Source organism: Aspergillus vadensis, assembly GCF_003184925.1.
Source record: "Aspergillus vadensis CBS 113365 unplaced genomic scaffold BO88scaffold_6, whole genome shotgun sequence".
Lineage (NCBI taxonomy): Eukaryota > Fungi > Ascomycota > Eurotiomycetes > Eurotiales > Aspergillaceae > Aspergillus > Aspergillus vadensis.
The window spans coordinates 527047-942876 of NW_020292044.1; the positions used below are offsets into that span (position 1 = coordinate 527047).

The 415830-nt window shown below is 49.7% G+C and overlaps 129 protein-coding genes and 1 non-coding gene across 130 annotated transcripts; 63 read left to right on the forward strand and 67 right to left on the reverse strand.

Moving 5' to 3' along the window:
- Positions 1-674: 674 nt before the first annotated feature.
- On the reverse strand, positions 675-1200 carry BO88DRAFT_403267 (uncharacterized protein). Its single transcript, XM_025706325.1, has 2 exons — positions 761-1200; positions 675-701 (listed from the first exon to the last, which is right to left on the reverse strand). Exon 1 carries the CDS (start codon positions 1118-1120, stop codon positions 866-868), a length of 255 nt encoding a protein of 84 aa, XP_025564890.1. The 5' UTR covers positions 1121-1200; the 3' UTR covers positions 675-701; positions 761-865.
- A 2960-nt stretch (positions 1201-4160) lies between these two features.
- BO88DRAFT_335691 (ketopantoate reductase family protein) lies at positions 4161-6756 on the forward strand (the record flags this gene model as incomplete). Its single annotated transcript, XM_025702863.1, has 5 exons — positions 4161-4194; positions 4365-4485; positions 4542-4582; positions 4644-5073; positions 5136-6756. The coding sequence occupies 5 exons, from the start codon at positions 4161-4163 to the stop codon at positions 6754-6756; spliced, it is 2247 nt and encodes a 748-aa protein (XP_025564891.1).
- A 1101-nt stretch (positions 6757-7857) lies between these two features.
- On the forward strand, positions 7858-8417 carry BO88DRAFT_403271 (DASH complex subunit HSK3 family protein). The gene has a single exon (XM_025706326.1). The coding sequence runs from the start codon at positions 7935-7937 to the stop codon at positions 8265-8267; it is 333 nt and encodes a 110-aa protein (XP_025564892.1). The 5' UTR covers positions 7858-7934; the 3' UTR covers positions 8268-8417.
- On the reverse strand, positions 8348-9619 carry BO88DRAFT_361743 (histidine phosphatase family protein). The gene is made up of 4 exons (XM_025703888.1): positions 9263-9619; positions 8903-9166; positions 8572-8790; positions 8348-8498 (listed from the first exon to the last, which is right to left on the reverse strand). The coding sequence occupies exons 1-4, from the start codon at positions 9436-9438 to the stop codon at positions 8432-8434; spliced, it is 726 nt and encodes a 241-aa protein (XP_025564893.1). The 5' UTR covers positions 9439-9619; the 3' UTR covers positions 8348-8431.
- Positions 9620-9991: 372 nt separating this feature from the next.
- BO88DRAFT_361744 (ATP-dependent RNA helicase SUB2) lies at positions 9992-12460 on the reverse strand. The gene is made up of 5 exons (XM_025703889.1): positions 11987-12460; positions 10977-11387; positions 10564-10924; positions 10256-10513; positions 9992-10203 (listed from the first exon to the last, which is right to left on the reverse strand). Exons 1-5 carry the CDS (start codon positions 12231-12233, stop codon positions 10158-10160), a joined length of 1323 nt encoding a protein of 440 aa, XP_025564894.1. The 5' UTR covers positions 12234-12460; the 3' UTR covers positions 9992-10157.
- A 161-nt stretch (positions 12461-12621) lies between these two features.
- Positions 12622-13631, forward strand: BO88DRAFT_243953 (ribonuclease P Rpr2/Rpp21/SNM1 subunit). The gene has a single exon (XM_025702156.1). The coding sequence runs from the start codon at positions 12674-12676 to the stop codon at positions 13280-13282; it is 609 nt and encodes a 202-aa protein (XP_025564895.1). The 5' UTR covers positions 12622-12673; the 3' UTR covers positions 13283-13631.
- A 771-nt stretch (positions 13632-14402) lies between these two features.
- Positions 14403-15384, reverse strand: BO88DRAFT_244031 (uncharacterized protein). The gene is made up of 2 exons (XM_025702157.1): positions 14990-15384; positions 14403-14817 (listed from the first exon to the last, which is right to left on the reverse strand). The coding sequence occupies exons 1-2, from the start codon at positions 15263-15265 to the stop codon at positions 14587-14589; spliced, it is 507 nt and encodes a 168-aa protein (XP_025564896.1). The 5' UTR covers positions 15266-15384; the 3' UTR covers positions 14403-14586.
- A 1841-nt stretch (positions 15385-17225) lies between these two features.
- Positions 17226-18113, forward strand: BO88DRAFT_451786 (WW domain binding protein 11; the record flags this gene model as incomplete). The annotated part of the gene is made up of 1 exon (XM_025710653.1): positions 17226-18113. One exon carries the CDS (start codon positions 17226-17228, stop codon positions 18111-18113), a length of 888 nt encoding a protein of 295 aa, XP_025564897.1.
- Positions 18114-19020: 907 nt separating this feature from the next.
- nimA (serine/threonine protein kinase nimA) lies at positions 19021-21227 on the reverse strand (the record flags this gene model as incomplete). Its single annotated transcript, XM_025710654.1, has 3 exons — positions 19021-20997; positions 21056-21108; positions 21176-21227. 3 exons carry the CDS (start codon positions 21225-21227, stop codon positions 19021-19023), a joined length of 2082 nt encoding a protein of 693 aa, XP_025564898.1.
- A 598-nt stretch (positions 21228-21825) lies between these two features.
- Positions 21826-24177, forward strand: BO88DRAFT_403278 (ankyrin repeat and BTB/POZ domain protein). The gene is made up of 3 exons (XM_025706327.1): positions 21826-22104; positions 22168-22253; positions 22318-24177. Exons 1-3 carry the CDS (start codon positions 21868-21870, stop codon positions 23909-23911), a joined length of 1917 nt encoding a protein of 638 aa, XP_025564899.1. The 5' UTR covers positions 21826-21867; the 3' UTR covers positions 23912-24177.
- Positions 24178-41199: 17022 nt separating this feature from the next.
- BO88DRAFT_244269 (uncharacterized protein) lies at positions 41200-41890 on the reverse strand. Its single transcript, XM_025702158.1, has one exon. It carries the CDS (start codon positions 41771-41773, stop codon positions 41315-41317), a length of 459 nt encoding a protein of 152 aa, XP_025564900.1. The 5' UTR covers positions 41774-41890; the 3' UTR covers positions 41200-41314.
- Positions 41891-44053: 2163 nt separating this feature from the next.
- BO88DRAFT_451790 (C2H2-type zinc finger protein) lies at positions 44054-46156 on the forward strand (the record flags this gene model as incomplete). Its single annotated transcript, XM_025710655.1, has 3 exons — positions 44054-44315; positions 44390-45096; positions 46145-46156. 3 exons carry the CDS (start codon positions 44054-44056, stop codon positions 46154-46156), a joined length of 981 nt encoding a protein of 326 aa, XP_025564901.1.
- Positions 46157-46842: 686 nt separating this feature from the next.
- On the reverse strand, positions 46843-51208 carry BO88DRAFT_413282 (DNA repair ATPase SMC5; the record flags this gene model as incomplete). The annotated part of the gene is made up of 6 exons (XM_025708116.1): positions 46843-47898; positions 47970-48097; positions 48150-48222; positions 48282-49169; positions 49219-50130; positions 50183-51208. 6 exons carry the CDS (start codon positions 51206-51208, stop codon positions 46843-46845), a joined length of 4083 nt encoding a protein of 1360 aa, XP_025564902.1.
- A 348-nt stretch (positions 51209-51556) lies between these two features.
- On the forward strand, positions 51557-52249 carry BO88DRAFT_244339 (uncharacterized protein). The gene is made up of 2 exons (XM_025702159.1): positions 51557-51750; positions 51848-52249. Exons 1-2 carry the CDS (start codon positions 51637-51639, stop codon positions 52031-52033), a joined length of 300 nt encoding a protein of 99 aa, XP_025564903.1. The 5' UTR covers positions 51557-51636; the 3' UTR covers positions 52034-52249.
- A 524-nt stretch (positions 52250-52773) lies between these two features.
- BO88DRAFT_413283 (lipase family protein) lies at positions 52774-56235 on the reverse strand (the record flags this gene model as incomplete). Its single annotated transcript, XM_025708117.1, has 2 exons — positions 52774-55818; positions 55876-56235. 2 exons carry the CDS (start codon positions 56233-56235, stop codon positions 52774-52776), a joined length of 3405 nt encoding a protein of 1134 aa, XP_025564904.1.
- Positions 56236-56792: 557 nt separating this feature from the next.
- BO88DRAFT_244418 (lactate 2-monooxygenase) lies at positions 56793-58594 on the reverse strand. The gene is made up of 4 exons (XM_025702161.1): positions 57996-58594; positions 57894-57915; positions 57189-57831; positions 56793-57136 (listed from the first exon to the last, which is right to left on the reverse strand). Exons 1-4 carry the CDS (start codon positions 58202-58204, stop codon positions 56799-56801), a joined length of 1212 nt encoding a protein of 403 aa, XP_025564905.1. The 5' UTR covers positions 58205-58594; the 3' UTR covers positions 56793-56798.
- Positions 58552-60225, reverse strand: BO88DRAFT_336040 (glycoside hydrolase family 32 protein; the record flags this gene model as incomplete). Its single annotated transcript, XM_025702883.1, has 2 exons — positions 58552-59772; positions 59833-60225. The coding sequence occupies 2 exons, from the start codon at positions 60223-60225 to the stop codon at positions 58552-58554; spliced, it is 1614 nt and encodes a 537-aa protein (XP_025564906.1).
- Positions 60226-62135: 1910 nt separating this feature from the next.
- On the forward strand, positions 62136-63813 carry BO88DRAFT_244450 (serine/threonine protein kinase). Its single transcript, XM_025702162.1, has 2 exons — positions 62136-62542; positions 62595-63813. The coding sequence occupies exons 1-2, from the start codon at positions 62278-62280 to the stop codon at positions 63482-63484; spliced, it is 1155 nt and encodes a 384-aa protein (XP_025564907.1). The 5' UTR covers positions 62136-62277; the 3' UTR covers positions 63485-63813.
- Positions 63814-64602: 789 nt separating this feature from the next.
- On the forward strand, positions 64603-70095 carry BO88DRAFT_423892 (MFS general substrate transporter; the record flags this gene model as incomplete). Its single annotated transcript, XM_025708694.1, has 15 exons — positions 64603-64738; positions 64826-64926; positions 64980-65127; positions 65179-66216; positions 66519-66583; positions 66623-66694; positions 66747-66792; positions 66858-66986; positions 67025-67158; positions 67191-67402; positions 67435-67620; positions 67673-67965; positions 67998-68011; positions 68091-68115; positions 68858-70095. The coding sequence occupies 15 exons, from the start codon at positions 64603-64605 to the stop codon at positions 70093-70095; spliced, it is 3837 nt and encodes a 1278-aa protein (XP_025564908.1).
- A 402-nt stretch (positions 70096-70497) lies between these two features.
- On the reverse strand, positions 70498-73279 carry BO88DRAFT_403294 (putative MFS drug efflux pump). Its single transcript, XM_025706328.1, has 8 exons — positions 72769-73279; positions 72619-72697; positions 72510-72568; positions 72295-72451; positions 71851-72230; positions 71421-71793; positions 71237-71367; positions 70498-71167 (listed from the first exon to the last, which is right to left on the reverse strand). Exons 1-8 carry the CDS (start codon positions 72910-72912, stop codon positions 70754-70756), a joined length of 1737 nt encoding a protein of 578 aa, XP_025564909.1. The 5' UTR covers positions 72913-73279; the 3' UTR covers positions 70498-70753.
- Positions 73280-73732: 453 nt separating this feature from the next.
- Positions 73733-74620, reverse strand: BO88DRAFT_335756 (PaaI family thioesterase; the record flags this gene model as incomplete). The annotated part of the gene is made up of 2 exons (XM_025702868.1): positions 73733-74110; positions 74195-74620. The coding sequence occupies 2 exons, from the start codon at positions 74618-74620 to the stop codon at positions 73733-73735; spliced, it is 804 nt and encodes a 267-aa protein (XP_025564910.1).
- A 112-nt stretch (positions 74621-74732) lies between these two features.
- BO88DRAFT_403296 (ubiquitin-specific protease UBP6) lies at positions 74733-76895 on the reverse strand. The gene is made up of 3 exons (XM_025706329.1): positions 76784-76895; positions 75063-76709; positions 74733-74995 (listed from the first exon to the last, which is right to left on the reverse strand). Exons 1-3 carry the CDS (start codon positions 76797-76799, stop codon positions 74934-74936), a joined length of 1725 nt encoding a protein of 574 aa, XP_025564911.1. The 5' UTR covers positions 76800-76895; the 3' UTR covers positions 74733-74933.
- A 392-nt stretch (positions 76896-77287) lies between these two features.
- Positions 77288-78485, forward strand: BO88DRAFT_403298 (actin-related protein 2/3 complex subunit 4 family protein). The gene is made up of 6 exons (XM_025706330.1): positions 77288-77538; positions 77594-77688; positions 77758-78072; positions 78142-78184; positions 78240-78284; positions 78333-78485. The coding sequence occupies exons 1-6, from the start codon at positions 77536-77538 to the stop codon at positions 78339-78341; spliced, it is 510 nt and encodes a 169-aa protein (XP_025564912.1). The 5' UTR covers positions 77288-77535; the 3' UTR covers positions 78342-78485.
- An 829-nt stretch (positions 78486-79314) lies between these two features.
- On the forward strand, positions 79315-81251 carry BO88DRAFT_451803 (uncharacterized protein; the record flags this gene model as incomplete). Its single annotated transcript, XM_025710656.1, has 5 exons — positions 79315-79707; positions 79760-80167; positions 80223-80285; positions 80333-80641; positions 80748-81251. 5 exons carry the CDS (start codon positions 79315-79317, stop codon positions 81249-81251), a joined length of 1677 nt encoding a protein of 558 aa, XP_025564913.1.
- Positions 81252-81629: 378 nt separating this feature from the next.
- Positions 81630-83381, reverse strand: BO88DRAFT_403300 (tRNA wybutosine-synthesizing 3 family protein). Its single transcript, XM_025706331.1, has 2 exons — positions 82540-83381; positions 81630-82304 (listed from the first exon to the last, which is right to left on the reverse strand). Exons 1-2 carry the CDS (start codon positions 83002-83004, stop codon positions 81774-81776), a joined length of 996 nt encoding a protein of 331 aa, XP_025564914.1. The 5' UTR covers positions 83005-83381; the 3' UTR covers positions 81630-81773.
- Positions 83382-84260: 879 nt separating this feature from the next.
- BO88DRAFT_403301 (uncharacterized protein) lies at positions 84261-85047 on the forward strand. The gene has a single exon (XM_025706332.1). It carries the CDS (start codon positions 84742-84744, stop codon positions 84955-84957), a length of 216 nt encoding a protein of 71 aa, XP_025564915.1. The 5' UTR covers positions 84261-84741; the 3' UTR covers positions 84958-85047.
- Positions 85048-89329: 4282 nt separating this feature from the next.
- Positions 89330-90584, reverse strand: BO88DRAFT_244891 (uncharacterized protein). The gene has a single exon (XM_025702163.1). The coding sequence runs from the start codon at positions 90186-90188 to the stop codon at positions 89820-89822; it is 369 nt and encodes a 122-aa protein (XP_025564916.1). The 5' UTR covers positions 90189-90584; the 3' UTR covers positions 89330-89819.
- A 9286-nt stretch (positions 90585-99870) lies between these two features.
- BO88DRAFT_451806 (uncharacterized protein) lies at positions 99871-100160 on the reverse strand (the record flags this gene model as incomplete). Its single annotated transcript, XM_025710657.1, has 2 exons — positions 99871-99896; positions 99950-100160. 2 exons carry the CDS (start codon positions 100158-100160, stop codon positions 99871-99873), a joined length of 237 nt encoding a protein of 78 aa, XP_025564917.1.
- A 2060-nt stretch (positions 100161-102220) lies between these two features.
- BO88DRAFT_244965 (uncharacterized protein) lies at positions 102221-104103 on the forward strand. The gene is made up of 4 exons (XM_025702164.1): positions 102221-102609; positions 102779-103060; positions 103143-103448; positions 103512-104103. Exons 1-4 carry the CDS (start codon positions 102424-102426, stop codon positions 103908-103910), a joined length of 1173 nt encoding a protein of 390 aa, XP_025564918.1. The 5' UTR covers positions 102221-102423; the 3' UTR covers positions 103911-104103.
- Positions 104104-105778: 1675 nt separating this feature from the next.
- Positions 105779-110342, reverse strand: BO88DRAFT_361795 (serine/threonine-protein kinase). The gene is made up of 5 exons (XM_025703890.1): positions 109771-110342; positions 108995-109723; positions 106932-108901; positions 106576-106881; positions 105779-106508 (listed from the first exon to the last, which is right to left on the reverse strand). The coding sequence occupies exons 1-5, from the start codon at positions 110322-110324 to the stop codon at positions 106276-106278; spliced, it is 3792 nt and encodes a 1263-aa protein (XP_025564919.1). The 5' UTR covers positions 110325-110342; the 3' UTR covers positions 105779-106275.
- Positions 110343-111544: 1202 nt separating this feature from the next.
- On the reverse strand, positions 111545-112578 carry BO88DRAFT_361797 (nuclear transport factor 2 family protein; the record flags this gene model as incomplete). Its single annotated transcript, XM_025703891.1, has 2 exons — positions 111545-112208; positions 112499-112578. 2 exons carry the CDS (start codon positions 112576-112578, stop codon positions 111815-111817), a joined length of 474 nt encoding a protein of 157 aa, XP_025564920.1. The 3' UTR covers positions 111545-111814.
- A 666-nt stretch (positions 112579-113244) lies between these two features.
- Positions 113245-116016, forward strand: BO88DRAFT_384718 (alpha/beta hydrolase). The gene is made up of 6 exons (XM_025704715.1): positions 113245-113808; positions 113858-114047; positions 114100-115329; positions 115392-115467; positions 115526-115586; positions 115653-116016. Exons 1-6 carry the CDS (start codon positions 113593-113595, stop codon positions 115869-115871), a joined length of 1992 nt encoding a protein of 663 aa, XP_025564921.1. The 5' UTR covers positions 113245-113592; the 3' UTR covers positions 115872-116016.
- Positions 116017-117729: 1713 nt separating this feature from the next.
- On the forward strand, positions 117730-118753 carry BO88DRAFT_403313 (peroxiredoxin family protein). The gene is made up of 4 exons (XM_025706333.1): positions 117730-117871; positions 118037-118313; positions 118376-118519; positions 118575-118753. Exons 1-4 carry the CDS (start codon positions 117822-117824, stop codon positions 118608-118610), a joined length of 507 nt encoding a protein of 168 aa, XP_025564922.1. The 5' UTR covers positions 117730-117821; the 3' UTR covers positions 118611-118753.
- Positions 118754-119147: 394 nt separating this feature from the next.
- BO88DRAFT_384724 (ribonuclease P/MRP protein subunit POP1) lies at positions 119148-122182 on the forward strand. Its single transcript, XM_025704716.1, has 2 exons — positions 119148-119629; positions 119728-122182. The coding sequence occupies exons 1-2, from the start codon at positions 119306-119308 to the stop codon at positions 122029-122031; spliced, it is 2628 nt and encodes an 875-aa protein (XP_025564923.1). The 5' UTR covers positions 119148-119305; the 3' UTR covers positions 122032-122182.
- Positions 122183-122244: 62 nt separating this feature from the next.
- On the reverse strand, positions 122245-123471 carry BO88DRAFT_403315 (Mic19 family protein). Its single transcript, XM_025706334.1, has 2 exons — positions 123050-123471; positions 122245-122964 (listed from the first exon to the last, which is right to left on the reverse strand). Exons 1-2 carry the CDS (start codon positions 123152-123154, stop codon positions 122425-122427), a joined length of 645 nt encoding a protein of 214 aa, XP_025564924.1. The 5' UTR covers positions 123155-123471; the 3' UTR covers positions 122245-122424.
- A 2058-nt stretch (positions 123472-125529) lies between these two features.
- On the forward strand, positions 125530-127154 carry glkA (glucokinase glkA). Its single transcript, XM_025706335.1, has one exon. The coding sequence runs from the start codon at positions 125817-125819 to the stop codon at positions 127002-127004; it is 1188 nt and encodes a 395-aa protein (XP_025564925.1). The 5' UTR covers positions 125530-125816; the 3' UTR covers positions 127005-127154.
- A 980-nt stretch (positions 127155-128134) lies between these two features.
- On the forward strand, positions 128135-129968 carry BO88DRAFT_335417 (MDR family MFS transporter; the record flags this gene model as incomplete). The annotated part of the gene is made up of 3 exons (XM_025702844.1): positions 128135-128422; positions 128469-129275; positions 129324-129968. 3 exons carry the CDS (start codon positions 128135-128137, stop codon positions 129966-129968), a joined length of 1740 nt encoding a protein of 579 aa, XP_025564926.1.
- On the reverse strand, positions 129943-131422 carry BO88DRAFT_433933 (uncharacterized protein). The gene is made up of 3 exons (XM_025709454.1): positions 131026-131422; positions 130457-130939; positions 129943-130362 (listed from the first exon to the last, which is right to left on the reverse strand). Exons 1-3 carry the CDS (start codon positions 131119-131121, stop codon positions 130210-130212), a joined length of 732 nt encoding a protein of 243 aa, XP_025564927.1. The 5' UTR covers positions 131122-131422; the 3' UTR covers positions 129943-130209.
- Positions 131423-131586: 164 nt separating this feature from the next.
- On the reverse strand, positions 131587-133571 carry BO88DRAFT_403321 (cytochrome P450). Its single transcript, XM_025706336.1, has 3 exons — positions 133228-133571; positions 132547-133137; positions 131587-132493 (listed from the first exon to the last, which is right to left on the reverse strand). The coding sequence occupies exons 1-3, from the start codon at positions 133303-133305 to the stop codon at positions 131600-131602; spliced, it is 1563 nt and encodes a 520-aa protein (XP_025564928.1). The 5' UTR covers positions 133306-133571; the 3' UTR covers positions 131587-131599.
- A 136-nt stretch (positions 133572-133707) lies between these two features.
- On the reverse strand, positions 133708-135858 carry BO88DRAFT_245150 (zf-C2HC5-domain-containing protein). Its single transcript, XM_025702165.1, has one exon. It carries the CDS (start codon positions 135757-135759, stop codon positions 134191-134193), a length of 1569 nt encoding a protein of 522 aa, XP_025564929.1. The 5' UTR covers positions 135760-135858; the 3' UTR covers positions 133708-134190.
- A 564-nt stretch (positions 135859-136422) lies between these two features.
- On the reverse strand, positions 136423-138181 carry BO88DRAFT_361823 (SGF11 family protein). Its single transcript, XM_025703892.1, has 2 exons — positions 137814-138181; positions 136423-137735 (listed from the first exon to the last, which is right to left on the reverse strand). The coding sequence occupies exons 1-2, from the start codon at positions 137877-137879 to the stop codon at positions 136815-136817; spliced, it is 987 nt and encodes a 328-aa protein (XP_025564930.1). The 5' UTR covers positions 137880-138181; the 3' UTR covers positions 136423-136814.
- Positions 138182-138622: 441 nt separating this feature from the next.
- On the forward strand, positions 138623-140302 carry BO88DRAFT_403326 (GNAT family N-acetyltransferase). Its single transcript, XM_025706337.1, has one exon. The coding sequence runs from the start codon at positions 138931-138933 to the stop codon at positions 140080-140082; it is 1152 nt and encodes a 383-aa protein (XP_025564931.1). The 5' UTR covers positions 138623-138930; the 3' UTR covers positions 140083-140302.
- Positions 140303-141320: 1018 nt separating this feature from the next.
- Positions 141321-142680, forward strand: BO88DRAFT_403327 (3' exoribonuclease family protein). Its single transcript, XM_025706338.1, has one exon. The coding sequence runs from the start codon at positions 141426-141428 to the stop codon at positions 142635-142637; it is 1212 nt and encodes a 403-aa protein (XP_025564932.1). The 5' UTR covers positions 141321-141425; the 3' UTR covers positions 142638-142680.
- Positions 142681-142935: 255 nt separating this feature from the next.
- cyp1 (putative peptidyl prolyl cis-trans isomerase (CypC)) lies at positions 142936-144057 on the forward strand. Its single transcript, XM_025712454.1, has 3 exons — positions 142936-143018; positions 143069-143110; positions 143184-144057. Exons 1-3 carry the CDS (start codon positions 142986-142988, stop codon positions 143595-143597), a joined length of 489 nt encoding a protein of 162 aa, XP_025564933.1. The 5' UTR covers positions 142936-142985; the 3' UTR covers positions 143598-144057.
- Positions 144058-144748: 691 nt separating this feature from the next.
- BO88DRAFT_361834 (putative Rab geranylgeranyl transferase escort protein) lies at positions 144749-146590 on the forward strand (the record flags this gene model as incomplete). The annotated part of the gene is made up of 4 exons (XM_025703894.1): positions 144749-144822; positions 144877-144995; positions 145056-146069; positions 146262-146590. Coding segments are annotated over 4 exons (1536 nt in total), but the record flags the coding sequence as incomplete, so codon positions are not given.
- Positions 146591-147307: 717 nt separating this feature from the next.
- On the forward strand, positions 147308-149324 carry BO88DRAFT_479287 (uncharacterized protein). Its single transcript, XM_025712066.1, has 5 exons — positions 147308-147860; positions 147924-147994; positions 148042-148166; positions 148216-148764; positions 148874-149324. Exons 1-5 carry the CDS (start codon positions 147510-147512, stop codon positions 149245-149247), a joined length of 1470 nt encoding a protein of 489 aa, XP_025564935.1. The 5' UTR covers positions 147308-147509; the 3' UTR covers positions 149248-149324.
- Positions 149325-150756: 1432 nt separating this feature from the next.
- BO88DRAFT_245291 (uncharacterized protein) lies at positions 150757-151106 on the forward strand. The gene has a single exon (XM_025702166.1). It carries the CDS (start codon positions 150809-150811, stop codon positions 151001-151003), a length of 195 nt encoding a protein of 64 aa, XP_025564936.1. The 5' UTR covers positions 150757-150808; the 3' UTR covers positions 151004-151106.
- A 3534-nt stretch (positions 151107-154640) lies between these two features.
- BO88DRAFT_245301 (uncharacterized protein) lies at positions 154641-155221 on the reverse strand. The gene has a single exon (XM_025702167.1). It carries the CDS (start codon positions 155081-155083, stop codon positions 154748-154750), a length of 336 nt encoding a protein of 111 aa, XP_025564937.1. The 5' UTR covers positions 155084-155221; the 3' UTR covers positions 154641-154747.
- Positions 155222-155358: 137 nt separating this feature from the next.
- Positions 155359-156957, forward strand: gfsA (glycosyltransferase family 31 protein; the record flags this gene model as incomplete). Its single annotated transcript, XM_025708695.1, has 1 exon — positions 155359-156957. The coding sequence occupies one exon, from the start codon at positions 155359-155361 to the stop codon at positions 156955-156957; it is 1599 nt and encodes a 532-aa protein (XP_025564938.1).
- Positions 156958-161383: 4426 nt separating this feature from the next.
- Positions 161384-162305, forward strand: BO88DRAFT_423914 (MADS-box domain-containing protein; the record flags this gene model as incomplete). Its single annotated transcript, XM_025708696.1, has 3 exons — positions 161384-161629; positions 161814-161948; positions 162027-162305. 3 exons carry the CDS (start codon positions 161384-161386, stop codon positions 162303-162305), a joined length of 660 nt encoding a protein of 219 aa, XP_025564939.1.
- Positions 162306-163855: 1550 nt separating this feature from the next.
- On the reverse strand, positions 163856-166296 carry BO88DRAFT_486490 (DUF803 domain protein). Its single transcript, XM_025712455.1, has 4 exons — positions 166056-166296; positions 165846-165983; positions 165689-165781; positions 163856-165626 (listed from the first exon to the last, which is right to left on the reverse strand). Exons 1-4 carry the CDS (start codon positions 166095-166097, stop codon positions 164103-164105), a joined length of 1797 nt encoding a protein of 598 aa, XP_025564940.1. The 5' UTR covers positions 166098-166296; the 3' UTR covers positions 163856-164102.
- Positions 166297-166393: 97 nt separating this feature from the next.
- BO88DRAFT_403333 (H(+)-transporting V1 sector ATPase subunit E) lies at positions 166394-167868 on the forward strand. Its single transcript, XM_025706339.1, has 4 exons — positions 166394-166470; positions 166606-166757; positions 166837-167348; positions 167418-167868. Exons 2-4 carry the CDS (start codon positions 166725-166727, stop codon positions 167566-167568), a joined length of 696 nt encoding a protein of 231 aa, XP_025564941.1. The 5' UTR covers positions 166394-166470; positions 166606-166724; the 3' UTR covers positions 167569-167868.
- A 478-nt stretch (positions 167869-168346) lies between these two features.
- Positions 168347-170706, reverse strand: BO88DRAFT_451828 (uncharacterized protein; the record flags this gene model as incomplete). Its single annotated transcript, XM_025710658.1, has 7 exons — positions 168347-168985; positions 169035-169188; positions 169239-169317; positions 169370-169499; positions 169556-169608; positions 169658-169759; positions 169815-170706. 7 exons carry the CDS (start codon positions 170704-170706, stop codon positions 168347-168349), a joined length of 2049 nt encoding a protein of 682 aa, XP_025564942.1.
- A 3386-nt stretch (positions 170707-174092) lies between these two features.
- Positions 174093-179132, forward strand: BO88DRAFT_245456 (phospholipid-translocating P-type ATPase domain-containing protein). Its single transcript, XM_025702169.1, has 4 exons — positions 174093-174699; positions 174760-177696; positions 177749-177978; positions 178026-179132. Exons 1-4 carry the CDS (start codon positions 174220-174222, stop codon positions 178924-178926), a joined length of 4548 nt encoding a protein of 1515 aa, XP_025564943.1. The 5' UTR covers positions 174093-174219; the 3' UTR covers positions 178927-179132.
- Positions 179133-180096: 964 nt separating this feature from the next.
- On the forward strand, positions 180097-186622 carry BO88DRAFT_335520 (putative tRNA-splicing endonuclease; the record flags this gene model as incomplete). The annotated part of the gene is made up of 4 exons (XM_025702851.1): positions 180097-180119; positions 180183-186309; positions 186361-186456; positions 186518-186622. 4 exons carry the CDS (start codon positions 180097-180099, stop codon positions 186620-186622), a joined length of 6351 nt encoding a protein of 2116 aa, XP_025564944.1.
- A 3135-nt stretch (positions 186623-189757) lies between these two features.
- On the reverse strand, positions 189758-190141 carry BO88DRAFT_245517 (uncharacterized protein). Its single transcript, XM_025702170.1, has one exon. It carries the CDS (start codon positions 190022-190024, stop codon positions 189803-189805), a length of 222 nt encoding a protein of 73 aa, XP_025564945.1. The 5' UTR covers positions 190025-190141; the 3' UTR covers positions 189758-189802.
- A 355-nt stretch (positions 190142-190496) lies between these two features.
- Positions 190497-191064, reverse strand: BO88DRAFT_245535 (uncharacterized protein). The gene has a single exon (XM_025702171.1). The coding sequence runs from the start codon at positions 190981-190983 to the stop codon at positions 190666-190668; it is 318 nt and encodes a 105-aa protein (XP_025564946.1). The 5' UTR covers positions 190984-191064; the 3' UTR covers positions 190497-190665.
- Positions 191065-191833: 769 nt separating this feature from the next.
- Positions 191834-194511, forward strand: BO88DRAFT_413323 (uncharacterized protein; the record flags this gene model as incomplete). Its single annotated transcript, XM_025708118.1, has 2 exons — positions 191834-192637; positions 192688-194511. 2 exons carry the CDS (start codon positions 191834-191836, stop codon positions 194509-194511), a joined length of 2628 nt encoding a protein of 875 aa, XP_025564947.1.
- Positions 194512-205611: 11100 nt separating this feature from the next.
- BO88DRAFT_245622 (uncharacterized protein) lies at positions 205612-206913 on the reverse strand. Its single transcript, XM_025702172.1, has 2 exons — positions 205858-206913; positions 205612-205760 (listed from the first exon to the last, which is right to left on the reverse strand). Exons 1-2 carry the CDS (start codon positions 206655-206657, stop codon positions 205721-205723), a joined length of 840 nt encoding a protein of 279 aa, XP_025564948.1. The 5' UTR covers positions 206658-206913; the 3' UTR covers positions 205612-205720.
- Positions 206914-207142: 229 nt separating this feature from the next.
- BO88DRAFT_245635 (uncharacterized protein) lies at positions 207143-207618 on the reverse strand. The gene has a single exon (XM_025702173.1). The coding sequence runs from the start codon at positions 207478-207480 to the stop codon at positions 207229-207231; it is 252 nt and encodes an 83-aa protein (XP_025564949.1). The 5' UTR covers positions 207481-207618; the 3' UTR covers positions 207143-207228.
- A 138-nt stretch (positions 207619-207756) lies between these two features.
- BO88DRAFT_335717 (putative G1/S-specific cyclin Pcl5) lies at positions 207757-209954 on the reverse strand (the record flags this gene model as incomplete). The annotated part of the gene is made up of 2 exons (XM_025702866.1): positions 207757-209474; positions 209543-209954. 2 exons carry the CDS (start codon positions 209952-209954, stop codon positions 207757-207759), a joined length of 2130 nt encoding a protein of 709 aa, XP_025564950.1.
- A 5508-nt stretch (positions 209955-215462) lies between these two features.
- On the reverse strand, positions 215463-216958 carry BO88DRAFT_336017 (epoxide hydrolase; the record flags this gene model as incomplete). The annotated part of the gene is made up of 7 exons (XM_025702880.1): positions 215463-215552; positions 215609-215764; positions 215820-215940; positions 215989-216175; positions 216229-216506; positions 216551-216694; positions 216741-216958. The coding sequence occupies 7 exons, from the start codon at positions 216956-216958 to the stop codon at positions 215463-215465; spliced, it is 1194 nt and encodes a 397-aa protein (XP_025564951.1).
- A 274-nt stretch (positions 216959-217232) lies between these two features.
- On the reverse strand, positions 217233-218966 carry BO88DRAFT_384782 (putative aminotransferase). The gene is made up of 7 exons (XM_025704717.1): positions 218819-218966; positions 218729-218762; positions 218549-218678; positions 218185-218505; positions 218061-218138; positions 217507-218014; positions 217233-217460 (listed from the first exon to the last, which is right to left on the reverse strand). The coding sequence occupies exons 1-7, from the start codon at positions 218892-218894 to the stop codon at positions 217405-217407; spliced, it is 1203 nt and encodes a 400-aa protein (XP_025564952.1). The 5' UTR covers positions 218895-218966; the 3' UTR covers positions 217233-217404.
- Positions 218967-219425: 459 nt separating this feature from the next.
- Positions 219426-221511, forward strand: BO88DRAFT_245889 (nucleobase cation symporter-1 family protein). Its single transcript, XM_025702176.1, has 3 exons — positions 219426-219895; positions 219942-220576; positions 220621-221511. Exons 1-3 carry the CDS (start codon positions 219760-219762, stop codon positions 221443-221445), a joined length of 1596 nt encoding a protein of 531 aa, XP_025564953.1. The 5' UTR covers positions 219426-219759; the 3' UTR covers positions 221446-221511.
- Positions 221425-222821, reverse strand: BO88DRAFT_403347 (IPI1/TEX10 family protein). Its single transcript, XM_025706340.1, has 3 exons — positions 222721-222821; positions 222569-222641; positions 221425-222502 (listed from the first exon to the last, which is right to left on the reverse strand). Exons 1-3 carry the CDS (start codon positions 222766-222768, stop codon positions 221577-221579), a joined length of 1047 nt encoding a protein of 348 aa, XP_025564954.1. The 5' UTR covers positions 222769-222821; the 3' UTR covers positions 221425-221576.
- A 1869-nt stretch (positions 222822-224690) lies between these two features.
- On the reverse strand, positions 224691-231393 carry BO88DRAFT_451840 (regulator of nitrogen metabolite repression; the record flags this gene model as incomplete). Its single annotated transcript, XM_025710659.1, has 3 exons — positions 224691-226878; positions 226966-227336; positions 231277-231393. The coding sequence occupies 3 exons, from the start codon at positions 231391-231393 to the stop codon at positions 224691-224693; spliced, it is 2676 nt and encodes an 891-aa protein (XP_025564955.1).
- A 3302-nt stretch (positions 231394-234695) lies between these two features.
- BO88DRAFT_413333 (uncharacterized protein) lies at positions 234696-235228 on the forward strand (the record flags this gene model as incomplete). Its single annotated transcript, XM_025708119.1, has 2 exons — positions 234696-234757; positions 234841-235228. The coding sequence occupies 2 exons, from the start codon at positions 234696-234698 to the stop codon at positions 235226-235228; spliced, it is 450 nt and encodes a 149-aa protein (XP_025564956.1).
- Positions 235229-237540: 2312 nt separating this feature from the next.
- BO88DRAFT_335789 (putative C6 finger domain protein) lies at positions 237541-238760 on the reverse strand (the record flags this gene model as incomplete). The annotated part of the gene is made up of 3 exons (XM_025702870.1): positions 237541-238183; positions 238227-238584; positions 238640-238760. The coding sequence occupies 3 exons, from the start codon at positions 238758-238760 to the stop codon at positions 237541-237543; spliced, it is 1122 nt and encodes a 373-aa protein (XP_025564957.1).
- Positions 238761-242223: 3463 nt separating this feature from the next.
- On the forward strand, positions 242224-242551 carry BO88DRAFT_246457 (uncharacterized protein). Its single transcript, XM_025702177.1, has one exon. The coding sequence runs from the start codon at positions 242315-242317 to the stop codon at positions 242483-242485; it is 171 nt and encodes a 56-aa protein (XP_025564958.1). The 5' UTR covers positions 242224-242314; the 3' UTR covers positions 242486-242551.
- Positions 242552-253031: 10480 nt separating this feature from the next.
- Positions 253032-253561, reverse strand: BO88DRAFT_246509 (uncharacterized protein). Its single transcript, XM_025702178.1, has one exon. The coding sequence runs from the start codon at positions 253408-253410 to the stop codon at positions 253141-253143; it is 270 nt and encodes an 89-aa protein (XP_025564959.1). The 5' UTR covers positions 253411-253561; the 3' UTR covers positions 253032-253140.
- Positions 253562-257042, reverse strand: BO88DRAFT_246585 (uncharacterized protein). The gene is made up of 2 exons (XM_025702179.1): positions 256559-257042; positions 253562-256502 (listed from the first exon to the last, which is right to left on the reverse strand). The coding sequence occupies exons 1-2, from the start codon at positions 256778-256780 to the stop codon at positions 253713-253715; spliced, it is 3012 nt and encodes a 1003-aa protein (XP_025564960.1). The 5' UTR covers positions 256781-257042; the 3' UTR covers positions 253562-253712.
- A 331-nt stretch (positions 257043-257373) lies between these two features.
- Positions 257374-258288, reverse strand: BO88DRAFT_335871 (dienelactone hydrolase family protein; the record flags this gene model as incomplete). Its single annotated transcript, XM_025702873.1, has 4 exons — positions 257374-257981; positions 258043-258090; positions 258140-258210; positions 258260-258288. 4 exons carry the CDS (start codon positions 258286-258288, stop codon positions 257374-257376), a joined length of 756 nt encoding a protein of 251 aa, XP_025564961.1.
- Positions 258289-261035: 2747 nt separating this feature from the next.
- BO88DRAFT_451845 (putative MFS transporter Seo1) lies at positions 261036-262759 on the forward strand (the record flags this gene model as incomplete). The annotated part of the gene is made up of 5 exons (XM_025710660.1): positions 261036-261186; positions 261275-261525; positions 261582-261615; positions 261666-262572; positions 262621-262759. The coding sequence occupies 5 exons, from the start codon at positions 261036-261038 to the stop codon at positions 262757-262759; spliced, it is 1482 nt and encodes a 493-aa protein (XP_025564962.1).
- Positions 262760-262770: 11 nt separating this feature from the next.
- On the forward strand, positions 262771-264717 carry BO88DRAFT_384801 (xenobiotic compound monooxygenase, DszA family; the record flags this gene model as incomplete). Its single annotated transcript, XM_025704718.1, has 4 exons — positions 262771-263196; positions 263250-263438; positions 263489-263736; positions 263802-264717. Exons 1-4 carry the CDS (start codon positions 263092-263094, stop codon positions 264715-264717), a joined length of 1458 nt encoding a protein of 485 aa, XP_025564963.1. The 5' UTR covers positions 262771-263091.
- A 2913-nt stretch (positions 264718-267630) lies between these two features.
- BO88DRAFT_246637 (uncharacterized protein) lies at positions 267631-268053 on the reverse strand. Its single transcript, XM_025702180.1, has one exon. The coding sequence runs from the start codon at positions 267890-267892 to the stop codon at positions 267680-267682; it is 213 nt and encodes a 70-aa protein (XP_025564964.1). The 5' UTR covers positions 267893-268053; the 3' UTR covers positions 267631-267679.
- A 2391-nt stretch (positions 268054-270444) lies between these two features.
- Positions 270445-271081, reverse strand: BO88DRAFT_246650 (uncharacterized protein). Its single transcript, XM_025702181.1, has 2 exons — positions 270948-271081; positions 270445-270886 (listed from the first exon to the last, which is right to left on the reverse strand). Exons 1-2 carry the CDS (start codon positions 270981-270983, stop codon positions 270587-270589), a joined length of 336 nt encoding a protein of 111 aa, XP_025564965.1. The 5' UTR covers positions 270984-271081; the 3' UTR covers positions 270445-270586.
- BO88DRAFT_246653 (uncharacterized protein) lies at positions 270998-271651 on the reverse strand. Its single transcript, XM_025702182.1, has one exon. The coding sequence runs from the start codon at positions 271558-271560 to the stop codon at positions 271108-271110; it is 453 nt and encodes a 150-aa protein (XP_025564966.1). The 5' UTR covers positions 271561-271651; the 3' UTR covers positions 270998-271107.
- Positions 271652-274687: 3036 nt separating this feature from the next.
- Positions 274688-275979, forward strand: BO88DRAFT_423934 (putative C2H2 finger domain protein; the record flags this gene model as incomplete). The annotated part of the gene is made up of 2 exons (XM_025708697.1): positions 274688-275815; positions 275866-275979. 2 exons carry the CDS (start codon positions 274688-274690, stop codon positions 275977-275979), a joined length of 1242 nt encoding a protein of 413 aa, XP_025564967.1.
- A 537-nt stretch (positions 275980-276516) lies between these two features.
- BO88DRAFT_451848 (uncharacterized protein) lies at positions 276517-277728 on the forward strand (the record flags this gene model as incomplete). The annotated part of the gene is made up of 3 exons (XM_025710661.1): positions 276517-277035; positions 277100-277267; positions 277333-277728. 3 exons carry the CDS (start codon positions 276517-276519, stop codon positions 277726-277728), a joined length of 1083 nt encoding a protein of 360 aa, XP_025564968.1.
- A 100-nt stretch (positions 277729-277828) lies between these two features.
- Positions 277829-279754, reverse strand: BO88DRAFT_336129 (flavin-binding monooxygenase-like protein; the record flags this gene model as incomplete). Its single annotated transcript, XM_025702886.1, has 2 exons — positions 277829-279576; positions 279721-279754. The coding sequence occupies 2 exons, from the start codon at positions 279752-279754 to the stop codon at positions 277829-277831; spliced, it is 1782 nt and encodes a 593-aa protein (XP_025564969.1).
- Positions 279755-281437: 1683 nt separating this feature from the next.
- On the forward strand, positions 281438-282929 carry BO88DRAFT_486512 (uncharacterized protein; the record flags this gene model as incomplete). The annotated part of the gene is made up of 5 exons (XM_025712456.1): positions 281438-281649; positions 281721-281947; positions 282007-282241; positions 282327-282440; positions 282507-282929. Exons 1-5 carry the CDS (start codon positions 281506-281508, stop codon positions 282927-282929), a joined length of 1143 nt encoding a protein of 380 aa, XP_025564970.1. The 5' UTR covers positions 281438-281505.
- Positions 282930-282983: 54 nt separating this feature from the next.
- Positions 282984-285112, reverse strand: BO88DRAFT_384813 (putative MFS lactose permease). Its single transcript, XM_025704719.1, has 6 exons — positions 284929-285112; positions 284662-284875; positions 284245-284594; positions 283936-284158; positions 283453-283880; positions 282984-283376 (listed from the first exon to the last, which is right to left on the reverse strand). Exons 1-6 carry the CDS (start codon positions 285073-285075, stop codon positions 283131-283133), a joined length of 1608 nt encoding a protein of 535 aa, XP_025564971.1. The 5' UTR covers positions 285076-285112; the 3' UTR covers positions 282984-283130.
- An 884-nt stretch (positions 285113-285996) lies between these two features.
- BO88DRAFT_403368 (uncharacterized protein) lies at positions 285997-286926 on the reverse strand. Its single transcript, XM_025706341.1, has one exon. The coding sequence runs from the start codon at positions 286577-286579 to the stop codon at positions 286034-286036; it is 546 nt and encodes a 181-aa protein (XP_025564972.1). The 5' UTR covers positions 286580-286926; the 3' UTR covers positions 285997-286033.
- A 1502-nt stretch (positions 286927-288428) lies between these two features.
- BO88DRAFT_451853 (uncharacterized protein) lies at positions 288429-289046 on the forward strand (the record flags this gene model as incomplete). The annotated part of the gene is made up of 3 exons (XM_025710662.1): positions 288429-288544; positions 288610-288917; positions 288973-289046. The coding sequence occupies 3 exons, from the start codon at positions 288429-288431 to the stop codon at positions 289044-289046; spliced, it is 498 nt and encodes a 165-aa protein (XP_025564973.1).
- A 702-nt stretch (positions 289047-289748) lies between these two features.
- BO88DRAFT_442524 (cholinesterase) lies at positions 289749-291866 on the forward strand (the record flags this gene model as incomplete). Its single annotated transcript, XM_025709958.1, has 3 exons — positions 289749-289854; positions 289906-290278; positions 290324-291866. 3 exons carry the CDS (start codon positions 289749-289751, stop codon positions 291864-291866), a joined length of 2022 nt encoding a protein of 673 aa, XP_025564974.1.
- Positions 291867-294571: 2705 nt separating this feature from the next.
- On the reverse strand, positions 294572-295129 carry BO88DRAFT_304344 (UbiX family flavin prenyltransferase; the record flags this gene model as incomplete). Its single annotated transcript, XM_025702427.1, has 1 exon — positions 294572-295129. A coding segment is annotated over one exon (558 nt), but the record flags the coding sequence as incomplete, so codon positions are not given.
- Positions 295130-295494: 365 nt separating this feature from the next.
- On the forward strand, positions 295495-297424 carry BO88DRAFT_403369 (UbiD family decarboxylase). The gene has a single exon (XM_025706342.1). It carries the CDS (start codon positions 295801-295803, stop codon positions 297406-297408), a length of 1608 nt encoding a protein of 535 aa, XP_025564976.1. The 5' UTR covers positions 295495-295800; the 3' UTR covers positions 297409-297424.
- Positions 297425-297537: 113 nt separating this feature from the next.
- BO88DRAFT_246800 (DNA repair protein) lies at positions 297538-298728 on the forward strand. Its single transcript, XM_025702183.1, has one exon. The coding sequence runs from the start codon at positions 297714-297716 to the stop codon at positions 298581-298583; it is 870 nt and encodes a 289-aa protein (XP_025564977.1). The 5' UTR covers positions 297538-297713; the 3' UTR covers positions 298584-298728.
- A 1854-nt stretch (positions 298729-300582) lies between these two features.
- Positions 300583-302289, forward strand: BO88DRAFT_451858 (general substrate transporter; the record flags this gene model as incomplete). The annotated part of the gene is made up of 2 exons (XM_025710663.1): positions 300583-300942; positions 301003-302289. 2 exons carry the CDS (start codon positions 300583-300585, stop codon positions 302287-302289), a joined length of 1647 nt encoding a protein of 548 aa, XP_025564978.1.
- An 11270-nt stretch (positions 302290-313559) lies between these two features.
- Positions 313560-315154, reverse strand: BO88DRAFT_361911 (TauD/TfdA family dioxygenase). Its single transcript, XM_025703895.1, has 4 exons — positions 314859-315154; positions 314320-314806; positions 313960-314265; positions 313560-313904 (listed from the first exon to the last, which is right to left on the reverse strand). Exons 1-4 carry the CDS (start codon positions 315106-315108, stop codon positions 313748-313750), a joined length of 1200 nt encoding a protein of 399 aa, XP_025564979.1. The 5' UTR covers positions 315109-315154; the 3' UTR covers positions 313560-313747.
- Positions 315155-315464: 310 nt separating this feature from the next.
- BO88DRAFT_403373 (Dabb family protein) lies at positions 315465-316227 on the reverse strand. The gene is made up of 3 exons (XM_025706343.1): positions 316016-316227; positions 315846-315956; positions 315465-315791 (listed from the first exon to the last, which is right to left on the reverse strand). The coding sequence occupies exons 1-3, from the start codon at positions 316205-316207 to the stop codon at positions 315636-315638; spliced, it is 459 nt and encodes a 152-aa protein (XP_025564980.1). The 5' UTR covers positions 316208-316227; the 3' UTR covers positions 315465-315635.
- A 1965-nt stretch (positions 316228-318192) lies between these two features.
- On the forward strand, positions 318193-319782 carry BO88DRAFT_479374 (MFS transporter; the record flags this gene model as incomplete). Its single annotated transcript, XM_025712067.1, has 2 exons — positions 318193-319079; positions 319133-319782. The coding sequence occupies 2 exons, from the start codon at positions 318193-318195 to the stop codon at positions 319773-319775; spliced, it is 1530 nt and encodes a 509-aa protein (XP_025564981.1). The 3' UTR covers positions 319776-319782.
- Positions 319783-321754: 1972 nt separating this feature from the next.
- Positions 321755-323131, reverse strand: BO88DRAFT_423944 (oxidoreductase; the record flags this gene model as incomplete). Its single annotated transcript, XM_025708698.1, has 6 exons — positions 321755-321998; positions 322055-322482; positions 322536-322659; positions 322707-322875; positions 322925-323026; positions 323077-323131. The coding sequence occupies 6 exons, from the start codon at positions 323129-323131 to the stop codon at positions 321755-321757; spliced, it is 1122 nt and encodes a 373-aa protein (XP_025564982.1).
- A 504-nt stretch (positions 323132-323635) lies between these two features.
- BO88DRAFT_479377 (MFS general substrate transporter) lies at positions 323636-325194 on the forward strand (the record flags this gene model as incomplete). Its single annotated transcript, XM_025712068.1, has 7 exons — positions 323636-323831; positions 323881-323898; positions 323948-324098; positions 324148-324299; positions 324353-324728; positions 324782-325024; positions 325074-325194. The coding sequence occupies 7 exons, from the start codon at positions 323636-323638 to the stop codon at positions 325192-325194; spliced, it is 1257 nt and encodes a 418-aa protein (XP_025564983.1).
- Positions 325195-325691: 497 nt separating this feature from the next.
- Positions 325692-327848, reverse strand: BO88DRAFT_413356 (ankyrin repeat domain-containing protein; the record flags this gene model as incomplete). The annotated part of the gene is made up of 1 exon (XM_025708120.1): positions 325692-327848. One exon carries the CDS (start codon positions 327846-327848, stop codon positions 325692-325694), a length of 2157 nt encoding a protein of 718 aa, XP_025564984.1.
- Positions 327849-329507: 1659 nt separating this feature from the next.
- BO88DRAFT_479380 (uncharacterized protein) lies at positions 329508-331022 on the forward strand (the record flags this gene model as incomplete). The annotated part of the gene is made up of 3 exons (XM_025712069.1): positions 329508-329536; positions 329696-330450; positions 330544-331022. The coding sequence occupies 3 exons, from the start codon at positions 329508-329510 to the stop codon at positions 331020-331022; spliced, it is 1263 nt and encodes a 420-aa protein (XP_025564985.1).
- Positions 331023-331413: 391 nt separating this feature from the next.
- Positions 331414-333176, forward strand: BO88DRAFT_403375 (mercuric reductase). Its single transcript, XM_025706344.1, has one exon. It carries the CDS (start codon positions 331670-331672, stop codon positions 333125-333127), a length of 1458 nt encoding a protein of 485 aa, XP_025564986.1. The 5' UTR covers positions 331414-331669; the 3' UTR covers positions 333128-333176.
- A 260-nt stretch (positions 333177-333436) lies between these two features.
- Positions 333437-334724, forward strand: BO88DRAFT_246890 (uncharacterized protein). Its single transcript, XM_025702185.1, has one exon. It carries the CDS (start codon positions 333671-333673, stop codon positions 334616-334618), a length of 948 nt encoding a protein of 315 aa, XP_025564987.1. The 5' UTR covers positions 333437-333670; the 3' UTR covers positions 334619-334724.
- On the reverse strand, positions 334724-335384 carry BO88DRAFT_246887 (uncharacterized protein). The gene has a single exon (XM_025702184.1). It carries the CDS (start codon positions 335292-335294, stop codon positions 334830-334832), a length of 465 nt encoding a protein of 154 aa, XP_025564988.1. The 5' UTR covers positions 335295-335384; the 3' UTR covers positions 334724-334829.
- A 958-nt stretch (positions 335385-336342) lies between these two features.
- Positions 336343-336936, forward strand: BO88DRAFT_479382 (uncharacterized protein; the record flags this gene model as incomplete). Its single annotated transcript, XM_025712070.1, has 1 exon — positions 336343-336936. The coding sequence occupies exon 1, from the start codon at positions 336397-336399 to the stop codon at positions 336934-336936; it is 540 nt and encodes a 179-aa protein (XP_025564989.1). The 5' UTR covers positions 336343-336396.
- An 820-nt stretch (positions 336937-337756) lies between these two features.
- BO88DRAFT_433978 (cytochrome P450) lies at positions 337757-339640 on the forward strand (the record flags this gene model as incomplete). The annotated part of the gene is made up of 3 exons (XM_025709455.1): positions 337757-337914; positions 337935-338143; positions 338172-339640. 3 exons carry the CDS (start codon positions 337757-337759, stop codon positions 339638-339640), a joined length of 1836 nt encoding a protein of 611 aa, XP_025564990.1.
- A 1956-nt stretch (positions 339641-341596) lies between these two features.
- BO88DRAFT_t80 lies at positions 341597-341711 on the forward strand. Its single transcript has one exon. It is a non-coding gene; the product is annotated as a tRNA-Leu (tRNA).
- Positions 341712-342922: 1211 nt separating this feature from the next.
- BO88DRAFT_479392 (Ser/Thr protein phosphatase family protein) lies at positions 342923-345014 on the reverse strand (the record flags this gene model as incomplete). The annotated part of the gene is made up of 2 exons (XM_025712071.1): positions 342923-344658; positions 344726-345014. The coding sequence occupies 2 exons, from the start codon at positions 345012-345014 to the stop codon at positions 342992-342994; spliced, it is 1956 nt and encodes a 651-aa protein (XP_025564991.1). The 3' UTR covers positions 342923-342991.
- Positions 345015-346752: 1738 nt separating this feature from the next.
- BO88DRAFT_479400 (alpha/beta hydrolase) lies at positions 346753-348005 on the reverse strand. The gene has a single exon (XM_025712072.1). It carries the CDS (start codon positions 347870-347872, stop codon positions 346916-346918), a length of 957 nt encoding a protein of 318 aa, XP_025564992.1. The 5' UTR covers positions 347873-348005; the 3' UTR covers positions 346753-346915.
- Positions 348006-348497: 492 nt separating this feature from the next.
- BO88DRAFT_413365 (uncharacterized protein) lies at positions 348498-348950 on the forward strand (the record flags this gene model as incomplete). Its single annotated transcript, XM_025708121.1, has 1 exon — positions 348498-348950. One exon carries the CDS (start codon positions 348498-348500, stop codon positions 348948-348950), a length of 453 nt encoding a protein of 150 aa, XP_025564993.1.
- A 935-nt stretch (positions 348951-349885) lies between these two features.
- Positions 349886-351928, forward strand: BO88DRAFT_423951 (uracil phosphoribosyltransferase; the record flags this gene model as incomplete). Its single annotated transcript, XM_025708699.1, has 1 exon — positions 349886-351928. One exon carries the CDS (start codon positions 349886-349888, stop codon positions 351926-351928), a length of 2043 nt encoding a protein of 680 aa, XP_025564994.1.
- Positions 351929-352485: 557 nt separating this feature from the next.
- Positions 352486-353507, reverse strand: BO88DRAFT_433979 (C2H2 type zinc finger domain protein; the record flags this gene model as incomplete). Its single annotated transcript, XM_025709456.1, has 3 exons — positions 352486-353055; positions 353113-353284; positions 353407-353507. The coding sequence occupies 3 exons, from the start codon at positions 353505-353507 to the stop codon at positions 352486-352488; spliced, it is 843 nt and encodes a 280-aa protein (XP_025564995.1).
- A 1128-nt stretch (positions 353508-354635) lies between these two features.
- On the forward strand, positions 354636-355592 carry BO88DRAFT_336212 (NmrA-like family protein; the record flags this gene model as incomplete). Its single annotated transcript, XM_025702890.1, has 1 exon — positions 354636-355592. The coding sequence occupies one exon, from the start codon at positions 354636-354638 to the stop codon at positions 355590-355592; it is 957 nt and encodes a 318-aa protein (XP_025564996.1).
- Positions 355593-355803: 211 nt separating this feature from the next.
- Positions 355804-356914, reverse strand: BO88DRAFT_335596 (uncharacterized protein; the record flags this gene model as incomplete). The annotated part of the gene is made up of 2 exons (XM_025702860.1): positions 355804-356485; positions 356547-356914. 2 exons carry the CDS (start codon positions 356912-356914, stop codon positions 355804-355806), a joined length of 1050 nt encoding a protein of 349 aa, XP_025564997.1.
- A 4952-nt stretch (positions 356915-361866) lies between these two features.
- On the forward strand, positions 361867-363490 carry BO88DRAFT_479406 (flavin monoamine oxidase family protein; the record flags this gene model as incomplete). The annotated part of the gene is made up of 3 exons (XM_025712073.1): positions 361867-362264; positions 362355-362655; positions 362727-363490. The coding sequence occupies exons 1-3, from the start codon at positions 361944-361946 to the stop codon at positions 363488-363490; spliced, it is 1386 nt and encodes a 461-aa protein (XP_025564998.1). The 5' UTR covers positions 361867-361943.
- A 238-nt stretch (positions 363491-363728) lies between these two features.
- On the reverse strand, positions 363729-366485 carry BO88DRAFT_442532 (uncharacterized protein; the record flags this gene model as incomplete). Its single annotated transcript, XM_025709959.1, has 4 exons — positions 363729-364790; positions 364854-365752; positions 365802-366119; positions 366172-366485. The coding sequence occupies 4 exons, from the start codon at positions 366483-366485 to the stop codon at positions 364063-364065; spliced, it is 2259 nt and encodes a 752-aa protein (XP_025564999.1). The 3' UTR covers positions 363729-364062.
- Positions 366486-366648: 163 nt separating this feature from the next.
- On the reverse strand, positions 366649-368356 carry BO88DRAFT_413373 (putative MFS transporter; the record flags this gene model as incomplete). The annotated part of the gene is made up of 5 exons (XM_025708122.1): positions 366649-367487; positions 367551-367819; positions 367884-368055; positions 368111-368186; positions 368225-368356. 5 exons carry the CDS (start codon positions 368354-368356, stop codon positions 366649-366651), a joined length of 1488 nt encoding a protein of 495 aa, XP_025565000.1.
- A 404-nt stretch (positions 368357-368760) lies between these two features.
- BO88DRAFT_423957 (isocitrate lyase/PEP mutase family protein) lies at positions 368761-369901 on the forward strand (the record flags this gene model as incomplete). Its single annotated transcript, XM_025708700.1, has 3 exons — positions 368761-369256; positions 369328-369809; positions 369872-369901. 3 exons carry the CDS (start codon positions 368761-368763, stop codon positions 369899-369901), a joined length of 1008 nt encoding a protein of 335 aa, XP_025565001.1.
- A 162-nt stretch (positions 369902-370063) lies between these two features.
- On the forward strand, positions 370064-371028 carry BO88DRAFT_423958 (sulfotransferase family protein; the record flags this gene model as incomplete). Its single annotated transcript, XM_025708701.1, has 4 exons — positions 370064-370085; positions 370301-370584; positions 370673-370936; positions 370957-371028. The coding sequence occupies 4 exons, from the start codon at positions 370064-370066 to the stop codon at positions 371026-371028; spliced, it is 642 nt and encodes a 213-aa protein (XP_025565002.1).
- Positions 371029-373090: 2062 nt separating this feature from the next.
- Positions 373091-374566, forward strand: BO88DRAFT_335587 (intradiol ring-cleavage dioxygenase; the record flags this gene model as incomplete). Its single annotated transcript, XM_025702858.1, has 5 exons — positions 373091-373337; positions 373424-373579; positions 373637-373779; positions 373859-374024; positions 374124-374566. The coding sequence occupies 5 exons, from the start codon at positions 373091-373093 to the stop codon at positions 374564-374566; spliced, it is 1155 nt and encodes a 384-aa protein (XP_025565003.1).
- Positions 374567-377583: 3017 nt separating this feature from the next.
- On the reverse strand, positions 377584-378800 carry BO88DRAFT_479417 (MBL fold metallo-hydrolase; the record flags this gene model as incomplete). The annotated part of the gene is made up of 4 exons (XM_025712074.1): positions 377584-377845; positions 377978-378325; positions 378376-378515; positions 378600-378800. 4 exons carry the CDS (start codon positions 378798-378800, stop codon positions 377584-377586), a joined length of 951 nt encoding a protein of 316 aa, XP_025565004.1.
- Positions 378801-380316: 1516 nt separating this feature from the next.
- Positions 380317-381570, reverse strand: BO88DRAFT_423961 (uncharacterized protein; the record flags this gene model as incomplete). Its single annotated transcript, XM_025708702.1, has 6 exons — positions 380317-380643; positions 380714-380743; positions 380771-380844; positions 381039-381164; positions 381222-381449; positions 381540-381570. The coding sequence occupies 6 exons, from the start codon at positions 381568-381570 to the stop codon at positions 380317-380319; spliced, it is 816 nt and encodes a 271-aa protein (XP_025565005.1).
- A 323-nt stretch (positions 381571-381893) lies between these two features.
- On the reverse strand, positions 381894-383899 carry BO88DRAFT_479418 (uncharacterized protein; the record flags this gene model as incomplete). The annotated part of the gene is made up of 2 exons (XM_025712075.1): positions 381894-383805; positions 383855-383899. The coding sequence occupies 2 exons, from the start codon at positions 383897-383899 to the stop codon at positions 382012-382014; spliced, it is 1839 nt and encodes a 612-aa protein (XP_025565006.1). The 3' UTR covers positions 381894-382011.
- A 988-nt stretch (positions 383900-384887) lies between these two features.
- BO88DRAFT_384842 (SDR family NAD(P)-dependent oxidoreductase) lies at positions 384888-385854 on the forward strand (the record flags this gene model as incomplete). Its single annotated transcript, XM_025704720.1, has 3 exons — positions 384888-384986; positions 385077-385504; positions 385583-385854. The coding sequence occupies exons 1-3, from the start codon at positions 384931-384933 to the stop codon at positions 385852-385854; spliced, it is 756 nt and encodes a 251-aa protein (XP_025565007.1). The 5' UTR covers positions 384888-384930.
- A 433-nt stretch (positions 385855-386287) lies between these two features.
- Positions 386288-387656, reverse strand: BO88DRAFT_479420 (gibberellin 3-beta hydroxylase; the record flags this gene model as incomplete). The annotated part of the gene is made up of 4 exons (XM_025712076.1): positions 386288-386532; positions 386584-387172; positions 387227-387352; positions 387411-387656. The coding sequence occupies 4 exons, from the start codon at positions 387654-387656 to the stop codon at positions 386288-386290; spliced, it is 1206 nt and encodes a 401-aa protein (XP_025565008.1).
- Positions 387657-388206: 550 nt separating this feature from the next.
- On the forward strand, positions 388207-388739 carry BO88DRAFT_479421 (RidA family protein; the record flags this gene model as incomplete). The annotated part of the gene is made up of 3 exons (XM_025712077.1): positions 388207-388315; positions 388378-388451; positions 388515-388739. Exons 1-3 carry the CDS (start codon positions 388264-388266, stop codon positions 388737-388739), a joined length of 351 nt encoding a protein of 116 aa, XP_025565009.1. The 5' UTR covers positions 388207-388263.
- Positions 388740-389194: 455 nt separating this feature from the next.
- BO88DRAFT_486529 (HpcH/HpaI aldolase family protein) lies at positions 389195-390193 on the reverse strand (the record flags this gene model as incomplete). The annotated part of the gene is made up of 2 exons (XM_025712457.1): positions 389295-390193; positions 389195-389236 (listed from the first exon to the last, which is right to left on the reverse strand). Exons 1-2 carry the CDS (start codon positions 390090-390092, stop codon positions 389195-389197), a joined length of 840 nt encoding a protein of 279 aa, XP_025565010.1. The 5' UTR covers positions 390093-390193.
- Positions 390194-390424: 231 nt separating this feature from the next.
- On the forward strand, positions 390425-392052 carry BO88DRAFT_413382 (pantothenate transporter; the record flags this gene model as incomplete). Its single annotated transcript, XM_025708123.1, has 3 exons — positions 390425-390427; positions 390549-392005; positions 392049-392052. 3 exons carry the CDS (start codon positions 390425-390427, stop codon positions 392050-392052), a joined length of 1464 nt encoding a protein of 487 aa, XP_025565011.1.
- Positions 392053-392254: 202 nt separating this feature from the next.
- On the reverse strand, positions 392255-394297 carry BO88DRAFT_442536 (uncharacterized protein; the record flags this gene model as incomplete). Its single annotated transcript, XM_025709960.1, has 2 exons — positions 392255-393786; positions 393811-394297. 2 exons carry the CDS (start codon positions 394295-394297, stop codon positions 392255-392257), a joined length of 2019 nt encoding a protein of 672 aa, XP_025565012.1.
- A 1684-nt stretch (positions 394298-395981) lies between these two features.
- Positions 395982-398473, reverse strand: chs3 (putative chitin synthase activator (Chs3); the record flags this gene model as incomplete). Its single annotated transcript, XM_025712078.1, has 2 exons — positions 395982-396581; positions 396634-398473. 2 exons carry the CDS (start codon positions 398471-398473, stop codon positions 396313-396315), a joined length of 2109 nt encoding a protein of 702 aa, XP_025565013.1. The 3' UTR covers positions 395982-396312.
- Positions 398474-402505: 4032 nt separating this feature from the next.
- BO88DRAFT_486533 (uncharacterized protein) lies at positions 402506-403515 on the forward strand. The gene is made up of 4 exons (XM_025712458.1): positions 402506-402788; positions 402873-403044; positions 403101-403184; positions 403249-403515. The coding sequence occupies exons 2-4, from the start codon at positions 402940-402942 to the stop codon at positions 403258-403260; spliced, it is 201 nt and encodes a 66-aa protein (XP_025565014.1). The 5' UTR covers positions 402506-402788; positions 402873-402939; the 3' UTR covers positions 403261-403515.
- A 1186-nt stretch (positions 403516-404701) lies between these two features.
- Positions 404702-405760, reverse strand: axeA (putative acetyl xylan esterase; the record flags this gene model as incomplete). The annotated part of the gene is made up of 3 exons (XM_025712079.1): positions 404702-405154; positions 405230-405486; positions 405556-405760. The coding sequence occupies 3 exons, from the start codon at positions 405758-405760 to the stop codon at positions 404702-404704; spliced, it is 915 nt and encodes a 304-aa protein (XP_025565015.1).
- Positions 405761-407227: 1467 nt separating this feature from the next.
- BO88DRAFT_403381 (flavin-containing monooxygenase) lies at positions 407228-409394 on the reverse strand. The gene has a single exon (XM_025706345.1). The coding sequence runs from the start codon at positions 409306-409308 to the stop codon at positions 407662-407664; it is 1647 nt and encodes a 548-aa protein (XP_025565016.1). The 5' UTR covers positions 409309-409394; the 3' UTR covers positions 407228-407661.
- Positions 409395-410356: 962 nt separating this feature from the next.
- Positions 410357-412809, forward strand: BO88DRAFT_423972 (membrane copper amine oxidase; the record flags this gene model as incomplete). Its single annotated transcript, XM_025708703.1, has 6 exons — positions 410357-410498; positions 410536-410686; positions 410841-411321; positions 411378-411467; positions 411552-411895; positions 411948-412809. 6 exons carry the CDS (start codon positions 410357-410359, stop codon positions 412807-412809), a joined length of 2070 nt encoding a protein of 689 aa, XP_025565017.1.
- A 25-nt stretch (positions 412810-412834) lies between these two features.
- On the reverse strand, positions 412835-413775 carry BO88DRAFT_247087 (SDR family NAD(P)-dependent oxidoreductase). Its single transcript, XM_025702186.1, has one exon. It carries the CDS (start codon positions 413662-413664, stop codon positions 412861-412863), a length of 804 nt encoding a protein of 267 aa, XP_025565018.1. The 5' UTR covers positions 413665-413775; the 3' UTR covers positions 412835-412860.
- Between the last annotated feature and the right edge of the window lie 2055 nt (positions 413776-415830).

Below are 415830 nucleotides of genomic sequence, written 5' to 3' on the forward strand. Positions count from 1 at the left end.
ATCAGATTAACCAAACATTATCAACTCTAATACCAAGTACTACTGATCCATAGCGAATTTCAATATAGCTAGCTAACAATTAGTATTCTATTGTCTCATGTTGGGGTAAGAGAATCCACACCCATATCCACATCGAAAGAAAAAAAAAAAAGGAAAAAGAAAAATGTATATACACTCCCTAACCACCCTCAATAACCATTCGTTCATAAGGTGTATCTAATTTGATGTGTGAGGAATTCCTCAGCCTCATCACATTGCCATTATGATTGTCTATAATATTATTTACTCATATCAATATTTGATCCTCTCAACATCCAATTAATATCAAACATCTAACAAGCCACACCAGGGGAATGGAGTCGAAGGTTTCAGGTTTTCTCTCAGGAGATTACACATATTAGACTAGTACTCCGTAACTTAGTAACTCCTGGGATAATCTGGAACCCCCCAACCAAGCCGGGATATTCTGGAACTCACATAAGCATATCTGGAACTTTATTAGTAAGCCGAAGCTAAGCCGCTGGCTCGCCGCTCAGTAGTAACGTACGTACCTTTCCATCTTTCGTTTCTCCAGACCAGAATATTATGACTGACATCAGTGTGGCGAGGTGTTCACCTCAACAACTGAGTTCAGAGTTCAGACACACATGCAGCAAGCGGAGAGAACTAATTACACATACTAAGTTTAGGATATAAGTAAAGTATACTCCCCCAGTAAGCAGCATACTTAATTACTAAATAACTACTAAATTATAAGTAGATTTAAGTAATCGTTTTGTTAGTCAATAGTTACATACTGTAAGCAAGCACAAGGCAGCCAGCAGCCATACGTTGATTCAATTTCAATTTCAATTTCAATTTCATTTCATGCATTCATGACATCTCCGCAAACAGGTACGACTGGTATGGGAGAGGGGTTCAGGTTGTCGATCCCTACTTCGCATAAAAGGTGTGGCATGTCGGGTTGGACAGTCAACACTGCCCCCCCTTCCCGAATTTGTTGTTTGTTCTTCCCAAGGCGGAATGTTTTCCCCAGGTGACTTGACTGACTGACTGAGACGGAGGGCAACTGTACACTAACTAATGCGAGAGAAGGGGACGCATTATGCATCGATTGCATGTCACTTACAGTACTCCGTACTTACAGTGAAAGTAAGTGATCGATGGCTGGATTGCCGAGTTGGGGGGGGGGGTTTGGTTGCCTGTAGTATCAATCTATAGATTATTGAGAGGAAAAAAAAAAAAAAAAAGAAAAAGAAAAAAAAGATCTTGTTTTTGAGGAGGGATTGATATAAAATAAAAGGAGGAGTAAACAAATCTTGGCTTGGTTATTATTCTGGGGTTCCTGGAGAAGGGTATCGCTGCTTGTTGAGATCAAGCTTGAGTAAGTATTGGCTGGTCATGGTCATACCAATCCATTCGTTCAAGAGGGGTTAGGGAGAGGGAGTCGCTTAGTAATTACAGTACACAAGTAGTAACTGACATACAGACTTGCATACATACTCCGTATTTTTATCTCTGCGGCTGGTTGATTTGCCAATGATCACCAGATCTGTTCCAAGTAGTAGCAGCAATTCATTCAGGTTCTTCTTACTATTGGGGGGATAGGGAAAGACATGGCGGATCCCCAAAGAACTTTTCGAACATGATGGAAAATTCTTTCAGACAACTCAAATGGAATAGACAGACAATTGACTTGATCTATTTCCCCTGTTTGACCTTGTTTCTAGCTATTTACTCGAACCAGCTTAGTGCTGGAGCTGAGACTTGAAAATAAGTCCCCATAGTAAGATAGAGACTAACTAAAGGAGGGAAAGAGGAGAAGAAGAGAGGAGAGGAGAGGAGGAGAATAGAAGGTCTGCGACCAGGCTGCCGGAAGGTACCCGCTGATTCGTACGGTGGTGTGCGCTCCCAGCTCCATATCGGTTGCAGCAGCATCTTGAGGGCAGAACTGACCAATCTGTCCGAGGCCGATTGCAGCGGGCGAATCCCGGCCTGACCTCGACCACTAGACGAAGTGGGTTTTCGGGTGGGTTTTGGTGACGGGAGGATGTGCAGCGGTGGCCGATTGGGTCTTGGCTGCATCATGGGTTGGCTCGACCAGAACCAAGTGGGTTGGTGCTGTCGTGTCTCATCACTCCCATCCACATAATCAGGATCTTTTTAGTTCGGTCATTTGGTGGTCTATTGTTCTTTCGTCGTCATCATCGTCGTGGTCATGATCTATTCTTTTCTGGTCTGTGTGTGTTTGCTTGTAAGTTGTGTGCCGGTTAGACATAGACTAGGTTTAGAGTAGTGCTTGGTAGTGGCAGTGGTGGTAGTAGTGTGTGAGAGGCACTATTCCAAGCCAATGCAATTGTGTCTGTTATCGGCGAGTGAGTGGACTCTTGCTATCTATGGGCTTCTTTTTTTTTCAGGGGGTGTCGCTGCTGCATCTTTTGTCGCTCTATATCAGAGACGTCAAATTGTGAGTCCCTCCTAATAGGGATAATGGCAGATAGGGGAAGCCAAACATCATGCTGTATTTTCTTCAGATACGTAAGTATGTCGGTAGTGTATTAAATGAATAGATATAGACGAGATTAATCAATATTGTTCCTTCTCCAGCATTGATGAAAAATTGAGATGATCATTATCATGGGGTTATTACTGTGGAATAAGCTGGGAAGGGAAGAGTGACCAACAAGAAAAACCGGTTTCAACCTGGCGCGGTAGCATCTCCTGGTAAGCGTGGACGATACTCAGAACGGCTTAGACCCAGTGTACAAATTAACCCAGGTACAAGGAGTTTCCAACTAATGTAGGTGCAGTCGTAGGTACCTCGCGAAAATGGTGTGTGTTTTTCTCCCCATCCCCTCTCCCGATTCATTATTCATTCTTTCAATTCATTCTCGCTAGTAGCTGTAGTGGTTTTATTTTTGTTGTGGTGGTGGTCGTTATTATTATTATCGTTACTATTGCTATCAATTTGTCTGGTACAAATGATCTAGCCGATGGCTGGCTTGATGAGGGGGACAATCATCTTATTATAATAGTACACTCTTCTAATAATCAAAAATTCCATACATAATTCCGAGTCAAACTAATAATAATCCTACCTATCCTAGTCATATTTCATTGCACACGGTCTTCTTCTTTCCGATCGTTAATTAGTTAGTCTACAATTAGTATCCCCTCCCCCAGTGGCCGATTAGGACCATCGAGATTATTGGGGCTTTTTTTGGTCGCGCAATCTTTCCCTCTCACACTCTTTTCCCTTCCTCATCGTCCTATTGGCATCCCGTTTTGGAGGGGCTCGATATTCTTGGGACATTCCTTTCGGACCATCAGACAGACTTTCTGCTTTCGCATGCAAAATCCGGGTTCCCCTCTCCGTTGACAGTTGTCGCTGAGTCCGCCTCTTTTCCTGCCTCCGTTTCCGGATCGAGCCCTGGCGGGGGATCCACGGCCGTTAGAGACTTTGGAAAACCAACAGAGAAAAATAGAAAATTAAAAAAAGAGAAAAAAAAAGAAAAATTAAGATAAACCGTGAAAGCTAAAAAAAAAATTACAGAAAAAGATACGCACGGCTCCATAACTCACCCATTCGGGCTGCCTTTCCGCCCAAAGCTGACCGTCTTCCATCTTGCTTCTTACTCCAACCATCCGCCATCCGCCATCTGCCATCCCATCCTATCCTCTCTCTCTCTCTCTCTTTTTCGCTACCTTCGCTCTCTCTCTTCCCTACTGACTTGCTACTCCTCCTCTTCCCCTTTCACCTTCCCACCACCCCCCTCCTCCTCCTCCCTCCCTCCCTAGCCTCTCTCTCTCTTACTTACTTTCCACTCCCTTCCTACGGTTGAACCATACCTCCTTTCGTTTGTCTTTATTTGATTCTCCCTTTCTATTGTCAAGTCTTCCTTTTGTGATTCCCCTTACTTTCGTTATCGTCGTCCTTGGCGCCTTTCGCGTGTGTCCTTTATTAGATCGATCTCGACATCAACCCTGGCTTCAGTCGTCGTCGGATTGCGTCCCTTCGTTCCGTGGTTAGGCAGCGTCAATCGCGCCTCTAGTTGTGGTTCAGGAGATACCTAATTCCAGTCTAACGGTCCATTGCTTTTTTCCACAACCACCGCGTACTGGCTGATCGGATCGCTTCTTTCCCATTTTGATCGACTATCATGGCTCCTCCGCCGCGCTTGCGCATTCTGTCAGGTTAGTGCTCAGCCGCTGCCAGAAAACCACACCATCTATCATCATTTCCCGACAACCCTTTTTCTTGGATGATTTGCTGGTCCACCCGGTCGCTGCCATCCAAGAGACTCCTAGACTACGTTAAAATTCAGACATCATCATGGGTCGTCTGCTAACGCGGGTCTGTTTAGTGGGCAGCAATGCCATCTCGGCGTTCCTTTCCTGGAGGCTCCAGGCGACAACCTCCTGCGACGTGACACTGGTCTGGAAATCGGGCTACGAGGCAGTTTCTCAATACGGCGTGTCTTTCAAGTATGGCTGGTCGCTCATTCTCATAATATGGCAAGGTTCTGACGGGGCATGATTAGGTCGAAAGCGTTTGGAAATGAACGATTCAAGCCACGTCATGGTGAGTTCTGTCCCTTTGTCACGCGTCCGTCGCTCGTGTGCTGATTAGAGTCATACGATAGTTGTTCGGACGCCCGAAGAAGCAGCATCACGAGAGAACGCATACGACTATGTAATCCTCTGCGTCAAGGCTCTGCCCGATGTCTACGACCTGGCCGCGGTAATAGAGTCCGTTGTGACCCCTCAGCACACCTGCATCTTGGTCAACACAACCAACACCCTCGGTGTCGAATCGCATCTGGAACAACGGTTCCCGACAAACGTCGTTCTTTCGCTTGTTTCAGGCGTCGAAATCACTCAGATCGGAGCCAGCGAGTTTGAGCACCTGAACTCATCGGAAATCTGGGTCGGTGCCACGAATCAGAACTCCAACGTTCCCTCCTCCATTCAGACCGATATGGCTGCGGCGCTAGCGATGACTCTGAGTTCGGGCCAGGTGGATTGCAAAGTATCGAAGAATATCAGACAAGAACAGTTTGAGCGTATTATAGGGTGAATTATCCTCCTGTATGCTTACGAGGATATCGAGCTTTTGCTAACTACTACATTTCTAGTCCTATCGCCTTCTACCCCGCCAGTGTTATGTTTGATTCTGGAAATGTACAGCAATTATTAGAAAAAGTCGGCGTGCGTCAGCTGATATCGGACGTGATCGACGAACTCATCGATTTGGCGAAAGCACACGGTTGCTCTTTTCCCAGCGACTTCAACCAGAAGACTATGGAAAAGATGACAGCCATCCAGACACCAAACACTATGTACCAGGATTTTCAGGGGCGGCGTCCCATGGAGATCGAGACATACCTCGGTTCTCCCATCAAATTGGCAACAGAGTCCAACGTCAAACTCCCACGCATCGAGACCCTTTATGCCATGCTGCACCATATCAATGCCACGAATCTGAGCAAACCTCGTGATTCTCCCCCTCCGGCACTGGCCCAGCCTCCGCCCCGGGTGTCTTCGGTTCCTCCCCCCAGAAATGGTCCTATGCGCCCGCCCCCCGGACGATCGAGTTCCGCCATGATGATGCCCCCGCCGAGACGTGGACCTCCGATGCCTGGAATGTCGCGACCACCAAGCGCTCAGCCCCCGGCTGGCGGACCTAGGATGCCTCGTGAACCGTCCTTGGAGGGCCTTGAGGAGTTCAGTCATCTGGTCGTCTATGATGATGCGGGCGATCAGGGTATGCCTGCAAATGGTGCTAATGGTTATCCGGATGTCCCGCCAGGCCCCGGACCATCTGGACTGGCTTTGAGAGAACGCGAGCTGGCCATTCGCCAGCGGGAGTTGCAGCTTCGAGAGCAAGAGATGCACATGCGTCGTGGTCCCCGCAGACCTCCGCCTTCCAAGGCGGCTGCTTTCGATGAGGAGGATGAGGATGACTACTTCGATCCCATGGATACTAGCTTGGTTCCCCAGATCGACCCCGACAACGTTGATATGCTGAGTATCACCTCAAAGAGGACAAAGAAATTCCCCAGTGCGAGTCAGATTCGCAAGAATCCCGAACTCCTTTCGAGCACTGGCCCGGGCGGCGGCGGAGGTGGTAGAACTGGGACGTTCAGCCGCTACTTTGGAGGAAACAGGAAGCGCGCCAGTGACCGTATCATGCAGGAAATCCCTGGCCTCCATGACTCTCTCCTAGACAACCCCATGATGGCTTACTCGTCGAACCGGTACGGGTCTGTTGACCGAAACCAAATGGCTGCGGGCTCCCGGACCAACTCGATGACTACCAGCCGAATGGGTGACTACCCTCCTCATCCGTACCCGCAAAGCAGGAGGAATAGCCATTCTCCTGCTGCTCCTTTTGGTGGTCCTCCTGGTCCGCGAATGGGCCGCCCAGCGACTGCCCAAGACCAGAACTTTGGCCCACCTCATGGGCCTCCGAACGGCGGCCACCCGTCGCCTCCGGGACACATGCGAGCGCCAGTCCCTCGCCATCCTCCTGGGCATGGCAATGCGGTAGGTCCGCAGCAGGTTGAACAACAAATTGGGGTGAGCAAACCGTATCCCGCCCAGGGCACTCCCAAGCATAGAAGTCTGACAGGAAGTGCGAGCGCCAGCGCGGAGAGTGGTGACAGCGGGGCTAGTGCCAACCTCGATTCCGAGACCTCTGCCCATAGCAGCCAGATCAGCCTCGGCGCGCAGCCAGCTGCAGCGCCCGTTCATTGAGTCGCGAAGCCCGTCCTTCCTTCGTCTCTCTTTTGAAGTCGCTGAGCAGATGCCTTGGCGCTGACTGCTATGGACACGACTGGTTTCGTTGATGTCTCCATCTTTTCCCTTTTCCAGTCGGGTGGGTGATTTCCATGCTTTTGGGAACGCCCTTGCCCGTATTGCTGTTGCTTTCTTATAAAGGATATACTTTTAATGAGATGCTTTGGCAAGGAGGGTGGGCACAGACTCCATGTCAATTGTCTGTTGTTTGCGGCTTTCTTACATATACACCAAGGGACATAGGGGCTTTCACTTTTCCACTTTCTCGTTTGATGATTTCCACTACGGAGTGGTCGGGCGGGCGCGTGCGTGCGTGCATGCATGATTGCTGCATGTGGTGATTTGCCTTGACTTTGATTATCTCTTTTCTCTTTTTCCTCTCAAGTTGCACGGCATTCTCGAACATTAATGAGCATGAGCATGAAGCTCCACCAGATAAATACGTTTTTTTGACTTTCCACAGCTATACCACCGACGTTCATTGCCAGACGCACACCATACATGCCTTGTTTCTGCAAGACCCAGTGTTGTACACTACCTAGCTCGGCGCATCGTCCTGTTGTCTATTCCCTACCATCTCCGCTGCTTTGTTTGACACGCATGCCCTCCTTTGACTTGATTTCCTTGGTCGTCTCCTTCCATAGCTGTTCTGTGCTGTTCTGTATGGGCTCTGGCGCGAACATCCCACCACCCTGTCATCTTTCTCATTCATGGTCCGGTTACTGGCGCATAAAAAGAGCAAGGGGTTGATTTATTCGGTTGATTGATTGATTTGATTTGGCTGGGTTCATGTTCCTACCGGGTGTTAGTGAGAGGAACTGCGTCGGGAATGTCGGCGCGGCAACTGCTCCATTGATTAGAACATGTTGACAATAAACGAGACTTAATCGGTTGCATCAGTAATAGTATACCTTGTATGATGAATGGAACAGTTTGATAGTATACCATGGCAATTGTGATTGTTGCCGGAGGCACATGCACGTGACCTACAGGACCGCGGGGGTAAACAAATCCCCTCTATCTGCAGCTTCTCCCATTACCTTCTCCAACACATCACCATTACAACTCACCTGACCGACTACACCCAATCAACCCAATCTTACCCCCCAAAAAAATACTATCGACAAGGAACAAAAATGCCCTCCCACCAATATACCCACTCCCAATCCCTCCCCCGACACTCCATCCTCCCCGCCTCCACCACCGCCGGCCCTTCCTCCTCCATGGGCAGCTCCTCCATGTCGATGGCCAAGACGCGCCAGTACACCAATCTGCATAACCAGCTGGAGCAGCTGAACGCTAATCTCCGGGACACGGAGAATCTGCTCAGGATGACAGCCGTGCAGGCTGAGGATATGCGTTTCCTGGGCGGGTATGTTGGAGCATTGTTCATGGGGTCTGCGAAGGTGTTGGGAGAGGAGGGCGTTAAGGGGGATAGTGCTGGTGATGAGGAGAAGAGAGAGGGTTGAGGGGAGATATTTGAGGTCTCTGAAAATGTTCTATGATGGATGGATGTGTTATGGATTGGTTGGTACAAGGGTATTGGTAAAGTGAGTGTTTTAACTATTCTCTATTGGCTCTCTCTCTCGTTCTATTTGCTAACTATGAGATTCTCTACAGGTAGTCAGCCATCTCAGCTATCGACTACGAACCCTCCACCGAGAATGATCGCCGGCTCGTCGATGTTATGGTGCTCGTAGCTGGCGTGGGAGAGTCAGTCAGTTAGCAATATGCGCAGGAAACAAACACCCAGAGGGTATATGGTATACTCACCTCAGCGTGCCCACACCACCGGCTTCCAAAATCAGCGCCGTCTCCGTCAACGGCTTCCCCGTCCAGCGCATCGCAAACGCACGCAGGATATGACCGTGAGCCACGACGAGAACATCGCCCTTGCCCGTGGAAGAGTCGCCGTCGAAACAGGGCTTGTGGAACTTCTCTCTGATCTCTGCGATCACTGCGTCCAGACGCTTGATCACGTCTTCGGGGGATCTAGTGGCACCAATATCAGTTAGCTTAGCTGTTCAATACCAACACCACCATCACCATACTCCATAACTCGATCAATATAATAAAAGGAAAAGGGATAGATAGGATAACATACTCTCCCCCCGGACACCCATCCCTCCAAATATCCCACTCCCCCTCCCCCCTCTCCCTCCTCATCTCCCGAATCTGCTTACTAGTCAACCCCTCATACTCCCCATAATCCCACTCCCTGACGGCCTCCGTAACCTCCACCCTCGCCTCCGTACGTATCGGCTCCTCGTCTTCGGACTTCCGCGCCTCATTCCAGGGTAATCTCTCCCTGCATCCGATTTCGAGTAGTTCGAGGGTCCGTTGGGCCCGTGCGCGCGGCGATACATACCTACATCATCACCCACACACACCATCAGTATCTCACTTCCTCAATCCATCACAAAAACCAGAATCGAATGAAGTATGGTAATAGGTAGGAGCATACACATGAACCAACTTCCTCGGCACAATCAACCGATCATTCCCGACCAACGCCTTCCCCGTGGCTTTTATCCGTTTCTCGCCGTTTTCGGTCAATGGGAGGTCTGTCGTGCCTGTGTGTCGGCCGTTCAGGGACCAGGAGGTTTCGCCGTGGCGGATTATGAAGCACCGGGGGGTCATATTTCTTCTTCTTCTTCTTCTTCTTCTTCTTCTTCTTCTTCTTTCTTAATCTTTTTATTGGGGAAGGGGAAATTGGGTGTATAGGTTGTGTTGTAGGAAGGGAATAAGAAAGTGAGGGTGAGGCTTATGGGGGGGATTGATTGACTTGGTGGTGAGTAGTAGTGGGGAGGGTAAGTTGTGCTGGCTGGCTGGTTGCGTCATAGGGTTCGGGGTCGGTGAGTGAGATAGGTTCAGTCCTTGGGGGTTCTTTGCTTGCTCGGTCTTATCGATAGGGTGGGGTTTCCGGGTGTGGATGGGCTCTCTGGGTTGCATTGGAGATGTTACGCTTCTTTGTTTGCTTGTAATATGGAGGGGGAATTATTCTGCTGGTATGTGACACCACGTAGAAACCTACTGGCTACTGGCTTACATCAAATCGACAATCTGAAGCAGCAGTTCCTAATCAAAATAATCGCAACATTTGATAATACACTGTCGTGCTAAGAGGCACTGGCCCAAGACACATCCCAGGCATCTAGTTATTATCCTTATCATTTAATACGCTTTTTATCCTCCAGATGTTCCCTTCCCTACCAGTGCCTCCCAGAAAGCGACATGTTAAATAGCAACCGAACCATCACGCCAAAGGAAACAAGGAAACCGAAGACGAAAAACCTGCGATAAAATTCAACTCAATTTCTCCTGCTACATACTGTTCCGGCGAGCACAGGCCCAATCATCTAGGCCATGTAGGTGCTCGAGTCAACACCGCCCTCGGGGTATTCACTAGTACTCATTAGCTTCGTTCACATGCTCATAAACATCGGTCTGTACTTACGGAAGAGCAACCTCGAAGCGCTTCTCAATATCCTTGAGCACCTTCTCGTCATCCTCGGTGCTGACGAAGGAGATCGACAGACCCTTGGTACCGAAACGACCCGCACGACCAACACGGTGCAGGTAGGAGTCGGCATCAGCCGGCAAGTCGTAGTTGATGGCAAGGTTGATACGCTCAATATCGATACCACGTCCGAACACGTCGGTCGCGACACAGATACGCTTGTTGAATTCCTTGAACTCCTTGTAGCGTTTGATACTACCAACCGTTAGTACATAGCGAACTACATGTGCAACGAGTATTCTTACCGCTCCTCCTGGCTCACACCGGAGTGCACTGCAATACTGGGGAAGTTGCACTCGCGCAACAGCTTGTCCAGCTCATTCGCACGCAGGGTGCTCTTGACGAAGATGATGACCTGGTTGAACTCCAGGTTGTCCAGGAGCTCGTTCAGCTTGCGGTTCTTCTCCGCTTCGCTAAGCTTGATGTAGTATTGCTGCAGACCGTGCAGCGTAAGCTTCGTGTCGTCATCGACGTAGACCTCAAGAGGGTTCCTCATGAACTTCTTGCACACGGGGCGGATATCCTGAGAAAGAGTGGCACTGAACATCATGACCTGCTTGTCGGCAGGGGTGGCACGGAAGATCTCCTGGACATCACGACGCATGTCTATAACAAATCATCAGTACAGCGTAAGACAACCTGACGCAAATAGACTCACCAATCTGGTCCAGCATCTTATCACACTCATCGAGAACGAAAGCCTTGACGTTGCGCAGAGAAAGCTTCTTGTCGCGGACCAAAGCATTCAGACGACCGGGAGTACCGACAACAATGTTGGGGTAGGACTCCTTGTTGGAGAGCAACTCAACGTCCTTCTGGATGGGGGTACCTCCGTAGAAGACGGCAGTCTTGACATCAGGAAGGTACTTGCTGAAACGAGCGTACTCGTTCTTGATCTGGTATGCCAACTCGCGGGTGTGGCACATAACAAGGATAGAGCACTCGCCAGGAACCGGTTCCAGCTGGTGCAGGGTGGTCAAAACGAAGACCGCGGTCTTTCCGAGACCAGACTTGGCCTGGCAGAGAACATCGACGTTCAGAATAGCGGTAGGAATGCAGACTTGCTGGACTGTAGTGAGGCGGAACCGTATGTTAGACTTGTACTCGACCCATAAGTTTTGAGAAAGAGAAAAAGCAATTCGCGTCGCAGCGTCCGTCCATCCCCGAGGTTTTGAGTCCGAAGGGATGCATTATAGTCCCGTATGTTCTTCCACCAAACAACAAAAGTCAAATGAACTTGCACACAGTCGAAAATTGTGTCAGCTGCAGTAAGACATCTTGTTCAGAGCTCTTTCCGCAGGCGGCAGGAGGACGGCTGCAATTCAGAGAACGGTGGAGAAGCGTCCGACCCGTGTTCTTCGGAAGCAAACCACAATTCGTCCAGAATCTCTGCAGGCGAACAAACCAATCTGTGGTATCCCCTGAGCATGGTGTTGCCGTAATTCACCAAAGTAAAGTGAAGCAAACAAGCATAAGGCTGTAGATGCACTACTGCCGCAGGGCGACTCGTCTTGTGTATGACGCGAAACAGACATCCTCATGCCGCCCGCAAGCGGAGGCGAGATGGGCGCCCCAGAACGACTATGGATTTTCCCCCGCGGAGATGGACGGACGTTGGAACATGGAGCAATGGAGGGAGCTTTGGGAAAGAATACGTGATAGACTAACCCTCCGATGGATGTTCGAAACCGCAATCGGTGATGGCACGTAGGAGTTCCTCTTTGAGCAAAAAGTCGCGGAAACCGGTCGAATGAATACCGACGTAACTACCCTTCTTGTCCGGACGGCCGCCAGAAACCGTCAAGTCGCCCTTCTTAGCCTCTCCGTTAGAGGCGGGGGCAGCGGTGGTGGCCGCCGCGTCAGTGGTCTGAAGCTCCTCGTCGGAGTAGTCGATGAGATCCTCTTCGTGAGACATGGTGATGGATGGTGTTGATAAAGGAAGTATTCGAGAAAACTCTGTTGTTGTCGCGTCTTATCCCAAGGCAATCGAGCCTGGGTAGATGTCGTTAAGATAAGAACGGGGGGTGAAAAGCTATGCAAGCCGAATATCTAGTTCGAAGACGATGCGAAATCCTCCTCGTAACTGTTGTGAGATGAATTGAGGATGGGAAAGGTCGAAGCGCGAAGGAAGACGATGGAGATGAAGAGAAGGTTGTCGACGCGCGAAGGGATGGGAGCGGCTGAGCCTCCGAGATCCCAGTCACGTGAATTGAGTCCATTAGTCACCGGCGGCCAACTTCCTTGCCGCATCGGGTTAGTGCCGGACGGCTGCTCGAGAAGCTTAGACTCCCCCGCTGCCTCCATGTGAATTAATTTCTTTTCACATACCTCAGGTTGATTACATGCCTCTCCATCATGGCTAAAGCCAAAGCAAAGGGCAAGAAGGATTCTGCTGGTGGTGCGCAAAGCCACATTCGCGCACGGATCGATTATCTCTACAACGCGGCCACCTTTCTACAATCAATAGGGAAGCCATCCCCGCAGCAGCCCTCTGTCAGTCAACAAAATGACCAAATCGATGAAGCAGAGGACGGTGCCAAATTTCAAGAAACGGAGCGCATAGTACCGCAAATGGTGGAATCTGATGTCTCACCGGCGAATGACTCGACTAAGCCGATTAACCCATCGACGACAAAGCGGCTGCCTCAACTCTCTCGAGTCTATATGTCGCAAATGCGCGGTGTCTCTCTCAAGTCACAGCTCCGACTACCCATCGACGTCAAGAGGTCTTTTTGCAAGCGCTGCGACACGTTTTTAATTCCTGGAGTAACCTGCACGCAGGACATCAGAAACGCCAGCCGCGGCCGCAAGAAGCCATGGGCGGATGTTCTAGTTGTCTGTTGTTCTACGTGTGGGACGGAAAAGCGCTTCCCTCAAACGGACAAGCGGAGCAAGAAGTTATCTGAGCGTCGGAAAGAAGCGCCCAAGGAAGAGCAAAAGGATGAAGTGATGGCAGGTGCTTGACCACATATCACGAATATCCGATATCCCACCTTACATCTGCCCTGCATCGTCAGTCACCTACCCTCAATATGCAGGGGATGCCAAGTAGCCCACCCTCATGGATCAATCCGTCCTGGCTGTTGACCTATCTACAGCCTTTGAGACCGGAAATGATATCCACCGGTATGATGGGGGCGAGGGTGAAGAGGCTTCTACGCAGAAATCCGGCTTCCGTGTACCCTGGTGTAAAAATGTATGGCACTGCAACTCAGGAGAAGAATACGCACTGGGCGCGCGTCATACGAAGCAGGTCGCTAGTATTTGGCGCAGGAGATGAAATGTCCGCCACATATCAACAAGGCCTTGTAGGCGCAGAAATGCATTGAAAAAGTCAACGAAAGAAGGACAATATATTTACATACAACGCTTGCCGCTGAAGCTTCCACATCCGGGTATCCTCCTGGGCATATCAGGCGGTGACTGATCAAAAGGGTACATGCTTCAGGCTGCCTGATGGTTAGGTCGTCAACCGGTATTGACAGAGCCATGGTACAGGTTGCTTTCGGCAGCTGACATTCAATAACAGTTTTCAACGAACATAAGCGTAGGTGATATCATTGCAAATGGATTCCGCTCAGTCAAAACAAAACAGACAGGATATATGCTCGTCGGGGAATCGAAACATGATAGAAGAACAGCGGCGTCATCAACTTCGTAGAGTGAACACGTGAATCATGAGATGAGAGGGAGTCGCACTCCAAGTAGACGATAAATGCAGAGATATACCAACGCTATCAACACCTTATTACCCTGGCAATTTAGGGTAGTTTTGGAAGCCAATAATAGCCGCGAGGCCGATATCCCGGTCTTTGAACAGCAGTCCTCTCCAAATACACAGACGAAGGTAAAAGAGCAAGAAGCAACCCTTGCCTCTGCGATGAGAATCAGAATCAGCATGAAGAACGTTGGGCAGCATAGTTATAATAACACAAGGTCCGCGAGGACACAACTGGTTTATGGACACATATTTGGTCGTCGGTCGAGCAGTGTTGCTCGTCCGTCGTTTTGTAGATAGTTTTTACTTTTGCAATGACCGTCATCGACCTCCGAGGTCGCAGTGAAGGGTAGACGAGTTACGGGGCGTATAAGCAACCGTGGGGTCGTCAACCGATAGAGGAAGTTCGAATATAGGGAAGCCTCCGGGGCAGAGTGACTATGTAATGGCGCTAGGGTAGTCCGAGTAGAAAGAAAGGTTTGAGGGTTGAAGTTCAGGAGTATAAGATGTGTTGGAGTGTGGACAGGAACATATCGCGAGGGTTGGCATCTCAGTGTCTCCGGCGGGCGGCTTGATCCAGGCGTTGATCGAGACCTTCTATACGTCCACGATACGCTTTCACGATTTCTCTAATATGCCCGATCTTCGCAAGCTCATTCTCCAAGTCGTCAATTGAGGCTAAAATGGAACGGGTACGGGCAATCTCAGCATCAGCGTTGCGAATGACGTTGCCGGCGCGATCGTAAGTGCTTTGGATAGATATCTGCATTTGCTCTTCCAGCTACTATGTGTTAGTGTCGGAATATTGGGGCCATCATCAGGAGGGGTATCGAAGGGAAGCAAGGCTAGCCAGGGTCACTGTAGCAGACAATATCAAAGGGAAGACAACGGAACAGCAGAGGAGTGGACCTCCACCAGTATATAGAGAATGATGAAGAAAGCGTAGCACCTACATCATCAAGGCGATTGCGAATCTGTTGTTGCAAACCATCCAACTGCTGCGATAGCGCCCGTAGGCTCATGGGATCCAGAATTAAACGACCGTGGCTGCTGGCGGCACTGGCGGCGCGCGAACTGGAGTTGCTGGTGCGTCCGGTCCCTCGGCCCCTGGAAACACCATTGGCACCGTGGCCGCCCTGCAGCGCTATTTGTTGTTGTTGCCTCAGAATCTGAATCTCGGAGGAGGTGAGGCCAAGCGAAGTGTCGGGAATCGAGGCTGATACGGACATTTGGTCCCGGCAGAGACATGCTCCTACCGCGACAACAGTCTAGGAAGCGCCGGTCGATCTCGTGGTGGGGAGATTGAACGAACCGAAGTTCATGATGAGAACCGAAATGCGCAGGTGAGGGAGATCTCGTGAACGAGCGTCTGAGAGGGGAAGTATAAGAAGAGCCGGGAGAAAAGGAGGGAAGAGAGAAATGTCGTAGGTGAAAACAGGCAAGGATAGACACGACCCGTGGGATGAGATGGAGGGGGGGAGGGAAGAAGGGAAAGAGGAAACAGATCAAAACCCGGTCAATGGGCGGAGTCTTGTCAGTTCCCCGAAGTGGATGATAATCCCGTTGAGAGAAATAATTAAGGTATCATTGGAAGTCAAAGGAGGGAAGCCAGAGAGGGGACGAGGCTCGATAATTGGATCGTTGGTGACAGAGAAAAAGGAACGAAGAAAGTGGCCCCCGTGAGTCGGTCGGGGGTTACACTGACGGGCGACAATGCTATTGATTTGATCTTCAAGGAGGAGCCTGGCACGAGCGATTCAAGATGGACGGGCCAGTGGTCAGCCTCGGAAGTTGGCTGGAATGTGGAGGAGAGGAGGAGAGAAGGAGGAGCGAGCAAAAAAAGTCGCGGGCGAATGCAAGGAAGAGAGAGGTTTGTACTAGTAGAAGAAAGTGTAGATAGAGAAGATGGAGGTGCGGGAACCCGTTCGGAGGGGAAACAGAAATGACAAGGTTGAACCGGAAGAAGCAACGATGAAAGTGATAAGATTCAGGACAGTTGGTGAGTAGACCAGGCCGTGGGGGTCTTTTTATGCACCGTATCCCATTCTACAGACGTTCCTGTTCTCCTCATTGATCCTTGGGTACCTGAATCTTGGAGAGGAGGTACTTGTGTTGGTGTAGTAGCAGCAGTCGGGGTGACCTTCTATACCGAACAATATCCTGACCGACACGGGAAAGATTGGCTGATGCGATATAGCCATTTCCCTTGACTTGCAATCGCACGGACAATCAACTCAGGATATAGTACTACACCAATCGATCAATCCATTTGAAGACGAGAGTCAACCAGGATCATCCGATTGTTGGACGAACGGCAATGTTGAAAAAGAAAGGGAGCGTGACCCCCAAACAGGCAAGGAAACTCTCTCAACTTCGCCCGCCCGCAATTTTGACGGCATTTCGTCCTTCTCCAAACGCTCTTCTCCCACTCCACCGTCCCTTCCCTCTCAGGCACCCAATCAACTTGTTACCACCTTCATATTATCCTACTTGAATCCTTCTACCGAGGCGACTCTTAATCTCCAATCAATTTTCCCTCAGGCCCTATCTGTGCTCTGCGTCCGTACAGCTGACAAAAGCACCTCACCAACCATCTCCTCCGAATTGCCGCACCAAGCGCTTCTTCAACCGCCATCGACGACGCCGTCATCCACACACCCCATACCTCAGGCCGACTACTGGGCCTCCTCGTTATTCAGCAAAAGAAAAGAGTAAGACTCGTTGCGCTGCCCAACCCGTGAGGCTTGAGCCTTGCGCCCTAGGTTGTCGTGACCTTGATATTATTGGTCTTGGGTCAAGGTTCCGCAGCTACAGTCGGCTTCGCGAATCCGCTGCGCCCGTGGTTGGCTTTCCCATGCAGCTTGGTTAGCTATTAGCCTGTGAGCACCTTCCTTTCTTTCTCCCCATAGCTTAGTCTGCTGCAGGAGCTTCCTGATGGCCATACAGCCTCCGGAGCTCGTCATACCCAAGCCTGCCCCTCTCATCCCCGACAATTCAAGATCCAGATTACAAAGAACTACAGTGAAATGTGGGATTGGATCTGACTGACTGACATTAAGATATCAAATCATCTAGTACCCACATAGTGCCTAAACAGACAGCCGGAACAATACCCATCCCCGTGGAGTAATTGACGCCCTATCCATCCACCTCACACCTTAACTCACTCTCCCCAATTCATCACCCACCATGCCCAAAGACAAAGAACGCAGCTTAAACCCGGCGGCGGCGCAACGCAAACTCGACAAACAAAAGAGTCTGAAGAAAGGCAAAGCCGAAGCGCAAGCCCGACGAAACGAGAAACTAGCGCGTCGCAACCCCGAGCGCATCCAACGACAAATCAACGACCTCAAAGCATTCGAAGAATCAGGACAAAAGCTACGACCCCGCGATCAGGAGCTTCTGGAAGCCCTGGAACGTGATCTGCGCGCTGTGCAGAAGGCCAGAGAAGCGTTGGGCGATAAGGCACCCAAATTCGACAACTTTGAATCTAGACGAGGCGGTCAGCACCGTGGGCGCGGGGATGCTGCAGTCTTAGGCAAACGCAGGCGAGATGGTGGCGACGGCAACCGGTTTAGGCACGATGGTGATGACGGGAGTAGTAGTAGCGACGAGACAGATGAGGAGGTGAGAAGGATACCCATGCCGAGGGATACGCCTCCGCCTATCCCGCGACAGTATCGGAAAGGAGGGCCAGGAGGAGAGGCTGCAGGTGGAGGTCGGGGCCCGCACGCTCTTCCGGCGAAACCGCCCGTCGTTGAGGCGAAGACTGTGTACGAGGCCAAGCCGGAGATCAGGAATCTCCGACAAGAGGCGATCAATAAGTTCGTTCCTGCAGCTGTCAGGGTCAAACAGGAAGCTATACGGGGACAAGGCAAGCTCTTGGAACCGGAGGAAATGGATCGGCTGGAGCAAGCAGGGTATAATGCCGGACCTGCAGAAGGCGAGGAGAAAGCTTCGTCAGCTGCACCAGCTGATGATGACGACGCTCAACGCAGACTCGAAGAGGAGGAGAGGCGGTTCAATCAGGAGCTTCGCTCTGTGCAGATCGAAGAGGTGGAGGATGAGGAAGCATAATAATCAATCACTTCTTTTTCTTCCACCATGACCTGACCCGTGACCCGTCACCCCATGATTAGGATCTTAGGAGGCGTTAGTCGGATCTCAAATCAATGTAACTATAATTCGATGCGATACGAAAAATTAAAACATCATATTTTAGAATCACCCGTCCATCGACAGTTGAATTTCCAAACAAGCTATTTTTGGTCACGAGTTAACTTCGGACATATGCACCAATGTGAAATATTGGAGTGAGATGACAAAATTCAAAGCAAAGTCTGCCATTGCAGAACTTATGAGAGAAAACCCAATTGGTATGTACACAGGAGCCCTTCCCATACCATATGTAGCCCATGATTCACCAAATAAACACCAACCGTGAAACACCATTAGAATGGGGGAAAGGAAATGTGAGGTTCAAAAGAGTGTGGCAGAGGATATCTAGGGAAAAGGCCGTGGTAAAAAGGCTCGAATCATCAAAAGCTGAATCAGAATCGCGTCGAATCACCAAGGTGTCTTTCAATAGCAATCCAAACGGGGGATGTCAAATGTAATATCTGTACAAGTCGAGAAGTGAAGTGAAGATCAAACAACAGGGGCATCACGGCATTAGAGAACAAAGGAAAGTGAAGATCTTGGTGAGATAGGATTAACGATGATGCGGCGCAACAAAATGCATCCACGTCCCATGACTGGCATGGCCAACGTTGGTCTTGGAGATAATCCACCAGCCGTAACTCCGGAATATGTTTCGACTATTAATAGTAGATATGGTGAGGTGAGGAGAAGTCCTCAAGGGAGATACCCAAAAGTCTACTGCAGCTACTCTCGTGGATCAACCAGCAAGAAGCACGCAGTTACTATGTGTATGAGAAATGGTGGCAATATCTGAATGTCGCCCGGGTGAAAAGCGCGATTGGAATCACCTCAGATTGCGGATAACTTTTCTGCCTCGGGCCAAGAAGGGACTGGGCATCTCGTCCCTCTCGGGATCCCAAACAGCTGGAGAATCGCGCTCTGTCGGCTTCAGCCCGGTGCGGGGATCACTCGCACACCGCTTGATTTCGTCGATGGGACGGCCGCCAGCACGCGCCTGTGCCAATTCAACCAAGGTTCGACCGCCCATGTTGCGTTGCATGACGGCTTTGTACATCTCCTCCCCGCCTCCGTTCGCCTTTGAGGCTAATTGCTTGATGCCTGTCTTGCGCGTGGGTGAGCCAGCGTCGGCAGCCAGATTTGCTGATGACGGGATCTTGGACAAACGTCGGTGAGGCGATCGTGATTTGGCTTCCCTCTGCTGGTTGTCGCCAGATCCACCAGATGACATCTGAGGCAGTCTTGACCCATTGGTGGGAAAGATGGGAGGCTGGGTACTCAGCTTCTGCATAAAAGCAGCGGTGTTCTGACGGAGAAGGGGCCTGGGCGGAGCCTTGAAGGGATCAGGCTTGACCTTGGGGCGTGTTGGAGAAGGTAGATCGGGGATGTCATCTTCGTCATCAGAGTAAGCCAGGGTGGGTTCCCACTTCGTGCGGTTTTTCTCCGCCTCCGCGAAGATGTTCTTGCCGGAATGGGTCCCAGAGGTCCGACGCGGGGACAAAGAGAGTGATGCAATGGAGATAGGAGAAGGCTCTGCCATCTGAACATCCATAGGCGATTCGACCACGGTTTTTGAGCGGTTGAAGGGGGTGCGAGTTTCCTTCCGTTGTGCCTTGCTCGCAGCAGGCGATTCCAGTGATAGATTGCTGATATCAGTACCAGAAGGCTGTTCAGTGTCATTGTTGCTCATGGAGAGCCGGGAGTCGTCGCTAGAATCCTCGCGAACAACCATATTTCGCTTTTGCTTCTCTACCTCAATTGCAACTCGCTCCTGAACTTCGCACTCAAATCTCTTGCGGAGCTTTTCTATCTCGTTCTGCACTTGACGATCGATTTCAAGTCTGGCTTTCACTTCCCACTCGCGGCGCACCGTATTCTCAAGCTCAACTTTCATTTGTTGCTTTTCTTTCTCGAGTTTTGCGTAGGCCTGCTCAATGTCCCGAACCTTTTGCAAGGCGCTCTCTTCACGCTTGCGGAGTGTCCTGGACAAGTCGGTAATTTCCTTCTCTTTGCGCATCAAGCGGATGATCGGCAAATTGATGAGGGCAGCAGTATCGGGACGGTGGTCCGGGTTAACTCGCAGACAGTTTGCGATAACGTTCTTCAGCTCAGGCGAGTAGAAGTCGGGTAGAGGAGCAAATTTCCCTTCACGAATTCGCTGCACAAGTTGGATATGGGTTCTGGCATTGAAAGGCGGTTCCCGCTGACAGAGCTCGTACATGATGCAGCCGACCGCCCAGATATCGGAGCGCAAGGTGTACTTCTCGGCCGCGCATATTTCGGGGGACATGTAGAATGGTGTTCCGACATAAGTAGAGGCGAAATCGTGCGAGTTCATCAGTTTGGACAGGCCAAAGTCACCCAGTTTGACCGTGTTGTCGCTTCCGAGGAAGATGTTCTCCGGCTTAAGGTCACGATGAAGGATAGTCATCTGGGCTTGCTTTCCTTTGAGACCCGATGGCTTGGGCGCAGGACCCAGTATGTTTGACCCGACGTCAACGGGGTCAGAACCATAATGACAACGGTACAGAGCCGTCACCAACTGCGACAGGATGCGCCACACAAATTCCTCTTCCGCGTACTTGTTCGTCTTCTTGAGGTTTTTGATGACCATGCTCAGATCGCCACCGCCGCAGTACTCCATGTAGAGATACAAGTCCTGGGACGCCTTGAGGTGTTCGCGATGGTAGTAGGCGACGATGTTTGGGTGTCTGAGAGAGCTTAGGATGTTGAACTCGGCCGTGAGCTGCTCTCGCTCTTTCTGGGACATCTTGATGTAGTTGATTTCCTTTCGGCATAGAATCTGTATCATTACGTGCATAAGCAAGATGCCATATTTTAACGGGGATTTGCAGACTTACAAAGCCATCTGTCTTCCGCCGAACTTTGCGAATGATCCCGAAGGAACCGCAACCTAAACACAAGCTTGTTAGCCCAGTGTATATTGGTACAATGGAGTAGTCCAGCGAGAGGCAATGTACCAATCTTCTCTAGCACCTCATACTTATCAGCCTCCGCCAATGCAATTGCCATTGTGGCTATTGGGTGAATCCGGCCGCTGATAAGGAGGTAGAGGATGGAGGTAAAGTCGGAAGGAGATGTGAAAGGAGAGAGATGAGGGGTGTCCTATTGCATTTATGGACCGAGGGTGTGTGACTGGGACCTGTTGGGTTAGTAGACGACGTGGTGGGAGTGGCACATGTAGTTGAGTTGTAGATTCAAGAAGTAGACATGCAAGAAGGTAGAAACGCTGGATGTTTGGGTGCAGGGCTGTTGCTAAGCAACGCATCCTGCCAAAGCCCTTTCCTGCATGCAGCAGGCGGTCGGACAGTAGGCGGTAAGCACTGTGGATCACTGGTGCCATCACTTCACAGGGATGCACTGGCCTCATCTGCATGGAATATCGGAAAATTCTGGTGGATATATTGTTGACCAAGATGCTCACCACAAGATTTAGCGATGATATATCTGCAAGGAAAGTGATTATTCGATGGATGTTTGTCTACCATATCCTTCCAAGGGAGCCTTCTCCTTTCGGGCGTGGCAACCGCGGCGCCACGTGATCTCGGCTTATCGATAAGATGATGGCATCGGCAGCCGTTCGAGTCCCGCCTTTCGGACTTTCGGCATCTGTCAACGTTCGCCTCCAGGACACTGTGACGGCATCGCCATGATGACGGAAGAACCGAAGGTCCTCCGGAAGGACCAGCTCGAGGTCAGCTTGCACAATGAGAAGAAACTAATTAAGGAGGGGGCAATCAAAGACGACAATCCTCTGGACCTTAGTGAGCCGTTTCGCGAGCTATGCAATGCTTGTCGTAAGGGGGACCTCAAAGTTTGTCAAGAGAAGATCACAGAGGGAGTCAATATTAACGCCCGTGATCCCTATGACTACACCCCCTTGATTCTGGTAAGTGGACTCGCTGTGGGAACTATGGGAATAGTCCGCCTTGCTGACTGAACCGTGCAATAGGCGAGTCTCTGCGGCCATTACGAAGTTGTGCAGCTGCTCCTCGAGTCCGGTGCTCTATGCGAGCGTGACACATTTCAAGGCGAGAGGTACGCTACTATCCAAATGCTTCCACTCCATAGATATCGATTGCTCACAATTGACTATCTATAGATGTCTATATAATGCATTGAACGACCGTATACGGAACCTGTTATTGGAGTATGACTATTCGAAATCGACGGATCCACTTCAGCCTCTGGCCGCGCATATCACCTCTCTCCTTACTCGTGAAACTCCGATAACGTCAGACATTGTTGTCACGGCAGCTGATGAATCCCTACACCTTCACAAGTTTATTTTGGCTGCACGGTCGCCGTACTTTCATCGAAAGTTGGAGTCTGCCCCTGATACGTCAACATGGAGACTTCCAAATACGATTCCACCAGAGGCTTTTGGAACAGCAATCAAATATCTCTATTTTGGAGAAGCCCCTCGCGACTTGAGAAGCGGCCCCGGCACCGGTTTTACGGAATCGGAAGTTTTCGCGGGCATCGACAAGATAGCCAAGCATCTAGAGATCAATACCCTTGTGGATAGTATACTCGACAGTGGAGATAGGAGACTTGCCAGGCAGAGACGTACCATGGAAGTTGCCAAAGGACGAGACCAACTAGAGGAGTGGTTCCGGGCGAATGTGCTCAAGCATAAAGTGACGGTAGAGACAGCAAAGGCAGACGATATCAAGTGGGACAGGGACAATGCCATTTATGCCGATGTTCTTCTCCGAGCAGATGAACTCCCTGAGGACGACGAGGATATTGTGGAGGCATCTGAGCCGACTGAGGCCGAACGCGGCCGCTCCAATGGATCTGGCAGACGCGAACCGATGTCTACTCTGTTCCCTTGTCATCGGGCAATGCTTCTGCGATCGGAGTTCTTTCAGACCATGTTCGCCTCCTCATTCCGGGAAGCCCACATGAAGGATCACCTCAATGTCATCAGCGTGGACTGCTCCCCGGATGTCCTGGAGATTGTACTGACCTTCCTTTATACGGAGCGGGCTGACTTCCCTCTCGATATTGCGGTCGATGTTCTCTTCGCATCGGACATGCTGTTCATTGAAAAGCTCAAAACAAAGGCAGCCATTGTCATTAGTACACTGGGTAGTGGCAATATGTCACAGGCGGAAGCTGCCAGGACACGCGGGACCAAGGAAGAGGATGATCTAGATATTTATGCCATCATTAAGGCTGCGTGGTTGACCCGTGTTCAGCGACTCGAAGAGTTTGCTGCACGATACCTCGCGTACCGGTTGGAAGCTCACATTGACTCGCCTGAGTTTGCAGAACTCATCCAAGAGTCGGCGTCCCGCATCCAGTCCCGACAGGAAACGGACTCCATCGAATTGTTGGATGATATCCGCTTCTACCTGGGTGAGCGATTCAGATTGAGATTCGATGACGCCGGTATTGATGAAATGATGGAGCCCACGCAGCCGGTGGCTAATGGTGATGAGGTCAACGGAGACGTTGAAAAAGTCACAGAGGGTGTGGAGACAATCCAACTTTCACAGGAAAGTTCTGGAGATAGAACGAGCGTGACTGTTCCGCCAGAACAGGCCGCTCTGAAGGCACAGGAGCAGCCACTCATCCGTACACTGGATGGTGAGGTCGCAGTCGACGAGTTCGACCAAGATGCGATTAACTATCAGATCCTGATGGAGAAGCTCGACAGGATCCTAGAGAAATTGAACCTTGACGCCTAGAGCCTGGCAGTGAGCCAGATGAACTGACGATTGATGACTTCTACAGGCGATATATATTGGACAGTATATAGTACACATATATAGAAGGACTGGATACGTTGCATGAATGACATTTGGACAGTTCCTACATGGCTCGATGAGCTATGTCCCAGTCTATAGGGATACATGACGCTGCAACAACATACAAAAATTGCGATCTTAACAGAACAATGAAGCGGTTCTCACATGCATAGCACCAGACTGCCTAAGCTTCAGGCCTACCCCTATCATTGACATGCCGTTAGTAGTGCCCTCGACACTGCAAGCACACCACGCAACCCATCCGTGACCCCCTTACAGGGGTTACTCAATCCATCCTCTGATACCATCCCACCCTCCATCTGTCCGAGCAGTCGTAGTCTGCATTAGATGCATCCTAACGCACCCGACAATCTCAAATAAAGTTATTTACCATACAGCCTAGTATATCTCATACCTTCTCCGGTACCGCGCATGGCTTCCAGACCAGGGAAGACAGAAATATCGCGGTAGGCACAGACATCGACACATGGATACATGAACCAGGATGCCAATCCTCCCAGACACACCACGCCACCGGTCCGTAGTCACCCTCGACTAGAATCACGCCCCGAGCCGCAGAGGTCAATGCTAGAGAGAACTATCTGCCTACGTACTTCTAGGGGGGCGAAAGGATAGTGCAGTAGGATCATGTCATGCAAATGAAACTTCGAGACTAAGACGAGAGATACTTCGGCGGTTAGAAACTTGGACGAAGCGAGAGAGTCTGTGCTTGACTTTTACCACATTATTACTTAATTTACCTCCATACAACCATACACAGTGATGCAAAAATACAGACCAAGGAACATACAGGAGAGGGGATGGAGTGGACTGAATTGGAATGTGAAAAGAATAAATCATCTACCATCATAAAAAAAACTAAAATACTAATGATTGTAGAGGGGGGAACAAAAGTATGCGCCTACATACTACTAGCTGGGATGTAAGAAGCATTGCCATCCAGACTGACTAGCTGTATTGAACGAACCCGAATCCGACCGGGATTGACTTCGTTCTGGACTTATTTGATGAGTAATAGAAGGATGGGAATGCTTCACACTTGCTTTTCTTTTGTTCTATTTTTTGTTTTTTCTTTCCCCCAGGTGCAGTGGTCACAAGTATGTAGACACTCACTCTCCGAGTCCGCCCCATGTTTGGGGTCCAGTGTTAAGATGCAAGCCAAGGTAAATATATGTATAAGAGGCGATGTTATTCTTGGAATGATGTGATGAGATTGTCTAAACTGCATATTCGGCATGTAGGTATCTGCGTATGTATGTATGTGTAGGTATTGTCATATGGACATGGATAGTATGGCAGTGGGAGGGAATCAGCTGGTAATAGATACTCCGTACCTGGACTCGTCACTTCCACCTTCGCTTCGCTTCACCAACTAAACTACAATTTCACCCACCACTACCAGACATGGATAGAATCCTCTACAATTACAGTTACACACTTCCGGCAATTTGGCATTTGAAATGCCGGCCGCATGGGAAAACAAGAACAGCAGGATTCTCGGTGAGCAACAGGCTGCATGGCAAAGAGGGAGATCATCGTGATCTCCCGCATCCCACGCAGGTTTGGATGGGTCCTGCGTGGTTTTTTCGACTGGTGAGAGAGAAGGAATAAGAGAAATGGGGTTGGAAATTGGGCCGGGATGATGGATGACTGGCCCTGCAGGTTGGAAATGAATCATGAATGGGAGTAAAGGTAAATTGATTGATCATCATCATCAAGCAAGCAATCAGCCAACCAACTGAAGGGCTGAATATTGACTCCATAGCAGATGCAATATAGTAGGTCCTGCCATTACTCGACCCCATCCTCCTAACTCTACTGTCAGACCCAGGACTGTCATCTAACAGGCTGTTACTCTTAAAGGTCTTAGTGGATGCTCGGGATGATCAGGACAGAAAAGACTCCAGAACACACAGACACTAAAGCTCCATCCCGCAGCCGAGCCAGCCAGTCAGCGACATCTGCTGCAGGTGGGAAATCGCCAACGCGAGATGGGATGCTGATCAACCGGACTGATTGGTGATCCGAGCCCTTCTTTTTTCTCCTGGGGCTGTTCTTTGCGACGGTCGGGCATTTCCGTTGCGGATCATCTGGCTGGCTGGCGGTCGGGGGTTTTACGTGCCAATCGGTCGGGCTGCGCAACAACAGGGTTCAGGATTATCGTCCATGTTGGGCGTCAAGCTGCTGAGTGCTGATGCTGGCTGGCTGGCTAGCAAGCAGCCTGGCTGACGCTCCCTTCAAAGTTTGAGGGTCTGCAGGAAGGCCACCTACTGGTGGAGAGGAGAAAGATGGAGGATTGCTCTCCAACTCCAGTGGATCGTGGGATAGATGAATAGTACGAAAGGGATTGCAGTTGCGTCCATTCCAACCCGCGCCTCGATGCGGCCCGGTTTGCCACGACCAAAGGCAGCTTCTTTTCCTCCCCCTGCAGTCTACGCAGGACTTAACTTGGTGCTGGGTATACCTAGTTGACTCCCGTGAATCCTCTCCAATCATTCTTCTCGAACTTCCCAATATGATCGACACTGCCATGGCCTCGATCGGGAGTGCGGGGATACCGCACTGATTGGTGCAATATTCGACGAGCAACGCGCCGTTGAGCGATCTCCAGCATCATCACATCATCGCGTGCGTTTGCTGCGTGGAAAAACTGGAAACAAAGCATTGCAACAAAGACTGCTTTGAAACAATGAACTTTACTACACCGTCTCCGTCATCCACGGAGTCGCCGACATTGGATGGGGTCCATTCGGATCCCCAAGTGGAGGCGGGATTTCCTCCCCTGAGGGGCTCCAGCTTTTCTCCTCCATTGACATCTCGACTTGCTTCAAGCGACCCTCCACTCGCTGGACACCGTGTACTCCCGTAGGATCACGCCAGCGCTAGTCTCTCTGTATGGTAAATCATGAGGGCACGGTAGGATGCTCGCCAGCAACCCGCCACCACATTTAGCCCATTATTGTTCGTTTCCCCGCCGCCGCCCAACGTGGCCAAACCCGCCTCTCAGGCATCGCCATCGGCTGCCATATCCCTGTCTGCTATCCTGCCAGCTTATCACCTTTTCCCTGTCGACGGATGATCGGTTCTGTGGCATGCTGATCGGCTACGATGTGGAAGCCCTAAGGTCAACCATGCTCCATCTTTGCAATCCTTCTGGCCAGGGGGGTTTTTCCACCGTCCGACACTTGACTGGATTCTATCGTGCCGCCGATGCTAGCCATGGCGCCACCTAGATCCTCTTAGCTGGGAATGCTAGTCAAGGCCCTGGTGACCTCGATTCCGGTTTCTCGGGTCCGTCTAGGATGTGCTATTCTGTGAAAGACTTCCTCTTTGGGGTAGTTTACGCCGCTCTGGGCGCTGTCCTAGTCTACCAAGTGTGTTTCTAGTTGCCACACTGGCGGAAATGACCCCCCATTACATGGACACCTCCTACGCCATCAAGACAAGGTTATCCAAGTCCAACGGCCCCCAAGCCCATCGATCCGATAAGCGAAGGATTTAGCACGAGGGGAAAGGAGTGGGAAAACGGCGGAGCCGAGCTTCAGTAGTCGGGCCCCCGATTGATTGCTATCCCTCTTGGTATACTGCTCCGACACTATGGCACGGTCTGCCCACGAGCAGAGACGCGCGTAAGCAAGCAGCCCAGCCCCCTGCCCCCTCAGCCCCAGGACATAGTATGAATCGCCGAGGATATTGGCTCGGTGTTGTACGGCGATGGCACCGTTACTCTGTGGGGGTGGTTGCCGTGTTGGGCTCACCCAGGTATCCGTCCTAATACCTCCGACCTCACAGCCACACCCATTGCTATCTTTTCAGGCCACACGGACCCTGAGCCAATGCAGGAAACCCGGTCGATCAAGGACAGAGCGTGATTTCGTGCAGAAAGCGCCAGTATAGTATACCGAGTATAGCCGCCGTAGTTACTCCGGGATCGAGGATGTACCTGCGGCCTGGACTACAAGGAAGGCAAGTATCTGCGGAGGAAGTCGATACGGGATATGCGCGCAGGCTTCATCTATCAAATCAGAGGCAGTATATCCAGCTGCAGCGTGTCTCATGTCTCAACCTTCGTCCGCTGCAGCGGAGTTGGGAGATCGCCCGGATGCTAAACATTCATCCAACCATCCATTCTGCAAGTGCCGGCCCCAGAAAAACGAGCGGTGAGAAGGAGAGGCTGAAACCGGTCTGCGTGTCAAGTCACATCTTCCATGCTGCTCTGACTAAATATGAGTCACTTCAGGCAGACCACTACTTCTATTGTGTGAATGTGATCGCTACGGCGCTCGCGTAAATCAGCCACTCCTTGTGGGTGCATTCTGCAGATGAATTCGAACTCCAAGATTTGAGGCGCCTGCAGGTGAGTGATCTGTCTGCCAGTGAGTGGCAGCGGGCGGATGGATCTTGTCATCTGACATGAATTAGTCTTGTGATGTGTAGATGCATGATATCATGGCGGATCAGTCTCGATGATCAGTCAGACACACATCAGACGCCATTTTTGAGGCGAGCTGTGCTGCTGCTGCTGCTGCTGCTGCTGCTGCTGCTGATGTAGCTGTTGACTATAGTTAATCCGCAGATACATCGAAGCGCCAGATGCCAGACACCCTACAGCCAGGAATAACGATCTACACCATACAGAGAGTCATGGACGCCTAGTGCTGACCGAAATGCTGCCCTCAAGCATCATCCTTCCCTCATGCTGCACTAGTTTAGAATCCCGGAACCGCTTCGGTGACATTCCGAGCTGCCCTTAATTCCAGGCAGATAAATTCTTCTTCCTATTCCAGCTACCTGAACTGCAAAATGCATCCATATATCTATACAATTAAATATCAAAACAACTATATGCCAACTACATAAATACCCAGATTATATACCAAAAAAGAAAAACCAAAAATCTGAATAATACACACGGACCAAAACAAACAATACCATACACCCAGCCAAAGACAGCCGACAGGAAGGATGATTGATTCGCTCCACATAATCCCGACACTAAGTTGCCGTTAGTGGCCTATAATCTCGGGCATCGGACTTGTTCTGGAGATGTTCTGGGTCCGCACTAGGCTTCTCTAGGTATGGGCGGCCCCGCCTGCCACGCAGCAGATCTGTAGATTTGTTACATGAAATACGGTTACTGTTTTTCTGATACTAGTAATTTTGGAGATGAGTGTGAGTGGTTATAACTAGTTAACTTATTTTACTCCGTAAATACTTGATAGAACTAGCAGGGATAATGGATGGCGAGGAATTTTTGAATAGAGTTTTCTGGAAGTCTAGGAAGGAGGGAGGGATTCAATTCCAATGTGTTAGTTGGTTCGAGTATTATGATAGTACTAGTTAGGGAGTGAGTGGGAAATATATCGCGGAGTAGAGTATACCGACACATGGCGATACTATCATGGAGAGTAATATGTTCCTGACTCTTATCTGCATTCTACGTAGACCAACATGTTATTGTTCATAAGGGAGTAACTTAAGTAGTCTGATTATTTAGTCAAGTCAGGACTCATCCCACGTCCTACTACATAACTAATACCTCTTTATCCGTAGACATATACTAATTACTATCCATATGTTCCCCCTACTATGTATGTTCATCACAAAATTTAGATAATTAAATCACTCAGCTGTACTTAGCAGACTGAATTCACACAAGATCATCACCCACCGCGGAGAAATATATATCAGCACGATATCCAATAATATCCCCCCTTTCAGCAAGAATTAAGTTTGATTGACATGTGTTCAGATGTCATTACTTAATACCTCTGGACTAATGTAGTCCGTGGAGTGGGATGCAGAGGAGAAGCCTACTTCTGGTTCGATGATTGCATGGTAAGGTGGATTCTGCATGCATGTAACTACTAGTACTTCGTAGAAAGTGTATGTATGTATGTGCTTAGGTGCTCGAATGGAGTTTCCTTGTTGGGGGGTTGGTGGTTTAGTATTGTGTTGTGTTAGTAAGTGGGATGTGGTGATAGTAGTAGTAGTTATGTAGTTGAGGGCTGGGTTAGTACTATGGTTAGTACCTATCTGCAACAAGACTGGGAGGTATATGTTCTAATGAGAGTAGTAGTATACTGTGATAGCATTCTCAAAGACAGTTCATCTCAGTGATTGCTGTTGTTGCAATGTTAGATATATATATCCTCGAGAAGTGATTGCTCAACACATAATATCATACTACTACTAGTAAGAATGATATAAATATATATAAACTGGGAGTGTAATGAGTGCTACCACTACTACGACAAAAGTGTATACCTAGAAACTGCATCAGTTCAAGATGAAAAGCACGATCTATAGTACTACGCAGGTGGTAGTATGTTATAATCCAGTTCATTGTGGCAACCAATGCCCTGCGAACACCTACTACAAAGCACATTGTACAAACCCAACCAACAATCCATTGACCCCATCACTGCCACAATCACCCAATCAGACTACAAGAGGAGGATTCCAAGTCGAAGGAATCCAAATGTTTGCCACAAAGGAAGCGAGTGCCCTGCTTCCGCCACTCCAGGGCTTACATACAATATGGGCCGACGGCTAGACAGCATCCCAGTAGAAGGAATGGATGAAGTCAGGTGCTCTACAGCCCTGATGAGGCTTCAAGTAGGAAGTAAGCGTAAGGTAATTGAGACAGCAATCCCTACAATAACTACCAACAAGGATTCCAACAACTACGCGAGAGTAAAGCGACAAGACAGCACAGAACGAGCAGACCACCTAACCAAGCATCTAACCAGTTATCCCTCCCACTCCAGCATAACAGCCAAATGAACTCGCAACAGAACCACACTCCTCCAAATTCTAGAACCCATCGAACCCATCAACCATGTGCTTTCCCATCCACCGTTCGCCTTACCACCCAAAGGAACACCACCACCGGATCCCTTCATTCCCCATTCATTTCCGAACCCTGACTGAACCGACCCATGGCTAATCCATCCATCCTTCCACGCTTAGCCGAGAAAAAACCACACCATCCATCTATCTCCAACACACACTATTCAATTTACATCTCGCATGCCCGCCCATAAACAGTATAGCACAATCTCCACCCTCGGGACAGACAGACAGACAGATCTAACTAAGAATCTACCAAGTGGACATACATAGTACTTAGTTGTCTCATCTCGTCTCATCCAAATTACTTTTTGTTCAAGTAACCATGAATTATCATATCCCGTTTCCCGTTTTTCCCGGGATGTGGGCTTCCACGTTCTCAACTTGCCCCACTTCGGATATGAAGATGTAAGGTGAAGTAAGTAAGTATCCAAAGGAAGAGAGACATGGTGGGAAAAAAAAGTGGGGACGGAGGGATTATTGGGCCCAGCCCTAGCCAGCCATGCCATGGCATGAGAGATGATGGTCCTTCCATACTCATCAATTAAGGATGGAGAATGGGAACCAGGTAACAAGGAATGGAATGGATAGCCGATCGGACTTTGATTCTTACGTCGATAGATATTATGTACGGAGTACATAGATACGTACATAGTACTATGTCTGAGTGAGTGGCCAACCAAGTGAAAAAGTGGGTATATACATGACTAGCTAGTTAATTTACCTAGTTAGTAAGATAGAAAGAAAGAAAGATGGTTACCTAAACTTGCTCTGTCTCTCTCTCTCGTACTGGACTCCACTGCACGCACCTATGCAACGCACACACACGCGATAGCATCTAAGTGATGTGGGTCTTTCTTCCCTCGTGTATCGTATGTGAGAGAGTATCCGTTGTTCAATCTCCGGGTGATAACTAACTAACTAACTAGTCTAGTCTGCTACTAACTAAAGGATTAGTTGATGAGATGAGATGGGAATTGTACCGAGGTTCGTTCTTCGATAGATGGAAGGATCGATCAGCCTCGTGTATATTGCACACTGTCTTAGATGACTACTTGTCTACATAGTAAATAGATGAAGTATACACCACCATCCACATAGAAATAAAATAAGAAAAAAAAAAGGAAACTCGGACACGAGCTGCACATCATGCACACTACTGATTGTGCGTGACTCCCCGTGAACTTTGTCCTACGTACCCGTCCTCCTCCATTTTCCAACTAACTACTATGTATCTAACCATCGTAGAACTAGATAGAGGGAAAAACTGAATCGACCATCTAATTAACTAACTAACTACTAACAACCTAGTCTCCAAACGCAACGTACATGAACTAGGATTAATGATCCCCCCAATCTCCCCTTGGGTCGCCAAAACATCGGCTAAGCCAAAACGCATGACATGACATGACTCGACCCATCGATATCTAATCTAGTTAGTTAGCTGGGAACCTGGGCAGGTGTAAATGAGCACACGCCAACTTACTAACCAAATGTGTTGGTGGCCCTATATCTATCTATCTATCTAGGCAGATATATTAATACGGAGCGGACTAAACTAACTATCTACGATCTAAGCAGAGGTAAACCCCGTCCCGTTCACATGTCTGTGACTTGGACTCAAATTGTTTTAGCTTAGCTAGATCCCTAGATTATAGTAGTTAGTAGTTAGGTGTATACGAAGCCACAGTTTTTTTTTTGCATCCACAGAAGCAAAGAACATCAAGTGATCTCATCACGCTACTGCTGCCACTGCTGTAATGGCATTGTTTCAATTGCAATGCACTTACAATGCAATGCAAATGTATAAAAATAATAATCAATGATCGTCAAGATGAGAGATGGGGGGTTTACGCAAGAGAAAATGTACCCGAAATTGTCTTTATTATCATTATTGTTAATTACCATACAAATGAATAGACAGACATGGGAAGCAAAATGAATGCGGATTGCGTCGCTTGCCGGCTAGGGTAGCCCTGTCCTGCGCTGCGCAGCCTTTAGTGAGTGAGTGAGTGAGTGAGTGAGTGAGTGAGTGACTGCCATGTGAAAATCACGCGTATCACACTTTATTACGCAAGCCAACTAACAACTTTTTCGGGATAGATCTGAGTGGAAGATATATCCCCCTCACTCCTCCCTGCTAACAGGCTAACTAGCTAGCTAGTTAGACTAGCAACTTTAACTCAAACACATCATCCCACACCATTATCGTTCCTTTTTTTCTTTTCTGGCATGGATCGAGAAAAGAAAAAAAGAAAAGAAAAGAAAGGACGGATGGATGGATGGGAAAGGTTGTATCTCGGTAAAGCCCAGGATCGAAAACTAGCCCAGGTTGTATCTTACGGTAAACGATAAAATCACGCTAGTAAGATACCAAGCGGCTTGTCAAAAGGCAAGCGTCAACGATAGTTGCATCGGCTTTGGTGCCAAACTCGGGAAGGGCCGACCGCAGCTGCAGGCGGAGCCGACGTCTGCCACGTGAAATGACCAGGGTCCAGAACTCCAGGGAGGCCGCTAGGACCGCCTCTAGTCCCAGTTAGGTTTGGAGTGTCCGACGCCCGCTCCAGCAGTTCTTAGCGAAAAGGAAGGGGGATTTTTTATTTATTTATTTGTTTCGTTCATACTAGTTAGTAAGGCGGTCGGTCGGTCGGTCGGCATCTTTGTTCAGGGGCCGAATTGAGAAGATCCATTCATCCATCCATCCATGAAATGGGAGGATGATGGAAGGGAATGTAGATGAGGAATGGAAAACACAGAGAGATTGGATTGGAAAAAAGTGGGATGCTAAGCCTAACACGGCCGAACGGGAGGACTGCTCTCTTTCGGTCCCAGCTCGCAAGGGAAAAGAGTTGTTTGCATCACCTGCACGCGCACAAATCGTCAAGTCACGCACAACCAGCGCCAAACTTACAGATGCGACTTAAACCACACAGCCTACAGTTAAAAAAAAGAATGAGGCGTCATCACACACATCACTCTCTCACCACCCCTTACCCTGCAGCAAGTAAAATAGTGAAAAAGGAAAAAACGATGCGCTTCATTCCGACTTCCCCAAGGAAAGAAAGAAATAATCCTACCAGATCGGTCTCCGGCACTAAATCCATTCCTTAACTCCGGGTTTCATCTAGGACGTGTCCCACTGCCATGAGGCGTGCACGAATTTTGAACCCCTGGCTGCCTGGCTGCCTGGCCTGGGGGGGAGTCGCGCTTGCGACAACACTGTTCGTTCGTTCCCCACGAACCCACGGCTGTGTCCCTAGTTTAGTTCCCTGATGACGATCTGCGCTCGACGCCTTGACTAACCAACGTGGCGTTCGGGGAAGATGCTGGTTCTAGACAAGCTGATACCCGTCGTTTTGCCGGTTGCTTGAGAGAAAGTAGGCCACCGCAATCCTTCTTGCCGGGCCATAGCTCTAAGCTCCAATCACAAGCCTTACCTAAACCTCTTAGCGATCCCCCGATCGTGACATCTGTCAAGTCTATCAAATGCCGGTAGGGGGTTAGGTTCTAGATCTTGCCTTTTTTAGCAAGGGGAAGTCCTGTCCCATCTTACAGTATGTAGGGAATATCCTCCAAAAGATGCCGGCGCAACAGTTACTGTGGTTTCTGGAATGGAATGTTGTAAGCAAGCTGGAGCCTTGGTCAATCAAGTCGTAGGACTCCGTAGTTGTGGTAGTACGGCGGGGCGCCAGGGAAGGCCCAGTATGTATGGGCTGATTCTTTCCCAGAGAGCTGGGCTGCGAAGCTAGCTGCGAAGCTAGCTGCCCTGCCTCTCTCCCTCACTCCTGGGGCCGGGCGGGACGAGATGGTCCTGCAGAATGGCGTCCATGCGTCAGATTCTTGGAAGTTGGCACACACCAAGCAAGCCAGTCTGCAGATGTGCTGGAGATCAACCGTCTTGTGGTCAAGCACAGCCGCCATGTCTTGTGCAACCCCCGACCGGTGGAAAAAGCAGAAAAGAATACGAAATACGAAGCGAAATAATAAGCAGTTAGAAAAAAGCAAAAGAGAGACAGCATAGAGGCCAAGAAGGAGGGATGGATGAATGGATAATCCATGTCATTAGTCATGGCTTGTTAGTGGTGGACTCGATACGGTCGCAAAAGCAACGAACGCAAGGCATGACGGCGTCACGCCGAGGTTGATTGGAACTCCGTAGCAATAGCTGAAGCTGAAGCTCAACCTTGCCTGAGGCATACAGAAAATACAGTCAGCAGCGAGTAAGCGACGATCCGCCCACTCGTGGCTGGGAGAGCTGAAACCGGCACAAGGTTTCGCTTCCCTTAGTTTGATCGACCGTCACATCTTTGCCGCCCGCCTATCCCTCGGAACCGAAACTGTGACCTTGACCGAACCGCGACAAATGAAACAGACGAGCTGATGGGTTGAGCAAAGGTGGCTTAGAGAGCGGGTGGTGCCGCCTGTCCATGGTTGCTTTTGGAAGGGAAACAAGATGGGATCGACACGAGAGGCGCAACTTGACTTTTCTGATGCCGTGGTTGTTTGGCACTCTCGGCGCGTGTGTGTTACGTATGTCTCTCGTCGGCACCAAAAGGTTAGATTGAAAGGAAGAAGAAAGAAGAATTTAGTTTGTTAATGGTTTAGTGTTTAAGGCAGAAATGCCAAACCATCGGTGCAACATTTCCCACGATAGTTTGATACTACATCAGACAAAAAACGATAAGCAAGCTATCCAAAATAGCAACGCGGACACGGATCTCAAGAACGGCAAAGTCTCCGAGGATTATACCACCCTGGGCCGGGATCAGATCAATAGCAGCAGTAATCAGCAGGTAGTTAGGGGCATAGACTGTTAGTAATGCGGTGGGCACCTCCGACGGCATTTGTTCCGGGTCGGGGGGAAGTGGATGCTATTATTAATCTTGTCAGGGGGATATTATTTCGATACCCGCACCTAAGCGACTTGCGGTAGGATTCCCGACGACTATTGAGGCGGTCAAAGCTGGAGCGTTGGAGAGCGTTGGATGATCGGCGTGCGCATCATTGTCAATCTTTATCAAGATTCCAGAGTTTATCTCGGAATCTCCCCGTCGCCTAGAAAACTGGAACCGGCACACGTCTTTGCCGAGCTGGCTGGACTTTTGGCTGGAATGGGCCCATAGGTTGCACTATTACTCAGACTAGTTATTCTTGAATCCATAACTGATACATAATATTATGCTCGAGACGAGGATAAACACCCGCAAGCAGAATGACCCATAGATAGATATACCCATAGTGAAGGCATTGAATATCCTCACTACATATAAACTATCTATCCAGAAGATCATCAGTAGAAACCCCCCTAATGCACAAATACCTACCTCATTCCCTCACCGTTATACCTAGATACCCAACTCATGCAGCCAAAACCTAAAATTGGGTTGTAATGTCGTGGAAGCCCCCTCGAAAAAGTAAAAAGAAACGAGAATGAGATGCATCCCACGAAGTCAAATTCCAACCAATACACACACAAAGCTCACGCTGCACTGTAACTCAAGAATGCGACCACAACTACTCCGTAATTCCCACTTCCCCTTCCCCAGTTTACCCCTACCTACCCCCTCTTTCCCCCCTTCGCCTCACAAACAATCCAAAGAAATTAGTTGGTAGAGACAGAAAAAAAAAAACAAGAACATGATCGGTCGGTCGGGTCGGGTCAGGTCAGTCGGTCGGGACCCGACAACCTACCCAGAGAGTCATAGTCATTCGTCGAGATATCCCTTTCCGGGCATGATGTGCTCGTTTAAGCTCAGGGCGATTTTCCCGAACATGCGCAACCGCTAAGCGAAGGCTATCTGAGTTGCCTCTTAGCACAGCCATACATACTACAGTACTACGATATGTTTTCATTTGGATCATCAGTCCATTTCGTATCTGATTGAGGCTGGTGGCTGTTCTGTCGTATACAACGCGCACTTCCATAATTAAAACAAACCCTTTCCTTCCCGGTTATGGAGTCTATGCTTTTTTTCGAGCGACAATCAATCAATCAAGGCCATTATGTACGAGGTAACCCGGTAGGATAGGATGGTAAAAGTAAATCATCAACACGTATGCACTGCCCACTCTCGATTCATTCATTTCCAATTCTCCTTTCCCTGTCTGAGTCGGGTAAAGATGAATGAAATTTGGTGGTTCGTTCATCGGCTCGCCCGTCCGTTCCCTTCTTCGGTCGGCTGTTAAGTTAAAGTGGGTTGGTTGTGTATGTGCCGGGTCTGCTCGGTCGCTCATCATTCATGTCTCTCTCTCTCATCGGCTCGGTCGGTAAGTAGGTAGTACGTATAGTATAGTATGTTCTGGAACTTTGTACTTACATCTCACCTGCTCGAATAGGCAATATCCCACTTTCTGCGTTATATAGCCCATTTTATTTTCCATTTATCCATATATTGCCTGATCTGCCCTGAGGGGAGGGGTCGGAGGGGGGAGGGGGGATGAAGATCACCGCGGGACCTTTCCGAGGGGCAGCATACTGATATGTGGATTGTGGATCTACATAACTACGTAGTATTCGACTGACTTATGCTGTAAGTATGTGTCTTAGTACATAGGTTAGTTAGGTTACTTTTTTTGGGTTGATACATTGTTTGTGTTTGTTTTACCACCTTGTGATGGATATGAGGGTTTTACTTGGCGAACTGTACTGGTGAACTTGCGTTCTAATCATTGGGGGTTTGGGTTTCATATGCTTTTCTTACCCTTGTTTAGTTTGAAACTCAACTTAACTCATGGCGGGGGAAGGGAGGTGGAGGAGGAGAAAAAATGTCTCATGGTTTACTTTAGTTACTTGCTTTTGGTTTCTTGGGATGTCGTAAGCAAGCTTTTTGAGGATCTGTGGCTAGATACGTAGTGAAATGAACTGCCGGGTGGTTGCCGCGGAGGTGATTGGAATGGATACTATACTAGACTGCTACTACTAGTACTCTTACCCCCCGCTTCGTGGTGGTGGTGGCGGCGGCGGCTCAGTTTCGCCTCAGAGTTCAGAGTCAAGATGAGACACATACGACAGATGAGACAGATATAGTTCCGATGTTCCGAGGATCATCTACTACTACTATCTACCATGCATTTACTAGTTGTGAACTACGACGCAAGAAGCATACCATACCATACCATAGTAGCGTAGCCAACTACTGCATCAAGGGTAGATAGTAGTAGAGCCTCCCAACCCAGCGGATACTGTGGTATTCCAAGGAATTGATGAAAATCCCGACCGTCTGGACCGACCTCCCGAGAGATTAATATCGCGGGTTCACTATCCCTATAATATAAGATAATATAATCTAACTAACACTGACTACGGGAGTCGTAGGCCGTAGGCCGAGTAGACTAGGGTAGGTAGGCTATATGGCTCGCTCGCTGGGTCACTACGCAAGAGCCGACGCTTAAGTGGAGAGAGAGAGTTAGTAACGAAGGGGGGCAAAAGCAACCCAGCCAATATGATTGGATGGGAAGGGGGAACAGACAGCTTCGCTTCCACGAGACAAGAGCGTCAAACTAACAGCAGGCTCGTTTATTAAAGTTTGGGACCGCTGGGGAATCAATCAATCTGCTTGCACATGGAACTGCTGGGACTGGTACGTACGTAGCTGGAACTGGACCGGGTGTGATCAATAATTGTGGGGTTGATTTTCTTTCTTTTTCTTCGTTGTTCGGGTCGAGTCCCATGTGCAGAAGAGAAAGAGGAGAATCCTGACGCGTATGTCAGCGCTTCCATTAATCGTATTGTCTTAGAGTAAGTAAGTGTGTGTCCATCCATGGATGAATCAATCTCCGTATGGAGTAGTCAGCCGTTCTGGATGCCACACACACAAAACAGCCCAGACGATCATTTAATCTATCTTGCAGCATCCGGGGGAAGGAAATGGATTTGACTAAGGATGATGTAATTCGGCGTCGCCGACAGTTGGCGTTTGTTTTTTGGATTGTTAGGTTACTTTAGTTGGCACTGGCAGGTTGGTAAAAATGGATGGATGATCCGCTAAAAGTCGCCAAGGAGGGGGGAAAAGGAAGACAGGAAGGGATTGATCGACTGTGCCATTCCATTGTTGCGTCTCCCCTTCGCTACAAAATAAAAATTCACACTAGGCTATATCAGTACTACGGCCGGGAGCATTACCACTTCGGGCGATGGGGGCGCTCGCGTTGGCATCGCTCAGGTACGCTTCCGGTAATCGGGTGTGGGCGGTGTGGTCCGCCGCTAAGGGTGATTTGTGCTGATCAGTTGTGTTCGGAAGAATACCAAGAAAGAGGTAAAGTGTAAGGCCAGCCTGCTTGCTACTACTGAGGCTTGAGACGCGACAGGGATGGGGCCTGTTTAGATGTGGTGATGATGATGATGATGGTGATGAATTATGCCGATGAATGAATGACCTCAAAATAGAGATTTTTTTTGATTTTCAATTTTTGCTTGGCTGTACCTACAGCATACCTTACTGTAGATCTACTTACCCTTTCCTAACAACTACCACGAGGTTCAAATTTTTTGTGAAAACCAAAAATTCGTGACATAAAAACAGCCAGCCAACCAGCCGGATGCAATTCATCCGACGGGAAGAGAACGCATAAACTGACTGACTGATGACTGATCTCGGTTCCCAGAAATAATACCGGGATGATCAACAACTAAAACCACAGTTAGTAAGGTGGAAAGTAGGTCCGTCCGTTCTTTCTTTCCCCCCTTCGTCTCCATAACCCTTTTCGGGATTCGTCTTGTAGCTCTCCCGGCCGAGGTACATCTGTCTCGTGTGTGAGCGTCCCGCCCTGCTCCGGCTATGAGGCCCTTGGGGACCTCCCGAGAATCAAAGTATAATTGTGTCTCTTCTCGAAATGTCTCGTTTAGCCATGCTTATTTTGGACTTGAGACCGCCCGTAGGCAAAGCTTTTTAGTTTAGACGTCGTGATCTGACGGTCGATCCCAATGGAAGTGAAGGAATGCGGACATGGCCTTTTGGTAGGGAAATCGAATCCATCTACACTACTATCCACTTCGGCAGTTGATATCGGTGGTTTTTAGCCTCGTCAGTCAGCCTTCCTTCCCTTGATCATGGTTGGTGGCTGTGGTGACGATGACGATTATGATGATGATGATGCGCTGTGCAGTTCCCACCAACTAAATCGATGCGGCCCGAATGTGAACGACAGAGAAAAAAAGAAGCAAAAGTGCAAGTAGATATCCGGTTTTGAGACAAAGTCAATTGTCTCAGAAAATATTTGCTGAAAGTGGTGGTGACTTAGGCACACATACACACCAACAACCCCAGCCCTGGTCGACGTCATTGACCAGTCACCGTAAAATGCATGCACCATGCAGCATCCGCAGCATGGTTGATCAATCAGGGGAGGTTTTCCCTGGATCCCTTGAGTTACGCCTGGGCCAGTCAGTTATCGCTTGCATGGACGATGCATTTTTCTCCATCTCCATCGCCCGGTTTCTGTCATTATCGTTGGATGATTGATTTTCTCCGTTCTGCAAAACAAAAAAGACTTACTAGTGGTCACTGCCTGACCAACACATCTCACCAGCCCCCAAGAAGAGCAACAAAAAAGAAAAGAAAGAGTTATTGCTAAAATGAGCAAACCGAGATGTGAATCTTCATCATACATAGATACATTTCCGTAGTCTATACAAACTAACCCCCGGGGGGCCAGATGATCATACAAGAATAATAATCATCCGAAAGGGCTTTCCCTTCCGTCTTGTTTGTTGGTCGGATCGGATCAATCTAGCTGACTTGGGATTAGTTTAGTCAGCGGCATCCTTTTGTTCTTCTTTTCTTTTTCTTTTCATTTATTTAGAAAAATTTGCTTTATTCTTGTTGGCTGTCAACTGCCATGATAATCTCCGGCATTGCTCATCACCGTAAAAAGAAAATAAGCAAAATAGAATAAACCATCTTGGCCCCCCGACCGACCGAAAGGAATGGGTGCTATGAACTAGTCTAGCCTGAGGATCGTTCAGAGATTCCTTTCTGGGATGGACCAGATCTAAGCTCTCTTGGGCTTAGAGCCCCCTTTTGCTTAACAAGCAGGCCAAAAAGAGCGAGCTGCCATGCCATCCGCGCATCGTGCCGCGACTCCGTCAGCCCGGCCGGCCCCAAGGGATTGGACCATCCCCGGAGACATTTCCCATCCCAGAAATCAAGCGAGTCATGGCCCTCACGATGGGCGTTTCTCCATTTCCCATCTCCGTGGTCTAGGGAGAAAAACTAAGGGGGTGTCTGTGTTAGTCGTGTAGTGACGCTATCAACGGAGTCTTTTCCATCAAAGTAACTTTTCTATTATTATTATAATGTGCTGGTCTGTGTTGCTGGACCACGCACGCATTGTCTCAGTACCAAAGGATCTTCGGAGAAATAGGATCGAGTAGTAAGAGACAATTAATTTAGAGAAGGAATAACTATGGATGGAATGAATTCAGGGTCACCTTTTCAGATTGTTTTCCAGAAAGGGATGTTTAATCGACCGCTAGAATACGGAAAGAACGGAGATGGAAACTGAGACCAACCAGGGTTGAGATCTGGGAATAGATTGGATCCCTTCTCTATTGCGCTCTCTCTCTCTCTCTCTCTCTCTGTGTGTGTGTGTGTATCTGTCTGCCTCTTCCCCTCCCCCCCTTCCCCTCAAACCGGTGATCTGAGCCATGCTGGACCAGGGTTGGACTGTTTGGGTCACGGACAAGTACCGGGACGGAACCAGCCAAGTGGGAAGGAGAGAGGGGTACCTTAGGCAGCGAGTTTCGCCCACCGAGGGCCCCGAACACACAGGATCTACGGGGAGGAAGAGGGAGGGGGGCGTGTATGGAAAGCAGAGAGGTGGGGAGGAGACCCAGAAGGGGACAGTCAGGACTGGATAACCATGAAAGCTGGTTGGAAGCAAGCTGGAACCACATGAGATCAGGTTCTCAAGCAGCAAAGTAGCCAACATCCAGCAGCAGAGCAACAGCCAGCCAGCAGCAGCGTGATCGTGCGGCAACGATCAGCCGTTTATGGGGCATGGGATCGTTGTGACAGGTAAAACCAGGACGGAGCCTTGGGGGTTCCACCCCGAAGAGAAAGATCGGCTGCTGGCGTAAGTGCAAGCCAGATGGTAAAGTAGGTCCAGCCCAGAGTTCGATTCGATTACCACCATAATACCGGACGGAGACTTCCATTTCTTTGCTTAGGGTCGTCGACTAGTAGTAGTAGGGGGGTGTGGGTGCCAGTGGTGGTCGGCTCCGTCCCCATGATGAAGGATGATCTCTGATTGATTCCTGGAGGGCGTGCATGATGGAGAAAGGAAAGGTGTCCGTGGATCTGCACTAGCGCCAGACTTACTGTAGCCGAGCCCCGAAAGTACCGTTGGCTTTGGCTCCATCGGCCGATCTGAGAGTGAGTGCAAGAGACAGACAGTGTGTGTGAGAGTGTGAGAGTGTGAGAGTCAGAGGTCAAGAGAGTCAGAGTCAGTTACTGTGTGGTTGCTGTGCCCTTCGTACGACGCAGTTACGTACTCCCTTCTCCTCCCGCCGCGTTGCTTCTTTCAGGAGTAGATCTCCGTTGGGATCTCATTGTTCGTAACTTTTTTGAAGAGTCATGCTCGTGATGTTTGTTACTTGCTTGCTGCTGCTGCTACTGCTACTGCTACTGTTGCCAAATGGTCTAGAGCAAAGTGGAGGAAGATTTCTTGTCGTCATACTTTCACTACTACAAAATTCTCCTTTGTCTATGTATAGCACTTTTAGATAGAAAGAAGATGATCGACTGTCTCTCATCTCGTCTCTTTTACCCAGTCTCAGCTTTGATCTGCCATCATCTTACTTCCGTGCTCATCAGCTCCCATGGAAAAACCATCCACTATTCCCAGGGTTAAGGTGGCCTGGGGGGGAGGGGAGCAGCGAAGGGTGTGGAATAATGGTGGAGGCGGCGCACGTTGTTTTAGCTCTCGTTGAGCCTACCTAAAAGGTATAGCAAAGCTAATGGCAAATCATCCCGGTTAAGTGTTTTTTCATTTGGGTTTTCCAATTTTCCTATTCAGGAATTCCGAAAGCGGTAACTTAGAAGACAGGGAAAATCAAAAAAGAAAATGTAAAAATTAAAAATAAAAATTCCAAAAAGGAAACGTAAATTACCCGCCAAGAGCAAGACATCGCGTGTGGTGCTCCGTACCGGGGCCACTGCCCATTAATTAAGCTTTGGGACGGAGGTATCAGCCCTTGTGGAAGCGAATCGAGTAGAATAAAATAAAATTAAATAGAGAGCGAAAAAAAAGAAATGTGGCCACTGCGGGCTCGGGAATATTCAAGACGCCGCTGGGACTGGAGGGATGAAGGAAGAGAAGAAGAAAAAGAAATTAGTAAAATAATATGAGGATAAACCAAGCCAGAACGGAGGATATCGTACCTGTTCGGCTGTGTGGCAGGAAGAAGGAAGTTAGTAGGTTCATCCCTCTACTAGACGAGATCCTCATCAGACGGGGGGAGAAAAAAAAAGTGTAATTATTTGGGGACCAGCGATTTGCGTCGGATTCGCCCGCTTTCACTCGCTCCTGTGAGGCCTGTTCTGTCTGTCCTGTCTGTATTTTGGCTTGTCTTGTGTCTGGCTGCCTCTTTTTTATTATTATTATTTTTAATTTTTATTTCGCGTCTCTCTTTTTTCTCCCTCTCACACTCTCTTCGGGCTCTCCACCCGTCGGTTGAACCACTACGGCCGGAGTATACTCCCCAGCGGGCAGCTATAATTAAACTGCCTGTCGATTGATCCTCCCTGGATTTTATTTTATTTTATTATTCGATTTTCTGATAAAATAAAATATTCTCTCCATTTTTATTTTATTATTTTTCCTGTCAACCTTCCTCCCCACTTTTCGCATATCTCCACTATTCCACACCCTCAATCATCGTCTCTCCTTCTTTTCCCCTCTGCCATCCACGCGCTTTGGTCTATAAACCCCGTTCATATCCTCCTCCATCTCTCCCCCCCTGTTCCCATCAAACCCACCCCCACTTGTACCTTGCCTCCAATTCCATTGAATCCATTTTTCGTTGCCTCTTGACTCGACCTCGCTTTTATATATCTTCCCTCGGTAGCCTCCTTCTTGCTTGCTATAAGCTACCTCTTCCTTTCCACTCGGTTTCATCCAACCTTATATACATACATACATACATACATCCACCCTCCTCCACCACCACCACCTCCCTCACCTACATCTACCTACTTCAACACTCTCAACATGGATCTCGCCAGCCTCATCTCCCACCCGGGACCCGATCCCATCATGAAGTCTAGAGCCTCATACAGCCCTCCTATGACCTCCTACAAGCGGTCCATCGAACAGACTTCCGACTCATACTTCCCCTCCGTCCCGATCTCCTACACCCGCTTCCCGCAGCCTCCTCTCTCCCCGCCTGTTGAGGACCACTCCCCCAAGTGCTCTCTTCCTTCCATCTCTACCTTGCTTGAGGGCGCAGATGGCGCAGCTATGCACGCAGCAAGTATGGCCCCCAATGCTTAGAAAGCCGTCCGGAGAAGACCGAAGGAGTCAAATGCTGACAAGAGATTCCTGCAGAGCGTACTAGAATGACCCCTCTGCAGCGCGACCTTGATTCCCGCCAACAGTCGCAAGCATATGACCTCAAAGCCAACGGCCCCCAAATCGCCCTGCCCCCCACGCCCCCATTGCGCCCTGGGTCTAGCTTCCACAGCGCCGGCCACTCCCCCGCCTCCTCCATCTCTGCTGCCAGCGATGCTGCTGCGCCCAAGCGCTCCGACTCCTACCCTCAAGTGCCCATGGCTCTGCCTAGCCCCTCGGATCGGTCGTCCATCTCCAGCCAGGGTTCCGTTCAGGGTGTCTCCAGTGCTTCCTACGCTTCTCCCGCTCCCAGCGTTTCTTCCTACTCCTCTCCCATTGAGCCTTCGGCCTCCTCCGCCATGTTCTACCAGCGCACGGCGCCCTCCACTTCGGCCGCTCCTCTCCCGACTCCGGCAGCACCGCAACAGATTATCTCCCCTGTGAACCCTGCCTGGCAACACCACCACTACTTCCCTCCCTCCAGCACCACGCCCTACCAGCAGAACCATGATCGCTATATCTGCCGCACCTGCCACAAGGCCTTCTCGAGACCTTCCAGCCTGCGCATCCACTCTCACAGCCACACGGGCGAGAAGCCCTTCCGCTGCACCCACGCTGGTTGTGGGAAGGCCTTCAGTGTGCGCAGCAACATGAAGCGTCATGAGCGTGGCTGCCACAGTGGCCGGCCCGTCGCAACTGCCATGGTATAAAAAGACCGCCACTGGGTGTCCGGTCACCTTGATGCGCCTCGAAGGCAATCAAGGCAACAAAAAAGCTCGACAAGAAGCAGGAGCTATACCAAACCAAACAAAAAAAAAAGGACCATACCACTCCATCATACCAACCTCCCTGAATCCAGCGACCATCTGCTCTGATTTCTTCTTTGAATGATACCCTTTTGTGCATGTTTTATATTCACTTCTTCTGATCCTCACGCACCCGGGAATCCATGGGACTTGGGTGTGTTGTGATGGGAATCCCCATCTTTTCTTTCTTCACTTCCACCTGTGTATATTTGGATGTCTTCTTCCCTTTTTTATATTTTATTGTCCATGTGAAAAGGAGCAGGCGTCGCTGGTTTTCGGTCTGGGAAATGCAAAGCATCATAAGAGTCGGGAGGAGAATCATTGGGCATGGGATTATCGGAGTCTCAACTCTGGTTTGAAATTTTTCTTATTTTCTGTGTTTCCTATATCTTTTTTCTTTTTTCCTATATTTCCTTGTGTCATCTCATTTCCTTTGTTATGATGTGACATGACCTTGTGAACAAGAGATGTTCCTACTATACGATTATAACAAACGCACAACAGCTTTGTTGTACTCTGGTATGAAGAAACCAAATTAAGAGCATAGACTCGCATTCTAGATGAAGATCAAGCTTCCATTCCATCAAACCCTTACCAACTGTAGTATAATACAGCGTAGATGGACACTTTCACTTCGTAATTATCGTCTTTATCCACTCCCCTCCACATTTGATCATCTTGCTTACACACCACCCCCAATACTCTCATCTCACAAAGTATAGTAGAAGACCTAACCACCCGTTCTCCTTCGCAACATACGAAGCAGAAAGACACAGGCTTCTCCTTAGTCTACTTAAATATACTTTCTTATCTTTCCTCCTACTTTGATCTATCTTAGATTTTTTTTCTCCCCTACTTGACCACTCCTTCGCCTCGTGACTTTTTCCAACTCCTCAAGTTCCTTATTACTAGTACCGGAGGGAAAACTGGTTAATGCCTTGACCAGACCATCATGTAAAACAAATCTGCGTACTGCATTCGGACCACTTCCATTACCAAAGTCCCCACGAACGAGACAAACGAAGTAACTATCAAAGTACTAACTACTAACTAACAGTAATAAAGGTGATATGATATAGAGCGAATCTGTAATTTGGTAAACTCAAATTTAAAACTGATCTATATACTACTCATACTCAATCCATAATTGCAATGATGGAAAATGTGACAAAACCTGCTATAATTTCCATCCAACACCACCACCACCACCGCCACCGCCACCATTGCCAAATTCCCGGACTCGCTAAATGACTAAAACTACCTGCGTATCAATCAATCAATCAATAAAATAATATTTGCCTATTCTCCCAAACGGAAAGAAAGGAAAGGGAAAAAAAAAAAAAAAAAAAAAACGACGCAGCCACTCCGGAAGGAAAGGGAAATAAATAAGGTATCATGACGATCGTAACCAAAAACAGACACAAGGTATTCCAAATCGGAAGAAAAGAAAAAGACAATTGAAATTGCGAGTAAAGGGGAATATTTCCGGATAGTATGTAATAGAATAGAGAAGAAGAAGGGACAGGGAAATCTGAAGAATAGAGAGGAAGGAATGAAGAAAGGGAGGTATCAGGAGTCAAGGATAAGCAATTTACGGCCGTAATCGCAATTCGATCATCATTGTGGTGGTCGTCATCAATATCATCAACCATGGACGCTTACGCTACCTGTACTGGCAGCAGGTCCCATGGTGGTCCTCCTCCCTGTCACGGCCTTTCGTTTGGCAATGGCTCCCTTGAAGTCGATCAGGTTGTAGTCTTCGGGCATGTGCTCGCCACTGTAGATGCAGAGTACGCGCATGCCCGGCTTGTAAGCCAACCCGCTGAGTAGCTTGGGTGTGATCAGGAAGTACTGGCCGCCGCCGCCGGTTTCAGACGGGGCGCAGGCTATATCGACCAGACGGCCATGGACCATGCGCTCGTTTCGGGGATCCATACCCTGGTTGATTTCGTCGACCACGCGGAAGGGGGATGCGGAAAGAGATTGGAGGGCCATGAGGTAGAAGATGGTGCTGACGGCGCGTTCACCACCAGACTGACGATGCGAGTCCAGCAGGGAAAGGTTTTCGTGTTCGCGGAATTTGACGTGGATTTGAATCGACCATTGGTCGAAGTCGCTGTCACCTGGTTCGCCGTTCGGACCAGTCTCTTCGGCTTTGTCCAGGGTGACTTGGCCAGCGCAGCCGATGCGGGCGAAAGAGTCGGAGAAGGCGTCGCTGATGCTTTTGATGATTGAGTCGAGCTTGGGTTCCCAGCGGCCGCGGATTTCATTGATGGCGTGGTTGTAGTCGTCCAGCTTTTTCTGGAAGTCGGCGAGTTTGTCACGCAGCTTGTCGATTTGACGTCCACGTTCTTCGAATTCTTTGATCACGTTACTGTTTCCACCGTGGGTGAGTTCGAGACGAGCCTTTTCGGAGTCAATGTCGGCCTCGAACTGCTCCATTGTCATATCTTTAATCGTGTGTAATAGTTCGGCTAGGTCGGGCTGTTGTTGGGAAATATTGGCGACCTTCACGGCGTCGTCTTGGAGCTTCTTGACCGTTTTGCCTATGTCCTTGATTTCCTGATTCGCCTCTTTCAATTCATTGTGCTTGGCTTCCAGCGTCTGCCGGTGTTCGACATTCCGAGCTTTCAAGACTTCTAGGTCTGAGACACCTTCGATATGCCGCACTTTCAGTTTGATGACTTCTTCATGAAGTTTCTGGAAGTTTTCAACAGCGTTCTATCATCTATTAATAACAGGACTCTGGTATCTATCCCCTGTGAACTTACAGCATATTCAATGACGGCCTCGGCCTTGCGGAGCGATGCCTGATCTTGCTCACTACGGAGGTTGGCGACTCGCGTTCTCATCTGCTCGAACATTTTCTGGTTTTCCTTCTGCCTCGCTTCTTGCTGGCCTGTTGGTGTGTTAGAGTACTCGATCTGCAAAGGGAGCGACGTGTCACCTACGTATTCTCTCCGGAATAGCCCTGAATTGTGTTAGAGCTGTCTGCTTTTCTCCCTTCTCCCGCTCTAGCTCGCTCTGCAAGAAGATCTCACGTTAGCACAGAGAAGAGTTATGACAGCATAAGCTCAACCTACCTGCTCTTGTTTGAGTTCAGTGTGCCTATGACCAAGTTGTTCAAGCCTGGCCTTTTCACTATTTATCTGCTCTTGCACCTCCTGCACTTCGCCTTTCAGTGTATGGATCTTCTGCGTGGCTCTTTGTCTCTCTGATGCATCCACTGGTTGAGATGTCCAGAATCTGGCTGGCCTCAGAGGCCTAAGCCGGGAGGAAATTGCGTCGTATTCCCTTCGCCGCATAACCGTATAGTTTAGCCTTCCAGAAACCCAGGAAATTAAGCGACCAGTTTTCAAGCGTTCGAAATCATTGTCTGCCATGTCTGCATGACTAATGGGTATCTGGTGCAGGCCCTTTTCGCTACAGAGCATAGCCAGAACTGGGTCTGGTCCACTGATACAATCCTTTGCCCAGCACTCGAATCCGAATTCGCGGAATTCGTCAGCCTCGGCTGCAGAAGGCTGAAGTCTATCTAGTGGTGTGGAACATGTTCGGATACTAACATCGGTCAACTTCTGTTCGCCGCAGAGTATCCTCTGCAACGTCCTGAAGTCATTCCGAGTTTGCGTAGTGAAGGCCATGAAGTCCGTGCGCTGCAAGAAGGACTCAACAGCGTCGGCGTACTTTGGGTCTTTGATTGAGCATGTAACCACTGGAGGCCCGAAGACCTCCTTTTCAAACTTGTCTTGGTTTTGTTGGATCCAATGATAGGCGCGAACGGAATCGGCAGAGAGTCGTCCAAGCTTGTTCTCTTGCTGTCCAGCCTGGGATTCCAAATTTTGTAACTGACGTTCTGCCTGCTTGATCTGATCGGCTTTCACATTCAAGCTTTCGAAAAGTGGTCGTCGGTCGCTTTTGATCTGGGCCGCCTTTTCCTCGATTTCCCTGATTTCTCGTCGTTTTTCTCTCTGTTTCATGGATTAGCAGAAATATCGAACATCTTCCTGTAACACTTACTATTTGCTCGTTATACCACTCCACATCGAAGTCGTCAGGTTTCTCATTCAACTGACGTGTGAGCTTATTTATCATTTGCTGAATCTTAGTGGCTTCTTGCCTATAGCCTTGCCCGCCCTCTTTTTCGGCATTGATTTCATCGTCAAACCCCTTTATCTCCCGCTCATGTTCTTCAATTGTTCGGCCAGCGTCGGAAGCCGCACGCTCGGCTTCCTCTAGACGACGCATTTTATACTTGATAACCTCGTCCGTTTCGAGACAGTACTGTTGCTTCGCATTGACGGATCTTAAGGCAGGCTCGAGATCCTCTTTGAGTCGCGCTAGTTCACGTTCGATTCTTTTAACTTCCCTTCTCATATTATTATACCTCTCGTGTCCCTGCTTATACTGCAGGACAGGACGGGCCATCTCCAACATCTCGATTTTCCTCTTGATCTGAGCCCTTTGGCGCATTCGCTCAACATCGGCTCTTTGCATTTCTTGCCGATCCTCAAGGTTCGTCAAAGTGTCACGGTCGCCTTGGTTGTCCGCTTGCAGCTTCTTTTGCTCCGCTCTTAGACGCTTCAGGTTCTCATGCCATTCGATCATTTCCTCGCCAGCGGCGGCTCTTTGGGTCGAATTGAGCAACTCAATTGGCGTCAGAGCTGCGAACTCGGCGACTTTATCCTGGGGAAGAAATTGGCATAGGTTGTCAATCTGGATAGAGAATGATTGTGCTAGCTTTAGCACCTGGGAGCGGGAGGCCTGTTTTCCGTTGATCGTGAACGTGCTTTTATTGCCGTCGCGCTTGATGGTTCTGGAAACGACAGGATTGTGACGAGAACCGGGCTTTCCAGCCAGCTCGATCTCAATCGTAGCTTCTCTACAGCCATGCTTGACAAACTCTCCCGTGTCTTTTGCACGTCCGAGATGCTAGAAGACCTGTCAGGACACGTGCCATACTGTATACGAGAGATTACTGTACCTGTGGTCCCCATCCTAAACCAAGACATATCGCGCAAACAAGGGTACTCTTTCCGGTACCATTCGGACCGATAACCATATTCAGCTTTGGGCCAGGGAAGAATTCCGCAGATGTGTAGGTTACGAAGTCTGTCACTCTAATACGCACGATAGCACCTGGCTTATACGCTTCCTGCGGCCCTCCATTAAGCAGACCGCTCTGCGATAAAGTCGATTCCGTCCCTGCAGTCTGGGTGCTAGGGTGCTTGCTGGACCCGGACCCTGCTGCATTTGACGCGGCGTATTCATCGGTGTCACGGTCAGCGCTCTCTGATTCTGCAGTATCGCTATCTTGATCATCGTCAGTACTCTCCCGAGCACTCCTCTTCTGGGCGGTTCCATTCTGCGAACCATTCCGGCTTGTTGCTGATTTCGGTGTTGCGGCTTTAGCGCTGCTCTTCTTCGAACGCTCAGAAATCGACTTCGAAGGACGGTTCACTTCGATGTCATCTTCGGCACTTTCAGACTCTTCAGAAGCTTCATCGTTCCCTTCTTGAGGTACATTGCCCAGAGTTTCTACCTCCTCTGCAGCGCCCGCTTGGGCCTCGCTATCGTCCAGGGCGCCGTCCTTCGCGGACTCGTAGTTGCCATCGGCCGTCTCTTCGGATGCTTCCCTTTCCTCGTCCTGGCTAGTCGTAGAACCTTCCTGATCGCTCAAGTTCTCATTGCCCGGCCCGTCCTCCACTTCCTCCTGTAGCTCCTCATCCTGGATGTCCTGGCCGTCGTCTGAGCCCTCCCCCAGTTCCTCTGACCCCCGACCGCCAAAATCCTGTCCCTCCACCTCATCTCCGACCTCTACCATCTCGTCTTCCACATCAGGCTCCTCAGTACTCAATCGTAGCCGTTTACTATCGCCCGAGCGATGCGACGACGTGCGCGAACCCCTCATCGGCCCAGAGGAAGCTCTCTCACTAACACTGCCCACATCGTCACCATCGCCGTCATCAGACCGGCGTCGTCGGCGAGGGATCGACCCCCGAGAAGACATGTTGAATAGATCGAGTTGCGCAACAACGCATACACTTTAGTTCACCAGCGCATCGACATTGGTGATGGATGATATTCCGTAAAGGATGAACGGGGCCTGGAAGAAGGCAATGCAAGTGAGCGGGGTCATGAATCAAACCCCAGTAAGTGAATAGATAAAGAACAACCCGAAAGGTAGTATAAAGGATATCAAATCCAAAAAGTAAACGCGGCTCACGCGTGATTTGACGCGATGAGCGGGACAAAGGGAAATACACTCAATCTAACCTCTTTTGGGCTAGGCGGGGATGGGTGGCAGTTTCAAGTAGTCCGCCGCGGAGCTTCGGAGTTGCTTGCAACTTTCTTTGTTGCTATTTCGATCTCCAGAAAGGCCAAGTCTTGGGTAGTTGTTCTTTTTGGTCTCCTTTTCTCTTTTTGACGTTACCATTCATGGCTTCGAATCAGAAGGTTCGCCGCATTGTCCTTACGGGCGCTGTCACGGTCATTACGATTGCTGGTTCGCTTTATGGCGCTGGCATTAAGACCGGGCAACAGGTTACTCAGGTACTATTCTCTGATCATTACGTTCAGCGCTTACTGGCTATTATATTTGGTCCATATGGGGTATTACAAGTGCTAAATCGGTGGTTATGGTATATAGCAAGCCCAAAAAACCCAAGAAGTTACCATTGACGACCGAATCGACGGCCTCCGAAGCATGCGACAGAATTTGGTATCGAAGAAAGAGCTCGTTGAGAAGCAGCTCCGCGACTTGGACGTGAAGATCGAGGAAAGAAAGCTGAAGAATATGGACGGGCCGAAGAGGGAGCCACCAAATTATAAGTAACAAGGGGAATTCTTCGAGAAGTTCAGGAGTACAGCAAGCAGGTAGGTGGTTCATGAAGCCGGGCTGTCAGGATGTCGTTCTAGATGCTCATTGTGGTGTTGGTAGAGGACGCCAATCTACACAGCCTCCTTGTCAGAAAGCCGCTTTGAGCCTTTGAAACCTCTGCGCTGCTTGGCTCTGCTATGTCGTGGCGGCAATGCAGCCTGCTAGCACTCCTTTGCCAAGGGACAGAGCCCGCTCTTCCAAGGCTGCATACTCGCGTCCGAAGGACAAATAAGTGTGGAATCTTCGCTTCCTTGTGTCCCGCTGCGCTTTGCGACGGTAGACGATGAGCTTCTAGCAGAGCTGTGCAGAAGCGGTTGGGAAGAGGGATCATAATGCTCACAACCGTCGTCCATCTCCTACATGGCGCGAATAGTTTGTGGTATATTTGGTCGCTTGCACACCAAATACTAGACGAACCCAAGGTGGCTCAATGGCCTCACGGTGGCTTTGTACACGCCAAAACATCTTTCCACCGTCTACGAAGTGACTCATCCAGTACTATGAGTACTAAACTTGGGTCATCAATGCCACCAACGGTACATCGGCACGACCGGTCAGGTGCAGGTAAATAGAGCCGAAAGAAATCTATGAATTAATATGATATCTCGTCCCAAGTGCCAGTAAATCGCGCTATATCCCAATATATACACCATAAAAAACCGCTTAGCCAGATGAGCAAATATTCAACGAAAGTATCAACTATCCAAGATACCTCGCGCAAGAGCAGCGAGACTGGCTTCGTATCTCGCCGGATTATGGTCACTGAACATGCCCGAGCCGAACTTTAATTCTCCGAATAATGCTTCAGTATCCCGAATGAACTTCAGTTGCACTCTTGTTGCGGGTCGACCTAGCAATGGATAGCCATCCTTGTCCATGTCAGCAGTAAAAGCATTCCGCTGGAGGACCCGCATTGTCTCAACCACGAATACCTCTCCCGGAGGCATCAGCTTTGGAGCACGCATTTCGTCTCTGAGCATCTTCAAAGTATCCCAGGCCCAAGCATCTTCCCCAACGTCATTCCCCGCGTGTGTAAGGATAGGCGGCTCATTGACGTAGAATTTGTTAACTATACTCTGCCTCAAGCCTTCCCAGACGCGAAACCGTACGTGCGATTTGGCATTAGAGACATCGCTTTTGAATGCTAGTGACGCCGTATGCATATCATGCAAAATGCCTAGTGAGAGGCTAGGCACCACATCTTGTCCGTTGACAACTGTCGTTATCAGGCCGCGCGTCGCACGGCGCAAGAAGGGGGACATAGTTGAGGGAGGGCCGTAGGCATAGACATGTATAGGCCTTCCAGGAGGAAGGGAAAGGGCAGCGCTGCAGTTACCCTCACTGCCTCCAGTCAGACGTAAATTTCCTTTGGCAGACTGGTAGGAAGTAGTAGTGAACGATGTTCCAGAACTGTCGTTATTCGGCTCTGAGATCATTGTTGCTAGGAGGGCGGCGACGCCCCCTCCCAGTGAGTGACCGCAGAACACCACACCATAATCCGGAAATTCCTCCAGGGCCGCCCGAATCGTAATCATAACTCGGCTGCTTCCACCCATCAATAGCCGCTTTGCAGAAGCGTGCATGCCCTTATGGACTTTCCAACTTCTACCTTGCCATTCGAGATCATCGTAATCACATGTCATGTCTGTGAGGATGTCTTCAAAGCCCCACGTCCCTCTCAAAGTAAGAACTACCGCCTTAGACTCATGATCCACAAAAAGGTAATGGACTAGAGGAAAGCCACTCTCTGTCTCTCCGGCAGCATTAGTCCCACCTGCAGGGTCCACATAGGATGATAACAAGATTGTAGAAGCTGGTAGGCCTGCATGGTCCGAGAACTCGCTATGCTCAGGACTGTATGATTCTTGGTAAGGAAGAACTTGCGTGGTCCGTGGGATACCCATAACTTTGAGTGCGCTCGAACCATAAGAAGCTGAAGAGAAGCGACAGAAACGTCTGATGTTGTGCACAAAGTGCTTTTCCGGAAAGATGCCCGGGACGGTACCGTCCCGGTTGAGCGCACGAATAGTCTCTATGTCATCGTATGCACTTTTTCGCGCACGGTGAGCCAATATCAGGGATGTTTCAGAGCCCGCGGTTGCTAAAGAATAGAGGCTCGGGGAGAATGAGCCCGACTGGCGGTAGAATACAGGTGATCCCGGCCGAGAATCGTCGTTCAGGGATATTGCCACATCACTTTCTGACCTAGTCAAGGACATAGAGCTGCTGCTACGTACGTGAGCCCTCCTTGGAGTTGGCGTTCCCGGTCGTAGGTCCAAAGGTTGCCGAGTATAAGCATCTGTTTGTGCCATGAATGACTCATTATTCTTCTCATGTATCGTATAGTTATCTGTTCTGGAATTTCTTCCGTGCTTAGTATCGTGGGATGGGCATGACGTGGGAGTCGGGGCGGATTTCACTCGGTGTCCTTGCAATGGTATCCTCGGTAAGCCTCTATTTGCCACGGATGCTGAAGACCCGCGGTTGTGTGGTACCGGCGAGTTGTCGAGCTTCTTCGTGGGATTGGAATGTTTTGGTATTGTTCCGCGCTGAGGTAGGTTCTCTGACGAAGAAGGCGTCTTTGACTTTTCGACAACCACCCCGGCGGACTTACCAGTATCTTTCTTGCTCGATGGTATAGGCTTCGTCTTCGGCGTGAGCTTCGACAGTGAAGCTTTCTCATGAGAGTCTCTCGACGACTTGATTGCTTGCTTCTTCGGGGAGATGAGTTGCGGTTTTCTTACACTAGGATCAACACCCACGTGTCTTTCAGCGCAAAGCATGCCATGTAACGAGTTGTCGGCATTGAGCATCTCATCCCTGGTGTTCCCCAGTGATTGATGCTCGCTTAGGTCCTCCATATCATTGTCATCATGATTCACTGCCAAATCAGACCTGGAAGGTCGCACATCGGAGCTTCGGGTACTATTAAAAGCTGTGCGGAATACCACAGTATGTTTGGGAACCTGTGGCCCGTTTGTGTGCTTATGATCGAGCTCATCACCGCAAGTCTCCTTGACTATCGTTGTGCCTGGTGGTGGGGAGATTTCTGCAGTGGCGTCGTCGTAAACTTCCACTGTGATTGTACGTGCTGTGACCAAGTCCGTCCTGATAGACGCACGGCAGCCCTGGGGGAGTTGCTTCATTATGTATAAGCGGATATCTTCGTCTGACACTTGATGTTGATCTCCCGGGGGAAGCGAGAGGTACGGGACCTCATCGGGATCGATTGTACTTGCAGGTCTCCGTACAGCATCGAAAACCTCTTCATCATTTCCAGGCGATATGAATGACGAGCGATTCATACTATCGTTTGGCTGATCATAAGAAATAGTCGCCATTTCTAGTTGGTGTGAACCGACAACATCTGCTCTCAGCCCATTATCCAATATAACAACATCCCAGACTGTTTCCTCCCCATTGTTTGCGCGGAGGTGTCTTTGCGTATTTGTCCTTCCCCAGCGTTGCAGGAGTGCAAACCCAACACAGCCAACAAGAAGATCGCCCACACCGATCTTGTCAGTACCAAGGTCGGTATGCGGACTCCTGAATTCCCTCCGAATAAGGGTAATGATGGCAGCAATCGCCCTCGACGACTCTGTAGAGCCAAGGATAGCGTCGAGGGTAGACAAAAGAGATTGAGACATGTTGGCAGCAGAAGAGAGTGTGGTAGAGGAAAGGTGGAATGAAGCAGCTGCAAAGAATGACGCAGACGTGACTGTCTTGTGCAAAGTGGCCAACTAAGTCCTGAGTTAGCCTTAAGAAGATGCAGGATTATAATTCGGACGAAAACTCACGCTTCGTTCTAGTAGCGACTCTGCTTCTGCCTTCCCATGCTCTCCGCTGGTCCTGATGGCGACATCACGCCCAGCTCGAGTCAGTATGCCTTCAATCATGGCTCTACTGAGTTCAAGCCCCGTTAACGTTGTCGCTTTTGCACTATCAAGCGCAAGACCTCCGACAAACGTTCCCAGGCGAAGAGAGAGCGAAGTCGACTGCGTCATGAACGACACCATGGACGCCAGGGGACGAGGAAGGAGAGGTAAGCCCGAAGTGGCAGGAACATGAGCGGCGCCATTGTCACGGAGGACATCTACTTGCGTTTGTTCTTCGACATCCTGCTTCTTCGCCCTCCCGAAACCAAAGAATCTAGACATCTCGGGGCCTCAAGTATTGGTTGAGACTGTCTTGGTTTACATTAGGCGGATGTTGTGCAGCCATGAGGCACTGGTCTCAAGTCAGAGACATGAACAGAGGTGCAGGTACAGATTCGAAGAATACTGGCCGATAAGAGATGCCTGACCAGATCAGCGGTTGAACGTAGCAGTCGAAGACTGGTTCCTGCAGTGGTTGACCGGCAGACAGAAATGTAGATCAGTAGCCGGTGGCGACGAATAAGCAACCACTCATTAGGGGCTGCGGTTGAGAGCCGGCATGTGATTTTGCGGGATCGCCCCAACAAAACTTGGGTCGTCGGCTTCATCTTCGGGCAGAATCCACCCCTACGCAACTAACTCATGACGGACACTGGTAGTGTTCCTTCCCCCTCTGTGGGGAGAACGCGACGCGAATTCATTATCGCGAAGCAAGTATACAAGTATCAAGATTTGGTGCTACCCCACAGGCCCCAATTTTCCCCTCATTCCTTCCCCAAACTCCGTCATCAGATCTTTCCCTTAATTGGGCATCTTCACGTTGCCGGCCAATAATATGTTACATGTCACAACATTGCCTTCCCATCTCCAGGGTACACAACCTTCCTGATCTTGTCGCGGGTGCACTCGGCCACGGTACATATCCCTGATAAACTCATGGTCTGCCAGAGATCCGCCAGAAGTCCCTTCATTACGGCTTCAGCCCCGTTCTTTCCATCGATTGCCAACCCATAGATCACCGGCCTGCCAACCAAGACAGCATCCGCTCCCAGACAAAGCGCTTTGATGATATCTGCTCCAGTGCGAACCCCTGAATCAAAAAGAACTGTCATATTGCCACCAACAGCATCAACTATCTCGGGGAGAACTTCCAGTGAGCCGATCGCACCATCAACCTGTCGACCTGTATACATGTTAGTTGAAAGATTCTTCGCTGGAGAGTGACTATTGCATACCGCCATGGTTTGAAACGACAATACCGTCACATCCCGCCTCAAGGGCGAGCTTCGCATCATCCACATGCTGAATGCCCTTGAGTACAATCGGACCATCCCAATTCTTCCGCAAAAATGCAATTTGCTCCCACGCATGCGGCTGACCATAGAACACCTGGGAAATCCATGACTTGGACGCCCCCACGATGTCCTCTTCAACCTTTGAACCGGACTCCTTTTCAAACTTCGCACGAAATACGGGATCCGTAAAACCGAGTGTGTTGCCGACGCCCCGTATGAACGGAACGTAGGCATTGTCCAGGTCCGCTGGTCGCCAAGCGAGCGACCAAGTGTCTAGCGTAACTACCAGGACGGAAAACCCATTATCTTTGGCGCGTTTCAGCAAAGATAGCGTGATATCATCGTCTCGCGGCCAGTAAAGTTGGAACCATCTTTTACCGTCTCCATTTGCCTGCCCGACCTCCTCAATCGAGCTGCTACTCGCGGTGCCAAGGATATACGGGATCCCGACATTCCCGCAGGCTTCTGCAAGGCCAGACTCCTTATCATCATGGAAAATAGACTGGACCCCGACCGGCGCCATGAGAAGAGGAGTTGGATATTGCTGGCCAAAAAGGTTTACCGCAAGGTTCTGATCATTCATCTACGCGGACATAACCAGTGGTCAGCGCTGGGATTTTGAGGAACCGACTGAAATCTACTAACCGGCTTCAGCATCCTCGGGATTCTTTTCAAATAATCAAACGTTATGCGCGTTAGTCTTCCGGTTCTACGTAGCAACATCGTGGCGGAGAGAAATTAACTTACAGCTTCCATTGTCGAAAAGCCAGCCGATTGCTATCCATTGTAGCCTTCTCTCCAGCACCGCCAGCCACATAGTTGAAGCTACGATCGCCTAGGGCCTTCTTTGCCTGTTCTTCAAGTAAGCGAGGATCAGTAGTAACATTAGGCAAGACGCCTGTCAATGCTCCTCGGCCATAGATCTCAGTCTGATAGTCGCCGTAGTTTTCCGACATATTGCGCGTGAATGAAGATGATATTGCTTTCAATTCTGAAAATGATTACTTGGATGAACAGATGCTGACAGCAGAAGTGGTAAGTCTATAATCAGCCCCCTCACGGATAGAGTTGTACCTCATGCAGTCGGCACGTGAACCAGCCATGCCTCGGGATCCTGATCATTACCCGATACGGGAGTGTTGCTGACGTCATTTCTATCGGTACCTAGTTAGATGCAGAGTAACTTGTTTACTATTGATTGACCATGTGGATGAAATTTCAATGCGTCTTTGCTATATCTACAGCTCAACCTCAAATAGAACGACAAGCAAACACATATGCTGCCACATGTAGAGACAAGGCATCAATTCCACGTCGAAGCAATCTTGTAGATGTCAAGGCTAACGTCCTCAGTAGTTCCATCAGTAGACACCAGACGGGCGTGAACCGCATCACTGCTAGGGAAGATCTGAGCCGTCAGGGTTGTCTCGCCCTGGCCGCCAAATACCTCGACGCTGGACCTATCGACGAAGATACTCAACTTCACGACACCAGTGCTATCCGGCGTCAGAGGTCCATGATAGACGCTCGCGAAGGTCTTATCGAATGACACGTCTCCGGAGTGTGTACGGTCAAGGAAGATTTGCTGCTTGGCGAAGTCATAGCCAACGAGAGTCTGCTCGGTGAAGTTGGCGGATGCTCGGAGGGCAATTGCAATTGTCGAGGCCTTCGACTTAGCAGAGAAGCTCAAGTCCACTCTGAATGTTTCTCCGGTCGTGGTTGTGTTGGTGGAGCCTTCAGAGAAGGTCTTGAAGGTACGTGAATAGATCGGACGCTTGTTTGTGATAGAAGACCACGCTTCCTGGGGTTGCTGGACTAGGGTTACTTTGTTGCCAATGGTCTTTAGAGCCATGTGGCGGGGAATGGCCATGGCGCTGCGCCAGGGGTAGGTGGGAATGTGTGCGCCATACTGCCAGTTGTTCATCCAGCCGATATGGACGTGGTTGTGAAGCGAGAGGCCGTTGTAACCAGCTGCGGCATAGAAGTCCGGACCCCAGTCCATCCAATTGGCGGTGGAGTTTCCTGGGTATACTGTGTCGGCGTCGGGCGTGAATGTGGTTCCGTCGAACTCTCCCACGAAGTACTGGGTTCCGGAGCCGACAGTGTCTGGGGGACCACCGGGGTTCAGTCCGCTTGTGATGACCCATTTTGTGGAATTTCCACCGTCAAGGGGGAGCTTGACGAGTCCGGGACACTCCCACACTCCGCCTTGCGCGTTGTAAGGACCAAACTCGCTCACTAGCTTCCAGTCTTTGAGGTTATCGGAAGTGTAGATCGCGAGTTTGTGCAGCTCGGCTATACTCAATATGACCACCCAATTCTGGGACTCGTCGTGCCAGAACACGAAGGGGTCCCGGAAGTTCTGGTATTCAGCTTCGTAGGGGCTGGGGGGATTGGGAATGACTGGATTGGCGGCATCGTATGTCGTCCATGTCAGGCCATCGTCAAGACTGTAGGCGATGGACTGTGATTGCTGGTCTTCTTGGACGGTCTGGCCACTCGGCAATGTTTGCGCAACAGGGTACTGTGATGGCATTGTTAGTGATATGCACGCTAGGAGATGGTTCGGTGATGGGATAGGTACATAGGAAGTATACATGGCGACTAGGGGCGTCTTGCCGTCCTTCCCAAAGCCACTCGTGTTGTTGACATCAGCAACAGCACTTCCGCTGAAGTACATCTCGGTGACGTTGCTGCCAAATCCTCGGGCCAGAAGGGCAACAGGCTGTTCCTCCCATTGGGTGAGATCCTCACTGACAGCATGCCCCCATGATATGTTGCCCCACTCAATACCACCAGGGTTATACTGGAAGAACATATGGTAGGTTCCATTGTGGTATAGGAGCCCGTTGGGGTCATTCATCCAGTTCTTCTGGGGTGAGAAATGGTATTGACCACGATACGGCTGGTCATAATTGAAGGCATGTGTAATGCCCATCAACATAAAAACACTTAGGGCTTTCGACAGAGGAGCCATTGCTAACAAACCCTTTGAGAAAACCGCGCAGTGACTGAGGATTGTCTCTAGAAATTCAGGCATAGAATGACCGGGTTTATATGTGCGCCAGTGGACTCCGAGTCTCTCGTTCAAAGGAGTGGGGTCCTGCAATAATGTGCCCAGATATACAAACCTTCTACTACATATTGACGCCGAATTGAATTTTAATGCCTCATCCACTTCGTATCTGGCCCATATCATTTGTAAACCCACATTGACTTCCTCTTTCTTTTTCCCTTACTTCAATTTGTCTTTACTCTCCCTTTTCATCCACATATATGCTGTCTCAGTTAGTCGGCTGTACTTGCGTGATCGGCATCGGTTGTATTTCACAAATCCGGGGTGTGTCATTCAAGGATGTATGCATTTCCCCGCGTGGGGTGCTGTTGACATTGTACCACGGACCACACTCGGGATTGAGCGGATGCCTGCTCCTTGACCGAGAATATCGGCCCACCGGTCTACGCTTCCTCGGTGAAATTTCAACCTTTGCTCGGTGAAATTGAATAGATACTGCGGAGTATAGCATCGGTATACCCCTGGTGCCCACTCCACAATCCCTTCAATTGGCCCCGGACTGCGGGGCTTTGCCGAGTGCGGAGAAACATCGGGGACAGCGTTGGTCAAACCCAGTCGGAGTCGACAGAGTAAGCCGGTGTAGGTGTTGCAAAACGAACTTTCAAGCGAAGACCCTTGCATGAAGGAATTGTTGTTCGTATATTCGTATAGGCGGTCGTAAGGGGGGTCTCATGGCGGGGCTGGAGTCCTAGGCTTCTATGGATGGAGATTGAAGCACTGCCCCATGAGTCTCATGAGCATTGAGTAGTTGGTTGAGCATGAACATTGAAACTAACCTGCAGAAATGCAATCTACTCGACAATAATAGGTTTCTGATATTCTCTTTGTCTGGAAATAGATGAAGAGTCTTCTGTTTCTCTCATGTGTTATATCACAACTAGTCGGTAAAGACAATCCTCTTCGAATGGGAGAAGGAGTGATTGCGCTTGACCAATTCTTACCCCACTCCCCATAACTACCGGCACTAAGCCTGCAGAAAGATGGCTGGGTCAGGAAAGAGGCCGAGTATTCGCGCATAGTGTTGGCACCTAGACACTAGGGATTTAGTTGGTCAATAGGCCCAAAGTATGTCATGGCTCCACCGATGGGATCATTGAGGGCTTTCGATGGGATGATTGCTTTTCCATAACACCTAAAGGATCTATCCCTGTTCATACGTGTGTGGGGGGTTGGACGAAGTTGAGATGTTGTTTGTGACGTCGCACACGTTGGACAGACAATATGTGGGTGCCTGGGGCACAAATGACCAGGATGTTTCTGGAGGGAGACAGGGAAAGGGGCATTCTCGGTGCCGAAAAGGCGTCGGGATACCACCTCAACAACCGATTGACGGTGCTCCCATGGATCAGTGACCGTTCTCCCTTTTAATCACCATGCATAGAGTACGGTCAAGGTCCCTGAAGATCACCTTTCTTGCTTCAAAAACTGCATGTAGAAGCCTCTCATTGACGTGTCGCGGTATGCTCCACATAGCTCCCCTCCAGCAGTCCGGTCTGATGGCCATCGCTACATTTAGGAAAGCCTATCCGACACGAGCAACAGTTTTGAATATACAAATGGTCGGTTCCTAGTTAATGAGAAGGGTGAGATGTCAAAAAGATATGCCAGATTTGATTTGGATGCGCTATGCGCCCTTATTTCGGCGCTGCCCCATGTTTCTTCACCCATCTCTAGGATCGACAAGATGGAGGGAGGATTCAACAAGGTCTTGCTAATGACTGCAGAGAATGGAAAGGAGGTTATTGCGAAGCTTCCATGTCCTAAGATTGTGCCACCGCAACACAGCACTGCATCCGAAGTAGCCGTTATGGAATACGGTATTGCTCCTTCGATCTCAAGACTGGATATGCTGACCGGCTTCTACCAGTGAGGTCTCATACCTCCGTTCCAGTGTGTAAGGTACTGGGCTGGAGCTCCGGCGCCTCGAATCCAGTTGAATCCGAGTATATCCTGATGGAAAGGGCCTGCGGAAGACAGTTGGTCGATGTATGGGGCGAGATGAATCAGCTGCAACAGTTCAGGCTTGTTCAATGTCTGGTCCGGCTTCAAAGCCAGCTGGCAGCTCTGGAGTTTCCAGCCTATGGGAACATGTACTTTCTTCCTTCAGACGCTCAGGCCTCGGACCCAATTGTTCCAATGAACGATGACTATTGTGTCGGCCCAGCATATAATGCTTCGTGCTCTCCACAGCTGAGTGGAAGAGCCCACACAGGTCCATGTATGTTATCGGTCTACCATCAGAGTCCCATGCTAAATTTGCGATTTCTTAGGGCAGGGACTGACAGATCTTGGCCTTGGATTGGCCGAACGGGGTCTTGCGCACTTACAACATTCGTCTTTCGCCCCTCGTACAACCCATTTCGGCACCAAATCTGAACATTTCGATATACTCACGATGGCTAAGGATATAATACCACACCTGGGCGGATTTACATCTTTACAACAGTTTTCCAAGCCTACGTTGTGGCATAATGATCTTCACATGGGTAACATATACGTCTCTGAACAGGACCCGACAGCTATAGTCAATGTCATTGATTGGCAGTTCACCTCTATTATGCCTGCTTTCATGCAAGTTCAGTGGCCCTCTTTTCTTGCGCCACCCGATGGCTACGAGATCGGCGCTGTCAAGCCGAAATTACCTCCAGATTTCGAAGACATGGATACAGACGAGAAGGCCTTTGCTATCAGCGAGAGAGAACAAGCTCTGCTTTCGAAGTGCTACGAAGCATCTCTGGTCATAAACCACATGGAGTCGTACTTGGCTATGACTCAAGTTGACTCTGCTTTAAGATATCTATACACGTTCGCAGAGAACACGACCAAGGATGGGATAATTCCCCTCCGTGACTGTCTCACTCAGCTTGCTGCAAACTGGAATCAGCTGGGCATTGCTGAGCAATGTCCTTATCATATCACAAGTGAGGCTTTATCGAAACATGAAATGGAGCTTTCCCGGTACAAGAACTGGCGAATACTCAAAGGTTACACACAGGAATTGCTGCAGACAGATGATGAAGGTTGGATTTCCCCTCAGCTTGACTTCGAGAAGGTCCATGCAAGACATACCGAGCTCTTCCAGCTATACATGGAGAAAGAAACCGAAGAAACATCTGAGGAAGAGGCAAAAAGGCTTTGGTTCTACTTAGAGAACACCTAGAAAAACTCGAAACGTTTTTCCTTCTCTATTGACAATCAAGATAGATGGACGTAAGCTTGTGACTGCATGCAAGCTTCGCACAGTCGCGAAAACATCGCGATCAATCGATGTAATGCACTGCTATCATTGTTTCATTCGCTATACTTATAGCGGCTCTATTGACCCGGATTCGCGCTACATCGTTATGTTAGCTATGGGTTATTCGGGGAAGTTATGACATGCTTAGCATCATTTATAACACGTTGTACATACAAATTCCTCTTCGGGAGGGCCATGTGGCTCCATTGAGCAGCCACTTTGAACCTTCCCCTAGTGATGCGTTTCGTTTTTACCGCTCATTTCTGTACGCGTAGCAAACAGGCACTATCATGGGATCAATGAACCTGGGGGCAGTCATCATTGTGAAGTCAGCCATTGCTTTTCTGACCCACAACCTGGTGCTAGTTTCGTGGTTGACTGTTTGCATTAAACCATATCCCAGATTTCTTCTTCATGTTTGGCTATGAGTAGATCCGCTCTGTTGGTCTGCTGTGTTTGCATATGATAGAGTTTCTCGTCATCTCCGCGCCTTGTTTTCTACATGATCTGCATCCGGATGAGTGCAACGGCGGAGCTATATCCGCACAGTCTCGGTAGCTGGCAACGACGGATTTCCTAAATGGGTGTTTTGTGGCGAGCTAGGTTCTATCATACTCCTAGTATTTTATCTCGAGCCACTGATATTTTGAGCGTACTCCAAGTAAGATTGTGGGTTTGCAGCTGGAAAGGCCCGCGAAGACTAAAGTCAAAACCCAGCCGGGCTGGAACCTTGGCGAATCTTGGCCACCCACCAGATCGCCACCATTTTCTGCTGCAGGAATCCCCCACCTCACTTCCATCGTGATCAGTATTTCTGGGATTGTACAGTCTGTGTCTCTTATTTATCATGTGTATCATGGATCTAGTCAGATCCTGAAACATCGATCTAGTGCATTGTCCACGGGAAGTTGGGACCAGATCTCGGCCCGTGTGCAGTTCCTTTACAAGGTTGGATGACGAAATAGACTCCAACAGCAAAGATGGAATACCAAGAAGAACAGAAGCCTGATCCTAGATCTCCAACTCAATTTGGAGGCTCGATGGATGGCGGTGATAGCAATGACTCGGCTCTCTCATTACTGGATGAGAAACGGGAGAAGCATTTGATTCGCAAGATTGACCTACATATTATACCTTTTGTCGTTCTTCTATATCTATTTAGCTTTCTTGACAGAGGTATGTCTTCCTATACATGTTACTTCGCAGGTCTACTTCCAGTTTATGACTATTCGAATGATTGGCATGCTTGCTAACAAGCTCTAGTCAACATTGGCAATGCCCGTCTATATGGGATGGAAGAAGACCTGGGCCTGGTCGGAGATCAATACCAAATTGCAGTATCTATTCTGTTTGTAACTTACTGTGTACGTCTGGGCTCGCTTACATGTGTATGGAAGCAACATCTAATACTTTTTAGCTCTTCGAAGTGCCGTCAAACTTGGTTATCAAGAAGCTTAGGCCATCACGCTATATTGCGTCGATATCGGTTATGTGGGGCATCATAGCGACTCTCACTGGAATAACCCAGAATTATGGAGGCCTCATCGCTTGTCGCATCCTTCTAGGTTGGTCACAGACCATGAGTTGGTGATGCGAGCCTAAGCTAACAGATATAGGCGTCGTGGAAGCCGGACTGTTTCCGGGAATGGTTACCTATCTCACTATTTTCTATAGCAAGCGTGAAATAGCACTGCGCACGGGCTACCTCTTCAGCAGTGCAGCCGCTGCCGGCGCATTTGGCGGACTTCTAGCTTACGGCATCGGCTTCATGGACGGCGTCGCCGGGTTACGAGGTTGGAGATGGATCATGATCATAGAAGGCATTCCAACCGTCATACTAGGAGGCCTATCCTGGTTCTTTCTTGCAGACGACCTCGATACAGCCTATTACCTGGATGAAGAGGAGAAGGCCCTAGTAGTTCAACTCCGTCGTCGCGACGTGGGCCAAACATCGTCCGCCCAAAGATTTCACTGGGCAGACGTCAAAGAAGGTGCGCTGGACTGGAGAATCTACGCCTTCTGCATTGCTCAATTTGGTGTCGACACTATGCTGTACGGGTACAGCACCTTTCTCCCCACAATTATTCAGGGCATGGGGTCGTGGACAACTCCCGAAGTGCAAGCTCTTACGATCCCTTGTTATGCGGTGGGCGCAATTAGTTACTTGATAATTGCTTGGGCGAGCGATAGAACTCAGCGTCGCGGAGTTTTTACTTGCATCTTTGCCGCCATATCAGTGGTGGGCTATGGAATCCTGATATCGGATTCTTCGTCAGGAGTACATTACTTCGGCGCCTTGCTTATTGCCCTAGGATTATACGTGGCCGTCGGATTACCTCTTGCATGGCTCCCGACCACACTTCCTCGTTATGGAAAGCGTACATTCGCCACGGGGCTGCAACTGACTTTTGGCAACGTCAGCGGCGTCATGTCTCCTTTCTTATACAAGACGAATGAAGCGCCACGTTATGTTCGGGGCAATGCAGTGACTCTGTCGCTGGTTGGATTTGCAGGTGTTGTGTATGGTCTCATGTGGTGGTACTATCATGGGAAGAATAAGCGCCGAGAACAGGGACTGGAAGATGAGAAGATTGCAGGGATGTCAGAAGAAGAAATTGAGGAAATGGGAGACAGAAATCCTCGGTTTAGATATAGTACCTGATAACTATGTTGCGCAAATCTGCAAAATGCGAGCAAATCTCGGTGTCGCCATGGCCGTGGGACACACTAGACAAACATCCTTTGTTTCATGGCATTGATAAGCCATCTCTTTTCAGATCTCAATGTCATCTAAATGCATCTGCCCGTGACGTCGGGAGGTCCGTGTTCACCATGGTTCACGTGCTCTCGCTTAGCTCTTTGACATTATCTTTCTTCACTGCAGTGACAGGAATTCTTTATCATAATTATAGTCTGTCGCGCAGTATAAACTGTCATGACTCTGTCTTCTCATCAGCTTTCAGTGCCAGCTGGAGGGCCTGGTTTCAAAGCCCATGTATAGAGCAACATGACGACTGGAATGTTCACTAAAACCTTGGTGGATATGGGCCCTGAGTCGAGAAATCTGCCGGAGATGATGAATCACAGGGGGTTGACGTACCGTACAGTTGCACAGGCGACCAGATACAGATGGTACTTGTTTTCTCTGTTTATCCAAGATGCCAATGCACTAATCGACGACTAGATGTCACGCCATGCGGCGAGATATCCAACCAGGTCTGCAGGAAGCCGTACGTGATCTGCCATTACGAGAGTCTCTGAATAATACTCACGAGACATTTCACCATGGCTACAGGCCATCTTGCCCTTTTGGATAGAATCCATAAAGCAGGGACTCCGCTGAACGGCTCATTGTCATTCCTGAACAACTGGACCTACATCACCAGCAATACAGAACGAGACTTCGAGCAATTGAGCACAACCGGTCCATACGCTGGCACTCATAGGCCTTCGAAACTGGAGTCCGATTCGCAGCCCGTTACGAACACCTCATCCCGTCTGGTGCGAAGACAAAGCTCTGGGCAAGTGAACCTGATCGCGTCATTGAAACAGCCCAACACTTTGCCTCGGGGTTATTTGGGTCTGATTGGGAAAAGGTCGGAAAGGCCGCTATAAAATCATCCCGGAGACATTTGATCACAGCGCAGATACACTCAAACCGGGAGATACCTGTCTAAACTATCTAGAAGATGAAGCTCGTGGCCATTATAACGGCATCAAGATGCTCACTTTGTTTCAGCAAGCGTATATCCCGTCTATTGCGGAGCGACTGCTCGTTGAGAAGGGTAACCGTGAGCTTGAGGGGCTTACCAACTACGAGGTCTTCAGTATGCAGGAGATGTGTGGTTTGAGATGACTGTCCGGGGCTCAAGCCCCTGGTGCGAAGTCTTTTCGCGCGAAGATTGGAAGAATTTCGAATACGGACTTGATTTGGTACATTACTATCGTGATGACCCGGGAAATCCTTATGCGGGCGCAATGGGCTGGCTTTGGCTGAATGCTACAGCGAATCTTTTGCGAGAGGGCCCAAAGCGGATGCAATGTTCTTCAGTTTGTGAGTCGAATCCAAACCAAGGGGGCTAAGACCCAAGAGTCTAACGTGTGTTCCAGTGTCCACGACGGGGATATAGCACCTTTCTTGACTGCACTAGACATAATGAAAGACGCAAAGTACAACCCATTTCTTCCTGTCACACATCGGGCAGAAGACCGCGTTTGGTATACCTCAACTGTGATGCCAATGGGTGGTCGGGTCACGCTCGAACGGATGACCTGTTCGCCTACAGATCCTGTCAATAACATGAACGAGACATTTGTCCGGATGAATATCAACGACAAGGTTGTGTCACTGCCATACTGTAAGTTTGGACCTGGCTTGTCTTGTCCGTTCATGGAGTTCGTCGGTCAATTGTGGATAGAAGAAGGGTTGAAGTAGGAGAGTTTGGGGATGTATGTGGTTTGGATGGTACATCTCTTCGGCAACATCAACTTGAATAGGGATTTGAGGTATGTCATCTAAGAGTTATAGGGCCTCTTTGACATAGTTGCTCGTAGTCTGTGGAACATGCTTTGTTCAGGAATGCTAGCCAATGCAGATTTGCCGCATGAGCTGGGTTTATTCAACATTTCCTCGATTGGAAGGACCGTTGCATCAGGCGCTATTTCCTGGAATTATCACCTGGGTGATTATAAGTCGAGATACGCTTAGGACAGTCGTAGATCATGATCATGGATGCATTATCTAGTTTGAATTTGATGAGTGTTGACATGATATTGGGTTGGGTATATATTGTCCGGGGAACGGATGAAAAATCAGGATTGACAACACCTTTGTTGGATGGGTAGCGTTCAGACCGTAATCGTGCTAGGAAAATATAGGCTAGCTACATCTATTGAGGCCCAGACTATATATAACACATTAAGGATACTTGAATGTATTGTGGTAAAGTGACTTGAAGCGGTCAAGATCCGCCGTCCATACCGCAGCGACTCACGTGACGGTATCCGGGCTAACACTCACTGTTTGTTGCGCCCAAAACTTTTGGACGGAAATCAGCTTCCATCCAACGGATCCCTTCATAAGGCCGCTTTTTCTCATCCAAACGTCACCTATTATCCTCCTTACTTTACGAGATAATTCCAGTCCCGGAAATCTCCTTTCTTGCCTGCATCTAGTATATCAGCAGCGATCCACATTATTTTACAAAATGGAGTACCACTTCGTTCCTCCGGAGGAGCGCGCCAGAGACGAGAAGGGTAACCTCCTACCCTGGGGCTACGTTTACAAAGAGTAAGTCTTACACCATTGCGTTCTTTTCCCAAATCACTTCAACCCAATTCTCACCCATCACCTTTCCAGTGAATCTCGCAACCCCCGGCGACCCCCCGAAGAATCCGGCCCATTTGGCAAGCGCAGAAACGCCCGCTATGAACACACTCGATCTCGCACACGCACCGGCACGCCGGCAGCAAAGCGCGAAAACCCCAATGTAGCAGAATTCGGGCGTCTATTCGCCCAACAACAAGAAGAGGAGAAAGCGCGCAGCAACACTCTGCCCAAGTCATCCTCCGCTTCCAACCTGGACAACGCCCGGAAGCAGCAGACAGAGAAAGTCGCAACCGAGTGCATACTATACGGTTATAAGAGCAAGGACTTCGAATGGAAAGTGATAGACAAGTACGAGCGGATCTCTCGCGGCTTCATCTGTGAGGACTATCCGCGGACCGACCCCAATGCTTTGAACGGGTATTCACAGCTCCTGAGCGGTGGCGATGTGGTCATCCGGGCGAACCTATCAGCGGACGCGAATCGCAAATCGAAGCGCTATGCGGGTGGATTTCACTGGATTAAAGTCACGTTTGATTCGACGACAGCGGCCGATCGCGCGTGCTTCTACTCTCCGCAGGAAATCGATGGCCATTTGGTCTTTTGTGAGCTGTATCATGGCCAGGGACCTGCGGAGGATGCCCCTATTGTACAAGGATCCACGGAGGCGACTCGTCTCCAGTCGAAGGCGGCGCCTCGCACTTTGACTTCGTCGCATTCGACGAGTTTCCTCCAACCGAAGGACACAGCCACCAAGGAACGCCATACGCTGCCGAGATCTTTCGCCTCGAATAACCTGTCCAGTATCCTCGACGCCCATGAAGAGGAGTCCCAGGAATCATCATCGACCCCCACTGCTAGCTCCGCAACAGCCACCGCCATCGAGCAACCAGCACCCCTGCAACAGCGCACAGTCGTAAAGGAGCCCAAGCCCGAATCAGACTTCATGACGCATATCCCGACGGTGCGTCGGACGAAGCTACGACCCATTACAGAAGCCCTTCCACCTCAGCCTACGGTCACGGAGCGAGTGCTGCGCTCCATCCCCATTCTCAGCTGGTTCACAGGTGATATTGTGGGCGATGGACCTCAACTCCGCGAAGACGGGGCATTCGATTTCGACAAGTCGAATACTTACTGGAAATTCTGGTACATGGTCGATAGAGTCCTGGGGACAGATATCTGCGGACTGAAGGAGGAGTCATGACATCTCACATCTATCCCTTTCAGTCCTATTTGCTATAACTCAATGGAACAAAGACTCCTTGAGAAAAGCAGGGGGAAAAAAGAACGAGGACAAGAGAGAAAGATCGACCACACGCGCCGATTGAACCCAAGTCCAGTCCCGTGGAACCAAACGGTGCCCTCGTTTTCTCCTAGCAGATACCCTGATGCATGTACGATAGTGCTTTGCTTCTTTTCCCGTGTTTGCCAACGATGATGCTTGATTGTTGGCAGTTACCTTTTACGAAGAGTGTGTGGTTGTGTGGCGCTGCATTGTCAGCTTGTGTATTTTATTTCTTTCGAACTTCTTACTTTGCATATTAAGTGTCTGGCGCTGGGTATATGGTTATTTATTTTATTGTTGGGCTGCATGAAGATGCGATGGAGAAAATAATCATAGCATGTTTAGTGTGGGGTTGTTATATATTTTCCTTGTAAGTCATGCAGTAGTGTGGTGTCTTTGAGGTAGACATGCACATCGTATCATCGTCATTTATACATCGTGAGCCATCATCATCACACAAGTCATCGCAGCGAACCAGCCATTATAAACATAGCTGCAAGTAATCATGCCCATGCATGTACGTCCACCACCCCATCATAGATAAGATATATCCTTTACCTCCTCCCAAAGGATACTCTCAATGCATCACAACAGCCACATGATCATTCATATACTTCTTAATGTTCCCCAAGAAGCAAGCAGCGATGATAGACACGCCCCCGAACCCAATACTAGCATAATACACCCACTTATAGCTCTCAGCATAGGCGAGCTGACCTGCCGCTACGACGGCATTGTACGCAGTCTCGTTTCCCGCGATTCCGGGGATGAGCTTCAATTCGTCGAGCAGAGATGCACCGGTCAGTTCGATCGCTTCGGCGATGTATGTGGTGTTGGTTATGTTGAGCTCGGTGAGCATGACGCCACCGATGTAGTGTTGTGCGTTGGGGACGAATTTGGAAATGAAGATGTTGTAGTAGATTGTGTAGCCAATGCCGCCGCCGGCGACGCGGATGGAGAGAGTGAGGGCTGAGATGGTGGCGATTAGGTCCTAAAGATGGGTTGGTTAGTCTATGGGGTGTGTGGAGGGTTTGTATTGTTTTTAAGGGGGTATGCTTACGTCTGGGCATATAATTGTTGTGATGATTGAGGCTGGGACGATTATGCCCCCGATTCCTAGGCCTGCGATGATTAGGATGCCCCAGAGTTGGTATAGGTTGTCTGGTCGGCCTATTGACATGGCACCGCAGCCTGGGTGGATGTTAGTGTTTTGTTCGTGCTCAAATTTAGAGGGTCATACAGACCTGCTGTCATGAGGACGCTGCTGATGATGAGTAGCTCCTTGTTGTGGCCATGCAAGACACTAAGGAGCCATAGGATGATACAAGCACCTGCCATGATGCCGAACCCGATGGGGAGACTCCGAACACCAACATCGACGGGATCGTGGCCGTACACGTTGAACGACTGTGTGGGCCAGAACATGAGGACAGAGAAGAAGTTTGCTCCTGAGATGAACGTGATGACTAGGGTCAAGCCCAAAATGCGTGGCTCTTGCTTTAGTCGGCTTGGAAAGATGGGATATTTGGCACCATAGATCTCCCAAAATGCAAACACAACCAAGAGAACAAAGCCAAGGATCAGAGGAACCAGAACATGAGCGGATGTCCAGTCATACTGTTTATATGTCAGTTATTAGAACGACGTTTCCAAGACGGGAAATGGGAATCGAACCATATATCCACCCCACTGCAGTCCAGCCAAGAAGATGATAAGGCCAGAAATACTGAGAAACCCCCCGATGAAGTCTATACGACTGATAATATCGGATCTCGTCAAGCCTTCTGAATTGACTCGTGGTGGCGGGAAGTAAAAGAGGGCTGTGATGAGCAAACCGCAACCGCTCCATGCTCCGCAGAAAGCTCCGACATAGCGCCAGCCGCTGTGTGCTGCAATAAGCTGAGCCCACAGTACAGATGGGCAAAAGGGCAAGATGGTGAAGATCAACACTGAAACATATTTTCCTCTTTGTCGAGTTGGAGCCATTTCTGAGGTGGCGGCTAATGCAGTCAACTCATTGATACCTGCACCTGCGCCCGCTATTGCCATCCCCGCTGTATGTTTGTTAGACCCCAATTCAGAGCATTTGATATGGCGGATAAAACTATGTGTACCTACCAATGAAAATATTCATCGTATTTGCGGTACTGCTGACTATCATACCAAGGCAAACAAGGGAGGCACCGATGAGGGCAACGTATCGACGACCGATCAAATCCGAAAGTGATCCGACAAAAGGGCAGACACCAGCAAGTGCCAGCAAGTTCGCCAGGACCTAGGTTCATCCAGCAACTGTCAAATTTTGGCCACCTTATTCCTTGGAGGGTACTCACAAACCAAACCCATCGATCCGCGCCGCCAATGTCTCCGTAGACATAAGGTGGTATGCCTCCTAGAAGGCTATTAGAACGTTGATATCCGGCATACAGGCGAAGATCTCACCGAAGAGATAGACTGGGATTTGGCTTCCAGTCCATAGAAAAGCCATCGCTGTGAATCCCATAAAACGACGGAAGGTCATCTAGCAATCGACAGAGTTCACAGTCAGTTTCGCGTGTGTACCGCAAAGTCCACAACTGACCAGGTACATACTGGGTTGTCCACAGGCGCACCCATCTCTTCGTACGCAACAACCTCATCATGGCTGAATTTCCTCTCCATATTGCCGGTCGGAGGTGACTCTGCCACTGCTTTTTCATCAGTCTGCGACTGACTTGAGTGATCGGTGAGCTCCATGAACGTCGGGAGAGCAGGCTGGAGCGAGTCCTATTGGTGCGCAGCGACAACAATCAAACAGAAGACTCGAGATTAGAAAAAAAGCAAATGCTCGCTGCAAGCCATGCATGTACTATTTATCTATCTCCCACAGCACAGATCATCATGGTGGGTCTAATGATGCTGGCTTGTATAGATACTAGGGCGTGGAACCAGACCGTTTAAGGGTGACGACCCATGGAACCCAGCAGGATCTCATATCCATCAAAGCGTCACTAGGGACTGGACAGACCGGAGATGCTACCATTCTGAGACACAACCGAGGCAGTTGAGCAAAGGCAAGGACGACCATTGGGCCCTGGATAGCCGACCGGGAGGATTGACCGCGTGGATGGGATGTGGAGGAGAGGAAAATGCGGGGGAAATCCTGGGGGAGAAGCAGGATCGGAAGGGCCCTGCAGTCGCTGCCGCTCCACCAGGCGACAAGTCAACGACGTCGCTTCGGTCTCCCCGGTCTTCAAAGAAACTCTAATTTTCCAACCTTTTCTAGCATAGAATCTATGACCAAAATGTCTATTAAATGTCCGTGCAGAAAAGAGGGGCAATAAATCAAAAGGGGTGTATGTACACGAGGATGAAAATTTGGATCCATTATCCTGGGTGAAGAACTAGGTTTTCTGGAGGGCCTCGCCAATAACAGTCTCCCAATGTGGCGAGAATGCTAACAAAGTCCAGCCAGGAATAGTCGTCCCTTGCACGACCCTGGCTAGGCAGGATACGGCTGCATGAGTTCAAAGGCCCGTCCAGGCCCAAAGCACCTCTAGATTCCAGCGCAGCCTGGTCAATAGCGTTCTCCAACCTCTTGAAGCTTATAGGACTTGGGGACTACAAAGAGGGCGGACGCCTCGATACACAACCGTCCCATGGGGTCGCGTACTTCTCCCTTCACCCATGCCTTGCGATCTGTGCTCCGTTCCTCGTCCAGAGTAGCATGGAAGGTGTAGAAGTTACCCGAGTACACCGGCGCACGGTATTTGAGCTGCAGGTTGGCTGTGACTCCCGTGCGTTGTGGAAGATGTCTGATTGCGACTCGGGCTAGATGCTCATCGATCACGGTCCCCAGAGCACCTCCATGAACAACCGTCGGCCATCCTTCTAATCCCGGTCCGACATATGCGACATTGATGGCCTCCTTCTCCTTATCATTGTAGAATATTCTCTATGTGACCACTTCGTCAGCCATGTGCCAGGTATCACAAGAATTCGTAGAGGCATCGGCATGAACTACAAGGCGAGAACTGACCTGGAATGCTAGCCCTCGGCTGCCCCGTAGAGGACCCGAACTCAGCCTCTGTAATTTATCTACCTCCGAATAGTTGCCGTATACATCAGCCTCTATATAGTCGGGGTTCTCTCGAAGTTCCTTCACGATAGGCAGCCCGTGTTCGTAGATGTAACGGATTTCTTCTAGTCTTTCGCGATCCTCCTCTGTATCGGGCAATGGCGGTGGTGCGAGCTTCCTATCCATCCACTTTCCGGCAGCAATCCCAAGGCTACCGAAAATCGCAATGTAGGCCAGGCGTCGCGGCCACCGCGACGGCTGAGGTATCGATTCATGGGCGGCAGTGCTGGTGTTCCTCGATGGACGAAGCGTATATCGACATGGTAACGGCGGTTTGTTCCAGAGAAGGCGTAATTGCGGCTGTAGGACTCTGCGCGAGGAAAACATGATGCTCACATCGCAGGTTTCATCGACGACGCAGCATTTTCCCAGAGCTCGATGAAGCACCCAGTGATTAGATAAGATAGGGGATCCCTCGGCTCTTGCTGCATTATCACGTGATTGAGAGGTACGCTGTTGTCTAGATACAATCTACAGCTGGTGATAGCTACAAGGCAGGTTATTATACTGATTGACCCAAAACCATCTTTGCAGTACTTTGTTTAGCAGAAACACTTGTTCCTAACGTTCAGCCATAAGCTCATTATCTATGCATGCCGTTTCTAGCCTGATACTCGTGAGACAAAGTGAGGCCCCCTGCTCAATTTGTCGTCGGCACCTCAACCGCCCGGTAGAGGAGAATAAGTGCGGAATGGGATTCACCTGTATATGAAGGTCAGACGTCCGTCCGCTATTTTAAGTTAAGTAAAAATTGTGTCAGGGGACTTACCACCACCAGCAAGCGTCTCAATCTTCTCCCCTTCCACTTCGGTGACCTTCTCATCATTGAACCACCACCACTTGTCTTCGGTGCTTGCACCATCACCGCTGGGCTGCTTTTTCACGTACGCAGTGTAATGTCCGCTGTCCGCACTTGCGCCTTGATGCGTGATCACACCACGTAGTTCGTAGAGACCCGTCTTGTTCACACCACTGTCTGAGGCAAGGCTCGGATCAATGAGCTCAGACAACTCCTTCTTGGCGGCAAGAATAGAGGCGGTCTTTTCAGCCTCATAATCTGCATCAGACTTGAACACATCGGTCATGGCTTCATCTCCGTCTTTCTCCGCAGCCTTAGGTTCTCCCTTGCGCTCTTCAGCAGCTTTCTTCTTCTGCATCGGCTCCATGCTTGACCCAGATTCGGCCTCTTTCTTTTCTTCCTCTTCTTTCCGGTGAGCGAGCTTTTGACGCTTGCGGGCACGCTCGACATCCACCTCTTCCTTACGAATCTCACGGACCTTGTCTCTCACGGGAATGAGCTGTTTCTTCAACTCGTCGGTGCAGAAATCCACCGCATCAAGTTCAGCGGGAAATGTGACCTTACGCATAATCTTGGCCTTCTTCTGTGTTTCGCGCTTCCAGAAGAACCGAACGAAATGAACCGTCAGGTACTTAGGCAAGCGCGCAATGCGTGAACGCTTGGTATATACGGCATCGCGGTCGAGAACAGAGGAGCGCTTTTCAATCTTCTCTTCGAGACCAGCCATAATACCGTCATGCAAATGGTTGGTCTCTTTACCGATATGACAATCAAGCTTGTAGAAAACGTCGGAGCTGTTAGTAGCTACTTCGCCAGCCTCCTTTGCGGCCTCTTCGTCGCATTCGGTGGTGGACTCAAACCCTCCAGCCATATACTTGTCCACGAACGAAACCTCAGCGGCAGAATCACCTTCACCCTCCTTCACAACCAGCTTGTTACGCAACTGACTCACGATTTGTGACCAGGCCTCTTCGGCATCCTGTTGGGCATAGCCATGTCCATTGCGATCCCTTTGAGCAAACTGGGGGAAAGCATTTCGCAGAGCATTGAGAAACATGAGCGGCGGGAAACCTTCTTGCGTCTCCGACATTTGCTTGAAGAGGTCTCGCAAAGAGGACGTGAGATCCATGGAAGCACCCAAGCCGCCAAGACCGAGACTGCTAAGGTTCGAAAGGCTAGAGCCTCCAGAAGAGCCGCCAGAAGGTCGGTACTTGAGCAGCGCATCCTGAAGTTCAGGAACGCTCCGCAGTGTCTGTAGCGTTGAATTCAGGTAGCAAGTATTTCCAAGGTTCTGCAGGCCTGCAGGCGTTGCACCCTCCGCTCTGGCAGCTTCAGCTTCAGTCATGTCCTCCAAAAACTTGACGACTTCCTTTGGTCTACCCAAGTCCCCAGCACCTTGACCGCCCGACGGAGTGCCCATCATCATGAACGTTTGGCCGGGTTTGGCGTTGAGGGAGGACAAAGGTGTGTCATCTTTGAGCTGGCCACCCTTGACTAGGATCTTCTGCCGCTCGGGTTCGACGCCAGTGAGAGAAAATAGCTGGTATTTGAGCGTTTCGCCGTTCAGGGAAGGGTCGAGCTCCACCTCGTAGCGTTTGCCCTGGTGTTTGACGACAACTGCGTCATGGGATCAGCGGAGAAGTAATGAGGTGGCTTGGAATGGAGCAGCACATAGCCATGAAGATACTTACCAGGTATGGAGGCCATTGTGACTTGATTCAAGTGTCTATTTTGGATGCGATTGATACCTCCTCTGAGGTCTGGCGGTAGGATGCAGTTGCGTAAACAGCGACTGCGTCAGTCATCGCCGGAGAAAGCGTGGGGCAAACGGCGGCCGTACTACGGCGAACTATAGCAACCATTATGCAGCTATGCTCCTCCGAGACTTCACCGCTTTGCTGCTTAGCAGGAGCTCACCCCTCTCTCCCCACTAACCACTACCTGTGGTAGCCCGGCAGGATTGAAAGATGGGCAGAACCTGGTATTTCAATTGACCCTCGGGCCCAATTAGAGACTGTTATCAGTTATCATAAAGTTTCAATCTTCTTTGAATATAGGACAGATAAATTCAATACTGAGTTATAGACTATCTCTACACTGGCTATGTGGAGTGACCTGGGCGCGTTAACTGATTCTGCCGGCAAAATACTGGACCCCCGATGCCATTTACCGGTTGGCCGCTATCGTCCGCCGTACTACAGGCTACATCGCTGCCGGGCGGCGGGACGTTGCTCCTGACGCAGCTATTCAGGTACTTAGGTGACGCCCGCTCTGGTAGTTAAGGCTTTGAAACTCATTGGGAGGTTCTGACAATTTAATCGCGGATCCCCTGCTTGCTAACTCTGCCTGACTTGCATTTTTGACAATTATCTTCTCACCAAGCTCGCCAGCGACCTCCTACTCAGCACTCCGGGGCGCCGCCTATACGTCACAACCCCCCATTATGGTGATTATCAACCTTGTCCAGGGGTTCGATTTACAAACCAAGCTGACAGGACCAGTCTCAATCATTGCGTCCATACCTGTTGGCTGTTAGATCTTCACTAACGGCAGCCCTCGCGATATCAAACTTCGCTTCTCAAACCTCCGAAAGACAGTACGTTGGGCTGATTCCCACCCCCTCACCCTTATGGGTCAGACGAGGCTAACTCAGGTATCCGGATAGCAATGTTCCCGAAATTGAAGCCGCAACTTCTCCCGAATTACTTCTCAACCCACTTACAATCTCCCGGAATGAGAACGAGAGGGTCCTTATCGAGCCCAGCGTGAACAGTGTCCGTGTCAGCATCCGAATCAAGCAGGCAGATGAGATCGAACATATCTTGGTCCACAAGTTCACTAGGTTCCTGACGCAGCGCGCGGAATCCTTCTTCATTCTACGGAGAAAGCCAGTGAAGGGCTATGACATCTCATTCCTCATTACGAACTTCCATACTGAACAGATGCTGAAACATAAACTGGTGGACTTTATCATTCAATTGTATGTTTTATCTGCTTTGCCCATGTTTCGTTCGATGAACGAGAGGCTAACAACGTCTTCGTCTAATAGTATGGAGGAAGTGGACAAGGAAATTTCGGAAATGAAGCTCTTCGTATGTCCCCTTATGCCTATGATTGATGGAGGCTTCTAACCAACATTTCCTACAGTTGAATGCCCGTGCCCGTTTCGTTGCCGAGTCGTTCTTGACACCGGTAAGTCGCCCTGGTTGCTTTATGTGAACCTGACTGATAGGAGTATAGTTCGATTAGATCACCCTAGCTTCATGGTTGGCACATGACCTTGGGTTTCTCTTCTTCTCAGGAACATATCTTGTACAGAAGTTTGATGCATGTTCCTTTCTGCAGTCGTCCATATTATATCTCGAAATCAAATTTGTAGCGACCAGTTCATCCATTATAGGGAAATCCAGGCTGCGTAGAACTGAACACTCTGTGTTGTGGACCACTAAGTCTCATCAAAGCTGCCGTAAGTCTCAGCATACCTTACCTTCCTAGATCCCTCTGCTTGCCATGACAGTGCAGATGATCATATCCAGATGGGGGAGATTCATCTTCTGAGCTTCAACCGGTTCGACCCGTTGTTTGTTCTCTCTCGGTGCACGGTGTGTTCCATTTACACACCAACAAAGTAGTAAAGGCGGCAAATGCAAACGAGAACGACAGCATGAAAAGCAAGTTACCTTGTTCTTGCCTCCCCATCTAAACAGTGAACAGAGGATCCGCATCACCCTGTACACTCAACGAGCCCCCGGGAATTTTATCAGGGACATGTGTTTCTTTCATTAACCAGACCCGTTGAGCACATGGCTCTTTGGGTGGCTTTCACTCGGCCATTACATCGCTGTCGTTCCTGGATGCCATTCAGATACCTTCCCCATTACCTGCACACTGGTTATCAGATAATACTTGAGTAACACCTCAAGTGAGTAACAGTCCTCACATACAAAGGGTCCAGTGAATTAGCAGATGTGGCAGCGCGTGTAGGGTAACAAATAAAGATCCTCCTCCCCCCAGATCTTCTTCTCAAATCATCTCCCAACCATCTCTCACTAAGGTCGTTTACTTTACCTTCCTCTTTGCTCACTTGCTTCGCATTTCCCTCACCTACTCCCTCTTCCTCGCTCACCTTCGTCCTCATCCTCACGTTTTTTTCTTTCTCTACTGCCATACGGCCTCGAATATGGCGTTTTCCAGACAAGACCACCCTTCTCACAAGCTCAATATGCCTCCCTTTGGTAGGATCCCCGTCAACCTTTCCAGGCCTCAAGAGCCACAGTACAATCCTGTCGCTTCCAGAAATGTGTATTACGACCCTTTCCTAGGCTACGCCCCAGTTCCATCTGATGATACCGTCTGTATTCCTTTTGCTACCAATCGCCTCACCCCGGTTCCTGTCCAGCCAGGTCGGCTTGAACAACCAGGAGCGTCCTCTACTCTCTTGACCTCTTCCAGTATCCCTGTGATGAATATCGGCAACCATAAGCCTGGAACTTACGTGAATCTTGCAAGCTATCCCAAACCCATTAGCAGAGCTGCTCCATCAAATGAGGTGCCATACGGGAGCTTAGTCCGCTACATGGATGCCCCTACCTGGGGTGTCATCAAGATTTCGAACGTACGTAACTGACCGACTCGTTCTTCAGCGAAGTCTACTAACCTTAGGCCAGATCCCCTACTCCATCACCAAGCAGGAGATCTTACAGTTTGTTGGCAGACAGGCGCGACTTGTTGCGGGCCACGCAGTTCACATAATTATGGAGCGTCCCACTGCTAAGACGATGGATTGTTTTGTGGAGTTTGCTTCGACTGAAGACGCCGAAGAGACGGCGAACCGAATCAACCGCATCTATGAATGTGGACGTGCGCCTCGACTCGGCAATAGGCACGTTGAAGTTGAGATCAGCAACCAAGAGGACCTGCTGAAAGATTTGTTTCCACGTGCAAAGTGCATAAGCTGGGAAAATGGTACGCCTAAAGTCGTGGAGAATACTGACAGATATTCCACTGGCTTTACTGGCTTTTTTACCAGTGAAGAGATCATCGGCGCCATTCGTCACGCTGAAATGCCTCAACGTGTAAGCCCTTCAGCCGACTTCATTATAAAAGCAGAGATTGCTAACAACTTTCTAGTCTCCATTTGGTGCCAAGTGTCCCCAGCGTACTTACGAATCTACCATAAGCACGCTCTATAAGGTAGGGTTTGATTCCGATGAAAGTGATAGTATTCTGACAGGGCATAGTTTCCTTGGTATGCAACCGACATGTACACCGTGCACGACCGTAATCAGCTATTCGAATTGACAAACCGTCACATACGTTCTCTGGTGTCACGGATGGAGAAGTCCAAGACCGTTGGGCTTGACCAACGTCTGCTCCGCGAGCTCCTCTACGCCGGTCTAAATTGCCCCGCATTCAATGAGCGCCAGAAATATACACTTTGCATTCACGCCGGCGAGAAAAGTGAGATTCTCAAGTTGGGAGACATGAGCAAGTGGTTCCCCTTCGATACTCTGGTCTACCTGCCTGGCTTTGACTATGACACCTGCGCGGTATGTATCTCTTCAGAACTATATCAGTGTGTCAATACTCTTCTTGGCGTGCCATCTAGTCATGCACTTTTCGCCCATTAATTCCTTTCACTGATAGCTGCTGCAGTTGTATGCCAGTGTGATCGCAAACGGTAGATTCGAAGGCGCCTGTCGCGAGTTTCCGAATAATTTTCCTGCTGACAATGCCACTCTCATATCACCCTTCGGTCGCATTTGGTTTGAGTGGCCAACCGATGTCGCTAAGGATACTCTTTGGGTTGATGCCGTTAATCGTGAGACCAATGTGCTCAACTGCCTTCTTCAGAGCGGATCCATGGGAACAATCCACAGACCACTTTCAATGGCTAGTACCTCAAGCAGTGTTTCCCCCGCCTCTCCAATCACTGATAAAAGTGTGCCCCGAAACGAGAGTGTATCCCGGGTCAGTGTTTTGCAGGCCTCATCGCGTCGTGCCAGCGAATGCTGGAACAGCGGCAGCGGCAGCGCCCTTCTTGATACCGAAGGCATTTGGGGTCAGAAAGTATTCTTCAGCCCTCCGAAGAAATTCCGAGCTCCTAGTCACCGCATCACCCATTCATCGCCCAACTGTCTCAAAGATTTGAACCAGTGAGGTCCACCGTGGCAGGAGTAAGGATACCGGGGATATGTTGTGCTGAGCGTTTCTGAATAGGTACTGTCTTACCTGAATTGCCTTCTGGCCAGATTCAGGATCTGCGGATATTAGTTTTATTCTCATATCTTGCTGTTGCGGCCCTGAACCAGAAGAGGGACCATCATGTATTGATGAGGAACGAAGATACGATTATGACTAACGGAGTACTTTGGTTTATGGAAATGGTTGGGTTTAGCGATTTCGTGCGATGTGAACTGGGATCACAACGGGCTTGCATCCCATTGGAGCCATTTTATGCTCTCCATGCCCTGCTGTTTGCTTTGCTTTTCGGAGTCCCTTTCTTCCGTTGAAACAAATCCACATACGGCCAGGTGTTGACGAATTCCCTTCTTTCATTGAACTACTATCGTGAAACTGAAACTGATGCCTTTCTTCTTGTTTCTTTGCATAATGTTTTCGAACTCATTTCCGTTGTATTCGATTTAGATAGCCAATAAAAACCCGAATCGGGAGTTCTTATTATTCCAGACTTGCTCCCGACAGATCCAAATCCGCGTCATCTTCCTTCCTCTGATTCTGCGCCAGCTGCTTCCTCTTCAGTCCTTCTGCCCTCATCCTCTCCCTTCGCTTCTCCGGATCCTCCCAACCAGGGGGCTTAGACTTTCCTTTCGCTTTTGTGCCATGATGACGGTGGTCCGTCAAACAAAGATCTAACAAATTCGCGCGAAATCTCTCCTTACGTTCAGAGTTCACAGCGAATCTTTCATTCGAGATAGCAACCAGCATCTCGAGAAACTCTTCTGTGACCAGACTGCGGATAATGGGTTCTCCATTGTCATCATTATCATCATCACTTTCTTCACAATACCCGATGACAGACTCCAATGAGAGACCGGCAGAGCGCACAGCGACGATGGGGCTTGGGCCCTCAGTGTCATTTGCCTCTAAGCAACGTAGACTCTGCAGTCCGCTCTCACGAAAGCCGGAGGTTGAAGCGGCAGATAGCACGGGGTGAGCATGGTGTAATGTGGCCGTCATAATATGGAGGATCTGTTGGAAGAGTTTGTCAGTAAATGAGGGCTGATGAACAAGGTGCGTGCTTCTCTGTATGCAACGCAAGCCTCACATAGCTTACAGGGCAAACCGGAGGTTGACAGTCATAAGGCTGACACTACAGACCCGGACACTCTGTGGCATGACAGGAATACACCGTGGCAGGAATCATGGCAGAACGCAAGCGTGGTAGGGACCAACAGGGAAGCAAAGAGGGGAAGGGAGGACGTACCATAGGCTCAAAAGAGAAGCGCACGAGACGCGGGGCTTGACCATCCTTGTTTAATCCGGGAGGCCTGCCATCCCCAGGCATCATCCCAAACAACTCATGCAGTGGCTGGCGCTCTTGCTCTTTTTCTCGCACCTTCCCATATTCTTGCAAGGGCTCATGAGACACATATAACCACTTTCCTGCTCCTTTGCCCCCGGAAGGTACGAACTGCCTCTGCTGTTGTTGCTGCTCGTCTGACACCGCTTGCTGCTGCTGCTGCTTCTTTCGCCCCTCCAGGAATACACTGATCCTTCCCGCACAGCTGCTAGTGGTCACCAACCCTGGCAGGGTATTGATATCATTGATGAGGATGCGAATACCTTCATCCACAGAGCCCTTCGGCGACAGATCAGTATACTCTGCGTCCGGGATGGACAGGTCTGCGAGAATCTTGCGCTTGCGAGATTCAAAAACCTCAGGGATCATGGTTGTCAATGAGGACTCCATGGAGAGGGCTGTCGTGTGATCCTTCACTATTGGGTCCTTGCTTTTCTAGGACTTCTTCGAAAAGACGCATGCAACGAGCGTTGGAGTAAACTACTATAGGCAGGCTAGAGATCCAAGGGCCGCTAGAGGGGTCGTTTCGCTTGTTGAGCCCCCCACTATCTCTCACCTTCTGAATGATGAAGAGTAAGGCTGATAATCAAGTGGATCAATAGTAAGTTCTAATCCCAACGCCTCACTTCGAATCAGGACTACACCAAAGCATTTGTCCTTGTTGGTTGGTTGATTGATACTGCTCGTCACCCTTGTGGACCTGCAAAATCCTTCTCGAACCTGACGTCGACTTCCCGAGAGAACGCACTAAGTTTAGCGGTGCGGGAAGCAAAGAAAGTCACCCGCGCTTTTCCCACGCGAAAAGTGCCCCAGAAGTTACCAGCCTTCTGGTCTCAGTTCCCGGTCCCTTTGTCCGCGTCGAACCGCCTGAAAGTCAATCTGTCGCTAGCTACGGAGTACACCCGTACCCGGACGGGGGTCAATGGATTCGTCTAATAGCATCCGAACAGCTTATATTCGTCATTGATTTTTTCGATTCCTCTTCTAATTCATCCGATCTTGCATCAAGGCGTACCTTAGTAGCTAGTGTTACCCGCCGATAATTCTCCCTGTGCGCAACTTAAAAGAATTGTACGAACTACCAAATCAAAAAGTGCGCAAGTCCTATCCATGCCTAGTCGATCGTCTCGGGCCGTTCCCGCTTCGGCAGCAGCTCCAGTGTCCGGCGCCAAAAAGGCGCGCGTCTGCCAGACTGTCCGAATTCTCCAGAAAAGGTTCGAAGGAACAAAAGTACGATGACACCACCCTTAGGAGAGCTACCAAAATACCGCTTTTAAAAAGCAAATATCTTCAAACAACAATTCCCCGGGGAACGAAAGCCCGAGCCTTTGCAGGTCTCTGTACCGTATTCCGCTAGCCACAACAACCCAGACACGTCATTCCCCGCATCCTCTGGTGGAAGAGCAAGCTTATCGAGCGCAGCGACTCCAAAACACAAGTGTTAAGTGTTTTGAGTCCCCCGAGAGCGCACTGAGAAGAAGTATGAAAATAGCCAGAAGGAAGCAGAGCCAATTTACCTTATTGAACGGGTCAGAGACGGGAAAATTTGGGTGTCGTCGAAGCTGACACTGCCACCTCCCCCCCTCCCCCCCCCCCCATAAGCTCAGAGCTTATGGGGGAGAATCTCACAACTTGTTGAGCCCTTGGCAAGGGGGTATTTATCAACAAGCCTGAAGTGACCAGTCCAGAAGCAGTGGCCTAGCAGGACAATACCCTCCCTGCAATACAAATTCAGTTCTTTCTGCAAGAACTCGCTGAGACTTGAAGGGGGCGTTCTAGAGGTATCATCAAATCCAACGGGTGCGGATGAAGTCGTTTACACTTCAGACTGAGATTTAGTTTGAGCTGATTGCAGGGCAAAAAAGCGGGCTACCACTCATAAATTTTGGAAGTGTTTGAGAAGCTCACTGATATGCTCTCTGAAGGACAGCCCGGATTTAAGAATTCAGAGACACCTGGAGAGATATAGTAAGTGAAAATGAAAGGCAGTCGCTCGAGATATTGACTGCGGAGAAAGCCATAATCGATACGTCTTGCTCTAAACACTTGGCATACGCAGAGACATGAGGTTCAGCATGGATCGCACACCGGATAAGGTATGATAGAATGTGTATTCCTAACATTATCACTTTGACTTTCTGTGCGATGATACTATGCGAGGCTAGTCAAGCTAACCATAAATTCCGAGTAGATACAGTTCGCCGCCACTGGGCTATGAGCATATGCTGCACTATGCTGAGACTGGTGTCAGCTAAGCCCTTATCAGGTTCTGCACAGGTAAAGAGGATATGCCCCTACTTACTACGTTTCATACCAGCCTGAAAACTTGCTTTCTCGACGAGTTAGCAGAGACGCAGGAACGCATACGCCACGGTCGCAGTCACTCTCGACCCATGCATCTTCCTAGTCTCGTCTAGCAACCAAGAAGATCTTCCACTGCATTCGCAACATCCAAGACCACTTGACCCATCGATTTGAGCTTCTTCCCCTGCTGTTTATCGCTTCCCCATGTGCTAAACTCGAAATTCGGCGCTATTCTTCGACGGACGTCGGTGGGTTATTCAGCTGAAACCGTGGTAGCCTCTGATCAAGACGCCTTGTAATGAACAATAGCAGCTAACAAGGATTCGATGTGGTTAGAGCCCGAAATCTGGAGGCATGAGGCTGGAAAGCTTTAGCTTTGAGGCGAATGGGCTTGAACTTGAACGACTTAAAGCAATCTCGAGGAAATCTTTACGTTGCTAGAACCTCAGCACGATGCTGAATGATGAAAGAGGTCAGTTGCGGAGGACTTCTGCAAGCACATTGAGCAGAGCGCACCCAAGCGAAGGCCCAGGATATCTGCCCTCCCTCGCGGCTCCATGTTACCTCTGTCCGGCAGACATCGAAAGGCCATGGCAGTGATTGCAATGTGATCTTCCTGCATTTTTATTTCGGTCCACCGCGCTCAACGAAGGCTTGTACCTGAGTCGGTCCCTAGTGACACCTAGGGAGATTCCTGGTCCATCAGTGTTATTGCTAATACGTCTCATCTGATTGGGAACATGGACGTCATCATTATCCCAGGTATATAAATACCATCATCTCCCAAAGAAGACAGAACGAGAGTGACCAAATGGAAGATGGCAAACTGTTGCCAGATGGTGAAGCATCTCACAGGGGGATGTTTGCTAGCTCTGACGGCCACTTCCGAGGTGTCACACTCTCCCACATCAGGGAAAACGACATCGTTCGGCGTCAAAGTCTGCAAGGAAAAAGGCCAGGGTCATCTCGACGGAAACCGCCGCATCTAGGATCGATAGCCCCTGGCCCCATGAAAGGGGAACACGCCAGATTGGGGATGCAGTTCACGACCTCCTGGCTGCCTGTGATGGCAGGTCTGCCGTGTGTTCTGGGTTGGAGGTGTAAGCGCAGCCGCGAACGGGACCCTCCGACTGGGCCTACCCGAACCGTGTCTGCGCTCCGGCTTTGCACCCTGGGGCCACGCTGGGTGGATTGATTCTTGCACTTGCTGGCTGAGTCCGCCCAAGACAGTCGGTGGATCACTAGATTCGTTCCTTTTAGTCTCGACGTCCCAAGGTGCTGTCCAGTTCTTGGTTCTGACACGGAAATTGCCTGCGCCGTCCCACCAAAGTGCTTTGGTCTCGAAGAGTTTTCTGCACCGTCTCTTTTGTTTCCATGGTTCAGCATCTGCCGCCGTCCCGGCGGGTCTCCGCTTCGTCCAATTACGATACTGGGAGAGCTTCTTGTCTGCCTAGGGCTACCAAATCGATAATGAGAATATCCAGCTGCTCCGTCTTCGTTGTTTCACCATCGACGCGTCTCTCGCAGATGAAGAGGGGAGAGTTTGGTACCAATATGCACAAGAGAGGATGACAGCTTTGACTGGGATCATGGAACCTTTCGTAAGCCATACCACCCATTGTTCCCTCGCTGTTTAGCCTTTTCTCCCCCCGCCTGCCCGCGCCTGCGTCTATTGGATTTTAGTTGCCGTATCAATCATTACAAGGCCCTTTCCACTGTGCCCCCTTGCCCCTCTTCTTTCCCTTTCCCTACCTAGCCTCCCAGCGGTGTGTCTTCGGGCGCAATGTTACCCACCCTCAACCAGTTGTACTCAGAGGATGGTCAAGTGCCGCGACAAAAGCCTCTGTCGTGTTGTGGGAACCTCGTAACTGACCTCAAGAAATATCATCCGACAGATCACGTACTCCAATAGCATCGTCAAGTCGATCCAGTGCAGGAGAAAAACAATTCAGTCTCCGAAGATATGGGATGAGTGACTCATGATGGCAATCGTATACCCTGATAAGGAACTCCAGGACCGCGAGTACTCGTCGGTCTGGTGTGTAGATTCTGGATTCGTAGGTGAGTAATGTTGTCTCATTGCCATGGCCATCTCCACCCATGTTGTCTCTCCTTTACCTGTCCTGTGGATGGGAATAACCTTCCCGTTACGGACGGTTGCGTGGTGTACCTTTGGTCTACAGTCTCTTTGGCTCTCGACCGGGTCCATGAGAGGATCAGGATGTTACTACATTTGCTTCCCTTTGACCGGTTATCCTGTAAAATCGGTACAACATTCGTTCCTTACTGCGCTAAGAACCTGGCATACTCCAGCACCTAGTTCCGGGATTCCCTTACCGCCAGTTCTCATCCCCCAATGATGATGGCCATCGTGCCAATGACCCCCAGGACTGCGCGGGACTTTTGAGATTCAGGCCTTCAGGATGATACTACTGACGTGCATGTTATGGCCTGCTGTCCGCGCGCCGCAGCCGGGCCGTCGGACGTGCCGTTAGCTCCACGACGTTGGCCATGTATCAGCAGCAGCAGGTTATCCACTTCTGCACGAGTGCGAATTCGTCCATGACTTGACTCTCACAGGTCACTGCTTCCCCTCGTCCCATTGAAGCAAACATCCGCACTCTGCATCAGTGCCCAAATGGCTAACGCACAATTCCTTGTTTCACTCCATGGTCTTGTAAGACCTGAGTGGGGGGATTTGTACAGCCCCTCTCCCCAGGTTGTCATTCCCCGGTCTAGCCAATGCTACGTCGGAAGCATATCCTCTTCGGTCCGGACAGCTGTAAGCCCTGAGGGACCCAGAAGAGAAAAAGTGGAAAGGGGGTGTGAATGTGTGTGCCGCACAAGAATAGATGGAGAGACAACCCACCCCGAGAAAAAGGCCTCCGAATCAGCACTTGCAATTCCATTGCGCCCTGCGAATTTCTTCTCCCGGGCACTACAAAGTTGTCTTGCCTGCAAGCCATGAAACCTTGTGCTTGTCGACGATCGGCCATGATTCGACCCATCGTCCACACTACTAGCGGGGCATTCCGCTCAATAGGCGCGCATCCCATCGTTTACCCAGTGCCCATCGCTTCGCCCAACTTCCCTTTCTGGCCTCGATAGGCGATCATCACTCATTTCCCCCTCAATGGAGCTCTATCACCTTCTTCTTGATTCGTCCCCCTTTCTCATCCCCCATCTTCGCTACCGTGAGAGCTGAAATTCCCTTGAGAAGCGGTGACAGAATTCGCAGTGGAGGAAGCGCGTCAGGGTGGAAAAGAGACGCGGAACCTGAGCCTTCATTGTGTGCGCCGTGGGGCCCATCTAGATTATGCGCGATATCCGTGCTCAAAACTCTCTTTGTATGGCCGATATCTTCGTTCGGCTACGCTTAGCACTGGATCCGCGATATCTCTCGATATGCTTAAGTGTAATTGCTTCTAATTGCCTGTGGAGCCTCTATTTCCCCTCTCCATTTCTCCAATAGAGACTAGATATTCCCAAATTTTTCGGCATTACCGTGATTGCAGCCCCTCTCCTCTCCCCTCTCCATCCTCCTCGGGCACAGAGGTGTACACCAAGTCCCACCACGCCCCCCTCCTCTCTCCTCTTAAGCTAGTTAGACACACAGAGGAAGAGGGGTGACGGGAGGGCAAGAAAGAAAGATACATACATACATTATTCGAAGAAAAGTGCAATAAAAATACTCCCAAAATTCGAGTACATGGGAATGGAATAATAAACGTCATACTCGTTTCGGTAATTGGAGCCAAACAAAGAGTTGATGGCGCAACTCAATAATACGGGGGCCCCAATTCGAGCTGAAGGGTAATACTACTAGTAGCAGACTGGCAATCTCTGCTCTTATTATTCCAGATACGGAACTCGTTTCCTGAACACGATGTTACTTTAGTTGGCTATTCTAGGTTGGTTGGTTGGCTGGCTGGCTGTGTACCATCCTTCCTGGTACTAGGAGAGATACTGGACAAGGCAATGAGTTTCGGTTTGTAGAAACAGTTCAAGAAGGTTGTGGGAGTGGTTGGTAGGGAATAGGACCATGTCATTAACAAAGAGGAAATATACTTCGTACTTTGGTTTCCCTAAAAATCGTGCAGCGAGCTTGACGGCCTAGACGCATGTTTGCTTTTTTCGAAGATTTACATCCTAATCTAGATAGCGCGCTGCTGATGTCGCCGGGCTCCTATTCATACGACGTGAACTTGGGTCTGCTTCGATGCAATCCTACCCCCCTCCTTTAGGATGAAAGACGTGAGAAGAAGATGGTGGAAACAAGGAGTACCGCTTGCCATTGTTCCACCCTTGCATACAACCGGCCGAAGGTAGAGTGTACACTCCTGCTGTGATCATGGTTGGTTGACTGCGGCTGATGACCGCGCCCGGAGATTAAGTTACTAGGAGCAAAAATCAGCAATGTGATGTGTCGTCGGGTGCTTTGCGGTACATCCTTGGTTGCTGGTTACGAGAGCCCACCTCCCGGAGGGCTCTACCCAAGTATCTCTCCAGCCGATCCGGCAAGCAGAACTATGGATGAAGGATTGAGCAATTCCAGCACCAGCTGACTATCGGTTAGTATTATATGTTCAGTATATTCTCCGTCGCTTTTTCTTTTCGTCCAGCAAGCAACGCGTTGGGGCACTATATTTAAGATAGGATAGTATGAAGTGAAAATTGCCCGCATCGCCCGTGGCTGTGAGCACTGGAAACTGAAGTGGTATGTGAGGGAACCTGATCGTTTATTTCTGCGAGCGGGGATCTCGAGGGTTGTGTGGCCTGTGTGCATCTGCTTCGGTTTTGCCACCCTGACGGCTTAGGGCCCAAGAGGGTAGAGAAAGGCGCGTTAGCGAGTTGAGTGGTTACAAGCCATCCCTACCAGATCAGGCATCGGTCACTAAACTCTTCTTCCCGAGCCTAACCTCCCATCCCATCGTCACGCGACGAGACGCCTGGACGGGGAGTGTAAGTGTACCACCCAGAGTCCTCGTACAGATTGTCACACTTGGATTGTCGGACTCATTATCACAAGATGTTCCCATGTGCAGGGGGTCAGATGCGCGATTCGAACCGACCCGAACCGAAGTGATCCAGAACTGAGAATGTAGAGCACAGAAGGGGAGATTCTGGTACGACTTCGTGGCGCTGAAGCCTAGATCTCTCCCCTTAAATCGAGCTCCGGCTGGAAGGGAGGGCAGGGCAGCCTGGCACGTCCATCTGGAGTTGTTTGTCTCCTCGTTTCGCCACGTCATAATGTGAGGAAGATCGCTCACACTTGCCCGCACACACTTTCTACCCGAGCGGGCACGGACTGTCCCAGGAGGTGAACCAGGTTCTCTACCCCCTTCTTCCTTTAGGGCCAAGCCACTGAACCATCACCCTAGGCCAGTCGCTCTGACATCCCGCCATGGATGCATTACCGACTGTTTCCGACATCCACGCCAGCCCCAAAGCGGGCGAGGATATTGTGATGGGCTGACCCAGGGCGCCTGCTCATAGGCCCCCTTGTTATCACGTGACCGTAGCCGTATGCGGGCTGATCGATGATCCCAGCTAGCATGGCGAGCTTCCCGTCTTGCTCTTCCCGTTGCCGGCGGTAAACTAATACTGTTCAGGTCCAAACGATGATTAGTTAGTACCCAAGTGGAAGGATTCCAGACCGCCTTCCTACCGACAAACGCGGCTCTCCGGCCTGGCCAATTGCCCCAGAGCTTCCGTGCTTATGCCCTCGGAGACTTGAAGAGGAGTAAGGTACCTTACTCACCTACGTAGGAGTTGTACCTTGGTTCCTAGTACCTCCTGCAGTAGTACCTCACAGGTGCTTAGTGCCAGTCTCCAGGATTCTCAATGTTGCCTCCCACGGTGGACAAACATCCAAGCATCATCACGATGATGACGCATGATGACTGGATGCCCCAAGTTGGGCCGCGGAAGTACTTCCTCGAACCCCTGCGCCCAAAAGATCACCAGCCACCATAGAACCATGGACTCTGCTGGCGGCCAAGAAGAATCGGCGTTGGTCACAGTGGAGAAGGATCCTGGAGATACCGGAGACAACAACAACCAGGAAAAAAAAAGCCCACCACGCAGGTGATGGTGGGTTCTGGCGGCAACGGAAAGACGCGGACGCCAATGCACGGGGCCGCTGAGGGTCGAGAAAAACGTGGCAAGGGAGACTAATGGACGAAGGAGAGAAAAGGGCAACGCACCGAAAAGGGAAGGCAATGAGCTAATGAGGAAACGAAATTATGGCGCGCCCTCAATTGCGACCGTCGTAACGCCGCGTTATTACCGGTTATAGTATTACCGCGTTTCCGGCCGCCGGTTTGGTTTCGGTTTCTGTTTTCGTTTCCGTTCCCGCTTGTATGGTACCAAAGCAAAAGATACCACCACACTCAGGCCCCCAAGCCAAAAGCCATCTCCATCTATTCGGGCCCTTAGGAGGAAGCACATATTATGTGTGCTGTATGGGCGAAAAAGTGAGGCTGGCTGGCTGGGCTAGGCTGGGCTCTGACAGTTCAACATGTGGAACAGCAAGCGGGAAAGCGCAATTTTTCTGGCTTGTTGCAGCATCCTTAATCTACTTACATGATATGAGCGAGGTGCATGGACCTTGTGCGGTGTGCTGATGTGGGAGCACCTTACCTGGGTTTTCTCCAGCCATTGGGGCGTGTGCAAGATGCGAGCTCTTATCTATTCTGTTCAAAAGCAATGGATGATGATCGTCTTCGCTGGAGGTCAAGGGCGCGGAACCAAACGCATCGGGGCCTGCAAGTTACCGATAGTTGACCGAGATGAACAGCGACGGAGTGTGGATCTAGAAGGTGAAAGAGGGGGAGACTGAAGGGGAACAAGGAGAGGAAGGAAGCTTAGGGATTGGAAGGTGCGAAGGGGCCATTGAGGCTGGAGGGTGTTGCAAAGCAGGAAATGAACGGAAGGGCTCGAGTGTCATTCATCTGGCCCGACCAAGCGCATTGACAGAGATGAGACAGTTTTGCTGACATTAATTACCTTTTCATCTTCAGTAGTAACCGTCATATGTGGTGGATTCCGGATGAGGAAAGAGGATGATGACTTGGATAGCATGGTCCTCGCAACTCGCAGACACTCCCACAGAGACACACACTTTCGCTCTCACACACTACAACTTCCTGCATAAGATCGGCGGGAGTCGGGGCGGCCCGTCGTGGACATGACCAGGAGAATGACTAGCAGGCCGACGATGATAGGGGGGCCGGTTGCCCAACGCCCTGACACAAGCGCCTCTGCATCCGGGTCACAGCACCAATCCTCGGCTCCGTTTGCGACCGTGCAATTCCGACAATCTTGTTCTGCTGACGCCTTGTTCTGGTCGAATTGAGAATTATTGTGCGCTTGAGGGTCAAATTACCTCTTTTATTTATTTATTTTTTTTTTCTTTGACTCCATAACGGCTCATGTTCAATTACTGGATAAAATGATTCTCGTATCGACGTCGACATATCGGAGTCGAAGGAGGGTGTGCCCTCAGCAAGTAGTCTACTAGCTAATAATCTAACGGCTTGCAGCCACAAAATACAGGCTAAGTGGACAAGTTACGGGAATAGAATAGATTAAAGGTTCACTACTATGACACGATGAGAGTGATGACGACCACTAAAGACAAATTAAGATAAAATATAATAATAAATAATAATACTAAAACAAAGAAAGAAGGGGGGAAAAATAAAAAAAGAATTGCCAATGATAAAAAGAAACCTTGTTCAAATGGGAATGTTGTTCTTTCCAGCACTCCCCCAAAACGGAAGTTACTGCTGTCACACGATACCGTCGACTGATGTCATGCTACTGCTTCCTTCGTCTACGTTGACGACTATTGCACCCAATCCCCGACCTTCTACGCGAGAGATAATCAGTCAATGATGGACTCAACGGATTATGGAGGGTGGGAACACAAAGGGGTTCGCACTTGGCCGTGCTATCTCAGTGTGATTAGGTTGCAGATGCTTGGACTTGTTACGGATGAGAGCGGTGATGACTCTGCCTCCACAGCGAATCGTCGTTGCCAGCCACGTCTTCTAACTTCCGCTAAGCACCTACCCATGAAGGGCTAGAGACTAGCTCCCTTGCCGCTCCCATGTGCCCAGTGGGTGCATCCGTGTCTGCCTGTCTGTCAGATTCACCGGTTTAGAATCTCTTTCCCCTCAAGAAAAGAAACAACACTTCGGCCATTGCGACATAAAACAAGGATCTTGGCCGGCCCCATTTTCATAACTTCATTGAATCTTGGATATGTCACCAGACCCCGCACAAACATGCACTTACATCCACCCACACACACACACATACTCCAATCCCAGGCTCCGGGACACGGGTGCTATCTCTCCGAAGAAAAGAAAATACAAAAATAAAAAACGTTGTGGCTGACTACTTACTAACTATCCACTAACTAACTACCACTCCCCAAATACCCATGGCCGTTTCCCGCTCGACAGAAATTGAACCGGGTGACGCTAATGCAAGTTATTTTCAATCGCTACCGATCGGGCCATGGTCATGCCCGTCTGGCGCCGTCCCAAGGCTGTAGCACTGGGAAACTTAGAACTCCCCACTAAAAGTGTGTCTCTCACGGCCCTTTCCTTCATCAACTAATTGATGCTAGGGGGCGCCGCTCGCTCATACTAAGTATCTAAGCGCCATCCTTTGTCACAGGGCCAACGCGGAAGGATGGTCTTACACATCATACGTGCGACTTGATCCAGAGACACACACACACACACACACTACTTTGATAACTAGTGAGTGAGTGTCAGCCTGATTTGTCAAAGCACAGGGACGCACACAAGCATTCTGCAACCTCTTTTCGGGCTTTCCTAATTCAAGATTATCTCATCGTCGTGCTCGACACCGCCACAATATTCACCGATTAGATGCCTGAAGCGGCAGGTGGGCAAGCGCGGACCGAGCCTATCATGTTGGTGCAACCTCTTAGGTTTGGTATCAGCTTACTAGAGTCCGGACTCCTACTACTAGTCAGGTCTCTCATCTGTTTTCAGCTCAACACGTTGTCGTGCTCGGAGCGTTCATACCCACTGTGACCACTGGAGCCGCACACCACTGTTACCAGCCCTCGAATACAGTGTCTGTAATCATGCATAAGTGGAAGCGCCCTGCTTGCCACTACTTGAGCTGTTCAAGACGTGACGGTAATCCCGGTAACCAGGCTCACCGCCTAATGGATCCCCTCTCCCATTCCGCCCGTGTATAGTGACCTCCACTCCTTTCCACAGGACGGAGGATGGTGGGTGGCTAAGTGGGCACGCACCTTGAGACAAGAGAATAAGAGAGAGAGGGTGTCGAATCCACTCTATCTCTCTCACACCTTCACAAGCGCGAGGACAACTTTCCCACTTTCCCATCGCCACTTTAATTATTTTTGCTCCATCATCCCATGTGGCCGGGACCTTCGATGCCCCTTCGTATGAGCTCCAGTAGAAGGTCTGATCCATGGAAAGGACACAGTTGGCGGCCCCGCCGACCCAATGAAAAGCGAGCAAAGCTCCTCCGTATCAGCAACGCAATTTGAGCCCCGGTACACATGCCGCTCACCGCACGGTAACTCAAGGTATTTATCGCCGGAACCGAACATCCTCCGAGCGACCCAACCACTGGGTAGTAAGTAAGTAGTGCGTTACCGCTGAACCATGAACCGACAAGAGACGAAAAGGGAACCTAAATTCACCGGGATTTGGTGCCCATGGTCCCCGCGCCGTGTGCCAATCAGCTGCCGTGCGACTACGGTTCGGAGCGCTCCTTTCCCTGCTGGACCCAACCACAATCGAGGCGTCGGTAACTCAAGGGCTTCTCCTACGCCAATGGGATAGCGCCGCGGCTGTCGCTTAACCTTTGGACTGACTTGCATCACTCCGTGCCCACCTCTGTTCCCACTCGTAAAAACGAGCTGCTTTTTGCGGGGACATTCTTTAGTCGAGTAATGGGTTCTCTCTCTCTCTCTTTCTCTCTCTCTCTCTCTCTGGCCCTCTTTCTTACTTTCTCCCCTCTCTCCTCTCCACTTGGATCAACTTTCCACTTTTCTTTTTTTCCCCCTACCTTTCAGAATAAATGGTATGCGATCTAGCCTGTGTGTCTTTTTATCATTCGTCCCGACGGCGGAGAATTATTCTCTACTATTATTTTTGGCCCCCAAACACCGTTACCCCATGGCTTACGTACAAATCTGAGCAAATCGAGTAGGTGAGTAGTAGTCTATTTAGTACGTAGTAGTACGTAGCAGTATACCTACAGTAGTCTGACTTGACTACTACATTCGGTAATCAGGTAATATTAGCGTAGTACGTAGTGGGGGGGTTTCTGTTAGGTGGAAGTTTTGCCTCTTTTCTTCCCTTCCACCGGATCTAGACTAGATAGTGTTGCTTCTTTTTCTTCTTCTACTTTTTCTTTCTTTCCATCTAGTCTAGTCTAGTCTAGTCTAATCTAGTCTAGTCTAGTTAACTCAAGCCACCCCTCATTTTTATTCTATTCTATGGAAATCTATCTCCTTTGTTTGCGTATCGTATCATAGAGTACTTAATATGAAGGAACTTCAGGTAGGTATGGATGAAACATGGATACTAACCCGCGCCTCGGACCGTATCCCCAGCGAATCTACTTTCGCTTTGTGTATCAGGTTCGTTCAAGATAGATAGAAAGGAATCCATGGCACTCGCTGGCTTGGTTTCAAGGAGGCACACATACTACGGTATCCCTTTCCGCGCAAGATCTTAAAACCTGGAGTATAGTACTACTACTTACATATGAAAATGGGTTTAGTAACTGGTAGGTAGCGTTGCAACATTATAATATGGCGATACGTGGTGATATGGTGATGATGATAATGATGATGGTCACACTTTGGAAAGTCCCAATACCACCATCATCAGGATTTTCGAGGTTCTGTGACCCAATCGTAATTCTGAATGGTCAGGGCGAATTTTGCGATTGGTTGAAAATCGCAATTTCTTTCTTTCTTTATTTCTTCAAAGCAGTGAAGAAAGAGAGTTTCCATCCATGGTGGTCCTTCCCCCCCTTTCGGGGCAATGGGACGGTACATCCGCGGCGCGCGGGAGTATCTCGCATGTCCCGGTCCGGGCGCCCGCCCACTCCCTCATTCTCTTTCTACTACGTATCTAACATACCTGAGGTAACTTGGAATTATGGGGCCTGGAACCCTGTATGTGTATGTTGTTGGTTCCTTGCAACCTCAGGTACCATCCCTCTTGGGTTTTCGTTTGATCATTCATGCATGCATGCACGCATGCAATCAACCCCGAGGCGAGGGAGAGAAACGAGGGGAACCTGGGTAACAAACGGTGGGGTGGGTGGTCCACGCGATATGCCTGATGCCTTGATCCCGTTCAATCCTTTCCAAGTCAAGTCTCAGGCTGCATATCTGAGCTGCATCTATTGCTGATAGCCCTTGCGGACGGGTTGGACCGTACCGTTCGAAACATGCCCCAGGTATGGTGGGAGGCATGCAAGGGATCCTGGGTATTGGGGCCCATGGGTAGTATAGGTAGCCAACCCCTCATTGATCAGAAGGGCCGAGGGTTAAACCAGGGATATAGTAGGAAATCGACAGGTGACTCGTGCGTACGGTGTGTGAGGGCTGGTCATTTTAGTATTATAATTTATTGGTTGTTTCCCCGTGATTGTGCTTGTATTTTGTTTTCTTCGTTCTTCCATCTGCTAGTCTGTCATGACAATTAGCTCTGAGAGATGCAGGCTCCCGCTGATGACGAGTCATATTAGAGACACGATCGTGAAGAATTGAGATGGTGCAGATGTTTGCTTGTTTGGGAGCCAGGTTGGAGGGAGTTCCCAGTCGTGCTGCCCCAATCAAATGATGCCAGTTTGGCCGCAGGGATGTGTGTTGGATAGAGCCCTGACCACAACAAGGCAGCCGCTGCATGCACGCGGGCACTACTGCGAAGCATACATATTCTGCCTTTCTGTTCGGCAGAGGCCCGGGGCGCACCTTGTTGTATGTAAGTAGTATATTATACTACCTTCGTAAGTACCTTGTATCGTCATACAACGACCATACAGTAGCGTCTTATCAGCAATTTCTCATTTCTTTTTTCTTCCAGCAGGCAAACGAAAGCCTGAAGAGGATGCAGCCAAGCTGTGCAGCAAGGGTAGCTAGTGGCTGTTCCTCGCATGTGCGATGCAGCAAAGGCGGGCAGGTATGTATCATTGAGAATTGACAACAACTTTAGTTAGCTGCAAAGTACCTACTTACCTTCTAGGCTGGTTGCAGCTGATGACCAGCTTTGGCGTGTTCCCTTCCCCACCCCTCCTTTGTCTGTGAAAACGTCCTTTTTTTTCTTCTGGAGTTTCACCCACTATCCCCCTCCCCGCCGGTCATCGGGTCATGGTTTGTATGTAAGGAGTGCCCAGGTACCAGCAAACAAGGCCCCGACAATCCCATAACTATTTTTGAGGATGCATTGAGGATGAGATGAGTGGGCTGGTTCGAGACACTGTCTGCTTGGTAAGAAAGCCACGATGCATTGCTCCGAGGCCCCGATTTGTGGTACACTAAGTGGCAAGCAACCATGGTTCGATATTGCCCGCCGGGCCCCCCCCCTTCGTACCGGAGCTCTGGGAATTGAGAAGAAATACCAAATCGGAGGTAAAACCACCTTCCTAATAAGTTCCCATCGAATAATTGGTAAACGGAGAAAAGGAAGTGAATGTGTTGAGAGCTGTTGGTTTTTTTTTTTTTTTTTTTTTTTTTTCCCAAACAGAGCGAACCAACTTCGTTGAGAGAAGAAAAAAGTACTCCGGGACAAAGGACGGGACATTAAGGCTGGATTTCCACACTTCCTTTCCATTCCTTCCCTAGAAAAATGTTTTACTTATTTTTTTTTTTAGTCTCCTGATCGTTGCCTGTGCAATGTGCGATGCCGTTCCCTCCTGTAAATCAAGCAAATCAAAGCAGTGTGACCAGGACGAAGTTGTTTGTGGGCCGCTGTGTTGTCGAGTATGTATGCAGCAGCAAGGTCGGCAGTAGTACTGCCGATGATTATTCATATTCTGCAACCATATTGAAGAAGAACTAGTGATGTGCAGTATTTAGTAGGGTTCCGACAGAGCTTTTGCCATCCACGGGCCGTCAGCCCCTCTTTCTTTAAAAGTTCGGGGCTTCGGGCTTTACCCGGGTGGAGCCAGGATGTCCCTTCCCCGAACTCAGCCTGGATCATTGAACTTATTTGAGTGGAATAATGCTGGAAGTGCAAGATAAGTAGCTCGACGTAGTGAGCCAATATGCATGTAGCAGCATTATTCAAGCAATGTTTATCATAATACCAGGTCTCTTATGGCACCTGCTCCAGCATTACTAGTACTGATTGTTGCCCGTGGAGATTCTAGTAAGCACTATTTCTTACTGAAACCTTAGTAAGGATGATTCTGTCCTTGCTGGCAAATATTCGACGTGGCGTGTGGCCTTGTTCTGAGCCAGTTTGAACTGGCGCCTTGGAGATGCATTGGCTAATAGAAACGATGCCTAGCACCTCCGATATTTTCGAGTAGTGCGCTGCTTCGCATGTGTTGTGGCCGACTCTAGACTGCTTGGTGCTAGTACTGGGTATACTCTGGTATTTTTTCGGTATGTTTGAAACGGGCGGAGTACTGCCAGCTGTATGTATGGAGTACTTACCTAGTGTACCTAGTACGTAGTAGTAGTGACTACTGCAGTCAGTTCCTATCTTGGTACCAGTCCAAAAGCACAAAGACCCGGCACAAATGCTGTAACTGGGATAGTTTCAACGCCCATTCAGCCATGGCGAAATGGTCATGTGAATTACAATTCGCAACGGTGTTTCAATGCCCGCCCAAAGGGGAACAAACACTATTAACGTGTATATTATCGAAAAAAAAAATAGGAGCATGACACCACAAATAAGAAAGAAATAATAAGAAAGGAAACCTTCGCAAAGGGAAAGAAGCAGAAAAGAAAAAACAATAGAGGGAGATGAGAAAATTGAGAATAAAAAAAAAGCCAGTGAAAAGAAAAATAGGACACCGTAATAAGTAGAAAACGCGACTAAGCCCCCAAACTGGAGACGGAAGGACTTGAAGCGGTCGGTGGAGTTCCGTCACGGCGCCTTTACCCGTCCCGGCGTACCCTCCCTCCGTCATCAGTCGTCACTTGCGCCTTCTGGCAAACTTACGCCCCTCTTCAGGCTCTAGACGCAACAGGAGTGGCTGTTTGTGCGGTCGCCGGGGCCTGCCAAACGCCCAACCCGAGGGCCTTACTGCGATTCAGCTGATCCCCATGGAACCGTGAATACTTTAGCTGCGTCTTAGGTGAGTCCCCGTCCATGTCTATGGGTCGCTGGCGCGTTGGACAGGGTCCACCTGGTCTGCGGACCGTTCTTCTACGCTATTCCTTTCCATGACCGCTACTCCATCCTTCCACATGTGTTTTTTATTTTATTTTTTTCTCCCTCTTCTCTCACACCTCTTCTTTTTCTTTTCCCCTGCCTTTTTGTTAATTTTACACCCACCACATCCTCTCGTCGAGTCAGCAATACTACACACCACAACACACTGAAATTTCTCAGCTGTTTATTTTGCTGAAGATGCTCCACACATTCCATCTTGATCGTTCTATCCTAGTAAATATTGGGGACAACAGAAGAAACAGTATCACCCATAGTATCATTTTTCCCCCTCTTCTCAAAATGGTGGATCGACCAATTACCCTACCCAAACTGTCTGGTACTATTCATTTGCCCGACGACGGAGCCTGGGTTCCATGGTGATTCTAGCACCCACGACAAATTAATTGCCCGCGTGGTGATTTTCTCCAGCAGAACCAATGATAGTATCCATCATGGAGACAGGTTGAGGACACCATGATACTAGATCGCCTCCGCTTTCTTGTCTTGATTAATACGTACCAGAGTCGCGCGTAGCTAGAACGGGTATGAAATGTAGTAGGCCCGCCATGATTCCTCGCTCCTCATACCCGCATCGTATCCAGGGACCCAGTCGACCCAAATAACCACCTGTTGCATTCTTTGGAAGTCCCCATCGCGAATCTTCCCGCCTTTCCGCTTCCGCCAGCCGTGGGACCTCGTACCCTGCGTCTCGTGTCGTTTTTGACGCGCTTGATCCAACCGTTTTCCTTTTCGCCTCCCGGACGGACCGGCGGACTCGGCGACCCAGAAAGAGTCCATTTTGGTCTCTTCCCGTCGCACTGGGAAATTCTTTTTGGTGATCGGGATAGAGCCGTTCCAGTTAGTCAATCAGTCTATTTGTTTTCAAGAAGCACAAGTGGGAATTAGTCCAGAAGAAAAGCGCCTCAACTGAGTCATTGCTAAAGGTTGTTCGTGAAATTACAAAGTGAAAAACAGAGATAACCAGACAATGTGTATTATAAAGACTAGGTCTGCTAGAATGGTCCAAAAAAACATTGCCTTTTCCGACTTCGTCCTTTCACTAGATACTTACTATTACCTGGAATTTAGTAAACTGTATGGGGGCATCTGTTATCAATCCCATCATGTGTATACATCGACCAGTCTCTTCACTTTGGCAGTTGTCCATACTACTTATGTTAGGTCTTAGCTTTTATAGTACTCAAGTCTCTTCGATCTTCTTGGTCTCTTCCGAATCGCATAGATAGTAAAGTATCATACAGTATCCCCGTATTTCCTGGACTACCTGGGAAAGGTTCAACCTGTGCCATATGCATCTGTTCCCAATATCGAAGATATGGCTTCCCTGTCATCGCATTGCTTTTTATTTCCTGCAGAAATCATGTTTGCCTAAGCATCCTAGGCATCAAGATCTACGTGGGCTCATTAATTCCCTTTCTTTCCTTTTTCTGTCTTTACATTAGGCAATAATTGAGGAAAGAGAAGGATACGAAGGGGTAAAAGGGCAGACAGGTGTGTTCACGCCCTCCCACAGATAGTCAGTTTGCATCTTCAAAAGCCAGCATTTTCACTACAGCCATGGGTCTACAGGCCCGTCCCTGTTCTCCTCGCAGCTTCGGTTTCTTTGGTGTCTGATCATTACTGACAGTTGCATTACGCTACTGTCAGGCATTGGAGACGCTATTGCGTCTTTCTTTGCTGACAACCACTACCGTTCTTATAACAGACTAGTATCACCTTCTCGGTCCAAAGAATGAGGCCTTCATAAGCTCTGTATTCCCCTTCCTCTGGGCTGAGGTATCTATCTACCATATGCTCTGTCTTCCGATTTGTTCAGGTCTTAGTTTCCCGATTTTGCTACCAGGTCTTCCATTGCGCCTCAAGATACTCTGGCTGCGTTTGAAGTGTCTTCTAAATCAATTCGCGAGTTTCCACCTTTATATCTATTGCAACTTACCAACCCAGCCTGTTCATTTTGGCTGGTTTTACGGGCCATCATCATTGGAGCCCCTCAGTGCTCAACGCTCACGTCATAACTGAAATCCCCGAGGCTCTCGTTTTGTTCCCTTTTCTATTTTCTTTTTTCGAAAAATCCGAAAAAGAAAAAGTAATCAAAAAGGAAAAAAAGAAAAAAGAAAAAAAGAATTTCTCTCTTCTCCATTTTTTATTATTTCTCAATTTTATTTTATTTTATTTTTCTGGTCCTTATTTTATTTTTTACGCCTTCGCTTTTCCTCTTTGTCCCTTTTTTTCCCTTCTATATTTTCCCTTACCTTCCCACCCCCTCCTTACCATCCTTCCCTGACCCTTGCTAAATTTGACCACCTCGACCTTTTAATCGTCTTCCTTCCCTCCACCGCCTCCCTCTTGCCCCCTGGTCTTTTTTTTCCTTCCCTCCCTCACCTATCCGCGCTCATCTCATTCCTCGGCTTCTTCCATCTGCGGATTAGAACCTCGTTTTGGTTTTCTTTCCCTCTTTTTTATTTCGCCTCCTCAACTCAACTCACTCACTCCCTTTCCTGCTTTTTACTCTTCCCCCTCCATCTGGCTCTTCTGCCTCCCCCATTCTGGCTTAAGCGTGACCACGAGGCTATGCTAGTTTCGAAAATCACCCGACGGGAGCTGGAATTGTACTTGAATTGGTCGACTTTCTGACCGGCTTTGACTCCGCATCGACACTACCTGGTCGCCTTACACCGACACCTTTCGCCTCCGTACATACTTTACGTACTTACATACTGCTTACATACATACGACCGTCCATTCCTTGAGCCATACATACGAGCATACATACAGTCAGACAGTCAGACAGCATCATACATACATACGCTTTGCCCGTGCGGCCCGCGCTCTCCAAGGAACCTTACCATTTCCACCATCCCTGCCTACCTTTTCGCCTGAACGACCCGCGGGACCGTGACTTTCACCTCACATCATCCTGCATCTGTGTTTTCTGGCTTCCCTCCGTCGCCTGTTCCCGTGTTTTTCTTTTTTTTTTCCCACTCTTTCCTTTTTCCTTTTCCTTTTATAAATCAGCTTCTCTGGCACGCTCGCTTTACCAATGTCCGGCAATCCCAACGACCACAACGACCCGAACCGGCAGGGCCCGTACCGCAATCCCAACGATTTTAACGATCCTAATCGGCCGGGACAGTATCCGCCTCCACCGCAATGGAACACTAGTCAACCTGAGCAGCCTGGTGATGGTCAACAACCTCCTCACTATCCGCCAACCTCTCAATATCCTGTACGTTGCCCTCTGCTTTCATTACACACCTTGTCGCATATATGCACCATATCATTTGTCCTTAATTATCCCTCATATGCCCTCGATCTCCGCTGGCCTGCGATGCGGCTCCTACTCGAGTGTGTTAACGGTGCATTGGCTAATCTTGATGCTCTCTCCAACCCATTAGTATCCTCCGGCCTCGTACCCTCCTCCAGCTTCATACCCCCCAGCTTCCTATCCGCCACCAGATCACCAATACCCGTCTGCGCCTGGACAGTATCCGCCTCCGCCGAACATGGCAGCTATTCCCCCTCCGCAGTCGCAGGACCCCTACCGCATGGCACCCCCTCCCGGCTCCTACCGTCCCCCAGACATGTACAGCGCACCTCCTCCGCCTCAAGTAGTCTATCAAGCTGCTGCTCCTCGTCAGCGGACTGCCATCGCGTGTCGCTACTGCCGGAGACGGAAGGTACGTTTTGACAAATGGCTCCCTTGGGAGACCCGTTTTGTACTCGGTTCACAACTGACCCTTTGTCTTTTGGAACCAATAGATCCGTTGCTCGGGATTCGAAAGCTCTCAGGATGGACGCTGCAGCAACTGCATCCGCTTCAACCAGGAGTGCATGTTCACCCCAGTTTCATCCCAGGCGCAAGCCTTTGTCCCTGCCCATGCCGCCTACCCCCACCTACGGAATGCCCAGAACCAAGGCCGCGGACCGCCTCCCGGAGGAGTGATGCTTTATGGTGCCCATGGCCAGCCCCTCCCACCACAGCAGCAACCGGAGAGTACACTTCCATCGGTGTACCCCCCTCAATACGCAAACGCTCCTCCTCTCCCCAATGGAGCTCAGGATCATGTGAGTAGCACGAGCTTTTTATTGCGATCCAATCGTTTCTCTGGATACTAATACCATTAATAGAGGCCTGTTGGTCGTCGAGGATCAGGCTCGGGATTTGAATACCCTGATCCCACCAACCTCGCTCCGGTGACACCCGCTACATCTGCATCTGGCTATCAGACGTATAGTGCGACGAGCCCATACTATCCGCCGCCGCCTCAACATGAGCGACGTACCTCTCCGCAATCGAATTATCCCTATGATGGTCGCCATTCCTCGTCTCCTCACAGCTCCCCGTATCCTCCTGTGAACCCCAATCAGACTCCTCCCCCCACTTCCACCCCGGGGGGTTCATCTCGCGGCGGACTGAATGTGCGAGACATGTTGAATCCTGGAGAAGGTCAGAATCAGGGCCAAGGCCGCTCTAGCACCGATAGTGACATGCTCAATGCATTGAACCGTCGGGGCCTAGGCCAATAGTTCTTTGTGACTATGCCGATATGACATCCAGCCAACGGGTTGGCTATGATGGGGATTAGGGTGGTTTGACGGATATGAGTTCGAAAGATTATGGAGATGCAGCAGAAGGAGGCACGTTCAAGTTCGTCGATGGCTGACGCGCAAAGCTTGTGTGCTGGTCACACGTCCATGTGATATTCGTGGTAATATCTCATCCCATGCTGCTCTTTTTGCAGCCATTGCCGCACGTTCATTGGGGTACGAAAGAGCAAGAGGAAGCGAAGACAACGAATTCATGTGGAATGCCTGGACGGAGATCACAATTTTTCTAAATCACGCCGACTGTTGAAGCGCAACACAATGCCTTGAGTGAATAGAGGTCCAAGGAAATCAGGGTATAAAAACAATGAAAAAAGGAGAGGAGGCAAAAATGGAAGTTTTTCAGCTACGAGGTCATGGAAACGAGACGCAAGAGAGTTACGAGCTGCACGATTCAAGTGCGAAGGTGTCTGTCTTGTTGACTATTTTATACGGTCATCTGCGCATGTGGATGTCGATGTTGCAGCGCTCATTTGGCAGCTACAGTGCCTTGACAGTCATCATATCGCACTCTGTTCTTTTCATCATCTACAACATTTCCCTTTCCGAAGACACTGTCACTGGCTATAAACTACTTAGGGCGACCTACTAATAACGTTTTTCTTGTTGGTCTTTCCGTTCGTTATCTCTACCGGGCCCAGTTCGAAGCTCTCAAAATCGCCAAGCAAAGTGAAATCCACACTCTGCATCCTTCGCTCAGTGACCGCATCTTGGAAACAGGCGGTTATGCTGGGATCACCTGGATGACGAGCTTTGATCGGAAGCTCCATCTGTCGGCAATGTCTGTCTTTGCGTTAGCCATCACGAAACGAATCATTGGTGCGAATATCTGCTGCATTTCCATTTCTTCCGAACAAGATGTGTGATGAGGCTTTCTTTTTTAAATGCTATTGGCGGTGGCTTTGTCTTTTCCATGTGTTTCACTACTTTCGGGAGGCTATCTGTCCTGCGTTCATGCTCTTGTTTCCGAGTTTTGTTGTCTGCTCTGAAACGGCTTGTTTTGGGACGGTACTTTGCCATCATTCGCGAAAATGGAGGTCATTCTGGTTTCAATTTTTGATGTTCTGCTTTTGTTCGTATTATACTTGGGAGGCTGTCTGATCAACTTTTACAACTTGCAATCACCATGCGTTCTGTTACATGCGAATTACTTTGGTGCCTATCTTGCTTTGTGCATATGTGTTCGTTCCCTTTCCGCGTTACCTACCTCATATAGTCCAGTATCAAACACCTACGTATCCTGTTTATTAGGTATCTTTCCTTCCATATAGGCCGTTGTAAGTAAAACTTGGCTCTTGGCTTTTCAGTTTAGGCAATTGATTATCCATGCTCCTGCATTGTAATTTAACCACCAGTATTGCCTGAAACCAGCATTCCTTGCTATAGTTATTAGTCGATTTCCCAAACCTGGATGACTAACTACTACATAGACGACCGAAAAAGCACAGCGTCCATCATCTGCCCCCACCTCCACCCATAATAGTAGTGTATTTACTACATAACGAGCCCTCTCACATAAACAGTCCTCAAGTATCCTCGAAGCTGGGGAGAACATATTTCAGAAAGAAGCAGGTTAAGCTCTACATACAAGCATTGGGAAAGAAATAATGAGCTAAGTAGTTATAATTAGGGCTAAGAGTGCTAAAACAGCTATGTATACATAGTACTAGCTGCAAGCTAGCTGCCTGGCTGGCATATAATAAAAGAGAAAATGTGTGATTTTGTTTTTTTGAGGAATAAATTGTAGGGCGAGGGAGGGAATTGGGGTGGGTAGGGAATGGACTAGCGAGCGTTGGTGTCAAAAGACTTTAATCCGATTCGTTTTGGCTTTCAAAGTTCATTCAATTAATAGACAGGAGACTCGATAGGACATGGGACAATACGCGCTGGAGTAGAATACAAACTATAAAATGGAAATGGAAATCACAAACGAAAGAAAATGTTTCAGAAAGAGTGACAGAACTGAGGAGGGTTGGTTAGCCAGACAAGGAGAAATTGAAGATCAAGCGAGTGTTTTTGTCCGGTAGATAATTGGTTGGAAATGGAGCCTGACGAGGTCACGATTGGGAAAGAGGGAGGGGGAGGAGGGGGGGAAGACATTGAGAGATTATGAACATGAAGTCCTGAAAAATGGGGTTGATTGAAGGTATATGCAGTAATATTTGAAGGGGGCTGGTAGATGGTGGGTGTAGAAGGCTTGCACAGTCCAGATGGTCATGGTAGTCCAGAAACAGTTTTGGAGAGTAATATGGGGATGGGAATCAAAAGGGTTGGTATTATCTGATCTTCATGGGTTCGGGTAGTCGTCTAGAATTCGAACCATCTCTTTTGCTCGGGCCGGGTCTTCCATGAGCATGTGCTGGCCCTTCATGAGGAGGTAGAGGGTGTCGACAACCTTGTGGAAGGATGACGCTGCTCCCCGCTCTTGCTTGAAGCGGACGAGGCTGAGGTTCTCCTGTCGACCTTGTTCTAGGTATGTGCAGAACTCAGCGGAGAATTGGACCGGTCGAAGATTCAGCACTGTAAATCAGATGGGTTAGTTCGGCTGCTTTCATGATGATCTGATCCGTGTGGTCTGGAGACGTACAGTTGACTTCACCCACGCTTCCGTAGATGACCCGTTTGTCCTTGTCAAGGTAAACCTCCTCCATACCCCATTTCTTCCACTCACGCATTGTCTTATGGATATATTTCCGAGCTTTGGTGGTCGATGTATTCAGTGCTATCACTCGAGTAGCAGGCTTGAGTTGGAATACGCGTGCGAACCAGTTCTGGCTCTTGCCTCCACCGCGCGGAGGAGGTGGAAGAGGTTTGCCGTCATATTCGGTGTCCGTTGTGTTACCAGTCTCGATGTTCTCGTGCAGCAAGACATTGGTTTCTGCAGTGTCAAAGCCTGTACTTGATGAGTTTCCCGTTTTACCTATATGGGTAGACAAAACTAACCGGTACCCTGGTTCTGAGATTCCTTGCTTGCTCGTCTATTGATAAGTCTTCTGAAGAATCCGCCTTTGGGCTTCGTCCGCGAGGGCTTTCCACCCAAGTGGCTATCTCGCTGGGTGTTGGCCTTCGCTTCTCTCGAGTCATCTTGGTGGTGTCTGATCACAGTCGCTGAACTTGGTTGGATTTGCGGGACGTCGCTGGAATCCCTTGTAGTGTGATCCCCTGCCATCTGAGACCTGTTCTGGAACCATGACCATTTCTTATTGTCCGAAGAACGAGTGCCGTTGCGTCTGGGTGATCCTGGCGTTTCTTCAATGGGGTCGAGTTCGTAGGGACCCCGGTCTTGGCCGGGGTTCATGGAAGCGAACTTGCGTGTAGATGCTGCAGCTTGCTCTTTCTCGGCATCCGTTGTGCACACGTCTGGTGTCTCTGGAATATCTTCGGGGATAGAACTGCGGTTCTTTCGAATATTCAGGTCCTTGGCTGGCCCCATCGACTGCAGAGAACTGTGAGGCACCATGCGAACTGTTCTCTTTCCATCGCGGTTGGAGCGGCCAGGATGCTTCTGGGGAGTTGGCAGCACGGCTGTCCCTTGAACTTCTGCTTTGTGACCAGCGTTGCTTTGACGGTCGGGTGCAGTATCCAGGATTTTGGGTGCTTCTGGTGGCTGCGGAGTTTCACTTGACGCCCGGATCGATTGCTCCCTCATCGCACTGGGATAAGGTATAGGATTATCCCGTCTCTCTCGTCGTTTCAATTCATCCTGCTCAATCAGACGATCTAGGTGGGCAATAATCGGCTTCAAGTAGCCCGGGATGTTCCCTGAGTCATCCTTAGTAGAATGCTGGATCAGTTTACGACGAGTTTCAGTAAGCTCCGCAGCCGTGTAGGATCGCGGCGACGATGCGGCTGGAGGTGCTGTGCGTGTGGTTGAATGTCCTTTGGAAGCAAGTTGTTGATGAGATACCTCAGGGCTAGCGATCGACAAGGATGTCGCTGGGGTTTCGGACCCAATGCATGTGCTGGCTGTGCAGTTCGTGGACAATGAGCTGCCGTTGAAGGCCTCCTCGCATATTTGACTAAGTTCATAGGACACCTTCCGCGCATCGTCTTTCCAAATTATATCGCTATTTCGCACCTTTTTCATCTGAGGGCAATTCCTGACTGTAACACCAGCTCCACGCACAACTGTGGGCTGAGCGGGCAACGATGGGCTCTCTTGTGCGTCAGAAAATGGATCATCGTCGTAATCAGAGATAACAGTGCTTTCGCTTGCATCAAGCCTGATATTGCGGGCTTTCGGCCGCGGTGGCCTCGCTTTGGTGGATAGTACTGAGCCTTGCGAGCGGTTCCTTTTGTGGTGGAAGGACACATTGCGTTTGTAGCTGGCAGAACGCGGCGTTGATGCGACATAAAGAGCCCGACGAGACCCAGATAACGAGGTCTTTGAATGGAATGATTTGACTGAATTGACCTTCATGCGCTTATCACGCATAAGCACGAATGGTGAGCTTGGTGGACACTCGGGCACCTGAGGCACCTGGGGCACTTCGACATCCGTGTTCTTTGCAGCTGGCCTCGGTTGGGGAGCCGTTTCTGTGGGCTCTTTTGCGGTCTTATCAACATCGACAATGAGCCCATTACGGTAGACTGTGATCTTCGCACACTTCGCTTCTCTCGGGGGGTATTTGCCTTGTGGAGACCTGAACGGGTCATAGCTTCGCGTCGTCGCACAGGACTTTGGCTCTTCATTATACTTGGTCCTTATTCCTGTTTCTTTCACGGGTGGAAATTGCGACCACTTCGCTGAGCTGCCCTTCGCACGTCGAGTTCGGCGACTCGGTGTACGCGGTGTCACTGATATATGGTGATAGTCGCTGGCGGAGTGCTCGAGAGTCTGTCCTTGATAATTCTCCAACTGTTCGTTTCTAAATTTTACCAAAGCATTGTAAAACAGGCGTTGATGGCTCGGACTAGTTGTTCGATCAATCAGCTTCGGGTTCACTCGCTCGGTATCCTCCATGCAGGCGGCACATGTATCAAATTAGGGACATGACTTGACTTACGTAGGATCTAATATTCTCTTCAGTATTGCTTCTGGAGTAGCATCATGCCATAGTGTCTGCAGGTTCCTCAGAAGGTCGATGTCGACGTCTTCCTTGTTGGTGATGGGTGGGCCACAGTCTTCGGGCATTAGCGGTGGTGCAGGGCCGATATGATAGTCCACTGCCCCTTGGTAGCGCTTCTCATACTTCCTAATAAGAGGGTGTCTCCAGATTTCGCTCATGCTAATTCGATGGTCCGGGTTTTTCTCCAGTATCCGAATGATCAGGTCCGCTGCTTCACGGCTTATATTCGGAGGAATCTTGAACTCTCCTCGCCTCACTAGCTCTAGTGTGCGATGGGTGTCATCTCCGTCGAATGGAAGAAAGCCTGTCAGTAATGCATATAAAATTATGCCGCAGCTCCATATATCTGCCTTGTCACCTAGATATCTCTTCCCTCCGACGATCTCCGGAGCAGCATAATGTGGACTTCCACAAGACGTGTCAAGCCAGCGATGCGATGGCTGAAGAGCGGCCATTCCAAAGTCAGCAAGCTTCACATTGCCCTGCGCATCAAGAAGTATGTTCTCCGGTTTCAGGTCTCGGTGACAAATGTTGAAGCGATGGCAATATCCCAGGCCAGCAATTATCTGACAAAATATCCGTACCGCTTCGTCCTCTCTAAGAGGGGCGTTCTCAGAAACGTACTCGAACAATTCGCCCCCTTCAACGAACTCTAATACTAGATACCTAGATAATGTTAGCCATAACTTCCAGTTGCATCCAAGGTCACCTACAATTCGCCCCGGTTCTCCCACACATCATAAAGATTGATCACATTTGGGTGTTCGATCAGCTTCATGATCACGACCTCACGCTCCAGCCCGGATGGAATCTGCCGAGGCCCTATACCTCCCATACGATTGGCCTTCTTATCCATTCCCGCTATACTCGCACTCTGCGTTATGGCGGCGGATTTCTTTGAGACGATCTTGATCGCAGCCAACTGCCCCGTTACTGAATGCTTTGCCAGTCTCACGCGGCCGCTCACCCCAGTGCCGAGGGTCCTCCCAAGTTGCCATGGTCCCACGTGTGTCTTCCTCTTGCCTTGGTTGGTCATTATTGATGCCGCTGACATTACAGAATTGCGGTTAGTCCCTGGCTGTGAGCCTGGAGCCGGGCTGCTGCAGTTGACATCGGCATTTTTTGCGGACAGAGGACTTGTCACAATGGACATCGGCACTGGCGATGTCATCTGTTGCTGTGGTTGTCTCAGTGGCTCCTCTCGCTCTGTAATCGGGGCAAGGCACTTGTTTACTCTTGCTGAAGCATCCGTCAAGGGAGTCCGCATTGTGTCGGGAGTAAGAAGAGCTGTATCCTCGTCCATTTGCCCCGCTTATCGAAGGAAGAGTCAATCAAAGACGCGTCTGCATATAGAAGATCCCCGTATAGGTCTTGATTGTTCTCTGCCGAGCTATCATATGGTTAGAAATCAAGAGGATATTGACGCGTATACAGCACGATGATATAGACAGGTACATACTGTTGACAAGCTCTTTCTATAGGTTTGCAGTAATCACTTACGCGTAGTCCTAGGTAACGCGCACGTCGTGCAAACAGCGAATACTTGAGGTTGTTGTTTGAATCGCCTATTATCTGCTCCTGCTGTTCTGTTAGTACTCTCCTGCCTATTTGCCCTTTCAGGTCCCCATGTAGTGCTATGAGGAAAAGGCAGTCAACCACAACGTTTGCGGATCAAACCAACTCCAAACTGCTATGGCTAGGTGAGAGGGGCATAGGAGTGCAGATGAATCTCCTAGAGTACCGGTAATCTCCTGGAGGCATGCTTTCCTGAGCCATGCTCCGCGGTCAAAGCGAGCAAACATGGTTTTTTTTTTCAGCCGGGTTTGCTACATACCACGGCGAGGAGAGCCTGTGGAATGACCATCGACTGTTTGTTTTGCTCGGAATTCCTTTCCACCCGGGCATTCGGCAATAGTGTGTGTGAAGTACAGTTTGGAATGCGGAAACAACCCGGGCTAATTATGCTTTCTTGCCAGTATTGCTGACTACAAAGAGTTGAAATAATCTATTCATCTACCCATATCATTGAAGCGATTCATCTCAGGCAATGAATAAGGAAGGTGAGTATGATGATATTAATCTTTGCATGCATAACACTTTGATGTCGAAATTGACTTATCTTTGATGGTAGAGTCTAAGAATTTGCCATACCCTTCCTTTCAGTTGAATTCTCCGGATGTGATCGAAACCCCTGGGCTCATCGAAATGCGACGTCATTGCAGATACCGGTGCGATAAAGAAGTGGCTGGGATCTATGGCAAGTCAAAGGGACATGCATTCCCCCCCTTCGTGGCGTGAAGACAGGGGCTTGCACGCCGCTCGTGTCTGTCGAATACTCCAGACAGGCTTACTTTGCCCCTTGTTTACACTAGCTTTAAGTCGCAAAGACAGGGATAACTGTTGCCCTTCGCTCTTGGATTGCGCTTCGGAGATTTTACCTGCGGTCTCTGCTTGTGTAGACGCAGGCCACTCGTCGACTGTCTTCTCAAATAATTATTCAAGTCAATAAGGGCATAACACCTTCTGATATGTTGCTAGGTTTCCTTGTCTGACGGGCATCTGAAGAAGAGGACGGAGAAACCAAACTTGGAATCCTACTGTACACTACTTCTCGCATCCGACATACCATAAGGAGCATCATGAATCGCCATAACTCCAACACTTGGCTTTTTGCTCGCTTCCCCTGGATCTAGGGAGAATTGCTAATGCAGTAGATAACAGCGGCCTCATGATGTGCAGAAAATTAGAAGTAGCCTTTCACCAATGTTCCTCTCCAATTTCAACGTCTTCGACATCTACTCCGTCCACAAACCATCTTCCCTCTCCATTTCCATCGGGGCCGATGAGCACATCGTTGCCGCTCATCATTCTCTTGCACATCTTTCCTGTCTCTCGATCGAAGGTCCAATCTTCAAGGCCATAACACCGCTTCCAACGCAGACCATCGTCAATATCTTGATACTCATACCAAAATTGCACTGCGATGCGGTTGTCGGTGAAGGAGAACAATTCCTTTCGCAGCTTATAATTCTCTTCCCTCTTCCATTTCGCAGTCAAGAACTCAACGATTCCCTCTGTTCCGGAGAAGAATGAAGTCCGATTGCGCCAGATACATGTTGGCGTATAAGCCTGTGCAACTCGCACGGGATCCCTACATGTAAAGCCTGTGAGAATGCGAGCAAGCAGTAGAGCAGAAACAGTGTGTGAGTTTCAGCAGCTGTTAAGAATGTTGTGGGGTATCAGAGAGAAATGAAATCAAATCACTGCAAGGCGTGAAGAATGGGAGACACGAGGTAAAGGCCTCGATTGGACGCAAGGGATGAAAATCTGAGTTCACAGCAGACTCTAACCCCTCATACCAGCGTCGAAAATGACGACAGCGTGCAAGATACAGGATTCTAGATCTCCCAGAGGGATACATGTCGTGGAGGGAGTTCTTACTTGGTGTTCCATAGGTTCTGAGCTGCCTTGACCTTCTTCCGAGCCGATTCTTCGGTGAAAGGGGGCTTGATGTCAGCCATGCTGTAGTGTTTTTATTCTTGATGTAGAAGAGATGAAGAAAACTCAGATCCGTTGGACAGATTTAAGATTATGCAGGAAGCGTGAGGTAGTCAGTAGTTAGACCTTATTATTGACTCATTGTACATAAGCCGTTACACGTCACGTGGGGCTAGTGGTTGTTGAGATGTTAGCGCTGCATTAGAGGCTTCCGCTGAGGACGATCACTAACTGTCATATCATCAGTATGTAAATAATATTATATCAAGTGTCTAGTAATATTACTGAATATTGGACTTCATATTTTGAGTCATCAAAATTTGATGTGGCAATCCGCTCATGCTACTTAGTACTAGTGCTCTTCTCACAGGGCGGATATATATATTCAGTGGATCATTGTCAGTTTGTTACTAGTACTACAAATCACTTTTAGGGAAAGTGTGTAAATGATGTTATGGTTTATAGGGATGAACATCATAAATTATAGCCTGCTAATATTACTCCAAGACAACATATATTATCTACCATTGATGGTCAGCTTTGTCGGTTAACCAAGGCCTGTGGAAGACTACTACTCTTCCCCGCACCTGTTGCCTACAGGGATAGCATCCTGCGAGGTACTTACTCATCAGCTTATCAGCTTATCGGCAAATGTCGCAAGGAGCGCATGGCTATTCCAGGTTAGGAAGGCTCGCGGCACAATGCGATCCTTCCAGAGTAGGAAGCTGCCTAGCATGAAGTAATCGTAGGACTAAGCCGTGCAGCTACTGAACCTCACCACAACACTCGGACCTGATATTTGCATCCGTCTTACAAGGGTATGTCATCTCAATATACTCTAGCGGACGGAAACTAGCTACTAGTGCTTTGAGCTGACACGGCCACTATAAATATGCGGTCTTATGCTCATCAAGGACAGGCAAATGCTCTGACCGCCAGAAAGTGAGCAGGATTAGCAAGGTTGCGACCTCCTCTTCAGAGCGCCAATCTATTAAACAAGCGGCCTATCATACCATTGGACCCAAGGCATTCATACAATGTCTCTGGATTCAAAACTGCCTGGCCACCGGCCTGCTATGGCAGTAGTGCCATCTAGGCCACACCCTGTCAAAGGAAAAGCCATTCGAATTCTCCTTTCCCTCGCTCTGGTCGCGTTTGCTATTATTCACATATGTGGCGGACTTAAGAGAAGCAAGAGCGTTGAACAACAGCTGCCAAGTCCAACTCCCGATAAGTCCTTTGAATGGGAAGATGTAGGTAATGTATCAGGTTTGGATGTAATGTTCTAATATACGCTATCAGATTGCCCCCACCGAGCAACTCGTATACCATCCATGCTTTGATCATCACGAATGCGCTCGCTTGTCGCTTCCGATGAACTGGAATCGAACGGATGGCGAAGGGTCAAAGATTGCCTTGGCTGTTATCAAAGTTCCTGCAAAGGTACCTGTCACAGATGCGCGATATGGTGGGGCCATTCTTCTAAACCCAGGTATGCAGAGCCACATTACTGCTTTACAATGTTTCTTCTAATTGTAAAATAGGTGGTCCTGGTGGATCCGGAGTGAGCTTGGTCTTCAGATATGGGAAAGCTATCCAGACCATCGTAGACTCCCCAGAATCGCCAAGTGCAGATTCGGCGAGCGGAAAGTATTTTGATGTTGTCAGCTTTGACCCAAGAGGGATTAATAATACAACACCTAATTTATCCTGCTTTCCTGACTCCGCGACGAGGAAAGCGTGGTTTCTGCAGCTAGAGGCAGAGGGTCTACTTGGAAGTTCTGAAGGAGCCTTCGATACTCGATGGGCCAGGTATGAAGCTTTTGGTATGAGCTGCAATCAACAAGGAGTCACAGCGTCAAAGGATGGTGAATGGATAGGAAGATTTATGAATACGGCCCCTGTGGTGGCGGATATGGTTGAACTCGTAGAGCGCCATGGAGAATGGCGCGAACGAGAAACAGAGCGGCTCCTTTCGGCGGATTCGAACACGCCCGCCGCTGAAGCAAACTCGGACGCGGAGAGAATAAGTCTGCACAATCGCTGGAACAAAGGGGAGGAGAAGCTACTCTACTGGGGCTTTTCCTATGGGACAATCCTGGGTTCCACGTTTGCGGCTATGCAGCCCCATCGCATACACCGTGCTGTGATAGACGGAGTCTGCAACGCTGATGATTATTACGCAGGAAACTGGCTTACCAACTTACAAGATTCGGATGCAGCATTCGATAAGTTTTTCGAGTACTGCCAAACAGCTGGGCCCTCATCATGTCCGTTCGCGCTGGGTGGAGATCCCGACGACCTCAAATCTCGTTATGAGCAACTTTTGACCAATCTTATATCGGGCCCTATTGCCGTACCTCCCTCAGGAAACAGGGGACCAGAGATTATAACCTATAGTGACGTGAAGTCGTTGGTTGTGCAGGCTCTCTATACTCCTTTGAAGTCGTTCAATCTGGTGGCTCGGCTGTTGACTGAACTCGAGCAAGGCAACGGTTCTTCCTTCGCTGACATCAAGTACGAAGCCAAACAATGGCCAGCACCCCCTCCGTGCGATTCCTCCAAGCAATACAAAGCACCTGGTGAGAGCGATCAGGAGGCCGGGAGGACTATCCTATGCACAGACGGTCCAGGCCTCGACGGAACCGCCAAGGAGGAGTTCCGGAGCTACTGGAATCGGCTCCAGGGACAAAGTAAGGCGGTTGGAGATTTCTGGGCTGAGATTCGCATGTCCTGTGTCAGAATAGAGACGCGACCTGAATGGCGCTACGATGGTAGGTCTTAACAACACCATATTATACCCGCGATATAAGCTGACAGTTATGTGCTATCCAAGGGCCCTTTACAGGCAACACATCGCACCCATTGATGTTTATCGGGAATACTTATGATCCAGTAACTCCGTTACGGAAGTAAGCTTGCTCATCTGATCCTGACAGTCTTCAAAAGCACAAACTGACGCATCTGCAGTGCTCATACAATGGCGCGTGGATTTCCTGAGTCAATCGTGTTAGAGCAGAACTCCGTTGGAGTAAGTCCTCTTTCCGTCCCTCCCTTTAAATCTATATGCAAGATGACTTACATTCCAATGTCGCAGCATTGCACATTGAGTGGTCCATCCTTGTGTACAGCGAAAGCAATACGCCAATATTTCCAGACTGGAGAGCTACCAGGTCCCGGAACTGTTTGCCAGGTAGAGGAGCTTCCCTTTCATCTTGCCGGATATGAGAGAAGCCAGATCATGTCGCCAGGTGACACGGAACTGATGTCTGCATTGCACTCGCTGAGCGAGGTGCGCCATCTGCTAGGCGCGTGAAGGAGGTGAATTATTGCAAGCGAGCGGTGCAGTTATTACTCTTTTACATCATAGGAACTGGATGGAATGCCTATGATAGCAACTTGCCCTGTATCTCGACCAAGAGCATGAAAAACACAATACGTCAGCAAATTCTATCGAGTTTACCAATTACATCACCTGCGCTCAATCGAAGAAGCATTGCCTAGACTACTTAAATTATTAAGCCGACCTTATCGAAGCATTTGCAGACCAACCCCTGTCCATCGTCAGGGGCAAGACATGCATTTCTTCTAGAACCCGGAGGATGTATAATCGCGGTGGGGAAGATCATCCCAACCATTGCCCCAGACTCGCCTACCTTAGGTAATCCATACAAATGCCGGGGAAAACAAGCGAGGTGTTATTCATCACGGCGTTGGATCGGCTTCTGCGCGGTGTTACCATCATTATCATAGCAGCCAAGCGCGCTCAGCCACCGTAAGTCGAGTTCCGTGATCGGGGGTCGACCTGGCTTTCCTATGGTTGGTTGGCCAATCTTATCAGATGCTCGGATACCAGGACCCGTGCCTACCAAGTACACAGTAAGCAGTCGAATGGGTCCGACACAAGCCGAGGATCACCACATCATACCCTACCTAAGTGGCAAGACGGGATATGGTATTCTTATCCACGGTAATAATGTGCGAATATGTTTCTCCCTGGCTGAACCAAACTCATTGACTGGAAAGAGAGTTTGAGGAGGAAAATCTTCGGAAACTTGTAAATCATAGTGGCGGTCACCAAGCACCAGCACACCAAGGTCCCTGGGGATATGTGCTGGTGGTGGATTGGTTACGTATTGGCTTACTTGGCAAAGGAAGAGCAGGGCGGTGGTGGGTGGAGACCACTGATTGGCCCGATATTGGCTTAGGTGGGGCTGTTTTCTCGTGATTCGGGTTTTTAGGCCAATAGGAGGGAAATCTGGGTGCTGGGAAGGAGGGGCACTGCGTATATGCCTGAGGTGTCAAAGTGGGATGGTTTCCTCAGCACTATCTTTGGAGGCAGAGATAAGCTTGTCGACGGTGATATAACGCCGGAGACAGACAACCGGGGTTGATCTGCAGCATTGGTTGAATTGTAGATGCCAATGGCTATTTACTAAGCATTTCGATAGAGAACCCGTCTGGAATGAGGACCAGATTCGAGTTAGAGTGGCGTCAGGAGCAGGGGTTGTACGGGAAGTAACCAAGCTTTGGTTGTACTCATGTCGACTCGGATGAAGTGCCGGCTCCTGACAACCAGCATTTGATAGTTGATACTACATCGGGAGAATGATGAGCCTGGGGAATTGATACTCTTCTGATAGCAGTGCTAATTAGCTATGAAATTGATGCCTAAATTTATAGGGGTGAAGGAGGATGGGCCGGAAATGCAAGCCAGACAGACCCATGATTGAACCCTGCAGAGAGAGCCCACCTGTAGAGAGTATGGGATATCTGATCCGGAAACACGTTCCAGGAAGGAGTAGCAGCAGCAATAGCAAGACTTGAACATCGAATCGAGGGCCGATTTGTCAACGGAGACGGTCTAGATATGGTGGCCAGTGGACGGGAATGGCGCAGACCCGAAAAAGGAATGCGTGGTGGGGTCACTCAGTCTCGGGCGGTCTTCTTGATAATACAGTTCCCCCTCCAAAGCCCTACCAATCGAAGAGTTTCGGTATCCTTCTGCTTCGGATCACCTCATGGCGCCGTGGGCGGGCCGTCGCCGCGTTATTCGTTGCCCTTGACACAGGAACCATTCATTCAACTGAAGCTAAGGTCGAATTACCCGCCACAGGCTCGCTGCCCCCGTTCCGTCTCCCCTTCTTCCCTATATAACCAACCTTCCATTCCCTTCCCAATCTTCTTCACTCTCACAACTCACTACTACTACCCAATCACTCATACCTTTCTTAGTACACCTTATTACCAACTAATCTCATTCACAATGTCTGGCCTCAACCCCGGTGACAGCTTCCCCGCTGACGTTACCTTCTCGTGAGTATTCTCTTCATTCTTCTATCCTCTCTCTCTTTCTTTGCCCCTCCCCCACCGTCTTCCGCCTTTCCGGTTGCTGGTGTCTCTCGAGCAGCAACGCAACCATATACTGTTGTCACCATACACTATTATTAGTACATTCACTAACATTCTTACCTCACACAGCTACATCCCCTGGTCCGAGGAGAAGGGCGAGATCACCTCTTGCGGTATCCCCATCAACTACTACGCCTCCAAGGAGTGGGCCGACAAGAAGGTTATCCTCTTCGCCCTCCCCGGTGCTTTCACCCCCGTCTGCTCTGCTCGCCACGTCCCCGAGTACGTTGAGAAGCTCCCTGAGATCCGCGCCAAGGGTGTCGACGTTGTTGCCGTCCTTGCCTACAACGATGCCTACGTCATGAGCGCCTGGGGCAAGGCCAACCAGGTCACCAACGACGACATTGTAAGATCCCCTTCTTCTTCTCTCGTTTGTCCTTCAGACCAATGATACTAATTTTTCTATAGCTCTTCCTGTCTGACCCCGAGGCCAAGTTCTCCAAGAGCATCGGCTGGGCCGACGAGGAGGGCCGCACTGGTCGCTACGCCATCATCATCGACCACGGCAAGGTCACCTACGCCAAGCGTGAGCCCGCCAAGAACCACCTCGAGGTATGTTTTCTACTCTTCTCATGTCCAGGTGAATAGCTACTAACCATCATTGCAGTTCTCGAGCGCTGAGGCCGTCCTCAAGCAGCTGTAAACGTGTCATTTAAAAGACGATAGACATGGCAGGCGTCCGATGATAGATAGCGTTGACATTCATATTCTGGTGGGATAATGAAGTTAGAAATTAGAGACAGCCACTAGATAGAAAGAAAATCAACGCGCTTACGAAGCTACGACAACAATGTTCATATTGTAGTGTGATGTCAGTACGTAGTATAATTATGTCCAACGATCATCTAAGATAACCTTAAAAGTAAAGAAAAAAAAAAAAAAAAAAGGAAAGAAGATATAGAAAGCGAAAAACAAGCTACTAGTCCACCCCCAGCTAAGACCGATCTACCAAAAACCCGAACATCAAAGCGTCAACAAGAACTAAAGTACTAGGATTAAACTTGAGCATTTAACCGTCAGCCAACGATCATTGGTTGCGTTGCCATTTTGTTGCGTCGGAGTGGCTGCTCCCATCACTAGTAGTTTCTCACTCTGTCGGCCGGAAAACTGAAAGTCGACGACGGACGACGGAACAGACACCGCGCTAAACCAAACCAAACCAACCCAAACCATTCCATCATTTCATTTCATTCCGTACCCGGACCGGACCTTTCTGCAGGGATCTTAGAAAGCTTTAATTGACTCCAACAAATTCTCCTCACCTACAAATCTAAATGATATATTAATTCCAAGAAATTCCCTTCGCACACAAACGCACAGCACATCTCATCGGCCATCATGGCCTCCCTCCCACCGAAGCGCAAACCTGCTGCTAACTTCTCCGCCGCCGCCGCCCGCAAACGCCAAAAAACATTCGATGCGCGCTCGCTCGCCGTGCAGGCCGCCGACGCGGCACTGTCAGCCTCCGGAGAACTAGATGTCGCTGCGTACGTGGAAGCAAGAGAATACGAGATCCGGTCGCTGGAGTCGGGCATTCAGCGATCGAAGAATGCATTGACGAGTCGGGCGTTCCAGAAGGTGCCGAGGTCGTTGAGGAGACGGACGGCGAGTCATAATGTGAAGAGGGTGCCGAAGAGGTTGAGGGCTAGGGCGAGGAGAGAGGTATGTATATATATATTCCCTTTCTTTTTCAAAGTCAAGATTACTATTATTGGTGGTCCAGTGAAGATTCTAATGTGTGACTATGATTCTGTGTACAGATGATAGAAGACAACACCCCCACGGTATCATCACGAACCCGCAAACCGACCGAACAAATGCGCATTCGGCTCGAAACGGCCCGGCGACTACAGAACCTGAACGCGAAGACGAAAGCCAAGCGCGCGGCCGTGAAAGCTCAGCGAGATAAAGAGGTCCGGGAGTCGTTGGAAGAATCCGGTAGTCATGCGTATGAGATTGCGCCGCGGGTGCCGAAAATTAAGAAGAATAAATTGTCCAGGCCGAATCCGCCGGAAGCTAGGTTTAAGAAACGTCAGCAGTGCAAGACTTGGTTGCCGACTCATATGTTTCATGCGAAGAGGGCGCATATGGCTACTTCTAAGGATCCGTTGTGGAGGTTCGCGGTGCCGTTGTCGCCGACGGAGAAGAGTTATCGGCCTACGCATCGCGCGAGGGGGTCTAGAGGTGCTGTGGCGTGGGATATGAGTTATTTGGCGACGGTGCAGTTGGAGGGCACGGTGGGGGCGATTGAGGGGGTATTGAGGGCTGTTGGGGTTGAGGGGGAGAAGGCGTGGGGAGGGAAGGGGAGGAAGTGGAGGGCTGGCACGAGGGGGTTGAGGAGTTGGGTGTATGAGTGGGAGGGGGAGAGGAGGCCCATTGCGCCGGTTACGTTGGTTTGGTGTGCTGAGGTGAAGGGGGAGGATGTGGAGATGGTGGATGCTGATGAGAGTGGGAAGCAGAAGAAGGGGAAGAAGGGTTGGAGAAAGGTGTTTGTTCGGGTGCATCCGTCTGCGTTTTTGCAGTTGTGGAATGCCCTGCTGGGTGTTTCGAAGAAGCAGAATCCTCCTGTGATGGTCGAGGACTTGCGGTTTGAGATTGGCAGTATCGAAATCACTGGTCCGGGAGCTACGGAGGCGTTACTTGCGTCGTTCAAGCCGGTTGCTGTGGATGGGAAGGATGTCGCTGCGGACAGCCCGGAGACTACTTGGACTTCTCTCCTGGGGGTAACGAACCCTGCATCTCTGCCGCAGGACGCCGTCCTTGGGTTCTCTGTCTCTGACCCTCGGCTCGAGTTTCCGCCCAAGACTATGAAGCCATCGTCGTCAGAGGAGGAGATGCAACGGCTGGCTATACTACTCTCGTCGTGGTCGCCGGATAACACGCAGACGGCCCCTGCTCTCTTCGATCGTCGCGCCCGGTTAGCAGCTGCACGCCAGTTGCCTAGCCAAAAGGCTATAAATCGGCGTCGAACCGAAGCTGGTCCTGGCGTACGCCCGCCCGCCAAAGACACCGACCCCAAGATACCTGTGATGGTACTCGCCAGTCGACCTACCCATTCCAAGAGCAGCAGCGCACCTGGAACCTGGACTGTCCTTCTCCCATGGAAGTGTGTGCTTCCGTTCTGGTACTCGCTGATGTACTATCCCCTCTCGAGCGGCGGAAACCCCAGATTCGGCGGTCTGAAAGAGCAGCAGCAGCTCTCGTTCGAATCAGGAGAGCCTTGGTTCCCTGGGGACTTCCCAGGAACCCGCGCTGGGTGGGAATGGGGCCTGCGCGAGAGAGAAGAAGCGAAGCGAGAGTGGGAGCGACGTCCTAAGGGGCGCAGAACCGAGTTTGAGAGCATCGACCTGAGAAACGGACAAAAGGGTGAGATAGGACGTGGTTGGGCCTGCGACTGGGAGAGACTCGTTCAAGGAGCACCAGAGGCGAGCAATACAACCGACAAGGAACAGCCCTCAGAGACTGAAACCAAACTGGATGACACCACCAACGCCCAAGACAACGACGCCCATGCCACCATTCCACCACTGAACATCCACCAGCTCTCAACATCCGAAGCAACCCGCGCCCTAACCGACTCCTCCACCACCATCAACACCTCAGCCCTAGCAACAGTCAAACTCACCCTTCTCAACCGCGGCACACCCACCCCCCGAGCCCGCATCTACCGACTCCCAACCACCGATCGCGAGCTTCGCCAGGACTGGCTCACTCTATCATCAAAGCAACCCTACGATGGTCTCAGGGATGAGCTCCAGAGGAAACAATCTCGATCTGCGGCCAACCTCGGCCCTGAAGATGTCAAGCAAAAGCTCGCTGCATCCCTTATCACTCCGTCTGCGGGTGACGATGTTCGTCAGAAACATTTGCCGGTCCCGACGGAGGAGGATCTCATTGGCTTCGTTACCACGGGAAATTATAACCTTGCTGAGGGAAAGGGTACGGGGATTGGGTCTGTCTTGTTGTCGAAGGTGCAGAAGGGGAAGGCGAGTGGGAGGAATATGTGTATTGTAAGGAGTGCGGGGGAGACGGTGGCGAGGATCGGGTTTTGGGAGTTGGTTTGATGTGTATGGATGGATTGTGTGGCTTTGTTGCGTGATACCCTGTGTGTCTTTGATTGATTATTTGGGGAGGAGGGGGTTAGAATTGAGCATAGAATTATGATAGAGATGAATATTCATGATCTGCCCATACAGTTGGGAGATTTTAACCACGCACTTGTATGTATGCACCTTTACGCCAATCACAGCATAGTACTACTAGTAAAGGATAAACGATGAAAACAGAAACCAGTAACCTTCTCTAGCAAGCTAGGTATACATATACACACATGCACAAACCGGGATTGATGACTCGGCAACAGCAGCAGCAGCAGCAGTCGAACACACCACTATACCTCAACTCTCTCTATCAAATATATCCATCCCATCATCATCAACACCTATGGAATAAATCATCTACCCAACAATCCGATCCACAAACCCCTCCTCCAACCTAGCAACCTCCTTCTTAAACGCCTCAACCTCCTTCCAACAATCCAACGGCCTCCGATCATTCAACCTCAAACAACTCACCACATCCGATCTAGCCTTCTCAATCCCCGCATCAATCTCAACCAACTTCTTCCGTCCCTCCAACTTCGCCCTCAACTCCTCAATCTCACTGTTCACGCTCTCCCGCGACAGTTCCCGGTTAATCGGCTGCTGCGCCGCCTCAACCGCCGGAGCAGCAGCTGCGAAGTAGCTCTCCCGCCCCGCGAACGGGATCCGGGGCGCATCCAGGTCCAGAGATCCGGGTGGGTAGTAGGAGGAAGCTGCACCCCCACTGCTGGGAGTGTAGTTGGGCGCGGGTGTCGAAGAAGAGACGTCTTTGGCTTCGGCAAGCTTCTTCTCGATCTCGGCCAGCGTTTGCTGTTCGCGGGCACGAAGGCGCTCGAGTTCTTGGGCTACGCGCTCTTGGATTTGGAGTTCGAGGGAGCGGGCGCGTGCGGAGTCGGTCTGTTTTCCATTTAGAGATGGGGGATTTAGATGGGGTTGGGTTGGGAGGAGTTGGGTATGGTAGGTAGGTGGGAAATGTACGTACCTCGGTGTTGGACTGGAGGCCGTCAACGAAGTTGGCGGAGAATTGGACGGGGGAGGAGCTGTGTAGGATATAGCTGTTAGCCTGGTATTCTGTTTTTATTTCCATTGTGGCCGTGTTTGATGGTTTGAAGGGTGTCGCCCCATGTCGAATTATTTATTTATATGGTAGGTATGATCATCCTCGGTGAAGAGAGTCCGGCTTCAATAGCTTGCATTGAGCCCAAGCCAATCGATATACCAACACCCTCAGAGCAATATATAATTGTCCAATGTAACAAGCAAAGCAATCCTACCTCGAGAAAACGTGCTTCGAGTCGGCCGGAGCCGCGGGCTTAGAGCTGCCGGCGCCCATGATGTGCGGATATCGGGTTTCGTGTGTCCGTGAACTTCCTTCAGCCGAAGCTGTCTTTGTTGTTGTTGTTGTTTGGTGGACCGGAGGGAGGAAAGAGGCGAGTGTAGTAGTTCGGTTTCAGTGGAACACCGCAATTGGCCGCCGAGAGATCCTGATCGAGGGCAATTCCTGTGTCGGAGCAGGGAATTGCATATCGTCAAGGTCCGTTTCTGAAGCCGACTTCCGCCGGGTCACGTGCGATTAGTCATTTTATGCCTGAGGCAGAAACTGGCTGCTGCTTGTTGTTGATGCCTTGGGGTGCCTGGAGAGGATCGGTGGTGTGTTTATGCCTCAGGCTAGTAACTGTTGCTGGATTAGTCACGGGGTTTCCGTTTTGGGATGGCTGGCTTTTTTACTTTCTTGGACGCTGGAGGTTGGGTAGAGATGCAGTTGGTGCCCGGGGTTACTGGGATGGTTGGCTTGGGGAAAGTGTATTATATTGGGGGGTTCTTATTGTACCTTAGGTGGTTTTTGGGTGTTGGTGGTGTTGTTTTGAGTGGTTGGGTTGAGGGTTAGACTTTGGATCTCACTCAGAGGGTCAAATCATGGGCATGGATAGAGTCGATGGTGAGAGAGGTGTTTCACATGAGTTACTAAATAGCACAGACATAGGTATATTGTATGCTTTCTCTACAAACTCAGACTAGCCATTCTTATGTTGGTGAGTGGTATACTGTGTCGGATCTCACGTGCTTGAAGATCGCTCGGCCTATCGTCTTGTTCGCGATAACTCTAGGTAGGTGACGTAGCGATGTAAACTACAAAGTACTCCGTACTCTCTACATGCAAACAATAAGTGACAGACCTGACAGACCTGACAGATCGAAGCCTTTAAGTGGCTGATCCTGAGAAGGAATCTCGCAGTGATACTGCAGCATGCAGTGGATGGTTGCTTGCATAGGCTGGACGGTTACTTAAGGTTACGTCGAGACGAGAATCCCCTGATCATCATCTTCTGACAGCTGGACTAGTCCGTCCAAAAGCAAACAGCCGTAGTGACATAGTCAATTGTAGTGTTGATTCCGATCCTGGTACTAGTAGGATGCTCATGTCAGCATCTCCAGGTTCCCCAATGCCCCAGACGACCGCATCCGGAGACGGGGAAGGCCAGCATCACCAATTGACCAATTCACCACTCACCGCGTGGTCTCACCCTCTCCTGACTGACGCAGAGGCCAAGCACGAGAATGGCATTGTGGCATTGCATTGTGTGCAACAGCCAACAGCCATCCTCGCCCTTCCATTCCCTTCGCTGCTAACCAATTCCCTCTCACCGGTGAACGACGGCTTGAAACCCCACCAAGTTGGTTTCATGCGTCATGGCAGACACGCGGGCGGATTCGCTACCGACTCGCGGCAACCCCGTCTTGCAGGCAACTAGGCCACATTTTAGTGCGAGGAGTGGCATCTGGAGACTGGAGACTGGAGAGAACCACGCACTAAGTCAGTAAACCTGGGACAAGTGCGAGACATCGGCAATGCGAGAAGTCGGGAAGGGGAGGGAAAGCAGAGAGAACTGGAAGTGGTAGTGAACCCTTTTCCAATTTCCCTTTGGCCACGCCTGGCAAACCCGGCGAACCCGGCGTTCCCGTTGGCTTGAGCCTGTCGGACTGACCTCATCGACCCCTCCACAGTGCAAGATTATTACTTAGTTCTTTACTGGGCTTCATGGCTCTGGCTATTAATACGCCCACTTGTTCCCCCTTCATCATCGTATGCTCATTCCGGATAATAGTTATTAGACTCTTCCTGCTCGTATCCTCCTCCTCCTGATCCTTATCCTTTGTTCCCTCCACATCCTCTACTCTACTCTACTCTCTCCATCTCCATTCCCCGAATTCCCTCCAGCTTCCGTCTGCCCCTCCCCATATTTACTTGAACCCCACCATCCGGTTTCCTCCTTCACCACTTTTTTTTTCTGCACACTGTATTTGTTGTGGTCTCAACACGTCCCTTGAGGCTCCTTTTATTTTCCCTCTCCTCACAATCTCCCTCATATCCACATCTTCTCCGTCATCATGTCATCTGCTCTGCTGTCCGAGGCTGCGCGCATTGCCAGCCAGTTCGATTACCCCGCTGCTGAGGTGCAACGTGGAGTAACGGAATACATTCGCGAGATCGATGAAGGTCTGTCTAAGGAGCACACGACCCTCAGTCAGATCCCGACCTATGTCACGGCAGTGCCCAATGGCACGGAGAAGGTACGTTTCACACCAATCAGCTCCCTCCGCAGAACAGCAGCTGACCTGGTCGTCGGCAGGGTTTGTACCTGGCAGTAGATCTCGGCGGCACCAACTTCCGCGTGTGCTCGATCGATCTACATGGAGACACTACCTTCTCTCTTACCCAGTCCAAGATCATGATTCCTCGTGAGACCATGGCGTCCGGTACGGCCAAGGATCTCTTCTTGTTCTTGGCCCGCCAGATCGAATCGTTCCTGCGCATTCACCACAACGACCACTTCGAGGCTCACGTGCGACGCCGCAATGAGAAGAATGGCAACTGTGAAGAGGACCTGTTCGACTTGGGTTTCACCTTCAGTTTCCCCGTGCGTCAGCTGGGCATCAACAAGGGTACCCTGATTCGCTGGACGAAGGGCTTCAACATTCCCGATGCGGTGGGTCAGGATGTCTGTGCCTTGCTGCAGAACGCCATCGATGATCTGGGACTCCCGGTGCGCGTGGCTGCCTTGGTCAACGACACTGTCGGAACCTTGATGGCTCGTTCATACACCTCTCCTGGAGAGACGGGCACTTTCCTGGGTGCTATCTTCGGCACGGGCACCAATGGCGCCTATGTGGAGAAGCTGGACCGCATCACGAAGCTGCAGACCATTGAACACTCCGAGTACGACAAGACCACCGGTGAGATGATCATCAACGCCGAGTGGGGCAGCTTCGACAACCACCTGAGTGTCCTGCCGAACACCATCTATGACCAGCAGCTCGATGCCGACAGCAACAACCCAGGCATCCAGATGTTTGAGAAGCGCGTCTCGGGTATGTTCCTGGGCGAGATCTTGCGTCGCGTCATGCTGGACATGCAGCGCAACGAGTCCCTGGGCTTCCTCAAGACTGGCGGGGCTTCCACCGTTTCTGTTCCCAAAGAGTCTTCCCTGTACCGCCAGTGGGGTATTGACACCAGCTTGTTGAGTCTGGTCGAGGCCGACAAGACTGAGAATATGGAGCAGATCAAGGTCGCTTTGAAGGACCACCTCAAGATCGAACGCCCCACCACCGACGACTGCAAGGCCATCCAGACCGTTGTTCACGCCATTGGCAAGCGTGCTGCTCGTCTGAGTGCCGTCCCGCTGGCTGCTGTCCTCCTCTCCACTGGCAAGCTGCAAAAGGACGACCTCGTAGACATTGGTGTTGATGGCAGTCTGGTCGAGTTCTACCCCAACTTCGAAGGCTACATGCGCGATGCCCTGCGCGAAGTGCCCGAGGTTGGCGAAGCCGGCAACAAGAAGATCCGCATTGGTATCTCCAAGGATGGCAGTGGCGTGGGTGCTGCTCTGATCGCCCTCGTTGCTAGCAAGGAGGATGCCCGCAGAAAGTCGCAATAGTGGCCATCAGGACCATCTCGCAGGATTTCCGCATTGGTTAGGTGTTTGCAGAGCGGTTGGGAGGACGGATGTTTGGGCATATTTGATCTTTTACGGCGTTGTACAGCTTACTGGAATTGTGAATATATCCTAGGTCGGAATGAATTCTTTCTTATTACTATTATCTTGATTCATATGGCGACAGCACTGTAGCTTGCCAACCAAGGAGTAGTTGGGCTGACAGGGCCAGTCCGAATTTTAACGCTGCTAAGCCAACACGCGTTGCTCCTGAGTTGCCAACGCGACCAAGCGAACAGCGAACAAAGCGACGGCACGAGAAGCGAGGATGCTATTGCCCGCCACAGCCGCCCAAAACCACCAACTCCAACTGAAAGAATTCAATAGTGCCTGATTTAGAGTCTGTCTTTCTTTGACCACTTAATTGGCAACAAAAGTCAACGACAGAAATAGCATGCAGGTACTTAGTCTAGATGCAGTCTGGCTCCCACCAATCCTTGCTTCAGGGGCAGAGGTGAGTCTCCGATCGAAGTTAATCCATCCATCTTGGAATTCCCCTATTCCGAGATTCTTTGTGGGGGAATATCCCGCCTGATCATTCCCAACTGACAGGAATCTTTCAAGGGCTCTCTCCGGATAGAAATCTTTCCGATGCCGGAATGTCAGAAGCAAACCATCCACTTTCAGTGTGACCCTCGCTTTGCCCCGTCACGCTGCCAACCCCTCCGGGGTATACCTGCAGCTTGCACAACCTGACCAATGCTTCGGAATACGGATTGCTTCTGCTCCTGAGTGGTTTGGAGCCTTGACATGCGCAACAAAGCAAGGGGTGGCCATTGGGCCAGACTGGCGTGGCTACGAGATGGTGACACAAGCTGGCTTCCATTACGGCAATTGTCGTCAGCCAGTGAAGCCGGAAGGAGGCTTTCCTTGAGCCGTCTTTCTCTTCACTGCTGATCTTCCTTCCTGCCACCTTTGTTAATCGTTCCTGGAGTGATTCTTAGATAACTGCTTCATTTGCAGTCAAAAGGAGGATTTCTTCTTCTGCCATCTACACTGTTGACTGTTGCCCTAAGTACCGTCATCTGCTTTGGTTGTGAGATTGGTTTGGGTCTTGCACACCTATTCTCGCCATGGATGCTTCCAACGCTGAGAAGCAGCAGGGACCGTTTGCTGAGCTGAAACCATTCAAGGTCACGCAGGCAGAAGGCAACGGTTCCGCTAGAAGCAAAGAGAGTACTCTCGTTGACTCTGCGCGCGACACCTCCCCTCATTCACAGACGGTCGAAGCACAGCAAGAGCCCAAAGCGCCCAGCTCGATACATAGCCATGATGCGGAGCCTGAGCCAGAGTATCCTACTTCGTGGAGGCTCACGCTGATTGTGATTGGACTGTGTTTTTCGATTTTCTGCATGGCCTTGGTAAGTATTCCACTACATAGCCAAGCGGTCGTGCTAATAGTATCAGGACAACACGATTCTGGCGACTGCAATCCCCAAAATCACAGACCAATTCCAGTCACTCGGCGACGTGGGTTGGTACGGCAGTTCCTACCTCCTTACAACGTGCTGCCTCATTCTGGCCTTCGGCAAGCTGTACACTTTCTACTCCACCAAATGGGTCTATCTGATGGGGCTCGCGATCTTCGAGATCGGTTCTCTGGTCTGTGGTGTGGCTCCCAACTCGGTTGCGCTGATTATCGGGCGGGCGATAGCTGGCCTTGGGGCCGCCGGAGTCTTCTCAGGAGCCATGATCATTATATCTCAGACTGCACCGCTGAAATGGAGGCCTTTCCTTACCGGCTCTATTACCTCCATGTATGGAATCGCCAGTGTAGCAGGGCCCCTGATGGGCGGTGCGTTCACCGATCATGTCAGCTGGCGATGGTGTTTCTATATCAACCTTCCCATTGGCGGCGCGACCATCTTCTTCATCCTGCTATTCTTCAAGGCACCCAAATCAGTCAAGAGTGCCCAGGGGCTCAAGGATAAGCTGTCGCAGTTTGACCTTCCTGGCACATTTGTCTTTTTGCCCGGAGTCATTTGCGTACTGTTGGCACTGCAATGGGGCGGGACCACTTACGAATGGGGTAATGGCCGCATCATCGCCCTGCTGGTGTTGTTCGGTGTCCTCATCGGTATATTCATCGTGCTACAGATGTGGGGTAACGAGAAAGCCACGATCCCTCCACGGCTGATCAAGAATCGAAATGTTTGGGGTGCTGCACTGTTCAGCTTCTGCGTCGGCGGTTCCTTTTTCGTGGCAGTTTACTACGTGCGTATCCCACCATCAAAATACCCTATATTTCACTAACATCTGCAGCTCCCCATCTGGTTCCAAGCCATTAAAGGCGTCAGCGCCACCAAATCCGGCATCATGAACCTGCCCATGCTACTCAGCGTCGTTATCTTCTCCATCGTAGCTGGCGGCCTCGTCTCCACATTCGGATACTACACCCCATTCATGCTCATATCCCCAATCCTCATTGCCGTCGGCGGCGGCCTTCTCTCCACCATGGGCGTGCACTCCTCGGCCGGCCGCTGGATCGGATACCAGATCATCTTCGGCATGGGCGCAGGCCTGGGCATGCAGCAGCCGATGATGGTGGTTCAAGCAGCGCTGAAAATCGCCGATGTTCCCAGCGCGACGGCGATCGTGGCGTTCACGCAGACACTAGGCGGAGCACTGTTTGTCTCTGTAGCGCAGAACGTCTTCCAGAACGAACTGCGAAAGAACCTGGCACAGGTATCAGGTATTGACCCTGCTTCTGTGATGCAGGCGGGAGCAACGATGCTACGGCATGTTGTATCTGCGGATCAGCTGCCGGCCGTGCTAGAGGCGTATAATGGAGCCGTGACGACGACGTTCTATGTTGCCGTAGCCATGGGAGCGTTGAGTATATTTGGAGCGTTGCCTATTGAGTGGATATCTGTGAAGGGTAAGAAGATCGGGCCGCCGGCAGCGTAGTCTGCCAGAAGCTATGATTTTTATTTGCGTGTGATTACTTATAAATTGTATAATGCTAGTTAAGCGACAGGCAGACGATAAATAGATCTAATAAGAAATGATGGATGGCCAAGACGAGGTATCACGCTGACAAAAGAAATGTAAAGACTGACCCATGCACAACTCTAAGAACAGCAACAGCAACAACAGCAACACACACAATAGAAATAAAGAAATAGAGAGAGAAAGAGAAAGAGAGAGACTAAACAACAGCATACAAACTCAAATACACCCCCCAAATAACCCCACACGCACTCCCAAACACGACGCGCCGATCCACCGGCACAACCGTATACATGAGCAACGAGACAATCGGTCTATATTTGAGTCTTGCGATCATGATGGGTTTGAAGTCCTGCCCAGACACACAATTAGCATATCCCAAATTCCCAAATCATGGGCCCTAATAAAATAAACAAAATAGGGAAATGAAAGAGAGAAGAACATACCTCAACAACCAACCCCCAAACACCCCCAACACCCACCCCCTTGAGCAAATTAATGAGAACAATAAACAGTACGATATTCCCTACACTCCCCACCGTCTGATCAAGGAGGAATTTCATGAGGAAGTTGTACCAGCCTCCTCTGGTGCGTCTGTGCTGTTGTGCGGGGAGGAAGTTGTGGGGTGTTTTCTTCTCCTTGAGGAGGACGGTGGAGGTTGGGTCCGGGATGGAGATGTAGATTTCTCCTATCCCTGGACCTGGACCTCCTCTTTTAGTAGTTCCATTAGGGGTTGAGGTTCGTGAAGGAGGGGAAAAGTTGTTGTTGTTGTTGTTAGTAGTAGATGGGGATGAGGATGCACCACGGAAAAGAAACCCCGGATACCGCCGTTCAAGATACCTCTGCCAGATGAAGTTTGGGGGAACGATTATTATCCCGTAGGTGATGAATTGGAGGAGGGCGGGGAGGTTGGGGGTGAATGTTGATTTCTTTCATTCATTTAGTACTGGGTTTGGTTTTGGGGGGAGGGGGGGGGGGGGGTATGAATGTTGGGTTATATCTGGGGGCAGCTTACGGATTTCCGATGATGGTCTATTATTTGTGCTAGGATGTTGGCGATGGCGTTTAGAATGGTGGATTGGATGAAGGTTGTTGTTAGGGGGGAGACCATCTTTTCTCTCTCTCTCTCTCTCTCTCTCTCTCTCTCTCTCTCTATCCCTTATTATTATTTCAGGGGGTTATTTGGGGTAGAGTGGTTTGCGGGTTGCTTTAGTGAGGGGAGAGAAAGGGTCCTTGTTGTTGTGGTTGTGGTTGTTGTGGTTTAAGGGATGGTGATGATGGGGTTAGGTTAAGGAATGAACATGGTTTGGTATCATGTATGGCAGTTGTAAATAAAGTTAAGGGATGAATAAAGTAGTATAAAGAATAGTACAAGGTAAGTTAACTGATTAAAGATTAAACGAATGAATAAGGTGGGTATGATATTGCATTCTCATCCCCATAGTCTTCGGGTGATATGTTCATGCAGTGTGGGCACGTGTCCTTTCTGGCTTGGTGTCTTACTCTTTCTGCCATCTTACTACAAACAACATTTACAATTGACCGAGCAAACGTAGATACAGATATAGTTTAATAATAATACTGTTAACCTACTGCACACGCGCCCGTACAATCACATCCGGTCCCTCTTTCGCACTGGTAAAATGGTCCACCAGTGCCAAATGTCCGCCCTCATCCTCTCCTCTCCGATCCGCCAATTCCATATCAAACAAAAACATCAACCGCGCAATCGTCAAGCGCATCTCCATCAGCGCCATGCTCTTCCCAATACATCCCCGCGGCCCAATACTAAAGGGACAGAATGCCCGCCGCGCCATCTCCACATCCTCCCGCGTTGTCTGCCACGCCTCCATCCCCGTCTGACAGATCGCCCCTTCGATCCACCGCTCCGGCAAATACGCCCCGGGCTGTCGGTAATAAGCCGCCTGCCGGTGGATCGAGTACGTTGGCGTCCCGCAATCCGTCCCGCCCGGCAGGAACACCCCGTCCACCACCGCTCCGCCCTCCATCACTTCGCGCGGGGGCGCCCCGGGCACCGCGGGCGCCAGCCGTAGCGCCTCGTCCAGGCACGCCTTCAAGTACACCAGCTCGTTCAGCTTGCTGCCCGTTACGATCTCTTCGACCGAGGAGAAGCTCTCCCGGACCTCTTTCTGCAGCTGCGCCATCGCATGTGGGTTGCGCACCAGGTAGAAGATCGTCGCGGCTAGCGTCGTCGACGTCGTGTCACTGCCCGCGATCATCAGCACATTGGCCTCGCCCCAGAGCTCAGGGGTTGTCAAGCCCTGGCCCGTCTCGGGATCCCGGGCGTTGAGCAGGTAGTAGAAGAAGTCTCTTTTGGCGTCGTGGCCGGCCTTGGTACGTTCTTGGGCGCGCTTGGTCGCTTCCACGCGCGAGTTCATGATGAAGTTCCAGCGGTCATTGGTGAGTCGGTGGATGAAGAGTTGGTCGAGGTGCCATCGATCTAGAGGCATCCAGAGACCGCACTGTTTTGTCGGTTAGATTCAGTTCTTAACAACAATAGCAGCTCAAGACATACCACATAGTGTCGGTTTGCAGCCCGATCGACAAGCTCAATCAGCCGTCTCCGACTACTCTCGATCAACATGTCGAAGCTCTTTCCGAAGCACAACTCGCCCATCACATCATACGTGAGGTAGCTGAACCAGCGGCCCATGTCCTGCACCACGCCTGTCTGCTGGGCACGCGTTAAGCCTGCACACAGTTGCCGCACGTGCAGCAGCATCACGTCTTCCATGCTCTTGAGTGCATGGTCGGAAAAGGCCTGGCTCAGTACTCGTCTTTTCCGGCCATGCATGACCTTGTCGATGACGTTGTGTGTGTTGTACACGCCTTTGATGGCGGGGAAGGCATTGTAGAAATCGGCCTTCTTGAGCCGCTTACCGTGTCCGTAGATGTCATGGAGGCCTTGAGCAGTATTCACTGAGACAAAATTAGGTGCGACGCGGACATGAGAGCCGTATTGTTCGTGAAGAGCGCAGAGCCACAGGTGTCGGTCTCCCTGGAGGCCATGGTAGAGCTGGACCCAGGGAGTGAGGGAGGCGAGCAAGGGACCTGGGATGCGGCGAAGAGGGTGGAAGAAGCGATTGTAAATTGCGTAGAAAGAAGACTGATGTTGTCAGTATGCATTGCAAGTATGCAAGGTGACACCTTATCGACATGATACAGAAGGTGTAACGGAGAATCGGTATCAACATACCAACCCCACGAGCAAGGCAAGCAACCCCCACCCTATGCGGGTTATAGAGATAGCCTGCCAGCCAATTTGGGCCAACATGGCTGTCGAATCCTAGTGCAATAGTGTGTGATGCTAAGAGGTGGAATAATAATAGGAAGCTGAAGTATATAGTTCGGCCAGTCAACGAGCACCGAAGCTAGCCGGGGCCAACCGAGGCCGAGTTCAACTCAAAAAGGAAATCCCCGCAAGCGGATAACAAAGACAGCAAATGACGACAGTCACTCGAGATATCAGAACCACTATCCAGATGGCTGTTTCACTTACAAGACACTCACTAGCACTCGAGACTCGTCTACCGCTTTATAGCTCTCTCTGGCTCGGTTACTGACGGGCTTTCCCTCGCGTCTTGTGCCCCTCCATCCCCTCCCTCCCTCCTCATTTTCGAGTACGAAGTGTCTTCCATGGAACTATGTAATATTCATCGATTTAGCGCAATAGCTGCGAGGATGCGTCATCGTGGCCAGCACCGGCTGGTATGTGTATCTACATAGAGAAGTCCGGTTGTCGGACCTCCTGGCCCGGTTACCCCGGGTGCTTCATATCTCTACACTGTATATGAGAGTTAGTAGCTTTAACCGCTGATCTGTTGGAACCCTTCATTAGGATCTCGATTGGTAATGCTCATGCTAATATTGCTGCTGTCATTCCGCGTCGTGTACACCGTCGGAGGATATATAACCACTCCTGCTATGTGTCTTGTCTTCTGACGGAGCATTGCTTATCGATCCATGTCAGAGCGGTAGTATTTCCTGGAGCTCGTGGCCCAATCATTGTGTGCTTATATCGCGGGCCTTATCGGACATAGCTGGGAGAGTCTCGGGCTGTTGCTACCCACTGTATTTGCATTAGAGCATCGGCTACTGTTGTCCGGCTTGCAGACAATGTAACCAGCCAGTTCGGATAAGCTATTATGTCAAAAGCCTCTCATGTGTAACCGTGGAGACCGCCATCGAGAATCCACTGCTCGTTATCATCATTATCGTCCTGCACTCGCCGCCACGTCTGTTTCCGCTCTTTGCGTGCCGCGTCCGCTTGCTCTCCGTCCGCCGACTTCCAGACCGGTCGCAACAGCCCTCCAGCTGCAAGAAGAGGATTGTGGCTGAATGCCTTACCGCTGCTTTCCCTGTTCTCCCCATCTCCGAGCTCCTCCTCTGCCCTTGCTTCGGCTTCCTCCTCCGCGGAAGGGCCCGTTTCCGCAGGCCCAGCCGATTGGTAGACCCTCCTCACCTTTCCTCCCTTGATATCCAGACTCATTATAGTCTTCTTTTTCTCCCATTCCGGCCGTGCCTTTTCCTCCATTTCCCGCATAATCCGCTGCTGTTTCTTAAGGGCCAGTGCTCGCTGCGCAGGTGTCATCCACAGCGTAGATGCTACGTTCGGGGTCTCAAAATCTGCCGCCTCGTCCACCACACGTGTCCGCTTGGCGTTCTGCGCCTGGAACGCAAGCAACTTGTCCCGATGCGCCTTGGCAGCGTCAAGTTTACTGGGAGCTCCTGAGCCCATTCCAGGGCCACCCTCCCGATGTACACTCTCATTGTGCGCGCGCATCTTCTCCTGACCACGCTCCGCCCGCAGCTCCCGTATCATGCTCTGGATCTCGTCATTCGACAGGAGAGGTGTTTTGCAAAACGAACACGGCTGTAGCCCTTCCAGCGAGCAAATGATCTTCCCGCAGTTGAGGCAATTCGGCGCGGGATCAAAAAGAGGATGGATACTAGCGTTGCATGTGCATTTGCGTGCGCCACCACTCAGCGTCGGATTCGTAGATACCTCCAAAGCGGCAATGGCAGCCGTCAAATCAGTAATATTATTCGTAGTCAGCGATCCCTTGGACGATGAGCCGGTCCCCGTACTGCTCCCACCAGCTCGAGAGGCAGACTTGGCCGCCTTCGACTTGACATTCGGTAGTAGATCCGAGATCACAGGCCCAGCGGCAGAAGGCGGGTTTTTAGCCGGTGTTGGTCTCGGGGCCGGTGAATGGTTTCGCGAAGAGGTAGCGGGTGCCTCGCGGGAAGAGATTAACGGTGATGGTGATAGACCGGTGTCCAGTGTGCCTTCTCTCGCGCTTCCTTCTTGTCTGCTCCGGCTAGAGACGGGCATGTAGTCCTCATCCTGGTCCTCCTTCCTGTATCCACCCGTCACATTTCCAAAATTGTCTGGTCGGCGAACAGGTCCGGCGCTGTGTAGTGGTGGCTTCGACTTCTTGCCCCTCTTCGACTGCGTTCCCGAATAATTGTTCCTAGATGTGGACTGGCCGCTCGGTGCGGGTGACGGCGCGTTAGATCGTGGGGGTGGTTCTCGTCGCGAGCTGAATGCAGAAATGAATTCGAACGCGGCGGGAGAGTCGCCCAGAAGGTTTTTGAGGTGTTCGGCGCCTTCTTCTTTGGAGAGGCTGGCGGCGTAGGTGATGATCTGCGTGAGCGACTCCTCGTCCAGCGGGAGAATTTGGCTCAGTCTGGGGACGGCCCAAGAGATGAGGCTGGTGTTGCTCATATCGCTAGTAGTCAGAGGTTAGAGAAATTGTTAGCGACTGAGTTAATTGAGGCTCATGGTGGATGCGCGTCATAAAATGTGGATGATGGATCGAGCAAGCGGGCCAGACGATGACGGAAGGAAGGTCCCGAAGTGGGCTGTGAGGCCATACTTTTCAGGCCAACAACATTGTATACTAGCTTGCAACCACGAGCTTTCGAGATATCACAACTCAATTTGGTGTATCCCATAAGTCATTTCATATAGTATTCATGCCAGTATGCATAGGGCTCAACTTCAAGGTAAAGCAATGTCCAAACATCTCCATAGAGCAGCCCTGCTCAGGATTGCAGTCGTCCAACACACCATGAAGTCTACGAGGTTACACTTTGTACTCTTGTCTTGAAACCACTTTTCATGCACACGAATTAGTGGTAGCTTCGAACTGAGTCAACTATGCCACGGGGAACATCGGGATAGCTATCGAACAACCGTAGCAAGGGCTCTTGATAGAACTCCTCATTGAAGGGTGTCCCACTACCTTGGTTATATCCATTGCACCTATTGTTCCACTGTATCAACAGTATGCATGGTAGAACCTCCAACGATCTGAGATATGGTTGACTTTCAGCTCAACTGCTCAGCTTACACAAGAGGCTTCTTTGGTCGACTTAATCTGTATACCCAATCTTAAACCAATCGATTGATTGTAAACCCCGAACTGACCTATTGCCAGAATATTGTACATACAACCGCATAAAAATCTATCATTCAAGAGAACAGCACACAACACCTATAATAAGAAACGGAAAGAGAAAGGCTAGAGACGATGCCGAGCAGGTCCCTATTCGACTCGAGAGTACTAAGGTAGGAGGTTCCCGTCGACGCCGTTGATGCCGGGTATTTACGTCAATATCGTTAAGCAAACGGAGATATGTCCAAGGCCTTGTCCAACGCAAACAGGTCTGCAGTCTGCAAGAAGCAAGGTAAAAATAATGTTGAAAGGGATGTGTAGAAAGGTATAAGGTGTGGAAAGAAAAGAAGAGAAAAGAAAGAGAGAAAGAAACACCGAAGGCTTAAGAGTTATCCCCGTTCGCTTCACTCTTGATGTCCCCGTCACCAGAGCCGGCGGCGTCACTTGCTGCGGCCATGTCTGGCGTAAGCCCGTTTTTCAGCTTGCTAGGCGGAGGTGGCTTCTTCCCTGACAATTTTTTGGGGGCTCCTAACTTCTTCTTCTTCGTCGGAAGAGTTGCTGGAACGTCGTCATCCACTAGTGGACGCTTAGGTGGAGCAGAACTGGGTGTACTGGCACCATTTTCCATTGGGGTCTTGTTGCGGTTGGTCTGTCGCCCTGATAAACCCAAGCACCGGTCCAGGTGCTGTGCAACTCGAGTTACAACAAAGTATCTCGGGCAGTTCGGGCATTTCACAGTCGGGAAGGACACCTTTTCTGGGGCTGCTTGTTTGAAGGAACTGTCAGGCGTTGTGGGAGGGCTTGAAGCTGGAGTGTTGGACGTATTTGTCTGTTTCTTCTTCTTCGGATTCAGCTTGTCCGTGGCAAACGGGTTTCCATGAACATCGTGCCCCGGCTTGTTGATCATAGGCTGCTTCTGGCAATACTCCCGATATGGATCTGGGGGAGCCCGAGCCCCGACACCCGTTACTGGGTATAATAGACGAGGCAATCGGCACTCCGGACAGATGATCTCTTTCGTGGTTTGGAGAGGGTTTCCCTTGAGGTAAACCTTGCCTTCATCAAAGACAGCCGCATCTGTCTCCACATGTATATCCTTAAGTTCCTCAAGGTCAAGATCACCGGGCTTAAATGCACCAGCTGGCTTCCCACTCTCTTCACGACGTTTGGATGCCTCTTCATCGGCTTTTTGCCTTGCAGTAACGACCGCTGAGCGCATACGGGAGACCTTTTCGTCGCGATGCACCTTCGCAACTATATCATGAATTATATTATAGAAGGTATCGTTGAGGATATCGCATGTCTATTGGTGTCAGGATTCATTGCAAAAGCCCAGAGACGCTACTGTGCCGCAGCCGGAAGCATACGGGCCTGAACGTACCAATTTTGCAAGCGTTCCTGAAGGAAAGGAACTTCCATTCTCTTCAGCTCCATTCGACTCGCCCATTTTGGCAATGTTCTGCAGGACTGGAAAGTGTTAGAGCTGAAGCATATTCCAAGACTGAGCTTTTAGGAAACAAGCAGGCAAGAAATGCAGATGAGTTGGGTAGCCCAGCACATCGCATACATCGCGATAATGCACTCGACAGCAAGCAGTACCGATGAGGTAACGCAATGGTCGCGCGAATACTGCAAAGTCCAAGACAACTGTCGAGACATACCTCTGCTGGTGTATGCAAAGTAATCACGCGCCAATTAGAGCGGAACTTGCAGTTGACAAACAGCTGCTTCCACACAACTCTGAACAATTATCCCCAGTATCAAACCGATGGCGCCATGTAGGTTTGCGCAGGGTGTTCGAAGGCAAATCTGGGTCGGGGTTTACCGGCCGCTTAACGGATGCGGATGGAGGGAACAATGGCGTAATAGACGACTACCCGACTGTGTTGGTCCAAACAAGGGAGCAATAAAGCAAGTGCCCGACTCCCACTATAAATAATGTCTCAAAGAAATGGTACACAGGGACGATAGCACGTAGAGTCCATCTGTCTGGCGGGGAGTGAATGGCGTCTATAACCCGGGGGCGGGAAACACCCACGGTAGGGAGAATCAGCGGACTGCGCGCACGGCCATTACCATGAAGGGGAGCAACTCACCTTGGCTTCACATCCGATAGAGCAACATATATAGAAAGGGCACAGTAGACTGTGTGACGCAGCCAAAAACAAGACCAAGACGGCAAGTGAAGGTGCAGCACCAGGGGCAATCCTAGATCGGAGGACGTGGACAGAGGCTCTTTTGCGCTGGCCTTTGCCTCTTTGAACTTGTCCGACCGCCCGATCTTATCTTATCGCATCTCCGCGTTTCTCTCGCCGTTTTCGTCCACCGCTTTTGGATCGCGTTGGGTTCCCCTCTTCGTCTGCTGGCGCTCTGCTTCTCCCCGCTCTCTCCTCGACGTGTTTCTGGGTGTTCTTTCATTTGTATACCTTAGAGACTGCTTCAGGGGAAGATACCGCTTGTATAGTGTGGTACACATCACGTTTACCCTTCTTCCAACCATGGCTTTCCAGTTCTTCGCCAGGGCGCATCAATCCAAAGCGCCCACTTCTCCACCTTTGTCTCCCCCTCAGGCTCCAAGTACGATAACTTCACCGTCTTCAAACAACTCTCACACCAGGCCACCTAAAGGTCCACCAGCTATCGTCGTTCCTCCCTCTTCTAGCTCATCTCCCGTGAGCCTGGCGTCCAAATTTCAGCCTCCAGCAGGCCGGGACTCGACCCTTCAAGCTGTGCCATACCCAAAGCCCATCGCATCAGGCCACCCCACTCCGCACCCGCATGTTACCGTCGAAGTTGTGAGCACAGCTCACATCCCTTCGCTGACCAGAATCACGGGCTTGCTGCTTCCTATTCGCTATCCGAACTCTTTCTACACAGCCACCATCACTGACCCCGTGATCTCGTCGCTGTCCCGCGTGGCCGTCTATCATGATCATCCGGTAGCCGCTGCTCCCACCTCTGCAGCGCCATCCCCTTCAACGGGCTTGAAGACCCCCACAACTGGATCAGACAAAGTTATTGGAGGCATCAGGTGCCGATTGGAGCGGTTACCGCCGACTACTGCCGGAATCTTGCAAGGCCGCTCGAACTCCGAGCCGACGAATCTCTACATACAAACCCTTCATCTACTGTCGCCCTATCGAGGCTGTGGGATTGCAGCATCGCTTCTAGACTCGCTACTCTACGCGCCGAGTTCCTTGCCATCTTCTACTTCATCCGATCTGCGACCTGATCAACAAGTCTCAGACTTGGTGAAGCATTACAACATTCGCACCGTCACAGCCCATGTCCACGAGGCCAACGAAGATGGTCTGAAGTGGTACGTTGCACGAGGGTTCAAGGTGGAAGATGGCATAGTGGAGAATTACTACCGGCGCCTGAAACCTTCTGGGGCAAAAATAGTCAAGCTTGTTCTCCAATGGACTGATGCGCCTAAAGAGGAAACCCTTCCCAGCAACAAGGGTCAAGACCAGCGCAGAGCGCCTGGAGGGGATGATGACGATGATTGGGAGAAGGTCGAAGCTGAAGATGGTGATGACGAGGAAGACCATGGAGTACAACCATTCGCCGATGCGGATTCTAAGATTCTGGAAGTTGACGAGGGGGTGAGCAGGAAGCGTAAGGCAGATGATGAGCCCCAGCGGCCATGACATTTCATGTTCTGCTAAGAACTATAGAAGCACTGCTTATCGTTTCCTGCCTGATTTATCTACATTTTGGCGTTCGGTTGTTTACTCTTTGCCCCATCACTGATACCCTTATCATTGTCAAATGTTATTACCATAGAACACCCTGTCTATACCATATATAGTCTGGATCCTTCCCCTCAAGTTTGGATACATATAGTCATATACACCAGGATAATCATACTCCTATCACAACCTGTCTGTCACAGCCGTAACCCACCATCTCATCCTATATCACACCCCGTAACCTTAACCCCTCGCAGTGAATACAAACCCCCTTCTAGAATAATCCAAAGTAACGCATCAACCAGGACCCCCAGACGCGTCCCCCGTCACGTCATTATTGGTCGACTTTCAAAAGTGGATTTTCGCGATACTTTGACATCTCCCCAAGCTAGCGGTTCTTGTTGGCCTCTTAGATCATATCAGATTGATCGCACACTGAGTGCTGTGGGGATGCATTCAACACGTGTATGATATTCACTTTATGTATTAGTAAATTCAACATTAGTTTGGTCACAGCAGCATTCTCCATCACTTCAAGGTAGTAACGCAATGTTACCAAGTATGACCGGGCTGCTGTTGTTGTCATGGGGTTCTGGTTCAACGTGAATGATATATGATAGTTCATGAGTAGATTATAAGCAAAGAGCTCGTATACACTGGAAATCATATATCCCCATGTACTAGCTGTTCGGCAAATAACCTATACTTAGTACTAAGGACTACATGCACCTACGAATGTGCATTAGGAATACAGCTGACATGCTCCGTTGAATATACATTTAGCATACTAGCTCCGGTGATACATCTATTACCTGCGTGTCAGCCAGAATAATTCATCTTTGGCATAGTATCAGTGTTTGAAAGGTCCTTCCACTAAGCTTTTAGTACTGGGCAGGGATGATTCTCTGTAGCTTATTGCACTGAAGCTTCATATACTATATACTAGCGTCCGCTGTTCGAGATAGTGTCTACTCTAACAAAAGAGTGGGATATAGGGGTTTCCATAGCACTACAAGCTGAAGTAGCTGATATTCAGTTCAACATCATGTTGGCTTGCGAAGTTTTCATATTTTGTCAAGTTTATCAGACATGTTAGTAGAAGTGATGTGTAGTAGGTGGAGGTCAACATCCCTCACCGCCCCGATAGATGTTCAGAATTCTGCCGCAGAAAAATGGAAAGTCCGTCAACCATTTCTCCTCATACAGACTGAGAGTTTCATAGAGCCATTTACCTCTTCATTGACCTTTATCACACCCTGTCGAGCTTGAGCAGACTACTTCGGCTTCAGCAATAGCTCAAGATGGCCTCCACAACGCCATCCGCACCCCCCTCTCTCACCCTTCCCCCCTCGCAATTCGCCCGACTCCAACCTCACGCCTATCTCCTCGCCCACCTTTCACCACCCGCATCCAGCAACCAGCCCTCCATCCGAGCCAATGGCCGCGCTCCCTCGCAATTCCGCGTCACATCTGCGAACACAGGCTCCTTAACCCACACAAATGGCAGCGCCGTCGTAAGGGTTGGCGACACAACCGCAGTATGCGGCGTACGAGCGGAGATCCTCCCCACTGCCGACATTGCCTCGTGGAGCGTGTCTCAATCCTCGTCATCTGCGAATAAGCGTCGCAAACTCGCCGATCAAACTAAGAAGCCTAATGAGGATGATGCGGAAGTGGAAGATCCTGAAGACGAATCGCACATTCAACAACTCAACCTCCTCGTTCCGAATTTGTCGCTGAGCACCGGCTGCGCACCGGGCTTTGTCCCTGGCGCACCTCCGTCAGCACTCGCGCAGTCGCTGTCCCATAAGATTTTGAACCTGCTGCATAGTACAAAGTTGGTCCGGGCCGAGGATTTGCGCATTTGGTACCAGCCGCCTAGTCTGGGGCCGGAGGACCTGGAACGCCATAATGAGTCTGAGCAGATGGATGTGGATGTAGAGCGCGGGGAAGAGGTCGGCAAGGAAAAGGAGATCAAGGCATTCTGGGTGCTCTATATTGATATCATGATCATTTCCTTGGCAGGGAACCCCTTCGATGCTGCCTGGGCTTCGGTTTTGGCTGCACTGCGCGATACGAAGCTGCCCCGGGCGTGGTGGGATGTTGATAATGAGATGGTTGTGTGCTCGGATGCGGTATCTGAGTCTCATAAGCTGTCTTTGCGCGGTCTGCCTGTCGCAAGCTCGTTCTGTGTTTTCGAGGCTGATGCGGCTGCTGGCTGGAGGGCGGTTATTATCCCGGACGCTGAGGAGGAAAAGAACATTGAGGAGAGCGCTCGGAAGGGCATTCAACGGAGGTGGATTCTGGCCGATCCTGATGGATATGAGGAGGGACTGAGTCAAGAACGAGTCTGCATTGTGGTTGATAAGGAGCAAGGTGGGAAGGGCAAGACGGTTATCCAGAATATGGAGAAGAATGGAGGATGGGCTGTGGATGGGAAGGAGCTCAAGGCGCTGGTTGACATTTCCGCGCAGAGATGGGAGCAATTGAAGCACATCCTTGAGCAGTGTTGATTGTTTAGAAAGCGACTAATACTACATGCAATGATACCATGATGTCAATCATGATCTGACTTAAGTCCTACGTAGAGTGAACCTGGTGACTATGCTAATATACAGAGGCGGACTTGTATATTTAACAGTGCTGCAATTCTCTAGGCGAGCAGTACAAGATCTAAATTAACATTGCCGGTGAGGGACTGGGCAACTGGAGCAGTCCGAACTCCCCATCATTCATGGGAACATCGGATGCCAAGACTGGATCTCGACCTCCGCCGCGCCAGAAAGCCCAACCGCAACTCTTCACTGCGGATTCTTGACAAGTACCAGTAAACAACCAGACACCTGTTTGTTATATCCAAGATGGCGACTGATGTGGCTTTTGACACGAGCATGGTATGGCTAACCAGAACGACTGCATCAGCATACCCCGCTAACCGGCCCAGGGCTCGTTCACAGTAGAGCTCTACAATGCGCATGCGCCCAAGGTCAGTACCAAAATTCTAAGCTCACCCCATTCTCTTTATGACACTTTTTACTGACACCATTGTTACCGACTAGACGTGTAAGAACTTTGCGACGCTTGCGCAACGAGGCTACTATAATAATGTCATCTTCCACCGCATTATCCCCAACTTCATGGTACAAACCGGCGATCCTACCGGCACTGGCAGAGGAGGAAGCTCAATCTACGGCGAGAAATTCGAGGACGAGATCAATCCAAATCTCAAGCATACTGGTGCTGGAATTTTGAGCATGGCAAACAGCGGGCCCAACACCAACGGCAGTCAGTTCTTCATTACACTGGCCCCGACGCCGTGGCTGGATGGAAAGCACACTATTTTCGGCCGCGTCAAGAGCGGCATGAGAGTGATCCAACGCATGGGACTGGTCAAGACAAACTCGGAAGACCGGCCTATGGATGAGGTGAAGATTCTCCGTGCCAGAGTCGTGGAGGAGACGGGAGATGAGTGAGGGGTCTTATAGCAGATGGTTATGGGCATTCATCCGCAAAAGCTATACAGCATCCTAGCAACAGCGGTCTTCAGATATGATACGGGCTGTTGGCATCGATGGCAGACGTTGGGACCGTAACTCAGCACTGCACTCTTCCAAGAGCAATGCAGAGCACGAGCAGCTGCGCGTTCATTACATAGCAGAGCCACGTCCGTCGAAACACTACAGTCGCCTCGGGTTGACGTCTGCGGCGCAACGACAGCTTCATATAGAAACAGATTACAGATTAGAATAGGAATGTTTCACTACAAAACGAACCGCTTCCATCAGATGTTACCATCCGGAGCAGCAGATACAGAGTGAAATGTCTATCTACCACTCCTATAGCACAAGACCAGTGAAGGCTTGTACGAAGACGACGAAACTGCTACAAACAAGCAGTCTGCCTGTGCAGAGCACTAGGAGTGGTGTGAAGAAGGAAAGAAGCTCTGGTTGTGGGCGAAATCCTCCTTAAGCGGCTCCCGTTTGTCGAGTCTAGCTTCTTTCGGAATAGTCAGATCCATTGTAGCCTCAGGCAACTGCTGCAACGAACGGTAAATATAGCTTTGAAGAGCTGCAATAGCGTGGATATGGTGTCAATATCAGGTCAAATAAGCTATAGACACCGCTTAGCTATTGGATTTACTATCCTGTTTTCTGTCTGAGAAAAGGAAGCTCAACGCTCATACTGAAGCCAATCTGGTTGATACTATGAGTAGAGACCAGATCTCCATCAACACTGGTAACTCACTCATGTTGCTGGAAAAGAAGTTGTGCTATGTAGAGCCAGATGCTAGTATGTCTACATTCATCGAGCATATAAACGTTCAATGTCTGTTGCTACCTCACCTTAGGTCTTCAATAACGGTTTAGCTAAGTACGTAGTCACGTGGTGGGCCAGTGCGGGTCCCGTATTTCTTCGCGTGTCCCTCGATTTTCTTTTCGTTTCTGAAATTCTTTCTCATCTTCAACGCATGATCTTCAGTCCTCACCTATGGGCTGAAGAGACTTGCTACAAACGTCTCTAGGAGCTTGTGACCAAATGTGATGCTCGCTGAGCTTGCTCATCAGACATCGATATAGCACTAAGCCCCTCTATTTAGCTTGCTTGCCGTTCGGCCGTCATCACTATGGAATCCCTCGCGGACACGCCATGGGACGTGACGATCTCTGGCACTGGACTGGCCCAGTCACTTCTAGCTCTGTGAGCTACCTTCAGTCAATGCTGTATTTGCTTACAGCTAACGTCTCTTGCCAGGGCCCTTTCCAGGTCAGGTAAGAACGTTCTCCATGTTGACAGAAATCCATACTACGGTGGTCCTGAGGCAGCTTTTAGCCTTCAGGAAGCCGAGGAGTGGGCTGCTAAAGTGAACGAGGGTAGGAGCTCCCCAGTCTAAGCGACCCCATGGCCCCTGCTGACTCGTGTGGGTGAGCTAGACACCGGGGAGCTCCCATTCGAACATGCTAGCGTCTGCTCCGAAAGCTCCGGGGATTCCACGGGTCAGCTTGCGTCCTCTCGAGCATATACCCTCTCCTTGTCGCCGCAATTGATCTACTCCCGATCACAACTTTTGCCTACCTTGGTTTCCTCTAAGGTCTACCGGCAATTGGAGTTCCAAGCTGTGGGAAGCTGGTGGATCTATAAGCCTGAGGCTGACGATGGTAGTCGTCTCTATCGTGTCCCTGGCAGTCGGGAGGATGTCTTTGCGGACGATGTGATCAGTATGAAGTCGAAGAGAACTCTGATGAGGTTTCTCCGTCATCTTGGTCAAGCTCAGGAGAGTGGGGATGTGTCGGAAGGACCGGAACCGTCTTCGGAAGAGGAGGGTCTTGCTGCACCCTTCTCTGAGTATCTAGCCACGAAGTTTCAGGTGCCCACTGAGCTTCACGGTCCCCTGCTCTCACTTTGCCTATCACAGGCTGCTCCTCAACAGACATCGGCCCAATATGCCCTCCCACGCATCAAGAGACACTTGTCATCGATTGGTGTGTTTGGTCCCGGCTTTGGGGCTCTCTCGGTCAAATGGGGCGGTGGCTCTGAGATCTCTCAGGTCGGTTGTCGCGCTCTTGCCGTGGGAGGTGGTGTGTATGTCCTGAATACTGGCGTCAAGTCTATCGGACCTTCACCAGAGCAGGATTCCGATGACCAGTCGCGCATACAGATTCAATTGGCCAATGATGAATCGGTCAAGTCCCGGTACATTGTTGGCTCGAATTGGGATCTTCCTGCCGCATCTCGCCCTTCTCTGGAGTGCGACAAAGTGGCTCGTTCCATCTCCATCGTCTCATCTTCCCTTGCGAATCTCTTCCCCGTTACTGCAGAGGGCGGACCAGTCCCTGTTGGAGCGGTGGTGGTATTCCCGGGAAGCTCTGTTGGCGGTGCTGATGATGCACCACCGGTGTACACTATAGTCCACTCTAGCGAGACGGGCGAGTGCCCTATTGGACAATGTAAGCTACCACTTTTTCTTCTTCATCTTTGCCCCCTCCCCCCCTGCTCATATGATGACTTTTCTTCAAAAACTTATCTACATTGCCTGATACATCATTGATGCAAACTTCTACGAACTGATCATGAGCTTTCACTTTTTTCAATTTATGCAAGTTACATTGTCTTGTGACATGTTGCTAACTGTTTATCAGGCGTTGTGTATAGTAGTGTCAGCATACCCGGTTCAGAAGGACAGTCAATGATTGAAGCTGCTGTGCAAAAGCTTCTTCAGTCGGCTGCCGATCCGAATACGAAAGTCCTGTGGTCCCTGCGTTATACGCAGCTGGGCCGAGGCGCCTCCCACAACGCTGATCTAAGCTGCCCGTCGAAGAGCGTCATATGCCTCCCGCCTGTCAGCCTAGACCTTGCTTTTGATGACTCCTTGATCGACACGGTCAAGAAAGCTTGGGAGCTGATCATGGGGGAGGAGGCTGCTCAGCACGAATTTATGAAGTTCGAGGACCGAGAGGGTGCCTATGAGGAATAATGTGGGTTGCAGAGCAACCCGCATGTAAATATGCTATAGTAATGATTTAGATAAGACCATTCACAATGATAATTTATTACCAACGCCACTACCATGTCATGTGTATTCGCTTATAGTAACCTTGAACGATTGCTGTATCCCTTCCTATCCATGTGATCATGCACTCCGCTTTCTGCGACACCTTGCCGTGTGTAACTTCCTACATTTGCATCCATACAGCCCGTGTTTACACAAGCGGACCGTTGGGTTTCAACCTCCGTCGTACAGCCCACCACCCTTCATACCCTCCGAGCCAATGCAACGCAGATTGGCCCGGGAGCTCAGCACTCTAATTGTTTCTTCCCGCTTCAGTTTCAAATTACCCGCTGTTATTGAGACGGTCTTTTTCGCGTTTCGCTTTCTTCGGTCATCAGCATCTCATGCCTAGAAGTATTAGAAACATGCTAGGGTCACACGTACTTTCCCTGGTGCCGGGTGGCTGTACGTCCTATGAGTTCGTAGTATACGAGGACAATGAAATATAGACTAATGTATTATCTTGCTACTATGGAGGAGGCTGTTCACACCCAACCTATTAGAATGACGGCCAGTAGAGAGATGTAAGACACGCCATAGATGGCTAGACTAGGCTACAACCTCAGCCTTGCAGCATAGGTGTCTGTCAGCCAGTATTTCTCAGCTAAACCTTTCCCACTACATCACCGGCAGTATGATTACTCCCATTACTCTATTATTTCCTTCCCGATCAAATCAAACTAGCCAGCCCACTGTCATTGACACACACCTTGGATGATCATAGTATTTCTCTTCAAAACTTGTGGCTGTGCATGAGCTTAGCGGGAATTTCTTATTGACCAGGACCGTATTTCTTAAGTTATACGGGTGCTTCGATACCAACTACTCAAAGATTATCATGTCGCTTGGTACTGGTGTCGGTGATATACTAGCGTGTGCAAGTCTTGCTTATAAGCTCTACCAGGACCTGTCCAAAGTACATGGCTCCTCTAGAGAGTACCGGACTTTGTCTTCACGGCTTCTCACTGTCCATAAAGTCCTCCTGCAAGTGGAACAACTCAGGGCGGCTAATCAGTTGACTCAATCGACCTTGAATACCATTCGCTTCTTGGCGAGCAGGATGAGCGAGGTAATTCACGAGTTTGTAAGCAGGTTGAAAGGCATTCCTGCATCTCAAGCTGGAGGGTCTGTATTGGCCTTGAAGTATACCTTCTCAACGGGTAAATCATCTTCAGAGATGACAGATGAGGTTAGTTTATCTGGTAGTTGCTGTTGACGTTTACTGAGTATATCTATTATGATATCGGCTCAGAGATTATCCAACATCCTCCATTCTAATCTGTTGTCCCTGAGTAGCCTCTTACGGATGGCTTGCTACTCCGAGTATGTTGTGTGTATGGTCGAGGGGCGAAGTGCTAATATTCCTCTAGCTCCGATGATGATGCTTGGAAAAGTGCAAGTGTCACTCCAAGATGGATCCATGAAAGGTCTGGGTTCCCGAATGTTAGGCTAAGCGCAATGATCACGGGATGGGATACATGTTGTGCAAGACCTAGTAAGTACTGGTACAGACTGCGATGTATGCTGGCTAATGTACTTCGTAGACTTCGAAAAGGTCTCTAGTCCTGATGACTTCTTCCGACCTGGGCGGGTGTTTACCGTGGCCATGCGAGGGATATTGACCGCTACAGATGGAGACATCGATTGCACGCATCTCCCTAGAAAATGGATCCCGTTAGACTCTATTCCAGACCCGTATGAACGCGAGAGTGAGCGACTTACCCGACAGAAGAAGAATTATGAGGATATTATAAAGCTTCCCTTGCCAGCAATGTTTCAATATGGCGACGTCCAAAAAAATGGACAAGTCCAATGTCACTTGTGTCCAGGTGACGTTCTATTCCCAAAGGACTTCTGGGTTGACAGACACTTCAGAGTATATCACCATGAGACATTTGCAAAGCTGCACGATGTATCGGGTCTTGAGGAAAGAAAAGGTTATATATGTCTAGATGATATGAGCACCGATCGCCCTATTCTATCCGAGTCAGAAATCGAAGAACTGACTGCCAACGAATACAACCTTCCCACCTGGAATATGGACCCCTGGGTAGGAGCCATCACCATCCGCCGTTTCGTGGTCGTCCAGCAGGGTACTAAATCCTGCCTTTGTCTGGGTATACATACGTGAGTTCCTTTCATCTTGAAATCTTCCAACGTCAGTCCACGTTGTTGTTGACAAATATCGATACAATTACTCAGGAAGAGGATGTTCCGATCAACCTGATCAGGAGCTATATGCTATACTCCACTCATCGAAGGACATTCCCAACCCATTGCCAGAAGAAACAAGAATGAGTATCCAGCCTATACGCCTGAAACTTGAGCAGCCATCAACAGTACTGCCCAGCAGCGCTCGCATTTACTTCGGCCGTGTCTATGAGATCAAGCATGATGTGGAACTGAATAATGTCGGTTTTGTCCTTGGCTCGTCCATGGACATACTGTCGTCGCAATTCGAATCCCATCGTCCGATAGATACTCCGAAAGGTATAGCATCTTCGCCGGACAGGGATCAAGCAGGTACTTCTGCAGGTGATACGGTCACACAGACTGATGTCAAGATTGAGAAATGAGTTGTGATTGCATTGGATCGGTCTGTAATAACTTTAAGCCTTTCGGTATGTTTTCTAAGTGTTAACTAGAACTTGGCACGATAGCATCGTTTCTTCATACATAGACTACTATGTCATGCGTGTAAATTTGCCATTTTGTATTCGGCAGGACTGTTGATACGTTATTAGCCGCCAAGCAAGGGGGATATATATCCGTTGTTGAAGAGAACCTGAAATGCCAGTCTATTTACGGTTGTACGATCATGAGATCCGAAGCCTATCCCTAGTACCCGACGATTGCCAGCATGCCCCCGCAGTGATGGTACTTTCAGTAATGCTTCAATATCACATCTCCTGGAAGTGCCTCAGAACATATTCTATGATGATACTCGCATGAGTGTATATATAGCGATTATATTGCTCTCTAAATGCATCCTTCGTGCTACGCAACGAAATTAGCGATAAAGATGCAACGGTATGAGCAGATGTACCTTTATGTAGGAGATAAGTATACACCAATAGCACTATACTCTGTTAGTACTGACCCCTCATTATTAAATCAGTGCCTCCTTAAGTTAATCGATAACATGCTTGACTAAGTCTACATTGTGACATCGAAAAGACAAATTGCATCATTGGGTAATTGTAAACGACTACGTATCTCTCTTTCCTGGTTATTATGAAACCAGGTGTAGAGCATACGAATATATGTATAGTCCCTAGATTTATATACCCTCCAAGTACTTAATAACGACATCAACACTACTATCATTATAAATTCGAATTTACACTTCCAACTAATAAATAAGTGACAGCCTGATTTGACTATCTAAGTACCTTCCTACCATGTCGGGTAATATATCACCAACTGACAGCATCTATATAAAACACAATCATCTGATCTGCCCCGACAGATCTACAACAAAAGTATATATCCAATACTACCACTGATCACACAAACTTACATCAACAAAGTACATCAACTAGTAAAAACAATCTACATCTCACAAACCCAGTAGATTAAATATACACTCTGTTTCAGATCACATAATTAACTAACTACTATCAATCCCCCCCCCCCCCCCCAAATGCTTATAATATAACAGTAACAGACCACAAGCCAATGAATCCAAAGATCTACACCGCAAATAACAAACTAATAAATTTGTCTGAGACATTCATTCTACTTGCCCACTACGTATCTATCTACCCGTTTTGAGACAGCATAATCATAAATTTACCCACAATTCATTTCTCGAAATCTTGAATCTGAAACGCTCTATCGGCGGGCTAAGATCCTATAGTCCACGGGTAGATTAACGGACTAGATACAAAGTAGGCTAATCGGTGTTCACTTTAATATCGCTTAATTTCCGGGTTCCTACTGTTTCTACTTTCTAGATAGTCCTTATCTGCAAGTTAAATTGGCAAGTTGGGTGATAGTAGAGGAGATCGATTTTTCCAAATTTTTCCTTTCTTTTCTTTGTTGTTGATATGATGCTAATGCGGGGGCGTTGGAAGGGTTTGTCTGTCTGGTTGAAGAGAATCTCGAACGTTGAGACGCGTGTACATTCATTTATTCATGAATATTATAATGTATACTCATTATGGCGGAATATGGCATCATTATCTACTATCTGCCATGATAACTATACCATGGTTCTGGCCAGAGTGGTCTTCTTACTCCTTTCCAAGCTTTTATTTTTCTCGCTTTCGGGCTTTGATTACTACCTTAGTGGCCGATTGCATGCTCGCGGCAATTGGCCTATCAGAATAACGGGTGACCGTTGGTGGTGGATTTGCAGTGAAAACTATTGTCGACTAACCAGGTGTCCGTATGAGTAGTGTGAAAACGCTGGCAAATTATGCAAGTGGTTTTTTTCGAATCAAGTCGGTCTGTTCCATGACGGGCTAATGTTTTTTTCCAGGGTTCTTTGAATACGCAGAAGGCATAGCGTGACTCCATCTGAGGAACTTGCTGGATGCCGTTCCGTACTCTACCTCATTCAGGTGGCTTGGGAAGAACCGGGCGTCGGAAAAGAGCGACATGGACCCTGAGCGGAGGACCCTCCTCTCTTCCAATTGATGTCATTGTTCGTTGCCCTTTGGACATTGGATCCATAACTATGGAGTGCTATCGTCCTTTTGCGGTAAGAGAAGGACGGCAGTCAAACCTGAACGGGTGCACATCCTTCCCTAAACAGCGACGGAGGCCCATAATGGTGTGCTTGGCATCTCGGCTCTGGGTGAACAACACTGGACCGAATGGCGATGGCTGGATGATGATCAGGGGGAGGGAAGTGCTTGCATTGGAGTTTAGACCGCCCATCTGGGATGCAATTACGATTCGGACTGGGCAGTGAAGGACTGACGAATGGTTTGCAGTAAATCAGTTGGGATCCTGGGGAGAGCTGAACTCAATGCCACAGGACAGCTGGATGTATCATGCATCTCATGCACAGAGATTATTGACAGAGTGTCAGGGTCCATCAAATGGGTGTGTAGGTGACAGCTGCCAAGGCTGGCGTTCAAGCTTAATTGTCCGGCAATGTTTTTTAGCGAAGTTGGTCATGCTTGCGAAACGACCACAATGTCGATCCCTCTTTCCTTCCTTTTCCTGCCGTGCGCACGGTAGGAAGAAACGTTTGTGTGAAATAAATTGTATCTACGGAGGAGACTGACTACTCAGGTGTTCACGATGGCGCCAGCCCGGTCAATCCAGGATGGATGAGGGGGGGCGGCGACACGATTGCTGATGAATGCCTGCGATTGGGTCGGATGATGTCGCAAACATTTTACTTTTCTGCGCCCACTCGCAGTTTGACTGGGGTTTACCCCTCCGCGGATACGCAGCTTGAACAATCCATCAATAACAAGCTGCCGAGTGACGAGGGGAGAAAGTATCAGGTACGACGTACGCGCGTCCGGACGGGCTGTTCAAGGCGCACGTAACTTATGGAATTGCAAAATTTCCACTGAAACGTGGGTGGTTGGACCAGCTGACGGGCAGTAACAGAACCACTTTCAACCAGAGGAACCACCAGGTACAGGCCGAGAGTCTGGAGGCAATCCGCTCAGCCCATGTCCACTCATGAGGCTCAACCACACGGCCACACTTTGCCACTCTCCAAAACTCGTGGAGCGTGGTGGCACTATACATAGAACAAAAATAAGAGGATGTTGGTCCCAAGAGTTGGATGGGATTCGTCTGTTAATCCCCAGTACGTGGCAATGGAAAGGCAGCTGAAAAACAAGACCAACAGGATCACGGAAGACTCCGCTGTTCGGATCTGAGGGTTTCTATCCGACACTAAGTAGATGCGTCGAGGTAAACCCTGCCGACCGGTGGATGTGTTAAGGCAAGCCCAGCCCAGCAGTAGAGTAGTGGATTGTTAGTCTATCGGCCTAGTGCTGAAGAGCGAAGGTACCCTGTTGTGGTCAGTCTTCCACTACCAATCTGAATGGTCCGCACGTTGGTGGCCATGACGAGCCTAGTTTCACTTCCGCGGACACCACTGGACTGAATCAGGGTATGAGCTGATACTATACCCGATACACAGTGACTACGGGGGTAGAGGGAGAGCAAGAGTCAAGAATAGGAGAATGGATGGTTGGATGGAGAAGGGGGAGGGAAGGACACGCGGCCCGTGGGGCCACCGGCCCAGCGAGCCCCTAAAGGGTCTTTCCTCACTGGCTGAAACGGCGGGCAACCGCGCAGATCGAAGTTTCCATCTTTTTTAGCTGCACCAACCAGCCGGTTGGTTACTCTGTAAGGCGTTCTGACATTCGACAGGGTATTACACCCTGTTTGAGAAGTTCAAATATGAATGAATGGACGGATTAATGTCTCAGGCGCCGGACATGGATATGAATGTGCATGCGGATTTGAAAGCGTGAAGGTGGGTGTAGTGGACGCATTCGACGCTGTCTGCATTAATACTTTGTGCTATCAGTGTGTCCGGAAAGAAGAAAGAGCGGGATGATAAGAATAGCAGTCCGCCCGAGGTGGTCCACCCGCTGGAACATTCCGAGAATGTATGGAGGATTGATGCTGGAGTCCAGAAGCAGCCAGAGACCAGCTGTCATTTCATCCGTACCACCACAAACAGCATGGAATAGAATAAAAAAGGGAAAAAAGACATACAGTCTTTCGTATTACCAGTAGTGTTCAGTTTAAGATAGACGAGCAATGGTGATCACTCTCTTGGACATTCCATCATGAAGGCTACCAGGTCTCTCTAGTAACTAACCTAGTCGAACGGGATTGCCTCAAATTGGTCGGCGCAAGCTTAGAAGCATAACATTTACAAATACCAAGAGGGAGTCAGTAAGGCAGAAAAGCCGGAGAATAATGAGCCTGAATAGGATTTCCGGTGATGTTCTATTTCTGTAGACCATGTTGATTTCTCCGGGAGGCGCTCGATTGATCAGTTGACTCTGCTGTAGGGACTTCTGCGCATCCATGTGGTATCTGGAGGATCTAGACGGAGATACGCATCCACGCATGTACTACTGTACATCGAAGAGGGAGGGAGGGGGAAAACAAAGCCTGGGGAAATGCATTGACTTCTCGAGATCTGTCAACTAATATGATTCGATGTATCGGGGCATTCCCTGGATCTACTACTGTCACAGAATGATATCCTGAGACGCGGTGGCATCATACTATGCCATTGAGGATGGATTGTTTCGTGGAGGTCGAGATGGAGACGAAGACGACGACGACGACGACTGTCAACGCGTCGAGGAATGAACGGCCGCCGTTTCCGTATCACAAGTTCGCAAGGGTCCGAAATCCGAGATTGAAAATTACCCGCCACCGGCCGGGTGGAGCAGTGAAGATCCGCCCATCGACATTCTTCCTTCAGTCAGGGATCGGCATCAAAAAATAGGTGGGTGGTGGGCAGTGCCGTATTCAGGAAACTCACACAAATCTCGTCCAGAGGCAGGAACAAGTATGATTCTTGAAGCGCAAAGAAAGAGCGTAAGAGGTGGCAGGAAAGGTGTGTGTGTGTAAACAAAGCAGGATACTGTAAAGAAAAAAGAAAGAACAAAAAAGAGAGAATACAAAAGACTGAAATGGAAAGGAACAGTAAATAACTTGGCGTACAGCGGGAGGCGTCAACAGGCCGAGCATAAGAACACTAAGCATCATCGTGGTGTAAATTCTGTAAATTCCTCGTTAGGAAGTCGAAGACAGTGAGTGAGCAATATTGTGATTATTATTTTTTTTTAATTCAAGATAAAAATAATCATCTATCGCCCTCCTCGATCCGGGCCAGCTGGTGTTTTTTTCACCTCATCTGATGCTCTCTCTCTTGCTTTCTCTTTTATCTTCCTCTCGTTCTCTCTGCCGTGCAACACTTGGCTGCTGCTTGTCTTAGAAAAAGGAAAAGGAAGCAAAATAACTTCTCTGCAACTTGAACAGACCCCTTCCGTCGTTTAATCTGCCCCAGCAAGAAACCAACAGCAAGAATCAGCCAGACCAGAGACGGGCTGAGCTTAATATTTGCAGATTAAATTACCCAGTGGAGGAGCTTTGGCCCCAGCCCAACCCGTGGTCCAGCATTCGGCATTCCCACTTGGGATCGCTCCCAGTCGCCTGTCTCTCCTGTCTTCCGCCCTCATCTTCTTCCTCTACTTCTCGAACTCTTCTCCCCCCCTCCGTATCCTTCTTCCCCTTTTCCCTTTCCTCTCGCGACATCCTCAACCCCTCGACACTCAGCGCTCGTCTCCCTCCTCTTGTTCCCTCTTCTTTGAGCCCTCGACGCACCGTTTGGTCGCGATTTCGACGGCCTGTTCTCTTTGGGGTTTTTTCTATTCTCCTACTTGTTTCCTGCGGCTTTCTGCCCCCCATAATTTCTTCCGGGGCTTCTCACCCCTTTCCGTGACCGTGTCGCAGGTCTCGACGCTGCCAGCCTTTCGTTGACAGTCTACCAGGCAATAGAAAAATTTTTCCTGCTCAGGATCAGTTTTCTATCAGCCAATTCCACTCTTTATACCATATTTCCATACGTGACGACTTGCGAGAACGGTTCCAGTGACGACAACCATTCGTTTCCGGTTGACGTGCTTTTGAGACGAGAGAAAAATTAAATTTAATAAACTCGTCACCGACTTCTACAATCTCACATGTTCAAGAATACTCATAATAATACCGCCAAAATGCCGATGTTCCGTATGAAGACGGTTTTCCCTCTGATCGCCCTTTTCTCGATTGGGTTCTTTTTCTGGTGCGTCGAGCGCTTCGACCAGGCTGCCCTTCTGCGTTTCAAGCATCCAGCCGATCGCGTCGCTGGTTCAACCCCGCAAATCCAGTTGCAACCGACACCCCCATCCAAGGCCTGCGACGTGGACCCTGGTCTTCAGGCTCCTCTGCCCTTCAGCGAATGGCTTCCTCGCAAGAACTACACCCGTGCCTACTTCCGTCCTCACCATGTGAGCCCCAAGACCGAGTTCAACTCGCTTGAGGATATCGAAGTCCCGGTGCTCCCTCCGATGACCGTCATGGAGCGTGGTATGGTCGTGTCGCCCGAGAACGAGGAACCCCTGCCTTGCCCTCCGATCATCGACGTCAACGTTGCTGCTGATAACGATGTGGACGAGACCGACAAGCTCCTGTTCGGTCTGGCTACCACTGCTGACCGTCTGGACCGTCTGCTTCCTTCCCTGCTGTACTCGTACGGAAACACCAAGGCTGGCTTGATTGTGCTTGTTCCGGAATCGGACGACGACATTCCCAAGCAGGAGGCCTACTTCCGCAACCGTGGCTTGGATTTGACCCTGATCCAGTCTCCTTTGGACTTCACTGCTCGTTACTTCGGCCTGGTCCAGGCATTCGCTGAGACCATCAGGACCAAGCGCCCTCAGACTCAGTGGGTCAGCTTCATCGATGATGACACTTTCTTCCTGTCATTGCCGACCATCGCTGAGGAACTGAAGCTCTTCGATGTGAACAAGAAGCATTATATTGGTGCCCTGTCTGAGGCTAGCTGGCAGGTGGATACTTTCGGCCACATTGCTTTCGGTGGTGCTGGTGTCTTCGTTTCCAAGCCCCTCCTCGATGTTCTGGAGGAATACTACGATGAGTGCCAGTCGTGGGGTGAGCAGCCTGGTGACCAGAAGCTCGGCCAGTGCATCCAGAGATACGGAGAGACCCCTCTTACCCTCTGGCCCTCTCTGTACCAGATGGACATGAAGGGTGAGGTTGACGGTGTCTACGAGTCTGGCCGCAAGATCGAGTCTCTGCACCACTGGAACAGTTGGTACACCAAGGATGTTGTTAAGATGACCACTGTGGCTGCCGCTGCGGGTCGCCGCTCGGTTCTGCGCCGCTGGGTCTTTGACCAGGAAGAGATTGTCAACAACGCTACTGGTCGCTCCACCCGTACTTTCTGGGTGTTCACCAACGGTTACTCGCTCGTCAAGTACACCTATGATGAGAACACTCCCGATGATGCGATCAACTTTGACCACACTGAGAAGACCTGGGAGGAGGACCCCCGTGGTTACGAGGCCCGCTTGGGACCCCTCCGCAACCGGGATCAGGAAGGTGTCACAAAGGATCGTTGGTTGTTGCGTGATGCCTTCGTGGTTGGCGACAATGTGCACCAGTGGTATGTGCGTGAAGAAGACGAAGGCCACAGTGTGATCGAGATCGTGTGGCTCGGCCCCAAGGGTGGTGGCGGTGCCGGCGTCCGGGACTTTGGAGTCCGGAGGCAACATCACTAAAGTCCTTGGTCATGCAACTCAATGAGAGACCAGACGACCGATACTGAGGCTGGCCCTTGGATCTGTGAAGCTTTTCGATTCTTGCACATTCTTCATTCCTTTCCTTTACACTTTTCCAATTCCTTTTCTTCCTTTTATTATTCTAAACTTGATCTTACTCTACATTTTCCTACGACACCACAACACTAAAGAAACAATCATGCCAATCTATACGGCGACAAGGAAAACAAGAAAAGTGAAGGTGGTGCGGGAATGTATCTCTTTCGGTCACCGAATCCTTCGGCCTCCCTGTTTTTGATCGATCATTTGCCTGGCGTTGTATTGGCGGAGTCAAGAATGGCGCAGTCCAAGATCGGAACTGGTGGTTTTCAGCGAAGAGCATACCTCGTTTGAGTCTCCCTTGATTGACCTGGCTACGAGCTCGTGGGATGGAATCAATCATGTTCCCGCCCGGGGCCCATTGCTCACGACCCGACATATCCCATTCCCTTATTTCTCCCATTTTCTTTTATTTTTTGCTGGCTTCCTGTCGAGGGCTGCTTTCTTGCATCGATTTTTTGTAAAAATAGAATTTTGCCGGCCGAGCCGCGGTCGCTTGCTTGCTTTTGGAGATTAGCGCATTCGTCGTTATGGCAGAATATCACGAGTTCAAAGTCTTAGATTAGGGGGAAGATTATCTGTTAGTTATTAGCAATAGACATGCACGCACACGCACACAGTGGTTTGGCGTTGCGGAATAATATGACTGGATTCACTGGAGATATGTGTTCGTAATGGGTGGTTCGATTGATTGCGTAGGTCAGTTTGATGCTTGTTTCATGTAGAGTCAGTCAGTCACCACCAGCAGCCAGGCAGACAACTTTGTAATCGGCAGTAGTACATTGCCAAGGACGTGCAGTCGTAACTAGTTGCAATATTCCTCTTCGGCAAAAGTACCATTCCACCAGCTCAAACTATTCTTATATGTACTACACGGAGAAGTGTGAGAGGGAATAAAAGTACCAACAACTAAGCAGCCAACCCACCAGACAGAAAACCAGACAGAGAGACAAACAATCATCCATGATGATCACACACACACATACATGCATGCATACATGCATACGACCTTGTGTAGCATCCCATCGTACCGTCTAGGCCAAGCCAAGTACTACTACCTACGTCCGTAGGTTTTCCAAAAGCATGTATTCTACGCAGCGGTTTTTTTTCTAGTTTGTAGTAACTCGAATAACCCCCCAATCGGATCATTCCTACTGACTGACTTACTTGCGCACTCGCTCACTTCCTCATTAAGTGGCTGGCTGGATGGGACAGATATATACTGGGGGTGTAGGTAATAATGATAGATAGTTATATAGGTGGTCGTGAAAGAGAGGCACGGGGAGTGAGTGTATAGTACGTAAATGAAGACATATGATGGAATCAACAGAGTAAAACACATATGTTGTAACTCGACGAATAGCACACACAAACATGGATGTAGATAATGACAATGACACGGAAAAAGAAAAAAGAAAGAAATAAAGAAATCCCCAGCAGCTGAATCAATGACTCAACGCAAGACATAAAACGTCAGCATCAGCATCAGCAAGATTAGAAATACAAAGAGCTGAAGCTTCCATGATTCTAATCCACATCGAATAATAGCATTGTGTGTGTCTCGTATTCTCCTCATTGTTATCACTACGAGGTTACATCCATCACATCACATCTATCACGCTTCTACCCAATCGAATTCGAAAGATGCTAAAATCCTCGCAGGGCTGAGAATGAACACACACCATCTTACCCTGTAAGGGACGGTTCTGACGTCGGTCTCTTAGTTAATGGTTCAGGGAGTTTGAAGTTACATCTGGGCGGCCTGAAACTTAATCCGGGCTGAAGTTCTATTGCTGGCAGAAAGTCCTAGAGGGAATTACCTAGAAAGGATGATCATGATGATGGTGTTGGATATTAGGTTTCTGGGGCCATGTGATGGGGAAGTAAAACTAGATTAACCGGTTTCGGGGACTGTTTGCAGTTGGAGAATCAGGGTGTAGGTTGCTGTTTCATAGGCCATGCTACCTTTGGATGTGTGTGTGTGTGTGTGTGTGTGTGTGTGTGTGTGTGTGTGTGTGTGTGTGTGTGTGTGTGTGTGGATGCTTATAGATGATACCATTGTGGAGTAGATCAGTGGTAGGTAGGTGATGAAGAGAGAGTCATATGTGAGTGAAATTATGTTGATCATGACGATGGATGGGGTAATTTTTCTTCCTCTCTTGCTTGCATGACTTGTATGTAGCAGGGAAGGTTATCTGGGATGGATGGTGCTAAGGTTCTAGTACTTAGTACTTGGAGCAGTAGGATCTGGTAATGTGCTGAGAGAGCTGAAAGTGCTAAGCTTTGATTGCTTAGAGTTCAGCATGGTCCTTTTTCTCTCACTCTGGTGAGAGGATAGAACTCAAAGAGGATAATGACACGAGGGATATTAGCCTCGTGGAGAACTTAGGGTGTGTAAAAAGGTAATGAAGTGATTGAAGCAACGAGATGATATGAACTAGGTCGGAGTGATGACTGATCAGTGATTGATATAAATTGATGCAGCCGATGCAGAAGATTATCAGTTACCGGGCGGGTCTCTATTGGTTTTGGAGGGGAATAATTGGGGTTGTCCTTGCTGATGGGGGATGCCAATGATGGGGAAGGAAAACACAGCTGTATTCAACCGTTGTATTATTCAGTTCTAGTCACCTGTTTGCCATCTTACTATATATAGTTAAGAATTTCCAGGGTTGAGCATGTCTGTGCTGAAGGATGAGGCTATTAAGACTTTCTGTTCTTAGCAGTGACAGAGTGGAAGTAAACGCCGAAACCCTATGAGATAGATTAAGTTGTCAGCGTTGAATTCAAAAAAGGAAACTCTCTTCGTGTTGTAAGCAAAATGTACGTGACGAATTACTGAGTTTGGATGGGGTCGAGTCTTTTCTTCAGGCGCCGCCGGGTTTGTTGAGGGATGCATCCGTCCGTGAGTTAGTACTTTTATTATGGAGGGAAGGATGATGGTGAACACTAGTTACATGCATACGAGATGGATGGATGGATGGATTGATCAATCAATCAATCAAGCAATCAGTCAAATCAATGAATTGATTCAATAGTACGCGCATAGTTATGCTTACTCACTGCCCTGAAAGTACGGAAAGGTACAGTAAGTACGAGAGAGAAAGAGAGAGAATGTGTGTGTTGTGAGTGAGTTGGTAATTATCTACACCATCGACTGTATGCACTACGCGTCTCTCCCCTAGGCCAGTTCTCACTAAAAAGTTAAGTAGATAGACTAAAGAATAGCTTCGATACTACCAAATACGCCCCAGCTGCTGTTTGGCTTGGGGGCCAGTTACTACCGTAGTAGTAGACCGGCAGGGCACACGGGATGGACATGGAATGTTCGCCGCCACTCACTCTGCCCACATCCTAGTTAGTGAGTACATCATCCAACGACCATGACCCGGTTTGATCTGGTCCGAGTGAGATTATTGATCGATTTTATGGGAAGGCGAATCACTTGTGTGCATTAAAGACTTTGTGGGAGAGACAAGACCAGTAGAGTCAGTGGTTCACAAACCACACCTTGATGAATGAATGAATGAATGAATGAATGAATGAATGACTGCGTGATGGAGGGTCAACTAAGCTTTTCCCCATTTGCTCTTGAAGGAAACGGAAAGTGACCCTTTGAGGGGGGAGGGGGGGTTGCCGTAATATTACGCGGTATGGGTGGGGAATGTGAGTTGGCCGCCGTATCGAATCCCCAATGCCTCACTGCGGCTAGGCCAATAGTGGCTCGGGCCAAGCCTGAGTCTTTCCCCACCGTCGGGTCTGGACAAAGGTTGTATTGTGACGGAAAGATTGGACGACCAGGGTGAGGAGTAAAGTGAGAAGGAAAGTGAGCAGAGAGTGAGAGTAGTGCAAAACTATATGAGGTAAGATATGTCAGTCAAAATAAAAGGAGAAATACATACCCTACTCCCATTTGAGCAAATATGAAAAGTACAAGAAACGGCAGAAAAGAAGCTGGAAAAGGAGGTATGCTGAGAAATTGGTGAGGAAAAAAAGGGAAAGCTTAAAAGAGGGAAACCAAAATAATACCACACGGGGTGTAAGGTACGGTCACAGCCACGTGACAGACCGCCTGCCTGGTCTGCAGCGGCACTTTGCCTTCTTCGAACTTCTCCTCCCCGTTTCTCTTTCCTTCTCGTCCTGAACCCAAACCCTGCGAAGCAAACGCGTTACTCGATTTGGTCATTCTCCCTCCCCCTCAAAAGCATCATTCCTCTTTGGGCATTCGTCTTCACGTCCCCCAGACTTCTTCCTTTCCTCTCTTATACCATTCTCGTCATTCACACTTCTCTTTTTTTCTCCCTTCTAATCTCCCCTTAGTCTCATCATGGCCGACATCACTGCCGTCGGTGAGGAGAACCCTTCTCCTACTCAGGACGACCTGCAGCAGGCCGCCGGTAACGGCGCCGCTGACAACCGCGGCACCAAGCGATCTCGCATGAGCGCCGACGACGACGACGATGATGATGACAAGCCCGGTCGCGAGCGCAGAAAGATTGAGATCAAATTCATTCAGGATAAGTCGCGTCGCCACATCACCTTCTCCAAGCGGAAGGCGGGTATCATGAAGAAGGTGCGTGCTGTCGCGTCTCTACAGCCTCATTTCTCCCCTTCGTTATCGCCGTCAATTCTGTCGCCAACTCCAGTCTTTTCTTGATGCGTCTTTTCTCCTCGTCGTCAAGCTTGTTTTACACGTTCTCTGCGTGGAACTATTGCCGTTGGATCGGTGCTGACGCCTCAATGCGGTCGCAAAACAGGCCTACGAACTCTCTGTTCTCACAGGTACTCAAGTACTCCTCCTGGTCGTTTCCGAGACCGGTCTCGTCTACACTTTCACCACACCGAAGCTCCAACCGCTGGTGACCAAGGCTGAGGGCAAGAACCTCATTCAGGTGAGTGCCGTGCCACTGCTTTCTCTCGTATACTTGAGGTCGAACTTAACGCGACTGACTCTCTGTCTCTCTGTCCAGGCCTGCCTGAATGCACCTGACCCCACTACCAACGAGAATGGCGTTGATGCGCCCGAGGTGCCGGCTGAGACGCCAGAGGATGTCAGCCACAGCAATGTCAACCCCCAACAGTCGAATATCCCCCGTCCCGCCGGTATGCACCCCGGCTACATGACGAACGAACAACAGCAGCAGATGGCCTACTACCAGGGCCTTCAGCAGCAACAGCAGGCAGGAGGACAGTATCCTGGCATGCCTGTGGGTAACCGGATGCCCCCCCAGCACCAGCCCACGGCGTAAGCGGTGGCTATGTGTCTTCATGCCCCGCGTTTTCAAGCACCTGAGGGGCCCAGGCAGTTGTTCGCATCCTTGTCAACTCCAGCGCGTGCAGCTTTCTCCTCTACGGCCTTCCTTTGATACCCAACGATTTGTTTCCAGACATAATTCATACTATTAAACCCGGTCTACAGTGTTGTACCGCCGCGCAACTCAGACGAAGAACAGAGAGATGACCTTATAGTAATCTGTGTATAGCCTGACTCGTTGGTATTGCAGTTTTACACACACCTGAGTCGCTAGCCTCGGTGTTCGCAAGATGCCTCGTGCTATTTGTCGTGTTTCACCGAAGACCCTCCCTATAAAAGCCAAAAAATAGCCAATCGAAAGAAAAAAAGGGAAGAACAAAAAAACAAGAAAAAGAAAAAGGAAAACGAAGGCCAGGCTGCGCGACTGAATCTTGAAGGATGCAAGAGACTTTGATCTGGGCTCCCCAGGCTTTTAATTGTTTTTCTTCGTTCCTCACATCTCCTAATCCTTTTCCTAGACGACGGTGAAAGTGGCGGTGTTTCTGGTGCTTTTACCCTACTCTTTTTTTTGTTTCCTTTCTTTCTCTATTCTTACTGGCGAAGTGGTTATCTGTTTTGTCTTTCATAAATTGTTGTTTCCGTCTTGCGTTGACTAATTGACCTCCCTTGATTTCCACATGTGATTTATGCCCCCTTGCGCCAGGCTCGTCACTTGCGCTTTTCCCTCCCCCTTCGACAATGATCCTTGGCTTGCGGGCAAGTTTTGAATGACGGCTCCGGAAGCAAGAAGGGGGAGAGGGGGGCGGGAGTCACGAGACAAGTTGGACGCAGAATTGGGGGGTGTTATTTGATTGAGTAACTTGATATGATGTTGGATGGATAACCTTCATCGGGTAAGAAGTATGTCATGTATGGTATGGAGAAAACCGGAACTATTATTATTTGTTCTTCTGCTGCTACTCCTATGACCATTTTCTCAATAGATAACTACATACCATACCAGTCGTCAGCAGCAAGTCGTAGATCATCACTCTGCCCCTCATCGTCATTTTACCATCCAGTAGAATAGATGGTATAAAAGCAGAGCTACCATCCCCTAACTATCTATCTATCTATAACCAGGATGTACATCATAAGAAAACCAAGCTGATAAGTATATGAGTTGTACAAGACAGACAATTTTATTTCATTCACTGATGAAATGAATAATATGGTATAATGAAAGTACTGGGAATATAGTATGCCAGCTCATCTCATCCTGTAGGCAGATCTCGTGACCTGGTATATGTTTATCCCCCCCCCCTTCTTCCCTATCTATCTATCTGTCTATCCCGTGACATGACGATCCGGTTTCTGTATGATGTAAGGACTAGTAGGTATGAGGAAAAGTGAAATGAATAATGCATGAGAATTCGTTTAGGGAAGAAGGAATGAATGAGATTTAGGTTTGTAGTTCGTTTGTATGTATGTATTGTAATATTTACTTGGTTGGGAACAGGTTTTTTATGCTTGGTTTAGTTAGTTTCTAGGTAAGATAGGAATTGAATAAGGAGTGATGCTGTGCGGTAAATGAGCTATAGGGAATAAGTGTGTTGGTGTATGTATGTGTGTAATAGATAGATATTGTTGGTATGGAAGTTATTGTACATTCATTGAAAGGAAACAAGAAAAGGGTTATCATTGATGTGTATTTGTGATGTGGGTCTAGTGGATATAATCAAAAGAGTCTGGGGTAGAATTGGATTGTGGGATGAAATGGCGGTGCAGTAAGAAACGGAATGTAAATCTAGTTTCATTCTGTACGTCCGTCGGGACTGGCTTCAAGGTCGGGGCCCGGACTGGATGAGCTCTGCCGTCTTCCTCGATTGCTACCGGTCCATTGGGTGAGGTATTGGAGACCGCTTCTCCAGGCTCCGCGGAGAGTGCTCCTCGGACCTGCGAGGAGATTCGGGTACCCGGTTGGTAACTCTGCGTCGGTGAGGGATTGGCGGCGACGATGCCCTGATACGAGGTTGTCTGAGCGGTCGTCCTGGGTGCCGTAGCCGGTTGCGTGGGTTTGCGGCTTTGAAAGGAGACCGCGGTTCTCTGGAGCAGGTGCTGATGTTCGCCGTTGCTTGCTGCGATGTCCCTGATGTGCGGCTTGGGATGATCTGCGCGGGTTCCAGGTATTTTGGTTGACTGAAAGGGTGCTGGAGCGGCGAGGTCCACGCAGGAAACTGCTTCTCATCCTGCTTCTTGACTGGGCCGATGGTGGATCTCCAAACGTGCGACTGCGTCTGGAGGAACGCATCATGGCTGCAGCATAGTCAAAGTCAGAGTCGTCCAACTCCGCCCAGATGGAAGCTGGATCGAGATCTGCCGTGGAGTCCTGTGGACTCAAGGAAGACTGAGGTAGAGGCAGACTGGGTGCTCTCTTGTGAATACTTCGCCGAGGGATATGAGCACTGCGTAAGAGGGGCTCACGCTCCAAGTCCTCGTGGCCATCTCTTCCCAGGCTAAGGGGTGAGGTTTCGTGCTCCTCGACAACGGCCATTCCAGGACCCAGGCCGGTCTGAGACGGTCCGACAACAGTCACAGCCGCATGGCTGTCTATGACCTCTAAGCGCCACGACAAGCAAAGGACGCCTCCAAGTAAGACAATTGTTCCAAGCGATATCAACCCAGCATGGAAGCCTGCCAGCTGGGACATTTGCCGGAAGTATATTAATCCATCTATGATGGCGATAATATTATAGATGCAGAAGACGAATGGGTATAAGACACTGGTGCTGCATAGCTTCAGGCCCCGATGTAGATAAAAGAGTTGTGAGAGAGCAAGACCGATCATGGCGAGAAGAATGACCCAAGACTGCCAGCGATCGAATTGATTGACGCGATCCACGACCGTCCGCACGAGGAGCTCCACGGCTGATTTGGCGAGCAGAAGAGAATGCGCCGATAGGATTCCGCTGATCATGCCATAGCAAAGACCGCGGATCAGTCGAACACGTCCGTGGGAAATTTGCAAGTGCGGCCTATATGAACCGCGTGTGTTGGGGTATTTAGAACGAGATGGAGAAGCTAGGAATTTCAGCAGGCGGGAGCCGAGATAGATGACCAGCACCAATACGGCCGTCCCTGCCATCCAAAGTATAAAATTTCGACGCTGCAATAGCTCCAAAAGCTGATCGAGAGTATGCGCTGGCTCCCCGACGGCACCAAACACCGCTATCAGGAGCGCGCCGATGCAGACCAAGACTGTGCCGATGAGAGAGTATCTGGTGAAGGCTTCACCCAGGATCAAAGTAGCAAAGATGGTATTGAAAACAAGCCCGGACTGGTACAAATGATATTAGCGGTGCCCCGGAATTCAATACGCGATCTAGGGAAGTCACTGACTGCTTGAAGGGTTGAAAGCACTGGAAGCGGGAGAGTAGTTATCTGGATGGTGCTGCCAACGATGTTCGCAATGACGAACATCAGCATTCCCAACTACATGAAATCAGCAAGACCGGCTTATAGCGGAAGCATTGTATAGGGAGGAGCATGAGCTGACCTGCCATCTCCGACGTTTATAAGGTGGTCGACGTATATCGTACGGGTGTTTCTCGTCCTCGAGGATATGCGACTTGCGTTGGAGAGTCAGCCCGATGGCCTGGAGACTGGTCGAGATCAACCCGACAACCACCCCAACCTAGAACCGGTTTCCAGTTAGCACAGCAGCTCGATGCCAATGAAGCGAGAATACCAGAGGGGAAGAACAAACCGCGACACTCCCCTGGGGCGATAGGTCACCAAGATTCCCCATCTCGGATATCCTCGTGCATTGGTCGCTGAGCCGGGGGACAAAGACCAGACACGCATTAGACAGGACACGACAGAACTAGTAGGACCGACTCCATTGTCCAAGACGACGTAGAAACCAAGAGAGGAGAAAGAGAAGACTAGACCGAATCGAATGGCTGTGGGGAAGAAGCAGCAGCAGCAGCAGCAGCAGTAGTAGTAACTAGAGGGGGAAAGCGGGAGAGCAAGTGAGTTCCTGAGCGGCCGCCAAGTTGCGTTGCGAATCGATCAGCAGATCCGCCCAAGTGCAACGTTTCCCTCCGCTGCTTGTTCTCCCTGTATTATCTCCCCCACCCAGTCACTCACCCTCTCCTCTCTATACATTCCTGCCGGTCCAGGTGAGTAATAATAGTCCCCGACTTGTTCTATTTCCAATAATATACCGGTCGCGATCCATGACCGTTGATTATTTCCACCCCCTTGATCTGGCGCAGTAGCAGGCTGACGTTGATTGACCGCCCACCCCCAAGAAGGCACCTCCGCATCGGGAAGCTCAACTGACGTTGTCTCTCTTCCATTACCCCCCACATATCGATACCCTTCGCTCTCCCCTCTACATTTTCCCGATCCATACAATTACTCTATTATCACCATGTCGCAAAGTCATGCGTTGTCCGATGACCAGGTATGTCGCCCGATCCTCGACCAGGGACCATGCATGTGCCCGCTCCCGAGCTGAGCTCATAACCGTTATCTCCAACCAGGTTGCGGGCGAGCTCCGCAAGATGACGGCCTTCATCCGGCAGGAAGCGCTGGAGAAGGCCCGTGAGATCCAGCTCAAAGCCGATGAGGAGTTCGCCATCGAGAAGTCCAAGCTCGTCCGTCAGGAGACTGCCGCCATCGACACTCAGTATGAGAAGAAGTTCAAGCAAGCTTCCATGTCCCAGCAGATCACTCGCTCTACTCTCGCCAACCGCACCCGTCTCCGTGTTCTCTCGTCTCGCCAGGAACTTCTTGATGATCTGTTCCAGCAGGCTCGTGATCAGATCTCCGGTATCGCAGCTAAGGATGCGGAGAAGTATGAGGCTGTGCTGAAGGGCTTGGTTCTTGAGGGCTTGTACGCCCTCAATGAAGACAAGGTGTCGATTCGGGCGAGGAAGCAGGATACCGATGCTGTCAAGAAGGCTATCGAAGAGGCCGCGAAGGAATTCAAGGAGACCGTCGGCAAGGAAACGTCTGCGGAGCTGGACGAGGAGGAGCCGCTGCCTGAGGGATCGTGAGTCCCCTTTCCCCTTTCTTATCTCCCAAGTCTGCATCCTATATGATCTAACCGTGTCAACTATAGTGCTGGTGGTGTCGTCATTATTGGTGGCCAGGGCAAGATCGAGATCAACAACACGTTCGAAGAGCGGCTGCGCCTGCTCGAAATCGACGCCCTCCCCGCCGTCCGTGAGACGCTGTTCGGCAAGAACACCAACCGGAGGTTCTATGACTAGACCAATTATATGCGTCTCTTGCCAAGCGAATTTACAATACCTGAACCTGTTTCGTCGTTGCAGCCTGTATCTATGTACTCCGGTTCTTTTTTTCAGGAGAGCACCATAGCCTTGTATAAAGTTCTTCAATTCTTCCTATCAGAAATTCAACAGAGTTTATCCCAGAACGTCGGTCTGCTTTGGATGTTTCGAGAATTTCGCGGAGAAAGGATGGTACCGCATAATGTTAGTTTTTGCGGCAGGAGTAACATAGTAGATAAATGTATATATTGCTGCATAGCACTGAGTTGTTAAATCCCGAGACTTTCGTGCATGTTTCACTATATCTATAGTATGATGAGCAACCCAACGTGGTTCAACTATATTGCGCAACAAATTCCCAACAATGGCCCCCAGGACAGTGGCGACAGGCTCCGCAGGACTAATCAATAAGGTATCCCGAACAAAACAAAAACAAAACCAATAAACAACAATGTTGTAGACATGTTTATGTCTAGAATAAGCCTGACGCCGCATATCATCATCTGTCGACTCAAACCCTGAGTCTAGCCATCGACCTCCTCGACCTTTTTATCTCTGATATTGAAGGTTCACAACAAGCACCTGGACCGGCCAGTGTGCACGCTAATGCCAGTATTAAGGCCTTCGAATGCATGACGCATCCCGATGAATCATCGTTATAATGAAAGACCAGGATACTCCGCTCTGCTTGATGAGAGAGAAGACTGTTAAAGACGCCATTGGAAGCAGGTGTTATCTCTCGGCGGTGGACGACACACTAGGAGGTTGTATCATGTGGCCGCAATGGCAGCTCATCGTTCCCTTTCGGAGGCTTGAAGAATGATTTGAACACGCCCTTGTTCTCCCTTCGCTCCTCAGGAACCCCAAGGATCGACTTTTTGGGACGTGGCTTTGACCTGACGGAATATACGACTCGATAATGTAGAGCCTCGATGGCTTCCTTGGCCAACGTTCGTTTCAAGTGGGAGGCACCCGAGTCCTCAATGGAGGTGAAGATGATTTTGAGCCGATCAGAAAGTGCATCAACGTCAGCGTTGAATTCCCTCTCCGCTTCTTTATCCGGAAATCCTACTTCATACCGTCCAGAATCGATGGCAATGTTAAGAAGAATGGCGACAGCTCCAAGTTCTCCGTAATCGTACTCATGCTGACCCTTCCCTTTGTACCACTTCACATCGAACCGCTGTTGATTGAGAATGCTGGTTATACGCTTCAAATCGATGAGCTTTTCTGGCGGCTCACTCAGTGGTGAAGCATCCTTCAACAGAAAGGACACCGCGAGGCGGCACCGGATGAGTGCGAGCCAGTCTGAGGTTGGAAGTATATGCCTAACCAGGCGACTTTGTGACATCGCATCTCTGACTGTGTCGAATACAGTCGTGCAAACACGGTGCACCTATATGTGTTAGCGAGGTTTGGAAAATCTGACAGAAACTTGACTATACCATGTCATCGGCTGTATCGTCAGGGGCACTCTCTAGCATGGTGACGATGGTTCTTTCTAGTTCAGAACAGACCAGGAAATTGCTGGTCAATGAGACATCGAGAGTGAGACGGAATAGTAGATTCAGTGCGCGCTCTCGAGTATCCTCTGCAAGCCTAATGCAAAGATTAGCATTGTACGTATAACCAGATATTCCAACACTTACAGGTCTGCAGCCCCACTGAGCAACTCAAGGACAGAGACCAGCATTCCCTCACGTAGGGAGTTGTTCTTCACATTATGTTCTGCATGTTACCGTCAATGGATGCCTGTGCTGAGGCTAATGCGATGACGTACTGTTGATGTGCGCGTCTGGAACAATCCTTTCAGAAGTCGCCAATGCTTGGGAGGTTGCTCCCAACTGTTGAAAAACTTGATCGATGTCGGCCGGTTTTATGAGAGACTTGACCCGCTCAGGGTTCGCATTCTAAGCAAGATCAGCAAATACGCCACGATTCATCCCGACTTGTCATAGCCACTAACTTTAAAGGCTCTACAAAGCGCTTGCCTGATGCTGTCTTGCGTCTCTGAAGGTACTGAGGGAACGTAAGCAATGAGAATAGGCTGATGAAAACCCACACGAACCAGCTTTGAAGATCCACGAGATAACCTCGTCCGGCAAATATGACCGCGATAGAGCAAAATCGATAATGCCTGAATGGAGTGCCCGCTCCCTTGAAAGCCTCTCTGTTTAACGAATCAGTAACGAGACTACTATCAATAGCACGTACCGTACACTGACCTCGTAGTCGGAACATATAACCGTCTTTATCTATACAGTCCTTGGGAAAGTCAACCGCTGGGGGTAATTCGCTTTTATAGTCAAAAAAGTGCCATGATTTGTCTAGGTCAAGAGCCTCTGTTCTTCGAACAGCATCTAGGAGACGTCGTAGTCCCATTTCATCGTCTTGGTCACCCAGAGCCGATGCGAGAGTGTCCTCATTTAGCTGTGTGGTCGGTAAAGTTGAATTGTGATTCACATCATCCTGCTTTCCGTTCTTTCGCAGATCTTCCTTCTCAAGAGCAGCTTTCAACTTTGCAATACCAGCTTCAGTTTCATTATCATCAACTGCTTGGACAACAAGCGAGTCTAGCGTATTGCTGTACTTTGGGACCTTAACTGGAACGCGAGACCGTTTCTCTGGCTTTGCGCTGTTCACGCTGCCGTTGCGCAAGGTCATTCCTGAATTAGACGTATCATTATCTCTATCATCCTTGCTTACAAAACCAGGAGGCTTAACAAATCTCGCAAGAAGATCGTCCGGAGACTCGAACGAGCTTAATGAATCTGTATCCTCGCCATCGGAGCTGATAACAACCTCTTTCCCGTTCTTCATAACACGTTGCGATGAGTTGAAACTTGTGCCTGGGGATGGATCCTTAGCTGCAGATTCTGTGCTGAGGAAGCTGTGGTGAGGCAGAGTTTCATTCTCGCCATCCTTTATGGATTGGGACAAAGACAGTTCCAGCTGGGCGTCTGGCTCCGCTAATGAAGAAGAGGGGCCATTTGAATGGCGAGATTGCGGGGACGAGTGAGATGGCCGATCTCGATCATTGCCGCGGTCACTGGTCTGAGCGCCTGGGTTCACTGCTGCAAAAGCCGGACGGTTGAAGAAACTGGTAATGCGTCGCATGCCGGACACTTTGGTGAAGGGGATATATTATGCTGCAGAGTATGACCCGCATGCTTTGTTCGGTAGATCTCCGCACTTAGCCTCTGTTGGACACGCTGGGCGCGTGCTACAGTGCGCGTAGTCACGTGACCATGAGTCAGCATTGTCAATTCATTGCCCAAAACGGGTACAGGAAATGGACTGGTATCGACTATTGATTTTGAATACCTGGGCAGTCAGTAGTACTGCCGGTAGTAGTATAGCGGATTTGCCAAAGACAGTTGTTCTCTGTCACAGCTAATTCGATCTATTTTTCTTCCAGATTGTGATGTACCGCGCCGATTCGCCAGTGGTGCGTCAGCTTCTCCATGCGCCATGACCGTTAATGTAGGGGTAAGTCCAATACTCCGATGATTATGCGTCCTTGATTCCATTCCATCGATCCTCGATCCTTTCTGGTGAACCGAACACTGTATTCTCGCGTGCCCTACATTACCTACCCTTTGCTCTGTGGAAGTCTCCCTGAAAGTCTGCTTGATTGTCGACCTGGTGATTCTTGCTGTTCAGACCCCAAGCTAACTAGGTTCACTACCTGCAACTCACTGGGGCCAAAAGGGTACAGCTCTTTTACAAGGCTCTGCTGACTTCCTAGTAGCCTTCGATAGTTACACGGCTGGCTCAACCTGCCAATAGTCTGTACATCACTACTCACAGTAGATAGGAGAGAATTTTTTTTTTTTTCTTTCGCCGGATCGTATTTGGGCGCGGTCCAGGGGTGGAAAAGTGGTGCAGATCTATCTCTAAAGTACTTTGTAGTCCCCACACCGGTTCACGGTTGATCTGACCATCTGACGCCAATCTGTCATATCTCTGCTTGGGGGCTGGGAGATGCCCACCAGAGTGAAGTACATGGCAGGGCTCAGATAGTTAGTTGGCCTCCTTGATTACTCAATCAGCCTTTTCCTTTCTCCCGGTTGTGCCATGCGGATGTGGATGCAGCTGCAGGCTGCGGTCGGTCTTGTTTGGAAGCCGCCGGATTCGAAATTGGCAAAGGGGTAGATAAAATCGCCTAATGAAACATTTTGCAGGCATATATTTTCGAGATCCGTTTTTATATAAATGGAAATATGTGCTCATAGCACAGTCATTTCATTTGTCGATGGAAATATTGCGGCCCCCCACGGCCAAGGGTAGAGACTGTAACACGAAATCGCAAGTTCGTGAGGTATTTAAAAATTGGGAGAATCATGGTAAATTAGCCGAGCTTTGGGGGTACGTAACGGGACTGCCTACTCAGCCTCCCGCCCAGGGTGGACATCGAGATTTGTTTGTGCTAATGCAAATGGGCGTATAATTTTGAAACATAAAACTGAAGGACACATCTTTTGAAATATCCACCGCAATAAAAAGAAACTAAGCGTTTCATGCTCATATGGCTAAACATACCTCCATGCTCATTGTTAGATGATCGGTTAGTTGTAGGATCTGGCTTACTGAAACAGTCACAGAGTGATCTTCTTCTAGCCCCCATAAACAGTAAAGGTTAGTATGAACTACGCGCAATAGGTATGGGACCGCGCCAAACCGCATCAGGAAGACTGGTCTCCCCACTAACAGAAGCAGCCAAGACTGGAAAAGGAGTAGAACATGCATGAAGCATGACTGGGCAAAAGGGGAACGAGAATGTCAGGTACCCGTGCCTGGGGAACAATAGACATGAGTGTATTGGAGACGGATGCTTTTATATCCGGGATCCTGAAGCGCACTGGTGCTAGTAGACCCTGCACAGTCCATGTGCAATTCTACAATGCAAGACTAGGAGGACCGTTGGCTCAATATATGCAGTTAGCACGGATTTCTGTGGTACCTCCGAATCTCCGCGCTCCGTAGGTGGACCTATCCATGGATGCCATCAGCATGTGCCGTCCCGGACGGCTGTTAGCCTGTTTCAGGCTCCGTATCCCGACCCAGACTCCCAAGCGCCCCCAAGGTACGGAGTACGGCAGGAAGGGGAAGCCTACCATCTAACGCGACAGCTTCCGTTCCATGAAGGGTCGTTGAGTGGTCCGGCCTGAACATATCTATACGCTGTTTGTCTTGCCTATCCATGTATGTTACATCCTGGCGGTCCAATTTCTCCCTTAAGGGAGTAATTAGAATGTCTCATCGCTGGGATGGCGGGAGATCAGCTTCAAGTTAAGGAGTGCGACTGGAGGTGCCATTACTTGCCATGACATCCGATTGGTGTGCAAGTGAAGAACTGAAGAGATGAAGAAGGGCAAACCGGAGACACGGTGTCTATAAATAATAAATCACAACATCGTTCGCGCAGTTCGATGAAAACTGACCAAATTCACGGAAGACCGATAATTCCGTCGAAGAGGGGCCTGGGATACACACAAAATAGTAAGAAGACGACCAACGTCGAAAGGGCTCCATTCTGATCAGCGTCCTCAAATGTACCCATGCGCAGTCTAGGGCGAGGCTGGTAAACCCGGTCGGAGATTCCAGACACCATGAAGTAGGCTGTAGTAGAATCAGTACACAGTAGAGAATTCCAGATGACCATTGAGAAGAACAATCATGATGGGGAAAATTACCATTGTCTTCGGGCATTATGATTCATACATAGGAGATAATAGTGGCGATTGTTGTTGTTGTTGTGCTCGATTGTACTCCATAGCAGGGGTGAGGCAGGTACCTGACGGGGGCCCGGCACAGGACTTACAGCATCCATAGGTAAACGGCACCCCCCATAGGCCTAAGTAGTAATCACTTCATGGATCATATCCAGGAGTTGCTTAGTAGTTTCCATGTAGATGAAACATGAACCCAAAGTCCATCTGATTGGAGACCGACCCATCTGCCCGGTTACAATTGAAAATTTACAAAGTTGGGGAGGGCATGTTTACCATACGGAGCTGACAAACACTGGAAAGTTACACCTTTTGGCACTCCCCGTATTGTGCCTGTATTACACAGCCGTCCGTCTGCTCCCCCCGGGGGGCCCTCCAGGAGGGATTGTCGGCTGGGCTGGCTCTCCAAGAAACTGACGCTGTCCTTAAGCCTCTTTCTTACTCTTGCCTCTGGAGGACCGGTTCCTTTTTTGCATGAGTTTCTTGGTTTCTTTCTTCTCGTTTGCTTTGCCCTCGACATTCTTTCGTTAATGGCACACGAATGCATAATCCTCAGTAACCCTCGATCTTTTCCCCCTCCGCTCGTTTCACCTTCCTGACTGCCTTGTGTTTGGGCGTCCCTTGGTGTTAATTGACGCTTCATTCCTTCTCGTTCACGTTTGACCTACTTAAGCGCCTACCAGCATAAATTGCGAACCTGCCTACCCACCAGTCCCTGTACATACGGCCTTCGATTTCCTACTGCATTCAAAACAAACCCGCGACGGAAATAACAAGTCGATCTCGCGAGCTGGCTGCGCTGCCGGAGTCCAGCTCGTCGCTGCGGATGCTACCCTTTCAACGGTTCAATCAGCACATCGCTCATTTTATGCCCTTGATAGGGCTGACAGTAGCCTAAATGGCTTCAATCGACTTGGGCGCAGAGTTCAATGACAGTGGTAACGACATCCGGGAGGTTAGCAGCAACGTTTCGAAACCGACAAAGCGCCAACGATGGGCAACACAACGCAGAGCCGGCGCAGGCGGCACCCGGAAGCGCGTCTCAATAGTGGATCGCTTGCATAGGAAGAACCTAGATGCGAAGGAGGAGATGCCGAAAACAAGCACAGCCAATTCCCCTACGTCGATGAAATCACCTACTTCTCAACAAACAACTACAAGCACGGAAAGCCCTACCGGGTCTGGCAACAGACGCATCTACTTCAATATCCCTATACCGGAGAGTGAAAGGGACGAAGACGGCCGTCCCATGGCAGCGTATCCTAGAAACAAGATCCGGACCGCAAAATATACTGCTTTGTCTTTCGTTCCGAAGAACATTTGGTTCCAGTTCCAGAACATTGCAAATATCTATTTCCTCTTCATCATTATTCTGAGTGTATGACCCTATCCTTGAGATATAGTGCAAAGTACCGGAAAAGCTCATTGAAAGCTCTAGTTTTTCTCGATCTTCGGCGTTTCTGATCCCGCCCTTAACACCGTGCCTCTTATCGTTATTGTTGTGCTTACCTCGATCAAAGATGCCATCGAAGACTTTCGGCGTACAGTTCTGGACAACGAACTAAACAACTCTCCCGTATACCGCTTGATAGACTGGACCAACGTGAATTCGACCGAGGATAATGTTTCTCTCTGGCGCCAGTTCAAAAAAGCGTGTACTAGGGCGACGGTCCAGACCTACAGGGCGATGAAGGGCCTTGTCCAGAAGAACAAGAACTCTCAGCAACAAGTCAAAGACAACCGGCGGTTGACATTCATGACGACTGTATCGCCAAGGGCTTCAATGTCTTCCCAGCAAGATGAGGACGACGCTATCCAGATGACTCCAGTTTCCACACCAGCACCAGAGGCACGCCCGGACTGGCCACTTCCAGTTGGCAATCATGACCAATATTTGCACCCCGACAAATTGGCTCGGGATAGCTTGGCTACTCCAACTCCTGCTGCTCATCCACCCAAAGGCGGCAGTATAGTGGATATGTCAAAGCAGACGCTGGGTAATGCTCGTTTCAAGCGAGACTTTTGGAAAAATATCCAAGTTGGAGACTTTGTTCGTTTGTACAATGGGGATCAAATCCCCGCTGATATTGTTCTGCTCTCGACTTCCGACCCGGACGGCGCGTGCTACGTGGAAACGAAGAGTTTGGATGGTGAAACGAACCTGAAGGTCAGGCAAGCTTTAAACTGTGGGCGTCAAGTTCGACATGCTAGAGATTGCGAAAAATGCGAGTTCGTGATTGATAGCGAGGCTCCTCATCCGAACCTGTATGCCTACAATGGTGCTTTGCGCTGGGAACAGCGCGATCCAACCTACTCAGACACCCCTCGAAAGGAGATGGTTGAACCGATAACAATCAACAACGTGCTCCTCCGCGGTTGCTTCCTTCGCAATACAGAATGGGCCCTCGGAGTCGTTATCTTTACCGGAGAAGAGACCAAAGTCATGCTGAACTCTGGTGAAACTCCTTCCAAAAAGCCTCGGCTCGCCAAGGACCTTAATTGGAACGTCATATATAATTTCGTCATTCTATTCATCATGTGCCTCATCTGTGGCATTGGCAATGGGATCGCCTGGGGTGATCCTGATGCATCGCTTGACTACTTCGATTTTGGGTCATACGGAAGTACACCTGCTGTTACCGGTCTCATTACCTTCTGGGTCGCAGTCATCTTATTCCAAAACTTGGTACCTATTTCGCTATATATCTCACTCGAAATCGTCCGAACCATTCAAGCCGTGTTTATTCACAGTGATGTGTTTATGTATTATGACAAACTGGGAATGTCATGTGTACCCAAGTCCTGGAACATTTCCGATGACGTCGGTCAAATCGAATACATCTTCTCAGACAAGACTGGAACGCTGACTCAGAATGTCATGGATTTCAAAAAGTGTACCATCAATGGAGTCTCATACGGCGAAGCATTCACGGAAGCGCAGATTGGCATTGTTCGACGAGAAGGAGGCGACGCTGATGCTGTAGCCGCGAGTGCCCGCGAAAAGCTGGCTGCCGACACAGTCATGATGGTTGACATGCTTCGCAAAATGTATGACAACCCTTATATGCGCGAGGAAAACTTGACTTTCATAGCGCCAAGCTACGTCGCGGACTTGGGCGGTCAAGCTGGCGAGGAGCAACGGAAAGCAACAGAGCACTTCATGCTAGCCCTTGCGGTATGCCATACTGTCATTACCGAGCATACTCCTGGAGATCCCCCGCAAATCGAGTTTCAAGCGCAATCCCCAGATGAGGCTGCTCTTGTCAGCACAGCAAGAGACTGTGGCTTTACTCTTCTTGGCCGATCAAACGATGATCTTATTGTCAACGTCCTTGGCGAGGAGAGGACATATACGGTTCTCAATACCTTGGAATTCAACTCAACGAGAAAAAGGATGAGCGCAATCCTCCGCATGCCTGATGGTAGTATACGGCTCTTCTGTAAGGGTGCGGATAGTATCATCTATTCGCGTCTGGCCCCAGGCAAGCAGCAGGAGCTTCGAAAGACAACTGCAGAACATTTGGAAATATTTGCGAACGAAGGTCTGCGAACTTTGTGTATCGCATATCGAGATCTCACCGAAGACGAATATCGAGCGTGGAGCAAGGAGCATGATTTGGCTGCTGCTGCGCTCACTGACCGTGAAGAGAAGCTCGAGCAGGTAGCAAGCGAGATAGAGCAAAACCTCATGCTTATAGGCGGTACAGCGATTGAGGACAGATTGCAAGATGGGGTTCCGGACACCATTTCATTGCTAGCAGATGCAGGCATCAAACTATGGGTTCTCACTGGCGACAAAGTCGAGACTGCGATCAATATTGGCTATTCATGCAACCTTCTCAGCAATGATATGGAGCTGATAGTGTTCAATGTCCCTGGAGATCAGCTAGAGCGCGCATCACAGGAACTGGACAACCAGCTGCAGCGATTTGGACTGATTGGTTCAGATGCAGAACTTCTTGCCGCTCGTCACGATCATAGGCCGCCACCGCCAACACATGCCGTTGTGATTGACGGTGATACGCTCAAGTTGATGCTCGGCGATGAGCTGAAGCAGAGGTTCCTCCTACTATGCAAGCAGTGTAAATCAGTTTTATGCTGTCGCGTCAGTCCTGCTCAGAAGGCGGCTGTCGTGCGGCTGGTCAAGAATGGTCTTAACATTATGGCTCTTTCGATTGGTGATGGCGCCAATGATGTCGCCATGATTCAGGAGGCTGATATCGGTGTTGGTATACTTGGTGAAGAAGGTGGCCAGGCAGCCATGTCCTCTGACTACGCCATTGGCCAGTTTCGATTCTTGCAGCGCCTTGTTCTGGTCCATGGAAGGTATTCCTACCGACGTATGGCAGAAACAACTGCAAACTTTTTCTATAAGGTACAGTATCCTGCACCAAGACCCCACCTACAGCGAGCTAACCTCCTCCTAGAATCTGGTTTGGACGATTGCTCTATTTTGGTACTCATTCTTCAATAATTTCGACGGCTCGTACCTTTTCGACTACACATACATTGTTCTAGTCAATGTTGCCTTCACGTCATTGCCCGTTATCCTGATGGGTATATTTGATCAAGATGTTGACGACAAGGTCTCATTAGCCGTCCCCCAGTTGTACATGAGAGGCATTGAGCAGAAGGAATGGTCACAACTCAAGTTCTGGTATGGCATGATCTGCTATTTAGTGAGACAATCACTAACGGAAATAGGCTTTATATGCTCGATGGCTTTTATCAGTCCATCATTTGCTTCTTCATGCCCTATCTTTTGTACAGCCCGTCAACCTTTGTGCACTCTAATGGCAAGGACGTCAGTGACCGGACGCGAATGGGTGTCCTCGTGGGCTCCAGTGCTGTTATTGCCAGCAACACCTACATCTTGATGAACTGCTACCGCTGGGATTGGTTAACGGTCTTAATCAATGTCGTCAGCTCCCTTCTTATCTTTCTTTGGACCGGCATCTACTCCTCAATGGAAGCATCAACAACATTTTACAACGCAGGGGCGCAAGTGTACAGTGCCCTGTCATTTTGGGTTGTGCTTTTGTTGACGGTCACGATATGCCTCCTGCCGCGCTTCACTGTTAAGGCGTTCCAAAAGGTTTTCTTCCCTCTCGACGTGGATATCATTCGTGAGCAGGTTTCTCAGGGTAAATTCAAGTTCCTGGACCAGTATGAAGGAACAGTTCCTCCGAGAGCGGCAGCGGCAGCAGCAGCAGGATCTACCGCCTTTAGTGATGAGTCGTCGACATCTTCCGACTTCGTGAAGCCTATTCAACCCAGCTTGAAACAAGATCCCTTTTCGGATGAACAGCAGATATACTCTCCCTCCATCGTTCCCACCATTCACACTCACCGGCCACGCGGAAGCAACGGGACAAATTATGCGTCAAGCCTTGACACGACTCGACTGCCTCATCCACAGCCAGTTGATTATATACATCAATCATCTGAACGAACACGACATTCATTCGAGAGAGTACAACATGGCTTCGGAGTGACTCACGATTATTCAGCAGGAGAGCTGACAAGAGAGTCATCTTTTGCTGGTGCCCAAGAACCGCATAGCCCTCTCCATGGTGCTCACGACCCTCCGTTCCACGCCATATAACCCCGTCTCTTATCTTGCAGCGTACATAGCTCGATATCTTCCGCGCCTCTCATTTTCAAACACTCTTCTTCCAATGTTTCCCTTGACGAAAACCCTGTCTCCTTTTCTGTCCATGCAATCAATCTGTTACCCATTTCTGTTTGACGAGCAAATTCCCATATTCCCCGATAGAAGGCGTTCGGTTCAGAATCGGTTGGAGGTCCGGCGCAAGTGTGTTTTTATCTCCTGTTATAACCTTTTTGCATTGCTTTCATCAGCGCCTGGGGTCACCCCCAGTTCTTTCGTTCTACCTCCACTGAAGGCCCTATGCTATGACAAGTGGCCTGAAAGTCTTCACACCAACCCTTTCCTTCTAATTCCTGTACAAAGCCTTTCTACCAAATGCGCATTCACTCAAGGAACCTTTCTCCTTTATCCCTTCTGTTCAATTGATTTCGAGCATCTCCGCATATGTTTCTCTTGGATTGGTACTAGTACTTCGGAGCCGGCACGTGGAAACGAATCATATGCGGGGTGGAGGTTATGGGTCTTATGTATTCTACTGAAGAGCTCAATGAGTACTGCTGATGCGACTGACATTTCCGTAAGACTTCTTTGTATCTACCTTGAATTTGGTGAATGTGTGTAGATTCACCACCACCCCTGTAGCTGGTCTGTACCTTCCCACTTGGGTAAAGAAGCGGAAGGCGAATCTTGCCTCGAGGCGCGTCAAGGCGCGTAAAGTGGCTGACCACCCGGCTTCACCGCCTTGGAGACCCTCCAATCACGACGACTGCAAGGGCCGCGCCGGTTTACTCCGTCCTTCATTCACTTCTCCATATCGACTTTCTCTCTTTGCGATTCTTATTCCCTTTCCTCGCTTCATCTTTTTTCCTAGCTGACTCGGGGGTGCAATTCTTGACTCACAGCGTGGACCAGAAATAACCTCTCATTCCGGTCGTTACCATCACCTCCAGCTCAATACACACTTGATCGGTCGGTTTGTGCTGAGCACCTTCCGACTCTAATTCCTCCTCAGGTGCTCAGTTGCAAACGGGTAGCAATGATTATATAGTAGGCTACCTTGGGATGCTTCTTTTTTACGTTGTCGCTAGAGAAAGCTCGATCTCGGCCTGTTTCTAGAGGAATGCGCTGTATCCCTGACATAATCCAAATATTGAAGACACAGCCATGGAATTCATGGATATTATTGGGTGGGTATAGACCTCATATCAGTCTTACTTTCTACTGACGCATAATGATTCTCATGTCAACAGAGAGCTGCAATCGCTCCCTGACAGTATTCATATCCTATGTCCTCGAAAACACGATGACGACCATGCGCGATACGACGATGTGAGCCAAGTGGATGAAACTGGAAAGTCTGTTGCAGATTTGGTGTCGGAGGCCAACAGCCGCAAGGAGAAGTTCTTGTCATGCATGAGGATATTGGCGTATAATCAAGAGGGGGTGGAGGAAGTACAGACGTGGATATGGAGAAAATTGGACGACTCACTTGAGAAGTGCGACCTCTGCATCAAGCAATACTATACGGGAAAGATATGGCTCATGGAACATCTCAAGGAAAGTTATGATGATGAGGATATTGACAAATTTTCTCGATTGCTCGACGAATGGGACATCAAGCGTATTACAAGAAATCTCACAACGGCAACAGCAAAACTTAAAGAAGTCCCGCCCCAAGAGATCGGACTCCATGTGCTGGATCGAGCTTCTTTACTCTCAATATTTGAGACTTTGAGTTGTGACGCTATGCTCCGTAATGACAGCCTTCTGCAGGAGTACTTTGATGTACCGTTCAAGTTAATACAGACGAAACGCAGTCTGAAAGTGTCTGACTACATCCCCGCCGTCACTCGATTTCTTTTTGACCCGAACCAAAACCGCAGCTTCTGGGCCATCCATTCTTGGATGCGTTACGCTCGTCCCCCGACGACAATGGAATTTGACTGGGCAGTCAAAGAAGGGCTTCTTGATGCGCTAAGGACGGCTTCCCAGCAGCAGACGCAGTTAGCTGTAATCCAACGGCTGTGGCGTGGTATGCAGCTTGTCGTAAGAAGATTGGACAAGGACCAGATTACCCATCATCTACGGGCGCTGGAAATTGATCCCTGCCGACTCTCTGTGGACCACCTTGGTATCCAATCCCCGGGGCTACGCTTTCTCCTGAACACCATACAGATCTTCCTGGAAAAGGCTCCGGGTGATTTCTGGGATGCAATGCAAACAATTTCGCCTCAAGCTTTAATCGAGCTAGTCTTCTATAATCCTCAGTTGGATGCTTTCTTGATGCAAGCTACTGAGGGTGAGCCGTACGAGAAATCTGCAATGAAGGACATGTTGTCATGGATTAGTCCATTCATGTCGTCGCTGAAAGGTGCTCATCAACCTTCGGCCTGCAGATCACTTGTCTATCAGCTTCTTGACCGATTGCAAGATGTGCGATTCCCGAATCTCGCCCGTTACCATTGTTTTCATACCGGACTAGCGATATTGCTCCATACACTTCGCAGTTTCACCGATCATGAGTCGTCAAGGGGATCTGTGGAGCGTATTGTGTTGTCAGAGACCCTGGGCGTCGTAAGCGCCAACATTGAAACCATCCTGAAGCCTCCCCAGTTCGCGGTTGAGCAGGGTCGTCAGCGAGAAATAGCCTCTCTGTGCATGGATGTCATTCGCAACACGCTTGCTCTAGAGTGCCAATCGCTCAAGAGTGATTATGAAGTCATCCTCCGACATAATACACTTCAACATGGAGTGAGTACATATTCCGCCACGATTTGGGATGCAGTCGTCAAACATTTGCATGAAGATAATCTGGCCCTGTCAACGTCCGCATTGCTTGGAATTTTGCCGCTGGTCGGTCTCGAGAAATTTCCCACGAAGGGAGAATCTAGCCCGGAGAAAACACATTTCAATGTTATCTATGGGCATCTCACTCATCTCTCCTGCCAAATTATAGAGCGCCTTGCAGACTTCAGGCCCGAGCACCTTGATGAACTTTTCAAGAGTCAAGATACTAGTAGTGCTCTGATTTCTGCTCTTTTCGCGGCGGATTTGAACACTTATCAGGCTGCCGTGGATCTCATCAAGAATGTTAGCGGTCAGTCTGCTCGGCGGGATGCAATCTCCCATCTTCTGCAATCCTTCTTCATCACGACCATGTATGGGCTGAGTTGGTCTTTCCGGCGGATCTCGAACATGAAGACCTTTGCCTCTGCCCCGAGGATGTTACACACAGGGACGGATATTGTTGATATCCTCTGCGATAGTCAAACTGGCATGCTCCGAACACGGAAGCTCGCTGACCGCAGGGAAGTATTGTCACTGCAGAAACTGTGGGAGTACCTCTGGCAAAGTTTGACAACAATTTTCGACGAGACGGAGACATGGCACTTACGAGGAAACGACAAGGCTGTGATGTTAGAGTTTTGTCGAGACACCATCCAATTTGCAGATCTTCTTTTCGGGCAGTATGGTGTCTTCTTGAGCGCTGTCGTTGACGCGGATCCAAATCAAGAGAACTCTGCCCGTGAGAACTTCCTCAAGTCTGCAACCACAACGATGAGCGCAATGGTGAAATGGCTTCGACTGAAAGATGAATACTTAGCGACAACCTTGGTTGGGCTTGTGTCTAAGATTCTGCGACGCTTAGGGGAACTAAGCGTAACCACCGTCAAACAGGATGCATTGAGCTTCATCGAGGGCGTGGCAGTAAATGGTTCCATTAAGACTATATTGACACTGCGCGAAAAGGCGGAGCTTGTACGAGCCCTTGAAGCCTACTACAAGAAGCCTGTTGTTACTGCTTCCACCGCCAGCCTCAAGAAGCAGAGCACAATCACGGCTTTCGCTAAACCAGCCGAGCTTTCGGCCACCCCAAGCCCGTCTAGGTCCACTGACGACTATGATGATAACGTCCCAGATGATGTCTTGCTTCAACTGTCGAGGTCTGTCGAGCTCAATAAGGAAAGGGTAGCTATAGAAGCCAAGAAAAAGGCAGAAAGAGCTGCCAAGGCCCTTCCAGCAATCCCCAAACCATCCCCAGCGCCATTAAGACCGGCCGTGACTGTCCAAGCTTTCCGTGAGAAGCGTGAAAGAGAACGAGAAGCCAAGAAGAAGCGTGATATGGCTGAGCTAGCACGCCTAAAGAAGGGCCTTCCCGCGCTAGGTGTGGCTGAGCAAACCGCTGAACAGGGCTCTGGGCTTGCTGGAATTGGAGTCAAGGGCAAGGACCACACCCCTGCTGAGAGTATGATGGTCTCATCCGGATCGGAATCGGAATCAGAAAGCGAAGATGAGCTTGACAAAGAGCTTTTCGGGGCCAAAGCGAGGAAGCCCGATGCGGTTAAGGCATACGAGGAGAGCAAGCGGATGTCATTGAAGCAACAAGGTCCAGTCAAGAAGATCAAGCAAGTGCGGTCTGCAAAAGATATGCGCGCACGACTTGCCCCAGATCTCTCCTCTTTGCATCGCACAATACTTGCCTGGGACTTCTTCGCAAATGGCGACCTTCCGCCAAACTCCGGACGTACGGATTACAGCCTAGTTTCTAACGCTTTCAGAGACCCTATCGAGTATCAAAGAACATTCGAGCCGCTTCTTATACTGGAGGCATGGCAAGGATTCCAGTCCTCAAAGGAAGAGGGTACATTCAAGCCTTTTGAGGTGAAAGTTGCCACGCGGTTGTCTGTGGATTCGTTCGTCGAAGTCAGTACGGCTATACCAGCTATGGAGGCCAAGGACTTTGGGCTTGGTGAAGCCGACATTGTCCTGCTGTCGAAAGCAAGCTCACCGACCGGCGATTCATCGGCTCCTCATTGCTTAGCCAGGGTCTCTGGCATCAACAGAAAGAAGGGAATGGTCGAGATTTCCTATAGAGTCAACCCCGGCAATCCTTTCATCAACTCTCTTGGTCCGGGGGCCATAATCTGGGGCGCAAAGATTACGTCCCTAACCCCACTGGAACGTGAATATGGTGCACTCATGGCTCTGCAGTATTATGACCTCTGTGAAGAGATTGTAAGAGCGAAGCCGTCACCGATCCTGACTTACTCGGATGCCAGTCTGAAGCCCATTGCAGAGAATTACAACGTCAATTCCGCACAAGCCAAAGCAATCAAGTCTGCGCTTGATAATGATGCTTTCACTCTAATTCAGGGACCTCCAGGATCTGGAAAGACCAAAACAATTGTGGCACTCGTGGGTGCCTTATTGAGTAACGTCCTTGGCAACCAAGGTGTTGCCATTTCACGACCCTTGGGAAATGCTAAGCCCGCTGGTGGAAGGACGACCACATCGAAGAAGCTCTTGGTTTGCGCTCCCAGTAATGCCGCTGTTGACGAGTTGGTCATGAGATTCAAGGAGGGAGTGAAGACTATACATGGTCGTCAGGAGAAGCTCTCTGTTATCCGCTTAGGAAGAAGCGATGCTATCAACACCAATGTACTTGACGTCACCCTAGATGAGTTGGTCAACGCTAGGTTAAACCAGACAGCACGCAAAGATCCAGGGGAGCGAGATCTACAGAAAATCTACATGGAGCACAAAGCTGCAGATACCGCTTTCAAGGAGACTCGGGCTCGGATGGATCAGTGCCGAGCACAAGGGTTGCCCGTTCCCGCAGAGTTGGAGCGAGAATTTGACCTGCTAAAGAAGAAAAAGACACAACTGAGTCAGGAGATTGATAGCGCCAGAGACAAGAACCACTCGGCAGCCCGAGACGCTGAACTAACTAGGCGACGCATTCAGCAAGAGATCATCGATGGCGCTCATGTTATATGTGCGACGCTTAGCGGAAGTGGCCACGAAATGTTCCAAAATCTCAGCATCGAGTTCGAAACCGTTGTGATTGATGAAGCGGCACAGTCGATTGAATTGAGTGCGTTGATCCCGTTGAAGTACGGTTGTTCTAAATGTATTCTCGTCGGTGATCCCAAGCAGTTGCCGCCAACTGTCTTGTCAAAGGTGGCTTCGAAGTTTCAATACGAGCAAAGTCTGTTCGTTAGAATGCAAGCCAACCACCCGAGGGATGTGCATCTGCTGGATATCCAATACCGTATGCATCCAGAAATTAGTGCTTTCCCTAGTTCTGCGTTCTACGATGGCCGACTACAAGATGGTCCTAATATGGCTCAACTTCGCGTTCGGCCTTGGCATCAAAGTGAACTTCTCAGCCCTTACCGATTTTTCGACGTGCAAGGTCTTCATCAGAGTGCTGCAAAGGGACACTCGTTGATCAACATAGCAGAACTTAGGGTGGCTATGCAGCTGTATGAACGCTTGGTGACAGACTTCCGTGCCTTCAATTTCGATCGGAAGATCGGTATCATTACGCCATATAAGGGCCAACTGAGAGAACTTAAGACACAGTTCGCTGCCAGATATGGCAACGAGATCTTCAACAAAATCGATTTCAACACAACGGATGCTTTCCAGGGTAGAGAAAGTGAAGTCATCATCTTTTCTTGTGTGCGAGCCTCCAATAAAGGCATAGGTTTCTTGGCCGACATCCGTCGTATGAACGTCGGTCTCACACGTGCCAAGTCGTCTCTTTGGGTTCTGGGAAATTCTCAGGCGCTTGTCCAAGGCGAGTTTTGGAATGGTCTAATTAAAGACGCACGCCGAAGGAATGTATATACGGATGGGGATGTACTCAAGATCCTCCAGCGGCCACAGTTCACTGGGTATCAGAACGTCGACATGCTGGATGCACAGACTGAGGCTTCAGTGGTGCAGTCGAGGGCTGCATCGGCTGCACCTGTCTCACGACCTTCGTCAGCATCTGCGCGTAACTCCCCATCGGTGTCTGTTTCCGAACAAGAAACTCCTCCGGTGCCTCCCGATGGCCCGTCTGGAGGCGGAAATGGCCTGGATGAGACCCGCACGTGCGGATATTGTGGAAGTTTCGCTCACATGACACATAACTGCGACAATATTGACGCAAAAGAGGCAACCAGGGGTACCTGCCACAGATGTGGGGAAACTGGGCACACACGCTTCCATTGTACTGCTCCGCGATGTGTGGAATGCGGACAGTTTGGACATGTCTCACGCGAGTGCCGATCCACTAAGACTCTACCGAAACATGAGAGATCCAAAATTGCGCGGGAGGAGTCCTATCACGTACAGAACCAGAAGCAAAGAACGGAGCGCCAACGACAAAGGCAACTCGGAGGCCATGATCCCAAGGTGCCTGTTGTCCAAGCTACGCCGAGTGATGATAGCAGTGGCCCAGCAAAGAGGAAACGTAACGACTCGCCACCGACAAATGCTTCGAAGGCCTCGCGGCCGCGGACTGATAAAGCAAACGCTCCTCCACCCGAGGCTCCCAAGGGTCCGCGACGTGGCAAGATTGATGCTAACATTCCATCCAATACAGAGGTAAGAGTAACCTGTACACTTGCGTGCGATAACAACTAACCACTTCTGTAGGGATTGGTAAGACCATCTCGGGATGGCCCAGCGTATGGTCCTCTTGACAAAGGCAAAGCTGTCAACGGTCCTCAACCAGGACCGGGCCCCGCCAACGTATGTTTGGTCTCCAAATGAGCATATGACACACTGTTTACTAATTTGATTCTGCCTGTAGGCACCCCCACGTTCTGGGCCACCAAGACCCGGGAATGGCGCTCGACCTCCCCCGATGCGGAAAAAGAAGGAAGCCGATCCATTCATTAGGCCAAAGCGGAGATAGATAATGCGATGCCTCATGGCAGTTTGGCATATCCATCCTCGCTATGTTTTCTTTTCTCTTCTCTTCTCTTCTCTTATTTACTTTTTCTTTCGGGAGACCTATCACACACTCCATGGGTCTAATGACCGACAGTATGACATGTTGGTCCTTTACTTGCATGCATATGAGCGAGCATGGCGGATTTTCAGTGTCTTTTTCCCATTCTGTTTGATTCTGTATATGCATTCGGGCCGTCTTGCTTGGATTTCGCGCTTCAATCATGTACACTTTTCCATGTTTTCTTTTTCCTACTTAGGGATAAGGTATGAAGGCTCGTGAGCATACGGAATTCTGGAATATCTCGAAGAAGGCCAGAGTTTCAGTGGCGTTTTTGTTTTGACATGGGGTTTGTTGAATTGCTGTTCTACTTTGATTTATTTCCCTTCTGCAGAGGACAAGCGATGGCGGGAAAAGGCTGACAGAGTGTGCTTGTCCAAACATACCCTTAGACGTGAATGGCCCCCCGGCTTTGGCATTTTCATTTCTGCTTCTTACCCCCTTTCAGGATAGATGAGGTCGATGTTGACGTTGGTCTTTGGCAGATGGGAAGGCCTATGCCCAGTGATGGGCATGGACTATTTGCTTGTCAAGGGTAGGAGCACGTATCAATGTGAGCTGACAGGCAACAGTTGCAGGTGCCCTTGACGACGATCAGGCTGATCGGAGAAAACCCGACAATCATCTGTCTGCTTCTATACTGTCATCTCCAGGATAGCTATCTTGCATGGCTGTGGGTAGAAGATTGTGGAACATGGATTGGAATCTGATCCAATGCCCTGTATTCAGGGGGTGATCTTGTTCTCTCCCTCGGACCAGCATCGAGGCACCCTAGGGCGATGACGACGGATCATTCGTAAGCCGACTGGACCGATGGAGTCTTCGGTTGCGTTTGCGACTCTGAATCTTTCCCTATCTTGTAGACATTTACGACGGGTCCGAAGGGATCCCCGGGGGACGCGGCACGCACCTGGGGACCAGTCGCATATCCAGCTGTCTGTCCGTAGATCAATTCCGTCAACTCGTCTGTCAGAGCCGAGCTTGGACGGGATGAGAAGGACCGGGGTCGTGTGAGTTGTCTAGCAGGTTGGCCATCACCAAGATTGGCTTTCGTCTGGCGAGATGAACCGACATGCAGCTTTCTATCTAAGAACTGTAGCTTACTGTGTAGCCATCTCCCGCCACCCTCCACTACTACCCCTACGACTAGTCTCAGTAGAGTAAGTAGAACATGATGTGAGAGTAGTGTCCAGAGTGGACGCGGATGCAACATGGGAAAGAGCAGCAAGCAGCATGCAGGTGTCCCACCTTGCGGCTGTGCGATCGGAGAATTTTCTCTTCGGACAACACACGGACGGTGTCGTTCAGCAGGTCATCGTGAGGGTCGCGAATGAAGGACCAGTGGTTCCTGGAGGACGAGCGTTTGCATGAACTATCTGCTGCAAGGGAGAGCCACTAGTTTGGATCTTCTCTTCCAGTTCCCTTTTCCACTTTGGTTCTCATGCAGTTAGTTCTCCCGCGTCCGGTCTTCTTTCTTTTCTTTCTTTCTTTCTTTCCCATCTGCTCGTTTTGTTCTTTTTGAAAGTTCCTTCTCCAAATCTTCATGTTCTCTCTTTTTTTTTTTTTCTTCTCCCCCACAACACACTAGCTCTGTCTGCGTCTGCATCTCTACATGTACTGCTAGTCGGGGCATAGGGGAGGCAAAGGATGGGATGTGGAGCACAGAAAGCAAACATGCCGTCCCTGAACACGAACCATTCGCGCTGCGAGGCCCACTTTGTTTGGCCAGTTGGAAAGGAGAGGAAGAGAAAGAAAGAGTCAGAGAGATTATAGGGGCCGGGGGGTGGAAGATGTCAGGGTCACCGGATGGAAAGAAAACCTAAGTACATACATACAGAATTTGGTGGTGCTTGTTCCGTCGGCAGCTCTCCAATTTCTTTGTTTGGCAGCTCGTCTATGCCGTCGATAGTCATGAACACTATTTCATTCATCGGGAAGTTGGTTAAGAAAGAAAATAACTACTTTTAAACTTCCATTCCCTGTCCCAATTGGTTAGTTTTGGTGCGTGGATAGTAGTACTAAGTAGTAGTAATAGTGGTAGTGAAGCCCGGAAGACATGGATTGATTGACCGATTGATTGCTTTTCCATTGATTGATTCCCCGAGCTTAGCTCAGCCAGCTAGCTAGCTGACTGGCTAGTCTAGTAGTCTCCAGGTATAGTTACTTACCTATCTACCGACCGACCTACCTACCACTATTATTTCTGGACAGGAAGGGGAGAAGTCGAGAAGGTTCAGTTTTGTGGTGGTGATTTACACCGTTACTTTCGATTTATTGATCAGTGGTGCCTCACTCACTGCCCGACGCTACTAATAAGCAATCTCAGGAATCTCTCCGGGGGGGCATTTCCCTCGTAATGATCGACCCAAATTGCTGGGATTGACCGGCAAGGGCGTTCATGTTGTCCTACGCGAACTTGTTCGTACACTCTGAGGAAATGTGAAGTTGATCGATGATGGTGGAAGTGATGATCGCAAGAGCGTTTGTGGAGACTGATGAATATATTTTTTAATTTAATTTTATTTTATTTCTATCATTAGTTTGAGGGGGGAAATTGGGAGAGGATCCAGAATACCCATTCTAAGCCATGTTCCCGATGTGATGTGTAACCCTTTCTAATTAACTACGGAGTACTATACTAGTATATAGATCCCGATGAACTTGTTTTTAGTTTAGAAACGGGATGGACACATAGGTATCTATCTAGTAGATAGAGAAAACAAAATAGATAGATGGATTGATTGATTGATCGTGTAGGTGTGGAATCACTACAACTTAGTGTAGTTTGAATCTGTGCTAAAAGTTGAACTAGTGAGAGTACTAAACCACTCTCGTAGTGTGTTGTTTGGTTTGTTCGGCATCAACTTTTTATTTTTTTGACTTGCCAATCCCCACTTCTTTGGCTAATCTTGTCTGTGCATCTGTCACATTTCTTCTTCCATTTGACTCCCTAAATTTGGTCCATGCCTTACGGTTGCCGATGATCCACAGATGATACCTCACATTCCCATCCCTCTTTGCTTCCTCGGGATTGGTCTCGCCAACCGTTAACTGCCTTTCGGGACAAGGAGCTCCCTTCTCCTGCTACTCCTTCTCTCTCCACCCCCCTCCCCTCTTTGCGCCCCCAAGGAGGAGGTGGAGAAGTGAAAGAGAGAGAGTGTGTGTGTGTGTGTGAGAGAGAGTGAGTGAGTGTGAGTGTGAGTGTGAGAGCAAGAGTAAGAGTGAGCTAGGGCCTTCTCTCTTCCCCCCTCCCCTCATCCTTCTCCTCCTCCTCCTCATCCTCTTCCCCCCTCCGTCAATCCCCATCACATATCCCTTACTTGTAACGGTTCGCAGGAATAAACTGGTTGGCAACCGCTGAAGATAGGAGTCGGCGACAAGTTTCAACGTCACACGAGACTGAAAGCTGAATGTCGATCCGACAGCCCGCTGGATTGGCTCTCTCTCTGTTGCTTTCTCGCTCGCTCTCCCCTTCACGCCCAGTCCGACAGCAAATCCCAGTGACTCCACTACGTACTACGAAGTAAATCCCAAGAAGAAAATGATCGATTCAATTTGTTGGTCTGACAGGGATCAGCTTGTTCTGACTCAATGCAGCCCCGGCTCCATGCAGCTGGACCAACAGAAAATCCCCAAACTAAATGGCTGGCTATTCAAGTGTCTATCTATCTATCTAGTATCTATCCAACTGAACTACCGAGCTAAAGTAGCTAAACGCGACTAAAGCAGCTCTTCTCAAGGCTAGTGACTCGGGCTAACGAAGTGCAGCCTGGACGATCCCAGGAGCATGGATGACGAAAATCCGCGATGCGCGCGCCCTGCAATGCGCGCGGCGGACAGACGCTTGACTGACTGAACTGACTATCATCGACTTGACAGGAGGAGGAGCTGCTCAGCCGAGCAAATAGTCGCTCGCTGGTCTTCTTTCTTCTTGTCATTCGACGCCATCATCGGCCTCCTTCCCCCGATCGAGAGCGCCTGGCACGGACTCGATCGCTGCTCTTCTCTAACGTTTCTTTCTTTTTCTGGGTTCTTTTTGGATCCTGCTCGTCATATTTTCCTTTTAACGAAATATTCTTTATTTTTATTTTCATTATTATTTTATTCCTTTCCGTTTTCTTTATTATCATTATCCTTTTTGTATTTTCTGATTTTATTTTGTTTTTCCCTTTTCCTTTTTTTATTCTTCTTTTTCTGTGCTTCACAGTACTATCCTCGCCGCTCAGTGCTCTCTGCTCTGCCTTTCCCTTCCCTTTCCCTTCCATTTCACCCCCCCTCTCCCTTGGTGTTTCAACCAATAATGACTCCACCAACCTTGCTTTGCCCCCCCCTCTCCCCTTTCACCTGTTCTTGTAGGGCCCTTGATTACCTGCCACCCTTGTCTTGGGCCCCGGTTACACTATCTAGATCCAACTCTATCGTTCAAGCTATCGGGAACGAGGAAGGCTCGTCATTTGACGATGCATCAACTCCGCATACGGAGGGGACATCGTTAGCCCGTCAGACCTTACCAGGGTGCTGTGCACACACCCCCCCGACTCCAACAGCAAGGGTCTGACAGCTCCTCGAGATTCCCGTGTGAACCCTTCATAAAATCCTGGTTTCTCCTCTCCCCTCGACCTGCCTTTTTCTTTTCCTGCCAGATACCTTGCTGCTCGCTCCGGCGTTGGCAATTCCAAACCGTGACTACTCTGCTCTTCTGTACATACATGCATGCCTCTCTCATCAATTGCATCCTTGCTACTGCTATTCCCGCTTTACTCTTCCGTCTATCTATATCCCGCCTCTTGAGCTAGTGGACTGGCCGCATTACCTGCATGTCCTCATCATCCAACTGATCATACTCGACTGTCTTCCTCAAAGCGGCCATTAACCCACGCGGGATTCACTTTCAACCGCTCGGACAGGGTCACTTCTTGACTGTCCGTGGTTGCCATTAACATTCAGTTTAGACTAGTGGCGGGAGGTTCACCTGCATAAATACCCAGCGGCTGTAGAGCAGCTGCAAGTCCCATGCAGCAGAGCAACGGTTCCCATGACAGCTTAATTGCCCCGAGTCCAATTGTCCCAACTGGTCGGCCGAGTTCCCTGAACACCTCCAGAAGCGCCTACACCATGTCGTCCCTGGCACACGAACCTCGGCAGTCTCGGGATACCCTCCAATCCTCCGAACATCTCGATCTGCGAGATGAGAACGCAACCGATTTCGCCAAGTTTATCGAATCGCAAGGCCCCATCACCGGATCCACTGGAGCCCGGGAGATGCTCAAGGCCGGCCAGAGACGGCTTCGACAACTCGCTCAACGCCCCAAAAAGAGTACTGACCCCAGGTCGAAGGCCGAAGAGTCAGCGCGGCAACTGCTTGCCCTGCAGGAAGGAGGCTTCTTGCCGACGAATGTTCCTGTCCCTGCTGGCGTTCCCTCCAAGCGGTCGACTCACAAGAAAAGCCTGGACTCGAGCCGATCTTCCTCCCGTTCCATTTCCAATCTCAGTTTCATGGCGAACTCTAGACGGGATGTAGAAAGCATTGGACAGCCGTGGCTCACGGATCCACTCGAAAAGAAGGACAGACCGGAGGTTAGCACAAATCATTTGTCTGCGCTGGATCTACGGGAGCTGACATCTTTGGTGGAGGCTGCGGTAACCATTCCCCCGCGCTTCGATGACGCGAATCCCCCGCCGTACCAGCCACCCGTACCGGCGAAGGATGTCAAAGTGGATGCACAGCGCGAGAACCAAGACCCTGCGGTTGCTATCACTGTCGCCGACATCACATCCGGATCCAAGGAGAAACAGTCGCTCGGATCCAGCGATGCGGCGAACCCCAGCATCCAAGTCGACAGCAGTGAAGAGCAAGGACCCGACACACGGTCTGAGGATAATGTGCCAAATGACGGAAAGGCATCAGACAATGACCAGGTAGATCAATTCCTTGCGCGTCTGTAATATGCAAGTTTAACGTTATACAGTCTGGTCTCAAGACCGATGAAGGCGCATTGTCGCCAGGCTTCGTGATCGACTCCGAGGTAGCCAACAAGCCTGCTACGAGCTCGTCTGGTAACTCTTCAGCTCCGACAAGCCAAACCACTCCTTCTTTGAAGCTTTTCCCAGACACAATGCCCCCGCGCAACTCGAGTAAAGGAGCCTGGCGCATCTCCAATGCTCGCTCGCTCGCTCTCAACAGACCTCTCCCGGCGAGCCCTGATCCGGAACAAAGTAGCATGGATACGAATAAAGAAAGTTCTCAACCGACCGATAGCACCACAGTCAAAGAAGGCTGCGGTACTCAGGAGGTATCTGAGCCGATATCATCTACTTCCGCTGATGTTGGAAAATCGGACAAGGAGCCTTTAGCAAATGAAAAGAATTCACAGAAGAAAGGATCTCGCCGACCTTCGTCCCTGCCAATGTGCACAATCGATGCGTTCCCCTTGCCAGCACCCATGAGACCCTTGCCTTCTCTTCCAGAATCAACTGCAACGAGTGGTGCTCACAGTCGCAGCGCTTCTAGCAGGTCTGCGCCTCTTGCGAGACTGGTGCTGGATGAGAGAAACCAGGCCTCTAATGCGCATGATGAATCGGCCAAGGCTACACTGGCTATGTCTAACTCTCTTCCCTTAGTACGGGCGGGGCTGAGTCGGGCCGAACGAGTTCATGCATTGAAGATGAGAGACATGTCGGCGAGCCGTCTCTATCTTAAGGAGTCAGAGACCCCTCATGAGGAGGAAGAGGATTACCAGCCCCCGCGGAGTGCAAAGGAACCCGAAGAAGCAATAGCTCATGAACGTGTGGAGGCATATGCTCCTAGGCCTGAGTCTGAAAAGTCGGCAAATCGCAACGTGCGCTATCAGCGGAAAGTTGCCTCGGACCCTCCATCTCCACCGCCACTCTCCCCTCCGCCCTCGAAGCCGTCCAGACACCAGATTAGCCAATCTATTGGCAGGCGTTACTGCAGCACACCTCTTACAGGTAGTGCAGTATTGGCGAGAGATTCTGAGCCGCAGATGCTCCCTGCCTCCAGGGACGCCCCTGTTCGTCGGAGTAGTAGCACTCGAAGCGTGACCTCTTCGCATGAGCGAGCGAGAAAAGAACAGGACCCCGTGGGCCGCTCCGACGTTCCCATTCCATCATCCGACGACGAGTGCACCAGCGCAAGCGCGCGCCAGGATCAAGCCCGTCCAACTTCTAGTCGACGCCGACGGATGAGACCAGCACCCCTTACCATGAATGAGCACCGCTCACACAAGATGCGCGCGACAAGGAGGTCTTCCGACTACTGCCTGTCGCCGGGAAGCCACCGAACCCGTGCCTCCGGACGGGCGTCGCCACAGTCGCATCATACCCAGAGCTCCTATTATTCTCGGGACTCACGAAGCTCCCACCACGACACGATCAGGGCTCTTGAAGGGCGCATCGCGCACCTTGAACGACAGAACAAGATCCTCCAGGCCGCGCTTATGGCCGCGTTGGACGTGGGCAGTGTAGAAAGCCTGCTTGGGGGATCTGCTACCTCTCTATCTACTTCGGCGAACACGCCAGCAACAGGACGGTCCTTCTCGTCTACGAACAGCTCCAGCTTGGATGAGTCGATGGTGGACGACCGTCGGCGTAGTCGCAGACGGCAGCCACCCTACCGTCCAACCAGCTGGATAGCGAGCCCGGTCTCTAGCAGACGGGGCAGCTATGATACGGAAGACAGTGAGAATGTGAGAGAATTGGAGGATATGATTGAAGATTTTGATATGGATTGGATGTCTGAAAGGTCGAATCCTTCGAGCTTTCAGATGTCCTGAAGTTGATGTCAAATGGTGCAATGGCGATTGTTGATGTTTTTACCACGCTCTTTGAAATGTCCGATCTTAGGATGAGGATTTATGCGCGTCCCTGGTGGATGGAATTTGTTTCCGATGTCATTCCCTGTTACTTGCAGATATCTCCTATGTTGTTTGTTGCACGATACCACTTTGTTTTAGTTGATTTACCTTGAATATACTACTCTTTCCTACGTCATACATTCGCAACATCGTACTAGCAGAGAGTCTGCTCGTGCAATTAGAGATTGTAAATGTAATGCACTGAATGGATATTTCATAAAAAACAGGCAGACCTACAAAAGGGGTCTACGGAGTCAGTAGTTTCACAATAAGTGGTGCTCCAGCCAACGACGCAGCGCAAAGACCACGGACCAGCACCTAAGGCCACGCACTAGCGACTCCGGAGAATTGTTGATCACCACCACCAGCAGCGCAACTCCCAACTTCCAGCCAAACCAACATACTCACCAAATCAGCCTCTACACCAGATATACGTTCCCACACAAAAGCATGCGATAATAAATCCCTCCTCAAATCGACACTTACAACACCCACAACACACTCAGCAGAAACCCACCACAGAAACAACACAATGACACTCCTACCACCACCGACAACGTCAACAGTACGCCCTTTCCCCTCCCCCTCCCCCCTCACAACCAACCAACAATAAAACAAAACCCAGAACAATAACAACAACAACAATCTAACTCGTCAATGAATAGACTCAAATCCCCCAACATGTAACCGCCCTCCTCTCGCACCTCACCTCCCGCCCCGGCGTCCAATCCACCTTCATCCTCTCCCGCAAAGACGGCTCCATAATCCAGAGTACCGGGCTGTATGCGAAACCGCCATCTCCTTCTCCCTCGAGTGCAGCTACAGCTGCAGCTGCGGCACAGCAATCACCGCGCAATGAGACCATCTCTGCACCTGTAGACGGAACCGACACCGAGACCGAGCCGCAGACTGAAAACGAAGCTGGGACTGAGCCCGCGCTCACCGAGACGGATGCTGCTCAACCCCCGACTACGAAACAGCCACAACAACTACAGCAGTCTAAAGAAGGAGGGACAACGCAACCGTATCAACCGTCGCAGGGCGAGGCTCTAGCGGCGCATATCTTTGCGTTTGTGGCTAGTGCGTCGGAACTTAGTCTTGCGTTGTCTGGGGCGGAGGATGATGGGGATGGGGATGGGGTTGTTAGACAGGTTGATGGAGGCGTTTTAGGGGAAGGAGTGGGTGGTTCTGGTTCTGGTGCTGGTGGTCCTGGGGAGAAGGAGGAGGGCGATGATGAGGTCAAGTTGTTGAGGTTGAGGACGAAGAGGCATGAGATTGTGGTCGTGCCGGATAGGAAGTTTTTGCTTTGTGTGGTGCATGATGCGCATCATGGGGGTGTTGGGGCTGGTGCGAGTGGGGGTGCGGCTGGGGGGAGGAGGTAATTGGTATTATTCATGGTTTGGTTTGGGACTGGTTAATGGATGTTGGTGGGTAGGTGGTGGCGGTGGTAGTGATTGATGAAAAGATGGATATACCCGGAGTGTTTTTTCATGTGTCTTAGGGTCAGTGATGGTGATGGTGGTGGTGGTTTACTTCTTTGTGTATGTTGTTGAATGTACTGGTTTAATTTGTGATTCTGTTCATGCAGCGGCACTTCACTGGTTAGGAGAGTCTCGACCTGGGTTCGGATTGATAGAATCGGACCATACGGGATTGATACGAAAGTGAAGGGCTTTCTCTGGTCGCCACGGCGCTGCGATGTAGTAGTGACCGGCTAAGCAGTATAGCAGTAACGAGTCAGCGATTGCAATGAATATGGTTGCATCAGGACGTGAATCCCGCTGCCTGATCAACACGTACTTCACATTGACACTTCACACTTCATTCTCACTATCACTGCCTCTCAAATGGGGGATAAAAAGCCTCTTCTCCTCCTTCCTGACCCTCCCCAGAGCATAATCCAGGCCTCTGGTTTCCTATATACACAAAAAAAAGTCATTCTTATATACTATACTCCTCATCTTAAACTCAATCAGGAATCACATCCATCCTAACTAACATTCATCTACCTATCACAACGTCAAAGACTCCACACACTGCTCGGCTGCCTCGCAGCTGAATACTGTCCTCGGGCTCTGGCTTACTCGGCACAGAACCTTCTCAAGCAATTTGCTTCGACAATGTCGACAGTAATATATAAGACTAGAATGAATAAACCCGGTTACTCCCCATTCCACATCCCTCTTTATAACACTTGTCTACTACATCCAGTACGCAGGAGCCTGCAAGGACATCTTCATCCTTTTCTTCGTGGTACTCATCACACACGAAGAACCTTTCGTCAGCCTGGGTCTCAGCATCGCTCAGGCAATTCCTCTGAGCTCTGTGGACAGGTTAGACGAAGAACGTTTACTACGTAATCCATCGCTGTGTCTGAAGGCAGTGCAGGACAAAAGGACCAGTGGAAATATCCAAAGATAATTTTCAGGTATGATAATCAGAACTTCCATCTGATCCTCGGACTGAATGACCCAGAAGAAGAATTGCTTCTTTTACGATGCTCTCGTGACGGTGTGGCGGAAGCTGCTACGCAGGACACGTTGTATGAAGCATGGAGCACTGAAACAGCGTCTGGACAGTGGGATGTTCATTTTATGTCTTGGTATATGGAGCTGATTTCCTGGCATTCTACAGTGCTTCTGTGGGGCTTGCGCGATGCAATATACTGGGATGAAAAGATCTGGTATATTTAGGACAGGGTTTCCTATGGTTTTAGAGCTGGGGCGTTGGTGAAGCAGCTCATAAATTCACAGAAAGGGTACAGCTAGAAGGACTCAACAGCTCAGTGGGCGGTTTTTGAGGGGAGATGGCAGACACTAGGTTGTCTGACCCGAGTATGAGGAGGGATCCGACTCCAATCAGGGCGCAGTGTCTGCGAGAAAGAATTGCTCTTGGATCCCATGGTCGCAGAAGCCCCAGACTGAACATATACTGCTGGAAACATGCTGTTTTCGCTGGGTGATGATGTCTGTCATCGTACGAGATGAAAGAAGAGGATACAGGGAGAAGGTAAGGTGTTGTCTGACATACCTATTTGTTATGGAGCTAACAATTTCTTTAGCAGCTTCTGAATGTATATTTGTTGCTCGAGCGATCGAAATTGGAGATACTATAGAAGGCATGGCTGTGGTCAGCATACATCGGGCCTACAAGTTCTATCATGTCGAATCTTAGGTTCTTGCTCAGGACCTTGATGGGAATGATGAGAAGACAGAAGTGCACTACAATCGACTTAAGGACACATGGCTCGTGGGCTCCTGCTGCCAGTCGTTCATATAAGGGGCAGAATCCGGCAATTGACAATATATTGGGCTATTGTGCACGGTAATAACCGGCTTGTGGCAATTTCCGTCGTTCTCAAAAGCAGTCTCCGATCACATTGCTTGTGGGTACGAGCGACTGCCATGCCAAAAAAACATGTCTCTAAAATTCCTTCTGCGCCACATTGTCACCAGATCCTGGAATTGGCCTAGAAAGGAGGCCCCAGCGACTTTGGCCTGGCCCGTACTGGGCCTTGAACATGACTGTGGCTGGCCATCCTTCGCCTCCATGCCAGAGCCTGGGTTCATATGGCTCGGTATGAGGCTGAGGAAAGCTACGACTCTGGGTGCATTCGCTCATTTTGCAGAGTGATCCCGACGAACGATCGGACTGATGGTCGGCCACTGCTTCCTTTCTATAATCACTCACAGCCTCGGAATGATGAACCTGAATCATGGTTCTAACATTCAGTCTTGCCAGTTCCTCTAGACATCACTTGAGTCCAGTCAACCGGCCCAATCTGGGCCATAATGGAAGGACTGAGGACAAAGATGAGGATGAGATTGTGGAACAAGCAAGTCTCTTTTCTCATCTCATTGACGAAAGAATATATGGAGATTTTGTCGAGCGAAGCATCAGAGACTCTTAAACAGCCATGTCTCGTCATCCCTGGTTGTCATTATTGCATCCTCGCTATGTCTTCTGTCTTCTTCCATGGCCAGCGCTTCGCCTAGGTCTCTTTGCATGCACAAACATATTTCATCGTTTCAGATCTGCTACGCTGAGGATGGCCGCGTTTTGGCTCTGCATTGTCCATTGGCGGAAGAGGGTACAGTTGTGATACACTGAAATGATCGAATTACTGCGAGCATGATTCTGGCGTTCCACTTGCGCTGGGGATTGTTCATGTTACTCCCAAAAAGACACATCTCCCTCCGGCCTTGCTGGCTGATCCGGAGCACAGAAACCTTCATGACTGTAGTAGAGGAAGATGAGCCTCGTATACAGTGCGGACCCTCTCAATTCTTAGGGCGGGCACCATTACTCTTGATATGGAAAACACGTCCAACGCGCCAAATCACATCGAGAATCCAGCGACATCTAAATTGCCAAAAAGGAAGATTGACCGCCGAACAATGGCAAGATTATCATCAGGAAACAACACAATGGCAGTCACTATTATTCAAACGCTTACCACAGATATCATGCATCCGCCTCATGAATACATACATGTGGAAGCAAGAAGTATATCAACCGACCTTGGTAACCATGTCGTTCCAATGGCCTACTGTGGTTGCTTGGCGCAATGAGATACCCTCACTTGCCGAGACTTGACCTTCGAGATGGAAGAAAACGTCCAGAGAAGTCCAACAGAACGCATCTGCATGGCAGCTCTCACTACCGAGATATTCTGTGCAGCTGCCGTCTTTTCTCCCCTCGATTCTCGTCTTCAGAACAGAAGAAACACAGCTTGGGCGTGGGTGTATGTCATCGGCATATACTAGCCATAGGATTGATAATACGGTATGCCCAATGGATCTCGACATGAGTGTGCAAAATCTTCCAATGTCTCATACAAAATGAAAGAAATCAGCAAGAGACCTGGTGTTTTATGCATGTTGGAGCCTGTTCATTCTCGTCGGCTGTTACTGGAAAATCAAACCATGGTCGCGGCAAATGTGGAACACATGAGGCCTACTGTGGTTACTTCCAGCCGAGCTTCATGATGAAAAGATTACGTTGAACTGTTAGTGTTCTGGCAGAGAGTTACACATCGAAGCTGAAACGAAGAAACTATAGGGACTACTTGGAATTCGCGATGTCGCTGTTTTGTGGTGTACAACAGCGGAAACAGCATGATGGGAGCGATACGAGAGAAGGCAGAGTGGGCCAAGGAATGTCGACATCCTGTTAACTTCAATTGAGTTTCTTCGGCTGTTGATAGAGTGTCTTACTGCTGCGAAATGGCATCGAGAAACGATCACACTCGACATTTTAGCGGATTGTGGACCTTCCTAAACAGTGGTCGCGCGGCATTTTCCATAAGATAACAGCAATCCCAAACGATATCTAGACGATGTCGAGCAACCGGCATGTGTCTGCTTCCGGTGTTCGATGGACTACAGAGAGAGACACAAGACGGCCGAAGAGCGTTCGTGGAAGCAAGACCACACATTAGCGGCTGTCGCAGTGTGAAGCCATTAGCCGGAATGCAAAACTCAAAGGCACACTCTGCGTCGGTCTCAACATTCGCTTGAAAAAAGGAAAGGCATCGGCTATAGTCCACTGAAGTTATATGTGCCCCTCACGACTACATCACCATGCCTATACCCTCAGTGGGTGCAGGCTTTACCCAACAGGAAGCGGTTTCCCAAATTTCAGCGAGTGGCAACCAGCCTCCAGATAGACTGCTCGCGGCGGATGTCAATGCCATTGCACAGGGATCAGAGTCCCAGCCACGGGTGCTTCCCAAAAAATGGATGTGCTTTACCGAATCGTCGGGTGAGTGAGGCACTGGAGATGGCCAGAAACATAACTCGGACAGTATGAAATCCATACCATGCTGAAGCTCACAACCTCTATGGTATACTCAAAGTCTCATCGCGCTATCCCATGAGGACAGGCACATTGAAGCACTAGACCGGAAACATGAAGTCTAATGACGGAGTGTTTTATGGGCGGAACATCTCGGACGAGGACATGGACCGCGCCGTCTGGGTTTTGAAAGAGATCCTTATTGAAATGCATTCTCCCAGCCAGATGGCAAGCCCATGAGGGGAACCGCCATCTTCGGGACCACTAGAGGTGAGTTACGACCCTAACAGGTGCTTGCTGTAAAAGGCTAATACAGGACCCTCATTAGCGTCAACCGCTGAAAAGCGCCCGGGTGACCCAGTTGATGGGGGCCGCCACTCTAAGCGGATTAAGGAAAAAGAAGCGTTGAAGTCCCTCACTGCCGAAGAGGATGAGGCAATCTAAGGAGATAGACCTTGACTCTCCAGCTTCTTTTGATGCTCATCGGGACTTATCTTAAGGTACACTGTCCGCAACCCATATTCTGATATTGTCTGTTAGCTCAACAAGCCTTGTAAAGCCGGAAAGAATATTTGGTAGGTGTAGTTACTTTTGCCAATCATGGCCTTAGCTGACCTTTAACTAGACGTGGATTTGGAAGGGGGTTATGATGATGAGCCCATCAAGCTCAACCTTGGAAAAGGCCGAAAGAGTCTCCAGCAAGCATTGAATCTGGGCACTACAGAGGAATGGAAATCATGGCTAAAATCCGACCTAGTCGCCCCTTTCTGGAAAGAACTGTGGGACTCGTGCTTGTGCCGAGAAACATCTCATGGCCTAAAGCGACGAATTGGACTTAGCCAGGTTCAAGAACTCATGCAGATTGGTGAAGCAGGGGGGAAAAGAAAATATTCGCAACCTTTTGGCAAGGATAAATCGAGCTGGGAAGTGGGGGATCACCTCGAGGAAGCAGGGATTGATGAAATCTGTCAATGGAAAGTGGCAAAGTTAGACAGAGCTTTAGCCAACTTTTTGTCCTCGCATAGGAGACATCACCATAATACTCGGCTTTAAACATTCATGGCATCAAGTTACCTACAGGGACCCGCGTGGATACGTGGCATGCTGCGTGGTCCTGGGCGGCTTCCACTCCAGAGCAGGACAACAAACCATCGACGCGAAAGTCAGAATTCCTGCTACGATCTATCCAGAAATGATAAACTCTGCTACTTCGGAATGAGCCATTACAGAGAAAGAGCCCCGTGGCTATGTGGCTACGCTTCGTGCTCCTGACACCCACTCCAAATGCGGCCTGCACTTCACACCACACGAACAAGCAATCCAAAGACATATTGGAGTATACTTACCTGCCACACTCGACTATAGAGTACCGATATGCTCTGCTACTTCGAAATGTGTCAACACAGAGAAGCCTGCGTGGGTACGTGGCTACGCTGCTACTCCCAAGGCGGTTCACTCCAGAACACAACAACAAGCCAACCACACAAAGCAGTGAAATTTCCTGCTACGAGTAACTATATAGTACTGATTGGCTTTCAAACTTCTGAACGTCTCCATCAAAGGCCACAATCCACCTATGATGTGGTTGGCCAGGGCATAAGTGACAAGGCAACATCTAACGAAATGAAGCTGCATGAAAGCATCCGCCTAAACCAAACGTCTACAACAATGACACATCTTTGTTGTTGAAAGCTTTATACGGATATCAACGACGATATGCATCGGCCACTGTCGATGTTGAAATGAGGACACGTTCATCTCATAGAACATGCCAAGAGCAATCTTGTTCAGAATGAACGTGAATTGTCAGAAACAAATCAATATCAAATATGACATCTCACCGGTCAGGTAAAGAAAGGCACGGAGAATCTACTGTAGCAGTCCTTGCTCCTATTAGGCTCACCAGTGACCAATATGCCATGATCGAACAATTCCAACACTACGAGATCTGGGCTCATCCGCGGGTACGAGGGTACGCATACTCCAGCGATTGAAGTGGGACGATCCTAACTTCCGCCTTTCTGAATCTCCCCAGGCATGCATGTCTGGCAGTCCACAGCTCAGCTTTAAATCCTGAATGTGGTCTCTTGACTCTCTCAACATAGACGCATTGCTGTGCACTGCGAAATGCTGTTGCACGTCCTCCGGGTGACAATCCTCGCTATTCGCAGTACCATCTCCGCTTATTAGTGCAGGTATATGGGCACATTTTCGGTACTTCTCTTTCTTTCTCCAACTAGCTCACAGAGGCGAGAAGCAGGTCGTGTATACCAGTTGATACAGTGATGCGCTATGTCCAGATAGCGAGTCGAATGATGACTACCGCGCTGCTTATACCACCTCAGGTCTCATCTTATTCCTCTTGACCATATAAAGCCTCTCTTATCTCTGTTGAAACAACACATTTATCTTCCTGGACTTCACATCAGCATACCAACTACTGCAAGCAAGCGGTCTATCCAATGCGGTGATGAAAATGAAGATAAACATGAATAGTCTGCCACATCTGAAACCTCCAGCAGCGTCACTGAAGGCGTTTGTTTTGGGGAGGGAAAGGAAATCAGGGATCAAATCATGGCACTTGAGAAGAACACGACGTCCGGTCTCCAAGAGCTACTTTACAGGGATCCCTGGACTCCTAGTAAAGGAGAGAAGAGCTATAAGGAGAATCTTTCATAGATAAAACTCCTCTAGAATGACGAGTTACTTCAAGCCTAGCTGAAAGTCGGCGCAGTCGAAGTCCTGAAGCCTCCATAGCTCCGGCTACTCTCTAAAAGGCTCGGTCAGAGCCAACGAAACAGGCAAGCCAGACGGCAAAGCTCGTGGCTGGTCCGTGTCTGTGGCAAGGGCAAAGTGACGAATGCGTGGCCGATGTCCACATTTTTTCCAGTCCGGAGATCAACTGAGGTCAACAAAGACAAATTAGGAGAATCGGTTCATACAATTCATGCCTTCGTTTATTCCCTTCCTTCATCTCGAAGCAAATCTCAACTCGGTATATCTTACACATGGGCTTACCACGGGCATTACCACAAGTTACAATATACGCTCATTCTCTAGATCAAACAGGTTTCATCGCTGACAAGACTGCAAACTTGGTTCTTTCATCGGGAAGATAATCCCGAGTGTTTCGGACTGTGCAACTACTTTCCTACGCGGCTAGTGAGTGGGTGGATGTTGCGACTGACGAAAAGCTGCATCCTTTCAACCACTACAGCCCAAAGATGAATTCTTACTGGCAGTATGCGGAATACGAGAGCCATGATGGGCTTGGCATGAACTATGAAACTGTCTTCCTGACTCCGTCAATTGCCGGTTCATATTTTCCAAGTGATTCGAAGAAGTAGCCAAACCAGCTGATATACAGAAATGACCTGCGACATAAAGATATAGTCACGCAATCTGCAGACGCCAGCTGAATCTACTAATGAAATTCCGTCAACTAGAAGAAACATACAAAGCAACCGTGTCGGTACCGGTGTTGCACCCAATACCTACTAGCGCTACAGATGATGCAGGTTGCCTTGGCTGGAACGAACTATATCATTCTATACCGAACGAATCAGACAATCCATGAAGCCAGCTGCATGGTGTTTCCATGCTTGGTCGTCGTTACCATCAAGTTCTGTCTCCTAATCGTCAATCCCGTCTGCATAACATGACACACCAGTCAAGGGCAGTTCGACGGACACATCGAGACAACGAAGACAATATTATTTCTAGTCCCTGCTGGCTCCATGAGCTATATACTGAAATATTAGAAGAACCCAGACATTGGCTTCTTCCAACAGGATTCCACTTCGTCCGGAACTCAAAGGTGGAAAAGAGAGATAAGCCTCGACAATACTCCCTGATGGAACTCTGGCTTTTTCACTGGGAGATACAAGTAACGGTGCCAGTAACAACCAACTTGAACAATCATGTCTACAATGGCTTCCTCTCAACCACGATACCACGCAACTCTCTTGCCTAAGGTCAAATCCTAATAAACAAGATACAAATTAAATTAGAACAACCCATCCAGAAAAGACACTGAGGAGAATATCAATTCTGTCCTGGATCGTTCTCTGGCTTATGTATCCACTGGGAAATATTGGTAATAACCAGTTAGGGGACCCTGAAACCGCGTACATTCAAGATATCTGGTTCCCTTTCTGGGGTTGGGTTTACTTTCCTTTTTCCCTTCTTCCAAGTCGAGGCTAGTCGGGTCTAGTATCTACATATAAATCCCTCACTGGGGTATTATATTCAACACGCTGCCTACAGACGGCGATGTGGTGTTGCCAGTCAAGTCCCTTTCCAACACTGATGGATATATTATGGCTACTTGCCAACACCAACACAAGCCACAAGGACCTTGGAGCTTCAATCTCAAAAACAATCTTCCACTCCTCACCTCATATACAAAAGAAATGACCCAGAAGAATGATATATTTTTCCAAGAACCGGGAACTATACCATCTACTACTACGAAATGACCGATTCCGCCTTTCACAACGTCTTCAACGATAGACATGCCTGACCTCGACCAATCCTATCTACTTCGCACACTTCTCGGTAGTGCATTGGTGTGGGTTATACTGGTAACGCCCCTTTCCAGACACTGGCTGAACTATTCTGGATGAGCTTCATCTGTTAGAGACGCTGCTGCGATCTTTATGCATATACCTTCCGTGAGTTGTGGTATGGATACTCCTGCCCTTGACAAAGGCCGATCGGGCTCATCGCTGGGTGGTTATGAGCAATGGCTTGTACCAATCCATCTAATTTATCTCACTGGATTGGTTAGTATCCTGTCTACAGATGCTGACGTGATGCTGGTATTACTACTTTCCCCGGTGATAGGCATTTCCTGGGCACAGTGGTCTATGCCAATTCCATAGCTGAACACCAGACACTGCTTCTGCTAAACTCTCTTCTGGGATATATGGCTCTGGGGATGGATGTTTATGGATGGATAGCAGCAGTGTGATAGTTGGTCTGAAGGGGTGGGTGGTTGGGAGAGAACACATGGATAAGGAGATAGTGATGGTGGTGGTGTAGTACCCACGTGGATTGATTCCAAGAGACACTCGTTGCTTTGGAGAATGGTCTGTCTTTGGGGAAATCTCCATTGGGTGATGTGCAGGTCATTGTGGTTATAGTTATTGTGAAGGGGATCAAGATAATTCCACTTTTGATATCCATATTTCATCAAATATGATAATCAATATCGTGTCCATACTACCCTTATCCTCCATAGTAGCTTATAGTCACTGGTCATCGTCATCTTCACTCCTTTCTCATATCATCATCTCATCATCTCCATACCGTCCTCATCACCCATCGTACTTCACATACCTCCACCCCCTATACACAATAGCTTACTCCTCCTCCCCAGGCAACCTCACATCCCCCCACCCCCTCCCACTCCCATCTCCAAACCCGCCACCACCACCACCACTTCCCCACTCCGTAACGCCCCTCCACTCACTAACATTCAACCACCCAATCCTCTGCAACCCGCCAAACCCCCCAATCCAATAAACCTGCTCGACCCTCAACCTCGCCCAATAACTACTATGCGGGGCGCCCTCCTTGCCCGGCAACCACGCCTCCGCATCAGGATGTTTCTCCAGAAAACACTTCCGCAAAGCGCTCTCCACAGCCTCCGGCACGGGGGTCTCGAACGGCTCGACGTACCCGAACAGCGTGACGCGGGGTAATCCGGCCTCGCTAAGCGGAAACCCCGGCCAGAGCGGGGAAGTGTCGTTGACGTGGTCCCACCAGTCCAGGGAGAGGGAGATGTTGGACCCCGCGGCGGTGTTGCGGAAGGTGGTGGCCACGTGCAGGGCCAGGAAGGTCGGGTTGCCGAGCCCCCGGGGGGATTCGGATGAGGTGTCGTTGGCTGGGAGGTGGGGGTCGCAGTCGGCGAGGTATTCGGTTTGGGTGGTGGAGTGGCCGGCTAGGGAGGGGGGTGTGTGCGAGTTGGGCGGGATGGGGGAGGGGAAGATGGTTGAGGCGGTGCCGGTGCGGGAGAGGGCCAGGAGGCGGCGGGCGAGGAGGGTAGAGGTGAACCAGGATGGGGGGGCGAGGTTGGTGGTGAGGTCGGAGGAGGGGGTGAGGGTGTCGGTGTCGGTGTCGAGGTTGTAGTGTGTGTCGAAGGTGGTGGTGTCGGTTTCGGTGAGAGGAGCTTGTTCGGCGAGAGGGCTGGCACCGACGTGGAGGAGGTGGGTTAGGAGGACGAGTGCGGAGAAGAAGGTCGTGATGAGTGGACGGGCCATCATCATGGTGTAGGGGTTGGCTGTCCTATAGATGAAAGGTAGAGATTTTGCTTAGATGAAAGGGATAAGAGGATGGATAAGAGATAAGGAAAAAGAAAAAGGATGGCAGAGGGATAAAGGGAGGAAACACGGTGCCCCGGCAAGGAAGTGGTGTCACCGTGAGGGGAAGGTCACGATCTGATCTTATCTGATCCACGCTAAACCATTCCGGTTAGTAGGCTCCATGTGACTCTAACGGTCGGCAGGTGACTTTCCGGTCGCATCCGGTGATTCCGGCCTTGTCCGACTTCGGCGCCTGCCTGAGGCCTCCGTGTGACTCACCGGAAACGCCCCGACCGTGGATGCTCGATGCTGTCTCTATCACCGGCTGACCACCACTTCTGCCATCATAGTTGCGGTGAGTCATAGTGGCGCGAGTTGATCGCCGAAGTGCCTCCGTCCGGATGCACAGACTCCGTTCACGGACGGGCTGTCCTATGTTCTACAATGTACACATGGGGTGATCAGACAAAATAGTCACGGAACATGGTCTCTCACAACATCTTCGTATTGCTTATCCTCTTGCAGAGGATTGGTCCTAATAATCGAGCAGAATCCTTCGTTTGCCAGTAACTCCGCAGTAATAGTATAATGCGTTCCCTCGCCCTTCGCAACCCATGTAGTCAGATGTCAGAATAATGCAGGCGAAAACAAGTGAAAGAAGTAGACCCGACCGTTCCCACCACACTCCAGTGCCGCAATGACAGACAGAAATAAATAACGATAGATATGGCAAATGTGCACAGAAAAGTAGTAAAAGATAGCAACAAACCTCCCCAACGTACATCATACACCAGCAGTCTGCCAATAGCAGTACTCCTGTACAAGTAGCCTCCCCGAATCAACAACAGCTGCAGGGTATATACAAAGACGACTTTTGCTTTCCCCAAACGCGTGAATCACCTGAGAAAGTTCGCACAAAACTTTTCCCTACTGGTCTGCGTCTCTTCCGCTGCTGTTGCAACCAGACCAGATTTGGTCAGAATAGAATTATGGGTATGAATGTAAACACTTTTCCGCAAAGAAAAGGAAATGATAAATGAATGAGTCCAGATATCTGGGAGACCTAGTAATCAGCCCGCATGCTTGGGTTGAGCGCAATCTTCCTGGCTTCGCTCCCGCAGCAGGCACGCTTCATGCCAACGGGGCCCGAGAGCGGAACGTTGTAGTTCAATGCACTCAGCTGAGAAGCGGTGAGAGTTTGCGTACGGCGGGCCTCGGGGTTCAGGAACAGATCCGCCATGTTCCCATCAGGTAGTACAGTGCCTTCAGCAAAGGTATTGGACTTGACAAGATGACGGATTTGACCGTGCAGCATGTCCTCGGATCCGGTGCGGCCGCGTTTGCGACACACACGCTGACCAGCGTTCTGTTGCTCGATCGTCTGCTGAGCGCGAGGAACAGCACCAGACAGTGCACAAAGACTCTGTGCTGCCTCGTGCGCAGAAGACAGATCCACCGGGGGCTCCAGCGAGTAACCGGACATATCCGGAACCTGGCCAAGAGGACCGCCATAAGTCTCGGGCGAGCTGTAGATATCTCCAAGTGCGCCCTCATCGATGGGGGATGCGATGGTCAGATTCTTGCGGCACTCCTTGAGGGAGTTGCCAGTGCATCGGAGCGTTGCCTGAACGGCCAGGCGAGGCATAGCAGACACACCAGTGGAAGAGCTGGATGACATGGATGACGATCGCGATGACTGCGACGACATGCTTGACACATCCGAAATCATCGAATCTGGAGATGACGCAGAGGAAGCCGAGCGGGCCAGAGAGGACCGGCGCACCAAGTTAGGGTACCCATCAAACGTGTTAGCCCGAGGGCAAAACTGCAGTGACGGGCGCTGGTCGTAGATCGACCGCGCCGTGCACATGTTTTGCGCCTGGGACATAGCAGTCTGCATGTAACGGCGGTGCGCAGGCATACCGCCAGCACTCACTGCAGGAGTGGAGGCGATGCTTGCTTGCGGTGTCATCTGCGGTGTCGGCAGCATGGCCGGCCGCGGCATGGGCGGCAGCGACGGAAGGGAGGGAAGTGTGGTCTCTTTACGAGTCACCGACTCCAGCGCTTGACGCCCGCATGCAGCGATTTGCTCATGGATGGAGGGCAGGCTGATGGGCTCGTTCGTTCCTTGGCTGGGAAGATCCCTCTTGAACGATGTGCCCCGAGGAGATGGCGAGTCCGACACCGAGCGGGAGCCAAAAGACTGCATGGTAGGTGTCGCGGGGCTGACGTCGAATTCTTCCAGGTCAGGCGTGAGCTTCGGGATGATCGTACGCCAACATTGCCCGTCCCCAAGAGCCATGTTACCAGCACCAGGAGTGTACTTCAGTACAATATCAGTCCACCGCTGAAAAAGGGACTCGGGGATATGGAGTCGCCAGTTAACCGCTTCCAGAAACATCAGTTCGTTCTGGTTGATCTCGGCCGTGTTCAAGCCTGAGATCTTACTCCAAGCACGAGCCGAATAGTTGCGATCTTGGAGATACTTAGATGCGAGGATTAGCGCTGCAAGAAACATGCGCCGCCCACACTGCATAGCCCGGCAGACGGGCTTGCCCCGGGCCTGGTCCTGAGTCGCCTCATGGCTCGGCACGTGGGGCTTGATCTTGATGAGATAGTAAAGCGCCACCTGGAGGGTGCTATAGCTGGTGCGGGAGCGGCGGAGTGTCTCCTGGATGAATGTCCGCAGAGGCAAGACGCCTTTGCAGCCAGTCGCCGAATCACTCCGCAGCGAAACAGCCGACAAGGGCCAAATGACCTCAACAATCTGCGACGCGGTGTCTTCACACGGTGTACTTAGTTCTGAACCTCAACCACATCATAATAAACGGACAGCTCCCCAGACTTACCGACAAGGTTATCGACAAAGTTGACCTTCCGTTCCGATTGTCTCAAAAGACACGGCGGAGGCCGCGTGCATGAACTGTTGGTCCGCCGCGGATGCTTACGTAACTCGGGCGGAATAGCAGGATCAGTTGCCTTCGGGACCACGCCCCTTAGGTAACCGCGCGCACCTTTTGCAGCAGCAAGTGCTCTTCCTCCAGCCTGATATTCGCCTTCATTCTCCCAGATCACATCAACCGGGTTCGTCGCGGTTGAGGAGATGGAACTCTGGGTGGACAGGCCATCTAGCGAGAAGACCGAAGAGGACGAGGAAGAGGCGGAGGAAGAGACCGAGGATGCATACGGGTGCGCATAAGCCGTTCGGATTTGGCTGTTCGGGTTTGGATCCTTCAAACCCAAAATGTCAATCCCTGACATATCCGGGATGATGTCCAGTCGAGCGACCTTGATACTTTTTGACAAAATAAAAAGAAAAGGTCCAAAAGTACCTCAAATGGTCATCCAGAGGGCTAACAAACTTGAGCTAGCCTTCCTTCTATGCGTCGGATATGACACGAGACTGTAAATTTAAACCGTGTGTGTTTTTTTCAATAAACCGTTGTGCGTGAACCGTGAACGTGTAGCCGATAAGACAAGGAACCGTCTTTTTGATCGCAGGCGACGGCAGACCCTTAAGAGAGAAAATTCGCCAGGTTGTCGAAGATATAGTATAGTAGGACAGTTTAGGCAAGCGAGAGAACAACAGTCATCTAGCACGGTGGTCGTGATATAAAATGATGCTGTTGGGTTGAAGTCGGGCGGTAGGTGTGGGTATGAGGAGGAAGCCGGTGAAGTAGTGGTACGTGTCAAGGAATCGGGAAAAGAAGAAGGGGTTTACCGTCTAATGTTCCGATCACCAGTTGGAGAGTCCCGAATAGATCAAGCCGAAAATCGCGTAACCAGAGAAGACACGTAAGATATTGTCAACGTGACCCTCTAGAGTGACAGATGCTGGAAGCTATTTAAACAAACGCAGCGGTCTTGCCGGAGGTTCGGAGATCTGAGGAGTCTGCAACACGGGTGATCGGAACAGAAGACTTGATAACAACAGGGTACATTTTGAGATGCGCAGGCGCAGGAGGTTATATCACGGGCCGATAGAGCGGCGGACTGTCAACAAGCAGGCGAGATAACCGGCGCTTGTCCAGGCAGTCAGCAGTCGTATCGGAGGCAGAAGATAAATAGGTTGGTGAGGCTCAAGGGAGACTGGAAGGCGAAGAAGGAACGAGTCAGCAACGATCTTAAGAGTATCTCCCCACTTTAGCGCTCGTCTATGACTCTTACGCCGGATCTCACGGTGAGGGTCCAAGAGTCCGGTGACTATACGGGGGGCGGAGCAATAGACAGTGACTAACTGGGGTGGCGGCCAGACTAAATCACAGGCAGAGATGGCAACCTGAAGCTAGCCGGAGGCGAGTGGAACGACGCAACACAGAGTCAAACAGCAGGAGAGAGAGACAGGAATGAAATTTACTTACGCAGCAGCCAGTGGCGAGAGTGGCGGAAGTGGTCTTGAGACTCTTGGGCGGATGCAGGGACCACGCTTCACAGTCTTTCACAAAGCGGGCGAAAAAGGGTGAGCGGAGAGGCAACGGGAAGAGCAGACGAGCCAAACAACTGAACAGGAACCAAGATACAAAGTGAAGCAGGATTAAACAAGGAAACTAGTATGACTCTACACTCTCCAGTCACACTTCCGTTCTAGTGAAAGAAAGAAAGAAGATGACAAGCGTGTGGGAAGGGGAGGAAGAGAAGAGGGGAGGGGAGGAATATTAGTGAGTGAAGGGCGAGAGAGGGTAAGAGATGGCAAAGTAAGAGTCAAATCAAGTCCAGTCTAGTCACAGTCACAGTCAGTCAGCCCTGCTGGCAGAGGGAGAGAGGGAGGAGGAGGGCCCGGAGTAAGTAAAGTAAGTAGAAGGGGAAGGCAGACGATGATCGGAACCAGGACGGGAGCGGATGGAGTGGAGGAACGATGACTCTTCACACGCCCGTCCGAGATAGGGACTGCCCACTACTGGACAACTTCTGGGGCCCGGGTTGGGCATGGAGGCTTTTTCGATTTGGTTTGGTCTGGTTTTGGTTCTGGAGTCTGGTTCTGGTTCTGGCTCTGTCTCTGACTCTTGACTCTGGTTCCTTTCCACTCCTGGTTGTCGCCTCTCAGCATTCCCATTATTCATGAGTATTCATCTCATGGCTCATGGCCCTGGGAGGCAAAATTCCTCTCCCTTCTCTTTTCGCTTCCCATGCCCCATGGTTGTCGGGAGTCTGCCGACTCACAGCTTACAACTTCAGCCTACTTCTCAAGATTTCGTATCCCATGTCACTTTTTCATGGTCCTACAAACAACACAGCGCCGGCACTTTTCTTGCCTTTCTTTTCTCTCACGTCGCATGACTAAGATTCCAAATCCACCCTGATCCGATTCCAGTTATGGCCATTACCGAAGCCGTCCCAAAGGGTATCGAACATAAGATAGTAACTGTCATTATGTAGATAGATAATACGACGTCGCAGAGCCCGATAACACTATTAGATCTCGTAGTCTGATAAGGGGGAGGGATGGTCTCTTTTCCCTCCGCGCGACTATTGCACAGCCGATCCGGGTACTAGACTATCTGCGGTTTATCGCCTAGAGACAGCGCGCGCATTTAGGTGCTTATGACAGTGACAGTGGCTGTTGTCCTACATGGTTGTCAACCCTGGCTGTGAAAAGAAAGATACATGATAGAGCAGAAACCAGCACGGGCAGCTGCTTTTGACGTACGCAGCTGAAGTTGTACTGCAAGGCAGCTGCCGCCCGTTCCATCTGCTACTGGTATGGGTGGATGTATGGTTGACGTCTTGTCTCATCCCAGAATAAGCATAATCCAATAGATGAAGCGATGAAACCGGGCTGTCATAGATTTTAGTTAAAGAAAAAAAGAAACAAAAAGGGTAACAAGGGATGTCGTCTATGTACGGAGGGATGTATGTAAGTTGGTCCATAAGCACCGGCCCCAGTGTAACATAAAATGAACGATCCCTTCTCATTGGGAGGGAGAGGCCTGCCGCTTCCGTCAATGGCCCAGCGAAAATTGGTGGTGGTCAGCCAACCACCGCGGACGGATTTGCCAGCCACGCCACCACCGTCAGAAATGGGGGAATGGGAAAAGTGGAAAAAAGCTCTGCTTGAGGCAGTGACACGTACATACATGGCGAAAAATGGACTCGAGGAGATTATTCTCTCCTCCCTGTCTCCTGCCTTAAAATTTTGTCGTCGTCATTTTGGGGCGTTTAGCTACTATTCTTGTTTTCCGCCCAGACTTGGTTGCTGGAAAGGGGAAAGGAGTTCTGGATGGGGCTGCTGAAACTGAACTGCACAAACACAGCCTGCTGGCTATGCAGCCATCACATCTCAACTTATCCCCCTTTCCCTTGTGCCCCGTCTTATTTTGCTCATCTTACATGGTCGCTTGAGGGGGATGAACATGACCTGATGCAGAGAGCACAAAAAGTAACAGACCGCGACCACGGGAGCGCTACTGTACCATATGCTGGAGCCAGGACGAACAACTGGCTGTGGAACCGCCCCCGGTCGCAGTAAGATTAGGTAACCAGGGTGGTGAGTCCAGGCAGCAAAGATGCAAAGGAAGAAAAAAAGAACCAGTGATAGTGAAGCAACCATCGACAAGCGCCGTCTAATTAGTTCGCCTACTTGGGACTTAATACGACTTAGTAGTAGCCTCCGTCGTTGCTCCGTAGATGATGCTATATCCAACCAATCCTCTCGTCCCGCGGCCTATTGTATGATCATGAACAAAGCTACTACGGTTTGCCTTTCCGGGGTAGTCTGAGGCTACGGACTCCTGGCCTAACTAACCACATCATGGTATGGACTAACAAGTAAGCCGTATCCACCTCGAGGACCCAGCAAGACGTCAAGGGTCATCTTCGGAACTGTTGTGTAAGGGTTCTGTGTGAGTGTAAGGAACGTCAGATGGGTAGAAGTCATACAGCCTTAATGGAGCAGATATTTACGGGGTACATCTCATTCATTATGAGACTGTGTAGTGGGCGATGATGATGATGATGATGCACGGCTAAGCCGGTGAGTGCATAGGAGTAAGTCTGGATACATAAGCACTACATAATCACATCACATGATTCCGCTGTTCTTCCACACCTGCCCTTTTAAGAAGGTCCAGGATAATCTTCCCCTATGCAAAGTAGTTTATATAGTTCATATGCAATAACTGACTAAAATAATGCACCCAAGGTTGGGTCACTAAGAACCCCGGGTTCAAACGGCGTCTGGCTTACAAAATAAGCTGGGTATCAATCTCAGTAAGTACTAACTAGGCAGTGGAACTCTAAGAATAGGCAGACCACCATTGGTCAGACAGCAGAGGATGGCCATATGATAGTCGTAGTATCAATCATCAAAAGGCTGGCTGGACTGCTGGGAGTGACAAATCTCATGACCTTCCCTACCCGCAGAACCCGTACACTGAGTCATGGCGTGGGTGGCTGTGGGATAATCCGACCACCAAGAGAAAAAAAAAGACCTGAATGTCCTTTTGCACTTCTCCAAAAAGGCCAGCCAAAGCCGAAGAAGGGTGGAGCCACACCGCCCAATGAACGCGGGGTTATCAGGCTGTCCCGGTGAGTTTTTGTTGCCCACTTTGGCTTCGCTGGTTGGCCCGGCTGTCGCTGGAAAGCCCCACCCTCCCGATTGATCCCGACTCGGACTTGCTGGTTTGTTGGAGACACATCTGGCAGTCAGGATGATAGCAACTACGTTGTATCTAGATGGACACATAGTAGGTAGAGGTCAGAAATGAGGAGTCACGGTCAGACTAAAGTCTCGACCGGACGGTGTCATCTGTTTAGGCTCAGACGGCATGTGTGAAAAGTTTAGCTCTGTCAAAGCCTGTTCGGTCATGTTTCAGGCTTTGGCAACAGCAGGAAAATATATTCTGTCAAACGGATGTGAAGTTAATATCACCATCCCGGTCAGAACTGTAAATACTGTGAATGCGAGATAGTAGTACTATAATGGTAAGTAGTATACTACTAGTAGCCTTGCATTAAAGACGCCAACCTCAAACCTTGCTAGAGGGGAAAAAAACACTATCTGCAATCCAAGTCAAAAGTTCAAACAACTTAAAACAGCCCGTCACAAAAAGTACCGTTACGCTCGGAGTGTTGGTTATACGCATCAACCGAAAGACTAAATTGGCAACCGGCGACAATACAACAAATCAGCGCAGACAACTTCTCTCCGGATCCCGCAGGATAGCAAATCCTTTTGTAGGACTGTCAAAGGCTACGGACGAGGCAGCAAGCAGTTCCGCCGTCTAGAACGGGATGGAAAGAACCTTACTGGCAACCCCTCTTTGGGGAACTCGCATGAAGGATGCAGACTAATGCCGGTCCATGCGGGCGACAGGAGGTACTCCCTTTAAACGAGGTACCACGGGCCAGGATACTGGATAAATGACTGGTGAGCTTTGGTATCTTGTTCTGGGGGGTGGTGCTTTGAGCGAAGGATGAGGTCACACGATGTGAAAGAAAAAAAATAGGCAAGGAGGGAGGGTCGGAGATATGCCAGCCATCACGGGAATGCACAAACTTTGTATTGATGAAAAGTACCGACAAAGCCACGAGGATCATCTCATCATGACTTTCGGTGGGAGAGGGGTCCAATCCGGTTGTAGTCAAAACTCAGCTAACAATATGCCGTAGACTCTCGCTAGATGGGTGTCCATTCAGATGGAGAGCTCTATTATGAGCGATATATACAACTACATCCGAGACAAGCCTTAGTGTCTGATTCGCATAACGCTATTGGACTGATGCAGCCTTCCGAGCATGCTATAGACGATCCACGGTAATCGTGGCACCATCTCAATTTCTTCCAGCCCATACTTGTCCACAGAACGCCGTCAAATCATCAAGGAAGTCCTGTGGCCTTTCCAACGCTGCAAAATGTCCGCCCTGTGGCGTGTCAGCAGATGCCGCCAGATGCCGCCAGCAAGACTTGGTAAGCATACCTTCTCGTGAGCTTGCCAGAACACCAAATTTCCTGTTGTCTCAACCCAAGCGCGTGGGGTGGGTACAAGCTCCTTCGGATAATATGAAAAACCAAATGGCTTGCGGATGTACCATCGGGGGTCTTCGGCCTGTCTCAGCTTGGGCGGCGGGACGTTCTGGGTCAGGGTGAGTATGTTTACGAGGTTATAGGCGGAGGTAGAGTCAACATACTTCCCGATAGTGGTAGATAGACCGGGGGAATGTCTCAGTAAACCAGTACAGGGAGACCGATTCCAGGATAGTCTCCAAGGGTATAGGCTCATCAGCCCAGTCGAGGAACTTCTCTCCAATCCTGTATGTTCCGTTAGTTGATTGACAAATGGTGTATGGGAGTGCATACCAGGCGAGCAGAGCCACCGGATTTGTGGATAGCACATTGCCAATCGTGCTGGGTCGAGTACCATGCTCGAGAGCATATCCACTGCCATAGGTACTAAACCACTGAGCGCGAGCCAGCGCGCGTTTCTCTTCCTCAGTAATAGCGGTGTCTGGTACGTTGGAGGGCTTGCCCATATAGCACGCATTCACTAACGATGATTAGAGGACAACGTCTACAGCGAAGAGGCAATCGGCAGCTTACAATGCACGGCTTTGCAAGATTCATGATCTACTGCAAGTATGCGACCGATCCTTGATCCAATGTCTCCACCTTGTGCCACATAGCCATCCTCGAAACCGAGATTGAGCATCACCTTGTTGATGACGCGGGCCGTATCAACGCCAGTGAAGTTGACACCTAGCGGAGGGCCGGATGAGAAAGTGAACCCCGGAAGCGACGGAATCACTATATGGTATGGCAAGGTTTCTGGGCTATATTTGTCCCGAATCGAAGTCAGAGCGGGAAGAAACTCGAGAAAGCTGCCTGTTCTGAGTCAGTTGATAGGCTGAATGGAAAGGTCGACGTGAGCTTGCCTGGCCAGCCGTGGAGAAGAACAATAGGGATAGCATCCTTTCTCTCAGAGAACAAAGCCACAAAGTGAATGGTCAGGCCCTCGATATCATACGTGAACTGAGGGAAGCTATTGATACGGCTTTCGGCCGGTCGCCTACAGTTTTCAGCTTTGCTGAGATCAGCCAATTGATGGATCTTACCAGTCAAAGCTCTTCCAAGCTTCCTTTGCATTGGCGAGCCATTCATTGGTTATGCCATATTTACGATCCTGCTGAAGACCTTCGTATGTTGGAGGTGCGAGCTTCGACAGCTTGACCAAGAGCTGTAGCTCCTCAATTTGTTCGTCCGAAACATGGACCTGAAAAGGGGATGGGATGACGGTCGTACCCGAGGGAACTTTGCTATAAGCGAGTGCCATTGTGATATCAGAAGCGGTCAGACTGCAGATGCTGAGCAGAGGAAAGCTACAGAATGTGGTGAAAGCAAGGAGCGGGGTGACTGGCTGTTACATCACATGGTTTAGTTGCACTAATATAGCTAGAACGATTTGATCGTCATGTCAGCAAATGTCTCGGTGTACTCACAAAGTTAGCATGCAACCCCGTGGGTTCAACTAGGACTGTCGCTAACTACAACATAGAAGGTTAGTGGTATTCTGGAGTACTATGGCTGCTTACGAGAACTGACTGGTTAATGAACGCCTCATTATCGGGGTCTAAATTAGGCAAGGCTGCAATTTCATGGTCCTATATGCCTGCTGCCTATCGCCACTTGCTAGATCTATTTACGAAGATGATGTGAGAGGATGGTAGTGCGTCTTAACAGGCTGTCAGCGCTAGAGCATGACCACCTAGCAAGATGACTCTAGATTGCTGCAATGACCTCCCGCAGCAGCTCAACAAGTGACGTGATTTCTTGCTCTGTCTGATGTTAGTATCCCATCGTCAAGAGTAGGTATAAACTGACCAGTGTTGTAATGAAGCATGCTGATCCGCACAACTCCATCCTCAACGTCGTCTAAGCCGATGATGTCCTTGAGCAACCGATGGCTGTACATATGTCCGCTGCGAAACCCGAAAGGGCTTCTTTTCTCCACCTCCTCAACTAGCGCTTGGCTCTTAATGCCCATCACGGTGAAGCTAATCACTGGAACTCGCAGATCTTTGTTGGCGGAAGGCTCGCCATGGATGGTTACACGGTCATTGCTTCTCAGAAAGTCCAAGAGAATCTCCTGCAGCTTCTCTTCGTAGGTGGCGATTTCATCCCATGTGGCGGAGAAATCAGAGCCGAAGTATTCCAGGACACGTGGGATGCTTTGTGTCAGCTCATAGTTGGCGGAAGCCAGGTTCAGCATGAGATCGAGAGTTTCTGTGGATTTGAAGTAGTGGCACAGAGGAGTTATCTGGTCATGGATTCGCGACGAGGCATACAGCTGGGCGATGTGAGGACCATAGACTTTGTACCACGAGAATGCCTGTAGCTGTTAGATCACAGTTTGCCTACACTCTAGTTTCACTCACGTAGAAGTCGACATCGAGATCCTTGACGTCGACCTGGCGGTGTGGAGCAAGCGCGACGCCGTCAACGCAAAGAAGAGCCTATGTATTATGAGATATTGATCGAGTATATGCAGAAATGTCATACCCTAGGAGCCTGATGCACAACCTTGGCAATCTCCTTTACGTTTGTGATGGATCCTGTGATATTGGAAGCATGCGGACAGGCGACAAGTCTGGTCTTCTCCGACATCAACTGCTTCAGTTCAGAAGGATCGCAAACAGGGTTTAGAGGATCTGAAGCCCCCCACCACTTGACCGTAAGCCCCAAACGACGCGCGATCCTATCCCACGGGGCAGAATTGGCCTCATGGTTCAGCTTGGACACGATCAGCTCGTCTCCTGGTTGGAAGTCTAGAGCTGTGGAGAGGTTGTGCAGGAGCTGCGTTGTTGAGACACCCAGGCAGATCTGCATGGATTAGCATTGTACATTGATGAATAGGTTTTCATACCTCTTCAGGCTTCGCATTTATGAATTTTGCTGCTGCTTCGTAGCCGTGATCGTAAGCGGCAGTTGAGACCTTGGAAGTATTGTAGGTTGCGCCCAATTGAACGTTGGTCTTCGAAAGATATGATGTCACCCTACACTTGTTATGGAAATTTGCTAGCAGCTACCAGCCTGGGGGACATACGATTCGATCACTGTGTCCAACACCTGGCTGCCTCCTATATGCTGTTAGAACTTCCCCGTTTTCGATACTGGTGGGTAGGATGTAACCGACCTGCATTGTCCAGGAAAATTTGCTCCTGATTCAAGGCGGGGAAGCGAGAACGAGCCTGCGAGATGTTGAAAGACATGTTGAGTGGTACAGTTGGTAGGTGATGCAGTTAACCCAAATCGATGTTGTATGGGATGAACCGAGATTCCTCGTGGCAGCCTGAGGGGGATGGCAGCGAGAGGGGTAAACTGGCATCTCCACTCGCCCCATTCTTAGCTTTATCGCAACTTCGGGCGCGTCCGAGTACTCAGCAACATTAGATCTTGTAAGTCGGTCAATCTTTGAATCACCTTGATTCCTCTATGCTGCCTGCTGACCATCATGATTATAGACTGCACCACTCCTGGAGACGGAGACTACGCAAGCAGTACAATCACACCCAAGAAGAAGCAGAATAAAGACAAATTACCCGATTTGCAAACTAAGAAACTCGATGAATCATGATGGTTAATGAAAAGAGGCCTGGTAGCTCTACCTGCATACCACAGCGAGCCGATCTCACATTCCATGCACGCTTGAACCACGGTTCGATCGCAGAAGCTGTCGGTTGAGCCAGTGCCTGACGTCAGGTGGGAGGCCTTTTACTTTGCGTGATACTATAACCACTTATCAGACAAAAATGGCATCCTCTGGAGCACCCCGCTATTCACGTCTTATCGAATCTGGGCAGATAGTCTGTTCGGCGACGCATCCAATAGTAGGGCGGTGGCTATCGCAGCAGGGATGCTTATCATGCACCAGCTTATCTGGCTAGACAGATGAGCTGCAGAACGTGATTGTCAGCCTGCAGCTTTCTTTCTCCAGCATTTAGACAGCGCAGCTTGTGCGACCGTATCCCTTACATCGATCTACCATATTGCTTTTTCGCTTCCGCACTTCTGTATCGGATGACTTGAACCTCTATCCACTTCATCTACCGCATCTCGGTGGCACCATACCTAATCATGAAGTTCAACCGGCCTCATCTTCGAGTGCCGCAGTCGCGCTCTGCTTTTGCGGATGGAAGCTCTCGCTGGACCAATCTCGATCTCGATCCGGTTCCTTTTCATCGTCGACAATGGGGACCGCTCAGCTTTATCTGTAAGACTCCTTCTTTGTTACTATTTCTGTGCTGACAGATGTACAGCGTATTGGGTCTCCGATGCCTTTAATGCAGCTACATGGCAGTTTGCTAGCAGTATAATAGCAGTCGGGCTGAGCTGGCGCGAATCACTCATAATCGTCGCGATTTCGTTCTTCATCATGTCTTTCGTCATCGCGGGCAATGGTGCTGTCGGTGCGATCTATCACATTCCGTTCCCGGTGATCTCACGGGCGAGCTGGGGATTTTGGGGATCATACGTCGCCATTATTTCTCGAGTTATTTTGGCGCTGTTTTGGTTCGCGATTCAGAACGTCAACGGCGGAAACGCCGTGCGTGCAATGATCGGAGCCATCTGGCCTAGCTTCTTGAGGGTCAAGAACGAGATTCCTGAGGATCAGGGCATTACAACGAATGGCATGGTCGGATACTTCATCTTCTGGCTGTTTCAACTTCCGTTTCTCTGCATCCACCCGAACAAAGTGCGGTGGCTGTTTGTGGTCAAGTCTGTGCTTGTGCCGATCGCATGGATTGCGATTTTGATCTGGGCGTTCGTGGCAGAGGGAGGAGGTGCAATGTTCGAGCAGAAAGCGACTGTCTCGGGGTCACAGTACAGCTGGGTGTTCTTGGCGAGCATGACATCAGTCTTGGGGAACTATGCCACCCTCAGTGTGAACCAGGTATGTAGGCTAATGGGAAGTGATGCAATGGCTAATACTATTAGTCCGACTTTTCTCGATACTCGCGTGTTACGGCAAAGTGGCAGCTTCTATACGTCCCTATGCTACCTATCGTGTTTACATTCATCTCATTCATCGGCATTGCCGCCTCCTCAGCTGGCTACGCTAGATACGGCGGATCAATCCCATGGGACCCGATCGAGCTGATCAGCCACTGGTCCAGTCGGGCATGCCGCTTTTTCGCAGCATTCTCATTCGCTCTGGCCTCTCTGGGTGTCAACATCTCCGCCAACTCGATCTCAGCAGCCAACGATCTGATGGCCCTGTTTCCAGGACACGTCAATTTGCGCCGAGGCCAGATCATCTGCGGTATCTTATCATGGGCTCTAGTACCATGGAAGATTCTTGAGTCGGCGGACAGCTTCCTGAACTTCATGTCAGCGTATGCTATTTTCCTGGGACCGATTGCAGCTATCATGCTGTGGGACTTTTGGCTGCTGAAACATGGAAAGTATGATACCCTGGCTCTGTACCAGCCAAACAACCCGGTGTATCGCTACTCGAAATGGGGCGTGAACTGGCGCGCCATTGTAGCGTTTATTGTCGGCGTGGTGCCGAGTCTGCCAGGACTGATCAACTCGGTCAATAGCAGTGTCTCTGTTGGCGTGGGTATCCACCCGTATCAGTTTGGATGGCTGCTGGGATTCGTGGGAACCAGCGTGGTGTATGTAGGGTTATCGTGGCTGTTTCCTGCGCGACATGCTATTATCGACAGGGCCGTGATGGCCGAAGAAATCTACGACGGACGGGAAGTTGACGGAGAATCCGAAGAAAAGTTGGACAACATGCACGAGAAGGCCAAAGTATAATACTTTCGAAGCATATAGCCAGCAATATAACAAATCTATAACAATGCACCCATAGACACATTCTAAACAACAGAACCCAGTACCAAACGCCGTAGCAACACAACACAACACAACATGAAACAGCAAATCAGCTAAACCTCCCAATCCACCCCCCTCGCCTCCTTCAACACCTTACTCACAGCCGACGAAGCACGACCAACCTCACCGCCATCCTGCCTCGCACTCTCCAACCCACGCTCAACAGGAACCAAAAACCGTCCCTTAAACACACGGAACCTCTCCTCCCTCGTCTCATACATCTCCCCTTCCTCATCTCTCGGCGCACCAAACAAATTCAAATACACATACGGCTGCGCCGACTTGGGCACCATATGCACATCCGTCTGCACAATCGGGAACCCACCACCGCCACCACCAAAACCAGTCCCACTCTCACCCTCACCATCCACCTCCATCCCATCATCATCATCCTCGCCAATTCCCGCCTCCAAAAACTCCGCCAACACGCCCAAAACCTTCACCATGGGCTTCCCCTTCGCGCCAGCCTTCCCGAACGCCGCACGATTACTCGACCACTTAGAGCTCTCCTCGGTATGCCAGCCCAGCACAGAGAGGAAGCAATTCAGCGTCTTGATCCACCCGCCCGCGCACGACACCACGGCTTCTCCGGCAATCTCAACCAGCCAGGAGAGGACGTCCACGGCCGTGACGCGGATGTCGGCGGCCAGATGCGTCATGCCGGCGCGCACGTACGGCATTAGGCTGGCGACGTGGTCTTCCACGTCGCCTGGGGGCAGGGTGCGGAGGAGCTTGAGGAGCTGGGTGCGCACGGTTGTGCTGGCGTCCAGGATTAGGGGGGAGAGGGTGGGGAGGAGGGTGCTTACGGGGATAGGGAGGGGTTGGGATGTGGGGGCGGAGGTGAGATGGGTGGTTAGGTGCGCGAGGGAATCACGTCGCTGAGTGTCGGATTTGGAGTTTAAGAGGGAGACGTGGTGGGTGAATTGGTGGGTGGTGCTGGGGGCGTGGAGGGTGAGGGATTGTTGGGTTAGGGTTATACCTGATCATCCTTTATTAGGAGGGGATGTATTGAAGATGAAAGGGGGTGTGATTTGGGGAAAGTTACTTTTGGATTTGAAGCTCGTGTCGGTGAAATTGTCCGGTTTGGCTTTGGCTTTGCCGACTTTGAGCTTGGGTTTCTGGTGTGAGATGGTTAGTATGTTGGTTGGTTGGTTCTTTGGTGGTGGGTATGGGATGGGATGGGATGGGGGTGGGTACTTGGAAGTCCTTTTGCTTCTCCTTCTTCTTTTTGGAGCTGGAGCCCATGGTTATATCGTATAGACTCTGTGTTTCTGGGTAGGAAGGGTGTATATGTTGGATATGGGGGGTTTGGGGCGTGGTTGCTGGTTGATGTTGTTGTATGAATGCGATGAATTTTTATATGGTCACGTGTGTCATGTGATGTGGTGGATGTTATTGGTCAATACCAACTACACAGACAAGATATAACCTAGTAGTGAACTATAATAGAAGCAGTCACTGATGATTCTACTACAGCTATGTTGATAATTTACACTACATCCCTATACTCTACATTATGTATGGTACTAATCCTCACCTGCACCTTCCTACTACAACCACAACCACAACACAACACAACACAACACAACACAACACACCACACTCACTCTACTATTCCCACACCACAACCACACCCACTATCACAACCACACTCACTATATCACAATCACAACCACACTCACTATATCACAATCACAACCAGAATGACCAACCCACCCACCCTCCGTACCAAACTCCCAATATACACACACCTAATCCCAGCACTCATCCTCCTCCTCACCCCCATCCCAATCCCAAACCTACTACTCCTCCCCCCAACAACCCAAACCATCCTCCACCTAAACACCCACACAACAACCCTCACCCTCCTCCTCTCATCCCTCTACCACATGCACGAACAAAAATCACCAGACAAACTATCATCATCAAACTTGTACCTCCGTCTCGATCAACTAGGCATAATCCTCCTCATCGTTGTGAACTACATCACGGGGATATATTTCGGGTTCTACGCTGATACACCCACGAGGAATGGGTACATATTCTTCGTAAGTACCCTACCCTACCTATCTATCTAGTATTCCATGGTACATACAGTATTATTGCTGCTAGTATGGTCATGGTTATGGTTATGGGTATGGGTATGTACTACGTATGCAACTAATTATGATCATCTATATACTATGGATGGATAGATACTCATCCTGTCTGTATTCCCAATAACAACACATCTACTACTACCCTCACGATACACATCATCCCCGGAATACAATACATTACGGATTATATCATTGTTACTCCCCGCCATATCGGCAGTCATACCCATATTCCATGGCTATCTCCTCCACGGCGGGGAATATCTCCTATCTGTCGGGGTGGGATGGTATGTCTCTGAAGGGGTGGTGATTCTTCTAGGTGTTTGGGTCTATCTGGTATGTTTCTCTTTCATTTAATATTAAGTATATGTCTGTCATGGGTAGAATGCTAATGAGGATTGATGTGATGGTAAGTAGATGCGATTCCCTGAGCGGTGGTGTACTTCTCTCTGGACGGAGGTGTGTAGTTCGCATGTTGTGTGGCATGTTTGTGTTGTTGTGGGCATTGGGTTCCATTTCATGGGTGTGATGCAGGCTGTACGGTTCTGGTTTGAATGAAGGGATGATTGAAAAGGGAATAACGTCAGTTCAATTGAACCATCCTTAGACTACCTAGCTATTCATAATCACAATCAATCACAATCACAATCAAAGCAGAAATAAATCACTCTAAACAAGGAGATGCGCACTTCTGCCCGGTCCAAATTCTGAAACAAACAAACATAACAAAATGAAATAGAAGAAAAATCAAGAAATCGAAATCAGCAGCAGCACAGCAGAATGGACCGGACAGACGCGATTGTATCAAGCAAAAACACACAATAAAATCCTCCCGCTCATCCATCCCCTTCATTAGACATGTACTAAGCATCCCCAAGAACCGAAATCGCATCACTCATTAGACCTGCCGCCAGCCAGCGCAGACCATTACCTTGCATATTACCAACTCCTGCTCGTCTAGCGAGAACTCCTTTGCTGCGCGGTCATGTCTATCGTGGAACATCAGAAACAAGAAAAGATTCATCCCGTGAAACTTGTCTGCACAAACTTTTACAGACTCATCTGCACAGTTTACAGACTCATAGTCAGCCACTCCCATTCCTGGCTGGCTCCTTGCCCGCCCGCAATACTGTGGTTGGCCGGGTTGGCTGCCGCCGGGGGCATCGCCGGCGCCAGAGGCACCACCTTGGACCGTCCGCTCGCCGTGCTCGACTTGCTGGCGTCGTCGCCGCCCGCCTCCGCGTCCGTGGCCTTTTCCAGCCGACGCTGACGCTTCGGCGCCACCTGCACGGACGAGGTTCCCCGACTCTGTCCTGGAGAACTCGTCGGGTTCGCCTTCGGAGGCGCCGCCGCGATGGGGACCACGCCTGCGGCTCTGCCCGACGTACTGCCACCCGGCACCGCGGGCGGCGACTCCGACGACGTCGCACCACTCTGCGCCCGGCTCGACGTTGGCGTCGTAACCGTCGTCTGCTGCACCGAGTTCTTGCGGGCCGACTTCTTCGACGCGCGCGAAGTGCCCACCGCCAGGCTGTTGGCGCTGCTGCGGTTGCGCTTCTTGATCACGTCCGTCTTGAGCGACAGTGGCCGCACCACCCCGTGCAGCTTCAGGAACAGCCCGCAGGCGTTACACAGCGGCTGACCCTCAGGGTTACGCCGCCACAACGGGGTCGTCTGCGTGAAGCAGTTGGTACATGTGGTGGGGCCACTGCTCTGCTCACCGTTCTTCGAGCCACCCGGACTGGCCGGCCGAGACGGCACGGCACTGTTCAAGCCCGACTCTGGCGGTGTGTTGGGTGACGTGTGTGAAGTGTTGGCGTTCATGCTCTGCCGCAGCAGCTGTGCAGTATTAGGAGTCGACGTCGTCCGCGCAATCTTCTGCCGCCGGGGATCCTGCTCACGGTTGCGCACCTCGCTGACCGAGGCGGCCGAACCATGCGTGCGTCCCAGACTGCCGCTTTGAGCCCACTCGCTGGGGGTATCCATCATGTCGGCAGACCCGATCGTCACATGTTTGCGGTGCTGCGCGCTGAAGCCGGGCAGCGAGTGGAAGGAGCCAGGGAACTGAGCATCCCACTGCATGCCACCGTTCATGTCCGCACCATCATCCAAATCACCGGGCATCGTCAATCCCGCACGGTCGGAAAACTGGTTACCCTCGTCATCCTCATTGTCCGAATCAGCGCCGAAGCTGAACATGGCCGCATGCGAAGCCCCGGTCGAGAAATCATTGGGGTTGAGCACTTGAGTGGGATCGACGTGCTGGGGCTGAGGAATGGGATAGCCCGGCGAGTGCATCGAAGACGAGTGGTTGCCAGTGTGGTGCGACTGGTCCTGGTTCTGGTTGAACATATATCGCGGCTGCAGCGATGCAGACAGATTCGACGTGCGGTGCGAGACGTAGTTGGGAACCCGGCGCTGCGTGCGCGCATCCACCGAGGGCATATCGAAGAACATCGAATGCTCACCGTCATAGGCCGGCTGCGGTGTCGACGCGGTAGACTGGTATCCCGACGGCGGCGGGGAGAAGAAATCGGTCGAGTTGAGAGACGAGGCGACAGGCGTGTGCGCATACAGGTTGGCAAAGGGGTTGCCTGACGTCATAGGGGACTCGGTGGGAGAGAAGGTAAACTGGGTCTGGTAGGGACCGGCGGAAGTAAGGATCGGATCTTCACTCAGGCCGTAGGTATCCAGACCAAACGGCATGCCAGGTGAAGTGTGGTTGTGGTGGGAGGAATGGTTGTTGTTATGGTGCATCGCAAAAGCCGATGACGCATCCAGGGCGTAGTCAGGCACACCGCCCGACAAGTCCGGATCCTGAGCCAACATCGCGTTCGACACGGGCGGCACCTGGGGCGACGCCTCGGCCGGGCGTTTCCGGGTGGGCACCTGGAGGTTAAAGAACTGGCGTTCGTCGATGCTCGTCTTGCGCACCCGACGAGGCACGTAGCCGAACTCACTGTTCCTTCGCTGGTCCTGGGGTGGGTGGGGGAACGAAGCGGGCACGGGCGTGGACTCAGCCACTTGGTCCTTGCGGGACTTGATCGGGATGGCTGCCGACGTCGACTCGCCTTTTGTGACTTGGGGAGATGGGTGATCGGACGGGGACTCAAAGGGAACAATGAAATCGTCGAGGTTCATAGGATCAGAGGTCAGGTCGGTGGTGAGAGAGGGATTTGCTGCGGTCGGCTCGCGATCAGTGAGACGCAGCTGAGCAATGCCACTAGGGCCGGAGACGCTGTTTCGAGCGGAGGCACTACTATTGACGCACGAAGTTCGATCAGCATTCCATCGAGCGACGGCAGGGGGGAAGAGGAACAGAGGATTGACGAGGCACTCCACCTACCGAGATTGCTGAGCACGTTCCCGTTCCTTGCGTTTCAAACTCATAGCCATCATCCGCCACGTCAAATTCTCCATGCGCTCTTGGTTGGGTAACTGAGCTTTAGTCCTCGAATACAACTTCCAGATCTGGGTGGCTAATGGATCCTTTCGTTGCATCTCATCCGGACCATCAAATCCGGGGCGAGGCGTACCAACCTTCCATTCCGGAAAAAGGGAGTCGTTGAGCAGACTGTCGGGAGCATTCGAGGAATCAGCGGGGCTGATTGGGGAGCCAAAGGAGAAATCGTCAGAGAGTTGAGAGGAAGTCGGAGGGAAGTGGAGGGGGTTGTTGGAGGTGGTGGTGGAGGAGCGGCGGTCGGCGTCGGCGGAGTCCTGGAGAGAAGTAAAGGCCGCGGGTTGCGTCGGTCGCACACCACCACCACCACTGCCTCCTCCCCCCAGGGTCAACCCGGACATGGTTGTCTGATTGGAGGAAGCCCTCAAGGGGGCACACGAAATGAAAGGCGGAGAAAAGTAGTAAAGGCAAGGTAGTCACAGAGAGAGTAGCGAGTCACCCCCCAAAAGAGAATAAATTAAATGGGGAAAAAAGAAAGGAAAATCGATGGAAGAAAAAAAGAAAAAGATAAGGGAGGTGCAGGACGAGAGATAGGGATGGAGGGGAGGGGAAAGACTGGGGAAAAGGCGAGAGGACGACGAACGACCAGAGAGAGTCGACGGCGAAAGATAAGCGGCGAGGGAGGGAAAGAAGAGGAGGCCGGATTAAAGGGCGGAAAAGGAAGAGCGAAGGAAAGCGAATTAAGACAACGCCGCGCTCAATTGGCCGGTGGTCGCAGCACGAGGAATTCCAGGCTACCCGCCGTAAACGACCAGATTCAGCCCAGACCCTGGACAATAATAATCAATCGGATATCTCCAAATTGGATGTATAGGTGGTCTCCGCTGTCTGTGTCTTGTGTCTGTTCTGTCTGTCTCGGAGGATCGCGGCGAGACAAGACGGACTGTGTGGGAGGGGTTCGATCGTTGTTCCCCCAAAAGGATGGGGAAGGGAAGTCGAAAAAAGAAAAATGAATAAATAAATCAAAAAGAAACCAGAACTAAAAAAGCGATCAAAAAAAGAAGAAGCGAAAAAGAAGTAAGTTGGGAGTAAGCGCAAAGTAGTAATGGTGGTTGTCGAAAGTCAAAACGAGGTGCAGTAGTAGCAAAGTAGTAGCAGCAGCAGGACAACGGGAGCTAGGATCGGGAGCAGGTCAGTGGTGAGATCAACTAGTAGTCGCAAGTAAGTAGCAGCAAGTAGCAACGGCAGGAAATAGTAATAGCAATAATAACAATAATAATTATCATAAATAATCATCATCATATTATCTTTTTCTTTTTCTTTTTTTCTTTTCTTGTCGTCCCTTCCCCTCCCTCCTCTCCAGATGCAAGTGGCTTGCATGGACTGCATTCCCCCCGGCTTTTCCTCTTCCTTCTCCCTTCTTTTCTTTTTCTTTTCCCCTTCCGTCTCTTGCGGCGGGATCCGTCCGACAGGAAATAGAATCAAAAATAAAATAATACAATCGAAATAAGAATAAAAAAAAAAGACAAGAAGGTGTATGTGTGTGGATGTTGTTCAGGGTGTGCGTACCTTTTAGAAAATCCCTAGCCTTGCAGCTAATCCGTCCACGAGCAATCTCGCGGCGGGTAATTCTTTCTTTCTTCTTGATGTCTGAGTCCTTTTTTGTAATTTATATTTCCTTTGTTGATTCTTTTATTTTTATTCGTTTCCCCCTCTTATGGAAACCCAATGGATCAGATGGTATTTCTGTTCCTCCTAGATGTGACGTAGAAGGGGGGGGTAGCAGTGAAGAGTGAGGAGGCGAATCCGAAGGAATGGGTGAGCGAGGATGTGAGGATGCAGGATGATGATGCTGATGGCTTGACCGGCGAGGGGGGGCTAGACCCTCCCGATGCACATGACGCGCTGGAAGGCTGACTTGAGAGAGAAAAAGGCAATGTTAAAATGCAATCACTAACGGTAAATCAAAAAAGAAAAAGTATAAAAAAATGATAGATAAAATTGGGACAGATTCCAGCCGGAGGGAGATAAGAAAACAGACTGGGGAGGGGGCCCGGAGAAGAAATAAGAGGGGAGGGGAATAATAAGATGAGAAGGCGAGAGAGCGCGAGAGAGAGGAAGAGAGAGAGAGAGAGAGCGAGCGCAGCAACAGCCGTGGAAATGAATAATAATGCGATACCTTCTAGTAGTAGATGACGGAGCCGGAGAGTGGAAAGTGGACACCGGAAGTGGAGGAAGGGCTGCAAGTCTAATCCAGTCAAGGTCGGGCCTTAATTATTACAAGAACAAGAGACAGTCAGTTAGTTGTCAGTCAAAAAAGTAAAAAAAAAAAAAAAAAAAAAAAAAAAAAAAAAAAAAAAAAAAAAAAAAAAAAAAAAAAAAGAACAGGAACAAAAACAGAAGAACTTTTGCCCCTCTCTTGTTTTTGTTTCCCTATTTTCTCTTCTTTTCTTTTCTTTTCCTGTGAAGGAAGAAGTGGGGAATTGATTTGGAAAAAAAGGGTATCACTCACTTCACTCAGTCTTTAACAACTCTTCTGCTGCTGCTTCTTCTTCTTTGATTCTCTTAAAAGCAACCAACCTTTCATTCACAAGCCAGATGCCCGGTGGATGCTGTTGCCTCCATCCACGGGTGGGTTGGAGTTTCAGTGACCCAAGAACCAGTCACAATGCGCGAGGAACGTCCCTGCGCATCCACGCTGATTTGCCCGCCGGGATTCTGCCGGAATTTTTAGCTTCCCGCCGTAGTAAGTAGCAGAACTGACAAAGTTTGGAACTGAATGAATGGTAAATGGAAATTCAAGATTCACTGCAGCAACGACAACAACAACAGCAATTCACGTCAATTCAATGTTCTGGCAGCAGGAACAACAAGCCTGGAGTAACAATGGTATACAGGATATATTATATACAATCCCCATTATGACCTCCAACCACCTCCAACTCATTGCCCCTCCTTTGTCCCCTGCTACTTGTTGGGAATACGTTGTTTCTCTCCTACTATAGTACTAAGTGAAGTATCCTTACTAGCTGCGTCTCTGCAGCTTGGTTTCATACCCATGTAATACCGTGACGGGCGGCCTGGCCAGTGGCGCGGGTCGGGATGGGTTTTTGGCGTTTCTCGAAGCACTAAAGCTGCAGTAGCGCCGTCCGTTTAGATTAACCCATCCATGCTTCTCTTCTCTCATAGTACTAGTCTCCTCTCGAGACTTACTTGCTCTCTCCTCTCCCTGATCATCCGTCTCGGAAACGATGGTGTGTTTGTTGGTCTAGTATAGTATGTCTGGCTGTCTGTCAGTCTACCTGACACGCCAGACGGGTCGAGATCATCACGACACAGGTAACTAACTAGTACTCTGTAGCTTGCTTTTCTCACCCAAGACCCAAGACACATCCAGCAGAGGGATGCGACTAAAAAGATGGATGCAGCAGACCGATCCGGATCCTGATTCGGAGCCAGGAATTGGCCTGAATTCCCCCACCAATCATCGCCCGCCAAGCGACCGTAAGAGCCGACCGTCGCTGGCTTGTCGCAGTCAGGCCCAGCCTATGGTAAAACAATCCGAGTCCTGAAAACCCCGACATAACTTACTTCCCAGTTGTAGTAGTAGTCGGCTGCTGCTGCTGCTGCTGCTGCTGCTCAATCTGATGTATACGAATTGTCTTGTCCCAGGTATTCGGGCCAGCGAGCTCCGCGACCCTCCTCGGGGATTAGGTTTCCTGTGCCACTCACTAGTAGTACTACAGTAGATACCTCCCGTAGTCCTCCTCGCCACAACCATCGACTCACCTCTGACACATCGCGCGCGCCAGTCCTGTTGGCTTCATACAAATCATCGATGAAATCAAGTATACTTCCAACCGACTGATGGGCCGGGATGGACTGGGATTGTGATCAGCCGATGCTTCGCTTGACTAAAAAGCTTACCCCCCTATCGTCGGCCGAAAACCCATATAAAGCTGTTGTTATCGCTTGGGATAATGCGATCTGAGCGCACGATAGTCGCTCCCCTAGTCACTACCTTAACCCTGACCTTGTTGGAATCAAATCTATTAAGCCTGGACTGTGCGCTTGCATGCATGATCCATCTTTGGTCTGTCCCATCGGCCCGATGGTTAAATGACCGTGTCCACTTGGACGCTCCTGCAGGACAGCATACCGTGCACCCTTCCTCTCTGGAATTTCCGACACTGCGTAGCTGACCGGCGACCCCTTCCACACTGAGCAACGGGTCAGGGCCTGCTCCGCTCATCGGACCTCTTCTCCGGACGTAGGAGGAACAAGGACGACAGGCCAGCCACCACGAGTGAGCGAGCGCATCGTCCCGATGTCCTCGACGCTGGCACTAGCGGCGGGGCGGGACCTGTCCACCATCGGGCTGTCCGCCTGGCCCGGACGACCCCCGAGCCCTCGAGTGATCCATTTCTCTCTCCGTCGCGTGGATGGAGACACACTCATAGCCCACCGTCAGGCACATGGCCACCGTCCATGCTGCTAGCCTGCTACACGAGACCGTCCAATTTTAAGGTTGCTGTCCTCTTGCGGACACGGTGGACTCGAGCAGCCGCCGTGTTGGCCAGCCCTCTGGAGGCAGGTCTCTGGGGAGGCCAGCCAACGACCAGCCCGCGGACAAGGCGTCGTCGGACCAACTCTCCACCCTCATCTCGCAAAATGGAGAATTGGCCGCAGGCAGCAGAAGACGGCCGAGGGGGAAACCCGAAGCAGGTACGAGACTGACCCTCGTAAGTTGGCAACCTTCCTCATCGTCAGGCTGTCTGGTTGGAAGTCTACCTTACTACGGGATGCTCACCGGAGCTGGCTTTCCCTATCTTACCCGATCCGCGTATGACCCGGTAATTCACTGCGGTATTGACGGTTTGGTCAGAGGCGTTTCAAGCGCGTAACAAGCATCGACTAAACCACCGCCTAGTAAGCATAGGCAGTACGCCAGCAGGGCTAGCCACTGCTGCTACGAGTAATCCCTACAGCCTCATAGCTGCCTTTGTTCCACTCCCAGGTGCAGAGATATTAATCAGGGAGAAATCCACGATTCATCTTGATGCATGTGGATCCACCCATGGTTGCGGGGTCCCTTTGTTGCTCTGATTCAACCAGAGGATGAAGCTCTCCATCTCCTCCCCCAGTTGTGCCTGCCCGCCCGACATGCTTCCTCTGAATTGGGCCAGATCACTCGTTGGCCAGAACTATCCGATCCTGCAGCTGCAGTGCATGATGATGCAGTAGTCGGTTCACAGCCTCGTCCTGGCGCGTCGTCGTATTAACCGGCTTTAGCCCAGGGCCCTGGTCAACGGTAATCATGACGGTAGTGCTCATCAGGCTCTTATTCGGTATTAATCCCTATTTACTGCAACACTGGTGCGGGCGCGGCCCCGGGCAAAAGCACGGTGCAAGAGGCGTTTCCCAGTACTTTAGAAACCCCTGCAAGTGGCGAGTCATAATAAGCAGTTAACGAATAACACGGCTGATGATCGAGGCGTATGAGATATTGCCAAGCCCAGACAAGGTTGTCTAGGGAAACCGTTAGCCATCATCGTTGGCCGGAAAGAGTGGGTGTCCTGCCGCATGGATCATGTATTGAGAAAAGGGCAACCGAGCACAGGACAGTCACTTGGCCACTGCATGCCTGCACAGGCAGTAGATAGTGACCACAGTAAGCTGCCCCTTCTGTACGCGCCAGCATGAGTCGTTGATTGCTTCTGTACTGGTTCTCAAGCACGTTTCGGCCCCACGGGAGGAACAACCGCGAGGTCCACCGCACTAGCGCTCCATAATCACGGTCTCCCACGCTACCCACGATGTCCTGGAGATAAGAGTCGCAGATAAGCAGATAAGCATGTAATGGACCTTGGTCATCGCGGCCAATGGCCGTCCGTCAATCGGGGTCATTTCGAAGCGATGGAGTACTCTCCAGATGCACGCCACGATTGTCGCTCCCAGTCGCCTGGCTCCAAAAGGACGACCAAGCTGGGGTAAGACCGACAAACTTATTTGGTCAACAAAAGGATAAAACCCGAAGCAAGCACAAGGTCAGCCAGCATGTGAAAGGGCAATATCAAGCGCAGCCAGTCATTGGTTTTGGGGGGGTATATTGGGGCCGTGGCAAAAGCAATAGAGTTCGACGGGAATAGACAGGAGCCTTGGGAGGAAGGCAAAGCGGGCGAGTGGCGCCGTGCACGGATCCGGCTGACTCACCCGCCCGGCCTTAACTCCGTTGGCCGGAAAATGCCCATCGATCGACAGTATCTCTAGCCTGTCTACCTCATGGTCCACGGACACGCCCAATAAGGCCCATTCCAACTCATTCCTATATTCTGTAATCATCATCAATAGTGTTGATAATTCGCATCTCCAGCATTCTTGAGCCAGCGCCACACAAACCTTGAATAAGACGGGGTATGACTACTCCCTTTTGGTCCGGATGCAGCGACCAACTTCCGGCGGGACGCTCGAACAGGAAATCGGTCTTATGAAGCACATATGCGTGCCTGAGCTAACCAGCCCAAGTAAGTACACCGTCGCTAAGAGTGTCTGGGATAGCCGTACTTCGTAGTTTCCCTCTGGCGTGCGGCAAATCGAGCTTCCGGCCCACCATAGTCAAACCTGTTCTAGGACCCCTCGACAATATCTTTAGAATGTTAGTTTCAAGGGGTCGGCGTGAAATATCCCGTATAGCACCAGAAGGTTGATCGCTTCGCATCATGCAATATCATAATCAGGCAACGTCACCGACCGACTGGACCAGCATACCGCGTCGCCGGGGACGATCTGAGACGTCATCACTAGGCGGAAAGCACCCGGAAGACATCCGGCCCATATTCCGTGTCAACTATTGGGGTAGCCTTCACCCCATATTCCAGCCTCGGCATATTTCCCATTTTCGTCTCCCACTCTGTCTCCAGTCAGTGGAAGGTTCAATAAGTCCTTCCTGTTTTGTTCAAATGTGGATCGAGGCGTCATGCGCCGCTGTCAGGCAGCATCAATCGGAAGACAGATAATAGTCATCAGAAATGCACCGGAGATGTCAATCATGAGCATAAAAGATTACATCCGACCAAAGTTGATAGCGAAAGCATTCATCTTCCGGCATATTCCTACCCCCCCCCACGCTAGGATCGGCTCGATTTTCTCGCGGCTGGCGCGGGTGCGCCGGAAATTCAGTCAATGCAATACAGCCTGAACCCTGCAATGAGCTTTTCCCGCATCGAGTGTGCAGGAACTGTGGAAATAAGACGTGCCAGCATGCCCATGGAGGGTCGTCGTATGCTGAGAGGGAATGCCTGATGAAGCCTGACTGGTGCGGTCGAGAGAATTTTGCGAAGATCAAATGCGACCGTGAAAGGAGGGTTGGCTAGCAATGCAAGAAGGGAATGACTGCGCCGTCAAAGAGTGTCTGCATGTGCCAGTAGCATGTCCCCTAGTTGCGAGTAAGTGTGTACATATACAAGAGATGCTAGCATGAACCGATGGGTCGGGACGGGGAGGGCGTGGAGATAGTTTGGGGGTAGAATGGGGCACTAGAGTCAGCGTTAAAACTGGACTTTATCCACAGTACACACACGGCTTCTCTTATATACCGATGGTTTGAGCATCGTGAGAAAATAAAAGAGCTCAAATGCTAGCCTTGTCTGCCATGTGCGACGAAAAATGGGAAGAAAATGCCAGAGGAACAAGGAGGAACTGAAAAGCCAGCAGTCACTGTCGATAACTTCGACCTCCAGTGTTTATATATGATCCACAAAACTCCAGGAAAAGGCCTTCAGCGCCCAAAGGGGTTGACTGGCTTCTACTAACCACATACAGCCCCCCACAGGAGCGCGATAAGGCATCACAGGTGAATGGCGGTCAACCAGGTTCTCACCTGTCAGTCCCTGTCACTGGGCGAAGAGATCAGAAGTCTCAGCCCAATGGGAGCAGCACCGGATTTTGTACTGGAGGAGCGCCCTCGGTCAAAACAGGGGCCCTCGCCGACCATCGGCCAGGAGTCGCGATAATCATATTGATAACTATGCATATTGTCGCCATCGAGACGCCCGGACAGCCTGGAGATAAGGCCAGAAAAGCACAGACACGTCACGTCGTGGATGCTGAACCTGGTACCTTGAGCCTGCAATCATCCTCGAAGAGGCAATCAGATTGCAGCATGACAGCTGTTATCAACCCAGCTAATGCTGGCTATCAGGGCCGTTGATGATATTAATAAAGTGAGGCTGTTGCTCTCCGCATTATCGGACCCCAGACCGAACGATCGGTGGCGCGCACACACACACACCCCCATACCCACACATCCACACACACAACACGCACCGATCACTTCTGAAAAGCCAGTGACTCATACCCAGTATACTCAAGTCTTGCAGAAGGCCACAGAGCAAAGCCCACAGGAGTGTGAGCAGCGACACAGCATTCCTTCAGCATGGTTCCGCTCCGGACATTATGTACTCTCACGAAATTCGATCCCCGACCGAGCTTATCAGAGGATCGTTATCACCTCGGAGCAAATATACTTTCTCCTGGTCTGCTCCGGTTTCAACCCGCCAGGCGAATCCGTCAGTGTGATAAGCAATACTGCAGAATGCCCCTATTATTGGCAGATCCGCCTGTGAAGGTCACGGTGTTTATCAGTCAACCAAGCCCGAAGATCCGTTTGGTCCGGGGTTGTCATTTGGATGAATAGTGGACGGCAAGCCATTGCTTAGGTGGCCTGTCTGTTCTTCTGATCGCCGTTGCAGCTAGCAAGGGTCGGGGAATCTTCCAATCATATTGTCAGTGTTACGGTGTTATCGACATGGTGCGGGAAAAGCAAACGTAGAAAAAGCAATTTGCCTGTGACGTATCTTCATGGATACATCAGCAGGATAGCAGACATCATGTAGTTCGGAGTTGTGCTTTGAAGATGAAGAGGATGTAGTAAAACACAGACAGGAGTGAGAGTTGACACTGTAGTAACTCTCTACTACAACAGGGCTCCTCGTGACCACCCTGTGCCTGCCTAATCGGGATGCGTCCAGATCGCGTCACACCGATGATGTCATTTCTGGTCTGGCTGGCGTCTTGAAGAATATGTTGTGATGGCAGTAAGCACAAATTCTTCACGTAGAAGGCAATCGAGTGCTGGGATGTTTGGTGTCAAGTCTCACGAATCAATTCGGTGGCTACTGCGCGTCGACAAATGAGTCCATCTACAAATGCAATTCAAACCTGGGTGGATATCCACAAACATGTGACGGAACATGGCTGTGATGTGAACTGCGGAAATCTCGAGCCGCTTGTTCTCGTATCAAGTGTTGCCAGAAGAGAACCCTGTATAAAGCTTCCGATGTGAAAGGACTGGCGGCAGAATGGATGTAATGATGGTATGTGAGAAAGTGATATGTGGAGAACTTACACATTAAGATGATTCTAGAGCTAAGGCCACCTGGTTGATCCTCAGATGCAGCGAATATTGCTGTTACTGGCACTAACCATTGCGTTCTGGCTTCAATCTAGCTCCTTCTAGCGACTGCCGGCTAATATCAAGCATCCCCTACCGGTGTGACTGGGCAGACATATTTATCTAAGTGCAGCTACACCAAGCAGCCTAAGACACTGAAACAACAGCCACTCAAACGGTATGGCATATTGCAATTGTCAGGGTAAGCCCGAGGATGAGGGATACTCTATACCATATGCGCCATAAACCAAAAGGATTCTGCTTTACGCAGAGAAGGGATAGGGAGGAACACGAAAGACTGTGGGATCTGCAATGAACTAAGAGGCATTTGTGTGCCGTTTCTATTCCATAATGATAGGGTACTAGAGGTAGAGGGTGGCTTATAGGGGGAGTCTATGTCAATAAGAAAGCAACAAGCAAAAGCATAAACATGGCCACTTTCCTTCCATCCGTCTGTCTGCCCTTTTCAATCGACTCGTCGACAACGGACATGACTAGGTGCATGGCAGGGGACTAAAGCAAAGCAAATGAAATCATAAGAGTCCGGCCGGTCCAGACTAGTCTTCGATCGAGGGCTGCATGACAGCGCCAGGACCAGTATATGAGACTGGACTAGGCCGGTAACGCCACTCAAAACCAATGATCAGACACCTGTCCCGCTGGTGGCTGAATGCGTAGCTCATGAACCCCACCGTGGATATCCAAAGCTAATGTGAACAGTAGGTGAAAGAAAAAAAAGCAGATTGATGAAATGAAAAACCGGAGAGCAACGAAAGAGAGTCTAGAAGAACTTGCTCCCTGAGCCGCGCATGTAGAGAGATGATGCCTCAATCAAGAGGGAAGGGGTCTCATGGAACAAACGAAGAGTAAAATACCGCCCAAGATCCTCTGCGCCCGCTAATGACCAGCCGGTAAAAGTAAAGGTGCATGCATGGGATGGAATGATATGGGAAAGAAGTGAGATAAAGAAATGGATGCAATACGTCGCACGGGGTATTTAAATAGCGAATCCGATGATGCTTTTTGTTTTCCTTCTGAAGCGCTTGTCATCTCCGCTCTTCTTGAGCTCATTATTGCGGGGATTGGCCTGGACCGGGGTGGCCCATTGGTGGCGGGCTGCCAAACCCTGCTTGCTGGGCTGCATCGTTCGCGTACATCGGATACTGGACCACACTCATGGGGGACATGCTGTTCACATCCTGCCAGGTGTTGAATCCCATAGCGGCCGGCTGGCCTGGGTATGAGACGGACACCGACTGTAGATCCGCTGCAGGAGGACTCTGGGGGTTGATCGGAGTTCCGGGGAAAGACTGGGCCGGGCTGGTCATTCTTCGTTTAAGATCTGCCGGCGACGGCTGCACGAATTGACCTTGGTTCGGATACGGGATTGCCATGTCTGCGGGTTGTGCCGAAAATGTCATGGCACGTGTTGGGGGTACTTGCCAGACTGTCCCATCAGGCTGCATGGCATACGTGGGTGTCTGTGCCAGGCCTTGCGACTGCGACGGGACTGTGGGCGTTCCTGGCAGGGGCGAAGTGGTTGGCATCGGTGCCATGGGATTGGGCGTCGCACCCCAAACGTTCGTAGACATGTTCATCATCGCTTTCCCCGCGGGCATAGCCGCTAACATTTGAGGGTCTGTGATGGTCGTATACTCGTCCCACGGAACCCCGGTTTCCATTGGAGGGGGACCTACAAATTCAGCACCGACGCTGCGATCTGCTTCAGGCAATGGTCAACACACTTCACCCCAACATTCCTCCTGCTGGGTAGGGCCACAAACCGGGAGTAAATGGTGCCATCGGGTTGCTCGGAAAGGTCGCGGTATTGAAGGCGCCCACATCCGGATTCGAACCCAACGGCATAGGCTGATAAGTAAAGAAAGGCTCCCCTTGCTCTACCCCGGTCACATTCGGGGGTGACGAAGAAGCAGTCGATGGGTCCGTCGAAGCGGTTTCTAAACGAGAACTGGGACGTGACTTCTTCTCGATCGGGGGCTGCTGGTCGACAGGGAAGAATTGGCATTCCTTCCGGAGGCGTATACAATTCTCGCATCGCCCTTGAGCATCATCTGGTGCAACAAGACATCGGATCTTTCGCCGCCGGCAGTGTACTGTCGCATAAGAAATGAGTATTCCAACGGAGAATACGGAGAACCGAGAGCTTACCACATGCGACAGAGGTGCGATGATATCCAAGCTTGTTGCGCTTCTTATCCGCAGTGGAAGATTCCATGACTGGGCCTTCTGATCTTGTTATCGGAGTGTTATCCTCAACAACCGCGGGCATAGCCCTATATAAGATGCGATGGGAAACCGAAGACTGTATGCTTAGAGCACATCAATCGCACAGAGGAAGAGGAAGGGCAAGCTGATCTTCTCGAACCGCCCAAGCGCGCAGCGAAAATTAATATTTCGAATAAAGTTGAGGGATCGAGATGATGCAATGTGCCGCGCAAGACAGTGAAAAGTGTCGAATAAAAAAATACGTCACCCAGTCAGAAGCGCAAATAATTATAGCGATGACTATCGGGGTATGTTGTTATATTAGGTATTCTTCGGTTTCAACGGTGCGCCTCCACAGTCGTTCCTTAGCGGGCAGGGTACTGTAGTAGCCACCACCTAGACTCGGATCGTATCGATGGGTTTGGGGTAGACCGAGTCGCAAGCACCGGTAAATGGATGGACGTATATTATTTGGCTCGTCGCGTCGTTGCTAATCGTGGAGCGGGGCTTCAGGAGGGAGAAGCAATGTCCGGAAATATCGCAGGATTTAATTTCTCAAAGCAGGATGATTTGTTGATAGCGGGAAATGGTGAACCGGCCTGCAAATTAGGGATCATTAATTATTTAGTAGGGAACCAGCAATGTGAATGCAGGTAATAAGAACAACAAGGATGCGAAAGTAAGCGGGGAAACGTCGGATAGATGGGTGAATGCGAAAGAAGAAGACTGGACAGGACGTCGGACGATTAAAGGAAAGGCAAGAAGCGAAAAAAGGAAGGTGAAAATTGGTGGAAGAGGGACGATAGTTCAAGTTGAGTGGAAAGACGGTGGTAGTAGTAGTAGTAGTAGTAGTAGTAGGTGGTGGTGGTGGTGGTAGTGTAGTGGTGGTCAAGTCGCAAAGGAAGCCAACCAGTAGTAGTACTTGGTAGTAAGAGGAAAGGAAATACCGAGGACCTACTTCCGTCGTAGTAGTGGGTGCCCACTGCAGTAGTGGTATTGTTGCTCGGGATCTAGGATCTCGGGACTTTGTGCGCGGTGGGATTTAGATTTTAACCCGGAGCGAAATAATATTATTCTTGGGCTCCCGTTGGGAGTAAGTATGATGTATGAATTGTCTGTACAGCCAAGCTGGGAGTTTGTTTTCTTTTTAGGGGACCGTGAAGGAACTGCAAAGAAAGGGGCTGTGGAAGCCAGATTAGGTGGAGGGTAGAGGTAGAGAAGAAAAAAAAAAGTAAAATAGTAAATAGTGAAAAATAAAAAATAAAATAAAACAGACAAAGTGAGATGGAGAGGGAGGGAATAAAAAAACAAGTTAAGGATAAATGGTAAATTAAATGGGTAAAAAAAATAAATGTGTGCGCAAAAGAGAGAGAGAAAGAAAACAGAGGGAGGAATAAAATAAAAATAAAAAGGCTACTGAGACGATTCAAGCACAATGGAGTTGAAATTCCATGGGGGTTATACCATGGGGGGGAAGCTAAGGAAGGAAAAGGAAGGCAGAGAGTAAGTCGCAAAGTGGATAATGGAGAATTAGCAGAAAGGAGTAAAGGGACAGAGACAAAAGAGCGAGAGAGAGAACAGGAACAGGAACAGGGACAGACACAGGAACCAGACAAGGCCCAGTGTCAAGAGTCAGTGGTTAAACTGTATGGGGAGAGAGGTATGAGACAAAGTGCTGATGATGCCGGCGATGACGAAGAGCCAGATCAAGCAATCTAATATGCGTGGATTATTCGGAACCATTATTACCAAATCTTTCCCTAAAGGAAGGAAGAAATCGTGTGTCTCCTCCCCCCCATTTTCTCCCCCCAGTATTAAGGTACTGTCAGTGCTGAAGAATCAGGTCGGAGAACTAGCTCGCCTCAGGTGGGCAAGCCTTTACTAACCCAAGCTGAAACGCCAGGCTAGGTATGGAGACTACTCTTTTTATTATTATTTATTATTATTATTTTTTTTTCCCTCGAAAATTTGATTATTTTCTCCCCCCCATTTCCTTTCTCTGGTTTACTATTAATATGCCCGAGGATGATACCATGGCGAAGAAAAGGCTGTACCTTTAGGTGACTATGTAGGAGTATTTAGTTAGTTAATGAATGTTAGTAGGCTTTGCGTCGGACTGTCCGACTGGCGGACTTCACCACTAGTCCAACTATTTACTTCAGCTACTCGTTGGTAACTTCGAGGTACCTGCCTAGCTGAATACTGATTTGCCCGATGTTATGTGAGATCCCTCCATACTACCTACGACTAATCGTTGGGAGTTGGTTGGGAGGCAGTCCCAGACAGCAGTCCAGACAGCCTGAAATGTCTTCAGGCGCAGGGACAAGATGAATGACTGTCCAATTGAAACATCTCATCAAACCTACCAAGGCAGGCAGAGATTGACGAGTGTCTGAAAAGGGTGATGGCGGCATTCGAGAATATTAGCAGGGATCATTGCCGTCACATGGAATGTGGCTGTGTGGGATCTTAAGGTTGTCGAGTCGAGTCGAGGCGAGCCAGAAGAGGAAAAGAGGAAAGGAGGACGGAGACCATGGGAAAGGCTGGACTGGGCTGTATCCATCCAGTTCCTGTGGCATCAGAAAGTGGAATTGGTGATAATTCTATTCTTTGGATTGATGGAGATGCAAGTCGCAGCCCTTTATTCCCAAAGAACCAGAACAGATGGTTGGTACCTTTGAGAGGGAAACGAAGTACCTTGGGTTGGAGGTTGTCAAAAAGTCGGCAATAGAAAATACCCCAATCATTATCATACCATCCGGAGCATGCGTGTGCATCGTGCATGGGGACCTACCTAGTACTCCGTAGTAAGTAAGTACTCCATCATCCATTACTTTTGCCTCTCAGATAGGCGTGCGTCGGTCGGTCGGTGCGGGCAAAGGAAAAAGATACCCCTGATCCCTCGCACCGCCCCGGCTGGTTCCTCCCAACTTCTCCCACCCTCTTCGTCCGTGGTTCCAGAGGTCTGTGACAGACACCTGTAACCCGACCACGCCCAAGACAAGACTAGACTAGACTCGTCTAGTCTACTTCACTTCAACTTCACTTACAAGCTCCAACGTAGTAGGAGGAGGAGGAGTGGGGGGTGGGGTTCCCACGGAGGTATGCGTTCTTCCCTCCCTCATTTGGCTTAGCAAGTTAGCAGAGGGGGGTGTGAGAGGGGGGAAGAAAGAGACACGCTGATAGCTGAGACCTGTCAATCATTTGAAGAACTGGGGAATCTGGATCCCGGCTCTCATCCACTCAGCATCTGAAGAGCGTGGTTTTAAATTTAACTCCTCGTTGGGGCCAGGGTGACGGCCGCGATCGATTGGGCGACCGCATGGGTCTGGCCGGAGACTGCAGCCAACCAGCGGCGCCCCAGCGCGAGGGACTTTCCCCTCTGGGCGAAGACGAAGGATTGCGTCCGGACGCAAGATCGCCCAAAGAAGACTAGTGGCGAGGTGAAACAGAGACTCGAAGTTTACTGAGCTTCGAGAAGCCCTGGAGTCGTCATCCTCGCCAAGCGGTCACGCTGTTGATTGGTGAGCCGCCGCAGGGCATGGGGCAGGGGCCTAATCATCGTCATCCTGACTTGCACATTCCAGCAATCCCACTGGTGTTTCCACAGATGAGTTAATGAGGATGGACATGGGGCTTCAAGTAAATTTTTTTTCGGTTTCTTTTTGGGTTATTTTTTATTTCATTTCGATAAAAAAAAAATTTTTTTCTCTCTCTTTTTCTCTCTTTACTTCCTCCCATCTGTCACCCTCTGATTTCGCTCGAACTGGATTCCACTGGACTAGGTGATATTCAGCAAATGCTCTGTTTCTCGCCTAACACTGGAATGGTTCCTACTACTACGGACACGCAACCAGACAATTCTAGTAGAAAAGAGCAGCGGCGCACCCGTGTCAGTCAGTCAGCCAGTCGGCCATAGCGGCTATTTCTCAGCCCATCCACACCCACACACCTTGCTGTGTACAGCCCAGCCCACATCCACGTCCATGCTGACTTCGTACCTGCATGTACCCTGGAAATATACTCCGCCATAAGAGGCAGAGAGAGCGAGACTGGATCTGTCAGAAATCAGGTGGGCCTCTTCCAAGCCAAGGTTTGATTTAAGGATCACATCTGCAATCCTAGTGTAGCCAGTGGGCTTGGCCTGGCCGACTGTAGTGGTTTTTCTCAGTAAGGGATTGCGTTTGCAGTCGATCGCAGTAGTAGAAAGGAAACAGACTCCAATGGGAATTGTCAAGGTCGCATTCGGAGGTACTTCCAGAATCGTATGATGACAAGACATCACTGCCACTGCCACTATTACTGTTGCTGCTGCTGCTGCTGCTGCTGTTGCTGCTGATTGATGATGGCATGAGTGCTTTTACTAGTCTAGGCAAAAAGTCCACTTGTCCAGTTCGACATGGATGGGGACACTCACTCTACTTGGATCAGGCATATGTGTTTAGTTTAAAGTAATGGACTTGGACGATTTTCCTTCACAGGGAACATGAGGCATGCGCGACTTTTGTTTATCTATTGTCTAAATTAATTTATATATATTTATATGGATTTATTTAATATATATAGACAATCAAAGTATGGAATGGTGACATGCATGTAAACTACGCACTTAGCCAGCATTATAGCACCCATGCCAAACCCAAGCAGATTGCTTGGCCTTTCAGGGTCCTCTCGGGCCTCCAATTTATTATTAGTAGCGCTTTCGTTAGCCGTGGATGGATAAACTCGGCTCCGAACTTAGTTCCCCTTCCCAGGATAAAATCATAGACACAATTCGGACGGTTTCCTCCACTTACCGTGTGCACTTGCTGGGCCATTACGTACCTGCGTAACTCCAATAGGAACTTGGAGTATCCGCTGGACCCTTCAATTGATTGACTGACGGACAATGGCGCGCTGTCCTTTTTCTTTTTACCACTGATACTAGCTGCTTGCTGAGGAAGATATAATGGCAGATATTAACATGTTATGCAATTTTACAATGATTCTTGGTACATTAACTGCATAGAGCAAGATAGTCAGTGGGTAGGGAGGTTCGGATAGTAAGGTACCTGGGACTAAACGCGTGGATATTGCTACTTTGGTCAGCCTCTGCGTCGCTAGCGGGATCGGGCAGCCGATATACGTAAGCGAAGAGGCGAAGATCGTTGGCAACTTTCACTTTTCTCCCTGAACACCGCAGTCGCACCTCGCCCTAGCGCTGTTTAGTGGCCTTTATTGTCTCGTATCGGACATGAAACAAGTTCGCCTCATCCATCAACGCTCTGCCCTATCATACAAATCATTATCTGATCATCGCGGTCCGCCGGACGGAGCACTGCCTTTCAATAGGTGGGAAACGGGCGGTTGCCCAGTTCCGACATCTTCTTTTGCTACTTAACCGGTAAGAACAATGGCCTTGGCTATGGTCTCCTACTACACTACTACCCTAGACTAGACTAGACTACCTCCTGATTAACGGCCACATACGCACGCCTTTCTTCCCACCCACACCCCCCCCCAATCCACAACCAACCCCCCGGCTTCTGCAGGGACTAAAATCAACACTAACCCAGTGTTTCGCTGCACCACTGGTGGTCCTCTCCACGAGAAGCCATGCGTCAAAATTCTCCGAGGGGTGAAACTTAATCCCTAACTAATGAATGAGCGACCATTGGTCTAACCCAGTCAATGCTGCTGCTGCTGCTGCTGCTGCTGCTGATGATGACGATGATGTTACCTGCGCGGCAATAACAAAAGAAGAAACTAACATAGCAATGATGATTTATCCCTGCTTTCAGCCTGTCAGTCTGGCATGTGTTGCTCGCTCCCCTCCGACAAGATTACCTCCTCCTGCTTGGTGGGAGTTGTACAAAGTAGGTAGGTATCTACGGTCCGACTGGACTCTAACCCACAGCAGGGCCACGCCATCTGTCCTCTTGGACTGAATCGGAACCAATCACAACGGCGCCTGCCTTTTCACCACCCATTGCTGATGGAGTGAATCGGCGGAGTTCTCACTCGATGCAGTAATTATGTCCTAATCTATTAACAGACCAACAAGTAACTAGATAGTCAACTCTACTACACTCGACATATGATGATACGACGCGCGCCATCACGATCCCAGCTTGCTGTTTCCATTGATCTTCCGTATGATCTATTCATCCGAAACAGACCCTGAGCGGATTTCCGAGCCCCGAGCTTCTTCGGTTTTCTGTTTGTTCGATCTCAAGGGTCTCTGCCGGGCCGGAGATCCTTTACGTTCGTGGGTCGTTTGTTCCCCCCGTTCTTTTTTACTTTTTGTTTTCTTTGCTTTTCCCTTGTTTGATTGTTTATTTCCTCGGAAGAACGAGATCTATCGATTGTGACATATAAGATAAGAATAAAAAAAAAAAAAAAAGGATTGTCAACAGGTCAAAAGTATCCCTGTCTGGCAGGGATACCCAAAATGGTGCCTAGATAGGTTTGCCTATCTATGAAACAATTTCGGCGCCCTACGGTTGGCGGACCATGCGACGCACCCTTATCGACTGTCCGTAACGGTTATTCAAAAAGCAAAAATTCAGCCTAAGAGAGAAAAAGAAACGAAAAATAGGGGCGTCGGTCATAATTGCTTTTTAGCACAGACTTTTTTTTTCTTCCGGTAGTACTACAAAGGGAGAAGCGATACACCGTCTCCTGTTCCATCATCAAATGCATTAATCGAAGTTATACCTGCCCACTCTTTTCTCATCGGTAAAGCTCAGCACCGGACACGTAAGGACCCCAGTTTACACGCTCAGCAATCCAGTCGCAGGGCCGACCCTCCAGTCGAGCATATCCCTTTCGAGACAAGTGCCCGCGAGATGAAACAAGCCGGTCTTGTTCTAACCCTGGGAGTGCCGGGCTAAAGGTTAGCCTGGTTGCTTGCTTACTTTCCACTCATGGTAAGGCGTGTCGGGCACGGAGTACACCCTTCTGGTATAGATGCTTTGGGGAGAGGGGAGAGGGAGAGGGAGGGGGGAAGGGGGAGGAAGTTTGGGTTTAGTGTGTCTTGACGCATCGCGCCGATTGGAAAAGCCGCAAAATCTTGTTTAGAACTAGAAAAGAGAAAAATGGTGTCTGGTGCTTGGCATCTGGCGTGCTCGTATATCATGGCTCTCCCTCACGTCCCCGGTGAATTTCTGGATGAAGAATGCTGCGGTCGCGATTGGCTTTCCGGTCGGTGTCATACCGGCATTGCAAACACGAGATCCTAGCCAGAATCGGGGGTCCATGGTGGGTTTGGCAGCATGATAGACTAGCAGCAGATACATGTTTGTATCACCGTTATAGCGCCATTTGCAACCCCCCTCCCTCCCTCTCCCTACATCCTACATCCCTTCTCTCTCCGCTGCCTAACAGACCACTCGAGATTGGTAACCGTACCACCTTTGACTCTCTCATGTGACCCCACTGAATCCGTATACGGATCTTTGCGATGGGTTATGGCCACGGGGGCGATGCAAACGCTGGAGGTGAATAGTGTAGCCTGCTGGTTGGGGGGGTGGGTGGATGAAAGATAGAGTAGCGAATTGATTGCTGTCTTTCCTGCTGTTGCCTGAGACATGGCCAACATAGCCATTCCACTTGCAGTATCTGTTGTCCTTTTGGTGCCCATGTGCAGGTAATATGTACTTTCGGGACTTCTGTCATATGTACTTTTAGGTCATTACGTCTTTAGTAGTCTCTCTCTTGCATGTACTCATACTTCTCGGTCGAGCTCTGTGAATAGGTATCTTCCCCCCTCCATGGATACAAGTAGTAGTAGTGATAGTAATAGTAGATATCGGCTAGCACCAATCGGGGTAGTCGGCGTTGACCGCAACTTTCCTTCAGAGACGATCATCACTCGCGTCTGAAGAACCACGATCCCATTCCTTTGAAGATTTCAATCTATTTATCTATATATCTACTTTGGACTAGAGGATGTGACTGCTCCTTTGTTCTATCTTGGCATTGCACTCATCACTAGTACTGTGATTCAGACAAGTTCATCAACCTGGGGATTTACTAGACCGCAGAGAATTTTCTGGCCCGTCATTCTCAGAAACGCACAGATCCAGCTGCTCCTCTTTCAAAATGATCTTGACCTATGAACAAGATAGAAGCACTGGGCTAAACGTCTTTTTGATGAAGACATGAAACTAATCTTAAAGCCACAGCAAAGACCCTGCAGCTGCGTGATTGAGCCATGACCGCACGGAGGTATCTGCTCGTCGTGGACCCCTTGACCTGTCTGAACGGGGATTTAGACCATCCGGTTAGTTTCTATTAGAATTGCATGACTTTGTCATTTGTCATCCTTACTGAATATTCTTCTTCTGGTTTGTTTAGCTTCCTCCGCGGCATGACGACTGGCTGTTGCTCAAATCGGGTATACTGGACCATGAGTGAAGATGGCGCAGAAGGACACCGAGGCCAGGCTTTTCTTTCTTCAGTGACGCCATGGTTCTACTCCAGTCTGAGGAACGCCTCTATAAGAAGTCTATTGGACTGTTCAAGCTTGGTTGTTGATGCTTCTACACAACAGTTAGCTACTTCTACTGAGGATTGCCGTTTAGACTAGAGATTGGGCTGTGGATGCGGATTGCCTGGGGCAGTGGTTGAAAAAGGGAAGATGGTAAGCCCGATGGCTCTGCCATGGTCTGGGGGATCGCTTGACTTACGTTGATAACCACAGTAAGAGCATGATTGCACTGATAACGGTCTCTAGATAATACTTCTCTACGTCGAAAGAAATGACTAACGGATAGGTGTCTTAGATTGTCAACGCTAAGATAATACGGGAAGGTGTCTGGTTCCACGGTTTGCCGCACAAGATGCCACGGGACGCAGTAGGCGCAAGTCTCACATGAAGTGCGAGATGGACTATCAGTCCCGAGGGTATAACATGGCACGAGTGCAGGAATTCACCACAAATTGGCAGTCCGACGGTTGCTGAGTTTATTGCAGTCGTCCGACGGATGTTAAAGATACAACCGCCAAGGAAAGACAACGCTAGTGGCAGGGAGTATGGACGGGTTGAACGCTGCAGCTTGGGTCGCTTGCTGTTCTACTCACGCTGATGTTTGGTCTCTTGAGGGCTGATGGCTATACAGACAGACAACTTTCTTTACTAATGTCCAGTACGAGCGCGATGTCCCTACAGACACTTTGACAGCATGCTTGAATCAGAACTACTCTCTCGCTGCACTGCATGATGCTTTCTGCTCTAACTGGGATATACCATAGAGCATAGTACAACGGGGAAGGTCTTTCAAATTCTACTATCTTCGAACGCGATGAGAAAGAATGCGGTCAAGAGCCTTCGTTTCACCATCAGGCACAGAGTAGTCTCTTCCAGAGACAATTATCCCTTGGTGCCTAGCTCTCGACATAGACGCCAGCGCTGCTAGAATCAGATTCTAGACTTACCGTGCCTTCAGGGGTATTGGAACGCCTCACCATAACCTACTGCACCAACTCGATGCAGGTCGAATCAAATCTTTTCTAAACGTTGGATTCAGTATCCAGCCAACAGAACTTGCAGCAATGCGAGGCAAGCCAAGCTATAATTAGCGACCGCTATAAAGGAAGTAAAAGACATGGATCCGGCTCCTTCGGGAGGAGCGAACAATTTAGTGAGGAATGCTCGCGGGTCCGCTCCAATGTTCTTTCTATAGTATAGGTGCAATTTAGTAAAGCTTAATGTAGTTTTGTAGTATGGACAATAATACCAACTTATCTGGGTTCTATTCTTCCCAGGGAAACTAGAAGGATTGATGTTTCTGGTATAACCCACAAAACACTTGGTTGATACGGCACTGTTACTGAAAATATATACTAGTACCAACTCACCAACTCCTCAATTTACAGATTAATAGCTAACTATTACTTAGATACTCCCAGTACATCTTCAATTATTTACAAATCCACATGAAATAAACTATATTGCCTTTCGTACATACCATTCCTCTTCTTCGTCACCAAGAAAAAAAAAATAAAAATAAAAATAAAAAAATAAAACAGAATTCAAGATAAGAGAATATAGTAAGTAAAAATAAAATTAGTCAAATGATGGGCGATAGTATAAAAAAGGAATACTTTCCCCCAATATGCATGCAAAATATATACCCAGTAGAAAATAACGAAAGAGATTATACAATCCGATCATAGTCTTGTCAGGACTACTACTACTACTATTACTACTACTACTACTACTACTACTACTACAACACTCGAGCCTTTCCTTTTTCCTTATTTTTCCTCAGAGACGGTGTAGACCTATACAGAAGAAAACATGAAATTCTGACAGCAAGCAACGTCAGAGGTTTCCTCCTCGTCTTCCTCGGTCATCGGATCTCATCTCATCTCCCATATCCTCTTCGGCTTCTTGATCCTAATGAACTAGTTGAAGGGACGCTATCTACCTGTTCTGGATCTTCCGAGTAGTTGAGAGTATCTTATTTTGTTCTTTTCTCTCTGCCTTCATTTCCTTCCTAAGGCATTCCTCTATGCCGTTTAGCATGACTTTCCGCTCTCATCGTCTGAGTTGGGGTATTCTATTCTCATACGAAGAACCTAATTCCTTATTCCAGATGATGCAGTAGCTCGATATAATAGAGAAAGAATAAGGTGTCTGCATATGGAGAGGAAAGTATCTCCAATTACTCTTCCCTCCTTGCACCGTCCAAGTAGTCCTCTTCAGAGGAGAATACTTGCGCATAGACTTTGAAGCATTCGTCTCGGAGACAACGCATATTAGAACCGAAGATGCTGAGAATACGATCACTGAGCGTGAGCCATTGCACGGAGTGGAAAGGAAGACGGTGAGGTGGGTGCCATATTGTGTGTAATCTGGGCCAGCTCTGCTGTGGACGTTGATGATTAAAACCGATGCCAAATGTCCCGCCAGAATGAATAGGAACAGAGTCGATCGACGCTCCAGTAACAGTTCCCAGGAGCTGTGATGACAGGATAGTGACCCATCTTTCGTCCTGATCTAGCAAGGGCCGTAGAAAGACATGGCACACTAATTCGAAAATCCTGATGAATTTCTCTAGATTATTATTGACGACCACGTCGCTCACTGTGATGGCCGCAACCACAATTGCAGCTGTGCATTGTTGGACCAGACATTATAATATATGTGTGTGATGGCATCTGAGTACCGATATCTTCAAGGTTGTAAGACGCATCCTGGCATTTTTGTTTGCGTATGGAATGTGCCGTGATTTTCTTTCTCATGAGACAATTCATGGTCGGAAATACGTGGACAACACGCGTTGTCTGGTGTCTGAATATTACTTCGCAAGTCCGGTGACCTGTATAGTATCGCACAATTGGTTAGCCAAACATATTCTACTAACCTGCGAGGATAAGATTGATGGGATCATACATACCTTGTGTCGTTTTCTAGACGGGTCTGTTGGAGGCCTTCTTTTGATACGGGCACCGACAAGGGCAAGACGATAGGGTGGAGGCGTCGTAATGTCAGTTAGGCGTCTCCGTAAATCGTCTGATACGGAGTTGTCCCACTGGGCTTCTGGAATTCATGCTAAGCCCACAGGCATGGTACCACTAGATGGATAAAGGGCAATCCAATTTCAAAGCACCATACATCCCGAGTACAACGATGCAGGCAGTCATCGACGTTCAATTACAGGAGAGGATATGCACAGAGGCTGGAGCACCAAGAACATTGCAGACCTCGAGATCTAGTTTGGTTGATATTGAACCGAAACCTTGACCCAAAACTGCCAACGATAGAGCTGATCGGAGTGAGAGCACCATGAAACATCCATGTAGACATTAGCGGCGGTGTGCCATTTGGAAGGTCATATTCACAGCTTTGAGAGCCAGCTTTGAGAGCATTCGATGAAGTACACCAGAAACAAGGACATATGGAACAGGAATTGGTGGATATTCTTCGACGAAGTATTGTCTGCATTGATCGCATCCTGACTAAATCAAGCACAACCTGACTTGATGTTATCTGGTTATATTGTTTCACCCACAGCATCACTGTTGGCTGTACTCATTGATGCGTCCCTCTCTGCCGCTACCTCCAACAATAGTTCTGCTTGATCCTCCTATGAAAACCCCTTCTCGACGACTCAAGATCGGACGTACTATCCCCGTGGCTGTAACGCCATGTATTTTCCGCCGGTGTCCAGGCTGTAGCCCCTTGACCAAAGAGTGTGGTGGCAGCAAACGAAACGCTCTTTTGCGGTACCCTAGCCCAAGGGTCACGATCATGCACCATCTGGACTACTTAACAGGAGCCAATCAGGCCGCGTAATGTAACACCCGAAGCATATCAACCCATCATCTCTCCCCGTTGTAATCCGAATCCAGCAATGGTCGTTCCGTTCATGCTCGAAGAGCATATACCAGAGAAACTGTGAATGACACCTAATCGGGATGAGGGTTGACAAAGAATCTGCGTGAGGACTTGTTGAATGTTAGCCGACATAAGAATCCACATGACTGGCCAGGTGCAAGGACCTACACTGATCAACAAACACAGGAGTTGTGCCGTTTGCGCATGAATACTTGTCGTAAGCGCTGCTTCAAGACACCGAAATCGATTGCTTGGATCCTCTGTTCGAAGAAGCGAGCAACATGCCACCGAATGTAAAAATGCGAGCCACGTTCTAGATCACCTTTCCCGCAGAGAATGCGTATAGGTTGAATAGCTTCGGTCTAGACCTCCTGGACGTATGGGGGTCGAAGGCGTAGCAGCTGCGCAGGAGAGCCATAAGCTTGTTTCTAGGCCCATGGACATTGGTGTCAACATCCACTCAAAGCTTTCTTTAGACTACCAGTTGACACAAAACCAGGTACGTGATCAACGGTCGGGGGCTCCACCTCCATCGAATCTTCTTCGACTGGCGCTGCCGGAGGTCGCTAACTCGGTCTAACGACTCGTTTTATAGTGATATTAATGCTCTGAGAGTTGCATCGCCCAAACCAGAGGGCCCAACCTTCTTGCTGGGCACACTGGGAAGCTTCTGCTGGTATTCTCCGTTTGTTGTATGGTGACTGGGTCAATCCAGCTCTCGAAGCAGTGGCAATGGCGACTGTGGAGTGCAAGCAATGTGAAAAGTTTCAGGCAGGAACTGAGAAAGCTTGTTGTTTGGAAAGCCTGTCCAGTGGCAGTGTTGTGGCTATCCAACCACGTGTTGCCAATGAGGATTCGAATCGGCATGCAGCATGCATCCTAGCACTACAGCCTTCTCCTTCTAACTATCAGCCTCGCCATTTATACCAAGGTTAAGAGCTTGTGAGGCCAACATATGGATCGGACAAGACGCAACAGAAGTGTGACTGGGGGAGGAGAGTTCTCTAAGAAATTCCCAGCTCCAAGAATGTTCGCTAATCCTCCCCTGTGATTTATATACTGAGTAAAGACCAGTCGGGCCATTAGTCTTCATCGTGGAAAACAGCTGTGCCGACGTCTTCGAGTGTGTGAGGCCGAGGTTCATGATTTTTTCAGAGGCTGCGAAAGTCAGGTATGATTAGCTTCAAGCAAGATTTGATCATACCCAGATTGCTTACCTTGTGGTTATCCTCTCCGTTTATCGATATTCCATGATACGACCATCGCCCAGATTCTGTGCGGATTCCGAATCCCCATGGACCAAAATGCTAAGCACGTTCGTTAATCGAATGAACAAGTATGATCCGACATTATTGGGAAGGCCAAGGGTCGCTGGAAGCCGCCAGTGAGGAAAACTGGCGGAGCTTTTTCGCAGGTATATCCCGAAAATCGTGTTGAGGTAGGTCATCTAGAATTTCTGAAACATTAGCTATGAATTTGAGAAACTCTAGCACATGGTACAACTGTCGTGGTCAAACACTTAGACACAGCAGAGCCATACGAAAAGGGGGGGAACGGGTGAAACAGACTTGACAGAGCAGAGAGATACAGAAACACAATATGTTTCAGGGTATGCCGTTTCCACATGTGTGTGGTCCTGTCCAGTACGTCTTCATAAATCGCTTGTTATAGAATGTTGTAAATTTCACCCTGCTCGCTGTACCGCCCGTATCAAGAGCCGTGGGTGGGTTCTCGTATCCCAAGTGCAGAGTAGAGTAGATATCAACCACAAGACATTTCAAAGTCTCGTTTTCATTGGGAATTTCCCATCAGGCCCTCATGACCTCCGCCCATTTCTTCAGATGCTCATGCTTCCCCAGACAGAAGTGAACTGCATCCTTTGTAGCAACAACATCTTGTAGCGCACTGTGCCCACCCAAGCCAAGCTCAATAGATCTATCGAGAAATACCCTCGACAAAGACTTCGCAACCATGTCTCCCTGAACCGCCGAGCTTCCCGTTTAAATTTTAAAGAAAGCTTCTTCTGTGAGGATAGTCGAGTCGACGATCCTACGACGAATCGTCCCAAGGCAATTATCATCATTCTTGATATCTTAACCGATCCCCTATCGCTGCCGATCTATATCCACAGGGCGCGTTTCGCCCCCATCCAAGACGAAATATCCTTCACGAGGCAAGGTTTGAAAATCAGCTCAAAGAGGGAATCTGGATGGGGAAGTTGGCGACTTGATGGCTGTAAATAGCAGCATCGTATAGTATACAGAACGGGGAAAAAGTATATAAGAAAAGCAGTACAATCTAGAAAGTGATGGCGGTAAGAACAGTTGAAGAATGCTTTTGCTTTGAAGGCCTTGGGGTACTTATGGTGCGGAGGAAGAACCCCCGCCATGATTTCCCACGGGTGAAGAAGAGATTGAAAGAGCAATGAGCAAGTGAGGAAGATGGTGTGGGTGACACCAAACGGGTATTTGCCTTTCCGGCAAACAGCCCGGCCTGAAGGGCATCATCCCGTGCACCGTAACACTACACAACTAACCCCCAAGTTACCAGGCAGATACCTACAAACAGGCCATGTCTAGATCAGAGTATTTTTGAAGGATACTATCACATACAAACGACACGGGAAAATGGCAGGCATTACTACGTGCGACCGAAACCAGACCCTTTCAGGTGTCAACCAATCAAACTATCCTACTCCCCACCATACAATACCTGGATCGACGAGGAGGGCGTCGACATCCCGTCTCCAATGCGAATCACCACCTTGACCTGCAATGCTCGGGCTTCGCGAATGCAACACGCCAGACAGGTCCGTCCGACCTTGCCAATGACGGCATGATGTCCAACAGACGCACACCATGCTCGTGCAAATGTTTCCTTGTCGTGCGAGCCCCGCGCGTCAAGGAGGAGGATCTCTTCCTTACCTAGTCCGCTGCTGTGGCCATCCGAGTGAGATGTCTCCGCTAAGGATTCTAGAGGCACCCACTTGAACGCGTACGATCGGTGCAACGGGTGGCCCGGTAAACGATGATGTCTATGAGAGACATGGCTTGATGACGAGGATGACAACCCGCCATCCGCTGTGCTTGGGGGATTCTGATAGTTGACCGACCCCCCGGGTGGATGGCACTCGTGGGAAGAAATGAATCGGACGTTGTAGGCCAACTCAAACGACACTGGGGTAGGTCCAGTAGCAGTGGAAGCCAGAAGAAAATTGGCATAAGCCTTCTGGACCACGGTCAAGTTATGGCCTGTTCGTTTCGTATCAACGGAAAAGGTGAGGTCCTGAAAGTCGATGTTTGCTTTCGACCAGCTATCACAGGGGCCATCGACAGGCAGCAAGAATACTCCACTCGTAAGCTCTCCCAACCCCAGAGGCGTCGAGTCAAAGGAAAGCCGGTTTCCGTGTTTGATGCGTGGCTTGCCTGGACGTCGGGGCGGCTCGCGGACATCCACCTCAAACCACGTGTTAACAAAGTGCTCTCCACTTTCAGAGTCTTTGGGCACTATGCCGCTTGCCAGCCACGCCAAACAGACCTTTGTACCCGGCTGGCTGGCCAGAACTCGCCCAACAATGCACTTCTTACTCCACCAAGTCTTTCCCTTGTACGTGAAGCCACCGTAAACGTTGGCGACTGGTCCAAGTGTAGCCATCGCCTCTTCGTCGTTTTCTAGGATGGTTGCCATGAGAAGGTGGCTGATGGACTCGCCAGGGATTACCAACCCCGCCAGCCAGCTACGCGTAATCCAACCACCAATGTTCAAGGGACGTATGCTGTGAGGAGAATGGAGGAGGAGCAGCCGGCGCGATGGAGATCTGCTATACATCTCTTTTGTCAAGTCCAGTGTGGCATACTCTGCAGGTAGCGAGTTGGTGAGAGGTATGGTGTAGGCGGCTTCGATTTTCTTTTCCACCCCCTCACCCTCAAGCTTGGACCGCAGTGCGCTCTTGAATGCATCCAGTCCTGGCCAGCCAATATTGTCTGCAAATACGAACAATCCTTTTAGTTCCTGGTCAACGTGGCTGGGAGCCAGATGACACCGCCAGGCGGATTCATCATTATGGGCGGAAGATGTAGAGTGATGTGTGAAGGCTTCGAGGAATCCACGATGGTGATGCCGCTCGGGCGACTTGCTCGGAGCATGTATGGTCGGAGAAGGGTTGTCAGGCTCCACAGGGTTATAGGCGAAGTGGAAGCTGTCCAGAAAACGTCGAACTGTAACCAGATCCCAATTCAGCTTACCACTCCGTAGCCGGTCAAACTCGTACACATCATGCACTGAAACATCGATATCTCTCGCATTCTGCAGCATTCCAACTCGAACAGTGGCATCCAAACGCATCAGTAGCTCCGCGGCGAGCAGCATCTGGACGAGAAACCACTTGCGTTCCAGTGTGAAATGCACCCAGGGCTTGTCAGACTTGTCCGGATCAAGGAAGTCGCCGTCGTCGTGTGGAGGATTCTCAAACAATACTTGCCCAATGTGCAAACGCCAGTCGATCAGGCTGAAGTCAAACCACGCCCCAGGGGTGGCCAATACCACTGTCAAAGCTTTGATTTGAGCCTTCAGACTATGGGAATCGCCGGCGTCTGCAAGCAGAAACCGCGCTGGTGGGTACAGAAATCGATTGAACAGTCCACTGTACAGCTCTCGAGTACATTCCATATCTAAGATCGTCTTTGGTGTATCCCCGTGCAAGATGTCGTAGCGGAGAGTCTTGAGCGTCTGGAGACGCTCCACTAGGGCTCGCAAGTCGATATCGCGAACACCGATCCTCTTCCATGCAACAGGTCCTTCGCACAGCAACTTCTTCCGGTCATGAACGGTACCGTCCGAGCACTGGGCATATGGGTCGTTATAGTGCCCCATCAGTTCATACGCCTCGGTTGCTGGTAGAGTTGAGATGTGGAGGAGGTCAGAGCATGGTCGTGGTTTCTCGGGGCCCGCGTATATGACCGAGTCGGCGACGGGCAGCTCGAGAAAGTGACGGAAACCGATCGTACCAGCGTCTTTTCCATTGACCGACAGCATGTTAGGTACTTCATGAACCCCGACATCGAAAGTCGCCCGCTTCGGAGCTTCCGATCGTTTCCAGTGCCCCAGATGAACCGGCATTTCCCCCTCAATTACCCAGTCATCCGGTACAGGCAAATGAGCATGGAGAGTGCACAGTGTGTAGGAGGCGTGGGGAAGGGGCCGTCTATCCCAGAGGTTTTGAATGGTGGGATCGTGGTCATCGAAAGGGAATATAATCTGTGGGTAGAAGAGTCCATGCTTTCCCTTCTCCAGCAGAAAGTATGGAGCCCCGGAGAAGATTGTCTCGATGTCCTTTTTTGTCAGCTGGTTGTGTGAGGGACCCTCGTTATGATGTGGTGGATGGGCTTTAGCAGCCTGATCCGAATGGTGATGAGAAGCATGATGTTCGTCTTGAGAGAGTGTATCCGGCTTTGTGGGATTGGATCGGGCTATGTCAGCCTCCTAGAGATGGTCAGGCTCCCCTTGGCAAAGCTTCCAGAACGCGTTGGTACCCTTACCGATTTAGACGTCTTTGTCCCGGATGAGGATCCCGATTCCGAGTCTCCTCGATGCTTGTGAAAGATATCATGGATTACACCTTTGGCGTGGGATCCGGTACTGTTGGTATCGGACACATTGGGTAATGAAGCTCTCCTGCCCCTCTCGTTCCTGGGCAGGTTATCGCCCTGACCCAGAGTGGCGGATGAGATGGAATGACGACGTCCAAAGAAAAAGGACATTCTGGGATTGTCGGAGACAAACGGGTAGGAGTTCTTTTTGAAGTTGTGTAAGGACAAGAGGATAGGAACAATGTGTGGGCGATATCAGTCAGACCAGCAGATATGCTGCCACACTTGAATGGTGTCCGCACTCATTGCGGTCTCCCGAACGAGAGCTAATGAATTGTTATAAGGGGATAAACAATTGATGTGGGGGACGAAGCCCAGATAAAAAGCGATCTAGTCTAGCTAGTACTGATCAGTCCACTGGTAAGGTCATAGGGGATGGCTGCATCCGGACGGTTCGAGGGAGGTCGAAGAACACAAAGAAAGAAGGCGAATGAGCTTGGTAATGGAGCTCCAGCGATGACGTCGGCCATCCGGTTCCCCGGCATGGCCCGGTCGGGCAAGATGGTCCGACCGGCACAGACACTCAACTACTTCTCCTCCGTACTACAACTGAGTATATATCTACTGCTAAGTTGGAATGTTAATTAGGTCATGATTGTACTGAAACTGTACTTGGGCATTCGCTGACAGTCATATATACACTTTTGATTTCACAAATTTCATGATTCAGATTCCATTCATTATGGCATGTTGACCGTCAGTGTTTAGGCGTGCTTCTGGAGGAAGTCCAGTGCGGTCCGGTATCCCCGCTCGTACTCCTTGCGCACCTGCTCATCCTCGAGGTTGGAGCGAGCAGCCATCCATCCGTGGATCTGGGTGGAGAAGGTCTCGACATAGTTGGCCTGCTGCAGGTTGGCACCGAATGCCTCGACATCCTTGGGGTTCTCGTCCTTGGAGGCCAGCACCGCCATGGGGATGTTGACACTCTTGGCATCGTTGGGGTCGAGCATCGCCGGGTGGCATTGCACTGCCGCCTTGAACAGCTTGTTATCCTGACCAGACGCCAAGGTCGTGATCTTGCCTCCCCAGCAGTAACCCAGGATCGACCAGGACTGGAAGCTGCCGCCAGCAGCGAGCTTGTTGGCCTCGGAGACAATGGAGGGAATTTTTGGCAGGTTTGCGGGAGGAGCAGCCTTGGTTTGGAAGAAGTTACCCAACTTCTGCTTGTGGTCGTCGGTCTGAGGGGGGAACCAGGTGATGTCGGCCGGCTCGCCCTGGAAGAAGTCGGGGATGAAGACGCGATACTTTTGCTCGCTCGCGGTGGCCAGGATGTCGGCACCCTGGATGGTCTGGGGGAAGAAACCGAAAATGTCTGAAAGTCATTGCAAATCTTAGCATGGGTGGTAGGCAGGTTGGGAACGGGTCTATCATACCGTAGATGACGAGGATGGCCTTGGTAGCGGATTCGGGGCCGGTGACGTCTGGGTAGAGAATTAGTTGGTCCTTTCTGATCAAGTGTGTTTGACCTACAAGTCTTCAAGCCATTGATGGTCTTGTATTCGCCCTTGCCCTGGTAGCCCTGGGCCACGATCGGGGGGATGCTGGTGACGGTGAGCATGAAGGACAAGCCATTGACAGGGCATTACTCACGAGCAACAGGCCTTATTGACACCAGACATGGCTGTAGAGGAACAGTGAAGGGGGCGCACGATACGACTAGAGAGGGGTGTAACGGGGGTCAGGAAGGACCTTCTGAGAGGGAGAGTCAGAAGCTGTCTGGAGAACATGTTAGAGACACAGGCGGATAGCGGACGCACAGGGAGAATGAGACGGATGAGTTGGGTTGGGTGAGGGATGGATGGATGGATGAGAATTGAAGAAGAGGAGGAAGGGGAGGAAAAGACGACAACAGGGTTAAATGAAGCTGGGGAAAGAAAAGAGCCGAGATGCGAGGCCGACACACAGTAGCAACTTGGAGGAGTCGCATTTAGCAGTGAAGCTACCCCACCTGCCCTCGACGTCATCCGAATTCATCCCCGCCAATCCCGATTTCGCCCGGATTTCCCTTCTTCCCCTTTCCCAGGGTCTGAAGTTCGTATCAAATCACTTGGACTGTGTCGAATATCGTTATGATGGGCCTTTACAGAGCTTCAATTCTAGCATATTGGAAAATAGCATTTTGCATATGCGGGGAATAGCCTGGACCGGGCTGAGCATTGATACGCCTGTCAGCCCCACCATTACCATTCCTTGGGACCATTCGTGAATCTTCTCACGCCCACTACTACAGCCATTTCCCAAGATAAATCTCATTCACTTTTCCGAATGAACCATCTCTTAATATTTGAACAAATAAATCATGGTTTGGGAGACATGCTTGCAAGCGAGGTCAATCCCGACCGGAAGCTAAACAATGCGGTCCATGGTAAGGATTGATCTTTAAGTATACCTTCGCAACTACAACCATCCTGACACTCTCAACTACTTCATATTATTGTCGATTGTTCAAAGATGCTTGGTGTTGGTGTGTGGCTACTAAGATATATAATCACCTTATCATTTCCATATTTTCCACGAACTTTGGCTGAAATGCAGTATTACTTGTTTGAAGTCTATATAAATAATCCCTCAGTGTCCTCGTCATGCCTTGGTAATACTACCCTTAAGCTTCAATGCAGAGTAGGAGCAGACTACTATTCTCATTCTCCCATTGAACGAGCGTATAAAATGACTGTGAAAGATAGTAGCGTGCGATTCCACTGCTCACGGTCCATACAGAATATCCCGTCAGCTTTACCATCCCCCTTGCTGTGTGCACCAAGGTGTCGAGACTTCCGGAAACGGAAAGGAATGCCATAGGAGCAGCCAGACACCGCTCCTCTATACTCATTAAGTGCATGGCCATGTGGTTCATACTAGTCATTCGCCACCTACAGAAGTAACTCTCATTTTGCATGACCACCAAATTTGGATTGTTACACTGCATCCAAAAAGTAGAGCGTGATGCATACTTAGGCCACTAATAACTGCGGTCGCCACATTCCAGGTTCCTCTTAGGGCCTACTCGCTTATCAGGACATAATCAAGCACGGTGCTGGCATGCATAATGTGGGCTGCCTCATATAAGACTCAGTCTGTCTTTCATGTCTACAATCTATTGTATATGTCTCTCCTACTAAGTAATATAAAGATTGGAGATCTTCTATAACCAGCATTTTGCGATATGCCACACAGTGTGGTTATGACATGACAATAACACGCTTTTCTTCATCTTGCCCTCATATAAGGTACCTCCGAAGATTTGCCTTGATGACCATGGTACTATTTTAAATCTATGTGCCAACAAAAAAGGCCTATCAATGAGTCCAGCTATCAGGGCTGACATTCCAGCCTTGCGTTGAAGCTAATCTCGTGCTGGAAACTGCATTGTAGATCATGTCAATGTCTGACTTCTCAGCAGTATCATTTGCTAGCCATCAATTGATCGACTTTGTCTTTGAAGCCAGTCGGCTTAGAGGATATATTCTATGGTGCCAGAAACAATCGGCCAGTTATCATGTCATGTTCTTAAGCGTATCTCCTCGATTCACCTCACAGTCTGGGTCTGCAGCAGAAATTTCACTACTAAAATGCTACTATATGCTACTGCATGTAAATGCCGGTTAATCTATGCACTACTAATTCTCATCCCGGTATCGGCATTGTTGCAGCAGCCAAGCCGGCCATTCTGCCTCTAAATCTTGGTATCCAAGAATAAGTACATGTATGGATATTGATGTTACACCTGGCATGGCCGATAAGGAACTTTACTGAACAAGAAACCTTGAATCATATATGACTACTGGTTTCAATGTATACTTTGCAGCACACATTTAAGATCATTGCCATCCTTGAAACGCAAGGGATTATACAGCGAAGCCTATAGGACTAAGCGCATATATCACTGCACATGATCAGATAACGGACATACAATTATTCACAAAAAGATAGATTCAATACTCTGAATACTACTTGTTACTTAAACGTCTCTATAATCTCGCAAATCACCTCATTCCGACCAAGTAATCAACATCCCATCCGATCCACTCACTAGTGCTATCACCACTCCTCCAAGAAGCACGCCTTCTTACCCCCCATTGACACCACCCGTGCTGATCCCCACACCGCACAGACAATTCAAGCTTCATCCTGCCATCCAGTCACATTGAACAGATAGGCAGGAAGAATAGACTCACCTTCCGGAGATTTACACGACACATGCAGCTGCAGGAAGATGCAGTAGATAGGCAGTTGTCACGTAATACAAGGAATGCTATGGTGACATCGACGTCTCCAAGCATCGGCCAACGCATTGTAGATATATCAAGGGTCTCATCACTCATTGACTTATACTATACAAATTCAAACTATACACATGAGCATCACAATGTTCGCAAATAAGAGATTCCCCAGGATACGATGGTTCTCGCCAGACGACTCACCATCGGAACGACGTCTCCTCTTGAAACTCGACCTTCTCATTGTTCCGTATGCTTTTCTTGCCTACTGGACGAAGTATATCGATCAGGCAAATATCAGTCAGTTCTTCTTACCCCTTCCCCCACACCCACAGACATGTATTCCCAGCTGGAGCAAGAAATCAACAATACTGATGTCTACCAACAGACAATGCCTACGTCTCTGGAATGGAGCAATCCCTCAACCTCCAAGGAAATGACCTCGTCAACCTGCAAACCATATACACCGTTGGTGCCGTCCTGGGTCAACTTCCATTTGCTTACCTGTTCACCAAATACCCCATCTCGTACCTGATCCCGGGGATGGACTTGCTCTGGGGAGTATTCACTCTGTTGCAATACCGCGCTACTTCGTATGAAGAGATGATGGCATATCGCTTTCTAGTAGGGTGGTTCGAGGTACATCCCAACCCATACCCCTATCCCCATTCCACTTAATAACCGACATTGCACAGGCTGCCTTCTTCCCCGGAATGCACTACATCTTCGGTACCTCTAACCCATCAACACCACCCTCCAAGAAGTACTAACACCTCCAGGCTCATGGTACCAAAGCCACGAAATCGCCCGGCGCGGGGGCTTCTTCTACCTCGGCCTAACACTCGGCACTCTAACCGCAAGTTTCATCCAAGCGGGAGCATCCGCGCAACTCGACGGAGTCAACGGCCTCGCCGGATGGCGATGGATGTACATAATATGCGCGGTGATCACCATCCCCGTCGGGATCCTAGGCTTCATAGTCCTCCCCGGGACGCCGGACAAACCAAACCGAATCGTGCTCAGCAAATCGGACATCCAACTCGTCCGAACCCGGCTACAGAAAGCCGGACACGGGGTCCAGGAATCAAGCGTCTCATGGAAGACCTGTGCGCGTGTACTACGGAACTGGAAGCCCTGGGCCCTGCTGTGCGTGGACATTTTCTTCTGGAACGCGTGCGTGCAAACCAACACGGGTGGGTATCTTCTCTGGTTGAAGAGTCTGAATCGGTACTCGACTAGTAAAGTCAACGAGTTGTTTGCGATCGCGCCCGGGCTGGGTATGTTTTACACTCTGTTGGTGTGCTTCGCGTCGGATTTGGTCTTGGGGCCGGCGTGGGCGATTACGCTGGCGCATGTGTGGAATATCATTGGTCTGGTGATTCAGGTTATTTGGGATGTGCCGGAGTCGGCGCTGTGGTTTGCGTTCTCGACGATGTACTCGTCTGTGGCTATGTCGAGTGTGTTGATGGGGTGGATTAATAGTGAGATACGGCATTCGCCAGATGAGAGGGCGATTGTTTTGATTGTGTTAAATACGATTGCGCAGTCTACGACGGCGTGGACGCCGCTGTTGGTGTTTCCGACGGTCGAGGGGCCGAGGTTCACAAAGGGGTATTCGTTCGTGCTTGCTTGTGCGATCTGCTTGATTGTGTCGGCGCACGTTACGAGGTACTTTATCTCGAGAGAGTACGTCTGCTTCGATACTTGCGGTTTGGGTGATGCTAATGTGTCTAGGGATCGCGCGATAGCTGCTAGTGATGAGGACTCGGGGGCTTCTCGAGACGAGCGCGAGTCTGGATCTGCCGTCGTGCAGGTTGCACGGCCTAAGACCGAGTATAGGTATACTGATGGGGAAGGGATAGACGTCAAGTGAAGAAAGAGGGGATGGAATTAGTCAATTAGACGTTCGGGATAAAGTGAGCCATCTTATCTAGCTGTCACGCAATATACCTGCATATGGTGTATATTTAGCATCCACTACCGTCCGGCACCGGAGCACAGTGTCTCATAGAAAGACTAGAACTGTGTCGCGCATGATGCGGGGAAAATGGCGAATTTGTATCCTGCATGTCCATCCCACTGATAACACGCTTGCGCCATGGCAACATCTGATGGCGGGATTGGTGAGGGGCTCACACCACACCAGGCTATATCACTGCTACACTCCAATGAATGTAGTCAACAAATACATCAATCTCAGACACAATGGGCGACATCAGTACAGACACCAGCCAAAATGGCAAGAAGCAGATCCTGCTCAATGCCTTTGACATGTCCACCGTGGGCCATCTGTCCCCAGGACAATGGAAGGTGAGAATCCCCAAGCAACATCCATTGCTACTATACTGACATGACACATCCAGAACCCAGCCGACAAGTCAGCCACAAAGCGCAAGCTAGACTACTGGATCAACCTAGCCAAGCTTCTCGAGCGCGGAGGCATCAACGCCCTGTTCCTGGCCGACACATACGGCGGATACGACACGTACGAAGGCAAACTAGACGAATGCATCCGACGTGCAGCGCAGTGGCCCGTCACTGATCCGACAATTGTACGTCGCTCCTACACCCATTGCAAGATGTATACTGACAGGCTGAACAGCCCATCTCCGCCATGGCAGCCGTGACCAAGAACCTCGCGTTCGGGATCACAGCCTCGACCTCTTTCGAGCCACCATTCCTCCTGGCGAAGCGCTTCTCCACGCTAGACCATCTCACCAACGGCCGCATCGGATGGAACATCGTGACCTCGTGGAAGAAAGCAGCCTTTAAGGCCATTGGTCTTGACACGCCTATTGAGCACGACGAGCGATACCGCCAAGCCGACGAGTACCTGCGCGTGCTATACAAGTATGTCCCCATACCTTCCATCCCCCTATACCCTCCCTCATCCACTAATATGAATCATGCAACAGACTCTGGGAATCCTCCTGGGCGCCGGACGCCCTCAACCCGGACCCAGAGAACGACAGCTACGTCGACCCGGACAAGGTTCGCCAGATCAACCACAAGGGAAAATACTTCACCCTGAACACGCGCCACATCGTGGACCCATCCCCGCAACGGACCCCGTTCCTCTTCCAAGCTGGCACCTCAGCAGCGGGGTCTTCCTTCGCGGCGACACACGCCGAAGCGATCTTCGTCTCGAGCCACTCGCCCACCGTCCTGCGGCCCAAGATCGCCAACATCCGACGTCTAGCCGCTGAACAGGGGCGGGATCCATCGTCGATCAAGTTCTTCGCGACGTTCACGCCGATCATCGGACGGACGGACGAGGAAGCGCGCGCGAAGTATGAAGAAGTGAAGAAGTACGCGTCTGTGATTGGGGGACTGGTGTTGTTCAGCGGGTGGACGGGGATCGATATTAGTCGGATCCCGATTGATCAGGATATCACGGCGGCGGATTCGTTAGAGGCGCATAAGGTCACGAGTCAGTTGGATGCGTTTACCACCACGAGTGAGGACGTGCCGCGGTGGACGCCGCGGGTCGTGGCGGAGAAGGCGGCCATTGGGGGGTTAGGGCCTGTTGCGGTGGGGAGTGCGGAGAGGGTAGCGGATGAGATGGAACGGTGGGTGAGGGAGGCGGATCTGGATGGGTTTAATTTGGGGTATGTGACTACTCCGGGGACTTTTGAGGATGTGGTGGAATTGTTGGTGCCGGAGTTGAGAAGGAGAGGGCTGTATCCTGATGCTGTTGCGGATGAGGATGAGGAGGAAGGGTTGACGGCGAGAGAGAAGGTGTATGGACGGGGACAGAGGGAGTTGAGAGCGGATCATCCGGGGAGTAAGTACAAGTATGATGTTTATGTTGAGGATGATGAAGCAGCCTAGTAGTCTATTCACATAGCCACATACAGTGATTAGTTACTGGGATAGATCCTGTGACTACAAATAAACTACCACAATCCAAAGCCACCACAGCGCCGCAGCCTTCAATCCCAGTTTACCAACTTACTTTCCCCAGTCTAATTTCACCACTAAACATCCCCCTTCCCTGACCCTTCATGTTCCACCCAGCATAGCAAGCATAGCAAGCATGGCAAGGCATGGCATGGCATGTGTATGTGTCCAGCCTAACCCAACTAACCTAACCCAAGTAATCCTTCCTCTCTGATCTTCCCCGCCCCCAGCATTCCTCCCTAACCACAAATGCCAAGCATGCATGAGTCTAGACTGGTCTGGACTTTTTTTTTCCCACCCCCAAATTCTCACTAGCTTAGAATGCGAATTACTTTTCTTCTTTTATTTAGGTTTCTCCTTCGGCCGGTAGAGTCAAGCGAGAGAGAGAGAAAAAAAAGAGAGACATTAGGCTTGCAGTAGCGATGCAGCGATCTCGTGATCGATCGATTAATGCAGCAGTGGTGTGAGTTCCGTGCCGGATTTAGATTTGTTTATTTAGTTAGTTAGTTAATTTAGTTTATTTTAGTCCGTATTGGTGTATGGTATGGTACGGTATTTATTTATTGATGTTGTCTATACGTATTTGATGGTGGAATATATAATGATAATTGATTGATGAGGGTTTTCTTGCCAAGCTGCCAAGCTCGTACAGAGGGAGATGATATATCTAGTATCTATTCATGATTGGGAGTCTTGGTGTGCTTGGCAGGTATCCTTACACGGATAGTATAGTATACTTGGTAGTGAGGTGATAGATTATTGTTTTCTAATGGGTTAGATCTTCAGTATGTATAGACTGTAGATAGATGATATGGTGCTGGTAGGGAGCGGAGGCGGTGTGCACTCTGATAAGTAATCATCTGAAACATGCAGGTAGTAGTAGATGCTTTTGTTAATACATGATCAGAGTGGCGATAAGTGTTGCCAATGGTATATTATCAGCTATATATGGGTTTGCAGTGGATAGTATGGTGGATAAGTAGTAGGGACTGGGGAAGATGTGCATATGTGGCTACTACTATTATAAGGAGTGTCCGTCTACAACAAGCGTCGGAGATACTAACATTATGATAGTATCAAGTGGATGTCAGAATACTACACAAGCAGCACAGCATAAATATATATAATAAAGCAACACAGGTATCGCCACACAACAATTTGAGGAGAAATCCCCAACACCCTACTCTAATTTAGACATCCTCCTAATACCATATGAAATAATATATAACTAGTGTTTACTGTCTCTGTCAGAGTAGCACACCCACTAGATACTTTATCGGACCGACTCGACTCGACTCAAATCGGAAGTCGGAATACGATAGTCCGAGATCAATATGAATATCAAGCCTACAGTAGTAATCATATGTATTGCCACACAGACATACACACACGCATAATCTAGGAATAGAAACATTGATAACAAAGCGAGCAAGACACTACTACTACATCATATACTCCGTACCTCCCTCGGGCTGACTCGGAGATACCTCCTATTATAATAGTAGCTCCCACTGTATAACAAAGCCACTTATAGTGTGCACAAACCAGGGCTCCATTCATTCATTCAATCACTGCAGTCAGTGCACTTCAATTCAGGGGAACCAAACCCCGACCGACCGATCAGGCCCGTTATCATCTCTCTCTCTCTCTCTTCCCTTAACATGTGAATTTTCTTCATCTACTCATGCCTAGGTTGTATCTGCGTATAGTATCATCCAGACACCGCACTAATAATGTATACAACCCCTTACTAAGATCTAAACGATGTCACGGGGTCAATGCAACAATACCTCCTATAACACTCCTGATAAGTATATATACAACGAACGGAATACTGCCCCCTCTCCCCATAAGGCCAAGCCAAGCCAATCCGTACGACAGATACCATGCTACTTAAGTATACTAGCTAGCTAGATCAAGCTTCCTGCAGCACTGGCTCGGGCTTTTCGCCATGGCGCTCGGATGATTAGGCGAGCTAGTCTAGGCATGGGGAGAGACTAATACTAGTTAGTTGGCTAGGGTAGGGTAGTGGCGAATCGCTTACTTGCTTGATTGCTCGGGATCCGGGGTTTGATTGTAATGTATGTAAGTAGACTGCGTGAGGGAAAAAGAGGAAAGAAAAAGAGAAGTGGAGCGGACGGAGCATTGGCTGACATGCATGGATAGTGTGTATGTATGTATGTATGTGACTAGTTGGGTAAGTGGTGTGTCGGTAAGATAACCGGGGAGATGGTTGTAGTTAGTGATGGGGTGGGAGGGTGAATAGGGGGGTTTAGTGAGTGGCATGGATGTACTAAGTAAGAGGGGATGATCACCTGGTCGGTAGGTAAGTCGTTTATCGCGCATTGACTGACTGACTGACTGACTGAATGACTGACTGACGCCTTGCATGAGGGAAGATACTGACTGACCATGCGATGGTGCTTGCTTACTTGAGGTGTGTATGATTGTATGAGTGTATCGTACTAAGATGAATCAGGAGTAAGCTCCTGAAGGATGCGAGGCTAGCTAGCTAGCCTTCTTTGCATCAAAATAGCTCATTTACCCATCATCAATGGGTAAGTATTTACCTAGGAATGATCATCCCCAGGCGAGTCATTCTCTTCAGAGGGCATGTCCCACTCCGAGATAACTGACTAATGACCACCTACAAATAGTTAACTATTCTTCTAGACCGCAACTTCACTTCATCCACAGTAAATCTATATGATCAAAGTACACTACTCAACAATGAGCGATTAAGAAATATACTTTACTTACTTTCTAGACTTACTTACTTTACTTTACTTGAATTGACCCGTCAGGAAAGATACAAACAAATAAACAACTCCCTTAGGCTACTAGCTACGTTGCATCCCGCCGGATGGCGTAAGGTTCCTAAACTGAATCCGCTTCAAGCTTTCCGGACGGAGTCTGAGCTCGAGCCTCTTCCCTTCCCTTCTCTTTTCTTCTTTCTTTGACGTTTGTTGTTGTGCCATTGAAGATGGAAATGGGGGAATCCTGTTTTGTAGTGGTGATGGTGGTGGTGGCTTATGACTTGAGCTCTAAGGTAGAGTGGGTTGTTAGTATGATCTAAAAGGCTTGAATCTTTAAGCATATCCCGCATATCCCGAATTCAGGTGATGAGTGCATGCAATACGTGTTGGCGTTTTCTGAGGCTTAAGGCCGATTGCAATAGACTTTAATAGATAGAGTTGTGGTGGAATTGAACACAGCAAGGCTTGCCCTGTCATTTACAGTTGCCGCCGCTAGTCAGTCACCCATGGCTCCCTTGGTTTCGGGAACATATCTTAGAATTGTGTATGCGATTTGGTGTATAAACTTCGTTGGTACTTATGTCTACGCTGAATCTTTAAGATTACTGTACGCTAATAAAAACTTCCATAACTGAGTTCGCCACTCCACAAGCTGAGTGGTTAATGTGTCAGCCCGCGACATCTGATACACTCCATGTGTAACCTGCAAACTGTGATATCTCTCCTATCCTCCCCTCCCGTATTTTAAGTTCGGTTGATGATTCACCTCGTCCGTTACAATCCACCTATCAGCAGCGACACACCTGCGCAGCCAAGCCTGATGTGTAGGTAAATCATGTTCGCTGGTTTAGCGCGAATAAGAACCTCTCTTGGCCCCCTTTCCCCCCCCAGCCGGAACGAAAAGTATAAAACTAGGTTGACAGCAAGGTTAGCAGACGGGCGCAAGGAACACCGTGACAAGAGCGATAGCTATGAGCCTATCACATGTTGTCAATCCCGGTCGGGTTGACGACGCCATCTCACTTAGTACCTCGTAGATATTATCGAAGTAAACTGAGTCTGTCATGGTCGGAAAGGTATCAACGGCAGCACGTAATCTACTCTAGTCATTGTCGCGGTGGTAAGTACGGTGTGGAATCTGCCGGCTGCTGCTATCTCCTATCTATCTCCTAGCTTGCAGACGGATAACGTCCGAGCAGACCCTTTTCGAGGCCAATGCACACTAGCAGCTCTCCTGAGCGGCTAGGAAGACTACCGGTTGATTTAGTGGATATCTAGTCAGAGTCATTGCTAGTTCATTACGTTGAGTCGGCAGTTAGTTCTCCTGGCTATAATCTCGCAGGCTCTACGCTGCGATTGCGACTGAATGAAGGGGGCAAAAAAGACTGGTCATAAAGATGTGCTTGATCGACGATGCACATATCACATTGGCTACAAGTTGACCCATCGAACCCCCCTGTCTGTGTAGGTTGCACCAAGTTGCACAGGAGGAGCTTCCGGGCAGGGTTGTTTGCCCGGACCGGGGGGACTAGATTTTTGTTCGTAATGGCAAGGAGACACCCCCTTGCGAGACACAGCCGAGAGGGTACAGCATGGCATGGCATGGCATGGCGTAGCATGCGTACGGAGGATAAAATGGGATGACTGGCTGGAAATGGTGTCGAGATGGAGGGATGGATGAAAGACAGTTTGCTTGGTGATTATTAATGCGTCTGTCACCGTGGCCGCCACCGCCCTCGATCTCCCGACCCCTAAAACCCCCGCCAATACCGACAGGCTGGTGCTGGCCGCACCTCCCGTCGGGAAAGGCTAGAGATGGTGGACCGTTAGGTTCCAGGGAGAGGAGGCCAAGCTTGTGATTTCCGGCGCCTCTTTGTTTGCGCGGTCTGGTCACGCACTACCCAGGACATGGGGGGAAGAGGAGGAGGAAGAGGAGGAGGTGAACCCAGCCCAAGGAGGAAGTAGCCTCCTCCTCCAGTAGGTAAGTACCTTGGACGGGGGGCCCTTATTTAGCGGTAATCCTAGGCCGGGGAGAGGTTCGTTGATAGGTAGGTCTGGTCAATCCACGGATCCTTCTCGTCTGGCAACCTTCCGAGGGAACCAATGACTGCGGTGGTTGGCATCTAGTCCACGGGGCTTGCATATGCGTTTCTTCAGCGGATTGATTTGAAACCCGACTGTTGACACCCATCGCGGATGGCGGTGATTAAGGTTGACCTGGTTGACGAAGCCATGCTGAAGCCATCCGAGGCTATCCATACGTGAAGTACATAACAAGCGGATACAACACCAATACCCAGCATACAGATAAGCTTAGCATCTAGAAAGTGTAGTTTGTTGATCAAGTTCTCTGGAATCCTCAGAATGAACAGAACCGAGTAAGTGACCGAGGGAGTGTAGGTGTACAGCTTGCGCGTGTCAAGCAAGACTGGCGTCTGAATGGCCGGCTATCTTGTCCCAAGATGCAGGCCGACCAGCCAGGCAAGTCAGGTGGGGCATCACGGAGGGAGAGTCGACGCTAACGCCCGGATGGGGATAGTGGGCCACACCCGAAGCCCGAGCCAGCCAGTGCAGACTCTCTTCCAAGGCGCTAGTACCGAGCGTATCGACGCTGTACCACCTGGGTAAACACAAACAGAGCAGGTAAAATATTCATACCGACGGTCTGCATGGGAGTAATAACTCAGACTAAGACCCAGTAGTAAGTAGTTAGATAGATGCTACTAGTTACGGAGTAGTGTACTGAATACTGAGTACTGAGTAAGTATGTATACTGCCAGACACGGACCTATCCACCAATCAGTAGCGCTGGTCCAAGATTGGCGAAACTTTGGTCAGGCCAGTCCCTGCCTATCGCTTGGTTCTTCCTCCCCCGGGGGGAATGAATGAATGAGTGCAGCACGGTAGGGTGGATGGCCCGCAAGACTGACTGACAAGTGCCAACAACCCTATCGTTGGTCGGTCCAATATGCGCTCGTATTGGAAGTTGGGGGGGATCCTCGGAGGAATGGGACAGATTGATTGGAATCTCATCCTCTAGCGATTCAAACGATCGGGGGGACTGCCCCCGTCAGAGCCAGGGTCCCAGGAGAAAGAACAGGTGACCTTGGCCGTGGAATGGAAGAAGCGGACCAGGGACCGTTTGCCTTTGACGGAGAATGGGTTTTTCTGCGCAAGTGCATTGGGATGAGGGCCGGGACGCAAGTGTCCGTGCGAGCAGAGCAGGGCCCAGGCCAGAGCAGTCGATGGCCGACGGATACGAGGTACCAGAAAAACAAAAAAAACATCAACCGTGGATCAAAAACCACCTTTCCCTTTGGGTCCCGATATTGTTTCATCCAAATCTGTGAGCATTTCAATTAGTGATATCTTTATCTTGTATCAGCAGGTCATTGGATACCATACTGGGACATCTTCCCCCCAGGACGTAGAATGTTCCATTGGTGGATCTCCCCGTCGAGCTATACCCTAGTAATTCTCCGTACATCGGCCGGTCGTGGGCTGCTCTGCTAAGAATAATCTATGTTCTCCCCCAGCTGCCAGCTAATTATTGCCGATTATATTTCTAATAATTATGATTTCCAAGAATTATGATGCTTACCAGCAATGAGGGACCGCCATGGCTTTCTTCCTGCTTCCCCTCCCCATCCTCTCGCCCCGACCCGATCAGCCTCAGCTGTGTCCTCCACCGCCCGGCATCTGTCATGCATTCCTCGACGCAAGGAGCAACGATCGCTTGCCTGCCCCTTTTCGGGTCCCCCGTGCTTTGCTTTTTCGATTCTTTTTTTTTTGTTCGTTTGGTATTTTGATTTTTGATTATTTGGTTTGGTGTTGATTGCTGCCGGACCACGTCGATTGGCCATGGCGTGTCCTCCGTGAATGGCCTGTTCGCTGGCCCTCTTTTGCTCCTGCTTTCTGTTCGGCCCCTCTTCTCCCCTGGTGCCCTGGGAGATGAACCCTGGGTGGACGCGTCTCTATCCGTGCCATCATTCTGATCGTTGTTAATTCTCCCGACCATCCACCGTCGATCTGGAGAAACCACTCCCCTCCTTTTCCCCCTTCCCCTCGTCTGTGATCGCTACCCCCGACGCAGAGGGCTAAGCTTATTCTAAACTCCACCAAACAGGGCAAAACAGTGGCCAGCATTCCCTGCTGGGTCGGGGTGGCCGATCGACCAGACGGGACGGCGCTCCACATGCCTATCTATACATACATACAGCCAACCTAGTTTTTACGATCCCAAGAACCATATGGAGTAATGGGAGAGGGGAAATAAGAAAATAGAAAATCAATGGGAGGGAGGGGAGGATGTGGAGAAGGATAAGAACAGAAGTACGGTGTAAAGTACAGTGACTTTGTTTTGTTTCCCTGAGAAGCTGCCAAAGGGGGCAATCAGCGAAACCCCAGTAAAAAGGCAGTTTGAGATTGGATAAACAATACGGCGGAGCGACTAGACCCAAAAGAGATCCTGGGAGGGCTAACCGGTTTTCTGGCACCATTGATTCTGGCCCTTTTCGGGTCAAGTCCATCTGCAGAAGAGGGTCTGGACGATTCTATTTGCCGGGCGAGACGACAAGAATCGTGTCCATATCTCGTCTCATCTGGAGGATATTGAGGGGGAAATGGGAAATGACTGGAATGGTTGCGAGTTCCCTGCTCATCAGGAGCAGATTATTGATTATTCATTTATTTTTGAGGTTTCTATTATCAGCTAGCTATCTATCTCTGCACCGTTCAGTGGAGGACTTGGTGGCCGACTAACCGAGTCGCCCCCCTCGACCGTGGGAAGCGCCAAAGGTGGAACGGAACAGCTTGGGCGCCTGGACGAGCCCTGTCAACCACGTTGCCGTTGATCAGGCGTCGAGGGATTGGGATTCTGGGACTGGCTCAGTGTGTTTTTAGCGAGCCGTCGTCGTTTGGTTCGGCTTAGCTTAGGAAATGCTAGGCTAGGCTTAAGTGGTCGATAGTCCAGTTGCGCTTGGGGATGGTTGGACCGGGAGAATGGCTCCATCCGGGTGTGGTTCAGGGTGAGCGAGGGAGCGACAGAGACAAGAGATTGAGTGACTGGTAAGGTTCAGTCAGGTAGGAAAGTTTGTTGCCAATGGTTCCTTTCAATAATACCGGCGGAACGTCCTGGGCCTGTCCGGGCGCGGCTGGGCTTGTCTCTCTTAGGGTGTGTGTGTTTTCTCCTAATGCTGATTTTCCTTTCTATTCTTTTCTACTTTTTCTGATTCACCTCATGGAGAGGGATTTTGCTTTTTGCCTGAATGGAATCACTCCATTACGGTTACATGAAATATAGCGAAAATAAATAATTTGTTATTAATTAAAAAGCATTAAGTAAAAACAAGACAGAGAGGTGTGTTTAAAAATAAGTATACTCAATAAATCCTGAGAAAAGAAAAGTGAGCAACAGGCAAGCATTCATTCATCCATTCATTCATTTCTGCTGAAATTTTGGTTGGGTCTTGGCCCCGATTGGGAATCCTCCACTCAATGCGGTCGGACCAGTCTAGCTGCTTTGGATGCTGCTTTTTTGAAGTCTGCTGATTGAGAAGATTATTATTCTTTTTTTTGGTCTTATTTTGTTTTCTATTTCTTTTTTAATTGACTGCTGATGGAAAGAATAATATTAAGAGTAATAAAAATTTAATACGACGAATGAAGATTGGATTGGAACAGTCCTGCGTGAGTACGGGATGAATGTCGTGCTATGTATCTCACCATCTCTCCCTAATTATTTTTTTCTCTCTCTCTGTATCAGTCTGACCCTCCTGCTTGGTATCTTCAGTAGTGGTAAAGACTGGTAGATAAGTAAATTCAGACCATGACCCAAAGAGTGAACAAATAAATAGAAAAAAAAAATAAAAGTAAAAACGAAAAATAAAAAACAAAAAAACAAAAACTGCGTGTGAAGGAGAGGGAGTTAGTCATTATCGGACCGTCAGGGTGGGTATGTTCTCCCTGGTATTTTTTCCCGGCGTGAACTCAACCCCCGCGCTGGCCAGACCCGGCGCTGGACTGGTCTGGATACGTCTCCATTCCCGGCTTGTTTGGTCCTCCCCATTTTCGCCCATCAGCAAATAATCCATATTATTATTCATATTCACTCTCCATCCCGAGTCTTTCTTGCTGTTCTTTCTCGTTTCCCACGAACAATAAAAGATCTCCCTCCCTGAACTTACCCCCTCCTTTTGCTTGTCTTTTCACGACTTCTCTTCTTCTCTTCTCCTCTCCTCTCCCTCCCTGCCGTGCAAGCTTATCCAACTAGCATCTTCCCTCCTCCATCAGCGCCACCCACGACTTGTCCGATCTTCACCACTAATTAATTCCCACTCTTTTCAGCTCCCACCAAACCGTCTATCATCCACCACCACCACCACTGCCAACACAAACTCCCGACTCCGACTCCGCCCGCCAATCTTCCTCTTCCCGCCCTCCCAAATCTTGCTCTACGCGCGCCGGATCCTACCATCCCCGCTGCCACTCAACTCCCGTCCATGGTACTCTAAACTGTCATTCCGCCAGATCTTCACCCGCGCATCCACATCAACGCATAACACATAACTATTTCTGTCTTCTCTCGTGCGCATCGCGTGAGGGCGCGTTGGCCTGCCTGGAGAAAAAAACAAGATCATGCCGTTGTCTTGACCAGTTTCTCATCGCCATACGCCTTTCCTAACCATCCTACCAACCTCGTCGATCTCTCTCCATTGCCGTGTCCGCGCTTGATTCTTCTGTCGCATCAGCACTCTCGCTCCATCGGATAGGATATGACTTCCGGATAAAACACTGGGGTCAATCCAACCTGACGTGAAATCCTCTTCATCGATCGTGAAACAACCGACACAGGTGGTACCCGTCGAGCATCATACCCACGGTCGATCTCCCAGGACCACCCCCGTTGCAGACTCAGATCGCTGATCGCGATCCGATCGCCCCTCCTGGATCCTCCAGACATTGCCGGTGGCCTGTCTGGCAGTCGATACTGGACCCTTGCATCTGACTCGGTCGCCTTCCCAGGACATCTGTCCAGCACCTTGGCCGCCCCCTCTTCCTTGGTAGTGGGTGATTTATTTCCTTCCTCTAGCTTCTCACGCGAGACATCCGCCAACCTGGCTGCCCTCGCGATCCCCCCTCCAGGCATGGGGACGGCGCTCGATGCGCTGACTACCCACCAGCCGTTGAACTCGCGTCGTCCTGCAGCCCCGACTCTGCCCAGCTTTGAGCTTCCTGCACCCAACTTTCAGACCAGCGTCAAGTACGCCCATCACAATCCTCCGCCTATTAATCCCAGCGTCAGCAACCTTCTCACTCCACCAGCGACCACGCAGTCGGGTGAAACACTGCCTGCTACGACCTCGCACACAGCCACCACGACGGCACCCACAAATCCGGAGTTGACTCCGTACTGGCAAAGCCAGAGCGCATACCAGAGTGGGTCAGGGGCAGCAGCTGCCCGTCAGTCGTGGAACTCAAGTGTGGTGTATCCGAGTCGAGACACCTTCTCCCCGTCGGTGAATTCCCTGAATCGCAACCCTGCCACGTCGACTCCAGGCACCGAGCACATCGCCCAGTCATACGAGATGAATCACTTGCCTCCGTTTCACCAATCTGCCTCGGTCTCCGCTGCTGCACCAGTTCAGGCGGGTGCTCCTCAGCAGCATCACGCAATGACACACGCGATGTTGTCCGCACACAACCCGTTGCCCAACCCAGCACCGTCGCCGCATCCCCTTCCTTCGAACGACCCCTATATGGTCAAATCGTCGTCTGCTCCAGCCTATGGGAATATTCAGCAGCTGTCAAGCCCACCGGGCGGCTATCCGCCGTACGGACAACAGGGCATTGTGCCCAACCGGGTGGCATCAAATCCGCACCCCTCGCACCATCTGAACTATCAACGACAGCCATGGCCGTCATATTCGCTTCCGGCGATGAACGGACCCATCTGGACGAATGTGCACAATCCCAACGGGCAGATGTCACTCACCGGAAACTTGCAGTCCGGGGTGCTGCCTGGGTTGCCTGGGTACAACAGTGGGCACGTGGCCAATATGCAGCAGATGCAGCAGTTGTATGGGGGTCACCCACCCCATCCGGGTCACGGCGCGCCAGGACCCACCAACGATCGACCGTTCAAGTGTGACCAGTGTCCACAAAGCTTCAACCGCAACCACGACTTGAAGCGACATAAGCGAATTCATCTCTCGGTGAAGCCGTTCCCGTGCACCCACTGCGACAAGAGCTTTTCACGCAAGGACGCACTCAAGGTGAGATCATTGCCGTCTTTAGTTTCTCGGTATAGTCTAACAGAGTACAGCGACATATCCTTGTGAAAGGCTGCGGAAAAGACGGCTCTGATGGCATGAAGCCAGGGGATCACGGGATGGTGAAGGAGGAGGATCGAAGTGACGAATCAAATGGACAGCACTGAGACGGGATTGGCGTTTATCGCATGTTCTGGAGTTGATGGAGGGTCGTTATTGTATTTGATTGACCAGCTACTCTGGACGGCGAGTTTGTATTGATTGATTTGACTGTGACTTATTTTTTGACGGGACAGGTTGGGACCGGATTGTTGATTGTTTGCTTTTTTCGGGATGGCATCAGCGTCGGGCAGCCTGATTCATGTATACGTATGTAAGTAGAGGCGTTGGCCAGCGTGTATGGATTGGAATGTTTGTTATTTACCATCTTTCTATTTCCCCTTATGAGCGATTGTTTGTTTGAATTTGGTCTGACTCAGATTGATTGAGTGGCACATGAGCAACCTGCTATGCAAGGTCTCCGGAAACATTACTACTCCGCCAGGCATCTCACCGCTGCAATGGGTGTACGCAGTGCCCATGTCCATAAAAGCTGCTACTATTGTCAATACCTGACTTTGCTATTGCTAGCATCGCTAGCAGACAAATTGCTTAATAGCCACCTCATCCACATCATCACCAACCAACCAACCAACCAACCAACCATGCATTCCCCCCTCCTCATCCCCCTCCTCCTCACAGCAATAACCCTAACCACCACGACCACCACCGCACAATACCTCAAAGACATCAACCCCATCGCAGTCGACTACCCCGTCTATGTCGACTTCGTCCCCGACTCCACCCACCTCGCCGACCTCGAATCCCCCAAATTATCCGAAGTCAACACCACCGTCTTCGAATGGTGGTACTTCGACGTCGTCTCCTCCACTAACCCCAACGCCTCCATCGTCCTCACCTTCTTCACCACCACCTCTAGGGCCTTCCCTGCTGTCCCGCCAAACCTCTCCTCCGTCCTGCTCACCTACGTCTGGGCTACCTTGCCGAATGGCACCACCGTGGCCCAGAACATCGTCCCGATCGATGCGTCGGTGATGGGCGATCGCGATGTTAATTCGGGTGGATGGGAGGGCACGGGCGGTTGGTCGGGACGAGAATCGGGGTATGAGGCGTGGGTGGGGTGGGAGGGGGGGAGGGTTAGTGGGAGGATACAGATGAGGGATGTGAGTATACCTTGCCATTAGCGGATAGATGTTGAAATCCTAATGATGGTGGTAATGATGGTAGCTCGCTCCGCCACTCCTGCCCTGCTCGACGCCTCAGCAGGGGAATCGGGCGTTGGGTCTCGGTGAGGGTCTGGGATGGGTGAGTATGGTGCCGGATTCGCATGCGATGGTGGATTTGGTGGTCGATGGGGAGAAGTTGCAGTTTATGGGGTTTGGGTATCATGATAAGGTAGGTATCATGCCTCTTCTTTATCTTACACTTGTTGTGTGTTGGTCTATGTCTAATAGGGTTAGAACTGGGGCAATCGCCCGTTTCAGAATATCGTCAAGACCTGGTCTTGGGGCCATGTGCATATCGGACCGTATGCGTTGGTGTGGCTGCAGTACACGCCTCGAGAGGGAGGGTATAATAACAACACCACGCCGATTGTGAGCGCCTATCTGGCCCGTGATGGGAAGGTCGTGCAGTCAGGCTGCCGTAACAGCATTATCAATATCTTTGAGAGGATGACGGCGAGTAGCTACGGTGTGGATCTGGCGATGGACGATGTGGAGCTACGGATCCAAGGGACAGTGGAAGTGGCTGGTGATGGGAAGAATTATTTCCGGTGGAATGGGGTAGTTTCGGGGACAGTTGGGGGCCAGAAACTGGATGGGGGAGTAGCTGTGTTTGAAGGGTTCAGGTTGTAGTAGTTGTAGTAATAGTAATTTCAACAGGTTGTAGCTGAAATGGACACATTCGACTTGTCTATTTACAAGGTACCAGTACACTAACTAAATATGGGGATGATCATTTCAACCACTCCTCCACCAACCCCCGATAATCCTCCATTCCATACGGCTCCAACCACTTCAAACTGCCCTTCCGTCGCCAATCCAGTCCCATATCCTGCAATAACAGATCAATATACGGCAACGTGTCAAACACGAAATCCGGATTCCTCTTCCCATATCCCCCCGGACACCGATACTTCCCAAACTGCGTATGCAGCGCCATCTCCCACACCACATCCCCGTCCACTTCATCCTCCATCAACCCCTTCTTCACCTCCACCGGACACGTCTCCCTCGCCTTCACCCCAATCCCATCACCCATGAACGCCGCCACCCACAGCGCCTGCACCTGCGCAATCAGCGGCGTATTCACCGTCATCGTCGTCCCCAGCACCGCCACCGACCTCTCCTTCATAAACGCCGCCGGCACCATGAACCGCACCAACCGGAACGGATGCTTCGCAGTAGCGGGTGCCCCGGGAGCCAGGTGCTCATAATCTTCTCTCCCATTAACACCGACACTCAAACTCTCGCGCAGCTTCGGGAACCGCGTCAAGATCTCCTGATCCGCCCGCTTCACCATCGGCGTACTCAAGTAATCCTCCGCCCATGGGAAACCCAACTCGCACTCAATGCCCGCGGGTCTGAACTCCATATTGGGTTGGGCTTTCCACCCGGTAGCACAAATCAACCCCTCACTCTGAATAACCTCCCCGGACTTACCCAAGTGAATACCTCCATCTTCGGAAAGTTTCACAATATCATCAATCACTAGCCGTACCTTCTTCTCCCGAACAAGGGAGTAGAAGTCATCATCATAGTTCAGAATACTCAGTCCACTGGCAATCCAAAAGCAACTGAACCACGGCTTCAACTTCTTCGTCTCCTCGTGCCCGTCGTAGTTGTTTAATGTCAACAGGTCGTTCTCCAGCACTGCCCAGTACGCATTCACGATCTTCCGGCCGAGCCAGGTACCATGCAGAAACTTCCGAATTCGTGAACACCCGTCCGCGTCGCCCCAGATACAGGGCGAGAACCAGGTCAACAGCCGCGTGGTGAGGAGCTTCTCGAACCATTTCTTCAAGGGGGTAACGTACATCGGAGTCATCCACACCGGCCCGTGGCCTGTTGAGCGGATGATCCATGTGACGTTGGCGCCGGACGTCGCGGCGGCGTGCACGGCGTCCCAGGCGGATTTGGTCCCGCCGTAGATAGTTACCTTTTTGTCCTTTTGGAAGAGGGTGGCTTGGTGGGGGAGGAGAGTGCCGGTGTGGGTGATGATGTGAGGGTAGGTTTCTTGTCCTGGGATGTGAGGGAGGAATGGTTCGGAGGTCATTCCTGTTGCTAGCAATAGCTTCTTTGTGTGAATTATCTTCCTTTGGACTTCGTCCGAGGAGGAAGAGAAGGGGGATGTGCTGGTGGTGAGTGTCCAACCCCCGTCATTATCGTCGACGTGCTCGACGACTTCCACCTTCGTCTCGAGTCGGATCAGGTCCCGGATGTTGAAGTGGTCCACGTAGGCATTGAGGTACTTGTGTACCACGTGTCCCGGGATATGTTCGCCTTGCTTCACGCCGAAGGTGGCGCTGTCCATGGGGAAGTCACTGTATTCGTAGGTGCCCAGCATGTTGTTGGTTTTGAGGCCCTGGTAGAGCCGGTGGGCGGCCCAGACGCCGCCGACGGTGGTGGCGCTGTCCAGCAGGAGGATGCGGGCGGTGGGGTGCACCTCGTGGTAGGTTTTGAGGGCGGAGAGACCAGACCATCCTTTTGCAAATTGTGTTAGTGTTCTGTAGTGTGAAGGTGAGAATGGATAGATGGAGTGGCATTGGGGTCAAGGGAATGGGACGGGAAGGGCCATGCAAGGGATAGACGGAAGGATGAAGGGATGGGAAGTTGAGTGGAAAATACCTGCTCCGACAATAACAAGATCGACGGATTCCATTTCCACAGACGACTCCATAGTGGATGGATGACGAATCCGTAGGTTGTGAATGGAGTGGACTGACTTGAATTGAAGGAAAAAAAAAAACCTAATAGAAAGAAAGAAACAAAGAAGCTTGTGAAGAGGAAAACAATAGCAAAGTAAGGAATGCCAGTCGGTGATTAAAAATAGACAATGTACTTTGTTGCTAATGTAACACAACCGCGCTCACAAGTATTTGCTCCAGTGGAGCAGCCACAGCCAGCGATTTATAGTAACACAAACACCCAAGAAAAGAATGGGGAGACCAGACGAGAAGAGAGAGGGGGGGGGGGGGGTATGACCGTTGGAAGCCCGCCGATCGCGGGTTTTAATCCCGTCGACACTCCCTGTCTTGGCTGCATAATGGAGTGAAGGGGACTAGGATTTACTCCGTTACTAGTGGCTGACTGACGGGGACAGTGTCTGAAAACAGAGTAGTACAGTACGGACTACGGAGTACAGAGGAATCGAGCCGGAGAAAAAATAATATAAGTAGGGACTAGATTGGTCTGCAGTTGGGACGGAAGATGATAGTTAGACTTCCGAGGAAATTGCAGAGTCCTCAACTTAAGTACGGAGGACAAGGATGGGGGTGATACAGGCCCGTTCATTTGTTGGTTGATCGCAAGCGACGGCCGGCGCGGACACTAGTTTGGTGGTTGACAGTTAGGGTTATGGAATGGCAGCTCCACCGGGATTTGGTCCCAATGTTCAGAGTTTGACCCGGTGATTCACTTGACAGGAATGACAGGATGTCAGCTTTGGTTGATTCCTGGATCGTCAGAACTTTGTCTTAGACTCTAGTTATATACGTAGTTAAAAGCTGACTTGTCAGTCGGCTCTCACTGCCTCACTGCCCTGCATCTCTATCTGATTAATGCGATAAACTCAATATTCAGATTCAATAGTTGATGCATACACCCGCATTATCGATATGTCATGCATCCTTTGCATCCTGCGACTCAATTTCTGGGTCTGTGCTGATCGGCTATCCGTAAATTTGTGCCAACTTGTTGTTGCTGCCAAAGTACTGCCTACCGATGCCTCCGTAATCCCCGCGCTGATCTCTGTCTCTATCCGGTAATCATAGCGTTCTTCCTTCTTCATCCTCATCTTCTTCCCATCTCCACTGCCCCGTCCACACCCACACATACACGAACTGGGCCATGGCTTTTCCCCCCTCCCCTCCCGGTCTCTTCCCGCGTAACGGCACACGGCCTGGCCTTGTTTCTGGGTTGGGTCTGATGCTTAGTATAGTCTAGTAGACTAGCATGGCCTACCGGAAATTACAAGAACTGGTCCCCGTAGTTTCAGTCTAGTCCACTGTGTGGCCCAGTCGCCTCCCTATCTTGCTTAAGTGCCACCAAACTACTGCATCGTACTTCGGGCTCTCCCCTCTCAGGAGACAGAATACACCAGGGAGGAAGGAGACCAAAAAAAAAGGGAGCCAGCACGGAACCACTCGCTTGGGTCGGATGTTTTGCCGGGTGATGAATATGAACCGTGCGTGCCGACTGTCAACTAAGGCCAGTGCCAAAATTTAGAACAGGCAGGCAGACAGACAGACAGGCAATCAGTGACTGGGATCTTTGATGACTGGGGATATATTAATATGTAGTATACCCTCTTAGTCCCTTTCTCCCGATTGTCTTGTTTTTCGTAAACAGATCCACAGGTCCACTCCTTTCCACCACCCTCTCTTGCAACTTCTGTCAGTCAGTCAGTCAGTCATGGCAGGCGACGACTTCGCCGTCGAGGCGTTCACTCTCTTAGCTATAGCCATCGTCACTATAGCCATTCGCATCGTTGCACGATGGTTCACGGCCGGCTGGAAGAACTTTATGCTCGATGATTATTTGATGCCATTGGCGGGGGTATGTGCCTGTCTCTCCCCGCCACCATTTTCCCACGTCACTCCATGCTGATAAGACTGGTTCTATGACAGGTAGTATACGGTCTCGAAACAGGCGCCGCCTACTGCGTGAGCGCCTGGTGGAAGGGTCTCGCCAACAATGCCATGACGGACGCTGAGCGCGCCGCGCTCTCCCCTACTTCAGAGGAGTACCATTTGCGGGTTGGGGGGTCCAAAACGCAGGTACTGGGGTGGTCGCTGTATACCACGTTGTTGTGGCTGCTGAAGTCGTGCATGGCGGTGTTTTATTCTCGATTGACGTATGCAGCCACCAAACTCACTCATCCACAAACATCATACTAACAGTTCATAATGATAGGGCCGGCCTCATCAACATGCACATTCGCATCCGCATCGCATACTTCCTCATCGGAGCCACCTACATCGCCGTCATCCTCAGCATCCTGGTAGGATGCCACCCTATCCAGAAGAACTGGCAGATCAACCCCAATCCGGGGAACTACTGCCAGCCGGCTGTCTCACACATCGACGTCTATGTGACGGTGGTGCTGAACGTCGCTACCGACGTGTATTTGATTTCCATCCCGACCCCTGTAAGTCCACCCTTGTACCCTGTCCTCTCCATGACAAATAAACCCCAGCCAAGACTGACTATTGAAATTATTCGAAATCACCTAGATCCTGTTTAAAGCCCGTCTTCCCTGGCGCGAGAAACTCGAACTCCTTATCCTCTTCAGCGGTGGTACCTTTGTCATGGCGTGTGGTATCCTTCGTTGCGTATTGATCGTCACTGTATGTCCCACCTCACACCCCCCTCCACCTACAAGACACACCCACTAACCATGGTAATGCAAACAGGCCGGCGCCAACGGCGCCTCCCAAGCCGGCAGCTGGGCCTGCCGCGAGACCTTCGTAGCGGTAATAATTGGCAACGCCCCAATGATCTACCCGATGTGTCGCAGACTGGCCATGCGGGCAGGGTGGTACATGACCACCAAGGGGACGAAGGGCAGTTCGCAGAGCTATCCGTTATCGGATGGAGCGGCGCATTCGGGCACGGATAATAGTAAAAATAAGAGACGCAAGTTCAAGCATCCGTTGTCGTTGCCGGATACGCAGTGGAATACGGTTAGTGATGAGCAGATGATGCTCCCGCCGGGAGAGTGGGAGGTAAGTCATGCTGCGAGGAATGGGGATGGGAGTCTGGTTGTTCCTGGGAATGGAGGGGTGTATGATGGGGGGTGGAAGGGGGGCAGGGAGACAGTCGTTTCGACGGCTTAATTTTTTATATTTACTAGTATTTCCTTTGTGGGTTTCTTTTGTTGGGATGGATAAAATATTATGAAGATGGTATAGGTATGGAAGGTTATGATAATGGTAATCTCAACACAACGTGTGCAATTGACTAGAAAGAAAGATGATAGTGAGTAGTGAGCTTCGCACACCGTAGATTATATCCTTCTGAGAGGATGAAGGCAGAGGTCACTTCATCTCCTCAATCTCCGTCAGATCCTGCTTCTTCAACGACGCCTTAACCGGATTCTTCTGCTGGAAGATAGCAGTCAACTCCTCCAGCGTGCGCTTACTGGTCTCCACAAACAGGAAGTAAATGACAATCACCTCCATCGTATCCCAGAAGATGAATAGGAAGTAGTACTTCCATCCGGCCTGCGTAAACGCAATTCCAGTCACGAAGGTATTGTAAAACGAGGCGATGTTGACGAAGAACTGCCACAATTAGCACCCAATTTCACATACATATATATAGTAGACACATAAGGAAAGGAAAGAAAAGGGGGCATACGTTATTCATCCCCATTCCCTTGGCCCGACTCTCATACCGCAAACACTCCACCGGATACATGGCCTGATTAGGCGTCCAGCCAGCCGAATAGATAAATCCGAAGAGATAAATCATCGCGATCTGTGCGCGCGCTGCAACTGCGCTCTTGGCAATGGGCGTGCCGTCCGCTCCGTCGACCACGTTCGTTGCGTTCAACGCAGTCACTATCGCGAATAATACCACCACGATACTCGTCGACACGAGAAGCTGTGTACGTCGGCCGATTCGGTCGGTGATGAGTGCTCCTGACACGGCGCCTAGGAATGAGACCACGTTCTGCACTCCCTGCAACATCAGTTGCGTGTTGTTGTCTGTGATTCCGGCACCGCGGAGCATCTGTGGGTAGTAGTAGCTGACGGGCCCGTTGCCGGTCCATTGGCCGAAGAGGGCTATTCTCTGATCAGTATGGTTATTCTGAGGGTCGGGAAAGGTGTGGAGGCATACCCATGATAATGACCAGCATAGACCGGTATCGCACTTCCCGAGTATTGAACAACTCGCGATAATCCCACCACCGCTTATCAGACCCCGTCTGGGAAATATCCTCGATCATTTCGCGGTACTCGAGTTGCACGATAGGGGCGTTCCTGTCCCCGTCACCGTGGTAGTCGGCCAGGACTTGCAGTGCGGCGTCGTGTTTGTCTTGGGAGATGAGCCAGCGGGGACTCTAGCATACCGTTATATATTAGCATCGATACCCACTTCAAGTCAAACAAAGTGTGGCCAAGGATCTGTGAAAGATGTGGGACATACCTCAGCAATAAAAGGCACAAACACCAATACCAACCCCGAAAACACCATCTGCAACCAGATCGGGATCCGCCAACTCATAGTCCCCTCGATTGAACTCGTCCTCCACGGGATGAACGTCCCCGGGATACCGCCTCCGAACCACAACACATTGTATAGACCCGTCATGGCCCCACGGTACGCTGGGTGCGCCATCTCCGATACGTATGCCGGTCCGGCTGTGGCGGAAATAGCGACGCCGAAACCGAGGATGAAACGTCCGCCCATGAATCCGCCGATGTTGTGGCAGGTGGCTTGTACGATGGTGCCGATGATAATGAAGAGGGAGCCGAGGGCCATGCCGACGCGGCGGCCTATTATATTATTCAAGTGTTAGTGTGGCTCTGATGGGGTAGTAGACAGGTAAGGGGTGGGGTATACCCTTGAAGTCAGTAGCCGGACCAGCTACGAACGATCCGACGATATTTCCGATAGTATAGATGGCGTAGACGATACCCGTGGACGGCGTGCCGCTGTTCGGGTCGAAGCCGAAGTAGTCTCGGTACTGGGCGTAGCTGTTGATGGAACCCATCAGGGATCCGTCGTAGCCGTTGATGCAGGAGTTGAGCATAGCGACGGCGATGCAGCCGTACAACTATCGGCACACTATATTAGGACACGATAGAGCGCTAGAAAAGAAGGGCATACCTTGAGCATGCTCTTACTCCATAGCGACGGCTTCTGGAGACTCGTTGCCACAGCCAGAGCCGAGTCGCCCACCCCACCCTTGAGTTGGTCATTGGGGTGGTCGGTCTCGTCGACGTGAGCCACGCTGGTTGTAGTTTTCTCAGCCATATCCACTCACTTGGTTGAGGTGCAGAAGAAGATATTGATGATCGGGATGAAAGTGGGAATAACACGGGGAACTCACCACACATATATACTAATTACAGAGTACTCAGTCGAGGCAGCCGGTGAGGCCAGGTAGAATGTATCGGATGCAACGGTAATATGGCCGAGGAGATGTGATAGGATCGGCTGATGCAGCAAGGGTGCAGCCCCGTATCCAAACGGGAATAGAGAATCCGGGGTAGGTTTGCCTCGTCGTGGAAGATGAATGGTTGGAGGGCAAATTGCTGGCGGGGGAGGCTGCTAACTACTGCACTAGTTGACACCTTTGATTTGATAGACCTTTAGCCACTACGAGCCAGCTATAATTGACTCATCTAAACTAAGCTAACCTACTTTAATGAACCTCTGATCCTGTTCATGTCAGCGTTCTCAAATACCACGGAATACGGCCCGACGTGCCGTAGGCATGGGGATCCGGGGTAGAGAAATTAAAGTCAACCCTAAGCGAGGCACTCCGCAGCGCATGACCCATACGAGAGCTCGAAATGAATCTGCCAATAGGCCATTCGAGAATCTGCCCATAGCTATAGTCTGGAATCAATCAGACCACCATGTCAAACGAGTTATTTCTCCACCCGCCACATGGAAAGTGGGAAACGAGGGCCGAATCGATTCGCCTCGGGCATCACTGCAGCCCAACCCGCACAGACCGGGTCAACTCGATCTAGCCTGTTAGTAGACCCAGACCAGACCCTTTTAGACGCAGGGTCCGAGCTAGATTCCACGTGTAATTACAGTTTACATCAATTGCTTAGTGCTGGCTTCTGGTTTTCTTTGTCTGTCTGTCTATCGTGACTCATATTACACATAACAATAACATCTAGCTAGCTAGCTATACAGCTATCATACACTCACCCAACCAGACCAGCCCCCAAACTCCAAGAAACCATAAACAAAGAAGTTATGACAGAAACTCCCCCTTCTCCTCCGGACTAACATACAAACTCAACGTATAATACCTCCCCTCAATAATCTCACTCTCCCCTACCAACCCCCCAGCTAGCACCAACCTCGAACCCCCCCGAAACGGCATCGCCACCCACATCAACCTACCCTCGCGATCCGCCCCCATCCACGCCGTCTCCGTACACGACATACTACTCCCAAACAGCAGCGGATTGAACCCATTGCACACGGCCTCCGGGATATGCAGCACGTTCTCGAGCACGATGGTATGCGTATCGAACGGGTTATCGAGGCTGCGGACGACGGGGATCTCGACGGTTCCGATACCGGCCACTTCGAGCTCGTCCATCGGGTTGAAGATGTTGTTCTTGAGGTGCGCCGTCACGGGTCGGTAGGTCGTGAAGTGTGCGCGGTCGCGCGCGTAGTGCACGTTGCCTTGCACGACCATCCAGTCGTGGCAGATGCGTTGCGATGACGGGAGGTGCATCGCTTTGGTGCGTTTGCGGGGGGATGTCGGTGGGCTGAGCGGGCGGGTGGTCATTTTGGTGCGGATTGATGGGCTTATGGGAGGGATTGGGTTTGGTAAGGTGGTATGAAGCTGTGCTGTTGCTGTGTGGGTGTGAGCTGTGAGGGTGTTAGTGGGTCAATTGGACTGGATAGGTTGTGATTTTGAGATAGACGTACTAGTTAATTGCGTAGGTGGTGGGTGGACCGGTCAATGGGGTTATATTTGAAGTAAAAAGTGTACGAGATTGAGAAAGAGATCTCGTGAGATGCTGAGCTGAACCAGAGTTGACGCGCCGAATGCGGAAGTCGGGCAATATATTGGGGCGGTGGCTGGTTGACCGCCTGCGCTAGCTGGATCGGGTGTGGCGGGTTGCTATTTCGGGTAAGCGAGGTGATGCGGGAGTTTGTTTCTCCGGTTGTTGCGTTCTGCCTGAAGGGGTTAAGCGTTCTGCAGTGAGCAATAGCAAATAACTAGGGAGAAGATGGTTATAGCCGACTACTAGACTACTGTTTACCAACGTAAGGAAGGAGAGCCTGCTGATTAACACAAATTATTTGTCGCAGTTAGGGGAGACAGATGATCCTAGTAGCTTTGCCAGATCGCTGTGGCCGCTGAAGAACCCCTACTTTACATCTTACAAGTCCGGCAAATAGTAACAATTGCTCTCCACTAGCTGGATACGCTACATCGAATGATATCGATTTGTTGAAGCAAGAAATAATGCAGCAAGAAGTTTGCCACAAGATAATATTTGTGGTTCCTAAATCTTAGAAAACCTTAACCTTGAATATCCCGTCATATCATTCATCATATCATCCGTCATACCATCCAAGAAGCTTGAGTTTTTGACGAAGCTGATCATCGCGAAATGCTGAGTTCAGTCTTCGTTAGCATTGCGCGCTTGCAGTATCGATAACACCACTCCGGCTGAACAAGAAACAGGCTTACGTTCTTCTGGTAATGCGAGTCTCAAGTTTTGGCTTCTGGCAATTATCACATTTTCCTAGCCAAGGTTCTGCGAGCTGATAGTCCCAAGTGTTCCGAGGACAGGCTCTACCCTCTCGTTGTGCAGTTTCACAGCGTGTGAAACCAGCCTGGGCTAAATGTTTACATCCAAGATGGCTGCGTACTGCAAAGGAGCACATCGTGCTATTGTTTATGAGGTGGTAGGTTGGTTGGAGAATTGAGTGACAGATATTGTGGTAGTGAAGGGTGAAAGTTCGACGGCGCAGGTGGTAAGAGGGAGGTTAAGAGGAGTTAGCGAGTAAGAAAAAGTTCAGACTCAAAGTATGCTTGCAAGGACCATTTTATATAACATTTATAGAATTCTTCACTTCGTTTCTAGAACTATGTTAAACCGGGAAAAGCCGTGCACCTGTGATAAAGAGCGACGAATTTTCCGTGCTGATCAACAGGCTTATATACACGGCCCTGAACAAGAGCCTGAACTGCAGTGATTATCGGTTTGACAGGTATGCTAATGCTTCATTGTCACTGTCTGAGAACATTCCCTACTGTTGTCTGCAATGTGGAGTGAAGGAAATAACAGCAAGCCATATCCGAAATTTAACTACTTCTGTGAGTATAGAATTGGTAAATTAATTTCCCAGTCTTACCGTGGCCAATCGAAGGTTTTCACCTTATCAGAAGTAATTGATCAGTGAATGTGATGGTGTTATTCCTTCGGCATGGCTTCTTTAGGAAAAGCCTGTCAGTACTGTTAGTTACACGGCTAGCAGAAATACCATCTCACATTCACTATCGCTTGCTTGTATTATTTCATCTCTAGTCTGATCCCTACACATCACAATCTACAGAGATAACCCGCAACCTATTCTGCTCTCGTATATCAGTTGTTAGCGATCAGCTATCTCAAGGGATCATGGAACCAACACTTCCGGCTGATGCCACCCCTGTTTCAGTGCCTGCAGTTGACCTGATCATCGAAGGTGAAATTCGCGATTTTGCAATAGCTGACACCACCCACATCATCGTTAAGTGAGTAGGCTATGACCTTACTCCACAAGCAGCTGAAAACGTTGTCTAACCAACCTCATCCCAAGACTTCCTTTGGGGATCCTGAACTCGATAACGGCATTTTGCGCCGTGAGCTACAATCCAAACCAACCACGACTTTTCAAGGAATTCATCGGAAAGGCATTATCGGAAGAGTTCTTTGGTGACGAGCAGCAACTCCAGTGCATGAAGTCTAAGCAGATCAGGAACGTGGAATACGTTGGATACAGAAAAGAGACTCCCATAGAGACTCCTCAAGTCATCGTGGTGGCTCTCTTGGAACCTGTTCCCGGTCAGAACTTGAAGGCGGTTTGGAAGCCTGCCCCAGATATCACACCTGGAAAAATTCGAGAGCGTGAGTATCTGGCGCCGTGGGATTGAATTTAAATGTTAACAGTGTGATTGAGCAGGGGCTAGAATGAGGGCTATGGAGAATTTTGCCAAAGAACAGTACAGGAGATGGGGGCTACATGAACTGGACTGATCTCTGTGAAAGTTAGGGTCCCTTCTAATCTACGAAGAATAGTCCACCTATACAGCAAAAAACGCGGGTGGTGTTAACACAGTCGAAACGCCATTGGAGGGGCGCATGATGGAAAGCTAGCTTAGCAGTAGGCGTTGCTAATCTGACTTCTAAGGCAACTTATGAGTTGCAGTAATCGACCCCATTGCCCGTAAGATTAACAGAGATCTTAGATTCAACTGGTTTACTAACGGAAATCGAGTAGTCCTAGGCGGTTGCAGCTCAGCCTACGATATACAACAGCAAGTCGGGAATTTACAATCGTATAATATAAGTTGGCATAGGACAGCGTAAAACGTAGCTCAATATATCACGTTACAGGCAATGTGAGCCGGCGTGACCATGGTCAGGTACAGCATCATTCCTTGTAAAGCGCACCGAGAAGCGTTAGTCCCGATAGACGAGATCCATGAAACCCCAGCTTTTAATATATTCGGACTCTGTTGAACCGAGTCATGCATGACAGACCAGAAGGGTTGCATACTACAGTGCGGGGAAAGGTCTGTCCAGTCAGGCGCAAAAACTCAGTCCACCAATACAATGAAGCTCCTTGAGCTTGAGCACGGTCGCCTCGGGTATAGCAATCCCATCGTCTTTAATACTTGGCAGCATAAGAGGAAAAGATGAAGATCTACCACTTCTATACGAGCAAGAATGATCATCATGCGTACAATTATTCTTTCCCTTCTCGTGACCCCGATTCTTGCTGCGGTGGGACCTGAGTCCCTAGGGTCGGATGTATCCATTCTACTTCATAATGATCTATTAGGTGAGCGCGAGCCAAGATAGAATGACAGCAGCAAATATAACCCCTGAAAAGAGGCAGATAGTCCACTGGTAAACTCAAGCGTCATAATTCTGGGTGTCAAGAATTTGGAGCAAGCGACCGAAGCCTGCAATGCGCTCGGAGAGTCACTCTGGGGCAATGCTCCCTCGACACCTGCGGACGTCAAGGCTGACCTTGAATACCTTACCTACCGTGGCGACTACAAAGACAATCAGCGTTTCTGGATATTGCCAGTCAACGGCACTGGTAGGACAATTGATCTGAAAGGAACTATTGCGACGGCAGAGAGCAGCCAACTTTACCCTGCGCTTTGCACACAGAGTGCTCCTTATTCGACAGAAGACTACCAGAACACAAGCAGCCAGTATCAAGTTACAGTGCATGCAAATAATGAGTACCTAACAGGGTAAGGTTCTCCTTTCCGCAGACCAAACATTAGCTCACAGGGTAGGTATCGTGATCATGTTATATTCCGGTTCATCGGTGTCCGCTTCGCTACCGAGAAAGAACGATGGACCTATCCAGAACGATATACGGGCAGTGGAAGCAACGTCTCTGCTTTAAAGTATGGGTCCATATGTCAGCGCGACGCGAATGGTAATGAAGAGAACTGTCTTATTCTGAACATATGGACTCCTTACCTCCCTCGTCAGCCGGCAGAGAAGAAGAAATTGAGACCAGTAGCATTCTGGATTCACGGCGGTGCCTTTACTGGCGGAAGCCCCAATGATCCATACTACGATGGAGGAAACCTTGCTTCGAGAGGCGATGTCGTGGTAGTCGGAATCAGTTACCGACTCGGAACCCTTGGATTTCTCGCTTTGAATGACGGCAAAACAAACGGTAATTTTGGCCTCGCTGACCAAATCGCCGCACTCGACTGGGTCCGCCAAAACATCGAAGCCTTTGGAGGTGACCCAGACCAGATCACCATTTTTGGTCAGTCTGCCGGAGCGGCCTCCGTGCGAGCGTTGCTGGCTTCGCCTAAAGCAAAGGGAACGTTCAGCCGCGCTATTATGCAAAGCAACCTCGGGGGTCTTGCGTATGGCACCACTTACTCCCGGTACTATACCATTGATGAGGAGATGGATGTAGCTGGCAGCGCCATCCTGGAAGAAACGAACTGCACTGCCGCGACATCGCCTGTGGACTGTCTCAGGAACTACACCGCCAGTGCCATTACCGATCTGTCGACCACAGCCCGATACCTCGTCGTTGATGGGACGTATCTGAACAGCCCCCAGCTTGATCTCAGCCGCTCCACAGAAGCGTCGCGTGTACCTGTTATGATGGGCATCATGCGCGATGATGGCGCCCAGTTCATCAGCTATCCAAATGCCAGCGAGAATATTGACACTTTTCTAACTGAGAATGACCTGCCCGCGTCTGTACTTACAAGCGGCCTCTTTCCCCTGGCCACTGGCCCTAATGCAACGCTTGATGTGTTCAACACGTCCGCCCGCGTGGCAACTGATGGTATGTTTCGATGCATCGACGAAGCAACAGGTTATGCAGGCGTCGTCAACAACATATTCCCTGAGGTATACTTCTATGAGTTCAACCGGTCCTATGAGCTCGAGGGTCAAGTATATAACGGTCGAGTATGCTATGCTCCCCCTGCGGCAGCGTACCCAAACGGTGACCCGAATCTGGAGTACTGGAAGTGTCATTCTGGAGATCTATACTATGTCTTTGGGAATCTGCGGCGATTGAACCAGCCATTCAGGGACGAGTATGAGTTGCCGTTTGAGCAGTATGTACTGGATTCCTGGGCCAGTTTCATTAGGACTGGAAACCCGACACCAGATCCGGGGCTGTTGAGATCTAGAGGCTATGTGAATACCAGCCGGGCTGTTGAGGAAAGTGGTGCGTGGCGACCCTTGCGAGAGGGGGACTATAGTTTGAGGAGAATGCAGTGGCCTCCGTACCAGACTGCATTCAATGAGGTGGAGCAGTGTACTGCGTTGGAATTGCCGCTGAATTACTATGTGTGAATGTGGTAGATTGATCATGGTCTTGAACGATGGGGAAGGTTCCATGCAGGCCAAGGACGACTGCCCAAGAAGGATCATTCAGGCATCGAGGATTTCAGGCTTCTGGACATTTCCTTGCAAATGTAGGAGATCTCCCATGTAAGTTGATAGCTTTGGGCTCACTGAAATAATATAAAGGGGCTCGAGCATTTCCTTCAACCTCAGCTTTTCTTCCCTGTCCACCCCAGAAAAGCCAAGGGGGGCGGAAGGGAGGATGGAGGCGACAAGGCTCAATGCTTCTTGTATCTTTATATATATTGCAGTGATGATGAATGAGTACATCAAGGTCACCATCCAGCTCTGGAGAAGTGTTCTTCTCACAAAACAGCCTGTGGAGCTGGCAATGGCAGACGAAATATCTTCATCTCACACGTAAGACAAGGTGCTACTCCTGAAAGGAGCGGACACACGTTCGACGTCAGCGTTATACAGGCAAAGAAATCATGACTTCCCCATCTACCGAGTAAGATGATCATGATATCCAGATCATTACCAATGCCACAAACATACTTTATATGACTCACTGGCAGGACATCAACGCCCAGCGCTACGCTCAGCGAAAGAAATGTGCTCACACACCCAGACCCGGCTCAAACAATCGCGACTTCCCAGTTTGGGTACATAATGTGTGAATGCTCGCATTCGACGATGCTACTGTCCTCAGTCATCTTGCTTGTCAGCATGGGACGTGCGATTCAACAGCACCAACGACACGAGCTATATATCATGTTTCTGTTTCACAACGACGCAACCATCATCGCCCCTATTGACTGGCACGAGGTAATCGTATCCTCGAAGAATTTATAAAAAAGAACTGCAAACAGGCAACATCCCCTTCCTCAGGGTGCAGACTTGGTACTGGAACTGTGTATGGTCCAGGCTATACGTGTTGATTGGCTCCCCAGTCTGTTCTCAAGGCCGAGTAGGACACGTCTGACCAATTCATAGTATTGTGGCTGCCGGTGTGTTCAGGCACTGTTTTTGGTAGGGATCATCATCTTCCTCGCACGGATGACCCCAGTCAGAGACTAACTGGCCTGCTGGAATGAAATGCACTATGACCATCACTACTGGCATCTCATTCGGGGCATTGCCTCTTCTTCCTCAACTGGCAAGCTAACAAGAGAAACCCAGCGTATTGTCCTGCGCAGAGTGGAAAGCCATGGACAATCGAGGGAGATTTCTGGCTCAGCTTGCTGTAAAGCTTCCGTGACTTGCTGAACATTTTGGGCAAATGCCTTTACTACGCAGCTTCGTCGGGTTATTCTGGCACTGCTGCGATTGCACTCGCTTGGGGTCTTGTTGTTGCGGATGAGGGTGATCAAATGAAGGGGGGTCTATACAAACATGGAAGCAACCGATGTTGCGTCTGCTTTTGACGACACTGAAGCTTTTCCTACGGCCTAGGGGATAGGAACGAGCTGAAACAAGAACTCAATAGACACCATATCTTGGTATTCAGGAGGTCATCGATGATATGACTGCGTGGGGCTCCCTATATACTCATCTCGACAGCGAGATACACCACCAATTGAGGTACGTTGGTATTCCGGAGTAACGAATGTCTCATCGGATACCGTAGATTAAGTCTCTTGGTCTTCGCTGTCTGTGATGTCACCGACAGTTCAGGAGGTGTATACAATCTAGAGGACGTCCACTACTGGCTTGGGCTGTTACGACAACATCACTAACATTATGCCATTGCCCGACTCTGGATTTGCAAACAAATTCATTATGCTCTTTGACGCAGTCTATGCAACGTGCTGCTGCACTCCTATTGAACACCACCACCAGTTCAACACTTGTGTCTGTGTCGGTGGATCATTATTGGGGTCTGGTAAGATACTTCTCGGACAATACAATGCTGAGAAGCAATCACTGCTGTGCTCATGGCCCTGGAAAGCGTACATGGTCATCGAAGACAGATCCAAATTTTTGAGGAGCTGAGCAACAGTGTAAGGGGTACACAAATCCTAAGCAAGAGCGATACCGAGGTGCTGCTGCGGTATATATTCCTCAGGGGTGACTTGCGGTGCGCTCCGTATGAAAATCGCATGGCTACCAGGATGCCTTATTGTCTGTTTAGAGAAATGAGACGATCTCAAGAATTGTCGCTTGTCGGTGGATATATATCATAGTGCTTACTTGAGAGCTTGTATCCATCCATAATGGTCTCCCCCAAAAGATTGATACCGATCAGCCAAGGTTCTTTTCAACGAAGACATGGTGTACTTTCTCAAATCCAGCGCCCTTCACACATTGTCATTGCTAAGCTCCAGTTTGACGTCTAATGAAGAGGATCCAGTGCCGGTAGCAGAGCCGGCGGAAAAAGCGATGCTCTGCATCAACTAACCATCTTGAATATTGCCTTATATGAACTCCTGGTCAACAGGTGCTGATACCCCATATAATAGTACAAACATGACAATCATAGGATTCTATATCACCAATATAGACTCAATCACAGTATCTGTTAGTACTAGAAGAATTATCCTCCCTTCACCTTTTCACTGCCCAAGAATCGTAGATACTTCCAACTACCTCCCAAACAAACCCCTATGAAATAACGATCACTTCCTCCACCCAACCCACCTCCCCTCCCTGGGCATAACCCCATCCCCTGCATCACCCTGACCACCATCACCACTATCACCAACAACATCAACATCCACCCCCATAACATCCAACATCCTCCCGACACTATGCCCCACCACCTCCTCAATCCCCTCCGGCCTCGTATAAAATCCCGGCACGGGCGGAAATATAACGACCCCCAGCCTCGCCAACGCGGTCATATTCTCCAAATGAATCACACTCAACGGCGTCTCCCTGACCATAAGCACCAATTTCCTCCCCTCCTTGATGCACACATCCGCAGATCTGGAGATCAAGTCCTCGCCGTAGCCCATGCGTATCGCGGCGAGGGTTTTCATGCTGCACGGCGCGATGATCATTCCGTCCACTGGGTAGCTCCCGCTGCTGATGGGGGCGGCGAGGTCGCGTGGTGAGTGGGTGTGTGTTGCTAGGGAGATGAGATAGGGGAGGGTGTATTGGGGACATTCGTAGCGGAGGGTTGGGAGGGCCCATTTGGAGAGGATTAGGTGCGTTTCGATGTTCAGGTCGTGGAGGGTCTGGAGTGTGCGGATGCCGTAGATGGAGCCGGTGGCGCCGGTTAGGGCGAGGATGAGGCGGTTGTGTCGGAGGTGGGGTTGAGATTGGAGATTGGGGGTGGACGGTGGTTGTGGTGGTGGTTGTGTTGTGTAGGTGCGTAGGAGGTGGTGGTGATGGCGATGGGGGAGGGGAGGGAGGGAAAGGCGGGGACGGAATTTCATGGTGGTTGTTGTTTGTGTCTCTGTTGGGTTTAATGAGGGGCTTGCTTGCGCGGAAGGAAATGGTAATAAGTCAGGAATGTAATGGTCGGTGGTAGGATATTCGGATTAATTGACATGTACATGTGCTGTTTGTATGGTTGATATGAGGGCATCCGCATACTTCTCCAATTTGGGGTAGCGGGGATTGTTTAACTGGGGCTATATAGTATGGTACTATACGTCAGTAGATCATATCACATCTGCAGCCCTAACTGGCTGTCGATTGTCCTGTCCCTGTTTCCGTCCGGTGACTAAGCCCACTTGGAGAGCTCGTTGCAGACCTAGGTCTCCCTGGTGTGCCTCTTCCCTGTCACGTTGACGCAACTCTGTATAGATTCTCCAAACCATCTCCAACATCATAAGATGCCTCCTTGGGTTGATAGCATACTCCCCTCTCTGAACTGATGATAATGCCGAATAGCCGACTCCTGTGTGGTAGCTGTATGCTGTAGATATATTTCCGCTGAACCCACCTTCCAATCGTATAACCAACCAACTGGACATCAACGACAACTGATACTACCATGCTACCCATTCATAGACCTGGTAAACGCTTCCTCTCTATCCACCCCTGGCGGGCATTCTCCACTACACCACGCAAGCCCAACGACTCCCCCGCCCTCAACTTCCGCTCGCTGCTCTCCGCCCTCCGCGCCCAGGACGACCTCATCGACATCACCCAACCCGCCTCTCCTGACCTTGAAATTGCTGCTCTGACTCGTCGCGTATACGAGACAAGCTCTCCTGCTCCCCTCTTTCACAATGTCACCAGCACAGACCCGGTAACCGGCCTCTTCAAAATCCTCGGTGCTCCCGTCGGTCTCCGCGCTGACCCCGCCACCCGGTTCGGCCGTTTAGCCATTCAAATCGGCCTGCCCCCCACTGCCACCCCGCTTGACATTCTCGAGAAACTTATCGCAGCCAAACATGCCACTCCACTGCCTCCAACTCTCGTCCCAGCTACGTCAGCCCCATGCAAGGAGAATATCCTCCACGGGTCGCAGATTGACATGACCAAATGGTCTATTCCGCGCCTTCACCCACTGGACGGGGGTAACTACCTCGCGACATACGGATTCCATATTCTTCAGTCTCCTGATAAAGCATGGACATCGTGGTCGATCTCCCGTGCTATGCACGTCGCAAACACGCCCCGTACCATCACCGCACCCATCATGCCGGGCCAACATATTGCCCAGGTGCATAAGATGTGGGCCGACCAAGGCGCCAAAGATACCCCTTGGGCACTAGTGCTGGGTGGACCTCCAGCTGCTGCCTTCGTTGGGGGCATGCCTCTTCCCGCCTTCGTATCTGAGGATGGCTACATCGGTGCTCTTTGCGGGGAAGCAATGGAGGTGGTCAAATGCGAAACGAACGACCTCTACGTCCCCGCCAACGCAGAGATAGTGCTCGAGGGCCGCATCAGCACGACCGACAAAGTCGGTGAAGGCCCGATGGGCGAGTACCATGGGTATATGTTTCAAGACAAGGCAGTGCCCGAGCCGAAGATCGAAGTAGACTGCGTGACGTATCGGCGGGATCCGGTGGTGCCGATCTGCGTGGCGGGGTTAGCGCCGGACGAGACGCACACGGTGTGGGGGGCGGCGATATCGGCGGAGATATTGGATGCCTTGCGACAAGCGGGGTTGCCGGTCAAGATGGCTTGGATGCCGTATGAGGCGCAGTGTTGCTGGGTGGTAGTTAGTGTGGATGTGGAGAGGCTGGGGAGGATGGGGATGAAGAAGGAGGAGCTGTCGAGGAGGGTTGGAGAGGTGGTCTTTGGGACTCATGCGGGGTGGGAGGCGCCCAAGGTGTTTGTTGTCGGAGATGATGTTGACGTTACGGATATTGGGCAGTTCGTGTGGGCGCTGGCGACGAGGTATCGTCCTGGGGCCGATGAGCTGGTGTTTGAGGAGGCGGACGGCTTGCCTATGATTCCGTATATGACCAGGGCGAGTAGGACAGAGGTGCCAAATCCGGGGAAGGGTGGGAAGAGTGTCGTGAATTTGTTACTGCCGGCGGAGTTTGAGGGGAAGAGGCCGTGGGTGCCGGGGAGTTTTGAAGGGTTGTATTCGGAAGAGTTGAAACAGAAGGTGTTGGGTAATTGGGAAGGGCTATTTGTGAAGAAGTGAGTAATGTAGAGTTGAGTTGAGCCAATCCAGCTGACAAAGTTTAACCCAAATCGAATGGGATGATCAACGGGAGTAAACCGGGGATTTGGTTTCCACCCGTCAGGTACAGGATTGTTTATCATCAATTAAATCGACAATGTTGGGATATTGACAACATTATGCGCTAGATCGTATGGGACGGGCGCTATAATCAATCCGCTATAGCAAACTAGCGCTTACCCACCTTGGATTCCCCCGGAACGTGATGATGACCCATAAATCCCCAGCAAAACCTGACATCCCCACTCAGCTCCTGCACGTTCACCATGTCTGCTCCTTTCATCCCAGACTTTCGTTCAATCGGGCAGAACATCTACTTCTACGAGCCAGACCTTATAGATACACCAGTACCTGAAAATGCAAACACTCTCCCATCCCTAATCATCCTGTGCACCTGGTTCGGCGGCGCAACCCCCCGTCGCGTGGCCAAATACACCAGCGGCTACCGCCAGCGCTACCCCCGCACGTCCATCCTCCTCATCAACACTTCTTTCCGCGACTATTTCGCCCGTTCACTGCACTCTGTCGATGGAAACCTTACTCCAGCCAAGAATACAATAACCAACACATTGCAGTCCGCTCCTGATGCCAGGATTTTGCTTCACGTGTTCTCTAATGGAGGCTGTAACACAGTCACACAACTCGCGCGAGCAATGAAGTCAGAACCAGCAAACTTCAAATCAGCGCTGAAGCTAATCATCTTCGACTGCTGTCCAGGAGACTCATCTTTCGACAGGTTCTACGCTGCTGGAGCAGTGGCTCTACCGACAGCTCAACCTGGTCGTGCGATGGGAACGGCAGTACTCTATTCCACTGCCAAGGTGGCATATGCGCTGCAGGGTATTGGGGCCATGAGATCCATAGATGATTATCGTGCAGATCTGAATGACCCAGAGATCTTTGGCGAGGCGCGTAGGTTGTATCTCTATTCTAGGATTGATGAGATGATTCCCTGGAAAGGTGTGGAAGGGCATATGATCGAGGCTAGTCGCAGGGGGTATCCTGTTACCGGGGTCAGCTTTGAGGATGGGAAGCATTGTGGGTTAGTCATGGGGGATGAGCGGCGGTATTGGGATGCTGTAGAACGGGCTTGGGAGGGAGGGAAGACGATTGTCTGGGAGAGGAGTAGGCTTTGATTCAAGTAATATAACATGTCCTTCGGGTAGACGAAGATGGTCTGGTTATCCTGGAAGGCCACTGAAAAAGGGTCCTAGAGTTAAAGTTATAGCGCGACTACCTTTTTGATAGGTATAACCTGTCATTGAATCAGGAAAGAACTAGTCAGCATGAAGAATCATTAAATCCACCAATCAAGCAGGGTGTCATTCCCTCGGTGACTTGGCGCCTTCCGGCCGCATCCCCGCTTTCACGACTTCACCTCCAGTGCTTCTGCGCTGAACTTGTCTCAACACCCCATGGCCAAGGCGAGAAGGCCTTCCCTGAGAGGAGGCAGAGGCGTCCGGCGCAAATACGATCTTGAGGTTTGGAACTCTAACGCCGAGCTGCCTTCGGAGGTTGACACTGCCTCGTATCGGATTGTGAATACCCGACAGTTGCATCCCGCGTATCCTCGAAGATCCCAACCATCACGCTATCAATTGCATTATCCTCCACACAGCGTTATGCGGTTAATAACGAATTCTGTTGGCAAAATTCGGTGAAGAAACAATATACTCCGTTCTTCCCCGAGGCTACGACAAGGTGGATCCAACGAGGCAGGACGTACAACCAGACAGCAGGATAGGAATTCGTTTGACCCTTTCGGAAGGTCTTGACCAGCTTCCTACCAAGTTTCGGCCATAAGGAAACTATGAACCTCTGTTGAAAAATAACCGACCCGACGGACTCCTGATCTCAAATCACACTGGCTATCAATGGAGGTGCAGGGCGAGACTGATTCAGGCATGAATGCCGATGCAGCACTGGCGACAGGGAGGCATAGGCCTTCCCGAAAGACCATATTGTGATCATCGGGTCAGCTCTCAAGTTAGTACAGTGGCAAAGATTATCTAGCGCGCCGAAACGGAAGCCTACCGCAACACCAGGCATGGGCTTCCCTGCCGGGTAGCCAAACCCGGCAACCCGGAGCTCACGGGGTATTGAAAGCCTTACAAAAGAACAATAGGATGGTGCCCGACTAATGCTATTGTGACATACATGTACAATACCTGATTTCTGTCGCGATTAGTTAAATGTGAGTACAATGGTCTAGTCATAAGATGCACTTAAGGGGCGGTTGCTGACTCCGGACGGCAGGTCAGCCAAAGGCCGATATCGATCGAGGTGCAGCTTGGCATGGGAGGAGATTACCTTGAGTCCTGCAATTGGCCATCATGCACGGCTACGGCTGCATCCGCCTCGAGAATTGCCCACCGGGCTATGGACCATGGGCTAGGTCTCCGAACTGCACGAGGACAAGGCATTCCGACCCGAGGAATGTAACCTACCGCACAAGACCTGGCTAGACCGGTGAGTAACATTTCAGGGATGTACTTTACCAGCGACGTATACATCCCAATTGCACACAATCTGGCAGCAAACTCGCCAGAGAAGAACAGATGTCGTGGGTTGAACGAAACAGGCAATTGTGAGAATATCCTCTGTTTGCCCAACATCCCGCATGCAAGTGTCTCACCATATCCCTGACCCAATTGACCATGAAGTCATCGTGTCGGGGAATCTGGTGACGGGAATTGTCCGTGAAGTGGGCTGTTAAACGCTCTTCCGTTGGCTGCCGTGACCAGGATGCGGTCCGTAAAATGAGGCATTTGGCACGGAAGGTTCTGGCACGACTCCACCGACCAACCAAAAGCAAGCTAGTTACATTGATTGAACCAATACCAGCCAACGATGAAGTGCAGCGCCAGGAATACGCCCAAGAATGTAGCGTCATCCGTCGTCTGAGGTGGCAGAAGACGGTCTTCCCCAGACACCCACCCCCGCATTTCGGTTATTGACTGGATCATGGCTCCAGGATCGACCATTAGGCTACCACTTGAAGTTATATGCACGCGCTGCTATAGGTCTGACCTCATACGAAAATAACTATATAAGCTGCATGTTTACTGCCCCCAACAATGATTTTGGAAGCCAAGCTCAATTGTTCCTCTACTTTGCATTCTCTTCATTTCAATCATGTCTTCCGAGAAAGACTTTGGCGGCGAGAAAGCTGCCAATAACCCTAAGTCTAGCTTGGATCTTAAGTCAGACGCCAAACACATTGAGGTCGCCGATAATGTAACTGACGTCGAGGCGCTCGCAGCCAGCGTCAATGACCTGCCCATTACTTGGTTCGTTTGGGTGGTGGCCCTAACCGCCTCCATTGCCGGCATGTTGTTCGGTTACGACACGGGTATCATTTCCGGGGTGTTGGTGGTGCTCAAGGACGACCTGAACAATCGTCCAGTGACCAGCTCCGAGAAAGAAATGATCACCTCTCTCTGCTCTGGTGGTGCCTTCATCGGGGCGATTTTCGCTGGTAACACCGCAGACCGAGTAAGTTTCTTCCTGCGCGGCCGCAAAAGCAAAAAGGACACTACTAACCCAAAGCTGCAGTTTGGTCGCAAGATGGCCATCTATCTCGGCTGTGTTCTCTTCGTCATTGGCTCCGTGCTCCAGGCCGCCGCCTATACGATCGCGCAGATGGCGGTGGGTCGCGTGGTAGTCGGACTGGGCGTAGGCTCGGCCGCGATGGTGGTGCCGCTGTACGTTGCGGAGATCGCACCGTCGGGGGCTCGCGGTCGCTTAATTGGGCTAAACAACATGTCCATCACCGGTGGGCAGGTCATCTCGTATGCGATCGGAGCGGCATTTGCGAGTGTCAGCCATGGCTGGCGCTACATGGTCGGCCTGGGCGCTCTCCCCGCCCTTATCCTCGGCTGTATGATGCCGTTTTGTCCCGAATCACCTCGCCATCTCATCTACAACGGGCGCACCGAAGAAGCCCGCAACGTCCTGGGCCGCATCTACAGCAGCGCCGCGACGGACGAGCAGATTGCCGCGTTATTGGCGACGATCCGCGCGGCCTGCGATCAGGCCCGCGAGATCAACGACACGGGGAGTGGGTGGTCGAAGGTCGTGAAATTACATACCGTGGGGAGTAATCTGCGCGCCTTGATAGCGGCGTGCGGGTTAATGGTCATCTCCCAGATGAGCGGATTCAATGCCCTGATGTACTATTCTTCAACCTTATTTGCGTTGGTGGGGTTCAACAACTCGACAGCCGTGGGGCTGGTCGTCGCGGGCACCAACTTTATCATGACTTGGGTGAACATGATGGTGGTAGATGGCTGGGGTCGCCGACGCTTGCTGCTCGCGACAGCCTGGGGAATGGCGGTGGGGATGGCCGCCGTTGCGATCGCCTTCCACTGGGTTCCCGTTAATATGGAGACGCTAGAACCCCTAAACCCGGGCATTTCCCCGGCGGCTATCGTCATTCTGGTCTTCGTCATCTGGTTTGTTGTGTTCTATGGGGTTTCGGTCGGCAACACCGCCTGGATGAGCACAGACTTCTTCCCGTTGGAAGTGCGCGCTATGGGAACCATGTGGATGACTTGCTCCAACTGGGGCAGCAATGTTATCGTCTCCAGCACTTTCCTCACAATGGCCAAATCCATGACTCCATCCGGCGCATTTGGCTTCTACGCGGCATTATGCGGCATTTCCTACGTCTGGATTTATTTCTTCTATCCCGAGGTCTCTGGACTAGTCCTGGAAGAAGTGCAGGAGGTGTTCCAGCACGGCTTCGGAGTCCGGTACGCCCGACAGCTGCGCAAGGAGCGAAAAGACATCATCGAGGAACGAATGCGAAGTGCGGACAAGCCGATCCCAATGGGTCATTAGACGGATGTCACTTCACTTACTGGCTGAGTGGAGTGTGACCATGTGTGTAAAGTACTTTAGGTAGCACTCTCTGTAACGATCGACAATCATGACATCATATTCCAAAAACCTGTCCGGTTATTGGTGAATTGAGTAGCACAACCAAGACTTTCCCTAACAAGTCGAACTAGGATCCAGTTAGTCGCGTGGATTCCAATCCACTGAGCAAGTAAACCCGGAGCCTCCCCACGGGGAGACCAGAGCCTACAGTAACTTTATCTCCATTCTTGCCCTCCCGTGTCCACCAATCCTACCCTCATCTCGGCATCCCCCAAGCCCGGCATGCTTTATACCTCCCCGACAGGCTTCGGAATCCGGCTTCCGATGCGATGCCCTTCAGTTGCCGATATCATGCCATACGGAAATCACTAAGAATATGAAATGGTCTGATCTCGACATGGCGACCATATCACTTTCTTCTAGACAGCGATGGTGATACCGAAGAGGTTGGGAAAGGGGTGTCGTTCCGCGCTTTTCCGACGCAGCATGAACGTCTCCTGAGCCAGGACACGCACGTACTCGGAATTCGTAGACTTAGTATCGGTATTTGATATCCCTGCACACTATGTGTAAGATGTATACCTGGATATAGGTTTCCTTGATGCACCACTGAGTAGCCCGAATCATGCACTGCGGCCGTGGCTTTCCGAGTGCGGAGGTATGTATGTATGCTGTCAACGATCAGGGGTCTTGGACCATCTCAATTAGCGTGGTAGATACCATACTAGCAACATTATCTACGAGGGAACAGGTTGCTCTCCGTTAGAAGCTGTAATGAATACCTCTATGACCATAACCTGAGTGCATAACCTCCGTGATGCCCTGGTACCTTTCCATTTTGGGACGCCTCACAGCTCATACGTCATCTCATCTCATGGAACAGCCCAGACTCAGCTATTGTTTTGACTTGATCGGAAATATCCTTCGCATGGCGGAAATAACCTTTAATTTTACGGAAGATGACAATATCCAGTTTAAGCCACGTCGGCAGTGTGGGGAATTCTGGGTATCATTGTCAGAGAGATGAAGGAGAATTGCAATTGATCTACGGGATACTCCCATATCCAGAGGGTAATTCTATTTATTCCACGGAGTCCACCTCAACTATTCATATCTGGGTTACACAGGACTCCAGAACTTCGCGGGCCAGACCAATTTGCCACTGACTTGACAGCTTCAATATTGGAGATTCCCGTATTTTCAACCGCTTCACTGACGGGGCTTTCCAAATTACGAAGCAATATCGCCACTACCAATGCTAAATTTGACAATTTGTCACGGATCCTTCCAGCGAAGTAGAAGTGAATAAGTCATGTGACCTGCCAAAATTTGGCCTATATAATCTCGTTAATACCTGCCTTCTCTGCACTTCCCATCAAGCAGCACAACAGTCAGAGGCTCCCACCGGTAAATAGTCAGAGACAGCCGCTGCAATCGAGAAAGAAGCAGAAGTTGATTCGGATGTATACGAATCTTTAATTAGCCCAATATAGCCATGTTCTGCACGATGGCTTTCCGGTCAGGCAGAGGCTGATGTGTTTTTTGGAGAGGTCTGGATGATTCGGCAGGCATCTCTTTGGATGTTCTTGTGTGGAAGGGAGCTAATCCCCTGATCAGTCGTCAAAGTCAGTCGGTTACATGAAGTATTACTATCCATTATCGTTTCATATGTTCTCTACTGATGTGGTCCGATCCAATAGGTTCCGATATGCCTCTTAGTCCGCTGCTCAGATAGACACGATACATCGTCTTTGATCTGCTCGTTAGTACCTTTATACAACATGGTAAGGGTGACCCAAACCAAAACTTTCACTGGATTGTACAATGCCCACTATTGAACGGGGTGTCCTGTACGTTACGGAAAAGGGAGTGATCTGGGATTGAAATCTACCAGACCATTGCGGATTGATTCGAATCCTACCATTCCCATACGGAAGTAACGAGTGAATCATCGGGATGTTTCGAAAAGCAAACACAAGCATTGCTGCATGAAAGAATTGCTGGTAAAGATGACATCCAACAACTGACATGGAATCATTTCCAGGATACCCATGCATACAACCTCGCCACGGTCTGGCTCGACAGCGTGCCGACGTTGAGGGGCGCAAGTGACATATAGTTCCGCCTATTGTGCTCCATAATACCATCAACAGATATAATGGGGCTACTATTTTCATAGGGCTTGAGTTTCCAGGCAGCTGCCTGATGGTGCCTGTTATACAATACAATTTGCGGACTCCAACCTCAGCTGATGCGACTCATTCAGTCTCCTCCAAACACTGTTATCGAAGTGTTCAGCCCATACAGACCATGGTTCTTCTTCCCCTCCAACATGAAGAGATGGATGGGAGCGTTGGTGTCACCTAGTCGACTGAACTGGATTACGGGCAGCTCTATATGCCGCCTTTGCGATCTTATTGTGATTTGGCTGCTCTCAGTATGAACAGGGAAGAGACAGTCTTCAACTATCTTCCTTGACTGGAACATGTTGGCGAACATCCAGTCTACTGGAGTGCTTGACGCTTGGAAAAAAGAAGATAGTTGAGCTGGAACTCCAGCAACTGTGTCTACCAAAGATTGAAAGCTACGATGACTTGCTAAGGCACTCGACCCATTTCCAGCCCTCTTGGACATCTCGATACCGTTATTGGGTCTCTCGAAGAAGACAAGGTACAGAAAAGAAAAACGAAACGAAAAATAATCAAAAACGTATATACAAAGAGGAAGAAACGGAAGAAAAGGAAACCAACAACTAAGTTGTTCTAATGCCAGTTATAGATGTGAAAGCCAAAGTGGGTTGGAAAAGGAAAGCAACACCGCACCATGGGCTGGATGGATTGAGAACAGCGACAGTCAATGCTGCTTGATCTAGTGGATGAATTCATCATTCCCGGCAGAGAGGTATTGGATGACTGCAGACATGAAGTGAAATCCTGTGATAAATGGGTTTGTTTTCACAGGCCATGGCTGGCCTTTCTCCTTGCCCTCCATCGCGATGGTATCACATACGCCTTCTATGAGCTAGATGGATTGATTACAACGATATCCAATACTGCTCTGATCTAGTCTCTGATAGCGGGGGATTAGATGGCTTCAAAGTTGAAGCGTAATCCTGCCTCTCATGGTTCCTTTTCACAGGCCATGGTTGGCCTTGCTCCTGGCACCCCATCTTGATGGCAACACGAAGTGTGCGGCCCTAGTTCATTGTTGGTCACATTGTTGCCTCCACTGTGGTGGGTTATGAGCATCTTATTATACGCTTAACCACCATCCTAGCATTCCCTCTTCGGTCGTTCCAGCATAATTCCAAGTTTACTCTTCCATTTTACAGGCTGTGTGGGAACACATTCATCAGACCTTGCGCCGCGTGGTCCATTATATAGATATGACTCGGTGAAGAAAAAGATAACCTGGGAGATCTAAAGGCTCGCTTCAACCGACAACAAGGTGCGCTATCAGCTCTGAGATGGCTTGTTTACCAAAGTCATCATTTGCACCCTATGAGCTCTTATGCTGCGCCGTGCTTTGCCCATCTCATGCTCCTTGTCGCCATGAATACCATATTATCGACCTAGTCAATTCTCTTGTTCGATATACACCAAACCCCACTGTGAACGGGGCTTCCACCTCAAAGGCAAGGCTAAATCCAATTCCTTCACAGGAGCTAACAACACGGAGCTTGCAAAATCACTTCAAGCAAGACTCCAATGGCACCGGGAATTTGGTGGTGCGATAGGCTCCGCTGATATTTAATGACTGAGAGTCACATTCGACTAGCATCACTCGATTGCTCTCCAATCGGAATGAGAGACAGGCACACAGTGGTTGTCAGTCTTGAACATATCGTACTCCCTCTTTACGTCGTTTCCCAGGGAAGAAGGTTTAGTTCCATTGACACCTGACGACATGCCTCTGGGTATCCGAACGTGTCGCATCTCTGCTATGATAGTTGAGAAAGTACAGAGGCTGCGGGCTCTTAGCGAGTGTACTCGAGCGCAAAATCCATGGCAGCGCGGCATTAGAACGCAAAAACGGGTGTTAGGTTGATGAAGCACACCCCAGCTCGACCTGGCTTGGTGCTTGTCGTGTGTTGCTAAGCAGGAAACCGACTCATCAGACACGTCGGTGAGATATATCTTCGCGTTTCGCACTGTCTGGCATCTGTGCGCTTCACCAGATCAGAAGAGGCTCAGCCCCCATTTCAACGGGCGAAAGAGATACTTCTGCGCTATCACCGTGTTTCCGATCTTAACATTACTTCCATCTGAAGACATAACGATTAATACCTACCCTGCGTTTCTCATTTTCTACAATATTCGGGACTTTCAGGTATTTTGGCAGCTGTCTCGCCGCCAAATCCTATAAAATGGAAACATCGATGGAATTGCCATTAAATGGAATCCTGTCGCGGTTGGTGAACTGATGGACGAGGCTGCAACAGAGCATGTGACATGCGCGGTGTCGGGAGTCCAGATATTTGTTATCAAAAGTATACGAGGATATCGAAATTGTGTTAGGTCAAAGAGGCGCTGGTCAATGTTCGTTCTCTGTCGATCAGATTACATGAGTCTATTGACAAGGGCTGCAATGATCCCCCTTTCTATTTCTTTGCAATAATGGATTGCTCTGTTCGCAAGAGCAGGCAGCAATCTTGAGCTCAGATCATTCTACACCTACCGTCAACGAGTCGAATTACCAGCAGAGAAGCCATCAATTGTCAACACTTTGAGCAGTACCATGTCATGGCTTGGTGTGGCTCGTCTCCCCGATTGGCATACCCGCAATCCTGATCTTACTACCGTCCGCCCAAAATGGACAAATGCATACCTCCTCGGTATCTTGCTCTGGCCGGTTTATGAAGATAGATATCGAGGGCGACGACGAATGCGACGATGCTTTGTTCACTGAGGAGCTGCCAAGCAAACAGTCAGGTGCTTTCCCACTCAATGGATTCAGCTATTAAAGAAAGCTCGAAAGTCCGGACGTGTGCAGCGATGACGACGAGAAAGTCCAGACCTTGCCGACGTATCTCCGGAGCGTCTGTGGAAGGGATTATACTACCGAATAGTCGACTATTACAAACTCACCGATCTCTACACTGGAAGCTTCTGCTGAACGGGGTAATAACGCGGCAGCTATGGATCGAACGCCAGGACTGCCCAAGGTATCATGCTTGGCAGGTTGCTGAGCATCTATTCTGGCAATGCCCTATAGCAAAAGCAGTTTGGAACGTCATCCGCAGCATATGGCGACAGATAGCGCGCCTACCACTCAACCTTCCCACAACCGTGAACCGAGCTGCTGTTGAAGGGTGTCGCATGGACGGAGTTTCGGCCTTTCGCACTGGAGGCAGATCAGGAACGGTGGCGAGTACTGTTCGGGGATACCCTGTGGTTGCTATGGCTTTATCGGGGTGTCTGGAGCTTTGGCGAGGTGCAGGATTGCGGGAACTATGATGTTCCATTCATCGTACTCCGAGACACATTTGGTGTCAATTCGAGTCATACAGACCATCTGGCCATAGAGACAGAAGATAGTTGGAAGGTGGAGAACTCTGAACCTCTCCATTTTCGATGGTGGCTCTGTGTGGGTCAAAAACGGTCAATGTGCAATAAGATCAAGGAAGCGCGATCGCCAACTCTGGTTGTTGCGGACACAGCAATACACCGGAGTCACTATACACGTTACGATGGTCTCTACTCTCCTGTCACCTTGGATTTTCGTTAGTCCTGTCTCTCTACGAAGATGACGCTGAGGATACAGACTCCGGTTCAAGCAATACATTTCTGCAAGAACCTCTCTTTCACGGTACAAGGGCATTGTGCGATCGTCTGTCGTGGCTCTGTCCGACTTTCAGATCGAAGAAGAGGATGCGGAACAGTTCCCACCATTGATCCCTAAGTTCAGATCTGGTCTTCGATTGTCAGCCTCACCTACCGTTTGTTCCAGGGTCATCGAATATACCAGTCACAGTCAAATTGTCGCAACCAGCGATCTGACTTCTGTGGATTAAGGCCGCAGCAACCAAGAGAGGGGTGCGTGGTTGCGGGAGCGTCCTCAAACTCTGTACGTGATGCGGAACACTTTGCTGATCTCACAGAGTACGGCACGTACCTTCACAACGCTCTGGTCTACGAGCAAGAAGGCAAGGATAAACCCGGCAGGGATCTTCCAGAAGGATACTGCGAGCTACTCATGGTAGCCGTGCTGAACCTTGGCAACCGTCGATATATCGCTTTCCTTGCTCTTCCGCAGGACTGCGAAACGCGCCTGCAGCCGGATGATCATCTGACAGTCATCTTTGACTTGGAGAACTCTGCTCCTGAGAAAGGATGGTGTGCGGTTGTCACGGAGAATATTAGCTTTACACCTCCGAGGTTCTACACCCTCAGCCTCACTTGGCCATGAAACCGCGAGACCGGCACATGGGTTGGCCTGCCCGCAGAGTAGGAGTTTAATGTGATACCCTTCACTACACTGATCGATGTGGTTGGCGCGCGCAAGCTTCTTGCCTCCATCCAGCCGCACCAGGTTGTCGTGCACCTACTATCATCGAACCTACCCTACAGCCGTCAAATTACAGCGGCCATCCCATGAGCTTGATAGATCGTGTGGGAGTCAACTATGATGTCCTCCCCTTGGTTTGGCTTACCAGAGCACAGTTCTTATCTTTTTGTGGTATATCAATAAGGATTATCCTGGCGTGCTCGAACCATCAACATCTTCCATTGGTTTGTGCGTCTGGGCCCCTCCTACGCTTCTCAATCGACTTGCTCTTCAAATTCAAGGGAAACTCATTAGAATGGTTATCACTCCGCACTGCAGGGCGATTTTTCTATATATAAAGCGACACACTCAGACACAATCCATTCAGTCGACTCTCCGGCAGACTATATTCTAATCCTTCCCAACAACATCGGGACTGTATGCCTCCTAGCCTCAATCGCCACTTATGGATCTTGTCAATTCGCCGGCGATCTCTGCAATTGTTATCGGCTCCTTTACGCTCGACCGACCTGTACCTATCAACAACAGTCATCAATCGGCTGGATGGTATATACAAAGAAGACATACAGCCAAGCCTTTATGCCATATGCCGCGACATTTAAGTGCCAGAAGAGCGCATGATGGACCGAAGGCTGGCTGATAATGCTCAGCGGTGGACATCTCACAACCACATGAAAGACTGAAATTTTAGTCACAGAAAGGCTATTGAAACAGTCACGTCAGACACGATGTCCGAAAGAAGATCTGAAACGAGAGTACCGCAAATCACCACTAGGTATACGGTGCTTGTGCGCGCTCCAGGACCTGGGGATAGAGCCACCGGTGGAATCAAGCGATCAAGCACGTCAGGACCACTATCGGACGACTTATATAACTCGTTCACTCTTGCGCCACGGGCCAGCTATCCAAAGCCTAAGATGATACGCTACAAGGCGCCGGGGCTTCCTGGGATGGATCGATTCGGAAGTGAATGTGAATGGGGTCATTTACGAAGATGGCGACCATGACATGACAATTAACATCGTGCCTTTAAATGAAGAAGGCAAGATAGAAGGTTCGGGGTCCGCTCGCTTTCGTTGACCGAAATGGAAGGCCAAAGAGTGCATTAAGTGAGTCGAGGAGCAGATCAGGCGCAGATTTGGGATCTTTGCGAGAGCCAGGGCCTTCCGGGACTATTTCCGGTATTGAAACGAATCGGGAGAAGTCATGGAAACAAGACGCAACGTTGCTTCAGTGCGTCTTCAATATATGTTGGCATTTGAAATGCAACACCTGAGGAATCGGACATGCAAGATACGATTTGGATACGACTACCACCACAGATCTGCGGCATCAGCTATCCAGAGGAGAGTTTCTTCACAATGTCTCGCGGCGTGACACATGATTCGATGTGGTTAATGTTGGAATATATCTGCAGGCTTCGCGTACGCGAGAGTGACTGACCCAATATCGGTCCAGGACGAGGACAACATTTCTTCCATGTACGAGGGAGCTGAGAATAATGTGACAGAGATACTACGCTACGATATAGCGGAATGAAATACCACTAGAGAGAAAGAAAATGAAGAAAGATATATCAAAGATTGACAGGATCATAGTGAATAAATGAATGAACGAACCAACATGAGTGATAAAAAGAAACAAAAGCCATATTAAGCAACATAAGCAACAAGATGGAGCTGAAAAAAGGCCGGAGAGAGGAACGACATGGAAGAACAGCCAAGAAAATCGAGAAAGAAAAAGCGATCCATGGCTCCAAACCCTGTGCAGACCACCAAGGCAAACGGGAATCCGAATGATCTTTTCCGGGAGCTAGAGGGCCAAAACAGGCCTGACTGACTGCTACACCTGCTTTCAGTGCTTATTCCAAACATGACACCAACTCCGACCGGAACTACGAATGTCATTGGGGACAATTCCATACGAACAAATCCCTCAACCTTATCAGAGCGCAGCAACGACAGCTTTCAATCCTCGTGGACACTCACGCCATAATATACTTTCTTGCTAGGCATGTTATTTTCTCAATGCCATTCGGTTCACCGATAATATACAGAACGCCATGTCGAGGTAGCCTCTGCAGTTACACTCCACTACACAACCTGCAATACATGACAAACGAAGCCATGACACGTGGCTATGCTCTGGTTGGAATGAACAACCTTTTCACTCGCACCGTTAGAGTTTCGTGGCCCAATCCTGCTGTGGGTGGTGGAGTCTTCCAAGCTGTGAACGACCATCTCTGTCGCCGGATGATGATATTTGGACAGATATCCGGCCAAGGGTTTCCCTAGAAACCTCTAGATCGAAAGCGACATGATACACGTTATCATGTTTTAGAGTCGTCTGGCACTACTTCTTGATGGATTTGAGAGCAAGCAGACACGCACGGCAAAGTGGATGTAAAACCCACAGCAGGCAGTGCAAGTCTTCTTCGACAGGTCAACTTGGCCGGTAGTGAAGAGACAGTCAGGCATCTGGAAGAAACCTGTGCCTGGGCTGCGGACTTCGAGAGTAACGATACTGCTGACAAGAGAGTTGGGCTGTTGACAGTGCCTTTAACATGGCATCCATTGAATTTCATGCAGAGTTCGATGAGACGCCTGTTCACGTGTGTTTGTGGTTACAGTTGCAACGCAACCACATAACAGTGAAGATGGAGAACAATAAAAACTTTGAAGCTCCACCTGATCGATTTACTATAATGTGACCACGATACTAAAACATACTTTCTTGGTTTACCAGACAATCGCCGCACTTACGCGACTGGGAGAATTGCCACACAAAGTTCCAAGCACGGTGTTCTGCTTGCGAAGTGGAACAAGTGAGAAACCGGAAAGATCACTGGGGTGGTGATTGCATCAATGCGGTCAATGTAGTGACAAGCTGAATAACTGCGGCCTTCGCTCCTGCGTTGTATGTTCCTGTTACCGCCGAACCAGGTCTGCACGGTAGCACCGCGCTTAAAGTTCTTCGGAAAATCTCGCCGGAGAAGCAAGGATGACTGTCCTGTCTTCTTGGTCCACTGAATAAGATTTGCTGGTGCCCATCTCAGAGGACCCCCTGATAATACGATCAAGCCCCGGATCAAGCTGTCTCATCATCAAATCCTTGTTGAAGAAAAATCATGTCGATCAATAACTACGAGGCCAGATATCAACCATGCAGTGGGAGCACTGATAATATTCTGCTCCAACACATTGCACAGGCACGTTGATCGCGCTCTTCTCATTCTCAAGTACCTCAAGAAAGCAGAAAACTCAGCATTCTGTTTAATGCCGAACCTGACGCCTCATTCGCTACCCAGACAGCGAATGGGAAACATGCCAAGACAGTGACCCGACGCTCTGTTACCGACTGGGCTATTCAATTAGAATATAATGTCTTGTTCTATACATTGAAATGACGCAAAAGATAACAAGCACGATACATCGCTGCATCAGACCTGTCCAATGATATCATATTGGCTTGAATGATTAGTAACGGATTACCGATATCCCAATTTGGAATTGCTTCCTTTCATCTGCTGGAAGCAAGTGTGTATGAATCCAACGTGATCCGAACCGATTGTTCGGGTCGGTCTGTTCCTAAGCACATTAGGATAAGAGGGACACTGATGGAAATACCATGCGTTAGTCCGCGTTATATACTAGTATATCCTGCTACGGAAAACTTAGGTTTGGGCTTCATAACTCCCACCTGACCACAACGCTTCCATAGAAATAAGGCAATCTCGATCTTTGCCAATGTCGGGGTTCCCATTGACGATATGAAGGCTGTTTAATGTGGTGAGGAAGGAAATAAAAAGGAGACTATGCAGCCTCAACGAGCTCTCTGAGGAACACACAAACTTGCTTGATAGGTTTTCTCTCTCGTGCAGAATAAACGAAACCTCCAGGCGACGAAAGTCAGACCGAGCCAGCTATTGTGTCTTTAGACTTACAAGTCCCTCTGATGAACGCCGGGATTAAAACATCCGTTCTTCCGGCACAGTGCTCGAAGATATATATGAAGAAGTACAGACCGTCGCTTTCATTATGTCTGCAATGCAACTCAGGGGGATGGCATTGTCTCCACAGCCGACCGTGTGCTTTATATACTGCACGGTACTCATGTCCGAAGTTATTTCTCAAAAGCGATCCTCAACCACACGGGGCAAATCAAACAAGCAGTGCTTCCAATCACGCGTCCTCTACATCACATTGAAATACTGCAATTACTTATAATGAGAGATGGAGATTCGGGGTTATCAGATTGTGGGGACATGACTCCTGGGGACTCTATACACAACGAATCCCAATCACCATGTCTCTTGTCTCATGTGCAGTGCGCCAGATCTATGGCTGCTTTGGAGGGTGGTATATATGATTTGGATATGGCGTATAGATCAATGGGGTTCAAGTTATCTCTGAGTTTGGCATTGTCCATTAGTCCACCGGCCCGACTGTTCACTGTGAGAGCGGTCTAAGGGCGGAACAGTCAACGTCGATTGTGAAGAGGGTAATTGGGCAAGGAGTAATGTCTGGCCCAAATAATGCCTGCTTGCGGCTACAGATAGGGCAGTATATGGCAGTGAAATGGCAAAGACAGTGGTGGGGGAACGTGTCACGGGAATTTGAAATTTTTGGTTACAGGGAACGTTATTGCGGGCCACACCATACCCAGTGATAGAAGTGATGATGATGCATATCTCAGATATAGTCACTCGATTCTTCACTAAGAATCTCATGTTAGATGCTTGCCTGATCCTGTGATAGCAATTTAATGAGTTCGTGGGCAGGCAAGATTCTCATCAAGCACAACCTATTGCTTTCGCAAGAATCTTGAGAAAAGAAATTGTACTTAGAATAGATAGGATTTCTTAACCTCACAATACAATAAAAAATGCATCAACTAAACTTGTCAAGTTCACCTAAGAAGTTGTATTCCCCCGAATCCTCGGCTCAAGAGGGAAATCCTGTTCCTCTGGCTCCAGATCCTTGTACAAACTATCCCATCTCTTCCGCAGTGGCTCCGGGGTCTCCCATGCGTACTCAGGGTCTCTCAACCAGAGACGTAGTAAATGACGCCTATATCCTCATTAGTCATTCTCACACTCATATCTCTGATAGAAGAATTACTTACTCCTTCCCAGGTCCATCCGTAAACCCATTCCTCGCATGGAAGATACTCAGGTTATTCACATACTGAATATCTCCCTTCTGGAATCCAAGCGAGGCACTGTGCTTCTCGGCCAGGAAATGCAGCGCATCGAGCGCCTCAGCCTGCGCTTCAGTAATCGGTGGGATATTGGTAGACCGAGGCTGTGCCATGAATCCGGTGAAGTAGCGGCGGGCGTATTGGATCAGGACTCGCTCCGGGGTGCTAGATGTGGCGGCTTGGTGGTAGAGGAGAGGACGGGTGCTGTATGGTTGCGTGGGGTTGGAGAATCTATCTTCTAGTTAGTGTCGATTATGTCACATAGGGAGCATGGAAGATATGTACCCATCAAACGGCCATTCCTGCGTAAGCGTATGGATCAAATCCGGCCTTTCCTTAGCAAGGATATTGTAGACGTGCCAGCTACTAGCTAACTTGCTCTCTCCGCCTTCTGCGGCTTCTTGGAGACAGAGAAGGGAAATAATGTCACCCGAGTCGGTGTGGAAGACTTGCTTATCGGCCGTGTTGGAGGGCGCGCCGATAGCCCCCGGTTGGACGGTATTGGAGATGTCTTTAATGTGGGATAGCACACGGGAAGGGGTTCCCTTGGCCCGGTTATCTTCCTGCCTGCCGCGGTAGTTGCCGATGTGGGATGATACGCCGGCGTAGATGATGATGTTGTCTTCGCGGGAGTAGTGGTCGATGCGCAGGCCCCGGACGACGACGAAGCCCCGGCCTAGGTGGATTTCGCGGGAGAGGTCGCGAAGAATGGGGTGGAGGGTTGGTAGGGGGAAAGTGGACTGGTTGATAGAGCCTAGTGGAAGGCTCTTTGCTGTGGAGGTGTTAGCAATATGCGTTTCTTTTTTGGGATTCAGATGAACCACATTTAAAGGACTGCAGCGCTTGGTCGATTTCGTCAAGCTGCGCATCGTTCAATCGGTAGATCCAGTCATCGCGCTTCTCTACTTCCGTTCCCTCCCAGACCAAGGGAGAGTTCAGCTGCTCGGGGAAGGCTTGGGGCAATGTCTTGGGTAGGGTTTCAGTGGTAACACGGCGCTGGGTGCGGGCCGTATATTTGGCATAATCGGGGTGGTATTGGATGTCCGGTTGGACGAGTGTTTGTACCTCAACCATGGTGGATAGTAATTGTACTTTGAATTAACTTCAACGTGATGTCTGCAGAAAACGAAAAAAATAAGATGTGATAACGAAGCAGCCTGGGCTCGGTATATAATGGTGTGCCTATCACACCATCTCAAGCTAGCATTACGATGCCGAAGGCATCCAGAAAAGCGCTGGCTGTCATTCGCCGATGCCCCGCACGGCAATGACAGAATACGTTGCGCAGGAATCGCCATATCTCCATTATCGGATATCGGCAGATATTTGAAACGAGGGGCTCTTCTCTGTTATCCTTGGCTGATAGCAGTCTATCAAATGCGATATTACATAACTAGCGATTGTCCCTGAGCTTTATTTCGGTTTGGAGATGTTAAGACTTTATTATCAGGATACCTAGGGCAGCTCAATACGTTACAACCATAAGTGTACACATTCACCTAACAATGAGATTAGAACTAATGTTTCAGGCGACCGAGGGGTACGAGGATGGGAACATCCTCAACTCCCTTGCATTGAGCCCAAAGGTGCTAAGCAGCAGATCAATAAACGCGATCCGTAAAGTCAACCGCCTGCGCCTTCTCGATGATACCATCCAGACTTTTGACGAATGCCAGGTGAGCTGGATCCTTGGACACATAGTAATCACGATCTTCAGCACTCGCGAAGTGCACCACAAAAGCGTGGGTGATGCCGTTCTTTGGGATTTTAGTTATGGAAATGTGCAAGGAGGACATTCCTTCATCACTCACTTGGATGCCTTCGGGCGAGTTGTCCTGCCCGCCCGATGCGGCCTGGATGTATGGCTTTTGTGAGGTGGGGTGTATACAATTATCTTTCAAAGCGAGCATACGGGAGCACACCTTTGGGGACGTCCCAATGTTAGATGTGGATAAGCGCTAGGTGGGCTGGTGTAACTTACATCTTTGATTACTTCGGGGCTCACCTCAGCTTTGAATTGGAACATGACAATGTGAGTGATCGACATGTTGGGCGATGACTGATGTGAAAGGACTGGTAAAAGTCCGGAAGGGTGTTTCCAGAGGATGATGGTGAAAAGAAGAAGAATGGTGATGATAGCCAGAATGACTGCTTGTCGCCTCGGAGCTACCATGATATTGCTGCGCCCGCCAGGTTTAGCTGCGGGGTAAGTTACTGGCCACCTCGCCGAGTGGATGAACGACGCGATTTCGAATGATTAGCTACTCGGGGAGATACTTGGTAATCTGTCCGACCTTTCGTTGAACTAGTGCTGTTTTGCTCCGAAGGAGAATGATCTCTCATTCGACAGTACCACTATTTTTAGTGCATTCCTGACCCACAACAGCCACCCGCGCCTCTGATGATTGCCTAGACGTCTGGCTACCTTCCACAAAAGTTCCATCTTTCTCATGATGTCGCATTGTTCAACTTGCTTGGATAATTCAGAAGCGTAATAATGGTGCTTTCTGGCGCTTCTCGTTGTGATGGTAGGCCTATCCATGGATTCTATAATTTATGGGCTCAGAACGCGAACCAGGAATGAAAAAACCACACTATCTAGATGACAGTCATAAAGCAGTCCGGCTGCCTATTGCTGAAAAATCTGGATAACTTACAGAACCATCTGAACCACGCTTAGGAATGTGACAATGGGCCCGAAAATTGGTAGTACTAGGCAGAAGGTCCAATACTGTCATGTATCTTGTCGGTCCGCAGGAGATCTCGCATAGATTTATGTCGAGCATCGCGAAGCTCTTTGGTTTGATCCTCTCATATAGAACTGCGACAATCCGACCGGCAGAATAGATAGGCCTATCGGCCGGGATAGACGATGATGATGATTTCAGCTGCTTTCGGATGCATAGATGTGGTAGCAGAGAAGATCCTCCATGATCTTGTAAAATTTTCGCTCGTTCGAAACTGTGCTGAAACAGCTTTATTGACGCAGCTGACTGACCAAGCAGGAGACGATAGGATAAGAGCACCTCCTGTAGGAATTGAGAGATGTCTTTCTTATCAGTATGTAAATACGTGAATCTTCTCCGGCGCCTTCAATACTTGCTAAGGCATTGATGACACCCCGCGACTGGAGGGCGTCCAGACACATGGATGGATAGCCGACCAACGACAAGGTTCGACAGATCTTATCATAGTCTAGATGAAGTGCTAGGTTTCCAACCCTTCGGGATCTGTCACTTAGAAAACGCGTACAAGCGATATGCATTGGTATCAGTGGGACAGGATTGCTGACCTAGAGCCTTAGGGTATTTGCCCAGGGAAGTGACGAATCCTTTATGAGCCTGAATGCTGTAGTCGATGGGCTGCCCTGGATTTGCTGAGACTTGTTTCTTAGCCACCGTGAAGTAAAAGCACAAAGATGTGTACGAAATATATTCTCTCATAAGATGTTACACAAAACCAAGAAGCGGCGACGGACTGTCGCTGCTGTCCTCTAGCGGATAACCCCATATCAGCTTCTGTCAGATAATGACGGATATTTAACGAACGTGAAGATTACACCTCCCAATGCGGACCTTATAGTTGCTGGAAGCCATCACGAGTATTATTCTCTAATTCAGTACTCTCTACATTATTAAATCAATGTACCTGGTACTCCGCCAAGGAAAAGCTTTAGTGGCCCATTGCAATGGGAGAATTCGATTGCTAATCCCTACATCCGCTCTCTCTCCACTCGATCGAAAGTAGGGGACTCAGAATCCCGCTTGAAGAAAATGATACATTTTTCCTAGTGAATCAATGTGTAGACTGAATACTTTGTCGATGGTGCAAGCTTCGCGCCACGGAGACCGCACTTCACGTTGTCAAGATTTTATTCGGCATCCCGCCTGTCGGCAGCTGATTAACCCAGTCTCGTAGATCATCGCTACAACTACTCCAGCCGGAGCGCCGGCATCCCACTTGATGGATACCAAAACTTTTTGTGAAGTGCCATAACGCCGGTCTGCTTTGTTTTACCGGTATCCCACTTGTCAGGGGAATAGGAATAAATGCCATTAGTGATACATCTGCGCTATATAAATACTAGGTCCCTGTTCTATGTACTTTACATCCCATACCATATGCGTTCTAAGTCAATTGTAATCGGCTTAATCCACAATGCCTTCTTCCAAAGATGTCGATATTTCACACGACTCAAGGTCGAGCTTCATCCCGGCAGAGGGCTATTGCGCTCCGAGTATGGAGCCCGTGATCTCAAAGCTACCGAGCATTCAGAATCCAACAGAATACGAAGTCTACTGGCAAGAAGATGACACAGAAAATCCCCGTTTGTGGCCACTATGGTACAAGGCTATCGTTGTCGCAGCCATGAGCCTTGGTGCCACGGTAGTCAGTCTTTCCAGCACTTTATATACATCTGGTATCCCTGGCCTTGAGCAAACTTTCGGTATTTCTAAACTGAGAGCCCTGCTTGGCGTCACCACCTACCTGCTGGGCATGGGGACAGGAAGTGTTCTATTTGCTCCGTTGAGCGAGCTCGTTGGTCGGCGGCCAGTCTATCTCATCTCAATGACGGTTTTCTTATTACTACTGCTGCCTAGCGCCCTGGCGCAGAATTTTGAGACAATCCTTGTGAGCAGATTCTTTGGCGGGCTTTTTGGAAGTGCCCTGATGTCAAATTCACCCGCTTCAGTCAATGATATCGTATCCGATACGCATCGTCCCTTAGCGTTAGGCTTCTGGTCCATTGGTCCTACGAACGGCCCCGTCTATGGTCCGATAATTGGCGGATTCGTCTACGAGTACCTAGGATGGAGGTGGACGAATTGGATTGTCCTAATCATTGGAGGCGTCATCTTGGTTCTAATGGTCTTCATCAAGGAAACGTACGCCCCAGTTATCCTAAGGCGGCGTGCAAAGAGCCGGAGAACTAAAACGCAGAATCACAAGTGGTGGACGCGTTATGATGATACACATGAATTGATGCCATTACTGAAAGCCAACCTCGGTCGCCCATTTTTAATGCTTCTAACAGAGCCGATTTGGTAAGAACAAGATGCTCTTCTCATAGATTACCCTCTTCTGACCACACTGCAAGCATTTTCTGGGATGCATACATGGCGCTTGTCTATGGCGTGCTATACCTATGCTTCGTCGCTTATCCTATTGCCTTTCAACAAGAGCGCGGATGGTCTCCCGGGATTGGTGGTCTCTCGTTTATCGGCATCGGAATAGGCGTTCTACTAGCCATTGCATGTGAGCCTATATTCCGCAGGGTGATCAACTACCACCGGAAATCAGAGGATGGCACAGTACAGCCAGAGGCTATGGTGAGCATCGTTGGCCTTGGTGCTACTCTCCTGGCCATAGGGCAGCTTTGGTTTGCGTGGACCTGTACTCCAAACGTGCACTGGATCGTTCCCATCCTGTCTGGTGTTCCCTTCGGAGCTGGCAACGCGTGTGTCTTCATCTATGCTTCCAATTACATGGCACGCTCTTATGGTATCTATGCTGCATCGGCACTTGCGGGAAATATGCTTTGCAGGAGTGTTATGGGTGCCGTTCTTCCACTTGCGGGCCCGTCCATGTATGCGACTCTCGGCTTGAATTGGGGGAGTACACTCCTGGGTATCGTGGAAGTTTTGTGTATCTCCATTCCCATTGTTTTCTATCTTTGGGGACATAGGATTCGTGAAAAGAGCCCGCTTCTTAGAAGGATGCAAGGTTCCACACTTTCCTAAAGCTGTCGATGGCTGGCCTTGACTATAATTTTGTTCCCTCATATCATAGAAGAGTTACTAGCATTAGCGCAGGCAATACAGATCGCGATTTCATTCGAACATTGACTCAGGCCTTATTAGGCTATAGCCTTTTAGAAGGTTCCGTGTTCATTATTGATTGTTCAAAAAGCTAGTTACTGACGAGTGAGCCCAACGCACTATGGCCATGCCTCCGTCCCGAAACGACTGTGGGCCGGATTCCCGGGGCAGTCGGACTCTGGGCCCGCGTACTGGGACCTTACGGCCCGTGGAACTAACGAGAGCCGATGCCATCTCTCCTGTATGTTTTCTCGATTGTTCTGTGACGACATGGTAGATTCTGCCGATACTGGGATGTTGACAAGTGCTTCATGTTGGGCAAAGAGAGTTGCAGGTTCTGACCTTTCGGACTCGCGGGCCGGCGGGTCGGCAGCTCCGAAGTAGCGGAATGTTGCTACTCTTGGCATCCCGAAGGGTACCAACCTTAGCACAGCCAAAATTTTGATCTTGCTATGCGTTGCATCCTATGGTGGCATGTGTTGTTTTCTCGATTTTGAACTCCCATACATGCTGAGCAAAGTGGATTCGTTCAATCTGGGTGGTGTTTGTTTCGGACATCTGGGACCGCAGGTCCGAAGGTCCGACAAATAGATATATATAACACCATCACGCAATGAGACAGAGACCAATGTCCTCTTGATTCGTCAATATAATTAGTTAGCATGTCGGTCAGTTAAATTCTCTCATCACTGACACATGACAATCGGCCACTGACCATACCATTACAACTTTAGCTTCCGTCCGGGTATGCTGCCAACTCCCTGTCGCCGGCATTTGACCTCGATAATCATGTTGATTATACTATCGAGAGTTTCAGCATCACTACCGAGTGCATCGATGCTTATAAAGAGCTTTGATACACGAGGGGAGCAGGCAAACCTCCCTTCGTTATCTATAGGACATCCGACGACGAACACTCTATTTATGACTTGAATGAAGATGGCAGGGGGTAATTGAAGGATTCCCAGAACCAGGCAAAGCAATGTGTCTTTGATATGCTATTTCTCATCAGAGCGACAATTTTTTTTTTTTATTAACTGGATGCTAGATGTGACGTCTACTCGCGTAGGTCATTGTGCTCTTGTATACTCGACTTCTTTAACTGTTCCCACTGACATGATCATAGATCTGTATGCTGTATGCTTCTATGAAGGAGCAGCTTCGGAAGGCCATGGATGTCAAAGTATCTATTCATGCTGACAACTTACACGATATTGGATGGAAAACCATACTGAGAGAAGCGAGTGGTGGACGACTCTAAGCCCTTTATGCCGCCCCTTTTTATCACCATGGAGGGAAGCCTGTTCAGCACTATGCTCTTCCAATCATTGGCACCGATATGGACACGAGAACATATTATAACCCTTTGGTTACATAACGTAATGTGCTATCCGCACCTATAGTCAGTGGAATTTATGGTCAGTCATGGCGTGCTGTACGGCGAACCAATGACTCCTACTAGAGTTGTGCGGGAACATCCAGGTAATAGGTGGAGAGTAATGATTGAGGTCCTCTGGCCTATAAAATTCGAACAGCTTAATCGGTGGCGTGAAATATAAGGAAAGAGCCAATATCATGAGTCTTGATATGGCAAGTATGATAATCCTTTGATATACGATTATTGGAATATTCCGTTCCAAGTATCAATTGTCTATAGGATACACCTCCCATACGACGCAAAGATCCCCAAGGCATTAGATAAGGTACCCGGGAACGAGAAGACTATCATCATCTATATATGCTTCAGTAGCTGCGCTAGTGATGCAAACAACCATGCCATGATGATAGAGAAATTTGACTCTAGTGGCATCGGAATTACCAAACGCCGCAACACTATGACTATGTTTTTCTGTGGCAAACAGCCCGAGCTTATGTATGATTTAGCTATATTCTCTTATCTCTCAGTTATACACTTTGGCATCCAACCCTGGGAGGATCTGCAGATCCTTGTCTCCGTAACTGTACTTCCCATCCTCGGAGACCTTCGCCTCCCGCGTGCGTCTCTGCTGCTGGGTCTGCCGCGCCTTGACCCACTGCTCAGTAGTCAGATGCTGTCCCAACTCCGTAAACACATTCTTCGTGAGCCCGAGTCGGTTAAGCAGGGGACTGTTCTTAATCGAATCCAAGACGACATGGTTGTTTGGTCTAGTCAATATAGTTAGCATATCATGTGACAATAAACGGAAAAGGGGCAGTCTTACCTGGCAAAATACAAAACACCCAACCGATCCACATGCGCCTGATCAGCAGGAGGAACATGAACCCGATGAATGCTTGATTTGATCAACCCGCCCGTGAGTGCAGTCAACGCATCACAGGTATTGATAGTAATGGTTCCATCCTGCGGGCGGACCCATTTCCACTGTCCTTCCGAGTTGAGGATTTGCAGCGCGGCAACGGGTTGACGGAAGAGCAGGGTCACCGTGCCCAGATCGGTATGACCGGGAGAGTATAGACCCCCGACCTTCTTGTTGAGCTCGGCTCCACGTGCGGCGTAGTGCATGTAGCGGAGATGGTCCTCACCCTTTACGTCATACTGGTGGTCTCGGACGAGTTGGTCTTCATCGGGCAGTTCGAGCAGGATGGCGAAAAGGCGGAGGAGCTTTTCGACCACTTCCGTGTGACATTTCTGTATTATTTTTAGTGTGAGTTGGTTGTGGATAGACAGCAGAGGATGCTTACCCGGCTGAATTGCTCGATTTCGTCGATATTGTCGGCTAGGATTGCTGGTTGCTGGCGCTGATGATACCCATCGAATTTGGGGATGTTGTACACTTGGACGTTGTCCTTGATTCCGTTGCCAAGACTGGATGTATGAGTATGATACCATGTTTACAGAGGTCGACGACCTACATTCTGTGCCCAGCTGGCCGGTAGCCGTTGTACTCTCCTCTATCCAGATCGGCGCTGCTGTGGTACTTGAGTTTTTCTTCAAGTGGGAGAGCGTAGAATTCGCGACCCAGAGCGAACTGGCGGTCGATTTCCTCTTGGCTGATGTTGAAGTTCTTGACGTAAAAGAAGCCTTGAAGCAAAGTTAAATCAGGTTTGAAGGTTTGAGGTAGATTACTTACCAACATGACGAACAGCGTGGTCTAGCTGCTCAACGAGCGATTCCTTGCCGCCTGGCTGATCATATTGGCTCAGGTCAAGGGTGATGAGTTCGGCCCAGTCCACTGGTTTGTTAATTATTTGAGCTACATGGTAAGCCATATGTATTACTTACGGTCTTCCTTAGTCACTGGCACGTGGTCATATCTGTCGATAAGTCTTGCAGGCATGGTGATCAAGAATGTTGTAACAACGTTTACGAAAATATTATACACACCCTATCGAGCTGGGAAGGTCCGAGTAGTTATGTCCAAATCCCAATGCAGCGTATACTTTAACCCCGCACGGCATATGTGACGAAGATAATCAGCAAAGCACGCAATTCTTATCTAGCGTCGCACACCCAATTCAGAACGCACGGTGTACCGTGTCTGAATCATGTCAAAGATAGATAAAGGCATTTGTGCTAGGATTGTGGCACGCCATCCCGCACCCGGATGTTGCATTCTGCAGCTAACAGGTCCGAATAACCCTATCAGAATGTGTTATTTTCCCATCACGACAATGAATGGCATAATGGCAAATATGTCAACACAGCTCCACTAGATAATTCTATCATGAAGAGGGGTATTCAATGATCAGATAAAGATCTTGCCGAACCATGAAACATGCCCCTGCCAGAGGAAGTTTTCACCGGAAAATTGTCCGACACGAGGAGACAAGAGCTCGGCAATATGTCCGGCAGCGACTTAAAGAGACAGAAAATAGGTGTTTGGGGTCTTTTCAAAGAGGTGTTCAATTGGTACCCATCTAATTATCCGACAAATGAGCGAAAGTACGTTGTCCCTCTTGGTTCGGCCATAGGATACTCATCATCTAGGTTGCTCTTCAAGCTGGATTTATCCATTCTGGTATTCGCATGTCTTTGTTGTAAGCTGCCCCCGTGGAGGAATACAGAGTATTTATTGACCTTAATTAGTTTTCGTGAAGTACCTGGGTATGCCTGTCGAGAGACTGCAACATCCACCGATGCTAATATATTCCAGACCAGACCAACATCAGCAATGCATACGTCAGTGGACTCAAAGAAGACTTTAGTCTAAATGGCAACCAACTTAACTATTTCAACGTCTGCTATTACACTGCCTACGTTGTCTTCCAAGTTCCTGGTCTGCTGTTGATGTCGCGACCGACGCTGTATGTTACTGTCCATGTTTCGGAAGAAATGCATAACTAAGAGGATTAGGGCGAGATGGCTGCTCCCTTCCCTCGAAATCCTCTGGGGTATATGCACCTTTGCACAAAGCCGAGTCACAAATGTCAGCCAGCTATATGCACTTCGATTTCTGGTTGGCATGTTCGAGGCGCCTGTCTTTGCTGGAACACACTTTATTCTCGGTAAGGTTGTCTGCACTTCAGCTATCATTGTAATAGGCTAACTGATACTGGAGGCTCCTGGTACTCTGGCCCCGAACTCTTCAAACGAGCTGGGACGTGGTTTATTTGCAACGCGCTTGGAACTATGGTAAGCGGATACCTGCAATCCGCAGCCTACACCAACCTATCCGGAGTGGGCGGCATGCCTGGATGGAAGTGGCTGTTTATTATAGACGGAATCTTCACTATTCCCGTCGCCATTATTGGCTTTTTAGTGTTCCCGGGGATTCCGGATTCTCCACGACCCTTCTTCCTGTCAGAAGATGATATCACCTTGGCCAAGGACCGGGCGCGAAGAGCGAACATCCGTCGTCCGGGAAGGATGACACTTGATGTCTTCAAACGCACACTTAAGCGCTGGCATATCTGGGTCTTCATCCTTTGTTATGCGTAAGACAGACTTGATTTTAATCTTGAGAAAAAGCTAACCCATTGTGTCATAGGTGCATGATTATATCTTCTTATCCTACCTCTTATATGAACCTTTGGCTAGAGGCAGAAGGCTACTCAGTGCCACAGGTCAACAAGCTGCCGACAGTGACCTACGCGATCAATATCGTTGCTTCGTGGTTAGGGACCACGCTTGCTGCAATTTATCCGTCATGGCTTATTTACACTATTGCATCCACATGCTGTTTATTCTCTTCGCTGTGTATGATTATTTGGAACATACCAAAGGCCTTGAAGTAAGTGTAGTTCTCGCATGCGTATATTGTCCTGCTGACAGGATTATAGGTTTGTCGCATGGTACTTCTTTGGCGCGGCCGGGTGCACAAGTCCTATCCTATATTCGACAGTTAATACGATTGTAAAGGATGATTCAGAAGAACGGGCGCTCATCATGGTACCTCAATAGACTATCTGGATAGCAGACAGAACAGAACACTAATTATTGCCAGGGCTCGATGATGACTTTCGGCTATTCCTTTCAAATATGGGTTCCATTGCTTCTTTTTCCTACTGCTGGTCCGGACGGTGCTCCGCGGTGGCGAAAGGGGTGGCCCGCCGCATTCGCTTTTTTCTTTTTACTGTGGGCGGGGTTTATTGCAGCAACATTGATATATAGAAGGTAAATCAAGTATACCCAGTTTCCCACTATGTTTTCTAACGCAAGATACAGAGAGCAGAAAGGAAAAGAGGTACTATATAGTGGTCCCGAAACAGAAAGTGGAACGGAGGATGGCGAACCGATTGTGGTGGAGGTCGCTTCCAGTGCTAAAGACAGAACTGGATGTTCATAGGTAGAATCGGCGTCAGTCATGCGAAAATTGAGACAGTTAGAGTGAAGGAATTTGGACTTCTCAGGACATTTGCGGCGAAATATCAAAGTTTGACGAGGATGAAAGGACATGGTTAGCTCTCCGGACAAGGGTACATATTGCGCCAGTACCAGCGCCATATGTACTCCTCCACTATGGCAATGTCCCTGGCCTCCTCAAACGCGGCATCTCTACGCAAAATATCTTCAGGATTTAATTCAGACGCTGAAGCCAACGCAACCTCCGCGGCGCTGCCTGCGGCCCTTGCAGCCTTCTCAACCATAGATTTGACCCGAGCAAAGGGAATCCCTTCCTCATTAAAGTGCCCCAGCACGCCTTTCACTATGTCCAGCTTCCCTTTCGTTGCTACCTTCACGAATAGATGTTCACCAGACTGGTCGACACCAAACGGATCGGCACCTTTCTGCAACAGAAACCTAACATCCTCCTCTGAGCAATACGTGTGGCCATATATGCCACTGGAGATATAGGGCATATCTGTTTCTGGATATCGTAAATTGATATCCGCTCCGTACATCAGCAAAAGGTCAACAACTTCCTCTCTAGGGTCTCGGCTCCAATAGTTTCTTATTGCGCTGATCAGAAGCCCGTCTGGGACGTTGGGATCAAATCCTGCTTCAAGAAATTCCTTTATAATTGTAGTGTCACCTTTCGCTACAGCTACCTCAAATGCCAACTGATGGTCGTCGTTTCCCACATCTAGTTTGACGTCGAGATGCTGCCGAACTAGGTGGAATATCTCTACACCCGCGCGGACGGCTCTGCTCATGGTTCTTCGCACTGGTACCTTTGGACCAAACAAGCCTGTAGCCACCCAAGGTTGATCCGCTTCAACGAGATTCCTGCTGACTAGAAGCTGGACGATATCATACCGTGCCTGCGGCGTTAATCGTGGTGCATATCGAGTGGTTGCTTTTTCGAAGGCAGTCTTGCAATTCTTTGGGAACGGGTTGGCTCCTCTATCGAGCAGTAGCTCGACAATTTTCGTGTATCCTTCTTCGATTGCATTATAGAGAGGTGGTCCGCGTCCTTCGTTCCGCTTCCAAAATGCTGAATCGTCAGGATCTGCACCACGGTCAAGTGCCAGTCTGACAACTTCGAGATGGCCTCCTATAACCGCCTCTGCCATACACGAAGTCACAATATCTTGCCAAATTTCTGGCGTAATATGTGGGTGTGTGTGTATGCTTTCAAGGTCTAGCAACCGATTTAGCAGACCTATATTGCCACCACGTGCCGCACCAGCAGCGAGGCGCATAATCGCAGAGATATTTCTTTCATTAATGATGTTATCAACATCTATCTTGCGAAGCAAGTAACCTGCTTCTTCAGGGAACGTGACTGACAAGCGACCGACGTGGTACAAAACGTCACCCGTTAAGTACATGTTAGAAGGACGGTCCCGGCAATGAGTCAACCCATTATACGCCATATTGAACTCAGCACCGTGGTCCAAAAGAAACTTGACCAGTGGCATATCATTTCTCTTCAGGGCCTCGATTACCATATTGCCAGAATGGTTCTCAGGAGCAGAAAAGTAGTCCTGTGGTATGTCGGGCCCCACAAACATACGTAAAATAGGCAGGTTATTACCACCAGCGATCTCGAATGCCGACCTGTCCCAGTACTTTTGGAAGTTCGGTGTTCGGGGATTGCAACCATGTTCCAGTAGCAGTTTCACTATTCCATAGTGACCCCGACTTGTGGCGTGAGATAGAGGCTGCACATAGCTTTGATGTTCCGCGGTGTATTCCAACTCTGTTCCGTGCTCAATCAGTACTCGGACGACTTCTTCATGGCCGTTCGATATTGCGGACAGAAGAGGAGTGTTGTCGTAACTAAGGTTATGCCGGACTTTTTTCGCGTTTGGGTCGACACCGAGCTCTATGAACATACGAACTAGGTCCGCATATCCCCTTCTCGCCGCAACCTGGATGGGCTCACCGTGACAACATGGCCTAGGATGGAAGGTTGGGGAGATTCCAGCTCGTAAAATCCTGCGTACACAATCCGTATTGCCGTTGAATGTTGCATTTCGCAACGCACCGCTTTCGTCGGGGTAGATGTGGCAATTATCAAAGATATTTCGAATGGCCTGGTCGATCGACTTGCTAGTAAGATTGTAAAGCCGACGACTAGTCTGCGAAAGCGCTGTCAAATCGCGGTTGTAATCTATGTAGCTTATTATTTCTAGCAGGGTTTCAGTGGGGAGTTTGTTGAGATTGGCCATGGTGCTTGGTGAGTGCAACTAATCAATGCTGTAGGTTAAGAGACCAGCCCGTTGATGATTGATTCACTCAGATGGCTTGCGACGCCTGAATCTCCTGTCTGGATTGTACATATGCGTCTGCATGTTGGGGCTATATATGCTTACTGATGTGTTCTTATTTCTTTCATGGCTGCATATGAATGAAGAGGTCGCCATTGTTCATGAAAAGGTAACGGCCGCTGCAGTTGAGGTGGCTATGAAAGGACATGGAAGGCATTATTTCATGGCTTAGAAGCTGAAAGGTTATCTATGTTTTCCCACTACCAGCCTAGCAATACCTATCATTTTGGTAGTGCACATGTCTATTTGAGCCTCGCTTCAGGGTTGGAGATTGCCAATCTCGGCATTCATTCAACTGGCGGAGCTATTATACTCCTTTGTTAGAACCTACGCCATGATCTGGTATCGCCTGTATTTCAAAGTCGTCTACCATGGGTAAAGCGGTGAGGCCCATTGTTTATCGAGGGGTCAAGAACGTTCGGTCATAGGACAAGCAAGGTATTCCACTATCTCCCGACGCTTGACCAAAGAAAATGTGGTTCGTCGCGAGAGCGATGAAAGAGTTTTAAGAAAATCTGAACCCCTAACCCAATTCTGAATAAGAGACATTACACCCTCCATTGTCCTCCATTGAATGTCCCAGGCTTCGCAATACACCAGAAACTAGCGAAGGTACAATCCGCATTTAAATTTTCATGGGCGGAAGCAACCTGATACATATGAGGATGAAGAGATTCAGAACCATACTTTTGTGGAGAATAGAGAAATAATGGTCCTGGACCGACGTTGTCTTTGACAAGGAAAGTGTAATGAAATGCCTAAATCCGTACAGTACTGCTGCATATTCCATACGCCAAGGCATGTTGCGCTTGGGCGAGCCAAACATCTTTAGAAGGGTGTACTGCTAGTAGTTGTATTGTGTGTGACCGGTAGCACCTGGTAGTAGTGTACAGGAGTGGTAAATATCGTGATCCTGAGGGGTTATTGATGCGCATATCGGTATAAACATGACTCTCCCGGGTTGCATGGGTTCACATATGGTGTATACAGCCACTCCGAAGCTCTTCTGCGACACAATCTAGATATGCAATACGTAGCATCAGTCCCACCCAAAGTTTCTCGCGACCGAAATGAAGACATCTGGAAGCAGCAGGAGAATGGGAAAGAGAGTCATCGTTGGAACTTTCCTTTTCCCTACCACACCAATTTTGCAGATTGCCCTAGTGCTAGGAACTTGCCTAACGTATCAGCATTCAAATGACCTGGCCTCAAGCCTCACTTCATAGTGCACAATAGTAAAATATAGGCTGCGGGGCCTGTCGCGGTACGGTAAAATTAGTAGCCTGTTGATCCTGGTTGTCACAAAGATTAGGGTATATTTCAACCTTCCTATCTCATGTCATCTTAATCTTGTCGGAGTACTCCGCAGAATGTTGGTAAGGCGATAGCGCAACAAACCTCCTGCGCCACTTCGTTCTGGTTCCAGTTTTGTACAGTATATAATATGGTGCTTCGTACGCAGTCATTTTGCCGGAAGTTCTATCTTATTTTTTCACGTTGCTTCCTTCCTTCATTCATCAAACCCATACCAGTAACTTGGCGTTAAGCATTGTGTGCAAGATGGAAAGGGACATACGAACAAAGTTCAGGTACGAGCCTGATGGCTTCTCTTCATCTGCAGCAGATGCCGTGCCTCGAGACCGTGCGGATTTGCAGACTACTCATCAGGCTATTTCATCATCTTCGCTAGTACCAGTCTCACGAGAGTCCCAAAATCAGGCACGGCCATTTCAGCAACACTATGATAGGGATTCTCGTCTCGAAAGACTTCCACCTGAACTTCGAGATCATGTCTTATCATTTCTGGATCTGGACGGGCTCAAAGCTCTGGTTCAGGCTTCGCCTGTCTACCATGGTCAGTATCTCTCAAATCGAAAGCGTTTGCTCACCAGTTGTATGGATACAACATTGAAAACCGCCACTGTCGAAGCTATAGTTTGTTATGTCTCGGCACCACTCCAGTTTGCCGAGGAATACATGCCGAACGAGGTCCTCCATTGTCTGGGAGTCTACCAAGCGCGTCAAGCGTTGCCCCGGTATTCCATAATGGATGATAATCCCACCACGGATGAGATTGCAGACATGGCAGCATTCCACCTTGGGATTGTCCGGCCGCTCATGCAGGAATATATTGCTTGGTCGCTCGGCAATCTTGCCGGGGAGACTGGGACCAGGCCATATAATAGAACACTTAGCACAACCGAAGAGATCCGACTGCTGCGGTCCATGTATCGCTTTCAGCTCTGGAGTAACCTATTCCGCGTCTGCCCTGATACTCAAGACAGACACGGCGCAGGACTCGATGGGCGGAAGTTTATGGAGCTTCAGTTCTCTTTCTTTGAACCATGGGAAGTGGAGGAGATTTTCTGCATCAAAACCTTCGCAAAGGTGAAATTTGACCATATCTTTTCCAGGATTCATCGCGATGTGTCTCCCGGACCCCCTGCTATTCCTGGCCAGCGGCGGTCGATGCCGGCTGGCTTCTTTGATTTTGACCATCCCTGTAAGTTCAGACCCCAATTTGCTCCATTCCTAGCGTATTTCAGATTCAACGTTCTCCAGATTGATCCCAACTAATCACATCTCAATTCTATAGTTAAGAGGGAACGCCTCCTAAATGGCACAATAGCCCTGGGCCTCAACTTCCTCCACACGGTATTATTCGAAATCAAGGATCATGATCATCTTGTTTCGACTATGCGCAATCATATCGGACGCGAGACTTTCTGCTTCTTGAACAATGATGACGTAGGATTAGACGTCCAGAATAAGCGTCGGAGAAGCAAACCATCTCTTCGCGATAGAAAGCAAGGGCGACGGGATCCTTTACCTTTCCTTGGAGATGTAGTAGTGCCAAGCATAGACACGACCCACCCTCCACTGGCGTGGACCCTTATATGGGAAGGCACGTACAGCAGTCTGGTGGGGTACTTTATAACGGATAAGGTACGAAAATGGGGATACGTTATGTGGGATGCGGCCAGATTGGAGAAGACTGGAGCCAAAGAAGTACTGAAACGTCAGTGGGAGTCTGACTGGCTCGGCCAGGATCCGAGAGATCTTGCAATAACATAAAGTGCATAGTTATAGTTGAAGTTAAACATAGCTAGAACTACCTTATTCAACATTTAGCTTTCTGTAATATAATTTCGAATACGTATGTCATAATCGGCAGACGGCAGGTTCTGAATTATCCAATTTATTCTTTGATTTACAACCCACCTGCCCGAGAATTAAAAGCAATGTTGCATCAGCAACAAGACGGTAGAGCGTCGCTCTGACAATGCAACCTCGTATCCCACCTCATCTAGTATCCCCAACTGTACTACTTCGGGAAAGTGCTCAAGTAAGCAGCCCAGTTCATCCATTTGCTCTTATACCACATAACTACCCTCCGAAGGGGTAAAGGCACATGGCATCCCGCACTCACCCACGGATCCCCAACCCGTCACGGTCCATCCGATCTCTTGCCGGCGATCCAGACCATCCTCAACCAAACGTCAATGATCTAATCATGATCCATCTTGTCCATTACCCCTCATTTCTTTGTATCCACTCTAATCTCGTACAGTAAGTATATACTCCCCACCTAACAGCTCCATCACCACCGTCTTCCTTCACTCACCACCATCTCGAACATAAATATCCCAGCGTCCATCCAAGCGAAAGGAATGTACCGTCCCATCCTCCGACATCCCCTAAAACACCACCTTATCCAAACAATGTCTGCCCCCACTCAATACGACACCATAATCATCGGCTCCGGGCAAGGCGGCACGCCTCTTGCCCGAGCTCTCGCGCTCGCAAACCACAAAACTGCACTCGTTGAGCGAGACCATATTGGTGGATGCTGCGTGAATGATGGGTGCACGCCGACCAAGACGATGATTGCGTCTGGGAGGGTCGCGTATCTTGCGCGGAGAGGTGGGGAATATGGTGTTCATACACCGAATACATCTCGTTCTAAAGAGGGGGATAATGGTAATAAAGTGGTGATTGACATGAAGAAGATCAGGCAGCGGAAGAGGGATATTGTGGATTCGTTCCGGGCAGGAGGTGAGAAGAGACTTCGGGATGCGGGGGTAGATGTCATTATTGGAGAGGCAAGTTTTGTGGATGCGAAAACCATGGTGGTTATGGACGGGAGCAATGGGAATGAGAGGGTTGTCAGAGGGAACAGAATTGTGATTAATACGGGGTGTCGGCCTGGAAAGGTTATTCTTGAGGGACTGGAAAAGGTTCCGAGTGAAAAGGTGCTGAACTCTACATCTATTATGGAGCTGGGAGACGTGCCGCGGAATTTAGTGGTCGTTGGGGGTGGGTATATTGGGGTTGAGTTCGGACAGCTGTTTAAGAGGCTTGGGGCTAAGGTTACGGTGCTGCAAAGAGGAGAGCAGTTGCTTCCTAGAGAGGACAGGGGGTTGGCAGACATGTTGCTGAAGATATTCCGGGACGATGGAATTGAGGTTTATCTGGAGACCACTCCGGTCCGGATTGAAAATGTCTCTGAGGGTGTGTTCGATGTCGCAGTCGAGACGCGGCAGGGGAGGGAAGTCGTCAAAGAGGCCACGCATATCCTCTTTGCAAGTGGGAGGGTACCAAATACCGAGCGACTTAATGCTGCTGCTGCGGGCGTGAAGATGGATAAGAGAGGTTATATCTTGACAAATGAATTTTTGGAAACATCTGCGCCGTCAATTTATGCCATTGGAGATGTCAAGGGCCCGCCGTCCTTCACGCATATCTCATACGACGATTTCCGGGTACTCAGCCCTACATTGTTGGAGTCGAAATCTACATGTGAGCGGCTCTCGATTCGAGACCGAATTGTCCCGTATGTCGCCTATACGGATCCTCAGTTCGGTCACGTCGGGCTGCATGAGCAGGAGGCAAGGGAGAGGTTTCCGGGCCGGAAAATTCTGACTGCGCATATGCCAATGAGCTATGTGGCTAGGGCATTGGAAACAGATGAGACAAGAGGTGCCATGAAGGCTGTGGTTGACGGGGAGACTGGTCAGATCTTGGGATTTTCATGCTTAGGCGTTGAGGGCGGCGAAATAATGAGTGTTGTGCAGACGGCCATGATGGGGAATCTGCCTTATGAAAAACTGCAAGATGCTGTGTTTGCCCATCCAACTTTTGCGGAAAGCTTGAATAACCTGTGGGGGTTCTTGAAATGAGTACGTTGCTTTGGGTAGTTTGCCAATATAGTGTGAAACATTTGTACCCATTCCTCTACATACAAAGTGAGCACTCAATTATACCATTTGACTTGATAACGCAGTTTACTGTAACTAATTCGGGCCGATTGCGGATTCCTAAATCAAACCAGCGCATCATTGATCTTGTGATGTGTTGTTGACTCCTTGTTTGGGGCTGAAAACGGGTGGCTTCGGATCCTTCTGACTCACGGTAGCCTCCCCCGAGATCACCCGAGACTTTGGATATGTTGACCACAGCAACTATAAGTCTTATTTTAATTGAAATACCTCGAATTGTTTCCCCGTGTCCAGTACATGCTGATTATCAAGAAAAAACTTTTCCCCGTGTCCAGTACATGCTGATTATCAAGAAAAAACTTGCATACTCAAGTCCACAACGGATTTCCCCTATTCATCTCCACACCGCTTGGGTTGCCCGCTGCTATTTTACCTCAAACCGACGAAACCTTTCCACCACAACTTTCTCCAGCATACCATTTCCATTTCTCTTTATACCTTCTCATGGCAAACTTCATCCGACACCGACCCCTCCTAACAGGAGCGCTCACCATAGTCACCATCAGCAGCGCGGTCGCCTATCTCACCAAGCGACGACTCAACCAGTCATGCCCCACGATGGCAATAACAGAACTGCCAAAGGCAAGCGCATGTCGCAACCTGGTTGAAAGACCATCTGAGACAGTCACACTGACACCATATGGCGTCACTAAAACAACTCTATTATCATCATGGTCAGGCGGGGACAAGATATACTGGGTCCCATCCTTTGTAGCAGTTCAAGCAGAGGTGCCTATGTCACAGCTTTCGCAGTATGGGCCGTTCAGTAACGACGACAAGGATGACAAGAAGCAAGACGTGCATAGTCTATCGAAGAATCTGGTTGCTGCATTTATAGATGCACGCGCGACAGGTTTAGAAACGTCAGTTTTGGACAGAGAAGTGCCGCCGTTATCCTTTGCCACTTCTTCTCGTTTATTTGGACGCCCAAGCGAGATGGGAGCGTTCATGCTTGGGACATGGGATTCGGAGCGTGGGATAAATATTCGCCCATCGGACTTGCCTTCTGATGCTCCGAAGCCGGTCACGGAATTTTGTTCCAATGAAGAAGCTGTCAAGTATGGAGGTGCTCAGGATACCGCTGGTGCCGTGATGTACTGGATGTTTCCAAAAGCATTGGTCGAAGGAGTGGACAAGGCTGCATCATATGGCCTACCGTGGCGATCGATGGAGGGTGGATTTCAGGAGTTCATTGTTGAAAGGCTTTCGGATGACAAGGCGAGGATAACATATGTCACTGTTGAGTGCACGAATTTGCATCCTCTTGGCCAACCAGAACGGAACTTCAAGATGTTGCCCTGGCTGCTTTATGAGGCGCATGTTATTTATGCACAAATACTGTGGTCGAAGACTCTGAGACGGTTACAGCGATCGCAGACGACTGTAAAATAGATATGTTAAATGTGTTAATGATACCTCTCCGCTTATGACTAGTCCTCTTCACTTGAGAATCTTGTAAATACACACGAGACCATCTTCAAGTGTTGATGTCTTGGAAACAACTCTCATTTCGGAATGCACTCATCGTCTCTTATTCTTTGGCGCAAAAGATTTCTTTTTCAACCCGCCCCAGATTTCCCCACGCAAATTCAGTCCTTTTTGTTCAACCACCTTTGCAAAAATCCTTGTCCTTCTCCATCAGTTTAAGATCAATACCCAGAGCACTTGCTATGAGTGGAGCAAGATCGTGTGCCGCGCAGACTCGGAAGTCGCCACTCTGAACACGCTTCTTTTTCCGTCTTTCCAGTCGCTCATTTAAGCCTTCCTCTAGCGTTTCTGAGAATGTCTTTCCGCTGGTATCTGTAACAATGTTCTTAATCTTTTCGGCTTCTTCTGGGGAGAAATATGGTTTGCCGATGTAAGACGGGTCCGTGACCTTATCCAAACGCTTCTTGGACGAGTCGTTATTGAAGTTCTTCAAGTCGAAAACGAGGACGTGGACTCGGTACCAAAAAGTGGGGGATACGGATGATCCTTTGAGGTCTGAAAGGGTGACTAGTGGTGTTGGTGGTGAGTTCGGTCTGGCATGGATGTCCGTCATCTCGAATGGTTCTGGTGGAGTCGCCATGGTGGAAATGTGGACAGTAAGTTCGCTTTCAAGGGTATTAGACTGCAGTACTTACTATATGAAGGTATGTAAGTTCTTTCAAAAAATCAAAGTAGTAGTAACACGACTCTGCTTCTGTCATATATACGTCGTTCTTTGGTGGCATTATGTCACTTCTACGGGATATTTTTATTTTCCACAATGAGGCAGATTCTGAAGGCAATCCGCCCAGCGCATTACACAAGTTTAGCAACAGACTATCTTTGTCAGTTTACTGTAACCTTCAATTCGGATACAGAATACAAGACAGCTTTTTTTCAAACTTGATCTAGTATGCTACAAACCATTTGGTCTTGGATGATGTTCATTTCAATTGTGGCATAAGCGAGATCATCTAGTGAATGCGGTGAACTAATATATATAACCTAATAGTACCAGGTCAACACAATGCCATCTGTCAAGTCGCCAATCAGTAGTTCTACTTATAACCATATCATTCCCCAACCGACGGTCCTCCAAATCAGGTCACTGTGACCGAACTTTCGGAGATAGTGACCGGCAGAAGCCCGGCTATTAATTCCGCCGATGCTTGGAAGTTGCTTTCATACTGAGACAGTGACTTACCAATTCTATTTTCGATCAGATTGGTGCACATCACTTCTCTTCAGATAACCGATCAAATCTTAATCCTCGGTCCCGTAGCCACCCATGGGTCCCCAATACTATCGCAAAATCAGACAACGCAGGCCGTGGAGACGACGCATCAACTTATTGATGATCAAGAAAGTCTCGTACCTGCATTTCGTCCAGCTCCTGACCTTCCGAAACGCCCAGCGCCCAATTAAGGTATTGTTCCACTCCCCACTACCATCATATCATGCTCATCTGGCCATCAATCAAAGAGTGGAACGCTGAAGATTGCGGAGGCCAAGCTTGTATGAGCGTGGCTGTGCTTGGCTTTGATTCCGCATTCTCTTGACATTGCTTGGCAAGGCGGAGATAGTTTCCTTCCTTTTGTCTCCTGGGCCGACCTGGCTACTATAAAGCTACAGGACATCATGGTAGGAGTCACAGGAATCAGGCAGAGTCTTCCATTCATCTTCTATCTCAACTTGAGACGACAATGTCCGCTGCCCTCTTCCTCGGCCTCCTAGGCCACACAGCTCCCCTGGCTGCCGAAAACACGAGTACCCCAGGCCTCGAGCTCGCATACTCCCTTGAGCGCGCCACCCAGGGCCTCAGTATCTCCGAGGATGGCCGTAAATCCATCTCCCAGCGTTACTCGACCACTCTGCCCCCTCAAATTGTCGAGCTCCTGGACGACAACTCCACTGTCCTTTATTCGAACACCGCCTGGAACTCCTATAACTCCAGTGACCCTACCTCCGACCCATGCAAGACCTTCCTCGGCATTGACGGCTCCCGTATGGGCCCCGATGGTCGCTACTGGACTGTCAACGGCTCCACCAAGCTCGTCGGCGCGAACCTCACCAACGATGCCGTGGACAAGCTCTATTACCTCGACGCCATGAAAGCATCCGACAGCGGCATTGACGACGTCCGCTACAACGCCGCTGGTGATGTGGCCTACATGAGTGATACTGCTGGTGCCCTCCTCGTCATGAACATGACTACGGGCAGATTGAACAGCAAAACTTTATGAATAAATATTTGCCGAGACATCCTCACCTCTAGCCTACATCATTCGATATATGTTGAAACATATAGAGCTATATTAAGTTCTTAGTCTGTTCGTTGACTAATCTGGGGAGCTTGGGACCCATCTGACAAGATCTGATCAGGATACTGGGCAAAGCCGGGTTTTGGTCCATTTCATTACTGTCTGCATCGCGCACGGACAAGGGTTGGCCCAGGCATCAGACATGAGGCTTCGGTACTGATAGATGGTGGAATACCACATTTAGCGTCGGTCATGCATCAGCCTAGTCCAGACGCGCTCATGAGGGGTCAAGTAAGCACTAGTAAGCACCTTGTAAGACCATGTATCAGCCTTGTTCAATTTGAGACCGTTGCCTTTCTTTGTTTGCTTTGTTTCTGATATCTCTGATTCCTCCAACGCATTCTCCCTAACCCCACACCGGAAATGGGGAGAGTCTCATGGCCAGTGGTACCATCACATAGCCTTGTAGGGGGTAAATTGCCCGCCGTAGGAACAACCATTTATGACCACCTCAAGTAGGCAGCCAGTAGACAAGGCTGTGCGTATAATGAGCCAATGGGATGTGAGTATTGTAAGCAGAGTAAATTCCCATCATTCAGCTACTTACTCAGGCTTCTTTCTTTCTGTCTGCCGCACGTTTTCTCATTCGCATCCCCGATCTTCCCACCCACCACTCGCTTCTCATCGTTGACAAACCCTCCCAACCCAACTCCGTTGTGACCCCAAGATAGCAGTCAGTAACTTAACCGATTTTTTCCGCAAAATCTCTATGCTTCGATGTATTATTTGACAACCCATCACGATGATTTTTGAAGCGCTGGGCTTGCTCGCACTCGCCTACCTGGCGTGGAGCATGGTGACACTGGAGATCAACTACCGTCGTGCTTCAAGCATGGGAATCCCCTTGGTACGCCTTTACATCGACCCCCAGAACGTTCTCTGGATGGTCTTCGAACTATTGTCTGGCCTTGGCTGAACAGGCTTCCCATCAATTGGCGCAATTATAGCTTCGGTCGCTACTCCCGTCGGGGCTGGTACTTTGCCGATCGCGGGGAGTCCCATCAACGCTATGGCCCCATGTGGGCTCTGGTCACTCCTCGCGATATCTACATCAATGTCGCCGATACAGATGCAATCCATGACATCTTCCAACGGCGTACGGACTTCATTCGACCAAGTCAATTGTATAGTACGTCTGATGTACTCTGTCATGATAGCGAAATTGCGTACCGAATTGCTAACCTGGGTTTCACATTTAGAGGTACTCGAAGTGTACGGACCATGCATCTCAACAGCTAGCTGGAATGACTGGCCGCGGCACCGAAAGGTCCTAGCAACACCTTTTAACGAAAACGCCATGTCCTTTGTCTGGAATGAAAGTGTAGAGCAGACACGCCAGATGCTGCAGGTCTGGGAGTCTTCTGTCGATGGCCACATTCCCAGTGTTGCAAAAGACCCGCGGACCCTCTCGTTAAATGTCCTTGCCGCAACAGGATTCCGCAAATCGTTCCCTTTTCAAAGTGCTAAAGATCATGAGGTGAAGTCTGAATTACCTGCCGCCTCGGGAGATGGATCAGAGGGCTACCGCGATGCACTCCAGACCGTGCTGGATAACTGCATCCTTCTCATGGTGATGCCTCGGAGATTACTCACCCTGCCTTTCGCACCCAAGTCATGGCATCATCTTGGCAAAGCAGCCACCACTTTCAAGAAGTATATGGTCCAAATGCTGGACGAAGAAACGAAAGCATTGAACACCGGAAGGGCAGGTAGCGGAGGCTTGATGACTTCATTTGTGCGCGCCATGGATTTGAAGCAAAAGGTAGACGGGGAGCAAAAAGCAAATACAAGTGGCTCACCTCCCAAAGGGCTTACGGTAGACGAGATTTTTGGAAACATCTTTGTCATTAACTTTGCGGGTCATGATACAACCGCCAATACGTTGAGCTTTGGCTTGCTGTTGCTTGCCGCGTATCCGGAAATCCAGGACTGGGTCGCTGAGGAGCTGAAAGGACTTGATGAAGACAATATCAAGGAGCACTATAACGAATTGTTTCCTCGGCTCCTTCGGTGTCGCGCTGTTTTGGTATATCCCCCCTTTCTTTCCATGAATTACCTACAGAGCTTCCCGTTCTCCTTCCTATTATTTTCTTGTGACTTTTCACTAACCCTTGATCCCATCCCACAGCTTGAGACACTCCGCCTCTTCCCACCCATCGTGTCACTACCAAAATGGACCAACGATAAAGCCCAGCTACTCAAGTTAGGCGACAGAGAAATCATGATACCTCCCCACGTGGGAGTCCACCCCAGCCTTCTCGACATGCACATCCACCCCCAGCATTGGGAGGACCCCTTGACATGGAAGCCGTCCCGCTGGATAACCAAATCAGCTGCGTCTAGCGATGTCTCAGAAGAGATCATCACCCCATTCCGGTCGACCTATTTCCCATGGTCAGACGGGCCTCAAAACTGCCCAGGGAACAAGTTTTCGCAGGTTGAGTTCGTGGCTGTCATGGCGGCCCTCCTCCGGAGTCATCGGGTGCACCCGGTTGCCAACCCTGGAGAAAGCCCGGAGGAGACTCGCGCGAGAGTCTTGGCGACCACGCAAGACGTGGATTTGCAATTGCTCCTTCGTATGACAGACGCAGATCAGGTGCGTTTGGCCTGTCGTCGGGCGGCCTGAGGTTTGCCTGGTACAGACGTAAAATTTGTGGGGGTGGCGTAGTCGAAAATGAATCATATCGTATATAGCTGGCGGCCTGCCTTGGGTGGAGGTATCTTTGACCCCTATGTCAAATATAGCAAATATAGATTGCGTGTTATTGCAATCATTATGTAGGGTAAAATATGTGATTGTTAAAATTGAGCACATTAGCAGATCCAACTAGTCGTTACGCTTATTGGAGAGCATTACCAGAGGAAAGGAAGGGGGGAAAAAGGCCTCAAGGCAAGAAGATCTTCAAAGTCTGAAACTGATTATCCACTATCCAAGGCATAGCAGACAAACAGATAATTACTTGTAGATCTCCTAAAAGCCAAAATCGCGTCGCGTCGCATACTACTACTCCTTGCCTCCACAGGTTGATTCTTGGCTTCAATTCAAGGTTTCAATTCATATTCTCGATATACGAATACTTAGAATGAATAGACCGTAGAACTTGATAGTGTGACTGTACTTTTGATGATAATTAATTCTATATCAAGACAGTAGTGACATTGGATATAACGTATTTGCATCCCAGCTAACGGTCATAAATCCGCCCCCCAATAGAACACCAAAGCGCAGTGTACCATGAGATAGTATCAGGCCCAGGCTGTCAGACGATTCTCCGGCACAGCCCTACTTGACCACATGGCAGCAGCGATGACGCGGCATGTTACGTAACTTACGTATGGCCATTTTCTACATATTGTACAAGGGCGTATGGTAGGCATAAGCAGTGGGTGATTCTTAACAGACGCACGGTCCGTTCCGGGTCCTTGAAATCAACACGCAGCGCTATTTGACCTATGCATGGTGCCGATCTCAATATACGTCTTAGTGGATGCTTATCAAAGACTGGGCCTTTAGTCGGCTGTGTAACCTCTCATATTCGCTGCAATCTACCCACGCCACCAGCCAAGGAACTGTTTCACTCATTGATATCTTTCGTTTATTCTCCTGAAAATAATTCCCTTCCACCCCAATATATATCCAATGACCCGAGCCTAGCATAACAATCATCATGATCACAACCACCGTCAAGATGGCTGCCAATGAATACTCCGGCGGCTACGCAAGTGGTAATTCACTGGATATACTGGTAGAAAAAGCATTTGCCCGATGGCCGCTTTAACCGCCGTACTGGAAGGAGGCTTGGCGTTGTTATTAGCTGTTTGTTCATTATCTCTCCCGCAAATTTCCTCTGATTTCCGCGCCTTGGACGATGTGGCCTGGTATGAGTCCGGCTATTTGCTTACAGTCACCGCAGGCCAGTCAGTCTGTGGAGGCTTCTATCGATGTGGAGCTTGAGGCCCCAACTCCGCATTTTGACTCCCGCAAGTTTTGGTCTGGGAACGCAAGCCAGTGACAAAGGTGCCTTTCCGTATCTACCGTCATTGCTAGCTGTGCTCTGTCTTGATAGTGGGTAAAGGTCTGGTTCGTTCATTGCCACTGGGACCAACTCTAGACAATTGGGAACTTCACACCAGGGGAGACCTAACGATTACACCTTCAAATTCTATGAAATATTGAGGGGGTAAAAGAACAAAAACATACAACAGAAGGGATTCGCTGGTGGTCACCCACCCAACTACTAACCTCCCGGCGTGTGGCTTGAGTACGGCTGAGCGGACGGGAAGCCCTATTTTCCACACCCTATGGTCGTATGTGCTCGGGTTCCTTCGCTACAAACACATAACCTCCCCTGGGAGTGATCTGGTCGTTAATTCAGGCCTTTCATTTGATGTCTAGTCTTAGTTAATATGACTATACAGTACAGACAGGGATATTAGTACGTAAAATGATAAAGGTGAGCAAAAAATAAGTGTTTACTGGGGTCAAACAAATGATTTGAGATAGAGCCAGAATAATCGTCCACGGATACCTTATATAGTCCAAAACTAAGTTGCGATATTAAGCGTCAAAAAGACATCTCTAGGCAAGATGGCCGAGTTGGTCCAAGGCGTCAGGTTAAGGTCCACCTTAATAACATAGCTTCCCCAAGCTTCCTGATCATCGTAAGATGGCGTGGGTTCGAATCCCACTCTTGTCATGCTTTTTGGCGGTGTCGGTACAATGATAGACGGGTTCCACTGGCGGCACTGGATTGAGGATAACTCCGGGATTTGTTTTTTTTTTTTTTTTTTGTTTTTCTTCTTTCTTTCTTTTTCATGAATCATTACGGCACAAGTAACAATTGAGATAGTCGTTGCGATTCAATAGCAGGCGTGGGTTTAATATCAACAAAATTCTCCTCATATGCAGATGCGGGTTATTCCTCCACAATATATTTGGCTATCATGTTCATCGTAGGACTATCAGCATTCTAAATGACCCAGAGACCAGGCTTAATCGAAGGGAGCCCTAGAGCCTTGCATAGTAAGCGCCCGTAGGTCCTGATCCATGTTGAATTCCTTTGAGTTTCTGTACTTGATGCTCATGACAGTGACATGATTGTTCTTCCCGTATTTATTCGCATTTGACACCCTGTCAATATATAGAAACTCGTACAGCCAGTCTGGGGCTTGGCTATCGTAGTATATATCCAGATCCGCAGCCATATTGGGACCGTCATACTCACTTCTCTTCGTATATCGCATTACCGTATCGACGGTCTGTAGCCTGAAGTACTCTTTGCAGGAATTCATATACCCACTTCGTATTTGGTGTCCCTTTGGCTTGCATACGCATGGATTTGTGGTGTTAACTTCGATATTGGGTCATCTCAGCGGACGGGCAGTATCCAGTCCAGCCAACATGGGAGCCAGCCGGGCTGTATGATGGCAATATCAATGAATATCTCCTTGTAGGCTACCTGATTAAAGAGCTGGAATTTGTCGAACCGAAAGCTCGGCACAACACAAAAAGAAAGCATTCCCCCAAACTAGTTTCAGATGCTAATTTGAAACAGCGCCTAGTCTCAACGGTTCAGAACCTTAGATCTATCTTGCTGACTTTGCAACTATATAGTGATCATACTTTCTACTAGTTAATATGTCTGTCTGTACTTATCACTGCTTGGAGCTGAGAGAACTTGTGATCATTTCCCCGACACCCTTGCCATGCGGCACCATCATCCAGTCTATTGGCGGAACAAAGCTTTTTGATTGTATAACGTCTGATGATCCCATAGTAGGAAAGCTACAATGCCTGACAAACGTAGCACGACTGGGATGACCCGACAGGCCTTTATTCGGAGAAATGTCTCATAGAAAACCTCAGACAGAGGCATTGACATGTATCAAGCCACAAGTGAATCCACTCCTCCATTTCAGTCAATACTGCAACATGTTACCTGACCCCACCCATCCTCCCCTCCGCTCACCCAATCTATCATGGCCCGATCTCGCAGGTAGGCTTCTCACTCCAGACCGTCTTGGCATACACCTGCAAGAAATCCCTCGTGGTAAACGACTCATCCATGTAGGGCTTGACGACGGGGTCTTTGTCTGTGAGACCGAGGAACTCTATAATCTTTTTTTGTATGTCACTTGTAAAGACCACGTCCACTGTCTTAGTCTTGTTTTCATCAATGTTGCCCTTGACTTGCATATAGTATGGATGTGTTTCATTATCCCGGCGTGGGATGTGCAGGGTGTCATCGCCGCAGTCATCTGGGTTGACAGAACAATCACCAAAATCATCTTTTGTAACATGTCCAGGGTTGAGGTTGTCCGGGTCACTTGCGCGACTGGTAAGCACGCTTTGCTGAGAAGCGCCCGCGTATTGACTGTTAGAAAACCTGACGCTGTTACTGCCGCAATCTTCTTTCGGCTCCTCATAATCTGGATCAGTTCCCTTGTACTCGTTCAGTTTTACCTGAAGTTGCTTTGTTACGTCATCATAGGGAACATCCGCAATATAGTAAAAAACGTCCGCGTACGAGCTAACAGTAAACGCGTCCCCAACAGTGAATGGACCCTGGTATAAATCGTAACGTATACCGTAGGTGTTGAAGATGATCAATCTGGCAGAATCGGAATTGTTCCCATGCACGGTTGCATTCAAAGCGGATCTCACTAACGCATAAATGTTATCCGGACAGTTGTATGGACTCGACGAGATATAGTATGATTGGGGAGCGCAGCCAAGTTCTGTAGTTAAGTTCCATTCCCCCCGAGCGCCCTCGATATCATTTGTGACATACTGTCCGGTAGGTGTATCAAAGTTAGCAGGGACGTCAGGGTCAGTTGCCCCTAAAGCATGGTACGCGAACGTCTGGCGGTTGAAATCGAGGTAACGACGGTCAAGGCGAACTGATTTAACCGTAGTAGAAGACGATGCTGAACTGTGCGGTGAGCACGTCCTTGTGGGCATGGGAACATCCGTCAATGTTTTAGATCCGTTCCAAGTGTCTGAGGGCGCCACATCGCTGAGAGCAAGCCATCCCACTGTGTCAGAGTACCGGCCAGATTCGAGGCCAGACGATCCGCTGTCATAGCATGTGAAGTTGCGCACATGTGTATGGCCACCTAGGATCTGAAGGGGAATCTCAGGCTTGTTCTCTCGGAACCAATCCTTCATGCAAATCAAGGGATTTTGATCTCCTTGATATTTGGTCTTTACTTTGCAGCTCTGGCCAATGTCGGCGTGTCCAATAAGCAGGTATAGATCGGCTGGCTGGCTGAGTGCATCCTTGAACCAATCCTGTTCTATTATTTCCTCAGATCCCTGGACATGAACGGTTGTAGGGGCCTTGAAGTCCTGGACAGTGAACCCGAATGCCATGATCCGCAACCCGTGCTTTGTAGTTATATATCGGTATTTTTCTCCAATGGATGTATTTTTGCCATTCTCTTCCACGAGGACGTTGCTCGTTAGATAACGTTCAGTATAGTAGTCCGCTATATCCACTTGTATCCTTTCAGTAACGTTTGGGTCATAGAGATCGTTGTTACCAATGGTAAGTAGGTCATAGTCTAAATAGCGGAAAATCGGATTAGATATCTGGCCTTCAGGAGACGAAACATCACTAAGGCCATTGCCAGTCACGATGTCGCCTGGAGACGCTGGGTTAGTTGACTAACACACTATAGAAAGGGATCAAGAAAGCAAGGATGGAAGTACCAGTGTCCACAACGAGCAGGTCAACATTTTGTTGATCGGCTTTCTCACGCATATGCGTCACAAATGAAATGAAATCTCCCCAATCAGCACCGTAATTGACCTCATTCTCATGCCCCTCTAGCCATCCATGTGTATCAGTTGTATGAATAAAATTTATCTCTCCCCAAGGAAGAGGTCTAGTGGGCCAGTGTGTCGTATTGTGTGAATCGGGTTGCATCCGAGGGGCTATCTTCGGGGATTTTGACCAGTCGGATTCTCTATCCTGCGCTAAGACAGCTGGAAGGGCCATTGCCGCCGTCCATGCAAGGGCTGAGAAGGCCATTATGGGCTATTCAGGATGCTCAGGAGGCTTCGGGAACTGCCAGGGCTCGTTGATGACCGGGTGCAGCGTGGCTCAACGCAGGTGAAGCCAATTGACTGATTTCGCTGCAGGATTCTTCTGCCAAAAGTTGCTTGTATGTTCAATTTTGTGCTGCCATCCCACGCTTTCTAGTTTCCATAGGACGGCAACCATTGCTGGGAGGTGCCAAATGGACGTGTCATAGCCGGCATTCGATGTTACACTCGATACGGCAATCTATTGGCACGACCAGCAACCATTTGGTTGCATTGGCAAGTCAAGAACGTTTTCGTCCATATTGCTACTAACGCTATGGCTCTGTTCTGTGAACTGTCATAACTTAATTATATCAGACTTTTCTGCAACCATGGGCCGGTGGATGAATCCGATTTCTCAACAGCGTTATATGCTCAATCCGGTCCATGTCATAACCTTGAGGCAATTTACGGACGTCTAAGTGGTCAATATTCTGTCCAAAACCCACAAGCTTCCCTGTGAACTCCACATGAGCGTGGCAAGCCTAGCTCCCGCGGAGTTTATTTATTGAGTTGAGTTCTGGGCGGTTCATCTCCACAACGCCAGGCCGAGTCCATCGTCACATTTGGCTCGGAAGTAGGGCTGAAATCGAAAGCCATTTGGCATATCCAAATCTCTTTTAAACCGTGAAGCAAAGCGCAATTGGAAGTGACAATATTCCATCGGATCGCCCAACTTATTTGCCCTTGGAGGCAAAACCTTACATAATGTATCTTCTAATTGCGATCGGAGAGAACTGCAAAAGAAGAATCAACCTGTATTTAGCGAACAAGCCTAATTTAAGTAACTCGGACTCATTCATCGAAGAGCAACTTGACGTGATTTGATTCGGATGGCTGTCAAGAACTACATCCCTCCGTTGCAGTAACTAACAGCGTAATATATATTTGTTCCCGACACAACACCTCCGGACAATTTCACCCCTTCACTCCTAATGTTTAATCGACACTTACCCACCCCTTTGTATATATATATGAGGGAAAGGAAAAAAAAAAAAATTAAAAATGAAAATAAAAACTAAAAGATAAAAAATAAATTCACGCGGGCATCAAACTTGTTGAACTGAGGTGATGCAGCGATCCAGCTCCGATATAGGCTGCGAATGCCCGATGGCCAATTTTGACTAAGCGGGCCAGTGAGCCAGTGAAACCACTCGGAAAGGAAGTGAAGATGAGAGAAAAGTCAAGGAAAGACAGTATCGAAGCGAATAGTAAGTCACAAAAACGATAAACTCAATTCAACGTTCCATATCGAAACATCGGCAAGGCAGCCCAAATCTGAATTGTTTCCCTTAAATTTTCGGTTGGGTTTTTCTGTCAAACGTTAGCAAGGAAAAAAGCTGCGACCAATAAAACGCACTTGCTTCCATGAACTATGTACTAGTGCGAGACATAAGCATGTAAAGAAGACATCAGTTACCTGAAGTACCGCTGTACACCTCACCTAAAGATCAAGGGATCCAAAGTGATAATGCGTGCCTTATGGGTAAATACATAATACAATCCGAGCAGGGTCAACGGCATATAAATCCAGATATACGTATTACTATACTTTGGCACCTGAACGAATAATCCCCAGGTGTTCTGGCCGCGCCGAATACGTTAGATTAGTTAATAGTGATGAGAAAAGTAATTCTGATAGGCCCGGTTTCCTTCCGGAGAATGTCCCTGCCTATCGTAGAAGATAGTAGTATTGAAGTTCAATATCCCAATCAGCGCATGCACTGGCTAGATACGGATAGGTCTTGACCATCGGCGATTTACAGCACCGAGAGAGTAAAAGCGAAGACTGACCAAAGTCATGGATGTCTAAGGTCAAGCCCCCTCTGAGCGCTGCCTCACCCAGTCCGCAATCTTCGGACCAACCTCGTCTCCTGGCAAGCCGATAGACAATGCATAGCTAACATGATTATGACCAGGCAACACCTCAAAGCGAGGAAGACGACGGCGACGCTCAGCATACAGCCTTACAAAGTCCAAGTTTCCTTGTACGCACTCCGCGAAATCCCACTCCGCCAGCATCAAAAACAGCTCGGGTGTCGGCACGGAAGCCACATCTGCATCTTCAACGGGCGGCAAATCCTGGAAGATACCGTACGCCGATCGGGATTGAATAAGACTATGGTTCGTCGTTCCATAATACTGCTCCATACTCTCGCGTCGGCCCTTCTTAGATAGGTCATACTTCAGCGCCGCACTGAGAAGCAGGACGCCGCGCACCAGACTCTGTCCTTGATCCGACTTTAGCTTTCCCGAGAAAAGCGCCATGGCGAGGTGGCCTCCACCTGCACTTTGGCCAAGCGCAAAGATGGCGTCTCGGTTGCCTCCATACTGATGCACATTGTCATGCAGCCACGAGAGAGCAGAGGCGACATCGTCCTGGCCGTCTGGGAATCGAGCTTCTGGCAGTAGCCGATAAGTCCCCAAGACGCCGATCATACCCTGGGATGCGAAAAATCGACCGATATTCGCGTGCATGTGCGGAGTAATAGAATTGTCGCCCAGCTTAAATGCACCGCCATGAAAGTAGACGACAACAGGCAGAGCCGCGTTGGTTGAGATAGCATCTGCTGGCCAGAATACATCCAAGCGATGCCTTGAATCTGGGCCGTACTTTACATTCTTCTCATACTTGATTGGATGATCTGGATTCAGTGGGCCAGCAGATGAATGCCGGGCTTCAAAAAAGTCCTGACAAGCAGTGTTCACTGACCCGTCCCACCGGCTTTCGAAGCTGAGGATGAATTGTCGAATTTCGAGCGCTAAAGGCATACCGTTCCAAATGCGTGGTGTAGAGTGGATACTGTTTCCTTTTAGGCAACTCCAAATAGCTAGCTAGCCCTTCACAAACAAGCGAAGTATATTAAAATTGGATAGGGATTTGTAAAGGAAAGCAGACGTTGGGGTCGAGGATGGGGTTGGTAGTGACAGCCTTAACAAAGACAGACTAAGTGAAATGGGGTGAAATGAGGTGGGGTTGGGGAATGCTCAGCCCCGCATCCAGTGAAACAAGCAGCAAAGGAGGAGCCAATGAATACTAGTAGTGCATAATATTGAATGTATCATTAAGTGCACATTCACTCATGTAAAAAATGACTGTGGGCAACTCACATGGATTTGATGTTCACGGATCTTGCCTGCACTAGATCAGTAAGGTTCTGAAAAGATCAGTTAATTCGATACGCCCTGGTTCGCATATAAGGGCATCACCTTTGTACCGTCTTTATAGAAACATTCTAAACACAATAAAATCAGTCTTTCCTTCCTACATCATGCAGTTATGATAAGCCATTGCACTCCACCCCAAAAAACAGTTTTCTTATTCCAAGCACCATTCCGCTACCCATTCCTCGAACTCGACTATTTCATGAGAAGCATACACTGCGACAAGACCAGAATGTCAATCAAGTTACGCCAAAAATGGCATACATTCCTTAACCTCCCCAGCCAATCCAACATTTCGTGGCACGAGAGCCGACTAATAGAAGAGCTTTCCGAGCGGCGCAAGGCAACTACACCCCTGGCCCGACTAAGCGAGACCTCAGACGTCCTATTCACATTATCTCGCGCTGAACATGATGGATTTCCTATCGCTTTTCGCCCTGCTTGGTCGCGGACGTATAACACAGTAGCCTTTACCTATATGCTGGGAAAGTTCACATCGCGATGGTGTTTCTATCGTGTGGCCGCGTATTACGCTGGTAAGCACGATTGGAGCAATGTTAGGGAGGTGGTGAATCCGAGGAAGGGTACGAAATTGGATGAAGTTGCAGACAGACATGGCATAGATAAGATAAAATTCGGTAGGGTTGGAAGAAGATTATTGTGGGCATTGCCAGTTCTTCCCTGATCTATGTTTGGGTCGGAGTGGGGTAGTGTGGTGAGTGATATACTCCTCCTGTGGCGAATCTAAGTGATCCATACTGACTGAGGTGTTTAGCTCCTTGAAGGTTCATGATTTGACCCAGAAAGTTGACTCAAAATAGAAATGACAAAGAATAATCACCAGGGCTGACTATATGTATCCTTTTCATGCGATGATAGACTTTGTTCTACTGGTGACTTGTGGTGCGACTAAGGTCCGGAGGAATTGCAAGTATATCTGGATATATAAAAACGCCCATTCTTGCGCTTGGAAAACGCTTTTAGACCCCATGTGTGTCCCGCTATGTACAGAACAACAGCATTAGAGCATTATATCTGCTCGTCTCCTATGATGCGGCCCTCAGACGAAGTCAAAATATATCAGAATACTGTATAAAACTGCTCCATATTATGCAGGGAAAAGGGTTCCAGACCCAATATGTGGTCCTCTATATACAAGACTTCGGCATAAGAGCATTACATTTGCTAAAAGAAATTATAGAAGTCGATTGGTTTGACTGTGGGAGGTACCGTATTGAAAACGCTGGTCACTCCATTCACAATTCAATGATGAGAAGAAGGCAACGGTTAACTGCAGCTTCCTGGAATGACCCGGAGTCCCTATATTCAACGAGTCAGAGATTTCGAGCGCCGAGACTGTTAGTGAAAAAGTATTTGTCGTTGAGTGAACCTAGGCACCGACGATTTTCCTTGCCTATAAAATCCCCCAACACCTCCAATTTAATTATTTTCCTTCTACTGGTACCTCTCATGACCAGAAACGCGATATTTCATTGTCACAGGTCATTGGTACACCCTACACTTCTATTTAACTATAGCCCTCTATCCAGATCCGACCATACTACCCTTCGTCTCTATTTCCCTTCACCTTTAGCCTCTTCTACTATATCTCATTGGACAATGCAAAAGTCCGCCTCACCGGAAGACGAGAAGTGCCCTACCATGGTACCCGTGTGTCCCCCAGCGGCCGCCCCCAAGGTCATCGGACTATACGGGGTGCCGGGGGCTGGCAAGACCTTTTTAATGAACAGACTAAAGCAGCAGCTCGGGGAGGAGCGCTTTGCTTTTTTTGAAGGATCTGAGGTCATTGCCTCTGTAACTACCGGCGGGCTGGATGCATTCAAGAAGCTGGATGAGTCTGAAAAAGCCGAGTTTCGCAAGCGGGCTATCCAGAAGATCAAATCGACTTGCAGCAAGACCAGGAAAGTTGGGATCGTTACCGGCCACCTCAGCTTTTGGGACGACGAAAGATGTGACCAGCCCATGAAGGTCGTCACGGAGAATGACTTGGATACCTTCACTCATATCTTGTACCTCAATACTCCGCTGCTTATGATTACAGAGCAACGAAAAAAGGATACCGAGAGACTACGTCCAAGTGTGTCGGAGAGTCGTTTGTGTGCGTGGCAGAATTACGAGATAAAAGAGCTTTCTTCTCTTTGCATGGATAAAAACATTATGTTGGCTTATCTTTGGTCCGGTTTGAGATGTAAGCTGTCGACCTTCATTCATGATATTGAATGTCACGATGAGGAATATAACATGGCTGTTGCCAACGATCGTTTGGACAAGATCCTGTCTAACCATAGCGACGACGTTCAGACTGTCCTGTTTCTTGATGCGGACAAGACGCTCTCGGAAGACGACACCAGCGAAACCTTCTGGAAGATGTTGGAAGATCTTAAGGGCGCCCATAATCCGCTACGACGGCTCTTCAACAAGATGGGGTATTCATATGCCGCGTTCAGACAGGCTATGATGCACTGTGAAACCGAGGCCTGGGATGATGACTTCTTTTCTATCTGCAACGCTATTGCAAGTAAAGTCAAGCTGTATCCACAGATTTCCTTGCTTCTTGAAAAGGTGGTCGAACACAAGCACGTTTGTCCCGTTATCGTCACCAGCGGCCTGCGTCTCGTCTGGGAGAAAGTCATTGAGAGAGAAGGTCTCGCTGATGTTGTTAAAGTCATCGGTGGTGGCCGCATTAACGACGGATTGGTGGTTACCCCTGGGGTGAAGAGAAGTTTGGTTGTTCGTGCTAGAGAAGTACATGGAGCCCATACCTGGGCGATCGGGGACAGCCCTATTGACTTGCCGATGATGATGGCTGCAGACAAGGCGGTTGTTGTGGTGGGTAAAGAAGAAACGCGAAGCAAGAGCATGGACGGCGCTTTACGTGATGCCATCCTCAATGACGGGCTGCACGCTAGGCAGGTCTTGCTGCCCTACAATTCTTTGAAACCACGGCTTGACCCGAACATACTCCCTGTGATCCATTTGGAAGACGAAAACATCCAGAGCTCGATCTTCTGCCGCTGGTTTCAATTCTACCACGCGACCGACGATAACGCTTCCAAGTTGTTGAGTACTCCTATGAGAGACGACGCCATCCGCGGGCCGGCCCTCCAGGATGCTCATAGGAAGGCTGCTCATTATCTGTCCACAAAATACCTGGCACAGATCATCGGACTTGAGCCCTTCCCCGTACGCCACCCTCAAAACAAACCCATAGACGGATACCGGCTTTTCAACGAAGGCCAGACGTTGATCGTGCCGCTGATGCGCGGTGGGCTGCCCATGGCAAACGGTATTAACGAGGTCTTCCCAACTGCCCAGCTCCTGCACGCCAAGTTCCCCCACGACGTGAAGAGGGAGAATCTCGAGGGCATCGTCACTGTGATCCTGGTCGACTCTGTTATCAACAGTGGCAAGTCCATCGTGGAGTTCTTACAGCATGTTAGGAAGTTGAATGATGCTGTTCGTGTCATTGTTGTTGCTGGCGTCGTGCAGGAGCAGGCCATCAAAGGCGGGAGTGCCATTCGTGCTGCCGCGCGATCAATGGAGGTTACCATTGTCGCTCTCCGGGTGTCGAAGAACAAGTACACTGGAAAGGGAACTACTGACACCGGAAATCGTTTGTTTAATACCACTCAGCTGGATTGATGGTTGAACGGTCACATACTTGGATAGTATGGACAGCTGAAACTTGGTTTATGGTTTGGGAGGATGGAATTAGAGTTGGATATGACGGACTTTGTTTGGCTTTGGAGATACAGACGGTTGTGGGATGACTAGGACTCGATTGTCTGTTCGTTTTGTTTATCGAAGGAAAACATCATTAGTATCCCCTCAATGTTACTTTGACATCCTCTAGGACATCAATAATAGTCTTTAACCCTTGTTATTGAGGCCCGGCGGGCTTCATCTATGAATTCCTTCAAGTAGTGTGCTCTCTTAGAGGCGGTACAGTTCGACCACCCGTCATGTTCCACCTAAAATCACCGGAAACGAGTTGAGTGTCCTTATCATTCGACGGAGAATATTAGACATAATCATGTTAGAGCAGATACGTTGCGACCGCTACCTTTCCCTGGGTAGAATCATAGGATACAGTCTTTGTGAACAACGTTCTTACATATTATCATTTACCACGTCTGAACTCCATACACTTACATCTCAACCCTTCGGTTGTGGCATGGTCCATGTTTATGATTTCGTAATCAAAATAATCCAGGAGACCCTGTAGCAATAAGTTCCACAATCTCTGCAGAATTAGAGATCCATTGTAGAGGCAAAGGGTCATCCAGGCTATGGGGGTCCATATCCGCTGTCGCTGCGGATTCCCACTCTTCTTTCGTTACAGCATTCCACAACGGCGTATTCCTGGGTGGTGGAAATTGTAAGTCGCATGCACGGATCCTTCCGTCTAAGTTACCCGTTCTATCCTCCCCTTTGCCTAAGATACTAAACGCTCCACAGACTTTGAATAAGGCCAGGTCAAACCTCTTCACCTCCTCAATAGTTACCCATGTATATCCAGGCAGAATACTGTCGCAATAATGCTGCAGTATGTTTGGGTAGTAGAACATTCCGAGCTTCTTGCAGCTTATGACAAGCCTTTCTAGAAGGTCGACATCTGCAGGAGCAAGGGAAGGCTTCAGGTCAAGGTCGAGCTCCCCACCGCCCCGATATAAAGCGGCGAATATTAGATGGAGCAGGATTGCCTGATATGTCGCGATGGGCCATTTACAAGTACTACTTGCATCTGCTACAGAGGCATCCCATGCCTCCTGTTAACTTCGACGTTAGCTGGCAGAGTTATGGTCAGGCGAGAGCTTCCTACGTACAGTCTGCTGACGTATGGCCGAGCCCAGGAAATTGTGCAGGTCAATGGCTTTCGAGTGGGCTTTCCGTTCCTTGCTTAGCCACAGACCAAGAACAAGCATTGACTTGATCAATAATGGTGCTTCATGATCACTGAAAGACCCTCGATGAACAAAAGGCCACCGAGGATGGAATCTGTTGAAATATATGTTTATAAAGTGTCTTTCTTGATCAGAGTCGTCCGTCGCAGGTTGGGTAGGAGGAGATTGAGACATCCTTGCAATGTCACGCTGGTGATCAACCTGCCGTGCTCCCACCCGGCGTTCAAGGGAACAGTGGATTCCGCGGCGCAGACAATTCTTACATGGTGGTCCTCCTTGGCATCGAGACTTTTGCTTCCGGCAGTGGGCGCAAGCATGTTTGATGTCGGGCATGTCGTTCATTCCATGTATATTTTGCATGTGTCGCCGTAACGTATCGCTGATTTGGAGAATTAGCAATATCTCCCCACATAAATAACGAAAAGGTGAGGATCCTTTTGTACCTCCGCCTGAACTTCTGAGCACAAGCTGGACATTGTCGAAGCTGCTGTTGGGTATGTTGCGCCTCGTGGCGACGAAGATGTTCTTTCCGCTGATAGCTTGCCTTGCAATGAGACACTTGGCACCAGTATAACTTAGGGGGCATGCTGCTATTTTGACTGGGGGATTCAGAGAGTAAAGGGTGTACAATGAGGGAGTTGAGGGGACTGCTCCCTCTCTTTCGGGCCCACCCATAATGGCACGATTAGTCAGTGTGTGTCCGAAAAGGTTAGAACCGACTTGTCGAACCCTGGATTTCCCCTGGAAAGAACCATCAATGAGTCTTATTGAATACCACTACGTAGTTCAATGCGTGCTTTCTGAGTCTGCTGCCAGTTGCGTTGGCTCGGTCGCAAACATTTTATTTTCACAGACAGAAAACGCTCGGGGACCACAAATACTACAGTCGTGTGCGTCTTTTCCAGGTTGCCACAGGTTCATTTATCTGTTCGGACTACATTATTAATACGAGGATATAATGTCCAACAATTTAGACTCATAATTGAAACACCTCAATAGTGTATTTGGAAAGGACTAATGTCAGTTTAAGTTTCTGAGAAGGGAAAATTCGAGCCCATTCCGACCATACTGACTACTAGTAGGCGCAGGACACACCCCAGCGTCTTATATTGTTGGATGTTATCCACTCTTATGCACTCTATTTCACGCCTAGTGGCCAAAGAGAGAAAAGATGATTAAATCCGAAGTACTAGTCCTTGAGTCTGGGTACACATGCACGGGGTGGGAGCTCCGACATTTCGGCCCTCCCACCTCCGGAGCCTCCACCCGAATCAAAGATCACTGCGAAGGGATGCTCACAAATAGAATTCCCAATTTCTAATCATAATAGTAATCATGTATGATTTAATGAAATGACTTCGAAATTTAAATACCCTGAAGATGATCCTCGTATCTATCTTCCAAACGGTATCATTCATCCACACAACTCTCATTTGACTACCAACATGGCTCCAACTATCCTCATCGTCGGCGCAACAGGCAATACCGGCCGAGCCGTGACAGAGACTCTCCCAAAACTTCTGAAAACCAACGAGGCTTTCAAGAGCCATCGGGTACTCGCCCTGACCAGATCCCTCAATAGCTCCTCAGCCGAACGGCTTGCAAAAATTCCCGGTGTCGAAATCATCGAGCAGAACTGGACCGAGATTACCTCGGACTGGCTCCGAGAGAATGAAGTCGTCAGGGCCTTCATTGCCTCTCACAACGCACCAAACCAGTTTGCCGAAGAGTCTGCCTTCCACGTCGCCGCCCTTGGAGCTGGTGTCAAATACGTTGTGCGTATTTCCACCTCCGCACCGAATGTTCGTCCCGATTGCGCTGCCTACTATCCGCGCGCGCACTGGGCTATTGAGGCGATGCTTGGCTCGGCGGAATTCAGCGCCCTGAAATGGACTTCCCTTCAGCCGAACGGGTTTACAAACTCCCTTATGGCTTTTACCGTTGAGTACATCAAGGAGTTTAAGCGGAATGGCGAACTAGGTCCTTTGAGTTTGATGGTATCCAAAGATGCCCCTATTGCGCCTATCGACCCGGATGAAGTCGGTGTGTTTGCTGCTCATCTCTTGGCCTTGGATAATCCGAGCCCGCACAGCGGGGCGAAATATGTCTTGAATGGACCGGAAGATATCACTGGCGAACAGCTTGTCGGCCTAGTGGAGCAGCATATTGGCACGAAGGTGAAGGAGGTGGCCTATGAAGATCTCAGCCTTCTGGATGCAATGCTGGAGAGTCAATATGAAGGATCGGGTCATTCCATGGCTGTAATCAAGTCAATCAAGTATGCCCCGATAACCGTGTGGGAAGGGAAGTGCAATGCTTCGACTACTAGCAAGGAGGTTCTGGCTATTGCTCCTCCGAGACGGACCCCTGCCGAGGTGTTGGAAGATATGCTAAAGGCGTAAGATCTAAGGGTGACCTATCTACCCCTGAGGCGCTACGATCACAGTTGCCATAGATATATTGGTTTTAATCAGAACAAATAACATCATATTCTCATTGATGTCATAAGGCCAAATAGAGTACCATAGATCGCCATCTTCCTCCATGCATTCTGATCCCATCACCACGCGCTTCGCTCCAACGTAATACCGCAAATTCATCATGACCCGATTGCTACTCAACAACAACCATCTCGTTCAGAATACTATCCAAAAAGTCCCTCTGTTCCTCCACCCACTTCCTTGTCTCCTCCACATTAAACGGCCGTCCAGTAAGATCCCGCTCCCTCTCCCTCTTGCGCTGTGCCCGCACCCTCTCCTCGAGAACCTCCATGCGGTACTCGACATACTGGGGATACATCTCCTCTAGATTGCTGATAGCCCGAGTACCAGTGAGCAAAATCTCATCGCGCACCTCTGCGCTCTTAGGCCGGAACGGCGTCACCATGGTAATTCGCTCTCGGCCACCAACAGCCTTCAAAGCCTGGTGCTCGAGGTACCGACCCTGCATGACAACCGCGTAGCCCTGTGCGGGACCACGAACCTTCTTGATAGTTCCGTTGGGGAGTCTGATAGCTGTTTCTCCGCCGACCATAGAGGTGCAGTCGGAAAGCATGACTACACAGACGAAGGGGAAGGAGTCGTAGTGCCAGGCGAATGCCGGGGCATCGTCATCTCCGGGGGGTTTGGTGGAAGAGTTGCTGGCTTGGGACGAAGGTGGTTCGTCATCTTTGATGGCGACATTGATGTTCGCGATTTCGTAGTCGAAGGCTGGGATTAGGTCGATGCCGGCGATGGCGGAGATTTTGGAAAGGACTTCTGGAGACTTCCATACGTCGTAGGTGAAAGGGGCCCGCCTAGTTATAATCATTAGTTCAATAGGATGGAGCTAGGTTGTTCAGAAAGGTGTAAGCTTACTTGTGTCCCATGCCCCTAACCATGCTTGCGCAGAAATCGCTTGCATACTGACAGTCCTTCAGCACAGGCTCGCTGAAGATCTCAGCGCGCATTTGCCTAATTGCTTCGGCTGTGAACAGACGAAAAGGCTCTGAGATAGCGTTGGGAGAGATGCCCGCTCTCTCGAGGCCAAATTCAGCCATCTTGTGGATCTTCTCCGGGGATTGGTAGGCCAAGTGCTCGCTTGGGTCGAAGCTACGCTTCTGGGGAACCTTAGCGCCTTCGACGAGGGACTGAGGGAGCTTCTTGGTGGGGCGTGTAGCCTTCTTCGTTTTGGGCCCGGACACCGGGGGTGGGGTGTAGGTTGAGACGAGGGCTGCTGGGGCCATTGTGTGGGTTGTGATTTGATATGAGATCAATGTGTGTAGAGAGAGTTAGACGATGAATGACAGTGTCAATTCGCGTGCGATTGATTCTGTTGAGTTTTAAAATTGTATCTATCCGCGATCTCATCTCGATACTTATAGATCAAATGAAGCCTTGACATGCCAAGTCCGGGGTATAATCAGCGGAGTGCTTAGGACCCGAGCCGTCATGGGAAGCAAAACATGCATCTGCTCTAGCGCCAGATAGGAGATAGCATTTCCAGAGAACCAATGGACGTACTCTTCCTGAACACTATTACAGGCATCTCATTAATAGTGTCGGGAAGCAATCATGATTCTATGTTCAAAGACCTGCACGTCTTGCATCCCGATAATGCCGGCTGATCAATCGGGACAGGAAACCGGAATCCAGCTGATCATACCTCCCAAAACCGGCTCGGATCTAGACTCATGAGCCGGGCTGGTTTGGCCAATGGATTCCTATACAGGATATATTTTCCCAATGGAGAAAGGGACCACAAGAAGCCACAGATCGTGACGAGAGGATGGAGGCAAGTCCTGCAGCTGCCTTGCCTATCATCTTCGAAGTCCTCTCTACGTCTTCTGTTCTCATGATCCATGCCAGTGGGATAGCGCACCATAGACTGATAGGAACGCACGAAGTTGATGCGCGAGAGAAATAGCAGGCGTGCCGCAGTTGCCGCCAGTCAGCTTCGATAGCTATCCAGTGGTAGGAGGATTGACAACGAAGATCAAGATCACGGAGAGATAGGCGTAATCGGTAGCGGACCGAGATACCGTGTTGTTCTCCCGACGCGAGGGCTATGGATGAGTGTAGACCGTCTTAGCATTTCCAATTGCAAACTGTGCAAGCATCATCCCATTTGTCTGTTAGTCCACTACAATGATCCGCAGACACAACGAGTGTCAGTTGCCAACATTTTACACCTCTCAATATATCTATACTAATCAAATGCACGCAATGACCCCTTCTCGCCATAACAACCCTTCGGTGCCACTCAACACACCCTCCAACAAGGGCACCTGGAGCCCTACAATGACGATCCTCACCAGGAACCTCATCACTGAAAATATCATGTACATGTTCCTTGACTGCAACAGTCGCTGTACCCAAACTCTTGTCCCTATCGGTGTAATGTCTAAATCATTAACCCTCAGCGTAAGCTTCTAGTGGACCTTAGTGGAAATAGGTAAATGTGAATACTAATGTCCCCTGAAAGGGGCCAGGTATCTGCAATGACTGACACATATTAGACTAACAATATCTACAGGGGCGGATGATCTTCAAGGTGATTACTGAATTGGGTTCCACCTGGTATCTACTTGGCCAAGTTAGTACCAAACAGGGAGATGTGCAGGTTATGCTTCGCTTATCTTTTCAGGTAGTGCCTGCTGATCATTGTAGACATTCTATATCAGTATAGTAGACAGATTATTCGCATGATTTCTGCTTTCAATGCTGTAGCATCCAAGTTGTTTCTCATATTCTTCAGGTGAAATCCTAAGATGAGGCGTATTTGGCCTACAGGAAATAAAACAACGGTTTGCGAATGTTGTTAATTAATCATCTCCGTTTTAGACAGCATGGTCAAAGGCACTGAGTAGTATGTGGCGAAATCCTCCAATTACCACTGAGCAGGCATAATCACAGGACCGCCAGAATTGCTTTCCTATCTACAATATCCCACGCCTAATACCCAAGCTCCCCGGGGACCAATAGGCGAGAATTACCTACAACTTTCATTACTAAAGACCCCGCTAGGCTCCAAACACAGACCTACAGAATATCGGATCAACCCCATCACACCTTGTGATCTGCCTCCCCCTTCCTCTGATAGACCTCTTAAACATGCATTGGAAGTGTGGATGTAAATCAAACGAGATACCCCAGCTCTGACTCCAAACAACCAATGATAATTCAGACTTCTCGGGTGATGCTTGTCTCGGCTCGGGTTCATCGGTAGTATACAGAATCCGACGAGTCTCGGGCTTGGAACCCGACGCGGCCGCTAGCCACATCTGCAGCTCTAACCCCCCGATATATCATATTAATGAAATAATTGAAATTTATGGATACCGACCGGCAATGTGATGACTGTGCGGTAGAAGGTCCTAAGCCGTTATGAATATCCGTGGACAGAGGGTCGAAGAATGATTTGGGTAAATCTGATCACTGTCGCTGGCAGTGATGGTGGGGAGGCAAGTATAGTTGGTTATCTCGGTTGCTGCAGGCCCATCGGATGGGGAACCCGATCGGTGGAGTCGCGAACGCGAGGGCTTCCATAGCTAGAATGCTCCAATCGGATTGTGCAGGTTGATTGTCGTTTCTATTCGGGTAGTATTCGCAACTGCAACTATCGGACTGAGTGGACACTAATGTCTGAAGGTCTACTACCATCGGTATTGAATTTCGTGCAGAGACATACACTGGCACTAGAGGTAGCACTGTATGGGTGAATCGCCTCCGTCACGAGAGTTATAGATAAACTTATGGGGGCTTATACTCTACTAATAAATGCAAATTCGGTTCAAGAATGATGGCAATGTCTTTCTGGTAGTTTTTATTGTGGCGACCTACATGGATCCATCCCATGGTGGTGCACCTGCATCCAAAATACTACACCCCTCTGTCTGTCCAATCTGATTTACCAGCGAGAAGAACTCGTAAGAGGATATCCCAATACTATCTAAAAAGCCGAGGCTAGAAGCTTGAGCCAGAACTGATGGGGACCCTGGTACCGAGTTCAAAGGCACTGGACAAGCTGCCAGATCTGCCGAGTCCTGAGGACGGTCAACACATCCTGCCATCATAAACTCGGAGCCCAGCTCTGAGGGCGGTGGCACCGCCGCTAATGAGGTGGGCAGGATAAGGGTCCCAAGTCCCCGCCGTTCGATGCGCTCTGCGACTTCCTGGAAGAGCTTTTCAAGCTGTGCAAGTTCGGACTTTCGTGCTGCGGCTAGCTTTTTTCCACGCTGGATCATTTGGTCGAGGATCGAGTGAATGTCATTCATACAGTTTTCATTTTCGCCATTTGTGACGTTGGGAAAGACGGCTTTGGCCATGGCGATGTGCATTGCTGCTCCGCAGGTGAACTCCATGTCGAAGGGAAGGAAGACATCTAGGTGTAGTGCGTTAGATCAATTGGACTTCATGATCTGCATGAACTGCTTTAGAGGAGCCTAAACCTACCAAGTAGATTGTCTTCGTTCTTCAGTATCTGCAGCGTTTTCACTGCCGACTTGATGCCTGCCGAGATCAGACCATCCGTCGGGGCCACAATGCTCTGCCAGTCTTCCAGTTCCATGGCCTAGTCGGTCTAATCGCTCTTTAAGCACCGATAGCAACAGTGGGCGCGTAGCTACTATTACGCACTGTAACAGGTCGTATCAGTGCAATGTACTCTTCCGCTGCAGTGCGATACTATCTGGAGCTTCTCCGCAATCATGAGTTTCAGTCGCGCTGTGAACGACCAAGTTGAGGTTGGGGCAAGCCAGGCTAGTGTTTCCACTGTGTTAGCTAGATCCAAGAAGGGATCAGTATTGGTGACGACAGTCGTACTCCAGTTTCGCTTGGTGCTATCGTTCTTTTCTATCACTCGCGATGGGAGCGTGAATGGGCTGGTCCATATCGTCCTTGCTGTGTACAGTTGCGTCAGATTTTCTGCAGACGGAGGAGCTTTGAAGTTTGCAGGGGTTAGCGAAGTAGGATTGAGAGTGCATGAACCTGCAAGACCTCGTTTAGCATCGTACCATCAATATCTGCATCCGACCCGAAGGCCGATGCTGAAGTCCGCTTGATCGACTGTCGGTCCGGCTGGATCTCTGTATCCTGCCCTTGGCGCTTGCGAGCTTTAGTCTGTAGCTCTCGGAGATATCTATCCATTCTCGTGCCCTGATTGTTAGTTTTATATGTCACCTGTCTCTGAATAAGATGGCATACGAACCTCTCAGTAACAATGACTTTATTCACACCTTCTATAAAACGGCACTCGACACGCCTGCGCTGACAGTTGGCGCATGGCTCTTCACCGGTGCATTTAATTTTGCTGGTACGGCACGCGATACATCTGTTTTGTTGTGATCTCAGGTTTAGCGATAAGGACGAACAGTATCTGGTTCAAGGTAATTCTGGCTTTTAGGGAAATAGGATGAGCCTTACGCGTTTGACGTCCGCTTTAGCTTCCGTGAGGTATTCCGGACATCTGACATCTTCTGAAAAGCCTCAAGCACGACTGAGGGAATGGATCCTACGATTCAGACATCTGGAAAGTGCTGAGATCGAGGGGTGAGCCTTGATAATTATGGGCTATCGTCAGCTGGCGCCAACTCGAAAACTCGCCCGCTGAGCTGTGCTTAACCCCGCACTGGTCAGAAATCGCGGGGACAGAGTTGCTTGTTTCGGTTAAGACACCCCTGGTTGAATTGAGTTCAGAATCGTGGAGAGAATCAAGTTAGGTTCTGGTTCCTTAGGAACCAGACAAGATACGATGGCTCTTACAGAATATGGAAGCGCCCGTCTTATCTTATCTATCAATCGTAACCGGGCGCATTGATGTGCGATCGTGTATTCTACATCTATCGCAGCCGGAGGGCTAGGGAGGATTTTACCCTGTGGATAGATAACCTCGATAGGACCCCACTAGTTGTCGCTCGGGAGGTGCCTAAGACCTCAGACAAGTTACGAGGAGCTTAGTGCACATACCAGACTATGTCTCACCTCTCACCTACTGCGTCTTGGAGGTATGTACAGTGACGCGTGACAAGCTGGCAAGCTGGACCCTCGGGTCGGGTCGGTTCGAGACTTCCGAGATGAGTGTGCGTTCCGAGACAAGGAACAGTAGTATCGTCTCCCATTGAATCACCACCATAAAGCTTTAAAGGAAGCTCAAGTACCTAAACATTGAGTTGTAGTTGCCACACAATACACATGATTTGTCAGTTCTATCTTCGTATCTCCTGAAAGCCCCTCAGGATATTCATTCCTTCCCGTTTACCTCTCTATCTCGCCACCATGTTCGACCTCATCGTCGTAGGCGCCGGTTTCTCCGGCCTGCAAGCTGCTATTACAGCTCAACAAGCCGGGCTCTCAGTCGTAGTCCTGGAAGCACGCGATCGCATTGGCGGGAAGATCTGGAGTGTCCCGCTTGCCTCTGGTCGAGGGTACGCTGACTTGGGTGGTGCTTGGATCAATGTCAACCTGCAAAAGCGGGTAGGCGCATACATAAAGAGGTTTGATCTGAAGACTGTAGAGCAGCGACTGGAAGGAAGGGCGATTATGCAGGAAGCTGCGAACGAGAGGTTTGAGTTTCCTTTTGGGGTCTCTCCATCTGATGTTAGTGTGCCTTTGGATAACTCCAAGGAAGTGACATACTCCAAGTTGACAATTAATAACTGATATATCTTCTGTCGTTATCGCCTATAGTGGACAACAGAAGAAAAGGAGAATCTGGCGAAGATTCGCGATCACATCCAAGCCGAGTCGCTGAAACCTGGCCCTCCTAAAGTTGATGATGACAATGTCACACTCGAGCAATACATTCGTGATCTCGGAGCAGGGCCAAAGACAATCAAAATGGTGAATCTCTGGGCACGGGTTATGCATGGTCTGGAATCGTCCGAATACTCCGCTGCTTGGTTCATCGACTACTGCCGCTGTAACCACGGTCTTTTGGCTATCCGCGCGGATGACTCGAGCGGCGGGCAGCATCTGCGGTTCAGAGATGGTGAATGAACCCAATTTGCCCCGTTCAGTCCAGTTTAAACAAGACAGCAATCGGATGCTAACAATATCCAGGCTCTCAATCCCTTGCAAACGCGCTCGCATCCCTCGTCGGCCCCTCTAACATCCACCTCTCGTCCCCGATCGCCACAATTGAGGATCTATCCACCCACACAATTGTAACAACAACATCTGGCATGTCCTTCGCAGCGCGCAAATGTATCCTCTCCATCCCCAGCACCATGTACAAAGAGCTCAACATCCAGCCTCCTCTCCCGCCCCGACTGCGGGAAGTCACCAACGCCACCGTGCTGGGCGACTATAATAAAGCCATCGTCTGCTACGATCGACCCTGGTGGCGCGATAGCGGATTCAATGGTTATTTCGCCTCGTACAGCGGTCCGGTGATTCTGGCTAGGGACACATCCGTTGATGAAGTCTGTCATTACTCTCTGACCTGCTTTGTGAATGGAAACGAGGGGAGGAAGTGGGGCAAGCTCATCCCTCATGAGCGAAGAGCGGCGGTCATCAAGCAGTTGGCCAAGGTTTTCAACGCTGGTGACAACAACGATCACGAGGTGTACAAGCCCATTGAAGTATTTGACCAGGTTTGGCAGCATGAGAGGTATAGCCGTGGGGCGTTGGCGCCAATCACCCCACTGGGCCATATGACGCGGTTCGCGGATGTTTATGGCAAGCCTGTGGGTAATTTGCATTTTGTAGGAACTGAGTATAGCAATGAGTGGAGGGGGTATATGGAGGGTGCGCTGTGTTCGGGTGAGGTTGGGGCAGCGGAGGTTATCAAGGCCTTGGGTGGAATGGGAAGGGCAAGTCTGTGACTTCTTACTACATTGGGCAGGGCGATGTGATCGATCATCTTTTCGTGTTTCTAGGTGGCCTTACAAATATGTCAAAGAAGGTGTGTTGAGTACCACAACCCTGAACAGGAAGAAAAGGTCTGAAGCGCAGCATAACAAATGTCTGTTTAGGTGGATTGAAAAGGGAGGTATTACCCAGCCGCATCCATTGCCGTCCAGCTGTGTTGACTTACACTTCGTACCCTTATGCTGCGAATTGCTTCATTAATATTTCGTAATATGCCACCTGTTCGGGTATTTGCGACTAGATTTCATCTAGAGATACAGTATCGTTCCATACCCTCATAGCAAGCGGAATATATTTGCTGTCCATGGCCCCAAGCCCTTGCCGGAGAATCATCCGCTGTTGAAGGCGGAGAACGTAGTCATCACACCCCAACTGAGGGAAACTTCGACCCAGTATAGCTCGAGAATAGTGCGCATACTGGCTGGTAGATTCAAACGCCGGGTGGAAGGTAAGCTTCAGGTGAATGTAGTAAATAGCTCCCTAGGCGACCATATATTTCACAATGTGAAGCTATATGGGACGCTCATCAAGGCGGCAAATTCCATAGAAAATCTAGATCCGTGTCGATAGGATCGGGCAAGACGCCCAGGTCGCCAAGGAATGACCCAAAAGGAGCCATGGAAGTGTCGAAGGGAAGAGAAAGCCATTGATCATCGCTGAAGGGATCTCGACGTTCTTCGGGACTCGATGTTTGTATAGGAAAGCCGATATTCTCATCTCTTATCGGTAAGGGAGCCTCCGGATTCGTATCCTCCATATAATCCTGCCTGTTGGTGCACCTAATCTGCTCCTCTCCAGGATCACTGCAAACATAGGATGCATCGAGGAGGGATTTCCGGAGACGGGCGACCACGATTTCCAGGAGCTTGGCATAGCGGCCACCTAAGTGAAGCTCGTCCTCGGCTAATACCTCCTGTAACCCTTCGATTGTGGAGTCTAGTGTTCTAAGAGCTGAACAAAGTCGCACCCGGGGTGTCCCTAACGCCAAACCCTTTAGAAGAAAAACCGAGCTACTGGCCATCCGGAAAAATATGCGAACGGGCATATAGCGCAATAGCCCACTATGGCTCAGTGTGGATATTTTGGCGAGGATCTGGGTACAACCGTCAATTACGGCATCGGTATATCTGCACGGAGAACTGATGTCCCGCGGAGATTTGAGGGCCAGCCTCTCCTGCATGCCGATGGAGTTTAGTATGGTATGGACATGCTGGTAATCAATGAAAAGGGTGTTGCTGAAGCTTGTTTGTTTTACTAGAGTAGCATTAGTACAGCGCGCGCTAGCTGGAATGACTGATGACGATCGCACCAACCTACCAGTGACTGACTCATAGATGGATCTCCACTCGGCGAGCTCTTCACTTTTCGCATCGATGAGGTCTCTGATCGAAGCACGAGGTCTAGCCTCTTTCAAGATGGCGGTATAGGTAGACGTTATAGACCTGAAGATCTGCATGAGCCTTACCCACAACCGCATCGGCGCCCACCATAGGTCATCCGCATCCAGGAGAACACTCGGCGAGTTGGGGTCCAAAGAAATGAGCGAGTCACATCCAATACGTGCGGATACCATGTCTGAAAAGACCAACAGCAGACATGGAAGTCGTTTTCGTCTCAGTTCCAGGGTCTCGTGGTATACTCTGCTGTCTGATCGAGTCTGCGTCTGGATTGGCGCCAGTGTAGCTTCATCTCTGAATACCCCCAACTCATGGGCAAGGGCGACGGCTGCACTAAGGATCATCCAGGACATACGCTCGAGACGCTTGGTCGGCTCAATGACTTCTTGTTGCCACTGAAGCGAGACAGAAGGCTCATGCTCGCTCTCCAGCTGTGGGTCGCGCACGTCCGGGTCTGTCATGATCAAATCCGAGTCCCAACCATCGCTCTCTGGGGGAAAGTGTAACGACTTGGGGTACCATTCACAGAGCAGCAGCAATGCCTCTATCGTACCTAGGGTTCTTGTCTTGGCCTTTGAGAATTTTTCCTGCCCAAGCATGACTCGGAGCAAGAGGTGTTGGCAGTGTTGACTGAGACGGTGATGGATAAACGAGGATCGTACTCGCCCAGCGCGACCGGGAAGGATGTAATAACGGGAGGAGAGAAGGAGGATGGTGCAGCAAAGGAAGGGTTCTTGTGTAACAAGCCAGAAATGATTCGCGGGAGTGGCATAGAAATCGGTCAGGATTGGCGAAAGCGGGCTGAGGTGAGTGAAAAACCTGCGGTTTGTAAGAATACAGAAGCTTGTTGAGAGCGCGACATAGTTACCATTCTATAAGTAAAATGGCCTCTTGGGCTGTAAACCACCCCATCCGAACAAAACGGCAAGCATTCCACACACGATGAGCGTCCTTATAAATATACTCCTCATTGCTGTCACTGTGAAGCTTTGACGACTGGGGTGTGGCGACTTTGGTGGGACGTTTTGACGGGGCCGCTGCTTTGAATAGCAATCTCATGGCATCCTGTTCGTTGGAAACCACTGTTTCCATCATTGACTGAGAGAATTCCTTTTCACCAGTCAACCGCCGTTGCTCGGGGTCGATGTCTCGCTCTAAGCTGTCTTCCCTCCGGGCCTCATTTACACTATTCAGATTAGTGACTGCTAACAGAGGATATCTTTGAAGATGGGACCCACGATGGACTACGTGAACCGCCGATATTATGGATCTCTCTCATTCTTAGTGCTGGATCAGGTTCAGCATCCGAGGTGACTGGCGGTGAATATGTATCCAGATTATTCCCTTTAGGAGTGCTTCGCGACCATGGTCGCTTGCTACTAGACATGCACCGGATACCTTTCTTTTCGCACCTCTCGCAGGCGATTGCATTGTCACTGCGCTTGCATTTAGTTTTGCGTCTTGCACAGGGTATGCAGGCCTGATATGCTCTCTGATACTGGTACCGGCTTACTGCTCGACTGCGGGATGGCCTGGAGGGGTTGCGTTCCATGATGCCAGGGTAAGAGAGGATGTTGAAGATGAGAAGGGAAGCTGCAGTTCGGCAATTGCCAAATACCCGACACTTTCATATTACACTAAACCTAATTTCGGGTGTACTTGCCCCACGCCACTCAAAATCATTAATGCATACTAGTTACAGCATCTGCGGTTAACTAAGTGATGTAGCGAAAATTAGGATCATCATCTCCAGCTTCCGTCACATCAATAGCATGTTCCTCACTGACGCGACCATGTACCCGGTCCCGTCGAGCATTTTCGAGCCTGAGTTTGCAGTGTAGCACGGCGCCAAGAATCACCACTAAGCCCGTCAAGCCTGCGCCCGCAGCACACCCACGCGTATAGTTGGGTGCATCAGTGGCCGGAAATAAAGAGCTGCTGACGAAGCTGGAGCACTGCCCAAATATCGCTAACACTGCCATCCCGGCTCCTCGTTTACTGTCGCCACCCTGGTTATTCAATAACCAGGTAATGTTGATCGCGAGAGACGGGAACACTCCACATGTTGCTAACCAGATACCTGCATACCGTACCCCATCTGCGCTAGCATCGTGTACACAGGCCAGCATCAAGTAGCCAACCAAGCCTATTGCCGAGAATCCTATCACTACTAAGCCTCGGTTACCCAACCGGTCCGATAGGAAGGCGGCTGCCAGGCAGCAGACGAAAGATCCCAGATAGGGAGGGGCTGTGAGGCCCTGAGCGTGGACGGAGACGTAGCCCATATCCTCAATGAGAGTGGGCAGGAAGTTGGACAGACCCGCGAAGGAATAATTGCAACAGAAATGTATGATCATGTGCACATAGTTCTTATAGTCCAGGAGACCACTCCAGAATTGCTTCCAATGCACGCGGTCTTTTGCCGTGCGGTCTTGCGTTGTCAAGCGCCCAACTGCATCTGCTTGTTGCTGCTCATCCAAAAACCAGGCCGACCCGGGGCTATCCGGGAGGAAGAAAAACACAACGACGGAGATTATGACAGTAGGTGCCCCTTCTGCATTCAAGGGTTATCTTCGGGGATTCCTATGGGCGCTCTAGAGAGACGGACGAGACTCACCAATCAGAAAGAGATACTGCCATGGCTCAAGTCCATTCCGGATTTGAGTAATGCCATATGCCAGTGCAGAGGCAAAGCAGTTCGCGATTGGAGACATTCCTAGAAGTACCGACACGCGGAGCCCCAGCTCATGTCGTTGGTAGAACAGTGAGAGGAAATAAGGTGCCCCAGCGCCGAAGCTGGCTTCAAACACACCCAACAGGCACCGACACACAATAAGCTCACCAAGGTTGTGAACTGCTCCGCTACACATGGCAGCAGCACCCCAGCTGTATTCAGACAGTGCTTTAATTTATATTGTATGACCATGATACGATTACAGGGACTGCTCACCAAATGCACAGAACTGCCACATAATAATGCGCAGGAAATAGTCTCCACAGAAGATTTGTCCACTCAAAGACAGTATAGCACAAATAGAAGCTGTTCAGAACCCAGGACCAGTCCGAGTCATCGAGGTGTAAACTCTCTTGAAGTCCAGCAATTTTTGCGTTGCCGATGTTGCCTTCAAAAAGGAATTAGCCATGTTAAGACAGTTCATCGAGACATGGTACACTCACCGCGGTCCAAGTATGACAAAATATACAAGACGCAAAGGAGTGGCAATAGATGTCGGTCAAACTTTTTGGGACTGAGCTTCACTCAACTTATAGCATACAAAAGGAATATCTTACCTTCCGAACGATTGACTTCTGTCGTTCTGGACTGACTTGAACCCGTTGAAGCGAATTGTCTATGCAATCTGGATCCACCCCCTCAATGTGCTGACTATCTGGATCATCGATATGTTTTGAAACTTGACTCATACTGTGTGAAGTTATACCTTAGAGATAGGGGTGGTTGTACTTCCCAAACTGCAAAGTCCATGTTGCGCTCAATGGCCCTTTTTATAGGCCCACAGTGCTATACTCCCGTGCAAAAAAAGAGAGCATGCATGGCCTTCCCCGCAATTTGGGGCCTACCAGGTCAGTAGATCGCATTTCCCCACGGGGTTCATGCACCAAAACATGAAAATGATACCCTTATTCTCTACTGCCGACAGAGCGGAGCGGGGTCGCGGATATTGCCAAATACCCGAAACTCGAAATATCCGCGGAGAATTGAGGGCTTCATAAAACGTCAAGTGAGCGCCCACGTTTGTCTCAAGCCCAACTCTCTTGCAACTGAACCATTTTGACCTACTATATAAACGCCAAACACAATTCTGACCATGTCTACTAGCGAAGTGCCTTACCCTTTTCAGTTCGACTCCCTGAGGACCCACGAACCAGGTGTTGGAACCCAGGATGGCACCACGCAGGATGTGACCGTCAAACTCCCAAATGTGCGCGGCAAAATCCCATCACTTCAGGCATCCCGTCTCCGTACAATGATGCTCGAGGCACATGGAGACCCAAAAAAGATCCTTGCACACGCATGCTCCTACGATGGTCTTTCCTCCCACCAGGTTGAGGAGGCCGGGTTTCCCATGGTCTTCCTTGCTGGATACGCGGTTGCCAGCTCCTACGGCCTCCCAGATACGGGGTACATTGCTATGGCTGAAATGTGCGACAAGATTCGCGATGCCGTCCGGCAGGTATCAGTTCCGGTTATGGCGGATGGTGACACGGGGTATGGCAGTCCATTGAATGTCAAGCGGACAGTGGAGAGCTTTGCTGCTGCTGGTGCGGCTGGAGTCATGATTGAGGATCAGCAGTGGCCTAAGAGTATGCCTGATATCCCCTTTTTCTGTTCTGGAGTCTCCTTCACAAATGTATAAAATACTAACCACTTTTAGGATGCGGCCACACGAAAGGCAAAAGCGTAGTGTCGCGCGAGGAAGCCTTCGCTCGGATCAAAGCCGCCTGTGACGCCCGCAATCAAGGCCTCGATATATTTATCCTGGCACGAACTGATGCTCTCATCCACGGGTGGGATGAGGCTATGTCCCGAGCTCACGAGTTTCGCCGTCTCGGCGTCGATGCGGTCTTCGTTGAAGCTTTGCCGGACCGCGAGGCCATGACACGCTGCGTGCAAGAAGTGGGCATTCCAACCTTCGCAAATATTATTGAAGGCGGTAAGACCGAAAACCTATCAGCAAAGGACCTCGCGGAATTGGGGTTCTGCGCTGTGGCGTATCCGTGGACGCTGGTCGCTGCGCATTTGCGGGGACTCCGCGAGGCCCTTGATGGGTTGAAGCGGAGCATGACAAACGGAGCGCCGCCTATGATACTGACATATGACCAAGTTTGTGAAGGTGTTGGGTTTAATAAGTATTGGGTGAGTGCTGTGGTCCATTCTTTTGGCTTCGGATGATTTGTGCTAACTGGTGGGATTCACAGAAGCTGGAGGAGAGGTATAAGTGGGAGTGAGGCTCGCATGCTTTGTTATTCAAAATATATCTAAGACCTACATGTTCATCGTACTGGCCCCCTAGGCGACTGCGGAAGCCTTGCACAATATGTACATGCCAAACTACTTGCGAATTCTACCAATATGTCATCAACCGGACATGAAGCAAAACGTATAAATTCATGACAACCAACAGCTTCAATGGTGAATGCCAATACCCCAGTTTCAAGGACCAATCTTACATGTAGCTAGTGTCATTCGGTTCATTGCCAGTGGCATATAGCCTGCAAATAGACCTACATATTTTGTCAAACAGAGAAATATGATTCCTTGCAGATACCATATGTATATGACGTAAGATAAAGTCAAGTGTAATGAATCAAAGATACAATTCTTTATTAAGAATTCCGAATGAACAGTCCTGGAGATCCTCCTAGGTGGGCCCCTCTACCGCGGCGGCACCCAAACCACCATGGGCCCTCCCGGGAGGATCTCCAGGGCGGCGCTGAAGGAGGCGGTTCCTGTGCGGGCCCACACCGAGGGCTACGCCGCCATCACCGACTCACCTGCCTCGCTCTTCGCCCCGGAATTGATCGGGCTCTACCCAGAGGCCAAGGTCATTATGACCGTGCGCGAGAGAGACGCATGGGTTAAGAGCATGGCCCAGATCAGCTCGTTGGTCACAATGTGGTTTTTGAGGGGGGTGTTATTGCCGTTGCCCAGTATATATCTTACTTTAATACAACCACACGCAACACTGCTATAAATTGGAAAATTTTCTCTGACATGAGATACTTCGATATAAATTAATGCGCCACTTTGTCACATACATCGAACTCCTCCAAGCACAGTGGGACGCGCGTTACAATGGCTCTCGAGATAATATTTGGATTTATGATCGCCATATTGAGTTGTTGAACGAGGTTGTCCCCGCTGACCGTCTGGTTTTCTTTAATGTCAAGAAAGGCTGGGAGCACCTTTGTCGCGCGCTGGGGAAGGAAGTTCCTAAGGATATCCCGTTTCCGAGGGTTAATGACTCCAAAGCTATAAATCGGGTGGCTGAGTACATGTTAAGCGTGGGTTGAGGCGCTGGGCTGTGGCTTTTGCTGTTGTGGGCGTTCTTGGGGGGTGGTGGGTTCTGGGCTGATTACTTGTGGAATTTGTTCTGGGCTATATATACCGTAAATGTAGTAGTATATATCGACTTTGTGAAGTATAATGGCTGGTCTTGTTTTGGATATGGGTGGGGCTATTTTGGGTATTGTAGATATTTGTACAGGCTATGAATCTTGTTTGGCTCTCACGCTCTGGGATCTGAGTATATAACATAAACTTTGATAGAAGCTGTGAACAAGCAGCCTGATCCTCAAACTGGGTTATTAGTACACGATGCAAGGTGGCTAGGATCTAGATATGTTATGATCGAAATGCACTGTCCAATGACATATGCCAGAAATCCCAGTTAACTTTGGCTGTGTGGGTTGAGTCCGGTTGCTATTGTAGCAAGCTATTGCACTCGTATATCTAAACAATTAGGTTCTAGCTATTTATTGTAACAACTGGATACCGCAAATGCCATAACAGCTCACTCTGCGAACATTTGAACATTTAGGTGACTGACAAGCCCCGAATAGCGGCCATCGCTCATAACATTGCTTTCGCAGCCAACGTTAAGATCTTTATGTTTGTTCATATAATGAGATGGTAGTCTCCGGGCCTTTTCTGCGCTTTTATTGATATGTTCTCATCTGTTTCGATCCTCACGCGCAACAATTATATGTATGACGATGCATCCACTCCAGATGAAGAGTTGTATGATGGAATTGGACATTATTTCCTTGTAACTCTAAGGTGATAGACTTATCTCTTTGGGTCTACTCGAAGACGCTTATGATATCGAAGAATGCTCAACAAACGTCCATTCAATCGTAGTAGAGCACAGAGCTAAACATCGAGATATCCAGTCCTACTAAGTGGGGACGGGTCTGGAGGCCCGCAATTTCACTCGTCAGCCGGACCTAGTAATATCCAGGTTCGGAATATGAAGGACATACTTTGGTGGCTGCCCTTACGTTTACTCTTTTAGTACCCAGAAGCAGACTTTAGCCGAAGCTTTCCCAAGATGATGACATCCCAATTTGCAGTTCTCCTATGAAGCGGCATTGCGACAGGGTATATCACTATATAGAATGCCCTAGGTAAACAGTCTGTGGCAAATAGTACTCACGTCCTTGCTGTGTTTGAGGGCTTCATCTCTAGTGCGAAGCGTATAGCGACTCCAATTATCGACGGGTAATTGGTAATAGCCGCGCAAAAGCAGTCACGCGGGTACTCTAAATACCTTTCTGCCAAACGTGCTGCTTCCGGGCCAAAGTGACGCAAGCCGTGGTGCCGATCGATTGATCAACCCCAATGTCTAATATCTTGGCGTCGATTGGGCCAGAGGGACGTTGGGGGGATCGGAATGCGCAGATCCCGATTACTCATCAACCCTTTCTTCTCGGCAGTTTCGAGATACAAATTCCCGCATAGGGCTTGAACCGAGTACTGAGCTCTATGAAATGCCACTGCGCGTAAGAAGTATTTTCAATTGTTCAGCATTGAAAATATGACATTAGTATATCTCATATAAGGTCACTCCTCAGGTGGTATCACTGTTTTCTACATCCAAACTACTATCATCACTTAATTCTCCTTCGCCTGACCGTGGAATCGTCCGTGACTGGAAACTTCGTCACCCCTGCAGATCGGCTCTTTGTATGCCTTGGCATTGACTTGGCATCAAATCGATTTCTACCAGAAATCTTGCCCAGTAGCTGGAATAGCCAACAACAAGAGCTGGAGCTTTATCCACCTCATTATGGCGCAATTCATGGACGCGTGTGCTGCAGTAACAATATACCACAGGAGGGGTTCAATAGGCACCGAGACATAGCAACCAGCCCTGAGCGAGCCCAGCTTTTAGATTGCTCCAGATGAGGATTTGACTGGTGAATGTATTTGAGTCCAAACATTGAAACATGAGTGTGGGACGGGATGACGTTCCCTTTTAGACCTAGATGGTTCCATTGTCGCCGATGTTGGAGTTGAAGTTGGAGTAAAGATGACCTATAAAGACCATGAGCTCCTAGGTAGTATCGAGTCGATCAATTGCAGCTTAGAATTCATTCTTCAATTGCTAGCTTCACTCCTTCCAGACACCTATCAAGATGGTCCATATTTCTTCCCCCTTGATCATCAGCGTCGCCGTGCTGGCGTCTCTGGGACTTGGTCATCCCGGACACGATGTCAAGCACGAAGCTACTGAACGGGCAGCGTTCCTCAAACGTGCACCCGTGCAATCTCGTAGCCTTGCTCAATGTGCATCTAATCTCAAGGCTCGTGGCGTTGAAGCTAGTAATGTCGCTCGGCGTGCGAATGCCCTTCAGCAACTGCGTCGGGAGAGAGGATTGTCCAGTACGTACTGAGCTAGGAGGGAAATATCCGTCCTTCAAATGCTGTCACATTATCCACCCCCAGTACAGTCCCAACTAACAGATTAGGCACTCAATACCTCAAGGCTCGTGATCTGGACTCGGTCCTCGCCACTGATCACCATTCCAACTTGACCGGTGTGAACCCATCAACTGACCCAAGTGTCCTCTTCGCATCCGGCGGCACCTGCATCGTCCAGCCCGAAGTGACTCAGGGTCCTTACTGTATGTCTCTTGCGCCCTTTGTAATACTGAAGCAAGAACTCACAATGTACTCTGCAGACATCGCCGGAGAGCTCATCCGCCGCAACGTGGCCGAGGACCAGGCCGGTGTGCCGTTGTTCATGGATATACAGCTTATCGACACTAATACCTGCGAGCCTTTGCCTAACATCTACACGGACATCTGGCATTGCAACGCAACCGTACGAACCTCCCCAACATCATTGTTAATCTCAGTTTGAGCCGGAGCCTCTAACCTCTACCCCACTTTACGAGAAACAGGGTGTCTACTCCGGTGTAGTCGAGAGCGGTAACGGAAACGCCAATGACCAAGATAACATCAACACGACCTTCCTGCGCGGCGTCCAGCCCAGTGGAGACGACGGAGTCGTACATTTCGAATCGATCTTCCCCGGGCATTATTCTGGCCGAGCGGTCCACATTCACGGTACGTACACCTATACCCCGCCCCCCCAATCGTTATCCTTTCATTTACCTCTTGGCGGTTTTGGAAGGCTTCCAAACTAAATAAACCTTGAATGCATAGTCGTCACCCACCCCGCCAACGAAACAAAACTCCTTCCCAACGGCACCATAGCCGGCATGTACGACAGCCACTCCTCGCATGTGGGCCAGATCTTCTTCGACCAGGACCTAATTACCGAGGTCGAGAAGACGAGTCCCTACTCGACCAATACCCAGAGTCTGACTGAGAACGCCGACGATGACATTCTGCAAACGGAGGCAGACACGACTGACCCGCTCATGGAGTATGTTCTTCTCGGTGACAGTGTCTTGGACGGTGTCTTCGCTTGGATCTCGATCGGAGTGAATGCCAAGCGCGATGACTCGCTGTCTCCTGAGGGGTACTGGACTGAAGATGGAGGTGAGGTCAATGATGATTTTGAGATGAGTATGGCTGGTATGGGAGACATTGCTGCGGCACTTTCGAGAACCAGTGCATCTGCTGCTGCTACGGGTTCTGCTTAGTGTTTAGCGATGGTCGTCTAAAGAATAAAATGGCGGACTTGCTCCTAGCGATTGAGGTTAGCGACGGAGATGTAGGGGGATATCCGCGAATTCTACGTTATGCAGGATAAAGATGTACAATTGATAGCTAGTACGGTACTGTCAAGATATAACGGTATACTTGCACGGTTTCATCAATTTCTGAGGATTAATCACCTAAAATTGGATATTGTTCGATCCTTTCAAGTAAAAACGAAGAGAATCCCTAGATTCTCTGTTACCGAGTTAAGATCAATGAATATCGCCTTAAAGCATCCAAACAGTCTTATATAGAATAACATTTCGTCAGGCTGTGCTCCATACTAGCAGATTATCAAGGAAGGCAGATAAATGGTCACTTTTTCAAACATCACCATATCGAATAACGCCTTTCAGTCAAGTATTCCTGCTAGGAGTACTTCGACGAGAAGACTGGCGAGACCAAGCTTTATCAGGCCAATCACTTTTCCCCAAGTCTCTCGCTGTTGATATCGTCATGGAGTAGTAGCAACCTTCTGCATTCTCATACCTCGCCCAACAACTGTATACAACAGGGCGCGTTGAGCGATTCCTATCCCACCCCATAAACCCCGAGCCACCTTCATGAAAGATTTGCCGAGCAAAATCCATTACGTTTCTGTGTGGGCACATGGTGATAGATCGCAAGCTCTTCAGAGGAAAACCGGCTACTGTGTTGATCTGATAAAAATTGTACAAGCACAGTCTCTGGTGCGTATCATCGTACAAAAGATCAGTCTTGATTTTGACCCTAAACAAAGGGTTTCCGTTGAACACGCAGGAATGCTGGTAATCTTTATGCGGCTTTTGGTTAGGAGGAATGCTATCGGACTTTCCATTGACGACGGGCGTGAACCTGTTTTTCTTTTTGCATAGCTGTATCAAGTGCAGTTTATCAACGAATGTGATTCTCGTACACGGGCAAATGTCAACTTCGCCAGCATATGGCATACAGCGTAAACTGCCTTTAAGAAAGGAACATGCAGAGCAACATTTCGATCCCTTCGTATGCATTTCCTTAAAATTGCGTAGAGACCGCCAGGTAAAAGCTGGGTGGAGGACTTGACAGTCATTGCAGTATCTCCAACGATCGCTCTCGAATCGAAGTAGCAACTGTACTCTGGGTTTTTGTTCGATCTTGGCGAATATATCCTTTCGTTTCTCGACGGGGAGAAGCTGATAAAGCTGGATTTTCTGCTCCTCAAGGTAAGACTTGAGACAACATAGAATATATTTGCAGCTTAGTCCGAAACAGATCTGATCTGGGGCGGAGAGAAATTTGAATATGTTTTCCACCACACTTGGAGGCAGGACACTGAATATGGCTCTCAGCCTGTGTTTCAAATGGAGAGTTGTCAATATAGATTGCATAGTGGGGTTGAAAGGCCTCCTGATTTGAGGTTTGGGGGCCATGTCGATATCTGATAACTTTTCGGACATATTCCTCGGGCAGCTGTTGGGATAGGCGCGATATTTCTTCTTGGGTCTAGCGGTTAGAACGTGGGCGATAGCTGTAAGAGAAGGTGAATGCTAAACTTTCAAAGCAATAAAAGGAGGGGAAGTTATTTTATTTGCAAGTCATCACAAGATACATGGAACGTCTGTCGACATCATGTCGTAGGTGATGAAATAGATGCGCAAGCACCGGATCAGTTTTCCGCCTGTGGACGTCACCTAGCTCTCACTTCCGGGCCGCTGGCTAAGCAAACAAATTTGATCGCCTTCTATTCCGTCAGTCTTGCACAATACTTGGGCCCAGAGATATGAAAGAAAGCAAGCAGACATGATCCGTTCTGTATCTGGAAATGGCCAATATGTGGGCACCCAGCGTCGATTCGGGCAGCGAAAGCTCGAATGTTAAATTCAAATCTAAAGTTTTGGTCCAGTCTTTCATTTCATTTTTTAGCCCATTAATCCTTTTACATTTTCAACCATGTCCAAGAGTGGATTCAGCTAGGCGTACATGGCGGCTTTATGGAACTTCGTCCGGCTAAATCATAATTACTTTATCATAGTAAACTGGGCTGGAATTACATATGTTGCTTACAGGAAGGACTTAGCACATACGACCACAGGGTGTGGAAAATAGGGCTTCCCGTCCGCTCAGCCGTACTCAAGCCACACGCCGGGAGGTTAGTAGTTGGGTGGGTGACCACCAGCGAATCCCTTCTGTTGTATGTTTTTTGTCTCTAGCCAAACAAGTTCTGGTCCAAAAAATACTATTCTTAAAGCCACACTTCTGCTACTTTGCCCTAGTAAATGATCCAAAATGTAGTATGTAACTTCCGGAGGATGTAGCTTTATGAAAGCTTCGTGGAGAAGATTTTGGAAATCCCGAAGGGTGCTTCAACGCACCGAGCGATACCCGTGAGCGCGCTTGATGGCTCGATCAGTGGGGCCGCAGCTCCAGCGGGCCTTGCCGGCTATGCAACTTTCCTGGCGACCCTCGATATCCGGCCCGTTCTGGATCGCATCACGGTTCCTGTTCTCGTGCTGGCTCCTGCCCGCAGCGCCGCGGCTTCCTCCAGAAGTTGGGAGACGAGGGGGGGTGGGGGATGGGAAGAGCGGCAGATAAAGCAAGAAAAACATCTGCTGCTGTGCTAAGTAATCGCAGGGAATTGGGATTTGAAAGGATCATAGTTAGACTGATGGAGAGCGACTCAACAGATCTGCCAGGGCGTGTTTCAGTGCGGAGGCGAGGTTTGTTGTCGAAAAAGGAATTTCTTGTATTCTTCTTATATATATCTCGTGGCTCTCCCCCCACCTGATATAACTGCATTCGTATTGCTCACTTTTACATTACTGATATCTGTGTAGATACAACACATCACCGAAGGTCTTTTACATCGCTCTTTTGAGAGTCATAATATCGGTTGGTATCCATCTGTGTAACTGTGCTATTGGGAGGGAAGATCCGGGCGGTCCTCATGACAAGCATATAAACATGATGTTATCGAGTGCATGAAGAAGAAGACTGGGGACTAGATAGGCCTCTGCTCGGAGATGGCAACGGCCCACTCCGGCAAAGCCTCCTCGTCAAGCATTGAAAATAGCACCATGTCCTGCCCATCCTCGATAAAAGAGGTATCGTGCGCCAGCACAACATGCACCCCTCGATGCGTCTCCAGATATCGCACACGGGCTACAGTGTCCCGTGCCACGTTGAGATCGGTGTGCAAGCAGAAGTGGGTGTCTCCGGGGAGCGGGAAGCGGGCGAAATCTTTGACTCCGTCCAAGAGAGCCCTAAATAGAGTTTCAAACGTAACAGTCAGTGAGCAATGGTTTTTGACTTTTCATCCTTGTACCTTTTACTTTCTCTCTCTGCCACCAGCCCGCGTCTCCCTTGTTAATAGAAGGCAAGAAAAGAGATCATACCGTGAATGACAGCAATCTGATCCCAGCAGGACCCACTCTCCAGACGCCAGCCGGGCGCATGCGCACAGGTTCCCGGGCATATGGCCCGGGGCCTGCATGATCCACAGGCTACCATCGCCTAGAAAGTCCAATGCATGGGGAAATGGTCCGAAGGGCATCCACAGGCCCGACAAAGTCTGCCACCGTTCGGTCGCGCGATCCTGCGGGTCGAAGAACCGGCCGTCCCAAATAGAGGTCGGGTCGGCCAAGTGTCCCGGCGTGCAGAACTCGCGAGTCCCCGGTCCAAACCAGGCGACTGCGTTGCGGAAGGTGCGACTGATTGGACGGCAGTGGTCGAAGTGAGCGTGACTGTGAGAAGATGGGTCAGTTAGTCCGTGGCTGCTGCCGATGCTCCGCACCTGAAAATAATGGTGTCAATCTGATCCGGCGACACCCCGCTACGACGCTGGATCTGATCTGAAATTGACTCGCTGGGCGCCTGGAATTGGGCCTCGACGAAGGGGCCCTCTCCGACTGCGGGCGGGTAGTCGTCAGGGTCCTGAGTATGCCTCTAATGGTGAGTCACTACTCCTCGTACCGCCCCCCCCCCCGGCTCTCCCCTCCAACTTACTGGGCGACGCACCGATGAGAACCCGAGGTCCCAGATGATATGTCTCTGCTGGCCCGGATGGTAGATGTAGAAGGCCCAGTTGTACATCCTGAACTCCACAGCTGGGTCCCCGGCATGAAGCTTGTGATAGTGTGCTGTCATACTGCCGCCGTTTAGGAGCTTCACGTCGACGAAAGCAGCTGTCTCGGGGAGCTCCCGGTCGAAATCGGTCATACTGCTCCTGCGGCGTGGTTCTTTTTCGTTGTCGTGATATGTGTAATCACCAAAATGCAAGGGAAGATGAAGTCTAGTGAGTTGGTAGATTAGGGAACCGGTCGTCAACTCATACGAAGTTCTGCAGAACCGGTTATGTGGGGTTGTTGCAGGGAGGTGATGTGGTGCATCTCCGAACGTCGGTCCCCCGCAATACACCCCGCGAAGGTACCGTAGTAGATTCGGCTAGACTACTTTTCACAATACGGGCCGATGTAGTACGATGAAGCGTACAGAAATCGTCATTTCAACCGTAAAATTGTGGTTAGCATAGCCGGACACAAGTCTCACTTCACAACGGAACATACGAAAAACGGATTCTTAAGCAATATATCTCTGAAGGCTACCCTAGTCCTCCGATTTGCGGATTGGGTTTGTGGGATACAAAAACACGCATGATCCGTCCCGGTCCTAGAAAGATCAATTGGATATATGCCATAGATTCAGCAGAGAACGAGAGGTAGAAAGAATGAATAAAATAAAAAGGAAAAAAAGATCAAAGTCATGATAAACTGCGGATCACGCGCGGCCTTCTCATAGACACGCAACGCTGCCTCGGCAATACTGGGAGTAATTTCTGTGGCATGTCCGGCCTGTATACCCAATTCCAGATCCTTGGTTATTATCTGCATCTTGCAGCCAGCTGACAATTGCTGCTGCTGGGGGCGTGTAGTACGATACCGGGTACAAGCTGTATCTTGTCAGCCATGAAGGTCTGCTCGATCGAGATGTGGATGATACTGTGCAGCAATTTCGTATCTATCCCAGACTGGATTTCAATTGTCATTGTCTCGGTGACGGCCACCAGGATCGAGCATGGTAGGTAGTTGTTACTGATTTTGGCTGCCAGCCCGGTCCCGAGCCGCCGCAGTAGAAGAACTGGTTAGGGTCACCTATCCAGCTGCACACCGTCGCGAGAGGCCAAACCACCGCGTTGTTGTTGGTAGTGTCGAGAATGTACATATATTTTATAAACATCAAGATTAGTACATACGACCATAGGGTGTGGAAAATAGGGCTTCCCGTCCGCTCAGCCGTACTCAAGCCACACGCCGGGAGGTTAGTAGTTGGGTGGGTGACCACCAGCGAATCCCTTCTGTTGTATGTATTATTTATTTTTTAAACTTTTACAATGCTGTGATTGTTTCTTGTCAACAGGACTGAATGATTTTTAGTTTTAGATAGGTCCCCGAAAAGTCAGCTGCTCATGGATAGACCTCAGGATCCGTAACGAAGACTTCGCGGGCACTTCAATAATTTCTGACTTGGCGCCGGCGGTGCATGGTTAGAACAGAAATTGTTGAGACATTCACTGCAGCCAGGCAGCTGTCAGCTGATCCTTCGCCTCTTCTTCTTCCTGCGTGGTCTCTGACTACTACCTTTTCCAACCACCTCGACCACCAACCATCTTCTTGAGATCTAGATAGATTAAATCCATATATCTTTGAACCTTCGTCTTGACAGAAATTAATCTCACTTAGCCGTCCAGATATCCACTTTCGAGGATCTCACGCACCGTAAGGCGCGCATTTGGATCTGGGTGCAGAACCTCCACCAAAATTTGGATATCCTCATGCGAAACGCCCTTCTCTACCATGGTGTTTGCCCACATGTATGCCGTTTCTGGTTGTGGTATAGGCAGGATCCGGGCGCATTGTTCGTCCTCAGCATAGAATGGTAGCGATGACAAGTCAAAGTCAACTGCGAGTTGATTACGAATATCATCTCGCTTCTCCCTCAACGTCCCAGTTCGGACTGAATCATACATTCCAGGTGATTTGAGGTCCACCTGGGCCTGGAGAAACTGAGCTCACTGTGGATGACATTGTTAGCAAGTGAAATGTAAAGAAGATATCCGAAGAGAAATCACTGACTATTATCCCCCAGGACCACACATCTGTGCTCTAAGTCCAAGGCTTCCCGAAGTGGACCTCGGGACTTCGATATGTGAGGGGGGTGATCTCTCTGGTGGATGGTTTGCTAATTATAAAGCATGTGAGATTTGCTGGTCAAGAATACAGGAAAAAGGTATGTCACATACTAGCACCGCAATCTGCCAGTCTAACGATCAGATCACGGACATTCTCATTCGGCTTGGAGGAATCAAACCCTACAAGTACAACGTTCTCCATCTTCAAATCTAGAACATGCTTAGCTTTGTAACCAATTATGGGGATTTATCTGTCATTTAGTTTTTACCTGTATAAACCAGTCCTTTAAAATGGACCGTATAAATACCAAGGAGTACCCCCTTCATAATCCACTTGATTTCATTCGTAGTAAAGGGCCTAGAATCCCGAGCATCCCAGAGCGAGTCCGTGAATGCTTCAAGGACCATCATCGGCCCACGAGGCTCCGACTAGGGAACATAATCCACAAGACGGCGAATTATAGGATCCTTTGCAAACAGACGTTGCATCTCCAATTCATGCTTGGAAGCAGCGAGAGCAGTACTGGACCACGGACTGTCGTTGCTGTCTCCAGGCGGTATTTTCATAATGTACTCAGCATCAGGTCTAGGATCGTCTATCGCTAACCACACGTTGGAGGCCTTGTTGCGTACTGGTGTTCCGAGAGGTCGGACAAGTCGGTATCGCTTACCCCTCTCGCCTTAGCAGATCAGCCCTGCGGATGCGGCGGTAGATAAGCAGCGGAGATGAACTTCGGACAATAAACATTGGGAATGCCCGACGATGTTACACGCCAGGGACAACGTAAGAAACGCGGACATGGTGGCTTCATCTCAACATGTGTGTGCGTGTGTGCGTGTGTGTTTACAGAATGTCAGCCCCTGCAGCCGACCGCGCCCTACTGTACCTGCCTTCCATACTCATTAACCATCCACTTTTAGCCTAGCCGCAAAGTAACTCTACGATGAGCTTCGCTTTCACCACATCAGGTGTCACCTTCTCTGGCTGGGGCTGGACTATACATATGTACTGAAATGTCGCCTCATTCGAACAAAGCGAAATAGTCCAATTCAGCGTTCTCCGAGACAATGACGCTTGCCCTGGTTAAGTTGATCCTCGCAGCTAGGAAAGATCTGCGGACACCCTGTCACGCACGCATTTTCGCCTAGGCTGTTTGAGCCAACTTCTGATCCTCTGCCTTTTGCTATAGAGCAACAGTCTAACAATATAATCTGATAGAAAGTCCCGTTTATCAACATAGTCTACTGCAAAGGCCAGCTACACCATTCCAACGGCCAAGTCTTGTGTTCTCGAGTTGATGGCCAAATAGACTCGAAGATCTCGCCATCTTGGGGCCTTATTACAGCTTCATGATCACGACTGGGCTTAAGCCGGTTTTCCAAACGCAGCCTATCATCTTCGAGCCACTCGACCTGCCATGCGCCCGCCATTTGGCTACTAATTTCCCATGCCCTGACTGGTACACGGTGGCTGATACCCGTGCTCACCGTGTACTTTCTGAACTTGCCAAGGTACGAATGTAAGCGGAGCAGCTGCAGAGAGCCACCCTGTTGACCCTTTCGGATGCGATTGAAAATTGCCTTGGCCAACGATTCATCAATGGCTGAATTGATCATGCGGTCCCGGATTCTCCATTTGGGGATCTGGCGGGAGTGGTATGTGTACAGCTCTTGTTCGTACGCGCTCAGCTCCCGCGGCGGAGACGGCGTCCCATCGGCCTCCCTTGCCGCCACGCAATTAAGGACTAAATCCAACGTCTGTAGGGCTGGGAACTGCGCCAGAGCATCGTAAGCTCGCGCTTCGGCTGGGTGGCCTCGGTATCTCTGCACGCAGATACACAGTGTCCGCAGGGCAGGGCAGCTGGCCGCAATGCGGGTAATGACGGCTGGGGGGAAAATAGGGGCAACCTCTCCTTCATGTGAGAGCCGACGCGCCTCGTCTACTTGTTGGAACTGTGTCCGCTTGTAATGCAGCTTAAGCTCGGTCAGAGTTGGGCCGTGTCGCTTCAAAATGGCCGTGGGAAGTATCGCTGGGTTGTATCCTCCCAGAAGATAGAGGTAATCTAATGGCGGGAGTGAGCGAAACATCTTCTTGACTGCTTGTGGCCAGTTTGGGGAGTCTTGTGGTTGGTTAAGTCTAAGTGTTAACCGCTTCAATGCCCGGAAGGGCTGCAGTTCCGTGATGGCTGCCAATGCAGTTATTTCCTCTATGGTACCCGCCGCCCACGCAGTGAGATATCCCAAATCAGTAATCCATGACCATCTTTCCACCTGCTCCGCAGTCATTTTCGTGAGCAATGGTAATGACAGCATCTCCAGCTTCGCACGTGGAGCCTCGGTGGTTTCGCTCTCTGTCGGCTGTCGCAGGAGCCAACGTCCGTAACCCAGCGAGGTTTCTTGAGAGCTTTTGATGGTGATCTGCAACGATAAGTACTTTAAATGTGGCGCTTGATGAAGAATATCACGCAATATGCGATAAGCACCCTCTCTAAACCTTCTCATGTGACTATCATCATGGCAAACAACCGTAACGGAATGTAGTGAGGGATATTGAAGCCATTTTGCTTGCGCGTGAATCCAGTTTGGATTGAATCGACGCAGAGTAAAAGCTGACACGCGACAGTATGGATGCACCTCCGCGACGACATCTAGAAGCTCAGCATAATCTGCGAAAGCCAGGATGTTCAGCTGCTGCAGATAGGGCAGCCGCTTTACCAGATGAATGGTAGGGGTCCAATCACCTTTAAATTCACACAGTGGAACTTTGACATTTTCGGGGAGGCTTTCTTCGAGATAATCGCCTATATTCTCGTCCGGCACCGGCAAGCTGACGGAGGAGCTTCGGGCAAGAAGTGTCAGATGCCTGACATGCGGCAAGATGCGGCTGACGTCTAGCAACTGGAGTACGCGATTCTGGGGCTCAGTGGATTCGAAGGAAACTGTGAAATTTCTATACAGAATGGGCGCGACAATTTGACTCCACTGGCGGTTGGTTTGTGATAAGGCTCGCATGGCTTCCCGCGAGAGGTCGCTCACCTAGACCCCGGATTAGCAAATCTTAAGGCGCGGATAGTAGCACCCTCACCGCACCTGCCACACACAGCTTCAGCTCCGGTGGCAAACGATCCATGGCTCGTAGTTGAGGTGGGCCGGATTGATGAAGGGAACAGCACGAGGATGGGAAATATAAACGTGAGTCACATAAATCATGAACCTGGAATTACTATCCGCCTCCCCACTTCACCGTAAGCACTAATTCTCAAGCAATTTGTCTCTCACCTACTTTAATGCGCTGAATGACTGACTCCGGCCAGTCCAACGAGCGGGCTTGTCGAAATAACATGTTGTCAAAATTAGTTATCTTTATAATGAAAATCGTCCTATATGGGCAATGTCTCTCAAGGGGGTAGCAATATGAAATTGTGAAAGGTAGGCGAAGAGAACATCACGCTTACAACAACTGGATGGGTTTGAAAAGGGGGGAAAGTTGCAATAATATTCTCAGAGAGCCCCCGAGCACAGCAATGTCACCAAGCACCCACAGATCCCTGCCAAGTCATCACAGGTACATCGACTCATAAGTAGTCGCTGTGGGCACGATTTCAGTGATATAGGCTGCAATATATTATCAGTTGATCGCATGGGTCACTATACCATTCAAGGAATGCGCCAATTCCAAATTCAGAGGGTACGTACTATGGCTAAGTTTTACAATGAGTCATAACGAAGATAAGGAGGAGATAGAGGAACGCTCTTTGCAGTGTGATACTGACTGCATTTAGCCAATTATTGCAAAGTATTATCTCCGTGGCTTGAATGTTTAACTCCGACGACACGGCACACTCTTTCACTTTTGAAAACAAGGCTAACCCTTTAGAAATGATTCTATGTTCGACCCAAAATAATTTATTACATTCCATTCGAAGGGCCAGAAACTGTACATTCGGCCCTACAGACAACTTTCTGGGCCAGGAGGAGCTCCATGCGGGTCCCGGAGGAGCTCCGTGATACTATAAGCTCGGGTATTCTGCTATCTGGCTCTTTATAATGCACCACTGACCACTCCGAACTTCTCCCTGGAAGAAAATAGTAGATTGCTATCCAAAGTCTAAGATATCAGGATATCTACCAACCAACACTGGTGACCAGCCAATCTAAACAATGTCCGCAAACGACATCCGAGGTCGACTAGCCCTAGTCACTGGCGCTTCAGGAGGGTCAGTTTTATCCCGTAACTCCCATGGAACCTTGTTCCTGAAGCGGCCCCCGTATTGCAGCACTAGGACTAACAAACATTTAACTATCAGCATCGGTTCCGCCTGCGCCCACAAGCTCGCCGAAAATGGTGCCCAGCTAGCCCTCACATACTCCACCAATGTCGCCGCGATACAATCTCTCCACAGAGATCTGCAAACCCGGCATCCCGATCTCCGTATCTCCATCCACCAAGTCGACCTCCGCTCCGCTACCGACATCACCTCGTTATTCGACCAAATCATCGCCCAACATAATGGCCACAGCCCTGACATACTCATCTCCAATGCAGGCACCGGGAAACGAATCACCAATATCTGGGACATCGATCTTTCTGACTTCGACGACATGATCACTACTAACCTTCGCGCATCGTTCATCTTAGTCAAGGGTGTGGTCGAGCACATGAAGGCACAGCGCTGGGGACGCATTGTCTTTATGTCGTCTATTGCGGCTTATGGAGGTGGTATAAATGGGTGTCGTGAGTTACCCCCAGTTCTATATAACATACGCGCATAGGAAAAGAGTATATTCTTAATTACTTGAATTTGATATCTAGACTACGCAGCCTCCAAAGGCGGCCTCACCGGCATGATGAAGAACCTTGCTACCAGATTGGCTGAGTACAATATCAGCGTGAATGATGTTGCTCCTGCTATGATTGGGGACACTGGGATGATTCCGAATGCTGATGCGGTGCCGGAGGTGGTGAAGGGGATCCCGCTCGGAAGGCTAGGGACGCCGGAGGAGACCGCGAATGTGGTTTTGATGCTAGTTACAACCGGGTATATGACGGGGCAGAGTCTTTTGTTGGCGGGCGGGTTGAGGTGATAAGTCCATTAGTCTGCTTGAAGTAGTAGTTGAAATATCTCGTCATGCGGTAGATTTGATGAAGCTTGGAAGTTACAACGGCTCTGATTACTGTACAGGTTTATTCCCTGATTGAAGTAAGCTCGATGTAACAAAGGTGCACGGATAAGGTTAATTAACTTCATATTGAAAAAGCATATATGTGGAATGAAATCCTGATATAAAGAAAAGTTGAAGTGCCAGCGTGGAGGATTGTAAGCATAAATGTATAAATCGCAGATACATTCCTCACTATGGGTTTTTCAAACGATCGCAAAGATCATACATTACTTTTACCATCGAAATTTCTGCGATTTTAACAAGCTTAAGGACGGAATGGAATGATAAAACAAAGAATAAAATACTTTGCATACAGTCATTTTATATCTTAACCACTGCACTATCTGCTCAACCCTCAAACAGGCAGAACAACCTTGACCCCCATATACTCTCGTTGATGCATAATCTTTCCATCAATAAGCACCTGGTCAGCTCCAAGTCTGTTACGCACAGTATCCGTTGGGTCCGTGACAGTGGCAATCTGGATCTCGCGCCACTCCCGGTTCGTTGGGACCAGCTGGCCCTGGGATGTGAGTCGCCGGAACTCCTTGTAGACGCCTTGCTCCTCAACGCATCCTTCGCGTTGGATAAGCGGAGAATCTAGCAGTTATCAGCACACATTTAGTGCATGTCAATTCGAAGCACACTTACCGTATGCAGGCGCCATTCTCAAATCACCAACCGAACTGTTGAACAGCACCAACGACAGTCGCTCCTCATTCAACTGATCCACAGGTGGCTTAAACACGCGATGCCGAGTGGCCTTGAAATGTCCTCCCGACACAATCTCCAAAGTATCCCCGATGTTGATGACCAGCGCACCGGGCTTGTACGGCACATAATACCATTGTTCATCACGGCCCCAGATCTGAAGACAGGAGATGGGGACGGAGAATAACAGCGTGGTCAAGCCAAAGTCGGTGTGTCCATGCATACGGAGACCTTTCGAAGCTTCCTCGGTTTGCTTCTGCACTGGTCGGAAAAGGGCATGTCGGAAGTAGCCTTCTCCGGTTGGGCTGCCATGAGACTGGACGTTGTTCCAGAGGTAGTCGTCGGGTAGCTCAAGGACGCGGGAGAAGAGGGTAAGGAGGCGTCGGTTAACGGACTGCGTCAGGTAGTTGCAGAAAGCCTCAATCTCATCCATGAATGGATGCAGGCATGTGGGGACTCGGTTGATGTCTTCCCAATCCTGCTTGTACCAGTTGAATTGCTCGATTCCGTCGGCGGGGCCACGGTTGCGCTTTATACTGAGGTTAGATATATGACACAGGAGAAGGTGGGGATGGTATCTTACCTTGAATCCGTAAGGGTGCTTGTATCCAGACCAGAGACCTGTGTCGGGGTGGAACAGGAGGCGCTCTTTGTCTTCCTCGCTGATGTTGTTGTAGAGATACTGTGCAAGGGCGAATTGGCGATGGAGCTGGATATAAGACCTATTAGCATGTATACATTTGTCACTATTGAGGGCTTTCACCCACCTGCTCCAAGGAAACGCCGTAATTCTCGAGGAAGAGGAAACCGTCGTCACGGATGGCGATCTTGACCTGTTGGATCAGATGATCTACTACTGCCGGGTCTTCTGAGTCGAGCAGCGAAAGATCAATTGACTTGAGCTGAGCAAAGTTGTGCTTCTCCTTTGTTACCGGAGGGGGAACCCATTCTGGCACAGATGGCTTTCCGGGCAGGTCAGCTGAAGGAGGGTTGAATGGAGCTGTTGGTGCCATGATGGTCTTTGAACAAGTAAGAATGATATTGTTTGATCGGTGATATGCAGTGACTGTGATATGGCTATTTGCTATCTCTTCTACTCCGATTTGAAGTCGGGTTATATACACGTCTACTTTTAAGACTATCTCGGCGTCCTCCATGCCCTGGTCACCCAAGCCTTGTGATATGGTTCAGGGGAGCTCTTCTGGCAGAGGAGCCCACAGTATGCGTAGGGTACTGGCTCTGGAGCAGCAACAGATGAAGCAATGGCATGATGGATGCTTATCGAGCCTCGCGTTCGTCCTCCTAACCAAGCCTCCTCCCTCGATGGCGTCGCTATCTTAGCGTGTCCGATAGGGTTGCTCTCGGATCCCCAAAGATGGTTACTTCGTGCCGATCAACCCAGCTAGTCAGGTCTAACCGTGATAACGATAAGGGAGGAGCTCCTCCCACAGCCTCCGCAGTGCAGGCTTGGCATCGCCATCCACGAGAGATGTCGCAACAGATGGACAGGCAAAAAATCCATTTAAAGGGGGGTTCAATGTCATTGGCATCCCCCTTTCAGATCACAAGCTCTTATCTCAATGTGTTGAAGATTACCACATTCAAAATCATCCAATCAAGATGTCGCGCCAACTTATCTCGAGCGAGAAGTTCCCTCCCAAGCCTCATAACTGTGAGTAGCTCCTCCAACTTGTTTGTTACCAAATAAGGAGACTGGCTAACTTGTATTTGTAGGCCCCGCAGTAAAGGTTCCCGGACTCGTTTTCTGCGCCGGTCAAACAGCCACTGGAGAGATAAAGCAAGCCACAGTAAGCATGCCCCTACCCAGCATCTTCCTGACACAGAATCCGGCCATTTGACCAGCTGAACAGCGAACTGTACTCCAAAACCTTAAGGAGGTACTCGAGCTATCCGGGTCATCGCTCGAGCAAGTAGTCAAGTACAACGTCTACCTGTCAGACATGAAGGACTTTGCTGCCATGAACGAGGTGTATATCGATTTTCTGCCCAAGCCAATGCCTTCTCGGTCGTGTCTGCAGGCAGTTCCTCCGGGCGATGGAACGGTCATTGAGATTGAATGTATTGCGCAAGCTTGAGGAATTGGGTTGATATTAGATGGTCCGCAAGGCACAAAATTAATCGTCATTGCCCTTCAAATAGAAACTTTTTACTCTGCCAAACACTTTGCTCAGTAGTGAATTTCTTATTTTGGCGCCCCTTGCGACCATGCCTGTGCTGCTCTGGGAATGATGTGTAGCACTGGGAATTGGTTCAATATTTCCAGTGGTGCTGTGTCATGCAACAAGGCTTTTGTGAGTATACAAAGCCGACAGAAGTGTAGGAATCTAGCTCGCAGTTCAGCTGGTCATCACACTTCTGTTAGGTGATTGCGTGATTGGTCTTCCCTCTCCTTCTCTTCTTCCCTCTCCCTCTCTCGCTTCACTTTATCCCTTCATCTATTTTTCCTACCACTTCATTATCAGCTCACTGTGTTTCGTCAATTCTATCTCTATTTGGTCATGGATATAAGCAGTACAAGTCATTAGCGCTGCTACAGCATAAGTCTTCGATACGAGGCAATGCTCTCATTCTTCTATTTGGATTAGATAACACGTTCTCTATTCTATACAGTCTTCTCATGACCTTGCTACCTCAAACTCTGCCATATACCAATTCTGGATCGCTTTGGTGTCGCCTGTGATGGCGACTGTGTCATATGTCTTCCTTGCTTCCTTTGCCAAACTCCCATTATTAACCATTCTCCCTGCCCACTTGCCATGCTTCCTCGCCGCCGCAACAATCTTTTCAACTGCAGCAACAAACTCCGGCTCGTCTCCCCGTGCAGGCACGTATCCGAGGAGAGACTGTGCCAAGTCATTGGGTCCGATGAAGACAAGATCCACACCCGGAACGGCGCAGATTGCGTCGACATTCTCCACACCAGCACGGGTCTCAATTTGAATCATGGTGATGATGGTCTCGTTGGCTGACTTCATGTACTCGGGGGTAGTCAGACCATGGCCAATGGCAGGGAAGGCGGACCCTTGCCCCCGCAGTCCCTGTGGCGGGAATTTGGCAGATGCCACCACTTGTTGTGCCTCTTCGACGGTGTTAATTTGGGGAACCATTATGCCGTGGGCACCCGTATCGAGCGCACGCTTGACAATGTCATGAGTAGGACCGCGAATGCGGATGATTGGGGATACACCCAGGGAGGAGATGGCTGCGACAGAGTTGTGCATGGCGTCGTCGGAGATGTGGCCATGCTCGCAATCAATGATGATACCGTCAACCCCGGTCAGAGCGACGATCTGAGCCATGCGCACAGAAGGGAGGGCCATAAAAGTCATTAACGGGTATTCTCCGGCTTTGATCTTGTTGAGAAGCCGTAGCCGAGGGTTGGAGATCTCGGTTGTGAGAGGAGTGGGGTAGGTCTTCGTGTAAGTCATCGTGTCGGTGGTATCAGGAGGATTCTGCGATAGGCAATGATGACTCTTACTTGACTCGTCGACATTGTCAGTTAAGTAGTTGGTCAGCTACAGGGATGTCGGTGGTGTTCAAGTGAACTCGTCCATGCGGAGAGTTGAACGGGAGGAGTGTTTAGCGCTCCGGGAGGAGCTCCGCCGATCCATCTCAACTCCTCCTCCTCCTCCACTCCTCCAGCAAAGGCTTGTCACACATGGACTGAACTGTGTTCATGTGGAGGATAAAAGATAAGGTTAGTGCGCTCCTCCCTCCTTATCTACCCGGCGCTTGATTGCCAGCGAATCAGTGACTCACCATGGTTCGTAACACACTCCACATCAATAGCCGGTCGGCATTACCCAGATGTCATGGCCAGCAACGGCTTGCCCAATCAGAATAACATGATATACACCTTTGATGCTCCTTAATATCTTGGCCAGTCTCCCCTGGGGCGACAGCTCGCAGGTCCTTTTCAAGCCATCACTCCTACTGTCATGGATAAATCAATGGATCTCAAGAAACGCCCCTCGTCCATCAAGTCGGAGGGCAATATTTCCTCTGCAGAAGGGCAGGTTAATGATGTTGTCGTTGATGCGTATGAGCGCATGCCAGAGTCCCTACGCAGCCTTAGCGAAGATGAGCGCCGACGCCTCAATCGGAGAATCGTCCGCAAGGTGGACCTCATGGTTCTACCTACGGTTGGCCTCTTGTATATCCTGAACTACATCGATCGTCAGAACCTTGCTTCGGCCAAGCTGCAGGGCATCATGGAAGATCTCCACATGTCAACAGACCAATTTGCCACAGCCGTCTCAATTCTGTTCGTTGGCTATCTGCCCTTTCAAATCCCCAGCAACCTCCTCATCACCAGAATCGCCCGACCGGGCATGTACATCTGTCTTGCTGTCACCATCTGGGGCTGCATCTCAGCTGCAACCGCAGCTGTTCACACCTACGGCCAACTACTTGCCGTGCGCGCCATCCTCGGCATTGCCGAAGCCGTCTTCTTCCCAGGAGCAATCTACTACCTTTCAGCCTGGTACACCAAAGCGGAGCTTGGCAAGCGCATCGCCGGTCTCTACATCGCCCAACAAGTCGGCAACGCCTTCGGAGGTCTCTTCGCCGCAGCCATCCTCCAACTAGACGGTGTCCACAACATCGCCGGCTGGCAATGGCTCTTCATCATCGAGGGCAGCGCCACAGTCGGAATCGGCATAATCTGCGCTTTAATCATGCCCGGATTTCCACACAACAGTCGCATCCTCTCTCCAATCGAGCGGGACCTGGCCGTATGGCGCATCGAATCCGAAGCCGGAGCCGCGGAAGGCTCAGAAAACGAACCCATCCTTCGCGGATTCATGAAAGCCCTCTCCGACCCCAAACTCGTCCTGATGATCCTCTGCAACATGCTCTCCCAATGCCAGGGATCCATCGCCAACTACTTCCCCACCTTGGTCGGCTCCCTCGGATTCTCCTCTAACACCATCAGCCTCCTCCTCACCGCACCGCCCTACGTCCTTGCCGGCATAGTCTACTACGGCCTCATGTTCTACTCCGATCGCTACAACACCATCTACCCACTCATCATGGCGTGCATCTCCATCTCCGTCGTCATGTACATCATCCTCATGTCCACCCTCAACATCGGCGCACGGTATTTCGCAATGATGATCCTCCCGTTTGCGTCCGTCGGTCCGCAGCTTCTACTCTACAAAACTATCAACCTGCATATGGCCCGTCCGGTGTCTAAGCGCGCTGCCGCTTCCGCCCTGGTGAATGCCATCGGCTGTACGTCGAACATATGGGCGTCATATCTATATTACGATGGTCCGCATTTCTATGCTGCCTTTGGAACGCTCATGGGTTCGGCCTTCCTGCTGGCTGCTACGGTCACGGTGTATCGTGGCTCATCCGTCGCGAGAACCGATACCTGGATTCAGGTGACCCAGAACTAATCGGCAAGGTCGTCAAGGGCGGAGTTACAGAGGAGATGGTGCAGCTGCGGTGGCGATACGAGATGTATTGATATGTAGCCAGCAGGCCTCAGGATATAAAACTTCGTGATGATCAGACAAACTAGTCGTCTCTGATAGTTACATACATACATACACACTCTCTCTTTCTCATATCTAGCTATAAACAAATACTAATCCAACCCCGCCAAACACCCCATCACCAACCTCCCAATAACCCACCTCTCCCTCCAACCAAAAACCCTCCTCGCCCAACGCACCGCCCCCTCCACATCCCCATCACCCACGCCAACCACCCCCATCGCCCCAGGCACACCCCCTCTCACCAACTGCCACGCGACCAAAAACGCCTTATAGGCATACAACGTCACCCACGGCGCCTCGCCCTGCACATTCCCCTCCTCCTCCAAATACATCAGAAACCAATCCACATGGGACTGGAACGCCTTGGCCGTCTCCGCTTCACAGAGGAACTCACACGCCGAGGGCGCCAGCTCCGTCGCCTGCTGGAGCATCGTATCAATACTGGCTTTGACGATGCCGCCTGTGTGGCTGGGTGACCACATCTGTAGCTCGATCATGGCGGTTTGCCAGGTTGCCGTGGCGTGGGTGGTGGATTTGGGGGACGGAGTTGAGGATGGTGTTGGCGAAGGGGAGAGGAATACTCCTAGGGATAGGAGCGATGAGCGAAGCGCTGAGAACCGCTCCATGCTTAGCATGCCGGTCATGGTGGACCAGCCGGAGATTTCGCGCGCGCTGGAGATGAGGAAGTGGGTGATGTTGATGGCGCCGTAGGGGTCGAAAGGGGGGATTGTGGATGGAGATGTAGATGTAGATGTAGATATTGTGTCTGTAGGTGATGGCGAGGAGAGGAAGTGGCGGACTGCGTCGTCGTAGCGCATCGAAGTAGCATGATGTTGCTGTTGGGCGATGAGTTGGAGATGCGCCCATTGGGCAGCGGAGGGAGCGGTCCAGTGGGTTTCTGGACAGGGTAGGTCGTGTTTAACTTCGAGGTGGGAGATGGCGCGGGGGATGGAGAGGAGTTGGTACCATAGGGCGTCGATTTGGTGTACGGCGAAGAGGGTTCGTTTGTGGGATTCGGCTTTGATGAATTCTTCCCAGAGGGAGTCGAGGTCCGATGTGTGGGCGGATTCGGTGGGTATTGGGTGCATAAGGCCGGTGGAGCGTGCGAGGGATATCATTGTTGCGTGCATTTGGAGGCCTTGTGTTGAGTCGGAGCCGCAGAGGTACATCATCGCGCAGATTTGGAGGAGAAGGTAGGTTTGGATTAGGGGGAGGTGGTCGGTGGTGTTGGTGGAGTTGTTGGAGGAGAGGAGGGAGCGCGCGAGGAGGTAGCAGCGGGTGGAGAGGCTGATACCTGTGTTGGAGCGGGCATCGCATTCGGGGTCTTCGCCGTATTGGTATGCAAGGGAGAGCATGGCGAGGAGGAGGTGGGAGGGTATGGCGCTGGGATTGAATGTTGGATGGTGGAGGAAGGGGAGGAAGTTTGACACATGCGTAAAGAAGAGGTTGCAGCCTTCGCGGATTTGTGAGGCAGATGGAAACCACTTGCTTTGAGACAGGGTACTCTCGGGCGCGATAGGGATGATAGAGAAATCTTTCGAAAAGCTGAGGTCGCTCAGGTCAATATCCGGAGGCTGTGAACTGGATATTGCGGGCGGCTGGCTGTCGAACTGGTCCGTTGCTTGGGGAAAGCGTAACAGGCTACGCTCCAGATCTAACGCGTCTAGCAAAACAGACTCGTCCATTGATATATGTTGTGTCAGGTTACCTGGGGTAGGCTGGATACGATCGCTGTTCTCTATGGGTGATGCGCTGGACGCAGTGCTAGTCCCTCCTGCATCATCTCCATATTGCACTTGCGATGGTTCAGACGTCCATGCAAGCTTATCCAGCTCCAGCCCATTAACATCCTGCAGCTGCCCACGGTGTTGGCCAGAGTTCTGAGGCCGAAGGGAACACTCGTCCCTTTGTTTTGACCTCTTCGTCGTCCGTATTTGCTCATGTTCTGCATGCTTCCTCTTCATATGCCGATGGCGCAGATCCGGACGCGAAAATGTAGCCTGGCATAAGTCACACGGCAATGAAACTTCCTTTCTAGAACGGGAATGAAGAGCTGCATGTCGTTTGAGATTCTCATGTCGAGTGAACCGGCGCATACAAACCAGACATTGAAATGGCTGGTAGGAAGTCATGGCTGCGTTGGTGTGGATGACAGTCGCCATGAGGAGAAGCTGGACAGGAAGAAGAAGCAAAGAGGGGAACGGCACGACGGAGCAAATGAGAAAATCCGGGGCGCATAGTCTTACCCCACCCCCGCAATTTGTCTAGTCGATCCTTCGGTTCGCAGATGACAGGTGGCTGGCTGCTCTTGGCACGCTTGGACGGTGTGACAGTTGGATAGCATTCGGCTATGAGAGGAAGATTCTGCTCACAAATACTCTGATATTTGGACCAGAAAAGAGGGGGAAGAGGTGCAGATGAATACTGGGGAAGCTAGTCTTATCAATGACGGGCAGATCGGCTATTGACTCTTATCTGATATCGTCCGTCTTCCCCAGATAACGATCTTTTTCTGGCGGTCTCTGATTGGCTAGTACTCCCCCTATCAAGGCACTGCCATGTGGCCTCGAGATTCTCCTGGCTAGAATCGGACATTAGTAGATGTGGTAATTGCGTAGGCTTGCTGTTTTTCAATAGCTAGAGAGTATCAGATATAGTAGGATTGCTTTATTTAATTGATCACCAGGCTGCCTTTAACCTAGTAAGCCCGTTGTATAACGCCGAATATATATTTCTTATGTAACATACTAGCTGTCGAGTGACCCAATACAGGTTCCCAATACCAACAGTAACAAAGAAAGAAGATGCTTACATCAAGCTTGTCTCAGGTTGACCGAAAGTAATTACAAAGCCAGTGGACTGAACGAGATGAATTCCCACCGAAGCATGCAGGCAAGAGGAATAGCATAGCCCCCACCACATACTATAGCTTTTCGAAACTAGTGTGATATTATCCTACTACAAACCTCATCAGCCTCATAACCATTTCCGAGTCCTCTATTCTCCGGAATGAAGCCATAGAAAGAGATCTCCACAAAAGTTGAATGCCCCTGACTCACCTCCCTCGACTGCCAAGACCCCGAGTAAACAGCATCAAGTCAACCAGTTTGCAACATAACCAACGAAATCGCCATGCTATCATTACCTATAACTGCTATTCCTCACTGGCGCTTCAAAGACACAGAACCCGACATTCACGGCACGGAAAAGATAAGAAACCCCCCCCCCCCCCCCAAACCCCCAATAGGGCTGAAAGACATAGTCCGAGATCCTCTGACTGCCAAGACCCGCACCAATACCCGATCGTGTCAAAAGAGCATAAAGGGCCGTTCCGCTACCACGGTACCATCACCCTCCTTATTTATTTAAACTACTATTGAATTCCTGGCTCGCAGGTAGACCACTTTCCCACACTTCCTATTTTGTTCCCCATAAACATACTCATTCCGTCTTCAGAGTCTCAGAGTCTCGGTCAAAAAGATGAACGCCGATGAAAAAACCACTACATCAACTCCACACCCCTCTTCGCAAAGGCCTACTAGCCTTCAAAGGATCGCACGAAATCCGTGGACGTAAGTAGAATTAGACCCCGTCATTACAATCCAAGGGACACAGAGCTAACTCATGTCAGCCTACTCTATATTGTACTATTCACCGCCAGTCTGAGATGTCTGTGGAGTTACATGCAATGGCCTAAGGGAGGAGATATGGCGCTATCGCTCAATACTGCTCTTACAGTACTCTATATTATTATACGGCGCTACGTTGATGAGTAGTGGAATGCCAGTCAATTCTACTCGAAGTCGATAGGTCCTAATATAGTGGAAATGGAGATGATGATGATCCTAAAGTTGATTATATGTTCCGCAAATCATTATGATTGCTACAGAATTTGTACAGGTCCAACCCCAGTAATGCTGGGAAACAAGGTTCGCGTGAATCAACAAATCGCTCAACGTAATCCAGAATAAAATGCCAAAATGTGCCCAAAGCTTCTTCGTGCTGCTCGTTGTCGCTGAAATGTATTGTATGGTAACCATGAATGTAAATCATTGATGAATGTGCTGCCAGATGCGGAACCCTCTCGGGGCCATTGAAGATATGTCATGTTCAGAATATACCAAACCGTTTCGATTTCCCTTCTGTCTCATATATTAGACAGGTTGTGACAGAGTTGGAGAAAATACGCACCTTTCTTTTCCTTCTGCCCACGGCCGGTGCCCGCAGCTGCTGCGCTAGCCTTCTCTGGATTGACCCCGTCGACAGCCGCTCGAATGGCGGCAATTCGGCGCTTAGCTCGGAGATCTCCTTGCTCCGCTGCTTGTACGTACCAGACATTCGCTGCTAGGTGGTCTGGCCGGCAGCCAATGCCCGTTTCCGTGAAGTATCCAACTGCATATTGCGCCTTTGTGAGTCCTGCGGCAACGTCAGCATTTCAGCACTTGCGCTATGGACGCCTGTGTCTTACCAGCCTCCGCAGCACGCTTAGCCCATTCGTAGGCTTCATACTCATCCTTTTCCAGCACAGGCTCTGCCCCAATAAGATACCAGGCACACAGTGCCATCATGGCCAGAGGATGGCCACCCTGCGCAGCGTTGGTATAGAAATGGATCGATAAAGCAGGATCTCTTGGGCATTCGAGTTTGCCGTGCTCATAGGCATCGCCCAAGCGATAGCTGGCCTCAATGTGGCCTAGGTCCGCCGCCTTGGTGAACAGCTGGGCAGCATAAGCAGGGTCTGGAAATACGTCGTCGCCATATCCCGTTTCGTGCATTACTCCCAACTCATAAGGAGCAGAATTATACTGAACGTCGGATGAATCAGTAGCGCGTTTCATCCACTTAATACCTTCGCGATAACGTTTTCCTAGCCCCATATCGCCTTCCAGACAGGCCTTCGCCATACGTAGCATAGCGCCCGGGTGATTTTTGGATGCTGCCTGTCGGTAGAACTGCTGTGCCCGAGCAGCGTCAACTCGGGTACCCCAGCCGAACTCATAGCACAAAGCAGTCCGGTAGCATGCTTCGACATGTCCGTGTTTACTGGCTGCCAGGAACAGTGGGAACGCCCGATCATAGTCCTCTTTGCCTTTGCTGAACAACCCCGAAGCGTATCCGTCGGCCAGGTAGTATTGAGCAAAGGGATAGCTGCGATCAGCTAGGCGCTGGAGGATGGATTTGGACTCGCGCAGAAGGCTAGCACGGCTGATGTCGCTTCCTTTCTGGCCATACACTGCAGATGCACCGTCGACCTCATCGGGAGGCATTTCCAACATTGCGTTCACCATAAAGATGGCGAATTCATATTGAATGGCGGGGTCATCGGTCTTCTTGACATTTGCCAGATACATATCGAACGTTTGTTTGTGGCTCAACAAGGATGCGTTGTTGCCGACAGCGGATTGCAGATGGGAGTTGCCAATCTGTACCGGGGCAGGTCCGGGTTGCGGATAGCAGCTGTTGAGCTGTTCAACGAAAGACACTGGTCGGACGTCGGGAGATGCACTGGAGTCCCGGGATGATCCACGGGCGTGGAGGTATGGCGAGAGCCGAGAAGATCTCCGCCTTTCACCCAGGTCGGAGCCAAGTGAGTGTGTTGAAAGAGAACGCCCATTGGCGGCTGGGCGTGGCTTCTGTAGATTCTCAGATGAGCCATTTGCTGGTGATTGCTGGTTTGCGGGCTGGGGAGCTTCGTACGGTCGATGATGGTAATGCAAAGGTTCGTAGAATTCCGAGGCTTGCGTCGTACTCTCGAGACTGTCCCGGGAAGAGCTAGTCTGACTGTCTTTGGCAGGTTGTTGGTCCAATGAAGATGTGCTCGTGTTAGGCAGACTGTTGTCTTTGGTGTGAGGATCGACTACCGACCAAGACGCACTGCTATGGGGTGTGTGCCCGTATGTCCGATGCTCTGGTGGCTGGGGGGCGTTAAAGTCTTCCGCCTGGGGTGGAGATGATCCATCGATGGTCTTGCCAAGAGTCTGCTGCTGCTCGGAGAGAGAGATGTGGGCGAATTCATCAGTAGGAAGTGTCATTTCAATACCATCCTCATGAAAATCTAGCTCTGCCGAATCGCTTTCCCCATGGATTCTGACCCGTGGAACCGAATAGCGTTGGCTTTCGGGGCGATCTTCCGGCATGGACACCGGATCCGTCAGAGACTTCCTAGGAATAGGCTTGCTGTATAAGCGATTGAAGCTGTCCCGCCGGGGTTCACGATGCACCGGGGGGATGGGAGGAGAAGAACGAAGATAAACGGGCGGAGGGGATGAAAGCGGCTGGGGATAGCCGCCGCTGGCAGAGCGTGCCATCGTCCCTAATTCCTCTGTCTGAGATCCGATCGGTGATGGCAGAATCCCACAAATGTATATTCCGAGCGTGGTCGCAGAACAATCCCTGATAGTGGGGACGACCGTCAAGGTAATTTGAAATGGCCCCGAAGTTATGCGATAAGCTGTGGACTATGCATGGGATATGAACCATGTGCGCTGGAGCGAGGTGACGAGTCTCGGGGGCTGCAAACGAATGGAAAGAGACAAGGCAACGAGGGGAGATCAGGGATCGCGGGACAAGGGACTGCTGCTGGAATGTGGAGAAAGCTGGAGAAGGATGATGGGTCAGCTCAAGGAAATTCGGGGGTCCACCGGGAAAATAGGCCTACCTTGCAGGAAACGCTAAACGATGGGTCCTGATGGGATGCAGCTGCTGAATTCCATGACGCAGAGAACAGAGGAGTGAATGGGGGATATGGAGGACAAACGAAGGTCCAAAGGCCACTCAAACGAAGCGAGAGACCGATGAAAGAAGGAAGAAAAAAAGAGTGCCAAGTGGGATTGGCGAAGAAGTGGGAGGGTTATTCTTGGGGGCAGAAGAGGAGAAATGGCTCGGGAAGAGAGTTGCGCCCAGAAGTCAATTCCGGCTTAGTTCCGTATAGAGTATGGGACTAGTAACAAACGGTACTTACTAGATACATCCCTCTCTCACTAGTAGACAACTCACTCCCACTACCACCAGTAGACTGAATGGTCATTGAATCACTTTCAACGGTCACGAGGTCAAGAATAGACAGCTCACACTTACTCTTCTCGGCCCGACTAGCCCGACTGGGAATGACAGGGTCGCCAAAAATAGCCCCAACTCGACTGCCTGCTTACGCTGTCTGTACAATGCGTGTCTCACTGTCTCACTTTCGCTACTTCCACTACAACTTTCAAGGCAACCCAATCCAATCATTCATCCCATGCTACGGCCGTGCTGTTCGTTTGGCTCCTTCAGGAATTTGAATATGTTGAATGTCTTAGGCCGCTGGGAGTCAATGCTCCCGGGCGATTCCACGATCCATGGGTCATGAGGGACTCCAGTAGCCATACTTAATCGTGGTGGCTGGTTAAATTTAAACTACTCTACCACTACCCCTCTCATTGCTGTCATAGAGTGTGGACCCTTACGCCACATTGGGCTCAGGCCATATGAACTGGCTAACTATATTAATTCATTTATTCCCTCGTCTTTCAGTTGGCACCTTCGGACTGGTACGGCTGTTACATAGCTGAATCCCGCTATTTATTGCATAAAGCACTGTGAATCAACAGACAACGATTCGACCCATCCATGTCAACCCTCTCTAACACTCGTATGATTACTTTTAGGCATTATTTATCTGCGCTGGTTCACTACAAAGGGACTAGTCATTGAGAATATAGAGGACTATTATACAAGATGCCTGGCCAGGTGATGATCCCCCACACCCCTCTCGTACTTGTATGTAAGCAATATGATCGAGTAAGATGGCGTGACAGCGATCCACGCTCGCATCTTCCCGCCTGTAGCCTTTCGGACACGGAGTGCACAAGGCTGCTCCGTCCAGATTGTTTTAAAGTACCCATATTGGCGGAAGAATCGGAACCCCGTCGGCGCCAGTCGGTGATTGGTGCGCGCGGCCCAGAGAACACAACGGAACGGTCTCGGCGCACAGTCCAGAGTAAGGCTTCCCATTGGCCTCCGGGGGAATGGGCAATCGTTTGCCCGGATTCCGATCGTCTTGGCCGCCCTGCGGGTTATCCTTTCGATGACTGCTTATTGCTAACTACTACGTAGTAGATGCGTACTCTGAAAAGCAGATCTCTCTCCGATGTCCTCCCACCGCGTGAAACTGGGGTAATATTGTGTTTACCTCTGTTACATACTGCTTGGTATCAATAAAGCTCAGGCCGTTTGAGGTGATTATTACGAATGATGTGAATCCAGAAAGCATCCTGGCCATAAGTAGCTGGAATTTCAACAATGATATACGTTGGATTGCACGGACGCGTCATTGATATGAAGCATGTAGCCCGCTCCGAAATAAGGACATGCCACATCATACACGTATTCATGACATTCATGACATTTTGAGCATTGCTAGCAGCGATCTCGGAAGAAGATTGAATACTCTGATCGACATATGCGCAGTATGATCCACCTATATGTCACAATGAGGCCCAGTGTCAAGATTTCTCTACAGTCTAATGGGCATGTCTGGTATGTGATTCGAACTACACGATAGTACCCAGACCTTCCATAGTGTAGGTCAGAGTTCCCTATGGAGATCCCGAACTTGAACCGATTAGTACCACACCAAAAGGCCTAGGTCACCAGCAAAGTGTGGATAAGAGTACTCCCAAGCTTACATCTGATGGAGATTCTCGATTCTTACTGTGCGTGATGTTGTTACGCGACCAACCATATAATGGTGCCCGCGTGGTCATGATAAACATACAGTACTGTCACGAAGGAAGCTCTCTTCAGTCTTCATATCACGTGCACGGACATTATCATCCAGACTGGTGATCACCACGTGGTCAGGTCGCCATTGAATTTTTGGTGACTCGATGTGCAGACCATGGGTTCCTTTTAGGGATCACATATATGATGTATCAATTCGAGACGCACGAGTCGAAGCTCGTAGATATAGTGGTCACGCCTTCTGTCAAGGGTAACAACTCCAAAAATTGACATTCAAGTCACGACGGACAGACATTGCTAAGGAGGTCAGGTAGAGATTTCGACCTCCAAGCTAAATCTATAATTAGATAAGCGGATACCGAACTCATGTCCATTCGAAAGTGGAGAGACGAGATTGCCGATCGCCTCGGGACCTGAACGAACGACAAGGTAATTGCCCTGATTAGGGGCGAGGGGGAGAAATATTCACGCTCATGAAAGGGGTGCAACATGAGAAGTTACTAGATCATGTGGTCGGACTTCCTCTAAACCCCCTGTTCATCGTTAATTGAGGTACATATGGCTGAGAGGGAGAACATGAAATTTTTCTAGTGAGCAAGGCAGGATGGGCCGGCTTATATAGGACAGACACTGAAGATTCTCAAGTGTGATTTGATGGAGAGGATAAACCACTCCTTTCCAGGGCACCGCTATCCGGCAAGGGGAGCTGTCCGCGGGTGTTTCCTTGCCAGCAGATGTTGAGAAATGTTGGTAGAAATCTGGGATACACGATACAGGCTTCTTGAAACATCCCCTACTTCCTTGGCAAGGCTTCAGACATATAACGAGTGTTTCCAGAGTACATGACGATGTATACTTCGGTGTTCTGTGTTGGTGTTTCAATCTGTGACTCGAGATCATGTAGCAGCCGGGACAGATGATATGTGGATAGGTCGCATTGCTGTTTAAGCGAGATATGACCAGGAGACTCACAGGGCTAAAATAATCTCCGAAGCTGCGTCGTGCAATGATTAGCGAGGAGGAGATCTCCTGAGCAGGCAAGGAACGAGTAATGTCTCAAGATTTGGGAGTTGATAAAGGGGGGTTCCTTATCTTATCGCAGCGGTGATCAAGCTTAATAGCTCCACCTGCGCGTCAATATTGGCTGATCGGGAGTCTACCGTCGTGCTAGTATAATAGTAGCTAGAACAAAAGTATCTATTGTAGAAGAGAATTGAAAGCGAGTTCGTTGTGGCAAAGATCATATCCCTAAATAAACAAGAGGCAACAACGTAAAAGTCCAACATCCAAGTCTCCGCACGCCCACTGTGCCCACTGCCAAGGCATCAAGGACGCAGTAGTGTAGCAATTGCCAAGGGGACGCCCTGACTCCAACTCGCAAGCCCGGCGACTATTGGCCCCCGGGCCTGCCGATCGCAGCGGGCGATGGAGCTGAGTTGGAGCCGACAATGGGCTGTCACTCGTCCACTGCGCCTAAGCAGCCAGGGGCATGCCGATCCCAACCCCAGGGTCCCGCGCCGATCCCGCCGATTGCTGTTTCGGCCTGCGTTGGCGACGCTGGCCAGCTGTTGCTGCTTCCCTGCTATCGATTTCTACTACGTAGTCTACCCAGTAAGTAACGTAACTTGTTTTTATGTGGATAATATTTTATTCCAAAAATATCCGGTGGGCTAACCGTGTGCCTGCATCACATTCACCAACGACTCACTTTGATTATGACGCCCGATCGGAAAGAGCATCGATCGACAGCGTCTCCTCTCCCTGCCTAAATAAACGGTCGCGCCCATCCCCATCCCTCTTCGTCATCCCTACCTGACCCGTCTTTTGTTCCTTTCCTCTTTCTCCCAACCTTTCCTCCTCTCCACGTTCTTAACATTCCATTCCTCCCTCGTGCACGCCCAGGTATGTGTCATTTCTATTCCCTATCGTTTTTGTATTGTCGAATAGCTTCATTTGTCCAATAATTAACAACGACCGATCTTCTAGTAATTCAACGCGCACGACATCAACAATAACCCTTTACCTCTTCTCATCCCTTTACTCCATAATCACAATGCGTTTTCTCGCTGTCATCGCTCTCCTCGCCTCTGTTGCCGTCGCCAGGCCGGCTGAGAATGGCGCCCTGAACGCGCTCAACGTCCAGGTTATGTGCCTTGGAGTGAGTTTGGCCATGTCCATCATGTCGTGATATAACAGCATCCTAACTATCTCCAGCGTGACGACGGACTTTGCGTTGGCGGCAACATCACGGCCGCCGGAAACAGCTGCTGCCCTCCACTGGTCTGCGGATCTGACCGGGTAAGTGTTCTATACCAGCAATGGTAATATACACAACAATGACTAACAGACATTACTTCTTCAGAAATGCCACTAAATGCCAAATACCCAAGTCTGGCATGTTGACGTCGAGAAATTCTCTAGACTGTGAAGATATAATGCGTACAGGGGTGGAAGATGTGATGTCGGATACGCTGGCGTGGGTGATAAAGGCATCTCGAACGGCCGGGTTCATATTGTACTTGTCGAATACGACTAATATGTGTCAATAACACTGCGATGCTGACAAGCTCGCTCAAAAATTTGAGTTGGGGTAGTTAATTAGGAAGATATACTAACTCTATCCATTGCCATTGATTACTCTGACCAATTGACCATCCTGGTAAACCACTAGCTTAACGCTGACCTAGGGACGAGTGACGTGCAACAATGATCACCGTATGACGAACTATTACTACATCTATCCCTTGTCTTCCGCTCCAATATCCCCTCCTGTTCGCACATTCAACGCCTGCCTACGCCCTGCACGAAACCTGCGACGCGCTCCCAAAGACGCAGAGAATGCCATTCTTGAACACTTTCTTTTGGCATTTCAAGATCATGTGTCTCGAACCTCTTTCTGCACCCGCAGCCTACGAACGCAGCCGAGCTCTTCACCAATGCCGACTGTCGTTCCTCAAAACAAACCTCCAAAGAAATTGCCAGAATACCTGATTTTCACGACTTGTTTATGATTGCCACCCAGCATCGATTATCGCTGGTCGGTATCGGCGCTATTGCGTCGAACAAAAGAAGGAATTCTGTCTTCAGAAAGAAGAAGCGGTGATGATGTGAGACAGGATTCTCTATTTCTGTCCCCCTCCACCAAAAGCCTTGGATTTGATTACCGGTCGCCCAGTCTTCTACACATCACAAACAGTAAATTCCGATACTCTTCTTGAATTATGCATGATGAGATGGATGGCCTCGGGATCCTGTGTTCCAGTTCTGGAGAGTCCCCCTTCAACAGGTAACGTTGACCCGTCGACTCGATTCTGTGTCGGAATTATCTTTCTAGAGCTGTGGTCTGGAAAACGTGATGTTTGTCATGACTCTAGGACGGTCAAGTACCTACTTTGTTCTGGAACTTGGGCTTGGGTAAAGATACAGCAGCATACGGTGATGATGAGTGGTTGACTGTGCTTTCCACGATTTACAACGTCTCTCGTTTCTTCTGCGGCGACAGACAAGACGCCGAACAGATTGTTGCTCACCCTCCGGAACTACTGATTTGATGATGGCATGCCCTTTAGGTCTCCGAACCCTCCCCGTCTTCCTCTTTATGCCGGTGGGACCATGTCCCGTTCCACCTACAGCAGCTCTCGTGCTGCACCTGTTCTGGTATTAGATACGGGCATCACGCTTTTGCTCATATCGCACAGTACACATAGAAGCTTCAAAAAACGCTCGTTGACGCAATATCGTTAACATATCATACTTCAAAAGTTTCATCATTCCCGGTTCCAAGATATTTCCAGCCTACTTATTCAATCCCCCGATCAAGCAAACCCAAACCACTCCATATCCTTATCCCCATGAATCGGCACCGTATGACCCACGCCCGTCGCGAAGATTCCCTGCAGACTATCTCCCCAGATCGTCGTCTCGTAATTCGTCTCTGGGGTGTTCGCCTCCGTCTTCTCAGGTGCGCTATAGTCATACCCGAACACCCCGGCCCATTGCTTGCACGTCTCGTAGTAGTTCTGAGGATACAGCGTCGTGTCTATACTACCGTGGTAGATCTGCATCTTTGGACGACTACCCGAATAACCCGAGTACATTGCCTCGGCAATACTGGCCCAGTGCTCCGGGGTGGTGATAACCTCGCCCTGGGCACAGGTGGAATTCCATCCGTCTACTTGGTTGGTGTTCGAGTAGAAGCACCCGGCTGAAACGCCGGAGTAGACCGTGCCGGCGGCGAAGAGCTCGGGGTAGGTCGCTGCCATTACATTCTATTCTAATCAGCACGTGCCGTCTTTTTTGTGATTCCGGGGTGTATTAGGAAAAAGGAAGGGTGGAATGGATACCGTCATCATAGCCCCCGAACTCGATCCCGTCACAAACACCTTGCTACTATCGGCCCCATACTCGCTGATCGTCCAGGTGACCATGTTGGCAATGGAGTTACTGTTTCCACCGCCATTGTGTGTCAGCGTTGCCTGTGAACTCACGTCCCAGCAGCCGCCGGAGTATGGGCTGGACGGGTAGATCACGATGAAGCCGTATTGCTCGGAGAGGGTGGCGTAGGGGGAGGCGCTGTAGTAGCCGGGTCCAGTGCCGGTGCCTATATTTGTTACTTAGACTTTCGCTCATGCATGGGTATGATAGAGATCGTATAAGAAGGGGTACGTACAGTAGTGGATTGCAACCACGATACCTGGATTTGAAGCCAGGTTATTAGGCACATAGATGTACATGCCTACATTTGTAGGGTTATCACCGAAATCGGTGACCTGTTGAAGACTGCCACTGCGCTTGACAGCATGGGCGGCGATGGGGTGGAGGAGGGAGGTAACGAGGGTGGTGATGACGAAGAGGATGTTGGTTGAAAGTAGCATGGTGATTTCTTCTGCCGTGCTAGGCAGTATGCATAAATCGTGCTAGGTGAAAAGAGATACAGCTTGGGCAGTAGGGAAGACGCCAGAGGATATGAAGACGATTTATAGCGCTGCAGGGAGCGGGTAAATTGAAACATTATGGAGTAATTGTGTGTTTCTATAGCTATCCGGAGTATTGGTTCAGTGGGTATTTGGCAGTGGTCTAGACATAGGAAAGACAGTGTAGGCTGATTTCATTACGGAGATTAAGCAGGGCTAATGTGACAGCCGTGACAGCTCCGACATGAGGAGTCTGGGATAGACTACGGAGTGGGAACTCCAGATCGAAATGGTTAGAGATCGTCGTTGCGGGCCGAACTCCGTAACAGATCCCGTTAGAGCCACTGCAGGGCTGGGCCACTGGTAATTCTTCACATTGGCGGCTGTGCGGAATGTGTGAGTATGCAGCATCAAATAGCCGGTATTCAGCCAGAATGGGTATTTGGCTGCGGAATAATCTGGGGTAAAGCTTAAGCAATCGGCACATTTCTTTGCCATGTGAGTGAGGTTCTTGGGAGTATACTCCCGGCACTGACGAACGGATAGTTTGGATATCTAAATACGCGACCAGTCCAGTCATAGCAGGCTCAAGTCCGACCTGAACTCTGTCACAGCCTTTTGCTTGAGGCAAGAAAGGTTTCAGATGGGTTAAAGTGGATGAAGAAAAAAGTTGAAGTTACGGCGTAGGTGGTCTAGTACGTGCTTAGACTTATTGGTGACTAGTAACCCTTGTTTCTGGACCACGGCCTTACATCTTCCATAGTTAGTCGATAGGTCTTCGGTTTTATCTAGTCGCATTCATCAGTAACGTAGTCACTTTTACGTCGGATGAAAGGATAGCTCACACCACAATATGCAGCCAAATATCCACCTCTCCCTTCCTCCTTTACTTTGTCGAGGTCGGTAGCACAGGGCACCGAGTTGTGACAACCCAATACCCATGTAGCTAGCGACTGGCCGCGAGGAGAGGTAATGGCGATAATCATCTTGAGAGGTCTGTCCTCCATCAACACCACAAGCTTCGCTTTACCCAATTTTCTAAAGCAACCTGCTGTCCTTCCGTCTTTTCTGAATATGACAACTCTCTCCAAACGGCTATCAGTTCAACGACTACTTGATAAGTAGAATTCTCAGGTAGGGTATCTTAGGCAGCTAGTTATGAAATCTCTTATGTCTGCTCAGTGGCGAAATCTAAGGCAGTCGAGCTCCATATCAAACCCGTGCTGAAGATGCGGACAGAACCAAGGCAAGAGAAACGGCTGATAGGTGGAATGTCATAAAGGGATTTCAATTTTGGATCTTTCATAATGCGAATCAGGGCGTTTTTATATTTTCTCCTTAATTCATAAGCTCAGAACATAGTGAGATCAATGGAAATACCACCAAGCCCACTTTTCTGGCTCCATACCGCCTTATTCCTTGATATACTCGGCAAGTAATAATCGTGTCATCCCGGGCCCATGGTAGGTATTTCCAACGACTCATTCACCGGTAATCTGCAGTTTCCTCTAGCCAATAGAAGCTCTCTACTCTCCTAGATGTTGGAACAATCGCGAAAATCCACTTTGTCCTCCTGGCCAATAACGACGCGCCGGTTCAATGTCTGGGACGCGACGAGGCTGACAGGGGGGTCCTTCCTAATCGAGAAAATGTGATGCCTGAGGTCATTAGTAGGACCTAGTGACATCCACTTCCTGGACCTCTCTCACCCAAAACGCTCTGTTATGTGCCTACTATTGACACAGCAGGATACAAATCTGCGCATATTTGAAGCTTTTATCATACAATACAAGCCAACAATTCGGTACATCAACACCTAACGAATGAGGATCAAATGAATCAGGATATGTCCCAAATATGATTTAGAGCTGTGCGCGAGCTTCTGCAGCAGGGCCAAATGGGTTCTTGAACCCAGCAAACCCGTTGACTTTTGTATCTTCCAGTTTGGCTCGGAATGCTCCCAGTCCCCCAAAGTAGAAAAGACTCGACGTTGCGTCTCCTGGTGAGTTCTTCCTAAACATCCACGATGATCCTTTGTTGAAAAGAAGTATCTTCGCTATATGTTCGCATACCTCAGTCCACTCGCGCTCAGCTTGTTTCGTTGCTTCAATTTCACATTGCTTCCCTGTGTGTTTGGTGATATCCTGGGCCCGCCGGATCGCGTCTGTCAAAAAGCTAACTTGTATCTCCAACAACGGAGGCACATTTCCGAAAGCCACCCTCGGTCCAAGCACGGTCAGCAGGTTCGGGAATCCTGCAACTGAGCAGCCCAGATAGCAGTCCGGACCAGTACGCTTCCAGCGGCCATACAGAGTTTCGCCCTTCTCGCGCCCTTGAATGTCGATTTGAGCGTAGGTTCCGTCCATAGCGTCAAAGCCAGTTGCGACTATTATCACGTCTAGCTCGTAGAGTTTGCCGTCTGAAGTACATAGACCTTTTGCCGTTGCCTCGGTGATGGGATGTTTCTTTATATCAATCGCATACACGTTCTCCCGGTTGAACTGCTCATAAAATCCAGCGTCTGACAACGGCCGTCGGTTCCAGGCATCCTTTGGAGTCAAAATAGCTCGCTTCTTGGGATCCTTCACAATCTCTGCAATCTTCCTGCGAAGGAATCGGCAAACCTCTTCATTAGCCGCTGCGTCCACAGCAATATCTGAAAATGCTGCAAACATCATCTGGATACCGTTTCCGTCCCTCCAGAGATGCTCCAAGATCTCCTCACGCTCTTCTGAGGATACGGACATGATTGGTCTGTCTTGCTCCAGAAAGCCCATTCCCAGCCGAGAAGTCAATACGTCTGACCAGACCTGCGGGAACTTTTCATCCAATGATTTCTGCTCTTCGGGAGTTATCTGCTTGTCGTTTGCTGGAATAGTATACTGCGGAGTACGGATGAAAACATGGAGCGATTTCACCTTGCTAGCAATAGCAGTGACTACTTGCACCCCGCTTGAACCAACGCCTATGACACCAACACGTTTGTTCTCCACTTGGATGCTTGGATCCCAGGTAGCTGTGTGGGCAACCCGGCCTTTGAAGCTTTTTAGACCAGGGATATCAGGAACCTTGGGCTTGACGAGGGCCCCGACAGCCGTGACAAGGTATTTCACCCGATATACATCGCCAGTCTGACACTGGACCCTCCACTCCTTGGCAATATCATCCCATCGGGCTGCGATCATCTCCGTATTGAAATGAATGCGGTCGCGGAGATCATGTTTCTCGACGACATGCTTGAGATAGTCCATGATCTCCGGCTGGGTGGAATATCTTCTCACAACCGGATGGGTTTGGAGTAGTTCTTCGTCGAAGGCATAGCGATAAACATGACTCCAGCTGTCGCTCAGAGCACCGGGATATCGATTCACATACCATGTGCCACCGACGTCACTTTCCTTTTCAATCGCCTGGACGGCCAAGCCTTCCTTGGCGAGGGTATACAGGGTATAGATACCAGAGAAACCAGTCCCTACAACGAGGGCGTCGAGACAATATTCATGGGACATCTTGTTGTTGCCAGGGGCTCGGTTTTGGGATGAATTTTCACCTTTCTTCTTGTGAGCTGGCTGGGATTGACTAGTTTATATCCCTGTGCTCTGCTTACTATTTTGTCCGACGTCTGCAATGCTTCTGTCCTTGATAAGGATCCTTACATATGTGGCTACAAAATAACCAGTCATCGCATTTGCAGTGGCGGGCCTTGAGACGTAACACGAGGATGACATACCCAAGCTTCATAGCTGCTTCGTTATCCTCATTGCGGGTTTGAAGCCGTTTCCGGGACATCAAAGTCAAAGTGCTGACTATTCTTCTGAAAACGGAGGAATCCAGAACCCAACTTCAGGCCTCCAACCAAACCTTAACCCGCTCCTCATGCTCACACTCTCGCTGCAATTCTTTATCAGCCGATCGCTTTCTAAGCTTCAATGAAAAGACCCTCGGAATGCCCGAAACCTTTTGACAGGGAGTACATTTGCCACTTTTCAGCTTGAGAGACAACACGAGGAATCCAGCAACTCGTGACCAAAATGATCAACGACGGCGTTGCGTGTTCGACAGCTGTAGGTTTATCCTAAAACTCTCTGTGTCCTTCACCTCTTCGTTATCTTCCGATTGGAGCTGTCAATGTGTAACAATGCTGCCTTCAGTGCTGTAGCGCTTATTTGTCCCGTGCAGAAGCTACAGCCTGACCATGATAATGACAAGACATCCTTGTATCACCACCCGTGCCGCGATAAACTCCATCTTTGACGCCTCTATTCGCTCCTAAGTGCCCGAACTCAAGCACAGCCATGACCCGGGTGTCCAAATCTTCTTTAACTTCCTGGTTAATATAGGATATCCACTTGTTCAAGCAAGTCTGCCTGCGGAATAAATCCCGATCAGGCAACGCAACATCCACTTCGGAATCATAACAAGCGCGATCGTTTACGGGGACATTCTTGGTGTGACTATGGCATAAGCTGGGTTATACAGAGGCTTGCAGGTATATAGAGACGAACTCTACTCTGCGTATCTGATGTAAGCATCATATATGAATCTCAATCGCCCAACATGCGACAGACTCTTTTACTAACGACGCTCTGTCTCTTACTGATAGGTCTCACAACCAATGTACTAGCTCGGTCTCGGCTTGAGCACCAACCAGCATGGGTACATCACAGTAGAAGAAAGGGCCAGTTGCACAACATGCGAGGTCGCTCCTCAACACCTTTATATGCACGCACGTCGAGCAAGCAACTTTACAGCGATCAAGTCTCCCAAGAAAAATATTTGGGGGGAGCTGACAGATGTTGAGACGGCGTCTCTTGTGCAATGGCTGTTCCATCAGCCTGAGCTAAACCTAACCGCCGCCGATGACGCCGGAGAGTGGGACAATACAATGTAAGCTTAGCTACTCCGTTCATGGTAGCACACTGACCATATAGTACCCTTGTCGAACTGTGCGTCCGAACAAGTCCGATGTGCTGCAGTATCTGGACCACGATCACCCCCCTCCCACGCGTTATGCACGTGTCGTGCTTGACGTACGTGCTAGTCTCAACCCATACTACGCCGAAATACTGGTTGGACCTCTGCCGGTTACCAATAAAACTGCCACCACTTGGGTGCCACTCGAATATCCTTACACCAGCAAGACACAAGGCCGCATACGCAATCTTGACGCTGACCACGATACCATCTACTCTGAATGGCTATACAAGATTAGCGCTTCGATCGCCGACATCACTCTGGACCTATTCAATGGCACAGCCTTAGGCCTAGACAATGATACCATCAGAATCTCGGGCATTAACCCCCTGTGGCAGGATGACGGTCGGATCATCCGTTGGGATACATTTTGGAACCTCCCTGTTGACGAATTCGACGCCAGCAGCATTCTGCCCCTGGGATTATTCTTCAAGTCCGACATCACAGGCCGTGATCCATCTAAGTGGAAACTCGAAGGCTGGTTCTACAATAACATGTTCTACGAATCCACCAACGCTTTTCGAAAGGCATACTACTCCCCAGGCTTCGTCAAGCTACCCTCTAACGCTGAAGGCGACTGGGCACGAACAGACCAGACCAACAGGGGCCGGTCCTTCCGGAAGATCAAAAGCAGCCACCAGTCATGGTAGCTCCATCAGGAGCACGGTACGCTCTCGACACAGACCAAAAATACGTAACCTAGATGGGCTTTTCCTTCTATATCGGCTTCTCCCGCGACACCGGTGTCTCCATCTTCGACGTCCGCTACAAAGGACAGCGCATTCTATACGAGTTAGGCCTACAAGAAGCTTTGTCACACTACGCAGGAAACGACCCCATTCAATCCAATACCGCATACCTAGACTCCTACTACGGCTTCGGTCCATACACATTCGAGCTCGTTAAAGGCTATGACTGTCCAATCTACGCCACATATCTCAACACCTCATTCTACGACTCTGACTCAACACACACCCACGTCGACAGTCTCTGTCTTTTCAAATACGACGCCGACTACCCCATCCAGCGACACACCACCCAAAGCTACATCTCCAGCACCAAGAACATCTACATCACTCTCCGATCCGTCTCCACCATTGGCAACTACGACTACACCATCAGGTAACACCCCTTCCACCACCCCTTACTCACTCACTGAAGAACCAAATTTCAGCTACTTCCACCTCGACGGCACCATCGGCATCGAAGTCCGCGCCTCAGGCTACATCCAAGCCGCCCACTCCGCCCACAACACCAACTATGGGTACCAAATCCACTCGGCCCTCTCCGGCTCCATGCACGACCACATTCTCAACTTCAAAGCCGACTTCGACATCCTCTGCACCGCTAACTCCATCGAACTCACCTCGCTCGTCCCAATAACCACCACATACCCGTGGTCTGATATTAAAACCCGAAACACAATGCACCTCTCCCGTCGCATCCTCTCCTCCGAAACAGAAAGCCGTCTCAACTTTCCCCAATCAGCAACAACAACAACGCTCAGCATCATAAACCAAGACGCCCGTAACGCTTACAACGAATACCGCAGATTCTGCATCCTCCCTTCCTCTACCTCCTCCGGAGGAGGTACAAACCACCTAACAATCATCAATTCCACATCTCTAATCCACGCAGCGCACTGGTCCGAACACGACATCCAAATCACAAAACACCACGACCACGAACCGCGGTCCGCGCACTCATACAATAGCCAAGACGTATATAATCCTGTGATCAACTTCGACGAGTACTTCGATGGCGAGTATTTCAATCAGACGGATCTGGTGGTGTGGGTTAATCTGGCGATTCATCATGTTCCCAGTACCGGGGATTTACCGAATACGGTTATGACCACCGCGGTGGCGGGGGTGAGGTTTGTGCCGGTTAATTATTTTACGGGGGATCAGAGTCGCGGGACGGTGAATATGGTTAGGGTTGAGTTTGGAGATGAGGATGGGGTGGAGACGTTTGGGCAGGAGGGGGAGAGGGTGGAGGTTGTGGTGAGGCCGATGGAGGAGGTGCTTTGGGGGTGAGAACTATATTTCAGTACTGGGCTTCTCCTATATATAGTATCTACCTAATAATCATATATATCTCCCCCCATCCACCGTAATCACCTGTCCCGTCATATAACTCGACTCCTTCCCCAACAAGAACCCAACCGCATCAGCTATCTCCTCAGGCTTCGCACACCTTCTACCCAGTGGCACCTGACTGAGGTACTCTTCTCGCACGTCCTTAAACGAGATACCATCTATCAAAGGCGTATCCGTAGCACCCGGCGCCACGCCATTAACTCTGACCCCCTGGCCCGCAAAACTCGCCGCCCATGCTTTCGTCATGCCCAACACGGCATGCTTGCTCACCGTGTATGACACATACCCCGGGTTAGCGTGAAAGGATGCCGTTGAACATAGATTCACAATCACTCCTCGGCCTTCTCTAGCTGTCGCTGGGTTGAACTGCTGATCGGCCTCGCTTGGGAGGATGTGCGAGAGGAACGCATTCCCCACGTTCCATACGCCGCGGACATTCACCTCCATGACTCGGTTGAAGAGATCATCGGATTCGAACCCGAAGGTGACGGGTTTGTAGGCGATTCCGGCGTTGTTGATTAGGCCGTGGAGGGTTGGGGTGGTGGTGGTTATTTGGTCGAAGGCTTCTTTGACGGCGGTTACGGAGGAGACGTCTGTGTTGGGGTAGAAGTGGAGGTTTTTGTTCTGGGGGAGGAGGTGGGAGGGGAGTTCTGGGGGGGTGGATGAGATGTCGAGGACGTGGACGATGGCGGATCGTGTGAGAAGGTAGTGCAGCACGGCGAGGCCGATGCCTGAGCAGCCGCCGGTTAGGACGTAGGCTTTGCCTGAGTGGTAGTCTGTTGTGAGGGTCATGGTCTTAGAGCTCGGGTGTTTTGAGGTTTAGGTAGGATGATGGGGCGAGAGTGGGTTTGGATATGAGGGGTGTTGGTGCTTTTAGATGTTAGAAACCTGATAGATGGTAGCTATTGCGGTGTAGGCTTAGCATAACATGCATAGGGGTGGACAACCATGTAGATTGCCGCCCAGGTTGAGGTTCATGCATTGGGATGACTGCTGCATTGAGCAAATAGCATGAATGTGGGTTTGCCCACCAATGAGCAGCCTTGTCCAAGCAGGGATGTTTCTTGAACTAATGGAAACCGCACCCATCACAGCATTCGATAGGCCAGTCAACTTCTTGATTTGGAGTTTGTGCGACTGTCAGCTGCTTGATGATCTTGTTCTAGGGACACTAGTATGAACTATGGGCCCAGTGCGTCTCATGCTGATAACCGATGCACATTGCTGTCCAGTCGATCACACACCCTGGTCTAGCATGCTGCAGCGACTGACATCATACTTATTTGGTAGTGATTGCCGGCCTGCTTAGTTTGGCGTATCATTAGCGCCCTATCTCAATCATCCCTTGCGCTCGTCGGCATTGTTCATGTATGTCGTCGCTTTTGGTAGTTTTCAGCTTCCCATGACTGCAATGGTCCGCTGGTCCGCAGCTGAACATTTTATGCAGTAATTGTCGCACTAAGTGAAAAACCAATGGTCTCTGCCGTCACAAAAGAACTTGCACGTTCTCAACCGCTTCACCTGGAGGCCTGTTACTTTGGCACCTGTCACAGTGGTCCAGTAGACCTTCCATGCACCATCCTAGGTCTGGCTTCCAAGAGTACACTGCCATTTCCAAAGGCCAGACTGTATGACCATTGGTGGATGTTTGCAACTCCCACACTATTCAGAGCTCAGTGAGAGGTTTTGGACCAGCATCACTAGTCAAGCCACAGCCTCCCTAAGCGCTCAGTATCTGCCTGAGGATTCGTTTGCCATGGTCTAGGCAATTCTTCTCCCCTAACCTTCCATCGTAAGAAACACTTCTAGCTGGATCTCGATGCCAACAATGTGAAACCGGCGATATATCAAATCATCATAAGTTTGAGGCTCAAGGTTCGAGGATTTATGCATAAAAGCGCATTTCAGACACGCGAAGAGGGTTCGGATGCGTACTAACTGTTGCTATGCTGCTCAGGTTAGTCTTGACTCCCGGATTAGCATCATTCAGTATTTATGATTGTTGGTCACTGGTAAGCGTGCACCTCTATTGTGCAATTATCCGCAGTGCTTACACCGCTCATCCGATAGTATGTGGGGTCCAGTGAGGCTATGCACGAGATCTATTTCCTCAGCAAGTGTCCTGGGTAGACAACAATGACACTGGATAAGCTTGTGTCCAGCCCAACAATGCCGCAGAAGCGAGGTCGCAGCCCTGTAGTATTTCTCGAGCTTCAGCCAGAGGAGAGCATTGCTAGCGCACAAGAGGAGCTAAGAATGCTCGGTTAGTTAACCACCAACTGAGACTATCAGCGAAGCCGACTAGACGAATCAAGTCAGTCTCCATTTAAGCGAGGCCATGCACGCTTGCGAGCCAAACAAATCCTACTGCACATTAGATGAAAATTCTTAGTGCCAACTAAACCAACACACCCACTAACTAGTTAGTAAACACCCCATTGTCCGTGACCATGATCCCCCTTGTAGTATTCTGCGTGTCAATCCCAGTGATGATCTAACAGACTTGCACTGAAGAAGAATATTGAACGGCAATAGAGAACCAACCTGCGGCCGAAAGCGCCTACCTTCATACCGAAAGACGGAAAATAATGTCTCATCGTTCCCAAGGATCGCCCGTGCGGCCCTCAAATTAGCTTTCCACGGTTTCCACCAGATCGGGCCCGTCATTCCCCTTTGGAAGATATTTCCGAACCACGGTTCTAGCCCCTTAGCTAGAAAAAGAGATCTAGGTACCCTGATACAACACCCAACCGTGATCGAACCAGCACCAGTATGCGAGACGGAGAAAATGTCGCTCAAAGGAACTAATTTCCGGTCGTTTCCGGGCCTTGGCCGAGGGGTATCCATCGAGGCGAGCTCGCTGGATCGGCATCTATCTATCTAGACTAGGTTTTTCTGACGGAATGTAGATAGTCTAGTGTTTTGGGGTGTTTGTTAGCTTGTACTGTGCAAAATGGT

Bases quoted from the DNA above. Each gene is read 5' to 3' on its own strand.
- BO88DRAFT_403327 (XM_025706338.1), top strand. From the start codon at position 141,426: ATGGCCTCCACAACGCCATCCGCACCCCCCTCTCTCACCCTTCCCCCC.
- BO88DRAFT_384718 (XM_025704715.1), top strand. From the start codon at position 113,593: ATGTCTCTGGATTCAAAACTGCCTGGCCACCGGCCTGCTATGGCAGTA. The intron at 115,330-115,391 runs GTAGGTCTTAAC...GTGCTATCCAAG, and splicing joins ACCTGAATGGCGCTACGATG to GGCCCTTTACAGGCAACACA. The intron at 115,468-115,525 runs GTAAGCTTGCTC...ACGCATCTGCAG, and splicing joins CCAGTAACTCCGTTACGGAA to TGCTCATACAATGGCGCGTG.
- BO88DRAFT_403375 (XM_025706344.1), top strand. From the start codon at position 331,670: ATGTCTGCCCCCACTCAATACGACACCATAATCATCGGCTCCGGGCAA.
- BO88DRAFT_247087 (XM_025702186.1), bottom strand. From the start codon at position 413,664: ATGACCCTCACAACAGACTACCACTCAGGCAAAGCCTACGTCCTAACC.
- BO88DRAFT_361744 (XM_025703889.1), bottom strand. From the start codon at position 12,233: ATGTCTCACGAAGAGGATCTCATCGACTACTCCGACGAGGAGCTTCAG. The intron at 10,925-10,976 runs GTGAGTCTATTT...GATTTGTTATAG, and splicing joins TAAGATGCTGGACCAGATTG to ACATGCGTCGTGATGTCCAG. The intron at 10,514-10,563 runs GTAAGAATACTC...AACGGTTGGTAG, and splicing joins GGTGTGAGCCAGGAGGAGCG to TATCAAACGCTACAAGGAGT.
- BO88DRAFT_403298 (XM_025706330.1), top strand. The intron at 77,689-77,757 runs GTACGTTGGGCT...GTATCCGGATAG, and splicing joins TCTCAAACCTCCGAAAGACA to CAATGTTCCCGAAATTGAAG. The intron at 78,073-78,141 runs GTATGTTTTATC...TTCGTCTAATAG, and splicing joins GTGGACTTTATCATTCAATT to TATGGAGGAAGTGGACAAGG.
- BO88DRAFT_403321 (XM_025706336.1), bottom strand. From the start codon at position 133,305: ATGTTGGCCCAAATTGGCTGGCAGGCTATCTCTATAACCCGCATAGGG. The intron at 133,138-133,227 runs GTATGTTGATAC...TGACAACATCAG, and splicing joins TTGCCTTGCTCGTGGGGTTG to TCTTCTTTCTACGCAATTTA. The intron at 132,494-132,546 runs GTATGTCTTGAG...CCGACAAAACAG, and splicing joins CTGCAAACCGACACTATGTG to TGCGGTCTCTGGATGCCTCT.
- BO88DRAFT_361911 (XM_025703895.1), bottom strand. From the start codon at position 315,108: ATGGTTGAGGTACAAACACTCGTCCAACCGGACATCCAATACCACCCC. The intron at 314,807-314,858 runs GTGGTTCATCTG...ACACCTCCACAG, and splicing joins AGCGCTGCAGTCCTTTAAAT to CAAAGAGCCTTCCACTAGGC. The intron at 313,905-313,959 runs GTAAGTAATTCT...ATGAGGATATAG, and splicing joins ACGGATGGACCTGGGAAGGA to GCGTCATTTACTACGTCTCT.
- cyp1 (XM_025712454.1), top strand. From the start codon at position 142,986: ATGGCGACTGATGTGGCTTTTGACACGAGCATG. The intron at 143,019-143,068 runs GTATGGCTAACC...TAACCGGCCCAG, and splicing joins TGGCTTTTGACACGAGCATG to GGCTCGTTCACAGTAGAGCT. The intron at 143,111-143,183 runs GTCAGTACCAAA...GTTACCGACTAG, and splicing joins ACAATGCGCATGCGCCCAAG to ACGTGTAAGAACTTTGCGAC.
- BO88DRAFT_246800 (XM_025702183.1), top strand. From the start codon at position 297,714: ATGTCTGCTCCTTTCATCCCAGACTTTCGTTCAATCGGGCAGAACATC.
- BO88DRAFT_486490 (XM_025712455.1), bottom strand. From the start codon at position 166,097: ATGGGGAATCTTGGTGACCTATCGCCCCAGGGGAGTGTCGCG. The intron at 165,984-166,055 runs GTTTGTTCTTCC...AACCGGTTCTAG, and splicing joins CGCCCCAGGGGAGTGTCGCG to GTTGGGGTGGTTGTCGGGTT. The intron at 165,782-165,845 runs GTCAGCTCATGC...GATTTCATGTAG, and splicing joins ATAAACGTCGGAGATGGCAG to TTGGGAATGCTGATGTTCGT.
- BO88DRAFT_245456 (XM_025702169.1), top strand. From the start codon at position 174,220: ATGGCTTCAATCGACTTGGGCGCAGAGTTCAATGACAGTGGTAACGAC. The intron at 174,700-174,759 runs GTATGACCCTAT...TGAAAGCTCTAG, and splicing joins TCTTCATCATTATTCTGAGT to TTTTTCTCGATCTTCGGCGT. The intron at 177,697-177,748 runs GTACAGTATCCT...ACCTCCTCCTAG, and splicing joins CTGCAAACTTTTTCTATAAG to AATCTGGTTTGGACGATTGC.
- BO88DRAFT_246457 (XM_025702177.1), top strand. From the start codon at position 242,315: ATGAGGATGGACATGGGGCTTCAAGTAAATTTTTTTTCGGTTTCTTTT.
- BO88DRAFT_479287 (XM_025712066.1), top strand. From the start codon at position 147,510: ATGTCGCTTGGTACTGGTGTCGGTGATATACTAGCGTGTGCAAGTCTT. The intron at 147,861-147,923 runs GTTAGTTTATCT...ATATCGGCTCAG, and splicing joins CTTCAGAGATGACAGATGAG to AGATTATCCAACATCCTCCA. The intron at 148,765-148,873 runs GTACTAAATCCT...ACAATTACTCAG, and splicing joins TTTCGTGGTCGTCCAGCAGG to GAAGAGGATGTTCCGATCAA.
- BO88DRAFT_403271 (XM_025706326.1), top strand. From the start codon at position 7,935: ATGCCCTCCCACCAATATACCCACTCCCAATCCCTCCCCCGACACTCC.
- BO88DRAFT_244418 (XM_025702161.1), bottom strand. From the start codon at position 58,204: ATGTCGGAAAACTACGGCGACTATCAGACTGAGATCTATGGCCGAGGA. The intron at 57,916-57,995 runs GTAAGTTAATTT...TTATTTGAAAAG, and splicing joins GCTTTTCGACAATGGAAGCT to AATCCCGAGGATGCTGAAGC. The intron at 57,137-57,188 runs GTATGCAATAGT...ACATGTATACAG, and splicing joins TGTCGTTTCAAACCATGGCG to GTCGACAGGTTGATGGTGCG.
- BO88DRAFT_403373 (XM_025706343.1), bottom strand. From the start codon at position 316,207: ATGGTAGCTCCGAGGCGACAAGCAGTCATTCTGGCTATCATCACCATT. The intron at 315,957-316,015 runs GTAAGTTACACC...ACGTCCCCAAAG, and splicing joins GCCCCGAAGTAATCAAAGAT to GTGTGCTCCCGTATGCTCGC. The intron at 315,792-315,845 runs GTGAGTGATGAA...AAAATCCCAAAG, and splicing joins ACTCGCCCGAAGGCATCCAA to AACGGCATCACCCACGCTTT.
- BO88DRAFT_403333 (XM_025706339.1), top strand. From the start codon at position 166,725: ATGTCGCAAAGTCATGCGTTGTCCGATGACCAG. The intron at 166,758-166,836 runs GTATGTCGCCCG...ATCTCCAACCAG, and splicing joins ATGCGTTGTCCGATGACCAG to GTTGCGGGCGAGCTCCGCAA. The intron at 167,349-167,417 runs GTGAGTCCCCTT...TGTCAACTATAG, and splicing joins GAGCCGCTGCCTGAGGGATC to TGCTGGTGGTGTCGTCATTA.
- BO88DRAFT_245535 (XM_025702171.1), bottom strand. From the start codon at position 190,983: ATGGAAGGGAAAGGGAAGGGAAAGGCAGAGCAGAGAGCACTGAGCGGC.
- BO88DRAFT_403296 (XM_025706329.1), bottom strand. The intron at 74,996-75,062 runs GTAAGTCCCCTG...CTTCATATACAG, and splicing joins TGAGACGCTTGCTGGTGGTG to GTGAATCCCATTCCGCACTT.
- BO88DRAFT_403301 (XM_025706332.1), top strand. From the start codon at position 84,742: ATGTGTATTCCTAACATTATCACTTTGACTTTCTGTGCGATGATACTA.
- BO88DRAFT_246653 (XM_025702182.1), bottom strand. From the start codon at position 271,560: ATGGTCGGGAGAATTAACAACGATCAGAATGATGGCACGGATAGAGAC.
- BO88DRAFT_361823 (XM_025703892.1), bottom strand. From the start codon at position 137,879: ATGGGCGAGTCGAATGGAGCTGAAGAGAATGGAAGTTCCTTTCCTTCA. The intron at 137,736-137,813 runs GTACGTTCAGGC...TGACACCAATAG, and splicing joins CAGGAACGCTTGCAAAATTG to ACATGCGATATCCTCAACGA.
- BO88DRAFT_243953 (XM_025702156.1), top strand. From the start codon at position 12,674: ATGGCTAAAGCCAAAGCAAAGGGCAAGAAGGATTCTGCTGGTGGTGCG.
- BO88DRAFT_403369 (XM_025706342.1), top strand. From the start codon at position 295,801: ATGCTACCCATTCATAGACCTGGTAAACGCTTCCTCTCTATCCACCCC.
- BO88DRAFT_246890 (XM_025702185.1), top strand. From the start codon at position 333,671: ATGGCAAACTTCATCCGACACCGACCCCTCCTAACAGGAGCGCTCACC.
- BO88DRAFT_403300 (XM_025706331.1), bottom strand. From the start codon at position 83,004: ATGATCCCTGAGGTTTTTGAATCTCGCAAGCGCAAGATTCTCGCAGAC. The intron at 82,305-82,539 runs GTACGTCCTCCC...CTCTTCCAACAG, and splicing joins GCTTCTCTTTTGAGCCTATG to ATCCTCCATATTATGACGGC.
- BO88DRAFT_403278 (XM_025706327.1), top strand. From the start codon at position 21,868: ATGACGGAAGAACCGAAGGTCCTCCGGAAGGACCAGCTCGAGGTCAGC. The intron at 22,105-22,167 runs GTAAGTGGACTC...ACCGTGCAATAG, and splicing joins ACTACACCCCCTTGATTCTG to GCGAGTCTCTGCGGCCATTA. The intron at 22,254-22,317 runs GTACGCTACTAT...GACTATCTATAG, and splicing joins GACACATTTCAAGGCGAGAG to ATGTCTATATAATGCATTGA.
- BO88DRAFT_244269 (XM_025702158.1), bottom strand. From the start codon at position 41,773: ATGTTGGCTACTTTGCTGCTTGAGAACCTGATCTCATGTGGTTCCAGC.
- BO88DRAFT_384813 (XM_025704719.1), bottom strand. From the start codon at position 285,075: ATGGCTGAGAAAACTACAACCAGCGTGGCTCACGTCGACGAGACCGAC. The intron at 284,159-284,244 runs GTATGTCCCACA...ACGGTATGCTAG, and splicing joins TTGTGCCTTTTATTGCTGAG to AGTCCCCGCTGGCTCATCTC. The intron at 283,377-283,452 runs GTATGCCCCCTT...TAATTGTGGCAG, and splicing joins AGGGAATGGGGATGAATAAC to TTCTTCGTCAACATCGCCTC.
- BO88DRAFT_361743 (XM_025703888.1), bottom strand. From the start codon at position 9,438: ATGACCCCCCGGTGCTTCATAATCCGCCACGGCGAAACCTCCTGGTCC. The intron at 8,791-8,902 runs GTATGTTATCCT...TGGTGCCACTAG, and splicing joins GATGGGTGTCCGGGGGGAGA to ATCCCCCGAAGACGTGATCA. The intron at 8,499-8,571 runs GTGAGTATACCA...CTCCCACGCCAG, and splicing joins GGTGGTGTGGGCACGCTGAG to CTACGAGCACCATAACATCG.
- BO88DRAFT_244450 (XM_025702162.1), top strand. From the start codon at position 62,278: ATGGAAAGGGCCTGCGGAAGACAGTTGGTCGATGTATGGGGCGAGATG. The intron at 62,543-62,594 runs GTATGTTATCGG...GCGATTTCTTAG, and splicing joins AAGAGCCCACACAGGTCCAT to GGCAGGGACTGACAGATCTT.
- BO88DRAFT_403315 (XM_025706334.1), bottom strand. From the start codon at position 123,154: ATGGAAATAAAAACAGAATACCAGGCTAACAGCTATATCCTACACAGC. The intron at 122,965-123,049 runs GTACGTACATTT...AATGGAAAACAG, and splicing joins GCCTCCAGTCCAACACCGAG to ACCGACTCCGCACGCGCCCG.
- BO88DRAFT_246509 (XM_025702178.1), bottom strand. From the start codon at position 253,410: ATGGCGGGGGTTCTTCCTCCGCACCATAAGTACCCCAAGGCCTTCAAA.
- BO88DRAFT_246650 (XM_025702181.1), bottom strand. From the start codon at position 270,983: ATGGAACATTCTACGTCCTGGGGGGAAGATGTCCCA. The intron at 270,887-270,947 runs GTATGGTATCCA...AAATGCTCACAG, and splicing joins CCTGGGGGGAAGATGTCCCA to ATTTGGATGAAACAATATCG.
- BO88DRAFT_244891 (XM_025702163.1), bottom strand. From the start codon at position 90,188: ATGACGTGGCGAAACGAGGAGACAAACAACTCCAGATGGACGTGCCAG.
- BO88DRAFT_403347 (XM_025706340.1), bottom strand. From the start codon at position 222,768: ATGGGCTCCAGCTCCAAAAAGAAGAAGGAGAAGCAAAAGGACTTCCAA. The intron at 222,642-222,720 runs GTACCCACCCCC...ATCTCACACCAG, and splicing joins AGAAGCAAAAGGACTTCCAA to AAACCCAAGCTCAAAGTCGG. The intron at 222,503-222,568 runs GTAACTTTCCCC...AAGGATGATCAG, and splicing joins CACGAGCTTCAAATCCAAAA to GTATAACCCTAACCCAACAA.
- BO88DRAFT_403267 (XM_025706325.1), bottom strand. From the start codon at position 1,120: ATGCAATCGATGCATAATGCGTCCCCTTCTCTCGCATTAGTTAGTGTA.
- BO88DRAFT_244965 (XM_025702164.1), top strand. From the start codon at position 102,424: ATGTCCGGCAATCCCAACGACCACAACGACCCGAACCGGCAGGGCCCG. The intron at 102,610-102,778 runs GTACGTTGCCCT...CCAACCCATTAG, and splicing joins CGCCAACCTCTCAATATCCT to TATCCTCCGGCCTCGTACCC. The intron at 103,061-103,142 runs GTACGTTTTGAC...TGGAACCAATAG, and splicing joins GCTACTGCCGGAGACGGAAG to ATCCGTTGCTCGGGATTCGA.
- BO88DRAFT_246585 (XM_025702179.1), bottom strand. From the start codon at position 256,780: ATGTCCTTTTTCTTTGGACGTCGTCATTCCATCTCATCCGCCACTCTG. The intron at 256,503-256,558 runs GTAAGGGTACCA...GACCATCTCTAG, and splicing joins GGACAAAGACGTCTAAATCG to GAGGCTGACATAGCCCGATC.
- BO88DRAFT_245291 (XM_025702166.1), top strand. From the start codon at position 150,809: ATGAATATTATAATGTATACTCATTATGGCGGAATATGGCATCATTAT.
- BO88DRAFT_245889 (XM_025702176.1), top strand. From the start codon at position 219,760: ATGAAGTTCAACCGGCCTCATCTTCGAGTGCCGCAGTCGCGCTCTGCT. The intron at 219,896-219,941 runs GTAAGACTCCTT...ACAGATGTACAG, and splicing joins GGGACCGCTCAGCTTTATCT to CGTATTGGGTCTCCGATGCC. The intron at 220,577-220,620 runs GTATGTAGGCTA...TAATACTATTAG, and splicing joins CCACCCTCAGTGTGAACCAG to TCCGACTTTTCTCGATACTC.
- BO88DRAFT_246637 (XM_025702180.1), bottom strand. From the start codon at position 267,892: ATGCGGGATATGCTTAAAGATTCAAGCCTTTTAGATCATACTAACAAC.
- BO88DRAFT_244339 (XM_025702159.1), top strand. From the start codon at position 51,637: ATGGCTTCGAATCAGAAGGTTCGCCGCATTGTCCTTACGGGCGCTGTC. The intron at 51,751-51,847 runs GTACTATTCTCT...TATGGTATATAG, and splicing joins CCGGGCAACAGGTTACTCAG to CAAGCCCAAAAAACCCAAGA.
- BO88DRAFT_403294 (XM_025706328.1), bottom strand. From the start codon at position 72,912: ATGGAGCTCACCGATCACTCAAGTCAGTCGCAGACTGATGAAAAAGCA. The intron at 71,794-71,850 runs GTTCGATTCCCA...ACATATAAACAG, and splicing joins TGCAGTGGGGTGGATATATG to TATGACTGGACATCCGCTCA. The intron at 71,168-71,236 runs GTAAGCATACCC...ACCCATCTTTAG, and splicing joins CAACAATTATATGCCCAGAC to GACCTAATCGCCACCATCTC.
- BO88DRAFT_433933 (XM_025709454.1), bottom strand. From the start codon at position 131,121: ATGGTCTCCCCCCTAACAACAACCTTCATCCAATCCACCATTCTAAAC. The intron at 130,940-131,025 runs GTAAGCTGCCCC...AATGAATGAAAG, and splicing joins TAGACCATCATCGGAAATCC to AAATCAACATTCACCCCCAA. The intron at 130,363-130,456 runs GTATGTTCTTCT...GTGTCTGGGCAG, and splicing joins TTTGGGGGTTGGTTGTTGAG to GACTTCAAACCCATCATGAT.
- BO88DRAFT_384724 (XM_025704716.1), top strand. From the start codon at position 119,306: ATGGCCTCCCTCCCACCGAAGCGCAAACCTGCTGCTAACTTCTCCGCC. The intron at 119,630-119,727 runs GTATGTATATAT...TTCTGTGTACAG, and splicing joins GGGCTAGGGCGAGGAGAGAG to ATGATAGAAGACAACACCCC.
- BO88DRAFT_403313 (XM_025706333.1), top strand. From the start codon at position 117,822: ATGTCTGGCCTCAACCCCGGTGACAGCTTCCCCGCTGACGTTACCTTC. The intron at 117,872-118,036 runs GTGAGTATTCTC...TACCTCACACAG, and splicing joins CCCGCTGACGTTACCTTCTC to CTACATCCCCTGGTCCGAGG. The intron at 118,314-118,375 runs GTAAGATCCCCT...ATTTTTCTATAG, and splicing joins AGGTCACCAACGACGACATT to CTCTTCCTGTCTGACCCCGA.
- BO88DRAFT_403326 (XM_025706337.1), top strand. From the start codon at position 138,931: ATGGCTTTCCAGTTCTTCGCCAGGGCGCATCAATCCAAAGCGCCCACT.
- BO88DRAFT_244031 (XM_025702157.1), bottom strand. From the start codon at position 15,265: ATGTCCGTATCAGCCTCGATTCCCGACACTTCGCTTGGCCTCACCTCC. The intron at 14,818-14,989 runs GTAGGTGCTACG...AACACATAGTAG, and splicing joins TTCGCAATCGCCTTGATGAT to CTGGAAGAGCAAATGCAGAT.
- glkA (XM_025706335.1), top strand. From the start codon at position 125,817: ATGGCGTCCGGTACGGCCAAGGATCTCTTCTTGTTCTTGGCCCGCCAG.
- BO88DRAFT_479400 (XM_025712072.1), bottom strand. From the start codon at position 347,872: ATGCCTTTAGCGCTCGAAATTCGACAATTCATCCTCAGCTTCGAAAGC.
- BO88DRAFT_245301 (XM_025702167.1), bottom strand. From the start codon at position 155,083: ATGGGGGGCAGAAAGCCGCAGGAAACAAGTAGGAGAATAGAAAAAACC.
- BO88DRAFT_246887 (XM_025702184.1), bottom strand. From the start codon at position 335,294: ATGGCGACTCCACCAGAACCATTCGAGATGACGGACATCCATGCCAGA.
- BO88DRAFT_403381 (XM_025706345.1), bottom strand. From the start codon at position 409,308: ATGTCCCATGAATATTGTCTCGACGCCCTCGTTGTAGGGACTGGTTTC.
- BO88DRAFT_245150 (XM_025702165.1), bottom strand. From the start codon at position 135,759: ATGAGCAACACCAGCCTCATCTCTTGGGCCGTCCCCAGACTGAGCCAA.
- BO88DRAFT_245622 (XM_025702172.1), bottom strand. From the start codon at position 206,657: ATGATGATGGCCCGTCCACTCATCACGACCTTCTTCTCCGCACTCGTC. The intron at 205,761-205,857 runs GTGGAGGGGCGT...TTGCCTGGGGAG, and splicing joins GGGTGGTTGAATGTTAGTGA to GAGGAGTAAGCTATTGTGTA.
- BO88DRAFT_361795 (XM_025703890.1), bottom strand. From the start codon at position 110,324: ATGCGGACTCCCTTGACGGATGCTTCAGCAAGAGTAAACAAGTGCCTT. The intron at 108,902-108,994 runs GTAAGTCAAGTC...TCGAACAACTAG, and splicing joins AAGAGAATATTAGATCCTAC to TCCGAGCCATCAACGCCTGT. The intron at 106,509-106,575 runs GTACGTCTCCAG...TCTGATTTACAG, and splicing joins AAGCGTGGGTGAAGTCAACT to TGCTGAATCTTCGACCGGTC.
- BO88DRAFT_245635 (XM_025702173.1), bottom strand. From the start codon at position 207,480: ATGATGTACGTTGGGGAGGTTTGTTGCTATCTTTTACTACTTTTCTGT.
- BO88DRAFT_245517 (XM_025702170.1), bottom strand. From the start codon at position 190,024: ATGGGGATTGACGGAGGGGGGAAGAGGATGAGGAGGAGGAGGAGAAGG.
- BO88DRAFT_384782 (XM_025704717.1), bottom strand. From the start codon at position 218,894: ATGTCTTTCAACATCTCGCAGGCTCGTTCTCGCTTCCCCGCCTTGAAT. The intron at 218,679-218,728 runs GTATGTCCCCCA...TAACAAGTGTAG, and splicing joins TTGGACACAGTGATCGAATC to GGTGACATCATATCTTTCGA. The intron at 218,139-218,184 runs GTATGACATTTC...CATAATACATAG, and splicing joins TTGTGCATCAGGCTCCTAGG to GCTCTTCTTTGCGTTGACGG.
- BO88DRAFT_403368 (XM_025706341.1), bottom strand. From the start codon at position 286,579: ATGACCACCCGCCCGCTCAGCCCACCGACATCCCCCCGCAAACGCACC.
- BO88DRAFT_486533 (XM_025712458.1), top strand. From the start codon at position 402,940: ATGCGTTTTCTCGCTGTCATCGCTCTCCTCGCCTCTGTTGCCGTCGCC. The intron at 403,045-403,100 runs GTGAGTTTGGCC...AACTATCTCCAG, and splicing joins TCCAGGTTATGTGCCTTGGA to CGTGACGACGGACTTTGCGT.